At 40.9% G+C, this 536,247-nt stretch overlaps 1 protein-coding gene, 3 long non-coding RNA genes and 1 pseudogene across 10 annotated transcripts; 3 read left to right on the top strand and 2 right to left on the bottom strand.

Annotated features, from left to right (window-relative positions):
• Positions 1–54,207: 54,207 nt before the first annotated feature.
• On the bottom strand, positions 54,208–216,791 carry ADAMTS9 (ADAM metallopeptidase with thrombospondin type 1 motif 9). Of its 3 annotated transcripts, none has more exons than XM_070777120.1 (40): positions 216,663–216,791; positions 215,688–216,088; positions 210,263–210,425; positions 189,430–189,719; positions 188,182–188,265; positions 187,965–188,080; positions 186,894–186,934; positions 186,666–186,771; positions 182,133–182,279; positions 180,596–180,737; positions 176,677–176,784; positions 170,434–170,579; positions 161,254–161,435; positions 161,028–161,164; positions 159,247–159,364; positions 158,902–158,997; positions 148,491–148,657; positions 148,271–148,400; positions 147,586–147,712; positions 142,791–143,001; positions 142,143–142,307; positions 140,180–140,344; positions 137,214–137,333; positions 132,721–132,825; positions 132,416–132,583; positions 129,840–130,109; positions 125,011–125,172; positions 122,145–122,321; positions 97,503–97,670; positions 90,840–91,013; positions 79,991–80,164; positions 77,090–77,284; positions 75,385–75,517; positions 75,084–75,178; positions 74,876–74,970; positions 74,648–74,781; positions 72,758–72,849; positions 67,664–67,768; positions 58,090–58,184; positions 54,208–54,228 (listed from the first exon to the last, which is right to left on the bottom strand). In XM_070777120.1, exons 1-39 carry the CDS (start codon positions 216,775–216,777, stop codon positions 58,095–58,097), a joined length of 5,814 nt encoding a protein of 1,937 aa, XP_070633221.1. In that variant the 5' UTR covers positions 216,778–216,791; the 3' UTR covers positions 54,208–54,228; positions 58,090–58,094. The 3 variants fall into 3 exon arrangements, with proteins under 3 accessions (XP_070633221.1, XP_019839883.2, XP_019839884.2); XM_019984324.2 differs by lacking the exon at positions 54,208–54,228 and adding an exon at positions 54,585–56,095; XM_019984325.2 differs by lacking the exons at positions 54,208–54,228; positions 97,503–97,670 and adding an exon at positions 54,585–56,095.
• Positions 90,916–116,262, top strand: LOC109576030 (uncharacterized). The gene is made up of 3 exons (XR_011563131.1): positions 90,916–91,031; positions 91,158–112,598; positions 114,679–116,262. It is a non-coding gene; the product is annotated as an uncharacterized lncRNA (long non-coding RNA).
• On the top strand, positions 172,394–191,236 carry LOC139178687 (uncharacterized). Its single transcript, XR_011563132.1, has 3 exons — positions 172,394–172,481; positions 176,178–176,255; positions 190,558–191,236. It is a non-coding gene; the product is annotated as an uncharacterized lncRNA (long non-coding RNA).
• LOC139178686 (uncharacterized) lies at positions 213,960–535,340 on the top strand. Of its 5 annotated transcripts, XR_011563130.1 has the most exons (10): positions 213,960–214,424; positions 282,061–282,297; positions 283,191–283,323; positions 309,411–310,360; positions 316,366–316,481; positions 316,578–329,220; positions 335,750–336,073; positions 403,942–404,066; positions 523,901–524,047; positions 529,852–535,340. It is a non-coding gene; the product is annotated as an uncharacterized lncRNA (long non-coding RNA). The 5 variants fall into 5 exon arrangements; XR_011563127.1 differs by having other exon boundaries at positions 213,961–214,424; positions 309,411–316,481; positions 316,578–316,657; XR_011563128.1 differs by lacking the exon at positions 309,411–310,360 and having other exon boundaries at positions 316,366–329,220.
• LOC109575859 (mediator of RNA polymerase II transcription subunit 28 pseudogene) lies at positions 354,139–355,373 on the bottom strand (annotated as a pseudogene).
• Positions 535,341–536,247: the final 907 nt, after the last annotated feature.

The following is a 536,247-nucleotide window of genomic DNA, read 5'->3' as shown; positions in this document are numbered from 1 at the left end:
ACACACACCTAAAGAGGGCAGGTCTGGGTTTCTAGGGAACCTTGTGTTTGCTATGCTTGGGTATAGACAACCAAGCATGGAGCAAATAGGACAGAGCTGAGCCATGAAATTAAAAGACGCTTACTCCTTGGAAGGAAAGTTATGACCAACCTAGATAGCATATTCAAAAGCAGAGACATTACTTTGCCAACAAAGGTTCGTCTAGTCAAGGCTATGGTTTTTCCTGTGGTCATGTATGGATGTGAGAGTTGGACTGTGAAGAAGGCTGAGCGCTGAAGAATTGATGCTTTTGAACTGTGGTGTTGGAGAAGACTCTTGAGAGTCCCTTGGACTGCAAGATCCAACCAGTCCATTCTGAAGGAGATCAGCCCTGGGATTTCTTTGGAAGGAATGATGCTAAAGCTGAAACTCCAGTACTTTGGCCACCTCATGCAAAGAGATGGAAAAGTATTTTCATTGGAAAAGACTCTGATGCTGGGAGGGATTGGGGGTAGGAGGAGAAGGGGACGACAGAGGATGAGATGGCAGGATGGCATCACTGACTCGATGGACGTGAGTCTGGGTAAACTCCGGGAGTTGGTGATGGACAGGGAGGCCTGGCGTGCTGCGATTCATGGGGTCGCAAAGAGTCGGACACGACTGAGCCACTGAACTGAACTGAACCGAGCTCTGCTCCAAAGGAGTAAAAGGCTGGGAGGAGGCTGGATTTGGTGATAGAGGACAGTCTCCTTATTGGCTGTGCGTTCAGGTTTTCAGGGGGAGATGTATACCTACTGAGGACTGTTCAAGGGAAATGTGGCACAGTGCCTGATGTAGCCCCCACCCCAAGACATAAGGCATCTTCCATAAAGTATTTGCAGATAGTTGGTATACTGAGATCCTGGAAAGGGGCTGAGCTTTGTGTCAAGGCTGGTCAAGTGCCAACTCTGAGCTGACTGCTGGTGACAAGGAGGCAGCCTACACCTGGGCTTCAAGAGTCAAAACTCACTCAGCAACACTAACGATGCTCATGGGTGAGACTGTGTTGGAGCATGTGTGCTGGGCTCAGGGCCTCCTGATGGAGGGAGACCCACTGGGATAGAGACCTGGGTAAGGTTACCAGCCAAGGTGACGTCTGTGCTCCAATTCAGTAGCCTCTGTGAGCACAGAGAACAATCAAATCCAAGATGTTTGTGAAAGAAACGTGCTGAGTCGCCTCATTTGTGTCCAACTCTTTGCAACCCCATGGACTGTAGCCCACCAGGCTCCTCTGTGAAATTTCCCAGGCAAGAATACTGGAGTGGGTTGCTGTTTCCTTCTCCAGGGGATCTTCCTGATCCAGGGATTAAACCCGCGTCTCCTGTGTCTCCTGCACTGCAGGCGGTTCTTTACCCACTGAGCCATCAGGGAAGCCCTAGAACCTCCAGTTCCCCCCAGATGGCATAGATTTCATGTCTACTATTTACTGTTGGCTTCTCAATAGACAAACAAATTGTTCAAAGGCCCAAAATGCTTCAAAGAGTTAAGTTATCATGTTGGTGACCCAGAATTTTAGTGTTTTGTAATGGCTTCATCAAATGGATCCAATTTTTCAAGATTTCAACCAACTGCCTTCTTATCTACAATTTTCATGAACTTTTTCCTCTTAAACTAGCACCCCCCCCAAAAAAAAAAATCTGATCTCATATCTTGAAAAGATACTTTCTTGAATTTTTCTAGTTGGGAAACTTGCCTCTTTTCTCTAGGCCAGCAGTTTTCAACCCAAGCTGCACATAAGAATAACCTGAGGAGTTATTTGCTTTCATATGTCATAACTGGCCCCATCCCAGTCTCTTAAATATGTGATTCCTGAGGTGAGACTTAAAAACGGAGAGTGTTAAAGTTCTCCAAGTGAGTCTGAAGTCCACTCAGGTTGAAAACCTCGAATCCATGTTTTTTCCCACGATTTCTTTCCTCATGTGCCTGGATTCCCCTTCTGTCTGCCAACTACGTCATCCTCATCCTCCACTTCCCCCATTCTCTGTACTCAAAGTAGAGAGTACGCTGCTTCTATGTGGGTGACAGAGGAGGGAGACACAGATCCGGCTGATGCTTTGAATTCCTTGTTCTCCAAAGGTGATGTCAGCAACCAGCAGCCTTGAAATTACTACCTGGAAACTCACTTACATGACATAATCCTGCTAACTCAGAACCTGGATTTACACAAAATCTGCAAGTGGTATGAATACACATTGAAATTTGAGAAGCAGTGCTCTAATTAACACATGGCCCCACATCCTCATCACAGGACCACCCTGAAGCACCAGGACTGGAACTGTATCCTCCAGACCCTCAGTCCCTCAAGGTACTGATTCTGCATTGAAGCCCTGCCCTACATATGCTGCCACAGACACCGATTCATTTCATTCTTACGACAGCTCTGTGGGGTTGGTTTATTATTATTATCCCTAAATGAAAGAAAACAAGGCTCAGAGAAGTGACATGGTTTGTCTAAGCTAATAAGTGACAGGGGCTTCCCTGGAGACTCAGTGGTAGAGAATCCTCCTGCCAATGCAGGAGATGTGGGTTCGATCCTTGGGTCAGGAAGATCCCCTGAGGAAGGACAATGACAACCCACTCCAGTATTCTTGCCTGGAACATCCCATGGACAGAGAAGCCTAGAGGGCTACAGTCCATGGAGCCGCAAAAAGAGTCAGACACGACTTACTGACCAAACAACAAGTGACAGAGTTGAGATTCTGGTCGAGGTCTGTTTGATTTCAAAGTTGGTTCTCTTTACAACAAAGCAGAAAGTCAGGTGCTTCTCCCAGAATTGGGCAGGCACATAGAGCAGGTGAGATGGCTCATGCCATCCTAGCACGTCTGGCTTTGCATGGAAACTTGCTAGATCCCCTCTCTGATGACACCATAGAAGGTGAGATGAGCTGTCCTGCTCCAGCAATGCATCACTGTCTCACCTTGGAAACGACCAAAAAGAGAGTTAAAATGGTGTTCACAGCACCACTGAGAACCCTCCAGAGAGCATGGTCTATTTGGCCCCTTCCTGGCAGAATTCTCCTGGATATGGAGTTCATTTCCTCCTTAGCAGAGAATCAGATCTCTTGAGTATTAAAGCTTTTACTTGTCTTTCGTGTTCTCTCCTTCAAGCCAAAAAATCATCAAACCAGATGGCCCTTTCTCTGTCATGAGCAGGAGAAGCACAGTTTAAAGCAGTTGTAAAAAAAAAAAAACAAACAAACAAAAAAACCACAACTGGAACTGAGTTCTGAACAGTGAACCTTCCCACCTAGCATATAACCAGGTCCATATATGGCCAAGGTGCTAAGTGAAATCACTTGCTCTCTGGCCCACAAAGCCACCTCTTTCATCTTTTAAACAGGATAATCAATGCCTTGAAAACAAGATCTCAGCAGAGGCCCCTGGCATTCCTTGAGCTTCTAAAATGGATGAGGAGTAGACTGAATTGTCCTTTCTTCAGAAAGGTGGTTGCCAAGACACACGTCTGTGTTAGTCATGGCAGCCCAGCTGGTCAAACAGTAACCCTCACAGGCCAATGCAAAGAGCTGTTTATTTCCTGCTCACATCACAATCCAAGGCAAGGGGTAGGGATGTGGGGATAGGCGGGGGAGGGAACCGTGTTGGTTCCACCCAGACATTCAGGCCTATGATTCTCCTAACATCTGCATCTGCCGTCCCCCAGAGGTGCATAGTCCAATAACAAGTCATGAGTCGTAAGTGCCATTTAAATGAAAAGTAAAAATTCGCTTCCTCAGTCATACTAGCCACATGTCCAGTTCTCAAGAGACTCATAAGACTAGAAGCTACTATATTGGACAGTGCAGAATGGAAACTTTCCATCATTCCAGAAAGTTTTATTGGGCAACCTGCTCCGAACCTTAGGGTCCTTCACTGGACTGTCTGCATCTGACCTGCAGGCAAGGAACAGATGAGATTGAGAAAGGTCAGTGAGGAAGATTCAGATCAGATGTGGGAACTGGGGACACATTTCCCCCCACTTCCACCTGTAAGAACATAAGACTGGGTCCCCCTACAGCAGGGGGGCTGGGAAGTGACAAGCAGCTCTGTGCCCAGGAAGAATCACAGAGTCATAGGCCTGGGTGAGGCCGGCATCCTGGTCCCGGGAGCCTTCTCGGACGTGCAGCACTCCATTCCTTGTGTTTCTGGTAGAACTAGCCAAACTATGAAGGAACACTGCCTTAGTCTCAATTGGCGTGGGTGTTAATTCTTGGTGAAAGACACAGAAATTAAGGTGTCGGTGAGGGTTGACTCTTAGGTACAGGAAATCTTTGACAAGAGTCAGCCACTTCACCTGATAGGGACAGCCTCATAACACTCATCTCTTCAATGGCAGATCATGTGGAAAAGACACTGCTGTTTTTTTCTTCTTTTTTTAATTCTAGACTGGGGTTGGCAAATGTATTCTGTAAACAGCCAGACAGAAAATATTTCCAGCTTTGGAGGGCACTCAGTCTTTATCACAACTCAACTCTGTAATTGTAGTGCAAAAGCAGTCAGAGATGAAGGAATGAGACTGACTTTCTGTAAAAGTTTTATTTAAGAAAATAGGTGGTAGGTCAAATTTGGCCTGCAAGCTTAGTTTGCTGACCTCTGGCCTAAGTCTTTCACCAGGTCCTTTTCACTTTAAGCAAAACAGCCCTTTCTTCTGCCCATTCCCTCCAAAAAGGCTGGTAAAAAGAAAAATGGAAATATGGATGCATGCATAGAACCAGTACTCTGCTGCGCTAAGCACTTTATTTGAGTTAACTGAAGTTTCCTTAATTCTCACAACTCTTTAAGTTAGATTTTGTGATGGCCCCATTTTACTGATGAGGAAGCTGAGGCACAAATATCAAAAGAACCACAGCTTTCACGATTCACAGGCCCAGGCCCCTTCTTTTTCTTTAGTGGTATGGGACCCTCTGATATACAGCAGATCGACTTACACAACTGTTAGATCGATTTATGCTGGCAACTTAAGGGGATGGTATTAACTATTTAGTTAGGAGTCCTGTGTTATAGGAGTGTGTAGAAGCTGTCAAGCCCTGGAGGAGGGCACAGCAACCCACTCTAGTATTCTCCCTTGGAGAATGCCAAGGACAGAGGAACCTGGTGGGCTACAGTCTATAGAATCACACAGAGTCAGACAAGACCGAAGCAACTTAGCAGGTAGCATACATGGGACCCTCACCCTTGATAAAGTTTCTCAAGGGGATTCAGAGGTCTGGGAACCAATGATGTCAGGGGTTGATCAAAGTGACCACTACTGTCTCTTCCAAGTTTAGTACAGTGTCACCCTCCACAGACCCCTCCTTCATAAAAGGATACATTGCAGAGATATGTAGCCAATGAAAGCATGTTCTATTAAAAAGGAAGTGTGTCCAAAGGATCTTACAAATAAACACAGAGAACCAGAAGGCACAGAGTCACTGTGAAGTTACATCTTGCTTCTTTTTTAGGTCTGCTTGGATGTTACTTTAGTTCACTTATATATTTTCCTACCCTTTATTCAGGCCTGTGGGGTGCTGCCCTTTCTCTGAATTCACTCAAAAAGCCCCCTCCATGAGAAAAGAAAGTCAGATGGACAGAAAAGAGTTTCTCAAGCCTGGCACAAAAATTCTTGTAGAGTCCAGGTGATCATGGCTGAGAGTTGCAACTGGAAAATGGCAAGTAAATGAAATTTTTATAAATGCAACCCAACGTTACAAGCTGTAAGAGAGCTCCTTATGGCAACGGCTGAGTTAGAAGAATGTAAACTAAGTGTGTACAGCCATGTTTGGATTTTTAAGGGTTTTCTCCTGATCACAAAAATTATATTTATTGCAGAAAACACAAGACATGAAGAAAACAGAAGAAAAAAACTTAAATATACACAATTCCATGACTGAGAGATATCTTAAACATCTTAGAGCATGTGTTTCCAAATGAACAAAGATGCATATATATATATATGTGTGTGTGTGAATATCTATGTACATGTAATAAATTGTTTACAAAAAATTGGATCAAACTGTACATATTCCTTTGTAACATGCTTTTTTCCCTTCATCTATCCTGAGCTTTTTCTCACACTGCAAATATTTTTCCACAGCCAACTTTCCAAAGGCTGCAGAGAATCCTATTAAATCCTACTGTTGGACACTGAGGTTGGTTCCCATTTTGATACAATAAATAGTGCTATGTGTCCACATTAATGTGATTTTAAATCAATACACACACATATAAGAAGTGACGCCAAGTAAAAGAGAGACACCGTTAAATGCCTCAGGTTGTATTTATCCTAAAACATTGAAGCGACGCTTTGGGGACAGGTTGGCAGGGTCCAGTGTGTGAACACCCCCTCCTCCTAGGGAGGTGAGATGCTGGGACAGCCACCCTGTGCTTAGGAGACCAGCAGATCCCCTCAGGTTCACCAATGCCCTGCTTGACACTCTGCCTCCCAGATTTAGAAAACCTCTCTCAGTTTCTCCAATAATATGAATAATAATACTAAAGGGACAGAAGTGGATGGTTTCTGTTTGAAGCTGAATTGTGTTTCCTGAAAATCCACAGGTTGAAACTCTAAGCCTGTGGACCTCAGAAGGTGACTGTATTTGGAGATAGGCTCTTTAAAGACATAATTCAGATAAAATTAAATCAGATAAGAGATTAACATTCAACATATATAAACAGCTCATACAACTCAACCTCAGAGAAACAAGCAACCTGATTAAAAACTGCAGAACTGAACAGACGTTTTTCCAAAGAGGAAATGCAGATGGCCGACAGGCACATGAAAAGATGCTCAGCATCAGTAATCGTCAGAGAAACAAATCTAAACCACAATGAGGTATCACCTCTCACCTGTCAGAGTGGCTATCATCAAAAAGAACACAAATCATAAATGTTGGCGAGGATGTAAAGGGAATCCTTGTACATCGGTTGTTAAGAATGTGAATTGGTGCAGTCACTGTGGAAAACAGTATGGAGATTTCCCAAAGAACTAACAATAAAACTACCATATGACCCAGCAATTCCTTTCCTTGGTACATATCTGAAAAAACCCCAAAAAGACATATTCCAAAAGACAGACACACCTCAATGTTCGCAGCTACATTATTTACAATTGCCAAGACACGGCAACAATCTGTATTTCCATCAACAGCTGAATGGATAAAGAGTATGACGTGTGGATGTATATACACACACACAGGCACACACACACACACACACACAGCAGCCATAAAAAAAGAATGATATTCGGCCATTTGCAGCAACATGGATGCACTTGGAGGGTATATTATGTTAAGCAAAATACGTCAGACAGAGAAAGATAAACACTATATGATATCACTTATATATGGAATCTAAAAAACACAGAAAACTAGTGAATATAACAAGCTGACTCACAGATACAGAGAACAAACTAACAGCTACCAGTGTGGGGAGCAAGATAAGCCTAGCGGAGTGCGAGGTACAAAGTACTGGGTATAAGATAGATTGAAGGATGGATTGTAAAACTCAGGGAACAGAACCAGTATTTTTAATAACTGTATATGGAAAGTAATTAGAAGATAAATAAAAATTTAAAAACAGAAAAAAAAAAGATAAAGTGAGGTCTTTAAAAAAAAAAAGATAAAACAAATGAGCCTTAATCCAATATGACTGTGTCCTTATGAGAAGAGGGGATTCGCAACACAGACACACAGAGGGAAGACGCAGGGAGAAGACGGTCAGTCTTCACATGCCAGGAGACAGACTCCACAAGAAACCAACCCTGCTCACACTTTGATCTTGGACTTCTAGCTTCCAGAATCCTGAGAGAATACAGGTATGTTGTTTAAGCCACCCAGCTTGTGGACCTTTGTTATGGCAGCTCTAGCAAACAGATACAGCTTCCTAACTCTTCTTAAGAGAAATTCTGTTAAAACTATTTTTCCCTATAAAAATAACAATCACCCTCACCTCTTTTATTCCAGGGGAGTCAAACCCTTAAGAGTAGGCAGTTGTAGAGTTGGAGCAATGAAACCGATTTGGAGACTCAGGACCTTCAGCAAAACCTTGATGTATGTGGGCCTCAGCATTCTCATATTTGAAATAAATGTTCTAATTCGTGTGATAAGTAATATTCATATTTGGAAAGATACTGAGCATGACAGATAAGAAAATCACCTTGCACAGAATGTATTAATAGGAGGCACTCATGTGCTTGCACGCTCAGTCATGTCCAACTCTTTGGAACCCCATGGACTATAGCCTGCTAGGCTCCTCTGTCCATGGGATTCTCCAGGCAAGAATACTGGAGTGGGTTGCCATTTCCTTCTCCAGGGGATCTTCCTGACCCAGGGATGGAACCCACATCTCCTGCGGCTCCTGCATTGGCAGGCAGATTCTTTACCACTGAGCCGCCTGGGAAGCTGTAGGAGGCACTGGATGAACCCTATTAGCCCATGGCCTGGGTGAGCTCTTCTCCATCCCATCAGATAAAGTGGGTCATGAGGAGCTGTATAATCTTTAAAAAGAGGACTAAGTTTTCAGAGCTTTTTTGCTTTAAGGCAGAGTTGCTTTGTTTAGCCCACACGATGCTTTTTAAAACTTCAAATTAGTTGTCAATATTTTAAAAATTGGAGATGCTACATGAATTCTGGATGTCTCCCTTTTTGGGGAAGCAGCAGATCTGGCAGCACTGGGTGCTACTCTCTTAAGGTTGTCACCCAGCAATGGCCCAGATATTTGACTCTCTGTCGTCCTGGGCACAGGACTCATCAGTGTCACCTGTCAGGCCCTGTAGCACTAAATTTGTAGCCCAAGGCTTAATGCATACACTAATTTTTATAAACAAAATGCACACACAGATATATATACATATCTACAGAGAATATATTTGTGTGTGTGTGTCTTAAGTTGCATACCTTACAACTTCATTGTTTCAATGCCTTTTCCCTTTAAACATCCATTTTGACTCAAAACACATATCTTGCATCCAACGAAACTGAAATCTAAAAACTCTATCATTCCATACATCCTACAAATGTAAGTGAAACTTTGCAGTTCCACTAATGTGATCTATTATTTTATACATGAGGTCCCCCTGCTCATTTACAGCCAAACGTTTAGCTTTGGAAGAGGCCTCAGAAATTATGTAGTTTCTTTGTAAACCTTCGCTTTGCTAGGTATCTCAGAGATGTAGGAAAGGTTTTTGTAACCTGATTCAATGTTTATAAGAAATAAAAAAAAAGAAAGAAACCCCCACATTTCATTAGTCGTGTTAATTTTCCTTCTTTCCCTCCCTGCAATCCCTAAAGTATCACCAAAGTGCTCCCAGGTAGTCCTCAAACAGGTTTGCCTCCTCTCAGCCCTGTGAACCTCTCCACTGTCTTGTATTAGTTGCTAGGTAACTGAAGAAGATTTATGCACATCTATTGTTAATTTCGGAGACAGTTCTCGGATCTGCTATAAACAGCATGAGGAGCAGACACCACACTTGCTTAAGAGAGACTCCTCTCGCCTTCCCTGAGACAAGGCATTCCAGGGCACGTCTACAAGGTCCAAAAAATCCTGGTAAACATCCAACTGTCTGCAAAAACAGTTCAGCAAATCCGAGACATTTGGGCCCATCTCCAGTGCCCTCTCGTGCCAAATCCATCAGAAGTTTTATTCAAAGACCATCGTCTGGCCTCTTCGTTTGTCTGTGTGAAATCTAATCTTTCACCCCCGCCCCCACGTGCCCATCCTTCCCAGCAGCACCAAAATTCAGGCTTGGAATGGAAACCTTTGCATCCCAGAAGCATCTGTAAAATTATTTCTCAAGCCACTGGTTTCACCACCTTTTTAAAGGCTCTTCTTAAGCACAAGTACCATTTTTGCTGGTTTGGATGATAAGCATGGCTTTTATTGCCACTGTCTGGGTAAGGGATAAGAGGGCCCAATTTATATGATGCCCCCCAAAACCAAAGTTTTATAGTCATCCTGTACATTTGAAAAGCAGTTCTTGTTTTACTGGGAGCGTCCCTGGGCATCCCCCCATTGCATCCTCACAGAAACTCCACAAGACGCCTGGTTCGTGGCATTACCTCTGGTTTAGAGGACTCCTGGGGCTCAGGAGTCTCTCAACGGATGGTCAGCCTTGTTGCTCCCTGGTCTATCTTCCACCTGGGCTCTGAGGGGTTGCTTTGTAACAGAAACCGGAACATGCTGATTTAAACCAGTCACTGACATTTCATCATGTAGAGGATCCAGGTTCCCTAGCATGAAAGAGAAGGGCCTCCGTTGCCCAGTCCCTACCTGTTACCTCTTCACCCTGTCTCCTGTCACGCTTACTTGACATTTGGCATCCTACCAACACTGCCTTTGGTACAGCTCCCTGTACGCCACACTGTCCCGCACCCTGGGTCTTCTATCCTAGTGTTTACTCTGCTTCCAAAGCACACACTCCCAGCATCCAAATAGTACAGCATCTCCTCCAGGAAGCATTCTCCAACACCCCTTCCCCATGTCACTCCTGTTGAGGGAGATGCTCTTCCCGTGCTCCCAGAACACCCAATACTCTCTCAGCACCTCTGTGGAACTGCTTCTGATGTTCTGTTCATCGGTCCCCTCCCCCGCATGCCTGAGTTTCTTCCAAGGCAGCATCTATATACCATCTACTTCCTTTCAGCATTCCCAGGCCCTAATTCAGTGTCCAGTCCATCACGATCCTCACTGTGTTGACGGGAAGGAGTGAAGAAAACAGAAGAGAAACTGTAAGAGGGAGGCCAGTACCACCATCAGATAAGGCAAACCAGGCTCTGAGACCCCAGGCAATGCATTTAGTAAGCAGAAGATCCAGAGTGTGAACAGGGGGAAGGATCTTTACAAATTATCCAACCCATCCTACAATATAGTAGAAAGAGCTCCTGCTTGCATACTTCCAAGGACAGGGTGCTCACTGCCTCCCCCAGGAGCCATTTCCATTGCTGGTCATCTAGCCTGTGAGACTCTTCTTTCTTGGGCGGTGCTGAAACCACTTTCCCCACGAGTCCCATCAGACTGATTCTGCTTCTGTCTTCTGTTCTTAGACATTAGCCTTCCTGTTGTGTGGATAAAGTTCCTGCCTGCCTCAATCATCATCAAAAATGCAAAAATAACCAGAATCCTGGCCTGAACATACGTGCTTTCCATGAGCTCTAATCCAAACCTCCTTGAAACACAGTGGAAAATCAAGTCTGAGATCACACCGCTAGACAGTCACAGATCAGGCTTAGACCCCAAGGGATCTACTCCAAGTTCACAGATTTAACTACCGCACAATACTCTCATCCATCTGAGCCCTTCAGCTATTCGACAGTGAAAAGCTAAGCAGATTAAAGGTACATAATTTGCACTGGTCTTTTTTTCTTTTTCTTCCTCTAATAACAGCTTTACGGGCATCTCTCTTCTCTGAAGTTTGTTTCTAAAAATGAGTTTCTTTCTTATCCTTCCTTTCTCCCCAGCTCCATCTGAGGAAAAAGATCACTGGGTTGCTGGCTCTGCAAACACAGTGTTATTCATGGGGTGCTGCAACAGGACGAGCCAACTCATTAGTTCCAAAGCTTCAAACTAATCTTACATTACTGTTCTTGGAGGTGAAAGGTCATTTTTTTTATCCTCTTAGCTGTATCCACCCCCCGGGGGAGAAACTGAATCTTTATGCAGGCAGAAACCCCTCCCTTCCTTGGACCAGCTGTTGGGGTTTCTCTTTGTCGTGAGTGAAACTATACACAGAGAGCTGGGACTGTTTAAAAAACCCAGAGGCTGTGGTCTTTAAAGTAGGGTCGTTTTGTAAATCGTGGGGTAGAGACATGATGAAGAAGCTGGCACTGGGAGTACTGCAAAAAGCGAGAGACTGAGACAGACGGCTCTGCCCAAAGGAAGCTCATGGCAACTAGTAGGAGAGTCCTTCCTCTCTCCTGTCGTTTGACAATCCCCCTCTGGCACCTCTTAGTGGCAGAACCTAGAATGGCACCAGCTGGCTGGGAGAAGCAGCAATTCCAGCCACCGCATCTCTAAACAGGGGTGACTTTGAGGCTGAGAGACAACAGTTTAATAACTAGCACCAGCCATCGTCCCTAGAGCAAAGCTCTGTGCTAAAAGCTAGCAGCCTGCTGTGTGGAGGGGCCTGTGGGGAGGGAGTGCTCCACGTTTACGGAATGGTCCAAGCCCGGACCTGATAACTTCCCAAATCACAAGAGAAGCTGCCCCCATGAATGAGATATGGTTCCCAGGTTGGGCTGCCCCAGTTAGACTGCAATTCCTTTTGGGTAGCCCCATATGGATCAAAGCTGCATTGAGGAGGGGAAGAAAGCAGCATTGAACGCTCCCTGCTCGTGTTCACAGGAGCTATTGTCTCATCCCCAACAGTGTAACTGGAGCAAACACACGGACCAGTGTTTGCTGCCCCACCCGGGACTTCTCCCAGTCCCACAGGGAGGTTAGGCATTTAAAGGAGGCGGGGTGTTCAGTTCAGTTTAGTCACTTAGTCATGTCCAACTCTTTGCAACCCCATGGACTGCAACATGCCAGGCCTCCCTGTCCATCACCAACTCCCAGAGTTTACCCAAACTCATGTCCATTGAGTCAGTCACGCCATCCAACCATCTCATCCTCTGTCGTCCCCTTCTCCTCCCGCCTTCAATCTTTCCCAGCATCAGGGTATTTTCAAATGAGTCAGTCCTTCACATCAGGTGGCCAAAGTATTGGAGTTTCAGGCTTCAGCATTAGTCCTTCCAGTGAATATTCAGGACTGATTTCCTTTAGGATTGACTGGTTGGATCTCCTTGCTGTCCTAGGGACTCTTAAGAGTCTTCTCCAACACCACAATTCAAAAGCATCAATTCTTCAGCACTCAGCTTTCTTTACAGTCCAACTCTTGCATCCATACATGACTTCTGGAAAAACCATTGCTTTGACTAGATGGACCTTTTTAGGCCAAGTAATGTCTCTGCTTTTTAATAAGCTGTTTAGGTTGACCATAGCTTTTCTTCCAAGGAGCAAGCATCTTTTAATTTCATGGCTACAGTCACCATCTGCAGTGATTTTTGAGCCCCCAAAATAAAGTTTCTCACCATTTCCATTGTTTCCCCATCTATTTGCCATGAAGTGATGGGACCAGATACCATGATCTTGCTTTTCTGAATGTTGAGTTTTAAACCAACTTTTTCACTCTCCTCTTCCACTTTCATCAAGAGGCTCTTTAGTTCTTCACTTTCTGACATAAGGGTAGTGTCATCTGCATATCTGAGGTTATTGATATTTCCCCAGGCAATCTTGATTCCAGCTTGTGCTTCCTCCAGCCCAGCGTTTCTCATGATGTACTCTGCATATAAGTTAAATAAGCAGGGTGACAATTCACAGCCTTGACATACTCCTTTCCCGATTTGGAACCAGTCTGTTGTTCCATGTCCAGTTCTAACTGTTGCTTCCTGACCTGCATACAGGTTTCTCAAGAGACAGGTCAGGTGGTCTGGTATTCCCATCTCTTTAAGAGTTTTCCACAGTTTGTTGTGACCCACACAGTCAAAGGCTTTGGCATAGTCAATAAAGCAGAAGTAGATGTTTTTCTGGAACTCTCTTGCTTTCTCGATGATGGCAATTTGATCTCTAGTTTCTCTGCCTTTTCTAAATCCAGCTTGAACATCTGGAAGTTCATGGTTCACGTATTGTAGAAGACCGGTTTGGAGAATTTTGAGCACTACTTTGCTAGCATGTGAAATGAGTGCAATTGTGCGGTAGTTTGAACATTCTTTGACATTGCCTTTCTTTGGGATTGGAATGAAACCTGACCTTTTCTAGTCCTGTGGCCACTGCTGAGTTTTCCAAATTTGCTGGCATATTGAGTAGTACTTTCACAGCATCATTTTTTAAGGACCTGAAATAGCTCAACTGGAATTCCATCACCTCCACTAGCTTTGTTCATGGTGATGCTTCCTAAGGCCCACTTGACTTCGCATTCCAGGATGTCTGGCTCTAGGTGAGTGATCACACCATCATGGTTATCTGGGTCATGAAGATCTTTTTTGTATAGTTCTTCTGTGTATGCTTGCCACCTCTTTTTAATATCTTCTGCTTCTGTTAGGTCCATACCATTTCTGTTCTTTATTGTGTCCATCTCTGCATGAAATGTTCCCTTGGTATCACTATTTTCCTTGAAGAGATCTCTGGTCTTTCCCATACTATTTTTTCCCTCTATTTCTTTGCACTGATCACTGAAGAAGGCTTTCTTATCTCTCCGTGCTATTCTTTGGAACTCTGCATTCAGATAGGTATATCTTTCCTTTTCTCCTTTACCTTTCACTTCTCTTCTTTTCTCAGCTGTTTGTAAGACCTCCTCAAACAACCTTTTTGTATTTCTTTTTCTTGGGGATGATCTTGATCACTGCCTCCTGTACAGTGTCACGAACCTCCATCCATAGTTCTTCAGGCACTCTATCAGATCTAATCCCTTGAATCTATTTGTCACTTCCACTGTATAATCGTAAGGGATTTGATTTAGGTCATACCTGAATGGTCTAGTGGTTTTCCCTACTTTCTTCAATTTAAGTCTGAATTTTGCCATAAGGAGTTCATGATCTGAGGGGTAGAGTGTGGCAAAAGTGACGCAGGAGCCCTGGGAAGGAGGGAAAAAGTAGTCTTCCTTTCACATCTCTCAGTACTTCTCTATGATAGAAGCCCTAGAGAAAGCACATGCTGTCGTGCAGCCGTGGGGTCTAGTACTGCCAGAAGGAGACAGAAATGAATCCTTTCCCAAGGTGCTGTCCATCAAAAGTTCCCCAAGAGTATCTTGGAGCCAAACGTCACTTAAAAATTGCAGCAACTACACAAAGCAGGGAAAAGGTCAAGGAGAGGGTGAGGTTTTGAGGAAAAAAGCAAAAAAAGTTGAGTTTTTAATTCAACTTCATTTTAGATGATATTCAGCAAGAAGTTGAATGACCCTGTGAAACAGGCCCAAGGGATTATATTTATTGCATGTCATGCTTCCAATTCAGTTTAATTCTCTCTCAAAGACAGAGAAGCAGCAGGGCACTAACCCCACCAGAGATGAAAACCCCAAGAGTGCGATTGAGGACTGGGGCTGGCAAGAAAGAACAGCTCTAAATCAGGTCCAGGTGTGGACACAGCAATTACTCCAGCTGCTACTTTTCACCTCCAAGTTGAGCTGGCATTGTGGGGAAGGAGGGCATGCGGCCAAATAGTATTCTGCCAGTTGGCTGAAGACACCTTACTCATTCTGTCCTGGAAAGGGACAGAGGTTAGGGATGAGGTCATGTTAATTTTGGAGGTTCACTAAACGCTGTGTCCTGGGCACCCCACCTGGCCAACTGGTGACTGGATCTTAACTCCAGCTGAATTCCACCCTATACAGACGGGTGTAGACATGAATAAGCCTGGCTCCTGGCTTAACATACAGCCAAGGACACAGGTTTCTACATCCCCTTCAGGGACAGTATATTGAGAGTCAGTCACTGCCTGCTCAGTATCCTTCCCACCTTCTTCTAATAATAGCAGCATGATTTTCCTGTAGAGGACCACTGCTTCTTCACTTTCAGCAATTATGTCTTGATTCTAGACTCTTCTCTCTCCCCCCTCACCCCAGCATTAGAAAGATACCTGAGTCTGGCCAACTGAAATCAATCATGGGATTTTTGTTGGAACCATCAGAAAGGAAAAGTTTTCTTCTGGGGGTGGTGATTGGGAGAATAGCCCATGCATCCCTCAACTGTGGCCACAAGACTACACTTTGGGCCCTCCCACAGCCAGGGCACACACTACAGCAAGCACGGGTGGTTCGCTGATAGCTCTGTGGGCTCACTGGCACGCTCTGCCTCTGGTTCACGTCTGTGGTCAGCGGGACAGCTCTGTTTTCGATGTCTTTTTTCCCTTTAGGCTACCTGGGGCATATCTTCATGGTGATTTCAGAAGCACAAGAGAAAAGCAAATGGAAGCAGGCAATTCTTACTGGCGAGGCTCAGAACTGGCATGCTTTCATTGCCAACCATACTCTTTTGGTTAAAAGAGGTTACATAGCCACACCCAACATCGGAGTGGACACAGTCACTGGCCGAGGGCAGGCTTGCAGCAGGGGTGCCGAGTTGGGAGCCTGCAGGTGGCCACCTTCCCTGGTGGGCACTTTACCACCTGAGGGGACAAGTCTGCCTGAACGAAGCCACCAGAAAAGAGAGCAAAGTCAGGGATTGTCGACTGACATGTGAAGATACTGTTGGAGTCTCTGAATCCTGCTGAGTCGTGACTTTTCAATTATTTCATGTTGGAGTCTGTTTCAATTGGGTTTCTGTTGTTTACAACAAAAAGACACCTGACTGATCTGTATCAATCAGGACACTTGCTTGGGAAGTCCACAGAGTCAAGTCAGAGAGAGGAGTGGCAGGATCCAAAGAGAAGCCAAGACAGAGCGAGCGGGTTCTAGAAGCTGAGTCCAGAATGGCTGCCAGAGGCCACTGGGCTTGGATCAAGGAGCATCTCATGGGATGGTTACAGGATCAAAAGACTAAGGGCTCCTGTTTCTCCAGCATGACAGAAACAGATGAAGCTGATCAGAGGAGGCCCCGCTGACTGGGCCACACTGCCCATCCCAGCAAACAAGAACAGTACCGTAAGTTCTGGAAAAGTGCCACCAGGACTCCTAGAATTGTAGGCACTAGACCAAGTCCTTGAACTTGTAATTCTAAAAAAGGAACCAGGAGTTTCCCTGGTGGTCCAGTGGCTAGGATACCATGTTTCCAATACAGAGGACCCAGGTTCAATCCCTATGGGGGAATTAGATCCCTTATACCACATCTAAAGATCCAGCATGCTTCAGCTAAGATACAGTACAGCCAAATAGATAAATAATAATAATAATAATAAAGGAATCAAAGATTTGAGTGGAGCAAATGAGGCTCTTGGCCTTAGAGGAAGGGTTCCAAGGACACGTGTATCTGAAGAGCATTAGCAACATCACCTATAGACATTACTGTTTATTGAGGACCAGCCGCACACAGGGCTAAGGAAATGGCATGTAATAGGACTCCTAATCCTGTCGACCCAAGAGGTCAATATTTTATGGCCACTTGGCAAATAAGAACAATGGAATTGGAGAGGTCCCATACCAGTCTATGGGCCTTGGGCTAAACCTCTGTCCTACCCCAGAGCCCTTGCAGAGAAGGCCTGGCTATAAGCCTCCCTAGGATTTTCGTTGTTGTTTTTTAACCCCAAAGCCCACAGGGACCTTTTAATTAACACTTCCTTCCTTCGCCTTTTTATAGCCTCCTGTTCTTGGAAATGGGGGCTCAGCATTAGACGGAAAAGAAATAAATCCTCTCTATCAAAACCCTGCTCGAGTCTCATTATGGAGGGCAGTTGTGTGCCCATGCCCAGCTCCTCTTCTTCCAGTTAAGAGCACCCAGGTTTCCTTTGGGGAATCACCTACCAACCCTCAGTCCAGGTGACTGAGTCAGAGGCATGTGATGTGCTGGGGCCAGAGTCTACTAGCTGTGTGAAACTTACCAAAGTACTTCTGTACCTCAGTCTTCCCATCTGTAAAATGGGATGATAAAAAGAGCACCCCACCACCACTACTTCTGCAGAGCTGTTATGAGGAAGCATTAGATGAGGCACCTAAAGAATGCCTTACACACATACTCCCTCAACAAGATACATCTGTGATCATTGGGAATCCAGGCATGACTGCCCTACCTGTCCAGGCTGATGGGAATCTTTGCTAGGATTTTAGTATTGAGCAAGCAGCATTCCCCACCCCATCCCTCTTCCTCTCTGATGGGGGTATCAGATTGTGGACTTTGGATATGAAACAGCTAGTGGGAAGGAGAGTGTAGAGGTGCAGAGACAGACTTTTCCCATTATTGTTTGGGGACCTGCTTCTGACAGTGCCTGTGGTCATCACTTCCCTGGACCTGGTGTTAGCAAGTGCCAATCACTCCCTTTGGGGGTAAACTCAGTTTTAGATGGAATCAGGGAGGGGATGGGGCAGTGGAGTGAAAAAGGTAAGGATTGTTAGAACGTGTTCAGACTTCAGCATCTTCTGACTTTTCTCTCCTTTCTTAACTCATGAGAGTAGGACAGGGGAGGAAAACATAGAACCTTTATGGTATCTAACCTCTCCCTCCCTCCCTCCCACAAGTCAGGCCAAGAAGCACAGTCACTCTGGTATACAAATCCAGGTACTCATTTCAGCTTAGCAATTCCCCAGTTATGGAAACATGGGCAATTTTTGTAAAGCCCTGGCTCAGCCGTATGAAATCATCATTTTTGTAGGTCAGGAAAGGTTGACCATTGACAATTTCATATTGTCTAGCAGTCCCCATCTTCTGGGGTTTGTTAGGATGAAATACGATGATGCATAAGCAGTTCTTAGCTTGATGCCTGGCACAGAGATACTGACTATTTAGTGTTAATTGCTATTACTACCCTGATGATAATGTGACAATGATTAAGAAACAGTCACAGGGACCTCTCTGGTGGCTCAGTGGTAAAGAATCCGCCTGCCAATGCAGGAGACATGGGTTCAATCCCTGGTCTGGGAAGATCCCACATGCCATGGAGCAACTAAGCCCATGAGCCACAACTATAGTGTCTGTGCTCTAGAGTCAGGGGACTGTAACTACTGAAGCCTGTGCACCTGAACTCCGTGCTCAGAAACAAGAGAAGCTTCTCACTGCAGTGAGAAGCCCACACATCATAGCTAGAGAAAAGGCCATGCTGCAATGTACACCTAGCACGGCCAAAAATAAATAAAATTTTTTAAAAAACCCCCAAAACAGTCACAGGGACTTCCCCAGTGATCCAGTGGCTAAGACTCATGCTCCCAATGCAGGAGGCCCGGGTTCAATTCCTGGTCTGGTAATTAGATCCCACATGCCTCAACTAAGAGTTTGCATGCTGCAACAAAGACCTGGAGCAGACAAAAAAATATTTTAAAAATGTGTAAAAGATACAGCCACAAATCAAAGGCAAGAGAAAACGCAGCAGCTATCAGTAGCGATTTTTCAGCGTGACTGACAATTCTGCTCATTTCCCCCCAAATCTCACTCTTCAAGATTTTTGCAATTTCTGTCTCCACCCAGACAGGGAGGCAAAGGTTCATAAAGTAAACAAACTTGGGCCCTTGAAGCCTCAGAGGCTCTTCTATATTGAGAAGACCCCCCTGGGAAGCCCGGGGTTGTGTGAAGTTTTGATGACTGGGGAGGGATAAGGGGCTGTTTTAGAATCGTCACTCATATTTTTAAATATCTTGACGTCAATAAAACAGTTTCCAATTCAGTGACAACCAAGGCATTTGTTTTGATCGTAGCTTTCTCACCCACCAGCCATTTATTTTGGTTAAAACAGAGCATTTGTTTTCTGAAAGGTGACAATTTGAGGCATAGTTATTCTTATCTCCTGAGCCTTCCAGGTGTGGCCTCCAGGTTATTTAGGTTTGCCTCCCAGCTCCAGGTCTTTGGACACATTCTGCCCTGAATCCAAGTGCTTTTCCCTCCTTCTTTACCTGGCTCACTCCCGTAAGGCTCTCAGCTTCCATGAGACCTTATGATTTGTTTCTAGGCACCTCAAATCCATCAGCCTTTGTGATATGCCCTCATAATCTGTGTTAATTTCCAGTAGTCTTTGCCTCTGGACTCCAAGCTCCAAATGACGGGTGCTGACTGGGCTGACTCTATTCTCAACTGTCCCTAGGATCTCACCTGAAGGACGGATCATGGTGGATATTTGGCAATATATGTTAAATGATGAAGTCATTTTTCAGTAATTCATAATAGTTAGTATTAGTCGCTCAGTTGTGTCTGACTCTTCATAAGCCCATTGACTGCAGCCTGCCAGGCTTCTCTGTCCATGGAATTCTCTAGGCAAGAGTGGGATGATTTGAGAGAACAGCACTGAAACATGTATATTACCATATGTGAAATAGATCACCAGTCCAAGTTTGATGCATGAAACAGGGCACTCAAAGCTGGTGCACTGGGACAATCCTGAAGGATGGGATGGGGAGGGTAGTGGGAGGGGGGATTCAGGACGGGGGGCACATGTACACCCATGGCTGATTCATGTCAATGTATGGCAAAAACCACTACAATACTATAAAGTAACTAGCCTCCTATTAAATAAATTAAAAAAAAAAAAAGAATACTGGAGTGGGTTGCCATTCCCTTCTCCAGGGGATCTTCCTGACCCAGGGACTGAACCCGGGTCTCCAGCAGTGCATGTGGACGCTTTACCATCTGAGCCAGCATGGAAGCTCCCAATTCATAATAGTTCATCCAATAAAGTCACTAATCAGAGACAGAAGCTTGGACTTTCTACATGGGAACTTGGTAAGGTTTTGAATTGGGATGCAGAGGATGGTAGCTAGGGTGCCACCTGGTCATCCATCTGAGGGGAGAGCAAGGAAGGAGGAAAGATTCTTTGACTTAGACATGTTCCAACTTGTGAAATCTGGGAGAGGGGACTGAGACATTCCAGCGTTGAGAAAAGTGTCCTACACACGCAGACAGAGGCTACTGGGAACAGTCTCGAACTTCCCACATGACTAACTGCCCAGAATGAACAAGAAGTGTCCGTGATGCGCTTGAAGTGAACAGTAATCATGCAGATCGAGAGAAATTCTATATTAGTATCAGAAACTCACTCAATTTAACTCAAGTAAAAAAACACTGAAAAGAATAGGTTATGGAATTCAAGTTTAGGCAACAAGAGATTACCCCGGTGACACGGGTACTAGAGTCAGAAAAGCAGGCACAGAGGTGACTACGCTGTCTCAGCCAGGCCATTTCATCTGCTAACCTATACTGCATGTAATCCAGGATGGCAGCTAGACCCAGCCCGACGTCCTGACCTTGACAGTCGCGGGCTTACCCTAACTGAATCACCATGGCCGGGGAAGGTGCACATCACATGATTCACTGCCTACCTGCCTGGGCTATGCCTGAAATTTCAAATATGGGCAAAAAGACCCACATACAGGAAAGGAGAAGGGAGGAAGGGGCAAAGAGCACAGGGTGTGGAGGTTGGACGTTTGGTTTCTGCCAAAGGAAATGCAAGGGGAAGAAGGAGGTCCCGAATTCCCAGCCTCAGTTTTAACAAGGGATTCTTCTCTCCCTTGAGTCCCGGCTGTGAGGAGAAAATGGTCTGTGAGAAAACATACAACGATGTTACTTATCTTCTATGTGTACATATGCGTGTAAGAAAATGTAAACTACAAGCTCAGGAAATACAGACCCCCAACTTGGAACCTTCAGTTAAGAGGGTCAGCATCATGAAGAGTGCTGGTCCAGGGGAACTTTAACTTCATCTGTGATGTATTAAGATATTTTTTAAAAAAGAATGGATTCATCTCTTACTTGAGTAAAGTTTAATTGCTTAAATAAGAAACCTGGCTTACAGTATGCTTTTCCAGGGAACTTAAGAGCAGCTTAGCTGGCTAATTTCCTTGAGGTTAGGTCAGGGTCCAGCCCCTCACTTACCTACGTACCCACTGTGTGGTCCCAGAATTTAAGACCTGGGTTTGCCAACTTAATTATTAACTGAAATAGTGACTTTCTGGAGAATGGGCATTAATTTTGATGTTGATGCCAATGTGTTGATTTCTTTTTTTAAAAGAAAGCATCTGGTTATGTTTTTCCAACTATTGTTACAGCAAAATTAAATGGGAAGACAAATGTGCATAAATTGCTATTTTGGGAGACTCTTGAGAAAGTAAAAATATGAAATAGAGCATCAAGAAAACGCATTCAGCTGTGGATGGGGTCTAAGTGTGTCCTCCACTCTTTCTTGGTGAATTTTGGGCACACACCTCCTTCCTAATCCTGTTCTTACAATTCTCAGGAGCTTAGAGGTGAAAAGTCATACCATCAGCACATAAAAAAATCATCAATGGATCACCTATGTAATGGAGAATTTATAGCTACAGATCTTCCTAAATCTCTGAGCTAACCGTTAGTCTCAACTGCTTCCTCTACAATCCTGATCAAATCCACTGCAAAACCACAGATACTTATATAGTCCTCACGTGGGAAGCACTTTGTATTTCTCTTTTCTCCCAGCCTGCTAGAACTGCTATGAAATTCTCCCTCCTGCTGGGCCCATATTGTGTTAAAAAAAAAAAAAAAAATCCCTGGCCTCTTTATGCCTCTAAGGCATTCTGAATGTCTCATACTTCATAGGAGAAACTAAAAATAATATAATTCAAAGCTTCTTTTTTGTTATTCTTTACCAGAAACTGGGAGGAATCAGTAAACTCAACTATAAGGATTAGGTAAGAGTGTGTTCTCTGACTGAACTTGGCGCAGGGAAGTGAAGGATTTCTGTAAAGATTAGGAATCCAGAGGTCACCTCAAGATCATGGATAGCGCTGAGGAAGAAGTCATCTACCAGCTAGAAGGACAAGGAAGACAGACCCAGGAAACCTAGGTTAAGAAATCAGAGGTTACAGAATGGTCTGGATATAGAAGCAATCACAGTCAACAGACAGCAGCCTCCACATGCAGATGCCTCAAAAGATGTCCTTCAATTCTCATCACAACCCAGGCAGCGTCTGCATTTTACAGACAAGAAAAGCAGAGGCTAGAGAGAGAAGGTCACGTAACTAGTAGACAGAGGAGCTGGGATTTTAACCAAGGCAGTCTCTAGTAGTAAAGAACCAGCCTACCAATGAGGGAGACTTAAGAGACATGGGCTTGATCCCTGGGTTGGGAAGATCCTTTGAAGGAGGGCATGGCAACCCACTCCAGTATTCTTGCCTGGAGAATCCCATGTACAGAGGAGCCTGGGAGGCTATGGTCCATAGAGTTGCAAAGATTTGGACACAACTGAAGCAACTTAGCACATAGCATGCAGAGTCTGACTCTAGTATTTATATGCAGCACATCCAGGAAGGGAGAGGGGAAGGAGGACAGATGGATGGTTAGTTTGAAAGAGACTGGAATTGAGATATTCAGGTTTTGGTACAATCAGCAAACATCTTGAATGCAAGCAAGGTTTGCAGGAGGAAATAATTCTCAGTTTTGAGGCTCCTAGAGCATCCAGGAACATAAACCCAGCAAAAACAAAATGCACATATATGCCAAAGGAAGTTATGTCAATCAGAGACCTACTGGCAGTAGATGACATAGTCAAATTAGGACAATTGGAGGAAGGTTTCTTTGGGTAAAAAAACTAAAAAGGTGCAGGCACAGAGGATCATAAGGGCTAGTGCACTCACTCAAGGCTGGGAGCAGCTAAGGGGTCATGTCCCGGATCTGAACGACAATGGAGGAAGCTGTTAGCGGAACTGACAGTTGCACAGAGGGGTTAGCCTGGGAGAAGCCAAGATCTTAGTCTAGAGAGCACACCTGGCCAAGGTGACCTTGAAAGAATGGGCAGACAAAACCCCCACGGGGCCTTCTCTTCTCCTCCCTCCAGTCTCCCCTGGGCTCTGCATCAGAAGACCCCACCTGAATGCCAAAGGGCAAGGGCACCTGCGACAGACGATCACCACCAGGCACAGTAGAGGGGGAAGGGGGAACCCAAGATGCCAACCCAGAGGATGAAGGCAGTGCTTTTATCAAGAGATACTGCAGAGGAGTGCGTAGATAAGGGCTGAGGTTACAGGCTGGCTCGAAAATTAAGGGGTTGTAAGAGAACACGAAAACCCACCCTCAGCCACTTGATGAAAACTACCATTTCCACTGGGGATAGCTAAGACCCGAACGAAGCTCTTCACGGTGGAGCGGGTTCTGGGAGCCCCGTGGAGGTTTCCCTCCTTGACAGCACATAGCACTGGGCCTCATGTTAGGCTGACAACGACTGGGGCTGCTGGAATGCCAATATAGGGACTCGGGAGAAGGTGACCAGCCTTTTGGGCCAACACACAGAGGCGAGAAGAGTGATGTCGGACCCACTGATCCCTCCCATTCCTCATTCAAAGGCACAATGAGGAGGGCGTCTCTTTATTTACACCTGGAATCCATCTCCAGGGACCTTGGTGGCAAAACTAGGGATAAGCCATGTTCAGGAAAAAATAAAAAAGGAACATGTCATTCAGGCAGAGGACCCTCTATGTTCTTAAAGGGCTAGGACATGTAGTGAAAGTAAAAGTAAAACAAACCAAAGGCCTCTTTTCACTGGGCTGCGTGTGGCTAGAACCACAGCTCTTGTTCAAGGAACTGGGCACCTATTAATAGTTAGGGTGCCTAGAGTGTGTGAATCTTCAGGATGGTGAGAAAGGAAGCAAGGACCTGCAAGGCGCTGAATGCAGCACAACCAGTCCTGTGAGCAGAGATAGCCGCCCCAGTGATGGGGGCTTCGAGTTACCCTGGCTCACAGCCAGACGAGGGGACGGGCCAACAGCCCAGCGTGCTAGTCCCTGTGGAGCACTGGCTTCTCTGGAAGAAATCAGGTGCCCGTCAACTCTGGTTTCCTTACACAGCTGGCTAGAAGCAAACCGGCCCTAGTACCGTCAGGGCAGAAATTACCCTCAGGCGGAAACACACACCAGTGTCCATCAAGGCAAACCTGTCTCTGTAGGAAATGCATGCCACTCATCACTATGAGACGGAATCTCCAGCCACTGAATTTCCAGATTTCCCAACTGACCATTGCTTAAACACAAAGGCTTAAACAGATGAAATTTTAGAACCGAGACATATGTGATGTAGTGTTGCTTCCTGGGGACCAGGTATATTTTTTAATTTACATATTTAACCTTTAAAAACCTTGGGACTTCCCTGGCAGTCCAGTGCAGGGGACCTGGGTTCAATCCCTAGTCAGGGAACTAGATCCCATGTGCCACAACTGAAGATCCTGCATGCCACAACAGAGACCCGGTACAGTCAAATAAATAAATAATAAAAAATTTTAAAACAGAAACCTTAAAAAAAAAAGTGAAGATGTTATTGTCTGATTTATAAAACTGCAAGAGAGGGGCACAGAAAAGGAGGAAAGATTTCTTTAGTGAATGAATAAAAGGAATTTGTTTTCAACATACACTCCATGAACTAAAATAAAAGTTGTTCTTCTTGCCGACTTAATACACGTTGAAGAAATATTCAAAGAATTCTGGCTTGAAAAGGTGGAGAAAAATAACAGGCTGCCCCCTGTGGGTGCTGGACTCTGAGAGCTTTCCCTTGGGAAAGTCTGAGCACCTCGTTCCACAAAATGTGTCAAATGTAAAACATGGCTTTGCTGTTTGACTTTTCTTATCTTTTTATGTTGACTTAGGACAAATTTCAGTTCCTTGAGCATTTGCCTGATGCCAGGCTCTAAATGTTCAATGTGGATAATTTTATTTAATACCTGAGGGACTTTCAAGGACACGTAGACTTTTATCTCAGACACATTTTAGACCTGCCACTGCGCAGTATGGTAGTCGCCAGTCGCATGTGGTTATTTAAATTTCTTCTAATAAACAAAATTCAATATTGAGTTCCTGTATCAGCCATGTATCAAGTGGCTACAGACTACCTCACTGCCCAGTGCAGACACACCGCACGGCCATCGTCACAGAGGGGCCGGCCGACATCCCTACTCCAGACCCTTCAGAGCTCTTTCCACCGCCCGTGGAATCATTTTAGGCAGAAAAGCTGCCATTAACTGAGCACCCGCTCTGGGCTGCACAAGGTTCTGGGTATATAAGATCATCTCATCCCATTTTAGAGATGAAAGAACTTGAGCACAGAGAGGCGAAGTAGCTTGCTCACCATCACACAGCAAGTGAGTTGCAGAGCCATGGCTCTGCTCTTTCAGGCGATGCCACCTTCCAAGGGCATCGCCCCACCCCAGCTGTTAGTGAAAGCAGCATAAGAAAGAACTTCTGGGGTTTCTGGCCCTTATGACAGAGAAGTGACCACACACCTTCGGACTCAGAAAGGCTAGACGACCAAGCCCAGTCTTGCCAGTGACTAGCTAAAAGGCTCTGGCCAAGTCATTCATGTTCTCTAAGCATACGTAAAAGGGGGTTGCTTACAGCACCCACCTTATAAAACTAAGAGGACTAAGTGATACAGTACACAGAAAGCACTTAGCACAGTGTTTGGTGGTTTACAGGGGCTGTTTGGTACATACAGATATGATTTTCAGAGTGAATCACTTTCTCCTAACGGCAAGCAAGATTCGCCTCGCTCCCAGCAATGCACATTTCCGAGTCTAGAGCGCCCTCTGCTGGTCACATCTAGATACACAATCCAGGCGGGTGTTTCCCGAAGTGAATATTCTGGAGCAACTTGACTCTAAAACAAGAATGTCCCACTGCAGCAGTTTCAGGGATGGGGAAGATGGGTGGGGAGGGGGAAAGGAAGAGAGGTAGGGAGGAGGGGAAAAGGTTCTTTCACATCATGTTCCCTCTTAGCACTCAGAAGAAACTCAGAGCTTTTGAAACTTGCTGCAATTGGATCTTCTTCACTGTGGGACAGATGGAGAAGATGCACATTTTCATACTCCTTTGCTCACTGATCAGCCCCTGTTCCCAGTGGCTGCTGGCTGCAGACCACCTACAAGCAAAGGGTCGTAACTACCACTCTAGAGTTAACTTCAGTCTGATGCTGAACGTGAAGTGCCATCCTGATCCCATATTCAATCCACCTGAGAGTCCTGTTAATTTTTTTCTTGTAAATATATTTAAAATCCGATCCTGCCTCTCCACCTCCTCTTATGCCATTCCAGTCTAAGCGGCCACTTTGCTCACCTGGACCTCTGCATCAACCTCCTTCCTAGTTGGTCTTCTTGCCTCCTCTCCCCTCTCCCTCCAGTCTAGTCTCCCAGGCCAGTAGAGCCCAGACCCACTGCCAGAGCTGCTGGAACATCTTGGATAGCATTAACAAACTACTAACATACTGATCCGGGACCAAGGCAGAGTCTCGAGGCTGGGGGGCGTCTCAGCATCTATAGCTCATGAAATGCCTGGATGCTTCATGCAGGCAGGACTGAGAACCCCTGGGCTTGCTGTTGAGACCAGCAGCATCGGCATCACCGGAAGGGTTTGTTCAACCACAGAAAGCTGGGTCCCACCCGAGAGCTGCTGATTCGGTAGCTCTGGGCTGGGCCTGAGCTCACAGGTTGCCAGGTGATGTTGATGCTGCTGGTCTGGGACCACACTGTAAGAACTACTGTTGTAAAACTGTGACTCAGGCTACGAAACACTTAAATGGCTTTGTACTCAGTCACTGACTCGTGTCCAACTCTTTGTAGCCCTGTGGACTGTAGCCCATCAGGCTCCTCTGTCCATGGGATTCTCTAGGCAAGAATACCGGAGTGGGTTACCGTTTCCTTCTCCAGGAGATCTTCCCAACCCAGGGACTGAACCTGAGTCTCCTGCATTGCAGGCAGATTCTTTACCATCTGAGCCACCAGGGAAGAATATTTTAAAAATTCACCTTCCATACCATGGCTTGTCAGGCAGGAGGCAGCCCCTCCTATCTCCTGGCCCCTCACACCCTCTGCTCCAGGCACACCGCTTCCTGTCTGCCTCTTGACCACTTAAAGTCCTTCACACCAGCTGTTCTCTCTTCCCAGAGGGCTTCTCCTTTAGTTCTTCTCTTGTCTGGTTGTCCCTCAGGCTTCTGGGCCCACAGAAATGGCACCTTCTCAGAGAGGCCTTCCCTGATGGCCCCGTTCAGTATGGGCCTCACTTTCCCTCACCCCTCACTCTTATCTCAACATCCTGTTTCTTTTCTAGCATTTATTATAATTTGCAATTATTTTATGTGTCTACTCACTTAGGTGACCTCTACCTCTCTGCCAGACTGCACGCTGTATGAGAGCAAGGGCTCAGTGTTCCCTTTCAGTGCCTGGCATACAGTAAGCACTGAATGAATGGCCACCAAGTGAAGGGGGAGAAATACAGAATCAGATCATGTGAGGCATAAACACAGTCATAAGAACAGAAGCAGGAGCATGTTCTCCCCTGAGGGGTTGCTGTGTTTTCTTTGGACATGACACCACTAACCCACACAAGGACCTAGCAAGACAAATGGCATCATCTTCAATGTACACCCGTGAAAATGAAGTCTCAGAGAAGCTTGATGAGGTCATATAGTCGGGAATTCAAGCTGCATGCTTCCACATTCACTGTGAGAGAGGGGAGAAAGGAAGGAAGGAGGGAGGGAGAAACAGAGGGCCAGAAATGGCAATGCTTGAAGAACTCTTCCCTCAGGGAGTTTTTAACTCTAAGCTCTTAGGTGAGGTGAAAATTAAAAAAAAAAAACTCGGCTGAAATCAAAGGACCCTTGCCCTACTTTCCCACTCTCTGATTCTCCCGGCATCTCTTCAGAAGAGAATGATCAAGCAGTGATGGCTGTCTCAACTTTAAAGATGTTTTCACAGCTTGCCCAGAGCCTTTGGACAAAAAGCCCTGGGTAGGAAATGAAAAAGGAAGGACCTGAGCCCTGCCCTGCCTCCTGCACAGCCAGCCCTCACCCACAGGCACCGCATCTGGGAATAGCTCGCTCAGTTCCCTTTTGTGACCCTCACCTCATGACCCTATCAGGTAAGGCAACACTAGATGCCAGAACAGATAAGCAGTTCCCTCCCTAAACTCAGTGACTTGATGTGATGGAAGCTCCTCTCTCCAGTAAAGTCCTGATGGGGATGGGAGATGTTCTTCTCTTATGGCTGGAGAAGGGGACAGACTGAGGGCTTCATGGGCCAGTTCTGGTAGCTGTACTCACCATCTTCACCCAGTCCCTGGCCAGAACTCAATCACGTGGCCATATTTAGTGGCAAGGGAAGCTGGGCAATAGAGCCCAGTGGTCAAGCTTAGCCAACAGCCAGCCAGCTCTCTGCCTCATGCCCTGGGCTCTGTGATAAGCTCCCCACTGCAGCACACCTCCTCTTTCTAATGGCAGAATCTCTACAGTCACAGAGAAGACTATGAATGAAACCAGCCCTAGGAGAGGGACCACCTGGATTGTAAATTCACAGCGCAGAGGAAATGATAGGTGTCCAGCGTTTCCCTGAGAGGAGGCTGGAGGTTTGGGGAAGGCCGAAGAAAGAATAGGAGTCGAGATGCACAGTCTGCTCAAGTCCAGTCTTAACTAAGACAGAACAACAACTTTTTCTACCATTTTGGTGTCGTTTTCAAAGTCAACTTTGGCTTCAATTCTAGATTTTTCAAAATGTCACTAAGTAAGCAAACATTTATTATCTATTGTTTTGCATTATCTATGTAGGCATTTGGGATACCACTAAAGAAATAAAGAATATGATATAAGCCTTATTCTTTATCTGGTTAAGAGTTTGAAAACATCTGTGATGCAAGTTGGATACAATTAAATAATATTCAAGATTGTATCCAATATGTGCCATAAATGATTTCATTTAATCTTCACAATAATCTCATGAGGTAAGTACTGTTATTGTCTCTGTTTTACAGAGGAGGAAATTGAGATCTAAAAACAATGAAACAACTGTCCCAAATCTCACTGCTCTAAAGAGGCAGGAATGAGTCTTAACTATGTTATGCTGTCCTTAAACTACAGGACTGTATGCATATTCACAGAAGCACAGGCATAATGCTGTCAACTTTAGAAAACAGAAGGATGGTTGGAGTTCGAAACCTGTTCTTCAACCAAGAACAAGTTGAAACTGAGCTCAAGTGACAGCAAGAGGACCCTGCTGCTGCCGCTGCTAAGTCGCTTCAGTCGTGTCCGATTCTGTGTGACCCTGGAGCCAAGTAATTTGGATGTTCCTGGAGGAGACACTCTCCCTTCCTGTTTGTCAGTTCCCCTTTCGGTACAACAAGGGAGCTGGCTCTCAGATGACTCCTAAATGCCTTTATTCCTATATAAGCAGCATGGTCACTGGGAAGGATAGACGCTGGCATCAGCCAGATTCAGGCTTTTCTGCCTATCTGAGCCTTTGTCTTCCCACCTGTGAGATTGGAATTGGGTCTAATTTGCTAGTTTTTCCATCCTTCCTGTCTGGCACAGGAAATACAATAGGAGCTCCATTAATCCTGGTCACCCCCTTCATCTGGCGTCAGATTATATATGGGAGGACTCACGGGTGCAGAAGGCTGACCGTGTGAGCTGCTTCTGAGAGTGCAGGGTATCTGAACCTCCACTCTAGGGAACCAGGGGCATCCAGGTAGTACCTGAGGACCAAGCGTAACACCACACAAAGCCTCTCCCTGCCCCATCTTCCCCAGTGCCCATGCCCTCTCCAACTGGCCCAGCCCCCTGAATCTGGATTCCCACACATCTCTCAGAATCTCCCACGAGCAGCTTCAGGACTTTGGGTTGCAGGATGCAGAGAGATGAATATTAGATATCCCCGCAGGCCTCCCCAGCAAGCCTTCTTTCTTATGAATGCTTCTGAGATACTCCCAGGAGCTGTGCTCGCCTGGCAGATATTGAATAAGGCAGAAGGAGCAGGGAGGGAAAGCAGTGTCTTGGAACGGTTGCCTGGTTACACGATGGTCTGGGTTGCAAGGTCTCCTGCCCTGGAGGCTGAGGCTGAGGTGCTGAGCAGGGGAGCAGAGGGAGAGGAGGGGCACACAGGCCTGCACAGGGAGGAGGAGGGGCAGCAAGGGCAGCTCCTGGATGTGGTGCCTTCCTTCCCCCACCTGCAACTGCCCAGAGGCCAGGCCAGGACAAGTAGACAAGTTGTGTGGGTAGGGAGCCTGGCCTGACACAGCCTAACCTACCCTTCCTCACCTGTAAAGTGAATCTAATAAGTGGGCTACAGTCCACAGGGTTGCAAAGAACTGGACACAACTGAAGCGACTTAACACACATCCGTGCCCACACAATAATCAGACTCACTTCACTGGGGTCCAGCAAGGCTTCAAAACACGTGATACAGAAAAACGGGGCTCAGGGGGCTGAGCACACAGTAGTCTGACCGTAAGAAAGCTAACACGGCCCAGGCAGAGCTGGAGGCTGATGGAGTAGGTAGTCTTAAGTTCCGTCAGGGCTGGCTACCTGCCCCCATCCCCACAAAAAAGGAAACATGAAAAGGACTGGCTACCCAACGTGAGGTCCCAGTGCAAACTGGGAATGCAGGCCCCTCAGTCAAACAGCAGGCACTAACACAGAAAGCTTTCTCCCTCTTTGGCAGTCTCTCTGGGGGACAGTGCTTTTTGGCTTGTTATTTAATCCTGCGGGCATGGGGAGAGTGCACACTGTCACAGGTACCCAGAAGACCGCCCTGCAGCCTGGCATGTGCGTGCTTGCCCATTAGCTGCCAAGGGCCTGGAGAAGTCGGGTAGGGAGCCAGGCACCCTCCTCTCCCCGAGGCCTTCCCAGGGATGGATCGGTGACACCAGGGTGCACAAGGCATCTCAATCCAGGTCAGCTGCAACTCACTCCCACCGGGTTCCCCAGTGAAAGCCCTGTGGCTGCCAGCCCAGGGCGGGGATTGCTGTGGTCACGCCAACCCCCTAGATGCTCTGGGGTGTGCGCGCAGCCCTCCCCTATGTCCCAGTCCCTGATGGTGATGGTAGGGGGATGAGGCTGGGAGAGCAGTAGGGAGGGGCTGAATAGGTCAGTCCTGGGACACCAGGCAAGGTGCGCTGAGAACCCACCTGGGGATGCGGTGGGAGGCAGGACTTCACACGAATTGAACTTCCCAACCCCTGGTACAAGCTCCATTGTTCCATCAGACTCAGTTTACAAACCCAAATTCAGACATCAAAATTATCAAAGATTTCAAGACACAACACGAAGGCATTCAATTCCAAACACAGGGCCCGGTCTTACACCATCACTGCATCCTTGTTCTGAGTTCTAATTCTGACTGTCACTAATCTCCCCCTTCTCTGGGCCTTGGTCCCCCCTTTTCTAAATGAGGGGAATAAAAAGGTGGGGCTATGTGGTTTTTACACCCTCTTCCAGTCTCTATATTTTATACCTTCTGTTTCACTGAAATGCTGTGTGGCCAGTCCCTTCCTCTCTCTGGGCATCAGTTTTCCCATCTGTGAACTGGGAATTGAGTGATCTTGAAGCACCCTTCCAGGGTTAACATGAAAAGGCATGCCTTTTCTCCTTCCTTCCCTTATTTGAGGGGACTTTTTCTTTTGGAGAAGGAGGTAAATTCATCAGTCAGGTGCTGGGATATTTCTAGTCTCTTTCCTCTGTCTAGGAGGGAAGTTCAATCAGCCTGTGTTATGAATTGAATGTTTGTGTCTCCCGGTGAGATAACAGAAAATATACACTGGTCTCTTCCCCCAGTTCCTGCCACAGAGCTCTTGAAGTCCTTGTAACTTCCTAAGTGATAAACACACGAAGGGCATCTTTTGTTCTAATATTTGGTCTTTGGCTCCAGTTGCTGACACAGGGAAACCCTTGTAATTTCCTGGGTGATAGGAATATCTTTTGTTCTAATGATGTAATGAACCCAGTCTGAGTGGGGCTGGTTCCTGGATGGGGGCTGGCTCCACAAAGACCAAGCTATGATGAGAAGTTTGGAATTTTCAGTTCCTGGCCCCCTCACCTACGATTCTCTTGAGAAAGGTAAAAAATTGAGTTAATGATCAATCATACCTGCAAGAGAAAGCCTCCAAAATTATGTCCAAAGTATGCAGGGTTAGGAAAGCTTCCAGGCTGGTGAACACACCTCTATGTCAGGAGGGTGATGCACCCCAGCTCCACAGAAACCAGAAGCTCCTGTGCTGAGGATCGTCCCAGACTTCACTCTGTGTAGCCCTCCATTTGGCTGTTCATCATGTTCTTTCATAAACTGGCAGACATAAGTAAGTGTTTCCCTGAGTTCGACAAGCTGATCTAGCAAATTAATCAGACTCAAGAAGGGGGCTTGTAGGAACCTCCAGTCTGCAGCTAAATTAGGTAGAAGTTGTATGTAGTGTGAAACTGCAATTGGCCTCTGAAGGGGAGGGCAGTCTTCTGAGACTGAGCTCTTTACCTGTGGGATTTGATGCTATCTCCAGGTAGATGGCATCAGAATTGACTTAACGTTGTAGGACACCCAGTTGGTATCATAGAATTGCTTGCTTTGGTGACCAGAGTATCACAGGTGAAATGTCTTGTGTGAAAGGAAAGGAAAGGACTTCCACGGTGGTCCAGTGGCTGAGACTCCACGTTCCCAATGTAGGAGAACTGGGTTCGATCCCTGGTTGGGGAACATGCCACACCTGAGAGTTCACACGCCACAAATAAAGACTCTATGTGCTGCAGCCAAGACCCGGTGCTGCTGCTGCTGCTAAGTCGCTTCAGTCGTGTCTGACTCTGTGCGACCCCATAGACGGCAGCCCACCAGGTTCCCCTGTCCCTGGGATTCTCCAGGCAAGAACACTGGAGTGGGTTGCCATTTCCTTCTCCAATGTATCAAAGTGAAAAGTGAAAGTGAAGTCACTCCATCATGTCCAACTCTTCGCGACCCCATGGACTGCAGCCCACCAGGCTCCTCCATCCATGGGATTTTCCAGGCAAGAGTACTGGAGTGGGTTGCCAATGCCTTCTCCAAAGATATGGTACAGTCAAACATAAATAAAGAAAGAAAAAAGAAAGTGAAGGAGAGACAGACAGGAGGAGAACTGTAGGCTTCTGCACTTAACCCCTGCCCCATACAATCCCTTCATTAAAGCCTTAACCCCCAGTGTGAGGGCATTGAGAGGTGGGGCCTTGAGAGGTGATTAGATTTAGCTGAGTTCATGAGGGTGGACTCCCCACCTCCCCGCACACTGATGGAATTAATATCTTTCAAGGAGAAGAAAGAGAGTCACCAGGGCATCCTCTCCTCATCGTGTGAGGACACAAGCAGAAAGGGACCACCTGCAAGCCAGAAAGAGGGCCCTCCCTGAGACTGGATCTGCCGACACCTTGACCTTGGACTCACATCCTCCAGAACTGTGAGAAACAAATGTCTACTGTCTTAACTGTCCAGTCCAGGATAATCTGTTATAGCAGCCTGAGCACCTAACACAGCCTGTGAAGAAGGCTCACCTGCTAATGCAACAGAAAGGCTAGGAAGAGCAGGTCGTCAGAGGTGAGAAAGCAGGCATCCCTGTGAACTGACTCATTCATTCACTGACACATTCATTCATTCGCCTAGTCACCTGCAGCAGCCTCCACCCCAGCTCCCCGCTTCCAGGTTCTTGCCACTTAATCCACTCTCTGCACAAAAGCCTAAGAGAGCTGCTTATGTGAGAAACAGAACCATGTCCTTCTCTCCTAACCCCTCCCTCAGCTGGGATTAGGTTCCACTGTGACAGACAACTCACACTGACCATGTCTTAAATAAGACAAACATTTCTCTCTCTCACACAGAAGCACCTGGTACCAGGCTGCCCAAGGCTGGCATGGCAGCTCAGTGGTCAGAATCCAGACCCAGTGTGGCTGGTAGCATCTATCATCCCTGGCTTCTATTTCTAAGCTCACTTCAAAGTCCAAGGTGGTGCGAGGGCTCTAGCTGTGGAATCTACATTCCACAGAGCAGCAAGGGTTGGGGAGGGGAGTGCACTCCCTCCCTTCAAAGATACTTCTCAGAAGTTGCATACCAAAAAGCCTACAAACAATGCATGCTGCAGAGGGTGTGAGGAAAAGAGAACCTTCCTACACTGTGGGTGAGAAAGTAAACTTGTACCAACGCTATGGAGAACAGTATGGAGGTTCCTGAGAAAACTTAAAACAGACCTACCATATGACCCTACAATCCCAGTCCTGGACATACACAGGGAGAAAACTAGAATTCGAAATGATACATGCACCTCAATGTTCATAGCAGCACCATGTACAACAGCCGTGGCCTGGAAGCAACCTAAGTGTGCAAAGACAGAGGAAAGGATAAAGAAGATGTGGTACATGTTATATACTATGGAACATTTCTCAACCATAAAAAAGAGCAAAATAATGCCATCTACAGCAACAGGGATGGACCCAGAGACTGTCATCTTGAGTGAAATAAGTCAGACAAGACGAATGCATAATACTGCTTATATGTGGAATCTAAAAAAAAATGGTACAAATGAATTTATTTACAAAACAGAAACAGAGTCACAGATGTAGTAAATAAACTTATGGTTACCAGCAGGGGAAGCAGGTGTACTAGAGAGGGATACACTGGGAGATTGGGACTGACGTATATGCACGACAAAAAAGATAACCGATAAGGACTTATTGTATAGCACAGGGACTCTTGTCAATATTCTGCAATGGCCTATACGGAAAAGAATCCAGAAATGAGTGGATATATGTATAACTGATCGACTGTGTTGTACCGCAGAAGTTTATGCAATGTTGCAAATCAACTATATTGCAATATAAATTTTTTTAAATCAAGAAATAGAAAATTAATTACCAATAAAAAGAGGAAGAGGAGTAAGAAGTTGCAAACACCACCTTAGCTGACATTCCAGGGGCTAGAATTTAAGTCACCTGACTATAGCTACGGAAGAGGCTGGGGAAACTCTTCTCTATTCCAGGCAGCCATGAACCCAGTTTTCAATGCTGTGGGTTTTATTAATGAGGAAGATGGCGGGGAGGCAGATGCTTGGAAACAGCTGTTGATCTTTACCATGTAATCCCTCCAGAGCTCCCTACTGCCCTTAGAATAACACCCGTACTCCTTACTCTGCCCCTCATGCCTGGCCCATTTTCCTCCCGTCTCTTCTCGCAGCCTCCTTCCCTCACCATGCTTCAGACCCCCTGGCCTCCTGTGTGTCTCCCAAAGGCCACGGTTCTTTCCCACACAGAGGCATGCACCCCGACTGCTCCCTCAGCACCCTGGAAGGCCCCGCCTCACTCTGTGTGGGCTGGATCTTTCTTCAGACTGCAGCTTTTGTGCCATCTCCTCAGAGAAGCTACCAGGTTTCCCTCATCGTTCTTTCTTGACTCCTTTTTTCTTTCTTTCTATATAGCATGGATGCCATCTTGAAACTACTATATTAAATTACCTGGTAACAAAATCCCAAACCAAGAATCCTTGCAGCAAATGCCTGCCCTGTTGCTTGATCTCCGCCATTAGAAAGACAGCCCAGTGAGGGGAAGGTTTGTGTTTTGTTCAGAAGTGTGTCCCCAGAGAGTCTCTGAGCAAATATTTACCAGTCTCTTAAGCGTATGCCTGCAATGCAGGAGACCTGGGTTCAATCCCTGGGTTGGGAAGATCCCCTGGAGAAGGAAATGGCAACCCACTCCAGTACTCTTGCCTGGAAAATCCCATGGACGGAAGAGCCTGGCAGGCTACAGTCCATGGGGTCGCAAAGAGTTGGACACTAAGCAACTTCACTTACTATGTACCAGAAACTTAAAGACAGTACACACACCCAGGCTTCTCAGCTACAGAGAGGCCACAAGATGAGACTTGGGATCCATCTGGAGGAGACAGGACAAGGAGGGCAGGGAGATAGAGAAAGGTGTCCAGTGAACCCCCAAAACAGTCCTGCAGCAGCCAGGGATGTGGACAGGGTCCATTTCTGTCTCCTTTCTGCTCCAACCTATGCCTCCACCCTCATGTCCATGACCCACTTCTATCTTTTATGGCCTGTACTTTATTCCTTATCCTTTTAAGTAGCTTTACATCTTTCTAGAGAAGGGTAGGGGCATAAACAAACAGATACAAGATGATATATGTAAGGTACTTGGGGGTCTCCAATATCCAGGAATAGAAGAAGCCTGCTCTAAGCAATGCCGGGCTCCTCCTGCGGATGTCAGAGCCCGGCAAGCACCCGACTGGTGGGCTCGACTTGCCATCTCCTCTGAGGTGTCTTCAAGAGCTTGGGCTGGATATGTCCAAAAAACAACTCACAGCCCCTTTCAAGTTGCTCTTCCAGGTTCTTGGTGAATCGGCTAAGACAAGCCCAGGCAGTGTCCTCAGGGGGTGCTGTGACACAGTGGAGAGAGCAGGAGCTCTCAGCCTCTGTGTTACTGGGGATGCAGGGCTAGATAACCACTGTCCTGTGATTATAGGGTTTTGAGCAACATCTCTGGCCTCTCTCCATGACATAACAGTGGCACCTCTATCCTTGAGGTGTGACGACCAAAAATGCCTCTGGATCCTGCTCAGTGTCCCCTGGGGCAAAACTGTCCGGATTAAGAACTATTGTTTTAGAGCAAGGATTTAAACCTCAGACTCTGTGGGCTCAAATCTCAACTCTGTTGTGGAATGTGGGGCAAGTTATTCCATCTTTCTGTGCCTCAGTTCCTCTTCTACAAAGTGAAGAAACCAACAGACCCTCCTTCAGAGATTAAATGAGCTAATGTACATGGAGCGCTCAGAACAGTGCCTGGCGCAAGGACATGCTATGTTAGGTATTCTTACCTTTGGAATCATTCCTGATACCCCAAGACCATTCACCATCATTTCCACACAATTTTACTTAACAAATATCTCTAAAAGTCATCCACCCTTCTCCATCATTACTGTCGTCCAAGCTACCAGCAACTCTTGGTACCAAAGGTCCAAACCTCTGATTCCTCTAATTCACCTTCTCCAAAGGAACCAATTTCATCTGTTTGAACTCTTCAATAGTTAAACCAGTCAGAATGGTTTTTGGAACACTGATTTTGGAACAAATGGCCTAGAGATTACAGAATGACTCCTGTCCCTCTCTAGAGCCTTGTCTCTTAGCTTCATCTCCCTTGTTTGCTAATTTCAACCACAATGGTTTTTTTCTCTCCGTTTCTCAAAGATGCCGTTCTCCCTCCTACCCTAAGATACTCAAGTGCTCTACACTCTTTTACTGTAACCTCAAATGCAACAGTAGTGGGATTTAAAAAAATAAAGACAGGTCACTTTCTGAGAGTAGTAGAAAGAAACTAAGTGATTGAGCCAGGAAGGGCTGCCTTGTTCTATGGGGGCAGTGTGTGCACGGCACAAACACTTAACCGAGGAGGCCAGTAGAGACTGCAATTCATCCCAAGCTCCACTTGCTAAGCCATACCCTGGTCAGAAACATGTACTCGCTACTCACCAAGCTGTTTGTTTGTGGAGCTGTGAACTCTGAAAAGGGGTATCTTCTGCTAATTTCCAATGAAGATGTCACACAGTCTAGCGGCAGCTGCATAGTTAGAGCACCCCGCAGGTGATACTGGAAGAGCTATATTTTATAATGTATATTTCTTGCCTGTTGTAGGTACCTTAATTTGCCAAAGACAAGGGAAGAGAATGATTATGCCAACTGCCCAGCTGTCTTGTATTCTCTTTCTTTCCACAGCTAGAAAGTGACTGTTTCCACATCTCTGATACTAGAGCTGAGGTCAGCTTGAGGCAAAACTGCCCCTTACTGTGTGCATCCAGCAACTGCACAACTTTCAAGTCTTAGAGTGATGCAATTAATACGGTTCATAATTAAATTCATAGCAGAATGCCTTCGGCGAATTCAATCTTTTTTTAATTACCCATTCTTATTAACCTCATTCATCTGTCTAATAAAAACTGTAAACTAAGCCTAGCTATATGGAACACACATTCTAGCAAATATAATTACCACTAAATATTTAGCCTCACAGTTAAAACATTTCAGAGCCAGAAGAGACTTCAAAGATCACCTGGAATAAATATTCACCTTAGTGATGGGGAAACTGGGGCTCAGACATTGGAAGCAATGTGCCCTGGATCACTCAGCTCGGAGGTGGCATTGCAAGATACCCCATCTTGCCTTCTGCCATCCTACTGTTCCAGAAGCTAGAGCAGAAAAAGGAGAGGGGGAAAAAAAAAAAAGCCTTACCAGGGTTTAAGTATAAATGAAAGCCACATGTCTATACTTGGTCTGTCTGCACACAAAGGGTGGCAACTCTGTGCTTAATCTAACTGCACCAACTACAGAGACTGTTGTTGTTTTTCAGACGCCACTCATTTTGAAGTTATCACTTTGAGGGAAATACAGGGCTTGGATTCCTGGGACCCAGACAAAGATGCATTTTATCACTCTCGTGTTATTTCCCAGAACAGAAGTGTCTGAGACCACTGAACTTTAAGAAAATCTGAGTCTTATACATTTAGATTAGCAGACTATAAAATGTTAAACAAAGAGCCAGTGCTTCCTAGAAAGGGTTGACCAGAAGATGCCAAGAATACTCTCCCTTGTAATATTTAAATGGGGTCACTGTCTATAATCCATTTACATCCATTTGGAACTCAGTGCCACAGGAGTCAGCATTTAACGATGTGCACGTGCGGTGTTCCCAGTGTGTTTATTGTGGAGTTGGCATCGCCATCTGTCACTGCCAGGCAGAGCTGGGTTTAAATCCTGATTATACCACCTATTAACCATCTGTCTGTGCAAATCACTTCTCTGAGCCACCATGCTCATGACTATACACGAAACACTAACATCTACTTCCCAGAACTGGGAGAATAAAATAATACAATGTATAAGAGAACTCCATGAGCACTCCAAGGGGAGCTGAATCCATTATATCCTGTTCCCCTTATAAGGCTTTGTAAGGCTTTTGCCTGCTATAGTCACCTCACCTTGGTGTCTGCAATGCCAGGCATGGGCCTTCCTATTCTAGTCTGTGCTCAACATCTATTTGTTGACTTAATGAACAGATACGTGAGTGTGGCAATGGGTTGTATCTTTTCCCGTGTCTGCAACATTAGCCTACTGCAGTGTGTTGAATGGTGCCCTTCAAGAACAGAGGTGTCCATGGGCTTCCTCCATGGCTCCGTGCTAAAACATCCACCTGCAATGCAGGAGACACAGGAAATCCAGGTTCCATCCTCTTGTTGGGAAGACCCACTGGAGGAGGAAATGGCTACCCACTCCAGTATTCTTGCCTGGAGGATTCCACAGGGAGAGGAGCCTGGAGGGTTACAGTCCATGGGGTCACAAAGAGTCGGACACCACTGAGCACACATGCATATGCATGCCCATGTCTTAAATCCCAGAACTTGTGACTGTGATTTTATTTGGAGAAAAGGTCTTGGCAGATACAATTAACTGAAGGATCTCCATGTAAGATCTTTTGGGACTATCTGGGTTGGATGTTGTTATAGTCCATTTAGCTGCTACAACAAAAACACCACAGACTTGATGCTTATGAATGACAAACACTTCTTTCTCACAGCTCTAGAGGCTGGAGGTCCAACATCAAGGAAGCAGGTCTGGTGTCTAGGGGGAGTCCACTTCCTAGCAGTTTCATAGACACCCTCTTATCACTGTGTTCTCACACAGCAGAAGGAGCCAGGGATCTCTCTGGGGTCTCTTTTATGAGGGCACTAATCCCATTCATGTGGCCTCCACCCTCATGATCTAATGACCTCCAAGATCCCCTCTCTAAATACTATCATATTAGGGATTAGGTTTCAGTATGTGAACTTTAGAGCTATAGAAAAATTCAGTTTATAGCAAACCTAAATGAGAGATGGAAGAGAAGACACAGAAAGAGAGAGGCTCCTTTGAAGATGGAGACAGAGACTGGAATGATGTAGCCGCAGGAAATGCGAACACCTACCAGAAGCTAGAGAAAGCTTTTTAAAATCTAAGTCAGGTCAAATATACTCCAAGCTCATTCAGAATGGAATTTAGGATCCATATCCTGGTCTGGTCCATAAAGTACTGTATCAACTGTCCCCATCTCCCCATCCTGCCCTCCACTCTCTGATTTCATCTCTTCCCACTCTCCCTTCATTCATATAGATTGAACCCCCTAGTCTCCATGCTCCAAGTCTTTGCTCCAACCTCACGGCCTTTGCATCCACCATTCTCTCTACCTGTTAGAGAGCCACATGGCCTTGTCTCTTCTACTGTTCAGTGTCTGGTCTGTGTCACCTCCTCAGAGAGGCCATCTTGGACCACCCTAGAAAACATCACCTCTCATCACTTTCAAACTCCTCTCCTTTCTTTTACCTTGCTTCTTTACAAATTGTACATCCTGTCAATAGAATGATCTTGGACACTGCTTTGAAAAATCCCACAACATGCTGAGAGATGCCTATAATTTAATCAGAAGTCTGAAAGAACCATGGGGGAAAAAAAGCCAGATTCTGATCAAGTACATGTGTCTATTAGACCTGGGAATAGATGGACTTGCTTATAGAGTGAAAGAAAGAAATGCAAAAACCAACAGCTAGTTCATCTGGGTGAAATGTCATGGATTACACGTGAATTTTAGGGATACAGGTGAAGTCATGGACTTTTCCTTTAGGCAATTCTGGAAAAGGGGTTCAGGTGGCAGGTGACACCTCAAAGATCTGGCTGCATCATGGTTGTTAAACTCAATGAACCCGAAGGCAACCTCCCAAACAGAAGAGGTTGATGTTACTATTTCCTTAAAGGTTAAGTGTATTTCAACCCTTAGGAATTCTTGATTAATTATAAAAATGTTAAGAGAATCAAGTCCATAGCATTAATATTTATATATTGAATATTTTAACAGTAAAATGTTTATTTTATGTGCTTATTTTGTCTATTAGATTGAACAGATCAGCATAGTAATACCCATTTAAACTATGCAATTGAGTTATAACTGATCATGACTTAGGATTTTAATTTAAAAATCTTACTAAAATTATATAAAGTATTAGAACATTTAAGACAATTTAAAGATCATCCTATTAGTTTAATTTAACAGGTTTATAAAAATGACTTAACACCTAAGAGGATGTGTAAGGACACAAATGTGCTACTAAAAAATTAAATTGAACACACAGAATTTATCAACATAGCTTAATTAAATTTTCAAATGCAATCAAAGATTTTTCAAATGCCCTCAAAAATGATAGCTCATAAAAACAATAATGCCATTTGCAGCAACATGGATGGAACTAGAGAGTGTCATACTGAGTGAAGTCAGACAGAGAAGGAGAAATTCTGTATGACATCCCTTACATGTGAAATCTAAAAAGAAATGATACAAATGAACTTACTTATAAAACAGAAACAGACTCACAGACTTCAAGAGCAAACTTACGGTTGCCAGGGAAAATGAAGGAAGGAAGGCAGAGTTAGGGAATTTGGGCTAGGCATGTACACACTGCTACGTTTAAAATGGATAACCAACAAGGACCTACTGTATAGCACATGGAATTCTGCTCAGTGTTATGTGGCAGCCTGGATGGGAGCGGGATTTGGAGGAGAAGAAATACATGTACATGCATGGCTGAGTCCCTTCACTGTTCACCTGAAGCTATCTCAACATTGTCTGTTAATCAGCTATACCCCAATACAAAAATAAAAGTTAAAAAAAAAAAGATGGCTCTTTTTTTTTAGATGTAGATATACAAGCTGAGCTTAAACATTTGCTTTTTTTAACATGTGACTTTAATAAAGCAATCATTAATTTCTAAACCAAGATACCTTGTGCCGCTCAATAAGTTCATTTGGGTTTTTCCATTAGATGTAATGGCCAAACCCGAATGAACTTAGTGGCCAACCCAATACTGCCGAAGTCTTTTCTGTACCCCCAAACCATAGAGAACTTCAGTCACTGTCTCATTTACCCCTTCATTAGAATATAAGCTCCACGAGAATGGTATTTTGCAAGTTAATTCACTGCTGTATTCTCAGTCCTTAGGGCTGTATCAAGCACACGGTAAATGATCAGGAAAAAGTTATTGAGTGAGTGGAGGTTAATCCTCTTTGCCCCTAGATCCTATATGATTCTCAGGTTCTTAATATATTCTGAGAGACTAAAGCCCAGAGACAGTATGAAAGACGGCCAAGATCCTGAATAAAGTCAAATGAAAGTGTTCAGTGATAGTCCTGAGACCATGACTTCCTGGGGCCTCTGCTCTTCAAAGGCATCTCTACTTGCTGTCTCCTCCATGAAGTCTTCCATTGAACTCAATGAGTACCTGATGCCACTTACACGACTCAATCTCATAAGGTTACTTTTGTACTTATTTCAGCTCCTCTAGTGATGGTCTGACATCCACATCTCTATGCCATGCCGATACCCTCACACGCCTTTCAAAAGAGTGAATACCTAAGTGAACGGACAAAAAAAATGGCACTTCCATAAAGCAACTTTTGCGGCCATTGCTGTCACAGAGGTTAAGGACCCAGGCTTTGCAACCAGGCTGCATGAGACGACATCCCATTGCCATGGTGTGGTGGGGTGTGCCCGTAACCCAGGTTTAAGAAATATTATTAATTCCTCAAGCTTTGAAAATAAACCCTAGCCTCAATCTGCAACCAGGCAAGATGAAAGGAAATGCTAAACTCAGGATGCCTGTGGAAACATTTAAAATCATTTGCTTAAGATTTGTCAATAGATATCTGCAAATGTAAAGACTTACCAGGACATGCAGGCCTTCAGGAGAAGAGTTTCAAAGTGGTTTACATTTCAGCTTCAATATTTATAAACAGAATGAAATCCGGAGGGAAGGAGCCTGGAGAGATAAGCCTTTGGGTAAATATTTCAGGAGGCACCGGAAGCTGCTTCCGGGTATGGGCCATTAGGGATTACCAATGAGGGTGGTTGGGTAGAACTGGAGAATAAGATGAAACAGAAGGAAGAAAAATAGAAGAGACTAGGGTTTTAGACCAGGGCATCTCAAATTTTAAAATGCACACGAGTCACCTGGGTTATCTTGTTAAATGTAGCTTCTGATTCAGTAGGTCTGAGCTGCAGCCCAAGATTCTGCATTTTGAACAAGCTCCCAGGCGATGGCAATGCTGCTGATCTATGGGCCACAGTTTGAATAGCCATGATCTGTGGTAAGAAAGCATCATACCCTCCCTGCAAAAACAGCCGCACAATGAAACAAAACAAAACCCCCCCACCCCCCAGATACCCAGAGGTACACACGGTGCTATATTTATTCTCATCAGGTAGGTGTCTTAGAGGCTGTTTCTTAACATAAATTACCTTGATAAGGTTCATTTATCTGCTTAACAAATATTGAGCATCTGAGCAGACAAGGTCTGTGATTTCATGCAGTTTACATTCCAGTACAGGAAATCAGGTAAAACCTCATAAAGAAACCTACAAGCTAAAAAAGATGACATTGGTTCAGGTTGGGAAAAATGCCAAAAGAGAACAAACTAGGGGTTATAGCTTAGAGAGTGGTTTGGAAAGGCGGGCTATTGCGAGGGGTGAGAAATAACTAGCCAGGTAAAAGTTCTAGGGGAAGAGTGTTCAAGCAGTAACTGCAAAGGTCCAAGCTGAGAAACAGTTTGGCAAGTTTGAGGGACAATAACTCAGCGTGAGTGAGGTGCAAGGACCAATGGGGAGAGAATCAGCCCGGAGCCAGATGACAGTAAGGAACCGGGATTTTATGCTAAATGTGAAAGGGGTTAAGCAGAGGAATGACGTGAAGATTTTTAGAAGACCACTCTAAAAAACGGGTACAACTGCACTTATTTACAAAACAGGAGTAGAGTCACAGATATAGAAAACAAATTTATGGTTACCAGAAAGTGAGGGAGGGATAAATTGGGAGACTGTGACTGACATATACAAATGACTATACATAAAACAGATAACTAATACGGACCTACTGTACAGCACAAAGAACTCTACTCAATACTCTGTAATGACCTATACTGGAAAAGAATCTAAAAAAACCAGAGGATATATGTATAACTAATCCACTTTGTTATACACCTGACATTAATACAACCCTGTAAATAAACTATACTCCAATAATAATTAAAAACAAGACAATTCTGATCAATTATGAAATCATTTGCAGTGGCAAAAGCCATATGTACTTCCTAGTAAAGTAGAATATAGAGCATACAGCATCAATTATGGAATAGTCCCCCTGAATATAGGTATTTAGATCCAATCTGTAGCTTATAGGAATGACAGGAGAGAGAGGAACAAGTCCAAAGAAGTCATGAGAAAGCACTCAGACAAACCCAGGGGGTAGGACGACTGATCTCCTTTCTTTTCAATGAATCAGTGGCATGAAAACAGGGAAGGTGAAAAAGAAATAAAAAAGGGAGGGTGAATGGTTTAGATGAAAAGACAGTTAAAAGATAGCATAATAATAATTATTATTAGCAAAATCCACTATATGGATCTTAGTTGATATGTAAACCATCTGTAAGGTGACATTTTTGAAACAGCTGGAAACATTTTCAGATGGAGACAGGATCTAAGGTAGTAACAAGGAATTCTTTGAATTATGTCAGGTGTAACAAGTCATTGCATTTAAGGAGAAGAATGTCCTCACTTTATATACATATATATATCTGAAGAATTTAGGAGTGGGAAATCATGTTTGAAATTAGCTAACAACTTGCTTCAAATGAACAGAATATAGCAAAAGGGATGGGAAAGTCACCTCCGAGATGAGGTGATAAGAGCCCTGAGACTTCCTTCTTACTGGCATTCTCTTTCTGGCTCTTTCAGTTTGTTCATTCTACTGAAGCAAGTTACCACGTCATCTGCTCCCCTAGAGAGGTGTCACTGGACAAGGCATTGAGGGCAGGCCAACAGCCTGCAAAGGACTGCATCCTGAGAACAACCATGGGAGGGAGCCTGGAAGCAGATCCCTCCCCAGTCAGCCTAGAGATGATACTGCAACCCTGACTGTAGCCTGTAAGAGGCCTTGAAGAGGTCTTGGGTCCAGCTAAGCACACCTGCACTCCTGATCCTCAGACGGCGCTGTGACATCAAACAGATGTGTATTAAGTTTTGGGGTGATTTGTTATGCAGCAATAGGTGACAAATGGATGGATAGGTAAATAGATAGACATAGATCAACTATATAATACATCATTATTATATAGATTTACCATACTTCATTTAACTATTCTATTATTATTGGACATTTAGGTGGTTTCCAAGACTTCTGCTATATAAAGCTGTATTACACATGTATTAGTCCAGGTATACCTTTAGGAAAGCGTTCTTTTTCTGCTGCTGCTGCTGCTAAGTCACTTCAGTCGTGTCCGACTCTGTGCAACCCCATAGACAGTAGCCTACCAGGCTCCTCTGTCCATGGGATTTTCCAGGCAAGAGTACTGGAGTGGGGTGCCATTGCTTTCTCCGATTCTTTTTCTAAATTGAGATAAAATGGACATTTTCTATTTGTTTCAAATGTAGAACATAATGATTCAACATTTGTATATATTGTGAAGCGATCACGTTTAGCTAGCATCCATCACCAGAGGGCGAGCTACTCTCTTAGAAACTTTTAAATATGAAACTATTAACTATAGGTTACTAATGAAGGTATGGTGCTACTTTTGAGATTTACTAAGTTACCCTCCAGACGTTTCAGCAATTTATCCTGCATCAACACTGCTAAGTTACTTCCCTGGTGGTCCAGTGATTAAGACTCTGCACTCTCAACGTGGGGGACCCAGGTTCAATCCCCGGTCAGGGAACTACATCCTGCATGCTTGCAACTACAACCTGGTGTAGAGAGATAAGTAAATATATAATTTTAAAAATTTCTGCTGAAAAGTAGTGCAGAAGTAGAGAACACTTGGGCAAATTCTGAGTATTATTAATTTTTCCTCAGTGGATAGATGAAAAGATTCTCATTGATGTTTTATATTCTGTTGGTTTATTAACTAAATTGGGCAGTTTGCATTTGCTTGTCATCTAAAATCTTTTCTTAAACTGCCTGTTTGCATCTTTTAAACACTTTTTTTCATTTTCCTTTTATACTCGTCCTTTTTGTTCTTTAATGTGTTCTTCCTTTTTCTTCAGTAAGCACTTTATTTAAAACAGTTTTGCTCATCATGTTTGTAAATGAGAATAATGCCTTCATCTGGCCAATATTTTCCTCTCAGTTTGTAATTTATCTGTAGGCTTTATTTATGGGTTTGCTTGTTTTTTTTCATATCTAAAGTTTTTACTTTTATGTGGTTAAATTGGTAAATTTTCTTCTTTATAATTTCTGGGTTTTGTATCATTTCCAAAAAAAAAAAGTACTCGTAGTGGAAGACGTTGATGATGAGAGGGAGGGTGATGGTGATGGTGGAGGCAGGAAGGCAGGGGGAGGATGTCATTCCCTTCCTTTATTGAGGGCCATCATCACTGCTCTAGAAGCCTGCTGCTCATTATGTCATTTAACCCTTGAATTGTCTTCTGAGGTCGATGTCATTATTACTCTGATTTACAAATAAGGAAAATGAGTTCAGAGAAGTAAGCAATTTGTCCAGATTTTAGAAACTGTACTCTTCACCACCACACACTTGCAAAGACTGTGATGCTGTTTCTTGGTGAGTTTATGCCAACAGAGTGTTCTCTGGTCTGTGGCTGCCAAGCCAACTCCCCTTTTTGGGTCCTGGGGATGATTATAACGCTTTTTCATTACCAAGGAAACCTTTTATTCCACAGGAAAATGGAGCCATACAGACTGAGCGCACACAAGGAGGCAGAAATGGAAATCCTTGCTGAAAACCAGCTCCTACCTGAGCTGATGGCTTGGGACTCGGAACAGAAGTGTGGCCTTTGATAATTGCTCACATCCTATACCAATTAAATGTTTAGGGAAGCTGACAATGGCTTCCTGATGTGGAAATCACTTTGAAATGTGCAGGCTGGTAGTTAAAGCCTTTAGTCCCACTTGGGCTTCAAGCACAACTACAAAGGAAATATTTTGTAAATTGTACAAGAAGCAAGGATTTGCCAAAGCCTGGGTTAGCCCAAACTGGTCAAGCAATTGCTTTTAACACTTTATTTCCTAAGTGGACTAATACCTGGGGGCAGATGGAAAACAAACTTGACTTCAGACAACACAGGGCTTCCTGAAAGCTGCAGATCTCTGCACCAAACAGCTGCTGAGTGAAGAGCTTGGCTCTCTTCTTGGACAAAGACTTTTTATTTCAGGTCCAAGTTTGAGGTCGGGGGAATGCAAATGAGCCCAGCACCCCTTTCCTGACCTTTCCTTGACGGAATGGGGATGGCTGCTCCAGTGGAAAGGCCATAGACGTTCCATTTCTAAGCGCTGCTCAGTCATATTAAAAGTCGAACTCCAAAGACAAATGGATCAGAGCAAAGTCTAACCAATTAAGTGAAAACTGAGTTCATCTTAACTTCACAAGGCCTGGGGCTCTTAACTGTTGGTGTCTAGTCCAGAATGTAGTTGAGCAATCACAGGAAATGCTCCTCGAGGGACTTTTTCTTTCCCTCTGCTTGCTCATGCGAAACAAAGTTCTAAATATTTTCTTCTGTCTGTGAAGAAGCTCTCTGGTGTGGAAAGTCGGTGGGTTGGGAGTGAGAAGGAATGGGTTCTAGTCTTGGCACTGCCCTCTAACTAACTGAATGCCCTGGACACAGCTGCATCAGGTCTCAGCTATGCTGAGTGCTTAAGCCCCTGGCTTTGTGAGACAGGCTGTCAGACTCTCTTGAACCCTTAATTTGCTCATCTTTAAAATGGGAATAAAAAGAGTGGCTCCACCAGAGAGCTGTCATGAAGGTTCCATGAGAGGACACGTGCAAAGTATTCAGGGCTCAGGGTGAATGGCACCCCCTGGAGTTGTGCGACAGAATGGCTCTGGCCTGTCACATAGTGTCTTAGTCAGGGTTCTAGAGAGAGACAGAACCAACAAGAGATCTCTACCTATAGTCTACCTGTAATACACATATATGGATATGCACATATGGAATATATCTATAGCTATAAATATCTCTATACATAGAAATATAAAATAGACCCTTGATGAGGGTGAAAGAGGAAAGTGAAAAAACTGGCTTAAAACTCAACATCCAAAAAACTAAGATTAAGGCATCTGTTACATCCCTTCATGACAAATCGATGGGGAAAAAGTGCAAACAGTGACATATTTTATTTTCTTGGGTTCCAAAGTCACTTCAGACGGTGACTATTAAAAGATGCGTGTGCTTTGAAAGAGAAGCTATGACAAACCTAGACAGCATGTTAAAAAGTGGAGACATCATGTTGCCGACAAAGGTCTGTATATTCAAAGCTATGGCTTTTCCAGTAGTTATGTTCAAATGTGAGAAGAAGGCAGAGCACTGAAGAATTGATGCTTTCAAACTGTGGTGCTAGAGAAGACTATTGAGAGTCTCTTGGACAGCAAGTAGACCAAACCAGACAAGCCTAAAGGTAATCAACCCTGAATGTTCATTGGAAGGGCTGGTGCTGAAGCTGGAACTCCAATACTTTCACTACCTGATATGAAGAACCACCTCACTGGGAAAGTCCCTGGTTCTGGGAAAGACTGAAGGCAAGAGGAGAAGGGGATGACAAAGGATTAAATGGTTGGATGGCATCACTGACTCAAGGGACATGAATCTGAGCAAACTCCACGAGCTAGTGAAGGACAGGGAAGACTGGCATGCTGCAGTCCATGGGGTCACAAAGCGTCAGGCATGACTTAGCAACTGAACAACAATGATATTAGACCATATCTTTCTATCATCTGTCTATCTGTGATTCATCTATCTAGAGAGATTTATTTAGGGAAGAAATTAATTTTATGGCTTGTACAATTGTGGAGGCTAGCAGATTTGACATTGGCAAGGCTGGACAGCAGGCTGGAGACTCAGGGAAGAGTTGACATTGCCATGTGAATGCAGTCTGGAGGCAGAATTCCTTCTTCCTCAGGGACCTCACTCTTTCTCTTAAGACTTTCAACGGATTGGTGAGGCTCCCCCAGAGTGTGGAGGGTAATCTGCGCTAATGAAACTCTATTGATTTAAATGTTAATCACATCTGAAAAAAATACCTTCCCAGCAATGTCTAGAGTCGTGTCTGTCTCAAAACTGGGTACCCTGGCCTTGCCAAAGTGGCACATACAATTAACCACCACACATAGTACATGCTCAATAAATGCAATTTTTATGATGCTTATTATGTAGCTATTATTATTGTTGTTGCTCTATATATCCTTTCAGGTCCCTTCTAGTCCTGACAGTATCCTCTGATACATAGCCTTCATTCACATTGAAAAGAAGGAAAACAGAAAGAACCATAGTATTCTGTGAGCAAGTGGAGTCTGAGGAGGACATATCCACAGAAACCTCATTTTCTCAACTCCAGGACATGGAATGCAGGTGAGAGCAGGGGCCAATACCTTTATGCCTTTCCCACAGCAGCCTTTCCCAAATTAAATGGTTTCTATAGCATTTCGCCATTTTCTCATAGCTAAGAGACACTGAGTTCTTGCCACATGCCAGGCAGCATTCCAAATGCTTTCAGTGTATTAGCACATCGTGGCCTCACAGCAACCACGTGACATGGGTACCATTACTGTCCCTCCTCCCACTGAAGAGGAAGGTGAGGCCAGAGAGTATAAGAGTCTTGTCTGAGATCACACAGCTAGGCAGTGGTGACCAACACAAGCCGTTCCATCTTGTTCTACAGCCTGTGGGTGTTGACTGCATGACCACCATGGACAAATACTCAGTGTTGGGGTGATGGGATGAAGGAAAATGACACTGCCTGACAGCCTCATGTTGCGTGAAAAACGATGCTTGGAAGGGTCGTTTCCCTAGTGTGCATAAGATCACCTGGGGAGCCTACTAAAATGGCAGATCCCCAGGCCTCATACCTAGAGATGTTGATTAAGCTTGGGGGTATGACCAGGCACCACACAAGGACCCCCTGAAGTCCCCTGCCTTGGCCCAGGGTGCACTGGAGTTGAAAAGGCTCCCATATAGAATGTGTACCCATTCTATCGCATTGTGAAACTGAGCACCAAGCACTGAAGAAACATCCTGGCTTATCAAGAAGGATGAAGAAGATGAAAAAGGCATTGTACCCATGAAAGTGTCTACACCTGAGAGTGAATCAAGTCCTAAAAGGCGGTCATAACATAAAGACGGCCCTATATGATGGCAGGCACATCTATCAGAATTCAGTGCATCGTCACTTTAGTGTCATAAGAATTCTATATCCTAGGAAGCATATGCAGAACCACAAAATTCTCGCCAAGTTCAGAAGTCTTTGGACCAAGATGGGCAGATATGTATATACATAAGGGCCAGATGGAAAACCCAATCAGGTGATTTAACTGTTGCAGAGTTTGGAATGCAGGTGGAAAACTCAGGCTTATGTGGGTACAGAACATAGGCACAGGGGTTATGAGAACATCCCTCTCTTGTAGCTAAGAGTCATTGACATAAGGCCGGTGTGGCTCTTTGGGGTTCTGGACAATCATGTCAACGCTTGGTCAATCTCTTGGGTCATTAAATGTTTGGAAAATATAGTAAACAGACTAATGACCTTTCTTTCCAAACCCAAAGATGTCCACATCCCAATCTCCAAAATCTGAGAACATGGGATATTATTTTTCACAGGGGACTTTGCAGATGTGATAAAGGTAAGGATTTTAAGATAGAGAGATCACCCTGATCATCTAATGGGCCCAGTGCAATCACAAGGATCCTTAAAAGAATGAGGCAAGTGAGGCAAAGTTAGAAAAAGGTGACATTTTCTCTTGCTTCTAGATCAGGCTCTGCGTCTAAGCAATTGCTAATAAATTGTGAATATAGAGATTAACAGACTAAATGAAGTTAAGGATACATAGATCATGACATCACTTATATGTGGAATCTAAAAAATTTGATAATAATGAACTTATTTACAAAACAGAAACAGACCTACAGATTTAGAAAACAAACTATGGTTACTGAAGGGGGAAGGGGGAGGGCAGAGAGATCAATTAGGAGTTTGGGATTAACATATACACACTAATATTTATAAAACAGAAAACCAATAGACATACTGTATAGAACAGGGAACTCTACTGAACACTCTGTAATAACCCTATATATATATAACCTATATATATATAACCTATATAACCTATATATATATCTTTAAAGAATAGATCCATGTGTATGCATAACTAAAACACTTTGTTACAAACTTGAAACTTAGACAACATTGTAAATTAACCACACTTCAGTATAAAATAAAAAGTTTAAGAAAAGTCGTTCTTTAATTTTCATGTACTGCCTTAAAATTATTGCCCTCTTCTCACAGGTTGGACAGACACAGTGAGGATAAGCTGTATAAGGACACCACCTTGAGAAAGGCCAAGCCACAGACCAGAAAAAGCCCAAGTCCTCTGTGACATACAGAATAGAGTCGCTGACCAGGTTCAGCTGTCTGCTGACCTCTGTGTGGTGAACAAGAGAAAAATAAAAGCCTGTCTTATTCTGGGGTCTCTCTGTCACAGCTCTGTGATAAAATGAATTGTGTCTTTCCAAAATTCGTATGTTGAAGCCCAGCCCCCAGCTGTGATTGAACCTGGAGATATGGATTGTAAGGATTAAGTGAGGTCAGGAGGAAGGGCTCTGTCCTGTAGGACTAGTATTCTTATAAGAAGTGAGGTAGACACCAGATCGCTCTCCTGTCCTCAGTGCTCACACCAAGGAAAGGCCATCTGAGGACACAGTGAGAAGACAGCTGTCTGCAAGCAAGGAAGACAGGCCTCACCAGAAACCAACCCCGAGGGCACCTTGATGCTGGACTCTGACCTTCAGAACTGCCAGAGAACACATCTTTGTTGTTTAGAATATCTGGTCTGTGATGTGCTGTTATGGCGGCCCCAGGGGCCTGGCACAGCCTCTTAGCCTGTATTCTAAATAATAAAGCTGACCCTTGAACAACATGGTGGTTAATCCAATAAAAACGTATAGTCAGTTCTCTGTATTCATAGTCCTTTCATATCTGTAGATTCAACCAATAACAGACCATGTAGTACTATAGCATTTCCTATTGAAAAAAACCCACATGTGCGTGGACCTGGGCAGTTAATGTTTGTGTTGTTCAAGGGTCAGCTGGACACTGCTGCATCCCTAGTGCCTAGAACAACGACTGGAAATTAGTAGATGTGCTATGAACAGTATTCGGGTAAATGAGTAGAACAGAAAGACAATATTTAATCTGTGCAGTGCTATAAAAATGTAAAGAATTAACAGATTCTATAGAGATTATGTCTGCCCATTCACTCATCCAACCATTCACCTTTCTATCACTCTGGCTGTATTCATTTGCAGGCAAATGAAACCTCGTCTTTGAATCCTACCAGTGTCTTCTCCTCCACAGTCCACCCTGAATCTACCCATGGTCAGCTCCTGTGCATTTTATTACCTTTATCACTTCAAAATTTTCCACCATTACAACGGTCACCATTCTAACCCAGATCCTGTTATCACTGGCTTACTTTGCAATAATTGCTTCCAAACTGTTCCTCTTGTCTCTGTAGTTGATCCCGTTGCAGAGACTTCTATTAATAGTTATTTGTGTCAAATCCATTTTGCTTCTAGGAACAGATTCCTCATTTCATTTAGTCTGGCAACACACCCTGAGAAATAACCCTAATTCTCTACTGCTTCTGCAGCTTAGGTTCAAGAACAGGGCTCAATTCTGGCTGAGAAGATACAAGGGGAATTTGTTGGGTGATGTTTCTGGAAAACCCCTTTCAGAAAACGGAAAGCTGGGACTAGGCTACTTTTTACCATTCCCCCCACTCTTTTATTTTTGTTGCTTGGAATTTGGGAGTGATTGCTGGAGCTCTGGCAGCCACATGGAAATATGGAAGACTGAGGAAAGGAGATAAAGAAATGACATCTCTGATGATTTTGTGGAGCTACAATACCAGCCTTGAATTGCCTATCTTCAGGCTTGTCCTACATAATGGTGAAATATACTTTTTAATGTGTAAGCCATTGCAGTCAGGTCTCTGTAATTAGAAGCTGAACACAACTCCTAACTGATACAGAATCCATGCCTTCCACATTGTCAGCTTAGATACACTGATGCCCATTTGCAGTACTGCTACTTGCTACCACTAGTGCAGGGCTAAAGCATCTTCATACAACACAATCCCATGTGACAGGAGGCATGTCAACAGCCTCATTTTACAGATGAGGAAACTGGGGTTTAGGATCACATAGTCAGTACACATCAGACAAAAGACTGGAACCCAGGTCTCAGATGAAGCTGTGGGCTGACAAGAAACTATGAAACTATGGTGCAAGCCATGGGATCTGGAGATTTTATACATGTACACGTACATGTGCACGCAAACACACACACACACACACACACACACACGTAATCTTGAGTGGAGATGTGTTGCTTTTGCCTGTCTTCATGCTATCTACCCTTTTCTGATAGCACAGCCTTTCTTTTCTGGGATAGCTGGTCTTTCAACTGAAGTTGTTGATCACCTGCCTCTAGGAGGGCACATAATCCCAGCCCTCTTGACAATGTCACTCGTTCAGAAGTGGCCATGCAACCCAATCAGAGCCAAAGTTCTTTCTGAGACTGTCACTTACTCACTGTATGTGAATGTGGGCCCATCTGCATCTCAAAGGCTCTGTCTGCTTTTTCAAAAAATGATGCTAAGTCTATTACCTGCTCGAGAACAAACTAAAACAATCTAGTAAGGGCTCCCGCATACAGGGATGTTCACTTACTATTAGCTGTTCTTTAGATCTCTTTGGAAAGCTCTCATTTTCCAGGAATCAGTCTCTAGAATAGAAATATTGTTACATGAAAATTAACAATTAAGCCCCCAAATCTCACTTAAATTTTCTGTTCTGTTTGGTTACTTGTTTCCCCATTGCACAGACAAGAGGTTTCTTTGTCTGATTTTCAGAATAACCACTTCCACTAACTGATTTAAGTGGTGAAAAGACAAACCTTGAGACAGTCCCCATTCTTTATCTGTCTCCAGAATGGCAAATGCAATCAATGCGATTAAGAAAGCCTGCATTTCTTCTCAATATGGTAATCTTAAAAACTAGAAAAAATAAAACAAAACAAAACTAGAGGCATGTTCATCCCATCTTGAATCAAGTGTCCAGAAATCACGTGAAACACAAATGTTTGGATGTGGTCATGGTATTTATTCGCAGTATATTTTCACAATGTATTAATAAAGGAGAATAACACTTATTCATACATTGAATATAACTTCCTGGAGCACTCTGAAGTTTGTGTGGGTTTGGAGAATACTGACAGGTTTCTCCTAATCTCTTTGGCTCTTGAAGTGGGAAGGTTTCTCAAATCGAGTGTCTGACAGGTGACGACTCTTCTTCCATCAGGCTGGAAGGGCAGAAAGACCATGGCTTTGGCAGTTCCATTTTGGAAAGAAGTAACAAACAGGACTTCCACAGATGAATGGATCCAAAGATAAGAAAGACTCAGGCATCTTGTACTCCATAGTTCATTTTATTCCTGAATGCCAATTACTGCAGCAGCCACGGACACTGACAAGGTTTAAAGTTCATGGCTCAAAGGGGCTAAGTCACCAGCCAAAGTTTTCATGCAAAAGGCAATCCTGATGACTAGGATTCCGGTTCTGGATTTCTCCAGGTGTGCTGGGGGGCTGAAGTTCACCGCCCCCCCATGCATCCTCTGTCGCAATTGTTGACATAGACACCATTTCAGAGTATCTTGGCAAAACGCTGAGCGGCTCTCATTGGCTCAATGTCACTCTGTAATGAAGCTGCTTGAAGGACCCTCTCTTTAACCAGAGGGATGAAGGCACCATTAACTGAAGCAAAGTACTGATAAGAATAACAACAAGAACAAGTCCCATTCTCTTCCCAAGAAGCCATGTTTAAAAACAAGGGTAAACAATTGGTCTTATTTTATTCAAGTGACTCTGTCCATTGAAAGTTGTCCTTCGGCTTCTCCCTTCTATTAAAAGTGTTTACAGTTCTGAGCCTGATTATCACTTAAATACACACAATATTAGCACCAAGGCAGCAATTTTTTTTTCCCAGAGATCACAAGAAACTGAATAGATACTTAACATAATTAATAGCTGGTACAACCTGTGACATCACTAAATTACCAATTGGCTAATGACACATTCCTAGAAATGCCAACAATATCCTCATACAACTCTCATAGCACCTTGATGGTAGCTAAGTTGTTTCTTATAAAAAATTACAATTAAAAAAAAGTAACATAAAACATTTACAGATAGAAAGTAAACAATAGTGTACCGTGATAATAAAGGATCACTTTTGTCATAGCACTACATATAATGTAGAGTACGTAAAATGCAGTGGTCTGACTGCAGGGAACGAAATAATGTGAAAGGCAGTCATAATAGAATCATTTTACGTACAAAAATATTACATCACAATAAATAATTTCAAACATAAATATTAAACTTTACATCATTAGGTTATTCCACATTTATATACACACACACATATATACATATGTATGTGTATATAAGTATATATATATGCATATGTACACACACAGGCACACAAATGCTCATACACACACACACATACACACACACACACACAAATTTTAAGGTGGAGGTATTTCATCACTATCCTTCATCCATCCCATAATGGCTTCCTCTTCTGAGCACCTGAAAGCAAAGGAACCAACCAGGAAATGTAAATCTTCTGTCTCAAATGACATAAGTCAAGAACAGGTAAGCCAGAAATTTTTACATATAGAACTTAAATTAATGCTTGCTACAAGAAACTGGAAATTTCAAGGATATATAAGAATAAAATAAAAAGCTACCAGCCTGTGATTCCCCCAGCCTGAGATAATGTTCTTCACATACTGGTGTATTTCCTTCTAGTCCTTTGGTACAGACATGTAAATATTATGTGTATATGCTCATTCAAATGTTACTACTCATAAGATATGTATAAAATACACTTTATTAGATACAAAATATACATAATACAAATCAAATGGAGATCCCCTGACTGCACCTTCCTTTATTCCATCTCCTCTTTTCTGATAACAAACTCTTTCTGGTCCTTTGGCAACCATCCCTCTTCCAAATGAAGCTGTCAGTCACCTGACTCTAGGTGGGTACATGATCCCAGTCTCCTGGATATTGTGACTGGTTCAGAAATGGCCATGTGACAAACCAGAGCTAGAGTTCTTGTGCAAAACAGATGTCAGAGGTAAGCATTTACTAAGGGCCATGAGATGTAAAGATGATGTAAACCTAGAACTGCCAGGGACCATGGTGTGGAGGAGATGATCTGCCCGAGAATGAAGTCACTCAAGAGGCAAGCATTGCTGGTGGATGGAGAAAGAAAGAGCCCCGATGACTCTGAGCCTCAGGATCCAACCACGCCTGGAGACAGACCACTGCTTAGACATCTCAGTTACTTAAGACAGTAAGTTTGTTTTCATTTTCCTTTTTTTTTCCCTGTTGCTTCTTGCAGTGGAAGTATTTCTGCCTTAAGTTCATCATTTTTAATATAGATGATTAAACACTGAAACTGATACACAAGTGTCAGCTATATACTCCTTTGCCAGGATCTTGAAGAGCCTAAAAAGGATAATGGGCTGGTGGAAGCTTGAGGGAAGATGTAGGAGGGTCGCCTGAGTTGGCTGAGCTCATCTCTTACACATGAAAGGCAATGAGATGAGAAAAAAGACTGATCAGTTCACTTCTCTGCCCAGCAGAGGGAGCGCTTGCCAGCATAATGTAGTCACGACAGGAACTGTCAAACTTTTAACAGGGAAACTCTCCTGCGCATTTGTTAAAATGTATACCTGTGGTGGATTCACTTTGATGTTTGGCAAAACTAATACAATTATGTAAAGTTTAAAAATAAAATAAAATTTAAAAAAAAAAAAAAAAGCAGATTTTGACTTTGAAGATTTGGAATGAGGCCAGAGATCCTGCATTTCTAATAAGCTCCCATGTGATACAGATCAGGCTGGTCCTTGGATCACATCGTGAGTTACAAGTGTGCAGAAGAGTACATTAACTGAGAGTACTGGCTGTGGGTAGAACCCTCCTGGGTTCTGCCAAGGAAATCCATGGTGAACTTAAGCCAGCTGCTTAACTGTTGTGGATCTCAGCTTCCGTCTGTAGAATGGGGGTAACAGCCCCAGACTGTGGCTTCCCTGTGAGGATGCACGGAAATAATGCCTACCCAGCACGGTGCCTGACACACGGTCAGTGGTCAACGACTGTCATTAATATTACTCTCGTAATACCCTTGGCAGTATTTCTCAAAGGCTGATCTGTGAATCTTCTGCATTAGAATTTCCTGCATTAAAAATACAGATTCCTAGATCCACCTTCACTCAACGTTGCAGGACCTCTAGAGATGGAGCCCAGGGAGCAGCGTTTTTAATAAGTACTGCAGAGGAACCTGGTGCAGGATGTCTGGGGACCGCACATCCAAGGTGGAGAGCAGGTGGCCAAAGGCGTGCGAGGACAGATGGGCAGGAGACACAAGGCTGAAAAGCAGTGGGTCAGCTTCCCCTGTCTGGGGGCAAGTGACCTACCTACATTTGCTAGTCATTAGACTGCAGAAAGAATGAGAGAGAGCCAGAGGGCAAGAGAGAGAGTGTGAGAGAGAGAGGGACAGAGACACTTACCTTAACTATAAAACTCGAATCTCCAGGCCAGTGCCAGAGGACGGAGCACATTTTCCACAGTAACCACCGCACTTCCCGACAACCCGGGTACCATCCTGCAAAAAAAAGATGCATCATCTTAGTCCACCTGCTTGGCTATTATGGTTCCGGGGCTTGAACTGGCTTTGGTGGGACTCATTCCGGTATGTACAGCAGGTAGGACTTCTCAGCAGAAGTGGGGACCAACATCCTCTCCATGGTCTAAAGCAGGGGCTGAGAAGCGATGGCCTACGTGTCCCGTGTTCGTACGGCCTGTATCTTCACAGAGTGCACTTCAGTCTTTTGTCCCTGGTGCTTTCCCACCCTTTTTGAAATATCCTTACCTGCACTTCTTCCACACAGACCATTCATGGAGACTAATCTTTAGTCCCTTCACACTCAGCATGGTCTCTCCTCAAACACACAGCTGAAGAGTCTCAGTAGAAATCTATCTACTCATCAAGAACCAAAGGAAACCACTCAAAAGAATTGCTTTGCTTTTAACCTGATTATTGACATAGCTACCAGTGTCAAGAAGAGCGTTTATATTTTTAAATGGCTGGGAAGCAGCAAACCGAGAATACTATTTCTTGATAGGTGGAAAACACATAAAATTCAAATTTCAGGGCCCGTCAATAAAGTTTTATCAGAATACAGCCATATCCATTCACTTTCCTCATGTCCTGGCTGCTTTCTTGTTACAACAGCAGGGTGAGTGGTTGATCTCACAGCCTCACAGGGCTACTCCACACACAAGTCACAGTGATACACTGTAACCTGTTTTGAGTGCCATGCCTATTGCAGTATTATAACATTTTCTTTTTTTTTTTTTTAATAACCAGTGTATGTCAAAGTAAGAAAAGACACAAAAAGTAGACTTTATTGTACTTTTAAGGTACAGTAGGATGGATTATTCTATTGTCACATTTACATGGCAAAGCACTGCATTCATCATGCAATGACACTGTGTACATGCGTGCTCAGTCATGTCCAACTCTTTGCAACCCCATGGACTGTAGCCCACCGGGCTCCTCTGTCCACAGGATTTTCCCAGCAAGAACACTGGAGTGGGTTGCCACTTCCTCCTCTAGGGGATCTTCCCAGCCCCAGGGATCAAACCTGTGCCCCCTGCGTCTCCTGCATTGCAGGTGGATTCTTTGCCACTGAGCCAACGGGGAAGCACACAACGACACGGAAGTTGTGCTAAAAGAAGACGCTATGCACCAATATCATCACACTTAGCATGTGCATGGTATTCCCAACTCCCAGGCAAGCAATGCTCAGGAATTCAGAAAACTTAGACTATCTCATCATAGTGTAATTCTTCACAAAAATAAGAAATCAAAGTGAGTAAGGATAAAAGATGAAAAGATGTAAGCGTCCAAGTGGCGCGTTTGTTAGAGACATAAAGAAAACAGTCTACTAGATGGTGAGTTCATGAAACCTTGTTTAACTGGAACAGCAGAAGACATATGTCCAGAGAAAATCAATTTGTTGAACACTGTTATCCTTTTGGCAAGACCAGTTGCTCCAAAATTTAATGACATTTGGGAGCCACATCAATAAACAATTTAAAAACGAAGCAAATTGGAATGGTTTCCTGCGGTTTTTGATGAGAAGATAGATTTTACTGATACTCTTTCAGTTGTTTGAGGAAACCATGCTGAGTTGTGAAGGAACCAAATAATTAGTCTCTATGAATGCTCTGTGTGGAAGAAGTATGGGTGACAGTATGTCAAAGAGATAGAGAAAACACTAGTCAGAAAAACTGAAGAGGAATCTGCTAAGATGTGTTGACAACTAATAATGGTAAGATCCATGTGTGGAGAAGGAAAAGCTTTATTTGGACCGATTTACAAAGCTTGCGAAAATGTAAGATGTTTAAAGCCTGTGATTATTCACTGTGGAAAATACAAGACCCTCTCTAGTGTCATGGAACCCATGGTGTTAATAATGAACTTCTTTTTCTATCATAGACTTAATCCTCATCAGTTTTGGGAATTTGGTTATCAGGATGAGAAGTTGAATACTCTGCCTTATCCTAACATCCAGCAGTTGGATAACTTAGGAGTGGTAAAGTTTTATCATGAATTTTGAGCTCAGGGACAGGATAAATAATTTTCTGAATGAGAAGAACTGTTCTCAGTCACTGTCATTGAACACTTAATGGTTTTGGACATTATCTTTTGCTGCTGACTTGATAATGTTTCTTAATGAACTGAAGCTAAAATTACAAGGCAAAAACTGCACTTACAGGCTAAAGTTATACTGTGGTAAAGTCATTTCAATAACAACTAACATTGTTTGAATCATAAATCATGTTAAGGTGCTTTGTACACTTCCCAATCTGTCAAATGTTAAAAATGAGAAGCTTTATTGCTATTCCACATACATTTATAGTGGATATACTTTGTGAGTGTGAACTACAGTTTCAGCAGCACTTTTTGGACATGGATGTAAGTGCAAAAGAAATTTTCATATTTCAAAATCCATCTAATGAGGTAACTGAGGAGAGCTTCCATCTCACCTTCAAGTACAAGTGATTCATCTGTAATGTAATGATGTGCAGAAAGGCAAATACCAAGTGTAAAATCTAACGGAATTCCGCCAACAGCTGCCAAGGCATGAAAATGCTCAATTAAAGTGATGTGGTTGTAGACGAGACTAGTGTTTGGCAATACCTATCTCTGAAAATAGACATTCATAAAGATGAAGTGCAGAACATCTCATTTCAGATCAGCATTAACAAATAAACACTTCGAAGCAATTTTGGTAACAGAGAACACTGATTAAATAAAATGTTATCCTTTCTCAATATTTCACTCATTTCCTTGGTAGATTCTGGATAACAAAAATTTACACTCAATTATTCTTCTGCTTTGAATTTAATCATTAAATTTTTTGTGTAAATTTGTTTTCATTCTTGTCGTATAAATATATATGTAATATCCATGATTTTCACCTCCTGGACGGCAAAATCTAAAATATTTACTATCTGGTCCTTTACAGAAAAGGTTTGCTGAACCCTGGTCTCTAGCCTTGTACAGTCCTACCTGTCTGGATTTGTCTTGCTCTGTTCTTGTCTTCTGCATTTCTTTGGGTTGCTCCTCTAACATGCTCTTAACACAGGGCCTTTGCATGTGCGGCTCCTCTAGCTGGAACTCTCTGCCCTTTCCCTCTCTGTGTGAACTGGACTCTGTGTGCATTTACCAGCTTTTGTCTGGTAAATTCTTCAGAACTCAGCCCAGAAGCCACTTCCTCTGAGAAATCGTTCTGACCAAGTTAGCAGCTGCACAGCACCCTATAAAATGGGGTAGTTCTCTCTTTATGTCTGTCTTCCCCCGCTGGAATGTAAGCCCCATGATGGCAAGGCCAGTGCCTTGTTAGAATACTAGGGTCCCCAGAACCTAGCAGGGGTCTAAACACACATTTGTTGAATGAATCCAGGAAGGCTGAACAAGTACGCTCTTCTCTGTGAGCTGCAGTTCAAATGGCCCTGTGACTCAGCCCCCTTAATCCTTCCCCATGCTATGAAAAACCCCTTATGTAACTGTGGCATCATATCCCAGTTTGTAAATTACCATGTCATGTGAGCCACCCTCCACCCCTGACTCCTGCACAAGGTTTGGCATCTAAGATGTTTTTCTCCACTGGGACTAATGCTGGTGTGAATCTTACATGTGTGCACATTTCAGAATCTCTTTGGGCCATATTTGATTCATATGGCCCAATATGGAAGTCTTTTGAAAACAATGGATAATCTCATTAAAAAAAGAAAAATAGCTGAAAAAGTTTTGAAGAAATTTTAAAGAAAAAAAAATACATAAGTTTCACTCTTTTAAAAATTTGCATGCTTTTGATTATGAGTGAGATTAACTTGGCGGGCTTCCCTGATGGTTCAGTGGTAAAGAATGGGCCTGTAACGCAGGGGATGCGGGCTGGATCCCTTAGTCAGGAAGATCCTCCAGAGGAGGAAGTGGCAACGCACTCCAGTATTCTTTCCTGAAAAATCCCAAGGCCAGAGGAGCCTGGCGGGCTACAGTCCAAGGAGTCACAAAGAGTCAAACGTGACTGAGTGACTGAGCATGCATGCACAACAATAAGTTGGAAGACTGAGTTCTATCACCCCAGTGGATCTTGGTTTTAGGGGCCCATGTTAGTTCTGGAGCTAGTCTGACATCATCAACTAGATCTGATGCCAGATCAACTGGCTCTCTAGCCAGGAACTTTTCCCCTAGGCTGAAGTATATAGGTCTGGTGGCCTTAAGGATGCTGACATAGTAGAAATGCCTTCTGTCTCATTAAAGCTTTTTTTTTTCACCCAAACTCTTCCTTCCCCAGCAGCAAAGATCAGATTGCCTCAGACTTGCATCATATCTTTAAATAACCTTTTTAAACCTCAGTTTTCTGGTGTATCTGTAAAATGGGGATAATACGTCTCCCCTCATAGGTTTGCTGCAAATGAAAGAAAGCATAAAAATGCCCAGAATAGCACTTGGCCTAATGTACGTGCTCAATTATTAGTGATCATTGTCATAATAGTGCTTTTTAATGTGTGAATTTCCATCACGGCCTGTTCTCATGGAGATAAGGAATAGTCTGGGTAATTATAAAATCGCTGATACTCGCTCTGCAATGTTCATGTTACTTCATTAACTAGGACTCTATTAATGTCATTTAGGTAAAGGTTGAACTAACACTTATTTCTAGTACAGAATAAAAAATATATGTACTGAGAAAATAAATAGCATAAACATGACTGTCATGGAAACAGTAACTATTTCAGAGAAAAAGGTATGTTTTCCAGCACTTTTGAAGTACCCACTCTCATACAATGAAACATTAACTGTAAATCATTTTTATTTCTCCATTAAAGCAGGTCCTTTAAAATTCTCTTTTCAACAAATATTTTGTTAGCAGAGTTTGAGCTATTACATATAATTAAAATGAGCGACTCTGTGTTCCATTAAGAACAGTTTATAGTTCATACTTTTCACTCTTTTCTCTGCTTTCTTCAGTCAATATGACCAAGGGAGGTTGATTCACGTAATTTAGGAAAGCCAGCACATCTTTGATTAAAGTGTGCTTATTTACATTTCTTTGGAACTGCTGGGAGTGAAACTGCCCGTTAAAAAAAAAAAACAGTATTTGTTTTTTTCCCAAATAAAGTCCTAATCACACATACACAAATGTACACACACACAATGTATAAATATCTAACTTCTATGGGATCATACAGAATAAAATGTACACATATATAAAAGGTAGTTTCACTCCACTTGTCTGTAGTAAATGTATGATTTTTATACTTGGTGGATAATTGAATTTTCACAAATGAATTGTGGGTTAGGACGCAGCTTATAGTAGATAAAAAAGAACTGATTCTTTGCTTGCTACACACACATACATTTCTCTCATGCTACTTAAACTCCATTGATTGTAAATGAACTGAAAGATTAAAAAAAAAAATAGGAACTGAGTCCATCTCCCATACAGTAATACAACTTTAATTTTTAATTTCAAAGTAATTCTTGGATTTAGAGCCCTTCCCTCAGAAAAACAGTGATGGTTAGGCCTCAGGGCCAGACACCCAGCCTTCAGAAACACAGGCTCCCAGCTCCTCTCAGACCCTGTCCCATCCCCTAGGAACACAAAGCAGCACAGAGACCCAAGGACACCCCTCCCACCCTGCTTACAGGAACCTGCCTTCACTGTGCCTGGCTCTGAGGACCATTCTGGAACCTCTTCCAGGACGGAAGGCGAGATAGTAGCTCTGAGAATGGGCATCTTTTGGGGTAGGGGGAGTGCTGGCAGGGGGGACTCTCCCGGATGGGGGCTGAGGATCTTCTCACATCCGGAGTGCGCTCATGAGTTGGGGAAGCACAGAATGTCATTGGCGAAGGAGCTTAGAATGCCAACCTTTTCTCTCCAATCTTACAGGTGGGCCAAGTTCCCCCCTTTCTGTCTGGCTGCCCCTCACCCACAGAGCAGAAACTTGGTACAGTCAAAGCATTCGTCTAGAAGCCCATGCCTGGACCCAGGAGGTGCCCCATATGCCTCAGTCCTGGGTGAGGAAGGGCCCGTGTGGACAAAATCCACATGGTGTGGTGGGTACCAGCCAGGTCCAGGCTCAACCTCTGCTCAGGCTGCAATCCCATCCTCCCATCACAAGCAAGCTTTCATCTTTCACCACCGTGACCAATTCTGCAACCTTATGGCAAGCCTTAGGCCTATGAAAATGTGATAAAATTAACAGCCAACACTTACTGTGCCCCTGCTGCCTGTCCAGTGACATGCAAACAGCTTTATCTCCCTATTTCATTTTTGCTCCACAAGAACCCAACTGGGTAAGACCACCATGATACACATTTTATAGATGAAGAAACTGAGGCCCCTGAGAAGTTCAATAACTTGCCACGATGGCAGAGCTGGTAAAAGCATGTCAGGTGATCTGACTTAAGGGCCTGGAGGCTTAGCCACTATACTCTGCGGCTTCTGTGGGCTTTGATTTCAGTGCTCTCCCAAGAATTCAATGAGTAACCTGGAGGAATGGGACTGAATGCATGTAAACTGTCCAGTAAACAGAGGCGCTTTCAGTAACAAAGGTTATTTCAATAACAAAAATCCTTATCAGTAAAAAAAAAAAAAAAATAGAATTCTTCCCACTACACATATATGGGCAGCCAGTAATGAACCTGACACAGACTTCTTTTTACCAGGTCTGTTCCTGTTGGTGAGACCGTGTACCCATCCTACAAGTGGTTCTGGTAATTCAGTTTTACCCTGAATGACTGGAGCTTTCCTTTAGTTTTTCTTGGGGAAAAAACAGTTTATCACCAAGCAGGTTTAGAAAATGGAGGATTCCATTGTGTTTTTCCTTCTGGTGCTCCCGGCAGAAAAGTGAAAGAAAGTGAAGCGTGAAGATGAAAGGACTGAATCAAAGCAAGGCTGTTTGGAGTCGATCAGGACTGGCCAGGATCTGTGCAAAATAGAGCAGACCAGCTTCAGCCCCTCAGAAGCAAGACAGTGGTAAGGCAAGGTGGGAGCAGGATGTGACACAGCTTTTCAAAGTGTGTTGTGTGGAACAATGGTAATTTGGGGAAATTAAGGTCTGATTTTGAAGAGAAGGCTCTGTGACTGGTTTAACTTAGGTCAGTGGTTTTCAAAACGTGGTCCCAGACCAGGGCATCAGCATCACCTGGGAAATTGTTGGGAATGTACATTTCAGGCCCCTCCCCAGGCTGGCTGTGTTTTAGCAAGTCCTGGTCCAAGTTTGAGAACCACTGATTTAGGGAAATGCTGGGTTCAATAGAACCACACAGGTTTCCTTCCTGTACACTTTATTCCAACCTCCAATACATGCATGGTTAGTTACTGTGACTCTTACAGAAGGAAATAAAATATACAATTTTCCCGCAAGTGTCTTAGGCTGCGGAAGCCTATTTTCATGGAGCATCCCTAGAGGATGCTGCTCTGTGGACCACACAGCAGGTCAGGCACACAAAACCTCGTTTCTGGGGGCTGCTAGGAGCTACAGATTGCTTAGTTCTGGCTCATGGGGATTAATAAGGAGTGCTCGACAGACCCTTGAGACTAATTTTGAGCTGTCTCTCTGAGCTGTCATGGAACACCAAGATTAAAAAAAAAAATTTCTGACAGGCAATTGTGAAACCAATTCCCTTCAGCACAGGCGGAACCTCCCCGGAAGGCTAGGGGAACAATCAGCCCATCTCCGCAGGGCAGTGATCACTGTCGCCACGAGGTGGCACCCCAGGCTGCAATTACTTTTAGGTTCTGGATGAACACTGCAGTGACACTAACAAAATTGAAACTAAGGTTTCAACACTGTTTACATATACGGTTTTCTACATAATCATGGCTTAAGTATGACCACGTTTGAGGCAATGCATTTTTTTTTGTCTCTCTTGGTCACTGCAACATAATATATAGTAGAACATAAGAACATAATTTCTGGGCCCACTGTAAAGCACAGCAAGTGTGCTCTCAGTTCTCTTTATTTCTTTCAGTACAAGCAAAAAAATTAATGATTAAATTATAAGCAATCAATATAGCCATTTAGATAAATCAGAATTGAAGGAGTTAATTGACTTTCAAAGAGAAAAGTTGTTTTTTTTTTTTTTCCTCAAAGACACAGATTTAACCCTTGAAGCTAAAAAAACCTCTGAAATAGTTCTGGAACATTATAATTGATGTTTATTCTCTTCCTGGGTGGAAGCAGGCTGATCGAGCTGTTTCTTTATATTCGGATTTTGATAGGGTTTAGGAAATGGCAACCCACTCCAGTGTTCTTGCCTGGAGAATCCTAGGGACGGTGGGCTATGAGGTCTATGGGGTCTCACAGAGTCGGACACGACTGAAGCGACTTAGCAGCAGCAAATAAAAACACCGGATGCTTAATCAGATGTGAATTTCAGATAAACACATTCTTTTAAAAGAAAGAGTATGTCCCATGCAATGTTTTAGACATGCTTATAGTAAAAAAAAAAAAAAAAAAATTAAAAAATCTTCCTTATTTGAAATTCAAATTTAACTGGGCATCCTGCATTTTGTTGGCAACCTCACCTTGGAGTAATACCCCACTTTCTAGTCCTCTTCTTCTCTCTCAATTTCTTACTTTTCTGAGGAGACCCTGAGACAGAGGTCACAGCTGTGGCAGGACTGTGGCCACAGGCCATACATTGTAAGTTTCCCATTTGCCTGTGGGTCAGCTCCTGCCCCTCGTCCTCGTCCTCGGAACTTCTTGGCTGGAAAGGGCAGTGCTTCCTGCCCCACCTTAGACATTAGACACCCCTGGGGAATTTCAAATTCTGCCCCTGTCACAGATTCCCTGAGTGAATCTGGATGGGGTCCAGGTACATGCATCTTAAACTTTCCCAAGTGACTCTAACATACCCCCAGACTAAGCAACATACGCAGACCACAGCGGAATCAGAGTGTCCCTCTGAGAGCTTGCTCAGCTGTCGGTCTTGCTCAGAAGCTCTGGGGCCCCAGAATCTTCATTGTCAACAAGCTCTCAGGTAATTCAGGTGCTCTGGGGTGATCCCACTGTGAACAGCTAGATTTTAGAGCAAGAACTGACTTGTAGAGCCTGTGAGTTTTTCTCTCATTCTCCAGAAACCCTCCTGATGAATGACTCCTTTTTCCAGCCCTTTTTGTATTATTTCATTTCTTCTGAAACAGACATCACTGTCCCTAAGCTCGCATAGGTTAATTGCATGTTGGTTAATTAATTGCAAGATATCTGAGCCACACACGCCCTTAGAGGCTGCTGAGTGCTTTTGGCTTCCTGGTTAGGCATCCTTCTAATTGCTCCCATGGTACTCCGGTTCACATCTCTGGGAAGAATTCATCAGAAGGGTAAGCAAGACTCTGCTCCACTCACCTGTCCACGCGTCAACCTTCCATTTATGTCCTCAATTTTCTTCCTGACACTTCGTAAAATGGTTTGAGGAAGTTCCTTTAGCATCATAGCCTCAGAGGGAGGGAAAGAGGAGGAGAAAACAGAACTCATCCTCCAAGCCATGGGGACCCTTACCGGGGACTTCTTGATGTCAGAGACGGCATAATTCCCTTGGGAGATCCATCTGGCAGATTCAGTTAGAGACAAACCGGTTCCGTAAAGGTTGATGCTAAAACGACCCTGGAATAAATGGCCAGTGAACAAGATTTTTAGTCCACGTGACATCCTGAGCAAAGGTCCCACACAATAAAAAGGTAACCTGGAGAAAGATATTAATTCATTATGATAGCTAACTAATGACTGAGGGTTCTTTGTAGTGGTGGTGGTGGGGGGCGGTTCTGAACGAGGCACTTTACATGCATCATCTCATCCATCCTTGCAAGAGCAATATGAAGGGGATTTTCTTCACAGATGGGACAGGGAGGCCTGGCGAAGGTGATTAACTTCTCCAGGAGACACTAAAAGCCCAACTCACATTTTCCTAACTTCAAAGTCCTCACTCTCAACCACCGCTATTCTGCGTCCCTAACACAGCAACCCTGATGTTGCTCACAATTATCAGATTCCTACAGGAACAAAATGCCACAGTGTAATTTTTTTAACAAGATCTCGCTGCCAAAGCTTCCTGGGCTTCAGCTCCCCACCGCGTTGAGCACGCCGAGTCCTAAGCACAGCGGGGCGAGACTTCAAAGGAGTGGCGCGTTCTCAGGATTAGCCTGCAGAGGGCGCGCGCGGCCTGCGCTGGACCAAGGTAGGGACCAGCCAAGCTCCCAGGCCCAGGGAACCCACACCTCCCAGCTGCGCTGTGGGATTCCTTTCCAAGCGTGGCCTCGGGTGTTTCCATTTTTATTTCCAAGGAGACAGGGCAGCAGAGAGCCTTTCTTGCCTTCTCCATCTGTCTCTGTGTATTTCTCTCTTGCAAAAATGACTCCACAAAGGCATCTTAAATAGATTCATGAGCAGTTTGGGAGTGAAAAGTATGCTTTCTGCAAGAACTGCAGACAGTGGGTGAAAGCTTCCTCTCTGAGTCTTAGGACACAGTTTTTTGTCAAAATGGTCTTAAATACATCAGAGTAGTGAGGTGGAGGCTCACACCTAACCAGACCTACGTGTAAAGCCGGCTTTTTCATGTGCACAGATGATTTACCCTGCAGGAACCTCAGTTTGTCCATCTGTAAAATGGAAGGTAATAGTCAGAGTGCCTTCCTCAGAGTAGTGTAGTGATGACTAAATGAAATCAGCTGAGGGCTGTATGGCTGGTCCCTAACAGATGTTCAAACACATTGGTATTAGTCCTGCATTTTCTTATTGTTTTGTAAGTGCTAGTTTTCTCTCTCTATTATAGCAGTAAGCTTATTGAGGGGTGGGACTTGGCATTGCTTTGCCTATTTATATCAGTTATGGTTTGTAACATATGACGAGGCACTTGATATAGTCTTGCTGTGCTTAGTCGCTTAGTCGTGTCCGACTCTTTGCAGCCCCATGGACTGCAGCCCGCCAGGCTCCTCTGTCCATGGAATTTTCCAGGCAAGAATGCTGGAGTGGGTTGCCATTCCCTTCTCCAGGGGATCTTCCTGACCCAGGAAACGAAGTCAAGCCTCCCATATTGCAGGCAGATTCTTTACCAGCTGAGCCTTCGGAAAACCCTGATATAATCTTAATAAATATCAATATTACTTCCTAGCTCTTCCATGAAGACTTCCAGGATCAGGTGTAACTTGGAGGTTTCCTCTCCATGTTGGTTCCATAAATGCTAAACAGTTTATGAACTCTTTAGGGGCCTTAAATCCTACGTCTGTACACTGGGAAAAAAGAGCGTTCCTATTCACAGAGGTGAAGGGAGGATTTAGTGCAGTCTAAATCAGTGGATTCCATCAGAGGACATTTTTGCCCCCATGGGAAATCTGGCAACCTCAGGAGACATTTTTGGTTGCCATGTCACAGCTGGTGGGTGTGTGAGCCACCAGCAGCTGATGCAGAGAGACCAGAGTTATTACTACATATCCTACAAGGCACAGCCTAGTCCCCAACAACAGAGAATTATCCAGCCCAAAACATCAGTCGTGCTGTGGTCAGGGGGAGGAATTTATCCTAGAATCCTGACTCTTCTGCCTTTAGTGCGATCTCAGGCAAACGGGTTACCCTTCCTGAGGCCATCTGTAAATGGGTAATAAGACAGAATGCAGAAGATATGACACACCTAGCCCATTACCTGGCAGAGAGCACGTGATGTTTTAAAATATTTTTTGAACTGGTTTTATGACAGTACTACGCAGATGTTAGTGGCTGTCGTGTTGAGTAACTTCAATACCCAGGTATCTGTGATTGTGGTCACACCAGATGCTCAAAACCCTCCTTGCCGAGCCTCCTTAGACATTGGCTTCTGGATGCTGCATTCGCCCACCTGGCCAATTCTTACTTTCCTAACCTCCCTCCCCTGCCGAGGGCATCCACACAGATCACAATGCCCAGCCCTCACTATTGCCAAGGATACCCTCTTCTTTCCTTCCTTATCCTGTTTCCCATGAAGACCGCCTGACAAGCCTACATCTCAGAAGACAGACGTGATATGCTTTGACGTCAAAGTCCTTAGAAGGAGCAAGTTCCTAGCCCCAGGATGTGTCAGGCTGATCCCCAGGTTCAGTGTCTGAGCACGTAGCTGAGCGGATTACATGCTGGCTAGATCTGCCCTTTCAGAGCAGGTGATAAACAAGTTTTTGTTCTTATTCTCTCTCTGGCCTATTCAGGGTCAGGGATTTGCATTTTTAGCCAGCATCCTAGTTGATAATTAGCACTCTGCAAGTTGCCTGTCATCAGTGGAGCGTAGATCTACTGTCCTTTCCAGCTCCAGTTCTCTGTCCCCATAGGCCTTATCTTCAGGGTTCTAAAGGGCATGAGAGTTTTAGCTACTATCTCCTGTTGCTGATTTAAGAGTAAAGGTGATTAAGGCATGCATACACTAGATATTCCAGAAAGGTCAGCAAAAGATGTAGCTTTGACAAAGGGAGGCTTTTGTTCTCTGCTGGACAAGGGTGTATGCTGTACAAGTCTTGTCTGAAAACAGGACCAGCCAGACACGTCTGCTTTCATGGGTTTGGACTCAGATGCACTGGCATCAAATCTGGCCTCTACCGAGCACCAGCGTGGGTTTGGATAAATCACCTGACCTCTCCACACCTCTCAGCTGCCTCATCTGGAAAAAGGGCGCATTCTCACAGAACGCTGCGGATGATTACATGCTACCCTGATTTAGAAATGCTGAGCACAGTGGCTCAAGTGTAGTGAACACTCAGCAGACACTCATAACACCAGCAGTAAGAATAACGCCACACGCACTGTGATCAGGATAACAACATGCACTCTGGCTGCGAGGGCTCTTGGGGAACCCACCCTTAATGATACATAGATCCTTAAAGCAACAGCAGTGGATGAGGAGGAAAAAGAAACAGACTGTCAAACACAGCATCGCTCTGCTTTGATACCTCTGCAGTCACAGATCAGAGGACAAGCAGGACTCCCGAGTAGTTTGCACAGTCCTGCTTTCTACAGGCATTTCCCTGGAAAAGTGATTTGAAAAACTCCCGCCTTTCATCAGCATAGTTGGTGCTCAATAAACTTCTAAGGAATTTAATTCTAAAAGTATCTGACACGATTTAAAGAATGGACTGGAAAGAATACAAGTTAGCCTCATACTGGCTTCACTTTTCTCACTTAGTAACTGCATTAGTGTCAGGATTTAGCAAATCAATCAGTTCCTTTGTCTCTGAGTTATTAAAATAATCAAATGCAAATTACCTCTCATTTACTTAAGTTTCACCAAAGATGCACATATCGAAACAAGAAAATCCTGAGGCATTTGAAAAGGGCAGGGACAGCCAATCTATAAGCTGTTAAATGCAACCCAAACGAATGGGGTGTTTGAAGTCATCAAGTGCTCTAAAGAAACCGCACTTCAAAAGTTTTTCAATTCCTGGGTAATGGAGAAAAGGCCCCTTTTAACATTCTGTCCTTTGTTTATTTTCTTTCTCCCCTGAGAGCTTCCTTTTCACTGCTCTAAAATGTTTAGCAATACTTTCTAAAGCTTGGGGCTGAGAAAACACGTCGTTAAAAGAAAATTCAGATGTGTTTGTCTTTGGATGGTCTCTGGTTGTGTGTAAATGCATCCTGGGGAGGCAGTGGCTGGCACTCTGAGCATCTCCCAATCCCAATTCCTAGAACCTGTGAAGGCTCACAGCAACACAAAGATTTCCAACATGGAGTTTGACAACAGCTTTATAAAGACCTCATGTAAACCAGCGGAAAAAACTGGGGCCAGGATCTTCTGTCCAGAATCACCTAATTCATTACGTGTGTCCTGTCCTCTCCTTGCAGAAGCCTCTGGCAAAGACTGATGCCTACTTGGCAAAGTGAGCCAAGGATGATTATAACAGCCTGTTACAAAAGGCAAGTCAAATGAACAAGCCACACCTCTAAGGAGGCAAAACCCTGCACGACTGGCGAATGGGTAAGACGGCCACTGAGCAGCTCTGCTGGAGACAGAATCCAGGAGACAGCTTAGCACTTCTTGGTCCAGACGCTGCACACTTATGCAGTGGAAACTGGACTGACAGGTTTTCTGTGTCATGCAATATTCAGAATTTTTAACGTCTGACAGCAGAGTGTTGGCATCTGCTTGTACTGCCTTTTGAGAAACAACCGTGTGCATCTCTCCCTAACTCTCCTATTTGTGATAGGACACTGACGACCTGAAACCAGTCAGGGAGAAAACGGACACCCCAGAAAGGGGCAAATGCTACAAACCATTGCTTCCCCCTGCCTCCATCCCTTGGAGAGCCAATCATTAAACATTTACCAACATCATCATTTGTTTAACCAAAGCTTGCCATCTGATACCTGATTTGTTTCTAAGTTTTTACCATGATCACTGATGCATTCTGCTGAATGCAGAAGTCTGGCTCGTGGCCGTGACCACTTCCTTAGAAAGCACCCCTAGGAGCTGAGAGGCTGGAGCATCTGTGAGGCCTGGATACAGGTGGCCAAACTGCCTTGCAGCTAGAGCTGCCATTATGATTACATCTGCAGAAACAGATGCAGCCCAGGGTGGGGGCGGGGTGGCCAGGGAGGGGTGTGGGTCCCTGGGGGCGGTGGGTTGGTGTCCCTGGCACGTACCTGTGGGCACTTGGCGGCACTGTAGCAGTCCCCAGCAGTGGCAAAGGGGACGGGATGTCCTTCATTGGTCCTGGCAAATTGTAAGTCAGTGGCTGTGGGGTTTTGGAGAAAGGGTTGAAGGGAGGGGAAAGGTGAGAGCAGGAGAAAGAGTTTGGACAGGATATTAACAAGGAGACAGAAGGGAAGAAGAAGAGTTAGAGAAGTCACAAGAGGGTATGGGAAATTAAAAAAAACAATCCAAAATATGATTAGTGAGCAAATGGATCCAGATGTACACTTGCTCTGCTCCCCACTCCCCCAGTCACTGTATTTGTGGTTCCGAGACCTTCCTTCCCTGGGTTTTACCAGCACTGTCTGTCTCCTCACAGTATGGAAGCCAAAAAAAGGGGTTTCAGATGACTCTGGACTCGATTCCTATACAAATAACTGTGTGAATCACGTCGCTTAAATGCAGTGTAATTGGATGATTGTGAACCTCCTGTAGACGGCGGCCGCCTTGGAGGCTGCAGGACTGGGGAAATCAGCCAACCAAGCATTTCCAGCTACTTAGCAGTTCCTCCCCGAGGCTCAGCTGTCCTCCTGTGGCCCAGGCAGTCTAGTTGCCAAAATGTGGAGCAATTAGAACCCACATCTTGAAAATATTAATGGCAGTTTCTCAAGTTTGGGGCTAACTTGTAGTTTTTAAAAAAGCCAATAAAAACAATGCTCATGTTTTTAACCCTCGTGTAGGTCCTGAGAACAGCTGGGAGAATGGGGAAGGCAGCTTGGGAGGAGACAGACTGAGAATCCTGCAAAATCTGGTGGGGACTGGAGACCGGAGGCAGCTTTTTAAACCTTTCTGCTTTGTCTTTTGGGAATAGCAAGAGAAGGCCTCAATCTTTTCTGCAGTTTTGTGGGAGGGAAATCTGAGTCCCCCATCCTGCCTTTTCCAGCTTCAGCACCAGGAAGCTCTGGGTCTCAGCTGGGGCAGTATTTAAGTGGGAAACTGCAGACTCTGCCCTTAGCCCTCATCAGTCTAGCTGAAGGCAATTAAAAATATCTTGGTACAAATCAAGTGTAATCTACCTCCAAAGGAAAGCAAGGCAAGATTACAGGAACAATGTTAATGAAAAAAACTTAATTATTCATTATTTCTGTTTTCCCTCCATTCGAGGGAACAGGTTGGGATATTTGAGCTGTCTTTAACCACTCCTATGATTAATGTCCCTAACAAAAATGCAGTGTCGGCCAGAGTATGAAATCAGCCCACAGGCAGGCTAGTTTAAAAAATAGGTAATTCTGTCCTCCATTTTTCTTCTGTAAATCGGCCATCAGAGCAAATTAGTTTTATGCTTGTGTGTGTGTGTGTGTGTGTGCGCGCACGTGTGCATGTGTGTGCGCATGTGCCCGTGTGTATACACTGCTGGTGGGAACCCGGGGTGGGGTGAATGCTGCTACATAAATTTCATAGCTTCAGAGTCTGCATCTGCTCCCTTAAAACTTCGTCCTTCAGAATTTCTGCTCCCACGCTTGCTCTGCCTAACTCAATACTTGGCTCACTCCCACTTGGCCTTAAGGTCTCAACTACGATGTCATGTTTTGGGAGACGCTGCCCTGACTTCCCCACTATGATGGCACCCCTTTAATGTGCCTCTGTCTCCTCTGTTCATTTGTCACTAATCTGATGGAGCACTGCCCACTGCTCAGCCCTTTCCAGGCACTGGGGGGACCACAGTGATCAAAGGTGGAGCAAAGCCCACCTTCAGGCAGCTTAGACCAGGGTTGTCATCCCTGGATCGTAAGTTCATTTTCGTACCCTCTGGGCCTCAGCCCAACCCCTGAGCAGGATGTGTCAGGGCCTGAATGGAAAGACCCACGGACACATGCCCCAGAATCTGCTATGGGACTTACTGATGATCTGCATGGTGGTCAGATCTATTCTGACCTTCTGGAAGCTGGAGAACCCAGCTGCTGTGTAGTCCTTCCGACACTGACAGTCATCATGTCGGCTCCCATTGTAGGGGCATTCGGTTGGGTTGTGCAACCTATAAGACAGAGAGAACGTTCTGGTGAGGATGGGGAGGCGTTTCTAGGGATCTCCAGGTGGTCCGGGCTCTTCTGAGTTTGGAGCTCTCCTACCTGTGCCCGTAAACCTCAGAGAAATTCTCAGAGTCGCCGTGGACCAGTGTCACGTACTCCTTGGGGTGGTCAGAGTGCATCCCTGCACAGAAGACCTGAAAGACAGACCAGACAAAACCTGCCGGGGAGGCTCGGAAATGGGACCGAGACAGCAGGGCTGCCGGCTCTGAAAGCAGTGCAGGGATAATGACTGAGCTCGGACGAGTACCTTCAGGAGCTTTCCTGTGACGATCAGGAAGTATTCCCCATCTTCACCGGCACCCTTCAGCCTTTTCACTTCCTTGCAGTTCTGGGGCAACTCGCCTAGAATACACAGATCCATGAGCATGAGCTGTGAGTCTGCAGTGGCTGCCAACGGGACTGGTTACATCATTCATGTGCACATTGGTCAGTGTGGGAGCCAATGTCTCAAAAATAAATTCTCTATTCCAGAAAAGGGCAGGCAAGCGCATCAACAACAAGACCTGCTCTTCAAGATCCAGAAAGGTGGCTTTGGTTTGCTGACTTACAGTTATAGATATTGTGGCAGGTTTTTCTTTCTTCCGGCTTCAGGTCAGCAGGGCATAAGTGGCTGGGCTGGTCATCGTTGGTGAGACACTGCACAGACCTATGCATCACTCCCACGCCACAAGACACGGAGCACTGTAAGCAGAGCAGGGTCAGTGATGGGTCTGTGGAACCTGGGGGACTGGGCTTCCCGAAGCATGGAGCTCAGAGCTTAGAGGTTTGCTGCTGAAAACAAATACCCAATACTTGGACAGCACTTCCTATGGGCCAGTCTTTGTGCTGAGTTCTATACATACATGCCTGTACATATGTACTTATGTACCTACATAGGTATTCAAGCATATGAGAAGTTAATAATTTTCTCATCTAAGCCTTGCAATCACCCTATGAGATAGTACTGCTGCTGCTGCTAAGTCGCTTCAGTCGTGTCCGACTCTGTGCGACCCCATAGACGGCAGCCCACCAGGTTCCGCCATCCCTGGGATTCTCCAGGCAAGAACACTGGAATGGGTTGCCATTTCCCTCTCCAATGCATGGAAGTAAAAAGTGAAAGTGAAGTCGCTCAGTTAAGCATCCAACTCTTGGTGACCCCATGGACTGCAGCCTACCAGGCTCCTCCATCCATGGGATTTTATTCTATTTTTACAGAGGGAAAATTGGGGCTCAAATGTGAGGAAATTTGTTTAAGGTCATGGTGGATCCAAGATTGAAACCTTAATGACTTTCAACTGGTCCCAAACTTCTGCCTGATCATCACTTCACATCAGTGAAAGTCTCATAGTCAGCAGCCAGGAGGCTGGGGCAATTTTCTATGGCAGTTTCAATTTCAAATATTCTTACCTGTTGTAATCCTAACTCAACCAAGAATTCCTGATCCAGAGGGACAAACAGGCTTCTTAGCAACAGAAGCTACAACAGTGAACACTTCTATAACCCTTATTAGGGGAAAGACAAGAATTCTGGGTGCTTTTTAATTTTAAATTGTGGTCAAACATGTGGAACTTAAAAAGGTGTCATAACCCAAGTGGTTTTTATGCATGAATATTCATTTCATCTTCATAACCCATTCTGCAGGGGAGGAAACAGACATGAACTTTTGGCACCTTGTCCAAAGATCAAACAAGTCAATCCTAAAGAAATCAGTCCTGAATATTCACTGGAAGGACTGATGCTGAAGCTGAAGCTCTAATACTTTGGCCACCTGATGCAAAGAACCGACTCATTGAAAAAGACCCCAATGCTGGGAAAGATCAAAGGCAGGAGGAGATGGGGATGACAGAGGATGAGATAGTTGGATTGCACCACTGACTCAATGGACTGAATTTGAGCAAGCTCTGAGAGATGGTGAAGGTCAGGGAAACCTGGCATGCTGCAGTCCACGGGGTTGTAAAGAGTCAGACACAACTGAGTGACTGAACCACCACCACCAAGGCTGTTCAACTGGGAAGTGGCAGAACGAAGAATCAGATGGAGGCTGTATGGCTTCAGGGCTAGCCACCCCCACCCCCCGGCCCCTGCTTTAAGCACCAGACCCAACAATCAGAGAAGCTTTCTTTCCCTATCAGCCCATTTCACGATGCTAAGTCCTGTTTCTCTCCCAGGGCTCTCCTGGGAGGCAGTCACTTAGGACAGCTCAGGTAAGGTATGTTTGAGTCAGGATCTGAGATCCAGCAGCTTGCCACCATGACCACCCAGTTGGCTACTTACACTCCCCCAGTTGCCCACTCTCCAGGTGGCCGACACAGGGCACTCTCGCAGGAAGCAGGGCTGGACACTGGGCGGCTGCATGCCTGGGCAGTTGATGGTGGTTTGGTAGCTGTACTCATAATTCTCCTTCCCGGTGTAAATCTCGCTACAGGAGACCAGCCTTTGTTTGTAGCCCTTTCCACAGGTCACTGAGCACTGGGAAGAGGCGGGTAGAGAGCAGAGGTTGGAGCAGGGCCTGGGGGCAGCCACAATAGGCCCCTGACCTCCACATCGAACGCTGACCCTGGGACAACGGCGCGGAGAGCTCTCTTTATTAGCTTCTTACGCACTACAAGCAGCAGCCCACAGCACTCAGGGGATGTGCAAGCCCTACAGGAGCCTTCCAGGATCCATGCTGCTACTGCATATGCGCCCCCAAACAGTCCCCCATCGGGGGCACCTCAAGCCCCTGCTCTGGATTTTCAAGGTGAGAAGCAGGTGGGGGAGGCACTCCGGCTGTCTTTGGGTCCACTTACAGCATCCACAGCTCTACAAGGGTGGAAAAATCACACTTTTCTGAACCTACCATGACTGTGTCAGAGAAGTGACCCGGTGAGATGCAGAGAGAGCTGGAGATGCCCTCTGTGTAAAATCCAGGCTCTTTGCCGAAAGAGGACTGTGGGACAATATCCTTCCCTACTCGATGGTCTGCTGGCCCATCTGCCCTCTGCTCAACCCCTCCTGTCTCCTGTCTCCCTGGCTATGTATTGGGTTGGCCAAAAAGTTCGTTCAGGGTTGTAGTCCAAACAAACTTTTTTGGCCAATCCAGTATCTTGACTTAAACATTACCTTTCTGCTTCTCTTTCACTCTCTCTCTAAATCATGCAGTCATTTACGCCTTTTGCCATAATTATATGGCACTTAAAAATACCCAGACAATCCAGAAAAGGAGAAAAAAGAAGTTTTTCATAGGTGTCCCAGCTCCTTTTGATGATGGGACATCTAATTGGTTATTGGTAAGATTTCTAGATTGTGTTCAACTTCCTCAGCTACATAATTTATATAATATACTATTTTATTTTTTTTTTTTTTTTTCTTCCAATTTTATTTTATTTTTAAACTTTACATAATTGTATTAGTTTTGCCAAATATCAAAATGAATCCTCTGCAGGTATTTTAAAAAGAGAACGGAAATCAACCAACAAATTTAGTTTTGATGATACTTTTAGGAAAAGTCATCAAATAATTGGCCACTCGCTGTAAAAAAGTTACACAAAATTAGGGTTTCAGGATTCCCAAGGTCAAAGAAGGGGCCAGATGAACCCTGGAAATTGTATGCAGCATGCGGTGTGTTTTGCTTTTCTCGGGGTGAGGGATCATAGCTTCTTGGCTCAGTCGTAAAGAATCTGCCTGCCAATGCAGGACATGCAGGTTTGATCCCTGGTCAGGGAAAATCCTATGGAGTAGAGAATGGCAACCCATTCCAGTATCCTCTGCCTGGAAAATCCGATCGATGGACAGAGGAGCCTTGCAGGCTACAGTCCATGGGGTTGCAAAGAGTCGGACACAACTTAGCTACTAAACAACGACAACAACCATAGCTTCCATCAGTTCTCACTTGCTATTAAAACCAGTGTCTCTTTTTCCTGCTGTCTCCTGAGTTATCACATTAAGCCACATGGCTGGCTGCTCCTGTAGCATTTCCAGGGGGAAGGCTCCCCTTGACAGGGTTTCAGACAGAGGAGGGAGCCAGCCCAGCCACAGGCACACAGAACATCCTCGTGCCTTCCCTTCCAGCTGGCTTGAGACTTGGAAACACTCTGTTATCCACTTCTTCCTTCTTTGGCTGCTGCTGTTCAAATGCCCAAAGATGCAGCTGATACCAGGCCAGCAGAATGCAGGGCTCGTCTGAGGTATGTCATGAGTGGGCAGATGGCTTACAAATGGTGTCCGTCCAAGCTGTGGGTATTTTAGAGTACCTAAAATACACGCCTTGACCTCAGTCTGCATTAAAGGCTGAACGTCTGAGATGGCAGGTGCTAAGACCCTTTTCCCCTACCAAACAGGAGCAATAGGAATCCCCATTTATGTGGGGAATGAGCTGGGAGGTAGTCTTTTATAGCAATGGAAGGGAGCTCCACAAACGGTCAAGTTCTATCCAGAGGCCTCCACAGCTCTGAAAAAAACACACACCCTTCAGTAGCTGTTAAGAGCATCCTGAAAATGTTGAGTGCCTCTGGCTTCCTTTATCCTTTGCACACCAGAGTTCTGATGTGTAAGAGGCTCTCATCTCTGGGGGTTGGAGAGAGGAATAAGGTGGGGAACATCCTACGATTGACTGAAAGATCACCTCTGCTAACACAGGACCCACATTTCTGCATGGCCTTCACTGGAGGGGAAGAGAACCTGTTCCTTTTATACACCATGTGCTAGTTTGTCACAGTCCCCACCATTTCTTATTGCCTCCCTCATGCTAAGATATTTTCTTTTTTTTTGGCTGTGCCCTGCAGCATGGGGGATCTTAGTTCCCCGACGAGGGATCAAACTCATACCTGTTGCATTGTACAGAGTCTTAACCATGGGACTGCCAGGAAAATCCCCTAAGATATTTTCTTATACTTAACCTTCTTCAGGCACCTAAAGCCATCCTCTAAGAATTCCTTCCTAATGATAATAACAGGACATCAGGGTGACTCACATGATTTTAGAGTTGAGGGGAGCCTGGACACCGTCTCATGCACCTCTCCATTTGCATATGTAGGACTCCAGCCCAGGAAGGCTGAGGGACTTGTCTGAGGGCTTCCAGTTCTCAGGGAAAGAACCAGCAGGTGGATGTGCGTCTCCCCCATTCTTGCCCTCATCAGTCTGCCACCCCTAGGCCATCGCTGCCTGAAGGCAGTTCCAGAACCCCCAAGACCATACCTCTGACCATTCTCCTGTGATCCAGACATACTCGCAGGGCTGCAGACTACAGCTCTCGCGGTCCACAGGCCGTGAGCTCATGCCACAGTGCACGCCGTGAACCTCACCACCTCTGTCCTCATCCACACATACCACCTTCCGGTACCTGGAGCCTTCACCACAAGTCTTGGTGCACTGTTATAGACAGACAAAACAGGTGGTGATGTGGAAGAATAACAGATGATTTCTCATGTCTTGTTATTGTGATAATTTATTTTCCTTTCTATATACTCTTTAAGATTGGGAGATAGCTGAGTGTATTATCAGAGAACTCATTATTTTACCCTCGTAACTTAACAATGTAACTGAAAAGAACACACGTGACTCCATATGGGGTCTAATCCTTTGGCTCTAACTCTTGTGCCCTGTTGCCTGTACTTAGGAGAAGGCAATGGCACCCCACTCCAGTACTCTTGCCTGGAAAATCCCATGGATGGAGGAGCCTGGTAGGCTGCAGTCCATGGGGTCGCTAAGGGTCGGACACGACTGAGCGACTTCACTTTCACTTTTCACTTTCATGCATTGAAGAAGGAAATGGCAGCCCACTCCAGTGTTCTTGCCTGGAGAATCCCAGGGACGGGGGAGCCTGGTGGGCTGCCGTCTATGGGGTTGCACAGAGTCAGACACGACTGAAGCGACTTAGCAGCAGCAGCAGCCTGTACTTAGCCATCTGCCTCTGCACCTTTTATAAAAGAATGTTGCCTGTAATGTATGTTATAGCCCATTCTCAAAGCTCTGACCTTTAAAGTATTCATTCATACAAGGATAAAAAGTTGCCAAAAAGAAAATAACAATGGTCCTATTGGAGGTTTATGGGAACCTTGTGACCAGGCCTACTTGGACAGCTCTGAGAACAAAGAATTCTGGTATCAAGAAGTCTGCAACAACCAGTAAGTCTAGCTCTGGTTAAGATGGTTCTTTGGGACACTAGTCCACCATCTTCTTGGTCCACTGGCTTTCTGAATAAAGTCAGAAAATTGCCATTCCTTGCCCCAATACCTCATCCCTCGATTTACTGATACGTCATGTGGCAAGCAGCATGAGCTTGAACTTGGTAACAACAATACTGTTTCTGCCATAATGATCAGCATTCAATAAGTGACTGTCAGGATGAAGCAATGAAAGCGTGAATGAATGAAAATTGGATTTGGAATGAACCTTACTTCACTCACTCAAACACTGCTGCTGCTGCTGCTGCTGCTAAGTTGCTTCAGTCGTGTCCGACACTGTGCGACCCCATAGACTGCAGCCCGCCAGGCTCTCCCGTCCCTGGGATTCTCCAGGCAAGAACACTGGAGTGGGTTCCCATTTCCTTCTCCAATGCATGAAAGTGAAAAGTGAAAGTGAAGTCGCTCAGTCGTGTCCAACTCTTAGCAACCCCATGGACTGCAGCCCACCAGGCTCCTCCATCCATGGGATTTTCCAGGCAAGAGTACTGGAGTGGGGTGCCATTGCCTTCTCCACACTCAAACACTAAATCTCTTTAAAACATATGGCCTCTAGATATTGATGTTGAAATACCTCTAGAGTCAGGGAAGTTATTCCCTGTTCAGGTGGTCCATTTCATAACACAGAACTAAGCCTATCTCTTTGCTGACTCCAACCTCTTGTCCTAGTGGTTAATTCCAAGGGAGCATAAAGGACAAGTTTTGTTTCCTACAAATAACCACCCTCAGGCACCTGAGGATAGCTTTTCTTCTCCAGACTGAATTGGTGTCATCCCTGGATCATCTGGCCAGTATCCACCAAGTTCCTAAGAAGTGTCTGGCCCTATGATGGGTCTGGATGAATGGTAATGGAAACAAAGAGCACAGAGATGAGCTGTGTTTTAGTAGCAAAGACGGACATTAAAGAAGTAGACAGCTAGGGATCAAGATTGAGCCACTACTATAATTTCCATTTTTCAGATGAATAAACTAGGATTTAGCCGCCTAAAGATCTCAGGCTATCCATCTCTTTGTGAAGTAAACAGGATAGATGTTTTTTATTCCCATAAACCATGTGGAGAACATAGAGCAAGTGGTATGTTTCAATCTAGAATGATCTTTGTGCTGACCACAAATTACTTATCTCATTTTACTTTGACCAAGAGCAAACCCCACTGTAGAAGTTTCACCTTAGTTATCTGTGCTGTTAAAGGTCTTCCAAAGCCTGTCCTATCTAAAGCATCTGTGTTACTCAACATTTCAAGACTCTAGATTACATAGGAAAGGTACTGTAACCAACCTGTGTCAAGGACAGCTTAGGTTTCCTTTAACCAGGGATTATAAACTCTGTTGTCTTAGGGCCTTATCCGACTACTGTGAACTATCATTGTTGTTCACATAATATATTTTAAACTTTTTCCTTTTAGTCTAGAGAGCGTCACAGATCCCATTTTTCTTTTGTCTCTGACAAGTCTCCTTTGCTTTTATGACCTGCCTTATCCCAAAGGCATTTGAGTATGGAATTCAGCTTGACCCAGAGATGTCTTACCTCATATACCCCTTGCCTTGCTTTTCTTTTTCTTTCTTTCTTCATTTCTTCCTTCCTTTCTCCTTCCTTCCTTCTTTCTTTTTTTTTTTTTTTGGTTAGGAAAATAGACATAATCCATTCACCATTTTAACCATTTGAAAGTATACAATTCAGTGGCATGTAATCACTGGCCATGTTGTGAAATCATGTCACCCCAAAAGGGAACCCTACACCCATTAAGCAATCACTCCTCATTCCCTCTTTCTCTCATATTGTTGCAACTACCAAGCTACTTTCTGTCTTCATGGATTTGCCTGTTCTGGGTATTTCATAGAAATGGAATCATCCAATATGTGGCCTGTTTTTGTCTGGCTTCTTTCAATTAGCAGAATACTTTCAAGGTCTTGCCATATTGAGCATGGATCAGTATTTCATTCCTTTTTATGGCTGAATAGTCCATTGTATGGATATACCACCTTTTGTTTATTCAAATGTTAATGGACATTTGGGTTGTCTCAGTCTTTTGGCTATTATGAAGAGTGCTGCTATTAACATTTGTATGCAAATTTGAACACCTGACTTCAATTCCTTTGGGTGTATCCTTAGGAGTTAGAAATGCTGGGTCACCTGGTATATCCATGTCTTTTGTGAGCTGCTTTGTTCTTTCAAAAAGTAGAGGGGGTATGTATGTGGCTGTATCTTGATAGCTCCTTATCAAATATTTGCAAATTTAATTTAAAATTTCTGTTGCTTCAAACTCAACATCTAGGGTTATGGAATCATTCATAATTTTTCTGGGGCACAAATCTGAATAGAAAACAGTGTGAGATGAGCACAGAGGAGTAAATCCTTTCCTCCCAGTGCAGGAGACTAGCTGTGCCTGATGCAGCTCAGCTCTGACTCTGCAGTTTTGGGGATTTCTCTTCTCCCGAAGGATACTGAGAACCATTGTGAAGTAGTAATGTTTCTGTTACTTCATTAAAAAAAGCTAAATGAGCCATTGAATGTCACAAAACAAAACTGGCTAATTTGTGATGTGTAGATCTGTGCAGAAGACATACTTAACTCCCCACAGAAAAGGTAATTCCTGAGAAATCAGGACTTAGGTAGCGCAGAGAAGAACATGATTACTGAGCAGTCAACCTGGACTAAACCTTCCAGTGTTCTCTTTCATTTTCACTAATCCATAGGACTTTAAGCTGTATCAATAAGTAACAGTTTAGAGCAGAAAAGCAAGGGTTACTTTTCTGCTTGTTAGATGTTTCTCCCTTGGTCTTAAGTAATGCTTAACTACCATAAAAACTACTTTGCCAATGGTGGCAAAGGGCATTGGGAAACCTTATTTTGAATATAACTTTTAGAATAACTAAAGTAAGTAAATAAGTGACTTGCCCAGTGGTTTGGAATGAGTCAACAGTGGCTCTGAAAATCACTTAGCATAGGCGTTCTCCTGGGGTTTTAAATCCTAACCAGAGTATAGGGGCTGGGTAATCAGAAAGCAATCCAGCCCATACTATAGGATTTTATTAGCTTTCAGTAATATCACCCATTCCACCCATGTAAGATTTATGACTCTTACCTCTGTCCTGGAATATGACCTAGAATATTCTGGAAAACAGATGGAAAAGCTCAACTAAGCTTATTTTAATTTTCAGAAGATTTTCCTCCAATTTCTTTATAGCTTTTAGAAAATTCTATACAAAGTATATAAGACACACTACCAGCCTCTCTGAAATTCAGCATATCTGTGATTCAGTAAGCAACTATCACAGCCCTGGGTTAACTTGGGTAGTTTGCTCCTTGTTCCATGGGCTACATGTAACTATAAATGTGTTGAAACTCACAGGGAGGAAATAACATTTTAAATTTGAGGGTGAGGAAGATATAAAATAAACTTTTAAGGAACTATTTTATTTAGCTAGTTTGGCTGACCACAGGGTGATGTCTAAAAAGGATCATTTAATGCAATGAGTAGAAATTGTCTTTCCTAAAAGACTGGAATCGAGTTGCTTTACTTTTTTTGCTTAGGTGCTCTAACCATGGAGGAAAGAAAATCATTCTTCATATTTATCTGCTCAACCTGTATGGTTGCTGATTTTCTCCATGGAGGAAAGAATGTGTTGTGTTCTTACTAGGGTCAGGCTGTCATTGTTAAATAGTGTGTGGGAAAGCAAGCAAAAGAACAAGTGAAGAATTTGACAGTATGGTGTTCTGCTTGTGCTAAACAGAGTCTTTGGCTAAAAGGAACAGACAGTAAAAATTAATTTATCCTAACATTGCTTTACATCCAAAAAAGGAAAAGCAACCTTCAAATTACAACAGGTTCATTTTAAAAGTGGAGTTTGGGCATCTTTGTCCTAAAATATTATATGTGCCAAGGTAAAAGGCAGAAATAACTGTGTGGATACATTTTGTAACTTTAAAGTCATTCACTCATTCAACCAATACAAACACACCTCAGAGACACAGTGGGTTTGGTTCCAGATCATCACAATAAAGGGAATATCACAATAAAGTGAGTTACATGGGTTTCCTAGTTTTCCAAGGCACACAAAAAATTATATTTGCACTATAATCTACTAACTATGTCATAGCATTATGTCTAAAAACGTACATAATTTTAAAATTCTTTATTGATTAAAAACAAACAAACAAACACAGATGTCCATCACCTCAGCCTTCAGTGTGTCCCAGTAGGAACATCAAAAATCACTGATCACAAGTCCACAGACACGCTGGGCTCTGTCCTCCTTCTCTCTTCTACCTAGAATCACTGCCTCTTGGCGTTTACCCCTGACCACCCTAGAGAAGGTAGGGCTAGCCTATCATTCTCTATCTCAGCACCTTGTCTGTATTGTTTTTTTTTTCCATCACAGCACTTTTCATAATTGGTGATTTCATAGAACATATCTGTTTGCTTGTCTTCTGTCCGTCTCTTTCACTAGATAATCAATCCCTACCATAGCAATTCCACATTTTCTATTGTAACCGTAACGCCTAATGCCTGGCACTTTGCAGACTCTATAAAGATTTGTTGAATACATGAATGAAGGAATGAGTAATAAAGAGTTAGTATTTGGCCCTTGTTCACACATCAAAACCTGATCACTCCCTACTGTAAACTTCATAAAATCTTTGTAACCAACTGGCCAAGGACCTGCAGTTCATGACTAATTTTTCTGTGCTAAGAAGATGAACTTGGGAATCATTTTACAGCTGATATCAATAAAAGTTTTTAGAATACAAATATGCGTTAGAGTGGTCCAAGTCCCTGCACTGGGTCAAACAGCCATGGGGTGGGCAGCTCAACAAAGGCCAGGCAGATCTGAGCACAGCTTGTCCATGGCAATGTGACAGGAAAGTAAAACAGCTGTCCTTACAGGAAAAACAGAGCTTGTTTGACTATTCTAAAAGACATGTTACAATGCTGTGATTTTAGAGTTGAAGCCAATTACCAGGTATTGTTTTATAAAGTCTTTTCTTCTTCCTTCCTTCCTTCCTTCCTTTCTCTCTCCCTCCCTCCCTCTCTTCCTTCCTTCCTCTTTCCTTCTCTTCCTTCTTTCCTTCCTTCCTTTCTTCCCTCTACCTATTATTCTCTCACTGCATTCATTCATGGAGTCATTCATTCATAAAGTGTCTTCAATGCCACTGTGCTAAAAGCTGGGGAAAACTCTGGTGAACAAGCTTTATGACTTCAAACAGCTGACAATATCAACAGCAAAGATGGGCAAAAACGATTCAGAGCGCTAACTACTGAAGCAGAGTATTTTCAAGGTGCAACGAGAGTGGACAGGAGGGCTACCTGACTCAGTCATTCGAGGGGAGGTATGATCAGCAAGGGCTTCTGAAAAGATACGACATCTTGTCTGAGACTTGAAGGATGAGCAAGGGTCACTCAAATAAGGAAAGGAGGAGGTCGGCCTTATTGTGTTACAGAGGTACTAGGGAGGAAGGAGAGTATTCTGGGTAAAGGTAAGAAAAGGTAAAAAAAAAAAGAGCACTCGTAAGTCCTGGAAGATTTACTCCTTAAAGCTAAGGGATGTATAACCCACATACTCAGAATTCATATTTAATCAAAAGCCCTATAAGTAAATTCATTAGCTTACTTATAGGGCTTTTGATAATCTATAAATTTATAGATTATAATATTATAAGTTTGTTATGATGGTAATTTTCAAAAGAATTAAAAAGTCAATTTCTTAAACTCAGCCCCAAGAGCATAATAATTCAAAAGTGAGTAAAACTGAGCAGTGAAAAGCTAAATAACTAGCCCAAAGTTGGCAGGTGATCTTAAAAGCCCAACACTGTGATACACAGTCTTTGCTGAAACGATGGTCATCATCTGAACTCTCCATCAAGACTTCATGTACCAATGAGGAGTAACATTTGCGAAAGGCCTAAAATATGCTAGGCACTGCACTGAATCCCTCCCTTAACCTCATTTAACCTAAGACCCGGATTCAGCAAAGTCTGACATATAATACCCATTTTGCAGATGAAGTAAATGGAGCCCATAGATTTGATGTCAATTTCCCAGAGTCCCAGGTGGTCTTGTTTACAACACTGTGGTTTTCTGAAGAGAGCATTTTTCTCTTCTTCAATTATTTTGTGCTATATCTGAAAGTCCAGGCTCTATCCTTGTGGTACCATGAATAAACATTAATCCCCCTTCCCCAGTATAGTCAACAGGCCTCTCAATACACAAAGGGGACTAATGACATGCTCCATCTTCATCAAGACTTCCCCTCAACCACATGCCTTAAGGTCTGATTATCAACCAACTGGACCAAGAATTTCATTTTAAGAAGAGGGTGGGGCAGTCACCCTCTAGAGAATTCTACTAATACTTTGATGCCAACTATGCTGAAAGAGGCTGGCCAAGCCAAAAATAAAATAAAAGAATTCACCTTGGGTGCATGTCAACACGGGAGGAGGTAGACTATAACGATTCAGAGCATGTATTCCTGAGGTCAGGCTTCTGGGCTTCAAATCCCAGCCTTATTACTTAGTAACTACCAACTTGGATGAATTAACTTAGCTAAGCCTCCAGCTTCCTCATCTTTAAGTGAGGATAAAAATTTAATTACAACACCAGAGAGTTATGGAAAAGGTTAAATGAGGTCCTCCATATAAAAATACTCAATACAGTGCTTGGTCCATAGCTTAATGAACAACGAGATGTATTACTTTTATTATCATTTGTATTAGGGCCACTGTGCCAGATAATCATAGACGATGCCCCTCACATTGTAGCCTATGGGAATGGCAGCCTTGGGCTTGTACAGTGTACAACCTGTGTGACTGTATACGACATTCCTGATGATCACGCTATTGTGCATAGGTGGAACTCATGCTTCTCAAGGTGGACACTTGGATTATTTCTCATGAAGAAGAGGGTGCCATTTGCTATATGCCTGGCATGAAGTACATCTTGCCAACAAGCAGGTGGGTTTTTAATAGTGTCCAAGGGGGAAGCAAAATGAAAAACTGCACATGTAGAAAGCAAACAACAGCTCTGAGTTAGCTGTCAAGAACAGCTAAGAAGAAGAGAACTTCCCATAACGGGATGGGATGGGGGTAGCAAGTGTCCAGCATCTGATTCACTGGGCTCTAAGGCTGTGCCCTGACATCTCACCGACATTAGGTCAAGGTGTCACTTGATGAGGGGAGGGAAGTTAAGACATGTGTCTGCACATATTAGGTAAAATGGAAGCGGAGTGAGTGGGTGCAGAGGAGGAGAGAACCAGAATGAAGGTGCAGGTTGATTGAGGGGAGCATGAAGGGGGTGGACTATCAAGTGACCACCCAGTTGACTGTTTAACAAGGACACTTTAGACCATGGAAGTAGGGGCAATTAACAATTACACCAGGGCTGCCCCAGGTAAGTAGGATGAGAGGCCACTCTTTTCCTGACATGGCTTATGAAGGTGGTTGCCCAATTGCTCACAGCATTCCCTTGAAGCCTTGTGGCCAAGGGGATGTTAGGAAAGGACCACCAGCATGCCCTGCTAATGAGAAACTATGGCTTTTGATGGAACTTCTCCCTCTACCATCTAGCAGCCCTGAGACTCACTTTGGCCAGCTTAGTGTCATATGAGGGCCTCCAATCCGCCTCACTAACCAGGTCCACTAGTCTCCAACTCTTTACTTTGGGTTCAGGCTGATGGGGAAGCATGTTGGCAGGAGGGTAACTATCAGAGTCTGCTTTTCTCATTGCTTCCGTATGATCAGCTTCTAAATTTAGCCACAGGCCAGGCTTTCTTCGTAGGTCTTCTGTTCTTACATGGCACTTGAAAGCAATATTTGAGGAAGGATTTAGAAAGATCAATCTGCATGGCACATGCAAAGATGTAAATTTCTAGGCACGTTTTGGATGATTAGAGAAGAGGATCTCCTCAGTGCATGTCTGGCAAGATTTCTAGTCTGTGGGAGTCAGAAAGAAGTGTCAATGGAGCATGCATTTTCCCAACTGACTCCAGCGTTTTCAAAAGTTGGCTACAGCGTCAGCTGTCAGCTTAGATTCATTTCTGAACACTCTTACTCTGTGCTCCTTGGAGCAGTCACACAGGGTGGAGTTTGGCAGGACATGAAGACAGAGAGGGAGAGAGCAGGCAGTGGTAGGTCTGAAGCAAGAATCAGAAAGAGTGTTGAGTGGTGACACACAGGCAGAAACGAAGAAATCTTTTCTCCCTTCCATGTCTCACCCTGTCAATCCCCAAGCCACTCGATTATTTATAGTTTTCTCAGAGGGACTTTGCATAGTTACCATTTTACCATTTTACAGATGGCAAACTCACAGCTCAGAAAATTAGGCATCCTTGTTCTAAGCCAGGCGTCTGAAGTGTGGCAGTGCCAGGATATGAACCACATCTGAAGAATTCTACAGCCTCTGGGGTTCCCAGCAACTTGTGTGGCTCAAGTACAATTAATTTGAAATATAACTGCTCTAGCTATTCCTCTCTACCACTGTCTGATAAAAGTGAAAAAAAGAAAAGAAAGAAAAGAAAATAATAATAAAAAAAAAAACCCTAGAGTTTCCTTTGAAAAGGAAAATGAGAAAAAAAAATTTGTTTTCTTTTAGCAGAGAGGGTGAGACTCCTAAAGAAAAGAGATGACTGAAAACAATGGAAATAATCAATCAGGAAGGTGAGAGAGAGGGAAGAACAGAGCTGGAAGGCTGAATCCCCACAAGGATTAAAAATGCAGTTGTAGGAAAACAAATCCCATTTAAAATGGAATAAAACAGAATAAAACACCTAGGAATAAATTTAACCAAGGAGGTGAAAGATCTGTACATTGAAAACTAATAAAAGACACTGAAGAGGGCAGAAATACATGGAAAGATTCTGTGCTCATAGGCTGGAGGAATTAATATGGTTAAAAGGTTCATAATATCCAAAGCACCATATGCAAAAGAATAAAACTGGACCTCAATCTTACACCATAATAAAAATAAACATGTGGGTCGCAAAGAGTCAGACATGACTGAGCGACTGAACTGAACTGAACTGAACTGAATATAAAGCACTCACCAGAGTGCCAGGCACTGTCTCTCCTGTCCTGAAAAACTATTCCTGGTGGGAAATTCCTGTCTCAACTTCCTATCTCTGAACATTTTACACCTTGTACTTTCTGTTTCATTCCAATGTCAGTAGATAAAGTATTGCTTTTAAAAATATCTTTTCCTCCCTTGTCTACAACTGAATCTTCTCCACTGGAAACAGAGGATCCTCCCTACGAAAGTCCTATCCTTGCTAGAGCCAGGCCATTCCTCAGGGACACTTAGTGTTTTCTTTAACTAGACATTAACTTGGAGAAAAACAAATTGGTCTATTTCTGCATCAACGGAGCAGTTCTTCAGAGGCACTCACAGTTTTTTAAATGTTGAAAATCCTTCACTAATTAATCCGGGTTTCAAATGAAATGCCTGCCTCCCAGCTGATGGCTGAAGCCGTGGAAGAAAAAAAAAAATTCCAGAGGAGATCCTACCTAGGGTCTGCCCAGTGGCTGTTTGAACTTACGCAAATGACCACGTCTGAATACACACATTCAAAAATATTTCTTCCATCTCCTCCTCCTTCTGGGAAAGTTATCTTCATGCATTTGGCCCACGGCCTGTTCAACTTTTTCTGGAGGCAGCCAGATTTGCAACATCAAGAACACAAGCGTTGGAATGGCAGAAAAAGGAGGAGTTCTCCCACCCTGCCTGGAACGAACTCCTGCCCTCTGACAGTGACCTGGTGGGAAAACGCCAGCCTGGTCACTGCGCTGGAGGGCTTCACAGGGGAACGGATGTGATGATAGCAAGGGGGCTGAGCGAGAGGCTGGCAGGTGCCCGCTTCCTGGCTCTACTTACTTCTTGCCATTCCTCTGCCCTCCACGCGTACAGCGGACACGGCGGGGCTTGGCAGGCGCGCTCCGACTCTGGTCGGGTGTAGGGGTTGCACTCGGTTTCTCTGGCCGTTTTGTGCGTTCCCATCTGACAGCCCACATTTCTCCGCCGCACGCCTTGGCCGCACGACACGGAGCACTGCAAGGACAAGAGGATGTAAGTGGGAGCTCTGGATTGTTGGTGGGAGGGGGCGGTCATCAGGGTGGAGAGGGTCAAGGACCTGGGGATGGCATTCCTAATCCAATGATCTTCACAGCCATCACGGGGTTTTCTAATTTCCAGTGAAAGGGACCCAGGAAATGTCTAAAATCTGCAGCCTCACTGCCTAACAAAGCCAGTTGAGTGAGGAAGAGACTCAAGTTTGGGGGTAATTTCTCAAGTTAACAAAACTCCTGGACAATGGAAGAGGCTGGGAGACATCATTCAGAAACATTCAGTACATCCTAGAGTACTGCTGCCATGGGAAATGAAAATCCCAAGTGATTTCTATCCCGGAAGGTTGGAGGGCCTTGAAAATTGGAGAGACAGTTGCACACAAGAGAATTTCTTGGCAGATGAAAATTATAACTCAAGGAGAGAAAATCACTGAAGATTTTATGGCCTTATAAGTAGAATTATTTTCTCCAGTCTCCTTTTCTTCTTGCTCCTATTACTAGAGATAGGGGAATTCGGATGAATGTATGAAAAATAAAAGCTGACAGAGAAAAACTATTTCCTTGGGCGTTGTGTTTTCAGCCCGTGAAATGTACTGTTAATCAGGCTGAAACATTTTGTTGACCAAGCTGCAAAACACCCTATTAATCTGCAATTAACTTTTCTCTAAATTAATTTTTTAGTGGTTTCCTCGTTACTGGGTTTTATAATCTCACTCATGGGCAGCCAAGAATTATTATCTTTATTAAGCTTTTGACAGTGAGAAACTAAAGGCAACATTTAACTGGAAAGAAATGCCTATTATTTCACTTAGCTATTAAAAATTGTTTCCAAGTTTGTGTGATAGCTGAGCCTCCATTCATTTGTCTGACTGAGAAAACAAGCTTAACATACATTAAAGTCATATTCCTAAGAGGAAGTCTTCATACAGAGTAGAATCAAGCTTTTAAATTAGATAAAAATTCCTGTCCAGCTACCCTGCAGCAGGATTCATCGTACTCTGAGGCTAATGGGAATTTACTATCAAGAAGCACCCCTAATGAATTCTGGTGCATATTAGTATTATTTCCATTTCAGATTCTAAAAAAACAGGTGATAATATTTAGAAGGCAGCTTGGGAAATCATATCATTTCAGATAAGTCTGCCAGGCAAGGAGCTTAAGCGTTCACATCAAAGCTAGCTGAAGAGAAGGAAATATTTTAGAGCAACATTGCTACTATTGTTTGGGTTTAATTGTATTAATTGGATTGAATGAGTTTGTGACCCACAAGAAATCAGACATTTAAAGTCATTGTGCTCTGGGTGGAATGAGAGGGTGCCTGAGCACAAGTGACTGCCTTGTCTACAGAAGATGGCCATGTAATACTTCAGGGAGCTATGTGTATATTTCACATTGATTCCACATTAAATGAATGAACTATGACATAGGAGAAATAGCACAGGAATGACAGAAATCGTCAACCACGGACAGCAAATAACAACCAAAACACTCTCTGTGTATTTGAATTTGGGGCCTTAAGCATAAAACAGAACAATTCCAGAACGTATCCAAGTAAAAGCACAAGGAAAAAAATAAGAACAATTAAGTAAACAAGTCTGAATTTGCATAGAGCTGATATATATTCAAAATCTCATCATGCTTTAATAAGGTAAAGAAAAAGGAAAAAACATTCAAGGCTTTCCAGGTGTATACTATTCAGGTTCTAAGTAAATGCAATTTCTTTTTGATGCCACTGTTTGTTACTAAATTATTACTTATGGCTCAGCAAAGATAAGGTATTATCAGCCATAAGCATCCAATATTTAAGAAATAATTTCTACAATGTTCAATATTTTTTTCCAAAGGGCAAATAAAGACAGAGGAAGTTTCAATTATACAATAATGTCATTGTGGCTTTTGATTTTCATATTGTCAAAGCTAGCCCTGACTTAACATATTCAAAGATTTGTACAGGGCTTATATGCACAGCAAGGTATAATAAGCCTTGCCTCTGTGAAAACTGCATTCATGGCAATCTTGGTGCAAAATGAAGTGTACTGCATCAGAGCTAGTTCTCTGTGTTGGACTTTTCTTCCTGTGCTGTCTCAGGGGAGGCAACATTTAGCATACACAGCAAGCCAGGCTTGCTTGGTAAATTCTGAGAGATTTGTGCAGAAATCCTATGAATAAAACAGCATCAGAAAGACCTCTGTGTGACCCTGGAGGTGCTGATGGTGGTGGTGTGTGCACGTGTGTGTGCTTAATTCTTGTACTATGTAGTCCAGTTTTTAGTTACTCTAAGAAGAAAAAAGGTTGAGCAGCATATTAACATGTGCCCTCCTCCTGCAACTATCATTCCTGCATGGCAGTCTATTTGTGCAGGTTTGAACGCAGATGTTTTTAGTTCCAAACTACTAAGCTAGGAGCTGTGTTTCATCTCTCTGGACTCCCTGCTATGCAATGTTAGTATGCAGAACTCACCAATTTAAAGGAGAAAGTTAATGCTTCTTTCTATAGATAAAACAAATCTCTATGGAACTTGTGATGCTTAGGGAACTGTAGTACATACTTGAAAGCCTAGAAAGAATTTTACATACTTTCTATCAGTGTGACTGCTACAATCATGGCCATGACAGGATTCAAAGGAGGGATTAGCTTGAAAAATAACAAACTTTAATAACTAACTAAAGTATGAACTAACTTTAATAAATAACAACTGGTAACAATAATAGCAAACTTAGTGAGCACTTACTAGGCCAGGCTCTATTCTAGGGTTTCTCAACCTAAGAAATCATTTTTGCTGGAGACTGTCCTGTGCATTGGAGGAAGTTCAGGGGCATCCCTGGACTCTATCCCACTACACGTCGGTTGCATTCCCTCTCCTCTGCCAAACTGAGACAACTAAAACTGTCTCCAGACACCTCCAAACATCCCAAGAGTTACAAAATCACTGCCAGTGGAGACCTTAGTTCTATGCTAAGCATCTTGCATAAAATATATTTCACACTTCCCAGTAAACCTTTTACATAGATACTTCGCACATAAATAAAGCAAAGAACAATCACCCTAACCCAAGCAAAAACTAAAACAAAAAGTAATTCAAATAAGTTCTATCCTAGGCAATAAACCAAAGCCACTGTGGACTAGGATTTGGCTTCCAGTTTTAAGATATGGTGCTAGTATTATGCGGCCTTTTGTACTACGTCAGCAAGAGTGGGTGAAAGGACTGTATTCAAACAATTCAACATCAACGTTTGCAGTTCAAATACAAGTCACAGACAGCACATATCACTACGGCAACTCTAGTTCTCATCACTGACCATGTGCATAAGGTTTCTAAGATTTCTCAAAGGACACACATTGCACATCTGCCATGTTTCTCCATTAAACACTTCATAATCACATGACCAAGCCACTCTCATGGTAGTTACAAAAAATTCCCAACCAAAAATGGCTGATAGGTTCATAATGCAATTTGCCGATTTCCATTTTGGCATGAGTACTGAAGAACTTTAAAAAAATCAAGTGTTTCCCTGACTTCAAGACACAGTGCTACATTTTGTATCACTGAGAAAGAAAAAGGAGCAATTAATCACGACCTTCTATTAGATGTAAGGACCATCCTGACCAGAGAAATGTTCAAGTATTAAAAAAAAAACTGGTATCTCAGGGCTGAATGAATTCATGATAGATGAATGATGGTAAAGTGTTACTTTCATTCTAATCCGATCATTTTTATTGTTTATTCTTAATCTTCTTTTGTTTAGGAGGCTTTTTTATAGGAATAGGATACATTAACGATGTTTACTCTGGAAGGCTTTTGAATCGTGGACCTATAGAGCCTTCACATTTATCAAGCTGAATCAAGAATCAGATGCTGATTTTGTCTGAAAATTTCATCCCTCAGCTCTTTATCAAAATCATCTAAACAAACTGAACATGAACTTTTGAAAAAAAAAATGCTTTCAAACTTGAGTATGTTTTTCAATTAAGGTTCTTCTTTTACTAGAAAAATTTCCTTGACACATTCAAGATGTTCAAAAGATGTAAAAGTGAAACATTCCACTTTAAACCTCAAAACACTAATTCTGAGGAAAAGACAAAGAAGATTAGCAAGGCTGCACTAGCTTCCTCTCCCACTATTCTATATGCCTTATTATTGTCAGACATTTTGACATAATGAGAAATTACAATAATTATTTCCCCTACCCTGAAGACGAGATGACTAAAATACAGCCACCAGCAGAAAACAGAAGAACCAGATATAAAATCTTCTAAAAATTATTGCAAATGGATAATCATTACTCTTGCTTTATATTACTGCCTTAGGGATATTTCTGTTTACCATGGGATCATTAGTAAACCAATAATCTTTAATCATGCAGACTATCTTTCTCCATCAACCTCTGGGTCTGATTATCTTCAGGTATGTTTCAAAATTGCACAAATCGGATTTTACCCATGTAGCATCTTATCTTGCCTGCTTTTATAATTCATTTCTATAAATCAAATCAAGCATTAGAAAGTTGGCCACAGACCATTACACGACTGTTTTTACTTGCATTTTCCACAAAGGTAACTAGACTTTCCTAAGCAATCATTTTGAACAGGTGCAGTCTTTTTGGGGGAAGCATTCCGATAATCCTATTACCTTATGTTTGAAAAAACCCCAAGGATTCAAACCTAATCATCCCAGCTTTGTGAGCAATTTTAGACTTTCCATCAAGTTCACAGGATATGAGAGTAAAACTCACTCTGTGCTTACCAATAAAGAGTGAAAGAGTCTTTTAATCATCCTTCTTTTAAATGAACTGACTTTTATAACAACTATCAATTAAGTGCATCTCGACAAGATGCAAATAGATAAGTCGAGGCCAAGGGACACAAAGAAAAATAACAGCATGAAAGTATGCAAGAGGACAAGCTAATTGGTGTGGTATCTTAAATAATGTTAGCTATAGGCTTTTACATGAATTGAACAGCTCGAAAATACAAGGGCTGGAAGTCAGAGATGACAGTAGTCAGTTAGACAAACCATTACTGATGACCAGTACGAAATACTGCCTAGAAATCTGATCCCTTAAAGAAGCCAGAAGAGGAACTAGCTTTGGCTGGACACAGACACTTTGTTAAAATAAAAATAAAAACAAAATGTGATATGATAAAAGCACTCTGAGGCTATTCTGCTGGGGTACAATGCAGGCCACATTTTATTTCTGTGTGAAGGGGAATATGACTGTGAGGTATGGGGGACAATGACAGCAGCCCAGAGCATTTAAGAAAAATTCATGTTTCTAGAGGAATTTCCTATCATTCATGTTGAAATAGAGGATTCTCAACTCCTTCTCATGTTAACACAGCTGTACAAAGCTTCTTTGCGGTGTTAGGAATCAAGATCCAGGCTCTGAAAGAATCAATTCTACAGGCTACCAACCTTGAACCTGGTTTCCTATTGATTCTCCAGAGTATGTGCATACATCTCTACTGCACAGGAGAACCACAAACTCAGCAAAACCTCACTGCATCAAATTAACAGAGAGAAAGAGCATATTACACACAGAATATGTGAAAAGACATTGAACCTTACTACTTTTAAGTAAGCACCTTCAACTAAGCTGAGGAAATGTGTAAGTGAGGAGTAACAAGATACACTTTAAGGGCCAGATATGAGTGATCTGTTCACCCACCAATTGTTAATGTGTAAACAAAAGCTTCTCACGTTCCCTCTTGAATTCAATAGGGAAACCTACTGAATTTAGCAAATGTGTACAATTAGTGGAGTCTAACTGTCATCAGTTTCTTGGGTACGTCCCCCATTTTCCCATTGGATATACACATACTGCACTCATTCAAACAAAATATTTCTCTTGAGAGATTATTAGAGTTAAGACTACTGAGCTAAGTATGTGGCATTCATTACTGCAATAAATCCTCATAAGAGCTATATGAAGTCAGGTCAGCAAGGTCACACAAATCACCCCAGGTCACAGAGCTAGGAAATGACAGAAAACTTCCCCATCTATCCCCCACCTCTACTGTATACAATCTAACAGGCAGAGAAGTATTCTTAAATCCTTCATATTGACAGCTCTTTCTTTAAGAACCTCAAAGGTAAATCTGAACTCAATTCCTGCCAGGTAACCATAGTCAACCTTACTGGAATCTGAATTAGTGGTTTTCTAAATGGTGAATAATAAAAAGCCATCAGCAAAGCATTGAGGGCTACTCTGTCCTACACAGTTGACATCTATCACCACTTAGAATTAATCCCCACAACTGTCCTAGTATATATATTACCCAAAGCACCAAGGGATGAAGCCACTTGCCCAAGGTCCCACAGCTAGTGAGCATTCTGACATAAGGCTGTCTCCTTCCCTGTCTCCACACTCCCCTCTAAAAAACTGAAACTGAGCAGGGAAACAAGCCAACACACTGGTGTCAGCCACGTGGCCAAAGGGAAGTAAGAAGTCGTTAGAGGAGAAGTGTTGCTCACCTGACTCCAGGCGCCAGCCTTCCACTTGGGGCATCTTCCTCCTCGGCACTTTCTGTGCCCATTTGGCTTAGCAAGGTGTTTACAGTAATCACTTTCTAAATGGCTTCCATCTTTTGCCATGCAGTAAACATTTCGTTGTTTATGCCCTCGACCACAAGAGACAGAACACTGAAATATAAAGCAATGGCAAGGTTTTTTTTTTTTTTTTTTTTTTTAAATCACAAGCAATTTGATAAAAACCTAGGTCGTGAGATGTTAAGATCATGCCTAACAAGAGTCACCATTCCCTCCCCCTCTGCAGTGCCATTTTGGATAATATCTCAAGGCTCAACATGGAAGGAATGTGGCAGTGGAGGAAAAAAATATGGACAGCGGGAATCCTGTCTAGTATTTTGGGTCACTCAAGAGTGAGGGTAAATCCTGGTAATATAGGCCAAAAATAAGCCCACGAACCTGAAATTACCATGAAATTATGATTTAAAGAAGTCCTACTATGAATTAGTAAGGATTTATTTTGGACATCTCACTTCATGCAGTCTCTGGTCAAGATATTTCTTCAACAAAATGCCTCGTGATCCACTCTTTTGGATAAAGGTGCATTTCCAAAATACAGCTGTGTTCAATTTCCTTATGAATTGATTTAAGGAAACTCTTCTACCATTTTTCAGAGGATAAGCTCTCATTTTCCCAGTCCATTGGAAAGGAGGTGAAAAAGGCATGTTAGAAACTGAAAGGTAAGTTAGCAGGTGGGTCTGTGCCAAGTTTGGGAGGGAGGCATTACCTTTCAACTTTGATCTGCAGGTTCACTGAACTGTTTTAATGTGACCTTGTCTGACCACATCTAAGAAACTTGACTTTGATTTCAGAGTAGGTTTCTCAGAAAGGTTTAGGAATCAAAGTGCTCATGGAGTCGGGACAAAAATGTGACATGACAGCTTCTTGTAGAACAGGCAAGAGGCTGGCCCCAATGAGTACACTGAGATATTCAACGTCCATTGCCTCATTAGCGATTACAGAAGTCATTACCACTTGGATCATAAGCTTGCTGGCTCCGGTTTTCAAGACACATTATTTCCCAATACAATGTCCTTACATTTCAGAGGGAACTGAGTTTAAGAATGAAGAGCAAAAATATGAAAATGCAACAAAAATAGATTTCAAGTATCATTTCTTTCTACTCAATGTTTCTAGTTTCTCCTTTGAACTTTGTGATTTTGTTAACTTAAATGGCCAAAGTGTCCTTTCAGGTCTAATAGATAAATAGCACCATGTAAAACATGTAGCCTAATATAAATTGAACCACCATTACCAAGCGAGCTCTAAGTGATCCCATTCATATATGTGCCAGACATGTTTTTTCTAGTAAATATAGACTATTATAAAATTCCAAAGTAGCTGCTAGAGAAATATAAAATATGTGTATTAATATATTTGGGCCTAACTTTTTACTTTAGGAGATGGAAAGGTTTTTTTCTTTTGAGCTCTTATTTTGTAAGTATTATGATTTTGAGTAGTCATTCTGGAAGGAGTATACAGTGTGGAAGGAAGGAGTCCAATTTAAATATCTACATCAAAAATATCCATCTTTCAGCCTTTAGAGTTTTGATGTATATGAAGACTTTGGGCTACAATTCTAGAAGACTTTTATAATGAATCTCCAAGAAGTTTCCCTATAACCCAACTTACACACAGATAATCCCTATTATTAGTGACTAATTTTAGTATTTAAAAATGTTACTTCCACCAAAATTACAAGCACAGTTAGAGTTTGAGGTGCGTTCATTTGTTTAGTCAGCAGACATTTATTAAGCACCTACCAAGTTTTCAGGATTATGCAAAGTGTTGGGAATACAGTGATAAATAAGAGTGATATAATCCCTGCCCTTGTGGAGTTTAGAGACCAGTGAGGGAGACCAGCATTAATCAAGTGACAACAAAAACAAATACATATTTGCTAACTGACATGAGTACTCTGAAGAAAAGGGGCTGAAGTGCCTGCAAGAGGAGTCCCTGGGGCATTCCTGAGGGCCAGACCATGTCAAGCTAATAGGTCACAATAATGTATTTTATTCTCCACAAGATGGAAAATCACTGAGGGGTTTTAAGTTAGCGTAAGACACAGTCTAATTTTCGTTTCAAAATTCTATTTTTACTACCGAGTAGACAATGGGTAGAAATTCAGCATTAGTGGAAACAAGAAAACTTAGGAAGCTAACGCAGTTGTCCAAGCGAGAGGTGACGGTGGCACTGATGAGGGTGCAAAGTGGAGGGGTGAAGGAAGCTGGTGAATTTAAAACCGTTTTTGAACTACGAATGACAGTTCCCTGATGGATGTGCTGTGGGGTGGATGGGAGAGGGCAGGGGCAGGAAGGCCTCCAGGTTTTCTGCTTTGGGCAATTGGATTAGAGAGATGATACGGACAGAGATGGGAAAAACAGCACGGGGAGTCAAGAATATATTATTTTCTAGGAGATGAGCTGAATTTAGAGGATATGGGTTCATGGGTGGTAATGTGTTTGATTAGGGTGAAGAAACAGACACAGCTGTCTTATTAATCAGATGAACAAGTATCAATTGAAAGCAAGTTTGACCCTGAAGGATCATCATTTCAATATACAAACAGTTCAGACAAGCTGTCCCTTAATATGGAGGGGAGGAAGAAAGTTGGTGGAAATGGAGATTTAGTAATCTATTGGTCTGTAAGTTCCATGAGGTCAGGGGTTACAGAAGCTTTGTTTATCACTATGGGCTTATACTTCCAACACTTTGTAGAATACTTAGAACTTAGCAGGTGCTCAATAAGTGTTGAATGGACAAATAAAACAAATCCATTTAGTGGTCACTAGAAGAGGTAACCTAATATTAGGGAGCAATCTACAAAGGCAGAATTAGCAAAGGCGCAGCTTTCTCCCATTCATTAGGTGCAAGGCACTACTCAAAGACTTTATATACATTATCTCATTTAATCCTTCCAATAACCACAGAGATAGGTACTATTATTGAAGACAAATGGTGTTTTCAAAATGGCATAACCAAAATGCTTTATGTGTATACATCTCTTCCTATATGACTCCAATTAAGTGGCTAGATGTCTTTTGGGAACATAACAGCACAATGAAAATCAACAGCATCACTGATAATAATTCATCTGAGAAATGCTACTGGTGCAACCAACATCTATTACCCAGGAAATAAAGATGGAGGAAGTTGATTTTAAATATAACACCTTAAAACTCTTTTAAATACCTGGATTAGCTACATTGGCAATGGCACCCCACTCCAGTACTCTTGCCTGGAAAATCCCATGAACGGAGGAGCCTGGTAGGCTGCAGTCCACGGGATCGCTAAGAGTCGGGCACGACTGAGCGAATTCACTTTCACTTTCCACTTTCATGCATTGGAGAAGGAAATGGCAACCCACTCCAGTATTCTTCCCTGGAGGATCCCAGGGACGGAGGAGCCTGGTGGGCTGCCGAACTGGGGTCACACAGAGTCAGACGCAACTGAAGCTGGAGAATTCCAGGGATGGAGGAGCCGGCTGCCGTCTATGGGGTCGCACGGACTCAGACACAACTAAAGCGGCTGCTTGCTTCAGTCGTGTCCGACTCGGTGAGACCCCATGAACTTCAGCCCACCAGGCTCCTCGGTCCATGGGATTTTCCAGGCAAGAGTACTGGAGTGGGGTGCCATTGCCTTCTCCGAGCAGCAGCAACAGCAGCACCCATATCTAAGGGTGGTTTTCTTATTTGGGGACGTGAATGAAACTGATTTGGAGAAAAGGATGCAACACTTCAGTATGACTTACCGTATGTATTATTTGCCTAAAATTCAGATCTAAAAGTGATAAAGAAATTCTTAAGGTATCTAATCTGATAGCAAACACCTTTCATGTTTTCTAAATTACCAGTGACAAAAAGCAGCTGCTTGTGGAAATTTCCCTAGCTAGCAGGCTTATTAATAGGTCTATTATGATTTCATAAAGAAGTTATCATCTTGATAACCAAATAAACACAGGTTTTAGCTCTTCTATTCTGAGGGAAATTTCTGTCTGATTATTTCCAGTCCTTTCCCAGACACTGATTTTTGTCTCAACATGCGTTGCAGAAATAATAGTTGAATTTAGTGTGTCACCTAGTACATATTATTTTTTGGCTATATATATGAAGTTTCTTGCTCTGGGGAATATTTAATTCCTTATATTTGCAGCCAAATAGCCTTCTAGTTTGCCAGGTGGACCCTGACTTTTTTCCTCTGGAGAAACAATCCAATATATTTAAGAGAATGATTTTTCCTCCAACTTTGAGCAACACTCTCAAAGTAATCTCTGTTTGTTACATAGAAACACCAAGGTCAGTATCTCTAATGCCTTGGCTTTTGTTTCTGCGAGGTCATTCAAAGGGAATGTTTAACGTGGAGCTTTGTGGAGAGGTTGTCCTAATTTTTTAGATGAAGGTCTAAGAGTTTAAAATCTGTGCATTTCAACACATATGGTGGAAATGGAACTGGCTTTTTCTCTCTAGTAGTAGCTCTAGATGTGGCATGGATTTGCATCTCACTCTTCCTGGTGTGCTGTCCCTGGCGTTAGGGATGCCCTGCGTCGGTCCCTTCACTTATATTGAGGAACTGGGTCTCTCAATCACCCAGCAGCCAGCAAACAACCTGGTGTGTCTGCCTGGATGACAAGGGCTGAAGATCCAGAGAGAATGAAATCCCTAGCTTTGCTGAGGCTGGTGAGAACCTGGACATCTGAAGGGAGATGGGGAACCACACGGAACTGGTAAGGACACCACTAGGAGCCAAGAAGGAATAAGAAGGGGAGGGTGGAGGTCACGGATACACACAATATCTGGCCAGAAGGAAGCTTCTTGATGAGGCTGGATGATGCTGGGCGCTCAGAGGAGGTAATGCAGTGAGTGGGGTGTGAACCAGGACTACTCAAGTTGTGGCTGATGCTTGATACATAAAGGTTAATGGACGGTCCAGGAGGACAGCTCCAGCAGAGTGTCTGGGCACAGTAGAGTATGTCTCAGTGATTTTTATCTCCAAGTGATCTGTATATATAAGATTCTGTTTATGTGAAATGTATTTTGGAGGATATTGATCAAGGAGTCTATATTTCCAAACAGAGGACTGACAGCAGGTTAGAAATAAGAATTGAAAAGCCAAGAGAAAGGTCAAATGCTAGAATCTACTAAGCTAAGCCAGGACTCTATAATGATCTAAGCATTTCTGACAGTCAGATAGAAAACCATCACTCTGAGACTGGTGGGCAGAGTTCAGTTATGAAACAGGAGACTCTACTAATTATTATTCAAGGCCTTTCCCTAGTGATTCTATAAAATATGAAAAAATCATCTAAATCATTTAATATAAAAAATGAAATGTGTCCTTTCATAACAATAAGCTCTTCTTGATTCCACTCTCATTCTGATTTTGTTTAAAAAACATAGTCAGATCCCATCTGGGAAGTATGATATCAGAAAGCAGGCAATGCATATGCCCATGGTTCAGAACTGCCTTTGCCAATTACAGTGATAAGTGAAGCGAATATTGCATGAACATCTTACCATCATGAAAAGCAAAGGATTCCAGCCTGTACCCACCAGGTAAATAAACAGAAAAAATAAACAGAATATGAGAGGAGAGATATAGACTTAGGGATCAAGGTCAGGGCAAGACCTAGAAATCCATGTGGGCTAGTAACTGCAATCCATGTATGTTTATTACTGCTTTCCACACTGTAGTCGCTGAGAAAATATTTACAGGAATGAATGAACACATGAAGGCTACAGCCATCACAGAAATGGACTATGTCCCAAATGTCGTATTTTCCTAATGGTTTCAAGAAAGAACCACCTGGAATCTGACCCACCTGATTTGGCACAGCTATTTAGATTCAAAGAGTTGGAGCAGGACTATTAGAAATCACATCAGCTAACTTTTATTGACCTCTTATATGAGTGGGACCATGAGCTCAAAGATACTAGCTTCTCCAATTTAATCTCTACAGCAACCCCGTCCGTGGCTCACGTACCATTAGGATTCCTCTTAACAAATAAGGAAACTGAGGATTAAAGAGGTGACATGACTTGCCCAGGGTCACAGAGCCAGGAAACAGCAGAGTTAGCCTCTAAATACGGCAGGTATGTTTCCAGAATGACCATTTTCTTCCTTAAGTCATACTGAAGAGAAGACCTGGTTAAGACGGCAGGCTGTTCATTCACCTCTGCTTATCCATGGTGACAAGAGAAAACTGGGACTTCAAAGAAATGCTTCCTAAGACTATTTTAGAGGTCTCTGACTCGTTAGTCTCCCAGGAAAAGGATGGTTATACAATGTGTTTCTCATTTTAATACAACCTATTTAGCACTCTGGGAAGAAAGATGCTATGAAAAATGAGCATACCACTATGTACAATATCACATAAAGAGCCACATTTCCTTTCGGTCAGAGCCACACTCTGGTTTTCTCGTGGCCATTTTTCAAGATTGATTCATCCCTTGCATTCAGCCTGAGGTCATATGCTGAGTTTTCCTCTCTACTCACTGCTGAATGGTCCTTGGCGTGGTCAGGAATGGAAGGTTACAGGTTGTAAATTTGGGGCTGCCGATTCACCAAGGACTAAGCTCTCAAATATTTGAGCTAGAGGTCATCTCAGAGATTATTCAGTCCATGTATTTATTTTTACAAATTCAACACAACGGAAGAGGAGACACGCCGTGCTCATAGTCACACAGGAAAGAAGCAATAGATGGATGTAGGAGCTCCTGGACCCAGCACAGAACCCGACTTGGTGCCAACTGCACTGAGGATTTGTGAATAGATTCTGGTGTTTTGCATGTTGCTTGGGACCTACAGCTGACCAGACATCCTAATTCTTTCCACTCCAACTCGGTCATGCCCACATAGTGCTAGCAGCATGGTCTGTGGCTACCCAAGGCAGGAACAGATTCTGCACCTCTGGCTCTAAAGGATTACCAACACAAATATGAACAAGCACGGGTTTCACTACCTCTTGTTCTAAGATACCAGTTAAGAACAAATTCCAAGAGGTGGCTGTGCACGAATCGGGATTCCTCAGCTCATTGCTGAGGAATGGCACTTTTCTTCACCTTGCTCTAAATTTCAGCCCTTCGAGACACAGGTTTTGGAGTCAGACAGACCTAGGGTGGAGTGTAATCTGCCACTTTATCATGGCGCCATCTGGGGCAAGTTACCCAACCTGTCTCAGCTGTGTTCTCTGTAACAAAATGAGGATAACAATACCATATATACGCAACAAGGCTGCCTTACAACCAGATATGACAAAGTATACAGAGCCCTTGGGGTTTTGCTGGACAGTGTAAAAATCGACACACATTCACTGTTTCCACTGATACTACTTGTATTTGGTGGACTCTTTAAAAAGATCTCCTAACACGCAGTTTAAAAGGTGAATATTTTTTAAAATATATGTTCACTTATGGAGTCTAAAGTTAACATTCTAATACAGGCACTTTTGGGTGAACAAGTCTGGAAAAATCTTCCTCTTGTGAATGGGGGAAGTACTTTCCTTTCTAAAGGTCACAGAGAGATCCCCAGAGCAGACATAAATGTGGATGATTCCTTTGCTTCTGCAGTGCCTTTTTTACTCTCATAGACTATTACTCAGTAATACAGGCTCTTCTAACCACAGAAGACAGAAACACACGTAAGAGAAAGAAAGGCATCACTACTGAAAGCCACATCTCTACTCCACCATTTCCTGTTCACATTTACTATCTCAAGAACTCCTTTTGTCTTTTTTTGGTTTTTGGTCATGTTATTTCTTTCAATGTCCTGAAGCACAGAATCCACATTAGTGATAACCATATTCAGTCACTCCCCTGCTCGGTCCCCAGTGGTGGGAATGCTAAGAATCTTTTGTCAAAAAGCATATCTTCTCATTGGCAATGTGAACATGTTTAGGGAAATTTTTATAGGGCTTCTCACAATACAAGAATGGCTCTGAACAGGGGCATCAGGGAACCAAAATGACGGAGGAGGAAGGAGAGAAAGCTTGGCCAGGAAACAAGGGCTGTGACTTCAGGGCGTAAAGCCAGTGTTGACAGGCCTGCCTGATGGCCGTTCATGTCCAGGACCACCATGGCACTTATTACCATGAAAAGGAGCTGCGGAAGCATGAGATTGGCAGGGAGCACCATAGAAGAAAGCCGATGCAGGAGTCACAGTCATTGCAGCCGGATGGGGCACTGGGCCATCCTTCCTCCCCCGACCCCCCCAAACCCCAGCCTGTGCAATGCTACAAAGGTCTAAGACCATGGAAGAAAGGGAACTAAGATTCACATGTCAACTCTCAGAGCACACTTGAAGGCGCCTGTCAATACTACATCCAAGTAGGTGGCCCCTCAATCGCCTCACAAGGGACATGGCAGGGCCAGGAAAAGAAGCGGAGGCAGTGAGAGATGTTCATGACCCCCACCTTCCATCACTTCCAAAAAGTGGATGCTCTCCAGTTGCATCCTGCAGCTTCATAATATAACAACTTCGTATCAGAGGATGGAAAAACATTTTCACATGAAATACAGCAGCATATGAAGTTAGCTATGGAACTTGTGAAACCCAAATTGGGGACCTTCTTATTCTCCAGGAGTATAAACATTACAGTTTTTCTCCCCATAAAGACAGACACAAAAACCAAGAAAATCTGCAAAAGCCTTACACGGTGACTTCTAGCGTGGCCACATCCAATAGTGCCTCCAGGGATTTGAGGTATATTATGTTATCAGGCTCTGTTACCCCTAGTTCCCCATTCCCAAGCACAGTGCTGATTTTTGTAATGCTTCTTTCCCTTGCAAGGTTAGATGTGATGATTTTTTGGTAATCTGACTTCAGCAAAATAATGACATTGTCACTTTTCAGGAAAGAGGTGAAGATGGTACCAGGACCCATCCTCTAACCACAGAAGTATTTGTGAAGGCAGACTGGAAGATGGGGAGGGTAGTGGGTGACGTTTTTGTTCTAGGATCCTTTATTCTCAGCTGTTCCAAAGGTGGGTGCAGAAGAGCCTGATATAAAAGTTATGTCCGCTGGGAACACGGATCCAAGTTTCTTGATACTCTGCAGGTGGGTTGTAACTAAAGGCCCAGGCTGAAGCGTTCAGGGCTATCTGGAGATGTCATTTGGCTAGACGATAGCACCTGAGAAGACCCACTCATTAATGCTACTGTCCCAGGCAGCCAGGGAGAGTCATGGGAACTTAAGGTGCCCTTGGGAATGCCTCCACAGAAAAGCAATCCAGATAGGCTATATGTGGATTTTCAGACACCCAACCAATGTTCAGCCCTGAGCTTCTTCCCCCTCCCAAAGAGCTAGTCTAAGTATTATTCAGTCATTTAAAAAACACTAGGTTATGGTTCATTTAATTGCCTCTTCCATTCTTGCTTTCTCTGCCTGTCTGGTCCTTCTTCCATCAGCTTCATGTGAAAGGAACATCTTTATCTGCCAGTATGTCAAGTATCTTACATTGAAAAAGTTACAGCTGGAGAGGTAGGTAGTTCATGTATTGAATTTGCTTTGGGTGGATATTAATGCCACCCCAGAACTGAAATATGCATACCTCTGAGTTTGTAATCAGAGAAATATATCTCAGTGAGAGGGAAAAGGTCATCTTAACCATTACTGAATGAGATGCTCACCCTTCAGCTTTGCAATGTTCTTCTGGGAGTTTCAGATAAAACCAAATTACCACCAATAGGCTCTAGTCAAGTCCTTTGTGGCTTTCCTTGTCTCTTCCTCCTGCTTACCTTTTGGTAAAGAAAAGACTCAAGAGTACCACTATGAAAGGATGAGATGAGAAGAAATAAAACCCAGCTAAAATGTAAGTGGCTCATAACACAGAAGAGGGGCATAGAAGTGGCTAAAACTTTGTTTGATGGTTTTCTGTGAATTTAAATTATTCCTGCACTACTCTGAGATTTATTCAAATAGAAATCCCAGAGTTGAGGCAGAAGCATGTGTAATAACTTGGTTTTGGAATCAATCAGATTTAGTTTGACTACTCTCTCTCTATCTCTTCATTTGTGATCTTACGTGAGATGCTTAACCAGGTATGAAATGATGGTGAGTAAGCAACTTAAACCTAACATGTCCGAAACAGTTGTCCTGATCTTCGGATTAGCTTCTCCATTTCAATCAATGGGAACTACTCATCCACTTATTCAGTGCACAAAATCTAGCTGGAGTCATTCCAACTCCTTTCTTTCTCTCGTTTCCCACATCTAAACTTGGACCAAATCCTTCAGCATTACCTTTAAAATGTCAGAATCCTACCACTTCTCACGACTTCCACAGAATACTCTCATCGGAGTTACTTCAATGGCTTTTAATGTTCTCCCTGCTTCTATCTTTGTTCCTCCTGTAGCTTCCCCTAAATTCAAAAGCCAGGCTCATTCTTTTAAACAAATCCACATTTCTACTCAACTCTCCCTTTCCCCAATAGCTTCCTACGTCAGCAAATGAAAGCGAAAATTCCTCTAGTGGTCTTTTTCTCTCCCTCTACCATGATGAACTTTCATGTTCCCCTCCATCAATTTCATCTCTAATTTCATATCCTACCACCCTTTTTTTCAGCCGCATTCGCCTTGCAATTGTCAAGATACACCTGGCATACTCTTGTCTATAGGTCTTCACCTGAAATACCATTCTCCTGTAACATTCGTCTCCTGAGTATCCACATAGCTAACTTTTCTGTTTTCCCAGATCTCTGCTCAATTGTCACCTTTTACAGGATGACTGTCTGACCTTAAAAATTATAGTTCCCATCTCCTCTTACATGCTATTTTCGCTCTTCTTTATTTTTATCCATGGCACCACTCACGTTCCTTCACAATATATATTTCACCTCTTTTGTTTGGGATTTATAGGCTATTCCCCCTCCCCACTAGAATGTAAATTTGATGAGCTCAAGGATTTCTGTCTGTTCTGTTTACTGTTATCTCCCTAGTGCTCAGAGCAGTGCCTAGTTTATAGAAAACACTTGAATACTTAGGGAACATACAAATGCATGCATGAATGAATAGTATCTAATAGAGGCTAGAATCACTTATCTCACAAGAATTTTTATGGATGAAGCAAACACTCGACACAATGCTCAATTCATTGGTAAGGCTCAAATAAATAACAACTGCTCACTCCTATCTTCTGTGTCTGTTCACTCCAAAACTGGCTAAGCACACTTGTGGTTTAATATTTAATTCACAGTTACAGGACTAAATACTGCACAGGGGACATCTAAGAGGAGGGTTATCTGAGAACGTGATGTAAGATAACAGCAAGTAGTAGAATCCTGAGGTCTGCGCAGGCAAGACTAACACTGAAGGCTTGGCTCGTAGCCACTAAGACTGCCATATACTATTAGGGTCACAGAATGCTTTTTTCCTCCCCAAATGTGTCACTTTAGATCAACACTTTTGCCAGATGGAAAAAAAAATGTAGATATATAGACTGAAAGTAGACTAAAAAGAAATGTAATGGACGAGAATGGGTTCTACCTGGGCCGGGTATTGTCTATCTCCATTCTGGCTAGAAACATCAAAAAGCAAAAATGACCAACCACCCCAAAACAACAAACAAAAAACAAAAAGGCAAATAAGATATACCCCAAAACAAAAAACAAACCAAAAAACCAACGAACCAATCAAACAAAAATCCTAAGGACTTACACTGTTCCAGAATAATGTGTCTAGGTTTAAGTCTGATTTTTCTAGTTCCCTTTCATTTAAAAAAATGCTCTCAATGTAGAGGGTATTCAGGATTACAAAACCAACATTAAGTCTGAGATTTTAACTGAAGATTGAACCTGATAGAATTAAATCATTGCCACTCTCCTGTATATTCTCTACAGGCTAGCCATCAGAAGCCTCCCTACTAAGTAAGATAGTTAATACCCAAAAAATCATATTAGGCTGCATCCAGAAAGATCTACTTTTCTTAGTTCAGTAGATATTTCCCTACAGATGTATTAATTCACACTGTTCTAGCATGCTGTAAATGTCCAGGGGAAATACAACTTTTTTTCAGAGCTCTGGTCTGAAAGTGTTGGGTGACAAAATTCAATTGCTGAGTTCTTTTGAAAACCATTCAAAAGTAACTGAAGTGTTAAAAGGACCTATTCAAAAATTCAGACCCCAAAGACTCAGTTTCAATGGCTCTTAAAAAGTAGAAGAAAGCTAAACTGATTTATACTAGGGTAAGAGCCTATTTTTGCAGGTGTCACAAATCAAAATGAGTATTTATAGAAGTTCTGAAACCCTTCTAGAGAAAGAGAGGGAAAGCGTTAAACCTGGGAGTCAGTTGGGTCTGGATCCAAGAATTACTGATTGTATGATGCTGGTACATTTTACTTAGCCTGCCTGGAGCTCAGTTTTCATACCCACCTAATGGATACAATATGGACCATTCTGCAAGGATTATATGAGGATCAGCAATAACGCTTACAAAGCACCAGGCCCAAAGCTTCACGCAAAGAAGTTGCTCAGTAAATGTGGGCCTTTTGTTATTCTTTCTCCACTGCTGGTAAAATCCATCTGGACTACTGCAGACGGGCATTTTTACATGCCACATCAAGGTACATAAGACTACTGGTCATCAGTTGGTGATTAGGAGGTGGAGAAACCCATTAATTCAGAGAACTGAGGTTTCCCAGAATAACTGGAAAGATTATAATTAGGTAAAAGGCAAAACTCCATTTCTAATTTCAAAGAGCTTTTGACATAGTTAGCCCATTGGTGATTTAAAGCTCCAATTATTTCTGGAAAGTGGCACCCATTTGTCTTATGGAGAACCACGGTCTCATCTACACTGAGTTCCAATGTGTGTCTTTCTTTTTATAAAAATTTCTGCTCTTTCATCCAATAAAGTTTAAACATTGTGGGAAGAATCCAATATTTCATTAAAGTTTGGGTCCTACCATAAAACTTCTGAGGCTGCTGACAGTGTCTTGGGTTCATTTTGTTTGCCTTTCCTCTACTGATAGATTTCTTCTCTGGTCTCAAAGACCTGGACTCACTACTAGTAGTTTATTGCCATCATTAGTGACCTTTTTGAAGAAGAAGAATTGAGATTGATTTTCTTTCTAGGGCCAGGAGATGGATCATCTAAAATGTTCTCTGTCCCACAGATCTTGGAGTTCCGTTTGCCATTTTGATCATAAATACGTGTGTCTGTGTGGCATGGGGATCTGAAGTTGGTAAATACATAGAACTACCATCTATTAAAGCAGAAAAGATTTGAAAAGTGGAAAAGGAGAGGTATGAAGGGGTAAAACTTTAGAAACTTCTTTCCCCATAAGTTCATGTACTGAAAAGCCAGGTTAACCTTACACATCTGAAAAGCTGATCATGGTTTCTTCTGAAAGGTTAAAAAAACAACTGGTGGGAAAACAACTGTGAAAATCTAGTGATCTCTACAACATAATAATTTACTATGGCTACTTAATGCCCATGAGAATATGGAAAGTTCTGCTGTAAGAAACTCACTGAACCATGAGAGAAAGATAATATTGCTCCCAGGGGACATAAGCCAATGTCTGAAGACACTGTTAACACAACTAAGAAGATATCCTACTGGCATCTAGTGGGTAGAAGCTAAGGATGCGGCCAAACATCCTATGATGTCCAGAACAACAAAGAAGTATCTGGTCCCAAACATCAATAGTGCCAAGGCTGGGAAACCCTGCTTCGGACCTATACACAAGTCATGGGACAGTTTCTGTACCACTGTCCTGGTTTCTAGTCAGAAACTGGTCTCCTATTTCCAAGATAAAATGCTCACTAGGAATAACTATGCTTTTATAAAAGTACCTCCTGTCCAAAACTCCTAAATGTTCAGTTCTGAAACCAACTTTTACATAGAAGTGAACCATTACACATATGCAGATTCTACCATGAATGAGGGAAGTGCTGTTTGTTTGAAACATAAAGTGGAAAGGAATCTGTATCTATATATCTCTGGATCTACCTCTATCTATCTATCTGTCCATCCATCCATCCATCTCTATACTATGAGTGCTATCAGTTTATATAGCCCAAATGTAAGAACATGTTGGAATGTTGGAGTAACCTTGTTTTCTTAAGAAATTCTGATCCTCACTGATGACTTTCTATCCAAAGTTGGTAGCCCCCACCAAAGTTGCCATGCAGAATGTCTATGGAACACACTGGGCACATCTGTACACATCAACAACTTCCCCTCTCGGCTCCAAAGACTGAGTGACACTGCATGTTGGTTTGCAAATTCATAGTCTCTTGAGACAACTTTGAAACCCTTCTATTTTTAGTTTATTCTTGAAAATCTTTGACCTTGCTAGGTTCCTAGGATCCCACATACTACTTGATGGAAAATTTGACGCTCAAGAGAAGTATGTTCTGATAGCTAACCAGCGTCATTTCTATGGGGTTTGCAACTGTGACTTCAGCCATGACGTCTGATCATGAGTCCTCCCTATCCTCTGGGAGCCATGCTGTTGGGTTCTTGACAACATCCCTGGCTGCCCTTAATGCCAATAATACTGCCCAGATGCCAATAATACTCCCCAAACCCATCTGTAACAACCAATTATGTCTCCAGATATTGCCCAATGTCCACTAGTAGATAAAAATCAACCCTGATTTTTAGAGAACCACGGAATTATCTCAAAGTTTTCAGAAAGTCCTTTAGAAAGCTCTCAAAACCAAACTGAGTTTAACTGACTTGGTGGGGGGTAGGGAACACAGAGGGCTGTTTTTTTGTTTTTGTGTTTTTTTTGTGGATGAGAGTAGCAAAGGGCCCACTGAACATCAGTTTAACAAGGTCAAGATCCTAGGCTAAAAGGGTTTGGAATCCTTGGTCTTAAAAATGTGACATGTACAACGTAAAATCAATTTCCATGCATAGCAATGAAGATTATAGCTACAGTGAAACAAGCGGGCTCTGCTGGATAGCATTCTTCCCTGTCCTCGCAGCCATGACCTGCCACTGCTAAGGGGTTCCTGGACACTTCAGGTCTGACGAAGAGACAACCAAGGAGAAGGAAGTCACAATTTCACTAAGAACGGGCAAACTGCAATGGAGGAAGAGGTGAGTTGGCTGGGTGAAGGCTTTTTATGAGGCAGAAGGAAAACAGCACAGAGTTTTCAAAAATTTCTTTAGTTTTCAAAGGAATCTGGGTTTTGGCTATGAAGCAATAGATAAAAATGGGGAGTCTGTATTTATTCAAGTATTTTCTGGAATTTACTAGCAAGCCTGGCAGTGAAAGTCTGGATTTCCCTGGGAAAAGGGGAGCAACAAACCATACCATTCCCAGAGGCCTTTTCATTTTAGCTGCCTGGGTGGGAGGGGTGGACAGAGGAAGGGAAGAGAGGGCAGAGGAAGAAGCTCATGGGGAAAAAACCAATGAAAACTAGGAAAGACGCTCTTTATGCTGAGCTCAGACTGGAGCACCCCCTTTTATTATGATGTTACAGTGCAAATCTGAGATTAAAAACAGCTTCCTAAAATGTGTCAGAATTTTTAAAGCCCCGAAATAAATCCAGACCTACACTCTCTGCTTCCTTGTGAAGTATAATACACACTCTGAACATATTTACGTTTAAGAACTTTTAAAAAATAACTTACTCTGAAAATTTTCAAACTTAAAGAAAAATTGTAAGAATATTAAAAAGAACTCCCTCTCCCCTTATCTATATTCCCTAACTACCAACATTTCACTACCTTTGGTCCCTCCATCCTCCTCCCTAAATATATATATATATGCCACTGTATTTTGTCTTTTCCTGGAAAATCCATATAGTGTCTCATCATCTCCAAAAATCTAATTTTCCCAAATCAAGTACACTCTCCACATAAATACAACTCTCCAAGTCAGGAAATCACTACTGATACATCACCACCATCTAAACCTGTGTGTTTTTTTTTTTTATGATTCCCTCCTACATGTTAGCTTTTTATTTCCATAGTTTCGGCCAGTGCAACAATCATTTCAGCTCCTGAGTAACTAGGATTTTCTCATTCATTCATTCATTTCAATATTATTGACAGTCTGCCTACTTTGCATAAGGCACCAAGCTTGAACAGTGGGCCTCTATAGCCCAAAGGAAATTAAGCTTTGGGGCAACTCGAGAAATGATTTGGTTAAAGAGAATTTCACTTGAAATGTGGTGGCTATGTCTGTATTTCTTCCTTTTTCTAGTTAATTTTTTAATATCATCTTTTCCCTCACTTCACAGTGCCCCAGTCTTGCTCTTCACCTGGCTTACATTTAAGAGAAATAATTTTCTCATATTCATCCCTTTAGAGCTCTGAGCAAAATCTGTAAATAGCTCAATAATTCCAGGATGTTTCAAGTAGTTACCCCGTGGAAAAACAGAAAATCTTAAATTGTAGATAACCTCTTCCCACAGCTTTTCACCACTTCACCAACTAAAGAGTAAGATGAGGAGATTACGTCTTGGTTGCTATAGGTTCAGATCCTCATTCAGCCAGTGTGACCTAGTACCAACTAGGTAACTTCTCTGATGGTACTAAGCTCATCAAGTAGAAGAGATTAAATCTGATAATTGGAGTGAATTGCTTTGCATAACTCCTCGCAGAATATGTAAGTGATAAGTGATTGTGACAATAAAAAGTCAAAACCATCACAATAATTACGGGAGGAAATGCATCATACAAAACTAAAAGAGGGGAAAACAGCTCTTTTGTGGATAACTGCAACAATCCATTCCACTACTTTCTGAAATACATCAAAAAAAGGTGGCTGAGGAGAGTTATTTTGACTTACTTCCCAATTTAGTACAGAGACAACCTAAGTGTAAGGATAATAAATTTAAAAGAGCTTCTAAAAATACAGACCACCTGAATGTTTATTGTTTATCATTTACTTCAGATGTTGCCCTAAAGGGGGAAAAAATAACCCCAACAAACCCACAACTCTATCTTATCACTAGAAAAGAACCAATGTTGCTACCTACATTCTAATTTCTGGGGGCATCAGTATGGGATATAAACAGGAAACAAACTATAATGTTTTCTTAACACTGGGGAGGTGAAGGTAAATGATGGCAATTACAGTGATGGAGGAGACATTTGGTTCAGCTCTTATTCTTCTAAAGTGTCTTTGAAAAAGCTCTGTCAACCTAATCTGCTCAACCTTTACCCACAGGTATCAGTGAATATGAAAGCTGCCTTCCCGAAACTTCTCAAAGACAGCATGATCTCTTGGAATTCAAGCTTCTACAAGGTGGCTACCTGGTGTTGTCTGTTTTTGCCTTCTCCTAAAAACACCAATCAAACCTTGCCCTTTTGACCCACAGAACACATAAACATTCTTTCTCCTTAACTGAACTTACTGCCACGATGAACTTGAACTATGAGATGCATAAGAGGAGAGTTTGTTTTAACAGCTGCTTTTACATGGAGGCCCTGGAGTTACTATTCTGAAGATAGCTGATTCTAAAAGCCTCTCTTTTCACTGTCCTATTTTTTCAATGTTCAGCTGTCAGGAACAACCGCTGAAGTGTTCTCAACCAAAGGTGCAAAACAGAAGGACAAGGGGATGGTACTCACTAGATGGGAAGACATTCTACATAGGGGATCCATTACATGCTGACACAGGGTTTTTCTCCCCAATTTATTTGTGTAAGTTTACTTACCCCTTGACAAGCTGAATATTAACTGCTAATTGCCTGAGGTTGCCCTGTCTAATACAGTAGACACCAGTTACAGGTGCTGTTTATATTTAGAGTAATTAAGTTACATATAATTTAAAAATGCATTATCCCTATTGTACTTGGCCACATAATAAGTGCTTAATATTAGCCACATGTGGCTAGTAGCTTCCATATTAGAAAGCAATATGGAAGAGAGAATATTTGGAAAGAGAACATATCCATCATCATAGATAGTTATTGGACTGTTTTGGCCAGTGCATAACTTCATTCTAATAAGAGCAAGGGGATGCAGGCCTCACTAAGAATGGTGACTTTGTAGGTTCAGCCTATATGGATTGTTTTCCATACTACTTCCTCCTCCTTTCTTGGCTGCCAATGCTCTATTTTATACATTTCTGAAAAGGGGTCTTGTCGTGATTAAAACGATCCATGAAAACAATCCCACTTTAGAGGAAACAACAGCAGCAAGGAGCAAAGATGGCAGTGTGGCAACCCACACATTTCAGATCTTTTTATTGGTACCTAACAAAGGGGGGAATGCACCCTCAGCCACAACTTCCCATGCTGGTATGGAGGCTCGTGGGCCCCTGCAGGGAGAGGCAGAAAGCCAGGCCCTCTACTTATCCTGACTCTTAGACCCCTGAACTCATGTCTGGGTTCTAATGAAAAGATGAACAGAAACATACTTCCTGATAGAAGGTTTTTAAATGTTCCATGCCATCAGCAAGTGAGCATTTATCACTGAAAATTTACTGGGCGACTGCACATTTAAAAAGAAAGACAAAATCAATAATTTATATTTATTGAACAAAGATCATTAGCAACCATGAAGATACACACGCACATACACACACACACACACATATATATCCTAATAGCAACTTTTATTTTTATGGTTGTAGTGAGGCTGTCAGGAAGAAATTGTCAGTTCTTTACATGTTCAACTTCATTTAATACCGAATTTTCTCTCTTCCCAGTAGAATCAATAGCTCTGATTGTGCATTGCTATATCCTCAGCATCCCAGAAGAGACTAGCCCCAAAGTAGGCAAATAAAAAGTATTAGCTGAAAAATTAATGACTTCTTTTTTGAAGGAATGACCTGTAGTCTTTTACTCCCTCCTCATAAAATAAATCTTCCTCAACCACTTTTAATAATCAGGATTCCCTCCCAGCCAATTAGACTTGGACTCAGCCTCTACCTCCCACTCCACATTCCAAAGTTTCCATTTGTGTCCATTCCAGGAGGGCAACTCCCTGACCTGAGTCAGGGGGAGGAGCTACACTCCTCAGGGTCTAATGTCTCTCTACCCTTGCCCCCATCCCCACCTTTGGACTTTTTAAAACTGTAAAAACAGAAATCTGTCAAGCAGTCATGAAATATCAGCTTTCAGAAAGCAGGAACAGAATCTCTGACAGGCATACAATCACTGTAAATACTAAAAAAAAAAAAAAACAAACACAACTCCAGTTAAGTTTTATCTCCAATGAAACAGATGCAAGGACAGTGTGTTCTGTGGTTTTTAAGTACACGTGAGATGAGTGGTTTATAGAGTCTTAATCTACTCTGAGTTCAAAAAATTTTATAATTTCATATGTTGTAATGTTTTCATTAAAAAACTATCTTATTTCTATACTCTATATTGATAGAGCCAAATAATGTGTTTCTTATTTCTTTTTAAAAAAGATACTAGCAGAATGTTTAAGATATGTCTGCATTAGTAAAAAGATTCTTATTTTTATAAAAAATGCATTCATATTTAATGTGATATTCCTTGTAGCCAAAATCTTTATATCATCTTCTGAATCTGGCTATTAATATTAGATATTTCAAAAATAAAAGTGAGAGATGTTTCGCCATTCCCTAAACACAGTCAGTTATTGGAAGTGTTCAGAGCTGCTGGTTATGGGAATTTACCAATAAGAGTTATAAATTCAGATTTTCTATTGATGGAGTCAAATGGACAACATCAATATTAGCTAAAAAATGTTGAGTTTAGATGGAGGGTGAGTTTCAGCAATATCCTTTTATTGAGTATAAGCAGGAGCTAAAAAAAATTCACTCTGAACATGACCTGTTTCTTTCTACCAAAATAAATAGGATTAATATAGTCAAGCATACTAACACTGGGAGACACTACTTTGGAAAAGATCCCTGGTGTTCTCCTTACTGGCTGCAAGTGATAAAGCCTTCCTTCTTCTTCTTCTTCTTCAAAAAATGTCTTATCACTAAAGTACTCAATAGATTATCACACATTCAAATGGATTCATAAAAACACCTCTCTCAACATGGTCACATGGGGCTAAATGTGACACCAATTTCCTTAGCCTGATTTGGTACATAATAAATACTGAGTCAGCGCTAGCGAGCATCTTCTGCTTTGGAGATGTTATCTTATATAGCACCTCCTTAAAAAAAAAAAAAAAAACCCTCAAATGCCAACTCAAACCCTCAGAAGTGTCCAACTCTTTGTGACTCCATGGACTGTAGCCCACCAGGCTTCTCCATCCATGGGGTTTTCCAGGCAAGAATACTGGAGTGGGTTGCCATTTCCTTCTCCAGGGGATCTTCCCCACCCAGGGATCAAACCCAGGTCTCCTGCATTGAAGGCAGATGCTTTACCCTCTGAGCCACCAGGGAAGTCCTCAAATGCATATAGAGAGTTCCTTATTTTGGTCTTTCCCCTTCAATTACCATAAGAAACTAGTGCACGAAAATGGAGCTCAGTAGGACAATGTGGAATCAGTAGAGATCTGAGGTCATCTTTATGATTTATCACGTTTTGAAAAGTACAGGTTCTCTTAAAACTTACAAGTTTATGGTTGTTTTCTTTATTTTTCTTTAATGAGAAATGCTTCTGATATGTATTGCAGGTGAACAAATCACAAAATTGACAAATGTTCTAAGTCTTTTACAGTTATCCGAACAAAAAGAATAAGTTATGATCAAACTGGTGTGCATTAGGGTGAGCTTTTCCCTGTACCTGGCTCCTCTGACATGTTCAGAACCATTTCTCCTAATTACTTGTTTTGACTTCTGGCTATGCCTTATCATTATCTACAAATTAAATAAATAGCATACATATTTCATAGTTTAGACTCAATGAATCAGGACAACAGTATTAGAAAAGAAAAAAAAAGCAACAAAATATTAAGCCTCTTATATTTTTGTTTATATCACTAAGCATCATTTCCAAATTCAGAAATATTTTTTAAAGTATCCCTTTAAAATACACATTTTAAACTATCCAATTACATAAAGCTTGCCACATGGTTACTCAGATTTGGGAGAGAGACAGAACAGGTTGGGAGAGATTTACAAAATTAAAAAGTGTCTTTTTAAAACCAAAGGAAACATATACATGCATTTCTAAGCACACAGCCTACCAGCCTTTACAGTCTGCTGATAAACACTGATTTTTAAACATTGTATATAAAATTAAATAACATGGAAAAAATAAATATGCTTTATTATATAAACACATAGAAATCTGTACTCCTCAAAATATTCAGATAACACGAGGCTTGGCTGCTTAAAATTGTACTCAGAAAGTATGGTAGTGATATTTACAGTCTTTATTTTTCCTAGAGATAGATGCAGTGAGGTGATAAAACACTGATGTCAGACATTTTCTCTACCTACCTACAGAAGCTGCAAACTTTCATATGAAAATGAGGTAGACACAAATTCATAAATTGACCAGGCAGAAACAAAAGCACAGTTCCTTCGTGAGCCCATAAATTCTCATTATTCAGGTTGACAGGCATTATTCCAGAGCACGTAAAGCAAGGCTCAGAGAACACTTTTAAGTTTGTCAGGAAAAATTCACACAAGCAATTCCTCCTAAGGAAAACCATGGCCTCCAAGGCAGTCAGCAAGCAGATATACTTGTGGTAAGTCGCTTCAATCAGGTCCGATTCTTTGCAATCCTACGGACTATAGCCCACCAGGCTCCTCTGTCCATGGGATTTCCCAGGCAAGAATACTGGAGTGGGTTGCCATGCCCTCCTCCAGGGGATCTTCCTGACCCAGGGACTGAACCCAGGTCTTTTATGTCTCCTGCATTGACAGGCAGGTTATTTACCACCAGTGCCAATGGGGCAATGCAAAAAAGGAGAGCTAGAGGCCCATCTTGGACAGATTAGCAACCTTTTCAACTTTTGTTATCTCCAAGTGGCTTACTCTAGAATGCTACAGAGTTTTAACCCACTCCTCACTACAGTTTGACAGCTCTCTTTTCAATTCATCCCTCTAGCCACAGGATGTGTGCATGCAATAGGCAAATCAGTGTTAAGAACCTTATTTCAAAAACAAAACATTGCCAAGTCAGAGTGCAAGGACGCATTCAAAACAGGACAGAAAAGACAAAATCTAGGGAAGATGTTTTCAACAATCATGATTCTCAGTCTCTGGTGATTTGAGCCAGAACTAACAGTCTTAAAATGGGTACTTAAACCCTACATTCACAGAAGCTTCATTTTAGAGTCTGGAAACTGTGCTAACAGCCATTTGGAGTTTCTTTCCTAAATATTGTTCCTTAGTAACAATTGTTGAACTAAGCTATCTTTATTTCGACCTTGGAAAAGACCTACTCACATGGCAGTAGTTGCTTCTCAACACTATCTCCTGTGTGGGGGTACTCGGGATAAGAAAGCAGCTCGGCCAGAGGGGGACTAATGGCTACCCTTGGTCGCTAATAAATCTAGTTTGCTTTCTCTTGAAAGCAACATGTTAGCACCTCCAATATAGTTTTTCTTGTTGTTAATGTCACTGTCAGTTACAATGATGAAGCACCATAGAAGTGGCTTATGGCTATCAACACAGTTCACTGAGGTATGCTTCAATTTAGAATTACTAAGAAATGGTACCAAAGCATCCATAAAAATCAACATACAAGTAAAATACAAATCCTACCATAAAAATCTGAAAGGCTGCCCTTGCATAATTTAAGTCATATATTACAAATGGATCTATTTAAATAAAATGCTTTTGATTTAGTTGATTTTCAAAAATCACCATGAAAAGCCTTGTAAAAGTGGCCTTGCTCCCATGCTGCAGAGGCATTTGAATATACATCTGAATAATGATTACTTTATAAAGGAAGTGCTAAAATCATATAGGCAGCAAAAGCATTTTCAAAATCCACGTATTTGCTTTGGTGCATTACAGAGCATTTAGAATCTCTCTCTCCTTTTCGCTGTGTGTTGGAGAAAACTATGTGCAGCCCCAAGAACAAGAACTATAATAAGAAAAACTTAAAGTCTTTAGTTAAATTATTTAGAAGATCATGTTTTAAAATTTAAGCATTTAAACTCTTAAAGTATCTATGTGAGAGGGTGGTGATCCAGTGTAAAAGAAATTAAACTGTGTTTAGAAAGTGTTCAAGAAAGAGAATGCCATGGTAACTAATATATATATATGATATAATATATTGTATATATACTATATACAATATATAATGTGTAATAATAATATATTATTATATTATATATACACACATATTCTGAGGGTTAGGAGATGCTTTTTGGTGAATATTAAAGAAAACTTTTTGGAGAGCTACTATATATTTTGATATATACTAAAGTGTGGTGTTGGTGTTGGCTGAGTGAGTGAAAAGATGAACTATAATGGGCTCAAGAGGGAAAATTTCATGAAAAATAATATGTAACAGGTGACTTAGGGAAGCTGGAATGTCAGAAGATGCTCTTGACATTCTAAGGTTATTTCTGATCTTTTTCGAAACGTTCATTTAGGGAGAGTGCCAGTATTGCAAACAAAATACTCTGGGTGAACAATACATCTGAACTGCCCTTGAATAAAATCCTTACAGCCCAGATAAATAGTACTACTTGAGATAATGCGCTAATTCTTCTAGATTTCTACTTAACACAGAGTACAGGAGTTACGCAGCTAGTATTCTACTTATAGATACAATCTCCAACCTTGAAACCTTTGACCCTTAGAAGTATCAACAGATTAGTAGCCATGTCAGATCAGTTAATCTGCTCTTTAGTTGCTTTCAGGAATGGTTAAGGTTTTTTCTCAGAACCCTACAGAACAAAAAAAGGCTTTTGGATATGAATTCACATAATATTAATTCAGCTTCAGTGCAATTAATGCATTCACAGGAAAGTTTACTCTATTTACATGAAACAACCCTAATGGCTCCATACCTGTGGCACCATTTAGCCACAGTATTGTTTTGACACAGCTGATCCTTCTGTTTGCCAAGATTTGCGCCAGAAGTTTGCATAGTATTTATAGAGCCAAATCTGTCTCCCAATGGTGTTTAAAAGCAGATGACAAAGGAAGCCTAGGACCAGAGGAAAAACCGGTCTCAGACGGGCTTTGTGTTTTGATAGAAGAGGGAACATTTTCGATGCCTCGAATGGCATCAGGTCACTGAGTCCACTGTTTGTCTTTGGAATTTTCCAAATGATTTCACTTGATTTTATGGGCACAGCCTTTTTGGCGATTGTGTTGAGAGCTGTACCCGAGTCACACAGGCAAAGTATAGTCACTGAATCAAAAATTGCTTTGGCCTCAATAAGCAGGTATCTTCCCGCCAAAGTCAATACCACCAGCTTAGAAAAGGAAAGAATACCTGCTTCTGAGTTGTCTGCTTAAATCACTTTGGAGTTTAAAAATGGCACGGAGTTTCTTAAAAAAAGAAAAATACACACAAACATATATAGTCTAGTTCTAGGAAAGGATGCTACTTTTTGGCATTGGCAAAAGGCCTGTATGAGGTACATGTATCCTGTAAAGTCACTTTGGCAATATCATTTAAAAAAATGAATTTTGTTGAATGTCAATATGAAGCAAAGAACAGACTGTGTATAGTACAGTTCCAGGGATGCCCTTGTGAGGAGGACAATCTGTCTCAAAGGAGTGACCCAGAGCACCTTGGAATTGGAGTGTTAGTTTTAGTTAGCAAACATGAATAGTTAGGGCCGTACCGAACTCCAAGGGCCAGCACTCCAGGCAGCATCTTGAGGACAAGCGTGTGTGTTACACTGCTCTCGATCTGGAGGCTTGTCAAGAATTTCACAGCTCAGATCCGGAAATCGTTCCCCGCTGGGCCTCTGACAGACAACCAGCCTTGTTCTCAAGCCTCCACCACACAGCTTAGTACACTGAAAGGAGAGAAAGGAAGGCTGCAGTTATTCTGTCTGAACAGCCAGTGGCAAATTTTCTTTCCCCATGAGAAAAATGTTTTAGCCAAGATAGATTATGGCACCAGGCAAGATAAGCCTATAGGCAGAATGAAGCTCAATTACCAAAAGTAATACATACAGCAGACTGGAGTCCTGTCCTTTCATGATGTGTGTATGTGTGTCAGTCACTCAGTTGTGTCCGACTCTTTGTGACCCCATGGACTGTAGCCTGTCAGGCTCTTCAGTCCATGCGATTTCCAGGCAAGAATACTGAAGTGGGCATCCACTCCCTTCTCCAGGGATCCCCCCGACCCAGAGTTTGAACCTGGGTCTCCTGCATTGCGGGCAGATTCTTTACCATCTGAGACACCAGGGAAGCCCCCTTTCATGGTAGCTATTGTTTATTAAGCATTTGCTCTTCATCTGTACTAAATGCTTATATATATGTTATCTCATCAAGAGGAGAGTGTAATTATATGGGGCAACTGAGTTTAAAGAGCATAACTTGATTAAGGTCAATTCAGCAGCAGGTGTCCAGGATAAGATTACAGCCTTTTCTTTCAGGTATTAAAAACCCAAATCAAAGAAACAGATAAAAATCTAAAAACCACTTAGTACCAAATCAAGGATATAATGACTGAGCTGGTCTCTTTTCTGGCAACCTCTAGGAAGTTGTCACCAACCTCTTGGCTATTCTGTGACTCCAGTCTCCGTAGACCTTTCTGACGTCCAAATATTTTATGCTATCTCTGAATCTGAGGATGATGACGGCATTCCCCCAGGATGAGTCAACAGTGTGGTGGGAATGCTGGATACAGTTCTGACTGTTGGCTGGACCCATGCTTCTGAGGCAGGAACAAGTTGTATTTCTTGGACAGTACCATGGAGCTCACATCCAGGAACACTGACTGTTCCCCTGCTGTGTCAAGGCCAGATCTCCCATGGAATTTGGAATGATCTGGTCTGTGCTGACAGCCAGCATCCCAGCAAATGCGTGTACTCTCCTGGCTTTAATCCAATTACAGAAGCTTACGCACAGGCCCCATGGGACAGAGCTTTATGAGGAGTTTCAGGAAACCCACAATATATGCATCTCCAAACCTGACTTCCCTTTCCGTTCTTTCAGCAAAGCCCTCCAGAATGACGTACTATCAACAAAAGTTAACAAAACTCTGTTATGAGTCCCTATGACTACTAGGTTACTTGAATGAAAGCATGAAATGTGGACACGGAACTTCGATCAGCCAGGGGTGTAGACTAACATGCCCTTCCATCTCATGTGTCTCTGTTCCCCTCTTGGTGGGCATAGGGGGCCTCCATGATGTTAATCCTTGTGTTTTATTTTATAAATTTTATAGTCAAGATAGAACAACTCGACAAACTCTAAGTATGTGCTCTCCCTGTAGATTCAAGAGTAGAAATATATACTCTTTAATTAAATACAAAACAAAAAACATCTAAGTCCTACACATGATAGTGGCTTAAAACCCCATTCAATAATATAGTCATACTAATGATAATTATTATTAGTAGTAATAATACTGATTATCATTATTATAATAGCAGCTAACTATGATTGAAGGCTACAGGCTAGGTTTTGATGTGCACTATCTCATATAGCATGAATATTATGAAGTGGGTGCCATTATTTATTCTCATGTACAGATGAGAATACAGATATTTGGCAAAGTTATATTATTTGTCAAAGCCACAAAGCTTGTAAGAGCCAGGGCTGGGACGGGGGCCCAGTTTTGTCTGCTCCAAATATTCTACGGCCTTTCATCAATCATAGCTGACAGTCCTTTTTTTATTATTATTAATTTGTATTGGCATGTAGCTGCTTTACAATTAGTAGTCAAAAGCAGTAGCTTTTGTGTTAGTTTCTGTTGTACAATGGAATGAATCAGTTATATGTTTACATATATCCCCTCTTTTTTGGATTTCCTTCCTATTTAGGTCATTATAGAGCACTGAGTAGAGTTCCCTGTGCTCTACAGTAGGTTCTCATTAGCTATCTATTTTATACATAGTAGTGTATACACGTCAATCCCAATCTCCCAATTCTTCCTCCCCACTCCCCCTTGGTATCCATTCATTTGTTCTCTACACCTGTGTCTCTATTTTCATAGCAAGCAATTCTTAAAAGGTTAAGAGCTGAAGAATTTCATTATTTGAGACTATACAGCTAATTATTCACTTCTATGATTACAATGCATCACCTCTGACAAGAATAACAGCTCCTAATCCCTGATGAACAACAGCTGGTTCATTACGAATTTGAAATACTGGGAGACACAACGCCATGAGAACAATGGTGTACCATAAACACCCCCAAATTATGAAGATGGCAAAACTTCCATTGATTAATTTAACACACATTTCCAGTCACTTTAAAAGCACCCATGTTTTAATCAGCAGAGGTTTACATTTTAAACTAACATTATCTGTATTCTTTCCTAACTTATCTCTCCTATGTAGTCAAGCCATTTCTATATGGTAATAAATGCACTTTGAAAATAGTCCATAATTAAGATAGATCTCCTAGTTAATCTGAAATCAAGAAGCTTTAACTAGAGCCAGTTCTTCTTCCTTCATATAAACTATGAACAACAGCACTGTTTGGTATTTGTTTTTTCCCAAAGGATGTATAAGTGGAGTTTGCGCTCACCTCTCCCCAGCTGCCATAAGCCCACTGAGGGCAAGGGCCAGATTCGCAGGCTCTGTGCTCATCAGGTTTGATTCTCTCCACGCAGTCGTTGGCAGTGTATCCGTTCTCATCCTGACACACAACAACACGCCGCTGGGACCCACCAGCACAGGTACTGGAACACTGAACACAGCAGACATCGGTCAGCACCTCAGGCTCCACCTCGAGGACCCAGAAAGCAGCTGGCTCAAGGGTCAGAGACAAATGTGGCAGAAACCACTCTCAAGTTGTCCACAATGGACAGAATGCAATCCTGAGCGTCTCCCTTCCATGCAGCTGCTTAACGTTCAGGTCTTAGCAATATTTGGAGGGCAGAAACACCACTTCCCCCTTGTGCATGTTAGGTCTCAGTAGGTGTTTAGCAACTGCCTAATGAGTGATCATGTCTTGTGAGTTCCAGAGCAATCCGATTCATCCTCTGCAACTCTGAGAGGTGCAGGCGTACTGACTGACACCACAGTCTACTGGGAAATTCTTTTTCTTTTCAAAACTGCTAGCACTTATTTAGAACCAACATTTAACCTCCCTTTCAACACAGGGGTCAAATCACTTGCTTAAGGAATTGCCAGTTGTTGAAATTAAGCTTCTATACTAATTCCTTCAATTATCCAAGGAAAGCATCATGGAATGTCACTTACATATCATTTCCTCGCAGCTAACATTCCCTTCTCTCCCTTCACAAAAGCCTCTACTTTCATAGCTAATGTAGCGAGATTTGTTTTTCTTCTTTATTCTTATTCCCCAATGAACTTGAATTCCATATTGACAAACTTCTCTTCAGGTGCATGAGCCCAGCCATGTCTCTCATGGTTGTCACAGAATTATGTTCAGCCTTCAGCTTATTTCCCACACAAGCTTCTCATAGCTCTCTTATTTATCTGCATCTTGAATGTTTTTTTTTTTCCCTCTTTCCATTTTTTCCTTATCTTTTGAAACCCGATGTGTTTGCTAGTCTCCTTCACTCTGACCCTTAACTTGTAAAATCTGTTTGCCTGTAAAAAAAACCCATCAAGTCCTCTAAGCAGTGCAATTCTCACAACTTATCAAGTCTCAAACTGTATTTGCAACAGTTTTGAGTTCCAGGTTCCAATGGTTGATAGGTGCTATCAAACTCCAGCTCAAACTAGTGTTATTTAAAAATAACTATAAATACTGCTCGTTGCTGGTCACCTTCTATATAAAGATGTGAAGAAGTTTTTTACTTATTGTACTGGACTTTAGTTCAATTTCCCTGCCAATGTTGGTAAAATTATGAATGACTTTCAAATATACTGAGCTTAATTTTTTAAATGCAGAGCAGGATAATAGATTTATTAATTCTGTCTGAGCAATTATTTAGGAGATTTTTGATTTAACAAAATCCCACCTCTATTCTCTGAGGGTTCTGTTATACTTACTCTAAACTTAAAAATACTTGTTTTCTACTTTTAAACAGCTTAGTACACAAGAAACACAGAGAACTATTAATTGGCTTTGTTTGGGGCCAAGAATTTGAAATCTTAGGAAGGACCTTCAATAGTATAAAGAGATTTGGAATATATATTTTGGCCCTTGGATTTTTCCTTTGATAATAAAATCTTGATTCATTTGTTTATTATCTCACCTGTGTTATTGTCCCCAATAAAATGATAAGTCTCCTCAGAACTTCAATATCATACTTGTATCCCTAGTAGGTTCCACAGTGCTGGTCACATGATTAGGGTTTCTGGAAGGAACAGTTTCATAAACCACAGGCTATCCTCCCTTCAATATGGCTGAGTGGAGCAAGAAAGGACAACGGATCCAGGGTCAACTTAATGCATTGGCTGCCCAGTGACCAGTCCAATGCTTCCTACAGAGAATCTGACCAGAGACAGAGCTCAGCTGGGGGCCAAGCAATTGCCCAGCACAGTCTAGAACTCGCACTGTACCATTCTAGACCCAGGGTCAGCCAGGGTCTTTATACTCCCATATCAAGGTGAAATATTGTACATGATCTTTCTCCAGGTCCAATTTTGCCACATTTTTTTTTTTTTTTTAATTAATAGGGATTCTTCATTCCATTCCCATGTTGCAGAATTTCACTCTGGACTACTTTTGTTAACAATTTTCCTATCCTCTTTAGACAACGTATTTTCCTAGGTAAACATTCCTTTGAACAAACCCTGTATCTATCATTGACACTCTACAAAACAAGAGAGAATGGCCATTAGGGAAGCAAGAGATGATGGACATCTGTTTGTTTGTTTTTTTTTAACCTGCCTCGTATATTTCCCATTGATATCTGGCAGGCTGGATTTTCCTTTAAGAAATCCATCAATGGACCTCACCTTAGTGGGACTGTATTTTTGGGGGGCCATGCCATGCCATATGCAGGATCTTAGTTCCCTGACCAGGGATCGAACCTGTGCCCCTGCAGTGGAAGTGCAGAGATTCAATCACTGGACTACCAGGGAAGTCCCAGTGGGACTATCTTTTAAGAAGTTCTACACTTTCCTGATCAAGGAGTAAGTAGAACTGGCTGAGCCAATCAGACTTTCCTGGGAATTTGAATCCTGAGCAGAGCAACCCAAGGGTGGTTCAGAGTGAAAAGGGTTCATTAATATAGACACTTCTTAAAGAAATGATCTTATAGATATTGCTCCATCTAGACTGGCAAACCACAGCCTCGGGGCCAAATCCAGCCTGCCAGCTGCATTTATAACTAAAGCTTTGTGGGAACACAGCCATGTCCACTTGTTTACATTTTGTCTATGCCTGCTTTTGTGCTAAGACAGCAGAGTCTGTTAGTTGCAACAGAGACTGTATGGTCCACACGGCTGAAGATATTATCTGGCCCTTTGCAGAAAAAATTTACCAACCCTCAATGAGATCCCTGAAGATGCTCTGGGCTCAGTCTCTACTGGGGCTAAATGAACAGTTTTGCTTTCCCTTAAAAGAACCAGTTCCTTTTCTTTTGCTTGCAACCAGAGACCCCTAGTTGCTAACACTGAAAATCTCATAGAAGGTTTGAGTTTACACAAACACATCTGGAAAATGAAGTTCTGATTCCAGAATCTACTGAAAATGCTAGATTCCCATTCTCTAGTGTTCATAAATCTCTGATGCCTTTCCTGCTGTTGCAGGCAGGAAGAATCAAGCATCCCAAACCACGAAGAGAGGTATACGCATGCCACACACTCCTGGGAGTAAGTCAGGCACGTCAAGCAAGAGCTGAAAAATCTCATCATCCACCTTCAGCCTCACTTAACTTAGAAAAAAAAAAAAAAAATCCCCAAACAAAAAACAGGCACAATGAGGAGAAGAATGGTATTGCCCATTGCTGCAAAAAGGTTACTTAATCCTCCTTAATTGGGAACTCTGCCCAAGGGCAGAATCATTCAATCTTAAAGGAATGCATTATCCACAAATGTAGTCCTAAATAAGAATAGCTTTCAATTTTTTTTTTAAGTTCTAATTTTATCATTAGAATACACATGTTTGAGCTGTGAATTTTTTCAACTAGAAAAATCATGGGACACTCAGTGATGACCTCGCTTGATCACTCTTTAATTTCGTAGAACCCAAATTTCTTCTAACCCAGCCAAAAGAAGCTTCAAAGTGGAAAGTAAGGGAGGAGAATGAGGTAGTGAAGGTCCTGGGCAGATGTTCTGCTTATAATCAAGAGGTCCAGTGTATAAAACCCATAAGGGCCATCAACATCACAGGAAAGTAAGCCTAATTCATTGAAACAAAACCATGGTGGAAAACTGACTGGTTCCTTCTAAAGCTTTTTAGTCCAGAAATAATTAAACACGGTTAGCAGTACTAGAAGGAAACAAATAATAAACAATTAAAAAGAAGACTTCATGAGAGATTAATAAACACCAAACTCCCCAAACCTTCCCCAGGATCTCCTGCTGCCCTACCCTTCCTGTAGCTCCTTTAGACATGTTCAGTATTCCAGAATATAATTATTTTTTGGAAAACTATTCAGTAAAAATTTCTAGAACTTTTGAGAGCATATTTTTCCTTTGAATGTTAAATACTATTTATCAAGTTCTTCCTAGTTTGAAGGATAAAGATAATGATAACAATAATCATCAACATTTAATTTTCACTCTATGGCTGGGAGAGTGTGAAACAGTATTTGCATTGCTTGATTTAATTCTTAATACAACAACCCAACAAAGTCACCACTATCATTAACTTTGTTTTAGCGATGATGAAACAGGCTCACATTTAGCTGAAGACCCTAAAATTGGAAAGTGCAAGTCCTTGGATCAAACAGAGAGGCAACTTCTCTCAAAGCCTTTGCAGTTAACCATTGAGTTAATGGTATTTTTCCTCTAAGCACAGATTTTACCCGGCTGAGTGTTTCTCTCCTAATCCGCTACTACAAATGGCATAGCAATTGTGCCACTTTAAGACTGCACTCATCTGGAAAATAGCAAGAAGGAAAATGGCTTTCATTAAAAATTTCCTTTCAGAAAAGTTCTTCTGCCCTTTGAATTTTCCTTCAGGTAAGGAGGAGCCGTCTGCCAGCTCCAGGATCAATCATCATGGCCTTCACAGTACCTTCTAGGAAGCTGCCTGATCAAGTCACCCAGCAGTGACACCCCCTGCTCCACCTGGTTAGAAGTTAAGGTAGCTTAGAGTCTCAAGTGACACCCCTTCCGGGACTACAATTAACCCCAACAAATGAAAAGTGCACATCAATCCCTCCTGAGATAAAAATGTTCCAGAGGTGTTTCTAGTCTGCTTCTCTCTGAGCATTATATCAAGTGAAAGAGAAGAAGGCAAATTCGAGAAAGACTTGAGGGAATACTCACCGCTCCCCAGGGGCCTGTCCTCCACTGATTTCCTCCGAGCACGTGGGTGCGGCTAGGGCTGATGCTCCTGGGGTGATATTCCTCATTCAGGAAAGGGTTCTGAGAAAGGTCTGTGTCTGGGGTCCACTGAGGGCATGGTGACATGGAACAGTCCTGGTCAGTTTCTGGGATATAATCTGGGTCGCACTCACTTTGATCAATCACGTGGTCACTGTAGTTGACACAGACTACTTGCCGGGTCGTCCTACCTTGCCCACATGTCACGGAGCACTACATTGGATATTCAGAAAGGGAAAGAGAAAGGATATTCAGCCAGTTGCTCAGGCCAAAAAACCTGGCATATATCCTGGTGCCTCAGATGGTAAAGAATCTGCCTGCACTGTGGGAGACCCGGTTTTCATCCCTGGGTCGGGAGGGTCACCTGGGGAAGGGAATGGCTACCCACTCCAGTATTCTTGCCTGGAGAATCCCATGAAGAGAGGAGCCTAGAGGGCTGCAGTCCATGGAGTTACAAAGAGTCAGACATGACTGAGTGACTAACACTTCCACTTTTCACATTCCATTCTCTCCCCTTTTCTTCCCACCACAAGGCCATTTCATGGAGAATGCCTGTTGTGTATATTCAAAATACACCCCCAATCAGCCACTTCCCATCATCTCTGCCATTGCCTCCCTGGTCCAGGCCACCACCTTCCTTCCCCTGCCAGGACTACTGCAGTGGCCTTTCAGCTGGGGACCTATTTGTAATCTTGATGCCTTCACCCACAATCCAAGTCTGTTATCCACAGATATGTTAACCATATCATAAACCATGACCCTTGCGAACAAAACTCAGATGATGTCATTCATCTAGTGACTGCCCAATTCACTGTGAGTCATGTCCAGAGTCCTTTCCTGGACCTGGTAGGCCCTTCATGATGTGGTCACTGGCTACCTTTTTGACACATCTCTTTTTATTCTCTATACACTGCACTTCAGCCCCACTGACCTTATGGATGTTTTTTGACTAGGCCAAGAACATCCCAATCTCAGGGTCTTTGCAACTACTCTACTTTCCGTTGCACAACACAGATATCCACGTGGCTCACTGCTTCACTTCATGCAAGTGCTGGCCAGTGCAATGTGGGGACTTTTCTGACTACCTTGTCTAAAAGCACATCATCTCCTTCTCTCCGCCATCACTGTGTTTGACCTTTTTTCTAGTACTTATCAGTATCTGGTGCTGTATCATATATTTATATCATTATTTGCTCATTGACTGGAATTGCCACTGTCATGATCTTCATAAAGGCAAGGACTTTCTTATTTGTCAGTCACTGCCCTTTCTTGGAGAAGGCAATAGGAACCCACTCCAGTACTCTTGCCTGGAAAATACCATGGATGGAGGAGCCTGGTGGGCTGCAGTCCACGGGGTCGCTAAGAGTCGGACATGACTGAGCGACTTCACTTTCACTTTTTACTTTCATGCACTGGAGAAGAAAATGGCAACCCACTCCAGTGTTCTTGCCTGGAGAATCCCAGGGATGGCAGAGCCTGGTGGGCTGCCATCTATGGGGTCGCACAGAGTCGGACACGACTAAAGCGACTTAGCAGCAGCAGCAGCCCTTTCTTAGTAAGTTTTACAAATACCTGGTGAGTAGACTGATGGATGTGATAGACATCTGTGTATGTATGTTTGGAAGCTCAGGGCATGAGAGTGAGGTTATCTACAACTGAGCACCTTCTTCATTCTAAGCATTTAACAGATAGACTCTAAAACAATCCTTATAATCTATATTATAAGCTATTCTTTTTTGCCTCTTTTAAGAGCAGAAGAAACTGAAGTTCAAGGATTTACACCAGACTGCTCAAGGTCATGCAGCCAGTTAACATCAAGGTCTGGATGTTTACACAGCTTTCTCTGGATCCAAAGATTTGGATTTTCACAGATTTGGATTTTCTTTCAGATTTCACATATGTATTAATGGTGTTTATTGAGATATTCACCTCCATTCTCTTTACCTATCCTGAGCTTTGGATTTCCTGGACTCAGAAGCTTTTTACAAGGCAGAAAGCAGCAGCTACCTGAAGACAAAGGCTTTTTCTATTTTTATAAAAGTCCACAGGTGATTCTCAGTGTGCACAGGAGAATCCATAGCGTTAGCTGAGGATTCCCACTTCTTACTCTTGGCAGGGAAGCAGAGGCACAGGACTTCAGGGAACCATAGGATGCAGGAGGCACCCAGATTCAAGCTGAGGCTCCCCTTTCCTCCCCTACTTCTCCCTGCCACTTCTGGCACTACACAAGCCTATTACATTCTAATGTGGCTTGGCTCAATTAAAACTGCATTTTTCAATCAGCCCAACAGGATGTGGGCTTAAGTAGACTGTAAGTTAATTTACACATTTTGAAGAAATGTGCACTTCTTGCATATCTGGCTACGATTCATACCAGCTGCACATACATGGAGAAAAATAACTCACAAACCAAAGTCCAATTCTAAAATAGTACTGATTGACCTTCTTGACCCATGACTAGTCATCCTTCTTATGGCTCCCCCAGTCCTCTCCCAATTCCAGAGAATTCACTTGCTTACAGGGTTCCAGTCCAGAGCCTTCCATTGCCCACAGGGAGTCACAGAACATTCCTCCTTTGCCACTGGTCTAGGCAGGGTCGCACAGGCACTGTCATCAGCCACAGAGCCGTCCTCATCCCGACAGCTGACATATCTCATCCGGGTACCTTTTCCACAAGTGGCTGAGCACTGGGTGTTGGGGTGAAATAATGCAGAAAGGTTATTTGAAATGGTCATTCACTGGATAGCGACCTACTTCCTAAGTCATGTCAGAGAGTATCTGCCTCTCCTTCCACCCTCTCCACTTCTTCCATTGTGCTTCTTACTGGAGTCCAGGACCCAAATCGCCACTGGGTCCTTGGCGCGCTGTGTGTGCTTCTCCTTGCTTCCGGGGCAGCTGGGGGAGGCTGACAAGATGGCAATTCACAGTCCTAGAGGAGGATGGGAAGAAAGAGCCAAAGTTACCTTTCAGCCACGGCACATACGAATATAAGGACTGATAATTCTAAGATCTCAGGCTTCAGTGTGATTTGGGGCAAGTCACATGACAAGTCACAGGATATCTTGGGCTTCCCTAGTGGCTCAGACAGTAAAGAATCCACCTGCAATGTGGGAAAACTGGATTCAACTCCGGGTCAGGAAGATCCCCTGGAGAAGGGAATGGCAACCCACTCCATTCTTGGTATTCTTGCCTGGAGTGGGTATTCTTGCCTGGAGAATTCCATGGACAGAGAAACTTGGTGGGTTACAGTCCATGGAGTTGCAAAGAGTCGGGCAAGACTGAGTGACTAACACTTTTATTTTCACATGACATCTCTCAGTTCCAACTACAAATTCAACTGTAAAATGGGATATAATCTGAGTCCCTTTGTGGGTGCCTTAATACGGAGCAGGAGTTTACTTCATGATTTTCTTTCTTTTTTTTTTTGGCCATGCCCCATGCCACTTGCAATTTTAGTTTCCCAACCAGAGACTGAACTTGTACCCCCTGCAGTGGAAGCAGTAAGTCTTAACCACTGGACAACCAGGGAACTCCCAACTTCATGATTTTCAAAACCGTATTTATTTAACTATTTGTGTGAAGAAAAATATTATAAAATGGCACATAATTTATGAAAAAGCAATATGCCCTTTTAAAATTATTGTTACTTAAAAACAAATTCTGAATGCCAAATTCTGTTCCTACATTTTGTTTCCTAGTCAGATTTTGCTAGCCATGAATGTGCTTTCCAGGTGTATCTGAAGATACCTCCTGAAGCCCTGAAGAAGGTCAAATCTAGCTATAAGAGGTGTGTTCAATATCCCAAAGCCTAGAATTTGTATCACACCCCTCAATCAGAGGAAATTCCTATAATGGATTGAGGTTATCCATGCATAGATAATATTCCCAGATTTACAATTGGGAAAATGAAAGTCCACACCTGATCACTATCATTCCAAGCATCAGTGGTTATCAAATGTTCTTTGATTAAATGCATACCCATTAAATTCCCAGGAAGCCTTGGGCACAGTGCAAAGTGCTAGAGGCTTGGGGCTGAAGTGACTTTAGGAAGCTTACAGACCTAACAGGAAATTCTGTTATCTGGCTCCAGACCTTGCCGATGCCTCTGCCTGGGTCCAAAGAAAGGCATAGGGAACTTGGCACAGTGAAGAATTTATTCACATGCTACAAATGCAGAAGCTTCCCTATAGTCAGTTCATGAATATTAATGAATAACTTAGAAATATACTTTGTGAATTTCTAAGGAAGTTGCTAAGACCTCATTTCTTGATTGTTCAGATGTCACAGCTAATACTTCCCAGTTAACATGCACTGAATTGGAGCATTTCAATAAATAAAACTAAGAATGACACAAGTCATATGTGGTGTTTGGTTAATTGATCAGTGATGACAACATGAACTACACTGCCATACTCGTTTCCTTTTGAGACTCTTCATCCATCAACGACCCAAGCTGCAAAGCAGCAGAGTGAGGGTCTCAGAGCGAGGCAGTACACCTGCCAGATGGGGCCTCAGAGCATGAGTTCTGGGCATAGTGTGGATTCAAATCCTATCTTCTGCAATTAGCAAAGCTGATGTGAAAACCCATTTTTCATGACATACTCTCTTTATATAAATGATGCCAGAATCGAGGTCCACATTGAACAGTATACTGGTGAATGAGTATCAGCTAGATCTCTTGAGAAACAAGGTGTGTTTATAGATACAGGTATGTGTGTGTATATATATTTGTATATATATGCTTATTATAAGTTTTTTCTGATATAAATAATGTGTAGCATAAAGTTTACAAACAGTAATAAGATATAAAATTTTACATTTTAAATTCCATCAGATCAGATCAGATCAGTTGCTCAGTCGTGTCCGACTGTTTGCAACCCCATGAATCGCAGCATGCCAGGCCTCCCTGTCCATCACCAACTCCCGGAGTTCACTGAGACAAATGCCCATCGAGTCAGTGATGCCATCCAGCCATCTCATCCTCTGTCGTCCCCTTCTCCTCTTGCCCCCAATCCCTCACAGCATCAGAGTCTTTTCCAATGAGTCAACTCTTCGCATGAGGTGGCCAAAGTACTGGAGTTTCCGCTTTAGCATCATTCCTTCCAAAGAAATCCCAGGGCTGATCTCCTTCAGAATGGACTGGTTGGATCTCCTTGCAGTCCAAGGGACTCGCAAGAGTCTTCTCCAACACCACAGTTCAAAGGCATCAATTCTTCGGCGCTCAGCCTTCTTCACAGTCCAACTTTCACATACATACATGACCACTGGAAAAACCATAGCCTTGACTAGACGAACCTTTGTTGGCAAAGGAATGTCTCTGCTTTTGAATATGCTATCTAGGTTGGTCATAACTTTCCTTCCAAGGAGTAAGCATCTTTTAATTTCATGGCTGCAGTCACCATCTGTAGTGATTTTGGAGCCCAGAAAAATAAAGTCTGACACTGTTTCCACTGTTTCCCCATCTATTTCCCATGAAGTGGTGGGACCTGATGCCATGATCTTCGTTTTCTGAATGTTGAGCTTTAAGCCAACTTTTTCACTCTCCACTTTCACTTTCATCAAATTCCATAGAGCCAATTAATTCTTACAGATTATTTTTGTTGATTTTTGCTGAACTCTTGAATCTAGTGCCAAACTATGGCTGTCATTGCTAGACCAGAGTAGTTCTGACATGAATGTTAGCTGATATTTTGCTTACAACTGAGTACTGTGAAGGAGAAACAATGAAGATGTATGTCAGAACTTCACTCATTCACCAATGACATGAACAATTTCTTTGCTGAGTCAGGCAATAATTTTCAAATAACAGAAAGATATATCTTTAATTTTTTTGTATGTGTTCTTCACAACATAATAGCTGCAGAAATAAGACTGCTTAAAGTTGAGTCTGCATTATGAACACTTGCTCCATCATCTTTTAAGCCAAAATAATCAACATGAAAATCAATTAAACTCTGACTCACAGCATTTGCTGATTTCTGTGGTATAAGTACTCTCACTATGGCCAATGTCAACCTAACAAATTAATATCAGTGAACACAGACTGGGAAAGGATGTGCAATGGTTCACCATTATACAGTATTTTCACCATGCAAATACATACAAATGTAATGTAAATCATAGTAGTAAGAAATAAAGTAGTAAAATATAGGAAGATAATTAGAAAGTGATAAGCTCTGAATATTTTTCAACCTATTTTTAATATTATCCATTTAATTATAGGTTTTTATTTTCAATTTTCAACAATGGCAGTATATAACAACCAGCTTGCAAAATTTCTGAAAATTTACCAACCATCACTTGTGAGCTGCAACAAGACAGCTCCAACACATGCAGCCTGAACATATGATACCATTTGCTGAACCCTACATTGGATTTTTGGAACCCTCCAAAATCACTGCAGATGGTGACTGCAGCCATGAAATTAAAAGATGCTTACTCCTTGGAAGGAAAGTTATGATCAACCTAGATAGCATATTCAAAAGCAGAGACATTCCTTTGCCAACAAAGGTTCATCTAGTCAAGGCTATGGTTTTTCCAGTGGTCATGTATGGATGTGAGAGTTGGACTGTGAAGAAAGCTGAGCGCCCAAGAATTGATGCTTTTGAACTGTGGTGTTGGAGAAGACTCTTGCGAGTCCCTTGGACTGCAAGGAGATCCTACCAGTCCATCCTAAAGGAGACCAGTCCTGAGTATTCATTGGAAGGACTGATACTGAGGCTGAAACGCCAATACTTTGGCCACCTCATGCAAAGAGTTGACTCACTGGTAAAGACTCTGATGCTGGGAGGGATTGAGGGCAGGAGGAGAAGCAGACGACAGAGGATGAGGTGGCTGGATGGCATCACCGACTCAATGCACATGAGTTTGGGTGAATTCCGGGAGTTGGTGATGGACAGGGAGGCCTGGCGTGCTGCAATTCATGGGGTTGCAAAGAGTCGGACACGACTGAGTTACTTAACTGACTGACACTGGAATTATTAAAAAAAAAAAAAAAAAATCTGACTTCAAGAAAACCAGCACAAAGAGTCAGTCTTCACCACCTAGGAAGAATCAGAATTAAGAATCTACATATAATTCAGAATCAGAATCAAAATCTACATACAATTCAAAGAAATATAGAAGACAAAAGTACTACATCAAAAAATTAGATCCAGAATATAACACATAAGTAAATCCAGAACAATTTAGTTAATCTACTGTTTCCTCTACCTACATACTTACCTATGAAAGGACTTCTGTTTTGACTGAGCTCCTGGGAAGTTTTGGCATCTTAGTGCCCAAGGTCAGTAACTGATTTTGACAAAGGCACCTTACCTGGGTGTCAGTTGGTCTCGTCGCGGCATTGCAGTCGTTGTCATCCACCACTGACATGTAAGTGCCAATGATGCATTTCACTGCTCTTAGCTGGTACCCCTGTCCACAAGTGACACTGCACTGAGGGGAGAAATAAAACAGAAAGTACATACAATCTACCAAATGTTCTCTTTCCCTAACTTCACCCGTAACATTCACAAGAGAAAAAATATTGCCATCATAGTGGGCCAGAGGACTGCCACCCCAAGAAATTAGTTAAGAGCGGGTAATTCTACTTTGTACAAATTACACTGATCAATTATCAAGATATCACATGGCATTATTTCTACCTCCCATAGGAACAATGTTTGTAGTTTAATTCCTTGATTGCAAACCTCTGGAAGGAGGGGAGTACATGTCAATCATTTTTACATCTTTCACACTATACCTAGCAGAATGCTGTGGCTAAAATAGGTACTTTGTAAAGTTCTTATCTGACTTCTGAAAATTTTCCCTAAAGAAATGTAGTTTGCATCAATATTTCTATACAAGAACGGTCATCACAATATTATTTATAAAAGACAAAATATTAGAAACCACCTAAATAGGGAAGAACCAAAGTCAATTCAATGCACCATAGCAAACAGATCATAAAGGAAATATGTTCACTAAGGCTAACTGTTATATTTAAAAGTGGTTAAAAAACAGTAAGTAGAGGGAGTGATGTCATGGAAAGGGCAGATAGTAAAGAACTGATCCATTCCCGCTCTCTGAAAAAGCTATCAAACTGACAAAAAGTGGCAGAATCAGGTTTTCTTAAAGAAGAGGGTTCTTTAAAAAGATAATAAAATTTATAAACCTTTACCTAGACTGATTAAAAGTAAAACAGAGAAGATGCAAACAATTAAAATCAGAAACAAAAGTGAAAGCGCTGCTCCTGACTCTATAGCAATAAACGGGATAGTGAAAGTAGTGTGGACAATTCTATGCCAACATACTAGCCAATCGAGATAAAACACATGAATTTCCAAACCCATACAAACTATCCAGAAACACACAAATCACAAAATCTGACTTAAGAAGAAACACAAAAGAAGTAAAAATATTGACTTAGCAATCAAAGATCTCATAATAACAAAAAGTCTTAAGACCAGAGGGCTTCACTGGTAAATTCTACCAAACATGTATAGAAGAATTAAGCACTTTTCACAATGGCCAAAAAGTGCAAACAACCCAAATATTCTTAAAGGGATAAATGTATACATTATGGTATATGCACACATGGAATATTATGCAGACATAAAAAGGGATGAGGTACAGATGTGTGTTACAGCATGATGAATTTCAAAAACATTATGCTATGTGAAAGAAGCTGGAGACACAAATGATCATGTATTGTATAATTTCATGTGTATGAAATACTTAGTATAAGTAAACTCGTGGAGCTAGAAAGCAGAATGCTGGCCACAGGGTTGAAGGAGAAATGGGGAGTAACAGCTTGATGAGTATTTTAGCGTGATATGTTTTAGAACTACATAGAGGTGGAGGTTGCACAACATTCTGAATGTACTACATGTCACTGATTTGTTCACTTCAAAACAGTTAATTTTGTTACATGAGTTTTACTTCAATTAACAAAATAAGTACAATTCTAATACTAGTTTTTAAAACATAAGAAAATCATAAATGTATTAACTCTGAAATACAGAGTTAGGAGTATGGCTATCTCCTTTTTGCTAAATTGCTTTTTACAAAACTTCTCTTATAAACATGAACTATCCTTCAATAATAAGGGAAAAAATACAACAACAAAGAACAGTTGGTTGCCGTGAACTGTATGTTTAGTCAAAGGAAGGACAAATCTCTGGCTAAGACTGACATGCCATAGACATGGGGAAAAAAAAAAAGGTCAGTTAGTTCTAAAAGATGTTATCTTCAAATCTTAACAGTGACCCTGAGATGCACTCTCCACAAGAGATACGCAGATATAGACAAATAGGAGGCAAGGTATGGAGTGTAGGCAGACTCCACCTATTTACTGAGTGTGATGAAACATGATCAACCATTCTGACCACCAAGGATGCTGTGTTAACAAGGCATATTCGGAAGAGCCCCAATGTGAATGGTAGAAACTGTAAGGGTGCAGTAATAAAGCTACTTTCATTTACTTCACACATGTTGGAAATGAAGACATAAGCCAGGGGGCTGAAGAGGCTGTGGCTGTGGTTGGACTGGGTGGAGGGAGAGGCAGTCTTAGAGAGATTACGTAAGTGACAGCAAACAGCTGCTTTGCTTCTCTAGGGAACTTGGAGTGCTACTTAAATAGTACCCAGAACGCTTTTGCTTCTATATTAGGAAAGACTTAATTCTAAGAGTCGTGACTTCTTAAATGCAAGCCCAAGGGAGATTCTCACTCTTTCCTTTCAGAATAGTTCAAGTGACTGTGAAACCAACAATAGGGACTTGGAAGAGATTCTTTCAAAGAGAGAGGAAGCCTGCAAACTTTGATCTAATTAATTTTGTTTGAAAAGCCTGACTTATTTTTAAGAGGTGAGCTTAGGAATCATGACACTGGGAGCTAAAACATCCCTTTCAAATCCCAGCCCAGACCCTCCTGCCAAAGACACTGGCACTGGATCACATTCTGTTACAGACCCACAGCCGCATGCTAGTAGATAGCATCAGCCAGGCACGAGGAGATCTGTTGTGAATTTGTTCCAATGTGTGTGTGCTCAAGCTACAGTTTTAACCCAAGGGCGAACACCCACACGTGGGTCTGGAAAGGGAATGATCAGCTCCCGGAGGGGAGCAACAACCCTCAGAAGTGTAGCAAAACGGTTACAGGGTTTCCAGCGCTTGGTGCCACAGAGGGACTGCGCATGCCACATGCTACAGTGGTGAAATCCCTGCCACTGGAATGTCCCTCTGCAGGCCTGCTCCAGATAAGAAGGAAAGAATGTAGTTAAGAACTTTATCATTCAAAATACCTGTCCCCAGGGACCCGCCTGCCAGGACGCACATTCTGGCTGCTGACAGGTCTGCATGGAGGTCGGTTTGGTCTCAGGGTCACAGACTCTATCGTTGAATCGATCTTCGCCAAACTGACACCAGACCTGGCGGTGCTTATGCCCTTTTCCGCAGGTGACCAAGCACTGTAAGAAAAGGCACAGCTAGTCAGGGTCATTTCTGAACAATGCACTCTGATGTTCTTGTGGATTAGTCATCGATTAGCAAAACCAGGTGTGCTCTTTTCCCAGAGCAATTCTTCTCTCTCTCTTGTCGCAATCTGTAAACATATTAGGCCTTACGCTTTTGGCTCTGTCACTCATTCGTTCATTCACTCGGTATTTATCCAGGCTCTGGGCCAGTTTCAAGCACAGCTAAACGTCACATAGCATCTTGCTCTGAAATTCTAAAAAATAGCATCCATGGCTTGGTAGCATATGAGTTAACGGTAGGGAATTTATGAGTCAGATTAACTTGGATTTTAACCTAATACAACTGACTATCGATACTAAGTTAAGTGATCTCCCAGTCCTTCAGTTTTCTTGGCTGTACAATGGGAATACAGTAGTGCTAACGGCTGGCAATTGTGAAACCTGCATGAGAAAAACTCAAGTGAAGTGCTTAGCTCCTGTTCATTTAAGGAGCCTTAAATATAATAATCATTGTTATCTACACTCATTGTAGAAAACTTGAAAAATACAGAAAAACATAAAAGAGAAAATTATAACAAGCCCCAAGTCTCACTATCTACCTAGAGATACCATTATTAAAATATTGCTCTTTTCTTCCTCTTTTAGCTATAGAACATTGGGATCATACTGAATATATATTTTGATATTTCCCACCTCTATTTCATTATCTATTTTTGGAAAGGTTTGTTACATAACTTGATATGATACTTTATCTAGTATTAGCTATCTAGGTAGAACTTAAATCTAATGCTTTCTTTCATTTTTTTTTTTTTTTTAACCAAATATGGGATCGAGATTGAAGCTAAGGCTGCTTTTAACATAAACACAAGCACTAGCTTTCCTGTTAATCTGTCCAGGAGACAGACACTGTTAATCACATGTAATGTTACTTTTCTGCCATTTAGAGACATTAACAGTATTCTTTTAAGACTGAGATTTTAATTAATGTTGAAAGTAAACAGTTAATATTTCACTTACCTGAATGAGATAAGGGAATGGATACAGAAGCTGTAGAAATATCTCTCTCCCCACATTCCTGACTTGGCCCAGTGAATAAGACAATTTCTGTTCCCCTGCCATGTGTTCCTCTGAAGGAAGGTGCGTTGGGGGACAGGGGTGGGGGGACCTGCTCAGAGACAATCTCACTGGGAAATACTAGCACTGTTTATAAAATTGAGAAAGAGCCTTCATCTTCTTTCTCTTATTGTCCCGGGACCACGCTGCTAAACAATTTGATATGCTTCCTCAAATAAGAGATAAGCAAAGCATAAACCTAGAACACTCAGCCTGGTCCTTTCTCTTTTTTCCCAAGTTTTCCACTAGCAACTGGATGGGTAATCAAATAGGTCACTTGCTAGGGTTCAATTCTCTCATTTCAAAGATAAGCTATTAGGGAATCTCATTTTTTATAAACTTCAAATCTAAGCCAATGCAGCTTTATAATTAATAAAGCTCTGATTTCCTTTACAGCAACTTAGCCAGGTCTGAAAGAGGCGAGAAGGTGAGGGACTAGAACTTCAAAAATCCCCAATAGAAGCTATTATGGTGGGTGATCCAGCTAAACCCACTGCAACTCTGAGATCACCCATGTCATGTCCAGTAGGACAATCACAGGGTGGGTGGAAGAAGAGTTGTTTCTTCAATGGGAGGTGGGAGAACGGTGCAGCTGGTTTAACTTTGGACTGACCTGGAGAGGCTCAGAACTGAGCATCAGAGATGACCTGTTGGGGAATTAACAGCCTTCCCATCTCACCTCTGACCAGTCTCCTGATTTCCACTCTGGACAGGAGAACTCACTGCACTTCTGAATGGTGACTTTCTCTTGATGAGTGCATTTGCTGTCATCTAGTACATCATTACGGGTGTTGACACAAATAGCCCTTCTCCTCTGGGTTCCACCATCACAGCTTTTAGAACACTGAAAGGGAAAAAAAAAATGAAGCCAAAGTGTTGCTAAGTTTCTCATCAAGCATGCTCAAGATACTGGCTGGGCTATTTTGTCTCTTCCAATCCTAAGGAAACAACTAACCAACAAAGCCTGGTCAGTTCTACTTGTTCTTTTTAGGGGTATATATTTATGGTATCAATTTATTTACCAGGTTCATAACAAAGCCAATATTAGCAAACTGGTATAGGACAACAAAATCAGAAATGGCCTGTGGGATATGAAAAAAGTGTTTGGCTAAGTTGTTCCACCACTTCCAATTTTCCATACGCTATGCCCACACCAGACATCACAGATCGATTGTATTACTCTTTTCTGCATTTTTAATGCGGGCAGGCATTATAAGTCAATCATGGTACTCTTAATGAGGTTTCCTCAATGCAGCTCTGTAAGGAGTCATCATCAACTAATCAGATTTAACATCCAAGAAGACTCTCTGAATGAGAACCAACTTACTTCAGTCCAAGCTGAATAGCGCCAGCCACCAGTATTACATTCTCCTGAGCATTTTTCCTGGTTGCTTGGTTTGGGGTGACTGCTGCAAAAGCTGTCATCAACCTTCTCAGTCTTCCCATCTAGCCTGCTGTACTTGGCACAGTAGATGTCTAATGTGCGGTAACCCAGACCACACTGGGCACTACATTCACTCCTGCTGGCCACGTGCCACCTGTGCACAAATCATGGGGGAGAAACCAGTATTACTGTTAAATATATATGTCTTATCTAGACTCAACTGGTAGAAGAGCTGAATTCTGTTTTCTTCCTTAAATACCATGAACCCAAAACCATAGTCAGTCACTGAAATTCAGTTTGAAACCAACATTTCCATGTATTTTTCATCACTGCCAACATGCATGAAAGTCACAAAATGACAGTCAGAGGTTCTATCTTTATGAAGATTCTCCCCCAATACAGTCAATCTGAAATTCAAGCAACTAAAAAGAAAAAAAAATGGAATTCAACAGAGCAAAAAAACAGAACAATTTTATATTTAAAAGACTCATGCAACCCAGCATTTTGTTTGTCAAGTAGGCTACTTTTTAACAGAGAACGAACAACTGTTGGAAACATTCCCTCAGAAACTTCTAGGTGGCCACGTGCTGGAAAATGCTCAATGGACATTCTATGAATTAATAAAGGAATGGATTGCCATTAATTAAATACTTAATTGGAACTATAACTGAAATTCAAGTATCATAAACTTTACTTGGTGAATAAAGATTGTATGGGCCATATATATAACTCAATTACCTGTTTTTTAAAGACTACTGTTTTTAGAGCAGTTTTAGGTTCCATGACAAAACTGAGAGGAAGGTACAGAGATTTCCCCACACCCCTGCCCCTATACACCCCTGCTCCCACAGATGCACAGCCTCCTGATTATCAACACACCCCCACCAGAATGTACATTTGTCACTCTGATGGACCTTTGTTGACACATCATTATCACTGAAATCGACAGTTTTCCTTAGAGTTCACTCTTGATGCTATATATTCCATGGGTTGGACATATGCATAGTGAAACATATCCACCATTATAGTATCACATCGACCTAAAAATCCTCTGTGCTCCACCTATCTATCCCTTCCAGCCCCACAATTATTCACTTTTAAAATTAGATTTGAGTCTACAAACTTTTGTCAACTTTGTATCCCTAGCACATATAATAAGCCTTTCTTGGCACACAGGAGGTGCTCAGTATGTACTGATAAATCAAGTAGCTCTTTTAACACTCCAGCAATGGGGCTAGTGCTTTAAAAAGAAAAAAAAATCTACTTGAATAGAACAGTCTGAATAAATGAGCTTGAGACATGTTACGCTGATCAAATTTAGCAATCCCAAAAGGATGATTTCACTCTTGATCATTAATTTTCTCCTGCTCAGAAACTCGGTGGTTTGTCAAATACCAAAGCCTTAAGAGTTCTCCCATCTACACTCAGGAAGAAAAGAGGAGCACTGGACACACGCTTATCTTGGAATTTCTCACAAATGCTCAAAAGTAGGTCAGAGTTGATCCACTTCTACATTTGGCATATAAAGTGGGCTACTGAGATGTTCTATGAGAGTGGCATAGTATTTGGAGGATTTGTTCTAACCGGAAAATGTTATATGGGGATTGTACAACAGTGCTTTATCTCATCCTGTCAAAGTTTAATCTGGGCAAACTCTCACTTCCCTAAGGAAGTGAGCCAAGAAACATGGACCAGTTCAACAGAGGCATCTGGAACTTCCATCTGCCCTTTGATTCCTGGTTACCTTCTCTTTGCCTTCATCATCACTTCCTTGTGGAAAGGTTATTTTCCATCCTGGAAAAGGGAGGCAGGAATCCTCCTCCCTTCCCCACAAGAAAGCACACTAGCAGCTTGGGCTCAGAACAGTGTACTAGAGTTTCCCTGATATTCACACAATCCCCGGAATTCGGGCAGAGAATGTAGTCTGTGGAAAGGTCACAGTACTGCCTTAGGAAAGGTCTCAAAATGCTATTACTCACTTAATTTATTCTCACCTGGAAAGTCATCTCACCTTCAGTGTTTTGAATTCATTCATTCATGTCATGTGACAATTTATATTGCAGAAAGGCAAAGTGTTTGTTAATAAATGGGAACAAAAAAAAAACAAAACTGTATTTCTCTGTGGGTGTGTGGGGCATTGTGGCATTAAATAATTTGAGAAACTACTGATATAAGTAGGTTCTTCGATTGCAGAACTTCTCAGGGCCCTCAAATCGCTAATCCAAGCTACAAATCTTCACATAGTAGAGAAGACGGTAATTCTTCTCACGTGCTGGTTTGCTCTGGATCATCTTGCTGAACTAGTGTTCCATAAAAATGTTTTGGGGAAAACTAAGAGTTTCAGCAACCAGTGCAATCCTCTCTACTATTTTTCCATTTTGCACACAGATACTTGGCAACAATTAGTATAAATTAATAGCAATTTTCAGGTTGACAGAGAGAAGACAGTAATGCTTATTTGAACTTGTTTCTGCATTTGCATATTTTTCAGTGGATAATTTTATTCTTCCAACAATCTGTAAACACCAGCAAGATATGCATTTGAATGCTGACAAATGAACACGATCTTCGAGGGAATTCCCAGATGGTCCACTGGTTAGTACTCTGCTCTCACTGCTGAGGGCCTTGGTTCTAGTCCTGGTTGAGGAACTAAGATCCCAAAAGCCTTGTAGTGCAGCCAAAAAACAAACATGATCTTCTACTTAAGACGTGAGCATGTACCTGTCTAGTTATAAGGCTGTGAAAAGTAGCAGTAAACTTACAATTTTTTCTTTTTATTTCTAAATTATTATCCTCAAGGTGTGTCACTTCTACCATAGATACTTGTACCAAAAAGCAAGGCTAAAATTCCTTCACTTCCTTTTCTTTAATCAGCCAGAGGTGCCATCATCATTCAAGCCTGTTCCCTGAGCTACTCGTCTCCTTTGGTATCAGTAGAGTTTAGGTTTTTAGTTTTTTTAAGTTAGTATTAAAAAAGGAAAAAAGGTACCTTTCTCCAAATGGGGAATTTAGAATATCACCTTTGACATACCTCTCTCAGACTCTGTTTTCCTTATTTCTGAAGTGGAGATAATAATACTACTTACACCACTGTGCTGTTTGAGGAATTAATGTATTAATTTTATAGGATATATAAATAAGTAGGATGTTAATTAAGATTATATAACAATTAATATACAAATATTAGGATAATTCGTGCTTGCTCAGTCACTTCAGTTGTGTCTGAATCTTTGTGACCCCATGGACTGTAGCCAACCAGGCACCTCTGTCCATGGAATTTTCCAGGCAAGAATACTGGAGTGGGTTGCCATTTTCCCCTCAAGGGGATCCTCCCAAGCAAGGAATCAAAACATAATGTTTAAATATGGTTCTTAGTAAATGGTCGACTCTACTGCTGAATGATATTCACAGTACTAATTAATACTAGTTAATTATTATTATTTTCAGTGATAATTTGAAATAAGGCTAATCTTATATCATCTTTCCCAATTTAATAAGGTTAAATTAAGCAATCTATTTACCAACTCAATCTTTTTTCCCTGTTTTAGTGATTACTGCAGTTCAGCAATTAGCTAATTATTTTTTGAAAATTGACCTTAAGTCTAATTTAACTAATTTAACTCCACTGACTGAAGCAATCGGTTTATACGAACATAACTCAAAACGAATTAATACTGCCTAACGTAATACTGCCAGACATAACTAGCTAATCACAGCACTCCTCTCTTCTCTCAGAGCCTTGAGGGTACTTAATAATCTTTACTCCAGCCCTAGGAGCTGACAATACCACTTGATAGGACTTGGCATTTTTTAGGTTCAGTGATATTAAATATCACTATTTTCTAAATATTTCTGTGTTCATTTTGCTATTTATGAATGATGGGACCTTAACAATTTCCCAAACTATTCCCTGCTGGTAATTTCTTCTCTGAAAGGAGGACAAGCACCAGCTTATCTTACCTGCATTTAACTGACATGTAGACTATACAATGCAAACCCTAGGCTGGTGAACATTCAAACATGACATGGTCAATTGCAGGAAAATAGAAAAACTTTATAATTCTCTACTCACTCACCATTTGTGGCCTAAAATTTCATACTTTTCTTAAATATTGAACTGTCTGCATGAAAGTGAAAAGTTAAGTCGCTCAGTCATGTCCGACTCTTTGCGACCCCATGGACTATAGCCTACCACGCTCCTCCGTCCATGGGATTTACTAGGCAAGAGTACTGGAGCAGGTTGCTATCTGTATATAAAACCTCCTCTAGTTCTTTCCATGACTACCTTAGTGCATTGCAACATTCATGTATATAAAACTTCTTATACTGGTGATAAACATTCTGGGTGGATACTGACTATTAAAGGTACTTTGATAGATGAGGTTCTCCTTTTCTGTAGTCTTTCAAACAGAAAAAAATACAAACTTAAAAAAAAATCACAAACGTTTGCATTCAGTGTAACTCAGTCATAATAATACCTATGCAGCAAGTTGTGAGGGTCCAATGAGAACTTTCTTGGGCAGCTGCCATACTCTATTAGCTATTTTTTTAATTCTTAGGAAAAGAACAAGAAATCTGCAGGCATATGTCTTAGATAATCAGTTTCAGAGGGATGGAAAATTGACTAAAGCTTATTTCACTGAAACACAAGAAAGGGGCCTAAGACTAATATCCCACCTGCTCCTTGCAATACCTTCACAACTCAGTAATAAAGACCATGAGGAAACACTGGCCTCACCTCAGGTCACAGTCTGTGCCACAAGGTTCAGTAATGGGTGCCGGCTGAGGCAGTCGATCACATCTTTGATCAGAAACTGTAAGCTGATCAGATTCCCTGGTGCAAATAGGTTTTCGTTTCCGCTCCCCTAAGCAAGGAGGAAAAAATATTTTTCAGACAAAGTAACCTATTCCATCAACTATTTAGACCAGAGACTGGCAAACATTTTCTGTAAAGGGTTAGATAGTCAATATATTTGGTTTTGTGGGCCATGTGATCTCTACTGCAACTACTAAACTCTTGTTATAGGGCATAAGCAGCCACTTACGTATGTAAAAAATTGTGTTCCAATAATACTTTATTTATAAAAGCAGGAAGTGAGTTGAATTTGGCCCACTGTCTGTAGTTTGCCAACTCATAAATTAGACAAAAGGAAACCAGATAAATTGCACATAATATGACTACTAAATTTATGTCTGTGTAAAATCAATTTGGCAGAGCTGATTTTGCTTGGCTTCACACATGGTGAGGAAACCAAACATGTCCTAAATCCCTTAAATAGTTCAACTTGCCAGCCCAAAGTGACCAGACAGAGGTAGAGAAAGATTAGAAAATGGATGCAGACAGAACTGCCTCCACAAAAAAGAAAGAAATAAAGAATTAAAAAACACGTCAAATCCCTTGAACTCAACCTAGAAGTAGATACCTTGGCAGGGTTTGCTGCATGCTTGCCAGGGTCCATGACTGTTCCAGTAAAACTGTTGGGGTTTGTCTTCAATGGGAATATTGAAAGAATAGCGCACATCGGGGTTGTATAACTTTCCCACCGACAATACCTGGAATATGTAGAGAAAATGGAGAGGATGGATGTGGGCCTGGCAACTCATGGAATTAGAAAAGGGGCATGGGCTCATGGCTCTTTTTACCTGAAGCAGAAGTTCTTGTTCAATGCGACCTGTGGAGTTGATTCTTTCCACAACGTTGTCGGACCCGCTGTATTCTATCACAGCATTCCCAATACGGATTTCCCTTTTGGACATCGTGACAACAAAGTCTCCATTGAGCAAGAATTCACCTTTACTGCTTGATAAAGCTGGTGGTGAGAAAAGAGAAATCATTGATTTGTTGCCATTTTTCTGTTTGCAAAATGAAAGAACACATTGATAGGCCGATAGAATGTGAAGAATGTGGACTTTTCAGTCAGGCACACACAGACTCAAATCCGAGCTTTGCCACTTCCCAAGTATGTGGTCTTGGGACATCACTTTCCTACACTTGGTCTTGATTTCTTTATCTCTAAAGTGGAGATAAAGACACCCACCCTTCATGGTGCCTTTGAAAATTAGCTGAGATATAATACAAGAGTGCTAATTAGACTGGGGTTTGTGATACAAGCCCTGCAGTTACAGGGTTACAGATGGAACTAATGAATGTGGTTACCAGAGGAGAACTGGCAGGGGTGGCCAGGGGTAGGGCAAAAAGAGTAAGGAGATCAACTGGATGGTGATGGATGGAAACTAAATTTTTTGTAGTGAGTATGCTGTAGTATATACACAAGTAGAAATATAATGTTGTACATGTGAAACTTACATAATATTAGAAGCCAACATTGTGAAAGTCGCTCAGTCGTGTCCAACTCTTTGCGACCCCATGGACTGTAGTTCATGAAATTCTCCAAGCCAGAATACTGGAGTGAGTAGTCTTTTCCTTCTCAAGGGGATCTTCCCAACCCAAGGATTGAACCCAAGTCTCCCACATTGCAGGTGGATTCTTTACCAGCTGAGCCACAAGGAAAGCCCAAGAATACTGGGGTGGGTAGCCTATTCCTTCTCCAGCAGATTTTCCCGACCCAGGGATCAAACTGGGGTCTCCTGCACTGCAAGCAGATTCTTTACCAACTGAGCTATCAGGGAAGATCTCAAAAGCAAATACAAATCACTTACAGGTGAAGAAATTCATCTCAATCTGTTTGTCAAAGTAGCATTTCAAGAATACTTTGGAGAGAGAAATCAAATCCAGTCTTGTCTTAGCCCATTCCTAACAAAATCAATTTACCCAACTAAATTTAATTCAATCTTAGAAAATCCTGATCATGTATAACTCTTTGCCTATACTTCAGTTCAGTTCGGTCGCTCAGTCGTGTACAACTCTTTGCGACCCCATGAACCGCAGCATGCCAGGCCTCCCTGTCCATCACCAACTCCTGGTAACTTCACCTTACCTTACCTTACCTAAGAATGATAAGAATGCTATTCTGATAATAATGTCAAACACAACAAATACACCCAAACATTTAAATATACCCAAGTTATCATCTGACTGTGAACTAACAGAACAGAAAATAATATTTCTCTAGGTTCAGTTCAGTTCAGGTCAGTCACTCAGTCGTGTCTGACTCTTTGCAACCCCATGAACTGCAGCAGGCCAGGCCTCCCTGCCCATCACCAACTCCCGGAGTTTACCCAAACTCATGTCCATTGAGTCAGTCATGACATCCAACCATCTTATCCTCTGTCATCCCCTTCTCCTCCTGCTCTCAATCTTTCCCAGCATCAGGGTCTTTTCAAATGAGTTAGCTCTTCGCATCAGGTGGCCAAAGTATTAGAGTTTCAGCTTCAACATCAGTCCTTCCAATGAATACTCAGGACTGATCTGCTTTAGGATGCACTGGTTGGATCTCCTTGCAGTCTAAGGGACTCGCAAGAGTCTTCTCCAACACCACAGTTCAAAAGCATCAATTCTTCAGAGGTCAGCTTTCTTTATAGTCCAACTCTCACATCCATACATGACCACTGGAAAAACCATAGCCTTGACTAGACAGACCTTTGTTGGCAAAGTAACGTCTCTGCTTTTGAATATGCTATCTAGGTTGGTCATAACTTTCCTTCCAAGGAGTAAGCGTCTTTTAATTTCATGGCTGCAATCACCATCTGCAGTGATTTTAGAGCCCAGAGAAATAAAGTTAGCCACTATTTCCACTATTTCCCCATCTATTTGCCATGAAGTTATGGGACCAGATGCCATGATCTTAGTTTTCTCACACCAAAAAGCTTAAACCACATTCAATACCAGGTATCAATTTTGTCCTGAACATTTTTCAGATAACATGAGCCTGAAATTTATTCTGACCTGATTATTTTGTATTTTTGATTATTTTTGAGTATTTAATTTCCTTTAAGTCAATTAAATAGAGCTCCTTTATGAATTAACTTTTGGCAATATCACACATCTATAAAACACATACAGACACATATGAACACATAAACACAGAGACCTCATAGTTCCTGTTCCAGAATTTCAGCCATGATCTTGAGAACCCAAACCATTTTTCCAAAGTTACCTCAATTAAGAAAAAGAAAGTGTATGATTTAAAAATATATTATTAATGAAATGAACATTTATAAAACTGGTTCCCACCCAAATAACTCTTTATATTTCATTCAATAGTTGAACCTATTGAATCTTTGTTGTCCTGTTTTGACAGATGTTGAAATTGAAAATCCATGACCACTATGACGCTCAAATATCAATTCTTTGGTAAGACCCACTGAGGTAGTCAGCCTCCAATATGGCCCCAACAATCCTTGCCTTCTATATTCACACCCTGTGCTGTCCCCTCCCACATTGAGTTGCACTGACTATATAATCACTAGGATACTGTGATGTCCAAGGCTAGGTCTAAGGCATTAGGGCTCCACCTTGCTCTTCCTTGAATCTCTGGCTTTGGGAGAAGCCAGCTGCTGAGTTGTTAAGATATTCAAGCAGTTCCACTGAGAAGCCTTCTGCAAAAGGCAGCAAGGAACCAAAGCCTTCTGCCAAGAGCAATTAAGTGAAGCATCCAGTAAGGGGACCTGCTAGCCCCATTTCAGATAGAATCACAGCCCTAACTGAAGTCTTCACAGCCACTTCAGGAGAGACCACAAGCCAGAAGCACTATGCTGCTGCCAGATCCCTGACACATTGGAAACTTGTATACTGTTTACACTTGTTATTCTAAGTCACTAGATCATGAGATAATTTGTTGCATGGTAAAGCCTACCTGGATCATTGTTTTTAACCTTCAAACCCCTTCCATCCAAACTTCTTATACAATTCCTAGCTTAATTTTTCTCCGTAGCACTTTGTTTATGCTCTCTCTCCTCTCCCAGAAAAAGAATGTAAGCGAGGATTTTTGGACTGTTTTGTTCATAGTTATATCTCAGCTTCTGAAAGAACACATGGTAGAATGCTCAAAAAATAGGGTTTTTTTTTAGGGGGGGAGAATGAATGAATCTACTGCAAATATTGCAAAAGATGAAATAATCAGTGAAGCTGAAAAAGTAATGTTAGAGAACAGCTTGAGTCAAGTGCCAAAACACTGGCCAACTGAGAACATGACAGAGTTAGACCAGTCAGACATTTAAGAAAAGGAAAGAAAATGGACAAAGAAGATGAGATGACAGCTGCTTCAGAAGGAATAATTTAGTTCTCCAAATGTCAAGAGAGATTGTTGGGAAAGTAAATTAAAAAAATCTCAGGAAGCTTTTTAAAAAATGACTCCTTTTCAGATTCTACTGTTGAGCTCAAACTTTAAGCAAAGAATGTACCACTCTGATGTCATATAACTTGACTAAAAAACTTAGGCAAAAATATTTATCCACTGACATATTCTCCATTCTAAAAACCTGAGCATAATTAAAATCAAAATGTAATTTTGTTGAACGTAAGAAAAAAATAAAATTTATTTTCATACTTTTTAATTTCTCAAGACAAAATCCCAACTATATCATGAAAAAAAATCAAATAATATCCCAATCATATTTTCTCCCTAGTAGTTATTAGCTCAGTTGGTAAAGAATCTGCCTGCAGTGTAGGAAACCTGGGTTTGATGCCAGGGTTGGAAAGATCCCCTGGAGAAGGAAATGGCAACCCACTCCAATACTCGTGCCTGGAGAATTCCAAGGACAGAGGAGGCTGGCAGGCTACAGACCATGGGATCGCAAAGAGCTGGACACGATTGTGCAACTAACTTTCACTTTTAGTTACTACAAAAATTTTTAAGTACCACTTTTTTTTTTTTTCCAGTACAACTGCTCTTTGAATAATGAACTATTCCATGTTTTGAGCCTGACATGTAAGAAGTACTCAAGAAAGCAGAACTACAAAACATTTGAGCTCTAAACAAAATACTAGGAAGAGGCCCCTTCTCTTTTGTAAGTTGTACACAATTAGCATATCTCAGCAGGGAGGGAACCTTTAAAACACACAGGCCACGTAAATATTTAGGTGAATAAAAGGAATGTGGAAACTTAACTCAGAGTTGGCAAATAGGTTTCTTCCCAGACACCAATGTGAATCATTTGGTACTAGTCACTCAAGAAACTATGGAGAACAGGATTTCTTTTCAGCATCATGTCTCAGCATCATTAGTGACATCTATCTTGGTTCTGGGAAGAAGCCAAGCTCTCCCAGGCACCTGCCACATCCTAACATGTCTTTCACTGATGCAGGAGATGTGTTGTCTTTTGCCATGCAGACCAGAAGCAATGCATATGCAGAAGCAGTTGAGAGGATTTAGGGAAATTAGATATCGTACTTTTATGTAGAAATGAATGAAGGCTGTGATGTAGCTCTTAATAGACTCTGTGCCTCAGTGGCAGCAGGGCTCTTGTTTTTGTAGACACGGGAACCTCACAGAGTTCACCCCACTGGGCACTATATGGATGCAAAGACTATTCTTTGCAGGCTCAAGAATGAACTGCATCAAATTTGGTCCCTAAAGCAGTGCTTCACCTACCAGAATTTCTACCCTTATAAATAAGCCTTATCTTGGCCCTGAGGGAACAGTAAGATGCCTTCACTTGAAATGGTTGGGAAGACAGTGGTGACACAGGAAACAAAGCCTTTAAAAACACAGTCTTTTAAAAAAGGTAATCCAAGATCTTGGTTTCTTTTTGATTCAAAATCATTTGATTGTCCCTACTACCAACAGAATGTTGTTCAAACTCCTCAGCATCACTCTCTTATCTTGACCTATTCTTCCAACCTCACCATTCACTCCCACCAATAAACCTTGACTTCCAGTCATGTTCATCCCCAGGTCAGCTATACATTTTTCTATGTGGAGGCAATAAACTGAAGTGGTTAAAGGTATAATATCTGAAATCAGACCCATAAGGATTTTAATTCGTCCCACTTTGCTTGTGTGACCTCGGGGAAGTTTCTCAACCTCTCTAAGCCTCAGTTTCTTCCTCTGGATAAGGGCTTTCTTATAAAGTGAAAATGAGTGTTAGTCACTCAGTCCTGTTGGAATCTTTGCAACCCTATGGACTGTAGCCTACCAGGCCCCTTTGTCCATGGAATTCTCCAGGCAAGAGTACTGGAGTGGGTTGCCATTTCCTTCTCCAGGGGATCTTCCCGACCCAGGGATTGAACCCAGGTTTCCCACATTGCAGGCAGATTCTTTCCTATCTGAGACACCAGGGAAGCCCAGCTTTCTTATAGAATTGTTGTAAATTTTGAAAAAGTGCATATAGGATTTGGTAGCTGGCAGATCAAAATGCCTTCAAATGAACTGTCTTCTCATCACACTTTTATAGATGCTTAATTTATGGATAAGAAAAGCATGACTTAAATATTATTAAAATATTTTCTGAGGCCAGGTGACTTCTAATCATGGAAATGTATCTCCAGAGCCTGTCAACCACCAGTTTTTCAAGAAGAAAGCCAACAAATGTCCATGAAATCAGTGAATGACTTCAGGCATTCTTTACCTTACGTGCAAATTGAAAGCAAATACGTTTAGCTACAGATTAAAAAAAAAAAAAATTTAGTTCTTGATTTTGCTAGATTGCATGAGCCTCTTTAAATAAAGTCAACACTTAAAAAGGCGCTTGTATAAGCCTAAGAAAGATCCCAGCCCCATAGTAGGTGCTCAATCAACGACGCCGAAAGAACAAGTGATTGATTGAACCTGACATTTGTGACAAGACGAATAGAGAGCTTTCAGCCAAATAACTGTTCTCCTATCGGTATAAGCCTCTGACAACCTCATCTCCCCGCAGCTCCTGCAGCATGAGACCCACCAGTCATGCAAGATGCAGGAGTTTCAATGGGTCACTGGTTGGAGAAGAGGTTGTTTCTGTGGCACCTCAGGCCTCCTAATGCTGCCTCCTGATGTGGGCACTTGCATGGCAGTGGCAGGATGTGCTGCCAGGAAAATCACCCAGTGCTTTCAAGTGGAGTCGAAGGCTAGCTACCCAGCTGATGCTTCACTGAAAAGGGGGAAATGAGATGTCACAAGGCCAGTTCTGTAAATTAAGTGGTAATCCAGTTCTGTCTGTATTCAAAGAGCAATCATCTATCCTAGGTTAATTCTGGGGACCTTTTCCAACATCTCCAGGCTTCCTCGCATGCTTATGCTAACTTTGGGGCATTTCACCCTTCACTGCATGCTCTTTATCCCAGCAAATGGTGAGTAGGAAAGGAGATAGGAGTCATCAAGTGAAATGGAGTTCCTGCTTTATCTTGAACTGAATCGATTCCTGTCTTCCCGCTGACACTATTCATCAAAGGTTAGTATCCTGGAGACAAATAAACACTATGGAAATGATTCCTTTTTTCTCCTAAAGAAATACGAAGATGGTAGCACTGGGTGCAACTTGGCTTTAACCCAACTGGAGGGAGGGGTCTATGTTGAAAGGATGACCTTTGACACAGAGGCTTTCTGCTTCGGTACCTTGTGAAACAAATAGTTTCCTGAAAACAACCGTCTACTGCCCAACCTCCCACTAATGCGATTAGGGAGCTAATTTCCTGGGTTGGTTTCCCCCCCATTTCACCCATCAGAGCTGGGAGGCTACAAAGGCCCTCTCTCCTGGAAATTGCTTCTTCACCAACACATGCAAAAGAGTATGCCTTGACTGACCTTAAAAAAAAATATGAGGGATAAGAATGATGATTGCTTAGCAACGAAACAGCTGGGGCTGGACTCCAGCAAGACTCAACTGGGGGCTTTAAAATCTTCTTAGAGCATTTGCTGTGCCTTCCTTCAAACCGAGAGTAAACATTTACACACGCCAGATTTGATAACAACATCATACTCTTCCTAACTTGTTAAGAAACCACTGTAAGGTTCAAAGGCTCTGAGGTCTTAACCTTCACACTCGGTGAACTGTGACGTACCATCTTTGCTTGCACTTTTCATTTGCTTCCAGAGAGACGTTCTTTGACCAACAGGTAACTTTCCCATAATATTCCATTAAAGAGCCATGACTACTTCAAACTGCCCTTCCCAGATGACAAATCTTCTTTAATTTTATTCTTTACAAAGAGATTAAGAAACCTCTAGTGAGACATAAAAGGATATCAGAAGGTCCTCCCTAATTTAGGTGCCCAACCTGGCTGATGAATTGAACTGAGGCCACTGCTTAAAAGGGTATTTTTCCCCAGAAGGAGAAGAACACTGGAGAATCCTTCTCCTTTTTGAGGAGAAGAAAGGAACGGCTCAACATGGCATTTGGCTCTCAGGAAATTAACCAATAAAGGAGGCTGCATGCAATGCTGCTGGATTTAATTAGGAAGTAGTGAGACCACAGCAATCATAGGCCCTAATTTATAACCCAGTCCACGAAGAAAAATGCCTGACCCATTTGGTACAGTGGTTGAAGGAAAAATGTGGGATTCCCCAAAAATAATTTGAAAAGGATCCCCAAGAACTTTGTTAACTGTTTTAAAAGGCACCACTCCTTTGAGTATTTAGGGTGTGGAAAAGCTGATGTGACCACTGAGAACTGATTCCAAGAAAGATTTAATAGTCTTTCTTAAAAGAAGAAGTGGAGAAGGAAATGGCAACCCACTCTGGTATTCTTGCTTGGAGAATCCCATAGACAGGGGAACCTGTCTGACTAGTCCATAGGGTTGCACAGAGTTGGACATGACTAAAGCAACTTAGCATGCATGCTTAAAAGAAGGAGGGTTTCCCTGCTGGCTCAATGGTAAAGAATCTCCCTGCCAGTGCAGGAGACATGGGTTTGATCCCTGATTCGGGCAGATCCCATATGCTGCAGAGCAACTAAACCTGTGAGCCACAACTATAGAGCCTGTGCTCCACAGCCCAGGAGGCACAACTACTGAGCCCACACATGCCACACCTACTGAAGTCCTCGTGCTGAGCCTGTGTTCTGCAACAAGAAGCAGCCACGGCAATAAGAAGCCTATGCACCCTAACTAGTAGTCCCCCACTCTCAACAGCTAAAGAAGAGTCCTTACAGCAACAAAGACCCAGCACACCCAAAAATAAAGAAAGAAAGATAAACAAATAAAAGAAGGAAGAGTTTATATATTTCCATCATAATTCCATCCCCATTAAAGATACTCAGTAAAGATAGAGTGAACGATGGTTATTCAATAACTCAGCCATCATGTACTCAGTTCATATTATGTAAAGGCTTTATATCTTGAGCTAAAGATACAAAATCGCAGCTTCTGATCCTAAAACACTAGTGGTCACATAAATATATAAGAAACAAGTCTCATCTGAATTGATAGTGACTCCATTCTTCCAGCTACTCAGGTCAAAACTGTGGAGTCACCCTTGAGCCTTCTCTTTGTCTCACATACCATATTCAATCCACCCACTAGTCATGATGGCTCCACCCTCAAAAGATATCCAGATTTTGACTAATTTGACTATTTTATATGCCAATTATACTATTCCCATTTGGGGCCAAACCGCTAGCAACTCTTTGATTATTTTAGTAACTTCCTAACCAGTCTTTCTGTTTCTACCCTGTTTAGCCTTCCCCCCGACCATCCCGCCATTCTCAGTGTAACAAGTAGGGTACTCTTTTGAAAATGTAAATATGACTGCATCATGCTAGTCCTTGGTTCAAAATATCCAGTAGCTACCCTTGTCTCTTACAATACAAGTTCTTTCAACAGTTATATATGGTCCTCTCTGATTTAGTCCTGATACGTGTTTAAACTCATCTGGGACTCTCCTCTGTGCTTACACAGCTCCAGCCACACTGGCATCCCTCTATCCTTGAAACAAATTAGACGCATTACGCTTTTAAGGGTTTCATACTGGTTATTCCCTCTGCCTAGAATGCTCTTCCCCAGATATCCGTTATCACTTGCTACAATTCAAGTATTTTCAATTCTACTGTTCCGGCTCCACCCTCAGTATCCCAATTTCCTCTATTTTCTAATTTTACTTATGACCTTCTAACAGAATATAGTTTGCTTATCTATTAAGTTATTGTTTTATCATCTATCTCTTCCCACTAAAAAGTAAGTTCTAAGAAGACAGAGATTTTTATTTGTTAATGTTTTTGTTCAGTTTGTTTATCATGCCTAGAACAGGACCTGGCACATATTAAATAAGTGGCTGACTGAATGAACAATGAGACATTGCAGAAAATGCTACAACAGAGGAATTTGTTGTAGAGCCTCTATAGAGGCTGTATTCAAGATGGATAAGTACAGTCCCTGCCTGGGCATTATAAGAAAGTCCATTCATTTCTTTTAAAAATTGGCAGCCCAGCAAGACTGCCCTGATTTCTTCTAGATCTAAGTGCAACTCCTGCTGTTTTTCACAGCTAAGAAGAGTCTGGTTGTGCTAAGTGACTAGCTCAATCCTTTTCTGTCATTATCCCACTCCCCATGTTCTTTTTTTAAATTAAAAATGATTGGGTGAATTTCCTAATCACTTATGAAAGTTTACAAAATAATAAATTGAAGTGGAACTGGGATGAGCCACCAGCTTAAAAAAAAAAAAAGAACACAAAGTTCCTGGTGAGTTGTGGTTAGAAAACAGGAATAAATTTGAATTAATCATGATCCTGGCCATGGTGAGAGAAGGATGGAGAATCTACAGAATAGCAAGATGGGCCATGTTAGTAATGACCTAAGAAAAATATTGCCAGTATAGAACCTTTTGGAATGATCAGGCATAATGAAATATTGAATAAGTCCACCTGTGGTCTGCTATTCATTAAGTTAAGTAACACCTTTATGAAAACACTGGCATGTCAGTTACTCAAAGGACAGATTTTTTTTTTTTTAATGACTCAAAGACAGCAATGATTTTATGCTAAACTTACAAGGCTAGTGTTTTCAAAATTTGATTTGGGGCATTTCTATTTTCTAAGATCCAGAGTCAATTCCTTGATATTGACTAGTGTAACTACACGACTCTCAAATCAATATACTGAGGGTATGATGTATGAAGGAATATAAAATAATGAGTTTCAAAATCAACGTCTTTTATGAAAATATATGAAATCTGAAAGCTCTCCACATGGTATAGGGAAATGGAACCAGAATTCCTACAAAAGGCAGGGGCACCCATCTCACCTAAGTAGTTATCATCCTCTGATTTCCCTGAGAAACTGTGCTGCCGCACATCGATATTGGTAGCACCAGCTGGAATTAGGACCACAACGTTGTAACCTGAAAAGAATTGAGCAGAAACTGAGCATTCCACAGACTGGTTCATTTTCTCTAAGCATGGTGTAAAGGGTGGCGACAAAGGAATATATCAGAATTCTCACTGTTAGGCGTCTTATAGCCAGATGGGTAATATACCTTAACAAGACTGATTTTATGTTTCACACAAATACTTTTACATATTACATGTGGTTAATAATGTTAACAGTTTGACTATTTTTCTTCTCACAGTTCTTAGGAACAAATTCTTACCATAATGTACTGTGTTAAATGTTCCTGCCACTGTTTTGCATGAAGAATTATCGCCACCACAAACCCCACATTTATCTCTCCGGGCTTTTGAGTTTAAAACATGATCGCATCCAGCTTGCTTTTAAAAAGAAAACAGTTGAAATACATGGTAAGTATTAGAGAGGTTAAAATTCTTAGGTAATGTGTTTCTTTGAAAGAGGGGCATTCCAAACGACAAGAACTTAAAGTCTCTGTAAACTTTTAAGCGTGGTGAACTCAAATAGTCTTTATCCTTGTTATGGGAAAATGTGGTCCTTGGACCAGCAGCCATGAGCATCCCAAATGATGTTGGGCATGCAGAATCTTAGGCCCCACCCAGATTCACTGAGTCAGAGTATATTTCCTGGCATGTAAATAAGACCCTTAGGTGCTTCATCTAGAGATCAAAGTTTGAGAAGCACTGGCCTACAAGTAAGTAAAGTAAATGTGGAAAAACAGCTCAGGAATGAAAAAAAAAAAAATTAAGGAGTGGCTGAGAGCTATCGCATTGAACAGCTCACACCCCATCTTAAGGTAGCAGTCCCTGTCTAATCCAGGCTACTGCTGCCATGCAGAAACAAGGCTAGTGTTGACATTTCTCAATTTTCCAAGATACTGAAAATCTGATTTTATGTGAAATCCCCTATGTTTAAACACTGGCTATGAATGGAGGACTAAAGCATGACTGCAGGCTGCCAGGTTGAGGCCTCGGGTTCCAAGTGGCCTCTTCAGTGTCTTCCTATCTTAACGCAATGCAGCAGAGTACACAAGAGTCTGCAAACATCAGTGGCAACCACCAGAAGACCAGGAGGTCAGAGTTCACATTCTCATCTATTTTGCTCCTTCGAATGAACCAGTCTCTGAGGAGAAACTCCATGTTTTGCTCTAGCATGGAGTGACAAGGAAGTCCTCACTGTAGCTGTGGTCAGGAGTTGGGTGAAGCTCAGAGACTCTTCCATCAAGTCCTACCAATGAGGAGCTCCAGTGTGCCCTGGACTGCTTGTAAGGAACAAATGCATCATCCCAGAGACTGGCTGTGTAAGAAATGATTTCTGACTGATGAGAACAGGAAAACAGTGCCAAACCTCAAGAAATCAGTGCTTTGATGCTTTACTATCAGCCAGATGTGTTATTCAATTTCTAAAACTTGCTGTCAGGAAGCTTTTGGGTTTAACCTTATGCACAATGGTTAAGGTAAAGAAGTTGTGTATAGTGTCGATTATAATCTCCTCACAGGGAAGTTTCTTGCAGGCCCCCACAGAGAGTGTCAGAAAAATGTAGGGCAGTGGTTCTCAAACTTTGGCATGCATCAGAATCACGTAGTGCTGGGAGGGATAAATTAGGAGTTTGGGATTAACAGATATACAGTACTGTACATAAAATACATAATCAATAAGGACCTACTATATAGCCCAAGCACAGGGAAATATACTCAATGTTTTGTAACAACTAATAAGAGAACAGAAAGGAGATATATATATATATGTATACATACAGATAAATGTAATTGAACCACTGTGCTGTACACCTGAAACTAGTACAACATTGTAAATCAATTACACTGCAATTTTAAAAAATCAAATAAAATAAAACAAAAGAAAGAGAATCAGATGGTGCTCAAGCTGGTCTGAGGACCCCACTTTGAGAACCACTGCCCTGGAGACAACGCACAGACACAAGCAGCTGCTATTGTGTTGAGGAAGCTACACGTGACAGTTTGGCAGCAGGACAACACAGTGAAGAGAGCGCCATCTGGGACTCACCCGGCACAGGCCTTGGACACAGATGTCATTGGTGTCCTGGCCACACGGCGTTCCATCTATCACTCTGTCACGGAGCTGATAGTAGGCTGTGCTCCCTGCCACCCTGCAGAACAGCTTGCAGCGGTCCTTCATCAAAACTAGATAGGAGAAACACCATGCGACGTGACTTTCGTGCCTGGACCCTGTGCCAGCCTGCAGCCGTGGGCACCTCCCCAGATGAACTTACTTCCACTGTATTTTGGGACCCAGCGCACGTTCGGATGCAGACCGTTGATGTTGAAATGCTTTCCGTCAAAGTGAGCACACTGTTCATCTCGGAAGTCTCGCTTCTGCTTGGGACACGGCTCTGTGTTGCAGGACTTAAATTTCATTCTGCGCCCGACACAATACTTGCCACCATTTCTGGGCCTGATGAAAGGTAAAGAACACACAGGCTGTATTATACTGTATTTCTCTAATGTATAATAATATTTTATGTTATAATGTGGCTTCCTGTCTTGGAGGGAGGCAAATGTGAAGTAGTCAGTGACAGTGGCCAGGACAAGCGCTCTGGGGATCTGGGTTTGTACTCTGCCTTCAACATCATTAAGTGTTTAACCCTGGGCAAGTCACTGAATGTCTGCAAGCCTCAACCCTTCCATGTGTAGAATGGGAAAGTACCATTCTGATAAGGTAAGGCAGTTTTGAGGATAAAATGAGAGAGCATTTAACTTAAAGTCTGAAATATAAAACCGGGGGTCTATCAGGTCATTTTCTGTCCTCCATGCCCTGAACATCCACATTCCTTTAAAGACACAGAAGGAGAAAAGGTACAAATGAATACGTGGAATGCTCCTGTCTACCTCTGTACCATGGTATTCTCGTGGGTGACCATCCTAAAACTTGCCCCATTCCATTTCCATTTCTTTCTTTCCCTCTTCTCTCTTTCTCTCTCTCTCCCTGCATGACTATTGTTTTTTGTTTTGTTTTACAAATAAGATGGAATAGGATGTGCTCATATTTTGACTAAACTTAATAGGAGAAGCAGGAGAGAGTGTACTGGTTTCATTAACTTGTGTGTGACAAGAGTGTGGAGGATGCCTTACAAAGCACCACAGAACAATTTAATCTCAGCATGCAACCCCGCTCATGGATTTTCCAGATGTGACCCAGAGAGTAAATTATATAACCCATCTCCCAACGGTCAACAGCTTGCCAAGTGCATCACGGAAACGGGAAGATCACAGAATCAGAGGAAATCAGACTCACCCACCCACAGCTAGAGCAGCCTGGATACTGTAGCTACTCTAAGCCACCTCTCAAACTGAAAGATTTCTACCTTTTGTCTTTAGAGTGAGTCTTTCAGAGTAATTCAGACAACAAGAAGTGTTGTTTCCCCGCCGCCCCCTGCCTTTGTTTTGTTTTGTTAAACCAGGACTTGGGAAATGGGAACTATATCCATGACCATAAAATACAGAATCAAGGGCAGTCTAGCAGAGCTGGGCTGCCGTCTATGGGGTCACACAGAGTCGGACACAACTGAAGTGACTTAGCAGCAGAGCTGGTAAGGCTCCAGAGTTGGATCTGGTTTCCTGTCTTGGCCCTAGCCTCACTCTGTGACTAGAGACAATGTTCTAGCCTCCCACAGATTCAGCTTTCCTCTTCTCTAAAATGAGTGCACACAGCAGATGCCTAAAAATGTTAGCGACTATGACATCATATTTCAGCACAACCCAACCCAATCTGATCCAGCAGTTTGTTTGTTTTGAGTACTGCATCCGAGCTATGATGTATGGGTGAGTCAGGTCTCATTGGTGTTGCTGAGTGCCTGAGTCTCAGAAAGGGCTGCCTGTCTATGATACTCTCATAAACATGTTCTCTCCACCGTGTAGAAGGAGGTAAGAGTGTGGGCTTTGTAGTCACAAGCTGGGCAACTTTGTGTGAGCTATCTGGGCTCTGTGAGCTTCGTTCTGCCCAAGTAAACAGAGATGATACTGTTCACCTGAAAGGCTTGTTATAAATGAAGAGTTCAATAATAAGTATGGTAAGTATTCATGGTTATTTTTCACGAAGGCTTTATCTAGGGATGCAAAACAGCACATAATCCAGCAACATCTATGTATGACTGTTTCCCCATTAAGCCCATGTGATTTACATCTGCCTGTGTGCTTGACTCAGAGAAGGCAATGGCACCCCACTCCAGTACTTTTGCCCAGAAAATCCCATGGACAGAGGAGCCTGATGGGCTGCAGTCCATGGGGCAGCTAGAGTCGGACATGACTGAGCGACTTCACTTTCACTTTTCACTTTCATGCATTGGAGAAGGAAATGGCAACCCACTTCAGTGTTCCTGCCTGGAGAATCCCAGGGAAGGGGGAGCCTGGTGGGCTGCCGTCTATGGGGTCGCACAGAGTCGGACATGACTGAAGCGACTTAGCAGCAGCAGCAGCAGCAGCAGCAGTGTGCTTGACTAGCCCATACTCACGCATACCTTGTGCAATGGAAAGCCGGCTGAGGTACTTTTATAGCAAGGGATGGAAGGTTCAGAGAAGTTAAGGACTTTCTTTGTCCAAGGTAACACAGCTAACAAAAGAGCAGAGACCAGACTGAAATTCAAGCTTCCCAGATTCTCCCTCTGTGCTCTTTCTGTTTCATTACCCAGGAGCTACAGCCCAGAGTCCTGTCTTTTTCTTTTTTGGTACCATGTAGAGATGCAGTCTTGGTTTCCTGGATACCAAGTTCTTCTCTTAGAACCGAAGCAACCCAGTCTCATGCATAAAATATCACTGATGACACGTGAATAACAGAGCAGGCTCATATAGCTGTAAAATCTGTTTTTCTGTTTATAAGGAAGATCCCCTTCAATTTTTTTCTCAAATTAAAACAAACTTCATGGAATTTTTTTTTAATGTTTCAACTAACTACAGGGGATCCATCAGGTCATTTACCTGTTGCCTGAAAGTAACTCATATTTCTTCTCTTTTGAAAATAATTTCTTTTACAGTGGATATTTTTCTTCCAATTCTCTTATATAAAAAGTGTTTTCTGACTCTTGAAATTGAACAAGAGCAGCAAACAGTTAACATTTGCAGGTGGCTTCCTGTTTCACATAGTAACACTGTCCACCTTTGCTTGCTCTGACCATTACCAAAAGAGCATTTTTAAATTTCTTTTTATAACTGACATTTAAAAAAGTAAAGAACACATATAAAACACTCCGTGTGTGAGACAATATTGCTGAAGGTTATATACGGACCCTGGAAACAGGTTTGAACTCCAGCCCTGTTTCTTAACAATGGTGCAATCTTAGGCAAATCACTGAATCTCTCTTAGTTTCCCTACCCATAAAAGGGAGATGATGCTAATATCTACTTCATGGGGCTGAGTGAGGGTTTTTCGGTTAACAGATTTGAAGCACTTGAACATGGCCACCCACATAGTAAATGTTAAGTTATTCCAAGTGTCTGTAACTATAGTCCATGGGCCAAATCCAGCCTACTGTCTATTTTTATATGGTTAGTGAGCTAAGAATAGTTTTTAACACTCTAAAATAATTTAGAAATAAATAAAAAGAATATTTTGGATCACATAAAAATAATATGAAATTCAAATTTCCACATCTGTAAATAAAAGTTCTGTTGGGATATAGCTACACCCACACGTTACATATTATCAACGTATGTTTCTCACTAAATCAGCAAAGCTGTTTAGGAGGGACAGACAGCCGATGCTCCCCAAATCTAAGATATTCACTATCTGGCCTTTTACAGAAAACGTTTGCTGACCCCTGAGCTGGATGGCTGGATGGCATCACTGACTTGATGGACGTGAGTCTGAGTGAACTCCGGGAGTTGGTGATGGACAGGGAGGCCTGGCGTGCTGCGATTCACGGGGTCGCAAAGAGTCGGACACGACTGAGTGACTGAACTGAACTGAACTGAGCTGGTCTAGCATACAAGGCACCATGTCACTTGCCAAGATATGTCGCTGACTGTGCACAGCCATCCTGTGCAGCAGGTAGTGACAATCCTTGTTTCTGAACCTTTGCTTGAACTGGGTTTAGAAATGTTAACTAACCTGGCAAGTTCCCATGCCAGTTAAGTGAGACACACTGACTGAGAGACCAGGGTAGGCCTTCCTGACCCAAAGCCCATGACCTGGCCTCTTTCCCACAGTGCCTCTCTTGAGACAGGTCTCTTCCCATTTCAAAACTCATTCTATGACTTTATTTGCTTTTTGTGTGAAGGCAAATGGTATTTTATGAATGAGCGTAAATTTGCCCTTTAAAATATATAGCTTTTAAAAAAATATCCTAGACAATAGGATCTCTACTGAATCTGCATGGACTCTGTAATGGGGAGGGCTTCAGACAACTGAATTTCATGGAAAAATCTGTGTTTTAATTTAATAATTTAGCTGAGTGGGAGTTTTATTCCCCCATAGGCAAATACTGAAAATTATACAAAATGTAACTTTAAAAATAGCATTAGTCACATTTTCCAACTACTAAAATCCTTTTAAAATATTGTTTCTCAAATAGGGATAGAAAGAACTTAAGGAAATTGCTGATTAATTACTATGAAAGTAACTGTATTCAGCACAGGCAAGTTGAATCACATATACAAAGAAAATTCACAACGCTGCATGGCCAAAGCTTCGGGAGAATTTCGCAAAGATCATTGTAGGCGTATTCTACCTATAAGGAAAGTTAAACTTTGGTCTGCAAATGGGTTTGAACAAAAATCTCAACATTTATGTTGACTTACAACAAATTAGGGTTAGCACTAGGAAGAAATTTCTAATGATACAACAGGCAGCCTGAGAAGGTAAATGTGTTTTCTATATTTGGAGGGTTTTAAGAAGGGCTCTAATGACCAATTATGAGGAATGCTGAAAGGCTATTCAAGGGTTAGATGGGATGGACCAAGGAGCCATACTAGCGATCATCAACAACTTTGTCAAATGGAATAGTCTATGGGATTGGATCTCTATACATTCATTAGTTAATGGCTTTCCCACAGTAGTCAGTTCTCAGTATTTCAAAAGATAGATCTCTCTGGACTTAGTATGGGGTTATGTCCTGATTAAACTCATTGTAATTTGAAAATATCTTAAAAGTTGAAAATGCATTTAATACACTTAAGCTTACTTTATAATAAAGTATTGACTATCTCATAATGTATTGAATGCTATACTGAAAGTAAATAGTAGAATGTTTATCTAGGTACAGAATGGTTAGAAGCATATTAGTTATTTACCCTTATGATCGCATGGATGACTGGGAGGTACAGTGATGTTGCTGCCCAGCATTATATGAGCATCATATTGCAAATCAGTAGCCTGACAAAAGACCAAAATTCAAAATCTGAAGCACTTTTTCTCTTCTGCATGTGCTCCCGCTCAGTTGTTAAGTCATGTCTGACTCTTTGTGACCCGCCAGGCTCCTCTGTCATGGGATTTTCCAGGCAAGAACATTGGAGTGGGTTGCCACTTCCTTCTCCAGGGGATCTTCCCAACTCAGGGATCGAACTCTCGTCTCCTGTTTCCTGCATTAGCAGGTGGATTCTTTACCACTGAGCCACCTGGGAATCCTAATGTATTGCTTTTGCACCATTGTAGAGAAATCTTAAGTCTAACCAACATAGGTTGGGGACCATCTGTAAATACCTCAAAAAAACTTCACAGCCAAATGAGGGACTGATTTTCTTAGGTGAAATATACATATGTTTATTATTCTATTTATGGAAGATTTCATAAGCAGTTGCTAGAGTCAAAGCCTAAATGGGAAATATGTAGTTTACAATCTTGTCTTTTTCTCAAATCTATGAGCTTATTCTTTAATTTGACCTATCAACTTAAAAGCAAAACAGAAGCATAAGAAGAAGGAAATACTTCGCCTTTCTTAAAAAAAAAAAAATCTGCATGATTTTTTAGTTTGATAGACCATAACAATTCTGTATTCCAGTTTGTTCTAGTCACCAGGAACCTCAGAGCCAAATTTAGAGCACAAAATAAGTATATGGCCCAATGGCCTGGTAATGCATCATCTATATCTAAAGCTTTGTCTTGTTTTGGGACCCCAAGTTCTGTTTTTGGTGGTTCTGATTTTAAATTTCATCCTATGACATGTTTCTTATAGATCAGGTGACCATGTAATTGTTTAATTCAGGACATTTTGAGAATTGAAAGGAGAGCTATCAATAACTTCTCTCAGGATAACAAATGTAAATGGGGACCTTACAGACCAAAACATACACTTATCTTATATGTAGGACATCAATCAAAAATGGGACTAAAAAAGTAAAGCATGTAAAGACAAAATATTAGGGCTCCATTGTCATGATGGTGTACCAACTGGGACCAAAAACATTTTGGGGATATGAAATTAGAAAGGATATGCTTTCTAAAGTTTGCTCTTCTAGTATATCATAATCCCATGCACATGGCAAGGCTGCTTCCCTTTTTTAGCTTATATATATTTAAAGAAAAAAAATACATAGCTTAAAGTATCCAGATACTAAATATATTATTGAATCCCATGAATATAGTGAAAATAAAAGAACAATCCAGTGTTCTTGATAGAGGCCTACCACAGATTCTAAAAATGGAGCTCCTCATTATATTCTAAGGGCTTCTGAAACTGAGAAGAGCATTTTGCCAGCCAACGTGGGGGCCAAGAGTTCCGTTCTTTCAAACTTGTTGAGAATCAGGACAGCAATCACTGGCACATTCTACATAACAAACCATCTGCTCTGCTAATTTCTCTGAACAAGCTTTTAAACTGCTTTGGACCTGTTTTTCTCTTTTCAGTGTCCCTCTTTCTTGTCTAGCTGACTTCCCCAGCGCCATCGTAATCTCAGTTACGAGAGGCAGACTCCTTCCTTAGTAGTTCACAGGGACATCCCAAAGTACACATAACTTGGAGGAGTTTAATGAAATGATGTCAGTGCTGACACTCAACTAGGTGGGTTGTATTATTTTAAAACTTCCCATAGCAAACATCCAGGACAAGAACATCTAATTGAAGTCTTTAATGATCAGTTCCTAACTTCTGAAGGCGAGGATCTCTGCTTCGCTTTGAAGCTCAAGATCTTTTCCTGCTGAGATCTTTAACACTGGGTGCTTTTCTTTGCCTGGCCCATTCCAGTTACAGTGTGATTTATCTCTTCCCATACTACTTTTTGAATTGCTCTAACACTATAAAAACAAAACACATACACACAAAAACAAAAAACCCACTTCTTTTGAATGGAATATTCTTGAGTCAAAATGTTAAAAGTACCTACTATTTGCAATATCCACACTCCCATGATAATAATAGCTTATTATGATAATAACAGGGCTTCTCTGGTGGCTCAGTGGTAAAGGATCCGCCTGCCAAAGCAGGAGGTGCAGGTTCAATTCCTGGGTCAGGAAGATCCCTTGGAGAAGGTAATGGCAACCCACTGCAGTATTCTTCCCTGGAAAATCCTCATGGACAGAGGAGCCTGGTGGGCTACAGTCCATGGGGTCACAAAGGAGTCACAAATGACTCAGTGTCTAAATAACAAGAGCAACAACAACATGATAGAAACAATTTGGTTCAATGTAGCCAAATGTTTTAAATTTAAAAAAAAATTCATCATATTTGCTGCTAGCTTAAAATGTTCTGTTTTAAAACTTCAACAATATAAGCAGCTACAATTACGTAATCAATCGATTTTAACAAGCAAGTTGTGGAACAATATATATAGGATGACCCATATTTTATGTTATCTGATACTTATTTCATGTAATACATATTAGATCGATAATCTTTCAAATTATTTTTTAGTGGTTATTTCTTGTGGGGAGTAGGGGAGTAGGAATGACAGTAAGTTTTTATATCATACACTTTTGTATCTGAATTTTTTGAAAACACCTACTATATTTACATTGTATTTTTTTAAACTTTTTATTTTGTATTGAGGTATCACTGATTAACAATATCGTGATAGTTTCAGGTGAACAGCAGAGGGACTCAGCCATACATATATATATATATGTCCATTCTCTCCATTATTATTTTAAAAACTAATACTAAACATAGACTTTATGGGAAAATCTAATGTATATTAGTTTATATACATAGCTACAGGGTTAGTTTTACAGATCAGAGTCTATAACTTATAGACTTGTCCTTAAACATTTATATTATGTGGATATGAAATAATCTTGGACTATGAACAAAGATAAATTAAAATAAATTGATTGCCATCTGTGATTTGGACTATACAGAGTGTTTACGTGAATAGGGCTTACAATGACAGGCTAAAGCTATATTCTTTTTTGTGTACACAATTCAGATTTTCATTATTAAAAAATGGCACCTTTGTCAACAGGAGGCCCTTTTCCTACTCAGGGAGAATCAGCTGGCCTGAGTAGCTATTACTATTTCAGGACTTCAGGGGTAGACTCTGCAGTAAAACCTAGTCTACTGCACTAGCCCACTTTGCTCCTCAACCTGCTTGCTTTTCTCTCCTATCCAGTCTGTTATCCCTATATAGGCTGTTAAAAATTAAAGAGTACTGCTGAGGCAAACCATTTTGCATAATCCCAAAGCAGCTGGTTCTTAAAGATGGTTGTGAGTCTGCATATCTAAAAACTAATCTGGGAAGACCTCTTGGGCTATATAGCTTTGATGGTAATAAAAGCATGTATTATTTTCTGTTCCTTTAAACTTTATACATCTTAGAACCAGACAAAATTTGATATCACTCCTTATAATGAAGATAGCAACTTTTAAAATCCGTTTATAAATAGCCTCTCCCCAAACACACATCTATCATAATGAGATGCTGGGGGAAAAGCCTGTGGACTTTATTTGAACATGTTAAGTTTCAACAAGGTTTGGCTGGTAGAGACCACTATGGTCATTCGCTGAGAATCACCATGAAAAGCCGTTGTAGGATGGGACCTCAGGAGTCAGGGTAAAAATAGTTTGATTCAAAAGTAAATCCTGACTTAGGCTTCCAGGTCCCTTGGGGTTCACTAACGCCACCTTGGGGGTCTGCGTGCCCTTTTAGCATTTCAGTTGCTAAGTAGAAAATGAACATTTATCTACAATCTGGGTGGAAATTTCTTTGTTTCCTAATGAACATCTACTTGTTTATTAGCAGACTACCCCAGCCCATGGTGGGGGGTGGGGGGGGTAGTGAGACATTCCTGAATGTCAAAGCAACACAAAGCATCTACCATTTAACAGATAAAGCTTTTAAAATAAAGGGTCACAGGAGAAAAATAATACAGAGGGATAGAGCGTAGATACCATTGGTCTGGGCAGTCCTAGAAGTCCACTCATTTTATAATCTGGAAAGAGCTCTTCACTTGCCTCAATTTAAATGACTTCCTCTAGGAATTTTCCACCCCTGCTGCCCCAGTAGTAAGAGTGATGAGCTCCGAGACTTACTCTGGTCTGTTGCACTCGCGAATGGCTGTTTTGATGCCCCCTCCACATGTTCTTGAGCAGGTTCCAAAGTGACTCCAACTTCCCCAGGATCCATCAGTCACAGGGACCTCCATTTCTTTGGGAACACAAAATCCAAACTTGCAGTGCTGTATTTAATAAGGGGAACAGTGAGGGAGAGCTCGGTGCTTGAGGTATTGCAGGACCCGCTGTCCTTTTAAATATACCATACTATCATTGTTTTCCACTTGCTGGTTTGAAATGCTGCAATTTAATTATCTCTGTGAGTAATGGAAATGGTAGGGACTTTAACCTCTTCGTGATTTTAGGCTGTGTCTTCATTTACAACTGTCTTGAATAAAACTGGCCAATGAGTGGCTGGCTCCAGGCTGTCAGGGAAAGTCCAACGGCCAGCCTCAAAGCACTCAATTAGTCTACTTGGAAAAATGAGGCGTGGAAATGGGCTGTCTACTGGTTGTAGACAGGGTTGAAACGAATTATTGGATTTGTATAGTGCATCTCCATTAACAAGGCCTAGAGATGTTGTGAGTCTGGTAAAATATAATGCTTTACGGTTCCTCATGGATTTGAAAACCCAATTTTAATTAAATGGGAGAAGGGGGAAAAAAAGCTAGATTACTATAAACTAAATTACTATAAACTCACTCTAGCAGAAGATGAGACTAAAGCAAAAATGGACACATTACAAGGAGCCCTAAGCTTTATTACTTTTGGGTTGCTAATGGTTTCAGATTCTTCAGCCTGGAGCAAGAAGGCCCTGATGCTTTAAAGTAAAACAAAATAAAACTCCCCAGCAGGACAAGGGAGTGGAGAAGCCCATTTCAACCCTCTGCCATTGTTGGGGTGTGAGGCCCTGACAAGAAGCTGAGGTCACTGAGCAACGCACAAAGGAAGGGGGGCAGCAGGAGAGTGACGCCCCGCCGCTTGCTCAGATCTCTGAAGCGGAGCTGGTGGTGGCCACTGTGATTTATCTGCAGGGAGGACTCAGGTTAGAAGCAGAGTCAGGCGGTCGGGGAGTGCACGGAGAAAGGGACAGATAAGAGACTGGTGAAGCCCCAGTCGGCGGCCAGTCCCAGCAAAAGCCTGGCGAACAATTATTTAAAAGAGTGCAGTTAGGCTTTCTCTACTTTTCCCTTATGCCTTCTTCCTTATAATTATCCTCTGAGTAACTGGGGCCACATCCCTCCCTCTGGGCTGTTTGGCTGAGGCTTAAAAGGTTTGGCATCCAAAGACTCCTGGACAACCCTGTACCCGAGAAATGTGGGCAGAGGCAGAAGTGACCACATCACTCCCCAAAATTATTTTACAGTTGTCTTTATAGCAATCTTGAACATTTTTTGGAATCTATGTACATAAAAATCAGTGAGACAAGTGGGAGTGGACATGGGCAAACCTATGGCTGATTCATGTTGATGTTTGGTAGAAACCAATGAAATACTGTAAAGCAAATATCCTTCAATTAAAAATTTAAAAAAATCAATGAGAGAGGCAGCCTGGTGTACAGCACCACTATCTAATAACATACTTGTGCCACACATGTAATTTAAGAAATTCTAGCAGCCATATTAAAACAAGTAAAAAGAACACTGAAATTAACTTTAATATCTTTTACTTAGCTCAAAATATCTAAGACATTATTATTTTTCCATATAATCAACATAACATTATAACTAAGGTTTTCTTCCCACACTTTTTTTCATGCTAGGTCTTTAACACATGGTATATATTTTCATTTTAGCACATTTCAGTTCAGAATGACATTTCAAATGCTCGCTAATCATATGTGGCTAGTGGCTGCCCTATTGGACAGAGCAGATCTTAAGGGGACATAGCTTAGCAGGCAAATGGTCTGGTGGCGTGGGGTGGCCATTCTACAAATTAATTGTGACCTCAGATGAGTCACTGAACTCTAATTCCATAGCTGAAAAATGAGAACCTACCTGCCAAAGTTTCTTTGCGTTTAACATGAGACAGTGTATGGAAAGCAACTAATATACAGCTGTGGACATAGGAGATCCAACTTGAAAAAGGTTTGTAATAATAAAAGCAAATATTTACACTTAATAGCACTTAATAGTTGCCAGGCACTCTTCTAGGTATTATGTATGTATTAACTTACTTAATCCTCATAGCATACTATGAAATAGGTATTGCTGTTACCCCATTTTTATAGAAAAGAAAATGGAGGCACAGGGGGGTTGATGTCAAACATCTGTTAAGGAGCTGAGCTAATACTGAAACATAGACAATCTGGCTCCAGAGTGCACACTGTTAACTGTGATACATGCTGTCCTTCTACTGTTAGCAAATGGGAACAATTTTTGATATCTTAAATAGGCTGAGATTTAAAAGTAAGATTAATGAGATGGTGAGGTGAGGTTGACACTGAGGTGTCTATGCAATATCATTCTGTTCTTCATCCTTCTTAACAATCTATATTTCCCTGGATTCTTATATAGGTAGAAATGGTCAAAGAAATGTTAGCAGAATTCATTGGATAAGATTCCTGGGAAGGTCCTTTTGCCTCTTGGCACCTTGCCCTTTGGTTTCATTCTGCCTGGGACTCAGAGTCAATGGCTGGAGCTATAGCAGCTATTTTGTGACCTTGAGGATGGTGGCCATTTGAATATGATAGTAGAACAGAAAGCAATTAGGAGCCTGTGTCTCTTATTTTGTACACCTACCATGGCAGCTCCATGACCTGCTTACATCTGGCTAGTTTGTGTGTGTGTGTGTGTCAGAAAAAAAGCCAATTTTCTTACACTACTATAATTCAATCTGACCTGAACAAAATTCTTATTAATATACATTTGAGGTTACAGCCAATGCCCAAACTCAGCCATCAAATCTTGATATCAAATACACATTTTATAAATTCTACAAACTAAAGAGAACATTCCTATGGCTAGTCATGGACTCTCATAATGAGAAGTTGTCTGGAAATATATTTTTTTCCTCACAACACTTCAGTCTTTAGTCTGTTGGCCTCTCTATTCTATAGACTCTACCTCCACACAAGAACAATATTCTTCAAAGTGACCATAATTCTCATTAAGTATTACCATAAACCAGAGCAGAATAAGGGCATAGGTTAGTTAACAATGGATTAAAATGTCCTTATAGAGTCCCTTCTTAAAAGAAAACCTAAATAAAACTCATCTGCAACTTAAATATTTCTTACTGATAGGACCATTGATGGGGGTTCAAAGGGAAGGGAGAACCTCAGAGGAAGAGGGAAGAACCTGCAGTGAAAGAGGCTGGAAATGGGGACTGTTTGGCAAATATGTATCAAGTTAATCTATTTTACCAGGAAACTAAACAAACAATAATTATATACTAGAAAAATCATTACATCATAATAAAGCATTAAGCAACTGGTGGAGCTGGAGCCAAAATATAATCGGCCTTCCCTAAAAGCACCCAGAATCATTTAAATGATATTTTACATAAATGTTTTTCTGAAGAGACTGGAAGAAGGACTTGGAGGTCAATTTTGTTCCAAAGAAGCTTAAAATACAAGAGTTTCAAACCTCAGATTTACAAATAGGGTTAAAATGAAAATGTTAATGGACTTAAGAAAATGGAAAAAATAAAGGGACATGAGAGAGCCATTCATCAAAATAACATTGTGTCAGCAGTCCAAGACAGATTACTGCTGAGGGAGCAGGGCAGAGAGAAGAGAAAGGAAAAAAATTTAACCTAGCAGCAAAGGGAGTTAGAATTTGCTAGAGAAAAGGATAAGGTTTTACTGCCAATTTGATGAAAACAAAACAAAATGGAGAAACACAGAACATTTGTGCAAACATATTCACCATCTTATTTGTAAAATGCATAAACGCTCTTCTGGGAAATAAACACACAAACAGCCATGTCTTTAATATAAGCTACTAGACTTAGCCACTTTACTAAAACAAACTAAAAATGTACCCATCATGTTCTCTGCATAGCTGCTTTTCTGAAAGTGTTCAGAGTCTGCCCTTTGGAATGCCTTGAAATCTCTTGCTTTTGCTGAACAAACGCTTACAAGGTAAATGTTTTTTTGAAAGATCTCCCCAAACCCCCCATTTATCAGGTATGAGATTATACTATAATCTTTTATCTTCTGCTACTGTTACAAAAACAGAAGATTAGAAAAAGACACAACAGACATCTTCTCAAGTACTACATGGAGCTTGGTAGCCTGTACATGACTATTTTACTAAATACAATTCATGTCATCATATGATTGACAGTTCTTCTTTGTTAAGGTTTTTCCATCAGTAACACGTATCAGATTTAGACATAACAGGTGGATATATCAGATTGACTAAGAACCATGACACAATACCAGTGACATCTTTGAGCTCAAACAGACTCAATTTAAATGAATAGTTGGCTGGTTCCAACTCACATCAGCTAACTAAGTTGTCAACCATGTCTACTGTCACTTCCCATCAACTGACAGCAGCTGTATGGGTGACTACGTATAGAAGGACTCTGAAGCTACATCTTCACTGAGGAAGAATGAGCAAATTCTGATGGCTAACGTGGAAGCCTGGGAACCATATTTCCGCTCAAACCTAAGATTCTTTGGCCATCAACAACACACTGAGTTAGATGTTTTGCAAAAAGTGAAAGTTCACTCTGACCAAATAGATATATTTCTTTCTAAGCGAGTGACAGTGGCAGTGCAAAAGCTGTTATGCTTATGTCCTTACACAGTTTTGTTAGGCTGCTCTTGGAGAAAGCTGTATTCTCAAATGCTGAGGTCCTAGCTGTAGAGAAGTGAGACCAGAGCTGACAGAGTAACCAAGCTAGGTCAATACAAAATCATCTTCATTGCAACTTTATAAAACCACTCTAGTAACATTTAAAAAATTGAAATCACTCTAAGAAATGAGTGGATAAGCTACTAGTTCTCCTGCTTGACCACAGAAACTTCAAGAGCTCAGTGAGCTTGAGTTATGGCCACAGCCTGCAGCTGCGGAGCCTGCGGCCCCTTCAGGCACAGAAAGCAAAGAAGAAACATGGGGAGGGAGGAGGGTGTGTGAGGACTCCACCCTGAGTGAGGCTGAACGACCTTGGGAAAGTCAGACTCTTGAGAGTCTCTTGGACTGCAAGGAGATCAAACCTGTCAGTCCTGAAGGAAACCAGTCCTGAATATTGGTGATGGACAGGGAAACCTGGCATGCTGCAGTCCATGGGGTCCCAAAGAGTTGAATACGACTGAGCAACTGAACTGAACTGAACTGAAGTCACTTCTCCTTTGTGTTCCCTATCTATAAAATCAGAGATGGGATAGGTAAGTTCCTCATCTCTGAGGACCGCATGTTTCCATGAAAACACTGGGAGCTACTAAGTGGAAAAACAGAAAATCAGATGAGGACAAAATAATAAAAGTGAGTAAAGTGGATGATGAGAGAGGTGAGGAGAAAGGAAAAAACTTAAGTAAGGATGACATGAGACGCAGATATAGTACAGGGATTGCATCACAGGTAAGTGACAGAATACCATTTTCTTTATGAATTTAAAAGTCAGGTTCATATCTAAAACTTTTGATAAGTAAATCCTTAACATACTACCCTTTTTTTTCTTAAAAGATAGACACCAGGTGCAAAATGTTACATTAATACTACTTGTAGTTGTTGGGACGTTGTTATCATTAGGCTATACAAGAAGCAGATTTTGTTTGGTTACTAACAAATAAATGGGAACTATTAGAACTAACTCAGAATTTGGATTTGCAGATAACCCAGGTGACATCACAGCTCCATTAAGCGATCAATACTGGCTGGGAAAAGCCTAGTATCCAAGTAGTGAACACAGTAAGTCTTTCTGTATTTTCTTGATTTTAAGATATTTCACCAACTTAATAACAGCCTTTTTCCACTGCCACTCTAAGAGAGAGAGAGAGAGAGAGAGAGAGAGAGAATATGTGCTACCTCACATTAAATGTTCCCATAAACTGAAAAGCACATTGGAATTTCAAAAACATTAAAAATGAGAAAAATATGTCTAATAAATTGAGGAAATAATGATAGCTATGTCCCTTGTGTCAGTTTTAGGCTGTAAGGTAAGTTTGCACAATTTTCAAGAGCAAAGTTGAACCTCCTACCTCAAAAAAGTATTATGCATGCTGAAACACACTGCATTAACTTATGTTCTCAACAGTGGTGACTGAGCCTACAGCCCAGATCTTGCCCACATCTGCCCCAAGACAGAAGGACAGATCGGGGTGTTACTTGCCTTTCCAGGCTCATCACACTCGGTCCCATCAGCCCAGGGCGTGTGCTGAGTTCGGCAGCCTTTGTGCGCTCCATCCACGTTATTGCACCAGAGCCGTCTGCACTGCATCTGCGCAATTCAGTTGAAGACAATTCAGTGATAATGTGATTCAGTGACATCAAGCAAGGCAAAGATTGCTTTCAACAAATGTTTTGCCGGTGATGTAGAGTATAGATTAGAAAGGGTTTTTTTCTCTTGGTCTGATGAATGATAAAATATTCCAATGGATACAGACAGCAGCCCACAAGACACATTTCTCTGCCTGGTAGGGTTTGCAGGGATGTCAAAGGGAAACTACTGTGCAACAGGAACATACAAGATGCCATTTGGTCCTAGTAATGTCTCCTCAAATTACAGATGAGGAAACTGAGGCTGGCAGAACAAAGGGCAGGTCAGTATCACAATGGAAATGTATGATGTGAGTTTAGGTTTGCAATGAGCTATGACTGGCAAATAGATGGGGAAACAGTGGAAACAGTGGCTGACTTTATTTTTCTGGGCTTCAAAATCACTGCAGATGGTGACTGCAGCCATGAAATTAAAAGACGCTTACTTCTTGGAAGGAAAGTTACAACCAACCTAGACAGCATATTAAAGAGCCGACACATTACTTCGCCAACAAAGGTCCATCTAGTCAAGGCTATGGTTTTTCCAGTGGTCATGTATGGATGTGAGAGTTGGACTGTGAAGAAAGCTGAGCACCCAAGAATTGATGCTTTTGAACTGTGGTGGTAGAGAAGACTCTTGAGAGTCCTTTGGACGGCAAGGAGATCCAACCAGTCCATTCTAAAGGAGATCAGTCCTGGGTGTTCATTTAAAGGACTGATGTTGAAGCTGAAACTCCAATACTTAGGCCACCTGATGCGAAGAGCTGACTCACTGGAAAAGACTCTGATGCTGGGAAAGATTGAAGGCAGGAGGAGAAGGGGACGACAGAGGATGAGATGGCTGGATGGCATCACCGACTTGATGGACATGGATTTGGGTGGACTCCAGGAGTTGGTGATAGACAGGGAGGCCTGGCATGCAGCAGTTCATGGGGTTGCAAAGAGTCGGACATGACTGAGCGACTGCACTGAACTGATGATTGGAGAGTGAGCAACTGAACTGATGATTGGAGAGTGAGCAACTGAACTAAACTGATGATTGGAGAGTGGGTTTTGATTTCTGTTGTGATTAGTTTTGGTTTGACTTGATGTTAAAACTGGTATTTTTTCCTACTAAGCCATACATATTATGTCAGAAGAAAGAAGGGACAAAATATCAGTAATATTGCAGGCACATAAAAAATATGAACAGTAACATAATGGATACCCATATGTCCACCTCCAAAATTAAGAAAGAAGACAGTTTATGGGCCCAGCCTTGAACACTCATTCTCAATCCCAATCGCTTCTCTTTCTCCACATAGGTAATGTGGTGATCTCATTACCTAGATCTCAATCTAGTGATGCTCACCATCTCACCATTCCCATTGCTTTTACTGTGTGTGTGTACATGTGCTCAGTCATGTCCGACTTTGCGACACCATGGACTAAGCCTGCCAGGTTTCCCTGTCCGTGGGATTTTCCAGGCAAGAATACTGGAGTGGGCTGCCATTTTCTCCTCCAGGGGATCTCCTCACTGAGGGACCAAACCCATATCTCCTGCATTGGTAGGTAGATTTTTCACCACTGAGCCGCCTGGGAAGCCCACTGCTTTTACTACAAATGTTTAAATATCTACCGATAATGCACAGTACTTTGGCTTTAAACAAACGATGCTATTCAATATTTCAGAACATATAGAGGCATCCTACGATTTGCTATTTGCTTCCTCTATGCACTGTGATTTTTAGAGTCATCCAAGTTGATATATTTAGCTCTATTTCAGGCCATACTATTTTTTTTCTTGTAGTGTAGCTTGTTTTATTTATGCCACAAATATTTCAAAGAAATTACAAAATACTTAAATGGAGAGAACACAGAAACCACAATTTCTAGGTGTCTACTCTGTTTACACTGTGTAATCTCAAGGCAAACTACTCATATATACATTTAGCTTCAAAATACATATAAACATAGCAAATCAGAATGTACTCTGCTCTGCCACAGTGAAGTGAAACACAACTTTGAGGACAGTGAACAAGATACACGCAAAACATGGAAAAGCAAAACTCAACTCCAAAGCAAGGTAAGTTGGACTTCAAATACACTGCAGAGGCCCAGGTCTCCTACACAACCTGGAGCTGACCAGGTGAGCTTTTCAGGTTGTGGGTTTCCACATGGAAGAACCCCAAGCAGGACAAGGCAAGAAAACCAATATCTAACGAGAAAATGCCTTCAGACAGTTTTCAAGTACAGACTTCAAAGTACTTCACTCTCTTCTTTGGAAATGTGGATGATAGAGGACATGAAGAAGGTTTAACTGAACAGTAGGCATCATGGAGTGGCAAAGAGTCAGATCCAACTGAGTGACTAAGCACACACGCACAGGCATCATGTCCTACCCGAAGGGAGAAGACGAAGGGCAGGCAGGAGCGGGGCATCTGTGTAGGAGCTGGGAACATCAGGAGCACCTGGCAGGAAGGGGCCTGGCTCAGAGGTGAAGAGTCTGCAGCGAGAGCCTGCCCAGGTATCATGTCCCTCCTTAGCCAGAAAGATAATTGTTCCCATGATGATGAGAATAAACCATACTCACAGTAGAAAAATTCAGAAGGTACTATTTTTTTGTTTAATAGAAAAAAAGTTTTAAATGACCCAGTCTTTTCTGAAGCTCTTATCCCCCTTTTATATTGAGAAAATACTCAGTAAAATAATTCTTTACCCTGGTATTTTAATTTAAAACTATAGCTGGAGCATGTTCCCATGTATAGTCACTTTTCAATTTTTGTATGATATTATTCCATTAAACGGAGATGGTGCAGTGGTCAAGAAGCCGCCTGTCAGTGCAGGAGACGCAAGAGGCTCAGGTTCAGTCCCTGGGTTAGGAAGATGCCCTGGAGGAGGAAATGTCAATCCACTCCAGTATTCTTGCCTGAGATATCCATGGACAGAGGAGCCTGGTGCGTTCACAGTCCACAGGGTCACAAAGAGTTGGATGCGACTGAGCAATTGAGCAAGCACACACATAAGTTTGCTTAACCTTTCTATTCTTGTGCTTGTAGGTCACTCCTAATGTTTGCTATCATGAATAGCAGAGAAATGAATATAATCATGGATACATTTTACACAAAATATTTTGTTATTTTCATGGAATCACTGTTCACTGGCTATCTCTGAACCTCTCCCAGAAAAACACCCAAAGGGGTAGAATGGGGCATCCCATAGAAGAACAGTTCTGCTAAGCCTCTTGTTAACCACTGGATCATATCATTGGTCCAAATGTTCATAACACATACATCAAAGAATCACACACTTGCCAGCTGAGCTACCACCAGAAATGATTTCAAGCCCCAGGCAGTCATAGGACATGGTCTTGACCAGCTAAAACAGGGAAACAGTTTTGTCTCATGAGTTACTGAATCTAGAAGAGTCCCTATAATAAAAGTCTTCTGGACAAGCTGGTGGGAAGAAAAGGAGACACAGAGAAAAAAGGGCTGAGCTCTGTTATTACCAGTTCTGTTACTTTTCCCCTCCTGAGTCTCACTTACCCATTTATAAAATAAAAACCATAATGGTATCTTCCTTTTGGGTTGAGAGTGAAATGACAAAGTTCAGGAAACATCCAACACTGAGAACTATTACTGTTTATCCCCATCATCATCATTACTATTATCCTTAATAGTTAATGGACCACTCAATGAGTGGTATATGTTAGCATGAGAATCCAATGGAAAACTATGAATAAAAAAAAGTTCACAATCTGGTTATGAGGGTAGAAAGGGACCTCAGACACTTACCATATATGGGCACACCTGAGAACCTGGTCCAAAAATCAATTCACATTGTTTATTCACGTTGTAGAGGAGGCCTGGCAGTTGATGAGGCAAAGGATAGGGTCTGTATTCAGGTTCGTTAAGCAAACATTCGCCGTAACCAGTGCTGTGGGAAGCAGAAAAATACAGGTGGTAAGGGCAGTGGATGAGATGTGACTGTCAGAGTCTCCAAAAGACAGTGAAGGTCATTCTGTCATTTTAATGGTAGCAAAGATTGTTCTTTTGTTGTTCTGCTTTTGTTCTATTCTTTTCATCCAAACTTGAGTCCAGAAGCTGAAGTTCTACTTTTTGGTGTATACTTGTTTGTGGAACCACTGGCTACACATACAACATGCATGCATGCATGAATGCTCAGTCACTGCAGTTGCGTCCAACTCTTTGTGACCCCGTGGACTGTAGTTTCCAAGCTCGTCAGACCATGAGATTCTCCAGGCAAGAATACTGGAGTAAGTTGCCATTTCCTTCTCCACGTATACAACCAGGGGGAGATGTATACCTGCTTCAGCCTTTATCACATTTCAGGGCAATTACTCTAAAATGTTTATTTTTGGTCATCTTTTCCAATAGAGTATAAGCTTCTTAGGGGTAAAAGCTTGTTTGGGGTGAAAAAAGTTTGTTTTTCACCCAAATATGGGATCCTGTCCATAGCAATCAGTGTTTAGTAAATATTTGCTGATTGAATGGGTAAGTGAATAAATGACTACAGTAAGAAACACTTTAGATCATCTGGTTGAAAAAAAAAACAAAACAAAACCCCCAGCAACCTGCCAGTTCTTCCATGTTTCTGCAAACACATCGTCTGGAAAATTCACACCCAGTGAGTTCTGATTAACAAGCCCCCTCTTCCCTGTGGCTGGGGAAATATACACCCAGTGACCTTGGGATAATCACTTAACCTTCTGTACATCTGGGAGAGAAGAGCAATAAATCTGTGACACAAGGATATTGTATAAAGTAATTGGATCCTTGAGCATCCTGGTGGGAAACTTAAAAAAAAAGGCAAAAAAGGAGAAAGAGGGAAGGAGATAAAGAGAGACAGAGAGAGGATGTTTTTAATTCAACAACATGGAGGTCTGTGCAATTTTCATCTACCCTGTAATGTTCTTTGGGGATGTCTCACTTCCCTATCTCTTTCCAACCCCAAATTACTAACTTAGAAGCACATAAATATTTGCCTTCCTTCATCATGTTATCATATACATGGTCTCTTCCCCAAGACCTGAACAGATTTCACAGCTTTACTAAGAATGAAGCAACATTTACATATTCTCTTTAAGACCTCAACATTTTCTTCAGCTCAGTCTGCAATCTTCTAAGTGCTGGCGAGGACATGAACTACACAGATGTCAGAGAGTATTTTTCTTTTCCCTCCTCCCAGGAATGTCAACAAAAATAACAACTCAAAAGGAATGCTTGACTCTACGTTTTCTTTCCCACAATGAGTTCACTGCATGTAGGTCAGATGCTAGCATGAAGGCTGTACTCAAAGTTCGAGTCTTACTCTAAAAATTCAGTGATATATTTTCGACTACACTTTGACCACATCCAGGGGTTGGTGTTGAAGTTCAATGTTGGGGCCATGACGTGCTGGGGGCTCTTGATTCCTTCTTCTTTGCACTTATTGTTGTCATCATGAGGCATGTTGAACCTAAGGCCGAGAAGACAATGATAATAAAAAGTCAATAAACAATAAGGGACTGAGCTGTTATAATTGCTCTGACAACGCAGCTAAGAGAAAAAATTTAACAGACTACTGCATTATGGATAAGAACCTGAATCCTGGTGAGCAGAACAAAACTTACTAGAAGATTAAAGGTAGAGAGTAGAATAAAACATATTTCTGACTCAACTGAATGTAAAGTGCCTTTAATGTAAAAAAAAAAAGAAAAAGAAAAAGATGTGAACTGGGCCATTATTTGGCTTAGCTGTATTTTGTGGAATTGCAGAGGCTCTGCGTGTGCTGTAGCTGGTGCTAGAATACAGTAGTTGGAATTCCTAACAAGCTGTTAAAGGCCAATTTATAGAGTCAAGAATTTGGCAGGTTATGATAACACTATTCACATGAAGAGTCAGTCAAGTGTCAAAACCTGAAGCCAAAAGCTTTCTAATGAGAGGCTCACGGTGGGTCTTGGCATCTCCTCCTTTTTGGGTCAGGTTGACAAACGCTAAAACCATGTAAGTATACCGTTATAGAGCTATACAAAGTTCGTGCACAGTAAAACCCATTAAGGAAAGCTGCAGCACGGAAACCAGAGGCGTGCCAATTCAGTTGGCTTAACTCAGAGATGGCAAATAGTTTCAAGCTTCACGCCAATGACAATTGATTGGTACTGGCTTCCTGAAAATCTGGGCACAAAAGAATTCTTAAATTAATCTAGGTTCCACCCCAAAAAATGGCTATGATGGAGTGCCAACGTCCTCTTGGGTCTGGGAGGGAACTCAGCAGCAGCATTAACACATATTTGCCATTCTTGGCTTAGAGAAAGGAAGTGGGGGAAAAAAATGACAGGAAGCATTTCTCAATCCAGAAACATCAGTTCTATGACCCACATGCCTTTCTCAGTCAGATAATTATCCACTGGGCAACAATCTCACAAGGGCTTTCCTCTCTGGATGACTATTCCTAATCACAAAACTGATGCATCTGACTAACTTGGCACTTAGGGAGAAATTCCCCTTACGAGTTCATCTTTAGATATGAAAACAAGAAAGTCAGACAGAAGTAAACTCACTTGCTTTATATAAAAATAAAAGCTGGAATAAAAGTCTGTGAGGTCCATCCCAATAATTTCTCATGTTTTATTTCCTTTTTCTTTTAAAACCTTAGGACCCTCAATAATGGCCAGATGGGAAAACTCCAACTCTCTTGGTTGGACTTAATAGTAATGGATGCTTAAGAGTCTATTTTCTTAAAGAAATGACTGTCCAGGATTCTAAAACCCAGATGCAGATTAAGTGTAACACCTCCATCAACAAACCGAATACAAGAAAAGCTTTCAAATCTTGCTTGTTTCTCTCTGGTGCAAAGGAGCTGGTGTTTATTCCCCACACCACCATGACTTGATAAAATCCAGTTTATTCCATCATGTAAACAGAAAACTTTTTTTTTTTTTTCATTCAAATATCAGGCATGTTTGTTCATAGCAGGGGTTATATAACAACCATTCATCGAGCACTTACTAAAAAATAATTAACAAGACTTTTTTAGCATTCACAATGCACTAGCCAGTGTGTTAAATGCATTTGATGTTTTATTTAACTTAATTACTTATTTGACCCAATGAATAGTACGCTATTACTATTCACATTTTACAGAAGAGGAAATTGGGAAGTAGGAGGTTTAACTATTTGATCAAGGTCACATGGTTATTAAGTGAGCTAGAACTGGAGTTTACTTCAGTCTAATACCTCCTGTTTTGGAATATATACAAACTACATTCTCTCCTGTGAGACAAGATATGGACAATTTTTCAGGAACACTGTGTAAGGATTTCTGTGTCCAGTAGAGACTCAATCACTTCCCCAATTCTTCCTGACTCTCAGATTCTTAGTGTCTATGAAGCTGGTACAAGAAGGCAGGAGCTATTTTTGTAGCATCCAATGACGCTCACCAAATAACAGGTTGGTTGCTTTTTCCTCCGAGCAGCTCTCAGATTTTATTTTATCAGAAAGTCATGACCATAACAACTTAACATTTAATTTTGAAAAAGTTAATTAGAAAAATTTGTTAGAGAATATGGTAGGAAATTAAAAACAAAAAAGATTTTCACTTTTCTTAACACAATAACAAAGCTAACTCTAGGAAACAAAGTGCCAAAAAAAAAATAAATAAATAATTCACTAACAGGCTAGGAATACACTTTCTGTTTAAGCCACAACTTACATCATTCGCTGATTACTTGATTTCTTATTTCCTGACACTTTTGAGATAAGGTGTATATGTATTGTTTCCATCTTACAGGAAGGGAAATAGCATATATTTTCCTCAAGTCAAAGGGAATGTTGTAACAATTCAGTCCAGATCTTGGCTATCTGGCTACCTGCTGACTTCTACCCTAGAACTGGTGCTCCAACATCATACGCTCCTATGCCTTCATTAGCTACCACGATTTGGTTGGCTACTACAATTTGGTTAACTTAATATCTCTAAGTCAAACACACAGACTTAATATCTACTTTGTGGGGATTCTAAAGATTAAGGGAGATAATACAAATGAAAGCTCCTGGAAACATGTCAACAGCATAGTTTTTACAGGGGAGTTGTCTGTTAACTGTGAATTAAGACTTCTATATGGCATAAATATTTTGTTGTTGCTATTTAAAATTCTTACATTCCTTAAAATGTCAATTTTATAACCTGGCTATCTAAAAGAGGTTTATAAACTCTTTTGGGGAAAGGAATTAATAGGAAATTAATTATATTTCTTTACACAGTATATTTTTGTTAGCCCTATTTTGGGAGGAAATGTTAATTTGTTAATCAAATACACCGTTGCCCTTGGAATACATTCTTGTCTCTGTAACTCTCCTTGTTCCGTGTTCTGGGGCAGGAATAGCTTCCCCATTGAAACATCACCCTATTCCTCACTATGAAATCTACATCCCCTATTTAAAGGTCTAAAGTAATTTACTAGGTATCATGTAAAACAAAGAAATGAAAATCCTCCAAAGATTCTGTTAAAATAAACATGGGGGAACTGAGATAAAATCAACACCTGAGTTAAAATCAATACAGGACTTGTCAGAACCTTTACTTCATGGCATTTGGCCTTGGCACTCCAAACATGGCTGGGAAAAATTTTTTTTAATCACTGGATTACAACACCCTTATTTCGCCCCATGGACCATCCTCTTGGAATCAGCGTAAGAGTACCAAACTTTGGGAAATGCTGGTAGAATCAGTAATTTTCAAATCTAGTTCCAAGAAATCCTTGAGTTTCATGAAGGTATTTGAGAAATCAAGGGACAGAGAGACAATTGACTAAGAAGGACTCTGATGCATCACAAAGGCTTAATTGAAAGTCATGCCTTTTTTATTCTGTAAATATTGAGCACGTGATGATATTTCCATTGGAGAATAAAAGGAGTGTGCTCTTAAAATATACTTGAAAATATATTCATTATATGTGGAATTGGGATAAGAGACTGTGGAACTGGGATTAGAGATTCCTCTATACATGCATATTGCATTACACCTACCATAGTACACTGCATATAAAGTGCCTTCAAAAAACATTTGGCAAATGAAAGAGTTTGCTTAATAGATGATGTTATCTCTAAAGTAAACATCTGACATGCAGATCGATACACAGCTATTTTTGAAAATTATTTCAAAAAGGTATAAGTAATTTAATCACTGTAGATAGAAAAGATAGCAGATAAAAAACTGGAATAATTTTGAGTAAATTTAGACTGTTTTGCCTCACATTCTAACAAGGCTTTGTCGCTAAAGAACAAAAAGGAAAAACCAATTTCATAATGACCAGACACTTAGTGATCATAAATAGGAAATGGTTTCTTTTTTCTCTGTATCTTTGCTCATTCTTTCCCCTGAAAGAGGGTCACCTCTGTTCTCAGAGGCTAGTATCTGAAGGACAAACTTGTATAACCAGAATCAGGAATCATCTGGGTTTGGGAAAATTGTGCAGGCCACAGCAATGCTGGAGGACCCTACTAAACAAAGATAAGTTTTCTGGGCTGATATACTCTCTGCTTCAGTGGAAGGGATAGAAAGACCCTCTTTCTTCCACTTTGAAGTAGGAAAGGAGCATATTAGACCTTGCCTGGTAAACCTGTTCAGTTAAGCCAAAGAGACACATGAGCTAAGGCCGAACAGGGTGCACTGCATTTACTCAGCTTTCTGAAGTCAAAGTCATTTCTCCCAACAAGGTTCAAAGCTTTTCAACCCTGCAAACTCAACTATGCCTCAAGAAGTGTCTTACACCTTTTAAAGTCCACTGAATGCTCACTGATGCGAAGGAACAAAAGCTTTAGGTCACTGCAAATGAAATGAAAATATGGAAAGGAAACATACACATGGCCCAGTTCGTGGGCTATTGTGAAAGCTGTACTCAATCCACTATCTTCACTGATAGAGCAGCTTCTGTATGGATCACAGATGGTTCCCAGTTCAGCCAGACCTATTAGAAAGGAAAACAAACAAACAAACAAACAAGGATTTACTTTAAAAAGCATTTATGGCTTAGAAGAAAAGCATGTCATAAAGTGTTGAAGCCAGAGAGGATACACACAGTAGACTCACCTAATGTATCACATTTGTCATGAGCTCTGCAGATATCCTGTCTGAAAGCAAAGCAGACTTGCTTTAGGGCCTTGACACCCAACAGTAAACACCAATACAAGCAAACACTTCAGCCTTTCAGGTATTCGCACCACCACTACTTTAGAGATGGGGAGGGATGACAAAAAGCTAGTTAACAGAGCCAGGGGTTTGCAACTCAAAAAATTTATGAATCACTGGCTTACAGATTAAAAGTTACATTGAGTCGTCTCCTGTCAACCAGGGTAGCCAAGGGCAAATGAAAATCTTTCCACCCAGGATTTTCCTCATACCTTGAAACAAGTGATTCTACTTTCTGAAAAAACATTCTGAGAAGGTTATAAATGGCTTTCACTTAAGTTTAGTTAAGAATGTTTATGACCATATCAAAGATGTTGATGGAAGACACAACTATGCCAGCATATTTCTGTACTGTCTGAGCCACCAGGGAAGCCCAAGGCCAGCATACTTCTTTGTTGCCCTGCATAGCATTTTAAATATTTTGAACTAGAAGCTACCATTTAAAAACTAGGAGCGTTCACATTTTCAAAAAAAAAAAAAAAAAAAAATCCTCATTTCTGGCTTCTTACAGAATCACAAAAGCTGGCAAGACTCTATGTATATCCTGCACAGTAATGACCAGGTCAATCTGAATGGCAGCTGCCCCCTCTATAAGGGCGTTTACTTCCAGGACTGTCTAACACACTTATTGCCTACTTGGTAACTATGGGTTAGTGGTTCTCAACCAGGTGTGACTGTGTCTTCTTCCCCATGCACCCTCAGAGAGCATCTGGCAATGTCTGGACAATAGTTTGGCTGTCACAGTCAAGAGGAGGGAGAGCTGCCAGTATACAATAGGTAGAGACAAAGGATGCTGCCAACCATCCCGCTGGGCACAGGGCAGTCCCCACAACACAAAACTATCTGATCCAAAATGCCAATAGTGCTAAAGCTGAAAAAAACTGGACTAGGGGCTGGCTAGCAGCAATATACAACCTTATCCCATCAACTTGACAAGAAACTAAATACTGGAAGGATAAGACGTCCATATACCTCGTTACAAGAACCGCTGTATCATGCTGGATTCCACCTGGATGGTTCTTTGAATGCTGCCACTGGCAAAAGTTTTTTAATGTTGTCTGGGCATTAAAAGATATGGAAGGTCCTTCCTAAATACAGACAAGAATTATGGTTGATCCACTGTACCAACACCAATTAGATATGCCATTTAGGATACAGAGAGAAGCAAAAAGAAATAAAACTTTATTACCTGTTCATTATGAATCACAACTAAGTTCACAATAACAATATTAATTAAATTTCCAATACTTGGGTCTTTATAGATAGAGGCTACCTGCAACCGAGATAAATTTTTCAGTTAATTGTGAATTCTTTGTAAGCAATAAGCAAATCACTTCTTACACTGGTCTCCATGGCTTTTTATGGTTCATATAAACATACGCATTTTGGAGTTGTGAATTTTCATTCAGTCAACAAATATTTCTTAAAAATCTCTTTGTAAAATGCATAGATGGCAGTTTCAGAGAGTAAATAAATGCAAGCAAGTTTAAGTTTCACACACATTCTGAGTGTGAAGCCCATACTGGGCTTTAGAGTCTTACTCATCTCATTAATATCTTTGAAATAACATTTAGATATAAAACAAAATACATGATTAAAATTGGTTTTGTCTGTTTCTTTTGTGTGTGTGGCTAACAAAATTTTAAATTACATTCACCTATGTTTTTAAACATGGCTTGCATCAATTTCTATTGGGCAGTGCTGGTTAGAAACATGGGCAAATAAACTTGCCACATAGGTGGCCTCTGAGAGACTGGGCAGGGTAAAGCACTTAGGCTTTTCCCCTAGTCTTTGGATCTGCTTCATCTGTTTTTCTATCATGCAAATTTATTACTTTTTCAATTCAAGATGGGAGCAGAAAAATTCAAAATTTAAGTGAGAGATTCCTAAGCCTCACCCCAAAACTACTTAATTAAAAATCCTGGGGATAGGGGATAGAGACATTTTACAAAGCTCCACCACTGACTCTGATTCACAACCAGCGCCCAAATGTCTTACTGGGGACCCATACCTGGCTGTGCCGGTTCACATGTCAAAGGGCACTGATTTGGAGAAGTGGACAGGCTGAAGATCACATGCAGTCTCTAAGCTACGTTTCTGGCTTTACATGATCATGGACAAGCAACCCAACTCCTGTGAGGTTCAGTTTTCTTATCAACAAAACAGGAATGACAATCTACCTAGCAGAGTTGTCAGGAGGACTAGAAATGATGCCTTTTAAGTAAGAAGTACATTGTCTAATGCAGAATAAACACTATTTATACTCATTATTGTCATTGTCAAGAGCAGCCAATGAATAATCTTATGTTCTCTTCAGTCACTTGCCTGAATTGTTGAAATGTCAGCCCTGAATGATCCTCCAAAGCACTAGGTGGAAACCCATTCCCAAAGGCACATTTAGAAACATGATAAATCACCTACTTTTGAAGATACTTACAATTGACATTAAAGTTAAAATATAATGTTGAAGGTTCGCTCCATGGTATAAAACCATTCTGTTGTCTGCTACCACCATCACTTCTACAAACCGTGGATAGGATAAAAAACGTTTTGTTCTTCTGTGGGTCCCCTTTTCCCTTGTGCTGTCTGTTTTGCTACCATTGGCAGGAAGCGTGCTTGTGGTTAAGCTGCTATTTAACACGGCCATGTCATCAGCCAGGCTACTCCTCCCTCTCCATTTTCTTGTCCTCGTTTTCCTCTTGTCCTTACTGTGACTATTTCTATGTTCTGTAACAAATCAGATGGCATGCATTACATTTTGAGCCACATATATTTCATACTAAGAATTTAATTTGACAGGTCTTAAAATGATGCCTCTGTAGTCAAATTTACATACAAAAATCAAGTTGTACCCGCTATGGACTCTCCAGGTAAAACTCAATCTGTGCTCTCATTTAAATGACTAAAGACTTGAAATCAGCCTTCTTGGAAGCTTCCATGTTGTGTGTGTGTGTGTTAGTTGCTCAGTCATGTCTGACTCTTTGCAACCCCATAGACTGTAGCCCACCAGGCTCCTTTGTCCATGGGATTCTCCAGGCAAGAATACTGGAGTGGGTTGCCATTTCCTTCTCCAAGGAAGCTTCCATAAATGCTCAGGTAAATTATTAGAAAATCAGGCCTGAGTTTAGGGGAAACAATTGCTTATTCTCTTCATTTGGTAACAAAAGTCTGACTGGGGTTTAAGTGGTTTGTATTCATTGTTCTTTGCTATTCATAGAGAAAGGGCCAACAAGGCGGCCATAGAGCTCTAGAGAATGGAAATGGAGATAATTCATGTACATCACTTTTCATATTCAATGAGATACAGTGTAAAGGGGCCTGAGCAGTGCGCAAGGTAATAGTACAAAGAACTACTGAAAATGCATGACAGGGTATTATTCTATTACCATATTCAATCACTGTAATACATGAAATGTAAGAATAGAATCACTGCTGTTCAGTGCCTACAAATTTTTAATTATTTCAGGGCTCAGTTAAGGAAGTAGATTATACTCAGAGAGTATGAATAGGTATTTGGGACTGTGATATATAATACCAGATGGGCTCTCCTCATTTCTGATTCTAGCCTAGGTACCTCTTGGATTCTACACAATCTTGCAGTTGAAAGTGTGGACCAACAACATCTGCCACCCCTGGAAGCTTGTTAGAAATACAACTCTCAGGCCCCGCTCTAGACCTGATAAATAAAAATCCACATTTTAACAAGATCTCTAAGTGATTCATATTCATGTTACAGTTTTGACAAGTACTAGTTTTGAACCTGGTTTGAGGCTTGTGTTGCTATAGGTGAAAATACTCAGTCATCAACCACACAATAAACAAAATAAGCATAAAAGTGCCTGACAAAATATGCTTTGAGTAAAAACAGAACTTAATCAGTTATCTTGCCAATCAAATCATAAATGTGTTTCAAAGCTTTAATGCCACTAATCTGTAGTCCAAATAGGCAACAGAATTGCACAACTAAGAAATAATGCTTTCCTAAAACACAATTAATGGAATTTATTACACCAGTAATAACAACAACAAGTTAAAGTTTTAGTCCTTTCATATTTGAGGGGCTCAAATATTTAACCATTATAAGCTATTTCTAAAACAATCAATTAGGCCAGCATGTGTATTTTGCCTAAGTAGAGTGTTTTAGTGGTTGTTAAAACAGCGATATCAGTCCAAACTGTCAAACAAGTTATGTGTAGTGCAGCTTTAGATAATGTGACCAGCCCTAAGCCTGGTACACAGTAGGATTCAACATTAGACTATTTTTCTTCCAGTCTCTCTTTCAAGAGTATTCATATATGTATGCGTGTGCACTCAGTTGCTTAGACGTGTCCAGTTCTTTGTGATCTCATGGACTGTAGCCCGCCGGACTCCTCTGTCCATGGAATTCTCCAGGCAGGAATACTGGAGTGAGCTGCCATTTCCTCCTCCAGGGGATTTCCCCCAACCCAGGGACTGAACCTGCATCTCATCTGTCTCCTACATCAGCAGGTAGATTCTTTTACCACTGAGCCACTTGGGAAGCCCCATTCATATATGTATATCCATGCCATATAGGTACTTAGGCTGTCATTCCAATTTTAATGCACCAGTGATTATAAATAAATATGAATCAAGCACCTACTACATGCCAGATATTGAACTAGGCCCTTTTACATTTTATCTTATAATTCTCACGCAGAGAAAATTACCTCTACTGTACAGATGAGGAAAGTAAGTCTCAGAGAGATTAAGTAACTTGTCCAATGTCACATATAGGGTGTGGTGGTATCAGGAATCGGGCATGGATTTGATCAACATCCTAAACAGTGCTCTTTCTATCACATAAGACTACTTAAGAGCTAGGAATTGAAATGGGCTCATGATTTGGTTGACAGTTTCTAAACTGAACCCATACTGGAAAATAGTATCTGGTGCGTATTTTCACAAACACTAGCTTTTTATAACAGGTGTATGGAGGCCACATTGAAAACTGGATGTTAGTTTGTACTGTATTTCAGATTCCTCCTCTTTGTCAAGTATCTTAAAGTGGAAGGTTACGTTTTTTATTTGAGATCTTTCTTTCCGTGTATGTGTTGGGTCATTTAGTCGTGTCTGACTCTTCTCGACCCCATGGACTGTAGCCCACTAGGTTCCTCTGTCCATGGGATTCTCCAGGCAAGGATACAGGAGTGAGTTGCCATGCCCTTCTCCAGGGGATCTTCCCGACCCAGGGATCGAACCCAGGTCTCCCGTATTGCAAGTGGATTCTTTACTGTTTGAGACATTTAAAACATAGCTATAAATGTTCTTCCAAGTCATGCTTTAGCTGCATCCCATACATTTTGATATGCTGTGCCTTTATTTTCATTTATCTCAAAGTACTTTCCAACTTCTTTGATTATTCAGGAGTGTGCTATTTACTTTCCAAATATATTTGAGTTTCCCATTTTTTCTGTTATTGATTTCCAGTTTCATTTTACTGTAGTCAGAGAAGATACTCTGCATTACTTCTATGATTTTAAATTTATTGATATGTTTTATAGCTTTGCATATGGTTTAGTCTGGAGAATGTTCTATGTGTACTTCAGAATAATGTGTGCTCTGAAGTAGACTGTTCTACAGATATCTGTTAGGTATATAGTTGGTTTACAGTGTTGTTCAAGTTTTCTATTTATTAGTTAATCTTCTCCTTAGCTAGTCTACCTACTACTGAAAGTAGTATTGAAGTTTCCAACTACTACTGTTGAATTTTTTATTTATCTCTTCATTTCTGTCAGTTTTTGCCTCGCACATTTTGGTGCTCTGATATGAGATGCATGTTTGTTTATAACTGCTAAATATTTCTAATGAATGGACCCTTTTACCATTATAAAACATTTTGATAAACGTTATATCAGTAAAGTGAAGTAAGCTTGTCACAAAAGCCAATAAATTATATGATTCTAGTCATATGAAATTTCCAGAATAGGCAACTCTATAAAGACAAAAGTAGATTAGTTGCTAAGTGCTGGAGGCAGGGTGAGGACCTTGGCAGGGGAGTTGATAGCTAATGGGTACAGGGTTTCTTTTTCAAGTAATAAAAATGTTCTATTATTGACTGTGATGGTGGTTGGCACACAACTGTGAACACACTGAAAATCACGGGACACTTTTAATGATGAATAGTATGGTATGTGAATTATATCTCAATAAAGCTGTGAAGAAAAGAAAATATGTTACTTAGTTTGTGAAAAGCAAATAATCTTTACTTACTGTCTTCCATAAATATTTTGACTTAAAAGATTTATTTAGAGAGAAGTATAACTGCAGCAAGAAAAATACTGAGGAAATACTATATAGAATTCCCTCTTACGATCACATAGAAGAATCATCTCTAGAGAATCATCAGGGGGTACTTGGGCATGGGAAAACCTGAGAATAAATCAGGCACTAATTGCAAAAAAAGTACACTTAAGTAGCAAAGTTGAAAAAATTAAGGCATTAATCATTAAAAGAGATTTCTAACAAAGAACAGAAATAATGGAGAATAACTCATGCAAATCCTAATACACCTGGAAGACATTTCATTCACAACTAATCTTTGTATCAAAGAAACAATTTAGTATGCTATATATGGTATAAAAATCCAGGAATAAAATTATGTTTTCAGAATCAAAAAGAGCATCTTCTATTACATACTTCCCCAGTCTTTTACCCATCTGACCTTTTATCTTAATGAGTTAGAATATTTATTGACCTAATTAGCCCAACTAATTTCTACCACATTAACCATTTTAGCAGGCAGTTTTGAATTTGGCTTTACAAAGACTAAGAGCTTTAAAGATTCAAACATTCACTATGACTACAAATCCAAGAACATTTTTACTGAGAATGGAAAAACCAGACACTTTAACTGGTACATCTGCTCAACTCTCTTGCCTCTGAATAGAAACTGTTAATATCAGAGAACGATTTTCACCAAGGGACACACATTATCAGAATAAAACGAAAGCCATCCACATCTCTCTTTAGTGACCTGATAGCATAATGGAATGAAGCTTAGTATTTCAAATTTGCAATGTCACTTTGCTAATAGTTTTATCAGAATGAGCTACATAATGAAATTTCACCCTGGTAGAAAGCACGGTATAAATGATCAGTGTATTTTTGCTCTTCATTTTACCCACATAAAGCTTTACACTTATCACTTTTTAATAAGATATAATTTTATACTATAAAATTCGTATTTTTAAAGTATACAGTTCAGTGGTTTTTGGTACATTTATAGAGCTGTGTAATCATTTCTATTATCTAATTTTAGAATACATGTATTGCCAAAAGAAGAGACCCTGTACCCATCAAGTTATCACTCCTCATTCTTCCTCTTCCCCTCAGTCTTTGGCAATCATTGACCTATACTTTGTTACCTATGGATTCGCATTTAATACAAATGCAGTCATGCTTTTTGGGTCTGGCCTCTTTCACTTAGCATAATGTTTTCAAGGCTCATCCATGTGGTAACTTGTATCAGCACTCTATTACTTTTTGGTGCCATCTAGTATTCTACTATACAGATGTATCACCTTTTGTTCATTCATTCATTCATTAGTGGGCATTTGGGTTCTACAATTCAACTGAATAATGTTGCCTTAAATAAGCATGCACGATTTCTTTCTGTGACTATGATTGGATTTCTATCTAGGGAGAATGACTGTTCTTTTTAAAAACAATTTTCTGGCTTAAAAATAATTCTAAAGACAAGCTGTTTGTACCCTTAAATAATCTTTTCTGAATCATTTCTCTTGGCCTTAGTTTTCTGACCTCTTCAATGGGTATATGAATAGCTGTTTACACCCTTAAGGGTATTTTGAGACTTAATAAAGTGTATAAAAAATTACTTCCAAATTACAAACTGAATTTTAAAATCTTTTTTTTTTTGTATCTATTTTATGCAAAGCACTGGCCAAGTAAGTTGAAATAAACAACAACAAAACAGAAATAAGACTTGGGAAGGATCCTTAAAGACAAAGTATCATAAAAACTTAAGGTAGTATCAATATTAAAAAATATGACAGCCAAAAAAAAATTTTTTTGCTTATTTACTGGCAAAAATGTTTTAAATGAACTTCATTTCACATTGCCATGCCATAAAATGCATATGGCATTACTAAACAACTGGAATTATTTTAGAAAATAACATTCAGGCTTGGTTATTCTGTGTTAGTTACTCACTGAGTGCTTCCCACCCATTGGGGCTGAGCTAAGGAGATTCGAATGTTAACATTAACAGCTGGGAAGTTAATCATTGTTCTCTATGTTTATAAGGTTGATCAAAATTTAACTGAAATTACCTTGAGGCACTGAGCCACCTTTTGACCTCATGGTCTATGTGGGCAGGGGAATCACAGCACAGGACCAAAGGGAAGACTGGAGTGCTGGGATTTTACCAGGTCTCCTTTCTGCCTCTCCAGTACGTGACAGCCAGAAGGAAGTGGACAGGAGTCCGCAGAAGCTCCACACCTGGATTCTGGAGCCAGACCAGCCCTGGTTCATGGTCCTGCCTTAGCATGGCTCTAGCTGCCCCTTCTTGGGCAATTTTCTATCTTAAAGGTTCAGTTTTCTCATCCGTAAAAAGAGGATACAGACAGTACACACTTTAACGGGTAACTGTGACGGTTAGAACAGAAAATATGAAAAATGCCTGCTGCACAGAATGTGGCTCACAGGAAAGCTCCATTTAATATTTACTGTGATAGGAATTATTAGTTGTTATTGCTTTACTAGTAGTATGCAAAAGAGCCCCTCTTTATAAATTTGAATGTTGACATCAGAGTTTCTCAAACAAAACAATTCTATTTTTGGAAGAGTCTTCTAAAGGAAAAGAGGGAGGGACAGGAAGAAGGAAGGAAAGTCATAAAGACCAGCCCCCTGTTCCCTTGGAACTTGCAATGTAGGTAAGAGGCGCATGCAGACTGACGTGGGAAGACCCAGTCCGAGATGTAATGAGGTGGAAACAAATGCCACAAACACTTCCGCCTCTCAACTGGCTCCAAAGACTGATGCATACAACAAACAAAAAGTGGAAGCTGAGGGCAGCTCCCGCCCTCTGTTCTAGTCATGTTTAAGATCTACCCTCAAAGAGTTGTTCAGTGAAACCGCCAGAGAGAGACTCGATGAGACAGGAACCACAGTCTACTGGGATCAGAGGAAGATGGGTAAACAAGCACAATGCAGGGAAGAAAGAGATAAAACATAAAACAAAAATAGCCATAAAACCAATGAATGTTCTAATATAAAGAACAATGTGTTTCCAGAAACTGGATGGGGAAGGAACTAAGGGAAAGAATTGTTCTGTGTATATAAATTTCTAAAGCATATGAATGAAAATCATCAAGACTTAATTTTTTTAAGGGTACTCAGTTTGATAGCCTAAAAAACACAGTGAATTCCTAGATACTCTAGACAGTCACGTACCCAAATGTGTCCCATTTCTCTGGACAAACTGTTAGTTTTGGGGGGGGGGGCAGGGGGGGAATGGCTTGCCCAGTCCAACATCTAACAGTGCTCCACACACAGGGCTAGGGGGACAAGGGTGCAAAGGGCCATGGCGGGAGAGATTTCCCTTTTGGCTGGCCAGAACCTTTATGGACAATGTTTCCCCAGTAGCAGTTTACAGAACGTTAGTCCCAGAAGATATTTCCCAAAACAAGCCAAGTGAGTTTGCAAAATACTTTATACAGCATTTACATCTGGGACTTTCTCCATACACAATAGCATTTTAAGAGCTCTGAGAAGTCCTGAAGAAAAGAAACCAGTCTACGTTTTGTTTATCCATGGAATCAGGAAAATTATGGGATATGGGCCAATTTATGAGGGGATTAAAAGTCCTTGAAAACAGAGATGAAGAGGAGTATACTGACGGACTTTCCTCTTGGGGAGAGAAGGAAATGCCATTGGGAGAAGACAATTAGAAGCTTCTTGCAGTTCAAGGGGCTTTGATAAGTGGTTGGTGGTGGGTGGTGGGAGGCATGTCTGAAGGTCATCACACCACCTTCCAAGGGCTGTGTGCCTCCCCTATACTGGGGAGGTAAATTTGCTGACTCAGGTGCAGAAGCTGAGACTCTTGCCCCAAAGGCCCTGCTATATCCTCCCATATTCAGCATCCCCCAGCTCCTTCAACTACATGCAGTAACTACAACAACACTGACTACACTGTTACAATAATCCTGGCTCACATTTAAGCCTTCCACCTTGCCAAGCACTATTGAAAGCACTTTACATGGACTAACCTGATCCTTCCTCACAGCACCACATGTGACAAGCCTTATTAGCTCCATTTCATAAATGATCAAACTGAGGCACCCTTGAAATAACTTCAGAAAATATTTAAAACACATCTACTTGAAATAGCACAATGCTGAACATACCCGGGCCTGTATTTTATAGGTCTTAGAGTTTGTTTGGTTTTGCTATTAATATCCTGAAATAGACTCCTAGGGAAATGTTGGTTTTGACTCATTCCATCTCTGAGCAATAAGGGGAGATGGGCCCTTCTGCCCAGCGGGGTCCCAGCTGTCTACAGTCTCCATGCACTGTCTGCAGCCTGCTTCCAATGGTTGTTTCACAGGCCTTTTTGTGACATGACGTGGGATCTTCCAGGCCAGCGGTCTCCAGGAGAAATAAAATGTGAGCCCCACATGGAAGATAACAATTTCCAGCAACCACATGTTAAAGAGTCAAAAGAAACAGATGAAATTAATTTTAATGATATATTCTATTTAACCTAATACATCCAAAAATATTGGGTTGGCCAAAAAGTTCATTTGGGTTTTCCACGTCATCTTACAGAAAAACCCAAACAAATCTTTTGGCCAACCCAATATTATCCTTTCAACTGGCAGCACCAACGCCATTTCAAGGGCTCCGGAGCCACATGCAGCTATTGGCTATGGTCCAGGCTGGTGCATTCTAGGCTCTAAGTGTTTTCAGTGTGAACACAGGAGGCACCGTGATGTGCTGCTAAGAGTTTGGGAGTCAGAGAGACCTATATTGAAATCCTGGTTTCTGTGCATTCAATTTGGGACCTTGGGCAGGTCACTGAAGCCCTCTGGGCCTCAGTTTCCTCATCTGCGAAACAGAGATAATGATGATTCTTACTTACCAGGGTGGTAGGAAGGGTTGAATCACTCAATATACAGGGAAAGTGCTGAAATACAGCCTGGTGCACAGTAAGCACTATAGAGGTATTGGCCACAGCAACTCATTACTAAGGTTGAGCAGCCTTTTAGGGCTGCTAGAATAAAGGGGCTTCTGCTAACATTTCTGTGCAGCTCCTGGTGGCCCTGTGATGCCCACAGTGGGTCTAGGTATGGCTCCCATATCACAGACTAAAAGGCACTTGGGCTGGAGTCCTTTAAAAAGGCTTCGAAACAACTCCTAGAGAGCATATCTCCCACATTCCTTTGATACACCAGTCTCCCAGTTTCCAGGCAACTGAGGACAAGTTTACCCACTAGGCCTGCAGTAGAAACCCTGCATCATGATGTCCATATTCTGGCCACCACGGTCCTGAGTGCTTGTAAGGACACACTGTACTCTGATCACAGCTTGAACTCACCAGGGGCCCTCCCAACCACAGGCCACCAGCCCGCAGCACCCTGGCCCAGCTCATATATTCAGTTGCTATATATTCGGTGCTTGCTGTGACAACTTAATCCCTTAAGTGAATTAAAAGCCTAACGTCTTTCTCTATAGCCTTGATATACCTTTTTAAATGCTCTCACTAGTTTATTCATAGTTATTACACTTACAATAAACCCAGTGGCACTACCAAAATCCCATTTGAGTTGTACCTCTGAACATCCTCTTTCCAGGCACCATGCATTGATTTATATTTTATTTTTATATTTTCCCTGATTTACAGCCTGTAAAGAATATAGGAAGGAAGAGGCCTATGTTTGTTCAGGGCTCATTTTTCCATTCACTTTAGCTCCAAGATTATGAATCCCTTAAAAATTCAGAGCCTCAATCCTCTTATCCACAAAGACAGAGAAGAGAAGTTAACTAAAGTTCATTCCCATATTGGAAACTGATGAGTTCTCATATTTAGTAAGATAAAAGTGAAAAATGCGGAAAATGAAGTCTTAAGATTCAAAAATTGCAAAACCCAACAGTCTCCTCTCTTGGCCACTCAGAGAGGATATGAAAAAAATGGGTAGGCACATAGAAGGAGACAGAATAATTGCAATGGAGAGAGACCAAGAAAAAAGAAATGTGCTATGTGTGATGTTAAAAAATACCAAGGAAGGGACCATATATGTATCTCCATTTCTCACTACAAAGTGCTTATTTTGGAACTGCTAACATAGGTGACAGTTTCTAAAAACCATTTCTATTCTCTAATTTGACTTGTTTCACTGGAATAGCATAAAATGTCAGGATTAGGAAATATGCTTAAAAGAAAAAAAAAAAAAAAAAAACTAGCTCATAATCAAGTTACCTTTCAAAAACCATTATACTGCCCACAAAGGAACTTTGCGGGAAAATGGAGTCATGTCTCCCATTCCTGTTTCCCCCAAAATGTGTGGTCACACACAGCTGAATCTCACACTGCTGACTTCTGCTATGCATGCCTCCATATCACTGTCCTCTGGTTTTCTCTCTTGTGTGCACATAATGTGAAGTAGAACACAACTGCATTCTTAGGGATTCAGGGTTTCTTTTGTAAATGTTTGCATCCATTAGGCAAGAGGAACCTATTCCTATCATTAACTACACGGCTTGAAATTGAAAGTTATGTTTCTAGATATCAGCTAGAAAGAAACACAACAATGTCCCTTTCCATTGGCACAGACTATGGCTTTGAATAACTAGACTTACAGAAGTCTTTCTGAGTCCATTTCTCTGCACCTGTGTCTTGGACAAACCCTATACTGCTCTGTCTACTATGCTTTCCTGCAGCGTCATCCCGTGACAGCATGAAATCCACAGAACATGAAATGTTTGCAATAAAATAAGGAAGACATATTTGAAATAAGGGTCTGCAAATGAAAATGAAACAACAAGCTGTAGTCTGGGAGAAAGTATTTACAAACTACATTTCTGATAAAGGGCTTATATCAGAATATATAAAGTACTCTTCACTAACACAAAAACAGATGTTCCAGTTTTTTTGTTTTTTTTTTGTTTTTTTTTTTTTAAGGAATGACTTTGAACAGACACTTCACCATAGAAAATACACAGACGGCAAATAAGTACATCATTAGTCATTAGGGAAATGCAAATTAAAACTGCAATGGGATACCACTACACACCTACTAGAATGGCTAAAATTAAAAAACAGAATCAGCCAAATAAAATATTGCCCAAACCAAGTCCTGGTGAAGATGCAGCAGAACTTTTATACCCTGCCATTGGGACTACAAAATTGTACAGTCACCTTGAAAAGCAGATGGGCAGTTTCTTATAAAGTTAAACATATGCTTACCATATAACTCAGATATCTCACTTCTAGGTATTTATCCAACTGAAAACGTATGTTCACCCTGAAATCTGCATGAAAGTGTTTATAGAGGTTTCATTTTTAATTGCCAAACTTTATCCCTCAACTGGGTAACAAACAAATCAAGGTCTACCCATACAGTGGAACACTATTCAGCAATACAAAGGAATGAGTTACTGATGCAGGCAACAGTGTGTATAAACCTCCAATGACCATGCTTAATGATTCCAGTGATACGACATTCTGGAGAAGGCCAAACTAGAGAGACAGAAAGTAGGAGGCTGCTGTAAAGCACAGCAGGAATCATTCTCTATCTTGATTGTGATAATGGTTACCTGACTAACTGTATGCCAAAACTTGAAAAATTGTACATTGAAAAAGATGACTGTTTACTGAGTATAAATAATATCTTAATAGGAAAAAAATGAAAATACTAGAATATATTATATATACATATGTAGTATATATATAATATAGTTTCCAATATAATAGAAAATAAAAATATCTGTGGCGGATTCATTTCGATATTTGGCAAAACTAATACAATATTGTAAAGTTTAAAAATAAAATAAAATTTAAAAAAATAAATAAATAAATAAAGTGATAAGATGCAAAAAAAAATTTGTAAAAAATTAAAATCTTAGCAGGAAAATTCTGAGGTCTATCCCATTAATTTAAACTTTTCTCACACATCACAGGCCAAGTACATTCTTAACACCCTACCCTAACTCTAATGTCATGTGAGAGATGGGGAATTGATACAAAAGGAAGAATTCTGCCAATATTTGCCACTCATTTATTTTTACTCCTTCTCAAAGTCCACTGCTCACAAGTACACAACCACTGTATTTTGAATTTCCTCCTGCTCCTTTCTGTGACATGCAGAATGCTTTGTACTTACTAATGATTTGGGATTGTACAGCATTTCCAGGCAGAGTCTGGTCCAGACACAAGCAGACTCTAGCTACCCAAAAATAACTATGACAAGGATTCTATAATAATCTAATCATTACAAAGAACCTAACTTTGGCAGATACAAAGTTCAAGAATTTAAACCTCCAATTATATCTCAATAAAGATGCAAGAAATGAAAAATTTAAACCTCAACTGTATGAGTAAATAGCACTTTATTAAATGAATGGGTTTAGAAGAAGTAAACCCTTGTAAGAAGAGAACCATGAGTTTCTCTGATGTCTTACTCTGAAAAGACAGCCTGCTCAGGTGAAGGTCTGAAAGCCCTCAAATTTACCCTAAGTACCTCCTGCCACTATCAGCCTGTACATCTGACGGCTGCCCTCTGTCCCAGGTTTCTGTCATTTCTTCCATTCTTTCTTTAAAGGACATGCATCTTAACTGTTTCAGGGGTTTCCTGGGAAGATGAACAAACTAGCAAGTATCTGTCTGACCCTTTTCCTTGAGAGTGAATGCGCTTTTGCAGAAAGGAAAATAACTGAGATCTGATGACAGGTGACAGGGAAAGGTCCTGATTTGGGACCAAAGGTGAAATGGTCCACCCTCGGGCTATCTCTGAATCCAGAAGTTTGTCAAAAGGGCTTGTGGGAGGGGACAGGAAAGTGTGTCATACATCACAGAGACCTTACTTCACATCCAAACCTAACCTGTCATTTCACTTTCCCAACCGCAAACTGGCTCTTCTGGGTTTCAGAACACAAGCAAGTGAAACTCTTGAATGGTAGATAAGGTAGTCTCAAAAAATACTGTAACCTAAGGATCTTTCTATTGGTCAGTTTAAAAAAAGGCGGGGAGGAGGTTTTCAGGAGGCTCCAGACAAAGGGTCAGAAAAACAACCTAACACACCACCTTTTGTGCTCAAGGAAATTACTCTGATAAGTGGCTCATCCCTGGTGGCTTTCTTCTTGCTGTGTTCTAGGTTTAGGGGCTGACTCTGCTCTTTCAAACTGTTGCAGATGCACCCTGATCTTAGGGTAATAAAGAAGAGTCAAAGAGTGAAAGAAATGGAAAAGATAAAAAGGGTCATAGGGAGCAAAACTAAAACTAGAAAGAAAACAGTGACTGTTCACAATAATGGCAGTGACAACAAAGTGACAAGTTCCTTCAGAGACCTAACAACCAACTGCAGTGTGTGGACCTTGTTTAGAGCATCATCTAAAACAAATGGACTGTAAAAAGGCATTTGGGAGACTATCAGGAAAATGCCAACATAGATACTCTTTAGATGATATGCAGTCATTACTATTGATTCTGTTCACCATGACAAACACTATCACAGGTATGTTAGAAAATGTATCTTCATTTTTCAGAAACATAGAGTATTTAGAAAATGACATCATACTTAGGTTTACTTTAACAAAAAGGAAAAATAAGAAGCAAATATGGGGAAAACACTTTCTCATCATTAAATGTAGATGGTACATACTGGTGGTTCGTTTTACTTCTGCCTGTACTTTTCTTGAAGATGTTCATAATAAAATGCTTTTTAAAAAACATGATGAAAATTTTTTAAAAATTAGATGAGAACAGGTCCTGTATTAGAAGTTTCTGTTTTACTACCCTTTGCCAATTTTACTGGCGTGCTGCACTATTAATGTTAAAACAAAATAAAAGCAATATTTTAATATAAATGTTCAAAGAATATAAAGCTGAGAAAACAAGCTCAAGAATTCAATTATTTAAAACAGTACTTTTCTAGTAGTTCACAGAGAATTTTAGAAGTCATTGCTGCTATTGACTATTTAGTAGACATAATAAGGTCCATCAAAGAATTTAATAAAGGGGGGAAAGGCATATAAAGATGGATGAGGAACAAAAAGAGGTAAATGAAAAGAAATTAAGCCAAAACAATAAACCCCAACTGAAAAAATCCATCTTTAAAGATGCCAATAGACCTTGGGTTTAAGGGTCAGCTGTTTCCTATTTACACAAGTTCCCTATTTACACAAGTTCATTCACGTCTCTTGAGTTCAGTTTTTTCATTTGTAAAACGGGAATAACTGACACATCTTACTCCCGAGAAGCTGTTATAGGACTAAATGAAAAAACCCACAATGCACTTTCACATTGACCAGCACATGGTCCCTTCACCGTGGCCTGTTCTTAGGCTAAAAGGCTAAGGGGAAACGATCTAAAGAAAGAAAAAGGCTGTGGGAAAGTGGTGGCAGGCTGGCCTCATACAAATCACTAATTAACCAACAACCTGAGGGGACTTCCCTGGTGGTCCAGTGGTTAAGACTTTACCTTCCAATACAGCAGTGGCAGGATCGATCCCGGTTGAAGCTAGGATCCCACATGCCTCTCAGCCAAAAAACCAAAACATAAAACAGAAGCAATATTGCAACAAATTCAATAAAAACTTTAAAAATACTAAACACACACACACACACACACACACAACACCAGACAGGCTTAGGGCCAGCCAGAAGTAGGAGGTCAACAAAAGCTTCTGTCACTGCCTGGAACCCTCAAGCTGTCCCAGAATTGTTTACTTGAAGACCCCTTCTGAGGTTTGTTCCTTACCTCTGTCTCTCACTCCATTTGGGCCCAACTCTAAGGGCAGCTAATCTAATCAGCTAATCTATGCTAAATTATTAATGGGATACACGAGGTTAATGTGTAACAAGTATATACTCCAACAGAAGCAAGCTGGAGACACAGGCTTTGTGAGTCATCAGAACCTCAGTGGGAATTCCAGGCAGCAGGCAATCTTCCTCCATAACAAATTAGATTCTAGGAATGCATTTTAAAAAAAATCGTTCCAGCAAAAAAAAAAAAAAAGTTCCAGCAAAAATAATTCATACACAAATGCAATTCAATCAACAAAGGGACAGGCCAAAAAACTACTTTAGCCAGACTAGGACAAAAGGGCTGTGGAAAATGGTATGTTTAGGAGCGCTGTAACCCTTAAGGACTTTTTCTATGTCTCCGTTTTCCTATCTGCAAAAGTGGAAATTGAGGTAAAAATTAAATCTAATCCATGGAAAACACTTGTAACAGTGTCTGCCATGCAATAAGCACTCAATAAACATTAGCCACTGTTAGTATTATTTAAAGATGAGATTATATAGAAGTCAGAGAGGATGCTCTGAAAACTTGAGTGAAAAGGGATTTTTTTTTAGATGGCAGCTTCCATTTGTGTTTTCAATGAAGTTCGGCTCACAGCAGAGCAAACTGGAATCAGATCTGAATTCAAGTGTCAAGCCAATTTCCTATACCAGCTGTGTGACTTTGGACAAGAGGCTCAACCTCACTGAGACGTTATTTACTCAACCGTAAAATAGGCTAATAATAACTACCCACAGTATTTATGAATGAATGACATATGACAAGATATGGAAAGTGTGTAGCACAGCAAATTCATAGGCGTCCTGTATTTTCCAGGCTTTACAATTGCATCCTTGGGAGCCCAACCAAGAAGTGACAGTACACTCTAATGGGGTGACAGGCAGAGCTCCCAGCACTGAACTAAGACTAAGCCATGGTAATCCCATTATAATCCCACAGTTAGTACAGCAGGCATAAGGCAGTTTAGCTATGTGGGAATGGAGTCTCAGCTTTGACCAGCCCTGATGTTCCAAAGAAGTAGCCACAAGGCAGGAATTTTATCTGTCTGGGTACTGAGAGTGAAAGAAAGTGAAAGTGAAGTCGCTCAGTCGGGTCCGACTCTTTGCGACCCCATGGACTGTAGCCTACCAGGCTCCTCCCTCCATGGGATTCTCCAGGCAAGAGTACTGGAGTGGGTTGCCATTTTCCTTCTCCAGGGGATCTTCCCGACCCTGGGATCGAACCTGGGTCTCCCACATTCCAGGCGGATGCTTTAACCTCTAAGCCACCAGGGAAGCTGAGATTATCTCATCCCAAAGACAGAAACGTGGGGTCTTGACTTGGCTATTTGTCCCTGGTGACAAGTGTCTTGGGATTACAAAATAATTATATGCCACTCCTCCTTTTATTTTCAACTGCATTTTTTGATTATGAACCTATTATAGAATCATGACAAAAATATAAGAATATAAGCTAAAAATGTAAAGATTGCCTATGTTCCCACCAACAAGAAATAGTCCCTTTTAATATTTTTGTGACTACTGCTTCAGATCTTTTTCTTTATACATGCATGCTCTCCCACATACTCTGTCATTATTTTTAAAAATGAGATCATACCCTCATATTACTTCATCACTTGTGTGTGCACTTAATATATCTATTTCTGGGTTTGTTAACCTAAATCTATGCCATCATTTTTAATGGCTGCATAAGAATCCATCAAATGTAGACTTCATCAGTTATTGATCTATCCTTCAACCAAAGACACTTAGGTCGTTTCCAGTCACTTGCTATAATAAACAACACCAGACTCAGTATATAAACCTGTTTACACAAATGTCCAACTAGAAGTGGCACTGATGGGTTAGTGAGTGTACAACTCTTAAATGCCTTAAGGAAGAGCAAAAGAGCGAGCCTTGCTGAGATGGAAGGGTGAGAGAGGCATTTTAGTTACAGAGAGTCACTGTTTTTTAGGTCCAGGCAAACAGAACAACCTTCTGTTGGTCTGTTGGTCTTTTCTCCTGCCTTCCTCTCATTCACCTGTTGGGAAATGCATCTCTTTCATTGACAAAAACAACTAAATCGTCTTGCATAAAATCCAGAGGCAAATAGCAGGTGTCTGCAAAACAGAACTTGAGGCGTCATCTGGAAATGCAATGCAAAGGATCAGCAGGTGGGGGCTTTTAAAAAGCAACAAACTCTCCCAAACAGCTCCCATGAGTCTACCACTCGGCCCCCCTGGCGTTTAGGGCGGTCAGGCAGTCACCTCAAAGACCTCTACTGAGGATCCAGTGGGCAAGGGAGACCAGTCACAAGGGCCTACCATAAGAAAGAGAAGCTACCCCACACCCCAGCCTGAATCCCGAGGAACCTACAAACAGGATGGAAACCACAAACCAATGCATAGACACTCAAGTGGCCAATGGGCACATAGGTAGACACAACCAATGATGGGAAAACAGAGACACAGAAACTGAGCTAAGAGAAAGTAGCAAGAAATAAAATTTCAAAATGCTGCATTAGGTAGAGATAAACACAAAGAAAGGGCTCTTAGCCCTGCCACTCACTGGCAGGGGCACCATGGGGCAAGTCTCTTATTGGCTTTTTATGATCAGGTGATCAAGAAGCTCTAAGCTTAACCACAGGGATATGATTAACTTTGAGTTTTGGTATTTTGAGTCTAAATACCAAATATTTTGAGTCACCATACCTAGCTATGGTGTCTTAATTTCTATTTTTATGATCATTAAAAAAAAATCTCCCATTCAGTGATTGTCTACCATCTGTCCCTGGAGTTTTCTTTATTTCATACTTATTTAGTCCTACCTACCCTCTTGGAAGGGACATGTTACTCATGTTACTCTTACTTTGTGTTCTAAATGTGCTTCAGGTCACATACCTAACTGTAAAAAGATGGTTTAATCCTCATGGCATAGAGAAGTTACTCAATAAATAGCTCATGGTTGAATGAATAAATGCACACATTAATGAATAAATTATGTTGTAGACTCCTTTCTAATTCCATAACATTTTTACTCCATAAGACTCCTTCTACATGTCTTTTTAACAGAACTTATCTCAGAATCCTGTTTGAAAATTCAACATACATTAACAATCAGAAATGAGCAAGACTTCTATTCTGTCTGTAGGAAGCAGTGTCACAGCCACAGTGCCCTGCCCCAAGGAAGACTCTCATCATCCAGCAACTGAAGGGTTACACCTAGCTCAGCAGAGGGCTTCCAGGTGCCTGCTTCCAGCCTTTGGCCAATTTAAATTCTGAAGGTTTCTTGTTGAATATTTAAGTATCACTCCCGTAAACAAGTAACTTAACATCCCAACCCTACAGTTTGCTCATCTGGGTAGAGCTAGCACGTTGACCTAGAGCTAGTTTCTTCTAGCTCGAATCATCTATCACTTTATGAGAAGTGAAGATGAAAAGCAGTGATGGAGATGCAAAGACAGTGCCAGCTATGGACAGTGCTTACTGCCTGAAATCTCATTTTACTGGGAACTCTCATATAGAACTGAACTTCTAAGTCACTTGGAATGCTTTTTAAACCCCACTGATTCTTGCTCCATCTCACTTCCCTGCAAGAGGAGTTTGTTTAAAGAATCTGCATGAGGCTCCCAGGGCACTTTTAAAATTTACCTCTGATTACCATGGAGAAGGAAATGGCAATCCACTACAGTGCTATTGCCTGGAAAATCCCATGGACAGAGGAGGTTGGTAGGCTACAGTCCATGGGGTCGCAAAGAGTTGGACACAACTGAGCGACTTCACGTTCTGATTACCAACCACTGCTTTTAGGGGGAAAATCTCTGAACCTGAATGAACTGATATTTGCATTGGCCAGATAATCCCTGGCCAGAGGGACTTCTCCCACCCCCACCTACTTTTACTCCCTGTGCCAAAGCTCCCTGGATTTTGGAGGTTTCTGATCTGCTTGTCCATGCTGCTAATGGCTGCTGGTGAAACGTGCCATGTTCCAAAGTTCTCTGCAATTGCTCTGAGCTTCCTGTATATGAACTCAAAGAAGGGGTACAGAAGCAGCTGGGAGAGAAAAACCAGAGCGGCACAGTCCAACAGCAACCTCTGAAAGAGCCAATCAAAACTGCCGGCCTGCTGAATCATCACACAGGGTGAGGGAAGGGTCTGCCAGATTGGTCACCAGCAAGCAAAAAACCAGATAGAAAACTAAAAGTTGGCACTGCTGATTTGGAAGATGGCTCAGAGGCCCCAGTACAGGTAATTAGAACACAAGTGGTTTTGAAAAAACATTTTTTTTTTTTTTTTTCAAAAAAATGGTAAAGACAACAAAACCATTTTTTGCTGTCTTCTTTCCTTACTTTTGCAGATTCCCTCTCTTTTGTGTTTTTAACTGAACTTGACAATGACTTGTCCTCTGTTCCAGAAAACGAAATGTCTATTTATTTTGGTAATTAATTTAAGAAAATGAACCCAGAGGATTTTTGGAATGACAGTATTAAAAGAGACTTCTCTCTCTCTCTCTCTTTCACACAAATACACACCTGAATGTACACACTCATACACATCACAACTGTACACAGCAAAGGCTGCAAGATAAGACAGGAAATTATGGGTTGTCATCACGGACTAGCTGTGAGATCTCAGGCAAGCTGTTCCAACTCTGAAAGCCTCAGCTCCTTTACCAGACACAATGGAGGGGAGACTGGTGTCTGACTCGTAGGGTTGCTGTGGTAATGATTAAGTGAAGTCATGTAGGTAAAGTGCTTTGCCCAATGCCAGCAAAAAATAGGACCATAATAAATAATAAAAGGCAGTTTTAAAAAAATGGTGGTTTGCTTTTACTTTAGGGAGAAGAGTGTCACAAAGTGCTAATGTTCAACAAATTGATCAATGAAAATGTTATTTATCTTTTGAATGTACATTATATAAGATAGAAATGGAAGAGATATATTTCCTTTCTTTACACATATGCATAAAATAGGCACTTCCTAGTTCAGATTTAGAAAGTCAGAAGTTAAGGTCTATATTCTTATTAGCAGGGCCACAAAGATATGAATTGCCATTCAACTTGCAGCTGGCTGGCAGTCTTGGCACCCTGACATCTGTTTCTGACTCCAGACTCCCATCTCTACCCCTTGGCTCTGTAGAGAGTCTAGACAGAACATTTCAGTTATGTTCCAATTAGCCCTGGTGGTTAAGAACACAGGACTGAATGGGATAAAGCCGGATGACACACCCTACGACTCGGCTGTACCACGTTACAAGCCAGTGTCATCCTACATTAAAGGTTTCACTTTAGAACTAATAATTCTGGGAGAGAAGAGGACATCACACTCTGCCACAGTGGAACAACCTGATATAGATACAAGATGAAACAAGCGATCATTTTAGGAAGACCTTCTTGGTCTTGAATTTTGGTCTTTTTGGAGAAACCAGAAACACCCTGAGAAATCACTTAATTTGAGGAAGAGACTTTAAAAAATAAAGAATAGGGGGGAGGGATACCATTTTAGAAACAATAAAAAAGATGGTTATTTTAACAAACATCCTAAAACACAGGACCAAACAGACAGATGGTTTCTAAGGAAACAGGACCATCAGAGAGAAATAAGTAAGCATCAGAGATAGTGAAAGGGTGCTTCACTGAGAAGCATACACAAGCATAAGCTTTCCAGCGTGCCCAGGGGAAATATAACGGACAACGGCCAAGCATGTCAGCACCAAGCCTCCAAGAATCTGACCAGGATGGAAGAAAATCTATGGCAGGTATATATGCACTCAACTGACACCTGAGAGCACAAACCACAGCTCCGTTCCTGTATTTCCTGAAGTCACAGAACATTAGTTACATTGAAGTTGATTGAAAAAAAATTCCAGTAAACATATAGAAATTTTTGTGCCTTCCATTTGTAAGACTTTTTCATACTTGTACACTGTTAAAAAAAAAAAAAAGTCCTAATGAATACAATAACAACAGCCTCAAGACATCACTAAAGCTTAATCCTAAAAACAGCAACTTCAACAAGAGGTGGCTCTGCCCAGAGTGGGCTTGACGTCACTGCTGTATGAGTTCATCTCCTGGATTTGTCACTTATTAACTGTGCGACACTGGACAAGTTACTAAACTTCTTTTTAGTTTCCACATCTGTACAATGGGAATATACCTACCTGGCTTGAAGACTGAATAACAAAGACAATGTAAATGGTAGAGCTCTGTAGCCTGTGAAATAGCTACCTCTTTGAGGCCTGGCAAGTAACCCAGCTCACACAGGTAGGACCTCCGCTTAAGCAAGACGCAAATACCTGAGGTGTCACATGCATGCTGTCCTGTCGCCGGCTCTCTGTGGGGGGTGCTGTGCCTATAGATAATGTGGGGTTTGTTTTGGGCCTCTTCATCTTCTTGTTCATCAATGGACAGTAGTGGTTCAATAAAATAATCTCCATCATGGGACCGAAATGTGCCCAGCTGCAAATAAAGAGAGATGAGAGGTTGACTTAATATAACTTAGCCACTGGGAGGAAAAGGACAGTGGAACAATGCCAAGTAAGTGGTGCCATCTTACCCAACTCCTTTCCCATGAGGGCTCCTTAAGCTGAAAATCTTACTGATATACTTGGAGTGGTTTTTTTTATTTTTCTTTTTTCACTCTCTGCCATATCAGTACCTTAACCTTTGATTGGACTCTACAGAACCTGCTATCCAAATCAGCCTCTAAGAAATATTTCCTTGGTGCTTAAGCTGATTTATATTCACTCCTCCAGGCTGCTGAAAGAGGGTTTCTGTGTGTTAAGACAGCCTGGAAACAGAGACAAGTATCAGTTTCAAAGAGAAAAGCCTACTCAAGAAAGCCTTATCCTGACTTCAAAATCAGGAAGCACATGTTGACCAGAAGGCACTCAAGGTGGTGCCGCCAGGGACAATGGCAGAGGAGCCTCTTGTCAACCCTTTCCCTGACCACAGGGAGTGACCCAGGATAAGACTTTCCAGGCAGGCTGCCCAAGGTTCCAATCTCAGTTCCACCACTCGCTCGCCCACCTTGGGTAAGCTCCTTAACTACTCTGAGTTTCATCTTCCTTGTTTATCAATGAGAGATAAAATTATTTACTGTCATTGTGCGGATTAAACGAGATAATGTGTATAAGTGAAGTGTAAGTCGCTCAGTTCTGTCTGACTCTTTGGAATTCTCTAGGCCAGAATAGTGGCCTTTCCCTTTCCCTTCTCCAGGGGATCTTCCCAACCCAGGGATTGAACCCAGGTCTACTGCATTGCAGGCAGGTTCTTTACTAGCTGAGCCACAAGGGAAGCCCAAAATGTGTGTAAAGTGCTTAGCAAAGGGATACCTTGTCAGGGCTTGGAACAGAAGTGGCTTTTGGTGTTGCAGAGTTGGCCAGCCTCTAACCACCAGGATATAGTTTGTGTTTGCCAATCACTAAGAGTTTCACGGTAACTCTTTCTCCTCCCCTTCCCATATACCCACAAGGTTTGCAAATTATAAATGAAGCTGCAAAGTTGAACCACCCAAAGGAAACATTACAAGAGCAATAAAAAGTTCCCTATGCCATGCCACTGGGCAGTGTTTTAAGGAAAAAATCAAGCTTTTCTCACCTTCTCTGTGGTTCCTTTTCCCTCAGTGTTGGGGAAAAGGCAAGGGCCTTTGACTTTCCCCCGGATCCAGGAAATGACTGTCCTTGAACATCAATGGCAGTATCAGCACTGAAGTATCACATTCCACCCAAATTCTAATCTACTGAATTGAAATATCTGGGGGGTAGGTAGGGCCCAAGAACTGACATTTTAGAATTCTTAGGCATGACAAAGTTTTAAAGTACTTGGCTAAGCACTGGGGTTCCCAAACCCAGCTAAGTGTCAAAATGTCCTGGGAAGTTGAAAAATAAATTTAAATTTGAGAAATCACCCTATGTATGCAGATTTGGTATTTCTAATGGTAAGATCTAGTATTTTAATTTTTTAAAAAAAAGTCTCCATGTGGTTCATCCCTGACTTAAAGATAAGACTTAGAGACAAGATAGTGTCAGAATAAGACAAGTATCTTATAAGAGAGTAACTGGCTTCCAGAGAAGAAGTGATTTAACAAGTTTGCTTTTACCCAGGCACCTCTCCCTATTTTCAAAACACAACTCTGGTGCTCTCTGAGCACAGAGCAAGAAACCGACTACAACATGTGAAAGCTACTAGAGATGGGCCACAAATACTGAGAAAGAATCTTGGAGCCCATCTGGTGAAGGTCTGGCATCTTTGATTATTAAAAGGGGAAACCGAGGTCCAAAGGCAGGAATTGACTTGTCCCTTTCAGTGATACAGAAGCAGCTGAATAGTTCTCCTGCTAAATCTGGAACTCAGGTACCCTGATTCTAGTCTAGTGCCTTTAAAAAAAAACAACAACAACAATTTTGAAATTCTCTTTAGGAACACAGATTCAGTCTCTGGCCCATGGTTAAGAGTATGGTCAGAAGGACTGGATGGGAACTCCAGCTCTGTCACTTGCTACCTGTGAAACCATAAGCAAGTCCCCACCTCTCAAAGATTCAGTGCCCTCAACTGCAAAATGGGTTCTTTCAAGGATTGGGCTGTTGTAAGGATTTAGATGAAATAATGGACACATAAAGCACTTATTACAGTACAAGACACATAATAAGAGTTCAGTAAAAGGAATATAAATGAGGTCAAATTAATTTGTGGCTGATTCACAACACAGTTGTTTGAATGAAGAGTAACCCTTTCTTGGCTAAGGTGACCATTTATTCAAATACAGGCTGTAAGTACTTACTACAATATATAAAAGGCACTGCGGGAGAGAAATGAATTGATGCTGACCCTCCTTCCAGGGAAAGGGGATAGAACATGTGTTGCAAGAGCCATAATACAAGGGAGAGCACACTAAACATCAAGCAGGGAGAGAGGTATATGTCTGTGAAAGTGGAGAGAGATGGCAGCAGTCTGAAGGACTAGGAAGAGGTTTCCTGGGGAACAAGATACATTAGTTACACTTTGAAAGAAGGGTGTGATTTGAGCATGTGAAGCTGGTTGAGGTCACTCACCTAGTAAATCCAAGGGCCCAAAGGTTATGAGATGGGAGGGAAATGAAATGTGCAAAAACAGTTTGCCTGAAATGTAGGATTTGTGAAGCAAAGCTTGACAGATGAGACTAGACTCTGGAGGTACAAAGGGGTGAGGAGGTGCAGTGGCAATGGCCTTAAGTGCCAGACGGAAGCGTTTATAGTCATTCACTAGGCAGTGGGGAGGCCTGTGCAGTAACTGAACAGGATAGCGACGTGATTTTGCACCTTGTCATCAGTCATCTACAAGCAGTGTGTGGCAGGGATTAAAGAGAAAAGACCAGGAGAAGAAGCCAGACAGAAGTATTTCTTAGACATCAGCCCTAATGAGAGAAAGAGAGAAGCAAAGAGGCCTAGAGGTAGAGTAGGGGTGCTTAGAACAGGTGAGAAACACATCTAAGAAGGAGTTCAGGGAAACTAATCACTGACCAGTGGGGTGAGGGAAGGGAGGAAGGCGGCATGGCCCAGTCTAAAGAATGAACAATTTCCAGGAAGATTTCCTGAGAGGGCCAGGAGGAGGGCCAAGATACTACAAGTACCAAACGGGTACGGGGACATCTTTCCAAGAAAGATAAATTCCAAAAGGAAGACAAAGGGGCAAGGGCTTTGGAGCTAGATTCATTCCAGCTATAAAGGGCTACCTCGCACTATTTTTCAGATAACATGCCAGATCTTCTGCACCTCCCTCCCCTCCAAAAAAAGAGCCAGACTGCAAATTAGGCGCAATACAAATGGACTCCTCAAGGTCTAGGGAGTTTGTCTTTCTTAAGTCCTGGCCCTCAGTTCCCTAAGAGAGTTACTACTCTGCAGTTACAAGTGCGAGTTACCACCTAAAATTGCCAGCAGAAATTAAGGTCCTGCGCAGCAAACGTTTATACCACTGCTGGGGCCACTCAGCAGGGTGTGGAGGCGGGGAGGGAGGAGGAGTAAAGGCTGTTTACAAACTTGACTTACACACGCAGCACCATCAGTAAGGTTCTGGAACTGTGGGTTACAGCCTTGGGATCTGGGCACACTCTGATGTTCTGGGTTCCAGCACCTGACCCACCCAGATCAAACAACCGTTCCAAGAACAGAAGGATTCCAGGCGTCCCGGGGCAGCGATGACTCATGCAGCACCCCCTCCCATTTCGCCAAATTGCCGTCTCCGCCCACCCCCAAACAATCTCAACGACGCACCGCGACTCTGGGAACTTTGCTGGGGCTAAAGGGGGTTCATCTTCATCCTCGCATACCAGCAGCCTAAACCTCCCTCCTCTCAGTCTACAAGCTTGCCTCCCTTCCCACCCGACCCCTCGGTTGAGCAGTGGAGATAGATGCAACATCAACATTTGGGACTCGCGAGCCACGAACAACAGCGCGCGAAGAGGGCAGCCAAGATCCCTGGGTAAGTAGTCAAGCTTCCACTTAGAAAAGGTAACGGCGGGGAGTATGGGTGCTCTGGAGAAAAGTAATTGCATCACTGGGGAGCAGGGCACACAGCCCCTGTGCGCTGGGAGATCCTGACCCACGATAGTTTCTGCGTCAGAGCGCGTGGCAGAAATGCACGTCGCTTGGGGAAGTCCTAGAACCGCTCTCACTTGGGCCAAAACCTTACAGCGGACCCTCAAATCTCACAAAAGGGAGAGGGCAGAGGTCGTGTAGGGCAGACAAGAGGGCAAGTGGGGCGGGGGGAGGGGGAAAGAGAAGGGGGCGGTGAGTAAATAAACACCGGGTAGGGGTACCAGCTTGGGTCCCCTGCTAAGTGCGTATTTTGCAACGCATGGAGGTGACTTCCGCGCCCTCTCACCCTCCCTCTCTAGAGAAATGTGCACTTCAGGCTCCCTTTTCGAATTCTCTGGCACCCCATGGGTAGTGGAAATCTCAAGAGAACTGAAATCTCTCCAAGCTCTCCCCAATATTTTTGCTTCTTGGGGCCACCCCGCCAGCAGGGTGCAGAGTCGGACTGCGACGCACCCCCACTCCTAGTTCCTTGCTGAAGCAAAGCATCTAGGACAGGCCCCGCCCTCTTCCCCGCCCCCTAAACCCTGGGCCCACCCTTCCGTTCCTGAGACCGGACCTGTTCCCTGTCAATCCAGTTCAGCCTCAGGGTTCCTGGCGCGTGAAAAAAGACCCTGAGAGAACGTGGGGACTCTAGATTACGCACCGCCCTCCCAAGACACACAGAAGGAACTCCCCGTACCCGACGCTGGGGATTCTCAGCCCACACCCCTGACTCAAGATGCACCAATAAGGAGTCGGGTTCTCCCAGTGCTCAGCTGCTCCACTCCTGGGCGGCCGAGTTTGCAGAAGGCAAGGACGTCTCTTCGAGTTTGGAAACCGACACCCCAGCCACCTACTGGTGTGGGGCAACACGCAGTTCAACAGTGGAGCTGAATTTGGACCCTAGAAAGCTCCGAAACATCCAGAACTCCCCCTCCCGGGACTTAGTGGAGGGGGCGGTGTCGGGGATGAGCTTCTTTCAAGTGTCAGCACACTCGCCGGAGTAGCCACCCAAAGCGTAGGACGCAAACAAGTTAGTAGCGCATGTTTAATGCTAGAGCAGAGAGACGGCGCAGTGAGGGTCCTAGGCTAGAGAGCAATTAAGTCTTCCAGAAGCGGGTGAGGAGGTGAAAGGGCAGGGCAGGGGAGGGGGCGCGCGTCCACTTACCATTCCCGAGCAGAGACTGATGACGGCCGTGTGCTCTGACTTGGTATTGACATGGCCTTTGTAGAAACAGTGCTTGAGTTCCGCTTCCTCCTCGGAATAAAACTTAGTCTGGTTCACCCCAGGTGCCCCAAGGAGGGTGACAGTGAACATTGGGGCGATAAATCCAGCATGGGCGGTGAGATTAAATAGAAATTGCTGGCCAAAGGCGGAGAGGCGGTAATGCTCCTGGGAGGAGGTAGCGGAGGAAGAGGAGGAGGCGAAGCCAGGCCAGGGGTCAGAGGCAGAGTTAATGCTTCGTCGCCTTCTTTTGAAGTGTACGTTCGTGGGAAAGGGTTCTCCGAGAGCGTTCACTCGGACGGGAGATGCGATTTCGTATTCGCTCAGGGTCTCTAATAATTTCACTGTAGAGAGAAGCAGAGGCACATGAACCAATAATATAGTTTTCTGCAAGTTTTAACTTGAAGTGTGTGTGTAGGGGGGGCAGCAGGGGGGGGGGGGCTCTCCTAAGTTATTTTCCAGCTTTTTCCTCCCCATTCAAGTCAATCCCTTCATCTTCAGTGACTGGACAAATATTTGCTGAACACCTACTATGTATCAGAAAGTGTTAGATGCTGTCAGAGTCAGACACTGAACAAGACAAAATACATAACATGATTATAGATCCTGACAGATACCCTGAATTATGCGACGAGCTGGTGCCCCCAATTACTAACAGGTTTGGGGCCTGGCGTGGGTAAGGAGGAAGATCAGGCTAAAAGAAGGGGGGCGGACGACTAAGTTCTTTCCACAGTGTCTCTTTGAGAGATTGGCTGGGAATGACCTAAAGAAGGGAGAAGCTGCAAAGCGGGAGATAATTCTTTCTAGGAAAAGGAGAGGGGAGAGAGAGGCCTCCGCTGCGGGGTGTCCGCCGTCGGACACGGAGGCTAAGGAGGTGGCGACAGGGGCGGAAGGGTCCCCGTGGCCGACTCTCGTTACCTTGCCTCGGGTGCAGCCTGTCCTTGCGCACGGCCGCCGCGGCATCTGGGCTCCCCATCTCGGCCAGGTCTCGCACCAGGAGCGTTAGCAGTGTGGCCCAGGATACAAACTGCATGGTGCTCCCCACCCCTCCCCAGCCGCCCCCACCCCCCTCCCCTCCTGCCCTCCTTGGCTGCGAGGCTGCGGCTGCGGAGAGCGCGCGGAGCCCGGTGCCCGCCGCCAACTTTTGACTTTAGGAGTCGCTGAGGTCTCGCGGCGAGGGTCCCGTCTGCGCTCGGCTGAGCAACGCCGCCGCCTGCCGAGAGCTGAGCCGCTCGGGCCGCAGGAGGAGCCGGAGGAGCAGGAGGAGGAGGAAGACTGGGGCTCGGCTGCTTGGCCGCATAATGTCCAGGGAGCCGGCAGGAGAAAGCGCGGAACGTGCGCTCCGAGGCGCGCCGGGCGCCCTGTGCTGGCGGGGATAGCGGAGCGGCTTCTTGAATGGGGGGCTGGGGGGCGGAGGGGGGGCGCTACTCAAATACTCAGGTCCCCGCCTCTCGGAGAGGGGAGGAGAAAGCGGAGTGAGTGGGGACCGCCTCCTGCCACTCGGCTCCTCGGCTGCTGTGCGGTACTTGCTGCTCGCAGAGTCGCCGGGAGCGCAGGGGCGCCGAGTGCGGTCCGCCATCTCCCCGGGACGGGCTTTTCTGAGACTCCCTGCCCTGGCAAGACAGAGTAGAGAACGTTCTCCCCTTTTCCTGGCGCTCCCAGTCTCTCTCCCGTATCCTCTCTTTCTCCCTTCGGAATCTCTTCTCTCCCTCGCCCTGTCAGTCCGCTCTCTGCCCCCTTTCCCGCTTGTAGTCTCTTCTCCCCGTCCCTCTGTGTACCTCTCTAGTTCCCGCATCTCCCCCATCCCTTTTCTCTTTCTACACGGTCCCCATCTCTCTCTCTTCTCTTTCTCTCTTTCTGTCCCTGTCTCCTTTTGGTTTCTCACAAGTGAAAGTGGCCCAGCGCAGGAGCGCCTTCTCGTCCCACAGTTTCTCACTGAGGGAGGCGGTTTGGCTTCTGAGCTCCGCTCTTGGCCTCACCGCCCCAGGTCAAGCGTTTGGGAGCTGGGGTTCTCATCTGGCAGTTCAGGATGCGTTTCAAATTCATGGTCTCCTCAAAGTTTCCCAAAGCTTTTCAGTTGTGCTTGCCCCAACCTCAGACCCATCGAGAGAGTGTCTATAGCTTTCTGTAGGTCTCCGGCCCAAAAAAGGTTAAGAACTGCTCTGGGCAGCAAGAGGAGGCGGGGATTTCGGCGCCCCCAAGTGCCTCGGGTTTTAGAGATATGGGGAGCGGGGGAGAGTGAGAGGGGACTGTCATTGACTCGAGGGGAAGCACCAGTGCCTGCAGAGATTTCTCAACCACTTCCGCTTGCTTTTTGCCAGAGAAATGCTTGGAACAGTTTAAAGCTGACACTTTTAACTATACCTACCTCTGACGGGATGCATATTTTAAAGTCGGAAATTCTGCCAGAGAGGGATGGTGTGTATGTATGTGTGTGCGCATGTGTGTGTGTGTGAGAGAGAGAGAGAGACAGTGAAAGAGGTGTTTAATTCTGGATGTTTTGAACAATTTCTGTAAAAAATGAATATTTGCCCCCAAGTCCCGAACCAGAGTTCTCTGTTGCTTGGAAGGCTGGCACTCAGGGATGAAAACACCAAAGACTGCCTACTGGGGTTGGGGGTGGGGGAAGGGGGACTAAAGCAATATTCTATAAGTGTCCACTACTCTGGAAATATTAATGTAAATATTTCTCCTGATACAGGGAGAAATGACTTGGCAAGAATAGAATTTCCTAAAGAAGTTGTTAACCCAAACAGACCAATGTTGCCTTGACTGGAATTTATGATTGGTGCACACAGTGTAAAGACGGCAAAATAGAAACCCCTGTTAAGCACACAATCAGATTTTTAAAGAATAATATTTAAAACTTTTTCTTAAACCTTCAAGGTATTGACTAAAAGACATTTCTTCTAATACACAATCTTTCTTATCATTATGTAGTAAAAATTTCTCACAATCACAGTGTCTGAGGTTTGCTGACAGTTTAGCAGGAAACAGAAAAACATCAAGAAATCAAACTCTTAGCTGATTCCTGTGGAAAATGTTCTAGGACTCCCACCATAAAATTACTCAAAAAGGTAGCATATTGCAGTATTTCCCATTAAACAATTTTCCTCTTTTTCAATTTGAATCCCTCCTGTAAAGAACTTAACAGTATAGCAATGATTATATGTAAGGACAGAGGTTTCATTGTGTGCTCTTTCTCAGTGGCTTTCTTTCTAGGACTTGGCATTAAAGGATGAACTTTTTTTATGGTTCTTTAACATTGCTCCTGATACAAATAACCATCTCTACAGCTGATAGGGACTAAAAATACAAAGTTTCTCTTGGAACTTCCTGAACTGATTAGGAGTCTGGCTTTCTGAATTTCTCATTCTCAGGGAGTTTATTCACCCTCTCTTAAGTGTTACGAGCTTACCTCTGGATTTAAATCTATAAACAAGTCTTAAAAACAAAAATCTTAGGAAGATATTTGAAATCATAATAAACGAACAGGACAACTGAGGGAGCTAAACAATTCAAGTCAAAATCTTTTGTCTGAATAATAATAATGATGATAATCAACTTTATGTGCTACCCCTTGTGCATTTAATACAACATTTAATTTTTACAGCAGCTCTATGAGGCAGGCAGGATAGTAATTCCATTTTACAGATAAGGATATTGAGGTTGAAAGAAGTAAAATAATTTGACAGATCAGATCAGTCGCTCAGTCGTGTCCGACTCTTTGCAACCCCATGAATCGCAGCACGCCAGGCCTCCCTGTCCATCACCAACTCCCGGAGTTCACTCAAACTCAAGTCCATCGAGTCAGTGACGCCATCCAGCCATCTCATCCTCTGTCGTCCCCTTCTCCTCCTGCCCCTAATCTCTCCCAGCATCAGAGTCTTTTCCAGTGAGTCAACTCTTCGCATGAGGTGGCCAAAGTACTGGAGTTTCAGCTTTAGCATCATTCCTTCCAAAGAAATCCCAGGGCTGATCTCCTTCAGAATGGACTGGTTGGATCTCTTTGTGGTCCAAGGGACTCTCAAGAGTCTTCTCCAACACCACAGTTCAAAAGCATCAATTCTTCGGCCCTCAGCCTTCTTCAGTCCAACTCTCACTTCCATACACGACCACAGGAAAAACCATAGCCTTGACTAGACAGACCTTTGCTGGCAAAGTAATGTCTCTGCTTTTGAATATGCTATCTAGGTTGGTCATAACTTTCCTTCCAAGGAGTAAGTGTCTTTTAATTTCATGGCTGCAGTCACCATCTGCAGTGATTTTGGAGCCCAGAAAAATAAAGTCTGACCCTGTTTCCAATGTTTCCCCATCTATTTCCCATGAAGTGGTGGGACCGGATGCCATGATCTTCGTTTTCTGAATGTTGAGCTTTAAAGCCAACTTTTTCACTCTTGTCTTTCACTTTCATCAAGAGGCTCTTTAGTTCCTCTTCACTTTCTGCCATAAGGGTGGTGTCATCTCCATATCTGAGGTTATTGATATTTCTCCCGGCAATCTTGATTCCGGCTTGTGTTTCTTCCAGTCCAGCGTTTCTCATGATGTACTCTGCATATAAGTTAAATAAACAGGGTGACAATATACAGCCTTGACGTACTCCTTTTCCTATTTAGAACCAGTCTGTTGTTCCATGTCCAGTTCTAACTGTTGCTTCCTGACCTGCATACAAATTTCTCAAGAGGCAGATCAGGTGGTCTGGTATTCCCATCTCTTTCAGAATTTTCCACAGTTGATTGTGATCCACACAGTCAAAGGCTTTGGCATAGTCAATAAAGCAGAAATAGATGCTTTTCTGGAACTCTCTTGCTTTTTCCATGATCCAGCGTCTCTGGTTCCTCTGCCTTTTCTAAAACCAGCTTGAACATCAGGAAGTTCACGGTTCACGTATTGCTGAAGCCTGGCTTGGAGAATTTTGAGCATTACTTTACTAGCGTGTGAGATGAGTGCAATTGTGCGGCAGTTTGAGCATTCTTTGGCATTGCCTTAAGGGTCCCCTAACTAGTAAGTCAGAGATATGGTTCAAATTCAGTTTCAGCGCTTTAGTCTAAGTTCATAATTATACATATATATTTATCAATGTTTTGATAACTATCATAATTATCAATGATTTACTTGTGTATAATGAGTAAATCATTGATCTGAAATGCTGCCAAATTTTGGGGGAGTGGTTTGGGTGGAGGTGGCTAAAATCATCAAGAGAATTCACTCAACTGTCTTTGCTATGTATGACGTATCTTTGACTCTCTTACTTCATTTTCTATTGTTAAGTATTTCATGATAATCTTAATTATCTCACTGATATTTCAGGATGTTTCTCTCAGTATCTAGTATGGGTCTGGCACATAGTAGGAACTCAAGAAATATTTATTAAATGAATGAATAAATATAAACCTCTATTTTGTTTCAGCAGTCCTAAAGTGACTTTATCATATTTAAAGAAGGCAAATATCGAATTAATGTACATAAATATGTGATATAAATAAATGATATAAATTAATAAATGATAAAACATTTATATTTGGTATCCTTTAAAGAAATTTTTGTCACCAAGTTTTTGGCTGGAAACTGGAATAACTGTTTAGAAAAGAATCACAGTTAACATGATTTTATTTTAGATTTTTGGCACATCCATTAAAAATTAAAATGTATGTGTACTGAGCCTCAAAACAACCAATAAAATGTAAATTATAAAAGAAAACGCATGTGTATGCAGTTTGGAAGTTGGTCCTATACATATAGGAATATATAAATATACCTGAATGCAGGAGGGGAGACTAGATTCTGTAATAACTGGCCCCCTAGAGAAGTCTTCCCTGAACAAAGAACATCTTGTTGAGGTCACCTGGAGTTAAGGGAAGGACAGATTTTAGCCCATTTTCTTCTCCCAAGCTTTACTGGAATTGAATGTTATTGTAGATTAAATGGGAGGTTTCTGTGGATGCTTCTTCATGAAAATTAAATCTCAGAGGAGTGATGATGCAGATGAGTCACTAGGGAGAGACAGTCTGGTCAACAGAAATGTGAAAGATGACATCACATATGACTTTGCAGAACACCAGTGAAAACAGCAGGAAGGAGATCTGAAGCAAAGCCATCTCTTTCCACAGAAAGGGAAAACCCACACCGAAAAGAGAGGCAAACACCAAGAGGCAGAAATATAATGAACTGTTTTCTGAGTAGTCAGCAGTAAGTGGCTTCAGGAATAGGTAAGTCTACGGTACTGGGTAGCATGTGTGCTTGTGTGCTCAGTCACGTCCAACTCTTTGTGACCCCATGGATTGTGACCCCGCTAGGCTCCTCTGCCTGTGGGATTTTCTAGTTTACTGGAGTGGGTTGCCATTTTCCTACTCCAGGGGATCTACCTGACCCAGGGACGGAACCTGCATCTCCCGCATCTCCCACCTTGCAGGCAGAGCCACCGGTCGTAACTGCAGGAGACTGGAATGCTCAGGTTCTATCACTGGGTCAGGAAGATCCCCTGGAGAAGGAAATGGCAACCCACTTTAGTATTCTTACCTGGGAATTCCCATAGACAGAGGAGCCTGGTGGGCTACAGTCTATGGGGTCGCAAAAGAGTTGGACATTACTTAGCAACTAAACTATCACCATAGCAGTTCTGCTGTCTGGGTTCTGCTCTATTTTACATATGATGAAAATTAGACTCTGCAAAGTTAAATGACCCAATACAGCATTACAGAGCTAGAATGTGCTGAGTTGGGATTTAATCAGGAATCAGTTTACCTGCAAAACTTATTACCTCTGTAAATAAAAGCAGCTTAGTGACAGAAAGATGGCCATCTAATTGTTTCTGACCATTCAGCCTTTATACCTGGCCTGATGAGTATGATCTGTAAGAATATCCTTTCTTTTCATTTGAAAGCTAAATCTACAGTTCTAAATAACTCCTTTTGAGCCTACATGGAATGTCCTAGTCTGGTCTTTATGATGTTCTGAGATAGTTCATGATTAGCTCATGGCAATTTTACAAAGTTATTTATGTATCAGGTGTTCCTTTCCTACTTCTTGTTCCAGAAGACCATACTTTAGCTATTACCCAGGCTTTGGAGCCCCAAGTGAATCCCACTAACAATTGCTTGAGACTCTTTGGGCCTCAGATCCTTATTCTGCCTCCTTCAGTAACTGTAGAATGAGACCTCCAGACCAGGGGTTTCAACATCATAACTACAAATGATTCAGAAGTGCTCAGATTGAAACCACTCTTAAACTGAAGCCAAGTTAGAAAGCATTGCAGTCTGTGCACATACAATTTCACCATTTCCTGAAAGTCCACATTCAACACAGACAGCTGCTACCCTTGCTAGCATGGAATCTGACAATGCTCGGATTGTTGGGAGATGTACCAGGATGCTATATGCCTCCTGAAATCTGAACTTCTTCTGCCCTACTTTGTTTCACCCCTTTCATCTTGTTGGTGTTTGGTGTTATTTGTTAGACTTTAAACTATGTGAGGGCAACAGCAAATCGATCACCATCCTCACTGTAACCCCTTGGTGCTACCTAATAGGCACTCAATACATATTTCTTAAATGAATGAGATTATAATTATTGAAAGTTGTTTCTAGTTTTCAGAGCCAGTATTTCCTTTAATTTGCAAATCATTTTCTTTCTCTTACTCTCTGTCTCACACACACACAAAGACACACATGCATGCACACATATGGAACTCCAGGAATGATGGAGGTATCATTTCTCATGGTATCATCTCATGGTATCATTACTCCTAGGAGAAAAATCCTGCTTTAATTAGAATCTTATCATGATTATTACTTTCTAGAGTAGAAATTTCCAGAGCTAGGTTTTCTCCAATGCCTACTTTAGGATTATGAGCATAGAGTAAGAGTGCATTCTCTGTATCCTTTCCATACCCTGAAAAGACAGTTATAATCACAGTTGCCTGCTTCAAAGGGGTCCTGTGAAAATGAATGGACCGAGGTGCTGGCTTAGTGGCTGGCACAGAGGAATTGATCTCTAAACATCCAAATCTGCACTCTCACCTTCTGACTAACCCACTTACTAGTTAGGAAGAGTTGGAGAAGGCAAGGGCAACCCACTCCAGTGTTCTTGCCTGGAGAATCCCAGGGACGGGGGAGCCTGGTGGGCTGCCATCTATGGGGTCGCACAGAGTCGGACACGACTGAAACAACTTAACAGCAGCAGCAGTTAGGAAGAGTGATTCCTGATTCAGTTTGACAGAGAACAGCGCTGGCCACCAAGCACTCCTTCCCCTGTTAACCTCCTTCTACTCCCATCACCAGCTTATGGGGCTTTTTTTGTTTTACTGCAAGCTACCCAGCAACTCAGTGGTAAAGAAACCGCCAGAAGGAGACTCAAGAGATGCAAGTTCGATTCCTGGGTTGGGACTATCCCCTAGAGAAAGACATGATAACTCACTCCAATATTTTTGCCTGGGAAATCCCATGGACAGAGGAGCCTGGTGGGCTATAGTCCATGGGGTCACAGAGTTGGACACCCAAAGTTGGACGTAACTGAGCACACATGTATGCATGCTACACTTCTACTGAAAAAGAAAATATGTCAGGTGTATGGTTATATTTCACTGACTGTGTATTTCTTCACATTCATCCTTGCTTTAGCTACCCTTTCAAAACTTTTTTTTTTTTCATTTTTAAACAGCTTTACTCTTTCTTTCTTATATTCTGCTTCAGTTCAGTTCAGTTGCTTAGTCATGTCCAACTCTTTGTGACTCCATGGACTGCAGCACGTTAGGCTTCCCTGTCCTCCCCCACCATATCTCAGAGCTTGCTCAAATTCATGTCCATTGAGTTGGTGATGCCATCCAACTATCTCATCCTCTGTCACCCCTCTTGTCCTCCTGCCTTCAATCTTGCCCAGCATCAGGGTCTTTTCCAATGAGTCAGCTCTTCGCATCAGGTAGCCAAAGTATTGGAGCTTCAGTTTCAGCACCAGTCCTTCCAATGAATATTCAGGACTGATTTCCTTTAGGATGGACTGGTTGGATCTCCTTGCAGTCCAAGGGACTCTCAAGAGTCTTCTCCAACACCACAGTTTAAAAGCATCAATTCTTCGGAGGTCAGCTTTCTTTATGGTCCAACTCTCACATCCATACATGACTACTGGAAAAACCATAGCTTTGACTATATGGACTATTGTTGGCCAAGTAATATCTCTAATTTTAAATATGGTTATCTGAGTCATGAAGATCTTTTTTGTACAGTTCTTCTGTGTATTCTTGCCACCTCTTCTTAATATCTTCTGCTTCTGTTAGGTCCATAGCTTTTCTTCCAAGGAGCAAGCATCTTCCACTTTTGTGGTTGCAGTCACTGTCCACGGTGATCAGGGAGCCCAAGAAAATAAAGTCTGTCACTTTTACCACTTTTTCCCCATCTATTTGCCATGAAGTGATGGGGCCAGATGCCATGATCTTTGTTTTTTGAATGTTGAGTTTTAAGTCAGCTTTTTCACTCTCATCTTTCACTTTCATCAAGAGGCTCTTTAGTTCTTCACTCTCTGCCATAAAGGTGGTATATACATATCTGAGGTTATTGATATTTGTCCCAGCAATCTTGATTCCAGCTTGAGCTTCATCCACCCCAGCATTTTGCATGATGTACTCTGCATATAAGTTAAATAAACAAGATGACAATATACACCCTTGACATACTCCTTTCCCAATTTGGAACCAATCTGTTGTTCCAAGCCCAGTTCTAACTGTTGCTTCTTGACCTCCATACATGTCCTCAGGAGACATGTAAGGTAGCCAGGTATTCCAGTCTCTTGAAGAATTTTCCACAGTTTGTTGTGATCCACACAGTGGTGGCTCAGCTGGTAAAGAATATGCCTGCAATATGGGAGACATGGGTTCGATCCCTGGGTTGGGAAGATCCCCTGGAGAAGGGAACAGCTATCCACTCCAGTGTTCTGGCCTGGAGAATCCCATGAATTGCATAGTCCATGGGGTCACAGAGTGTCAGACATGACTGAGTGGCTTTCACGTTCCCGTTCACATAGTCAAAGGCTTTAGCATAGTCAATAAAGCAGGAGTAGATATTTTTCTGGAACTCTCTTGCTTTTTCCATGATCCAGCGGATGTTGGCAATTTGATCTCTGGTTCCTCTGCTTTTTCTAAAACCAGCTTGAACATCAGGAAGTTCACGGTTCGTATACTGTTGAAGCCTGGCTTGGAGAATTTTGAGCATTACTTTACTAGCGTGTGAGATGAGTGCAATTGTGCGGTAGTTTGAACATTCTTTGGCATTGCCTTTCTTTGGGATTGGAATGAAAACTGACCTTTTCCAGTCCTGTGGCCACTGCTGAGTTTTCCAAATCTGCTGGCATATTGAGTGCAGCACTTGAACAGCATCATCTTTTAGGATTTGAAATAGCTCAACTGGAATTCCATCACTTCCACTAGCTTTGTTCATAGTGATGTTTCCAAAAACCCACTTGACTTCGAATTCCAGGTTGTCTGACTCTTAGGTGGGTGATCACACCATCATGGTTATCTGAGTCATGAAGACCTTTTTTGTACAGTTCTTCTGTGTATTCTTGCCACCTCTTCTTAATATCTTCTGCTTCTGTTAGGTCCATATCATTTCTGTCCTTAATTGTGCCCATCTTTGCATGAAATGCTCCCTTGGTATCTCTAATTTTGTTGAAGAGATCTCTAGTCTTTTCCATTCTATTGTTTTTCCTTTATTTCTTTGCACTGATCACTGAGGAAGGCTTTCTTATCTCTCCTTGCTATTCTTTGGAACTCTGCATTCAGAAGGATATATATATATCCTTTCATTTCTCCTTTGCGTCCTTAAATAAGTCCAATTTAGCATTTTTTTCAAACACTGGATTTTCTTTATCTGGCAGAATATTTTACATAACCAAAACATTAGCCAGAACCCAATTTCCCCACTGAATGAACAGTTTAAAAATGTTTTTATATGGTAGAAAATATTTACATATGCAAAAATGTAATTTCCTCTGCCAGAAGATGTTTAATAGGCTGTCTATTGTAAAGGTATTAATCATAATAATGGTTAACCTTTGTGATGGCTTACTACTTCAGCTAACAATGGATTAGGTTGTAGTCAATTCTTCTGACAACCCAATTAAATAGGAATGCCATGAGCTCCACTTTGGAGAGGAAGAAATAAACACAGGATAAGTAACGGGCTCAAGGTTACACAGCTAGTGAGTAGCTAAATGGGCCTTCAAAGGTAGACTTTCTGATTTCAAGGTCTGTATTCTTAAATCACGGGCTTCCCTGGTATCTCAGTGGTAAAGAATCTGTCTGCCAATACAGGAGTCAGGGGTTTGATCCCTGGGTCAGGAAGATTCCCTGGAGGAGGCAATGGCAACCCTTGCCTGGAAAATTCCACGGACAGAGGAGCCTGGCGGGCTATAGTCCCACGGGATCGCAGAAGAGTCAGACACAACTTAGTGACTAAACAACAACAGCAAAGCTTAAAATAGCATAAATTTCGATGGTGAAGAACACAATCTCAAAGAGTAGAAATCTAGACGTCAGAAAAAATTCAGATATCAGTCCAGCCAGGCCTATAGAGGGTCTGGTTTAGGGAGTCAGTCACAAATTGTGAGGCTTCCGGATATGGGTCCAACTGGGGTTGATGAAGAGGAGGCTTTTCCAACACCCAGACCACTCAATGACCTACCTGTAAGACTGGGTCTTGTGAACACTGGTCTTCTTCAGGGGTCTCATAGCAACAATCATCCTTATAAACTCTCACGGCCCTCAGTTCAGCCCAGTACCTTTATGTTATTCAGGCTGTACTATGGTCCTTGCTATTAAAATAGCATATGGCCAGAAGGCCTGCCTTCTAGTTATAAAGTGGTTCAGGATTTGAATTCCCTGTGAGCTTATGTGGAAGCCTGCTACAAAGAAGGTCTTCAAAGAACTTTTCAAAATATCTCAGCTACTGTGACTACCAAGGACAATGGAGAGGCGCTAGAGGCAGGGATAAATAATTTCATTTTTTACTTAATGTGGAAAAACACAGATGCATTGCATGCAACAGCTTGACATGGTAATGAGATTATGTGACATCAAATCAGTGCCAGTTGGAAATGGTATATTCACCATGCACTGTCTTTGTATTAATAGGCACCAATAACAGAAAATAGGTTGCTTCCTGAAATGTAAGCCTGGCAATTAGCACCTTGTCAAGTCCCTATCAGAAGCTGGCACAAAGAAAAACGTTTGTTTTTTTTCCCCACTTAAAAACAGGTCTGACGGTACATATCAGGGAAATTCATGGCAAGCATAACTGGAATAAAGTTTAGCTACTGTTGGGCTCTGTGCTAGAGGTGCAGTTACAAACAGCAATTATACTTTGGATGTTTAATTTTTTTCTGGGCACTTACCACAGTGGTGGTGGTGCCTGAATTCTAATTATAGTCAGCAACACAAATTCACCCATATACATTTTAAAAATCAGCACTTCTTATTTTGTGCTGATTGTTCAGTTCATTAATGCTGACTACAAATCTGGACCTCATGGAACTTATATTTGCTCTAAGCACCTTTTCTGACAGAGCAGAGGTAGAGAATAACTCCCTGAATGGTGACTTTGGTCCTCTTGTCCAGGAGGGATAAAGGTCCTAATAATTGAAAACAGACATAATTCAAGATCCTGTCCTCCCCACTTCACTGACCAGGTGGAAAGGGAAAGGAACCATCAAGAAACAGTAAATCCAATGAAATATTGGGCAATTATTTCAGAGTCAGAAAGAGCAGTATGTTTTAACATATAAACATGTCCAAGTTGTATTATTAAGTAAATGAGTCACAGTGTTGTTTGTGTAATTGGCTCCTAAAAACAAAATAAAAGAGCAAAATCTCAACCTGAACAGGATCTGCATAGGAAAAAAAATCTAGAAAGAGGGATTTACATCATGCTATAACCATATGACTGTGATCTCTGAAACCAGGAATTATGGAGATCTTCCATACTTATTACATTTCAGTGATACCTACCCCCATATTATCTGCCTTTTTTAGTAATAAGAATATATTACTTTCTTAGTGAGAACAATATTTTTTAAAAATAAAGAAACAATATATAAAGAAGATACAGTGTCATCACTACCCTCAGGGAAAAGCTTTTTCATAAATTACGCATAATGGTAGCTTTTTCTGTAACATTCAGTATGTATTTCACTATTTGAAAAGAACCTCACATATACTGATGTATTCAAACACTACAAAGAGATTTCTGATAGCTAAGTCAGGTTTTTGAATGAAATTTGACAGGAGCTTGTGATTTATATAGAAATGGAAGTGTTTGATATACAGTAAGTGTGGAATTAAAACATGATTGGAGAATAATTATTGAGTCTCAGGAAAAAGTAGATGCTTACTCAGCCCCTGACTATATAAACAAGGAAGACATTTATTTATTAAAAAATATTTATTGAACACCTACTAGGTACCAGGAAGACATTCATTTATTCAAAAAATATTTATTTAACACCTACTGTGTACCATGCAGTTTGCAGAGGAGCTCACAGTCCAGTGGGGAAGAGAAACACAAAATAAGTAAATAGGTGAACAAGTATATTAAGTACGCACAGTTCTTTGTAGAGGAGATTAAAAGGCATATAGTTGAGATTAGGTGGACAGAGAAAGGCTCTTTGAGATGTGCTAGATAAATGGAAGCCTTTGGCCACCTGATGCGAAGAGCCGACTCATTGGAAAAGACCCTGATGCTGGGAAAGATTGAGAGCAGGAGGAGAAGCGGGAGACAGAGGATGAAATGGATCGATGGCATCACCTGCTCAATGAAGATGAGTTTTAGCAAACTTTGGGAAACAGAAGGACAGGGAAGCCTGGTTTGCTGCAGTCTATGGGGTCACAAAGAGTCAGGCACAACTTAGCAGCTGAACAACAACATAAATAGATAGTAAGAAGGAGCCACCCCTTTAAAGAACAAGCAGAAAAATATTCTGGGCAGAGAGAACAGCAGGAGAACGTCTAAGACAGTTAAAGAAGTTGAAGGGTTTCAGAACCCAAAGAGGCCCTTGTGGTTGGAGTTCTGTGAATGAGGGAGAGGGGATGGAGAGTGGGGCTATGAGCGAGTGAAACCGGAGCCAGGTGTTATGGGACCTTTCAGGTGTGGAGTTTGTATTTTACTCTAAATGTAAGAGCAAGACAGAAAATCGTTAGGCAAGACACTCCTTTCATTATGAAAAAAAATCCCTCTGGCTGCTGTGTGGACGATGGGATCTAGGAGGCTATTGTGTTGTTCAAATGAGGATGAAGGTGGCTTTAACTAGGGTGTGGGAGTGGAGGTGGCAGGATTTAGATACTGAGAAAGTGTATTTTAAACAGGACATGGTGAAGGATGTTATCACAGGGATGAGAAGGGAGGACGTCAAGAATGAGTCCCAAAGTGATTATGTAGCAATTGCTGCCTTTAATATATACATATTACAACCAGAGAGAGAATATAAAAGAATAAAAACTCACATACAATAGCAACAAAATCACTGGGTATAAAAATAACAAGGAACATACAATGCCTATATGCATACTACTTTAAAACGCTAATGAAGGCTTCAGAGGTGATGTGAGTAGATGGAAGAGCACCACATTCTTAGGATGACTGAGTGTCAGTAAGGTGCCCATTCTCCCTAAGACAGTTTATAAAATTATGGGAAACACAATATAAGTGCCAACAGTTTGTTTCTGTTATTTTTCTTTTGTTTGAGACAAAATTGAACCAACCTTTACTTGAGAACATAAATAAAAAACAGCTTGGAAAATTTTGAAAATGAGTTATGTGTAGACTCTAGTAATAATACCAAATATTACCATTCTCTGATCAAAGAATAAAACTTTCCTTTGCTTCTGAACCTAAATAAACAAAATAAAACCTTCACAAAATTATTAACCAAAAAATATACCAAATATCAAAATATAATGGAATGCCTCAGTAAATAAATATGGTGATACTAGATTATGAATGAACAGAAAACCCAATGGAAGAAACTAGAAAATCCAGAAACAGATCTCAGAGAATTTAGCTTCTGATAGAGTTTCTGAAATTGATTGGGAAAACTTGGACTAGTCACTATGCAGTGCTAGAATGACTCGGCAGCTATGTAGTTTAAAATATTTTTTTAATAATAAAACTATTTTAAAGTTGGTGGTGAGGATATGGAGAAAAGGGAACCCTTGTACACTATTGGTAGGAATGTAAATTGACAGTTGGAGGTTTCTCAAAAATTAAGAGTGACCCAGCAATTCCACTCCTGGGTATATATCCTAAAAAACTCCCACTAATTCAAAAAGATACATGCACTCCAATATTTATAGCTACTTTATTTACAATTACTAAGACATGGGAACAAGCTAAGTGTCCATCAGCAGATGAATGGATAAAGAAGATGTGGTGTGTTTATACATATATACATGCAATGGAACACCACTTGGCAAGCTGGGAGTGGCGTGGGGAGCACTAGAGATGTAGGGATGCACCCTAGAGGTATGTCAGTGGGGCAGCTGGAGTTCAGGAGAGGAGTCGAGGTAAGAATAAGGATGTCTTCTCCATGATTACAGAGTCAGGAAAGACAGGAGGGCAGCGGTTCTCCAATTTGCTTTAGTATGCTTCCCAATCATCTGAAGGGCTTACCAAAACTATTCTACAGGATCCCATCCTCCAATTTCTGGTTTAGCAGTTCTAAAGGGTCAAGCCCAAGAATTCATACTTCTAAAAAATCCCATGGAGTGCTATTACTGCTGGCTGGGCACCGCACTTAGAGAACCAATGCCCCAAGGCAATGAGTCGCCACTGTAGCCTCCTATTAGAATCAGACAGAAAGCTAAGGAAAAAACGAAACATCTGGGATCCACTGCATTGCAGATCATTCAAGTCAGAACCTCTGGAAAGTGGGTCTGGGCACTGGTAGATTTCAAAAACTCCCCAGTTGATCTAATGTAAGCCTGGGAAGAGAGCTTCTGACAAAGGCGAAAGATACACTGGAGAAACAAGAGAAGGCCAAGAAGGAAGACTTGAGGTTGCTTGCTTTGAAATGACCTGGAGGCGAAGAGGAATCAGAGAAGAGACTCAGGTGAAGAGACTGAGAAGTGAAGAGATGAAAGGAAAACAGGGGACCCCACACGTGGCAAGCAGTCACTAGCTGGCAGCCTCTGCTGGGATCTGGCAAAACAGATACAAATAAGACCTATGCAGCCTTCAAAGGGCTTCTTCAGAGGGAAGAACCAAGAGGCTCTTTTAAAGAAGCAGTGGCATCATCTATCCATTTCTTGATGTGTGTCTTGGAGAAATACTTGCTTCCAAGTCTAAGAATGCACGTCAAGGCTGTTCATGGCAGCACTGTTTGTCCTACTGAAAAATTGGAGACAGTGTGTTTTCAGTAGAAGGATGGCTACATTATAGAAAGTGGTGGACTTACATGACAGAACCCTGCACAGCAATGCAAAGGAGCGAACCAGCCAGACAGTAATTGGCAAGATCACGAAAAACACTGTTGAAGGGCAGAAAGCAAGCTGAGGCATGCTATTTATGGGAAAAACAACATGCATAAGTGTATTTGGGAAAATATATATAAAAAGAGGGCTGCAAGGATACACTCAATTCATACCTGGAGAAAGGGACAGGGGAAAAATTTGAGGGTGATGAGTAGAGGGACTTTAGACTTCTCATGCTCATAATTGTTAAGACTTTTGATAAATGCACATATTTAATTTCCTCAGTGTTGTACTAATTTAAATTTTTAAAAGTCATTTACAGACGTCGGTAATTAGTAGCACATCTAAAGTTAATGTATGCATGCAGTTTAGAATTTTACTTTATGTGGGATCTTGATATAGCACTCCTGGTATCGCTCTTCTGATTTTGGGCTAATTGGAAATCTTCACTGACCACATGAAGTATTATCTCCCAACCTATTTCCTAAACTGAGAAAAGGGCAGAAACTAGAACTTCAAAGGGAAAAAGCCATTGCCTGCCTGTTACTTTTCTCTGAATTTTTCTGCCAAAGAAGCATGTTTGAAATAACATTTCAAAGATACAGACAACTTCCTTCCCCAGAGCCCTGCCTGGCAGACATTCTAGTTATTCAATTAAGGGGCTGTCCTGGAATGCAACTCTAAAAAGGCAACTGAGATTTTTATTTTGCAGGCCTCTGACTCTTAAATAGCAGGTAAACAATGCTGGGAGATTCTGGAGATAAAGATTTGGAAATCTACAGAAGTACACATTAGCCAGACCATATCTGTTACTTTCTAGACAAATGGGTACCTTGGAGTTACCTGTGTTGACAAACGTCATTGTGTCTCTGGGAAGCAATGACTTCTAAATCCTTAGATACTCATTTTCAGAGTCAGAAGACAATCTCTTTATGTACGTTTCAAGAAAGCGGGGACCGTATCTGCATCATTGCCATTGTGTCTGCAGTGTCTAGCATACAGTGCTTGGCATACAGTAGATGCTCAGTAAATATTTGTGGAATGAATGAAGCCACATAACAGAAAGATAAAAACCAAATCAGGGATGAATTCTATATAATCTTGAGTGAAAGAAACCAAACACAGAAAAGTACATCCTACATTTTCCATGTATATCTTGTTAAATACAGACACAATTAATTGGTGGTGAAAGAAAACAGTTACTTTGGTGGCGGGTAGTGCGTTGGAAGGACACAGTGGGCGCTTTTAAGAAGCTGGTTATGTTCTACTGCTTGACCTTGGTGGTGATTACAGGGATGTGTTCATTTGGCAAAAATTAACTTATATAATGGTTTGCTATATATTGTGCACTTTGCTGTATGCATGTTATTATTTTTTTTAAGTTTACACAACTGAAGCAACTTGGCACACATGCAAACTAAAAGAAAGTGACTTTTTCCATTAAAGAAGTCAATGCTAAATAAAGGTATGTTAACTGGGGTTTTGAAGTTTTAATCCTTTATGTCATAGATCATGTCATCCCTGGAAAATTATTTTCTATCCCTAAACAATTTTCACTTTGTATTTCTGAAGAGGAAATATGTAACATCACCTCCAAAGCTTAAAGGCTTAGCTTGCCGTTTTCTAAGGTATTTGCTTTTCCTTATCAGAATTCAGCTGATGGTAAAACAGCTGCTGCAGGACTGCAGGCAGATCTGCTATTAGGTTTTTAGCAACTATTCTTCTTCCTGCCCTTAGTCTTTTGAAATTTTTGACCTCTTGAACAGTCGAGGAATAAAACCAGAAACTTCAGAGATGAGCAATCTGGGGTAAATATATGATAGATCCCACCATTTAATAACCACCGGACTCACTAAATTTTCTAATTTTTTTCTTTGCTTTCTCTCCCTTATTCTTTTTTCTTTTTAAAATTTTATTTTATTTTTAAACTTTACAATATTGTATTGGTTTTGCCAAATATCGAAATGAATCTGCCACAGGTATACATGTGTCCCCCATCCTGAACCCTCCTCCCTCCTTTCTCCCCATACCATCCCTCTGGGTCGTCCCAGTGCACCAGCCCCAAGCAGCCAGTATCGTGCATCGAACCTGGACTGGCGACTCGTTTCATATATGATATTATACGTATTTCAATGCCATTCTCCCAAATCATCCTCTGATAATAACAAAGACATTAAAAAAGTCCTTGAACCTAGTAATTCAAAAGTTTAACTTAAACACATTCCCTTTTTGTTGTTGTTCAGTTGCTAAGTCATGTCTGACTCTGCAACCCAACGAATGCATCATGCCAGACTTCCCTGTTCTTCACTATGTCCTGGAGTTTGCTCAAACTAATGACCACTGAGTCCGTGATGGCATCCAACGATCTCATCCTCTGTCACCCCCTTCTCCTCCTGCCCTCAATCTTTCCCAGCATCAGATTTTATTTTCTTGGGTTCCAAAATCACTGTGGACAGCCTCAAAATTAAAAGATGATTGCTCTTTTCCAATGAGTTGGCTCTTCACATCAGGTGGCCAAAGTATTTGAGCTTCAGTACCAATGAATATTCAGAATTGACTTCTTTTAGGATTGACTGATTTGATCTCCTTGCTGTCCAAGGGTGTCTCAAGAATTCTGCAGCTCCACAATTTAGAAGCATCAATTCTTTGGTGCTCAGCCATTTTTGTGGTCCAACTCTCACATCCGTACATGACTACTGAAAAAACCTTAGCTTTGACTACACAGATCTTTGTTGGCAAAGTGATGTTTCTGTTTTTCAGTACACTATCTAGATTTATCATAGCTTTTCTTCCAAGGAGCAATCGTCTTTTAATTTTGTGGCTGTCCACAGTGACTTTGGAGCCCAAGAAAATAAGATCTGTCACTTTTTCCCCATCTATCTGCCATAAGGTGATGGAATCAGATGCCATAATCTTCATTTTTTGAATGTTAAGTTTTAAGCCAGCTTTTTCACTCTGCTCTTTCACCCTAATCAAGAGGCTCTTTAGTTCCTCTTTGCTTTCTGCCATTAGAATGGTATCATCTGCCTATGTGAGGTTGTTGATAACTTCTCCAGCAATCCTGATTTCAGCTTGTGATTCATTCAGCCTGGCATTTCACATGATGTACTCTGCCTATAAATTAAATAGGCAGGGTGACAATATACAGCCTTGACGTACTCCTTTCCCAATTTGGAATCAGTCCATTGTTGTTTCATGTCTGGTTCTAACTCTTGCTTCTTGACCTGCATACAGGTTTCTCAGGAAGCAGTTAAAGTGGTCTGGTATTTCCATCTCTTTAAGAATTTTCCACAGTTTGTTGTAATCTGCACAGTCAAAGACCTAGTGTAGTCAATGAAGCAGAAGTAGACGTTGTTTTGGAATTCCCTTGCTTTTTCTATGATCCAACAGATGTTGGGAACTTGATCTCAGGTTCCTCTGCCTTATCTAAATCCAGCTTGTTCTTCTGGAAGTTCCTGGTGTTGAACCTACTGTTGAACCTACTGTTCAATAGCCTCTCTTGAAGAATTTTGAGCATTGCCTTGCTAGCATGTGAAATGGAGTGCAAATGTACTGTAGCCTGAACATTCTTTGGCATTACCCTTCTTTGGGATTGAAATGAAAACTAACTTTTCCAGTCCTGTGGCCACTGCTAGGTTTTCCAAATTTGCCGGCATATTGAATGCAGCACTTTAACAACATCATTATTAAGGATTTTAAATAGCTCAACTGGAATTCCATTACCTCCACTAGCTTTATTCATAGTAATGCTTTCTAAGGCCCACTTGACTTCACACTCTGACTCTAGGTGAGTGCCCACACCACTGTGGTTATCCAGGCTTTTGTATACTTCTTCTGCGTATCCTTACCACCTCTTCTTAATCTCTTCTGCTTCAGTTCAGTTCAGTTCAGTTCAGTTACTCAGTTGTGTCCGACCCTTTGCAACCCCAAGAATTATAGCACACCAGGCCTCCCTGTCCATCACCAACTCCCGGAGTTCACTCAAACTCACATCCATCGAGTTGGTGATGCCATCCAGCCATCTCGTGCTCTGTTGTCCCCTTTTCCTCCTGCCCCCAATCCCTCCCAGCATCAGAGTCTTTTCCAATGAGTCAACTCTTTGCATGAGGTGGCCAAAGTACTGGAGTTTCAGCTTTAGCATCATTCCTTCCAAAGAACACCCAGGGCTGATCTCCAAAGGACTCTCAAGAGTCTTCTCCAACACCACAGTTCAAAAGCATCAATTCTTCAGAACTCAGCTTTCTTCACAGTCCAACTATCGCATCCATACATGACCATTGGAAAAACCATAGCCTTGACTAGACCGCCTTGCTGGCAAAGTAAGTCTCTGCTTTTGTATATGCTATCTAAGTTGGTCATAACTTTCCTCCCAAGGAGTAAGCATCTTTCAAGTTCATGGCTGCAATCACCATCTGCGGTGATTTTGCAGCCCCCAAAAATAAAAGTCTGACACTGTTTCTACTCTTTCCCCATCTATTTGCCATGAAGTGATGGGACCAGATGCCATGATTTTAGTTTTCTGAATGTTGAGCTTTAAAGCCAACTTTTTCACTCTCCTCTTTCACTTTCATCAAGAGGCTTTTTGGTTCCTCTTCACTTTCTGCCATAAGGGTGGTGTCATTTGCGTATCTGAGGTTATTGATATTTCTCCCGGCAATCTTGATTCTGGCTTGTGCTTCCTCCAGCCCAGCGTTTCTCATGATATACCCTGCACAGGAGTTAAATAAGCAGGGTGACAATATACAGCCTTGCCATACTCCTTTTCCTATTTGGAACCAGTCTGTGGTTCCATGTCCAGTTCTAACTGTTGTTTCCTAACCTGCATACAGGTTTCTCAAGAGGCAGATCAGGTGGTCTGGTATTCCCATCTCTTTCAGAATTTTCCACAGTTTATTGTGATCCACACAGTCAAAGGCTTTGGCATAGTCAATAAAGCAGAAATAGATGTTTTTCTGGAACTCTCTTGCTTTTTCCATGATCCAGCGGATGTTGGCAATTTGATCTCTGGTTCCTCTGCCTTTTCTAAAACCGGCTTGAACATCTGGAGGTTCACGTATTGCTGAAGTCTGGTTTGGAGAATTTTGAGCATTACTTTACTAGCATGTGAGATGAGTGCAATGGTGCGGTAGTTTGAGCATTCTTTGGCATTGCCTTTCTTTGGGATTGGAATGAAAACTGACCTTTTCCAGTCCTGTGGCCACTGCTGAGCTTTCCAAATTTGTTGGCATATTGAGTGCAGCACTTTCACAGCGTCATCTTTCAGGATTTGAAATAGCTCAACTGGAATTCCATCACCTCCACTAGCTTTGTTCATAGTGATGCTTCCTAAGGCCCACTTGACTTCATATTCCAGGATGTCTGGCTCTAGGTCAGTGATCACATCATCATGATTATCTAGGTCGTGAAGATCTTTTTTGTACAGTTCTTTTGTATATTCTTGCCACCTCTTCTTAATATCTTCTGCTTCTGTTAGGTCCGTACCATTTCTGTCCTTTATTGAGTCCATCTTTGCATGCAATGTTCCCTTGATATCTCTAATTTTCTTGAAGCAATCTCTAGTCTTTCCCATTCTATTGTTTTCCTCTATTTGTTTGCACTGATCACTGAGGAAGGCTTTCTTATTTCTCCTTGCTATTCTTTGAAACTCTGCATTCAAATGGGTATATATCTTTCCTTTTCTCCTTTGCCTTTTGATTCCCATCTTTTCACAGCTATCTGTAAGGCCTCCTCAGACAGCCATTTTGCTTTTTTACATTTCTTTTTCTTGGGGATGGTCTTGATTCCTGTCTCCTGTACAATGTCATGAATCTCCATCCATAGTTCATTAGGCACTCTGTCCATCAGATCTAGTCCCTTAAATCTATTTCTCACTTCCACTGTATAGTCATAAGGGATTTGATTTAGTTCATATCTGAATGGTCTAGTGGTTTTCTCCACTTTCTTCAATTTCAGGCTGTATTTGGCAATAAGGAGTTCATGATCTGAGCCACAGTCAGCTCCAAGTCTTGTTTTTGCTGACTATATAGAGCTTCTCCATCTTTGGCTGCAAAGAATATACTCAATCTGATTTTGGTGTTGACCATCTGGTGATGTCCATGTGTAGAGTCTTCTCTTGTGTTGTTGGAAGAGGGTGTTTGCTATGACCAGTGTGTTCTCTTGGCAGAACGCTATTAGCCTTTTCCCTGCTTTATTCTGTACTCCAAGGCTTCGGTTAGGTCCTTACTATTTCTGTTCTTTACTGTGCCCATGTTTGATGAAATGTTCCCCAGGTGTCTCCAACTTTTTTGAAAAGATCTCTAGTCTTTCCCATTCTATTGTTTTCCTCTATTTCTCTGCATTTTTCACTTAAGAAGGCTTTCTTATCTCTCCTTGCTACTCTCTGAAACTCTCCATTCATTTGCCTTTCTCCTTTGCCTTTTCCTTCTCCTCTTTTGTCAGCTATTCCTTTTTACATGTACAAAGTAAGGGAATTACAAGGTAACTCATAGATACATTGTCCGTTACAGCAAAATGTTAAAGGCAACTCAACTGTCCATCAAAAGTGAACTTGTAAAATAGATGTGTGTGTGCTCAGTTTTGCCTGACTCTTTGAGGCTTCATGGACTGTAGCCCACCAGGCTCCTCTCTCTATGGGACTTTCCAGGCAAGAATACTGGAGTGGGTTATCATTTCCTCCTCCAGGGGAATCTTTCCAACCGAGGGATCAAACCCACATCTGCTACATTGGCAGGTGGATTCTTTACCACTCAGCCACCTGGGAAGCCCTTTAAAATATATAGCATTTGACAACAGAAAAGTACACGACCTTAGAAAAGAATGAAGAGGCTACATTCCTGATATATAAGCAAGTGCAAGGTACAGTCAGTATGTCTAGCCTGCTACGATTTATGAACACATAAGTGATTTCTTGAAGAATACACAAGAAACTGTTAATACTGGTGGCACCCAGAGGGGGAGGTATACATGGGCAAGGGAGAGACTCCTCCAGGTATCTTTTGGTTCCAGTGACACTTAAACTATATTATATATTGTCTCATTGACAGAAAACAACAAAATTCTGTAAAGCAATTATCCTTCAATTAAAAAAATAAATAAATTTTAAAAAGCAAAAAAACCCCAAAAAACAAAAATAAATTTTTAAAAGAATAAATAATATTTTTGGCAATGGTTTTTAAAGAAAGCCCTGATTTTTCAAAGGATGTAGAACAAAGGCACAGTCTCATGCACTGCTGGAAGGGGAAAATGGGATAACCTAACAGGAAGGCAGTTTGCCAAAAAGACATTTTAAACACTTTAAAATTTTCCTTTTAATTACATATTTCTACTCCTAGCAATTTATTTTAAAGAATGTAACTATAACTATTAAGGTGCTGGTGGAAGACATTGAAGAAGACAGAAATAAATGGGAAGACAGTCCATGTTTATAGATTGAAAGAATTAATATTGTTAAAATAACCATACTACCCAAAGCAATCTACCGATGCAGTGCAACCTCTATCAAAATCTAACTGATTTTTTCAAAGGAATAGAACAAATGTTCCTAAAATTTGTATGAAACCATAAAAAAGCCCAAATAGCCAAAGCAGTAAAGGTGAAAGAAGTGAAAGAAAGACAAAGAAAATAAAAAGTGGAAAGAAGTGAACGACAAACAAAGCTGGAGGCATCTCACTTCCTGATCCGAATATAATACAAATAATCAAAACAGTGTGTACTGGCATAAAAATAGACACTTAGATCAATGGAATGGAACACAGAACTCAGAAAATGACCCATGTACAGATGATCAATTAGTTTATGAAAAAGGAGCAAAAAATATGCAACAGGGAGAGGATGGTCTCCTCAGTAAATGATGGTGGGAAAAAAAGAAAGGCATGTGTAAAAGAATGAAATTGGAACCCCTATCATATACCACACACACACACATACCTACCTAAAACTAGATTAATGACTTGACTATAAGACGTGATTCCATAAAGCTCCTAGAAGAAAACAGAGGCAGTAAGCTCCTTGACATTGGTCTTGGCAATTATTTTTTAGACCTGAAATCAAAAGCAAAGGCAACAAAAACAAAAATAAACAAGTGCAACTGCATCAAATTGAAAATTTTCTCCACAACAGAAAAAAAAAAACCTTTTAACAAAATGAAAGGCAACCTACAGAATGGAAGAAAATATTTACAAATAATGTATCTGATAAGGGATTAATATCCAGAATACATAAAGAACTCATAGAACTCAACAGCAAAAGGAGCAAAGAGAGAAACACAATCCAACTAAAAAATGGGCAGAGAAGGTATTTTTATATCTTTATATCTGGATAGGTATTTTTCCAAAGAAGACATACAGATGGCCGATAGTTACATGAAAAGGTGCTTGATGTCAGTAACAAGGAAATGCAATAACATTTGCAACTAATAAATGCAAATGACAAAGAAATGCAAATCAAAACCACAGTGAGGTATCACCACACACCTGTTATAATGATTATTATATTTATTATATAATTATTATATGCATTATAATACCTTATTATAATGTATTAAATACCTTATTATTATAATGATTATTATTAAAATAGCAAGAAATAATAGGTATCAGGAAGGATATGGAGAAAAGGGAAATGTTGCACAACACTGTTGGTGATAATATAAGTTGGTTCAGCCACTATAGAAAATAGGATGGAGACTCCTCAAAAAATTAAAAGTAAAATGAGCATACAATCTAGCAATTCCATTTTCAAATTAAGTGAAAACACTAACTCAAAAAGATGTACATTCCCATGTTCAATGAAACATTATTTACAGTAACCAAGACATAGAGGTGCCCACAGATGGATGAATGGGCAAAGAAGTTGTTATATATAATGTATATCTAGTATATTTATATATAATTTTATATATATATATATAATTTAGCCATAAAAAAGAAGACAATCACGCCATTTATGATAACATAGATGGACTTTGAGGATATTATGCTAAGTGGAATAAGTTAGGTAGAAAAAAATGAATACCATACTATTTCACTTCTTTGTGGAATCTAAAAACAAAAACAAAATAACCCAAACTCATAGATGCAGAAAACAGATTGGTGGTTGCCAGATGAGGAAGATGGGGCTTGGGTACATGAGTGAAGTCAAAGTCACTCAGTCGCATTCGACTCTTTGTGACCCCATGAAATACACGAGTGGCACACGGCACATGGCCCCACTTCAGGGCCAGCGCACCCCCCCCCTCACCACCCACAGAGGGGAGGTGGGGGGGGTTCTGCCCACATGCTCTGGCAGTCGCCATGGCGGCCACTGTGCACTCGGGAGGGGCAGCGGCTGGGGGTCTGGTACCCCAATGGGCGGGTCATGGTGGAAAGATCTGACAGAATGTGGTCCACTGGAGAAGAGAATGGCAAACCACTTCAGTATTCTTGCCTTGAGAACCCCATGAACAGTATGAAAAGGCAAAATGATAGGATACTGAAAGAGAAACTCCCCAGGTCAGTAAGTGCCCAATATGCTACTGGAGATCAGTGGAGAAATAACTCCAGAAAGAATGAAGGGATGGAGCTAAAGCAAAAAGAATACCCAGCTGTGGATGTGACTGGTGATAGAAGCAAGGTCTGCTGCTGTAAAGAGCAATATTGCATAGGAACCTGGAATGTCAGGTCCATGAATCAAGGCAAATTGGAAGTGATCAAACAAGAGATGGCAAGAGTGAATGTCGACATTCTAGGAATCAGCGAACTGAAATGGACTGGAATGGGTGAATTTAACTCAGATGACTATTATATCTACTACTGCGGGCAGGAATCCCTCAGAAGAAATGGAGTAGCCATCATGGTCAACAAAAGAGTCCAAAATGCAGTACTTGGATGCAATCTCAAAAACAACAGAATGATCTCTGTTCATTTCCAAGGAAAACCATTCAATATCACAGTAATCCAAGTCTATGCCCCAACCAGTAACGCTGAAGAAGCTGATGTTGAACGGCTCTATAAAGACCTACAAGACCTTTTAGAACTAACACCCAAAAAAGATGTCCTTTTCATTACAGGGGACTGGAATGCAAAAGTAGGAAGTCAAGAAACACCTGGAGTAACAGGCAAATTTGGCCTTGGAATACGGAATGAAGCAGGGCAAAGACTAATAGAGTTTTGCCAAGAAAATGCACTGGTCATAACAAACACCCTCTTCCAACAACACAAGAGAAGACTCTATACATGGACATCACCAGATGGTCAACACCGAAATCAGATTGATTACATTCTTTGCAGCCAAAGATGGAGAAGCTCTATACAGTCAGCAAAAACAAGACCAGGAGCTGACTGTGGCTCAGACCATGAACTCCTTATTGCCAAATTCAGACTTAAATTGAAGAAAGTAGGGAAAACCACTAGACCATTCAGGTATGACCTAAATCAAATCCCTTATGATTATACAGTGGAACTGAGAAATAGATTTAAGGGCCTAGATCTGATAGATAGAGTGCCTGATGAGCTATGGAATGAGGTTTGTGACATTGTACAGGAGACAGGGATCAAGACCATCCCCATGGAAAAGAAATGCAAAACAAAATGGCTGTCTGGGGAGGCCTTGCAAATAGCTGTGAAAAGAAGAGAAGTGAAAAGCAAAGGAGAAAAGGAAAGACATAAACATCTGAATGCAGAATTCCAAAGAATAGCAAGAAGAGATAAGAAAGCGTTCTTCAGCGATCAATGCAAAGAAATAGAGGAAAACAACAGAATGGGAAAGACTAGAGATCTCTTCAAGAAAATCAGAGATACCAAAGGAACATTTCATGCAAAGATGGGCTTGATAAAGGACAGAAATGGTATGGACCTAACAGAAGCAGAAGATATTAAGAAGAGATGGCAAGAATACACAGAAGAACTGTACAAAAAAGATCTTCACGACCCAGATAATCACGATGGTGTGATCACTGACCTAGAGCCAGACATCCTGGAATATGAAGTCAAGTGGGCCTTAGGAAGCATCACTATGAACAAAGCTAGTGGAGGTGATAGAATTCCAGTTGAGCTACTCCAAATCCTGAAAGATGATGCTATGAAAGTGCTGCACTCAATATGCCAGCAAATTTGGAAAACTCAGCAGTGGCCACAGGACTGGAAAAGGTCAGTTTTCATTCCAATCCCAAAGAAAGGCAATGCCAAAGAATGCTCAAACTACTGCACCATTGCACTCATCTCACACGCTAGTAAAGTAATGCTCAAAATTCTCCAAGCCAGGCTTCGCAATATGTGAACCATGAACTTCCTGATGTTCAAGCTCGTTTTAGAAAAGGCAGAGGAACCAGAGATCAAATTGCCAACATCCGCTGGATCATGGAAAAAGCAAGAGAGTTCCAGAAAAACATCTATTTCTGCTATTGACTATGCCAAAGCCTTTGACTGTGTGGATCACAATAAACTGTGGAAAATTCTGAAAGAGATGAGAATACCAGACCACCTGAACTGCCTCTTGAGAACTCTGTATGCAGGTGAGGAAGCAACAGTTAGAACTGGTCACGGAACAACAGACTGGTTCCAAATAGGAAAAGGAGTTCGTCAAGGCTGTATATTGTCACCCTGTTTATTTAACTTATATGCAGAGTACATCATGAGAAACGCTGGACTGGAAAAAACAAGCCGGAATCAAGATTGCCGGGAGAAATACCAATAACCTCAGATATGCAGATGACACCACCCTTATGGCAGAAAGTGAAGAGGAACTAAAGAGCCTCTTGATGAAAGTAAAAGAGGAGAGTGAAAAAGTTGGCTTTAAAGCTCTACATTCAGAAAACGAAGATCATGGCATCCGGTCCCATCACTTCATGGGAAATAGATGGGGAAACAGTGGAAACAGTGTCAGACTTTATTTTTCTGGGCTCCAAAATCACTGCAGATGGTGACTGCAGCCATGAAATTAAAAAATGCTTACTCCTTGGAAGGAAAGTTATGACCAACCTAGATAGCATATTCAAAAGCAGAGACATTACTTTGCCAACAAAGGTCCATCTAGTGAAGGCTATGGTTTTTCCTGTGGTCATGTATGGATGTGAGAGTTGGACTGTGAAAAAGGCTGAGCGCCGAAGAATTGATGCTTTTGAACTGTGGTGTTGGAGAAGACTCTTGCGAGTCCCTTGGACTGCAAGGAGGTCCAACCAGTCCATTCTGAAGGAGATCAGCCCTGGGATTTCTTTGGAAGGAATGATGCTAAGGCTGAAACTCCAGTACTTTGGCCACCTCATGTGAAGAGTTGACTCACTGGAAAAGACTCTGATGCTGGGAGGGATTGGGGGCAAGAGGAGAAGGGGACGACAGAGGATGAGATGGCTGGATGGCATCACTGACTCGATGGACGTGAGTTTGAGTGAATTCCTGGAGTTGGTGATGGACAGGGAGTCCTGGCGTGCTGTGATTCATGGGGTCGCAAAGAGTCGGACACGACTGAGCGACTGATCTGATCTGAACTACACAGTCCATGGAATTCTCCAGGCCATATTACTGAAGTAGGTAGCCTTTGGCTTCTCCAGGGGATCTTCCCAACTCAGGGATCAAACTTGGGTAAATGAGTAAATGTAGTCAAAAGGTACAAACCATCAGTTGTAAAATAAGTCTAAGGGATGTTATGTCCAGCATGGTACTATAGTAAATAAAGTGTGTGCACGCATGCTCACTTGCTTCAGTCATGTGTGACACTTTGAGACCCTGTGGACTGTAGCTCACCAGGCTCCTCTAGAGGCAAGAATATTGGAGTGGATTCTTCAGGCAAGAATATTGGAGTGGATTGCCATGCCCTCCTCCAGGAGATCTTCCTGACCCAGGGATCGATCCCACATTTTCTGCACTGCAGGAATATTCTTTACTGCTGAGTCACTGGGGAAGCCCCATAGTTAATAATACTGTATTGTTTATTTCAAAGTTGCTAAGAAAGTACATCCTAAAGGAAATTTCAGCACTGGAAGTATTGATCATCATGGTATATATCTGAGACTAATATAATGTTGTATGTCCATTATATCTCAAAATGAAGTTATTTGAAGAAAATAATAATGATACACAAAAGGACTTACACACAAGAATTTCATCTAATTCTTTATAGTAAAACTGTAAACAGTTTGATGAAAAGTGGAAGTTGCCCTCCACCCGAAAAAGAAGAGTGAATGCAGTAATGGTTACAATGGAGCACAGTAAAGGACTAGATTGGGGAAAATAAATACATGAATAGATGATCAGTTTCATAAAGTATGGTATAGCTATATATTAAAAATGCCATTTTAAAAGGACATAAAACCGTTCATAATATTTAGTTCAGTTCAGTTGCTCAGTCGTGTCCGCCTCTTTGCGACCCCATGAACTGCAGGATGCCAGGCCTCCCTGTCCATCACCAACTCCTGGAGCTTACTCAAACTCATGTCCACTGAGTCAGTGACGCCATCCAATTATCTCATCCTCTGTCATCCCCTTCTTCTCCTGCCTTCAATCTTTCCCAGCATCAGGGTCTTTTCAAATGAGTCAGCTCTTCGCATCAGGTGGCCAAAGTATTAGAGTTTCAGGTTCAGCATCAGTCCTTCCAATGAACACCCAGGACTGATCTCCTTTAGGATGGACTGGTTGGATCTCCTTGCAGTCCAAGGGACTCTCAAGAGTCTTCTCCAACACCACAGTTCAAAAGCATCAATTCTTCAGTGCTCAGCTTTCTTTAGAGCCCAACTCTCACATCCATACATGACTACTTGAAAAACCATAGCTTTGACTAGATGGACCTTTATTGACAAAGTAATGCCTCTGCTTTTTAACACGCTGTCTAGGTTGTTCATAACTTTTCTTCCAAAGAGTAAGCCTCTTTTAATTTCATGGCTGAAATTAAGCATCTTTTAATTTCATAACATTAGGGAGTAAAAAATATATAATATAAATAATATACTATATATGTAATATATATAGTATATTATATTATAAATAATATAATACATATACAGCATAATATTATTTGATAAAAAATACACTGATACTACTGTGTATACATGTGGAAGTACACACATGTGTATAAAACCAACATTTGAGACTTTCACGTTATATGACAGAATTATGGGAATTTTAATTTTCTATTCCTATTCCTAGGTGGATTTTCAAAAATAACTAGAGTATGCTTATGTTTTAAACTAGAAATTTTACAATAAAAGTATGAGAATACTTTTTAAATGTGCTATAAATAAACCCTGGCAATGCAGAGTGCGGCCCCAAAAGATTGAAATGCACAGAGTGAAGGGCTGTATTACACTGAGGTTAATGAAGTGACAGAACTAAGACTGCTGTATAGATGAAGAGCCAATTGCCAGTCACTTCATATCCCTAGTTATATTGGAACGGATGTTTTATCCTGGGTCACTATCTCCATGTGGCCCATGTGGATCACTTGTCTGTGAGAATTATTTCATTCATACCAAACTGGTTTTAGTTCCTCTAGGAAGTAAGTGCTTATCCTAAAACAAAAAGAATCTGAAAAATAAAATATGGATGACATGATATAATGCTCTTTAAAATCACTTATAATCAAATAGTATCATTTATTCTTTATTACCTATTTTTTAATAAATTGAAGTGAGAGTCACGTAATTTTAACTATTTCAAAGTGAACAAGTTAGTGGCATTAAGTGCATTCATAATGTCACATAATCACCACCTTTATCTAGTTCAAAAACATTTTCATCACCCCAAAAGGAAGTTCCATACAAATTAAGTAAGGTGCTCCCCATTTTTCTTTACCCACTGCCCTTAGCAACCACTAATCTGTATTCTTTCTCAATAGATTTACCTATCCTGGACATTTCATAGAAATTTCATAGAAATCATACAATATGTGGCCTTTGTGATTGGCTTTTCCCCACAGCTATTTCAAGGATCATATGTATTATAGCATATAGCAGTATTTCATTCCTTTTTATGGCTGAATTGTCCAGATATACCACAATTTGTCCATCTCTCTGTGATGGACATTTGGACTATTTCCACATTTTGGCTGTTATAAATAGAGCTACTATGAATGTTTGTGAATATCTATTTGAATCTCTGGTTTTAAATATTTTATACCTAGACTTATAATTGCTGGATCATAAGGTAATTCTTTCCTGAGAGTTGGACCATAAAGAAAGCTGAGTGTCAGAATTGATGCTTTCTATCTGTGGAGCTGGAGAAGACTCTTGACAGTCCCTTGGACAGCAAGCAGATGAAACAAGTCAATCCTAAAGGAAATCATCCCCAAATATTCATTGGAAGAACTGATGCTGAAACTGAAGCTCCAATACTTTAGCCACCTGATGCAAAGAGACAGCTCACTGGAAAAGACCCAATGCTGGGAAAGATTGAGGACAAGAGGAGAAGGGGGTGACAGAGGATGAGATGGCTGGATGGGCATCATTGACTCAATGCACATGAGTTTGAGCAAACTCCAGGAGATAGTGAGGAGGGAATCTGTGCTGCAGTCCATGGGGTCGCAAAGAGTCGGACATGACTAAGTGACTGAACAAGAACCACAATGGTAATTTTAAATATAGCTTGTTACGGAATCATTAAACTTTTCTATAGGAGCAGAACCATTCTAAATCCCCATCAAAAATGTCCAAGAGTTCCAATTTTTCATATCCTTGGTGATTCTTGCTATATTTCTTACTTTTTTTTCATCAAAAGAATAACAATCCTAGTAAATGAAGTTGTACCCTATAGTGGTTTCAATATGCATCTCCTGATTAATGATGTTGACATCTCTTCCTGGGTTTGTTGGCCATTTGTATATCTACTTTGGAGAAAGGTCTATTTGAGTCCTTCTCCCATTTTTTAATTGGGTTGTTTTTTGGTTGTTGAGTTATAGGAGTTAAAAGTTCTTAATATAGCCTACATACTAGACCCTTATCAGGTATATGGTTTGTAAATATTTTTTTCCCATTCTATGGATTGTGTTTTTACTTTTTTGATAATGTGATGCATCTTAGATATATTACTTTTATTTAGTAATGCTTACCTAGAGAAATGGCACTCTATCAGATCTAGTCCCTTAAATCTACTTCTCACTTCCACTGTATCATAAATCCTAAGGGATTTGATTTACGTAATACCTGAATGGTCTAGTGGTTTTCCCCACTTTCTTCAATTTAAGTCTGAATTTAGCAATAAGGAGTTCATGATCTGAGCCATAGTCAGCTCCCAGTCTTCTTTTTGTTGACTATATAGAGCTTTTCCATCTTTGGCTGCAAATAATATAATCAATCTGATTTCAGTGTTGACCATCTGTTGATGTCCATGTGTAGAGTCTTCTCTTGTGTTGTTGGAAGAGGATGTTTGAAATAACCAGTGTGTTCTCTTGGCAAAACTCTATTATTAGCCTTTGCCCTGCTTCATTCTGTACTCCAAGGCCAAGTTTGCCTGTTACTCCAGGTGTTTCTTGATCTCCTACTTTTGCATTCCAGTTCCCTATAATGAAAAGGACATCTTCTTAGGGTGTTAGTTCTAAAAGGTGTTGTAAGTCTTCAAAATTCTGAAAGAGATGGGTATACCAGACCACCTGACCTGCCTCTTGAGAAACCTGTATGCAGGTCAGGAAGCAACAGTTAGAACTGGACATGGAACAACAGACTGGTTCCAAAAAGGAAAAGGAGTATGTCAAGGCTGTATATTGTTACCCTTCTTATTTAACTTCTATGCAGAGTACATCATTAGAAACGCTGGGCCGGAGGAAGCACAAGCCAGAATCAATATTGCCAGGAGAAATATCAATAACCTCAGATACACAGATGACACCACCCATATGGCAGAAAGTTAAGAGGAACTAAAGAGCCTCTTGATGAAAGTGAAAGAGGAGAGTGAAAAAGTTGGCTTAAAGCTCAACATTCAGAAAACTAAGATCATGGCATCTGGTCCCATCACTTCATGGCAAATAGATGGGGAAAAAGTGGAAACAGTGTCAGACTTTATTTTTCTGGGCTCCAAAATCACTGTAGATGGTGACTGCAGCCATGAAATTAAGACACTTACTCCTTGGGAGGAAAGTTATGACCAACCTAGACAGCATATTAAAAAGCAAAGACATTCCTTTGTCAACAAAGGTCCATCTAGTCAAGGCTGTGATTTTTCCAGTAGTCATGTATGGATGTGAGAGTTGGACTATAAACAAAGCTGAGTGCCGAAGAATTGATGCTTTAGAACTGTGGTGTTGGAGAAGACTCTTGAGAGTTCCTTTGCCTGCAAGGAGATCCAACCAGTCCATCCTAAAGGAGATCAGTCCTGGGTGTTCATTGGAAGGACTAATGTTAAAGCTGAAACTCTAATACTTCGGCCACTTGATGTGAAGAGCTGACTCATTTGAAAAGACCCTGATGCTGGGAAAGATTGAGAGCAGGAGGAGAAGGGGATGACAGAGGATAAGATGGTTAGATGGCGTGACTGACTCAATGGACATGAGTCTGGGTAAACTCTGGGAGTTGGTGATGGACAGAGAGGCCTGGCCTGCTGCAGTTCATGGGGTCGCAAAGAGTCAGACACGACTGAGCAACTGACCTGAACTGAACTGAACCTAGAGAAATATTATTTTCTGTTCTGTTAGTTCACAGTCAGATGATAACTTGGGTATATTTAAATGTTTGGGTATATTTGTTGTGTTTGACATTATTATCAGAATAGCATTCTTATCATTCTTAGGTAAGGTAAGGTAAGGTGAAGTTGCTCATTCGTGTCCAACTCTTTGTGACCCCACGGACTGTAGCCTACCAGCCTCTTCCATCCATGGGATTTTCCAGGCAAAAGTACTGGAATGGGTTGCCATCTCCTTCTCCAGAGGATATTCCCAACCCAGGAGTAGAAGCCAGGTCTCCTGCATTGTAGGCAGACGCTTTGCCGTCTGAGCCACAGGGGAAGTCTATCATTCTTAGGGACGCATAATATTCTGTCACATTCATAATAATTCATGAATCAATGGCAAAATATTGAAGGTTCTCTTGGTAACCAAAACAGATTAAATCCAATAAACCATTCAACAGCCAAGCATTAAAGAAAAGCAGGAACCAGGTGTTCTGGGAATCATACAAGTTCATGGGCTTTGCCTGAATACATCAGTAAACTTGCCACTTCAATTCCAGTTTCTTTGTCTCACCTCACATTTCAAACTCTTGGACCATAGTATCCTACTAGCTCAGCATGGATCAGTATTGACCCCTGCAGGGAACGCACAGCTACTCAACCCAGGTCTTCCTCTTCTGGACTCAGGTATTCTTTCTCCAGATGCCAGCAGTGTTATCTGCTCTTGACTGACTTCTTCCCCAGGATCTGTCCTTGACTAAATATATCTTATTCACCCATTCATGTCGCCTTCCATGAGGCAGCCTACATCCAGTGATGGGTGATGCAGGACAACTCTGAGGGATCCTTCCAGCTCTAGAGCTGCTTGTGAGATTGGCTAAAGCCTTTGCATGACTATACCACAGTTCACTTTTCTCTCTTATCAGTCCTGCTAACCTCACTTCCCCATGGGTACTGATCCCTAAAGTATATTCTGCACACTTGTATCTGAATGAGACCCATTCCTCAGGAACCCCACATGCTAAAGTCTTTACTCCAGTCAGCACTGGTCTAGCCACTGAGGTAACATCATGGTATCTAAGACCAGTACCTGAGGATTTCAAAGCTGGTCTCAGAAATGGAAGGGTTAACTTATGGTCTGCTATTGTGGAACATCAAAATGCTACAGCATTGTGCTCTTCCAGGAACACTGGGATGCACATCTTCTGTCATTTATTATCTCATTTGAACAAACTCCTAAGGGTTATATTATCATGACTTTAATGCATTTTTATGCTGCTTTCCAGAAGGATTCTGCCAATTAAAAAAGCCACCAAAATGGGAGAAGATACTATTCAGAATTCCTAATACACCAAGACCGGGGATGGAAAGAGGTAATATCAGGTATATCAGGAAACCTGTTAGGTGATTTAAATAAATCCACTGCTGTCCCCTTTATCTCTAGTAATCATTAAAAAAAAAAAAAAACATAACTTTATTTGAGCCATGGAAGCGGAGAATGAATACTGCATTTCCTAACTTGTCCCCTAATAGACATGTGACCAAGTTCTGTCCACTGGAATGTGAGTAGTCAATGTGGAAAACTTGCACTGTGCCTTGAAAAGAAAGGGGCATACATTTCACTTCGCCTTTCCTCTTTCTGTCGGCTAGAGTGAAATCATAATGTTAAGCCATCTTGGACAATTAAAGACATGAACAAAACAGTGGGAGTGGTAGAGCCACAAGAAAGAAGGAACCTGAATCAGAGATGTTATGGAGCCACCATACCAGCCCAGAATACCTAAGCCTTGGTTTCTTTTCATATGGGAGAGAAATAATAATCTTTATGTTTAAGCCACTGATTTTATAGATCTCTGGACAGCAGCTGGATACGTATACCAACTACACACTCTTTCTTCTCACTTCATCTTCACAGCTTTTCTCTGGCCATAGCTATTTGTGTCATTTTAGATATTAAGAAAGAGGAGATCACAAATAATAAGGAATTCATCCCTGAGTCATGTAGCAGTGAAGTCCAGATCAAATGTGAGTGTCTGATTAAAGCCTGAGTGTCTGATTTAAAACATTAAAGCCCATGTTTTCTCATTGTTCTTCTCCTGAAGAATTTATAGTTCTTTATATGCCCTTAATTTTCAAATCTCTACTTTGCTGATTATATGATAAGATTTTATACACATTATAAATCATAGTAATCACAGTAACAACAGGACAAGAATCAAGTTAGAACCAGATGTGGAACAACAGACTGGTTCAAAATTAGGAAAGGAGTACATCAAGGCTGTATATTGTCACCCTGCTTATTTAACTTATAATGCAGAGTATATCATGTAAAATGTCAGGCTGGATGACTCACAAGCTGAAATCAAGATTGCCAGGAGAATATAAAAAACCTCAAATGTGCAGATGATATCATTCTAAAGGCAGAATGTGAAGAGGAACTAAAGAACCTCTTGATGAGGGTGAAAAAGGAGAGTGAAAAAGCTGGCTTAAAACTCAACATTCAAAAAACAGAGATCATGGCATCTGGTTCCATCATGTCATGGCAAATAGATGGGGAAATAATGGAAACAGTGAGAGACTTTATTTTGGGGGGCTCAAAAATCACTGCAGATGGTGACTGTACCCATGAAATTAAAAGACACTTGCTTCTTGGAAGAAAAGCTATGACCAACCTAGACAGCATATTAAAAAGCAGAGACATCACTTTTCTGACAGAGGTCCGTATAGTCAGACTATGGTTTTTCCAGTAGTCAAACATGAATGTGAGAGTTGGACCATAAAGAAGGCTGAAAGCAGAAGAACTGACGCCTTCAAACTGTGGTGTTGGAGAAGACTCTTGAGAGTTCCTTGAACTGCAAGGAGATCAAATTAGTCAATCCTAAAGGAAACCAACCCTGAATACTCATTGGAAGGACTGATGCTGAAACTGAAGCTCCAATACTTTGGTCACCTGATGTGAAGAGCTGACTTATTGGAAAAAAACGCTGATGCTGGGAAAGATTGAGGTTAGGAGGAGAAGTGGGAAACAGAGGATGAGATGGTTGGATGGCATCACTGACTCTATGAATATGAGTTTGAGCAAACTCTGGGAGATAGTAAAGGACAGGGAAGCCTGGTGTGTTGCAATTCATGGGGTTGCAAAGAGTTGGACACCACCAAGGGACTGAACAACAACAATAAACACGCTAGTAATGTAGAGATAAACTTATTTATGCCTTCTCTCTCCACATTTATGTCTCTTCTTCCTGAATTCACTTTTTCCTGAACTCCAAGCAAAATTGGTGTGAAACCTATTTTTGAGCAATCTTGAAAGTGAAAGTTGCTCAGTCATGTCCAACTCTGTGATCCCATGGACTATACAGTTCGTGGAATTTTCCAGGCCAGAATACTGGAGTGGGTATCTTCTCCCTTCTCCAGAGGATCTTCCCGACCCAGGAATCAAACCGGGGTCTCCTGCATTGCAGGCGGATTCTTTACCAACTGAGCTACCAGGGAAGCCCTTTACACTTTTTAAAAACAATTGTTTCAGTGCTAAATAAATTTGATTCATTTATTCACAGAAGGGTAGGAACAATCAACTATGTGCAACACTGTGAGGAGAGCAAAAACAAATGAGTCTCAGCCCCTGTCCTTAAGGCACTCATAGTCCTGTGAGATTGATAAATAATTTTAACCTATAGTAGATGACAAGAAATGTAAGTATAACAATCTCACTAGGAGATTGTTAAATTAAAAAGGCCATCTGTCTTTTGAGGCCAGGAAAGCTTTAGGAATTTGATGACCTTTGAAACAAAACCATAGTTATAGGTAGGATTTTGTTTAATCAAGATTTGGGGTTTTTTGGTTTTTGTTTTTAGTGATAGAAGCCCAACTCAAATTAATTTAAGCAAACATAGAACACTCTGTTGGTTTAGCTAACTTAAAAAAATGTAAGAGTATCTAATTTCAGGCAAATGTGAATCCAGGGTATCTAAATGATTCTGTAAGAGAGCTGCCCAAAATACTGACAACTGGGATTCCCTAGGGGTTCAGTGGTTAAGAATCTGCCTGCCAAGGCAGGGGATCCAGGTTCGATCCCTAGTCCCGGAAGATCCCACGTGCTGTGGAGCAACTAAGCCCGTGCATTGGCTCAGCTACTGTAGCCTGCACTCTAGGGCCTGTGCTCTGCAACAAGAGAAGTTATTGCCATGAGAAGCCCATGCACTGCAGCTTGCTGCAACTAGAAAAAGCCTGCATGCAGTAACAAAGACTCAGCACAGTAAAAGATAAACAAAATTTTAAAAATTAAAAAAAAAAAAAAAAAATATATATATATATATATAGGGCTTCCCAAGTGGCGCTAGTAGTAAAGAACCCACCTTCCAATGCAGGAGACAAAACAATATTGATATTATAGTTGAATAATTGAAAAATTATTCTTTCCCCTTCCATGTAAATTTGAAAACAATTTTCCCAATAATATATTTTAGAAGCTCCAGGAGGGCAGAAATTTTAGTCTGTTTCTACCACTGCTATATCCTCAGTACCTAGAACAGTATCTGAAATCTAGTAAAAATTTAATAAATATTTGTTGATTGAAAAAAAATAAGAAAGCTGTCAATTTCTTAGAGGTTCTAGCTTGTACTGGCTTTGTTTTCAGGAAAGCTTATTTCTTGTGGAAGAAAGGATGGACACCATCTCTTCAGACTGTCATTGTTACCAGCTCCACTGCTCCAGCATAAAGAGACTGCCTCTCTCCTGATAAGTGAGGCAGAATATACAAACGGCTCTGGCCAGGTTTGGATCAATCGCATGCCCATGTCAGGAGTCAAAGATGGGCTCAGCCCCCTAAACCCACGGACTGACTTTGTGCAGGAGTGGTTTCCCCAAATTAAAAAGAAAGCTTTAAAATGAGAAAGAGGAGAAATGGTTGCTGCATAGTCAAGAACAACAGAGGCCTATCACAAGTTTCACAGGTGCAGATGAGAAGTGAAGTGAAGTCTCTCAGCCATGTCCAACTCTTTGTAAACCCATGGACTGCAGCCTACCAGGCTCCTCCATCCATGGGATTTTCCAGGCAAGAATACTGGAGTGGGTTGCCATTTCCTTCTCCAGGGGATCTTCCAGACCCAGGGATTGAACCCAGGTCTCCCACCTTGTAGGCAGACGCTTTACCCTCTGAGCCACAAGATGAGAAGGAGCAGGGAAACCCAGGTGGAGGCAGTGGCCTGAAAGAAGGCAGACAGCCAAGACAGCAGAGGAGAGTCCAGTTTGACAAGAAGGTTGGGGAAGAAAGAAAAATTAAGCTGGAACTGTATTATAAAAAAGGCTGGACTATCAGGATAAGGTGTTTAAGCCTCTTTTTTTTTTTAGTTGAAGTATAGTTGACCCTGATGCTGGGAAAGATTGAAGGCAGAAGAAGAGGGCCGCAGAGGATGAGATGGTTAGATAGCATGACAGACTCAATGGATATGCATTTGAGCAAACTCTGGGATTTAGCGAAGGACAGGGAATCCTGGTGTGCTGCAGTTCAGGGGGTTGCAAAGAGTCGGACAGGACTTAGCAACTGAAGAACAACAACACAGTTGATTTACAATGTTGTGTTACTTTCAGGTTAGAGCAAAGTGATTCATACACACACACACACACACACACACACAGTTTTTCAGATTCTTTTCTGTTATAGGTTATTGCAATATATTAAATACAGTTCCCTGTACTATATAGTAAGTTCTTATTCTTTGTCTCTTTTATATATATTAGTGTGTATCTGTTAATGCCCAAACTCCTAATTTATCCCTCCCTCTCCCCTTTCTCTTTGGTAATCACAAGTTTGTTTTCTATGTCTGTGAGTTTGTTTCTGTCTTGTAAATAAGTTCATTTGTATCACTTTTTTAGATTACATGTATGATATGATATTTGTCTTTTTCTAACTTACTTCACTTAGTATGATATTCTCTAGGTCCATCCATGCTGCTAAAATGGCAGTATTTCATTTTTTTATGGCTGAGTAATGTTCCAGTGTGTGTGTATGTGTGTGTGTATAGCCTAATTTTAAAGGGAGAGGGGAGCCAAAAGAGTAACCCAAAATATCATCACATATTACATATATAATAAATATATCATTAAGTATAATTGAAAATCAGTTAGTTTTCTGCATTTTCTTTAAGACTGTGGTTTGTAGTTATATGCTTCATTTATAAGGCATTTATTTTCAATTAAACTATATACGCCTGCTTGACCTGCTACTGGGAAAAGTTTCATTATGTTTGTTAAATGCATCTGTTTCCTCCAGCTTATTGAATTTCCTTCTTGCCTATTACTTTGGGATTTGGCTAAACTGAAAAATACATATCAGTATGGGCAAGCCCAGGTGAAGGACCAGGGAACTCTTAGAGATAAATACAAAGAATGCAACCAACTATGAATCCTTGAACCTGCTGGGCAATTTACAATCTTACTTTTTTAAGGCACTCATTTATTCTTCAGTTAAAGTTGTTCTCTCAAGCTTAGCACACACTTTGGAAAAATAAATATTTCATTGTAATAATGAATAAAAAGTAGCTTTGGAGGAAGTATCTTGCTGATGAAGAATAATTTCTGTCTCCCTCTATTTTCTCTGTGTCTTCTCTAAAAACAGAAGTGAGAAAAGAGTTGACCAGAGCTCAGAATAATAAGCCATGAAGATCCCAAAGGAGAGTCAACCTGGGTTGACCACCACATAAGTTTTTATTGTTGTTTGTTTCTTTTCTGGATCCAGACCAGGAAGTTTTATTGGTGACTGACCTCAATGTAGTTTTAATGGCTCGCTTCACTGTAGTGACAAAGTACTTAGCAGACAGTGAAATGCTATACATGAATTCATTATCATCATCTCAATGACGAGATGAAGTCCATGAGGTAGGGTTACCATGGTTCCCTTTTTTTCTGATGTGAGGCAGTGTAGCTTCATGATAGCCATTCCTTGAATTTCCCAGCTTTTTGTTGTTTAACCTACAAACCACCCCCACAGCCTCAGCTTTACGTAATATGGGGAAAGTATCTGCTTGTTTAATAGTGCTCTGGTGAGGATTTAACTGAGATAAAAATGAATAAAAAGCAACTAGTTCAGTTTTGCAGCACAACCAACTCATCCAGGTTTTCCTAGAACTTCCCTGGGGTTAGCATCATAAACCCCTTAAAGTCCTCGGAACATGGTCAGCCCCAGATAAACTGTGATGCCTGGTTATCCAAGAGGCAGGAACTCAAACATTCTTAGAAAATATTAGTTATTTTTGTCTTAGAGGAGAAAGGTGAAGATTAAAATACTTAGCATGGTGTAAGGAACACAGGTATTTTGTTAAAAAAAAAAGTCATTTATTTATCCTAAGAGAATTAAACCTCAGGATTCTTATCTAAGGCTTTTAAAGCCACATCCAATTCTTTTTCGATGGTGCTTTTGTTTTTTTTCTTTTTTCATTCAATTCTTCATTCATTTAATCCATCCCTGCCCTCATAGAGTTTATAACGTAGAAGACACAGACATTTACTAAATAGTTGCTGCTGCTGCTAAGTCGCTTCAATCGTGTCCGACTCTGTGCGACCTGATAGATGGCAGCCCACCAGGCTCCTCCATCCCTGGGATTCTCCAGGCAAGAACACTGGAGTGGGTTGCCATTTCCTTCTCCAGTGCATGAAAGTGAAAAGTGAAGGTGAAGTCACTCAGTCGTATCCAACTCTTTGCCACCCCCAGACTGCAGCCTACCAGGCTCCTCCGTCCATGGGATTTTCCAGGCAAGAGTACTGGAGTGGATTGCCACTACCTTCTCCAACTAAATAGCTACCTTACAAATAATTCAAATTGCTGCTGCATTAAATGTACTGAGTGTATGTGCTCAGTCATTCAGTCACATCCAACTCTGTGACCCTGTGGACTGTAGCCCACCAGGCTCCTCTGTCTATGGGATTTCCCAAGCAAGAATACTGAATTGGGTTACCATTCCTTTCTCCAGGGGATTTTCCCAACCCAGGGATCAAACCCATGTCTTCTACATTGATGGTGGATTCTTTACCACCGCCACCTGGGAAGCTCATTAAGTGGGTCAGTAGCAGGCAACTGTTCATGTGTGGTTTTTCCAGAGATTTCCCCAAATCCACCCACTCTCAAATGTTTCCATTTGTATCTGGTTTTTCTTACAGCTTGGACAGCTTGGGGCTGTAGTATAGCCTTTGGCTATGGAGTAGGAGAAAGTTAATTAACCTGAAATGACCATGTTTGGTCAGGTCAGGGGGTTCCTCTTTTTACTGATACATTTTCATCAATCAGTAGATTCAAAGAGTGCAGGGTCCTCTTTACAGTCACATGGACCAATCCACAGCCAGCCAGCTTCTCACCAAAAATGAGGCCCTGCCTGATCCATGCAGAGGAACCAGGTCCCCATCTGCCTGCCAGAGGTTTTACATTTCACCTCATGCTCTCACCATCCACAAGAAAGGGAAAGTAGGCTTTTCAAATGTGTTCCCACCACAGGATGGAGTGGTCTTTTATTTTCATTTCAGTTGAGTCAGTTAATTCAAAATCAGTCACCTAGTCCAAAATATAATAAGCTTTTGGTATTCTATTTATGATAACATATCAGAGAGAAAGTGAATATCTCATCTGGGAGCCAGGGCAGTCACTGGGGGACTGAGTTTTGTCAGCACTACCATGTTAATAAACTTGAGAAAGCCCTGTGTTAGGTTAAAATGCAACTTTTCACCCCCGCTGGCCTGGCAAACTGAACGGTGAAGGCAACCTCTAGCAAAAGAGGATTAGATTTCACAAAAAGATATGGGAAGGGATACAAAATCCCTCACCATGTCTCCTGAAAAAATAAAAGAACAAAAGAGCCAGTGGCCATTTCTTCAAAGAAGAGCGTTCCCTAGACTGTTTCCACTTAAAATCTACTTTTTTCTTACTTTTGAAATTGGGTAGTTGGTGTTTAACAAAATCTTTACAAAGGTTAAGTGTTTTATCTTCTTTTTATTTAGGAAACATTCCAGGGAGGATTATGGGGTGTTTGAATTTGGTAGGAAATTTTGTGATCAGTTCCTGAGAAGAAAATAGGCTTTATTTTTGGTTTGGGACCCAGCTAGACAGGCAGGTAGAGGCTGTAGAGAGACAGTGGTTCTGTGGTGTGGAGTTACCAGGAGGCTGGCTTGAAAGGATAGCCTCCAAGGCATGTTGGCAGCAGCATTTTTATTAGCATTTTCATTTCTTTCTTTCTTTTTTGTGAAGTTGTAGCAAGACTGTGGTTATTTCTTAAAGGAATTTAGTGCAAAAGTTATGCCCCTTGCTATTCTGAGATCTTGCCTAAGATTTGAAAATGTGCCCAATGTAGATATGATCTGAGACTTCAAATGAAGAAAATAAGCTCAAAATAAATTTTTTTCTTGGTGGTGGTGGGGTGGGGGAGTTTTAAAGAGAAGGTGCATCTGTTTTTCTTTACTTTTTCTTTTTTTCCAAAGGAAGATTTTTTTGTTGTTGTTAATCAGACATCTTAGCAGGAAAGAAAAAAAGGAGAGATCTTGTCATTGCTAATCTTGCCAAGAGTTATGTATGGGTTGAATTGGGTCCGTTCCCCAATTCACATGCTAAAGTCCTAAGCCTTAGTACCTCAGAATGTGCCTGTAGTCGGACACAGGGCCTTTAAAGAGGTAATTATGATAAAATGGTCGAGAAGATCTCCTGGAGAAGGGCATGGCAACCCACTCTAGTATTCTTGCCTGGAGAATCCCAGAGGAGCCTGGAAGGCTATGGTCTATAGGGTTGCACAGAGGAGGACACGACTGAACCTTATTAGCAGTAGCACATGATAAAATGAGGTCAAATGGGTGACCATAATCCAATATGACTGAAGTCCTTGTAAGAAGAGGCAGTTTAACTCAGACATGAACACACAGAGGAAAGGCCATGTGAGGACACAGTGAGAGGCTGCTATCAGCAGCCAAGGAGAGAAGCCTCAGAAGAAGTCAATCCTGCCAGCATCTTCATCTTGGACTTCTGGCCCCCAAAACTGTGAGACAAACTTCTGAAGTTTAAGCTACCTGGTCTGTGGTATTCTGTTATGGAAGCCCTGAGAAACTAGCACACTAAGTTAAATGACTATTTCAGCCAAAGGATATTGCCAGGTGGGGCATGATAACTCCTTATCTGAGGAGGAAAAATAGTGGCTTGCTTATGTCTTTGTTATACATTTTTAGCTATCTCTTAAAAATACATACAGAATTAGGGAATTTAGGTTTCAGTGGGGTCATTTTTGGCAGGGGGGTGTAGGGATGTAAGAATGTATTTCAGCCACATTTATTAATCTGAGTTTATTTTAATGTGTTTAGTAAAATTCTGAACCATGTATTACCTATAGGATAATTTAAAAATGAAAGAATATTAATGTATTTTTTTTCATAAGGCTTTGATTTCTTTGTATGGCCAAACTTGGACTTCTTTTTAACTTAAAATTATGGTTTAAGTTTTTTTTTCCTGACCTTTGTAAGTTGCTGAAAATGACATTGCTCAAGCTCAGAGTAATTAAGATAAATATGAGAGAGCTACATATGGAATAAAATGCTGCTGTTTAAAAAAACTATAGCAGCACCATGTTAAAAAGCATGTTTAGTGTTAACTGAAAAAAAAATTAAACCAACTGTATGTAAATTATTGCAATTATGCATAATTATACATAGAGATGTATATTGTAATTATACCTATTGTATCATTATAACTAGTTTTTTCCTAAAACCCACCATAGAAAAAGCACTATGAGGAATATACTGAACAGTGGTTATTTTTGGAGAATGGCATTATGACTCTTAGGGCTTCCCAGGTGACTCAGTGGTCAAGAATCCTCCTGCCAATGAGAGAGACATGGGTTCAATCCCTGGGTTGGGAAGATCCCTGGAGAAGGAAATGGCAACCCACTTTAGTATTCTTGCCTGAGAAATCCCATAGACATGGGAGCCTGGTGGGCTAGTCCATGGGGTCATAAAGAGCCGGCATGACTGAGCGTCTAAACAACAACAACAAACAACTATGACAGCTCCCCTCCCAATGGTTTATTCTTCTTTTTGCCTACATTTGTTTCATAAGCACGTATTACTTTTATGATTAAAGAAAACTGTCCACCATCAGTGTGAAAATGCATGAGTTCATTATACTTAATAACTAAATGAGCTAACCACCAGATGTAAACACCTGGCACAGTCTGGTCTAGACTGAGCTCAGTCAGGTTTAGTTCTCTTTGTCTACATACGGGCTAGACTAGTTTCCCACCATATGACAGGATACAGGTGTCCCAGGAATAGCTAATGGTACTCAGTTCTAACAATCAAGACAAAATCAAGAGTCAACACAGTTCAGACATGTGAGTAGGAGGCAGAAGGAGATGTAGGTCTTCTCATAAGCAGAATTTAATCTTTTTAGTGAATTGGTACTATACTATGTTCCTCAACAGTAGACATGTACATTGTTTATTAAGAATGTACCAATTAAGTACTTTTGTGGAATGCAAATATCACGGATGCCTTTGCCCAGAACACAAAAAAAGGATATTCGCTTCCAGAAAGATGGGTGGCAAAGTAAAACTTATGTTGCAAGTTAGAAGAGATTTGATGGGGAAAAAAAAAATTCTTTAGGCACCATATAGACTTTACATAAAAAACTGGAGTACTACTGAGATAAATAAGAGCTGCTTTGTTGATCAGGCTGACTCTGCATGTTCACACAGGCTTTGAGGGAGAATTTCTAGGTGTTGGGAAGTTACTGAGCGCGCATGGCTAACTTCAGTGTAAGGACTGACACTGGGACCAGCACTCCGAGAACTGTGCTCCTTCCTCTCACAGCTTCCTGACCCTTCTCTGTCCCTGGGGAAAAGAAAAAAAAATCCCTAAGCCACTTTTAGAACAGCTAAGGAAGTTGTGTAATGAGGCGCAGGAAATGTTTGCTGGTGACTCTAAGAGAGGGATTTTCAATATGGTTTAGCCAACGAGAGAATTTGGAAATTCTATCATTTTTCTGAAGGTACCTAGAAACCTAGAACCCAACAGAACAAAAACTAACTGAACGGTGCAACTGGAAACCTTATTCACCCTCCCACATCTGGATGAGTACCTCCAGTAAGGACCGGAAGGATTCAAGTGTATCAGCCATGTTTCTTACCTGCTTTACTCTAGCAGGTTCTCAGCAAAGTGGAGATAAAAGAAACTTGAAAAAAAATAATTTCTGAAAGACATCTGAGGATCACAGATTGTTTGTATTTCTAGATTCTGAGCTGAGTAGTTCCTTCTCAACTGAACAAAGTTCTTTATTTTCTACTTTAATATGAGTTGACCTGAAACTTTTAGGCCTGGGCCAAGTTACAAATATACTCTACCAGGAATTGGCTTTGTTAACAAATTCCAAACTGGAGTCCCATTTTTAACTGAGGAGTTAGCTGAAACTTACAAGTGCAGTAGGGCTCAGTGTAACAATATGAGCTTTCATAGCCTTGCTATTTAAGATTCTTTCTCTCAGACTAAATAAGCAAAACTACTCCCAGACATCTACCCCAAGTATCACAAGAGCGACTTACATATCATATAACTTAGAATGGAGAGGTTTGATTCCTTTAGGCTTCCTGACTGTAGTCAGCTGCATATGCTGATGTTGGGAATGTATTCTGAAGACACTGTATTATTTGGCCAAGGAAACAGAGAGCAGGATGGCTTTGAAATTATATTAAATGGCAGAAGGCTGTCTTGGAATGCTTGTTTCTAGATATCATACTTGTATTTCCTAAATAGTATTCTTTGGGGTAAAATTTTGCTTTTATCCCTGGTGGTTCAGATGGTAAAGAATCCACCTGCCATGTGGGAGACCTAGGTTGGGAAGATCTCCTGGAGGAGAGCATGGCAACCCACTCCAGTATTCTTGTCTGGAGAATCCCAATGGACAGAGGAGTCTGGGCTATAGTCCATGGGATCACGAAGAGTCAGACATGACTGAGCAACTAAACACATCCAAACCAGAGAAAATAAGGTAGATAAATATTTTTAGGATATTTTCTAAAATAAAGAAGATGAAAGCTTTTTGAAGAATGACAAATGTAATTTTGAATATCTTTGATGGCATGGTGCTTTGGATGTTTTACCTTATTGACACATTCTGTCTTATTGGAGAAGGCATAATATTTACAGTTAGCTTTCAGCAATGTGTTTCCTATGTGGAAGGAAGATTTTTGAAGACTAGAATGATACAGCCTTAAGTATAAATCAAGAAGACTCAAAATTATGCTGATCTTTACTGTTAGTAGGATTAATAAAATCATATACCCAAAATTCTTAGAATGATGCCTGTCACATTATAACTACTCAATAACTTAATGACTATTATGATTATGCTTAAATTGGAGACTCAGGGAGTCAGCTTCTTATTTTACATCTCCTCTTGGCTATCTCCCAGCCACTCGAAATCGACATATTCAAAGATGAGCTATTTATTTCTTCACCATTGCAATCTGGCTCTTCCCAGTTGCAATCTGGCTCTTCTCACAATCCTTCCCATCTTAGTAAACAACACCCCACATTTGTTCAAGCCAGAAATCTTGTCAGTCACACCTGATACCTCCTTCTCCCTCAATAACCGTCCATCACTAAGTCCCATTCATTAACTACTTTAAAAAAGTTTTTAATTGATCACTTATCTCTATCAGTATTGCTAAACTTATATCCTGCATTATTGACATTTGAGGCCAGAAGATTCTTGGCTATGGAGGGCTGTTCTGGGCAGTGTAGAATTGTTAACAGTACCCCTGTTCTCTACCAGAGGGACTCCCCATTGTGACAACCAAAAATGTCTCCAGGCATTACCAAAGTTCTCCAGGGAGCAAAATGTTCCCAGTGGAGAAACTGGGAACTACTGAAATTACTCTAATTTCCTACTTCAGCTCACACAAAGGCTCCTTACTGGTTCTGTCCCCAGTAAGAATAAGACTCTCCTTCACTCCCTGTAAATCCTTTCTCCACGGAGAAGTCTTCACACCATAAGAATTTCATCAGTTCTCACAGCATCCTAAACCCCTGACCTACTTTTTTTCACACTACAAACAGATACCCGCAACCATGCCTGTTTTCATTGGGCCCTGGCCCTTCCAACCTCATCTGGTACGTGTCTCGAACACTGCAGCCAGCCACAGTGAAATTCTTCCTCAATATTCCAAGCACCCGTGCACCTCAGCACCTTCACCTCAGCTATTCCCCATCAGGAGTGCTCTGAAGCTTGACTGATACTTATCCATGTAGGGGTCCCCTCTTACTTTCTATCACAGGACCCTAGCTGTTCCCATAATTTGCAAACGCACATTTTTTAATCTTTTGTTTGGCTCATACTAAATGATACATTTCTTGAAGGTAGGAGACGGTCTATTTTACTCCTTACTCAATACCAGCGCCATCACAGTGTCTTGCACATAACAGGAAACTGATGAATATTGATGGAATGAATGAATGAATGATTAATAAATGAAATATAAAAGCAGTTTTGATTGGGAATTGCTTTCCCCATTCTTAGCACTAGGGGGTGCTAAATAAATAAATATATACTTTTAACAGTATTTCAGCAGTTTGGATGCGTCTTTCCAATGATGCCATTTGAACTGGGTATTCTGACAAACTATTCTTCACAATATTATCAAGTTCAAAAGTTGTGCTAATTAATGAGATATCCTGCAAAGTGTTTAGCACAATAGCACTAAGCATTTAGAAGTACTCAGTAAGTGCTATTATTTGAACCTATTAACCTATTTAAAAATTAAATTCTAATCAGCCTTCCCATAAAAGGGTTAGGGGAAGTAGTTCAAACTGAAGAACCATTACTAACCTGTATTCTCCTTAAAAGATTCTATTTCTATGTCCCAGGGTTTTCTCTATTTGCACTGAAACATATAACTCCCAACTCATAATCAAATGTGATCAAGTTTAAAATACAAAATGACTAAGATTTGAAAAATAAAGAGTTCAATAAAAATATTAGGTTAACTTCATTTTAAGTCAATCACTGGTGTTCTGATTCCTAAATTAAAATGCATAGGATAAGACCCTTACCTAAAAATTCAATCTTGACTCCATTTAAAATTTACTAGGGTTTTTGAAAGTCCTACTGCTGAGGGAAGATTTTATGACCCATTTCACTAAATTGGAATAGCGATTAAGGTTAAGTGTATCCCTTTGCCAAGACAGCAGCCAAGTTTCAGAAGTGTCAAATGCTAACACGTTGCTTTGATACTTTTCAGCAAATGTATTTTGAGTTGCATAGCATTCACAGGCTTCATTTCATCCAGTATGCTGAAATTCTACCATCTAAAGGAATTAAAACCTCTTAGGTAGAGAGAGTATGAGGAAAAATATCTGGTGTCCTGCAGATATCTTTTTGTCATGCACAGAATAGTAATGGATATTTTTAACACTGCAAAGAAGACGTAATTACAAAGGGGAGTTGTGATTTCACTGTCTTCTTCTCTCCCTTTAGATTTTCAAATTGTTCTGATTTCTTCATTTTTCTATGACACTTGTAATTTTGTGCCATTTAAATCACCACAGTGAAATGGAGTGGTTACTCTTAAGTCCCAGGAAAGCATGTTACCTCCTTCTCAAGGCTTCACCCAAAGAGCCATGGTAATTGGAAGAATCCTAAAGGAAACTTCACTGAGGATTAGAAAGGACCCAAACAATAAAAATATTTCTTGCAGACAGTTCTATTGTGGAACCACAGAAAGTAACTCAGGGACTAGTTTGGGATTTCGTTCTTCCTTCAAGTCAGACTAGGTAGCTCAATTGTGTGAAAGTGTGCTAGTCTGGCCAAGATAGTATCCAAGTGGGTCCCTATCTGGGCCTGAAAACAAACAACCATCTTACCAGCAGAAGTTCTTGTTCACAGGGCAACCTGGCTTAGGGATCCTAGAGGAATCATTCCAAGTTTGTAGAATTAGAAATGCAATGTAAAGAATTTCTGCCTCTAGTGACAGAGTTCTATCAGTCTTCAAGCTTGTATGTATATATAAAATTGGCCTTGTATGTATGTATATATAAAAAGGCTAACAGGGTTGGGTGGGAGAGAGAATCACTGAGATTGTCAACATCGTGCTTATCATATCTTAATCTTATTTGTCTTCTGTTTCATCCTCCTCCTCATCAATGCCATCACTGCTTCATGTTCTTATTATGAGCAAGGCACTGGGCTAAATGCTTTATTATGTCATTTAATCTTCCCAACCATTTCTTGAGGTAGTCTTGGCTATGTCCATCTTACAGTTAACAGAGACCATGGGTCTAAAAGACTGCCCAACACAAGAAAGAACACCCAGTTAGTGAATTTGAGAGCTGTGATTCAAATCCAAGTCTCTGATTCCCAAGTTCACTATCTCAGCCATGCTCGTCATGCTCAGTCACTCAGTCAACTCTTTGTGACCCCATGGACAGTAGCCCACCAGGTCCCTCTATCCATGGAGTTCTCCAGGCAAGAATACTGGAGTAGGTTGCCATTTCCTTCTCCAGGGGATCTTCCTTGCCCAGGGATCAAACCCACGTCTCTAGCATCTTCTGCACTGAAGGCATATTCTTTACTGCTGAGCCACCGAGAAAGCCCTCACGATCTCAGTTTCTACACGTATATGCTAACCCCAGAGTGACCAGGCTATCTACCAGCTTCTGTTCAACATTAAGTCCAAAGGTTGGATTATTTTTTTTCTAACAAAAACTTTATTATGGGAAGGTTTAAAACTCTTCTGAGCAAAACTTTACAGTGACCCCATTTCTTGTGACCTAGCTTCTCCCAGTTAGCTTACAACTGATACTTAGCCTTCAAAAAATAACATTATGAAACATACTTCTGTCCAACTCCCCTAAAAAGTGAACCAAGCTCAGTATATGCCCACCTACAAATAAAATGAAAACTGCTTCTTAGACATCTCCAGCAACACCATGGAGATAAATCCTGGCTTTCTACATGGAATATCAAAAAGACATTGGGACGAGATGTGCTTAGGAATAACAGTAGCTAACATTATTTAGCATTTCTCCATTCCCTTAAGAGAATGTCAGTCAATTATTTAAATATCTTATGCTCACCCGTGTTATAATTTTTGAGAGTTTACCTATTGTTTTTCTTTTACGTGTAACATCTTACAGGCAGGAATGGTGTTTTATCCTTCCAGCCACTATAGTCCTTGGTAAATAGTAACTACCTACTCAACTACTTACTAGATGATATTAATTTATTACTATAGCAATACATTTACTATCTTTAGCTCATGAACTCCACAGATAGTGTCTGTGCTTTAACTGTTGTTGTATTCATAGTATCCAGCACAGAGGCAGGAATATAGTAAGGACTCATTATTAACAGGTGATTAACAATGAATTTGCATTGGAGATGGAAATGGCAACCCACTCCAGTGTTCTTGCCTGGAGAATCCCAGGGACGGGGGAGCCTGGTGGGCTGCCGTCTATGGGGTCGCACAGAGTCGGACACGACTGAAGTGACTTAGCAGCAGCAGCAGCAGCAACAATGAATTAGGACTAAAGTTTCACTCTATAACCATCCACTGTGCTAGACACCTAGCGTGTACTCAAATATATTCTAGAAATTTCACAATGACCTTTGGCTGAGTGAAGATTTGACAACCTACTGCTTCTAAGCCTCTGGTAATGGAACTGCACTGGTCCATCCACCCAGTTCTACTCTGTAACTTGAAATGGGACTACCCATGAAATGGGGCGAATCGTAGCAAAAACATCTTAGAGTTTGAATAAAGGGAACTAACCCCTACACGGATCAAAATGGTGACCTTCACTTCTCCAGTTATTGCTACAGTAATCAGAAAAAGCAGTCTCACAAGAAGAGAAGGATACATTTAGGAGCAACTGAATACCATCTGGTCAGAAATTCTATATTAAAATGCTGGATGCATCCCAATTCAGCTTCCTAGCACCTCATCAAATTAAGTTGTATTTCCTAAAGTGAGGCCTGAGTTGTCAGGTGGTATGTAGGGAGGGCGAGTTTGTGAGGAAAGGTGTTTTTTATTGCTAAGAAGCTAGTCTAAAAAATTCATGGGCTGGCTGAAAAACACACACACACACACACACACACACACACACACTATTTTATATGAGTCCTGAAGGAAGAAATTTCAGTGTAGAATGACTCTGAATAGCAAAGTTGATAGTAAAAGGAGATGGAAAAATGAGCCTGTTACATTTAGGAATATCATTTCACAGTCTGATATGGTGAAATGACCCAGAACTTGCCATTAGAAGACATGGACATGAGTATAATCTTTGCTAGTCCCTGTGTTGACCTTGAGCAAGTAATAACCTCTTTGAGGCTTAGTTTCTCCTTCTGTAAATGAGGGATAGATCTCTTAGCCTAGCACACTGGGATCACCAGAGCCATTGACCATGTCTCATGTCCATGAAGAGGTTTAAGTGTAGGTATCTGACATCATCACTAAACCAGGCTTCATTTAATGTTCTTCACATGGCAAGATGGAAAGAATTTAATTATATTGCTTTAAATGTATGGTTTTATTAATAGATCACAATACTTATGGTGTGTTACAGATTAATATGTTTTTTTGTGAATCCTGTGTTCATCTTGCTTTAGTACAAGTACACTACATTTTCCTTCTAGTTTAACAGCATTAATCTGGTTAAAGTAAATCTTTAGGAAAGTATCACAGTTTTTTGGACTGGGGCATTCTTTTGCTACAGTAGAAAGGCTGGGCTGAGGTACTCCTTTTGAAGCTGCTCCAGTCCAAAAAATTGTGCTGAAGTTTATATTTAATGTCATCAAAGTATTAGAGGTTCCTCAAAAAACTAAAAATAGAATTGCCACCTGGTCCAGCAATCCACTCCTGAGCATATATTTGGACAAAACTATAATTCAAAAAGATACTTGCACTTCTATGTTCATAGAAGCACTACTCACAGTAGCCAAGATATGGAATCAACCTAAATGTCCATTGACATAATGGATAAAGAAGAGGTGGTATACACATACAGTAGAGTATTACTCAGCCATAAAAAAGAATGAAATAATGCCATTTATAGCAACAAAGATGGACCTAGAGTTTGTCATACTCAGTGAAGTCAGACAGAAAAAGACAAACACCATGTATCACTTATTACTTACATGGGAACCTAAAATACAATACAAATGAACTTATCTATGAAACAGAAGCAGATTCACAGACACAGAGAACAGACATATGGTTGCCAAGGGTTGGGGGAGTCGGTGAGGGATTTACTGGGAGTTTGGGATCATCAGAGGCAAACTACTATATGCAAAATGGATAAACATCAAAGTCCTATTGTATAGCACAAGAACTATATTCAATATCCTGTGATAAATCATAATGGAAAAGAACATGAGGAAGAATGTATATACATATACACATATATATATATGTGTGTACAGTAGAAATTAATAGAACCTGGTAAATCAACTATATTTCATTAAAATATATTAAAAATTATTAAGATGGCAAATTTTAAATGATGTGTATTTCACCATAAATAAATTTTTTTAATTTTAGAAGAGCGATAATTATTTCTCATTTAAATCAATTAATTGCCCAATGTAAACCAGTTAATGGAAATAATTTAAAATTGTGGTACCAATTCAGAATTTTAGATTAAAAAAACACATCAAGATTTCTTTCCCTTCCTCTCTCCCTCCTTCTCTTCTACAAATATTTATAGAGCTTCTCCTCATTTACTGACACTCCTTGAAGATTAGGAGTCTGGGAGAAACAAAATTCTGGCGCTCATGGATCTTACCTTCTACCAAGGGTGGAGACAACAAACAGGAAAACAAATAATGTCAGATAGAGATAAATGCCAAGAAGAAAAGAAAATCAGGAAAACAAACATTTATTGAGCTTCTACTTATTTGCTGACATTCTTTGAAGACTTGGAAAATAGGATGAAAAAGTTCTGGTGCTCATGGATCTTAAATATTATGGTGAGGGCAGGAACAATAAACAGGAAAGCAAGTAAGATAAACACTATAAAGAAAAACAGTCAGGAAACATCATAAAGAGAACACAGTGGGGCAAGTCTGCTTAGAGACCAATGGAAGCCTTGGTACAGCAAGGTTGTTTGACTAGAGACTTGAGAGAAGGAGCCTGCAAATGCCTGAAGGAAGAGCTATTTGTAGGCAGAGAAAATAGGAAGTGCAAAAGCCCTGAGGCAGGAATAGGCTTGGTTTGTGCCAGGAGACACGTAGGCTGCCCTGGGGCAGAGAATGAATGAGTGAGGGAGAAAATGGTGAGAGGTAAAGTTGGAGGGAAAGCCAGGGGCCAGAATTAGTTATGTTCTTGTGAGCCATTTCACAATGAAGTAACTGAGGCTTTCCTGGTGTCTCAGTAGTAAAGAATCCACTTGACAAGGAGATATGCATTTGATCCCTGGGTCAAGAAGATCCCCTGGAGAAGGAAATGGCAACCCACTCCAGTATTCTTGCCTGAGAAATCTCATAGATGAAGGAGTTGGACATGATTTAGCAACCAAACAACAATAACAAACTGAGACGTAAGGAAAATAACTCACTGAGCCCAATCTAAAGATACGGAGATTCCACTCTGGAAGATGCATAAGACGGTTAAGAGTCTGTCGGGTTTTGTCCACTGGGAACTTCTCTTGACTGTGCAGAGCCACATTAGAGAAGTGACAATCCTTTTTTGGCTCTTCCTGTTGAAAATGGAAGTTCATGATGTTATACTATATGTGAATGATACTTGATTATCTCTCCCTAAATTTGTGACTATATATGTATGCCTTGAAGGAAATGCAGAAACAGGTAGCACACTGAGAAGGAAGAACACTCTTTTGTAATTTGGAGAACGTGCATTATATAGTCATTTTGGAATTGTTTTTAAGCTAAATCCAAGTACAGTTTGATAAACGTTGTAATAATGTGCACAATGAGGCAAGCTTAAATTCTATATCTGAACATATTTAAAGGCTATGCATATTAGATACATGAAATTATAATACTTTCCAGCCAATGTCACTTAATTTTGCACAGCAGACCCACAGTTAGCAGCCTTCTGGTTTTCAGGTATGTTATTTGTGTTTTTCTGTTAGTTAGTTGTTCTTTTGATTTTTGAAGTCAATATTTTTCAGATTATTACATAGCATTGATTTCTACCTATGGGCACTCAGGTCTTTTTTTCCCAGAGTTTTAAACATGCTTAATTTTTCTAGCCACAAAAATCAAATTTAAATCATAAATGGGCAGAGCTAAAATGCAATTAGTCTAAGTGGAAATTGTTCTGTTCGGACACGACTGAGCGACTTCACTTCACTTGAGTTATTTAGAGATGGTTTTCCATCTGTGAATGGGGATCATTCCATTTGGCCCATTTCTCAAGATTGGTGTTTGATGAACTGAAAGAGTTTTAGAAGTAAAGGGGTCTAGACAAACGCTGGGCATAGTTATACTAGATCTGCATTCAATAGAAGTCCCCAGTTTTACAAAGTTCTTTGTGACTGCCAGAAGTGCTGGGCCATGGTCTTCAAACACTGCAGTGAGACAGCTTTCTCTTTCTTTGATGTCACATTGCTGCTAGAGCAATGTTCTGAAAAAAAACCCTCGATCCTGCCAATTCTATTCTGGAATTTCTTCTTTGATTTTCCAGTACTTAAGAGGACAAAATCCAAGCTCTCCTTAGGACATATGGCTTCAAGGGTTCTTTGCCATCTCTTGCCTCTCCCTACCTGCACATGCCAGGCATAAAGCAAGCCTTGCAGAGCTCAGTTCCTTGGCTGGAACAGCTCCCCACCCCCCGCCCCAACCCCCACCCCCACCTCTGGGACTATATTCTGCAAAGGACTGGACCAGCACATATGATCTCTTTGCTGTCTCCATGTTTCTGCCTCCAACAGATATCATCAACTTAGATTAGCTCCAGGCCATTTATGCTAGTGGACACAGTCAGTCAGTCAGTCAGTTCAGTCGCTCAGTCGTGTCCGACTCTTTGCGACCCCATGAACCACAGCTCGCCAGGCCTCCCTGTCCATCACCAACTCCCAGAGTCCACCCAAACCCATGTCCATTGAGTCAGTGATGCCATCCAACTATCTCATCCTCTGTTGTCCCCTTCTCCTCCTGCCCTCAATCTTTCCCAACATCAGGGTCTTTTCAAATGAGTCAGCTCTTCGCATGAAATGGCCAAGTACTGGAGTTTCAGCTTCACCATCAGTCCTTCCAATGAACACCCAGGACTGATCTCCTTTGGGATGGACTAGTTGGATCTCCTTGCAGTCCAAGGGACTCTCAAGAGTCTTCAATTGGTGTTTAAAAAAAGGCCTGTTTTGGTAGCAGTATTTTTTTAAGTGGATGTTTTAAAAATATTACTGTTATACATGTGGAATGTATTATGCCTCGTAACTCCAAGGTCCAGCAGACCCCTCAGCTTTTGTTTTCTTAGATTATTGCTAGTGTCCACTTAGATGCTGGTGCACACCAAGGATTGCTCACCAATATGCAAGCAATTCAGCAACTTTTTCAAGACGAATTGTTTCCTTTGGGTAACTTTGTAAAGTGTGCTGCAGGCATACAATTCATGGATGACTGCTGCTGCTGCTGCTAAGTCGCTTCAGTCGTGTCCAACTCTGTGCGACCCCACAGACAGCAGCCCAACAGGCTCCCCCGTCCCTGGGATTCTCCAGGCAAGAATACTGGAGTGGGTTCCAATTTACTTCTCTAATGCTTGAAAGTGAAAAGTGAAAGTGAAGTTGCTCAGTCATGTCTGACTCCTAGCGACCCCATGGACTGCAGCCCACCAGGCTCCTCCATCCATGGGACTTTCTAGGCAAGAGTACTGGAGTGGGGTGCCATGGATGACTGGAGTTCCTTAAAATTTTTCCTTAAGAAATAGAACGCTATTCAACGAATCAATGTGTATTTATCACACATATCATACCTGGGGTTGGATAATCACTCACATGTAATTCTACATGTTAGGGTTTCCAGATTCTTTACTTGATGGCCAGTCCCTCTATAGCTTATGTCTCCTGTGGCGTTTGTATTCATTCTGCACCTACAGGACAGTTTCAAGGGACTAGTGATAGGACATGGGGAAAGTCTTTTGTGAAGTAAAAACCCCTGTACACAAAGGATGGCTTCTAACTGCTCTTCCATCACTGGGTGTGCTCTGCCCTTCTGCCTGTTCAGCTGCTTTCTAGTTGTAATGGACCAAGAATTGAGACTTCTTATCTGTCTACTGACTTCTCGGTACCTCCCCCGCTCTTTAACATTTTCTGTCAGCAGAACTTAAAGTCACTCAGTCGTGTCTGACTCTTTGCAACCTCATGGACTCCACAGTCCATAAAATTCTCCAGGCCAGGATACTAGAGTGGGTAGCCGTACCTTTCTCCAGGGGATCTTCCCAACTCAGGGATCAAACCCAGGTCACCCTCATTGCAGGCAGATTCTTTATCAGCTGAGCCATCAGCAAAGCCCCTGGCAACAGAAAGGAAATCATAAATGAAGTCTTCTCTCTGCACATCTTGTCTCCTTGTTCCATGCCCTGCTAGTGGGAGTATACAAAAAGTGTGAGCTTCAGCACAGATTAAACTGTTTCTCACAGGATTGGATTCAAATCCCCAGATGTCACACACCACTGGGTGGTGATGAACATGTTACTTAACCTCAGTGAGCTTTGGTCATCCCATCTGTAAAGTGGGAATAATGAGTACCATTCCTCCTTATATCAAATGACATAATACAGGGAAATTGATGAGCATCAAATAAAGAGCAGGTAATTAAATGAAGGTTGTGTACATGGCACAAGCAAGCAGCGAATATCATCTGCTACCATACTATCATTATTATTTATCACTGACATTAACAGGAGGTCTTGGGTAATTTCAGGTGTGGCTAGCTCAAAATCCACCCCTTTGTCTCTTACTCAAAAAAAAAAAAAAAAAAGATTTAAGATACAAATAAATGAAAGAATGTTTGGTCTGGTTAACTTTGTTTGCAGACCAACTTATTATCTTTAATAGAAGCTCTGAGTTCAGTTCTGTCACTCAGTCATGTCTGACTCTTTGCGAACCCATGGACTGCAGCACACCAGGCTTCGCTTGTCTATCACCAGCTGCTGGAGTTTACTCAAACTCATGTCCATTGAGTTGGTGATGCCATGCAACCATCTCATCCTCTGTCATCCCCTTCTCCCACCTTCAATCTTTCCAGCATCAGGGTTTTTTCCAACGAGTCAATTCTTCACATCAGGTGGCCAACATATTGGAGTTTCAGCTTCAGTATCAGTCTTTCCAATGAACATTCAGGACTGATTTCCTTTAGGATGGACTGGTTGGATCTCCTTGCAGTCCAAGGGACTCTCAAGAGTCTTCTCCAACACCACAGTTCAAAAGCACCAATTCTTCAGTGCTCAGCTTTCTTTATAGTCCAATTCTCACATCCATACATGACTACTGGAAAAACCATAGTTTTGACTAGACGGACTTTTGTTGGTAATGTCTCTGCTTTTTAGTATGTTGTCTAGGTTGGTCATAGCTTTTCTTCCAAGGAGTAAGCATCTTTTAATTTCATGGCTGCAGTCACCATCTGCAGTGATTTTTGAGCCCTCCCCAAATAAAGTCTCTCACTGTTTCCATTATTTCCCCATCTATTTGCCATGACATGATGGGACCAGATGCCATGATCTTAGTTTTCTGAATGTTGAGTTTTAAGCCAACTTTTTCACTCTTCCTCTTTCACTTTCATCAAGAGGCTCTTTAGTTCTTCTTCACTTTCTGCCATAAGGGTAGAGTCATCTGCATATGTGAGGTTATTGATATTTCTCCCAGCAATCTTGATTCTAGCGTGTGCTTCATCCAGCCTGGCATTTCACATGATGTACTCTGCATATAAGTTAAATATGCAGGGTTATAATATACAGCCTTGACATACTCCTTTTCCAATTTTGAACCAGTCTGTTGTTCCATGTCCAATTCTAACTGTTGCTTCTTGACCTGCATACAGATTTCTCAGGAGGCAGGTCAGGTGGTCTGACCTCTTGAGACCTCTGGTCTTAAATTCTCTTTAAGAATTGTCCATAGTTTGCTGTGATCTACACAGTCAAAGGCTTTGGCATAGTCAATAAAGCAGAAGGAGATGTTTTTCTGGACTTCTCATGCTTTTTCAATGATCCAACTGATGTTGGCAATTTGATCTCTGGTTTCTCTGCCTTTTCTAAATCCAGCTTGAACAACTGGAAGTTCACAGTTCACGTATGTTGAAGCCTGGCTTGGAGAATTTTGAGCATTACTTTACTTGTATGTGAGAGGAGTGCAATTGTGCAGTAGTTTGAACATTCTTTGGCATTACCTTTCTTTGGGATTGGAATGAAAACTGACCTTTTCCAGTCCTGTGGCCACTGCTGAGTTTTCCAAATTTGCTGGCATATTGAGTGCAGCACTTTCACAGCATCATCTTTGAGGATTTGAAATAGCTCAACTGGAAAGCCATCACCTCCGCTAACTTTGTTTGTAGTGATGCTTCCTAAGGCCCACTTGACTTCACATTGAGAATATCTGGCTCTAGGTGAGTGATTACACCCTCGTGAAGATCTTTTTTGTATAGTTACTTTGTGTATTCTTGCTACCTCTTCTTAATATCTTCTGCTTCTGTTAGGTCCATACCATTTCTGTCCTTTATTGTGTCCATCTTTGCATGAAATGTTCCCTTGGTATCTCTAATTTTGTTGAAGAGATCTCTAGTCTTTTCTAATCTATTGTTTTCCTCTATTTCTTTGCATTGATCACTGAGGAAGGCTTTCTTATCTCTCCTTGCTATTCTTTGGAACTCTGCATTCAAATGGATAAATATTTTGTTTTCTCCTTTGCCTTTCGCTTCCCTTCTTTTCTCAGCTGTTTCTAAGGCTTCCTCAGACAACCATTTTACCTTTTTGTATTTCTTTTTCTTGGGGATGCTCTTGATCGCTACCTCCTGTACAATGTCACGAACCTTAATATACCCTAACAGAAGCCCTAATATACATTAATACCCTAACTAAAATTTGGAACAACTGTCTTTTGTCAAGCTTCGTGCAGCTGATTGGGACCCATCAGGGTGCTATGTGACCAAGTTCACAGAGGTGTACTGGTCTCATACATTGTGCCCTCCTGTAATCACCCTAATTATTACCAAGGTCCATTGCATCCTTCTGAATCGCCACCAAGTACGTTGCTTAATGATTGACAGCCCATGTTCCCAGGCGTTAAAAGGAAACAAAAAACAAAAAACAAAAAACAAACACTGATCTTCAATAATACTTTAATATTATATTAAATTATTATTAATTTATTATATAATTAATATAATATAAATTAATATTATATTAAATTAAACAACAATAACTTTAAAATAATTATGATACAAATAGAAGAAATTATCCTCTACTGGAGGCTTCTCTATGCCATACTTGGTGATGTACTTGTGTGAATCACCTCATTTAATCCTATAGAGTTCATGAAGATGGATCCTCATACTGTATTACAGTCAGGGACACTGAATCAGGAAAACATGAAGTAGACTTTACATGGTCATACTTCAAAGATACTGCAAAGCTAGTATGTGAACGCAGATTGTGTAATTCTAGAGTCTATGCTCAACCAGTGGCCTAAATGTGATTTCCCACTCTGTTTATTTTTCATATTTTCGTTTTCTTCCAAGTTGAAGAACCTCAAGAGATCTTCTAATGATAAGAATTCATATTCTTTGAGATCTTTGTGCTGGGACTTGTTATATTTTTTATACTTTTCTCCTTTTATATTTCTATACGTCTTGGGCGGGGGGTGGGGGGGGCCGGGGGGAGAAGGAGTATCACAGTAGAATCAATAGATAGGGACACAGAGGCTCTGAGAGGCAGGATAACCTAAAGTCAGCAGCTCCACGGAGGACTCTGGTTCCCTATCCAAGCACATTCTATTTTCCAGCAGTTATCCCCAAGCATCTAATAATCTCAAGACCTTGAGTTATATGTGTGTGTTGTGCAAAGATGTATACAAAATATTATGTTCTGTGATTAGAAAGTACATGGCCAGAAACTATCTGAATTGTGTTGACTCAACAAACAACTGAATGAAAAATATTTTCCTCTGAAGGAAAAAAATGATAGATTTTTTAGCCCGAGTCAAGACTTCTGAACCATGGTATCCTTTTAAGCTTTTCCAAGTGCTACATGGATCCCCTGATGGTTTTCTGATAGGAAACGTCCCCGACAGTAACATCCTATTGCATGACAAGAGGACAGCAGTGATAAAAAGGGGCTTTCCCAAATGTGACTCCGAAGTGTCGCTGAGATGTTTTCAGGGTCTAAAATAGTCACTTCCATCCAATGTTCTACAGGGTAATTATAGCTGTGCCATTATTCCTGGCCTGGCCACGATCCAGAACTCCACTCTCATTACCTCACTGCCTCACCCCGGGTCTGCTGGAGCTCCTTCCTATGGATATGGGGACCAGTGGAGCTTTCTTGTCATGTTCTGGAGTCCAGGGCTCCCCTAAACATCCCTGTATGAGCCTAGGGCAGGTCATGAGGGAGAAATATTAAGGCCTTTCAAAGAGAACAGAAGGGACCAGAACAAATGGAATGTGTTTTCTGGTATGGGAGGCACAAGTGTGCTCTTAGTTTTTTCTCCAGGTTGAGGTGTGTATTTATAGACTGTTAGAAGGAGTGGAGGGTTTTGGGTAGACAGACTTCTCTCTTCGGAGAAAAGAAAAACATCCTCTCACACTCCTATTTCTTTTTTAAGGCTACATTGCTGAAGCCATGCTCTTCTTACACTGTGAGGCGTGGTAATGTTTTTCTAATTGTCTGGAGTCAGGTCAGTCACACTTCCTTGACTACTTCTCTCCTTCCCGTTGCGGACAGGCTCCTGGGGTCAGGCACACAGCAGGCTCCAGCCCAGTGTGCCAGCTCAGAAGTAAGGAGCCTCGGTGTCCTCCAGACGGAGATATGTGATGCGGGGCTTAGGCTTCTGAACTGGGACGTAACTGGAAGCCACAGTAAGCCCCTGCACTCTCCCTTGGGCTGTCCTCAGGTACTTTCTGCCTCTCAACGCTGTTTGTTGTTTTTTTTTTTAATTGTCCTTCAATGGGAGCTTGGCTTATTAGAGGGCCCTTGGCCAATCACCAGTGCCCTGTGCAGGGACTTGGCCAATCACCAGAGCCCAAGCAGAGAGGAGGTGGGGCTAGTTAAGGTAGCTGTCGCCCCTGAGAGTAGTGCTGGATGCTTTACAGTCTCTCAAGTCCTTGTGACCATGTACCATGATTACAGATGCTCCTTGTATTCCCATTTTACAGATAAGGAAACTAAGGTTCAGAGAGATAAACTTGTCTACAGTTATACAGTGTCTTCTTGGTTTGTATTTTGATGTGAGGCAGAATCTGTAACAGGATTTGAGTGAAAGTAGCTTACTTGGTAGTAGCTGTTCAGGAAATACCAGTACAGCCATGGGGAATATAGACAGAGAAAAGATGGCTGCTGATAAAGGGTGTACTGTCAATGAGCCAGGAGGAGACCAGAGTGTTACCTGCAAGGAAACTCTGGAAAACAGTGTAGGAACATACACCTCAGAATTATCCCTTCCAGAAGGTGAGGACCTGCAGTGTATTTTCACACCAACTTCTGTTAACTATTGAATAAGGGTGAGTGGGGTACAGATGGAGTGTTGGAGTGTTAATTTCCCTGTGTGGACAGAGTCCTTGAGAGGCTTTGGAGAAACCCACCCCCTAGCAGAAAGATCCAGATATTGGTAACTGGAAGACAGTCAGCCTGCATTGAAGGGGTGAGTCCTCCAAAAATATGAGCTGGGAACAAACAGTGTACTTCATACCATGAGTGGCAGAGCCATGGCTGACCTTCTCTATTGCTTCTTCCTGCAGAACAAACCACCTATTACCATAAAATGGCAGTCATCCCATCTGTCATGAGTTTATGGGTCTGCAGTTAGGGCTGAGTTCAGCTGGACTGTTCTTCTCTTGGTCACACCTGCAATCACCTGTGTAGATGCACTCATTTGGTGTTTAATCGGGAGTTGCTTTTTCTAGGGAGACCTCAGCTGGTACAGCTCTTCCCTCTCATGTGGTCTCATCCTGCAGCAGCCAGACCAAACTTCAGCAAATGTCTTCTGAAAAGGTCCTGATTGTAAGCATGTTTGGCTTTGTAGGGCATTCAGTCTTGGACATAGCTTCTTGACTCTGCTGTTTGTAATATGAAGGCAGTCATAGACAGTATGTAGACAAATGGGCCTAGCTGTGTTCCAATAAAACTTTATTTATAGAAACAGGTGGTGGTGTGAATTTGGTCCATGGGCCATATTTTACCAGTCCCTGAGCTGGACCAAGCTTCATCACATGGGGCTGTACATTTCCAGAGAGTTAAGGCAGAAGCTACCAGGCCTCTTGAGACCTAGGTTCAGAAATTACCTAGGTTCAGAAATTACCTAGGTTCAGAAATTACCATGTTCCTTTTGCTGCATTTTACCACCCAAAGTGAGACATGAGGCCAGCCAAGATCCAAGGGTAGAGCGATAAACTTCATTTCCTGATGAAAGGCTCTTCAGTATGATACTGCAAAGGAATGTGCACTCAAGGATGAGAGGAATTCTGCTGTTCATCTTTTCCCACAGTCTACCCTCCAGCCTAAACCTATTTAACTCCAGATCCTGTATACTTCACTACCACACTCTACCTACTATCTCACATAACTAGTTGAGGGATGAGGTCAGGAGGCTGGGCAGATCTTTGACAATTTTAGATTCAGTCTAAAATCTGAAAGGCTTTTGCTGCTCCAAATAATGAACTCTGCATCTTTGAAATATTGGATTTCAGCTTCAGGAGTGGAGTTTTAGAGACTTAGAGAGTTCTCTGGTCTACTCGGTTAAGTCCTTATATGATGGAATACCTGCTATAAAATACCTGGCAAATGACCGAACTTCTGTTTGAAGACCTCTTGAGAAAGGAAGCTCCCTATTCCAGTCCTTTGTCCTTCAATCATTTATATGCCTCATCCATCCCTTCGTTCATGGGAACATTCAGCCAAGTATTTACTGAGTCCAGTGTACCAGTTCCTGAGTAAGTGATGTACAGATAAACACAACAGCCTCTTTCCTGGAGCTTAAAGTCAGTTCGAGGAGTTGACTCATTGGAGTTGACTCTGATGCTGAGAGGGATTGGGAGCAGGAGAAGGAGACGACACAGGATGAGATGGCTGGATGGCATCACCGGCTCAACGGACATGAGTTTGGGTGAACTCCAGGAGCTGGTGATGGACAGGGAGGCCTGGCATGCTGCAATTCATGGGGTCACAAAGAGTCAGACAACACTGAGCGACTGAACTGAACTGAACTGAAGGTCAGTTCATCTTCAGCGTGGTGCTTGTTTTCAAGTTTTTCTTGGTCACATAACTCCTTCATTCTTCATGGTCTTTGTTCTTTTAGGTCTAGAGTAGATTTTCAATCTTTGAGATTATTTAGAAATGCTTCTCCTTCTTTACTGAAATGAATTCCATTTCTTTCCTGAAGTGAATGTCACAGATACAGAGATATCCGCACATCTTCAAATTACATGATGAATTAACTATAATTGCTAGAACTTAAAGAAGAAGTTGGATAACAAAATCATGCATGTTTCAGTAGGTAAATATTCTAGGATTAAATTAGATCATGTATTGAAGTAATGGATGCCAATATGAGATACAGAATCAGGTTTATAGCAGGGGATTGCCAGCATTTCTATAAAGGGTCAGATAGTTAATATTTAAGCTTTGCGAGCCATTCTCAATTCAGCTTTTTTACTGAAAAAGCAGCCATAGATAATACAGAAATGGATGAGCACAGTTGTGTCCCATATAACTTTATGTACAAAAACAGGTGGCAGGTTGGATTTGGCCAGCTCAGTGGACTTTGCAGACTCCTAGCAGATACGATGGCTATGAATGAAGACTGATAAGGATAGGTCAGGTAGACAATACAGATATCATTAGCATTACTGTTAACAAAAGAATTTTCCACAGTACTGATGAGTACCTTTTGGCAAAGTTCTGAAGGAAACAAAATACAATCCTCCTTTAGTCTTCATAGTAGTTACTTTTATGGAAATTCACTGTATGATACTACCTGACCAAACAGCCCCACATTTTTTATTTTTGCATTTTTACCTAGCTTTAGGTAAGTGTACACAGTTTCCTCCTCTTCTAAATGCTTATGGGATATTTTAAAGACATTTGGGATGCAGAATTTTTTTTTGTTGTGAGGACTGTAGTAACTGCAAAAAGTTTTGCCTCTCTGGCCACTGCCCATTAAATGGCTCCTGTGCTCCTCAGCTTTGTGACCACCAACCATTACCCTCCCCCAACCAATAACTTATATGCGCCCATTTATATAGCGTCATCCACTATTGAGAACCACAGTTCTGGACATACATCCTGTATTAAGCTGCTCTTGCTGCCATAACATAATATGGTATGTGCCATGTGCTTGGTCATGTCTGACTCTTTGTGACTCCATGGACTATAGCCAGCCAGGCTCCTCTGTCCGTGGAATTTTCCAGGCAAGAATACTGGAGTGGGTTGCCATTTCCTCCTCCCCATCTTCCTGACCTAGGGGATGAACCTATGTCTCCTGTGTCTCCTGCACTGCAGGCATATTCTTTATCCACTGAGCCATCGAGGGAAGCTTTAACAGAATACTATAGACTTAAACAGAAATGTATTTTTCACAGAAAGATCAGGTGTTGTTAGGTCTGGTTTCTCCTGAGGTCTTTCTCCTTAGGTTGCAGACAACCACGTTCTCACTATGCCATAACATAGCTTTTTCTCCACATTGAGTGTGCTCTTGGTGACTCTACTTCTTCTTATGAGAACATCAGTACTATTAGATTAGTGTCCCACTCTAAAGGTGTTAGTCACTCAGTCGTGGCCAACTCTTTGTGACCCCTTAGACTGTAGCCTGCCAGACTCCTCTGTCCATGGGATTCTCCAGGCAAGAATACTGCAGTGGGTAGCCATTCCCTTCTCCAGGGGATTTTCCTGACCCAGGGATCAAACCTGGGTCTCCTGCATTGCAGGCATTCAAATTTATCATCTGAGCCACTAGGCTTATGACCAGATTTAAGCTTAATTACCTTTTTAATGGCCCTGTCTCTAAATACAGTCATACTGAGTGTGTTAGGGTTTCAATGTACACTTTGGGGAGACAGTTCAGTTCATAGTACTTATTCAGCTCTACCATCTACCTAAATCTTCTCATCCTGTCCTTTCCTCAGGGTTCATGGAAAGTTTATTCCTCAACACAGCGGTCCTGCTGCTGCTGCTAAGTCACTTCAGTTGTGTCCAACTCCGTGCGACCCCACAGACAGCAGCCCACCAGGCTCCCCCGTCCCTGGGATTCTCCAGGCAAGAACATTGGAGTGGGTTGCCATTTCCTGCTCCAATGCATGAAAGTGAAAAGTGAAAGTGAAGTCGCTCAGTTGTGTCCCGACTCTTTGTGACCCTGGATGATGGTAAATATAATAATAAAGCACATGGCTTTCCATGTCACCTTACACTTGACAGAGTAATTTTATATAAATACTGTTTCTTGAAACAATCTCTTTCCTTTTCTTCATCTAGTTTTTAAAAAATATATAACATTTAAAATTTATAGAAAAATATATATGTAGCATGGAGAAGGCAATGGCACCCCACTCCAGTACTCTTGCCTGGAAAATCCCATGGATGGAGGAGCCTGGTAGGCTGCAGTCCATGGAGTTGCTAAGAGTCGGACATGACTGAGCGACTTTCCTTTCACTTTTCACTTTCAGGCATTGGAGAAGGAAATGGCAACCCACTCCAGTGTTCTTGCCTGGAGAATCCCAGGGACGGGGGAGCCTGGTGGGCTGCCGTCTATGGGGTCGCACAGAGTCAGACACGACTGAAGCGACTTAGCAGCAGCAGCAGCAGCATATATGTAGCAAATACCTATGGATCCACACCCAAATTTAACAAATGCCATATTATAGTCATACATGACTTAAATTACTTTTATGAAATAAAGTACTGCAGGTTCTGCTCAAGTGCTTCTGTGCCACTTTCCCAATTTGATTCCTTCTCCCACCCTAAAGTTGGTGTGTTCCTTCACATTCATGTCATGATACTTTCAGTATATATGGAAATGGGGCTTCCCTGGTAGCTCAGTGGTAAAGAATCTGTCTGCCAATGCAGGAGATGCCACTTTCATCATCACAGTTTGGGATTCACAGATGCAAACTGTAACACACACACACACACATATATTTTACATGTATAACTGAATCACTTTTCTGTATACCAGAAACAAACACAATTTGTATTTCAACCATGTGTACATGCTGAGTTGCTTCAGTCGTGTCTGACTTTTTCTTACCCTATTGACTAGGGTAGCACGCCAGGTTCTTCTGTCCATGGGATTCTCCAGGCAAGAATATTGGAGTGGATTCATATGCCCTCCTCCAGGGGAGCTCCTGACCCAGGGATCGAACCCGTGTCTTTCATGTCTCCTGCATCGGCAGGTAGGTTCTTTACCACTAGTGCCATCAACTGTATTTCAATAAAATAAAAAAGAATAATGTGGATATATATAGATCTAGTTTGCTGCTGCTGCTGCTACGTCGCTTCAGTCGTGTCTGACTCTGTGCGACCCCACAGACGGCAGCCCACCAGGCTCCCCTGTCCCTAGGATTCTCCAGGCAAGAACACTGGAGTGGGTTGCCATTTCCTTCTCCAATGCATGAAAGTGAAAAGTGAAAGTGAAGTAGCTCAGTCGTGTCCAACTCTGTGCGACCCCATGGACTGCAGCCCACCAGGCTCCTCCATCCATGGGATTTTCCAGGCAAGAGTACTGGAGTGGGGTGCCACTGCCTTCTCCAATAGATCTAGTTTACGCCTTTTTAATTGCCATGTATCATTGCAAGAATATGCTATTTATCTATTATTTTTTTGATATGCATTATGTCTGTGTATGTCATCTCGTGTATGTGTGAGTTTCTCTAGAGAACTCTGGTAAAGTGAATTGGTGGTTTGTTGTTTCATAGCTAAGTCATGTCCAACTCTTTTGTGACCCCATGGACTCCTCTGTCCCCAAGGCTCCTCTGTCCATGGGATTTCCCAGGTAAGAATATTAGAGTGGGTTGCCATTTCCTTCTCCAGGGATCTTCCTGATCCAGGGATTGAACCTGAGTCTCCTGCATTGCAGGCAGATTCCTTATCACTGAGCCATCAGGGAATCCCTGAACTGGGTGGCAGAGGAGGTTATTGTTTCTAACATTGCCACAAGCCTGGAGGGAGGTATTCCTGGGCTGCCAGGCTGGTTGACTGATGCCAAAGCTATCCAGGTTTGTTTCATCTCTCTGCTTTGCCATTCTTAGAGTGCACTTTTACCCACAGGTTTGCTGTTTTATAACCACAACATAGTTACAGCAATTCCAGAGATTGTGTCATGCTCCAATCAGGAAGTATATAAAGTACTCTAGTCATATTACCTCCTTAGGTGGCTCAGAGGTTAAAGCGTCTGCCTGCAATGCGGGAGACCTGGGTTCGATCCCTGGGTCGGGAAGATCCCCTGGAGAAGGAAACGGCAACCCACGCCAGTATTCTTGCTTGGAGAATCCCATGGACGGAGGAGCCTGGTGGGCTACAGTCCACGGAGTCGCAAAGAGTTGGACACGACTGAGCAACTTCACTTCACTTCACTTCAGTCATATTACCCCTTTAAACAAGTCTTCAAATAAGACCTACTCAGTGATTTACATTTACACTCCATTCGCTAGAACAAGGTCATGTGGTTCATCTGTCAGCAAATTACAAGAAAGTTTCTGGACAGCATAGGGCTGTGGAGGGAACTGACCAGTGGTATTGATATTTGCCATAGTGCCTAGGGAATCATGGCTGGGCCCTACAATATACACATCTTCAATACCCCTGGGTGCTGCCAGATGTGGTTGCTCCCAGCTGTGGCCAGATGCCCCAATGAATAGATGCTCCAAAGTACCTGAACCAATTAGGGTATTGTCAACAGACTGTAAAAGGTACTGCTTCCCTATGTCAAAAGAAAAATCGAAGCATTATTATAAAAATACTGTGTGCATGACAGTGGATCAGGTCATTTACAAAAACAGACACACAAATCCGCAAAATCAATACTTTTAGAGCCTTCAGCAAAGTGCTTAGAGCTTATGAGTGCACTGTCAGACACAGCTTTTGGAGTCCCTGCTCTGCCACCTACTGATGTGTGAGTTTATATGTTTTTTCTGAGCCTCAGTTTCCTTATCTGTAAAATGGGGATGAAAGAATATCTATCTCATAAAGATGCTTTAAATGACTAAAAGAGAAAATGATTCTGAATGGCTAGCATAGCACCTTTATGGAAGGAGGCTGCAATCTGTGTTTCCTACTGATAGTAACATCATTACCTAGAGATTCTATGCCATATGTGGGTTGAACACATTTCTTAATCTTCAAATTAGAAAACAGATATAACACAAGTTCTACTTATGGGAAAACAGGTCCAAATACTTGAAAAGGGACCATTTTGGAAAATGTGGAATGATTTCTAATGTCTTAATGTGTATGCTTATACTAAACCACGGGCTTCATATCATTTCTGGCTTCTAGAAGTTTGTAGAAAACAGAGCATGCTTCAAAGAGGAAAACAGGGAAAAAAGGTAGCCTGAGACTAGATGACCATTGTTTAAATCCGTATCTTACTCTTTACTTCGTAGATATAATCACTGTTTTTCTTTTATTTAAGTCCTTGGAAAACAAAGATAAGAATAGGTTTGATGCACGGTACTGGATGCTTGGGGCTGGTGCACTGGGACGACCCAGAGGGAGGGTAGGGGAGAGAGGAGGGAGGAGGGTTCAGGATGGGGAACGCGGGTATACCTGTGGCGGATTCATTTCGATATTTGGCAAAATTAATACAATATTGTAAAGTTTAAAAATAAATTAAAATTAAAAAAAAAAAAGAATATGAACCTGAAAGTTATTTTCTTTCTTTATGAGATTTAACAATATGCATTAAGATATGAGTAGTATGGAGAAGTGGGAAAGCAATAAAGATTATTAATAGATTTTTATAGGGAAAAATTTAAGCAGCTGAGGTTATTAATCCAGAGAAGACAAAGCTAAAAGGAAATATCATAATTATCATGAACCCCCTGAGAATTACCTCCACAGGGAACCGAATGAAGAGGAATGAGTTTAAATGACAGGAAGAGGGTTTAGGCATCCTTTAGGGAAGAATGTTCCAGTAATAAGTACTGTTAAACTTTGTCTAGGTTTCCAAATCATTGAGTAGAGTGACCTAAGAAAAGACACTGGCTGTTACTTTTCTGCAATTGTGTATATCCCTTTCGAGTCATGAAAAAATTCATTTTCAAGAACTGTATCACCTGATTCTAAACCTTAAAAGAAGTGGCATGCTTTGTGATTTTCAAAGGCACACAGCATATGTTTACTGAGGTATCTACTTATATCTCAGACAAAATGATAGACTTTGGGGACACAAAAGAATATCTGTTGGAGTCAGATGCTGCCCACATAGAGCTTATAGGCCACTGCACTTACTGAATCATGATAGATGCTATAGGAGCTCCAAAGCCCTTTAATCCTGTTGGATGGGGCTGGGCAGGGGATCCACAAAGGCCTTCTGGAGAAGGTGAGATCTAAGCTGGAATCTGATGGATGAGTAGGAATCAGTTGGGTGAATGGAAGAGTCAGTAGGAGGTTGGTGATTAGAAGTGAGGAGGGGGCAGGGATGTAGGATAGCAGCTTCTCTTATGGGGAGAGTGAGCCTGGGCAATGGTCTGAATTGGAGAAATGCAGAGCCAGAGCCACTGTTTGTTGCCTGTAGCACTTTTACTTTCATGGTACTTTTCTACTATTTTTTCCTTGTTGTCTTAATAACCATGACATCATCGTTTTATCTTTAAAACTGCTGAGAGGCTCCACTTGAGCAGTAACTTTGGTGGAACAAACCTCTCCTGTTTTCTCCTTAGCTATGTGTTTGCTTAAACACGCAAATGGGGGAGGGGAGGAGGAAAAAGCAGGAAAAGTGGAGATACACGCCTAGTCCTGGAGGCTAAATTACCCTGCCTCTTCTGTTTCAATAGTTCATGTTGTAATCCACTGGCTTTGTGGCTGTGTAACCACTTCCGATGGAGCAGGACGATTAAAAGAGTGTGTTATGGAGCTAAAGTGCCTGTTTCAATAGAGAATAACTGGCAAGGTGACTTTGGGCAAATAAATCCTGCTCTCTGGACCTCAACATATCCATCTATAAAATGGGAATACAAAAGCACTCAGAACTATTGTGAGCATTAAATAAGCTAACTTATATAATGTGCTTAGAATGGTGCTTGCCATATAGATAATCTTAAAGAGATGGCTAGCAATGATCATCATCATTATGTTACACAGAATGTAAGTAAAAAAAAAAAAAGAATATAAGTCAGAGAGCGGTAACAATTATAGTTCTTATTGACTGAGCATTTATTAGATAGCCACCATGCTTTGCCTTCATTATTTCATGTAATATTCTCAACTACCTTTTAAGTTAATATACCCCTTCTACAGATAGAAAAACTGATGCTCAGAGAGGGGAACTAACCACTCCAGAACAGTTGTGGTATGCTGAGCCCACCAGACCCAATCTTGCATCACTTTGAAGAGGAAGATTGCATTCTGGTTCCTTTTACTTTCCACTCAGAGTGCTTTGTTTTCTTTATGGCTGTGTTGGTAGACTCTTTTTAGAACCATGTGGTCAGTCTAGAAGTATGATCAGCTCTAAAAACCTCCTAGCAGTTATATTAATAAACGTGGCTTAGATAAGTACCAGAGAATTGGCCACCATCACCAAGGAGCAGCCAAAGGAATGTTAACCAACATAATTTGTGCTCAAACTGTCAACAAATATGTCTGGGGCACACCATGAGATTTAGCTGCTCCCAGAGACGTGGATTGTGATACAACTCAGGGGAGAAAGTTTATTCTCAGTCTTCAACTGCGTACATGGGGGCTCAAGAGTCCTAAGCAGAAATGACAGATTCAACATGGCATTTGTGATACAACGTGGCCCAAGAGCTAAGAGCAGGGTTTGCCATCCAATGTACTGAGCTATTCACACACTTCAGTCTGTTTTTTTGGATACTTCTAGAGTGGTGAACACAGCCAAACACTTTTCTCTGTATCCCCATTTCACTAACTAGTGAGACGGGGATGTGAATACTTAAATCCTCAGAACTCTTTTCAGACTTTTTGTGAATATTAATAGAAATAAAGAACAAATGCAAGCAATACAGTATATTATTACGCATGGTTACCACCCAATGTTAACTATTACTCTTTAGGCCTAGATAATACCATATAATTAATGCTTTGTTTTTGCAAAGAGGATGCTGCTGCTGCTGCTAAGTCGCTTCAGTCATGTCCGACTCTCTGCGACCCCAGAGACGGCAGCCCACCAGGGTCCCCTGTCCCTGGGATTCTCCAGGCAAGAACACTGGAGTGGGTTGCCATTTCCTTCTCCAATGCATGAAAGTGAAAAGTGAAAGTGAAGGCGCTCAGTCATGTCTGACTCCAGCGACCCCATGGACTGTAGCCTACCAGGCTCCTCCATCCATGGAATTTTCCAGGCAAGAGTACTGGAGTGGGGTGCCATACTTCCCAAAAGGTTTTTTAGCAAATGTGTCCTGATGCAAAGGGTATAAAAAAGGAGAAGAAATTCTGAAAGGGCAGAGATGTTGTTCAGAGCTAATGAGGGAAGCACTGGGCTGAATTTGGGATGAAACTTTAATAGCACTCCCTGTATTCTGTGCTGTCGTGGTCCCTTACCAAGCTCTAAAGGACCCTGCACGTTTGGAGAGAGAATGCTAGTCCGGGAGGTAGGGGAAGATGGCTGGGGAATAGGGTGGTCCTGTCGCTCCCTCCAGACAAAGATTAACAATGACTTAATTCCAGAAATATTGTCAGCAAGTAAAATAAATAGACTAATCACTGTGGGCACCTTGTATGTTAATGTATCTAGGCTTTGTTTTCAGTTTGACCCTTAAAGAAACATTTAATCAATCTAGATGGATGAGTCATCCTGTTCTTAATTAATCTTTCTGGACATTTATAGAGAAAAGGCAAACTCTTCACAATGACCTTATAAACGTGTTTGAGGTTAGTATGGATTTTTATTTATGTGCACAGCACGAGCAGTCGTTATTTCTAAATGATGGCTTATTTTGAATGTTCTCAGACTTTCAAAGTGTTTTATTTCCACCCTTGGAGAGAAACAGGGGTGACTTGAAAGGAAACACACGATGGCCATTTCCTTGGCATGAACTGGGTAACCTTTCTGGAAAGGACATGTTTGTTTGGATTTTATGGCATTACCAGCAAAGACTGGCAAAAGGACATGGGGGCAATTGGTCTTCCTGAGGCCTTTGCTGGGAAATGGGAGTCACATTCAGAGATTGGTCTCAGCTGGGGTGACCCTGGGCTCACTCTCCTTTGCCATGGAAATCATCACTATCAAAAGCCTTTCCCTGAAGCTGAGAGGCTGGTTCTTCCAATGAATGCCAACACAGTGCCCAATGGCCTTTATCATGGGCTATTGTTCTGTTGGACATTGCTGGGGAAACAATCATTTGCTGGGACTCAGGAAGGTCAGTTCTGGTGCTATTTGATGGGAGGATTTGACTTAAATTGGGGTCAGTTCTTCTAGGACACAAGCTTTGTGTGTCTGTGTGTTGTAGAGAATGCCATCATTGCTTGGTCCTCCAGCTCCTCTGGTTCGTCAGAATTGTGGACCCCAGGATCCTTTTGCTACTTTTGCGGTCCAACCTTTTAGCCTTTGGTGTTCATTTGTATTGAGTACCTATACTGAACGAATAAGCAGAGCAGAAAACACAATACAACTCCAGCCAGCAGCAAAGAAGAATTGAAGAAGATGGAGCAAAGCAAGCACAGCAGCATACTTTTCATGAAGATTCTTCAAGTTGCCACATTATAACTTGCATTTCAGAGTGTTGGCCAGAATTTAGACACACAGTCCCAACTCTGTAAGTATAGACTTTGTTTTGGGTGGCCAAATACCCAGCTAAAAATCAGAGGTTTCTATCTACAGAGAAAAGGAAAAGCATGAGAGAAAATAAGCAGTTCATAATACAACATATTTCAAGGAATATAATTTGTCATATCTAAATATACAACTGTACCTCCTCACTGAAGTTAATCTAAACTGAATATTTTGCACCATCATCATCCCATTATGGTATCTTGCAATCCTTTCTACCTTTCTTTCCAAAGAAAAAGAGATGTCTGATTTAGCAAGAATGCATTTCTATATTCAAAGTTGAAATGTGAGGCTAAACCTCAACCACTTGAAATAAGATAAAAGAAATTCCCTTAGTAGAGGAAAATGGAAAATATACAGATGATTCTATTAACATAAGCATCTTTTCTTGAACTGAGTCTCCTGCAACAAAGGAATTGGAAATGCTCTTTCCTTATCCTAAAGTGTTCCTGACAACTGCAGATAGCAACATTACTACCAAAGGATTGGAAAGGATGCAAACAGTAGACTTTCAGAGGACTCTATTCCCAATTTCAAACCTGGAAAGGGTATGTTTAAAATATTTCAGTGTACTGGCTAGGAAGGCAGACAGTGGAGTAAGCTTGGCAGAGCTAAGAAATGGTGATTCGGTTTACAAATGGGTTACTTCGGGGCAAATGCTTGCTGTCTCACTTTACATGCTAGTTAAGTGGTTAAGAGAACAATGCCATTAACTGAGAGTTCGTTTGAAAATTAAATGAGACATTGCATGTAAAGCTCACACAGAGCCTGGTTCATTGTATATACTAAAAAAAATGCTGGGTTTTCCAGGTTCAACCCAGATTATAGATAAGAAAATAAATCTGTATTTTTTTTTTTCTGCCAAGGGACCTTTAGAGATACCCTTGAATCATATGTATGGTATTATTTATTTCTTCACTTACTGGTTCATTCGTTAATTCGACAAATATTCAAATCCTACTATGTGCCAGTTCCTAGTAGGTACCATTTACTGGAAGGGGCAAGAAATATATTAAATACGAAGATGAATAAAACAATTTATGTCCTTAAAGGAGCTCACTGCTTAGTGGAAAATGGAAAAAAATGAAGCGAGCAATTATGTTCCAGTGAGAAAAATTAGAAGTGTAGTGTTATTAAAATGAAGAGAGAGTAAGAATCATGAGCATCAAATCTGTGACATTTCCTTGGTGAAATAAGATATCTTTTATCATCAGCTTTTTTTAATGGGGGAAAGAGAAAAAAGAAATTGTACATTAAATGTATATAATGATTCTGAGGCCTGTCTTAGTTTTAGAAACATGAATATGTCAAGAAAAATGAAGGCTTATCTAACAGTTGAGGAAAACAGTCACTGAGGATAGTAAATTACATGGATTTGTTAGATGACATATCACTGGGTTAGCTTGCTAGCTGCAGGCCTATGGACTAGAGCCTTAGAGGGGAAATTCCAGTGGGGAAAGTTTGTTTCCATCAGATGGGACTCACTCCCAACTTACTTCTATGGCATGGCCTGGGTACCAAGGAGGATAAGCATCAGATTTTGAAGTGTAGGTCTGTTTTCTGCTTCCCAAGCCTGGAAGCTAATTTGTTTCTTATCTTCCTCCATTGGCCTGTAGTATTATCACAGTCATAGCAGGAACTCTTGGACTCTAAGAGGATGGAGTGCTGTGAAGTCATCACATCTTTTCTAATAGCTATGATTGAGAACCTGCCATCGATATCCTAGTACCACATGTGCCTGTCAACTTGCAGCATTTCACTGCTCTTAAGGCCACAACATTTAACATGGCCTGGAAGACCTGTTGATCTAATTCTCACCCCTCTTATTCTCTTCATGTAAATGTAACAGGAAGAATAATATTGATAATAATAGCAACTGACATTCATGGTCCTATGTGTCAGCCTTGTCTGTAGCTGACCACCCAGCATGGCTCCCAACCTCACACACTGTTGACAGGAGTTTCTGTATCCTTTTTTTTTTTTTTCTTTTAAATTTTATTTTATTTTTAAACTTTACATAATTGTATTAGTTTTGCCAAATATCAAAATGAATCCACCACAGGCATACATGTGTTCCCCATCCTGAACCCTCCTCCCTCCTCCCTCCCCACACCATCCTTCTGGGTCGTCCCAGTGCACCAGCCCCAAGCATCCAGTATTGCGCATCGAACCTGGACTGGCAACTCGTTTCTTACATGATATTCTACATGTTTCAATGTCACTGTCCCAAATCTTCCCACCCTCTCCCTCTCCCACAGAGTCCATAAGACTGTTCTATACATCAGTGTCTCTTTTGCTGTCTCGTATACAGGGTTATTGTTACCATCTTTCTAAATTCCATATATATGCGTTAGTATACTGTATTTATGTTTTTCCTTCTGGCTTACTTCACTCTGTATAATAGGCTCCAGTTTCATCCACCTCATTAGAACTGATTCAAATGTATTCTTTTTAATGGCTGAGTAATACTCCATTGTATATATGTACCATAGCTTTCTTATCCATTCATCTGCTGATGGACATCTAGGTTGCTTCCATGTCCTGGCTATTATAAACAGTGCTGCGATGAACATTGGGGTACACGTGTCTCTTTCCCTTCTGGTTTCCTCAGTGTGTATGCCCAGCAGTGGGATTGCTGGATCATAAGGTAGTTCTATTTCCAGTTTTTTAAGGAATCTCCACACTGTTCTCCATAGTGGCTGTACTAGTTTGCATTCCCACCAACAGTGTAAGAGGGTTCCCTTTTCTCCACACCCTCTCCAGCATTTATTATTTGTAGACTTTTGGATCACAGCCATTCTGACTGGAGTTTCTGTATCCTAACAGAAATCCCCCTGCTTGGACTACCTCAATCCCTGTGAACAGGGGAATGCCTGTTCTAACTGGCCAGACTGGGTTTCCAAACCCATCACTGTGGTAAGGGGCAGAGTGTAATCCTGCCTTTCATTCATTGGGGGCCCATCCCTAAAGCTGGGAGTGAAGCAAATCTGATGCTATGGCTGCTACCTGATGGGACACAGGTAGAATTGACACTGAAGATGCAAAAACCAAGTTCACTGCAGCCGTGCTTTCCTCAGGCATCCCACTAATCCAGTCTAGTGGGGAAAGTTTGCACTCCACACTTCTCAACTTTGACATTGGTGCTTATTTCAGACCTTGAGAGTAGGCAGATAACACCTCTTACTTCACAATTTTTTTATTCTCAGCTACAGTGTTTGTAGGGACTAAAAGTCTATACTCCACTAATTTGTAGTACTAATCTCTAACAAAGTAAGGATACCTTAGGTGAGTAAACATATTACTAAGTTTATTGAACTGCATTTAGCACCACATCTAGAAGATCTCTCCACAGTAAGATGGCTGATTTGAGTCGGACATGACTGAGTGACTAATGCTTTCACTTTTTAACAGCTTATGACCAGAGATGTATTAATGTCTTTTGACATTTCAACATTTACTTTTGTAACAAATCGCTGGCCACCAGAAATTGGTTTCTACCAAAATCTCCCAGTCAATAATGTGTTAAGAACCAATCACTTCTACTCTGTGAACATCTGAAAATGTGCTTATTCACATGCTCAGTTTTGTCCAACTCTTTGTGACCCCCTGGACTGTAGTCTGCCAGGCTCCCCTGTCCATGGAACTTCCCAGGCAAGAATACTAGAGTGGGTAGCCATTCTCTTCTCCAGGGCACCATCCCAACCCAGGGATCGAACCTGAGTCTCTTGCTTGGCGGGAGGATTCTTTACTGGGATCCACAGTAAAGAATCCACAAGAGAGCCTGGCGGACTACAGTCCATGGGGTCGTGGAGGAGTCAGATACGACTTGGTGACTAAACAAGTATTTCATTGTATATATGTATTTACGCACACTTACTTTAAAAACTGCTTTTCAAAGATGGCTCAATCTCATCCTGCCAACAGTAAGATTAGAAAAGTAAGGATTGTTGTTAAAGATTACCAGTAAAAGGGATCCACATATGTAGAGAAAATAAGAGTTCTCTAACAGGTATCATATTCAAATGGGGTTCTTAAACACAAATTCCTGGCCTCCACTCTCATAATTTTTGATTTATTACATCAAAGGTAGGGCCTAGGCATTTGCTTAATTGATAAGTTCTGTGCTGCTGCTGCTGCAGGCATCAGGCTTTGAGAAGCAGTGTACTAGCATGATCCCATTTGAAAATCTGAGATAGCGACTAGAATTTATCCAACATTCCCTTTTCAAAGTATGACTCTAAAGTTGTAAACACCATTATCAGCTATCAGTTCACTCCAGGAGAGCAAGTTCATGATTGTTTTCACACCTATGTGCCCATGTGTTTTCTTTATCGTGTCTGTGCATGTGTGCTCAGTCGTGTCCAACTCTTTGCAACCCCATGGATTGTAGCCCTGTCAGGATCCTCTGTCCATGGAATTTTCCAGGCAAGAATACTGAAGCAGGTTGCCATTTCCTACTCCAGGGGATCTTCCTCACCCAAAGATCGAACTCCCATCTTCTGTGTTTCCTGAATTGGCCAGTGGATTCTTTACCACTGGGCCTCTTGGGAATCCCTAGTATGTCTGTATTAGAAGTGAAATTCCCCCTCCTTCTCTGAACAATGAGAAACTGTCCTCTGACCCCTCCTTTTAATGTCCAGTTAGCCACAGGTGGATTGAAAAGCTGACTTTGGGAACAGACCAAGTTCTGTTCTAATCATTCTGATAGTATCTGATGAGCAGAGCTGTCTATAGCCTGGCTGGTACATTGCTAATACCTCTTCCAGTTTTATGGTAATTAAACCTCACCCTACTCCTAGGTATTAGTGTTAATATTATTCCTATCTTCTGGTGAGGGAACAGAGCCTGAGAACAGGTTAAGTGACTTCCCCTCTTCACCAAACAAGAATTCAGTCCCTTGGTCTGTCCCCAAGTCCAAGCTCTCAACAATCCAGTTATACCATCTGTTAGATGAAACTATACAAGAAAAGTGAACTCTGGAGATTCTTTCTACCATGATCTGAGAAGCTCTCTTCTTTCTGCCCAGATTCCAATCCTATGCACCAGGATTTCCCCAATCTAAAGAAAACAATGAAAGAACTATGATTCCTGAATACCTATTAATCAGAGAGAAGCAAAAACTCCTCACCATAGCACATTACTATTCATACCAGTGTCTCTAGAGAGTAACCATCATTACTTTGATGGGTGCTGGAGGGAGGGTAAGAATGAGATCAGCCCCAAATGGATCCAGAAATTATTGGCAAATACAGCTGTGCAGGGTGTATTTGGTACTTTTTCCAACCTTTGATAGAAGATGAAGAGCATGTGACAGTAAGGAGTTATGTTGACAGTAAGGAATTTGAATACGCAATTCAAAATAAAAAATCTTACCACAGGAAAAATGAAGTCACTCAGGAATATAAAAGGGAGATAAGAAAGGGTGAATTGTGCATTTCTCTGCTACTCAGACTTAGCCAGACTGTGTAGCATTTCTCATTCCTGAACTGACTGCCACTCAAATTATTTCTAAACTTCTAACCCCAGATTTTTTCTTAGGCAGTGAAAAAAATCAACCCTGGGTTTGACTACATGCATCGGTGAAAAGTTTGGAGGCTTCCCAGGTGGTGCGGTGGTAAAGAATCCACCTGTCAATGCAGGAGACGCAAGAGATGTGGGTTCTTTTGGAGTAGGAAATGGCAACCCGCTCCAGTATTCTTGTTGGAAAATTCCATGGACGGAGGAGTCTGGCAGGCTAAAGTCCATGGGACCGCAAAGAATCGGACACCATTGAGCACACACACACACAATTTTTTGTTTTTACTTTCAAATAACTGTAGACATGAGCATGAGAATGAGCTAAAAACTAAACCTTGGCTACAAGAGTATTTATAAATAGCTGGGCTAGGAAGACAAGAGTTTGGTGGTTTTTCTCTACATTTGCTCCTGTAGAAGGCTGTATGTTTCGGTTTGTTCTGAAACCCGCCAGGCAGTTTGGTGTGAGTTTGGACTTGACTTCCATGCCTTTTGTATTTATTATTTTAGAATCACTGGTCCCAATAAGTTTTCCTGTTCAACATGGATTTCCATTAAATGGCAAAGGCATCTTAAATCTGTCTGCAGTTTTAGGACAGATGGCCAAAACTCTTTACAATAACCCTGGGTGGGCATTCACTGAAGGGCTCATTGTCTTGTTTATTTACTCAGTTCAAAGGTAGGAGGTTGCCCGTCAGCTCTGAGAATGAATACAGATGCTGTGGTGAGGAGCAGTTGAAAGCTAGCGCAAGCTAAATGGTTGAGCTTGGAGGAAGATGGCTGGAACCATAACCTAGCCAAGGTCAGAGATGAGTGCTGTTACTATTTCATTAACATTATCATCATCACTATTATTTCCCAAATTACTCTTTAATGGAGCCAGTATAGCTTCAAGTCTGTAACTAAGACATAGATCACTTACCTTCTGTTAGCAGACATTAGAAATGTCCAAGGCAGATTTCAGCCCTTTTAGCTCTAAATATAACCTTGATCTTCTATAATGGTTATTTGGCTCTTATTTATGTGTCTGCTTAGGATCTGCCTTTAAACTTTCCTGCACCAAGGGTAAAGTCACAATTGGTGTTATTATATTCGGGTGGCTCGTAGTTTTTATGTTCACTACTGTTAGTTAGTTAGTGTTAGTCACTCAGTCGTGTCTGACTTTTTGCAACCCCATGGACTGTTGCCCACCAGGTATTCTCCAGGCAAGAATACTGGAGTGAGTTGCCTTTTCTTCCCCAGGGGATCTTTCTGACACAGAGATAGAACCTGGGTTTCCTGCATTGCAGGCAGATTCTTTATCATCTGAGTCACCAGTGAAATCCAGATGTTCACTATGGAGATCTTAAAAATATATTTTTCTCAACGTCATTTTGATACAAGTGGTTCCATTATGCTGACATGTAAGGTACAAAGACAAAAGAAATTCCTCACAGTGCCACTGCTGAGGGAACTGGACTTTTCTCCCTTGCCTTTTGCTCTTGGAGATGGTTTTTCTTAGACAAATTCTGCCTGGAATAATTCTGAGTATTAGAGGAAGACAGAATAGAGGAGGAGAGGGAAGATACATTTTTGTTGGCTTTCTACTCTTATAGTTCCGCTATGTTTCCAATTCTCCTCATCTTTGAAGACTTAGAATCATTCTAAATTCATGCAATGAGTTTAGAGTTAGAAGGAGATGTAATATACACCTAGTTTCCACAGTTAACAGGTGGGCTTTCTTTGATTTGCCAATTAAAAAATATGTCACCTGGAGTCCACTAGATTGAGAACTTCTTGAGGTCAAGTGCTGTTACAGACCCATTCTGTGTCCTTGTGACCTGTGCTTGGCCCAGAGAGGGTGTATATTCAATGATCATTGGATTAAGTTGCCCCATTTCTACATAGTTTTAAGTACAGAATTACAGTAAGTACAGAATGACATAAGACAAAATATAATAAAATATTTAAGTGTTAGGATATTGTTTTAAAGATGGGGCACAGATATGGACAGGTGATGTCACTTCAGGTCACAGAGTCAGAACTATGAGGACTGGCTTTAGGTCACAGCATCTCAGTATGAGGCTCTGCCCACCACAGCCTTCATGTATAGCCAACAATATTTTTAAAGGTGACGTATTACCCTTAAAATTTTGTTACTCAAATGATTACACTGTAACCCCTAATATCCTAGAATATGACCTTATTTGAATATGGGGTCTTTACAGAGGTAATCAAGTTAAAATGAAGTCATTGTGAGGGGCCCTAAACCATTATGCTGGCGTCAGTAGGAAAAGGAGAAATCTGAACACAGACATGAATGGAGCCAAGACAATGTGTACAGACCTAGGAAGAAGACGGTTGTCTACAAGCCAAGAGGAGACGCCGGGAACAGATTCTTCCCTCCCAGCCCACACAAGGAGCTCCCCTTGCCAACCTTGATTTTGGATTCCTGTTTTCAGAACTGTATGATAGTACATTTATTGTTCAACACAGGGAGTCTGTGATACTTTGTTACAGCATCCATAGCAAACAAAAACAGATTTTGGTATTAGTCTTCTAGGGCTGCATAAAAAAATGCCACAGATTGGGTGGCTAAGACAATGAAGTGTACTATCTCACAGTTCTGGAGACCAGGAGTCCAAAATCAATACGTCAGCATGGCTGCTTTCTCCCAAGATCTTAGAGGCAAAGATCTATTCCAGGTTTCTGTCCTTGGCTTGTAAATGGTTGTCTTCATATTCAAAAGGTGTTCTTAACTGTGTCTACATGTCTATCCCTCTGTATATTATAAAACAAGGAATGCTGTTTTCATTTTCTTTTTCCCCTTAGGGATGTCTAAAGCAATCCTTCTCCTGTTTGCCTCTTGGCACTTTCATGTCTTTTACTGTGTAAAGTTTACAACATCATTTTTATGCCCTCTTTCCCTCAGTGTCTTCCCTTCTCTCCTAACTCACTTCTGAAGCCGGCCCCAGGCTGCTGTTATCTGGTTCCTTCTCCCAGAGTCTCATATCCACCTCCCATATATTGGTTTTCTATTGCTATTTAACAAAATACCAGCAACTTTCTTAACACTTATTTGTTTGCTCACAGTTCTATAGATCAGAAGTCTCAGAGAGGTCCTCTACTTACAGTCTCATAAGGCTAAAATCAAGGTATCAGCCAGACTGGGGTCTTATCTGGGGACTCTGAGAAGAACATATTTCCAAGATTTTCCAGTTGTTGGCAAAATCCAGTTTTGAAGAACCAAGGTCACCTTTTTCTTGTGCACTGTCATCTGGGGATGGGCTCTCAGCTCCTACAGGCATATCCCAGGCCCTTTTCCATATCATCAACTCCAACTTCAAAACTAGAAACAGAATTTCTGTCTTGCATCCAATCCTGTTCACACTTTGAACCTATCTGACAAACCTGAAGGAAACGGAATTTTCTGAAGAAAACTCTCTATTTTTGAAAAACTCACTGACTTTGGGTTAGGCCCTTTAAGATAATTTCCCTATTTCAAGGTCAACTGATTAGTAACCGTAATCACATCTACAAAATCCCTTTTACCATGTAATCACAGGAGTAACACTAGGGGGTAAGAATCATGGTGGCCACCTCAGAATTTTCCTACCACATCCTACTATTCAGTCTAAGGAGAAACAGTGGATGAGAGACAAATAAAGTTGATGGTTTCATACAGTGGTTGGAAATGGGTACATCCCAAAGTAAGTTGGCACTTTAAATCTAAGGATAAAGTTAGAAAAAAAGTTCACATGAGGAAGGCCATGTTCTTTGATCCAAGTTATTTATCAATCACAATTTTAAGAGTAGCTTTCAGTAATTAAGGACCTTCTTTGGGTCAGTCTTGATCCTTGGAAGAAAAGCTATAACAATCCCAGACAGCATATTAAAAAGCAGAGACATTACTTTGCTGGCAAAGGTCCGTCTAGTCAAAGCTATGGTTTTTCAAATAGTCATGTACGGATATGAGAGCTAGACCATAAAAAAGGCTGATCTCCAGAGAATTGATGTTTTTGAACTGTGGTGTTGGAGAAGACTCTTGAGAGTCCCTTGGACTGCAAGGAGATCCAATCAGTCAATCCTAAAGGAAATTAATCCTGAATATTCATTGGAAGGACTGATGCTGAAGCTGAAGCTCCAATATTCTGGCCATTTGATGCAAAGAGCTGACTCATTAGGAAAGACCCTGATGCTGGGAAAGATTGAAGGCAGGAGAAGGGGACGACAGAGGACAAGATGGTTGGATGGCATCCCTGACTCAATGGACATGAGTTTGAGCAAGCTCCAGGAAATGGTGAAGGTCAGGGAAGCTTGGTGTGCTGCAGTCCATGGGGCCTCAGACAGTCGGACATGACTGAGTCTGAACAACAACAATGTTGTCACTTCTGAAGGTACAAGTTAATTGCTGCCATTATTTTGAGTGTTAACAATGATTCTCCAAAATGGGCTGCATCAAAGTGAAAGGCACTGAGCTTGATAACATGCACAGGTGCTGGTGATAGCGCTAAAAGTCAAATTCATGTGTGGACAGTGCAAGCCTTATATTCCTTCCAGAACCACATGCTTCTCTCTTTCCAGGACAGCCCATTGACCACGTGTGGGATTATCTACATGAGGGATAGCACTGTAAATCCAGCCTGCCTAATACAGTGATTCAGAGAGCATTTTCTTATATAATTAAAGTGATTCCATAAATGGCCTTGGACGTGGGGTAGCTCCTCTCGGCCACTGCCCCTGACCTTGGATATGGGGTAGCTCCTCTCAGCCGTAGTAAAGTAATGCTCAAAATTCTACAAGCCAGGCTTCAGCAATATGTGATCCATGAACTTCCAGATGTTCAAGCTGGTTTTAGAAAAGGCAGAGGAACCAGAGATCAAATTGCCAACATCTGCTGAATCATGGAAAAAGCAAGAGAGTTCCAGAAAAACATCTATTTCTGCTTTATTGACTATGTCAAAGCCTTTCAATGTGTGGATCACAATAAACTGTGGAAAATTCTGAAAGAGATTGGAATACCAGACCACCTGACCTACCTCTTGAGAAACCTGTATGCAGGTCAGGAAGCAACAGAACTGGACATGGAACAACAGACTGGTTCCAAATTGGCAAAGGAGTATATCAAGGCTGTATACTGTCACCCTGCTTATTTAACTTATATGTAGAGTACATCATGAGAAATGCTGGGCTGGAGGAAGCACAAGCTGGAATCAAGATTGCCGGGAGAATATCAATAACCTCAGATATGCAGATGACACCACCCTTATGGCAGAAAGTGAAGAAGAACTAAAGAGCCTCTTGATGAAAGTGAAAGAGGAGAGTGAAAAAGTTGGCCTAAAGCTCAACATTCAGAAAACTAAGATCATGACATCTGGTCCCATCACTTCATGGCAAATAGATGGGGAAACAGTGAACACAGTGGCTGACTTTATTTTTCTGGGCTCCAAAATCACAGCAGATGGTGACTGCAGCCATGAAATTAAAAGATGCTTACTCCTTGGAAGGAAAGTTATGACCAACCTAGACAGCATATTAAAAAGCAGAGACATTACTTTGCCAACAAAGGTCTGTCTAGTCAAGGCTATGGTTTTTCTAGTAGTCATGTATGGATGTGAGAGTTGGACTATAAAGAAAGCTGAGCACCGAACAATTGATGCTTTTGAACTGTAGTGTTGGAGAAGACTCTTGAGAGTCCCTTGGACTGCAAGGAGATCCAACCAGTCCATCCTAAAGGAGATCAGTCCTGGGTGTTCATTGGAAGGAGTGATGTTGAAACTGAAACTCCAATACTTTGGCCACCTGATGCAAAGAGCTGACTCATTTGAAAAGACCCCGATGCTGGGAAAGACTGAGGGCAGAAGGAGAAGGGGATGACAGAGTATTAGATGGCTGGATGGCATCACCGACTCAATGGACATGGATTTGGGTAGACTCCGGCAGTTGGTGATGGACAGGGAGGCCTGGCATCCTACAGTTCATGGGGTCGCAAAGAGTCAGACACAACTGGGCGAGTGACCTGAACTGAACTGAACGTAGATGGCACCATGAAGCAGGTACCTTACAATCTAGAAGTAAGGAGATTATATCTTCTTTTGAAAGCATGCTGAAGTGAAGATGACTGACAATAACAAAATCAATAGGATGATGGTAAAAAAGTAGACTCAAAGTAGCATTCTGGGCCAATATATTTCCCTCTCCTTGTGGGGGAAATGATGTAGTTTTTAATATTGGAAAGACTTTGGAAAACAGATGTGTCATTAAATAAGGTATACTAAGGCTTGACAGCAACACTCTCTTAAGTCCAATTTCCTCACTTGAACTCTAATTTACGATTTGGTATGTACAAGCTGTTTTGTCTATAAAAGTAAACTTTGTTCTAAAACAAGATGTTTTCTTCCTTCCTTCATCTCTTTGTTAAATCAGTCAGTCAGTCAACAAACATTTGCTGAACACCATCTATGTTCCAGATGTTTTTTAGGTATAAAAGATAGCTTTGTCCTCCAAGAGCTTCCAGCAATTCAAATGATTGCTGTTCCTATTTTTCACCAGGTGACATGTAAAACAAGAAAATAAGATAAAGTTGACTAGTGGTACCATTCAGAAAGGCTGATGGAACCAGTGGAAACTGGGCAGGCAAAGAGTGGCCTCTGAGAATTATCTCCAAGGTCTAATCCAGTGCTGTCGAGTGGAACTTCCTATGATGAAAGACATGTTCGAGACCTTCACTGTCCAAATGTGAACCAGCAGCCACATAAGGCTCTTGAGCACTTAAAGTGTGACTAGTGTGACTGCTGTTGTTTAGTCACTCAGTCTTGTCTGACTCTTTGCAACCCCATGGACTGCAGCCCACCAGGCTCCTCTGTCTATGAGATAATCTGGGTAAGAATACTGAAGTGGGTTGCCATTTCCTTCTCCAGGTGACCTTCTTGACCCTGTGAATGAACCCATATTTCCTGGATTGCAAGTGGATTATTTACTTCTGAGCCACCAGGGAAGCCCAGTGTGACTGAGGAACTGAATTTTAATTTTTATTTAAAGTTACATGTAGCCGGTGTACAGTGTAGAAAACATACACAAATATGAAGCTCTTCCTCCTATCAGCTGTTTTGAAACCTTTACTACTCCCCTACTTCTTGGCTTCTAAATGTATTTCATCCAATATCTGGGTTATTTCCTCATGTAAATTAATCTTCTCAGATTAGTTTCTGGTGTAAATGTAAACATACTGCAAACCAAGCAATTTTTTGAGATGCAATCACAAAGCAAAACAATATATTTTTAAACAAGCCAGAAAAGGTTATCAGCTGAGGAAGCATACCAAGGAATGGAAAATAATCAGTTGGATCACGTTATGTTAATCCCACGTCTGAATGTTCTAAGCAGACTCAACTCTTGTCATTTGGAGAAAGTTCCCAGTATTTTCCCTTATGTCCTTTAAGGAAACATGCCAAATATGCTTTCATTTCATCCTATTTAGACAGTTGTTGTAATGCCCTTTCCTTGATGTTATCCCTGAACACGCAATTAACAGATTTCTACTGAGATGCCAGCTGCAATGAAAAGTGTCTGTCTGTCACTTGTATGTTGCTTCAATTCTGGCTCGCTTACATTGCTTGGCAATTAGATTCTATAACAACTTTAAGCTTTTCTATCCCAACAATAAATTCAATGGAATTTCAGTCCAACCATTTTTTTATTTCTTTTTTGAGTAAGTTTACTTCTTCTGTTCTTAGCCTCCACCATGCCTGCCATGCCACTCTTAATAGGCTATGAAAGTTTTATGGATTTTTGGCCATTTTGCCTCTCTCTGGGCATTCTGATGCCAAAGATATCAGACATACATTTCCATTTGCTTCAGCCAGCAGCTCATCTTTGCTGGCTGCTTTATTAAACAAGTGTACATCATTGGGAAGGAGCCCTGAGATTTTCTGGTATGATAAGATGGACTATATATTGAGGCTGTTGTTGCAGATGCCAGGCACCATCCTCTCAGATTCAGCAACCTAATAAGAATGTGTCCTTTGGGCATGGCAATAACTCCAGCACATGGCCCCTTCTCTCTCAGGGTCAAAGGAACAATACTTGAACTTAATGAAGATTTTTGAAAGGACTGGAGGCTCTTAAACACATTTTTAAGAAACTTTCTGGAAATATTTATGGAACATGGAATTTTAGAAAATATTAAATCTAAGAATGTGCAATGACGATAAGGATACGTATCTCCTAGGACCTAGCTGTTCCATTTTTGGGCATTGACCATGGAGATGTAGTTACCTATGTGCCCAAAGAGGCACATTCAAGAAAGACAAATGTCAACATGTGAGATCTGCAAAACAGTTAAAACCATCCCAATGTTCATTTACAGGGAGATTTGTTTACAGGCCATTTCTATAATGGAATAATTTGTAATCATTGGAAAGGATGGCACAGATTTCTAAGTGCTGATGTTGAGTGATATTTAAGATGAATTAAGGGAAAAGGGGGCTTCCCTGGTAGCTCAGCTGGTAAAGAATCCGCCTGCAATCTGGGAGACCTGGGTTTGATCCATGGGCTGGGAAGATCCCCTGGAGAAGGGAATGGCTACCCACTCTAGTATTCTGGCCTGGAGAATTCCATGGACTGTATAGCCCATGTGGTCACAAAGAGTTGCATACAACTGAGCTACTTTCACTTTCACTTTCAAGCGGGGGCAGGAAGCAAAGTACACAACAGCAAGCTTAGTTTGCTTCTATTTGTGGTCTCAAAAAGCTCATTTATACTATGAAAACCCCAGATACCCATATGTTTGCTTATGTATGCAAACAAAAATTTTGAAGACTACTTCAGAAACTGTGAAAAAAGTAGTTATTTGAAGGAGATAAGATTTGCTATATTCTATATTGTAATCTTTTGAAACCAGCATGTGTTACTTTTTCCAGCAAAAAAAAAAAAAAAAAAAAAAACTTAATAAAAACATAACAAAATCATCTATAAGCCCACTACTCAGAAAATGTGTTAAAATATTTTGGAGTATTCTGGGCTTTACTTTAGCTCATACATGGCATATGTCAGATAATGTAGTACAGTCATTTTGTCATTTATTTTTTCCCAAATAAAAATTTATCATGTTAATAGAACAACTAGTTTTCTGTTTTAGTACACTTTGCTGACAATAAAATGCAAACAAAATAAAAAGCACCCACTTTAAGTGCATTGTGTTTTGGCAAACATGGATAAAAGCATCCAGTATCATTTTTAACAGCTCCATAGAACTGCTCCTTACTAAACAATGATTAGTAACAGAGACTAATACAGGGATAGGTTAATAAAGCTAGTGAGTCCAAATGGAGCCATTCCTGGAATTTCTGGTGGAAACACCATACTTTACTGCCAGTTTCCACAGATGGATTTTTAGGATGTTTCAAATGTTGAACTGTTATAAATAGGCTGAGATAAATGAATATTTTTTTTTAGCTAAGTCATCGCATACATCCTTAATTATAGTATTTTCTTAGTATGAGATCCTAGAAGTAAAAATTCTGTAGGGAAAGATAGAAATGATATAGCTAGATTTCCTTCAAGAGAGAGTATGACAGATTATCCTCCCGGGCCTTCAACTGTCTCTTTTTCTTTGCTCCATTCATTATTTTTGCTACATCAGGAAATGCAACCAGATATGTATTTGAGCACAGCTTATTAGCTGACCAAGTAGATACAAGAGGTTGGGATACATTCAAAGAAACCGTGATTTCACAGAAGGGAGATGGCTTGTACAAAGCAGGGTTGGATGGCTTCCATCTCTGAACTCAAATGATTACTGTTGGCTCTGCTAGGAGTTGTCTTCCCTCACTTGTAGGATTGGTCCTTCTTCTCTCCTAGGTGGCTGGTGCTCACCTGTCACCTCCTCAGTGAGGTTTCCCTGTCCAGTCAGGTACATCTGTATCCCTGTACCTCTCTCTTGCTTTTTTCCCTCCATAACACTTCTCCCTTCTGACCTGCAAAGTACATTTCTGTTTTGTTTGTTCTGTCTCCCTATGTAAAATGTAAGGTTCATTTGAGCATGGATCAGTGTTTGCTAACTGCCATATGTGTGCCGAGCACAGTATAGGCCTCCAATAATATGTTGAATGAATCAGAGAGCCATACTTGACAGCATAGGAAACACTTTGATACACGTGCTATCACTCAATCATCATAACATCCTGAGACATTAAAAGGGTTCATTCCACATCTGATCTTCCGAAACAGGGAAACTAGATCTTCAAAGGACCAAATGACTTTCCCAAGGTCACACATACCTCTTCCAACTCCAAGTTCAGCTTTCTTTTCACCTCACTTGGCACCTCACAAAGCACATGGGTACAGGCTCTATCTTTCTTCAAGGAAATCATCATATTCTCTCATCAGTGGAAAAATAGTACAGCTTACAACAGCTGGGCCAGAAACTTCGTAGAATAAAGGGATGGGAGTCAGGAGATACAAATTCTAATGCTGCCTCAGCCTCTGAACCACAGATGCAGTGTCAGTAAACATGTTTCCTCTCTACGGGCCTCACTTTCATCCTTTACCAAATGAGAAGGCCAGATCATATGGTCTGAGGCCTTTTCTAGCTTTACTCATAATGACCTGAAAGGGACATGTCTAACCTTGGGCCAGTAGATGTTGGCCATCAGTGGAGGCCAGTCCTCCTGCATTTAAATTCATGAACCTAAATTGTTTCAATACATCTTAAAGTCTATAAAGGCCCCAGCGCAAGAAAGTAGGTCATCACCTACACGCTTGCTTATCACAAGAGAAGGTATCAGGATGAGATACTTGATTTGAGTGTGTAAGCATTTTTTTCTACTAGGATTCTTGTAGTCACAAGACATAGAAACCTGATGCTAACAAACTTATGCAAAAATGGGAGTTTATTGGATCACTATCCTGAAAATTTCAGGGGGATGTTAAGCTCTGGCTGGGGCTCGGTAATGGCCTCAAGCAGAGTCATCAGAACTGTCTCTCAGCTCTGCATCCCTCTCTGTTGGCAAAGCGGCTGTCAGTTGCTCCCGACTTATATATTATCCTCTCAACTCACTTGAGTCTTCCCAGGATTCCCATAAGAAGGAGCAGGAGTGGTTCTGACTGGCCTGAGTTAGAGGCATCATTCCTCTGAGACAGTCTTTATGGACTGGGAGATGAAAGACAGAGACTGGCAAGGCCTGAATATTGCCTCCACCCATGCGCCACAGTATTTGGTCCTCTCTCATTCTTGGACTGTAGCCTGCCAGGCCTCTCTATGGGATTCTCCAGGCAAGTATACTGGAATGGGTAGCCATTTCCTGTTCCAGGAGATCTTCCCAACCCAGGGACTGAACCCGCACCTCCGAGGTCTCCTGCCTTGCAGGCAGATTCTTTACCTCTGAGCTCTTCTCTCATTCAGACCACATGAACTGAGAGAGGGTAAGAGAAGTTTCTCCCCATGAAAACAAAGGTACTTACACTAGCAGAAAGTGGGTGTGGACTTGGCAGGAAAAAAGAACAAAAGTTCACTCTTTTGCCAACCCCATGTTTGCTTCCTTCTACCTCTTCAAACAGCTGCAGGATATGGATTTTGTTCTTGTGATGGTTGTTGAGGAATTAGAGTATTTTAAAGTTCATTGGATTATGAACTACTAGGGGAGGGAAGGGAATTCCCTCACTCCCCATAGATATCCAGGGCTTTTCAAACAACACAGCTAGTTGTCACTGCTTTAGAAAAACAGCCAGAAATGCTTGCTTTGGAACTGCCCAGGCTTGCTGGAAACATGGCAGGATGCAATGGACAGAAATGTGTCTCAGCGAGATATTAGATGGGTCAGACTACTGATGGCCCTCGTGTGCAGGCCCAAGGAATGAGGCTCAACAGATTCTGTCAGCTTCCTGGGAGCTGGAAGGCTTACCAGTTATAATCTGGAATCTTTAGAAGAGCCAGTTATTCAGGGTCTACAGACTGAGAGGAAGACATTTCCCGTGTCCTTGTTTCCCCTTCAAAGACACAGAAAGACAAGCTTTCTACTAACTAATCTCTCTTCCTCACCAGCAAAATTCAAAAACAACTTTAAACATTAAAAAAAAAAAAATTTTTCTATTCTGTCTTAGTGAGAAAGGACCAATTGTGAAAAAGTGTAGCAGTCATAGCAGATTGAATGATAGACTGATTTGACCTTCTCCAGTCCTGTATCCAATCATACCTGTTCTCAAAGACCATTGCACATCATGCAGGCTCTAGGCCTTGTGTTAGGCACTGGGAATGCAGAGATAAAAGACTTAGTCCTTGTCTCCTAGGTGGTAATGGTTTCTGATTGAGGTCATCATAGACTGAAGCTTAAAAAACTCTAGGGATTGAGATCAAGAATTGGCAAAACACAGCTCACGGGCCAAGTCTAGCCCACCATCTATTTTGGTCAATGAAATTTCACTGGAACACACAGTAGCTCATTTTCCTGCATCAATGGTAGGATAGAGTAGCCTAAAATATTTACTGTCTGTAGCTTCCCAGGTGGCACAGTGGGAAAGAATCCGCCTGCAATACACGAGATGCAAGAGACACGGGTTTGATCCCTGGGTCAGGAAGATCCCCTGGAGGAGAAAATGGCAACCCATTCCAGTATTCTTACCTGGAGAATCCCATGGACAGAAAAGCCTGGCAGGCTACAGCCCATGGGCTGCAGAAAGTTGGAGTGACTGAGTGACTGAGCAACACAGAGCATGTCTTCAGAGAAAGTTTTCCAAGCCCTGACAGAGACCACAGTAACTGTCCCAGATATGACGGTGGTGATGGCATCTGAGGAGGTGGTCTGAGAAAGGCAATATCAGAGGTGAGACAGGAGGAATGCAGAGGAGTTAACCAAACATGCCTGAGAAGTCAGGGGAGGCCAAGGCAGGACTCCTCATGCCAAGACGAGGAGATAAGAGAGAGCACACAGAGTCCTGGGACAGCTGGAGTGTGGGATCCACAAGAATGGCCAGACCAGAGAAGTACACTGTGGCCACACTATGATTCTTTGGAAGTCAAGAGGAGTCCATAAAGTGTAAGCAGGTCAGGGGCTGATCAGGTTTCCATTTTGCGAAGCTCACAGTGCACTAGTGTAGAAAAAAACGGGTTGAAACAGGACTGCTTCCTTTCCCCCTATTCTCCCTTCCTCCACTTCTCAAAATATTCAGCCCCTTGGAAGCAAGTCAGTATAAATGTCCAAAGCCATCTAGTCTGTACCCTGTTGGCCCTGGATACCCCCATAACCTCCTGGCCCATCCGTTCTGGGAGGACCTGGTCCTTTCTCACTCAGGCTACCTCTCCCACAATGCATTGTAGGAAGGAGTATGGGAAATGGAAGGCTTAAGAGGCCATATTCCCAGTTGGCTTGTGCAACCCCCTCAGCCTCCAGACAGAAATGTGAGTGGCGGTAATTGGATAAACAGTTTAATTTAATAGTAACAGAAGAACTGGGCCTAATACAAGGAATCTCATTGTCCTTTTTTTCTCAAAGTGACTTTCCTTGCTATGCACTGTGATGCAGCAAGGCCATTGGAGATGCAGAGAAACACAAGAGATTGATTTTGCCTGGCAAGAAGGTCAGACTGCAAGAAGCAATTTTAATAGTTATTCTATCAAAGAGATGTAAGGAAAAAAAGAGAGAGAGATCAGAACTGGGTAGGGGAGGTCTGAGGGAGAAAGAAGGGAAAGAATATGTGTTTCCTGTTTGTTTTTGGAAGTGAGATATATCTTTACAAAATAATTAATAGCTATCTCTTAATTTCAACCTGAATTAGGTAATTCCTTAATATACTTTGGGCTTTATTTCCTCTTTATTAAAAAAAAAAATCTTGATAAGAGACATATTTTTTACTCCCTTTATTTGTAAAGTTACTAAATATTTTCCAAACTTAAATTTATGAAAATTCCTTCTTTAAGACTTTTAAAATCCTCATCTCCCTAAACAGAGACCTTGAAAACCTAAACTTCTAATTCCAGGCAGGATTTTGTAGCAAAGCCTGGTGTAACAGGTAAATTGAACCTTCCTGTCTCTTTTCTCTCTCTCTTAGGTATGAGCCAGACCTTGCATTCAGCTCTCTGGTTCTGATAATTCTTATTCATTATTCAGTCATAACAAAGGTACCAGCCAGTATGGATTTGAATCCTCACCTGAAAAGATCAACAGAAGATGGTCCAGTTCTAAGAAATGGGTATCCAGAGGGGATGGAATCACAATCGGCTGCTGACCTGGCCAAGATTTGTTATTCACTAAGCTGAGACATTACTTTGCCAACAAAGGTCTGTCTAGTCAAGGCTATGGTTTTTCCAGTGGTCATGTATGGATGTGAGGGTTGGACTGTGAAGAAAGCTGAGCGCTGAAGAATTGATGCTTTTGAACTGTGGTGTTGGAGAAGACTCTTGAGAGTCCCTTGGACTGCAAGGAGATCCAACCAGTCCATTCTGAAGGAGATCAGCCCTGGGATTTCTTTGGAAGGGATGATGGAAACTCCAGTACTTTGGCCACTTCATGCGAAGAGTTGACTCATTGGAAAAGACTCTGATGCTGGGAGGGATTGGGGGCAGGAGGAAAAGGGGATGACAGAGGATGAGATGACTGGATGGCGTCACCAACTTGATGGACGTGAGTCTGAGTGAACTCCGGGAGTTGGTGATGGACAGGGAGGCCTGGCGTGATGCGATTCATGGGGTCGCAAAGAGCTGGACACGACTGAGCGACTGAACTGAACTGAAGCTGTTTTTACCACACTGCTGGCAGTACTATAGCCCTAGCAGACACTGAGAGATGGAAGGTATTTTCAAGATACTTCTTAATTATATGCTCAGAAGTTGGTGAGCAGTGGCAGGAATACCATATTCAACAGTAAAAGTCCTTCGGAGATGATTCTGGAATATACCACCTAGAAGCTTTGACTTTGCCATTTAGACTTCACTTAAGAAACTTGCATTTCCTGCACTGTTTCATTCATTAAGCCACTGGAGGTGTAGGGAAACAATTCAGGTAACAACAAAATAGCCCAGAGAAAATTTATGCATGTATGAACCAATTTCAACCCTTGACTGAGACACCTTGTCTATACCCTTTTCCCTCAACTTTCCTTCTGCTCCTCTTTTTCTACACAACATGGGGTCAGGAGGGTTCTTAGGAGAAGAATGAATGAATGCTATTTGCTGTTTGCTATGGAATGAAACAAAGGCTTCATTGTTGAACAGACTCAAGAACTCAAGTTCTGAAGTGACATGTGCAGACGTGCAACTCCCCATTCCTTTGTGTACAATCTCACTGAACATTGGGCAAGCGATTTCCCCTTTCTGAGCCTCAGTTTTATCACCTATAGCATGATGAGGGTGGTAGTCCTGACTTGACAGTGTTGAGATGATTCCATCACGTAAGGATCAGCTCTATGCCTGGGCATTGTAGTTCTAGTCTGAAAATCAAATAACTTGCACACAATGATACTTGTTATAAGGTGAGCATGTTATAGAGCTGTGGGCACTGTTCTGTCACCAACATCACCAAGTTGCTCCATCCATCCCCCCATCAGACACGTGTGAATCACTTCTTATGTCTAAGTCATGGTGAATGGCAGCAGATGGGAGGCAAATGATGAGTGGTTGGTAGGCTGTGAGTGGAGAGAACAAGTAGTAGACTGTGGCCTGAGTTTTAATTCAGTAAATATTTACTCAACTCAAAGCACACACCAGGTATGATAATTGTGTGTAAAACGTCATGGAAGACATATATGATTACTGCCCCCAAGGACAGAATTCTTATAATTAGGATTTAGGGCAGATTTTAAAGTGTAGGAAGGATATTCTGGTATAGAAAGAAAAGCCAGGAGAAAACCAGGGAGATGCAGATGCAAGTGCAGGCATATACTTTACATTCAGTTAGACATCAAGCCTGGCTCTTAAACTGTCTTCTCTGTCATCTCTGCATAGTGAAGTGCCACCTAGTATCCACCTTTCATGTTCCATCCTCTGAGAGTCTTTCAGTATCATCGAAGGCAGATAGAAGGGCTCTCTCTCTTCTCTAAGTTAATACACTGTCAGTATAAGTATAAGGTTCCTATGGCACTTACTATGAACTACTTTGATTATTTAGATTGGCTGTCCATGCTGATCAAATTTCACTTGAAAATATCTGTCATGACTCAGTGCTTCTTGAATCATGGCAGCCACACAGTTGAACCGAAAAATCAAAAGCGGCATTCGCCTACCCAGACTACCATGGGCTTACAAACACAGCTGTATATAAATTATGAAATCAAAAACTATTTACCTTTTCTTCCCAACACATTACTGCTACATTATTTCGATGGAGACTCAACAAGGGAAATTCAACAGGACACCAGGAGGTGCAGCTGTGTTTCTAAATGCCGCACAATGCTTGAATAATCCAGAGTTTACATTAAATACCTCTCAGTATTAACAAGATGCAGGATAAATTGTTTGCTGACAAAGCCTATGCCTTTGGATAGGATGAACTCTTCTCGGTAGCTTACATTTTTACACTGGCAAAGCAAGCCATCACAGCCAACACCCTTGGCGGCCTGGAGACTGTTTATCTTTCTAAGAAGCCAGGTACAACCAGGCAGCTGAAACTGTTCAAATACAGTCCAGAAACAGGCCAAGTGTTTCATTTCTGCCATAGGGATCAGAATCTTGGTTCTCAATTTGCAAACACTAAGGGTGTTTGTTTTCATCTTCTTTACTTAGAAGACAAATGTAGTTTACTCTTTCAAGAGGATCTTTTAAGGCCATTTATTTCCTTTGTGGCGAAGGCAATGGCAACCCATTCCAGTGCTCTTGCCTGGAAAATCCCATGGACGGAGGAGCCTGGTGGGCTGTGGTCCATGGGGTTGCTTCCAGTCAAGCATGACTGAACGACTTCACTTTCACTTTTCACTTTCCTGCGCTGGAGAAGGAAATGGCTATCTACTCCAGTGTTCTTGCTTGGAGAATCCCAGGGACGGAGGAGCTTCCCTCTATGCGGTCACACAGAGTCGGACACGACTGAAGTGACTTAGCAGCAGCATTTCCTTTGACTTTGAATAGAAGTTGCAGAGAAGGACCAGTAATGTTTAAAAACTGGGTTCCTTTTGTGAGTAAGTGGGCTTAAGACCATGTGCTAATATTATGAGGCATTCAAGGGAATTCCCAGGTTCTCATCTAGGAGCTGAGCTAGGTTGGCAGAGGCTGGTCGTGTTTGATGAAGAAAGATCATCTCAGTGGATTTACTTCTGTGTCCAGATAAACTGATGTGTCCAGCAAAATTGTTGTGATCTTTCATGGACTTTACTCGCACAGACTTGGATGTACCATTAACTAATTTAGAGACAGCTAAAAAAACTAGATAGGCAGTATAATATTTAATTCTCCTGGGTCTTTATTTTGTTTTTTTCCCATTTGACTTAGCAAGATAAAGGCAAAAGATTTCCGAATGTATGCCCCATCTCTTAAGCTACCCTGGTGGCATTTACATACAACTGAAAAATGCTATAAATCCTTCTTAATCTTTTAGCTGGTGAATTGCTAGAAGAAGCTGGAATACTTTATTTTGGCCTGGTCCCAGCTCCATTTAAAATGCCAGACACAGCAGGGCTGAATTTGTTCATGTTCACTTGAGGACAGGGAGGCAGAGGAAGTTGTGTAAGGGAGTTGGAAATAGATGTGGTGAGGGGGTAGAACCTGGGGGAGGGCCACAGCAAATTCCTAACAAAAGGTAGTTTATTTGTTCCACCAAATATGCCTTTCAAGAAAAGGCCATTTCTAACCTGCAGCAAGTTAACAACTGAATGGAGATTGCAAAGATAGGGAATTGTTTTGCGTTTCCAATTCATTGAACTTGGAGCATCTGATCTTACCGTTAAATTCACCAAGGAAAAAGTAACCCACCTCTCCAAAGTGAAGATAACTGAAGGAGGAAAAAAAAAAAGATGATAAAGGTTGTATTCAAAAAGGAGTAATACAATGCAGAAGAAAGAAATTAGGTTTTATCTCATGTCATATATAAACATCAAATCAAAATGGATGGAGAGGTTAAATGTAAGACCAGAAAACCTCCTTGATATTGGTCTGAGCAATGATTTTTTGGGGAAGGGTGTGCTACATAGCACAGGCAATAAAAAAAATAGACAAACTGGCTGCATCAAATTAAAAAGCTTCTGAACAGCCAAGGAAACAATTAACAGAGTGAGGAGATAACCTATAGATGGGAGAACATATTTGCCAACCACACATATGAAGGACAGGGAAGCCTGGTATGCTGCAGTTCATGGGGTCACAAAGAGTCAGATGCGACTTAGAGACTGAACAATACCACCACCATATAATAAGGGGTTAATATCCAAAATACAAAGGGAACTCAAACAACTCAACAGCAAGAAAATAACCTGATTTTAAAAATGGACAAATGACCTGAATAGACATTTTTTACAAGAAGGCAAATAAATGGTCAATAGATATATGAAAGGTGTGGAACATCACTAATCATCAGGAAAATCCAAATCAACACCGAAATGAGATGTCACATCACACCTGTAAAAATGGCTATTATCAAAAAGACACAAGATAACCACTGTTTTTGACGATGTAGAGAAAAGGGAATCCTTGTATATCACTGGTAGGGATGTACATGGTACAGCTGCTACAGAAACCAGTATGGTGATATCCCCTCAAATTATAAACAGAACCATCATATGACCCAGCAAATTCACACTTTATGAAGTCAGTATATCAAAGAGATACTACACCCGTGTTCACTGCAGCATTATTCACAACAGCCAAGACATGGAAACAACACGCATACACATCCATTACGGAATAGTACACAACCACGAACAAGATGGAAACCCTGCCACTTGGACCTGGATGACAATATGCTAAGGGAAATAAGCCAGACACAGAAACGAAATTTCAGTATGGTCTCACTTATACATGGACTCAAAAACAAGGTCAAAATCATAGAAGCAGAGAGCAGAACAATGGTTACTAGCAGCTGGGAGGGGTAGGGAAAATGGGGAGATGTTGGTCAAAGAGTATAAATTTGTTAATTGTGCCAGATGAGTAAGTCTAGAAATATAATATAAAAGAATGATGACCATACCTAATAATACTGTACTGAACCATGGTAATATGTTGAGAGAATAGATTCAGTACACTTACCTCACTCAGGAAAGTGATAACTGTGATGGGAAGATACATTAATTATCTCAACTATAGTAATGATTTCACAATATATTTGTATATTAGATTATATTGTACACTTGAAATATTTACAATTTTTTTTTTTTAAATTAAAAATAATTAAAGGGAGTAAGATGGGATATGGAGAACCTTTAAGTGATATTCATATATGTGTGTGTGTATATATATATATATTTAAATATACATGTATATTTTTTAAAGACCTACATTTAAATCTTTCGTGTGCTACCAACTAGCTTTTAAATGACTACAAGTCACTACTTTGACCTTGAGTGACTCTCCTTGAATTTCATTTTCCATAACTGTAATTGTGCCAACTGCACAGAGTTGTTGTGAGGTTGCAATTAAATACTATGGGTACCATGCCTGCTATATTCTATGCACCTATCAATAAAAAGCTTTAAAAATTATATTAGGCATGTTAATATCATGGATGACAAACAGGTTTAATTTCTAACTAATTTTTAGTTATGACTGCCTAGAATATGTTTAGCATGACTGTGACTAGGCTTGGCAGAGTAGGGTGATTGATTATTGATGTCTGCTACTGGCACCAAATGAGGGATGTATTTGCCATCCAGAATCCAGTGAAAAGGTCACAGAATGTCAGAAGACCTGGTCTTTCGGCCTCCAATTAGCTGGGTAACGTGGGAACATCTTTTATTCCCTCTGGCCCTCATTTTCTCTAATGTAAAATGAATGAGCAGAACTTTATGATCTCTTAGGTCTTTCTGAGTCTGAATATTCTGATTCTAACCTAGAAAATATTATTACTGCTTCACAGGTTTGGAATGTTAATAAGATTCTTAAAAATGCTTTGCATTAAGTACATTTACATATGAGAAGTTGTTCTATGGCTCTGTTTTGAAGAATATTCACCATCACCCATGTAAGAGTTTGTAGTCTGTAAGTGAAGTAACATTTGAATCTTTTCTTACCTGTTGTGTGTTCTTATTTTCACCAAAATCTCTCTTGGCCTCAATTTAGTCACCTGAAAAACGAAAGAAAAATTATTTCTGTACCCTCCTGATCCTCTGAGATGTGGAGCCAATGAATAAGGACATGTTTCATCAGTACTTTGAACTTGTTAGAAGGCAGACCTTATGTAACTCTAAAGGACAAGTATTTATGTAAAAATGTTCTCTTGATGTGATGCACATTAATATCCATTTGCTATACTATGACTTTATTACAACAGAGTAACACTTTCAAAAGGAAAAGGACGTTGGTTTAGAAAACCCAGACTTCATCATTTTCCCTTTGAGTTTCCCTTTCCCTCAGTGTAAATCCTACAGTCTCCAAAGTTAAAAACACAATCAAAGCTTAAAGATGCTTGGTGTTGAAGCAATCTGCATGGTAAAAATGGCCTCCATAGGAGTATATATACACTTGCTACTTCAATAAACATAAAACCAACTCACTGTTGAAAATGTGCAAAAGTCAGTCAACATTATCTTGAAATATCTAGGTGCCATAAATATTAATAGTTATGACAACTGACGCTAGTGCAAGATTCTGTTCCTGTGGACAAAACCACAACATGAAAGATAGCCCATCATTCCTCAAAGCCAACTTTCCTAACAATGACTGAATCGATGAAAGGAAAAAAAAAGATGCCCTGACTTTCCCTTTAGACTTACTTCTAGAACAGAGAAGACATGCCTAGCTAGGTAAACAGAACAAATGTACTTCCTCTTGATCAATATGAATCAAGAACTTTAGCACGGAAATATAAGAAAACAATTTCCACCACTTATTTTATCCAAATGTATTTCTTTCTTTGCCTCTTCATGGTAGATTCTGAGCAGTAATGATGAGAATGACTGAAATGACTACTGCAACAAGTTTTGAGAAAAGACCTCCATTTGTCTGTTTCATTTGAGATGTCAATATGACAGATTCAAGAGAACAAGGCAAGTAAAACAAATGTGTATATGAAGATTTTTAAAGAACATGTCCAATAAACTGATCTAGTACTCTTGACAGACTGCTCTCCATTCCTCCCCCAGCCCATCCTTTGAGGTTATCAAAAGAGGCCAGAGTGTGGAGAGTGAGACTGTGTGAACAGATTGACAAAGAAGCTTTTTGGGTGAGAGTTCCTGCATCTTGTGCGACTCTTCATCTTGTTTGTGGTTTTCTTTTGTTTTTGGAGGAAGGGAAGGCATTCTACCATCTAACCCAGAGTCAAGAAACTACAATCTGCAAGTCAGATCTAGTCTACTGCTTGGTTTGGTACAGTCATGAGTTCATAATGGCTTTTACATTTGTCAAATGTAAAATGTGCTGGGGAATTATAAATAATTTGTGACCAATGAAAGTTCATTGTAACTCAAATTTCAGTGTCCATAAGTAAAATGCTACTGAAGACACCCACCCAATATTTAAATAACATTGCCTATGGCTGCTTTGGCACTACAATAATGGAGGATTCATCTTTATAGAAGTTTGCAGACCTCTGGTTTTACCAGAAGTCTGCTGGAGGGAGGTTTCATGACACAGTTGAAGAACTTGAAATGTGTCCCCTGTGTTTGAGAGATTTAGATGACTGATGTCTGATTTAGGGCTGAATCAACAAACAAAAAGGTCTGAATCCCAACAAAAATGGCCTGTAGCCCAGGGACTGCCTCCTTCCAGGGAAACCAAAGGCCAGAGAAGGGTCGCCCAGCTGCTCTGGTACAAGCTCTGGGAGAAGGCTGCTGTGCTGCATGTTGGGGAATGGACGCATGAGCATTTCCTAAGGGTAAGATCTGGGACATGTGAGAGAGCACTGGTGTGGAAGTGCTGCCTTTTTGGCTGCCTGGGAAGAACAAGAGGAAGAAGCAGAGTTGGATGTGCTCCCCTGGAGGCCTAACAGTTAAGGACACATTCACAAGGGACCATCTGAAAGAGCCATTGCTTTACTTTTTTGCCAGTGCTGAAGTTGCCTGGCCAAATACCAGCCTTTCTATCCTGCTCTGAGACAGAAGTTAACAAAGAGAAGGTGACAGGGAAGGCAAGAGGTGACAAAAGCTAGTCATTCCCTATCCATTCTCTGCAGCTTTAAGATTACCTTCACTAATCTGAATTAAGTTTAAAGAGATAGTGGAAATGGAGAGCTATGTTTTATTAATGGTGGGAGCCATGCATATCCAATCTTCCACTTACAGGATTTAACTGATCAGTTCCAATATACCAGGACTCTATAGCATACTGTCATTTATTATGACAACTCTATGAGACTGATATTAATATACCCATTTTATGGGTGAAGAAATCAAGGTTCAGAGTTTGAATGATATACCCAAGGTCTCATGCCATTGAGTGGCAGAGCCAGGATTTAGTCTATTGGATGTTCAAATGCATCCTCTTTTCATTGTACCTTGGGGAATTTTATCTTAGAAATTATAGTTTTGATGCTATATTTGTATCCAGAGCCCATAGTGTGCATCATGTACTATTGCTGTGAAGAAATAAACATTCAGTCAAGTTAACTTAAGAGACAGGAGTGTATTTCAGTGTTCACTAAAGCACTAGTTACACTAGCCAAGACATGGAAGCAACCTGAGTGTCCACAGACAGATGAATGGATAAAGAAGATGTGGTATACATATACAATGGGATATTACTCAGCCATAAAAAAGAATGCAATAATGCCATTTGCAGCAACATGGATCGACCTAGAGATTATCATACTAAGTGTAGTAAGTCAGAGAGAGAAAGACAAATATCATATGATATCACTTATCTGTGGAATCTAAAAAAATGATACAATGAATGGATAAATTAGGAGTTTGGGACTAACATATGCACACACACTGCTATATATAAAACAGATCAACAACAATGACCTACTGTAGAGCACAGGGAACTATATTCAATATCTTCTAATAACATATAATGGAAAAGAATCTGATAAAAGATATATATATATATGTATATGTATGTGTGTATGTGTGTGTGTGTATATATATATATATATATATATATATACACACCATACATACACACCCAGGTGGCTTAGTGGTAAAGAATCTGCCTGCCAATGCAGGAGATGCAGGTTTGATCCCTGGGTCAGGAAGATACCCTGGAGGGGAAATGGCAACCCACTCTAATATTCTTGCCTGGAAAATCCCATGAACAAAGGACTCTGGCAGGCTACTGTCCATGGGATCACAAAGAATCAGATATGTATTTTATGTATATATATATATATCTGAATCACTTTGCTATATACTTGAAACTAACACAACACTATAAATCAAATACACTTCAATTTTTAAAAATTTAGAGAGAGATAGTGGTTTATTACCAGAGTATACATTGCCCTAAGTTACACAGCAGAGGAAAGCAAACTCTGGAAGATCTGAACCTCTGTGTGGAATTGCCCCAGTGTAATAAGAAGCATGTGGTAGTGGGGCAGTTTATAATCATCCAAACAATTTTACACATTCCTTAAATGAATCCTTGCAACAGCCTAGGGAAGCAGGCAAGGACACTTTGGTCCTTATTTTTCATGTAAGTAAATGCAGGCTCAGATATTCAGAAACAGTCATAATTAAATCTGTTGAATTAAATAAATGAATCTGCCCCACTTCTGTCATGTGTATATGTTGATAGCTAGTCATTGGCCTATGATTGTTTCAATTTTAGTTGAGAGTATGAATCATGGAGCTCCCAAGTCTGTACCCATTATTTCCCAGCATAAGACCTTGTATATAATGGACAGCCTATAGATGGTAGTGGAGAGACTTAGTTATCTTTTAACAGAAGAGTCTTTTTCTAAGCAAATATTTTATATTAAGTAGCATCTCCGCTGCTGCTAAGTCGCTTCAGTCGTGTCCGACTCTGTGCGACCCCATAGACGGCAGCCCACCAGGCTCCACCGTCCCTGAGATTCTCCAGGCAAGAACACTGGAGTGGGTTGCGATTTCCTTCTCCAATGCAGGGAAGTGAAAAGTGAGAGTGAAGTTGCTCAGTTGTGACTCTTAGCGACCCCACGGACTGCAGCCTACCCAGGCTCCTCCATCCGTGGGATTTTCCAGGCAAGAGCACTGGAGTGGGGTGCCATTGCCTCCTCCCAAGTAGCATCTCGAAGGGACTCAAAGCAGTTGAAGTGTTTATTTTCTTTAGGGATCAGGCCTTGGGTGAAAAAGACCAGGATCTCAATTCTGTTGCCTTCACCTGCTTAATTGTTTCCAAGAAGTGAACGGACATAGTTTTCAATCCTACTCTATTTCTTGGCCATCTGACTTGCACAAGTTAGTGTCTTTATCTGAAAAATGGGCCTAAGGATACTCTTATCTGGCTATACTTTGAGAACTAAATGAGTAAAACTACCTGGTTTGACAGTAGGTACTTGATAAAGATTAACATTTTTATTTAAAGTGGCCAGCTAATAGTTTGATTTCCTAAGACTCACTTTGACATCCTCAGATCCAAAGTACAAAACTTAGTTCACAGGGAAGGAACCAGGTTCTGCCACTCAGTCCAGGCAAAAGGTGGCAAGTTCTGAGAGCATATGGATATACCATTCGCAGAATTCTTAGAACTGTTTGGAGCAATAGTTGAGAACAAGAGACAGTCTGCAAAACAGGCTAAACCAATGAGTGTCCTGGGGGGACAGAAGGAGCTATGTTTTCAGATCCTTATCTAAACCTGGAATTGGCAGCTTTATTTTTAAATTTCCAATCTTATCTTTTCAACTACATCTTTATTTAAAATATAACCTGTCATTTACTCAGGCTCAAATTTAACCATTTTTGCTTACTCTCATTTGAAGCTGATGATGACTTTTGAAGGATAAAAGGATCCTCTTATAGAGAATAATGCTGGGGGGCAGGTAGAGATTTTTAAAAAGATATTATCTTTGTCTCCCAATAAGTTGAGCTCATTAGATAAATGAGATTCCACTAAAGCATGATTTTCTAATTCATCGACTAATTAATCATGTGTGCAATGACTGAAACAAAGTGATTTTACTCTATAGATACAGTAAATAACTACTCTGTAAGTGAAAAACACAATTTTTTTCCAAACAAATGAGCCTCTCCCTTGGAGATGCCCTGGATTAAATATTCTGCTTTAATCCAAAATGTCTTGATGTCATCAGGTTCTTCAGTGTAAATTTAGTGTAAGTTGGACATTTAGTGTTTTATTTTCTCTTTCTTTCTTGCTGCCCATCACTCTGGCAGGACTATATTAGCATCCCTATTGGAGTACATAGTTCCCAATTTGCAATCTTTTCCTTTTCTTGCTTTTCTGACTGGACAGTGTGCTCCTTGAAGTGGGGAATCTATTTTTGTCCTATTCACACTGGTTTATCTAGCACATAGTAGGTAAGCAATACATGTCCTTTGCAATGGAGTTGAGCAGCTTAGGTATATCCTGATAAGAAAGGTCAATCTTGCCAACCATTGAGGAGCAACAAATTAGGTGAGTAGGAAAGGGAAGTGAGTGATATCATTTTACACATGGTTAGTCTGGGTATAGAGTACCGCATCTGGGAAATACACTTCTCACTAACTGCAGGTATGTGAGCTTCTCTAACTAGGTAGCTCAATAAGAATCCTTCACACTGATATTTATTTGGTCATAGATTCCCTTTATTTTCTTTAATGTCACATTCTGCCTTGAGTGTTTCATGCCATAAAACACATGGTCAGGGAGCCTGTGATGAAGCCTCTGCTTCCTCAAGTTGTTCCATCTTTTCCTATTGTTGTTGTGGTCCCACGTCTCCAGCAGTAACTGAAGCATCCAGCATCCACTGATTATGAAATACTTACAGCCCGCAGGCTGCAAGGCAGGCATTCACTTCAAGTCCAAACAAACAGAAATAGAGCTTCTCTCCTCTGGGCATTGGTCTTCACAATAACGGCAGCGTGTTACTCTCATGGTAATCCCAATCTAAACAACCGATATTTAAAATGACAGTTTGCTGAAGACCTCATGTGGTTCTTCCTGAATGCTTCAGTTCTATACTCCCTTTCGTTTTGTGTCACCAATGCTGTTCCTTTTCAAGAGCTGGCTTGGGAGATGGTTTGGATTTGATCCTGCTGGCCTGAGACTGCATACTTGGCTGCCTGGGACTTCCTGGCTCTGCTGATGATACTATACAGCAGGAGCAGAGAAGGAGTCTTAGTAAATCAGACACCCTCTGCTTAGCCAATTCACAGATATCATTGGGAACACACACACACACACACAATATTACACATATAATGTAACCCATATGCCTATGTCTTTTGTCTACTTATCTACTGTTTTCTGCATATCACAATTCCAGGGACTGTCTTTTACCTTGTGGTTTGATTTGCAGCCCCTGGAGTTGTGTAGTTCACATCCTGTACAACTGTACACAGCAGCTTTGACTGACTTTATCTAATATTCATTGAACACTTATTATATTCTAGACACTATGCCAAGCCCTTTATATAAATGATTCCCCAATTTTCATAACAGATTTATGAAGGGAACTGAGGTTCAGAAGCGACCTTAAGGAATTTAGACAAAAGTAACATTTCAAGGAAAAAGTAGAGCTGCAATAAGTGAAGATTATTTTTCAAGGAAAAAGTAGACCTGCAATGATTGAAAACTACTACTAAGTGTGGTCTACTTGTAGTCCTCAACTGCAGGACATTTCTTTCTAGGGAGGCATAACAGAACCTCCCTTCTGTGAGCAGGATGATGGAATGGATGAGAAGGTTAATAAAAGCATAGTCAATGCTGGAGTTTAATAACTGGAAACTAAAAAGCAACTTACAAATTCTATAATACAACTGAGGGAAAGTAAAGCTTGACAAATATTGCCATGTGGTCATCTACAGAAGGTAGGGTCTCAATTCTGGGCTTCAGTGACTCTGAATGGTGAGAGGCAGGAAGAAGTGAGGCTCTCCCCACCTCCCCTGACCAACCAAGGCTCTGTTTCAGGAACTCTGCAGGTTGATGTGGGATACTTAGGTTTATCTAAGGGGATGGGTTGTAAAAGGTTAATAAACTCCCATCTAATGAAACCAATAAATACCAAATTTCTACTACTTTGAAGTTATGTTGACCCAGAAAAAGCTAAAAGTTGTGTTTTCATTCTACTATTCTGATTCAATGTACTGAATAAAGACTCTATCTTCCACTTTCCCTCCATGAAGTTCTGGCTGGGTAAAGCTGGACACTGCACAGAATACACACATTCTCTGTGATCACTGTGAAAATCAGACCTTAAAACTAAAGAATTTATGGTACTATAAGCAAAATAATCACTGCAAGGCCAAACAAAGATTAGAAAAGAGGTATCTGAACTGAAAACAGCAATAAAATGCTTTACAATACATGGCTATCTAGGAATCTTTCTCCAAAATTGGGAGATTCAGTTTAGTTCAGTTCAGTTCTATCACTCAGTCGTGTCCGACTCTCTGCAACACCATGAACCACAGCACGCCAGGCCTCCCTGTCCATCACCAACTCCTGCAGTCCACCCAAACCCATGTCCATTGAGTCCGTGATGCCATCCAACCATCTCATTCTCTGTCATCCCCTTCTTCTCCTGCCTTCAATCTTTTCCAGCATCAGGGTCTTTTCAAATGAGTTGGCTCTTCACATCATGTGGCCAAAGTATTGGAGTTTCAGCTTCAACATCAGTCCTTCCAATAACACCCAGGACTGATCTCTTTTATGATGGACTGGTTGGATCTCCTTGAAGTCCAAGGCACTCTCAAGAGTCTTCTCCAACACTACAGTTCAAAAGCATCAATTCTTCAGCACTCAGGTTTCTTCACAGTCCAACTCTCACATCCATACATGACTACTGCAAAAACCATAGCCTTGACTAAATGGACCTTTGTTGACAAAGGAATGTCTCTGCTTTTTAATATGCTGTCTAGGTTGGTCGTAACTTTCCTTCCAAGGAGTAAGCGTCTTTTAATTTCCTGCTGCAATCACCATCTGCAGTGATTTCTGAGCCCAGAAAAATAGTCTGACACTGTTTCCACTGTTTCCCCATCTATTTGCCATGAAGTGATGGGACTGGATGCCATGATCTTCATTTTCTGAATGTTGAGCTTTAGGCCAACTTTTTCACTCTCCTTTTTCACTTTCATCAAGAGGCTCTTTAGTTCTTCTTCACTTTCTGCCATATGGGTGGTGTCATCTGCATATCTGAGGTTATTGATATTTCTCCCGGCAATCTTGATTCCAGCTTGTGCTTCCTCCAGCCCAGCGTTTCTCATGATGTACTCTGCATATATGTTAAATAAACAGGGTGACAATATACAGCCTTGATATACTCCCTTGCCAATTTGGAACCAGTCTGTTGTTCCATGTCCAGTTCTAACTGCTGCTTTCCGACCTGCATACAGATTTCTGAAGAGGCAGGTCAGGTGGTCTGGTATTCCCATCTCTTTCAGAATTTTCCACAGTTTATTGTGAAACAACACAGTTAACTGTGTTGTACTTGTCTCTTTTTAAAGGCCGAATAACATTCCACTGTACATATATATATATATATATATCACACTGGGTTTGTCCATTTCTGCTAATGGACATTTGGCTTCCTTTCACCTTTTGGCTATTGTGTATAGTGCTGCCATGAACTTCTATGTATAGGTACTTGTTTGAGTATTTTTTCAATTCTTTTGAAAAGAACTGAAGGTATACACTCCAAGGTATACATCTTGGAGTGGGACTGCTGGGTCATAAAGAAATTCTATATTTAACTTTTTTTTTTTTAAACTTTACAATATTGTATTGGTTCTGCCATATATCGAAATGAATCTGCCACAGGCATACATGTGTTCCCCATCCTGAACCCTCCTCCCTCCTCCCTCCCCAAACCATCCCTCTGGGTCGTCCCAGTGCACCAGCCCCAAGCATCCAGTACCGTGCATCAAATCTGGACTGGCGACTCGTTTCATATATGATATTATACATATTTCAATGCCATTCTCCCAAATCATCCCACCCTCTCCCTCTCCCACAGAGTCCAAAAGACTGTTCTATACATCAGTGTCTCTTTTGCTGTCTCGCATTCAGGGTCATCGTTACCATCTTTCTAAATTCCATATATATGCGTTAGTATACTGTATTGGAGTTTTTCTTTCTGGCTTACTTCACTCTGTATAATAGGCTCCGGTTTCATCCACCTCATTAGAACTGATTCAAATGTATTCTTTTTAATGGCTGAGTAATACTCCATTGTGTATATGTACCACAGCTTTCTTATCCATTCATCTGCTGACGGACATCTAGGTTGCTTCCATGTCCTGGCTATTATAAACAGGGCTGTGATGAACATTGGGGTACACGTGTCTCTTTCCCTTCTGGTTTCCTCAGTGTGTATGCCCAGCAGTGGGATTGCTGGATCATAAGGCAGTTCTATTTCCAGTTTTTTAAGGAATCTCCATACTGTTCTCCATAGTGGCTGTACTAGTTTGCATTCCCACCAACAGTGTAAGAGGGTTCCCTTTTCTCCACATCCTCTCCAGCATTTATTACTTGTAGACTTTTGGATCGCAGCCATTCTGACTGGCGTGAAATGGTACCTCATAGTGGTTTTGATTTGCATTTCTCTGATAATGAGTGATGTTGAGCATCTTTTCATGTGTTTGTTAGCCATCTGTATGTCTTCTTTGGAGAAGTGTCTATTTAGTTCTTTGGCCCATTTTTTGATTAGGTCATTTATTTTTCTGGAATTCTATATTTACCTTTTTAAGGAATTGTCAAACTGTTTTCCAAACTGGCTAAACCTCTTTATGTTCCCACCAGCAATGTATGAGGGTTTCAATTTCTCCATATTTTTCTGAAAATTGTTATCTTTTATATTTTTCATTACAGCCATCACAGTGGGTATGAAGTAATACCTCACTGTTAATTTTGTTTTCCCTCATGACTAACAATGTGGAGCATCCTTTTATGTGCCTGTTGGCCATTTTTACTTCTTTGGATAAAGGTCTGGACAAATCCTTTACCTATTTTTAAATAAGTTTTAAAAAATCTTTTTGTTGTTCAGCTTAAGAGTTCTTTATCAGTTCAGTTCAGTCACTCAGTCGTGTCCGACTCTTTGCGACCCCATGAATCACGGCACGCCAGGCCTCCCTGTCCATCACCAACTCCCGGAGTTCACCCAGACTCACGTCCATTGAGTCAGTGATGCCATCCAGCCATCTCATCCTCTGTCGTCCCCTTATCCTCCTGCCCACAATCCCTCCCAGCATCAGAATCTTTTCCAATGAGTCAACTCTTCGCATGAGGTGGCCAAAGTACTGGAGTTTCAGCTTTAGCATCATTCCTTCCAAAGCAATCCCAGGGCTGATCTCCTTCAGAATGGACTGGTTGGATCTCCTTGCAGTCCAAGGGACTCTCAAGAGTCTTCTCCAACACCACAATTCAAAAGCATCAATTCTTCGGCCCTCAGCCTTCTTCACAGTCCAACTCTCACATCCATACATGACCACAGGAAAAACCATAGCCTTGACTAGACGAACCTTTGTTGGCAAAGTAATGTCTCTGCTTCTGAATATGCTATCTAGGTTGGTCATAACTTTCCTTCCAAGGAGTAAGCGTCTTTTAATTTCATGGCTGCAGTCACCATCTGCAGTGATTTTGGAGCCCAAAACAATAAAGTCTGACACTGTTTCCACTGTTTCCCCATCTATTTCCCATGAAGTGATGGGAATGGATGCCATGATCTTCGTTTTTTGAATGTTGAGCTTTAAGCCAACTTTTTCACTCTCCACTTTCACTTTCATCAAGAGGCTTTTTAGTTCTTCACTTTCTGCCATAAGGGTGGTGTCATCTGCATATCTGAGGTTACTGATATTTCTCCCAGCAATCTTGATTCCGGCTTGTGTTTCTTTCAGTCCAGCGTTTCTCATGATGTACTCTGCATAGAAGTTAAATAAACAGGGTGACAATATACAGCCTTGACGAACTCCTTTTCCTATTTGGAACCAGTCTGTTGTTCCATGTCCAGTTCTAACTGTTGCTTCCTGACCTGAATACAAATTTCTCAAGAGGCACATCAGGTGGTCTGGTATTCCCATCTCTTTCAGAATTTCCCACAGTTTATTGTGATACACACAGTTGAGTTCTTTATAGACCCCTACAAAATATATGATTTGCAATTACTTTATTCCATTCTGTGGGTTGCTTTTTCTCTTTCTTGATAATGTCCTTTGATGAACAAAAGCTTTTAATTTTATGAAAGTCAAGTTTCTCTACTATTTCTCTCATTGCTCAGTCATGTACGAGCCCATGTGTCAAATTAAAGTTCATGGAGATTTAGTCCTATGTTGTCTTCTACGAATTTTGTAACTTTAGCTTTTATGTTTATGTCACTGATGCATTTTGAGTACATGGTGTGAGGTAGGCATCCAACTCCACTCTGTGAGAAATGAGTATCTAATACATCTACCATTTTGAAGAAAGGAAACATAATATTATGAACATAGTTAAAAAGTAAATTCTCAAGAGGAGTCTAAGGAGACATGATAACTAAATATAATATGGTACCTAGATGAGATCAGGTACTATATTACAAAAGATGGTACATATTACAATTACATACTATGCAAGGCAATCTACAGATTCAGTGCAATCCCTATCAAATTACCAATGGTATTTTTCACAGAACTAGACCAAAAAAATCTTAAAATCTGTATGGAGACACAAAAGACTCCAAATACCCAAAGCAATTTTGAGAAAGAAAACTAGAGCTGGAGGATTCAGGCTCCCTGACTTCAGCTGATACCACAAAGCTATAGTCATCAATCATTATGGTACTGGCACAAAAAAATGGAAATACAGATCAAGGGAATAGGACAGAAAGTCTAAAAATGAATCCACACACCTAGGGTTAATTAATCTATGGCATGGAGGCAAGATCCACACAATGTTGGAAAGACAATCTCTTCAACAAACGGTGTGGGGAAACTAGGCAGATACATGTAAAAATATGAAATTATATCATTCTTTAACACCATACACAAAAATAAGCTCAAAATTGTTTAAAGACCTAAATGTGAGACTGGACATTATAAATCTTCTAGAGGAAAACATAGGCAGAAAACTTTCTGACATGAATTGTACCAATATCTTTTTCAGTCTATTTTTCAGAAAAAAGGAAATAAAAACAAAAATAAACAAATTGAACCTACTGAAATTTAAAAGTGTTTGCACACCAAAGGAAACAATAAACAGAACAAAAATACAACCCACAGATTGGGAGAAAATATTTGCAAATGATGTGACCAACAAGGGATTAGTCTTTAAAATTTATAAACAGCTCATGAAGCTTACCATCATCAAAACAACCCAATTGGGCAGAAGACCTACATTTCTCCAAAGACGATATACAGATGGCCAAAAGGCACATGAAAAGATGCTCAGCACTGATAATTACTATAGAAATGAAAACCAAAACTATAATGAGATACCATGTCGTATCAGTCAAAATGGCTATCATCAAAAAACTTCACAAACAATAAATGCTGGAGAGGGTGTGGAGAGAAGGGAAGCCTTTGCACTACTGGTGGGAATATAAATTGGTACAGCCACTATGGACAATAGTATGGAAGTTCCTTTAAAAACTAGAAATAGAGCTACCATATGACCCTGCAGTTCCACTCCTGGAAATATGCCCAGAGGAAAACATGGTCTGAAAGGATACATGTACTCTACTCTTTGACATATGAATATCTAATACCTCAACCATTTTGAAAAAAGAAAACATAATATTATGAATATAGTAGAAAGTAAATTCCCAAGAGAAGTCCAAGGAGACATGACAACTAAATATAATATAGTACCTGGATGAGATCCTGTGACAGAAAACAGACACTAGTTCAAAACTAAGGAAACCAGAGTGAAGCATAAATTTTAGTTATCAATAATGCATCAGTCTTGATTTACTAATTGTGACAAATGTACCATATTAAAATAAGAAGCTAATATTAGGGCAAACTGGGTGTGGGATTTATGGGAACTCTTTGTGCTAGTTTTATAATTTTTCTATAAATCTACAACTCTTCTAAAATAATTTAAAGGTTATTATAAAAAGGTTAAGTGATTGTATTAAAAACAACTGCAATATCTAGGATAAACCTCATGAAAGATGTGCAGGATCTCTACACGGAAAACTATTACACACTGCTGAGAGAAATTTAAAGAGAGCTGGTGAGCTATATCATGCTCATGGACTGGTAGATTCAGTATTGTTAAGATGTCAATGCTGTCACACTTGTTAATGATTTAATGACATCCTAATCAATGATCTAAAAAAGGAATAAAGTTGGAAGAGTTGCACTATCTGATTTTAAGCCTATTATAAAGCTCCAATAATCATAACAATACAATACTAACAAAAGTAACACAATCTGGAAAAAAAATAACATACCTATGGTAAACTCAATTTTGGGAGAAGTTTCAAGGTAATTTGGAGAAGGCAATGGCACCCCGCTCCAGTACTCTTGCCTGGAAAATCCCATGGGTGGAGGAGCCTGGTGGGCTGCAGTCCATGGGGTGGAGAAGAGTCGGACACGACTGAGTGACTTCACTTTCACTTTTCACTTTCATGCATTGGAGAAGGAAATGGCAACCCACTCCAGTGTTCTTGCCTGGAGAATCCCAGGGACTGGGGAGCTGGTGGGCTGCTGTCTATAGGGTCGCACAGAGTCGGACACGTTCAAGGTAATTATATGGGAAAGTAAAATTGTTTTCATTAAATATGGTGGGAACACTGGACAGTCATATTAAAAATAAATTATGTCTACCTCAAGCCATAAACCAGAATTCATAGATCTTAAAGCCTAAAGGTAAGCCAAAACTATAGTATTTTTAAAATAAAATACAGGATAAAATTTTTGTCACTTTAGAGTAGGAAAAGATTTCTTAGACTAAATGTAAATCAAAAAGTGATACACTGGGCGTTATTGAAATTAAAACTTTTTGCTCTTCAAAGGACACCATTAGGAAAATGAAAAGGCAAACTACATATTAGAGGAAAATATTATTAACACATGCCTCTGACAGAGGCCTTATATCCAGAATATATAATCCAGAATATAGTCAGTCCTTTTAAACTCAGTAATAAGATGACAATTCAATCAAAAAACATAATGAAGACCTGGAAAGGTACTTTCTAAAAGAAGATATATAGCTAATAAATACATGACAAAATACTTAACATCATATTAGCCTTCAGGGGAATGCACATTAAGACAAATGAGATACCACTGGACAGCAATAAAATGGCTAAAGTTAAAATTTCTAACAACTGCAAGTATTGGTAAGGATATGGAGCAACTGGAACTCTTATACACTGCAAACAGTTGTGTAAATGGTACCTCTTTTGGGGAAAACACTTTGGCAGCTTTTTTTAAACGTTAAACACTCTATGACTCAGCAATTTCATTCCTAGGCATTTACCTAAGGGAAATTACGACTTAGGTCCACAAAAAAATCTGGACAAGAATATTACAACTGCCTTATTTGTAATCGGCAACAACTGGAAACAATTTAAAAGTCCATCATTTAAATTAGATGATGATTAAATTAATTAAATTAATCATTTAAATTAGATGAGCGGATAAACACTCTGTGGTATATTTATGCTGCTGCTGCTGCTAAGTCGCTTCAGTCGTGTCCAAGTTTGTGCGACCCCATAGATGGCAGCCCACCAGGCTCCCCCATCCCTGGGATTCTCCAGGCAAGAACACTGGAGTGGGTTGCCATTTCCTTCTCCAATTCATGAAAGTGAAAAGTGAAAGTGAAGTCACTCAGTCGTGTCCAACTCTTCTCGACCCCATGGACTGCATTGCACGAGGCTCCTCTGTCCATAGGATTTTCCAGGCAAGAGTGCTGGAGTGGGGTGCCATTGCCTTCTCCAGGTATATTTATGCAGTGTTATATTAAAAGGTATATTATAGGGACTTCCCTTGTTGTCTAGTGGCTCTTTGTTCCCAGTGCAGGGGGCCTGGGTGCCATGCCTGGTCAGGGAACTAAATCTCACATGCTTCAACTAAAGATCCTCAGTGCCCCACCTAAGACCTGGCCCAGTCAAATAAATAATAAATATTAAAAAATAAAAGGTATATTATAAAATATAAAATGGTATGTTTATAACATATGAAAAACATATATGATAGACATATATTTATTCATATGGAAATAAATGAAATTGGATCTTTACTTAACTCCACATACAAACATGAAATGCTCATGGATTAAGACAAAAGTTAACAAAAAAATTTTTAATTATTAGAGAAAAATATAGAAGAATATCTTTATAATACTGATATAGGGAAAGAGTTTCTAAATAAGATAAAACGCTCAAAAAAGAAAAGATTGGTGAATATGACTACATTAAAAATACTTAAGTTCATCAAAACAAATTAAGAATAAAAGAACTGTAACTAGAGAGAAAGAGTTTAAAATACAAGAATAAAAATCTATATGATAATACAATTTCTACAGATCAATAAAAAATGAATAGTAACATGCATAAATGAAAATACCCAGTGGCTGATAAGCTTATTAAAAAATGTTCAACTCTTTTGAAATAAAGAAAACACAAATTAAAATCCAGTAACATAATCAGTGCTCCTTCTGGCAATAGCATACTAACAAATTTTAGAAAAATTCTCTAAGAGTAACTAGACAAACTGAATATTTTTTTAAAAATCTTTAAAACATTGACACAGAAGGAATTTTCAATTCTAGGATTGGAGAGAGAGTGAAAATCCAAGGAAAGAAGCTTGAAATCTGAATTATGTTTCTCGTGAACAAATTTGCTGATATAAAATGAACACTTTAGAGCTTCAAACTATTTCTACAGTTTTTCAAAGTCAATTCTCAGCACAAAAAATTATCAAAACACACAAAAAGATGAGATGACTAATCAGATCAGATCAGATCAGTTGTGCAGTCATGTCCAACTCTTTGCGACCCCATGAATCAAAGCAAGCCAGGCCTCCCTGTCCATCACCAACTCCCAGAGTTCACTCAGACTCACATCTATTGAGTCAGTGATGCCATCCAGCCATCTCATCCTCTGTCGTCCCCTTCTCCTCTTGCCCCCAATCCCTCCCAGCATCAGAGTCTTTTCCAATGAGTCAACTCTTCGCATGAGGTGGCCAAAGTACTGGAGTTTCAGCTTTAGCATCATTCCTTCCAAAGCAATCCCAGGGCTGATCTCCTTCAGAATGGACTGGTTGGATCTCCTTGCAGTCCAAGGGACTCTCAAGAGTCTTCTCCAACACCACAGTTCAAAAGCATCAATTCTTCGGCGCTCAGCCGTCTTCACAGTCCAACTCTCACATCCATACATGACCACTGGAAAAACCATAGCCTTGACTGGACGAGCCTTTGTTGGCAAAGGAATGTCTCTGCTTTTCAATATGCTATCTAGGTTGGTCATAACTTTCCTTCCAAGGAGTAAGCGTCTTTTAATTTCATGGCTGCAGTCACCATCTGCAGTGATTTTGGAGCCCAGAAAAATAAAGTCTGACACTGTTTCCACTGTTTCCCCATCTATGTCCCATGAAGTGATGGGACCAGATGCCATGATCTTCGTTTTCTGAATGTTGAGCTTTTCTGAATTAGTTGAGATGACTAATAACCAAGGGCAAATAATAAGTATTAAAAATAGACTCACATAGGATATCCAGATATTCAGACATGGATATTAAAATAATCAGGATGAATAGGTAAAAATATTAATCAATGAAATACAATGGTAAAACAATGGGATCAAGTGGTAACTGGAGAATGGAAAAAGTGTAACAACTGAAATTAAGAACACAATCAATGGGATTAATAGAAGTCAGACACAGGTGAAAAGAGAATTAGGGTAGGGGGAGATAGATCACAACAATGAAGAGGTGTTATTTCCCAATATGATTTTGAGGCTAGCATACCCTTTAATACCAAAGGCTGACAATCATGTTCCAAGAAAGTAAACTTTTACATGAAAACAGATTTTAAAAATTCCAAGCAAAGTATCAGAATACTGAATTTAGCAATATTCAAAAAGGATACTACACTACAAAAATGCTGAATTTATTCTAGGAATGCATGCTTGGGTTAACATTCAAAAATTAATCAATACAAATCAACATATCATAGCATGAAGGAGAAAATGCATATAATTAACTCAGTAGCTGCATGAAAAGCACTTGAAGTCTATATGCTTTCATCACAAACTATAGCAAACCAGTAATGAAAGGAAACTTCGTTATTCCAATAAATCATTTGTCAAAACTTACAATAATATATTTAATTGAAATACTGACTTTTACCTCAGACCGAGAATAAGATAAATGTGCCTATTATTACCTCTTCTATTTTTTAAATTTATTTTTAATATAAATTTATTTATTTTAATTGGAGGTTAATTACTTTACAATATTGTATTGGTTTTGCCATACATCAACATGAATCCGCCACGGGTGTACACGTGCTCCCCTTCCTGAACACCCCTCCCTCCTCCCTTCCCATACCATCCCTCTGGGTCGTCTCAGTGCACCAGCCCCAAGCATCCAGTATCATGCACCGAACTTGGACTGGCGATTCGTTTCATATATGATATTATACATGTTTCAATGCCATTCTCCCAAATCATCCCACCCTCGCCCTCTCCCACAGAGTCCATAAGACTGTTCTATACATCCGTGTCTCTTTTGCTGTCTCGCATACAGGGCTATCGTTACCATCTTTCTAAATTCCATATATATGTGTTAGTATACTGTACTGGTGTTTTTCTTCTGGCTTACTTCACTCTGTATAATAGGCTCCAGTTTCATCCACCTCATTAGAACTGATTCAAATGTATTCTTTTTAATGGCTGAGTAATACTCCATTGTGTATATGTACCACAGCTTTTTTATCCATTCATCTGCTGATGGACATCTAGGTTGCTTCCATGTCCTGGCTATTATAAACAGTGCTGCAATGAACATTGGGGTACACGTGTCTCTTTCAATTCTGGTTTCCTCAGTGCCCAGCAGTGGGATTTACCTCTTCTATTTAATGACATACAACTGGTCTTATCCTTTACTCCCATCCTTCAGGAATACTCTTGTATATAGTTTTTCAAATCAACAAAAGTAGCCAGACAATTCAAGAGATGGTACTTTATAAATATGATATGAAACAACAAATGAACTTTTATGGAAGTGCTCACTTTCATTACTCATCAAACAGAAATTAAAAGCACAATGTGAAACATAGCAGAATAGCTGTGGTAGAGAAATTTGTATTTTCCCTTTGGTTAATTATGTGACTGTACCTACTATTATTATACTTACATGTATCTTATGAGCCAGCAATACCCAACACAAACATATGCTTCAAAAGACATATACACAAATATGGTGTTAAACAAATACTAGAAATAATTCAAATTGTTGAAATAAATAGGAGCAAATTAGGTGTAAAAATATCCAAACAAACCATGCAACGATAAATGGTACTGAATTACTGCTTTGCACAACAGAAATGAGTCTCACAAACATCATGTTAAGCAAAAGAATCCAGACACAAAGATATGTATCTTAGGGTACCATTTCACAGCAGAATTGCTTGTAATAGCAAGAATCTAAAAATAATCCTGATATCTACAAACAGAAAAATGGATATGCTGTGAAGTACTTATAAAACAGAAGTTTAGAAATATTGAGAATGGACAAAGTAGTATTTCATGCATAAATACATGAAGTAAAAAAAGCAAGTCTTAGAAGAAAATTGGATGGCAGGATAATAAACTAACATACTGCTTGGAGAGATCTGTAGCTGTCTAATGATAAAACCCAAATTCAAAATAGTAGTTTTCTTTTATAGAATGTAAGCTCCATGAGTCAGGGCTTTTTTTTTTTTTTAATTTTACTGTTTTGTAGTGCCCAAAACAGTGCTTGATATGTAACACTCATTTAAATAAATGCTCTTGAATAAATAAATAAATGAGGGGCGAGGGGCTGATACAGGGAGTTGCAGTAGATTGGTCGAGTTCAGGTACTTAAGCTGGGCAATGCGTAGCCAGGGTACAAGTAATAGTATTCCTTATAGTACATATACGTGAGATGCAGTTTTCTGTATTGTAAAACATAATATTCTTTAAAAATAAAAACATGCTACTTAACTTTCATATTGCAAAGCTATGTAAATATAAAACAGACATCCTTACTCCATCTCTCAGACTCAATGAATTCCTGCCTTTGCCTTGGCCCTCATGGGAGGTAGGAACACTGAGTCAAGGGTGGATGGTAGTCATAGGAAGAGCCCCAGAGAGACTGGGTGACACCATATTGTAGGTTAAAAAAGAAGATGAAAAATCAGCACAAATCAAAGTGTACATATTGATACATCCTGCTTTGTGCCTGAGTGGGAGCTAATGAGTGAAGAATAAAGAAATATAGGTGGGTCCACTTGGGGGGAATTTGAGGTCGTGGATGACTTGTAAGAGGATCAGTGTTTCTTTCTTATTTCTTCCCTTTCATCAGCTCCAAAGAGAAGCTCCATAGTATATGCAAAAGTCTCCTATAAATGAATCGGTACAAAATACCTATACAAGTGTGTCCCCAAAATACTGTCTTGGAAAAGAGGAAACTTGGCCAATCTAACTACATGTATTAGTCTGCCAAAAACACCATGAAAATCAACTGGAGAATCAGTCCTGTTCTTTAGTTTCTTTAAACTTTTTTCTTCTTTCAAAAGCAAGCCATCTGTTTAATCAACCTGGAGGGTGAATGTTCTATTATTGTGCCCTTTTCCAGAAAATTCTGGCTGAATGCCTGTGATGTGCCTAATACCTTATGGATATGTGGAAAGCAGTAAGTTCTAGTTCAAAAACAGAACAAATACAGAGCAAACCGTATACCACAACTCACTTCATGAGTTATGAAACTGGGTAATTTCACTCCTTGCCATGTTATCCAGAAATCTACTCTGGTACTATTCAATGTCATATGTATGTTATCTTAAGAACTTTTTATTCATTAGGATAACTTAAGGATGTTACAGAGATAAGTTACCAACTTGAAAAAGATATTTTACGATAAGTACATAGTCTTCAAAGAATTGCTATCAAAATACGAAAAAATGCCCACATGCCAGTAACACAAACAACCCAAGAGAAAAATGTATAGAAAATAGGAGTAAACGTCTCACAGAGGAGAAAACAAATACGTACAATAGATGTATGTTCAATATCATTACTCATCAGGGAAATATAAATGAAGACCACACGAGACATCATTTTCCTGGTATCTGAGTGGCCAAAATGAAGAAGGCTGACAGTACCAAGAAACAGAGAGGACGTGGATCCATAGGATTTCATATACACTACTGGTCAGAGGGTAAGTTGGTGCTATCTCATTAAATTCCAGTTTGGTATTCTCTCTAAAAGTTATGGATTCACATACTCCATGATATGTGTTCTACAGTGAAATGTTTGTCCACGTCCAACAGGAAGCAAGTACTCAAAGGCTCGGAGCACTGCTGTACACAGTGGCAAAAGCCTCACGACCACTCAAGTGCCCGCTGATGGGTGAGTGGATGCTTAAACTATGATATAGCCATCAGTGGAAAATAGCAGTCAAACCAAGTGAGCTACAATAGCATACAACAATAAGATGACTCTCAGCAACATGATATTAAATGAAGAAAGCTCCAAGTATTGCCAAAGCGTGATATGCTTTTTATAAAATTAAAAACAAGTAACATAAGAAAATGAGGTTTGGAATATACAGCAGGGTGATTATAGTTAACAATATTATATTACAAATCTGAAAATTGCTAGAGAGTAGATTTTAAAAATCCTTATCACAAAAAAATTTTGCAACTATGTTTAGTGATGGATGTTAACTAGACTTATCCAGTGATTATTTAACAATACATGCAAGTATCGAATCATTATGTTGTACACCTAAATACAGTGCTATATATCAATTATATCTCAATTAAAAAAGGAAATATATTCTTTTATTCTGTTTTGATATGCAATTATATGCACTTTATTTAAAAAGTAGAACATATTTAAAAATTGAATTGTTAATTATGTTCCACAGTATTAAAAAAATAAAGCTTAGAAATATACAGGAAAGTGAACTATTTAAATAGGAAGTGAGAGAACAGTGATCATTGTATGTAGGGTCAGGTACAAGGATACAGAAAAAAAGATCCCATGTATCATATGGCTAGATGTTGCCTTTTGTGATGATCTTAGCTTCTGTTTTGCACAGTGAATTTGGGGATGCTTATTAAGGTATCAAATAACAAACAAAATAAATACAAATGGGTTATGAAAAGCCCACTGATTATTGTGTCATAGAATAAAGATTATAGTTAATTTAACCCTGTGCATCTGAGGTTTATAATAAAACAAACTACTTGTTATAAAGAGAATACAAATGTAAAAAAATAGTAAGATAGTTTTTAAAAGTTTAAATGAGGACATGTGTGTACTACAAGTCATCCTTTGTACCAGTGTTCTATGCAGTATGGTAACAACTGCCCTGACTTTTGAACAAGACACAGTTTCCAGTTTCTGCTTTCAATGAATTTATGGTTGGTAGAGAAGGTAAAGCAGCAGGTAGTTATAACGGAGCTAACTAAGGGATAGGATCGTCAGAAGTAAGAGAACACAAAGCAGGAGGTAGGAAACAAGCCTGGGCATAAAGGAAGTCATCTTAAGAAGGTGTAAAATCTAACTGTGGAAAGGAAAGGATATTTTACCTTCTTTCAATGCCCTCCATGGGAAGGAGAGAGACAGTACTTCAGAAATCAACAACGGTCTCATCGTGAGGGGCCTTGTGAGCTACACTGTGGACTTGGGGCCTTATCTCAAGAGCCGCAAGAAACCATTGAAGAGTTTAAGCCAAGACGTCACACGATCAGCTTCATAAACAGCAGAACCACAAGCAGAAAACCTCAGTTAAACTATAGAGGTGGATGCAGCTGTCCATGCAGGCCCTGGTGGTGACTGGAAGTAATGGCAGTTAGGATAGAAGTAGGCTGAGTAGGGAGTTATTGAAGAAGGAAAATAAGAGGACTCAGAAATTTATTAAATACAAGGACCAGATAAGAGAGGCCAGTCAATGATGATTTCGACTTTAGGTAGTGGGGAGGATGGTGGTGCTGGATGCTGAGACTTAAGAACATGGGAGAAAGCACAGTTATCTTCTTTTACAATGCATTTCATTTGGCTCGGACTTCCCTAGTGGCTCAGACGGTAAAGCATCTGCCTACAAGGCGGGAGATCTTGGCTCAGCATTGGTTCACAGGGTTTCACCAACCTTTTCACATGAAGCTGACCTTTTCTCAATAAAGCATGGCTCACAAACTCTAGAAACACAAAGATCCTCTTCTTGTTTCCAAACACCTGGACAGAGCTGATAAAGATGCTGTCCCAAGGTACCTCAAAGGAGGAATGCTTAAATAAAAGTTCCTAACTCCATGACCTAACATTACAAAAGCTGCTTCACTTTATTTTCTAAGTCATTTCTGGATTTGTTACTTGCAAGGCTGACTATTGCTTTCACTGACTCTCCAATTATAAAATGAGGTAGGAGTTCCTCTGTGATTATTTTTCTTCTTTTTAAAAGCAAGATAACTACCTAAGCATGGCTCCACTGAGCAGTGCCTAATAACAGTACTTTGCTTTAGGTACATCATAAAGCAATTTCAAATACTCTTTCCTTTCATATGGTGGGTCATAAACATGTGGTGCATGCAACATTAATTTCCTAGAGAATGATTGTCAAGATGACATTTTCCGATCAGTGGCAAAATAGGTATGCATGGACCTATATCCATGTTAAGAGTGACTGGCCAGAAGTATGTTCATTTTATAGCTAATTCCCTCAGAAATCTTTAAAGCAAGATGGCCACAGAGTGATGCATTGCCAGGCTGTAGGAAATGTTGGCTCATTACCACTAGATCAGTCCCTGAAGGGTTACTGTTAATATTTGGCCTTGGAAAGAAAGTAGTCAATAAAAATCCACATTTAGGTTACTTTATATACTCATGTGCAAGTAGAGGGAAGGCTCAGTGAAGTTGAAATTGTTTACATAGCACATAATAAGGGTCATTAATATTAGTTAACAATTCTCATACTGCAGCTGTGTGTTTATGTGGATGTAATATCACAAAGCAGTTAGTAGAATGCAATTTGCTGTTGCTGAGATTAAAGTCTAACTCTGGCTTTGCCATTGAAGAAGCAATGTGACTGAACAAATTATTTAAATTCTCTAAATCTTCGTTTCTTCATTGATAAAATGGACATTATGCCACTTCCTTGGGTTTAATGAGTTAACATATGCAAAGAATTTAAACCGGTAACTGATGTATCTTTAAGCATTCCAAAAAATGGAGATAATGAAGTACAGCAATGTAAATATATAGTAATGATCCATTGCAGACTAATGACTGGCTATCAGACCTAGATGCCTGAGTGTAACTAAAACACTGTAAAATACTTACATTTGTGGATAGCTGATTTTTTTTAACACAGTTTGCAGGAAACATAATAATATCATACTCCATTGACTCTCTCATGTACATTTTAAAATATTTAAATGTGAGGTCTTGATTTTACTTGCATGTATATATCAAAACTTCTAGAAAGGATGAGAGTAGCTTAGAAGAAAATTCCAGACCCACTAATGGAACATTCTTTTTAGAAATGCTACATCATCAATGTTCTCATTGACATGGAGGATGACATCACAGAATATCCCTAAGGACGCTCATCTGCAAACTGATTCAGAAGAGCCAGATTCTGAACGGGAAGTTCTAGGAAAGATCTCCTCCCATTTGTTTTGTTTACACTTTCCATTTTATACATGCACAACAGTAATGTCCGATAAAAATATATATCTAACTAGCTCTGTTTTTTAAGTAAAGCACTTTTAAATCAATATAAAACAAAAGTTTTATTGATAAAGTGCTGTGTCATAGTTTAACTGCTAGTCTTTGTTATGTTGGCTCATAAATAATGGAACGTCTTTCATTATGACATCTTAGCTTTACTGAAATATGGAAAACAATGTAAGAACAGTCAAAAGACTTTAGAAAAATTACAAAACTGAGTTGCTAAGGGAAATTTTATCTGGGTTCAAATCTTAGCTCTTCTGTTTTCAATTATGTTAACTTTGGACAAACGACCATCCATTCCTCCAAGCCTCTTATAAATGGCAGTTGTAAATCATTGGGTAAATTGTGTGGATTAAATTAAATTACACAGATGAAATGTTTAACACTGTACTGCGCAAATATTTCAAGACTTCAACAGATGACTGATATTATTGCTATTATTAATATAATAATAATCTGTTTTATTTTTTAAAAATTGAAATACTTCAGACATTTGTCACAGCATATAATAGAAAGCTATGTATTGTATCTATCAATCACCTCCATAAGACAAAAATACCCATTTAAATATATTAACCTAAGTTATATATTAAGTTTCTATATTTTAAGAATAATAGAAAAATGAATGGGTACCAGATTTCAAAAGTACATTCACTGTGCTCTGGGTTAGAATATCATTTAAGTTCCCTACTCAAAAATTTAAGTTTGGGAGTTCAGTTCAGTTCAGTCGCTCAGTCGTCTCCGACTCTTTGAGACCCCATGAATTCAAGGACACTACAAAGACAGGTGGAAGTTTTCAAACTGAAATGGATAAATAGGAAGAGTGATTGCTGATCAAAAAAGTCAGGTCACGAATACTAAGAAACAAGGACTAAAAACATCATGGTCACTAACAGGCATTTTGAAACATGACTTAAACTGAGAGACTTACAGGCAGATACACTAACCTTCCAATTGAACTATTACACATACGGACAATTGTGAAGAATGTAACAAGGTATACAGTAGTAGGTATTACTTCATTTGGCAACAGTTAATGAGATGAAAGTGTGTCACACACCTTCCTGATACGCCTTCCTGACTGATTCTCAAATTTAAGATTCCTTTGAAAGAAAAACTGTGGTTTTCTGGTATTTTCAATGACTTTATTATAACACTACTAAAATGTATACATATAAAGCTAGATGTGAGCAGATGTAAAGTTAAATAGAATCAGAGGAAAAAAATAAGAGCCGAGCCAAGCCAATACAGTTAAAATTGACTGCATTTGTTAAATGGAATTGCTGAGCTTGTTCTGTCTGCAAGCCCAGTAACTGCTTGCAACACAAGTCTGATACTAACCTAACAAAGACTCCTTTGAGTTTAACTCGCCTCAAACATCAAATTGGGGGTGATGAGCAATTTTCCTGTCACTTTCCTCCATTTGAACTACTTTACCCTTCACTTGACATGCATTTATTGCCTCTATTCTCTTCTTTTCTCTAATAAATATATGTTTCCCTTGTATCATAAACCCAACTGCAAAGAAAGACACCGTAGTAGTAATCTTTTGCTTTGTAACAAACACCACAAAACTCAGTGGCTCACAACAGCAATCATTTCTCTCTCATGGGTTCTTTAGGTCAGGAACCCAGCAGGGGCTCAGAGCTGTGTAGTCCTGACTTAGCGGGTATTTCATGAGGTTGTAGTGAGATGGTGGCTGAGGTTGGAACTCTTTATCACTCACATACCCAGTAGCTGGGCTGGGAAGACAAACAGCTGGGGCTCCTCTACCAGCCTCTATGCAATATCTTCACTGGATCTCTGTGGTATGATAGCTTTAGGAAAGCCACATTTCTTTTCTCTCTTTTAAAATTTATTTTTAACTGAAGGATAATTGCTTTACAATATTGGCTTGATTTCTGCAATACATCGCCATGAATTAGCCATAGGTGTATGTATGTCCCCTCCCTCCTTAACCTCCCTCCCACCTCCTACCCCTCTAGGTTGTTATGAAGCCCCAGTTTGAGTTCCCTAAGTCATACAGCAAATTCCCACTGGCTATCTACTTTACATACGGTAGTGTATTTGCTTCCATGCTACTCTCTCCATTCATCTCACCCTTTCCTTCCTTCCCCCACCCTGCCCTTGTCTGTAAATCTGTTCTCTACATCTGCATCTCCATTGCTGCCCCACAAATAGGTTCATCAGTACCATCTTTCTAGATTCCATATATATGCATTAATATATTATATTTGTTTTTCTCTTTCTGAGTTACTTCACTCAGTGTAATAGGCTGTAGGTTCATTCACCTCATTAGAACTGACTCAGATGTGTTCCCTTTTATGGCTAAGTAATATTCCATTGCATATATGTACCACAGTTTCTTTATCCATTCATCTGTTAATGGACATCTAGGTTGCTTCCAGCTATTGTATTCTAACTATTGTAAGCAGTGCTGCAATGAACACTGGGGTACATGCATCTTTTTCAGTTTTGATTTCCTCAGAGTGTCTTCCTAGAAGTGGTATTGCTGGGTCATATGGTGTTTTTATTCCTAGTTTTTTAAGGAATATCCATACTGTCTTCCACAGTGACTATATCAATTTTCATTCCCACCAGCAGTGCAGGAGGGTTCCCTTTTCTACACACCCTCTCCAGCACTTGTTGTTTGTGGATTTTTTGATGATGGCCATTCTGACTGGTGTGAGTGATATCTCATTGTAGTTTTGATATGCATTTCTCTAATAATGAATGATGTTGAGCATCTTTTCATGTGTTTATTAGACATCTGTATATCTTCTTTGGAGAAATGTCTGTTTAGCTCTTTTGTCCACTTTTGATTGGGCTATTTGTTTTTCTAGTATTGAGTTGTATGAGTTGCTTATATATTTTGAAAATGAATTGTCAGTTGTTTCATTTGCTATTGAAACATTCTGAGGATTTTCTTTTCACTCTGTTTCACTTTTGCTGTGCAAAGGCTTTTAAGTTTAATTAGGTCCCACTTGGGAAAGCCGTATTTCTTAAATGGTGCCTCACTGTTTTCCTGGGTGCATGCCCCAAGACAGCCAGCCAGGTGGAAGCCATATTGCTCTTTCCAGTCTAGCCTTGGGAGTCACATAAGATCACCTTACCTCATTCTGCTCATTAGAGGCAAGTCACTAAGTACTTCCTGCATCCAAAGGAAAGAAAATTAGAATCTTATTTTTCAAAGGGAGGAGTGTGAGAGAACTTGCAATATATTTTAAAACCTCCAGATATGGACACCATGTGGCCATATTTCATTTAAAAATGTTCATCTGCACGATTCAGTGCACCCTTTCATCCCTTTACACATTTCAGAGGGAATTCACAGAACCCCAATAAAAGGTAAATCATTTCCTACTAGTCTGTGGACCCCAGTTTAAGGAAAATTAAGTTATGCTCAGATTACAGTGTGGAATGAAGGTTTCCTTAACTCATGGGGTAAGAGAGAATGAACTTCAAGAAATAGGAAGAGGGAAAAAATAGTCTTGGGAGAATTTTTTAATGTTTAAGTCAAGAGATGTATAATTTACCTGAGGTAATGAAATCAATTTTTATTTTAAAGTTCACTTTGTGATTGATCCAGGATTAAGAAATCTTTAAAAATGGCCCTTGAAAATCCAATGTTCTACACTCTGGACTAATGCAAACATTCTGTGTTAAGGATGTCAGTTATTAACAAAACATACCATGGGTTATAGTAACAAGGCAGTTTTCTTATTTCTTTGAGCGCCCATCAGATATCTTTCATAAGATTCAATCTGTTCTTTTTTGACAGAGTTTTGGTTCACTCATTTATTTTGGTTTTACTATCTCAATGATTAACAAATAATAATGAATACTTATAAAGTACAGTATTAATTATGTGTATCTGCATTTACAAGCTCTCAAGAATTTTCTTTAAAATAGAATAAGGTTTGTTAAGACTATAAAAAAATGTTACTCTCTTCCTCAAAAAGTAAATAGAAAAACAAGACACACAGAAAAGTGTTATGCAAACTTGTAAAGCTGAAGAACTTGATGGACGCAAGGATGACTTTATTTCTTTTTTTAACTGCCTTTCCCATGTATTCTAATAATGGTTAAGAGTCCCCCTCCTTTTTGGGGTCTAAATGTCCATCAAAAGATGAATGGATAAAGAAGTGATACACACACGTACATATACACACATATACCCATACACACAATGCAATACTGCTTCTGCTACTGCTAAGTCACTTCAGTCATGTCCGACTCTGTGTGACCCCACAGATGGCAGCCTGCCAGGCTCCACCGTCCCTGGGATTCTCCAGGCAAGAACACTGGAGTGGGTTGCCATTTTCTTCTCCAATGCATGAAAGTGAAAAGTGAAAGGGAAGTCGCTCAGTCGTGTCTGACTCTTCTCGACCCCATGGACTGCAGCCCACCAGGCTCCTCTGTCCATGGGATTTTCCAGGCAAGAGTACTGGAGTGGGGTGCCATTGCCTTCTCCACAATGAAATACTGCTGCTGCTGCTGCTGCCAAGCCGCTTCAGTCGTGTCCGACTCTGTGCGACCCCACAGAGAGAAGCCCACCAGGCTCCCCCGTTCCTGGGATTCTCCAGGCAAGAATACTGGAGTGGGTTGCCATTTCCTTCTCCACAATGCAATACTACTCAGCCATAAAAAAGAATGAAATAGTGCCATTTGCAGCAACAAGGATGGACCTAGAGAGTGTCGTACTTAATGAAGTAAGTCAGAGAAGGAGAAATGTCATATGACATCCCTTATATGTGGAATCTAAAAAGAAATGATACAAATGAACTTATAAAACAACCAGACTTTGAGGACTAGCTTATGGTTGTCAAGGGGAAGGGTGGTTGTCAAAGGGATAGTTAGGGAGTTTGGGATGGACATGTACACACTGCTATATTGAAAATGGATAACCAACAAGGATCTACTGTATAGCACAGAGAACTATATTCAGTATCCTATGATAAATCATAAAGGAAAAGAATTTTTTAAAAAAGAATGTTTATATATATATGTATACCTGAATCACTTTGCTATGTATCAGAAATGAACACAACATTGTAAATCAACTTCAATAAGAAAAGGCCCCCTCCATAAATAGTGAGGACTTGGTGTCAAAGTCCTGCAGTGTTCATTCATTATTCAGTAAATATTCACTATAACACGTAACATCTTTCCAGTTCCTGGGGATCTGTGAGTAAGAGTAATGCAATCAATTCTTATGGGTATTATGGGTCTAACAGGGAAGACAGGCATTAAGTAAACCATCATAAAAGTAATAAATACTACAAAAAGGAAACCATAAGGTGCTAACGGAATGCCAACTTAGTCTGGGGAAAGAGCCTGGAATATGAAACAATATGTAAACAAACATTCAGAAAATGAGAAGGAGATCAGCAGATGAGGAGTTTTCTGGCATTTTCTGTATTTGCTATCAGCCACTGTAATATCTTTAGCTTCAAACATTACACAAGGAAGTTGTGGCTTCTACTGAAATAAATTTCTGGCCCGTAAAAGAATGTTTTTGGATGCATATCAATTAATATTTAAGAATTACTTGGTGATCTGCAAATCTTGGGAAAGCATACAGGGGTGTGGATATTTAAATGGCCTGAGTGAGTCTTCTGCAAACCATCATCTCATGGAAGCAGGTCACTGAGACCTAGATGGTTTTTAGACTGGCTAGCAGTACACAATGGTTGACTCCAGCTGGGCAGTCTATGCATCAGAGCCTCCCTTCCACTAACAATTTATTTCTCCATCTCTGCTGGTGAGAAGGGTGAGAAAGAACAGCTTACCTCCTATTGACTTCAAAAGGAGTCTGAGCCTGACATCTCTGCAGCTGGCAAGCGTTGCTTTCCTGGTATTTCCCATTTGTTTGTCAGTGGAGCTCCTGTGACTTGAGGGATGCCCCTGTCAATCCAAAAAGAAACAAGGGAAGGGAGAGAGGGGGTAAGACTCTTCCTGCCTCTGACAATTCAGGTGCCCTGAATGCCTCAACTCTACAGGGAAGTTTTCTCTTAACAAACACTTAGAAGGACATGAAAAGACCTCTACAGAGACTTCAAATGCTGCAGCTGAGCTTTCTTCTTTCTGAACCCTGCATTCTGTCTGAGGCACACTTGGCATGATTAGCTCTTAGGCTCAGATGGTAAAGAATGCACCTGTAATGCAGGAGATCTGGTTTTGATCCCTGGGTTGGGGAGATTCTCTGGAGAAGGGAATGGCAACCGACTCCAGTATGCTTGCCTGGAGAATTCCATGGACAGGAGCACTTGGCAGGCTACAGTCCACGGAGTTGCAGAGTCAAACATGACTGAGTGACTAACACTTTCACATCTCATATTTGAGATAGCAATGTTATCCCAAATGTCACCTGAAGTTCAGCTATGAAGCTTTGGTTATGTGGAGGGATAACAGCTTGTGTGATGGTTTCTGTGCTCATGAAGGGTGTGTGTTAGCTCGATGCATGAAGCAGGGCACCCAAAGTTGGTGCTCTGGGACATTACAGAGGGATACATGAGGAGGGATGTGGGATGGGAGTTCAGGATGGGGGGGACACATGTATACCCATGGCCGATTCATGTTGATGTATGGCTTAAGCATCACAATATTGTAAAGCAATTATCCTCTAATTAAAATAAATTAATTAAAAAAATAAATTGATGCCCAGAAAAGGAAAAAAAAAAAAACTATTAACAGGGACTTCCCTGGCAGTCCAGTGGTTAAGAATTCACCTTCCAATGTAGGTTCGATCTACTCTGTAGGGGTGTGGGTTCATTCCCTGGACGGGGAGCTAAGATACCACAAGTCTCATGGCCGAAAAACTAAAACATAAAACAGAAACAGTATTGTAAGAAATTCAATACGAAGACTTTAAAACTGGTCCACATCAAAAAAAAAAAAAAAAAAAACTTAAACAAAAACTTACTTAACTAAGGGAGTAAGGTGGCTAATGAGAATGAAGGCCAGTCACAGAGACAGACATTAACCCTGTAATTACTGAACTGCAGGGGAGGTCCAGAAGTACTGAGGGGAGAGGGAAACAGCCTCAGGCTGGTACAACTTGCTCACTGGTCTGGACATATTTTAGAATTTTAACAACTGGTGTCTGTTGAGTAACTTGATATTTGGTGCAGTGTATACGTCCTAGAAGGACAGGTGTGCACTCCAACAGAACCTGGGCATCAGGGCTGGATTTCAGCGCGTGATTCTTTAACTTAACTATGTGAGTTTCGGGAAGTCGCTTATCTCCTTCAGTCTGTTTTTCTATCAGGTTACACAATAGCTTCCTTCTGGTCCTAACATTCATTTCCAGTATTTCTAAAGCCACGGTCCAGGCACTGTTTTTATTATTCAACACAACATAGTGTGTTGTGATTAAGAGCCTGGGTCTCACTAGTTGGATTAAATTTTCCTCAGTGATCCCAGGCTTATTCTCTAAGTTTTCTTGGTTCCATTTCTTCAAATGTGAAAAGGTGAGTATAATCAATCTATCACATAGGATTGCAGTAGATGAGGGTTACAAGGGATAATGCAAGAAGAGAATTTAGAACCATGCTTGGGTACAGAAGCACTCAAGAGAGGTTACTTTTTATTATATTATGGCCAGAGTGGAGCAAAGAGCTACAGAGTGTTCCTATTTACCCTTCAAACCCATCCATGAACTGCAAGGTTATTTTTCAAGTCCAAGCTGCCTTAGCTCTTGAGCTGTACTCCTAGTGTTAATGGCACATTGAATGTGAGGGGGAGAGGGGACATGGCCCATGTCTTCAGAACGTGTTCCAGGCATGGCCAAGGGCCCAGTCTCTGATGTCTCAATCTGTTCAGGAGGACTCTGCCACATGCCAACTTTTGCTAAACCACTAAAAGATTTAGAGTTTATGGTGAAAGGAGATGTTTAACAAAGGAGAATTCTTCCTTTTGTTGAGATGTGGAAGAGGTATTTCAAGGGCTCTTCCTTTCAGATGTTATCTTTTTCCATCTGGCAGTCTGATTAGGTGGGGGGAAATGATGGAGGCTCTGGATAGTACATCTCCCACATAGGATTTTCCTACTCCATTCTAGTCTGAAGGACATGGACATATGAAAGGAAAGACTCACAACTTCAATATACGGTACTGACAATAAAGCTCCCATCCCCCAATGAATCTATCAGTGAATTTTATCAGTTGAAATCCAGGGAATTTAGAGCCCACTTCATTGAAGGGTCCAGGAAACGTGTTGACTCCAAGCTTCAGGTTCAAGTTGCTCAAATATTTCCACCAAGACTTGTTCTTTGTCCATCTTTCAGCTCAGTTTTTCTTCTATTCTGGCTTTATTTTCAATGAGACTCTTCCCAAGTGGTGACTCCTTAATCCACCAGTAACTCTAGGCTTGGGTTTTGCCAATTTTTCGACCCCAGCAGGTAAACAGCACTTCTTTCCAATCATGCCAACAAAATCCCAGGTAGGAATCTTAGGGGTCCAGCTTGACTTATGTGCCTGTCTCTGGATTTACTGAGGCCAAGGGAAACAACACTCTGACTGACTGGGAACAGGCCACAGACCATTTTCTCTAGCCAAGAGAAATATTCAAACTTCACACACCAAGAATAAGCTGAAGGCTGGTTGCCGCAAAGAAGACTGGAATGTTGTTCTCAAAAGAAGGCAGTCAAAAAACTCAACAGATCCCACTACATACAAGGATTTAGAATGCAGAAAGCCATCCACACACACACACATGCCCACAGATGTTTATCTGGACACTGTAGTGAAAGAGCTGAAATAAATCAGGTGTTAATGTTAATGAATCATTTTGCTGTTTCCTTTTCTTCAGCAAAGTTTTGGAGGCTCATTCATCCAGCAAAGCCTCACCTCTATAGAGCCTTCCCTCTGTGCCTGGTGCTGAGTTAGAACCTAAAGACCAGGCAAGAGCAGGATGTTCTGGCTAGAAGCTCCTAGCCAGAACATGCCACACACTTACTGTATTGCTCTCCAGCACAGATTTCTATATCCTACTATTCTTCTCAAGTAACCATAGACTGGCTTATTTCCCTCTGAATGCTGAGGGCTCCATCTCCAAGTTCCTTTGCTGGAAGGCATATTAGGAAATGGGATGTCCTGCCAGAGACACACACAAGAAATCTGAACTGCATGGCCTTAGGTAAACCCCACTAGGTCTCAGTCAAGGGGTTCCGTTCCCCTGCAGCAGGTGTAAGGATAAAAGGCCAATTGTCCTTAGGAACCTATAGGATAAATAGAAAGAATATGCCCCTGCTAGTTAATCTGCTGGTGATAAAGAGTATTGTTTTATCTCCTGCCATTTCCATGGTTCCATGGGATGAGAACTTTTGTGACACAAAGTCCCCTTTGTCTTTCCAGTCCAAAGAGACGTTTAAATTGACCTTTCATGTATCCCTTGGTTGTCACAATCCAAGCACTGAGTTGGTATTATGCATCGAGGGGATTGTTTTTATTCTCCAAAAGGGACTATCATCTACAGAGATGCTATGATGCTAAAAAACAGCGTGATATTCTCCTGCTTTAAAAAATTAAGTTTTTTTAAGCAGTTTTAGATTTACAGAAAAAATGAATCCAAAGTATAATTACCATCTGCTCCCTCACTCTGCTCTCTCCAACCCACTTTCCCCTATTCACACCTTGCATTAGTGTGTTAGTGTGGTATTTTGGCTATCTTGGTATCTAGTGTGGTATCTTGGCTGTAATTGATGAGCCAAGATTACAACATTATCATAACCAAAAATCCATAGCTTACATTAGGGTTTACTCTTTACAATGTACATTCTGTGGGTTCTGACATGCATAAAGACATGTATCCACCATTACGATATCAGAGTTGTTTTACTGCCCTAAAAATGCTCTGTGCTCTGACTATTCAACCCTCTGTCCTCTCCAATCCCTGACAACCACAGATCTTTTTACTGTCCCCATAGTTTCATCTTTTACAGAATGTCATATAGTGAGGATCATTCACAAAGTATGTGAACTTTTCTAATTGGTGTATTTCACTTAGCAATATGCATTTAAGTTTCCTCCATGTCTTTTTGTGGCCTGAAAAATCATTTTTTTTATTGCTAAATAATCCCTGCTTAAAATTTAAAGCTTTCAGGCTACAACAAGAGTAAAGTTGTCCCTACCTCTTATTTATCTTTCATTGGAATTTTTATAAACCTAAGAGATTACTAGTACTCACCAAAGTTTTTATAAGTGGACTTACTCTATGTGTTACTTGAAAGAATTATTACAGTACGATGATATTACAGTCTTTTTTTTTTTTTTTTTTTCAAGACTGGAAGAATGAAGATCAAATTCTAATATTTCAGTGCCAGCCAAACTAGAGAAGGTCTATTTAGGCTTCAGACAACACTAGTATTCTTGGCATTTTTACTCAGAAGAATTTATATGTGTGTAATTAGTGTTTTTCTGAAAATAAATGATTTTCTGACTTTTCTTTCCCCCCAGCAGTATTAGAGATCCTGTCCACCTGATTAGTAATAACATTTGTTTTTATTTAACCAAGCAGTGACATTCATTTTTATTTGACCAACGAATTCTCTTTACTTATATCTCCTAAACAGAATCCACTTTGTTCATGAGAACAGCGGTGGCAGAGTTCCTATTCACTTTTCTACTATTTGACAGTCATAAAATGTACAGGCTTTAGAATTTAAGGAAGTGGGGCAAGCATCCCTGCTCTGCCCCTTGATTCTCTGCCCCTTGATTAGCTGTGTGTTTTTTAACAAGTCATTTCTCCTCTCTCTGTCTGTTTTTTCTTTTGTAAATCACAGTTAATAATAGACTTTTTCTTGTAAGACTGTTCTGGATATGGAAACAGATAATCCAGGGAGAGCATTAAGCACAGTTTCAACAACAAAGAAATCTTCCTGAAACATCAGCCAAGCCACATCAGGCAACTGGCCTGTGTATAAAGGAAATGCTGAGTACAGAGTAGATGCTTATGAAATTATTTCTGACTGATAAAGAGGGTAAAGGGAGGGTAACCCTGTCACGTGAGAGCTCTCAGAGAACACAGTGGAGGAAGCTGACTTAATAGCGACTGAGTGTCATTGAGCAGATTAGGTACCCCGTGCAATCTTATGGAACCAAGAATATCACTTCTGCTGCCTTTTGGCTCTGCCCCTGCTGAGAGATAGGGTCTTAGCTAATAACTCACATCCTTCTCTTCTCTCTGAAAGCCCATTTCCTGAGCAAATGCATGCTTTGGAGAGGTGGTTAGCGAATAACCCAGATCCCAGGTTTAATGGACAATTTCTTTCAGGTGAAATTGAAGGGTAGAGCATCATTTTCTGTCTCTCCTTCTCACCACTCCCCGCCCCCCCAACCCAATAACTTATCTTATAGTTTTTAATGTCCTAATGGTGCAAGAAATCCCAATCCCATTCAACACGAGAGCTTACTACATCTATACTGTGGGCATCCTTTTTTTTTTTTTTTAATCCTACTTTTGCTTTCTAACCACTTTCATTTTGCAGACAAAGACTCCTTTGCCAAAGGCAGGATAAATAAACTCAGACACATCCTGTCTCTTTCACATCTTTGTTTATCCATAAACTGTCAAAGATACAGATGAAAATCCACTGAAGTGTGCAACGAAGCGGTCAGACAAAGGCCAAATGAGACTGGTGCACAGAAGCTTGATGTTAGGGAAAATATTATCTAAAATGATACCAAGCCAGCTCGGTATGGTGATGTGAATAAATATTAAAGTTACCAACAAAAGATGACCAACTAATTCAGTTAAGAATGGTCTCAATTTGTGTAAAAAAGTAATCATGAAAAAAATCAATGTGAGAACACATCTATATAGTTAGTGGGAAAGTGATTGCACTGCTGCTGCTAAGTCACTTCAGTCGTGTCCGACTCTGTGCAACCTCATAGACGGCAGCCCACCAGGCTCCCTCGTCCCTGGTATTCTCCAGGTAAGAACACTGGAATGGGTTGTCATTTCCTTCTCCAATGCAAGAAAGTTAAAAGTGAAAGTGAAGTCGTTCAGTCATGTCCGACTTTTAGCGACCCCATGGACTGCAGCCTACCAGGCTCTTCCATCCATGGGATTTTCTATTGGAATCTTAATAACTGTGAGATAAGTTAGCTGAGAGGTGGGGGAAAGGTGAGGAGAAGGAGAAAAGCTTAGGGGTTGAGTATAAACTTAAATATGAGAATGGATTTGAAATCTGGCTCCTCGTTTACCTTTAACTGGGTGACACTTCAAACCTCACTTTCCTCATGTGTAGATGGGATAAATTAGTATGTATCTCAGAGGATTATGGGAGAAGGCAATGGCACCCCACTCCAGTACTCTTGCCTGGAAAATCCCATGGACAGAGAGGAGCCTAGTGCGCTGCAGTCCATGGGGTCATTAGAGGTTGGACACGACTGAGCGACTTCACTTTCCCTTTTCACTTTCCTGCATTGGAGAAGGAAATGACAACCCACTCCAGTGTTCTTGCCTGGAGAATCCCAGGGATGGGGGAGCCTGGTGGGCTGCCATCTATGGGGTCGCACAGAGTCGGACATGACTGATGTGACTTAGAAGCAGCAGAGGATTATCTTTAAAAGATTTGCTAAGATAAAATATAAAAGTGCTTGGTAATGCTTAGCTCAGACAGACATCGAATTAAAAGAGTTGGCAGTTATCTTTAATATGTTAATAAGGAGTGTGAATTAAAGGGCACATAGCATGCAGTGTTGTGCCATTTTTCTGCCATAAAACCTCCTATTCCAGCGCATCCAGTGAGGTTAATGTTCTGCAGAAAACAGTGTGGGAAAAGCTGCCTTAAACAAGCAAACTGAAGACTTAGGTTGGATAGGTGGGTTCTCGTTAGAAATTGAACAGTTTTAAAGTGGTACTTGTGGCTATTTCTGTAACATTTGGGGCATCATATTAGGGGTCAGGAAGATCTTCATGCTGCCCTCATTTCTATGGAAAATCAGATTTCATTTCCATCATGCCTACTAACAGTAGCTTTCTGAGACCCAATGAAAAACAAGAACCGCCTGTTCAAACTGGTTGCAAGATTTGCAAAGCAGTTTTCTTTTTTGATCCCTACCAGGGCAGCAGGCCTGGGTCCATTTCCCCTTGTGTCCCATGAACACAGAAGCCATCACCTCACCTCCCTCGGGCAGGTGCTGTGAACCTGGAAGAAGCATCTGGACCCTCTCTGGAGAAGAGTAAAGTACACGCAAGATTGTGGATGTTTTATGATCTGTAAGAGATGGATCATCCAAGGCTCAGGCTTGCAGCTTGATTTTTTCTCTTTTTAACACAGAAGTTCAGCAGTGAAACTCATTTTCCACAACTCCCCAAGTGGTTTTGCAATAAATCTGTGAATTTAATCAGCCTCCTCTGTTGAGGCAATCTTCCCTAATTGGGTATTTGTGGGGAACAACAGACATGATGACAAAAAGACTTCATCTCTGGAAAAGAGGCCAGAGTCTCATCAGTAACACTGATAATAAAGCTCCCACCCCCAGCCAAAGACACGGAACACTGGCCTCCAGTGACACCCTCGGCACCAGATTCACTGGTTCCAGGTCATATTTGCTTTCTAGACCATCATCTCATTCTCCTCCTTCCTGTCGCCAATAACAAGAAAATGAAAATTCTGAAATGAAAACTGAGCATCATCTCCAGCACCACACAGGCCAGTAACTAAGTGGACTACTAAGTTGATTTCAAGTTTCCCAGAAGATTGCAATAGAGTAATGCGGAACTGCAATGAGAACTGAGAACAAAGCTAACACAGAATCTGAACAACACAGTCTTGTTTCCTTTCTCTTTCTCTAACTGGGGATTCCCACTCATCTCTGCCAGTCCTGGCACTAATGTTGGGGGTTGGAAGGGCCTCGGGCAGCAATGTCACACACAGAGCTGTTGGCTATCCATTGGCAAAGCAAACTAGTTATTAAAAAAAAAAAAAAAGCAGGGATGTTGAGCTAGGTGCCTCATGTTCCCTAATTATTGGACAAATACAATCTCCAGATTGGCTGGTATCTGGCCTGCATAGGTCAGGAGTTGAGAGACAGTGATTCTAGTAATGGAGGCAGGCCTGTCAGGGCTACTCAGCCCTTTTGAAGAGGATGGAGAGGAAGGGCAGATACAACATAGCTTTTTCCATGCTGGAAAATGAGAGAAGCAAAGCGTGGTAATGAATTAGAAGTGGAGCAACGGGAAGAATTTCACAAAGATGCCATCTGTCCCACCTCCATGCAGCTGAGCCTGACATTCTGGCATCCTCTTGGTTCTCTGCCTATGAGAGCATCCTGACACTCAGCCACTCCACCTCTCAAGGCTGTTGGCGGTCAAGAGAGCACGTGGGTGATAAACACAAACTCACCTCTGGTCAGTAGACACAGGACAAAAATGGGAGGAAGAACTCTGAAAAAAATGCCATCTTCCCAGCCAATTGGACCCAAATACAAAAGAGCCAGTGTGCTTCAACTCCTGTAGCTGCAGGCCCTCACTGGTGCGTGAATAGGGGCACTGATGGGGCAGAAATGCAATAAAATCCCAGGTGCCCTCATTTCAGTCCTGAGTTGTGGTTTCTCTGCTTCCTCCCACTGGCCAGCTTCAGCATGAATTGCTCCCAAAACCAACAGTGAAATTTAACCTCCATTCCTTGCAGGAAAAGAAGAAATCCTCGTCTCTTCCGGGAATTTTCTTTGGTGTAAATCTTGCAGGCTTTGGCATGCCTCTCATATACACACATGCTTGCGGGGGGGTGAGTTGGGGGGGGTGGGTTCCAGATGATCTTTCTTTGTAGAACAGGGCTCTCAACAAGGTGTGGTCTTTGGACAGAAAGGATCAGCATCACCTGAGAACTCATTATAGATGCAAATACTTGGTCTCACCCAGTCCACTGAATTCAAAGCTCTGAGGATTGGACCCAGCAGTCCAATGAACACTTAATTTTGAGAAACACTATACAGGCTGATCATTTCTCCACAATTCCTATTTTTATATCTGTGTCTTTGGTCCTCCTGTTCCCTTCATTTGATATGCGTCTTTCTTTCCGGCTTGGCAGGCTCCTAGTCAGTCTTTGTGAAGTGAAAAGTGAAAGTAAAGTCGCTCAGTCGTGTCCGACTCTTAGCGACCCCATGGACTGCAGCCTACCAGGCTCCTCCGTCCATGGGATTTTCCAGGCAAGAGTACTGGAGTGGGGTGCCATTGCCTTCTCCTAACAGTCTTAAACTTTGCTAAAGACAATATACTTGGTTTACCACAGCAATAAGCATTTTATAAAGTACTCAAGAAATAACACTTATAAAAATAGGAGGAAAATTTTAGGTGAGAGCACAAAACGAAAATCGCCTCATTCTCTGGCAAAGAGTTCTCCCAAAATGTCAAGTCTACAAGAAGAGATGTTTAGCAAAACAGTGTTTGGGCTGACTCAGGCACCAGCGAGTGTTCAGGTGGCCTTTCCTCAGGTTTGCTTCATCGGTGCACGGGTATTTGCAGTCGCCTGCTCAAGGTAGGCCAGGACGCCCTGGGGGATGTCGGCTGGCTTTTTGTGCTGCATGTTGATGTCCTCCAGCACCTGCTGCCAATGTCTTAGTTTTGTCAAGTGCTTCTGGACCAGAGCATCCTCTCGCTGTAATTCATTCCTCAGTTCTGAGACATCCTCTTTGATAACCTGCTCTGGTTTCTGGACAGATAACTGCAATCTTTTTTGTAGGAAAAAACATTCTGTCTGTCTTGCAATATCCAGGAATTTCTGGATACACTGCTCAACACCAGTTCGAATTTCTTCCTGATCTGTACCATTGACATAATTTTGACTCACCAGAGAAGCAAAGCAAGCTTTGAAATATGACTCCAACTTGTCCACCAAAATACTGTTAGAAGTTCTCGGAACGCCTGGCGTGGCCTGAAGAAGCGAAGCCTGGCCCAGGAGCCCCGATGGAGGTTGCGGAGGTCTGAGTGGCTGTCCAGAGAACATGCCTCCCAGTGGAGCTGAAAGTCAGTCTTTAAAGGCCTCCAAATAATACTCTATTCTATTTATAAGCCTCTCCTGACACCATCTTCTCCACTAAGCAAAACCAACTGCCTTATTTGACTTCAGGCAGCCACTAATATATTATATTGCAATCACCTTGTATGTGTTTTCCATACCAGGCTGAGAGGACAGGAAAATGTCTAATTCAGCAAACAGTTTATACAAAGTATCCAAGCCTCTCATTGTGTTAGCTCTGGTGATGTCAACATAAAATAATGAAAAGCTTAATTAAAAAGTGAGACTGCCTCATTTATACAACTCATTTTTGCATGCCATTTGCATGAGATTGCAAATTCCAGGCTTAAAGTCTTACCTCTGACACATGTTACTTATTTAACCCATAACTGTGCTCAAACTATTTAACATTATTTAATCTCATTCACAGGCTTCCCTTGTGGCTCAGCTGGTAAAGAATCTGCCCACAGTGCAGGAGACTTGGGTTCGATGCCTGGGTTGAGAAGATCCCTTGGAGAAGGGAAAGGTTACCTACTTCAGTATTCTGACCTAGAGAATTCCATGGCCTGTACAGTCCATAGGGTCACAAAGAGTCGGACACGACTGAGTAACTTTCACACATAATCTCATTCATAGTAAGGAAACGTTGGTAGTACTTTGTGCTAATAGGTGAATGAATTAGAAATATGCATACAGTGTTCAGCCACAGTACCTGACCAGAGGAAGTACTCAGTAAATGCTTGTTGTTATTGCTAATTACAATAATATCAACATTAGCAGTGTCGCCATCATCATCATATCACTAACAACCTGCACAGCGCCTGGTATACAAAGTATGAACATAAATGTGAGAATTTGAAAAAGGTCAAAGCTCAAGGCTGATCTACTGTCTACACTTCATGGGGTACTTGACACCATAAACAAATTTGACTTTAAGGAAGATGTTTCAGATATTCAAAAAGATACAGAGAACTTTCAGAAATAGCATATCCATGACATTTGTGGCTGCTGAGCTGCCCTTAGCTTTCAAGTTAGTTTCACAGCTCCCTCCTGGTGTCCTCACTCTTTATCTACCCATAAACCCCAAAGGACCAAAGGAAGATACCCATCACATCAGTCTAGACTTTCAACTGCTCAAACATTCGACAGACATCTTGAGGCTGCTATTCTCTCTACTACAATTTAGGGATTGTTTCTGCCTGGCACCAAGAGCTCTGTGGATTGAAACTCCTTTCCCTGATTCCCCATCAATCTCTCTGACATCACTTCTCTGATAAAGCAGCCCACGTACGATGGTATGGAGGTGGATTCTTGGGAAAGGGTCTCATTGCCATGTTAATCCTCTTCCTAAACTGGTTGGAGCCAATAAGGATGTGTCTGGACAGCAGACAGAGTTTATTTCAATAGTAAATGTGTAGCAGAGGCACCGATGGCTTTCAAAAGATGAAAAATGCTAAAATAGTGAATGGGAAAAATGAAACAGTAGACTTTATATGGAAAGAGACTTTATTTTAACCAGGACTTCAAGAACCACAACTGTTTTTTGACAATTAATTTTTTAAGTCACCTAGCTCCTGCTTTTCCTTTTCTTATGTTCCCTTGCCCTTGCCCCATTTCTTCTTTTGTCTTCCTATCAGCATATTCAGGGTCATGGAAATCTACCAAGTCAGATACGAGCATTGCCTACATGCCACATGCATTAGGGAACACAATCTCCTTTAATCCCCACAAAAGCTCACTAAGGACTATTACATATAATTTTTTAAAAATAAGGAAAATGAGAGAATTCCCTGGTGGTCTAGTGGTTAGGACTCCACACTTTTACTACCGAGAGCCTGAGGAACTAAGATCCCGCAAGCTGTGTGGTGTAGCAAAAATAATAATAATAAAAAGTATGGAAAAAGAGAATCAAACAGTAAAGTACAATTTTCTCAAGGAGGCATAGCTAGCAAGTATGAGAACCAATATTCTTGGTTCTGAGCTAGATGATTCCAAAGCCGAGGTTATTTGTATTATACTGGGCTTGGTTGCTAAATGCTTTCTTCCAAGTGACCCATGATAACTACATTTTGTGCATCTGCTGCTGCTGCTGCTGCTAAGTCGCTTCAGTCGTGTCCGACTCTGTGCGACCCCATAGACGGAAGCCCACCAGGCTCCCCCGTCCCTGGGATTCTCCAGGCAAGAACACTGGAGTGGGTTGCCATTTCCTTCTCCAATGCATGAAAGTGAAAAGTGAAAGTGAAGTAGCTCAGTCGTGTCTGACTCTGTGCGAGCCCATGGACTGTAGCCCACCAGGCTCCTCCATCTATGGGATTTTCCAGGCAAGAGTACTGGAGTGGGTTGCCATTGCCTTCTCCATGTGCATCTACTGATGGGGAAAAGGACCCCATTTGGACCCCTTGGCCCACCTCATTAGACTAGACCATCAGGACAACTGTTATTTAAGCATGGTTCTCTAAATTATACCCTAACTCTAATCGGCTTTTTCTCAACAATGCCTGTGGCCCTAGGGGAGGGAACACGATGACCACAGGCACAGACTCACTCTAGGGGTTCAGTCTACAGATTTAGCAGCTACATTATTTCTTGAAGCAGAGAAACAAGGTATTTCTGTATCTTACCAATATCTGTAGGAGTCAGAAGGCAGAGAGACAGAGAGAGCAAAGTCCTGGGCAAGTAAGAAGCTATGGAAGGACACACAGCAGCAAATTCAAATGTGATTTGGCAACCATCAGCTCTCGGACTCAGGACCCGACAAGCTCACTCCACTGATAGGAGAGGGGACCCAACTGAGTGAAATGTGATTGTTTCTGACCAGCCCATTTCTTCCCTTGGGAGAAGAGGACACCATAGCAAAGGGAATTTCAAAATTGGGTCCCATAAAATGTAAAGGAATGAACACAGGCAAATGAATCATTCACTGAATCTCTTTGAGTTCTTGCATATTATTAAAAAATGATGGGTGGGTTTGACTATTCAAAAATGGGGATACATTCTAAAAATGATACCTTTTTCATAAAAAAAAAAGCTAGGCTGTAATTTTTCCAGGGGTCAGACGGGTACCATGCATATTTTTATAATCTCTTTGGGGTGTTGGAGTGGGACTGGTTTGGTGCTATTAAAGGAGAAAGAATGTAGTTTTCTCTCCTTTTTCTGAGGTTGTGGTGGACAAGCAGGCACTCAGATTTTGCAACTCTAACTAAAATGACACCCCTACTTCATGGTTTGGGGCTGTTTTTCCAAGAGTGGGCACAGATGGTGTTTCTGTCTCCTCCAGAGAATATTTTAGGATATAAAGTCTCTGAAATAAATTATTCAACTGAGGTCAAAATAGTCTTCTGGAAAAAATCATATATGAATAGGAAATAAGAACAACCTGGCTGAGGCTGAAAAAAAATGCATCTGGTTTTTAGAAATGGTAATATTTGTAATAATGTTTGTATTGGGAATGTAATGAGACATGGATTGTGGAAGGGGAGGGCAGCTTTACTCGGGAAATTTAGTTGACTGTCTGTTCTTTCATCCCCTCCCCTCCTTAACTCCCCTCCTCCCCTTTCACTTTTCTTCCCTCATTTTCCCTCCTCTCTCCCCCTCCTCCTTCTGATTCTCCACCCCCATCCCCCAACACACACACAGGGATTGGTGAAGAGTAGACAGAGGTCTTTATTTCTAAAACTTTGATGAGCATATGAATGTCCTGGAGATTCTGTTCAGCTTTAGATTCTGTAGGTCTGGTTTGAGGTTTGAGAGTCCAAACAAGCTTCCAGATTAGGGCTTCTTTCCTAGACTGCAGATCATACTTAGAGTAACATGTGCTAGAGGAAGTTTTATCATTACAAATACATGGTAGAGTGGAGTAACACTATGATTTGCTAGGCTAGTAAATGAATTCTTTCACTCATTCCTTCAATCAGTATTTAATGAAAACTGCTCTGTGCTGGGGTCTGTGCCTGGTATTGGGGGATAAAAATGATGAGTCTAACAGACACTACCCCTTTGTTAAGACCCTAGTACATATGACCAACATTAATCTGATAATCACATACTGAAATTTAATACTGCATCTATATTAAGTCCAAAGAAGAAGTGCAGGGGTGATGAGATCTTAAAATGTGGTGTCTTTATTAGAGGGTCAGAAAAGGCTTCCCTGAGGAAGTGATATTGAGTTGAGTAATGAATAATAAGAGTCATTATTATTATCAAAGAAAGAAGTCACCCATTACTGAACACTTACACTGGGCTGGTACCTTACTATCTCCATGCATTATCTCACTGAATCCTCACAGCAACCTTGTAAGGTAGGTGCTACGAAGATCATGGCATCCAATCCCATCACTTCATGGGAAATACATGGGGAAACAGTGGAAACAGTGTCAGACTTTATTGTTCTGGGCTCCAAAATCATTGCAGATGGTAACTGCAGCCATGAAATTAAAAGACGCTTACTCCTTGGAAGGAAAGTTATGACCAACCTAGATAGCATATTCAGAAGCAGAGACATTACTTTGCCAACAAAGGTTCATCTAGTCAAGGCTATGGTTTTTCCTGTGGTCGTGTATGGATGTGAGAGTTGGACTGTGAAGAAGGCTGAGGGCCGAAGAATTGATGCTTTTGAACTGTGGTGTTGGAGAAGACTCTTGCGAGTCCCTTGGACTGCAAGGAGATCCAACCAGTCCATTCTGAAGGAGATCAGCCTGGGATTTCTTTGGAAGGAATGATGCTAAAGCTGAAACTCCAGTACTTTGGCCACCTCATGCGAAGAGTTGACTCATTGGAAAAGACCCTGATGCTGGGAGGGATTGGGGGCAAGAGGAGAAGGGGACGACAGAGGATGAGATGGCTGGATGGCATCACTGACTCGATGGGCGTGAGTCTCAGTGAAGTCCGGGAATTGGTGATGGTCAGGGAGGCCTGGCGTGCTGCGATTCATGGGGTCGCAAAGAGTCGGACACGACTGAGCGACTGATCTGATCTGATGATTATCCAGATTCACAGAAGAAGGCCTGAGGCTCAGAGAACCTGTAGAGGTCACACAGCTAGCACAGAGCTAATCATGACTCCAATGCAGATAACACATAGTCTCAATGACTCCACTGCTTCTGTTTATCACCTAGGACAATAACTACGAAGATCACTGAATCAACTGAATCTAATGAATTGGCCTTTGCTCTTTGTTGTATTTAAAAACAGCCACGGTGAGATCTGTTCTGCTCTTGCTGATACAATGTCACAGGGAGAGCTCTGAGCAGGAATCAGAAAACAGGATTTGGCATTCTAGCTTTGCCAATAATAGGCTATGGGTTTAGGCAACAGCCATGACAGCTGCCGCTTTTCAAGTACCTACTGTATGCCTGAGATGTTGCCAGGAGCTTAACATATGATTATCCCAAATTTTCAAGATAATTTTTGTCAGATCACAGTTGTGTATTAATGTCTGCGTTTTATAGGTGAGGAAACTGAAGGAGAAGTTAAAGTGTCATAATTTTAACAGTTAGGACAGGGATGGGAGAGATTGTTCAATGGTTCTCAAAGTTTTCTGGAGAACATCATGTCTAAGGCCTTTTGAGGGGGATCAAAACTCTTTGTATACTAACATGTAGATATTAGTTAACTATCTTTTAATACTGTATTGACATTTGCAGTAATGATTCAAAAGCAATGGTGAAAAAAGTTGTTGGTGTCTTAGCAAAACATAGGGCCATGCTTCACTGTATGAAGGGAGCTTAGCTCCCCAACCAAGAATTAAACTGGCGCCCCCTGCACAGTGAAGTGAACTTTAACCACTGGACCACCAGGGAAAGCCTCCAAATAATTTTTTATTAGTGATGTTAATTGTATAAGTTTAAGTAACATTTTTCCCTCAAGGTGTATGAGTGCTTTTGATAAATATTCTCACAATAAATCAACAAAGTTTCAGAAGATCAAAACGTAACTCTACTGGAAGCTAATGTCTAGAAATATGTGCTATGTCAATAATCAAAAAGACCCCTGGTATGATAACCTGAAAGTATATCTTGCCAGTAATATAATTGTTGAGCTTTCAGGAAAAAATTAGAATTTTTGTAAACTTGTACCTACCGCCATCAGCTTGTTAACTTTCCAATTTCTAAAGTACCACCCCCACCTTTTTAAATGAGAGTTGTGACATTAATGAACCTTTAAAACAAAAGATCTGCAAAAGTCAGTGCACTAGCTACCTTCCAAATGTCCAATGCATAGTGGTTTTGTTTGTTTTAGATGCATGGGTAAAAGAACCACTGGAAATACAAAACGGACTCGTGGATTTTACTATAACAAAGTCTGAAAAGTCAGTCAATACCGTTTCAGATTTCACATTACAACTAAATTGACGAAAATAATACTTGTCAAATTTTGTGTACTATCAAAGAAGAACAACTATAGTTATATGAGAAAGCTGTTAAACTATTCCCTTCTTTCCCAATTGTGTATCCGTGTGAAGCTGGATTTCCTTTATATACTTCAATCAAAACAACATGTAGTAGATTGAAGGCAGAAGCAAATATGATCAAACTGTCTGCTATTAATTGGACATTAAATGTCATATAATGTTACTCTTTTTGCCAAACATTTTCTATTTTGAAAAATATAATTATTTCTCTTAACATATTTATGTTAACATATAATGAATTTATTGATATTATTTTAAAATGAATTAAAGAAGAAATATTTTTAAAATTGTCTTAGTTTTGATTTTGAATACAATAAACATCTATAGGCACAATGCACATAAGCAAAATTCTGTGGGATCCTTAACACTTTTTCTGTGGGTATAAAGAGGTCCAGAATGAAAGGACACTTGGTGTAAGAAGACAGATTCCGGGACGAGATCTTCCTGGCCTCACCAATATCTTGTAAGAGATAAAGAATCTGGGGAAAGTCATTCCCATTCTCTCTGCCTTATTTTCCCATCTATATCATGCAGATGAAAACAGTAGTTCCTATCTCCTTGTGAACGCTAAACTAGTTAATAAGGATATACTCTAAGAACATTTCCTGTAGATATTAGCTCTTGTCTGATTTCAGAGCCAGTGTTCTTCCCATTAGATACACTTTTCTGAGTATCATCTTCCTTATTTCTGATCTTTATTTTTAAAGTCCCTCAGCTTACCCATTGCAAGCCTTTGCAAATATATTCCCTGATGATTAAAAACATAATAGTGCAGCATTCTAGCTAGAAGTGATGCCAGCTTAGAAAACATGCTATTTAGTCTTTGAGTGTAGTGTCTGGACAAAGGAGTTATTTAAAGAGCATACCTAGATCTGCTATAGATTTAGAAATGCTCTTTGGATTTGAAATTAAATATTTTTTTAGAATTGACTGATCAAGTATTTTGATTATGAAAGTAAGCAATGCCAACATTCCAATAGGCATAGAGTTGCATTCTGTTTTTCAGCAAACAGAGCCACAGGACTCTTGGGGCACTGGAGCAGTGGTGTTGGAAACAGATGAAAGTTAATGATGGCAGTAATGCGTATTTTAGGTGTGTCTATCAGAGAAGATACAAACAATGAATAAATAAAAATATACAGCATGTTAGCTGATACTAAGTACAATGAAGAGAAAACAGGGGGAGGGTAAGGATATATGATATGAATGTGGGCTGCATTTTCATGAGGGTAGGCAGGAAAGACTTCATTGCAGAGGTGATTTTGGAGTAAAACCTGAGGGAGTGATCCATATGGATATCTGGGCAAGAGAACGCCAGACAGAGGGAGTAGCAGGTGCAAAGACATAAGAGGAATATTCCTGGCCATGTTACAGGGACAGCAAGGAGGCAAGTACAGCTGGAATTGAGTGGGCAAGGCAGGAGTAGAAGATGTGATCGGAGAGATAAGGGGTGCCAGGCCACAAAGGGTCTTGTTGGCCTTTACACACTGACTTGGAAAGCCATTAAAGACTTTTGGGAAGATCAGTGAAATGCTTTGACCTTCATTTTGACAGATACAGAGAGTCTATACCTAGGATATTTTTGCAATAAATATGGCAAGAGAGACTGGTGACTCGGGTTACAGGGTAGCCATGGAGGTGGTGACATATGGGAAGATTTCAGATCTATTTTGAAACTAGAATCAACAAGATTTGCTGATGTATGGGATGTGTGATTTGACAAAAAGAACTGAATTAAGGATCACTCTAAACCTGAGTACCTGCTAGGATGGAATTTCCATAATTGAGACAAAGAAGACTCAGGAAAGAACAAGTTTGCTGGGAGCAGTAGGGAGAACAGAGATCAGGTTTGAATGTGTTAATTTTAGGATGCCTACTAGGTATCCAGATTTATTTAGATAATACTCAAGGATGATCCAAATCAGTAAAAACAACTGCTATATTGTTAGGAATTGCTGAAAAAAAATTTCGGGTGGCTGTATTTCTTTCCTGGAAAAAAAAAAAAAAAAAACCACCTGAAAAATTACATATAAGAGTTTCTCTTAAACATTATTCAGGTGCAGTTCCAGAACTGAACACCCTACTCCAGGTGCAGTCTTATTAAAGTTTTGGAAGAAAAGACTTATCTGTTTTGGAACACAATGCCTCTACCTCTACTTATGGAGCTAAAAATAGCTCTTACTTCCCAGTGTACAGGGATCTCTAACTGGCCTTCCACTTATGTCCAGGCTGAACTGACAAATGAATATTCAAGGCTCACCTGTCTACCACTCACACTGCATCTGGGTTTAGAATCATTTCAATTTTCTATAGTTTCTTTTGCTTTTTCCACCGACGTAACTCTCTCCACTGCCTCATTCCCCTCTTACTGATGCTGGTGTCGAGTTTGGCTGCCTGATTCATTGTCATTAATAGTGAAAACAGTACTTCCCAATTTAGTATCATCTGCAGATTTCATTAACATGCTGTTTGTATTTTTGTCCTAATATTTCCAAAGGATGTCCAATAACATAGATAATCACTTTACAATTAAAACAAATGAAAGGTCTTTTTTTTTTTTTTGAGGATGAAAAGGGACAGGCTTTATGTTGGTTTTTTTCAATAGCTCCTTTGCTCAGAAGATCAGAAAATACTCAAGAAAAAAGGAGCAGGTATAGATCTTTTTTTTAAGAGGATGCCAATCCATTTACGGGTTGGTAAGAATTGGCCAGAAGCCTAAGTGATGTTCCTCATCCACATTATACCACACATACTTTCTAAACAAAGACCAAGAGGAAACACACATTTCATAACCTAAAGTCTTTTAGCTTCATCAAATGCCAGAAAGCAAATGCAATGGCAGAATACAACACATTAATGTGTTTTGACATAATAATTGTGCCTGTTTCTTCTTAGTAAGCCAAGCTGAGGATTTCCAACCAAATAGAGGCAGGGTGGGGCTATCAAATTACAGATGTGCCCCAGACTTGTGAGGGGCATTTACTTAATGGACCATTTAAACACTTGTCTCCATGTCAGTGATGATACAAACATGACATCTCTGAGCTGGAGAGTCGCTCTTATGCGCACAGAACTTCATGAAGTCATGGGATAAGGCTTGAAGAGGAATTTTTAACTAGGAATACATTTCAAGGTTCAGTTGCATGCTGAAGACCGCAGAAAGAAATTCACTTTTAATGACTATGTGAATCCATGGAGCAGGGCCATTTTATTTCATTTCTGCATAGCTAGCTGAAAAGTGAAAGTTGCTCAGTTATGTCTGACTCTTTGCAATCCCAGGGACTGTAGCCCACCAGGCTCCTCTGTTCTTGGAATTTTCCAGGCAAGAATACTGGAGTGGGTTGCCATTTACTCTTCCAGGGGATCTTCCTGACTCAGGGATTAAACTAGCATCTCTTGTGTCTCCTGCACTGGCAGGCAGATTCTTTACCACTGAACAATCTGGGAAGCCCACATAGACGTAGTATTGTAAGTACACCTTTATTAAAAGTATCGACATATAAATGGACTTGTGTGATTCAAACCCCGTATTGTTCAGGGGTCAACTGTTCTGTTATTTCCCCCAAAGAAAGGGAGGACTGTTTGGAGAATCCAAAACAACAAAAGCAACTCCTGTGTCTCCTGCTTTGCAGGCAGATTCTTTACCATTTGAGCCACCATGTAAGCCCAAAGAGAAGCTTTATTTTTCTCATCTCAGAGCTGAGAGACATCTTTTTTTAAATAATTTTAATTAATTTTTTAATCAAAGGATAATTGCTTTACAGAATTTTGTTGTTTTCTGTTAAACCTCAATATGAATCAGCCATAGGAATACATATATCCCCTCCCTTTTGAACCTCCCTCCCATTTCCCTCCCCATCCCATTGCTCTAGGTTGATATAGAACCCCTGTTTGAGTTTCCTGAGCCATACAGCAAATTCCCGTTGGCTGTCTATTTTACATATGGTAATGTAAGTTTCCATGTTAAGAGAGACATCTTTTTAATGCTTTTAGAATGACTGTCTCCAACTCTTCTTGATAATGTTTGTTTTGTTTCTCTCAACTGGAATATTCCTTCTAAAAAAAAACGTTTTGTTTTTGTTTGTTTGCTTTGGTTGCTTGGAAAAGAAATCAAATTAGGTAACTTTACTTAAAAGATGAGGATCTAGTATACAGATGCAATGGTGTTATAATGGAATGATAAGCAGGAATGCAGAGAGGGCTCAGAAAAGACTAAAAAGAGTGAACTTGAGGGAGAGCAGAAAGCAGGGAGTACACTCACTGCATCTTTGTTTGTATATGCACATTTGACTTCATTTTTTAAAAATTTGGTCTCAGCAAAAACTCATCTCTGCTCCTCATTCCACATGGTGGAGGAAAGATGCCCACCCACACCTCCCAAGGCCACATGTTGTAGTTCCAGGCATGGATGCCTGGATGGGAGGACATAATTTCATTCTCTACCTCTTTGCTCTAATTTCAAATCCCTAGGACAAACTGACCTAGTTCACCTCAGGCTCTCACTCCTGGTCCTTTTGGCTGTGAAATTCCAGCATGGCTGCGAAATTCCAGCATGGCTGCTGTCAGTCCATTCCTTTAAGTCAGATGAAAACTAAAGGAATGATCATCGCAGCTCAGAAACTCCAAAAAGTATCTACAACTGTAGGAGTGCTCAGGGCCAGATGAATTTGCAAAAGGGAAAACAACAGGGCACGAAAAAGCAAAAGCCTAATTCTTATTTTTCCTGCAGAGTAAGGAAGAATATTCCAAACATTCCCTGCACCCCTCCCCAAAGAAACTGTCAAATGATCCTCAGGAGCAACTTAGCAGATGGATTGGGGAAAAAAAAAAAAAAATCAACAGGCTCATCATAAGTTTTTAACACCTTGAAAACATTAGGCGTGGGCCTTGCTATCTCATGCATTATGCAACCACAAAGCATCTTCCCTCTGACTGGGTTATGTGCTTTGTGGTTGAATAATGTGTTTGCTGAAGACAGAAATTTCCCTCTGACTGGGTTATGTGTTGGAGAAGAAGGGAAAGTTCTGTCTTCAGCAAACACATTTCAAGGACTGTCTTAAAACAAAAGGCAAGGGTGTGAGACCTGATCATCTTCTTGATTTGAGTTTTAGGATTTTGGCACATGGACAAACCTCAGTTTGTAAGGATTCCATTTAATTAGTTCAGTGAATGTTTTCTGAGCACTTCCAGTCTACCAGATGCTCTGTGAGGCACTTAGAGTTAGGCTACTTTTATGATGCAAGTATCTGAAAACATAACCTATCAGCTCATATACTTGGAAAGCCCAGAGTAGCCCTGGCTAAGTAAACCAAGTGGTTCAAGCAAACATCAGAATCCGAGAACTGTGCTGGATAATTCCTTTTCTCTCCCCAGATCCACTCCACTCTGCCTGTGTTCTAGGAGGCTGGCATATAGAGGTTTGATTAACTGATTTTCTTCCTGGGAATGGTGGGCTCAACAAAATAAACCAAAAAGAAATGCAGAGGAAAAAAAGTAAATTGGAGTTTTATTCCCCCAGATTTCCTTCCTGTAGAGATGTCACAGCTCTTGACAGACAACAGACTTCTCTACCCACCTCCTATTCTATCCCCCCCTTCCTTTCTCTCTTTCTCTTCTTTCTGCTCTTCAGGCTGGGAAGTGTGCACAGCACCCTGACCTTTACTGTCTTAGTTCATTTGAGCTGCTATAACAAAGTACTTTAGACTGCATGGCTTATAAACAAAAGAATATGTTTCTCATAGTTTTGGAGGCTGGGAAGTCCAAAATCTAGATGCCAGCAGAGCTGATGTGTGGTGAGGGTTTACTGGTTCACAGATGGACATCTTTGTGTTATGTCCTCACATGGTGGAAGAAGCAAAGGATCTCTCTGGAGCCTCTTTTGTTCGGACCCTAATCCCATTGGTGAGGGCTTCACCTTCATGACCTAAGCACTACCTAAAGGCCCCGCCCCCAAGTATTATCATATTGAGCATTAGATTTTCAACATATGAATTTAGGAGGATACACACATTCAGTCTACAGCACTAGCACAATGGTGTGGCAAAACACCCTGTAGAATCTCTCTACTCTGTCCACACCTTTGTTAATGGCTTCTTTGTTAATCTCTCTTTAAATTCCCCAATTTGACTACACTGTGATTCTCCTCGTGGAGCCCTGACTAGCCCTGACATCAAGAATAAGTTCGAGCGCTTCCCTGGTGGCTCAGTGGTAAAGTATCCACCTGCCAATGCAGGAGACATGGGTTTGATTCCTGATACGGAAAGATCCCACGTGCTGTGGAGCAACTAAGTCCATGCACCACACCACTGTGTGCTCTAAGCCCAGGAACCACAACTCTAAGTCCACGTGCTGCAACTCCTGAAGCCAGTGTGCCCTAGAGCCTGTGCTCCGCAACCAGCAAAAGCCACTGCAATGAGAGACTGGCGCCCTGCAACTACAGAGCAGCCCCTGCATCCACAGCCGGAGAAAAGACCGAGCGGCAACGACGACCCAGCACAGCCAAAGATAAAATAAACAAATTCAACTGTAAAAAGTTAGATGGGAAGTATTTTTTTTTTTTAAAAAGTAAAATTATTCAAAGGGACAAAATGAGGAAATAGGTCCAAAGGAGTGGTGTCTTTGAATTGGATCACTTTTATAACATCCAGGACCAACCAACTGCAAGCAAACAACCAAGCTGAATCATAAGAAACTGCTATCCTCCCACATTTTATGACACACGAAAGGCACTGTCCTATGGTTCAACTAAGTCTTGCTGTTTTTTAAGAGAACATGATCTTCATTTATATCCTGGTTCTTTGAGAGCGATTTCTCCTACTTTAGTGGTAAATGATACATTTTTCTCTGTTGGCTCCTCAAACTAAATATCTGATAGATGTGCACACAAATTTGGTCACCATATTTAATTTTTTATTACTGAATTAATTAAGTTGTTATGGCTTTGTAACTAAATTTACTCTATGGGTATTTTTGATAAACACATACACAAACTAATCCAACTCGAGAAGGTAAGAACCCAACTGTCACTAGAAGCTAATGCCTAGAAATACTTGTCTATTAATGATCACAAAAGCTTCTGGGCCAATACTATGTTGGTGTTGAAAATTCTATTTTTGGTTAACATTTATTTAAAATAACATCTGGTCTTAATAATAAGTACCCTTTTATTCTGCCATCTACCTGAAATAACTGCTTCTTCATAAAACTAAAGGGTAGCCTACTAATCTACAGTCAATATTAACCCATCTTTTCCAGTGCTGTCTTATATACTTTGAAGATTTAAGCTTAGAAAGAGATATAGTCTTTAAGGTCTTTTGTTTGTTAAAGTCTTTTAACAAACAAAAACACAGGACAATTACATATAAGGCAAGATTATACAACAAGTAAATCCATACACAGGAAGACAATGAAATGTTATTGCTATGGGGAGTGTCTGGGGATTGCAGTTCTCCTAAACGGTGTATGTCTAGCTTTTGAAGAAAGTGAAAAAAAAAAAAAATCATTCTTTGAACATAAAGCTAAAAAAACAAACCAACACAGGATCATGAAATTAGTTTTTGAAAAAATTAGATACCAAATGATACTCTATGTCTGTAGATTGTCATCTTGTAAGAGATAGGTCTTTCCTAAGGCCATCTAAAGAAAAATCTTATCAGTATGAATCCCTTCAAAATATCTGTGAAATACAAAATAAACTGTAGTTCAATTAACCCTGAGACATTATGTTATAAAAGGTGACTTGGACAAAAAAGTGTGTGTAATTTCCAAGATGGTCTATGAACGAAATAATTTGCCCTGTGGTCATATCATAAGTCTATAATTTTCTACAAATGAAATAAAATCATATTAGTCCAGAGTTTATTTGCTCAAATAAACTAGGGAAACAGTAGGATTTAGTTTAAATTGCTGCCAGAAAAGCAGGAATTCACTTAAATTTTAATTCTAAAGCTACCTTGTTGCTAATGTTATTGGTGGGGTTGGGGCAGCAAATAAATCAAATCTTTAACTAGGAAAGTAAGACTTCTATTTTCATAGGTATATTCGTTTCCTGTGGCTGCTATAACAAATTACCACAAACATGGTGCTTTAAAATAGCATAAATTGATCTTCTCATAGTTCTAGAGGCCAAAAGTTTGAAATCAGTAGCAGTGTGCCAAAATCAAAGGCACTGTGTTGCCAGTGTCTTTCTTCCTCCAGAGGCTCTAGGGGAGAATCCATTCCTTGCCTCTTCCAGCTCCAGGTATCGGCCAGCATTTTTTGAATTGCTGCGACATCACTCCAGTCTTCCAGGTCGGCATCTTCAAATCTCTCTTTGCCAGGTCTTCACATCACCTTTTCCATTGTGTATTTCTGATTCATCTTTCCCTAGTTCTCAAATATACATGTGATTGCATTTCTAGCGCCTAGATTATAATCCAGGATAATCTCCCATCACTTTTTTATATAAAGCAACATGTACAGATACTCAGGACCAGGAGTGAATAATGTTTGAGGGTCCTTTCCCAGACTACACAACAATAGGGAATGTTAGATAAAGCAGGATAGGGAACTGGAAAGAACAAAAATTCTCCAGAAAACCAGGGTCAGGCCCTTGCTTTGTTACAACCTATCTGTATTTCCTAGGGAAAGTCACCTCTTCAAGGCTCACATTTATCATCTATAATATAGATAAATAATACTGGATGCTTGGGGCTAGTGCACTGGGACGACCCAGAGGGATGGTATGGGGAGGGAGGAGGGAGTAGGGTTCAGGATGGGGAACACATGTATACCTGTGGCAGATTCATTTTGATATTTGGCAAAACTAATACAATTATGTAAAGTTTAAAAATAAAATAAAATTAAAAAAAAAAAAGATGTTGGGTTTAGGAAAATAGATGCTCCCTAAGACTGGTTCCAAATAGGAAAAGGAGTACCTCGAGGCTGTATATTGTCACCCTGCTTATTTAACTTATATGCAGAGTACATCATGAGAAATGCTGGGATGGAAGAAGCACAAGCTGGAATCAAGATTGCCGGGAGAAATATCAATAACCTCAGATATGCAGATGACCACCCTTATGGCAGAAAGTGAAGAGGAACTCAAAAGCCTCTTGATGAAAGTGAAAGAGGAGAGTGAAAAAGTTGGCCTAAAACTCAACATTCAGAAAACGAAGATCATGGCATCTGGTCCCACCACTTTATGGGAAATAGATGGGGAAACAGTGGAAACAGTGGCAGACTTTATTTTGGGGGGCTCCAAAATCACTGCAGATGGTGACTGCAGCCATGAAATTAAAAGACGCTTACTCCTTGGAAGTAAAGTTATGACAAACCTAGATAGCATATTCAAAAGCAGAGACATTCCTTTGCCAACAAAGGTTCGTCTAGTCAAGGCTATGGTTTTTCCAGTAGTCATGTATGGATGTGAGAGTTGGACTGTGAAGAAAGCTGAGTGCCGAAGAATTGATGCTTTTCAACTGTGGTGTTGGAGAAGACTCTTGTGAGTCCCTTGGACTGCAAGGAGGTCCAACCGGTCCATCCTAAAGGAGATCAGTTCTGGGTGTTCATTGGAAGGACTGATGCTGCAGTTGAAATGCCAATACTTTGGCCACCTCATGCGAAGAGCTGACTCATTGGAAAAGACCCTGATGCTGGGAGGGATTGGGGGCAGGAGAAGGGGACGACAGAGGATGAGATGGCTGGGTGGCATCACCGACTCGATGGACATGAGTTTGAGTGAACTCCGGGAGTTGGTAATAGACAGGAAGGCCTGGCGTGCTGCAGTTCATGGGGTCGCAGAGAGTCGGACACGACTGAGCAACTGAACTGAACTGAACTGAAGGTTCCTTTTAAAGGCTTGCCTGGTGGCTCAGTTGGTAATGAACCTGCCTGCAATGCAGGAGACTTCCTATAACACAAGAAACCCAGATTTGATCCTTGGGTCAAAAACATCCCCTGGAGAAGGAAATGGTAACCCACTCCAGTATTCTTACCTGGAAAATGCCAAGGACAGAGGAACCTGGTAGGCAACAGTCCATGGGGTCGCAAGAATTGGACATGATTTAGCAATTAAACAACCACCAAGGTTTCTTTCAGCTTCAAAATTATATTAGATATATATAGAAGAACTGTCATATTTATCCTTCATTCTCTAAGGGAAGAGAAACAGTGAGAAACAGAGGCTGACACACATGTTTTACACACCTTTCTAGCAAGCAGAAAGGTACCAGAATGGTAGAACTAAGTGTCCAGCCCACATCTCAAACCCTACAAGACCACAGAGACAGCTCCCTTTGTTTTGATTCAGAGCTTACAAGCAACATTTAGAACTAATTCTGTGTTCCAAAGACACTGATTTCAGGAAGTCCTGACCCCTGGCAGGGGGTGGAATATCTTCTATTGTAAATTGATGAATTGCCTTTCTGGCTGAGAAGCCAAATTTTAGAGGTTTCCTTAGGTTTGACTAATATGACATGACCTAATTAAATGTAGTTTCTTAGTGCCCACTGATTTGAGTTACCCGCTGAGGTTTATCCTGAAAGAGCCTAGAACTTATTATTTTATTCAAAAACATTTATTCAATGTAAATAATAACAACAACAATCAGGGTGTCTCACATGCATTGAAGACTTACTCAGTGTCGGCACACGGCTAACTACTCTACATGAATTGTTTCATATGTTCTCCATAATTTTCCACTGCTATAAGGTCCTGTTCAACAAATCGTCATGGAATGCTTGCTGTGCGCCAGGCATGTGATTTATGCTGGGAATATAAGGGTGAGCAAAGGAACTTCATGTCTAAAAGAGGAGACAAATATTTAAGCAAGTATCACAGAAAGAAATGTAACATTTACAGCTGCATTAAATGCTACATATCCAAAAAAAAGCACCTGGTGCTACTGTACTCATTGCAAAGATAAATCACTTTAAGAGAAATGATGTGATCTGTTTCAAGTCACAACTGAAGTAAGAAGAAAAGTCCAGCTTTTGGTCGAGAACTATTGACTTGGAACCCCTTGAGAACCCTGGGTCTGCTATGCTTTGACCCATGCCTGATTGCTCGATCATTATTTGAAGATCTATATGCTTGTCTTTTCTGTTGGCAATTAATAAGTGGACATTTCCCACCATGACTACTCGGCTCCATAGTTTAGTTTTATTGACTCTTCTAAACATTCCTCATATGTGAAAATTCTACAAAGAACCCTCAAGTCATTTCTGGAGTCTCTGACACTGACCTGTTATCTCATTCTATTAAGAGTTTGATTCCAGGCCCACTTCTGAAAAGTGAAAGTGTGTACTCAGTAAATTCCTGAAACTGACAAGAACCCTTTGGCTATTATTCAAAAATGTCTACTACAGTGAACTAAAGTGGTAAGTTATTTCCGCACTCACACACGACCCCTGCCTTCAAAGTAGAGCACCAAACTATGTTTACCACTGGGTCTAAAACCATTTCCCCTTGAAGATAATATGGAATAATCTGATAATGATGGTGGACTGGAAAGCTATGTTGACACAAATCTATTTAAATCTGCTATGCTTTAAGAAAGTTATTTTAACTGACCTCAATTGTATGCAATAAATTCCTTGTAAAGGATTTCGTAATTAAACTTCACACACTGTTAACCAGAAATGGTATTAGTAAATACAGTCTTTCCTCTTAAATTAACCTACACTTAGGGTGAACTTTAAGTTTATCCCCTATAGTATAGTCATTTTTTCATATATAAGCAATATATTTTATGTGAGCAATGCCAGAAAAAGCCAAACTTCATCATGAATTTTATAGTTCCTATAGGTAAATATAAGCAGAAACGTTGACTGTACAACCAGTTTAACTTTTTAAAAACCTAGTTTTAAATCTTTCTTTTCCATTTGCATCCAAGATTATAATATAAATTAGTTATTTTTAAAATTTGACTTTTTAAAAACATTTTTATAATTTGAACTAATGGCAAAAAATAACTTAAAAGAGGTTATTTTTTTTTTCCCCTTTGAAATAAACAGGCAATTTTGAAGAGCTTTTCCTCTGAGCAGCTCACTGGCAAACTAGTCAAGGAGTGACCCTGAGACTTATATCATCACCACTACATACTCAAAAGCAAGGATCCTGATCAAGTAAACAGCACAATTCAAATTGCAAGACCAACCAAACTACTGTCCAGTCCCATTAAAATTGGTGACAAATGCCACTTAACCCCAAAGATCTGCTCTTCCATTCGTCCCTCCTTCCCTTCCATAATCTGTTATAGCAGAAGATTCCTGAGAAATCATTTTCATTCTGCCTAGATCTGGTCAGCCCTACTTTAGAAATCCTTAAGTAAATACTTATAATCCCTGTTCTATTCAAGTGATCAGTCAAAGGGGACATGACATATTCTCTTACATGCCAAACAGCTGTTTCCTTTCCTAATTAGGGGAGAACACTGCAAATGACAGTTCTAAATAAATATATAAGGTAATCTACTGATAATGACAATGTAAATATTATGGCAATTAGGGAAACAAATGTACATATATTTGAATATTCCTCAGAGGCTGAAATCCTTCCATGGTAAAACTTTGACAGAAAAAGTCTCTGGTGGGTGGGTTCTGCTGAGAAAGTGGGGTGTTTGACTTGGCTTCTGGCTCAGGTTCTAGGAGATGAGTTGAGGAGGGAGATTCCAGGAGAAGAAGCCACTTTCAGTAAATTACCTTCCAGGAGAGAAGTAGGAATCCCTGTTCTCATGGTTTCAAATCCTGGGTGGGGTAAGATTTGATGTCCCCTTGGCAAGAGGTGTTGAGGAACAGAAGACAGACAGTTTGCAGGGATCTGGGCAATCTGTCTTTCTGAGCAGAGCCCTACTTCAGAGTTCACATATACATGGTAACCGGAGATCAAAAGCATTGTTTCACTGTGAGAACATTTTTCTCCAGATAAGGTTGTACTTGTTCATAAAGCACATAAGAAGAAAAAAAAAAAAATGAAAGACTATACTATGAATTACAGCATCTCTACCAATATTATGCAAGTCCTACTTAATTTTAGGCCATGTTTATCTAATCTTAGTCTTCCCACCGTTTAAAAAGGGATTGCACCATTCCCTCACACCATATATAAAAGAAACACAGAATGGTTTACAGACTTAAATGTAAGAATTGAGCCCATAAAACTCCTAGGAGACAACATAGGCAGACCAGTCTTTAACAAATTGTAGCAACATTTTTTTTTATAAGTCTCCTAAGGCAAAAGAAACAAATGCAAAAATAAACAGATGGGGCCTAATCAGACTTGCAAGCTTTTGCACAGCAAAGGAAACCACTGACGAAACAAAAAGGCAATCTAGGGAATGGGAACAAATATTTGCAAATGATGGGACTAACAAGAGGCTAATATTTAAAATATACAAAGAGCTCATATAACTGAATATAAAAAACGTCCAAACAACTCAATCAAAAAATGGGCAGAATATCTAAATACACAGAAAAAGAATATCTTTTTCTGAAGAAGATATACAGATGGCTAATAGGCATATGTATAGGTCCATGGGGTCGCTGAGGGTCAGACACGACTGAGCAACCTCACTTTCACACATTGGAGAAGGAAGAAATGGCAGCCCACTCCAGTATTCTTGGCTGGAGAATCCCAGGGCCGGGGAACCTGGTGGGCTAACATCTATGGGGTCACACAGAGTCGGACACGACTGAAGTGACTTAGCAGCAGCAGCAGCAATAGGCATATGAAAAGATATTCAACACAACTAGTTAATAGAGAAATGCAAATCAAAGCAACAATGAGATATCACCTCACACCTATTAATAGTTAGCATTCAAAAGTCTACTAATAACAAATGTTGGAAAGGATGCAAAGAAAAGGGAACCCTCCTACACAGCTGGTAGGAATATAAATTTGTACAGCCTTGTGGCTCAGCTGGTAAAGAATCTGTCTGCCATGCGGGAGACCTGGGTTTGATCCCTGGGTTGAGAAGATTCCTTGGAGAAGGGAAAGGCTACCCATTCCAGTATTCCGGTCTGGAGAACTCCAAGGACTGTATAGTCCATGGGGTTGCAAAGAGTCGGACACAACTGAGCAACTTGGGCTTCCCTGATAGCTCAGTTGGTAAAGAATCCATCTGCAATGCAGGAAACCCCAGTTCGATTCCTGGGTCCGGAAGATCCGCTAGAGAAGGGATAGGCTACCCAATCCAGTATTCTTGGGCTTCCCTTGTGGTTCAGCTGGTAAAGAATCTACCTGCAATGCAGGAGACCTGGGTTCAATCCCTGGGTTGGGAAGATCCCCTGGAGGAGGGATCCACTCCAGTATTCCCGCCTGGAGAATTCCATGGACTGTATAGTCTATGGGGGCACAAAGAGTCAGACACAATTGAGCCACTTTCACTTTCACAGCCAGTATGGAAGACAGTGTGGAGGTTCCTCAAAAAACTAAAAATAGAGATCCTGTATGACCCAGCTTTCTATTCCTGGGTATATATGTAGAAAAACACTAGCAGCATTATTTATAATAGCTAAGACATGGATACAACCTAAATGTCCATCAACAGAGGACTGGATTAAGATGTAACACACACACACACAGAGAAATATTACTCAGTCATAAAAAAGAATTAAATTCTGCTATTTGGAGCAACATGGATGGACCTAGAGAATATTATGCTTAGAAAATTAAAATCAGTCCAAGAAAGACAATACCATATGATATCACTTGTACGTGGAAATCTAAAAAAAAAATAAAACCACAAATGAAGGTATATGCAAAACAGAAACAAAATCACAGATATAGAAAATAAACTTGTGTTTACCAAAGAATAAAGGAAAGGCAGGAGGGACAAATTAGGGGTATAAGATCAAGATATACAAACTAACATGAGAAACAAGGATATACTGCATGGTGGTTTAGTCACTAAGTTGTGTCCAACTCTTGCAAGCCCATGGACTGTAGCCTGCCACACTTCTCTTGTCCATGGGATTCTCCAGGCAAGAATACTGGGGTGGGTTGCCATTTCCTTTTCCAAGGAATCTTCCTGATCCAGAAATCGAATCCAGGTCTCCTGCATTGCAGGCAGATTCTTTACCGACTGAGCTACGAGGGAAGCGCCTATATACTGCATACCACAGAGGATTATAGCTCTTATTTTATAATAACCTATGACAGAGTGTAATCTGCACGGATATTGAATCACTATGCTGTATACCTGAAACTAATATTGTATTGTAAATCAACTACTCTTCAATTTAAAAAATAAATAAGTAAATAAAAATTTTAAAAAGGGATTGTGTTATATCCCTTCTAGCTCCTTTATGCTCTAAGACAGTTAATATCTAAGTAATATACTTCAACTGTTAGAAAGATTGACTATTTCTTGATTATAAAATTAACAAATGATCATTATAATGCAAACATGAATGACTAAAAAGACAAAACTCCCATTTTTTATCATCAATTTTCTGGTATCTATATATGTGTGCGTGCACACACACACACACACACACACACACACACAGAGGCTATGATAAATATACATATTTGAATCCTGCTACTGTGACCTTGCAACTGTGAACATTTCCTCATATCATTAAAAAATTTGTGAACATATGGCTTGTAATGATGCATAATATTCCATTATATGGATGAACTGTGGTATATTTAATGTACCTATCATGAGATATGTACAGAGTTTCTAACATCAATAAGCTTTTATAAAAAGGTTTATCTCTGTTGTATTTTAGGCTCGTGCTCTCTCTCATGGTTGACTCAAATGCTAACACTGGGAAGTCAGAAAGAAAGCGTATTGAATGTCTGCCTAGTGCTTGTTAGCCACGTGATCTCTGTGGATGTTTAACTTTTGACAATCTCAGATTCTGGATCTACCAAATGCGGCCCACAAGCCGTATCTTTCATGGCCATTGTCAAGGTGTGTTTATGTGTATGTCAAGTGTCTGCAATACAGAAGGCTCCTAGTAAGAATCAGACGCTTTCTCCTCCTATCTCTTTTTGTCTTAATCCAGGAGTCCAAACTGCCTGTGATTAGATTTCAGGGTTTCTGTAACAATTCCTGGAATTGTGTACAAACTTTTGTACGCTCACATGTTTTTCAGGGGGAAAAACTCCTGTAAGCATAAGAAGCACTGCAAATCTCATTCCTACTCCGTCTCTTTCCACTTGCCACAATGCAGTAGGACTTGCACTGACCTTGTCCCTAAGGGCTGCCTCACCGGCTCTGATTTCTCGCTGAAGGTTCCCTCATCTGTTGGGGAGCTAACTGTTCAACATGAACCTAGCCGGACACACAGTTTCTATGCTGACATCCCAAGGCACTCAGCCATTCCTTGGCATACAATGAGTACTCACTCACTCAACTGATCTAACTTGTTGCTGATATTATTATATACATGAGGAAATTTTCAGGAGAGGTCCATGCATCTTAAATTAAATGACTAGCTTGACCATGGAAGGTATGGTACATATGAATGGACACCTCCCTCCTTCTGTCTCTCTGTCTTCATCTCTGTCTCTCTTTCTCAACTCAGACCTATAGGGATTGAACCAAATTCTGAAGTTTCCTTTATCCTAAGTAGGTTTATAAATTTATCAAACAAGTCCAGAGATTACAATTTCTTTTACCTCATAGATAAGGATGTGTGCAGGGGAGAGGGATTTGGCGAGAGGCAAACATCAGTATACAGTGTTAAACTGGGATGACGGTCCATCTGTCTTGAACAACCCTAACCACAAGTTGACTGGCAAAAAAGAACTTCTGAGATTTAAACACCAAGGGATTATCTTTTAATGGGCTGTCACTGGGTTCTGTGGTATGAAATTAAGCATTTCATCACAGGTCAGCCACTACTTACACTAGACATTCTGCAGTGTGAACTCCCTGGCACGATTACCAATGTGTGGCTTTACCAAGACAAGTTTTGGGGCTTTTCTCTCCTATTTCTGTTAGAATATAAGTAGTGGTACACATTTACTTCCTTTAGCTAGAAAATTTAATACTGCATTTGGAATTCTGTAGATTTAAAAAACATTTCTTTTTAACATAAGGAATTGTGAGTTGAGCTCAAGTAAAATACGCAACAAAATAAAACAAATAATGACCTCTATGTCTTTAAGTTTGAATGTGTTTTTCAACACAGTTTAACTTTGAATGAAAACTATCTAGAACATTTATCTAAAAATGACTATTTTCCTGCTTCCATGTGTCAAATACTTCTCTATTTCCTCACATTTGTATTCTGGACAGGATGGCAAAATATAACTAGAAGACTCCCCACTACTCTCTCTACCTTAACTATTATGTGATAAAGGATGGCCTGGAATTCAAAAGCTATTGTTTGTTAGGATTAACGGCTGCCGGATTCTTCGAAAGAATACTTCTAAAATTACATGGATGGACAAACAACCTGAATAAAGAAATGAGCAAACTTTCCCTAGAGCTTCCTTGGCTGGCTGAATCACTGAATGGCAGCTGACAAGGTTTTCAATAACGCCAAGTCAGCTGGTTCTATAATGCTGTGTGCCCCAAACATAATTAAAAGTGTTAACAATTTTGTAGCCTTTATCAGAACATATTCTCCTTGCATACCTTCAGTGACCTGGTCACAGCTACTAGAGACAAATCTCTTGTTTTACTTTATGTACTAAGGTCACTGTACCCTAGGGAACCTCCTTGACTGTATCATGCCCAAATCTGGAAGACTCAAAAGTCTACCCAGATGAATTGTGTGGGCTTGCTCCAACAGCATCCCCTTCCATTACTGGGCTTCCCTGGGGCCTTAGATGTTAAAGAATCTGCTTGAAATGGAGGAGACCCGGGTTTGATCCCTGGGTTGGGAAGATACCCTGGAGAAGGGAATGGTTACCGACTCCAGTATTCTTGCCTGGAAAATTCCATGGACAGAAGGAGCTTGGTGGGCTACAGTCCATGAGGTGGCAAAGAGTCAGACATGACTGAGCAACTAACAGTTTCACTTTTCTTTCATTTCAACAGCATCCCTTTCCTTTCTCAGGATGACAGCAAAACACTAAGCCTTTTGGATGTTTATGGAGGAGAAAAATGTATATGGTTTAGGTCATCTTCTGTTAATTACTTTTAAGTCCATCCATACAACAATGAAGTGAGCTAGGTTTCCTCAGACTTGTGTTGAAAAGGGGCCAGAAAAATCAAGTTATCCCCAATATATTACCTTTTGGAAATATAGGTAATATATTTCCTGTATATATACGAGGGCTGTAGATGTAAGATCGCTTAGAAGCATCTGAGCTTTCTAACTGCTGATGTACTGCTCTTCCTATACCACACTGTAAATTGTTGTGTCTGTGCCTCTAGAGCTGGGATAACCACATAGACCACGTAGGTCAAATCGCAGGTCTAAAAGTAGTCACTGGTGATCAAGATGAAACAATGCCAGATATTCTTAAAAGAGAGTAAACGTATATTAAGCACCTACCTAATGTCTTGCTTGTATTCAGTACCAAGTAAATGGCAGTGATTTTTTTTCTGTTATGTAAGGCATTATAGATAAATGGACAACTAGACAACAGTATTATTTTTCTTATTAGACTGCTGGTCAGGAATGAAACCCTTCTGTACTCTGCCAGAGGAGACATCATGACCTGATCACAGCATTCTTTCCACTAATTCTCCTTGGAGACTGGGAATTCTTCAAAAGACATCACTTCCAACAGCCACCATGAAGTTGACTCCAAATGAAGCTTACTTATTATACTTAAAGATCAGGATCTGTACCCTGTTGCCCTCTGCATCCCCCTACCAGTGATACCATATGCTCTGTGCATAATACGTACTCAGTAAATATACTAAAAACATACAATCAACTTAACACCAATGGGATAATTATAAGAGTGCTGCCGGGGGAAAATTAGAGGCTGGGGATTGCTGTTTATTCTGAAAAATCCCAAACTTCTTGCAGGGTTGCTGAGAGCAATAACTCAAAGGACAGGGTTTATGCCGGGTCAAAGAGACATCTTGGCTCCTCAGAGCTCCTTTCTTAGTTAAAACAGGAGTGCTGGGGCAGGAAAGAGGGGGAGGTGGGGGTGTCAAGGGCCACCTAGACCTGAGCTGAAGCCATGTGGTTCTACTTGGAGCTTCCAAGTCAGTGGCGCCAGTGGTCGTTTCCTCAATTATTTTAGGCCAGCATCTCCCCCTTGGCATTGGTTCTGGATCTTTGTGGCTGGACATTTACCCTCCCTGGCTCCACATGAATAATTCAGGGAGGTGGCCCAAAGCCAGAAGCTGCCCCAGAGCCCCAGATTCCATCATCAGCTCTCAGATGGACTTTACTTAATGGCACCAGGAGGCAGGGAGAATATGGATGATGACTCACTATCACATCCCTTAAAGTGAGGAAAAAAGCCCAAGGGGAAGAGACGAGCATTCGGCTCCCATGAAGTTAAGAAAATATAATTTAGTCATCCAGATATCTCATTGGTAACAAAATTACAGATGAATCAAATCTAATTAGACCTGTTAAGTCTGGTGAAATGTTTAATTAATCTTAATTGGCTACCTCTGAAAGTAGCTTTGCATCCATTTCTTAAACAAAATAGAAACATTACAGCTCAAGTGATAGACTGTATGATCGGGTGATGAGTAAATACTAGTAGAATTGAGATGGTGTTGTATGAATTTAGAACAGGGGTTTCAAATTTGAATGCTGTCAGGGAACAGGCTGGGATTTTAAATGTACAACTGAGCAGTAGGATAAGAGGGTAGCTGGGATGAACAGTTCTTTTTTGGCTTAATCTTTGAATTCAGTATATTTACACACTGCTGGCCATTACAAAAAAAATCATCTGCAGTCCAAATTTGGCCAATCCACATGAGTTTGCAACTCTTGATTTAGAGACTTTCTAAAAATGAGTTCAAGCTCTTTAAAAGAAATTCTTATACTCAAATAATAGATGAATCATTCAGCAGAATCAGGTTATTTTCCAATTTCTCATTTCCATCTATACTTCCTAACCCACCAATACAAAGAATCTCAGGAATTAAGCTAATGCTTTAGCTGTAGAATGTGAAGATATTTAAGAGGCAGCATGGTTAGGCACTTCAGTGAGAACAGATGCCAGTCGAAGAACCAGAGCCCCCTTAGGAAACTAGGCAATTAGTTTCTGGAAGGTGAGGAGGTTTGGAGGGACCCGGGGTGAGGGGAGGGAAGCTAAGGTAAAGAGAGGCATGTGGCGGGCTCAGGCACGACTGTTTACCCACCACTATAGAAATGCACGTGTGAGTGCTCAGTTGCTTCAGTTGTGTCCGACTGTTTGCGACCCTATGGACTCTAGCCCTCCAGGCTCCTCTGTCCATAGGATTCTCCAATCAAGAATACTGAAGTGGGTTGCCATGCCCTCTTCCAGGAAGACTGAACCAGCGTCTCCTGCATCTTCTGCATTGCAGGCAGATTATTTACCACTGAGCCACAGGGGAAGCACCCCCATTACAGAAATACGTATGTCTTAGTAACCAGTATGGCTGCTCTGTTATTTACTAACTGAATATCCCAGGAGGGGAAGTAAGTTCTGAGCTGCATCCAAGAATCCTTCCCATCAGAGTCTGTGCTAGCTTTCAAGACTACTTTCAATACTAAGAATCCCAACAGTATCTGATCTGGCTATTGGGCATACCCAGTTCTGCTCGGACACTTTTCCATTGAGCTTACCATTTGAAACCTTGGTAAGAGAAAGAAAACTTACAACCTATAACTTTCATTTTCATACCTGACAGAAGATAAACTCATAATTATAGCCTCAGAGCTAGAGATCTTAGAAAATGACATTATACTTTCCACTTCTCCCAGGTACTTTTGAAAAGAAAAATGCCTGGATCACTTATTCGCTGTTTACTAATACTACACAAGGTGAATTTCAGGAAGCGAAACTGAAGTATTCTGAGGGGAGAACTTACGCAAGGCTGAGCCTAAAATCTGCTAAGGTATCTGGTCACATTTTTCAATATCTAAAAGGCCAATAGAGAAAGAAATGGCAACTGTCTCCAGTATTCTTGCCTGAAGAATCCCCATGGACAGTGGAGGCTGGTGGGCTACAGTCTATGGGGTTACAAAGAGTTGGATACAACTGAGCAACTGAGCAAATAGCCTAAAATTATGAGGTGACAGACTCTACGGCATAGGAGGATGAGCTTTGAGATAACTACTCCCAATGTAAATCCTAGTGCTATGGACTTGCTGGGGGATCTTCGAGCAAGGGAATCAACTTTGTAATGGATGTAAAAATGCCAGGTGAACCTCAAATATGATAGTGTATGTAGCCCTCTCTCTGGCACAAAAAGAATGCGGGTATGTATGGTTCTGAAATATGAGTTAGGCTTTATGTTATTAAAAAAGGGGGCAGCTACCTATGTAATGTAGAAGACATACTGGTTCATATGTGATTTTCTTTTTCCCCGAGGCACTGGCAACTGAACTAGCAGGACAGCAATGAGAACGTTCAGTAAGAGAGGAAAATGTCCTCAAGCAGAACTTTGAGGGTTTTTTTAAGAATACTTTTACATAAGCCCCACGCCTGGGTTTCTTCACCAGCCATGGGCACCCACCAGACTTACTCAGTTCCTAATTCAGGGCAGGTTGTACTTCCTCCCTTAATGGCAGCCCCACTACTCAGGGATCTGCTTTCATGTGTACTGTCTCCACACCTCCTAGTCCTGTTCCAATGCTAAGGCACTGCCAACATTCCTACTTATGCAGGTGTGCATGTGTGTGTGTGCAATTTTTAGATCCATTGTGGCCACCTCCAGCCAAGCTAAGTCACCCACCTCGGCTGGCTGTTTCCCAATGGACCAGTTTTTTTGTTAATGCTATGGCTGCAAAAGTGTGTAGGTTTTGAGTGATCTGCCCCAACAGTATTTGCTTCATAGTCTTAGCTATTTTCAGTGAATACTTTTGCCCAACAGGATGTTTTAGGAATGCATATTATACATTGAGTTATATACCTAGAGACAATAAGGAAATAGATGTTCTAAATGAACACTCTAGAACTGACTTCTTTTCCCACAGTCCCAGAAAGGGGATCACATTTACTGACTAGGCTTCACTCGGGTGAATGGAATACTGTTTGGCCTTTTGGATTATGCCTCAGATTTAGCAAAATTGCTAGATATCAATAAAAATGGAAGATCCTGCTTCCATCAATAGCAACAAGGTATACCATTTATTCAGCTGCCTCTTATGTTCACATTACTCAATGTTTATGTATCATCTTTTAAACTTACAGCAACCCTCGGTGGTACATTTTATAATCCCTATTTGCAGATGAAGAAACTAAGGTAGTCAGTGATACTGACCAAGGATTCTTAGGTGGTCAGGGGCAGGGCTGGAACTTGAATCCTAACATCTAACTACATCTAACTGCAAAGATTCAGCTCTCAAACGCCACCAGTATTGCTTTACTTTTCATTAACCTCTAGAGCCAGTTTAAACTCTAAACTCTATCCAAAAGAAATGTAAGCCACACGAGAACGCTGAAAATTTGTGGTAAAATATACATAAAGTGTACCATTTTATAATGGCATAATTCACTGGTACTAAGTAGTCACTATTACTGCTATCCATTGCCAGAACTGTTTCATCACCCACAACAGAAACTCCTTACCTTTTAAACATTTAGTCTCCATTCTCCTTACTTCTGGTCCATGGTCACTTCTAATTCTACTTTCTGTCTCTATGAATTTGCCTATTCTAGGTATTTGATGTAAATGGAATCATGCACTATCTGTTCTTTTATGTCTGCCTTATTTGGCTTCCCTGGTGGCTCAGAGGTTAAAGCATCTGCCTCCAATGCGGGAGAACTGGGTTTGATCCCTGAGTTGGGAAGATCCCCTGGAGAAGGAAATGACAACCCACTCCAGTATTCTTGCCTGGAGAATCCCATGGACAGAGGAGCCTGGTGGGCCACAATCCATGGGGTCACAAAGAGTCGGACACGACTGAGCGACTTCACTTTCACTTTTATTTTACTAGCATATTTTCAAAGTTCCATCCATGCTGCTGCATGTATTAGAATTTCCTTCCTTTTAAGGCTGAATAATATTTCATTGTATGTATATACCACATTAAATTTATCCATTCATCTCTTGACTGGCATTTGGGTGATTTTTAAATGTTCCGGCATCTCATTTAAAAGTAAAAAGTGAAGTTAATTTTAATTACATTTTTGATTTAGTATATCCAACTTATTTCAACACGTAAAATTATTAAGAGCATAGTTTATGTTCTTTATTTGTTTAAGTTCTTGGGTTATAGTATGTATTTCATATTTATATTACATCTTAATCTGGTCCAACTATATTTCAAGGGTTCAGTAACCACACAAGCATAGGGGCTGCCAGCCTGTTCAGAGCTGCTCCAGAAATTTACTTGGGGCCCTTTTTTTTAATGATGTTCCTTTGAATCTGAAACCTTACTGATGTAAACTTACCATCTGGTTTCGATGATATTTAAAGCCCCCTTTTCAATTATCTGTAATTAATGTGCTTCTTTCTAACACTGGATATTGTAAAAAGATAATATAACATGGTCAAGGTTAGGTTCAAGACACACGCACATAAGATAAAGGCAAGGCAATATATTATTTATTGCCAAAAAGTGAGGGATACATAATAGCAACTGTATCTAGAGCAAATATAAGGTTCCAAAACTATAGAAGTTTTCTTCTGATTTGTGAATTTTTTACACACAGTTTTATGAAAGGTTAAAAAATCATTTTACTTAAGCATTTAATAGATCATCTTAATTTAAAATAATATAATGACATGGAATCTGAAATCTCTTTGAAAACCTAGGGCAATTATAGGAGGAAGAATTAAGGAGAGGCCTATGAATATCAGAGTCATTGAGGAAGAAAGGACAACACTTATGAAATGACAGTCTTGTGTAAGTCACAGCCCACGCCTAGTATGTACACACATCAGGTCCAAATGTATGATATCACTATTCGACTGTTTTTGACTTACGAAACTATCAGTTTCAAAAAGTTCAACCTAATGTACCATTTCATCACTGCATGTGATATCAGCAAATTAATTCTTCATGAAAAAGTAGAGTTCAGGAGGGGTCTGAGGGCTGTACACAATGTACACAGGCAGAGAGGAAGGTGAGATTCTTTTGAGAGGATGGAGTCAGGTAAATGGAAGGGAATTAACTTTATAATAACAGCAGTGGCAATAATAATAATAGTCGTCACTGGTTTTTGAGTGCTTATAACGTGGCAAAGCATTTTATATGTATAACCTCATTTAACATTTATCACAACTTTGTAGGAAAGATATTCTCATTCTCATTTGGAAACGAAGATGCTGAGACTCAAGAAAGACATTTTTGTTGTTGTGGTTCAGTCACGCAGTCGTGCCCAACTCTTTGTGACTACACAAAGAGCAAGCAAGCCAGGCTTCCCTGTCCTTCATCTCCCGGAGCTTGCTCAAACTCATGTCCATTGAATTGGTGATGCCACCCAATCATCTCATCCTCTGCTGTCCCTTTCTTCTCATTCCTTCAATCTTTCCCAGCATCAGGGTCTTTTCTGACAAATAGACAACTTATTCCTGACAACTTATTTGTCTCTCAAGTTGATCAAAATTACTATGTTATTTCTGACTCCAAAGCACTCAACAACCATCCATGTTTGCCAGGGACCAAGGGGTTCCTGAAGCCTGACTTCTCATTTTAAAACAGGGACAGTCTTGAGCAAATGGGAACAAGTTAGGCACCCTAATGCCAGAGTTCTAATACTCTGTTATGGCAACCTGGGGCCCTTGCTCACCAGTTTAAAGAGATCTTTTCATTAGGTACAGAATATATGTGGCAGATAGTAATGTTTTTCCATTTTTTAATCTTTTTCACTGTTAATGTGAGCCAGAAAGAACATTTTCTTAAGCTCGGTAATAGTTGAAACAAATGCCCACAAACGTGGGCATTCCCCCATGATGCTGGGTACAATATTTAACAGTGGTGATTCATGAACTGTTTCACTTTAGTCTCGATGCCAGGAGTTCTTAACCTGGGGTAGATGGTGGGGGGCATCTGAGAAATTGTAACACTATTTTCATTAACTTCTAATTGAAATTCAACATTTCCTTCAATTATGACTGCAAAGATTCAACCACAAAATTATTAGCTGTACCTGTGACTTTATCACTTATATAAATTGTATATGTTTTCATATCACACTGTAGCTATTGAGATACACAATTTAAACTCATCATCACTTTAAAATTACAGTAATTATCAAGCCTACTGCAGCTCTGATACTTAACATATTAATAAATACATGAATTACTGCTCTGTTTTGAAAAAAATATTTTGACAAATGCATTTCAATATAATTAGTCTGCTTTGCAATTTTATGCTCATTTTTACACAATCAAAAACATTTTGAGAAAGAGTCTGTGCCCCACGAGAGGTTAAGAACCCATGTTCTAAACCTAGGGGTGACAGACATACTTGTGTAAATCAACATCAACACTTTTTCTCCACTTCTGACACCACGTCACCTCATCACCAATCCACTGCTTCCATAGAGGAGCTAACTACCATGCATGCCTGACTTTCAAGATCTAATCTAAGGCCGCACTCCAGTACTCTTGCCTGGAAAATCCCATGGACAGAGGAGTCTGATAGGCTGCAATTCATGGGGTCGCTAAGAGTCGCATACGACTAAGCGACTTCACTTTCACTTTTCACTTTCATGCTTTGGAGAAGGAAATGGCAACCCACTCCAGTGTTCTTTCTTGGAGAGTCCCAGGGACAGGGGAGCCTGGTGGGCTGCCGTCTATGGGGTCGCACAGAGTCGGACACGAATGAAGCGACTTAACAGTAGCAGCAGGTTCTAATCTAATCCTGTTCAATTGGAGGATTTGGGCTACAATCGACTAAATTTAGAAAATAAAAAAAATTAAAAATTAAAAAAAAAAACAAAAAACATATTCACCAGCTAGGAAGTGAGGGACTGGGCTTTAAGCCTTAGAAGGAAATAGGCTCCCTTAACTCAGTGCAGCCCACCCATTCTTTCACAGGCATTTTTCTTCCCTGGCCAATTGTGAGAGTCTCTTTGTGAATAACATGTCTGGATTAGTTTGCTGAACAATTGCCTCATTTTAGCTAGCCTCTGATTGTCCTTGCTTTTGTGAGTCAAAAATCCTTAATCTTATTTGAATGAAATTTAATTCCCTAGAGAGCTGAGTCTTTAGTCTCTTAGTTTTATAAAGTGAGTGCTTAGAGAAAATGTAGGAGAGCTGACATGGGACTCCTTTAAAGCTAGGTCAACCTCCTAAGAAAATAATTAGATAAATGTGCACTCCAGTTGGGGAGAGAAGGAGGAAAAGAATTTCTCCACAAATTGCTTTTAGAACATTTAAGTGGAATTGAATCTGATTGTCAAGAGCCAGACAGCTCTCAGGAGGTCATTTGATCTAGTCCCCTGTTGCTGGACCAGAGCACGTATGCAAAAATCTAGCCCAAAGTTAAAAAACTTTACAGAAGAGAACAGATATTGTACCTAAGCAGGTCCTGCCAGGTAGGTGGGAGGAGGTTGCTGATTGAAAGGAATATTCATAATAAACCATATGGTAACATGAGCTCATTAATTAATTATTTAATTAATGAAACACATATTTATTGAGCCCCTACCATACATCAGAGACTGTCCTGGGCACCTAAGACATATCCGTGAGGTTACATTTTAGTGGATGGCACGAAAACTGATACACAATAAACCTAATAAGAATATGATAATGTGTGTTGCAAAGAGAGACGTACACTGAAAACAGAAAAAAATTAGAGCAGGGAATAAAAATGGAAGTACTGAAGTGTTGGCAAAGAAGGGATACCTTTGTAAACTTGTAAATACAAATGAGTTAATACACATTAAGAGCTTAGAATGATGCCTAGTATGATGTCTTCAATAAATTATATGCATATAAAATATGCATTAAATATACCATATATAATATATTTAGTAATGTATATTATATATTATGCAATATACATTATATATGTATGTATATATACGTCATTTTGGTTACTATCATATTAGATGGGCTTGTTTGGGTACAAGAAGTAGAAATAAACTTTACTTAAGCAAAACAGGAATTTTATTAGAAGGGTGGTGAGCGTGCCTCTGAAGAACCTCTCAGAATTAGTTGAGAACCTGATGCCTGCAGAGAACACTTCATAGTGTCACCTGCCCAGATCTTGGCAAGATGGGGAAAGCAAAGAAGAAGGTCATCTCAGAAAGGAAATTGGTGAAAAGATGAAGCATTGAGACCGAAAGACAGTGTCATCCTAGTTAATAATCTGACAGAGTTCTGTAAGATAGATTTGGTTTCCAAAGCAAAGGAGGAGGAGGTTGGTGTTACACTTTCCCAATATGAGTCACAGACCAATACGATGTCAAATTTAGGGGATGGGTTTTAATTTCGCAGCATATAAAGTATACTAGGGCTTCTCAGGTGGCGCTAGTTAAAAAATTACCAAATCACAACCATGGTCAGTTCACACTTGGAAACCTATAGATGGATTCTGGATATACAGATAATCTCTGAGGAGGGAATTCTTATCCCAAAGGTGGTCAGCTGGGTAATAGATGAAGCAAAACCAAACTATATATGTTCTCTTGACTTTGGATCATCTCTTTTCAAAAGAAACAAAATCAGTGTTGGCTAAAACAACTTTCCCTGCCCTTGGTTTCCCTACTCATCATCCCTTCTTGCTGCCTTAGTTTAGACTTGTCCACGTGCTTACAGCTCTGACGCAAGAACTTGTCTGATACCCAGAGGAAACCTGAGTGCCTTCAAGCTGAGAGGTACAGGGGTCTCTGTGGGCTACTGAAACTGGTTGTAGTGCATCTAAGAGCATAATTACCAGTTCAGTGTGATTTTCCAAAACTTTCTCCTCTGAGACATAATAATTAAAAACACAATAATTCTACTTGAGTAATTCAAACACTTGATTTATCCCTGTGAATTTCTCCCAGCACATACAGAGGCTGGGATCTATGGCCACACTATGCCCATTTGTATATTTTACTTCCAATCTCTAGGCACAGAAATTCCCGTTTCCTTGTAGAGACTCTTTTTAGACAGAAATCTCCCATTTTTCAATGCATCATGCTTATTTTGGATGTCATCATGTTGCAGGTGTGTGAAGATTTAAAGGAAGGATTGGAGTCTGAGATATAAATGATTTGGGTTTCAAATATGGTAGGCCAGAGAGACTTATATTTTTATGACCAAATGGAACAGTAATATATTTAGACATATGGTACTCACATTATGTCTCATTTTCTTCAATGTTGTTGGCAGGAAAGCCATAGCAAGAGAAATGGCTTTCTTTTCCCTTGTGGTTATCTGAAGCAGTGGAGAGTCACCAACCAACATTTGGTTCTTACATTGATCCTCTCTGCTCAAGATAAAGAATCACAGACCATCAGCTAACAATAGGATGGTAGAAACCATCAAGTGTTGGGGAATTTAAAACTATTCAAATGCCAATTCATTACCTCCTTAGACCTTACCATTTTTAGGAAGTACCTAGAAGAAGATAATACTATAATAATCTTATAGAAGGAAAAACCTGAACCAGAAGCTTCAGGGGTCTACTCCAAGTATGAGGATCCAGTTTCCCTTCTGAACCCCTTAAAGAATTCAGAACCACAGTGGAAAACAAAGGTAACATAAGACAATGTTCACTGAAGTGCAATATTTGCCTATATCGGTAGGTAAAGTTCCTTAACCAGATGTTGGTACCAGGCACTGTTCCAAGCACTTTACATTACTAACTTATCTAAAAATTTCACAATAACAGTAAGAATTAGACACTCTTATTATTTTGATTTTACAGAAGAGGAATCTGAGCACAGAGATGTTAAATGTTTTGCCTGTCATCACAAAGCTAGCCATTTGCAAAGCTGGGATTTGAACCCAGGTTTTCTGGCTCCCAGATCTGTGCTCTCAGCTACCATACCTACCAGTTTCACATGTATCTATCAATGTATATTTGAAACAAAAAGATATCAAGCTATTATTACTCTGGATAAGCCTAAAGAATAGAAGATGCTGCTAGTCCATTTGGTATAGATATGATATCCAAATGTGCTCACAAATAAGCCTTCAGTGACAACACCTTCTATCATATCACATTGGAAGGACAGGTATGATGATATCTTATGCTATTAAATTAAAACCAATGTACCTATATTAAATTATAGATTTATTTTAGATTTACAGATTTATACAGGTATTCTGAATATCTGTGTGTATGGTTTTATTCTTTTGAGGTTATATTTCATATTTTTCCCCAAAGGGCAAAAACTTTGAATGCCATGTTTGAATGATTAATTTTGGGAAACAGGGATGCTAGTCCAAATCTCCTATTTTAAAAGTGAGAAATTTAAAGCCTAGGTTCCTAAAGGAACCTGCTAAAAGTAACAGTTAATGTCAACAATGGTTAATGTTTTTTGAGCTCTTGCTATGTTACCATTTTAATTGTTGTTATAAGGCTTATAGATTCAAATTTAATTAAAACTTGTAAGGTAAATAGTATTGTTATTATCTCCATTTTGCAGATAAGGAAATACAGGCTTAGAGATAATGTTTAATCTGTCCTAAAAGGTAATATGGCTGTAAGGGTTAGAACTGGGATTGGAATCTCAGTCTTTCTAATTCCAGAGCCCAGATGTCACCTGTGCAACTATATTTCCATTCATGAAGTGTTAACAGTTAATTACAAAGCAAATCCTTTTCTATAGTTCTTTCAACATTACATGGCCTCCCACTGCCTCTGTTTACTGAGATTAGCTGCCATAAAATATAACTTTAGATGTAAAAAGTGGAAGGTATTATGCTGACGTGTACCCTCTCCTCAGAAATAATTACTTCAAAGTTTCAAAATGAATGCCTTTCACAGCAGAAAGCTATTATCATATCTGTCACAGCAGCAAATGTTCTTCATTTTAATATGATTGAAATAATGCCATTAGATTACAAACAATTAATGGTACACTCACAGAAGTTTTGTAAGACCATGATGTTTTCATAACAATATGATGTAACATGTTAAGGACCAGCCAAGTATAATTTAACTTCTCCCAGAATTCTCCTTCTCTACCTTCTCTTGCTCCAACCCTCATCTTGTTTTGTATTTTTAAATTTTACTAGGCACTGATATTACTTCAATAACAAACCATAGCCTTTAGGTAAGTCTTTCATCAGAAAGACAATCTCAAGGTTTCCTTTATAAACAGCATGTTGATTCACTGCCACTCTTTGGTGATGATAAAATGAAGCCATGTTAATAACATTCTGCTCACACTGCCAGTCGAAGACAATGGCTGCAGAAGAAATAAAGACTGACATGCATGTGTGCTTGGTCATGTGCAACTTTCTGTGACTCCAAGCGCTGTAGCCCTTGAAGGCTATAAAGACTGATGTGCGTGTGTGCTTGATCATGGGCAACTCTTTGTGACTCCAAGGACTGTAGCCTGCCAGGTTCCCCTATCCATGGGATTCTCCAGGCAAGAATACTGAAGCAGGTTGCCATGCCTTTCTCCAGGGGATCTTCCTGACTTAGGGCTCCAACCCTTGTACTGCAGGTGGATTCTTTACCATGGAGACCCCTGGGAAGCCATTAAGCCTGCTATTCTGTTTGTTTGTTTGTTTGTTTTAAGTGGAGCCCAAATGAAGCAAAGCTGCCACATAAACCAGAGAAAATCTACTCTATGGAGACCAATGAATTCCCCTATCATCACAGACGTATGAGCCAAGTGTGATTTTCATTTTACAAACTCAGGAAACTAAGGCCACAGAATCCACAGGGAATGGAACCCAGTGAGCACACACACCCACACCTGTCTGCTAGTGAAGGTACTGCTTTGCCATCATTCTGTGCTCAGGCAGGAGGAAACTTGGCAGTGCACAGGGAGTCCTTCGAACATACATGATCCTGATGATGATCCTCTCTCATTATTTCAGTTTCCTAAACACTTTTCCTGTGATTAAGGAACAGAATTAATTATAACAAGGTGGCTGGCCAGCACAGAGCAAAAACCCCATTCATGCGGGATGTGTTCCCTCTAAGTGGAGCGCTGGGAAAGCATAAAGTATTGTTTTGCTCTTCCTCTGAGAAAGGGCTTGACAATTGGTCAGTGTCCAGCAGCCTGGTCTTTGGACATAAATAATCATTTCTCCAGGGAAGGCTCTACCTAGGTCATCTGATCTGTTTTCCCCACAAAGTATATTGCACCAACAAGGCTATCATCCCAAGGAAGAAAGTAGAAATCTCATAATAAAACATTTTCATCAGTGAATCCTGGGAAGGGCCACAGTTCCAGGAAGGACTATTTATTCCACGTACTGGAATGGTTTTAACAATGTACAGTCATAAAGTAGACGGCCTCCAAGAAAAAGGAACACTCCTACACTGTTGGTAGGAATGTAAATTGGTACAGCCACTATGGAAAATTATATGGAGGTTTCTCAAAAGACTAAAAACAGAGTTACCATGTGAGCCAGTGATCCCACTCCTGGGCATATATCCAGACAAAACTCTAATTCGAAAGGATAAATGTACCTCAATGTTCACAGCAGCACTATTTACAATAGCCAAGACGTGGAAAAAACCTAAATGTCCATCAACAGATGAGCAGATAAAGAGATGTGGTACATATATACCATGGAATATTGCTCGGCCATAAATAAGAATGAATAATGCAATTTATTATTAATTAATAATAAATTATTAATCCATGGATGGACCTAGAGATTATCATATTAAGTGAAGTCAGAGAAAGATAGATAGCATATAATGTCGCCTGTATGTGGAATCTAAAATATGACTATGTAACAGAAATAGACTCAGATATAGAAACAGATTTGCCCATTACTGTCTGTTTCCATCACTAAAATCAAACTTACTGAAGGTAGGAATGGTCTCTGGTCTATATATAGTAGTTTCTTCAGTAACTAGAATAATGCCAGGCATGTAGGAGATGCTCAATAATATTTGTAATTTTTATTCATGAAATCAGTCCTAAATATAGAGTATATAATGGTCATTCTTCTGCAATAGAAATATGCTGTGTTAAAGGGGAAGGAGTATTATATAATGGGAAGGGTTATTAAAGTGACTTTATTATCAGCAAGATCTTTTTTATTCCTCATTTAATTCTCTTCCATTAAATAGCACTGACAAATTCCTCCTTTCCAGTCCCTGAGCCTACTGATATACTATCTTCCCTGATGTATTATCAAACCCCTTTACTCTTGCCTTGCCATTTATGTCTCCTCCTGTTGGTTTTCCTAATCTGACCATATCACTCCCCAGCTTAAAACATATCCATTACATGCCAATGCCCTTAGGGTAAAGTCAACTAACATGACTTGGAAAACATTTTGCAATCCTATCTGTGCTCTGATCTTGAGCTTCACTGCTTGCCCCTCGCTGGTCTATCTTTCCATTTTTCCTTTGGTTTCCTGAAATCACTGTGTTCTCTCTTGCCTCTGGGCCTTTTCTCCATGCCTCACCCTTCTGCCTGGAACACACCCTCTTCTAGTTCACCAAACTAACACATGTTCATCTTTCAGCTTTGAAGAAGATGTTACTTCCTTCTGGAAGCTTTGCCAACCACAACACCTTTTCTAGTATCTTTCTTGCTCCTTAGTCATTAAGTTGTGTTAGATTCTTTGAGACTCTATGGACTGTAGCCCGCCAGGCTCCTCTGTCCATGGGATTCTCCAGGCAAGAATACTAGAGTGGGTTGCCATTTCCTTCTCCAGGGGATCTTCCCAACCAGGATTGAACCTGTGTCTCTTGCATCTCCTGCATTGACAGGTGGGTTCTTTACCCCTGAGCCACATATGTAGCCTCTCTGCTGCTGCTGCTGCTAAGTCGCTTCAGTCATGTCCGATTCTGTGCGACCCATAGATGGCAGCCCATCAGGCTCCTCCGTCCCTGGGATTCTCCAGGCAAGAACACTGGAGTGGGTTGCCATTTCCTTCTCCAATGCACGAAAGTGAAAAGTGAAAGTGAAGTCGCTCGGTCATGTCCGACTCTTTTCGACCCCACGGACTGCATCCCACCAGGCTCCTCCATCCATGGGATTTTCCAGGCAAGAGTACTGGAGTGGCGTGCCACTGCCTTCTCCGACGTAGCCCCTCTAGTACCTTATAATTTACTAATTATTGCAACCATCAGTCTACACTCTTATCCCAGCTTCCTAGTTTGCCTCCCACATCGGGTTGTATTTGTCTTACATACTCTTATTCCCCTAGAATTGAGCACTATGCTTGATACTTTTTGTCATTTAGTAATTAAAAAAATAAGACAAAATAAACAGATGCTTAGGGCATGGTTTTAAAGGAAATCTCTGTGTTGACACTTGGGAACTTTTTACCAGTTGTCAAAGTGTCTAATAAGCCCTCCATGCCCAGAATCACTTTGGCCCTCTCTCCTTTTTGAATGATTACCAAGAGGCACTGTCACCCCCTGGGGAGGCTTAGTCCCAGACTCTGCCATTTAGAGTGTAATATAAGAAGTCCTTTTCTGGAAGCAACATTGTGCGTGGTGGTACCTTTCAGCACAGTGAAAACTCGAAAAAGAGGGTGGTCTCAGCCAAGGGTCAAATTGCAGATACAATGCTTTATGTATTTGGCAGAGCTCTAGAGACAAATACATAATCACAGAGGTATGTGATCTGGTTGGAAAATTCAGGCCAGATAGAATGACATGGGTAGAAAAGCACATACACAAACACATAACAATGAGCACTCTTATTTGTAAAAACCACATTAATGGATGGCAGCTCCCTACCTCTGAAGTGATTTATAAATTAAAATAATTGCCTCTTTGAACTGTGCAGATATTAATTGACCTATCACTAATGTACATACAGTCTCTAAACCATCCAAACATTACCTAAACATTTTATTCCCTTTATTCTGGAAACCCCAAAACCCACAAAAATAGGCTCTTTGTTCTGGTGCCAAGGGTCATAAAGGAAAAGCCATCATCTTTGATGACTTTGCAATTCTTATTCTAGTTCTTCATCAAATTAATTCTGAGTGAAATTAGTGAGCACTCTGAGCTTGAGTAAGTCTTCCTATTCCCCTCCCCTTTTTACAATCTCATCCCAAGCACATGGATCCATTTCTGGCTCAAATTTCTGGTAATGAGAGCAGGGCAATTCATTATTTTTTTTTAATTAATTTTAGCTTTGGGTACATATCCTAAATCACTCCAGGTTGTGGGCGCCTGGCATTTCCTTCCTACGTAAAATGAGAGAGAAACTAAATTGGCTGAGGCCCAGACATGCATGGACTATGACAAGCTTGCTAGGGGTTCATTCTGGAATGGTGATCTTGACCTAAATTGAAAGGCAGGCAGAAAAGCACAGCAGTTAGGACAGGAGTCTTAGGGCAGTGGCTATAACCCAGGGCTGATTTTATTTTCCCAGTGAAAATTTGACAATGTCTGGAGACATTTACGATTGTTGCAACTTGTTGAGAGGGAGGTACTGCTGGCATCTGATGTGTGGAAGTCAAAGATGCTGCTAAACATCCTACAATGCCCAGGACAGCCTCTGCCCCCCCATGCAAAAGACTATCCAGTCCAAAATGTCAGTAGAGCTGAGGTTGAGCAACTCTACCCTAGAAGCTGCGATAGTTAATTCACATCCCAGCTTTGCTTTGTTATGGCAGTGTGATCTTGAGTAAGTTTCTTTATTTCTTTGAGCCTCAGAAGTTTCTCTTCTGTCAAATGGAGATAATGATAAAGTATCTACATTGACAGCATTTTGTCAAGCCTGGCATTTGTAAAAGTATAAAAACATTATATTCTATTTTAACTGGAGTAGGTAGCCGTTCCCTTCTCCAAGGGATCTTCCCAACTCAGGAATTGAACTGTGGTCTCCTGCATTGCAGGTGGATTCTTTAGCAGCTGAGCTACCAGGGAAACCCCAATTCACCGATTACTGTATTTCAAATGGAAATACAAATTGCCACAACTTGGGCAGGGGGTGATTGCCAACTTTCAAATATTAGTTTCAAGCCCGTACTTTATTTTCTCTTTATATTGATATACAATGGAAGGATAAAAATGCATAATTTTATTTAAAAAATAGATTTGGCAACAACTGACTTTTATTTGGTGTGATTAAGTGATGCTAATTTCTTTTTTTTTTTTTGAAATATTGATGCTAATTTCTAAATCTCAAAAATTCATTCTGCTTTGATTTAGGAACAGGAAAGGATGCATTATGAAGATATACCTTTTTCAGCATCTATACAGACCCATAGTTTCTAAGCCAGAAATACAGTAATATTTGCTTTAATTCATAAGAGATTTTTTTTAAAAAAAAACAGAAAAAGCTCAGTTTACCAGTGAGCAAAGCACCAGAATAGCAGTCTAAAAATGCCTAAGAGAGTGGAAGAAAATGTAAATAAAAATCATATTCTGATGTTTTTCTATGTGATACTGACATGTAATATTATATCAGGTTAAGCAAATATGGTTTTTATACAAAATTTAATATTTGAATTAAATCAATTTGGACTTATAAAATGTGTATACAAAACAGTTTCCTGAAGTTACTTCCAATAAGAAGTGTTCTAATATTACACAGCAGTCTGCTACTGCTTTATACCCACTCTGAAAATACTCTCCCCAAATAATTTTATACATAAAAACCAAGATCTCCTGATATCTTTTAATGTTACAACTCCTACTTCTTTGTGCCAGGCTTTACTGAATGGACTAAACTGCACAGTCTTTTGGTCATTCTACAGATATTTTTGAATACCAACTACATGTTCCCACAGAGATGGGTGCTAGGATTATATCATGCTTTGATATATGTAGATGGTCAGGAAACCACACAGGTTGGTGAGTGAGGACTCAGATACATTTGGCTAAGTCGTGTATTAGACTGCTGAGCCTTTGGGCGTCTACTCAACCTGCCTGAGGACCAGTTTCCCCATCTGAAAATAGGTAAAGAGTATTTCTTGTTTGTTAAGAGGATGCAGTTGACATATTAATATATATATATATATATATATATATATATATTACCATGTGTAAAATAGATAGCTAATGGGAATCTGAGGTACAGGGCAAGGAGCTCAATTCAGTGTTCTGTGGTGACCATTCAGGTATGACCTAAATCAAATCTCTTATGATTATACAGTGGAAATGAGAAATAGATTTAAGGGCCTAGATCTGATAGATAGAGTGCCTGATGAACTATGGAATGAGGTTCATGACATTGTACAGGAGACAGGGATCAAGACCATCCCCATGGAAAAGAAATGCAAAAAAGCAAAATGGCTGTCTGGGGAGGCCTTACAAATAGCTGGGAAAAGAAGAGAAGTGAAAAGCAAAGGACCAAAGGAAAGATATAAACATCTGAATGCAGAGTTTCAAAGAATAGCAAGAAGAGATAAGAAACCCTTCTTCAGCGATCAATGCAAAGAAATAGAGGAAAACAACAGAATGGGAAAGACTAGGGATCTCTTCAAGAAAATCAGAGATACCAAAGGAACATTTCATGCAAAGATGGGCTCGATAAAGGACGGAAATGGTATGGACCTAACAGAAGCAGAAGATATTAAGAAGAGATGGAAAGAATACACAGAAGAACTGTACAAAAAAGATCTTCACGACCCAGATAATCATGATGGTGTGATCACTGACCTAGAGCCAGACATCCTGGAATGTGAAGTCAAGTGGGCCTTAGAAAGCATCACTATGAACAAAGCTAGTGGAGGTGATGGAATTCCAGCTGAGCTATTCCAAATCCTGAAAGATGATGCTGTGAAAGTGCTGCACTCAATATGACAGCAAATTTGGAAAACTCAGCAGCAGCCACAGGACTGGAAAAGTCAGTTTTCATTCCAATCCCAAAGAAAGGCAATGCCAAAGAATGCTCAAACTACCGCACAATTGCACTCATCTCACAGGCTAGTAAAGTAATGCTCAAAATTCTCCAAGCCAGGCTTCAGCAATATGTGAACTGTGAACTTCCTGATGTTCAAGCTGGTTTTAGAAAAGGCAGAGGAACCAGAGATCAAATTGCCAACATCTGCTGGATCATGGAAAAAGCAAGGGAGTTCCAGAAAAACATCTATTTCTGCCTTATTGACTATGCCAAAGCCTTTGACTGTGTGGATCACAATCAACTGTGGAAAATTCTGAAAGAGATGGGAATACCAGACCACCTGATCTGCCTCTTGAGAAATCTGTATGCAGGTCAGGAAGCAACAGTTAGAACTGGACATGGAACAACAGACTGGTTCCAAATAGGAAAAGGAGTACATCAAGGCTGTATATTCTCACCCTGTTTATTTAACTTATATGCAGAGTACATCATGAGAAACGCTGGACTGGAAGAAGCACAAGCTGGAATCAAGATTGCCGGGAGAAATATCAATAACCTCAGATATGCAGATGACACCACCCTTATGGCAGAAAGTGAAGAGGAACTCAAAAGCCTCTTGATGAAAGTCAAAGTGGAGAGTGAAAAAGTTGGCTTAAAGCTCAACGTTCAGAAAACGAAGATCATGGCATCCGGTCCCACCACTTCATGGGAAATAGATGAGGAAACAGTGGAAACAGTGTCAGACTTTATTTTTCTGGGCTCCAAAATCACTGCAGATGGTGACTGCAGCCATGAAATTAAAAGACGCTTACTCCTTGGAAGGAAAGTCATGACCAACCTAGATAGCATATTCAAAAGCAGAGACATTACTTTGCCAACAAAGGCTCGTCCAGTCAAGGCTATGGTTTTTCCTGTGGTCATGTATGGATGTGAGAGTTGGACTGTGAAGAAGGCTGAGTGCCGAAGAATTGGTATTTCTGAACTGTGGTGTTGGAGAAGACTCTTGAGAGTCCCTTGGACAGCAAGGAGATCCAACCAGTGCATTCTGAAGGAGATCAGCCCTGGGATTTCTTTGGAAGGAATGATGCTAAAGCTGAAACTCCAGTACTTTGGCCACCTCATGCAAAGAGTTGACTCATTGGAAAAGATTCTGATGCTGGGAGGGATTGTGGGCAGGAGGAGAAGGGGACGACAGAGGATGAGACGGCTAGATGGCATCACTGACTCGATGGATATGAGTCTCAGTGAACTTCGGGAGTTGGTGATGGACAGGGAGGCCTGGCGTGCTGCGATTCATGGGGTCACAAGGAGTCGGACACGACTGAGCGACTGATCTGATCTGATCTGATGGTTTTTCCTATGGTCATGTATGGATGAGAGAGCTGGACTGTGAAGAAGACTGAGCGCCGAAGAATTGATGCTTTTGAACTGTGGTGTTGGAGAAGACTCTTGAGAGTCCCTTGGACTGCAAGGAGATCCAACCAGTCCATTCTGAAGGAGATCAGCCCTGGGATTTCTTTGGAAGGAATGATGCTAAAGCTAAAACTCCAGTACTTTGGCCACCTCATGCGAAGAGTTAACTCATTGGAAAAGACTCTGATGCCTGGAAGGATTGGGGGCAAGAGGAGAAGGGGACGACAGAGGATGAGATGGCTGGATGGCATCACTGACTCGATGGACGTGAGTCTGGGTGAACTCCAGGAGCTGGTGATGGACAGGGAGGCCTGGCGTGCTGCGATTCATGGGGTCACAAAGAGTCGGACATGACTGAGCGACTGATCTGATCTGATCTGAATGGGAATATGCGGTACAGGGCAAGGAGCTCAACTCAGTGTTCTGTGGTGACCTAGATGGGTGGGATGGGGGAGGATGGGAAGGAGGTCTAAGAGCGAGGATATATATATATATATATACACACACACACACATACACACACACACACACATATGGCTGATTTAGGGGCTCCCCCAGTAGCTCAGTGGTAAAGAATCTACCTGTGGTGCAGGAGCCGCAGGAAACGTGGTTCAATCCCTAGGTCAGGAAGATCACCTAGAGGAGGATATGGTAACCCACTCCACTATTTTTGCCTGGAGAATCCCATGGACAGAAGATCTTCGCAAGTTACAGTCCATAGAGTCACAAAGAGTGGGACGCAACTGAAGCAGCTTAGCATGCATGCATGCACGTGGCTGATTTGCTTCATTTCACAGTAGAAACTAACATAACATTTTAAGATAGCTATATCCCAATTAAAAAAAAAACAGGATACTGGTAAACAGCACTGAACTTGAGTCTTGTTATTTATTAAGAAAACGGTTCAAGAATGATTAGCTATATTATTTTAATGACCACTGTCTTATTTTTATAGTCTAGAAATGGCCTGGTTTTGGAAAATGGAAGCTTTTTTGGCATTTTCTTCTTGAAACACACAAGAAAATTGATAGGAGAATTTAAAAAGCATTACAAACCAGAAGTTGAATAAACCATATTTCTTAGCACAGAGTGTATAGGCTTACCAAATGGAGCCAGCTGTCACAAAATAACCCAGGGCTGTTTTTGGTTTTTTTCTTTTTAAGCTTCTGATCGCCAACTGGATGCTTAATCCAGTAGCTGGGCAAGCTTCTCTATGAATATGCAATTTCATGGTTTGCATATTTTCCTTAGACATAGAGTAGTGTTATGAAATCCTTTGTACAAATCCTTCAGTATGCACACTTTCAGAGCTGCTTTCTAATTGGACTTTAGATAAATGACTTTTTTTTTATACAGACAGCTAGCTAATAAAATTCTAAATGGTTCCGAAGAAAAAAATTACACACTAAATAGCATTTATTAGTTTTATTACTAAAAAAATGCATGTTTCCTGTGGAAAATACAAAAAGCAAAAAGAAGAAAATACAAAAATTCACCTCTAATCTCAATGACCAGAGATAACGTTTTGTGTGTGTGTGTGCATGCACACATGCATGTGTGTATATGTACATATGGAGTGTTACTTTCCTTCAACAAATATTTCTCCTTTCATTTAATACAATACTGGGATCATTAAATGTTACTACATGAGAGCAGGGGTCAGCAGTCTTTCTGCAAAGGGCTAAATGATAAACATATTAGATTTTGTGGGCTGTGCAGTTTCTATCCCAGCTACTCAACTCTGCCATTGTGACATGAAAGCAGCCAGAGACAATCTCTAAATGAATGGCTGTGGCCAAATTCTGCCCATGGTGGGCTAGGCTTCTCCCCCAACCTGTAGTTCACTGACTCCTCTATACAAAAGCCTCATCAATAATTATGATATGTTATTAAATATAATTATACTACAGTATCATTGAGTTACATTTGTTATAATAGTTATTAAGGAAAATATATGACTTTTTAATCCTCTAGATCTTAGGGACTTCTTCAAGTGTTGTCTTGTTACTGCACATTTTGGGAAATTAAATATAATCAAACAATAACCAAGCATTAGAGGAATATAGTTTTCTGGAGGTCAGTTAAAAAATGCAAAACTCTGACACTGCCCTTAATTAAGTGTCTGTTTGTTCCACCACCATAATTTCCTAAATTCCTAGTGTTGTTTTGGGAGCAGTGGTCCCATGCAATGAAGGCCAATGCTGCTGGTTACTCTAAGCTCTGAGAGTGTTTCTGTTTATGACACGAATAGCACAAATCCAGCTCTCTGCTGCAGCTACTACTGAGACCCAGTCGCTTTCACAAATAATAATGCCGCTTGTTTTGAGATTGTTCTAGTAAGGGGGAATATTCCTTGAATTGATTCCTTTAACTCTCTGAAACATAGACGCATGGGTTATACACTATGCTCTGTGGGAAACAAACTCTGGGGCAAATACTAGAATTGAGGAGATTTATTAGGGAGTGCTCTTGGGATGAACACCTGTGAAAGGGAGGATGGGGTAGAGGGACAACTTGAACTCTGTTGTATTCTCAGGACTGGGTTCAGCTGACCCCAAGAAAAGCTCTGGAGCTGAGGTGGCTCTGCAGCATTGACTCGAGTTGGAGGAAGAGTATGCAGACTTGACAAGCTGGAGTTGACCACCTATTGGCTGAGAACGCGTGGGAAGGGCTTGGTGGCTCTCCTTAGCAGTCTTTTCCCAAGGGGGGCCAAATAACCAAGGTTGCCATCTGACTGCACTCCCAGCAGTTCATGGGTAAGCCCTTCATTCCTGAAGGGGTTTCTTGGTGTGCATCAAGACATCTACCATCTCATGGGTTAAGTCCCAGTAAGAAACTTGCCCAAGTTAATGTTCTGTTCTCAGTTTGAAAAGCCAATAAAGTGATGTTTTTGAGGTGGTGTGTAATTTTAAGTCTGGTTTAATGAAACCATTCTGTTTAATAATTTCATTCAGTCACCCTATGAATACCAAGATTACAAACTCTGTATGTGCAAGGCAAATGTGCATAAGTTAGATAGTAAAACAGATTAAAGAACCATGGGGAGCTTAGAGCATCTTGGGGGAATGTGCAAATGTGAATTACAAGGTGAAATGATGGCAGTTTTGGAGGTGATGCAACAATTATATCCTATAAGAAACCACGATTTGTTCAATTCAAATTCCCATTTTATTTTTTAAACTGCTGCCTTGTTTAAATTTATTAATAAATGGTATCAGTAGTAATCACAGTTCAATTTCTACTGTAGCAAAGCCTGGAGTCACACATGTAGATGGCAAGACTTGGAGATGGGCACCATGGTTAAGATTTATGATTTCTAATACACACTTAGTTATGAGCAGTGCCATGTGCCAGGTAATCCAGCTCTCAGCACTATGATCTATAACCTTCTTTTGGATGTTACTCATTCCTTCCCTCTATGATTGTATATATATTTACCAGCATTTTATAATACATTGCAGGTTTTACTCAGGGGCCCCACTGAATAAAAATACTCTATTAAAAATGTATTTTGATTCACACATGGAATGCAGCTTCAGCTCATTCTCACCTGCAAGTCAAGAATGAGGTCCCTGTACAATTAAAAAGCTAAAGTGGGACTCTATATGGGCACCTGGAGGGTTGTGGACTAAGTTCAAGATTATGAAAAAATTGATGCAAAATTTCAATAAGGGCAAAAGAGATTTCACTTGGAACACATAAAATGCCAAAATTACTGCTTCAGTGTGACATATATGCAAAGCATATATGACCACATGGGATTTTATTGTTTCTAGGAAATACTGGGCATCAAACATAGTTTTCTTCAATAAGGTAATTCTGTAACAATGGTGTTACTTATTTATTTATTCATTCTTTCATTCAATATAGGGTTGATGTGTTGCACATTTCCAGGGAGCATCAGTGATATCATCATCTATGTGGACAGTGCCCTTGAAGCTGTACAGGACACAACCTTCACAACCATATTCAGTTTGATGAACAACATAAACTGGGTGAGTACGTGCTTGGCACTGAGAACAGAGCCGTGAGCAAGGCAGATTCAGATCATACCCCTGTAAAGCTTTATTTTAGATGAAGTCAGACAAAAAGGAATAGCTACAAAAACCAAATGAATATAAACTAAGTCCTAGAAATATAGGGATGAGATAGCACAAGGACCTCTAACAAGCGCTACTAAGAAAGAAATTCAGAGGAAGCAATATTTAAATTGAAGCATAAAGGATAAGTTTCTTTATGGATATGAAAATGGGTTAGCAAAGGATGTTTCAGGAAGAGGGAAGGATATTCAGAAACGAAAAACAACAGCAACAAATCACATCATGAAGGACATAGGATAGCCAAGGAATTGAAGTGTGGCTGGGAAATGGAGGAGAAAGGACTGGAGACGGTGTCAGGGGCCAGTGCCCTGTAGTGAGGTCATGCTTGTGCATTACGGAGAAGACATGTGACACTGACAAAATACATATGGTTGATGATATGAGGACTCTTTCAGTAGAACAAGTGAGAGACAGTGGTGGCTTGTCTAGGGCAATGCCGAAAAAGGTGGGAAGAAGTAGACAGATAAAAGAGGTTTTCTACTGAAATGTCTTAACCTAACTTCATTCTGCTATTTGTTGGCCAGTAGTGTGAATTATTTTAACCTTTGCATGCTCTTAGACAGTATTAAACATCAACTATTGTGAATGATTCTGTGAAGAACAGAATATTTGAAGTTAACATCAAAGACCATTGCAATCAAGTGTTGGGTTTGCCTATTAATATGTCGTGAAACTGAAATGACAATAAAATAATTACACTCTCATTCATCAGAAATCTACTCGACAACCTAAAATTTAATCCCTCTTTTCTCTTCTATAACATGGAGTATCTACTCATTTGAGATTGTGGTGAAGATGCAAAGAGATGATACATAGCTAAAGCACTCATCACAATGTCTGCTATACCATATTTGTTGTTGAATATTTCTTACTACTGCTATTATTCATACTTATGATGGGAGTCTGGGTGAGAATTAATCACCTTTTTTCCTCTGAGTTGGCTGGGCACCAAAATTTTGGGAAAGAGATGCAGCAGTTAAATCAAGAGAGATAAAAATATTAGCTTTATCACCAATATCGCTGAATTTAAGAACATGATTGGCTTTTCTGCCAACTTGCACCAAATCTAGCAATGGATATCCTTAACTGAAGGAAACCTGCATATCTACACCTCAAAATTGCTCTTGTGCCTCCATCAGGAGCACAGAGGGTTTAAGCAAGACCAGGATCCTGCCCTGATTCAGGTGTGCTTATGTCACAGAAGAAGTGAACAGTACACTTTCACTCTTCCATGGAACCAGAGAGGGGAGAAATTGAGAGCGAGGACCTGGAGTTTGAGTGAGTGAACCTGGCTGTGCCATTCATCAGCCAAGCAGACATACAAGTGCCTCAGAGTTTCTATGAGTTAATCTCCTCACCTAGAAGATGGGGATGATAAAGTGCTACCTCACAGGACTGCTTTGAGGATTAAAGGAATGAAAATGTTGGTATCTGGCATGTAGAAATGTATGTTTGCCATGACCAGCATCTGAAAAAAAAAGAATACAGAAAACACTGCGCTCTATACTTTTCCAATCTCATCCACCAGAAAGATTACTGTTCTTCCCCAGGGGAAGAGCAAACGAGGAGAAAATATTTCTGAAAGAGAAGGGAATACATTATTTCCAGTGCATTTCCTTCCTGAGGCATGGGATGAGGGGTAAGCCCTTTCTCTATGCTGAATATGAGGGAAGAGTAGGAGTTGACCTCCCATATACTCTATCATGACTTCCCTGGTGGCTGCTAGGCAGGAGACCTGGGTTCGACCCCTGGGTTGGGGAGATCCCCTGGAGAAGGGAACGGCTACCCACTCCAGTATTCTTGCTTGGAGAATCCCATGGACAGAGGAGCCTGGTGGGCTACAGTCCATGGGGTTACAAAGAGTCAGACACTACTGAGCAACTAACACACACACACACACACCCCTACTCTATCACTTGATACCTTGGCCTTGAATCTGTCCTATCTGCCAGGTCCCTGTCTCTCCCTCCAACTACAAAGACAGGGATCTGTCACATTCATCAGTATATCCTCTCTATAACGTCGTATCATGTACTGTGCTTTGCATGCACTGTGCCATTTACAATCAGTGCCTGATGGATCTGAACGCGAGCTTCTGTCTGAGCTACCTTGTTTCTTAACTGACTTAATTATGAAGGGCTGCTGCTGAGTGGCAAAACACAGGCCCTGCGCAGAAAGTATGAGGTTCCCATTTGTCTGCTCCCTTTCTTCAGACTCTGATTTTCAGGATTACCCAGAAAGCTGGGTGCCTAAAGCGAACAAAAATTTTCTTACCACAAGGCAAACACTCTTTACACTTACATTCCTTGCTTGTGATTTTTTTCCTATTCTAAAGTTCTTCAGTTTCTCTGTCCAAAGCAGAAACAAAGAATTTAGAAAAAGTTTATTATCTTGATATCTTTTATTACCTTGATATCTTTCCTTCATATATATGCTCATCAATTAGATTTAGCTACATGTATGACACAGGAAGGATTAAGTGGGATAATTTCCCACTTAATGGAATATTAGGTTGGTGCAAAAATAAGTTTGGTTTTGCATTATTGAATTTTGCCATTTGATATTAGAATACATTCTTAAATAAATGTGGTTTTGTTATACATTATTTTAACGTGCATTTCTTGCTTTATATTTTTTGCTAATGAATTATTCCTTGTTGTTTATATGTATTTTAGACAAGGGAAATGATGTTAGACAAAATTCAATTCAAATGATTTTCTTATTTGAGCTCAAAATGGGTCATAAAGCAGTGGAGACAACTAGTGACTTCAACAATGCTTTTGGCCCAGAAACTTTTAATGAACATACAGTGCATTGTAGGTTCAAGAAGTTTTGCAAAGTAGATTAGAGCCGTGAAGATGAGGAGTGCAGTGGCTAGCCACTGGAAGTGTACAACGACCAACTGAGAGGATGATTGAAACTAATCCTCTTTCAACTACAAGAAAAGTTGCTGAAGAACTCAACACTGACCATTCTATGGTCATTTGGCATTTGAAGCAAATGGAAAAGATGAAAAAGCTCGATAAGTGGGTGTCTCAAGAGCTGACTGCAAATCAAACAATCTTTTAGAAGTGTCATTTTTCTGTTGCATAGTGTTGTTACTCTATGCAACAACAATGTGAATTTTATGTGACAACCAGTGATGACCAGTTCAGTGGCTGGACTGAGAAGAAGCTCCAAAGCACTTCCCAAAGCCAAACTTGCACCAATAAAAGTGTCATGGTCATTGTTTCGAGGTCTGCTGCTAGTTTAATCCACTACAGCTTTCTGAATCCTAGTGAAACCATTACATCCGAGAAATATGCTCAGCAAATGGATGAGATGCACAAAAATCTACAACTCCTGCAACCAGTATTGGTCAACAGAAAGAGCCCCATTCTTTTCTGTGACCTGGCTACATATCACCCAACCAATGCTTCAAAAGGCGAACAAACTGGTCCACAATTTTTGTCTCAGGTGCAATATCCATGTGACCTCTGTCCAACTGACTACCACTTCTTCAAGCATCTTGACAACTTTTTGTATGGAAAATGCTTCCACAACCAGCAGGATGCAGAAAAAGCTATCCAAGAAGAGTTCGTTGAATCCCAAAGCATAGGTTTTTATGCTATAGTAACAAACAATTTCTCATTGGCAAAAATGTGTTGATTGTAATGGTTCTTATTTTGATTAATAAACATGTGTTTGCGCCTAGTTACAGTGATTTAAAATTTAGCACCCATAAACGTAATTACTTTTGCACCAACCTAATAGTTTCTTTGATTTGTACTATGTATTCACTGAAACCATTTATTGGCTATTTACTATACTATATATATATACTATATATATATATATATATACACTATACATACTATATTTACTAAAGTTCAATGGGACTTTATCTATTTTGTCTGGCTCTTGGATGCCATGGTTTTATGCCACAGTTTAGCAAATTGTGACCAGCTGGCCAAATCCAACCTACTGCCTGCTTTGTACATAAAGTTTTAGGGGGAAACTATCAGATCTGTGTGTTTACATATTGTCTTTAGTTGCTTTTGCCCTATAACACCTGACCTGAGCAGCTGTGACAAAGATTGGGTGGCCCTCAAAACCTAAATCTTTTACTATGTGGCTGACTCACTACAGAAAATGTTGGTTAATCTCTGGCATAAACTACTAACTGATGCATTCTAAGTATTTAAACACTTGCAGAATGAAGAAGTGAATGAATCAATAAGCACATAACCTATATGTTTATATACAGGTATAGATATATAGCTTATATATAGGTATAAATATATAACCAAACACAGATAAATAAAATAGTGTGTTAAAGGGATAGGACTATGCTTAAAAACTGTTTTTGTTTTTAAATCTTCTAATATTTAAGAATGTCATTTTTTAAAGCAGATGCCGAATTTTAAAATAACACCACTTCTGTAGATTGTTGGGAATATTGAGTTCTTATGGCTCAAGAATTGCTTCAAATCTAGATTACTGAGCCGTTTGCTCATGTTTTCATTTTTAGTTCAAAAGCCAAGCACCCTTATTCTTAATTATCCTTCTAATTGTGAGCTAACAGTGGGATAAGCCAGCCCATGGGGATTATTTGAGAAGCTATTTCCACAGTCGATGATGTGAGTTGTTCAAACATCAGTGGATCAGAAACAGACCTGACTTATGCAGTAATGTAAATAATATTTACCAAACTGGTCATTTATCAAAATTAAATTGATCCAAGACCCCACGAGGCTTGGTTATCTTAGTCTTTACTCCAGACATAACATTTACCTGATAACTCACAAAGCTCCCGGGCCAGCTCCATTCTCCTTAGCTTGGCATTTCTTACTTGTACCTTTCAAAGAAGCCTTCTTTGTTTAAACTTCAATCTGTTAAACAAGAAAAAGCAGTGAGCCCTTACATTTTTAAAAGATCAAGAAAAGAAAAGAGGAGAAAGAGACACTTTATTTGTTTCACACAAGGATGAAAACCGCTCTCGCTCACTGACTCCATCCATCTCCAGGTTCCTCTGAGTATGGTCACAGGATTTTTAAAGCTATTTGCTCATTTGCTTAATGCTCCTTTAGGGGCCTTTCCAATGAGTAACACAGCCAAAAAAGAGGAGAAACAATCTATTCACCAAAAGGTCGCATTTTTAAAAGACATTTTGCATACTCCATTTCACAAAAAAACAATGGTTGCAAGAGCTCTGGGACATTAATTTTTCAAAGGCAAAATATTCATCTTTAATGCACATGGCCATAGGTTCAAAAAGCAATGTTCAGTTTGTGTACGTTGGCTGGAGTACTGCTATTTAAGACTTCCTCCTAGTTCTCCACTTCAGAACCGTTTCATCCAACAGTGTTCAGTGTGCTGCTTTGCATTTCAAAGCCCTAAAATCAAACATAATCTAGGTTCCAGGGTGGCTTTCAATGTAGAAGGCATGTGTTTAAGTGTATTTATAAGCATTTACATCCTTAATGAATACTGGTGTCATTTTTTCTAAAGTAACTCAACAACACAGTATAAATTATTTGATTTTTTTTTTTTTTTTGGCCAAAAGTTAGTAAAAGATCACAGTGCCCTAGAAAGCAGCCTCGCCACCTGAGTGACCTCATTAAACATGGCTTCCCCATCCTGCCCAGAGTTCCCATCTATAATTAATCATGAAAATGGCTAGACTAAGTAGAATTCAATTATGATGAAGGGTCAAATTTCTGGAAGACAGTTGAAATGATTCTGAGGCTCAGGTGATACAGCTCTTTGTAAAGGTTCACTTCAGAATTGACCTTTCTGGAGTGGAGAGGTGAAATGTCTTAGACTGAACAAGGAAAGGCAGCAATTCTAGAAAAATAGCAATGATGTATATGAACCCACATGGAGAACGAAGAGACCAAGTAGGACAGAATGCTAGAGACATTCAAAAAGTCATGCAAACAGAAATGGAGCAGGGATGCTAGTTGTGAATCTACTTCATAAGGGACATATTTTTTGAGGCCAATAACATATCTTTCTACACAATTTCAAATGCAGGATATTACTTAAGCCTCTTTCTGCTCCATATCTAAATCTATAGGAAGTCCAGCAGCCATGTACTCTGCTTTTATTAGACTGAGCACATCCAGATGATTTTAATAAAGTTTTAAAAGGACATTAGTTTTGTGCTATTTCAATGAAAACCACTTGCAAGATGAATTTAAAGCAATAGATCTATTGCATGTCAACACATGCTCTCTTTATGCAAATACACCACTTTTCTCTAACAGCCAACAAAACACGGACACACTCATCAAGTGCATGAGACACAGGAGAAAAGTGTAATCATTGTAAATGTTTATGGATAAAAAAAAAAGGGGAGAGTGTGATGGGTACCAGAGTAAGCTGCCCAGATTCCCAGGATGAAGACTGAGGTTCTTATTACTTCAATGACTGAAAGCTCAGCATCTGTTGGAATCCCTCTCTCTGGGAACTGTCAGCCAAGGAGAATCTTTTTAAAAAAATTTTATTGCAATATAGTTGATTTACAATGTTGTGTTTCATGTCTATAGCATATTGATTCAGTTATACATATACATCTACTTATTCTTTTTCAGATTCTTTCCCCACATACATTATTACAGAATACTGAGTAGAGTTTCCTGTACTAACCAGTAGGTCCTTGTTGGCAATCTATTTTATATGTAGTAGTTTGTGTATGTTAATCCAAAGCTCCTGGTTTATAATATCCCTCTTTCCTCACATCTCCTCTTTGGTAACAATAAGTTTGTTCTTGAAATTTGTGAGTTTGTTCCTATTTTGTAAATAAGCTCATTTACATCATTTCTTTTAAAAATTAGATTCTGCATTTTAGTAATATGTGATATTTGTCTTTGTCTGACACAGTTCACTTAGTATGATCATCTCTACGTCCATCATGCTACTGTAAATGGCATTATTTTGTTCTTTTTATGGCTAATATTCCATCATACACACACACACACACACACACACACACACCCCACATATTCTTTACCCATTCCTCTGTTGATGGACATTTAGGTTGCTTCCATGTTTGGGTATTGTAAACAGTGCTGCAATAAACACTGGGGTGCATCAGATCATATCAGATCAGATCAGTCGCTCAGTCATGTCCGACTCTTTGCGACCCCATGAGTCACAGCATGCCAGGCCTCCCTGTCCATCACCAACTTCCGGAGTTCACTCAGACTCACGTCCATTGAGTCAGTGATGCCATCAAGCCATCTCATCCTCTGTCATCCCCTTCTCCTCCTGCCCACAATCCCTCCCAGCATCAGAGTCTTTTCCAATGAGTCAACTCTTCGCATGAGGTGGCCAAAGTACTGGAGTTTCAGCTTTAGCATCATTCCTTCCAAAGAAATCCCAGGGCTGATCTCCTTCAGAATGCACTGGTTGGATCTCCTTGCTGTCCAAGGGACTCTCAAGAGTCTTCTCCAACACCACAGTTCAGAAATATCAATTCTTCAGCACTCAGCCTTCTTCACAGTCCAACTCTCACATCCATACATGACCACAGGAAAAACCATAGCCTTGACTAGACGAACCTTTGTTGGCAAAGGAATGTCTCTGCTTTTCAATATGCTATCTAGGTTGGTCATGACTTTCCTTCCAAGGAGTAAGCGTCTTTTAATTTCATGGCTGCAGTCACCATCTGCAGTGATTTTGGAGCCCAGAAAAATAAAGTCTGACACTGTTTCCACTATTTCCCCATCTATTTCCCATGAAGTGGTGGGACCGGATGCCATGATCTTCGTTTTCTGAACGTTGAGCTTTAAGCCAACTTTTTCACTCTCCACTTTGACTTTCATCAAGAGGCTTTTGAGTTCCTCTTCACTTTCTGCCATAAGGGTGGTGTCATCTGCATATCTAAGGTTATTGATATTTCTCCCGGCAATCTTGATTCCAGCTTGTGCTTCTTCCAGTCCAGCGTTTCTCATGATGTACTCTGCATAGAAGTTACATAAGCAGGGTGACAATATACAGCCTTGACGAACTCCTTTTCCTATTTGGAACCAGTCTGTTGTTCCATGTCCAGTTCTAACTGTTGCTTCCTGACCTGCATACAAATTTCTCAAGAGGCAGATTAGGTGGTCTGGTATTCCCATCTCTTTCAGAATTTTCCACAGTTGATTGTGATCCACACAGTCAAAGGCTTTGGCATAGTCAATAAAACAGAAATAGATGTTTTTCTGGAACTCTCTTGCTTTTTCTATGATGCAGCGGATGTTGGCAATTTGATCTCTGGTTCCTCTGCCTTTTCTAAAACCAGCTTGAACATCAGGAAGTTCACGGTTCATGTATTGCTGAAGCCTGGCTTGGAGAATTTTGAGCATTACTTTACTAGCCTGTGAGATGAGTGCAATTGTGCGGTAGTTTGAGCATTCTTTGGCATTGCCTTTCTTTGGGATTGGAATGAAAACTGACCTTTTCCAGTCCTGTGGCCACTGCTGAGTTTTCCAAATTTGCTGGCATATTGAGTGCAACACTTTCACAGCATCATCTTTCCGGATTTGGAATAGCTCAACTGGAATTCTATCACCTCCACTAGCTTTGTTCGTAGTGATGCTTTCTAAGGCCCACTTGACTTCACATTCCAGGATGTCTGGCTCTAGGTCAGTGATCACACCATCATGATTATCTGGGTCGTGAAGATCTTTTTTGTACAGTTCTTCTGTGTATTCTTGTACAATTTATATCCCCACCAATAGGGCAGGAGGGTTCCCTTTTCTCCACACCCTCTCCAGCATTTCTGGTTTGTAGACTTTTTGATGATGGCCATTCTGACCAGTGTGAGGTGATACAAAGAATATCTTTTCCAAGGTTATACCTGTTCTCTGGAGACAGCTCACAATTCAAAGACAGGTCATTATGTGTACGCAAATGTGAAGGGGAGGGCAGGGAGAGGTGTATAAAGTCATGGTTCCCTGACATCATGTGACCTGAGGAGCCATCCTAGTTGGAAGTTATTGAAACCTTCCTTGTCACTACAGTGCATTCCAGCATCTCATTGGGCCCAGTTCAAATTCCTGTAATTTCACACAGGGTTTACCCTCAAGAGCCCTGCATACAAATCTCTAAGCCAATTTCCCAGGGAAGCCAACCTAAGAGGGTGAAGACTATTCCTTCCTAATGTCTCTCTCGTTGATTTTATTTTTAACTTTTTATCATGGAAATATCAAATATACACAAAAATCAAGAAAAGAATACAACTCATCAAGTTTATAAACATCTTGCCATTCTGGTTTCATCTAATCTTTGTAAAAACTATGTTCTTTTAAAGTAAATTATTTCACCCATAAATACTACACTATGTATTTAACATATAAAGATTTTTTTGAAGCAATAATCATGCCATTATTATAAGATATAAATTAATTGTAATTCCTTAAAGCCACATAAAACCCAATATGTATCCAATATTCCTTAGTTGTTTCCATTTTTTTAGAGTACGCATTGATTTGCAATTTTTTTATCAAGAGGCTCTTTAGTTCTTCTCCACTTTCTGCCATGAGAGTGGGATATCATCTGCATATCTGAAGTGGCTGATATTTCTCCCAGCAATCTTGATTCTACCTTGTGATTCATCCAGCCCAGCATGATGTACTCTGCATATAAATTAAATAAGCACAGTGACAATATACAGCCTTGTCGTACTCCTTTCCCAATTTTGAACCAGTTGTTTCATGTTTGGTTTTAACTGTTGCTTCTTGACCCACATACAGGTTTCTCAGGAGACAAGTAAGGTGGTCTAGTACTACCAGGTCTTCAAGAATTTTCCAGTTTGTTGTGACCCACACAGTCAAAAGCTTTAGCTTAATGAAGCGGATTTTTTTTTCTGGAACGTCCTTGCTTTTTCTATGACCCAACAATGTTGGCAATTTGACCTCTGGTTCCTCTGTCTCTTCTAAATCCAGTTTACACATCTCAAAGTTCTCTGTTCACATACTGCTAAAGGTTAGTGTGAAGGATTTTTGGCATAACTTTGCTAGCATGTGAAATGAGCACAACTATATGAAATTTGAACATTCTTTGGCACTGACCTTCTTTGGGATTGGAATGAAAACTGACCTTTTCCAGTCCTGTGACCACTACTGAGTTTTCCAAATTTGCTGGCATATTGAGTGAAGCACTTTAACAGCATCATCTTTTAGTATTTCAAATAGCTTAGCTGGAATTCCATCACCTCCACTAGCTTTCTTTGTAGTAATGCTTTTTTTTTTTTTTTTTAAGTTTAATTTTATTTTTAAACTTTACAATATTGTATTGGTTTTGCCAACCATCGAAATGAATCCACCACAGGTATATATGTGTTCCCGATCCTGAACCCTCCTCCCTCCTCCTTCCCCATACCATCCCTCAGGGTCGTCCCAGTGCACCAGCCCCAAGCATCCAGTATCATGCATCGAACCTGGACTAGCGACTCATTCCATACATGATATTATATGTATTTCAATGCCATTCTCCCAAATCATCCCACCCTCTCCCTCTCTCATAGAAGCCCACTTGACTTCATACTCCAGGATGTCTGGCTCTAGGTGAGTCATCACACCATCGTGGTTATCTGGGTCATTACGATCTTTTTTGTAAAGTTCTTCTATCTATTCTTGCCACCTCTTCTTAATCTTTTCTGTGTCTGTTAGGTCCTTACCTTTGCTGTCCTTTATCATGCCCATCCTTGCATGAAATGTTCCTCTGATATCTCCAATTTTCTTGAAGATATCTTTAGTCTTTCCCATTCTGTTGTTTTCCTCTATTTCTTTGCATTGTTCATTTAATAAGGCCTTTTTATGTCTCCTTGCTATTCTCTGGAATTCTGCATTCAGTTGGGTCTATCTTTCCCTTTCTCCCTTTTGCTTCTCTTCTTTCCTCAGGTATTTGTAAGGGCTACTCAGACAACCACTTCTCCTTCTTGCATTTCTTTTTCTTTGAAATAGTTTTGGTCACTGCCTTCTATACAATGTTATGAATCTCTGTCCATAGTTCTTCATGCACTCTAAGATATCTAATCCCATGAATCTATTTATCATCTCCATTGTATAATCATAAGGGATTTGATTTAGGTCATACCTGAATGGCCTAGAGGTTTTTCCCTATTTTCTTCAATTTAAGCCAGAATTTTGCAATGAATAGCTCATGATCTGAGCTGCAGTCAGATCCAGGTCTTTTTTTCTGACTATATAGAGCTTCTCCATCTTTGGCTGCAAAAAATATAGTGAATGAATCTGATTTCAGCATCCACAATCTGGTAATGTCCATGTGTAGATCCATCTCTTGGGTTGTAGGGAAAGTGTTATTTGCTATGACCAGTTTTCTCTTGACCAAACTCTTAGCCTTTTCCCTGCTTCATTTTGTACTCCAAGGCCTGTTATAAACTTGCCTGTTATTCTGGGTATCTCTTGACTCCCTACTTTTGCATTCTAATCTCCTTTGATGAAAAAGACATCTTTTTTTTTTTTAATATTCATTCCAGAAGATGTAGGTCTTCAAAGAATGTTCAACTTCTTTGGCATCAGTGTTGAAGCACAGATGTAGATTACTGTGGATGTTGAATGGTCTGCCTTGGAAATGTTACGTGGATGTTGAATGGTTTGCCTTGGAAACAAACTGTGATCATTCTGTCATTTTTGAGACTGCACTCAAGTACTGCATTTTGGACTCTTTCATTGACTATGAAGGCTACTCCGTTTCTTCTAAGGAATTCTTGCCAACAGTAGTAGATATAATGGTCATCAGAATAAAATTCACCCATTCCCGTGCATTTCAGTTCACTGATTCCTAAGATGTCAGTGATCAGTCTTCCCATTTCCTGCTTGACCACATCGAATTTACCTTGATCCATGGACCTAACATTCAAGGTGTCTATACAATATTGTGCTTTACAACATCAGACCTTACTTTTACCACCAGACACATCGATGGTTGAGCATTATTCCTGCTTTGGCCCAGCTACTTCATTCTTACTTGAGCTATTAGCCATTTCCCTCCACTGTTCCCTAGCACTGAACACTTTCTGACCTGGGTGACAGAGGCAGGGTGGGGTGGGGGGCGGTGGTAGTTATCTTCCAGCATCATATCTTTTCACCTTTTCATACTGTCCATAGGGTTCTCCATGCAAGAACACTAGAGTGGGTTGCCATATTCTTCTCCAGTGGACCACGTGTTGTCAGACTCTTTCCTATGACCCGCTTGTCTTGGATGGCCCTGCATGGCATGTCTCATAGCTTCATTGAGTTACACAAGCCCCTTTTGCTATGACAAGTCTGTGATCCATGAAGGAGCCTAAAATTAACACATCATAAATCAATTATACCTCAACAGCAACAAAAAAAATGCAGATTTTCCAAGAAGCCTTACACAAATCTCCTAACCAGAATTAGTCTTTCTCTGAATTCTCAAAATACTTGTGCAACATATGGCAGCAACAAAGACACAGACTCTGAATCACTGTTCTGCAGGTTACCAGCAATAGGACTTTCTTATCTACAAAACGGGAATAATATGACATTTACCCAGATAAAATTTTTGTGAAGGTTAAACAAGAGAATGAAGGCATATGCTATTAATTCTAAACTACTAAATTCAAGACTTCTGTAGAATTCATCTTTGTGGTTTCTGATAAGTCTTTTACAGTTCTGAACACAATATATTCAAAACTGTACAAGATTTATGTTTGCTAGAATGTTACACTTAACTTTTGACTGAAATTCTGGATCATTTGTTATCTTCTTAACATATTGAGAAGATAAATTATCTATACCTTTAGGGGAAAATCCTATGTTTCAGGATGTGATCATTGATCCTAAGAGTGCCCTTATATGCTGGATGGGCTCTGGAAGGTCACTTACCCTCTCTGGAGCTCAGTTTCCAGATCTGTAAAACTTAAGGCACTGGTCTAAATCAGTGACTCTCAAAAAATGTCCTAGATTGCCAAGAACTTAAAAAAAATCAGTTTTCCTATTATTTAAGAGACTTTTTCTTTAAAAAAGCAAACAGCACTGGTTCAAATAACAATCCATGGTCTTCCTACTTTTTATAATCAAAGTCATATAAAAATGATTTTATTTGCTTATGCAACGTTAATCAAAAGTAAGTAGACAGATTTTCCCCTGAGCTTTTTGTAATACTGAAACACAGTACTTAGCCACAAATTGTGGCATAAGTAACGTAAGTTGGCAACTGCTGTTCTTAATCATTTTTATGGTTCCCTTTTGCTTGCAAAATCTGGGATGCTCCAAGATAAATCAGGCCATTTAACTTTCAGTTCTTTTATGGCATTGTCATGTTTTCTGTATGTACTTATATACTTTTTGTTATTGTTGTAAAAGGACCAAAGGCATGAAACCAGTGTGGGGTACATTTCTCAGCCTGAGTGACAAGTGGGCATCACCGAGACAAGTAATGGGATAAGAGAGTGGAAGAGAAACAGTGACTTGGGCGGAAGGAACTGGTATATAGGCCTAAACACAAGAGATAACCAGAGAAACTTTGGTACTTTGGGTAATTTAGTCTGTGTACATACACATTTGTATTGTATAATGATGTAAAATGTATTTCTATGTATTGAGGTCAAAAAAGTTTGCTCACCATGACTCCAGACTTCAGGAAGCTTTTTTAAAAAGGCTGCTACAAGTCACCATGGGAAATAGGTGGTAGATATCAACAAAGCAGCACAAATCCATCTCTCCCACTAAAACATGAGGCTCAGAAGAGCACATCCTAGTGCTGATAACGTAAGAGTCTACCAACAAGTTCAAACTGAAAGAAGGACTTCCTTCAGAAGACCCAGAAATGGGCTGCTTCAGAGAGATGCATCAGTTTACTGCATTTTGTGTCTGTCAGTGGCAGTTCTGGGCCATTTCTGTGGTGTTACATGTTTGTGATCTCTTCAACTTCCTGTGGCTCAGTCACTTTTCTGCTTAGCATCTACCATGGGAGAGCTGGGACTTGCCATCTGGGCCGGGAACTTCAAAGATGTGTTTTGGTTTACATTCTGTTACAATGAAGTCAATGCAAATTGTTTCTATGTCTTTTTTTTTTTTTTTAATTTATTTTACTTATTTTTGGAAGAGGGAGACTAAGAGGAGTGAGCAAGGACCAGGAACGGTTTAATATGGTGTTGGCCTGACTTGAAAAAAAATCTAACAGATGTTCATTTTGATTCATTGTTTTCTGTGGGAATTGACTTTTCTACTATTTTTCAAATTCTATTTAGATCCAGATTTGTCATAGTAGGGGGAAAATGCTAAATTTCCATTTAGGCATAGTCACTTTAACAGTGGCAACTTGCCATTTCTAACTTTCCTTATTTTTTTAGAAATAACACAAACACTTCATTGAGTTTGAGGCTGACCTGAACTTCATTTAACTCTCCTTCAAAGGTCAACTAAAAGGCATCAGTTCTCATGGAGGAAAAGAATATCAATCAGCGTTTAGCGTGAACCAGAAGAAACTTTAGAGATGAGTTACTCCAATTCCTACTAATTTTGCAGAAGAAGCAGTCAAGTTTTAGAGAAGTATTACAAATTCCCCAAGGACATGAGGCGACTGGTGGTACAACTGGACCTAGACCCAAGCTCAGGACAACCAGATAAAGCCCTTTCCACCTGGCATCACTACGTCTTTAAACATTTGGCAACAGCTCCTCCAAGATGGTGATTTCATGGAAGTCATCAGCCATGCAAATCAGATAAAACTCATCATACATTTTGTTACTGGCAATGAAATCTCAAAAGTAATTGTTTTAGAATTGAACATTTTATTTATTGGTTAATTGAGTCTATTATCATAGTAGGAGTCTCCAGAGAAAATCTGTAGTTTTAAGAGCTTTTCCTTTGACAGATAATAAGATGGAAAGTGAAAGTAAGAGTCACTCAGTCCTATCTGACTCTGTGATCCCACAGACCATACAGTCCATGCAATTCTCCAGGCCAGAATACTGGAGTGGGTAGCCTTTCCCTCCTCCAGGGGAATCTTCCCAACCCTGGGATCAAACGCAGGTCTCCCACATTGCAGGTGGATTCTTTACCAACTGAGCTACTGGGGAAGCCCCAGTAAGATGGAGGGAAGTTCCCAAAGCATCATAGTGTTATGTGCTATACATGGCTTTCCCCTAGAATTATTATTTTTAGAAGTAAATTATAATCAGAGGAATTATTCAAGTCACACTCTGGAAGGTGGAATTGAGGAAAGAAAGTTTCTAGCAATTTAGGCAAGAGTTTCTCAACCTTGGCACTATGAGCATTTACACCACATAATTCCTTGTTATGGCAGTGGGGACTAACCTGTGATTGATTGTAGGATGTTTAGCAGCATTCTTGGCCTCTACCCAGTAGAAAGTGAAAGTGAAAATGAACTCGCTCAGTCGTGTCTGGCTCTTTGCAACCCCGTGGACTGTAGCCTACCAGGCTCCTCAGTCCATGGCATTTTCCAGGCAAGAGTACTGGAGTGGGTTGCCATTTCCTTCTCCAGGGGATCTTCCCAACCCAGGGATTGAACCCAGGTCTCTCTCATTGCAGGCAGATGTTTTACTGTCTGAGCCACCAGGGAAGCCCACACACCCAGTAGAAACACACCCTCAATTGTGATAAGCAAAATTGTCTTGAGAGCTTGTCAATTCATCTTGTCAAGCTCCTGTCAATATCTTGTCAATGTAGCTTGTCAACATCCCTGGGGGATAAAACAGCCCCCAGTTGAGAATCGCTAATTGAAACAGGTCTGGGTGTCCAAATTTTAAGGAGATGGTTTCTTTACTAAGAGAGAGGCAGAAGGAGAGAAGAGAGAAAGAGAAAGGTATTATTATTATTTATTATAAATGTTAATGCTGCTGCTGCTAAATCACTTCAGTCGTGTCCAACTCTGTGCAACCCCATGGACTGCAGCCCACCAAGCTCCCCCGTCCCTGGGATTCTCCAGGCAAGAACACTGGAGTGGGCTGCCAGTTCCTTCTGCAATGCATGAAAGTGAAAAGTGAAAGTGAAGTCGCTCAGTCATGTCCAACTCTTAGTGACCCCATGGACTGCAGCCTACCAGGCTCCTCCATCCATGGGATTTTCCAGGCAAGAGTACTGGAGTGGGTTGCCATCGCCTTCTCCATTATAAATGTAATAAATACTTATAAAATATAATACATGGGAACATATTACTTAAGCAATACCAAATTACCCAAAGTTAGTCTCAATCTGGTGTCACAGTCAACCAAGTCACAAACTGACATCCAAAAATCAATGAAAATAAATTTAACTCTCTAACAAAATCTCCCTAAGAGATACGGGACAGGTATTTCCCCTGAAACGTCCTTACACCACTCTTCAACCATCTATTCATCCTCTCATCACCACAGTTCTCTTTCATAATCTCTTCTCTTCTCAAATTTGACTGTAAATGTGCTGGCCTGCCTGGCTCCTCTCCATGTTCATGCTTTAGTGTCCAATGACTCTGCTTTTCCAATGTGGTTCTCCTGCTTTCTCTTGGTCTAGATCCAGGTAACCTCTTAACAGCTTCCCAGGTGGCTCAATGGTAAACAACCTGCCTGCAATGCAGGAGCCACAGGAGATACAGGTTCGATCCCTGGGTGAGGAGATCTCCGGAGAAGTAAATGACAACCCACTCCAGTATTCTTGCCTGGAAAACCCCATAGATAGAGGAGCCTGGTAGGCTTCAAGTCCATGGGGTCACAAAGAGCTGGATAGGACTGAGCATGCATGCACACACACAACATCTTACCATGTGGTTACCTTACGCATTACTGAGACCCATACAACCAAAGCCCTGGATCTCAGGCAAATATTAAATCTTCCTTGGAATACTCTGAGATGGGGGAAGGTTTTAAATTCTATTGTCGTTGTTCAGTTGCTAAGTCGTGTCTGACTCTGTGACCCCAGCAGGCTTCCCTGACCTTCCCTATCTCCCAGAGTTTGCTCAGATTCATGTCTATTGAGTTGGTGATGCTCTCTAACCATCTCATCCTTCACATATTTAAACCTTATACAAGACTAGTTTTATCCCAGTCATACTAGAAAGAAGACAATCAGCATCAGCAGCAAGTCCACTCCTCATAAATCCCAGAGGTCTTGGTAGGTGGTTTAGACACCGGGAGCTGTGAGAAGAGAATCAAAATGAAAAAGGATAGTTTGCATCCCTAATCATGGAGGGAAAAATACAACAATCTGACCTTTGCTCCCACGCTGTTTTTTTCATCAAATTGTGAGGCTGACTTCAGGATGTTTCCGTTTTATGTGGGGCCACCACCACCATCATAACCATTATCATATCATTATCAAGTACTTACTATGTGCCACAATGTAAGCATTTTACAAGAAGGTCATACTTTCAGTACATTTTATAAGAAGGTCATACTTTCAGTACTACTTCTAACACAGGTGCTGTTAACATATTTCCAACTGAGTGGTGAGGAAATTGAGTCTCACTGTGGTTAAGCTACCCAGGACCACACAGCTATTAATTTTTTTATTTGTAAGTACAAGAAAAATGCCCATGCTCAGGGATCCCTGGCCTAACTTCTTTCTTTGCCATATGTTTTCCCTGAATACCTGGTACGGTAGGTGGCAGGTAAGAAGCACCATGCTGCCACTGCCATTCTATCTTCCAACAAAGGTCCATGGATGACTGACAAGGGGCTCAGGCGGGTCCCAGGAGACACTTTGCCCATAATTTCCACTATAAGAATCTACCCAAAAATTCTTCCCCATGCTTGCTCTAGCTCTTTCAGAACTGTCTTGTGGTCTTGCTACTCAAGGTGTACTCCACAGCATCAATATAACCTGGGAAATTGTGAGAAATGCAGAATCTCGGGCCACACTCCAGAGCTACTGAATAGTTTCCCAGGTGATCTGAATACATTCCCTCAGGACGTTAGAAGGTTGTCCCAAATATAAGACCTCCATAGTCCAGTGGTTCTCACGCTGAGCAAATGTCAAGTTTACTTAGAGGACATGAGAAGTCACAGATTGTACGGGCTCCCCTCTGCTCTAGGGCTTGGGAGTCTGTAGATCTTGGGTGGGGCCCAAGATTTTGCATTTCTCACAAATTCCCAGGTGGTCTGGGACCACAGTTTGTGTACCATCCTATGGTGAAATACACTGAAAAACTGCTAAAAGGTAAACCAAACTGAAGCAGTTGATTTTCTAACAGGTTTCAGAATTGTTAATATGTTAGTACTTTGTTTCTCAAACTTCTGGCTCATTGAAACTATTTGGGAGGTGGGGAGCGAATAACACTGCAGATTAGTATTCCACAAAATTAACTTTGAGAAACACTGCTCTACAAACACACAATATAAAGTTTGGCAATTATGATGAAAAAGAAAAAAGCTGAATGCCGTAAAATGACCTCTTTGGTTGGGTGAGGATTAGTCTTGGTTTTAGTACAGTGTCAGCACAGCTGTTATGTCTTTTAGCAAAAGAATAGCACATATCTCCAAGGGATTTGTACAGACTGAAAATAAATTAGAAATTATTGAGATTCACGTAACATAGACCGGTAATTTAAAAGGGTCAAAAAATATATCGGCAACATTCAAACTGCTGTTTCATCCCCCCTGTTGAAATACAAGCCAAGAATAAAACATTGATTAAATAGAGAGCACTGACATTTTACTCCTGGGCTGCTGGATACCAGCCTAAACAAAGAGCCGGTTAAATTCGAAAGACAAAGAGTCCTTTTGTGAGGCAGTAAGTTCATCTGGGAGAAATATTAAGTGAAGTCTCCAAGGAGAGAGTTCCCCAACATCTTTACCTCCAATGCTCATTGAGAGGCACTAGGTAAAATCACATTCAAAATGTACAAGGGAAGGAAGGTGAATAAATTTATTAAAAGATGGAATTGGGATACACATAAAACTCAACTTTTGCCTCCAGTGAGGGACATTTATATTAGGAAATGAAAATCAAAATGAACAATGAAAAATGAGCAAGAAAATACATTTTTCTGAGCAAACAAAACATAAAGTGTCAATTTTACCATATTTTCTAAGGATAGGCAATATAGCAGTGGACAGAATGGACATTTATCTCTACTCTCAAAGACTGTACACAGTGATAAGGAATATAGGTTCAAAAATAATAAAACAATAAATCGAATAGGAGTTATATTTGAAGATAAACAAGGAGAAGAGAGAAAGACAGAATTTGAGTACAGTTGCTTTGAGTGCTTCAGTAAAGCTTGGGTGATTTATTTGAGCTAAGAAAGAAGAGAATGCAAGAAGGACCAATATAAATGTTTGGGTAAAGAGCATTCTAGAAATCCAGAATAGTGTAGGACTATAATGGGAAAAATAGAGGTATTTACAGTACTGAAAGGAGACCACATTAACCGAAGACTTCGCTTTGTCCGTGTGACCATGCTGAGTCACAGTGTTGCGTCTAACAGTGTTGTGCAGGTGTCAGGTAGGAATGGCAGGTGATGATGTTCACGATAAGTTAGATCTTAGCCTCCTGACTGTGGCCATTTCATTTCCCATGATTCATTCACTCAGCCCCCAAAAGCAACAAGCTGGTTTCTGCTGTGTTAGTACAGAACAAATAAATCATTTGACTGGATCCTATTCTACATGTACAGTCATATGTAATGTCAGTAACTACTGTTCTTACCAAAATATTCTTTTATATCTCCTGCCTGCTGTTGAAGAGTTATTCCTTGACAATAATGCTAAGTTCAATTGTGGCAAACAATTTTAAACAATTTAAAGTTGCCCAGGGACTTTCCTTGTGGTCCAATGGTTAAGAATCTGCCTGTCAATGCAGGGGACCAGAGTTCGATTCCTGGTCCAGGAAGATTCCATATGCCTGCCGAGGGGCAACTAAACCTGTGCACCACAGCCACTGAAGCCCTAGAGTCTGTGCTCTGCAACAAGAGATGCCACTGTAATGAGAAGCCTGCACACTGCAACTAGAGAGCAGTCCTTGCTCATCACAACTAGAGAAAGCCTATGTGCAGCAATGAAGACCCAGCACAGCCAGAAATAAATAAAACTGCCCACCAACTTCAAATCTGTAAGGAGGCGTATCACATCTCTTCATAACAGTGTTGCAATCAAACATCAAAGAGGCTAGAGACCTATACTGGAGAATCATGAGTCCATGATGCACCAAGGTCATTCTCCTTGTCAGATATTGTAAAAGAGTTTCAGATGAATGGATATATTAGGTGGATTTTAAACATAAAGAAATGATTGGTTGATCTATTTAATAAAGTACAGATAAAGATTTCTTAACCCAAGACTATGAAAAATGAGTATGCAAAGGATATAAATATATCTAGACATAATTTTGTTAGAACATCATTTTGGAAAGTAAATGTGCTGAGGATTATTTTCATAAAAATAAAAAATATGCAGAAAGATCCCCAAAGGTTGGGGTTAATTAACAAATCATTTTAGTTAAAGTCTTAAAGGGTATTCATTCCTAAAAGACAAAGAAGGTTGGCAAGGGAATTCAACAAAGCAAGACAGCTCAGACTCTAGAAAGAATTTATCTTCCCTACTGTGATTTCCAATACTACGAATCTGGACATTTGCCTTCTAAGAAGTTAAAATTCTTGAAATAGAAACTCTCCACTGTCCTGCATGGGCTATGTGATTACTTCATTCCTCAGAAGTCTCAAATATTACATTTGCTCTGTGCTTTTAAGTGGCATCAAGTGAATAAAGACTGGCTGAAATCATTAGAGGAAGAGGCAAAAATCTGCTTTTCCTTTCTGCAAGACGACCTGATTGTGTAATCATACCCCAGCCAAATCTGGCTTGTGTTGTTAGAGGAATTATCTCCTCATTAAAAACAAATCTTAATAGGCCTAATTTGAAGGCTGCATTTGTCTGTAACTTGATCAAGAGAGTAATGACTGTGAACCATGCTCTACAGAGGGAGAGTAAAAGAAAGTCAGAGACATTAAACAGTGCAGATTATAGTCACATTAGAGGGCTTTTGATATGCAAATGGAGCATACTAAGCAAAAAAAAAAAAGCAACAGGCTTGCTTCTATTTCTTTTCTTGATACTTTCCACAGCATGTGTAGGAAAATCTTACTCTCTAAGAAATGGTAGAGTTTGAGAGACCTATAATTGCTCTTTTCAGGGCCTTAGTCTCCTCAGTTGTAACATAGGGATAACAATGTTTGTAATTATTATAATAGGGCTATGCTGCTGCTGCTGCTGCTAAGGCGCTTCAGTCGTGTCTGACTCTGTGCGACCCCATAGACAGCAGCCCACCAGGCTCCCCCGTCCCTGGGATTCTCCAGGGAAGAACACTGGAGTGGGTTGCCATTTCCTTCTCCAATGCATGAAAGTGAAAAGTGAAAGTGAAGTCGCTCAGTTGTGTCGGACTCTTCGCGACCCCATGGACTGCAGCCCACCAAGCTCCTCCGTCCATGGGATTTTCCAGGCAAGGGTACTGGAGTGTGGTGTCATTGCCTTCTCCGATAATAGGGCTATAATAAAGATTAAATAAAGTAATATATGTGAAGCATGCAGAATAACATCCAGGTTTCTAATCCATCCAGTGCATAGCTAATGATAGCACTTACTATCATTAGGTTTAGGTCTTATAGGTTTTGTTATTATATTGGCATTCTTTTTCTATCTCTATACTGTTCTATCGGAGAAGGCAATGGCAACCCACTCCAGTGTTCTTGCCTGGAGAATCACAGGGACGGGGAAGCCTGGTGGACTGCCATCTATGGGGTCGCAGAGTCAGACACGACTGAAGTGACTTAGCAGCAGCAGCAGCATACTGTTCTATATCTATTCTATACCATTTCTATTTCTGTATCATTCTGTATATATTTCTATACCAGTCACAGATTCACAAAATTAGATTCACAGAATTTTGGGACAGGAAAAAACTAGGGTATTGTTTCCAGAACTGTGTTTAATGAATAACTACTATTATTAAGATATTAAGTTATATAAAAATAGGGTTCTCTATTCAAAGACTTGGGAAATACTTGGTTAAGTAAAATCAAAACCATATCACCATAAGACCTTTAATAATCTTTAATTTACCAGCAACGTGAATCTCAAAGAGGGTAACATTTTATTCAGTCTTTCTTATATTTATTTGACCATAAACACATTTTCCATAGAATGTCTGGTAACCCCTCCAAAGAACATTAGTTCCTAAAGAAAATTATGGATGACAGCTCAGTGATACTCAAAGAGAAAAATGACTTCTCCTAGGCCCTCATCTACTTGGGGACAGAGTCCAGACTTATGCCTGTGTCTCCTGGTGTCTCTAGGATTCTTTGCATTAAGCTGGCATCTTGATCTGGCCTGCATTTCTGCAACAAAGATCTTCAGTGAAATGAGGAATAAAACCTGGTGGTTAAAAGCATGGACCTGGTTTAACTGCCTACTTTCCACTGTATGATCTCATGAAAGTTATTTCACTTTCCTGGGCCTCACTGTTTTGTTTTTTTCCTCTCCACTGAAAATGGGGGTAATGATTGCACCTGCCTCATGGGATTGTTCAGAGTTTAAATTATACAATGCATGTAAAACATATATATTACTTGTAAACAATTTATCATTGTTCCTAAAACATAGTAAGTGCTAAAAATAAGTTGCCAGTTATTGAGAAATAGTATTTTTAAAGAGGGGCAGATTCCTTCATAGAGAAGGAATATCTGATGACAGTGAATTGTTTGCTGTCAACTACTTTTTAAGACTTTGCAGCAGAAGCTCCTCAATAACGCGCTGCTTGAAGCAATGCTAGGAAGCTCTCTAAACCACTGAACCATGACATGGCCAAGAAAAGAGAAGACTGAACTTTTTCAGGCAGGATAGGAGATACTGTCCTAGGCTTTGAGTCTTTGGATTCTACTGCAGAAATTTCTCAGACAGGAAGCAGCCAAAGTGCCCCTAGTCCTAGGCTAAGGGTTCTGTCATGGGCTATGCACCAGGCTTATCTGTGAACTTCTGGTAACCAGTCCATTAGGTAAATATAGACATTGAAACTTGTCTTTTACCTTAGCTAGTTTGAGAATTAGTCTAGAAGAGGGGTCCTCAAATGTGTGGTCCTTGGAGAAGGAAATGACAACCCATTCCAGTACTCTTCCCTGGAAAAATCCATGGACAGAGGAGCCTGGTGGGCTGCAGTCCATGGGGTTATATGACTGAGCAGGCACTCATGAGGTGGGGTGGACAGAGATGGGTTGGTAGCAATAAGTTGGTAGAACTGAAAGAAAAAAAAAAGTGTGGTCCTGAAACAGTAGAATCAGCATCTCTTAGGTACTTGTTAGAAATGCAATTCTCACTCCCACCCTAGACTTGGAGCATTTGATTCTGGGTAGGGCCCAGCAATATTTATGCAGCAAGTCTTCAGGTAATTCACATGCACATAAAAATTTTCAAAGCAATGAGAACATCAACCAGGATAACTCTATTTTCTTCAAATTCAGTACAGCAGGAGTAAGTAATATATCTCAAACTCTGCTGTGCAAAAAAAAAAAAAAAAAAATGATACTATTTCTCTGAAATCAAATTAAATTTTACTTTGAACTGCTGTTCATTCAGGTTAGAAGTAATTTCAATGTCACTTAGGATTAGGTTTGTTATGGGTAATGGAGCCCCGAAGTAACAGTGGCCTAATGAATAAGTAGACTTTTAACCCTCCTGCACTGTTGGTGGGAATGTAAATTGGTATAGTCACTATGGAAAACAGTACAGAGGTTCCTAAAAAAACTAATAAAGAGTTGCCATATGATCTAGCAATCCCACTCTTGTGCATATATCCTGACAAAAATATAATCTGAAATGATCTATGACCCCTATGTTCATAGCAGTGCTATTTACAATAGTTTAAGACATGGAAACAACCTAAATATCAATGGACTGATGAGTGGATAAAGAATATGTGGTGCACATGTATACAAGTGAATACCACTCAGCCATAAATAAGAACAAAATAATGCCATTTTCAGTTACATGGATGGACCTAGAGATTATCATATTAAGTGAAAGTAGAAAAAGAAAAATATCATATGATATTACTTACATGGGAAATTTAAAATGTGACACAAATGAACTTATCCACAAAACAGAAACGGATTCACAGATATGAAGGACAGACTTTGGTTGCCAAGGAGTAGGACGAAGGTTGGACTGGGAGTTGGGGATTAGCAGATGCAAACAATTATATACAAAATGGATAAACAACAAGGTCCTACTGTATAGCACAGGGAACTAGATTCAGTATCCTATGATAAACCATAATGGAAAAGAGTAAGAAAAAGAATACACACACACACACACACATATATATATAAAACTGAATCACTTTGCCATATACCAGAAACTATAACACAACATTATAAATCAACTATATTTCAATTTAAACAAAATAAGCAGACTTTTGAAAATAAAAGCCAAGCAGCAAGGGTTCTCCAGAGGTGGATTCTGCTTTCTGCCCTACAATCCAAACTCTCTGAAACAAGAGGACATAAAGGCCTGACTATCATTTTTCACAGAGTAACAAAAACTTGAAGAGGATCCAAATGCAGACTTCAGTATACTATTCTCCCATATCACAATAATATTTAATCATTCACCATGGCAATCCTAGGGTCAGACCAATTCCTAGAACTTTTGAAGCTCACTTTGAGTATCTTGGACTTGCTTATGCATCCGATAGTCCCCTCTCTTACCTTTAACGATTAACTGCTGAGGTTCTTTAAAAATCTGTAATTTTGGAACCCAAATTATTTTCTTCTCATCCTCACTTGCTTGTCTAGGATTCTTTCATTTGTCACAGAATTCTTTCATTTGTCATAGACTTTTATTTTCTTGGTCCTTTCTTTATAACTAGAGCCCTTAAGCAAAAAAGGTGGGTGCAAGCACATTTTACAAATTTACTCTCATGCATTTAGTGTTGAAGTCAATCTTTAATTGAAAAATTATTTTCCAGGAGGAACTAATTAGATCTTAAGATTGATGCTTAGTGTAAATTTAGTTTCTTTCCAGTCTGCCCTATTTGTATAAGTTCCTTTTTTCACTGTTTCTAGTTTGCAGCTAAGGGGTTCCATATTTCCATTGGTCTGGGTTACTAGCAACAATGTTTATATAGTGATTTTTTTTTTAATGTAAGTAAAATCACTGGCAACTTCAGAAGGACTTGGCATACATCTCTCAATGTCTACTACTGTGTCTAATGAATATTCAGCATTTTCTACTGTATAAGATAATCAAGTATGCATTTGTTATATATTTATTAAGGAGTAACTTTTCAAAAATATATATTCAGAAACCAAATTTGATTTACTCCTATTTATGTTTTCCAGGATCATCTCTGTTCTATTATATGAATCTCTACATTTTGTTTCAGAGTCAATATTCCCCAGAAAATAGAATTTAGATAAATGTGAAGGTAATTTTCGTTCTATACCTGTTTACTTCTCTGACAAATTTTCCAGGAGAAAAAGAGGAAAAGGGGAAATCTTATCAAATATTATATCACTTATATTAATTTTATAGGAATAACTTATTATGCAATTTAGATCTCAACTTAATTCTTTACTTCCCATTAGGTTCATGCTCTAGTATATCTTTTGGACAATTTCTTTTTTAATGTGAAATTACGAAGAGACAAGACACATGTGGATTTTCATAAGAGGAACAGAAAATCCATATGAATCCAGGACACTCATCAACTATATCCTCACCTGCTAAGGATTAGGTGAAGCTTGTGTATACAAATTAAATCAAGAAAATGTAAACTCTGTACTCTCAACTTCTTGAACTTTGCATTCTGCCTGGTCTTTCATTTTGTACCAACCAGGCAAAGGCACAGAGGTAGCAAGATGGAATTTCCTTCTATGATCTCTTTGATTCACTCAAACCAGAATCTATTAGCTCTTCTCTCCTGAGTGGAAGAAGATGACTTTTGAAAAGATGGGGTTCATGAGTACAGAAGATTTATATTTCTGATTAGACCCTGACAGTCATTCCACTTGTTCCAGAAACTGAAAGGAAAGGTTTATAGGGAAAAAGCGGGGAGGGTGAGAAGGAGGGGATGAATAGCTATATCACTTATGTTTAGCCACAGAATATATTATACAGCACAGTTGATTTTACCTGCTATATCACTTATGTTTAGCCACAGAATATATTATACAGCACAGTTGATTTTACCTCTCTCCTGCCCTTGACAGACATTGCTAATCAATCAGGTCACATTTCCCACTGGCATGGATATAGCCTCAGAGTCTTTCTTGGCATAGCTCTCTGAGCAGCTGTTACAAATCTATCTGGTTTAGCTTAGGAGATTGATTTACTGAGTGCATTATTTATTCATTTATTCAACATTCATTGAACATCTAAACTGGGCCAGGGATGTCAAAGGCATTCAGGAGCAAGACGTGAAACTTACATTGTAATGAGATGAAAACTTTTTATTGCCTTTTTCAGCTCTACACATTTGCTAGGCATACAGTAGGTGCTCAATAAATTTCCTTTGTCACATTGCTAGGAGTTGGCTTGTGAAGAGCATTCTGGCATCAGCTGACCCCGCTAAGAAGTGGAGTGTGGCTATGGTTCTCTTTCAAATAATGAGAACATTTGTTCCACCTCAACTCACTTCCTGCTTAAGGTCTATCAAAAGCAAACTCACTCTCAAGATTAGTTCTCCACTGGATATGTTTGGAGTGGCAGGAGTAGATATCCAAGAGAAGAATCATACTTGGAAATGCAATTCATCCCTTAAATCTGACCACTGAATGTCTTTTAGATCTGCTGATTAGTCTTGCTAGAACACAATATCAGACTCCATCCTCAAAGGAAATAATTAAGCTGCACCCCATGAGAACAAATGGTTGACACTGTGCTCTAGCAAGCATCTTGTGTGCAGCTGTGAACAGCTGTGTTAGTGCCAGTTAAGCTGTGATAGCATCACAGGGGGCGGGGGGTGGGGCGGGGAGAGATAAAGGGCAATTCATTCACAAAGCACTATTCAAAGGGTCTCACAGGTGTGTTCTAACGATCGGTTTTCTCCTATCTCCTTTCTGTCTAAAATTTATCCTGAATTTAGATGACTGAGTAATGTAATTCTGCCAGAATTATATAGGTCTGCTCTCTCCAGGGATGGTGTTTTCAGAACACATGCTGTGAAATTCATAAACAAATATGAAATAGGGAGAAGCATTCCCCACTTAACTAAAAAGAATTCGCTTCTGACTTTCTGGAGTGATTCTTTGACCACTGATTCATTCCCTTATGAATAAGCCTCAGTCTACCCCCCACACCCCCGCCCTGCTCTGATAGAGGAAAGCACAGAATGTGCCAAAGAGACTGGTTCTTTTACAGAACAGTTTTATTTATCACCCTTATTTGCAATTTTACTCCCCTAATAGGAGCTGTCAGCTGCTCATCCATTGACTACAAACGGCCAGCTCTTTTGGTGAACAAGGATGGGGTCAGATGCTAACTGCTGATGAAGGGGACAGAATGAGGAGAGAAAAGGGCATCTCGCAAAAAGGAGAATGAAATGGCATTTAGATGTTTGTTTTAAACAAACTTCAATTGAAGGGGAAATTGTGTATATGAGATGCTTTCTTAAGAAATGGAGTTAGGAAATAAAGGAGTCAAATTAAAATTAGACAGAAATCCTAGGCCAGTGTTTCCAAATGCTGGCCCAGTTCATAGGACACCTCTTTGGAATCAACTGCCTAGTAACCAATTGCCTAGTAAACTTAAAGCTGTGGGTCTCTAGTTGCAGAATCACTGGGAAGTATGTCTGGGATTTTCTGACTGACTCCCCCAGATAAGCCTAGAGCATACCATTAGATTTGAGAATCACTGTTAGACCCTAGGCTAAATAAACAAACACAAAGATTAAGAAAGCTAATGAAATAGTGAAGAGGGAAAAACAGCATATATAACCAGAAAAAAGAGATGGCAGGGCTGACCTATCTGAAGACAAACCAATATAGCATTTTGTAATAAATACACAGTTATTAACTGAAGGCTTACAATGTATCCAGCACTACTCCAAATGCTTTCTGTTTCTCACTTTTTAAAAATCTTTGAATTGTAAGGAAGTTATAAGCAAGCAAGGATCCAGGAAGCAGACTGCACACATGAGACACAGCATTTTTAAGGCACTCAGAGATCACACAGCAGGTAGGTGGCTGAGCCAGGCTTCCAACACAGAAAGCCTGGCTCCAGAACATGTTTTTGTTGTTCAGTTGCTAAGTCCTCTCTGACTCTTTGTGACACCTTGAACTTTAGTCTGTCAGGCTCCTCTGTCCATGGGATTTCCCAGGCAAGAGTAATGGAGTAGGTTGCCATTTCCTCCTCCAGGGGAATCCTCCTCACCCAGGAACTAAATACAAGTCTCCTGCATTGGCAGGCTTGTGCTAAACCTCAACCAGATACTGTTTTGCCTATGCAAATCCAGGCTCTGAGGAAACAATGTTTAATAAGGTAGTATCTTCTCTTAAGGACTTCACAGAAATTCATGATGTCTTGTAGCAAGTGCAGTGAGTAAAGTGCAGAGAGAAAATTAGAGATCCTTGCAGGACTTGCAACTCATTTTTATCCCTGAGATTTTTCAGGGTTTGTATGATTAAGCAGAATATAATTTTCTGAGTATAAAATTGCCATTAGAATGGACACTATGAACCAATATTTGACCACTTTTGATCTACAACAAGGGAAATTCCAAAAGATAGCACTGAAGAGAGGAGCAGAAATAGAAGAACTCATTACTTCAATTGTGTTTTAATAATAGATATTTAATAGGTCATCTCTCCGTGAGAAAGAGTTGAGGTTCACCATTCACATAATGACCTGGTCATTTGTCATGTATTTAGAGACCCCTGGTTTAAAATTAAGCACTAGCTCCTTAACCATATTTAAATATTACAAACAGCAATATGAAGAAAGAGTATTGTTTCTTTCTATTCTGAAGATGAGAAAACTGAAGCCAAGAAGGTTTAGATTAACATGCAAATAAGGTATAGTCAGATTTCAGACCAAGGTTTGCAAAATTCCAAAATTTGTGGTCCCCTGCCACTCTGTAGCTGCAGGTCACAGGTGAAGATGTTCACTTTCACGCGTTAAAACTCATATTTATAACTGGCACCCCCCCACCTAATATTAGATGTGCTTACTGCCTCCAGATGACATGAGACATGGTAGATATCATCATTAATGCTCTGAGTATTTAAGCCATATTAATTCATTCAATCAGCTTACAAACGAAGCATCTTTTATACTTTTGTTATACAAAATATTTTATGAAAATGAGTCAATCTGCTAAAGTCTCTGAAAAAAAGTTTTTACCTGTTTCTTTGTTCATCAGAGAAAATTTCTGACTGCTATTTTTAAAATGAAGGAAGTTCTTAATCCATCAAAGTAATCCAATACCACCAGATTCAAGACCAGAACGGATATTAAAAATGCCTCAAAGAAGAACTCACCAATTTAGAGTTACTGAAGGGACAGGCAATTCTGAATTAATAAAATATCTTAATTAAAGTACAAGTTAAAAGAAAGTATATCTTATTACCTTTTGATATCTGATGGATGAATGAATCATACTGGAGTGTGGAAAATACAAAATTATAAAATATGAACTGGGCAAAGACAGAACCATGGGGAGATCTCATTGGACCTATTTTGATGAACAGATGAGGGCTATTTGAATATAGTTTTACATATATTTATGGACTTCCCTGGTGGCTCAGACAGTCAAGAGTCTGCCTGCAGTGCAGGAGACCCCGGTTCAATCCCTGGGTCAGGAAGATCATCTGGAAAAGGAAAAGGCAACCCACTCCAGTATCCTTGCCTGGACAATCCCATGGACTAGAAGCCTGGGGGGCTATGGACTCTCAAAGAGTTGGACAGGACTGAGCGATTTCACTTTCACTTTACATATATTTGTAGGTCAAGGTGCTACTATACTTTGAGGGAAAAAGTAGTTTGTGGAAACTGGTAAAGATTTCCTTTACCCTTACAATCTTTTTATACTGTATCCTATATAGAGACTGGAGAAGGCAATGGCACCCCACTCCAGTACTCTTGCCTGGAAAATCCCATGGATGGAGGAGCCTGGCAGTCTGCAGCCCATGGGATCACTGAGGGTCAGACATGACTGAGCGACTGCACTTTCACTTGGAGTAGGAAATGGCAACCCACTCCAGTGTTCTTGCCTGGAGAATCCCAGGGACGGCAGAGCCTGGTGGGCTGCCGTCTATGGGGTCGCACAGAGTCGGACACAACTGAAGTGACTTAGCAGCAGCAGCAGCTATATATAGATGTGTGTGTGAATGCTCAGTCAGTAAGTCATGTCTGACTCTGCGACCCCATGTACTAGAGCCCACCTGGGCTCCTCTGTCCTTGGGATTTCCCAAGCAAAAATACTGGAGTGGTTGCCATTTCCTTCTCCAGGGGATCTTCCTGACCCAGGGACTGAACCTCCATCTCCTGCACTGCAGGCAGATTCTTTACTACTAAGTCACGTGGGAAGCCCATATGTATATATGCATATACACTGTACTACATATAGATACATGAAAACAAATTTACTGGTATCGACTTTCTTAAGCTATTATTTCAACACAGACAGGTAATGAAGAGTTGAAGACAATGATAATAAACTCATATGATTGGAAATTCGCAATCCTCCATCTGAGGATGCGAGGCAAGAGGGAGAGAATATTGATAAGTCTACAAAAAGAATCTAGAGACTGCTTTCAATTATAGCAACAAGTAGTGGTTGAACAGGAGAAGGCAATGGCACCCCACTCCAGTACTGTTGCCTGGAAAATCCCATGGATGGAGGAGCCTGGTAGGCTGCAGTCCATGGGGTCGCTAAGAGTCAGACACGACTGAGCAACTTCACTTTCACTTTCCACTTTCATGCATTGGAGAAGGAAATGGCAACCCACTCCAGTGTTCTTGCCTGGAGAATCCCAGGGACGGAAAAGCCTGGTGGACTGCAGTCCATGGGGTCGCAGAGAGTCGGACTCGACTGAAGGGACTTAGCAGCAGCAGAAGTGGTTGAACTATACACATACATACTAAGGCAAAGCAACATATATATATATATATATATATATATATATATATATTACTATATATAATCTGTGCCATATATATGAAATCTCACAAAGATAATAAGCTCCTAGATTTCATCTACATAAACACAAAATTTGAATTGTTCAGGATGGAATTCATAAAGTCTTTTTATAGTCTCAAGCTTAAAAAAAAAACAAAAACTAAAAAAGGACAACTGAGTATGGTTACTTTTTCTATTTGAAACAGTCACACTTTGTTCCATCACATTTATGACTCTTCTCATACCAATGTCATGGAAAACAAAATTTTTATTTGATGTGTTAGCATTCATTTTTGGTTTGGTCATTTAGACCTACCTCCAACATCTTTCTAGAAGAAAAAGTCATAGTCTGCTACAAAACAGGAAGACTAACCAACAAACAATAATGAATAATCTTGAAGGAAGAAAGAAAGAAACACAGGGAAAAATATGAATGTATTATGTATCTATTGCTCATAACACATTATTCCAAATCTTAAGGGGGTTAAACAACAAACCTGTATTATCGCACATTCTTGTGGGTCAGGAATCTGGAAGCAGTTTATCTGAGTTATTCTGGTCCAGGGTCTCTCATAAGGCTGCAGTCAAGGCATCAGCCTGGGGACACTACCTCCCGGATAGGACTAGGGAGACAAGACCTATCCCTAGGACAGGAAGGAAGTGGGAGGTAGTGGAGAGACCGAAAACAAAGCCAACAACTCTAACAGTGGACTGTTACAAATGTTATGTGGACATGGTCTCTCTCGAAATGGCTTACTGTACAAATTTAATGCCTTTTCTATGTTATCTAAACGCTTTTCACACACTGCGGCTGTAACGTCTCCAGTTTGTGGTGCAACAGAAAATCTAGCATGAATTTCTCCTTCTTCACGATTTTACCAAGAGAAGAGTCGTTCTTACCAGAGATCTTTAAGAACCGCAGCACACATTTTTCCTTTGCTTATTAAGTCAAGGACTTTCCTTATGAACGGTCCTTCTGCTCCGTGTCCTTGGAGCCGATAGAATGGGACTGAGTTAGCTTCAGAAGCAAATGAGAGCTTCCTCCTCTGACAGAAGAACGGAGAGACACCAGGTCACGTTCCAGAGCACGTGCTCTTCGAGGCAGAAGGCTGTGGTGGGGGCTGCTTTTTATACTCCAAAGCCAGGAGGGGGCGGGGTTCTCTCCACACGTCCCTGCGTGCGTGCGGCTAACGGATTCTGAGTGCCGAGTGCAGCTTCTCGGCCCGCTGCCTCCATCTTGGATTGACATGTCATGCGCAGTTCTTCCCGTGCCGCCCACCAGCCGTTCTGCTATAGGAGCTTGGCGTCTGATGAGCCTGGTGCGAGACCTCTGTTTACAGGCTTCGCCTTGGCTGATATCCGCGATGCTAGACATCAAGATGGTTTTCACCCTTCTCTGATGAGAATGACTTCTTGTATCCAAACAGTTTGTGCAAAAAGTATGGCTTATGCTGAATATCTGCTTATTGTTAATTCCTTATGATGCTTCATTTACAAATTAAATTTTCTTACAGGTGTGTTTGTATAGGAAAAAATATTATATATATAGAGGACTATCCATGGTTTTAGGCATCCATTGGGGGTCTTGGCACTTATTTCCCACAGATAAGGGGACTACTGTATACCCAGAGGTGGGATTTCTTGATGCTGTGGCGGTTCTATCTTAAAAGTTATATTTATTTATGGCTCCGCTGGCTCTTCGTTGCTTTGTGAGGATTTTCTCTACTTGCCGCAAGGAAGGGACTACTTTTTGTTGTGCTTCAAGGACTTCTCATTGCAGTGGCTTCTGTTGCCATGGAGCTCGGGCTCTAGGGTGCCTGGGCTCAGCAGCTGCAGCTTCTGGGTTCCACAGCACAGGCTCAATAGTTGTGGTACACGGACTTAGTTGCCCCGAAGTATGAGGGATCCTCCCAGACCAGGAATCTAACCGGTGTCTCCTGCATTGGCAGGTGAAATTCTCACCACTGAGCCACCAGGGAACCCCTATTTTTAAGTTTTTGAGGAATCCTCATACTGTTTTCTGTGGTGACTGCACCAGTCTATTCCTACCAGTGATACAAAAAGGTTCTCTTTCTTCCACAGTCTTGTCAACCCTTGTTATCTTCTGTCATTTTGATAACAGCCATTCTAAGAGGTATCTCATTGTGGTTTTGATTTGCATTTCCTTGAAGATTAGTGATATTGAAAATCTGATACTGTACATACTGGCCATTTGTGAGTCTTCTTTGGAAAAATGTTAATTCAGATCCTATCGTCATTTTTCAGTTCAGTTCAGTTCAGTAGCTCAGTCGTGTCCGACTCTTTGCGACCCCATGAACTGCAGCATGCCAGGCCTCCCTGTCCGTCACCAACTCCCGGAGTCCACCCAAACCCATGTCCATTGAGTCAATAATGCCATCCAACCATCTCATCCTCTGTCATCCCCTTCTCCTCCTGCCCTCAACCTTTCCCAGCATCAGGCTCTTTTCCAGTGAATCAGCTCTTTGCATCAGGTGGCCAAAGTATCGGAGTTTCAGCTTCAACATCAGTCCTTCCAATGAACACTCAGGACTGATCTCCTTTTGGAAGGACTGGTTGGATCTCCTTGCAGCCCAAGGGACTCTCAAGAGTCTTCTACAACACCACAGTTCAAAAGCATCAATTCTTCAGCACTCAGCTTTCTTTATAGTCCAACTCACATCCATACATGACCACTGGAAAAACCATAGCCTTGACTAGACAGACCTTTGTTGGCAAAGTAATGTCTCTGTCTTTAATATGCTGTCTAGGTTTGTCATAACTTTCCTTCCAAGGAGTAAGCGTCTTTTAATTTCATGGCTGCAATCACCATCTGCAGTGATTTTGGAGCCCAGAAAAATAAAGTCAGCCACTGTTTCCACTGTTTCCCCATCTATCTACCATGAAGTGATGGGTTGCTATGAGTTGTATGAGTTCTTTGTCTATTTTGGATATTTACCCCTTATCTGATATATGCTTTGGAAATATTTTCTCTTGTTCCATAGGTTGTCTCTGCAATTTATTGATGGTCCTTTGCAAAACTTTAATTTTCTTATCATTATTTGTGTCCATTATACTGGAGTTAAAGTGCTAAGCCTGGATGAATCCTACCTGCTATCTTCTCTTTAAGTTTATTAATACTTTAAGAAATTTACAACTCTGGGGAAAATTTTTCAACTAGATCAGAATATTGTATTTTTAAGCTATGGTGCTTAAATTCCACTGGGCTATCAATGACTCTTTCAGTTCAGTCGCTCAGTCGTGTCCGACTCTTTGCAGCCCCATGAATCACAGCACTCCAGGCCTCCCTGTCCATCACCAACTCCCGGAGTTTACCCAAACTCATGTGCATCGAGTTGGTGATGCCATCCAGCCATCTCATCCTCTGTCCTCCTGCTCCCAATCCCTCCCAGCATCAGGGTCTTTTCCAATGAGTCAACTCTTTGCATGAGGTGGCCAAAGTATTGGAGTTTCAGCTTCAACATCAGTCCTTCCAATGAACACCCAGGACTGATCTTTAGGATGGACTGGTTGGACCTCCTTGCAGTCTAAAGGACTCTCGAGAGTCTTCTCCAACACCACAGTTCAAAAGCATCAATTCTTCGGTGCTCAGCCTTCTTCACAGTCCAACTCTCACATCCATACATATTGTCCTTATAGGCTGACTTTATCATTTGTTGTCTAGTAGCTGAGTCATGTCCAACTCTTTGTGACCGCAGGCTCCTCTTTTGACAAAATTTGCCAAGGAAGAATACTGGAGTGGGTTGCCATTTCCTTCTCCAGGGAATCTTCCCAACTCAGGTATTGAAACTGCATCTCCTGCATTGGCAGGTGGATTCTTTACCACTGAGCCACCATGGAAGCCTGACTTTCTCATTACTGAGACTTGTTATAGCACTATCATTTCTTTATATTCTATTTTTTTAAATATATATTCATATTCAAAAAAACTAAATTAGCCTTATAGAAGAGTAATCAGATAAGCTTCACCACAAATGTAAAACCCATCCTTTCTCATGTCCATGTTCTCCCTCTTCTTTCCTAATTCAGTGAAGGTAGTACTCTTTTTTCTATCAATGTCCAACTCTAGAAAATCTGTTTGACACTCTACATATCACCTTCTCAAACAATGTTATCTGCTCCTCATCCTGCCTTGTCCATCACTCCTCACAGTAGGTGATATGTACCTACCCTTTACCCACTAACACAGATACTCCTCTCATTTGAAATCGCAATACTTCACTTTCTTTCTTCAAGGCGTAAATAATATCTGTAATAATTACATGTATTTGTTGGAACTTCTGTAATGCTGACAGTGTTCTAGTTCTTGGCCTAAGAGTTTACACAGTTTTTATCTTATTGAGCTCTATACTTATTATGTTTTGAGTAGTTCTTTTTCTCATGTTTCTATTAGACTTCAGAAAATCCTATTTTAATTTGATATATGGTTTTCTATCATACTTAAATTCTAATTGCATTTGTTATGAAGAACTCATGTCTGTATTGCACAATTGCCCAATATGAACATTTCATTATTAGTTAAGTTTTGGAGTAAAAATTCAGCAAAAAAATTTTCTTTGCCAAAGAAGAAGAAAAGAAAATGAATCCAAGATGGAAGCCAGTCTTTTTATAATCTAGTTTTGGAAGTAACACTGCCTCACTTCTGCCAGATTCTTTGTATTAGAAGTGAGTCAGCAAGTCTGACCCACACTCAAGGAAAAGGGATTACTCAAAGGCACAGACACCAAGAGAACCATCTCAGAATCTGCCTACCACAGGGCATTTCTTCTGTGCTGACATCTCCATTCTATAGACTATCTCTTCAGTTCAGTTCAGTTCAGTCGTTCAGTCGTGTCCAACTCTTTGCGGCCCCATGAATCACAGCATGCCAGGCCTCCCTGTCCATCACCAACTCCCGGAGTTCACTCAGACTCATGTCCATCGACTCAGTGATGCCATCCAGCCACCTCATCCTCTGTCATCCCCTTCTCCTCCTGCACCAATCCCTCCCAGCACCAGAGTCTTTTCCAATGAGTCAACTCTTCAAATGAGGTAGCCAAAGTACTGGAGTTTCAGCTTTAGCATCATTCCCTCCAAAGAAATCCCAGGGCTGATCTCCTTCAGAATGGACTGGGACTATCTCTTAGAGGTTGTCATTTCTGCAAAGCATGTCCTGGGGACACTAGGAGGAGAAATAAAACAAGAAAAGTATATAAACCATGTTTTGGCTCTTGGTTTCTTCCCCTGTTGAATCTTTTCCCTAACCCACTTACAGGAAAAGATTCTGTTCACATAATTTGTTCACCCAGAGATTGGCTGAAGTATTGGATGAAGACTGGGTGAAGCAAAAATATTGGTCATTCCCATTGTATGACTTGTGAATAGACAGGGAGACACCCCACCACCCCATTCTTAGAAGAAGAAGAAGAAGAAGCTACTTGATCCTTGGGGCATAAATGTACATTCTCAAGGGAGGCAATATCACTCCCAAGTCAGGAAAAACTGCCCTGAGGGGGCAAGAAGTTGTTAGTCTTTTGATATGTAAAGCACATATGCACACAGAGTATGTAAATAGATACACTGTATATTTGTGGTATTGAAGTTTTATGGGGGAATGATTAGGGAGAAAATGCCTTCAAAATCTTCTTTAGGAGAGTGATAATGAGAAAAGTTTGAGAAAAACCTGATGCAGTACAGGCTAGTAAAAAGACTTCTAAGACAAGGAAGGCTTCAGTGAGGGAGGGTCTGGGATGCAGATTTAGCTGGGGGTGGAGAAAAGGAGATGAAATTTGGAATGTGGCACACTGTGAATGAATTTTCCCATGTACATATTAGGCTTTGGTTTTACTCCTTGATCTGATTTTTAACTAATTGCTACCTTCCAGGGATTCCTCACAGTTTATGATCCACTGAGAGTTCTTTTCGGGTTTTGGAGCAAGACTTTGTACAAATTCATTTTAAACATGTTTTCTAACATTTCTGGGAGACTTGCGTTTGGTGGGAGAGGTAGTGACAAGTGTTCAGTTTACCATCTAGACACGGAAACTCTTCATTATAGAGGGGGAAAAGATTGGCTCCACTTTCCCTTTTTTTCCCTCCTTCCCCCCATTCCATCTATTGGATGGAGGTAAAGTCTGTGAGTTGAAGTAAGGCAGGAAATGAGCTAGAAAATAGGCAGGAGGGTGTGGAATTGAACAGTGAGTGCAGTTCAAGAAAACTGCTCTGATAAGTCACCATATAAGGATCTGGTGCTGATGATGCTCCTAATGTATCCAAATTTCCGTTTTCTCATTTGTAAAATGAAGGGTTTGTATAAAATAATACTTATGGTTGACTCCAGCTTCAACATGATATGTTCCCATGAGATACCATCTCCATTTTCACACTAATTCCCGAAAGCACAGCCGTTTGAGTTGTGCATCTCTGGGTTACAGTTGTGATTCTCCTGCTGCAATTTGAATACTCAGGGAGATCAGTCAAGGCTAAGCTGTTAACCTGTAATTGTCACCTTCACGTGAACTCTCTATCACTGCAGTGAAAGCCAAAAAAGAGCCCAATTCTGTGGAGTCTTAATGGATTCAATATAGGAGCCAAGTTTCAAGTCCTGTGGGCCCTCCAGGACTTAAAAGGTACTCACAACCTATTTAGACAAATCACAATCTTACTGATTACAATGAGCCACATGAAATGCCCATTTTGTAGGTCAAAAATGGGTGAATATTGGCAAATGTATATGGTTCAACTTAGAGTTAAACCAGCAGATCACTCCCTTTTAATGAAAAGCAAGCTTTTTCTATTAACCAAACTTTTTAATCTATGTTATGATACATTAAATAGTTGTCACTGATTTTTATCCCCATCTTCCTTTGTTTTGCCATTTTTCCTATGTCTTTTTGTCATCAGTTAAATCTAGTTATCACCTAAATTTGAAGGTGAAAACAAAAGGATAAGTGTCTACGTATACTGAGCTGGCTTGAAAAGCAAAAAAGATAGTTATTTTTCTGGTTCTAAGGAGAAGTTGTCCCCTAATAGATGTGGCCAACCAGCTTGCATTTTTAAAAGATGCTGCTTCATCTGAGCCATGTATCTGCTGTAGAGTTTGCAACAATTCCTAGTGGAACTGGCCCAAGAAAACAAGAGAAAAGGCCCAGAGGCAGGAATAGAAAGATGGATGTTACCCAGCCTCATTCCATGTTAGCCTGGTCTAGTCTGGGATTCTGAGAGAACAATCTAGATCCAATTTCTACACTAAAAAAAAAAAAAGAACTAGATAGGTAGGCTGAGGCCAAGGGTTAAAAGGAGAGAGAGGTGGAGAAAGAGAAGAATTAAGTGCATCAGAAGGGGATGGGAAGAATGAAAAACACTGGGAATGCCAGAAGAATTTGGAGGATAAGAGGAGCTGGAAGAAGAATTGAGGAGTAAAGGGAGGAGAAACACTGAAGAGAATTGGGGAAGAAGGGCACTCTTGGTTTCCAACCCATCATACCTAGATTGGTCACTTAAGAAAAGAGAAGGCTGTTTTAACATAAATATAATCTTGGGGGAAAAAAGGGCTGCGGAAGTGACTTGTTTGTTTGTTTTTAGTATTACATTTGTTTTAGTATGACCTTTGTTTTTAGTATGGGTGGGATGGGGGGAGTGAGAGGGAGGTCTAAGGAGGGAGGGGATATATGCATACATATAGCTGATTCACTTTGATATACAGCAGAAATCAACACAACACTGTAAAGCAACTATACCCCAATTAACAACAACAACAAAAACTGACTTTTTTTTTTTAATCATGACTTTCTTCCATACCTCTTTTCAAAAGAACTGAATGGGTCTACGTGAGCAACTTCCTATAACTGTTTTGAAGGAGAAGATGTACACTGTTCAAACAAGCTTCTTCTGTTTTGCTCCCAGTGTCAGACTGTGGTCTAGTAAAACTGAATCAGAGATGAACAGTTACGCTGTACACCTGAAACTAACACAGTCATCTATACTCCAAGAAAAAAGCTTGTAAAAAAGCTTTAAAAGAGGTGGTGAGGGCTCTTTAGACTCCAGCTCTCATCCTTCACAACCTCCAATCCCTTTTGGTTTCTGTGTGTTTCTGGGAATTCTGACCTTTCTGGTAATCAGCATGGACTTGCCATATTCTGGAAACAGTTAGAAACATGATTTGATGCGTGGATTAAGCTGTGTTGATAGCCAGTGTGGTCTGTCAGTTATTTCACAAAACAGTCACCGGGAGAAAAGGATCCCCTGAGTAGCTATGTCTTTCTTCCTGGTATACTCAAAACTGTCTCGTTTCTGAGCAAAAGCACAGCAAAAAAAAAAAAAAAGAGGACTCACGTGTTATTTTGCAGGCCATTTCCTTATTTACATGTCACCATGCTCAGCAATTCTCAGGACAACACAATCAATTATTCTGACGGAGCAAATAAACTAATAACACAATTAAAGAAATAATCCCTTTGGGTATTCCTTCTCAAGGTCTTTCTTCCAAGACAACTTTCTTTTCTCCAGAAGCAAAGTCTAAGGCCCAAGATAAGGATGTTATTTGTACACATCCTGGTTCATTGGCAATATGTATTTTCCGTCTGCCAAAAATGTGAAAAGGAAGCATGCTGAATTTAGCTTCCCCACAACTGAATTCAACTGGACACTGAACTTCTAGTAGGGCTTGTAAAAGTTCCACTTTTGTTGGCATCTGCAACTAGAGCGAAGAGACAGCTGTAGAAAACATCTCGCCAAAACGTGATTTGGGAAAGGTCATTTTATTACATGATTTATTTATATTGTTTCTCCATGGTACAAAGCGTTCTGATGTGGACTCAGAGCTGAGAGGAGGAGAAATAGTGAAAGCAATCCTTAAGCCCATGGACCAAAGAGATGTTTGGTGTTAATTCTTTAGCTAAAACAGCCTTCAAGGCACTGCAGCTTTTCTGCATCATTCAAATGAAAAAGAAAGTTCTATCATGATAAAATCAGTCTTCTCCCCTATCCTCAGAGGCAGCATCATTAAGAAATAGGATTAGAAGCAGATCATGCTTTCATAGTCAAGAACAATTAAGATATTCTTTCTCTTTCAGAAGAGAAAATTCAGTTTAATCAAATTTCCTATGGTTTATCTTCTTTACACATTGTGTTGTCATTTTAAAGGACTTAAATATTCTCTCCTGGATTTCTTTTCCTGAAGAGGCATGTGTTAGTTACATTCTAAACAGACCTACAGTATTTAATATGGAAAATTGGATATCTTTCTGAAAGAAAGCAGATGGGCAGTTTTATCTTCCCTTGACTCTGTCATTGTCATTGTGTCCCAAACAGGACACAGTGGGATTTTTAATACTAAGTTTATAATGGTAACAAGTAGGTTTAGTAGATATATACTTCTTTGACCAGGTATGTTATATGCAGAGTACATCATGAGAAACGCTGGGCTGGAAGAAACACAAGCTGGAATCAAGATTGCCGGGAGAAATATCAGTAACTTCAGATATGCAGATGACACCACCCTTATGGCAGAAAGTGAAGAGGAAATTCAGAAGCCTCTTGATGAAAATGAAAGTGGAGAGTGAAGAAGTTGGCTTAAAAATCAACAGTTTAGAAACATTCAGAAAATGAAGATCATGGCTTCAGGTCCCATCACTTCATGGGAAATAGATGGGGAAACAGTGGAAACAGTGTCAGACTTTATTTTTCTGGGCTCCAAAATCACTGCAGATGGTAATTGCAGCCATGAAATTAAAAGACTCTTACTCCTTGGAAGAAAAGTTATGACCAACCTAGATAGCTTATTCAAAAGCAGAGACATTACTTTGCCAACAAAGGTCCATCTAGTCAAGGCTATGGTTTTTCCAGTGGTCATGTATGGATATGAGAGTTGGACTATGAAGAAGGCTGAGCGCCGAAGAATTGATGCTTTTGAACTGTGGTGTTGGAGAAGACTCTTGAGAGTCCCTTGGACAGCAAGGAGATCCAACCAGTCCATTCTGAAGGAGATCAGCCCTGGGTGTTCTTTGGAGGGAATGATGATGAAGCTGAAACTCCAGTACTTTGGCTACCTCATGCGAAGAGTTGCCTCATTGGAAAAGACTCTGATGCTGGGAGGGATTGGGGGCAGGAGGAGAAGGGGATGACAGAGGATGAGATGGCTGGATGGCATCACTGACTTGATGGACGTGAGTCTGAGTGAACTCTGGGAGTTGGTGATGGTCAGGGAGGCATGGCGTGCTGCGATTCATGGGGTCGCAAAGAGTCGGACACGATTGAGCGACTGAACTGAACTGAACTGAATGTGAAATCCAAGCTAAAGTTTCCTGGGTTTTATCTTTGTTGTTGTTGTTGTTTGTTTAATTATTACTGCTCTTTTTTTATTGCCAGTATGTCTCAGACATTGGGGTCAGGGGTTTGAAAATGAGAACCAAATAGAATTTTGACTCTCACCTTCACAATGCAGCTAGGGTTGTAACTTGGTTAAGTTTATTGTTTCACTGACTGAAAAGTAGTTTAAAGAAAAGAAGCAAAAAGAGCCAGACAGACCGAAAAGTGAAGCATATGACTTGGCTTCCCCTCCACCCAATCAGTCCCAGGCACCTCCTTGTTTTGTTTGTACAAATATTCATAGAGGTAGCAACTTTCAATATCCTCTAGCCAGTGGTAAGTTTTCTGATAGTGTAGACTTTATCATCCTATCTTCAAAAGTGGCTCATGCAGGAATGCGTGACATGAGGATCTTATTCTCTGATAATGTCTGTGTATATGTTTGACTGATTTGCTTCTTCGATGATTTCTGATGTCTCTGTGGAATTCCATTTCAGCAAAATTTAAAAACTAAACATCATGAATATGTAGCAAAGCTGCCTGGAAGTTCAGCTCCAGGTGACTTAATCATTTTCTCTATATTTTTACTTAAACCATTGTTTGGACTGGGAAAGGATTTTAGTGGAAGGGAAAAATGTAAAATATAACAATACCATGTAGAACAATTCCTTGAAATGTTGAATTTTAATGCTTCTCAAAAAAATAAATAAATAAAAGTCACCCTAGTAAGGCCACTTTTAGAGGGAAAGGTTATTTCTTAATAGTATCTCTCTGCTTGGAGGCACATTGCATTAGAGGTCTCTAAGAACACAAGACCAATACAGAATTGATCTATTTTAAATCCATTTTGCTCTTTTTTGCTCTGTTTCAGAAGAGTGTCCCAAATCATAAAAAGTCCCTTTCAAAAGCAGGAAAACTATCCCAGTAGTTGGGATAGAAATAAAAATGTAGAAGAGGCAAAGTTGCTCAGAAAAATTACCCAAAATTTGAAAAAAGGCAAAAAGATTACTGTGAGCCCCTTCAAAGTCATACTAATTTTTCTCCAAAGCTTACCTAATGTGATAAAAAATGAGCACTATAAAAGAGAATCTCAAAGACTAGCAAGAGAATTATTTAGATAATTGAATGTTTGCATACTTTGTGAAATAAGCAAGAAAGTTGAAACTGGGACCAGAATTTGGGGCAGGGATTGGCTATTTCATTAACCAAACCACCTTTAAGTTGATTTCTTTGTGGTAATTCAAACACTAGGTCACACTGAATCAAATCCAAAGCCAGAAGGTCTTAAACCAATTTCTTCCCTATGGAGGATAGCGAGAATTTCCACCTATAATCTAAGCAGGACATATTGATTTACTGGAATCCAATTCACCAAAGAAGTTACAAACTAATGAACATATTAAAATAATAACAGACTGCATGTGCTTAACATTTCTTAAGTTTCAGTACCCAACCTTGAAAGAGAAATATTATGACCCTTATTTTTCCAGTAAGAACATAAATCATTGGAGAGGTCAAACAACTATTTAGTTTGCAACATTCAGAGCAGGGAATAGATGTTGAGACTTTTGTGAGCTGTGAGCAAGTTTGTGCAATTAAGCATGCCTTTTGAGGCATCTGAGTCATGGTTTGAGTCATGGTTTCAATACTTACTAGTTGAGTAACCTCGACTAAGTCAATGACTTCTCTGAACTTTACTTTCTTCGTCTTTACTAGAGAGAAAACTACCACTAACTCAATGCACTCAAAGCAGCATTCAAAGCACTTAGCACAATGCCTGGCTCATAGTAAACACTCAGTAAACCTTACCTGGATCAAAAAAGAAAAAAAGAGAGAGATGATAGTGCAAGTTGATTTCAAAAGATTTGCCCAGTGTGTTCAAGGGGATATTTTCAAATAATTGGAGCATTCAACTCAGTGTCCAATATTGAAAAAGGTAAATGATGGTAAGACCTCCAGTGGAAAATGACGAGTTACAGGCACAGTACAGTGTATGATATTAAAGTCAATATGATCCATTAGGTTTACTGGGACTAATAAGGCAGGAAAATGAACATACTCTTCAGAAAGCTTTTGAACAACAGCAGTGAGACAATAAACCCATTTCTAGTTAGCCATCAGTTAGCTCAAGAAATCAATGGGTATTCTGGTTTACATAAGTTATATATGTTTCTATATGCCTTTTTAAGTTCAAGGGGCTTACAGAATTAAAAGGGTAAAATTTCAAGACTGTTTGAGAGCAATCAGGTTTCCCTTCCTACCTTTTTTCCCTGGATTCTCTAGTAATTTACAGCAAAGTTACTTGACCTTCCAGTAAAGGCTTCAGTTATTGGGGGGAATAAAAAATATAGGAAAATTAAAGAACTTAGAGTGACAGAGGTTTCCAGAGCTGGCAAAATGATTCCAATCTCTGAATCTTTGTGCCTTGAATCCCCTCAGATTACTGCAAATCCAGGGCAGTGCACCAAGGTAGTGGCAGGCAATCTTCAGAACAGAGCAACCCAGACATCACTACTTATTAGGTCCTGATGCTGAGAATGCATGAAGGGGGCATTGAAGGTATTAACTCCATCTATGGATTGTTAAAGTCTTTAGGAGTTAGCAGTGAGAGCTATCAATATAAGAGAAGTGAAAATGGCTTAAGAGAGCCAGCAACACACAGCAGTTAATTTTTTTCTAAGATACAATTACCTTATCTCTCCCCTTCTAAGTAAGGTAAACCAGAGACCAGCAGAGGCTTCTCTCTCTCTTTTTAATCTCAGTCATTGTATAAATGGCTCTTCCAAAATAAATCAACAAAAAATCACTCTTGAATCACCTTATCATAAAGTAGCATACTTCTTTTTTAAAGGTCACATGAGCCTATTTCCTGTACAAGAGATTGCTCTGGGAATTTCATTGATAATCAATTAAATCCTAGCAACCTATTTACCCAAGAACCCTCTTACCAGAAGCCTTTCTCAACCACGACTAATATTACAGTTCAACATTTGAGAACAGTTTGTTTTGGGCTGTTTGTGATGGAAAAGCAGGATGAGAATCATTTTCAAGGGCTTTTCTCGTGACATTTATTCCTCAGCTTGGCAGTAGAACACGTCAGCGCTCTTAGACTGCAGCCGCGTGGACGTCCCTCCTGACGGCTGTGCCCGGGGACTGCGTGCTCAGTCCTCAGAGGGGTCATCAGTCTCATCTGAGAGCTGGACTGGAGCCATCAGTGGGCAAGAAACAGAGTGTTCCCTTCCTGATTCTCACAGAAAAGAAAGAAAAATAAAGATTAATGGGGGAAATGTAGGAGAGGCAAGGGTATTGAGAAAAATGCCCCCAAACTTAGAAATAAGCCAAAAATTTACCATGGGCTTTTTAAAAGCCATGCTCACTGTTCTACTGAGCCTACCTAAGGGTCATTTGTTGCTCTAGGGCTGCACTGATCAATTATAATAGCCACTAGCCATAGATTCTTTCAAGTCAAACCTGAATTAAAATTAAATGAAATTCAAAGTTAGTTCTTTGGTCACTCTAACCACATTTCAAATGTTCGATGGAGACATGAGGCTGCTACTGCTGCTAAGTCGCTTCAGTCATGTCCGACTCTGTGCGACCCCAGAGATGACAGCCTACCAGGCTCCCCCGTCCCTGGGATTCTCCAGGCAAGAACACTGGAGTGGGGTTGCCAAACATGAGGCTAGAGTGTACCATATTAGACAGCTCAGATAAAGAATATTTCCATCATGGCAGAAAGTTCTGTTGGACAGTTGTTCTAAGAGAAGGTAATATTGCCTTAAAAGTTACTGTTAATTAGAATTGAGACTCTGTAAAGTTAGATGTCCATTGATACAAGACAGATAAATTTTAAAACAGCTTTTTTTCCTAGAGATGCAAATAACTTTCATCCAGAATAACAGACAACTTTACAAGTTATGGTTTTATTACTCTGAAGAAAATTAATGCTTATTTCTAAATTTGCAATATGTTCCAGCATTTTTTGATTGACTAAATATATATCATTTTTCTTATATTCTCCCTTAGATCAACTCTGTCATCCTGCTATGTATCTTGTTACTAACTTAGAGAAATCATTGACATTTATACACTCTACATTTGAAAGTATTATATTTCTAACTTTTAAATTGTACTCTGACAAGGGGATTGAACAGATGTACTCAGTAAGAGTTTGATTTAAATAAGGTCTAACTTAAATATTGGGCAGATTGTTCTCTTGGCAAAATTTATGTAAATGCATCTCAACTTTTCCAACAAGGCAGCAGGACAGCATAGAGATTAGGCTTAGGACTCGGGGGTCGCAAAGAGTCAGACATGACTGAGCGGCTGATCTGATCTGATCTGATGGTACAGTGGATAAGGATCCGCCCGCCCTCACAGGGGCATGGGTTTGATCTCTGGTCATGGGAAGACTCCACATGCCCCAGAGCAACTAAATCTGTGTGCCACAACTACTGAAGCCCGTGTGCCCAGAGCCTGTGCTCCGCAACAAGAGAAGCCACCACAGTGAGATGCCTGTATACCACAGTGAAGAGAAGCCCCCGCTCTCTGCAACCAGAGAAAGCCCACATGCAACAACAAAGATCTAGTGCAACCAAAAATAAAATAATTTTTTTTTTTCTTTAAGGGTGACCAGTCAGAATCACTGTGAGTTAAAAAAAAAAAAAGAGTCTAGGCTTAGAAGATCTTGGTCAAGGTCCACAGAAGTCACTGCCAAGATAATACACAAGAAGGAAGTAGAAAGAAAATAGAAGTGAAAAGGTTGAGGAAGATGGAAACTTTCTCCCTTTTACTTGGTCTAATACTATATGGTTGGATTTTTAAATTAATGAGCTCATAGAACTATATAATTAAAAATAAAATAAGCAGCAGTTGAATACACAGGGACTCAAGTTAATATTTAATATTAAGTCAGCATTCTGCTACATACTAGCTGTGTGATCTAGGGAAAATTACTCAGCTTCTCTGAGCCTCTGTTTCCTCATCTATAAAATGAAAGTTATAACATGTAGTTCATAGGGCTGGCATAATGATTAAATTCTGGTACACAGTAAGGACTCCAATAAATGTTAACTGTTTATTGTTGTCAAGCCTGGGATACCTAGGAGCATTTCATACAGTTAATTGTAGAAAATGCATCATTTAAGGCTGGCTCCCATGTGATGTTAAAATTCATGTGAATTCTACATTTTTATCCATGATTCATTTCTTTTTAATTTAAACATAATTTCCTCTCACATGCTTCCAGAAAAGATGTTTCACATTTATCTTGACTTCCTTTTCTTGGTAAGCTCAGCTTTTGATCAAGATTACATCTGTGACAGATAATGGGCTATGGGTTCAATTTTCCCAAACACTACTAGGAAAAGCTCTTACACCTAATTTTAGTTGACTGTGAAGAATTAAGAGTGTCAGATAAAATACACACACTCACAGAAGCACACATATACCACCAACATTAATACCAATACCACCCAAGCAATGCCTGAACATGACCCAACGACTTAGCAGAACTTTCAGTATGCACAGTTTTTTCTGGTAAAAAAAAAGGAGGAAAGAACAAAGATTCAACGTATGACACAGTCACACCAACCTCCTTCTATTCGCTGCCCCAAACCCCATCCTAACTTCTTTCTTTTCCTCTTCCTTCTGAGAGAATGCATACATTTGAAGCAATTTACCTGTTAGAATAGAGAGGACCCCAGAGGGGGTCATAAGCAAATTCAGGCACAAAGAGTCAATCATAAGAGGTCAAAACCTGAAGTTTCCCAGAGTCTTCCTGGGAGCTTTGAAACCCCTGTTCCCAACTCCCAACCCCAGGAAGACGTAACCCAGGTTCCCGCCCATGGTGTGGGATGTCATCTTTGTGCCTCTGGATTCCTCAGAGAGGAGTAAGGAGGGCAGGATAGACAGATACGAAGTCTTTTGATCCCACGACAATTGATGGTAAAGATATTTATAGCAGGTTTTAAGAGAAGTTTTCGTGAAAATCATTTCCTTACCCACATTTACCCAGTGCCCTTAAGGGATCATTAATATTATTTTCATTAATATTCAGAATTAATAAAAGTAATATTTAATATTATTACTTAAAGGATCACTTTCTTTGGACTTAAATAGACTTTGGCTTTAGTGCCTATTAACTGCTTCTGCCTTCTGTAGCCTATTATTTCAAAAATAACTGTCCAGTCTCTACTTCTATAATTCTTCATATATGGTGCTTAGCATAATACGTGGGAACATGGAAAGCATTTAATAAGTGCTGGATCTCACTGTTATTACTACTGATCCAGCACTGAGGTCATTATAAGGAGATCAATTTCTAGTATTTTTTTAGGCTTATTGAGTAAAGGCTATCTGTGTAATTTATCAGGACCCTAGCAATAAAAGGATGTACTATCACCCCCAAAGTTGGTGTGGGCTTGATGAAACAAGAAGTGGTAAGGTACCCAGAAACTAGCAAACCTAAGTAGTCATGACAATTCCTATGGACTGAATGTTATAATCCCCCAAAATTCCTGTGTTGAAACCTGAACCCCCCATGTGATGGTATGAGGAGGTAACTGTATCATGTATGTGGAATCCTCATGAATGACATTAGTGCCTTTCCAAGAAGAGAAAGCTTCCTTAAAAAACTAAAAATAGACTTGCCATATGATCCAGCAACTTCACTCCTAGGCATATATACAGAGAAAATCACAATTTGAAAAGATACGCGCACCCTAATGTTCACTGCAGCACTATTTACAACAGCCAAGACACGGAAGCAACCTAAATGCCCATCGACAGAGGAATGGATGAAGGAGATATGGTACATGTTTATAGAGGAATATTACTCAGCTGTGAGAAAGCATGAAATAATGTGATTGGCAGCAACATGGATGGACCTAGAGATTGTCAAACTGAGTGAAGTAAGTCAGAGAAAGACAAATAGCATGATATCACTCATATAGGGAATGTAAAAAATGGTACAGATAAACCTATTTACAAAACAGTTATAGGAAACAAAGACAGAGAGTCTATATAGAGAGATACAGAGTCACAGATAGAGGAAACAAACTTATGGTTGCCAAGGAGTAAGGGAGAGAAGGGATGAACTGGGAGATTGGGATTGACATATATACACTGCTATATATAAAATAGATAACTGATAAGAACCTATGGTATAGCACAGGGAACTCTAGTCAATACTTGGTAATGACTTACATGGGAAGTGAAGTAAAGTCGCTCACTCGTGTCTGACTCTTTGCCACCCCATGGACTGTATACAGCCTACCAGGCTCCTCCATCCATGGGATTTTCCAGGCAAAAGTACTGGAGTGGGTTGCCATTTCCTTCTCCAGAGGATCTTCCCTACCCAGGGATCGAACCTGGGTCTCCCACATTGTAGTCAGACGCTTTACTGTCTGAGTCACCAGCGAAGTCGACTTACATGGGAATAGAATCTAAAAAAGAGTGGATATATTTATATGTACAGCCGATTCACTTGGCTGTACAGCAGAAACTAACACAGCGTTGTAAATCAACTCTACTCCAATAAAAATTAATTGAAAAAAATAAGAAAAAAGGGATCTTGCTTCTCTTTCTGCTCTTGGCCATGTGAAGATACAATGAGAAGAGAGCCATCTGCAAACCAGGAAGTGCTCCTTCAGCAGACACCAGTGTGGCCAGTGCCTTGATGTATATCTTTCCAGCCTCCAGAAAACAAATGTTTGTTGTTTACGCCATCCATTCTATGGCAATATTTTATGATAGTCCCAAGTTTAGACAATCATCCCGTGAGCTTAAGAGGTAACCTTAGGCATGGCCAGAGGGGAGCTGACAAAACAGTGAAGGAGGAGAGCAGAGATACCCTGACTTCACTCTTTCCTGCCCTCTGATTTTCCTGTCAGTATCATTCTGCAGTTAAACCCAGCCTGAAGCTAGCTGGCCAAGGAGCCCCAGATGAAGCCTACTAGGCTGTGCCGCAGAGATGGGCGAACAATAACCGTGTGGGAATACAGAGAGAATAACTATGTTTTAAGAATCTGGTTCCTCAATATATGGTTCATCTGTCTATTCACTCCTGATCTTTAAACTTCACTCTGTATAGGAGACCTCATCCTGGCCTTCTGTCCCTTGATCTGGCAACCTCATTCCCTTCATTAGGAAATGCTGCCATTGAAGCAACAACCTAAGCAAGTCAGAGGACACACAGAGACAACTTGTGCTACTTAATTTCAAAGCTCCAGCTCTTTGAACAGCATTAAAAGTCTGTTTCTCATAGAAGGCAAATTAGTTAATTTCAAATGTGCTCTGTGAATATCAACAGACCACCCAAATGTTTACTTATTTTAAGCCATCCTCCTAGTAGGTTAAAAGACTCCATTTGCTTTAAGAGAAAGAAGGGGTGGGCATTCATGCATATAAATTATCTAAATGAAGGGCCAGTTCCATATTAAAGCAACATTAATTATTCACTTAGCAAAGGAGAAAAATTTACCTATGATGGAAAACCCCTAGGGTGACATTCTTCTCTACAAAATTGCTTCTAAGCCAAATAACATCTCAAATACTCGTCTTTTTCAAACTCTCTGGAAATAAGAAAAGGCAATGGAAAGAAAAACAACTCAATACTTTATAGTCACACCATGTCTTCAAGGTTGGGATGTGCAAGTTCTCTTGGACTAGAAGGTCAGATCCAGAATTTTGGAGCTAAAGAATTGTGCATGGAAAAATCCCTGGCCTCAACCTCTCTAATAAAGGCCAAACTTTGGAAAAAGTCAGTGGGGCCTGTTCCAGGCCTGGGATTTCAGGACCTGGCAGAAGAGAACCCCCCAAGGAGGTTGGCTAACACCTGGCTGAATTTCCAAGTTCCCTTTTCTCTCTCTGTTTCTGGAAGGAGAACAATCATTGTCCAAACTCAAGGAAGAGAAAAGTCTACTGTTGTTCTGACTGGAACACTTTAGATTTTCAATAGGAGACTGAAGCCATATTCCTGGGACTGAAGAAAGAATTGTATTCAAAGACCACATTTTTATTTGCGAGAAAACAAGCACCTTGTTCACTTAATCAGAGCCAAGTCAGGGATCTGGACCTCTCCTGTATTATTGATCTGAAAAAAACCTGGGCTTTCTTTCCCCCTCAAAATACTATGGAATCATAGTAATGGCCTTAAAGAATTTTTAATAAATGGGAAAGTTTGAAAGGTAGCCTAACTTAGGAAGTATTACATGTGAACATGACTTTGCTGAGGGTACAGGGTTAAAATTTTCAGAGTAGCAGCTTTCTATCTGTACTCACCAAAGGAGACTTGGGAGACCCACTAACCTAAAGTGATCTTCCCTGTTACTTTCTTGAGTGATCTCATGTTCAGCCTTTAGAAGATTTATTTATTTATTTTGGACGTTTCAATTGTCTTGCTTTCAACAAGACCATATTCAAGCAAATGGTATAAGAAAAGATGCTTTGGAACGTTAGGATCCTTGACAGTTTTGGGAAAAATAGAACGGAGGAGTAAAGTGTTCCAATGACTTGAAAAGAGGGAGTTGAAAGATGCTAAACATACTTGCACCTACTTCGTAACTTTTCTGAAGGCTCATCAGCACATTACACATTTCTTTTGAAAGAGAAAGGCTTACGGTTCAGAACATCCCTCTTACTGGCTATGTGGGCTTTGGCAATTCTCTTAAACTTTCTAGGCCTCAGTTTCACCATCCAGAAAATGGGATAATAAAACTTATACTTTACGAAAACTTTGTGAGGATGACATGAAATAATTTAAAGTTACCAACATGGTGCTTAGCGTAGAGTAGATGTTCAGTATGATGATGATGATGATGATGATGATGATGATGTGATTATGACAATTCCATCTGCTTTCTGCAAACAGATAAATAAGGAAGGACATTTAAACATGTACAGAGTAAAGAAAAATAAGGAAGGAGCAGATGGTCGGAACATTTCAATGGCAGCTGGATCACTGTTTCTCTCTTGCACTACTCCTGTCCCTTGCTGGGAAAAGGGAGGCTTTATAAAGAAACTGCCGTTGCTTTCTGCAGAGCTCATCCACTCAGAGGAGAGAGAAACAGAGGGGAAACCATAAATAGATGCAGCTGTCTGATTCTTCAGGTCCGTCCCTGGGAGAATATTTACTTAGCTCCAAGGAAACAGTTTTATTTGGCAGATTATGGTTTTACAATTTCTTGCATCTGAATGCTAACATTTCCTCTCCCCAACTAACGTCTTTTTAAACGTGAATAACATAGGCTTGTAGATAAAATTTTCTGGGGCTACTGGTCTGCCTGTAACGTAACTAAACCGATGTAAGCCCAGTCTCACACGACATGACCTCATGTAGTGATAACAGTCCGGGAAGGAACTGGGAATGGAACAAAACAAAACGTAGTCAATTTGGGATCAAACTGAGGCACGCAGGATTTAGTCTGATGTTAATCCTAATTTGCCCAGCAATGGGATTTGCAATGGAAGGAAAATTATATACATAGTGGTTAGGTCCTCATGAAGAAGGCTTGAAAGCCACTCTACTCTTTTTATGTGCTAAAGACCATTTCCAGGACATACTTTTTTTGTATATTGATCAGATGGCTTGAGTTTTCTGGGAGTACTTCTAGCATCTTAAAAAAGGAGAAAAGGAGATCACTTTACTCCTCTCACACCCAAATCATTAGTATTAATATAGCATCTCCTTAACCCTTAAAAGTGTCACAATTTCAGTGATAATATGTGTGACCACCATGTTTTTAGAAGAGTCATCATCAGAGAGAGTGCTTGAGAAACCATATGACTCCCCTATATTTGTTTAGGTAAAGGTTATGTTGCTTTAACAAAGAGACCCCCAAAATACTGTGGTTTAAAAAATACAGAGCTTGTTTTCTTTCTCATCTAACAGTTCTGGGATGATTTGTCCAGGCTGGCAGTTTCTTTTCTCCACAGGATCATCCAGAAACCAAAAAGTTCCTTCCATATGGCTGTGCTGCCATCTCTTAGGGGGTCTCCATATTTGAATCGACACAGTAAGAGGGAGAATGAAGGAGAGCATACCCGAAGGCAGAGGGCTCAGATCTAAATGTAGCACACATCATTTCTGCTCCCATTTCTCTTGGCAAGAACCTAATTACACCCATGCCTAGTGTTTTACCTTAAGCTCCTTTGAAAGCAAAGCCTGGAGCAAAAGGTGTTGTGTTCTTTTATTAGGAAATCAATGCAGTGCATTGTGGAGGAACAAAAGTGAGGAAAAATGGATCACAGTAAGGAAGAAGTGAAAGCAAATTTGAGGGGGCACTACTGAGCTGGTGAACACTTGGTATCAGGTTATCATGGGATTATATTTTGGGGAGGCCATGAGAAGTATTGGAGAAGAATTTATTTCTATTTCCTATTGGAAATGTTCGGAGGCATTAAATCCCCTGAAGTTTTAAATTGAGCACCTTTTCTTCCTTCCTTTTTTTCCTTCCGATTATCCATCCATCCATCCATTAAACACAGTTCTACAGTGCTCATTCTATGAGTTTGGTTCAGCGAATACAGTTGTATAACCGCTGCTATAAAGATAATAGCTCATCATCTCAAAAGGTTTCATTTTACCCGTATGTAGGACTACCCACCACTCACTTCAGCCCCTTAGTCTTGTTCTGCTGCTGTGTTTTGTATTTTGCAGGATGTCATATAAATGGAATTATACTGTATGTGGCCTTTTGATTCTGTCTTCTTTCACTTAACATGTGTTTTGTCTTTTTTCTTTTCAGTCTATTGCTTGCATTGTTGCTGGTGTTTTGGTGTCATATACATGCATTTTTTAAAACTGAAGTATAGTTCATTTACAGTGTGTTAGTTTCAGGTGTACAGTCCAGTGATTCAGTTATATATATATATGTGTGTTTGTACATTTTTTCTAAAACTGAAAACATGAAACTTATACATCAGATCAGATCAGTCGCTCAGTCGTGTCCGACTCTTTGCGACCCCATGAATCGCAGCACGCCAGGCCTCCCTGTCCATCACCAACTCCCAGAGTTCACTCAGACTCACATCCATCGAGTCAGTGATGCCATCCAGCCATCTCATCCTCTGTCGTCCCCTTCTTCTCCTGCCCCCAATCCCTCCCAGCATCAGGGTCTTTTCCAATGAGTCAACTCTTCACATGAGGTGGCCAAAGTATTGGAGTTTCAGCTTTAGCATCATTCCTTCCAAAGAAATCCCAGGGCTGATCTCCTTCAGAATGGACTGGTTGGATCTCCTTGCAGTCCAAGGGACTCTCAAGAGTCTTCTCCAACACCACAGTTCAAAAGCATCAATTCTTCGGCGCTCAGCCTTCTTCACAGTTCAACTCTTAATCATAATAGTCAAAAATTTAAAAAATCTAAATATTTATCAACTAATGAATGGATAAGTAAAATGGTGTATATCAATACAATAGACTATTATTCAGGAATAAAAAGGCAAAGGTTACTGATACATGCCACATCATGCATGAAGCTTGAAAATATGCTGGGTGCTGGGAAAGACGGAGGGCAGGAGGAGAAGGGGACTACACAAGATGAGATGATTGGATGACATCACCGACTTGATGGACATGGGTTTGGGTGGACTCCAGGAGTTGGTGATGGACAGGGAGGCCTGGTGTGCTGCGATTCATGAGGTTGCAAAGAGTCAGACACGACTGAGTGACTGAACTGAACTGAACTGAAAGATGCCAGTAACAAAAAGTCATATATTGTTTGACTCCATTTATATGAAATTTCCAGAATAGGCAAATCTCTAGAGGCACAAAGACTGAGAGATGGAGATTTGGTGGAGGATGACAACTAAATGGTCCCAGTTTTTTTGGTGAGGGGGCGGGCACATACTGCAATGTTCTAAAAGTGGCTGAAGTGATGGACACACAGCTCTGTGAAAATAATAAAACTGTTACATTATATACTTTAAAAAACATAATGTGTTTGATGTTCACCCATGTTGTTCCCTGTATCAGCTTTTTTATTGCTGAATAGTATTCCATAGTACAAATGTAGCATAGTTTGATGATCCATTCATCAGTCAGAAGACATGTGGCTTGCCTCCAGTTTTGGATTTGTATGAATAAAGCTGCTTTAAATATTCACATACATGTTTTTGCATAAACAGTTTTTCATTTCTCTTGTAAACCCCACAACAATATTTTGAGTTAGATATTAATATTTCAAAGACATAGGTGAAAAAACTAGACTAAGTAAAAACTAAATTTAAGTGTCTCACAGCAATTGGAGAGATGGAAAATGAATTTGACCTCAGATGTTTCAGTTCATGGTCTTTGAGAAAAATGCACAGAAACAATTACATTACACATAAGCACACACATGTACAATAAGTTATATAATAGAAAAATCACTGCCGATTAAATATAACGGAATCTGAGAAAAGTGGGTCTAATGCTTTCCCCTAAGTTATCATAGAACTCTCCAGGTTGAGCCTAAAATTCTGATCTTAAAGCATGAGGTGGTATTTTCTAAGTAGATAAGTTGGTGGAAAGCTTAGAAAGCCAAGTGTTGCAGTGACAAGGACTTTGGTCAGTTTTTTCCACTGACTCCCAAGTATCTGAAGCTATATCTTACATATAGAAGGCATTCAATAAGTAGTTCTTGAATGAATGAATGGATTTCAGGCAAAGGGCATTGCATGGAAGGGAGGGCACCTGGTTTGCACTGAGCCTTGTTGTCTGGTACATGACCTCCCCTTCAGGCGTGAGAGACATTTTCCAGCTGCTTCTCATGGAAGCCTTTGCAGAAATCTTGACATGACTTTCAAAATTCCAGCTATCCCATGGCCACACCCTGTCCACTGAGCCCTGGAAGTCAAGAATCTTTATCTCTAACAAGCCCCTTTCAACAAGCCAGCCTTTGACCTCTGTGAGCTGCCCCAGGGAGCAAAGAAAACAGAGGTGGGTAACTCAGGAGGCAAGTTATCTGCCAGTTTCTGTTTCTTGTCTCTAAAGCACCAACTCAGAGTCTGGCCAAAGAAGGCCAGACCAGGGAGCTGCAGGCCCCAGGAAAAGGAAAAAGAAAGGCAAGCTACTGTTGCACAAGTTGGAGAAAGGAATGGGGAGGGGAGGCATTTAGGCAGCTGTGCTGGGTGTCAGGAAGGCAGGTGGAGAGACTGCGGTCCTTTGCTTACTACGAAAGTGCTACTTGCTGTTATACAGACTGTTCTTGCTGTTTGTGCATGTGCTCAGTTGTGTCCGCCTCTTTGCAGCCCCATGGAACGTAGCCCGCCAGGCTCCTCTGTCCATAGGATTTCCCAAGAACACTGGAGTGGTTTGCTATTTCTTTCTCCAGGAGATATTCCTCACCTGGGGATTGAACCCACATCTCTTGGGTTTCCTGCATTGGCAGGCAGATCCTTTCCTACTAGCGCCATCTGGGAAATCACTGAGAATGTTAAACCACTAGAAATTAAAAGTCTTAAATGATCCCCATCCCCACACTGACAGTCACAGTTAACACATCAACAGAGATACTTGTCTCCTAAGGGTGCACTTGGGCACGCGAGTTCACATGGAATGAGACCTGTAACATGCCTTCTCACATAATGGAACATTAGGAACATTTTGTCACCATCAGTAACTGTCAACCAATTCATTTTAAATAGCTGCATTCTGTTCAGAAATTGACTCAACCAATTGTCAGGATACGTTTTAATTATTGTTTTCAGAAAAAAAAAACTACTGGTATATGGTGCTTAAGAGAACAGGCTTTAGTGTGGGTTATGGGTTTCAGTCTCATTTTCTGGCATTTTGTGGCTTGCATAACCTTGAGCAAGGGTCTTAATTACGTTGCCTCATCAATAAAATAGGATGCTTATAGTACCTGCTCAAAGGTCTCTAGCAAGGAGCCAATGAGATGATTCACATGAAATACTTGGCATGGTGCCCACCACATAGGAAACCTTCCACATACATAGCTATAATTATGAGTATAAAAATACAAACAATACAGAAATATATAAAATTTAAAAATCCCCTGCAATCCTACTACCTAGAGATAACCGATGCTATCTGTGTCTTATTACACTTGGGCTCTTTACAAACTACACATTGCAGGCATCTGTTCCTGGCAAGTACCATTGCCCTGTAGTCTATACAATCTTTCTTTATGGCTGCAGCACGTTTCACAGATGCAAATATGCCAGGGTGTAGTCTTGATAGAGAAGAAAATAAATAAAGCCCAGAATACAAGTACTGGGTTATATGCCTGGCCAAATCTTCATGGTGCACATTTCCTAACGCCAGCTAAGAATAATCTCCCCACAAACTCAGCTCTGCAGAGTCAGGAAGGATCTGCAATCTGTGTCCCAATTTCCTAATCGGAGCTGACCTTGATTGTTCCAGGACATCACCCTTCACCTGCATACTCTGCTATTTGACGCTCAGACGAATGAAAATGGGAAACAGTCAAAGTCCCTTGGTTGTTCCTGCTGACTCAGCAAGTAGGGGCCCAGGGAGGGTTCAGGGCAGTTTGGCCAAGCAGGCGCTCAGGCTCCACTGAGATTCACGGCTTCCTGGGGGCCAGATGGGGGGCCGGCTTGTTTACACTGCATCTAGACCAAACAGCTGGGGAAACTTGTAACCCTTTTCATTTTCTCTGCTGCCTTAAAGAGAAATCTGATTTTAATACACAATGCAGTTTCTTTTTCTCATTCTTTGTTTCTCTCACCTTTCTTTTTTTCCTGCTGTCTTCTTCTTCTCCTTCTTTCCTTCTCCTTCCCTTTCCTGTTCCTCCCTTCCCTCTTTCTCTCTCTTTTCTGCTTTCTCCTCCTTTCTAACTTCCATAACATAGTACTTGGAGGGGAAAGTTTAAAAAGAAACAAATCTTTTATTTTCAGAACCAGAGGATGTTTTCCCCCCAAAGATTTATTTTCAACTGAAAGAAGTGGAGAAATAAATAGGCCAAAAGCCTCTTTCTTATTCAGGCCAAATGTCCATGGAAAATACTGAAAAGGTTGAACTTCACGCTGATCTTAGTAAAAATGCGTTTTTGGAAAAAGCAGATTGGAGTGTGGTTTCTCCCCAGGCCCATGCCTCTCGGGTTCTCCGTCCCAGTCCCACACATTGTAGTGGCCACTCCTACAACCAAAGGACAGGAAGTGACTCTGAAGACAGAGGTGGATAATGCCAGCTGTATGTCATCTGGAATTTGACAACTGTCAGTCTTGCAGTCTCTTAGGAGTCATTGAGCAATATACTGCATGCAATGAAGACTCAGCCTGCAACTGCAACCCTCATACTGAATAAATCTCTATGTATTTACTAGGAAGACAATATGGAGAGGTAATTAAAAGCGCCAGTCCCAACTCTGCTATTTACATATCTTCCAGAATAGGACAGCCTCTCCAAGCCTCTGTTTCCCCATCTCTGAAAAGAGGAATAACCATGGCATCCATCTGAGGAGGCTGTGTGTTCAAAGGCTTAGCCCAGCACCTTTCTTGGGTAATGTACAGTCACTGGTAGTTATTATGGATAATTCAGTTAGGCTTGCACCCAACTCATCAAATTATCATCTAGCCCAGGCTTTCCACAACAAAAGACATGTATTTGTTAATCAAATGCTCCTGTTGGAATCAAACTGTGTGATACCTGGAGTACTTTACTGATCAATCAAAAACAACTGAAAGAGAAAATATAGTTAGGCCAACGTGACTTCAACTTTCTTAGACTCTCAGCCATTGATGGCTAAGCTGTCTTTTCCGAATGTTCGCAAAGGGTGTGTTTTAATGATTGGGTTCTGAATACCACATCCATTGCCTTCTAGCTTTTAGAACCCACATTTTTCTCATTTTTGAAAACTGGAATAACATTATTCCTGTCTCCAATTCCCTGGCCTTGATCCCAGTCTCTGATTTCTTTAAGATTGCTGACAGTGGTTTTGTAATCACATCTGCAAGTCCTTTCTGTATTCTAGAATCTAATCCAACTTGAATTCATTAAGTATCTGGCTTCCCTTTTACTGTCTGTTGTGCTATCTTAGGCTTCACTTTTTTTCCTTAAAATTGTGCATGTATGTGTGTATAAAATACATGTTTCTAGCTGAAAATTTTTAAAACATGATTAAGCAAAATGATGAGGCCAGAAATCATTGGTCATCCTAGCACAAGGATATAATAATACTGCTTCTTGATTTGGTATAACACCTTCTAGTATTTTCTACTATTTTCCTGTGTAGAAACAGAATCATGAACTACTGGATAAAGTATGAAGATGTCACAATATACTTTTTTTTCTACAACGTTATACTTAATGTTTGCATAAAGCTTAAATGCGGGATGTGAAGTCATCTTTACTAAGCTCAATCCCTTTGAGCACTTTGACTTTTCAACAATTTGCTCCATTATCAAGGTTACACTCACGACTTTGGTAAAAGGACCAGGTGCTTAATAAATAGCCTCTGATATCCTTAAGCCAGGAGGTTTCAGAGTAACCAGAACCTAAGCTTCAGAGTTAGAGTTGTGGTTTCCTGATGCTTCTCATTCCCCTGCTGGATGGCTGCTGCTGCTGCTGCTGCTAAGTCGCTTCAGTCGTGTCTGACTCTGTGCGACCCCATAGATGGCAGCCCACCAGGCTCCCCCATCCCTGGGATTCTCCAGGCAAGAACACTGGAGTGGGTTGCCATTTCCTTCTCCAATGCAGGAAAGTGAAAAGTGAAAGTGAAGTCGCTCAGTCGTGTCCAACTCTTAGCGACCCCATGGACTGCAGCCCTCCAGGCTCCTCCGGCCATGGGATTTTCCTGGCAAGAGTACTGGAGTGGGGTGCCACTGCCTTCTCCAACTGAATGGCTGACCTCAGGCAAATCACCCATTCCTCTGGGAATCAGATGCTATTCTGAGAATTCTCTTTTGCTAAAGCTGTGACAGACAGTGGCTCCCAGAATGGGTTCTTGTGAAGGTTAAATATGACCCTAATGCCTACAGCACAGTGCTTGGTTCTTATGGAATATCTGAGAAAAGTAGCTGCTGTTGTTACTATTATTTTTGTCATAAGATCATGTACAGTACAAGGTCTATAAACTCTGAAAGTAAAGACATTATTAGGATTCAGTGATTTCCTTAATTCTGGAATTTATGTGTTGAACTTAACGCAGTGAAAGGAATCTGTTGTTTAATTGCTTAGTTGTGTCCGACTGTTTGCGACCTCATGAACTGTAGCCCCACTAGGCTCCTAGGTCCATGGGATTTCCAAGGCAAGAATACTGGAATGGGTTGCCATTCCCTTCTCCATGGGATCTTCCCAACCCAGGGATTGAACCCGCCTCTCCTGCAATGGCAGCCGGATTCATTACTGCTGAGTCACATGGGAAGCCCCATGTCATCCAATGTGTGCTGTGCTGTGCTCAGTTGCTCAGTCATGGACTGCCTCCTACCATAAATAATGTCAGCCCGAGGACTGACATGAAGACATTCTTTTTAGATGCAACAGTCAGTTCTGCTGTGATACGACATACAAGATCTTAAAAGTTATCATGCAATGCAAAGTAGTGTGAGAAATACCACAGGACATGTGGGAAACGGGCTTACAGAAGGCTCTCTCAGTTACTCATAAAATCTTGAAATCTAGTGTAATTTTGCCTCTCTCCCCAGGGAACACTTGGCAATGTCTACTTTTTTTTTTTTTTTGGTCACAACTGGGAGGGTCTGAGCTGGAGAGGAGGTGGTGCTACTGGCGTCTAGCGGTCAAGGGCAGAGTTGTTGCTAAGTGCCCTTCCCTGCACAGGACAACCCCTACTGCACAAAATGATCCAGCGCCAAATGCCAATAGTAACAAGGTTGAGAAACTCTGGGTTAGAGGGCAAAACACTCAAACACTTGTCAGCAACACATTAAAAAAGAAAAAGAATAGGAGTCTAATAAAAAGAGAAATGCTGTTATACCCATGTTAAATGGTTAAGAAATACATAAGTAACTTCAATAAATATTATACTGGCATTGCCTGTGGAAATGGGTGTTGGAACAGTTTCAGCTTGTGAACAATTGTGAAGCAGTAGAAGCAGGGTTATCTGAAACTGAATGGAAAGTTCTAGCACCAGATATAGATGGGGTGTGGCTCATAACATTTGGAGTGAACCAAAGTACAAAATAGCTAGTGGATGTCTGAGAACATGTATGTGTCTATGTTTTGTGGGGATAAAAACACGGCCCAGTTCAGCTTGTAACAGTTTTCTATGTTCTTCAAGTGTTTTGTGGGGACGAAATCATGCATAGGGGCTTCCTTGGTGGCTCAGATGGTCAAGAATCTGCTTGTAATGTGGGACACCTCTGTTTGATCCCTGGATCTGGAAAATTCCCCTGGAGAAGGGCATGGCTACCCACTTCAGTATTCTTGCCTGGAGAATTCCATGGACAGAGGAACCTGTCGGGCTATTGTCCATGGCGTCGCAAAGAGCTGGACATGACTGAGCGATGAATACTTCCACTTTCAAATCATGCATAAGCTCACATGAAATTTGATTATACCTAAATTATTCCCTAATATATCAATGGCACTGAAACAAATCCATGTGTTCAAAACATGCCTTATAGCAGAACTATCTATATTTGCTGAACTGACTTAACTAAAACTATACTTCACAGCAACAATGATTCTCGAAAGTGCGACAGACTTCATTATCAAAGAGACCTTCAACCAACAGAAATTATCAGACAAAAATGTTCCAGAGAAGCCCTATGTAAATAAAATCCTTTCTCATGCCACTGTATAGTGTAAGATTTTTCCATGACTGAGCAAGTCCTATACTATTTATAAGAGTCTATTTTAAATTCTGAATAATGCTGAAATATTTAAGGGTGAAATTATATAATATGATGAATTTGCTTCAAAATAATCCCAGGTGGCAACAGAGAGTGGTGGGGCTAAGAGGAAACAGGAGTGCTCATGAGTTCATAAATGAAAGAAGATGAGAACATGGGGCTTGGTTATAATTTCTCTACTTTTGTGTAATAAAAGTAGAAGAAGAATAATTAATTTAAAAATTATGTGTAAGCAGTGCATTTGCAAGCATATGGATTTTAAGTGGTGATTTTAAAATGGCTATTTTTGAACATAAAGGTTCATATGTAGCTACTGCAATGAAATATTGCCTTAAAAAGATAGGCTGTACTGAAGGTATTTAAAGCATGCTTGCTTTCCACAGTTTCCAAAGGACTGGCTCTTATAAGTAGAGTATGATGATTAGTAAAATCAGGTGTCAAAAGGAGAAAATTAACACTCAAGCCAAGGTCAGTGACCAGGGCCTATCGCTCAGAGGGCTGTTTCACAAGCTGAGAGTATCAGAAGCCCTTGCAGTGGAGGTGACATTGCCCACCAGGGACCTGAGCAGATTTGCTCCATGGGGAGTGAGAGTGAACAGTGTATCGTGGTGGTTAAATGCATGGTGGGCCTTAGAGTCTAATCTCACTGGGGAGGCACTTCAACCAAGGGACCTTGGGCAAATTAATCTAATCACTCTGAGAAATGTTGCTTCCCTTCAAGTCTGTGACAGCTGGATTCTCTTTGTAAAGAAAAAAAGAGCAAGATTTAAAAAAACAACATAATAAAGGCACATTAGAATAGATTTGCAGAAACCCCTGAGCAACTGCGTGTTACTCTTTGGAGCATCAGATAAAAATCAGAAATACTTTCCCCTGAAAAATGCAGACATGAATTCAAAAATTATTTGCATCCATGTCTGGGGAGTCACAGAGCCTTTAACATCTATCCAGGGCACTGGGTTAAGAACCTGGATGACAGCTGTGCCCACCTTCAGTCTAGAGGTCGAGGGGTGGAGACAGGTTAGATCTGTCCCTGTAACTGCAGTTGCCCCTCCTGACCTATTTCTCCTATCTGAACTGTTTCCTCCATTCTCCAAATTTACCCTATTCTTCCCAGTCCCTCACTTTCAGGAAGCCTTTCTCAGCCAGTGCTATCTGCAGACCTCACAGTAATTTATCAGCGCTGCTATTTTGGTCCTTGATCGTATACTCTCTAAGGATGCTTGTCTCTGGATACCTGTATCTGCATATGTGCCTATTGCCTGTATGACTAGATTGTGAGCAACACCATTTATCACATTTCCTGGTGGATCCTTCCAGAACAAACCTTGCAGAAAACTAGCAAACAGACATGTGGTTTGAAATTAAATGTTTGTTGAATGAATGCATCAATTTTTTACTCCTTTCCCTAGTAGTTTAAATTTAGCGCACTCTGCTCCTTCTGTCTGAAGTCCCCTTTCCCCCGGACTCCCTAGCAGATTTCCATTTATGTTTTGAATCTCAGCCCAGAATCTGCAGAGAAGTTCTCTGTCCCCCGTTTTCTATCTTTCTTGCCTTGCTCCTCCTTCCTGATTTTGCACACAGCCTCTGCAGAGACCTCTGTCATGTACCTACCTGCAGTGCATTGTACAGCATTGATTCCCCATAGGAGGTCTACCCGCCACTGAGCATATGTGAGGTGCACTGGGTATGTGGTACATGGAGGAACAGGTTCATCTGCTCATTCATTTATTTTAATGTGCATTTGTAACAGTGTAGCTAACACATCAGACCCATGATTTCACAATGTCTTGATTAGGATGGAAAAGGCAGTTTTTTTTTAGCATAGGCATCTTCCTTCCTAGGAGGCAGCTCCAGGAAGGCAGGGACGGGACCTGTATGCCAGGTGCCTGCCTCCCAGAGTTGAGGCTCAGGCACGGTTGGCTGAATCAAATCATGCAGAACTGAATATTAAAATTGTGTTTCAGAAAAAAAAAATTCTGTCCCAGTATCATTTTTACCCTCCTTCAAACACAATTTCGTCTACTCAATGAAACAGAGGGAAAGTAGGAAGAAGGGAAGGAAAATCATCGCTACTCTCCCTCCACCACATCCCTAAGTGGTCGTAATAGACGATTCCGGAAGCCTATCCCAATCTAATCCCACCAGATGCCTTTGTTTGCTTCTGTCATCTTCCTGAGTGTTCTAGCCAGCACGAGAGTCTACTTAGACATGTGCAAAGAGCCTCCGCTGCCTTTAATACAATCAACCAAGGACTCTCAGAGTCTCTTCACCATGAAGAGTAGTTTTACCTACCCAGACATTTACTAACTCCAGTGAATAAGGAGCTAGCTAACTGCATTTTTCTAAAGGAAATCAACCTTGATTATTCATTGGAAGGACTGATGCTGAAGCTGAAGTTCCAATACTTTGGCCACCTGATGCAAAGAGCCAACTCATGAGGGCAGGAGGAGAAGGAGGCAACAGAGGGTGACAAGGTTGGATGGCATCACCAATTCAATGGACATGTGTCTGAGCAAGCTCCAGGAGATAGTGAAGGACAGGGAAGCCTGGCATGCTGCAATCCATGGGGTCGCAAAGAGTCAGACATGGCTGAGAGACTGAACAACAACAGGGTTACTGAAAGAGAGGAAAAGCAAAACTCCAAAATTGCCCAGATGGAAAACTGAGTCAACCAGCACCTGCCAGAAAAGACTGGAGGGTGGAAATGGAGGGGGAGGGGCGTTGCAAAGGGTTCTTCCCCAGGGAGGCTGCTGAGACTTCCCAGTTCTGAAGGTCTTTGTGTAAGAGGTGAGGGCGTGTGGTGGACCCAGGGGGTTCTGGCTGGCTGGAGAACAAAGAAAGGAAAAGGGAAAGGCAAAGGTGCTTCCACTTTTCAAGGTGACTTAGTTGAACGAATCCAAAATTGAATTGGCTCTAATCACTGGTGATTCATTTTGAGAAAATCACAAAGGGGTTCTTTCCCCTCCTTCCCACCCCCAGTTTCCGCTTTAGGGATTTCCCAGGCTAAGAGGGCAGCCCAGTTTGAGTCACTGAGTTTAAGGAACCAAGAAATGATAACATGAAACAGATCAACTAGCCTCCTAAGGACTGTTAACCCTGTGTTTACAAGAATTCTTTTAGCAATAGTTTATTTACAATCAAATTTAAATTCTTGTAAATCTATTTACTGTGGGACTCCTGAGGTCTTTCTTTCTTTTTTCGTTTTGCACTATATCTTCCAACTTTGAATGATCAGGGGTCTACCAAGAAAAAAATGACAAACTGAAATTCTAATCACTTATGTCTGCTGCTCATTACCAGGTACAAGGAGCTGTTCTTCACGAGAAGCGGCTAAGTATTTTAACAGAGCTATTTCATTGGAGCATCAATATAATTTCACTTCTATTTGACTGAGAATAACAGTTATCATTTTTGAGCGCCTAGTTTACTCTAGGCACTTAACATACATCATTTCCTTTATTTCACAAAAGAATCCAATGAGATAAGTAACATTTCCTTGCTTGTTTTCGTGCTGCAGTGTCCTGCTCTTTTGCAACCCCATGGACAGTAGTCCACCAGGCTCTTCTATCTATGGGATTTTCCAGGCAAGAATACTGGAATGGATTGCTATTTCCTTCTCCACAGGATCTTCCCAACCTGGGGATCTTCCCAACCCAGGGATCAAACCTGCATCTCCAGACTCTTGTGCATTGCATGTGGATTCTTTACCTGCTGAGCCATGAGGGAAGCCCTAATTTGAGCTGTTAAAAAAACTAAGACCTAGAAGAACTAAGTGACTGGCCCACAACCACTCAGGTAATTAGAGGCAGAGCCAAGATACAAATCTCAAGTTTTATCTCTTCCAAATTATAGGTCTTTGTACTTCCCTTATTGCTGTTCAATAAACTATAAAGAAAAGGCTTAAGGAAAGCAAAAAAGGAATGGGATTTAGTAGTCAAGGAAAATGTGAAAGTGAAAGTCGCTCAGTTGTGTCCAACTCTTTGCGACTCCATGAACTATACATGAACTATGGACTTCTCCAGGCCAGAATACTGGAGTGGGTAGCCTTTCCCCTCTCCAGGGGATCTTCCCAACCCAGGGATCGAATCCAGGTCTCCTGCATTGCAAGTGGATTATTTACCAGCTGAGCCACAAGGGAAGCCCAAGAATACTGGCAGGAAAATACAACTTATTACAAATATCCATAAAATATGATATATCTCTTGCTATGAAATAATTGAACAACCTCACTTTTTCCTTCAGACATGCTGGTCACCCTCCATGAGTCTCCTTGGGCATGTGCCCTCATGTCCCCTGTTCTTCCCCCCAATCTGATGTCCTCAAACCAACTGACATCACAATATTTATTTTATTAATGGTTAGGAAGATGTGGAATGACCATTTATGGGACATTTCTTATTACACTCTTTAACTCCTGGTATTTGTGAGTACCAAGGGCACAGTGTTTGACAGTCACTAGTACCCAGGAGGATCTGAGACTCTGAAAAGAAATTTCATTACAATTGTGGCGTCTCTGTAATTTCCAATTCTAGAAGTATCTTCTTTTACTGTGAAATAATTGAAAAGCCAGAGTCAGTACAATGGAAAGAGAAAAAAAGAGCTGACATCTCTGAGAGGAGCAGAAGATGAGAGAGAATAAAGGGAAAGCCAGTCTTCTAGGCCCAAAGTTTGCAACTCTGCCATATTCAGACCTTGTCACTATGATGCGTCATCATGAATGTTCCTGCCATTGCATTATTTTTATTTTCTGAGTATTGGTTTCAGTGCTTAATGACAATCCATGGGGTATCATCTTCCCAGAAACAACCTCCTTATTCATGGATTGTCTGAAATTGATTGTTCAAATTAGCAGTGATGAAAATAAAGCACAAGGGAACCATGTTTCTTCATTACAGAGAGGAGGATAACTCATAGTGCTGGGCCCTGAGAATATCTCTTCACAGCTTTCTGTCACGTTCACCCCAGAATTCTGTTTAGGTTAACTTTCAACGTTGTATTGTTGCAAGTACCTCTAGCCCTCCTTATCCCCAGACCAAATATCAGGCTAAGAACTGCCCTTTGGTGATATTGTCCAGACCCTCTTAAGCCCACTCACACACTCTGCAGCATGCTTGCAGACTGCTAGAAAAACTGGAGCTGGGCAGGCTTATTAAAAAAAAAAAAAAAGAATTTACTTCCTCCTTAAAGATCCCATTCACTCAGCATGCTCTCCCTGGGGGGTTGTGCATTCTTTGGATACCCCATGTTTCAAACAGAGTCCAATAGCTGATGTTTGAATCAAATAGAATCAAAGTAGGAAGGGCATGCGCTGTTATCATTTCCATTTACAGAAACCAAAACCAACAGGTCAAAATAATTTGCCTGGTGTTTCAAACCTAACTGAACATAAACAGGCCAGCCGGCCATTTAACACTTAAATAAGGAGTGTTTCAGTGGTTGCCAGAGATATATGTTCAGAGGACGGATAAAGTTGAGTGTTACTAAGGTATCAAGAGCAGCAAATGAAAGGGAATGGGGGTAGGGAAAGGGGTTGGTGACATGAAGGATCTATGGAAAGACCTCTTAAAGTCATGGGCTATGTGGCCATGGAAGTGAAAACTGTTTTTGCCACAGTCAACTGAACGTAAGCTTTTATGAGTGGGCACACACTGTTGTTAACTAGAGAAAGTCTTTGCCTTGGTGTCCTCATGTCTTAAAAGTACAAATAATACCAGTACCTCACAAAGTTAGATAAGAAATGAGATAATCTGGGTCAGAGCTTCTCAAAAGAGGCATTATGAAAATCTGGGACTGCACAATTCCTTGCTAGGGGTACAGGTGAGGCTGTCTGGTGCATTGTGGGACATTTAGCAGCATCCCTGGCCCCCCAGCAGACGCTAGTGCAATACCCCATACCCCCAGACCTGACAATCAGAAATGTCTCTGTTGTCAAAGGTCCCATGGGAGGCAAAATTGCTTCTGTGAGAACCACGGATCTAGATAAAGGCCTCAGTATAGTGGTAGATATACAGCAAGTATTTAATAATTCTTATTATAACTATTTATTCCCCTATCTGCTCCTTCCTTTCCAAGATGTCTTTTCTTTGATCTTGTCCAAATAATTCCATTCTTCTGCTCCATCACTTGCTTTCAAAACCACCTTCCCGAGGAAGGAACCAATTAACCCATGTACATTTTAATCTGTATATGGCACCCTAAGTCAAGGACACTGCCTTACATGGGTTCAATTTAGACAACAGTGATCTGGGTGAAGCACACATTCTAGGGAAAATTTCTTCCTAACCTCTCAGAGGACAGTCTACCCAAATTGTATCTTGTCTACTTGTAAAGTGTGAATAAGTATTTCTCAAAGTGTGTTCTCTGAAACTCCAGTTCTAAGAGGATAGCAGTGTTATATATGGTAAGGAGGTTCTTTGGTAAAATGAATTTGAAAAATTCTGAGTCAACCAAAACTAAACAAGTCTCTTTACTTCTCAGGCTTTCTCAGAACTTTAAGATGCTACCAAGGCACCAAGATTTCTCATGAAAAGTATATAGCTTGTATACTTTCACAAACTCATTTTTATATAGCACTAATTTTTATAGGTCAAGGGTCAGCAAACTACAGCCCATAGCCAAATCTGACCTATTACATATGTTTGTAAATAAAATTTTGTGAGAACACAGCCACATACATTCATTTATATATTATGGCTGCTTTTACACTACACAGTAATTTGAGTAGTGACAGATACCCTATGGCCTAAAAGGTCGAAATCCTTCACTATCTGTTGTTTGAAAGAAAATGTTTGTCAACTCCTGTTACAGATTGAATGGTCTGTGAGATACATGCTAGGAAACACTGCTCAGAGAACCTCAGTGTTTATGGGGTCGCACAGAGTCGGACCCGACTGAAGTGACTTAGCAGCAGCAGCAGCAGAGCCCACTTGTGGCAGTGTGCCTTCACCATGACCAGGTCCTTCAACATTACCTGGGGAGTTTGTTTAAAATGCCGAAGCCTGAGACCCTGTCCTGATCCACTGAATCAGAATATGTAGACGGAAGACACAAGGACTGGTATTTCAAATCACCCATCAATTCTTATGCACAACCAAATTGGATATTCTTGACTTCATCTGACTGTTAATCTAGTACCTGAATCTCCCCATGTAGACCCAGGCCACCTTCAAGCCTCCATAATGGGGGACTCACCACTTCTCAAACAATCAATCCTACTCTTAGTCTGGAATAATTATCAGAAAGTTCTATACGTTGAACACAAATATGCCTTCTAGGAGTGCCTCCCTGTTGGCTTTCACTTCCCTTCCAACCTCACTCATTGCCAGATGAGGAATATATTTAATCAGGAAGGCAGAAAGGACAGCTACCCCGAACAATCTACATTTTCTTCCTCTCTAGATTTAGTATTCTTCAGGAAATCTCCTCTAGCTTCTCTAGACCTAATTAAGCACATCCTACCCTGAACTCTCAAAGTGTACTGCAGCTTCTCTTGTATGTGCATTCTCCACATTTCTGTAATTCAGTTTTGTAGGGACAGGCACAGACATTTGACGAAGCCAAATAAAGCTGAAGTCATGTCCCAGCCAGTCACTTTCTCTTGGTGAGCCCTTGAGTACTTTCTCTCGGGCCTTCATCTTATCTGTAGAAAGGGTATGATAACAGCACCTACCTGGGGAGAATTCTGAGACTATCACAGGGCTTAGCTCAGAGCTGGTTCCCAGTAAGTGTTCTGTTAGTGTCAGCAAGGAAGGGAGGAAGATGCTATATACCCCTCCATCCCTGGTGCTGAACTTCTCCAGGGACTGGATCATTATAACTTATCTTGCTTTGAACCCCTAGTGTCCATCATACAATAAATGCCTAAAAAGAAAAGATTTACTAAAGGGATGACTAAGTAATGAAAAAGCGATGATAAAACAGTGGTCAAGAGCAATGGGACTGGAAGATCATCCACCCAGTTTCGAATCCCTTCAGCACCTGTTGCTTCATATGTGGTCCTGAGGAAAGACCTTCATTTCTCTAAATTTTAGTTTACTCCTGGATAAAATGAAGTGGAGTCCCTCCTAGGGTGTTGGGAAATATTAAGTTAGATAATGCTGGCAAAGCACTTGGCATATAACAAAAGCTCAGTAAGTGCTAAAATAGCATAATAATTATTGTGATTATTACTACTATTTTCATTATTATTAATAGTATCCCCTCAACATGCCCCAGTGGTTGCTAGGATAAGAGGCTTGCCTGGAAAAGATGTCACTGCTCATGGAGAAGTCTTATCTCTGTTTGTTTGTTGTTTTCTACTTTCTACCCTTAGATCCTTTGGGAGACAGATAGCCAGGGAGACAGTTTGAAGTGGGGACTGGGCTAATGGAGGCCCATGCAAATCCATCTGAGTATTATACACACAGTAAATCCTATCGCTGCAAAGCTATGCACAGTTAACATTTCCCTCAAAGCCATAAACCAGACACCGCTCCTCCCCCCAACATGTTAGGAGCAGGTTTAATTAAACTCCTAAACAAGGAAATAGCAGTACCCAAAGGAGATGGAGGAATGTCTTGTGTCTAGACCAAATAAAGGAGAAACCATAAATACCGGGGCTCCGAGACATCAACATTTACACTCAGAAGGCTCTTCTTACTGCTAACCTGACTCTTGAATCCCTCAGAGATCTGCCCTTGACTACCTCCCCCTGAGCTGAGACAATTGGTCAAATAAGGGCACCTGCTTCTAGAGAGGTCAGATAAGTTGAATGCTGAGTGTCCTGCTTTCTATGAGCCGGACATTGTGCAAGGTCCTGGGGGCAAAAGATAGACACAATTCTTTTCCTTATGGAGCTAATGGTCCAGTGGTGCATGGAAACCCCCACCAGAGAATTTGCATCCATAAACATAAAATTACAAGGAAGAGTATTATGAAGTAAAGACTCAGGGTGCTTTGAGATGCTATAATGTTATTTGTCTGCAAGGAGGATGGGGAATTTTTCTGTTGGGAGCTAATGAAATCAGAGGCAATCTGATGGAAGGATAAGGGTTCTTTAGATAACAGGAACAGGGAGTGGTCTGGAGAGTGATGCTGGCAGAGAAACCGCATGTGCAAGGCACTTGCGGAAGAAGGGAACTGAAAGAAGACCTGCTTGATGATAAGAGCAAAAGCATGGTACAAAATAAAGCTGGAGAGGAGAGGATGGTCAGAACTACGGTAACAGACAGCCACCCTAACAAATTCGGTGCTTATTGTAAGAGCAAAGAGGAGCCATTGAAATATCATGAGCAGTGGATTTATGGAATTTGCATTTCAAAGAAAATAGTAAGAGCCTAGACTGACAAGACCAGTTGGGAAGCTATTACAGGTTGTCTGGCAAGAGACGGTGGTGGCATGGACTGCGTGATGACAGCGAAGCTAAAGAGAGGTGGATGATATAGTCAAGAGATGGGACTGAGATGAGAAAACAACACTTCAGATCTGAAACTAGGAATCGCAGGGCTATGTTCTTTGAAAAAATAACATGGGAATTTAAAAGCCTACAAAGATAGATAACAGAAGGTAATTCAGTCTTACTGAGTAATGGCAACGACATTTACAAAATCATACTACTGCGTGACAAACTTAGCTTAAAAACTATTTGCATTTATTTTCCAATAAGGGTGCCAAGATCATTCAGTAGAGAAAGGACAGGCTTCTAAACAAGGGTGCTGGCAAACCTGAGTGTCCACAACCAAGAGAATGAAACTGGACCCTACACCACATTAAAAAAAACAACTCAAAAATGGATCAAAGACCTAAGACTATAAACATTTGACAAGAAAACAGAACAAAAGCACCATGGTATTAGATTTGGCAATGATTTCTTGGTTATAACATGTAAAGTAAAGGTAGCAACTGAAAAAATAAACTGTAATTCGTGAAGAGTAGATAATTTTGTATGTCAAAAGACATTGTCAACAGAATGAAAATCAACCCTTAAAATGGGAGGAAATATTAGCAAATCATATATTTGATAAGGGATTAGTGTGCAGGATCTATATAGAATTCCTAAAACTGAACCACATATGACAAATAAAATCTTGACTTGAAGTAGAGCAAAAGATTTCAGTAGGCACTTCTCCAAAGAAGATATGCAAATAATCAATAAACACATGAAAAGATGTTCAATGTCACTAATCATTCAGTTCAGTTCAGTCACTCACTCATGTCCGACTCTTTGCGACCCCATGAACCTCAGCACGCCAGGCCTCCCTGTCCATCACCAACTCCCAGAGTTCACTCAGACTCACGTCCATCGAGTCGGTGATGCCATCCAGCCGTCTCATCCTCTGTCATCCCCTTCTCCTCCTGCCCACAATCCCTCCCAGCATCAGGGTCTTTTCCAATGAGTCAACTCTTCGCATCAGGTGGCCAAAGTATTGGAGTTTCAGCTTCAACATCAGTCCTTCCAATGAACACCCAGGACTGATCTCCTTTAGGATGGACTGGTTGGATCTCCTTGCAGTCCAAGGGACTCTCAAGAGTCTTCTCCAGCACCACAGTTCAAAAGCATCAATTCTTCAGCACTCAGGTTTCTTCACAGTCCAACTCTCACATCCATACATGACCACTGGAAAAACCATAGCCTTGACTAGACGGACCTTTGTTGGCAAAGGAATGTCTCTGCTTTTGAATATGCTATCTAGGTTGGTCATAACTTTCCTTCCAAGGAGTAAGGGCCTTTTAATTTCATGGCCTCAATCACCATCTGCAGTGATTTTGGAGCCCAGAAAAATAAAGTCCAACACTGTCTCCACTGTTTCCTCATCTATTTCCCATGAAGTGATGGGACCAGATGCCATGATCTTAGTTTTCTGAATGTTGAGCTTTAAGCCAACTTTTTCACTCTCCTCTTCCACTTTCATCAAGAGGCTTTTTAGATCCTCTTCACTTTCTACCATAAGGATGGTGTCATCTGCATATCTGAGGTTATTGATATTTCTCCCAGCAATCTTGATTCCAGCTTGTGCTTCCTCCAGTCCAGCATTTCTCATGATGTACTCTGCATATAAGTTAAATAAGCAGGGCCGCTTTTTTTCGGTGGCGGGGTGGGGGGCGGGGCGCGGTGCAGAAAGAATACTGGAGTGGGTTGCCATTCCCTTCTCCAGGAGATCTTCCCAACCCAGGGATTGAACCTAGGTCTCCCTCATTGTAGGCAGATGCTTTACCAATCTGAGCCACCAGGGAAGTCTCACTAATCATTCAGTTCAGTTCAGTTCAGTTCAGTCACTCAGTCGTGTCCGACTCTTTGCGACCCCATGAACCTCAGCACGCCAGGCCTCCCTGTCCATCACCAACTCCCGGAGTTCACTCAGACTCACGTCCATCGAGTCAGTGATGCCATCCAGCCATCTCATCCTCTGTCATCCCCTTCTCCTCCTGCCCACAATCCCTCCCAGCATCAGGGTCTTTTCCAATGAGTCAACTCTTCGCATGAGGTGGCCAAAGTACTGGAGTTTCAGCTTTAGCATCATTCCTTCCAAAGAACACTCAAGGCTGATCTCCTTCAGAATGCACTGGTTGGATCTCCTTGCAGTCCAAGGGACTCTCAAGAGTCTTCTCCAACACCACAGTTCAAAAGCACCAATTCTTCGGCGCTCAGTCTTCTTCACAGTCCAACTCTCACATCCATACATGACCACAGGAAAAACCATAGCCTTGGCTAGACAAACCTTTGTTGGAAAAGTAATGTCTCTGCTTTTCAATATGCTATCTAGGTTGGACATCACTTTCCTTCCAAGGAGTAAGCATCTTTTAATTTCATGGCTGCAGTCACCATCTGCAGTGATTTTGGAGCCCAAAACAATAAAGTCAGACACTTTCCACTGTTTCCCCATCTATTTCCCATGAAGTGATGGGACCAGATGCCATGATCTTCGTTTTCTGAGTGTTGAGCTTTAAGCCAACTTTTTCACTCTCCACTTTTACTTTCATCAAGAGGCTTTTTAGTTCCTCCTCACTTTCTGCCATAAGGGTGGTGTCATCTGCATACCTGAAATCCAAATCAAAATTCCAATATGCCACCTGAAACCCATAAGGATGGCTACTATTAAAACATTTTAAAAGTGATGTGTTGATGAAGAAATGGAGAAATTGGAACCCTTGTGCACTGTCAGTGGAAATATAAAATGACAGACTTACTGGGAAAAACAAAACATTAAAAACAGAATTACCATATGATTCAGCAATCCTGCTTCTGGTTATATTCCCAAAAGTATTGAAAGCAGGGTCTCAAAGACATGGGTACACCCATATTCACAACAGCATTATTCACAATAGTTAAGACATGGAAACAACCCAAGTATTCATTGATAGATGAGTGGACAAACAAAATACAGTATATTCATACAATTGATCATTATTCAGCCTTAAGAAGGAAGGAAATTCTGACACATGCTACAACATGGTGAAACTTGAGGACATTAATCTAAGTGAAATAAGCCAGTCACCAAAAGGGCAAATACTGTATGATGCTCCTTATATGAAGAACTGAGAGCAGTCAGAGTCATAGAAATGAGAAAGTAGAATGATGGTTTCTGGAGGCTGGGGAGATGCAGAAATGGGGACTATTTTTCACTCAGGTCACTGGGATGGAACAGAGTTCTGGAGATGGATGGTGGTGATGTGAGCACAACATTATGAGTGTGTTTAATACCACTGACCTTTATACCTAAAAGTGATTAAAATGACAAATTTTATGTTATATATACTTTACCACGATAAAATTTTGGGAGAAAAATCTGGCACAAAGTTAAGGATTCACTGTGGAGGGCCCCAAATGGAGATAGACTGCCTATGCTCTGGTTAAGTGGAATATATAATTCCACGACAAAAACTCCAAGTTAAAAAAAAAGGACTATTTGCTGGTGGCATAGTGGTTTTAGACTAGCACCTGAGTCAAATCAGAGTAGGTTCAGACCCAGTTCAGCCACTTCCTGGCAAGTGATTAGTAACACCTTCATCCTGACCCTGAGTTTTCTTATCAGTACAGAGGAAATGATGAGCCCGGCTTTGTTGGGTTATAATAAGGCTAGAAGGGGATTAGGTGAAAATTAAATGCTGATCATGTGTTTCAGTTGCCTGACTTCGGAGCCTGGACCACATATAGAATAGCTTGTATCTCACGTAGGAATAGACACAACAGAAAGATGAGGGTTGTTTCTTTGAGGGCAGGAAAGTTGTACCACATCTCCATCCCTAGCAGAATAGAAGATCATCTTCAACAGTGACTGGTGGATTTAGAATTGTAGGCGTAGAGCAACCTCTCTCAAGTCAAAGGATAGCACAATGTTTTGAAACTTTTTGGGATCCCTGTCCTCAGAAAGATTATGTTATATGCTGTGAGCCAGTAATACACTCTGCTATTTTCAATTTGATTTCATTAAAAAAAAATCTGGTCATGACTCACCAAAGTGATTTCCTGACACTTAGGTCATGACCCACAGTTTGAAAAACACCCAGTTAGGAAATTCACAATCAAGCCCTTCCAGGAAGACTTCCAGAAGCACCCTAACCCTAACCCTATGGAGGTTGTTCCCACACTTGAATTCCCTTGGCTTCTGATTCTAGGCTGTGATATATCATGAATTCATGACTCTTCTCTTGCCTCCCTAGAAATATTCACTGCTGATGTGTCCTTCCTACCTTACCTTGCCTAGCATCCTTCTTTAATTTTATATCCAGGAGACTTGATTTAAGATGCTGGGACAGTTTAATACATATTTATGGTCGCAAAAGAGTTGGACATGACTTTGTGGCTAAATAACAACAACAATGATGGTAGAGGTAGGTGCATGTGGCCAGAGAAACTAGTATCAGTTTCAAGTTGGTCAAGCACAGACTTGGTGCCTTGCAGTGTGCAAGGCTTAGGAAGAGGCTGGGGCTCTTCCAGATCCCCAAAGCCTTCAAGGCTGAGAATGAGTTCAGAGTGAGGAGCGAGCACACAAGCCCAAAGGGGACATCTCTGAGGGCTCCTGAACCGAGATGCATCATGATTGGAAATTTGCCCTGCGCCAGAGAAGTGTCCTTAGCCATAGAATAAGACTCAATTGCCTAGAAGCAGAGGAATGGCACAGATCTCCTTGGCAGGCTCAAATGTGTGAAATAACCAATGAGCTGAGAGCTCACCTTCATGTGTGAAGTGCACAGAGAATCAAGCATATGCTGAATTCCAGCAGGCTGGAAAAAGAACTGATTTCCGCCCCCCGCCCTCCCCCATAGCTGTTTAAGCTTAGAATGGGCATTCAAGACTGAAAAGTAGCTGAAAAACCAACCCACTGGTGAGTTCATAGCCTTGCTAAGTCAGAGAATCTTGGGCTTGTTAGGAGGCAGTCAACACTAGATCCCCATTTTCCTCTACCTCCTTTAAAACTGTTTGACTATGAATATGTTTCTTTACTTCCCTGAGCTGTTCCTTCCTCAGTGTAAAGTGGACTGATAAAAATACCTATAGAACAGGGTCATTAGAAGCAAATGAGATAATACACATAAAGCCCCTGGTAAGATCCCAGGCATAGGGCAAGCCTTTCATAAACATAAGCCAGAGTTATTATTTTTCAACATACAACATAGCGTAATTGAGGGGAAAAAGGCAGCCACCCAAAACAGCTTTTCCTCCGTCAAGCCAAAAGAACATAGTTTCCTAGTGAGAAAATGTGGATGTTCAGACCTGATTGCTCCTGGAACAACACGAGATTCTATCTCAGGAGTCTCTGTGTTATGCCAGTGTGCACATGTTCTTTAGCTGAGGACCATCTGTTAGCACTACAGATGCTGTCATGTGGCTCCTGGGCTTGCCCCTTCGTAGTAGGATGCCTCTGGTGTCAGGGACGTGCCCTGGGGCGGACCTCCCAGGCTCAGAAGACTTCAGCCAGTCTCAGAAGCATTTAGGAAGCAAGTTTTGGTAGATACTCACTGGAGACTTTAGGAGTCTCCTCTTCCCTCTGATCTCCTGGTTTCCCCACAACAAGCCACTATCGCTTCCTGCTCCCCTGGGAAGCATACCTTTGAGGCCTCTACCTATTCCAATTCTAACCAACTCCCAGGCCTGCTTTCTCCATGCAGCAGTCCTGGAGGACTCCAGCATGTATCCATCCTTCCTTTCACTTCACAGTAAAAATTGAGCATCTGCAGCAGTTGCTATCCAACACAAATGTGAGTCAGACACATAATTTCCCATTTTCTAGTAGTCATATTAAAGAGAGTAAAGAAAAGAGGTGAACTTGAGTGTAAGAATATATTTTAAGGTCTGGCGTGTATTTTACACTAACGGTACATTTCTGTTTGGACTAGCCATATTTCCTGTAGTCACATGGAGCAAGGAGATTTTGACTAATCAGTGGTGGTGGTTTAGCTGCTAAGTTGTGTCTGACCCTGTGTGATCCTATGGACTCTAGCCTGCCAGGCTCCTCTGTCCATGGAATTCTCCAGGCAAGAATACCGGCGTGAGTTGCCATTCCCTCCTCCAGGGGATCTTCCCGACCCAGGGATCGAACCAGTCTCCTGCATTGGCAACCAGATTCTTTACTGCTGAACCACCAGGGAAGATTTGACCACTTAATACCCCCTCAAAAGTAAACTATTTCATGAACATTTTTTTTTTCATATTGATTACAGATTGGAATGATAATATTTTAGCTGGATGAGGTGAGATAAAATGTAGTGTTTGTACTGACTATTCTGGCTCTTAGGGTTCTATAGCTGGGTCCACCTCTGAAGCCAACAGGCATATGGAATAAAAATGAAATCCACGTTTGTTCCTCCCCCAGCTCCTCAAGCCACAGTTCCTCTGGGAAGAGATAAGGCTTCTCCTCACTCAGGGTTTTAGGTACCTGCCTAAAGTCAGCTTCTGTTGCCTGTGACCATGATCTCAGCTTCCAGGACTGAAACTTGCCTGTGGGCTGGAGTAAGAGAGGAAGGAATAACAGAAAATGTGCACGGGATCGTCCCCACCCTCTCTGACCCTGAGGGGGCCACCTCATGCTCCATGGAAAGAGAAGCAGGGGTGTCTTTTTGTGCTCCTGTGCTGTGTCAGGATTTATGTCGCCCTTGAGCCCAGGCTAGGAAACCTGGGAGGGAAGTCCCCAGGATACTCACGGTCTCATTTTTACTTAGCACTTTGGCTTCATTTCTCAATCTGTCTGCTACCACTTACTTTCCTAAGAGCTCAGATAGAAGTTCTGTGCATCTTGTCCCGGGATTTTGTTTGCGTTCAGTGGCAGAAACAAGGTAGAGTGCGCTTACTCCATTATAACCAAAACCAGAATCCGCAAGAAATCTTTTATTTTTTTCAGTGTCGTATTGCTTTCAACCACTGACATGAAAGGTATCTATAGAAACTTAAGCTTGGATTAATTAGGATACCATATTCCCAGACCATGCCAAGTATCTATGATAACCACATACTTAAAAGGGAACAGAACGTGTTTTTTTTTTTTTACATTGAGAACAGATACAAAGGGATTTCAACACTTGTCCTTGACTTGGTAATAAACTAATGATCACAGTTGACTTGTTTCTTTGAGAAAAGTTTAAACACCTATTTCCCTGCATTACTGACTCTGTCACACATGTGTTTAATTAGGTAATGTATATAGCCTCCATGGTTTTAGACCACGTTTTTGTAAACATCTGACTTGATAAGGCAGCTGTGGATTTTATTTATTTGGGATCTCTGATTTCCACTCATGGTAGCCTGAAGTTTCCTTTTATGGTAGACAATAGATTTTGTAACTAAGGCTATACTGCTGAGAAGTAATACATCCATTTATTCATGTCAACTAATTTCCAAAAGCATTGTTCACCTAACCAAAAAGGAAGTGATCCACACTTGAAAAACCATTAGAGGGCTAGTCATTACTTTGGACATGTTATGTGCTCAAATACTCACACAGTGCTGGTAATGTACTGATAATGATGAACTAAATTCCAGAAAACATTGTGAAATGATTTGGTGGCTAAGAACACAGAAAAGAACAGGTATTGGAAATGATAATGTGGATATTTGCATAGTAATATGTACAGCACAAAATATTTTTATTCAAATGATTATTCATCCTTATAGTCACCATTTATGAAATGTGATTATGATGTGTAATCAGTTTGCTAAACACCATCATGTTCATAATTTGTGAGTAACCCCAGGTGTGTTCTGCTTAAAGCAGACCTTGTTTATAAAGTCTGAACTTAATAAATGAGATACATATGAAGAAAATAATTGAGGTTTTAAAACTACTTTGTTTCCTTCACAAACAATGAAGCTATGCACAATTGGGAAGATTGTAGACCCCAATGATAAGGGGGAAATACATGGGCTTCGGAGTCAGAAATACCAAGCTTCAAATTTTTGAAGTTAATCTAAAGCTCAACTTTGTCATCTGTGACTTGTGGAAGATAGCAGTATGTATGTCAAAGGACTATAGATAAGCACATAATATAATGCTGCTCATGTTCATAGTACAATCAAGGACGGGGTAAGTGTCCAATATCAATATATTATAACTACTCTGTGATATAAGGTTTATTTGCATGGTATATAAAATGAACTATTTCTCAGTGGTTGAAATACACATATTTTTCAACTATATGGGTTTGTTCTATTACTTATGATGTTGAAGAAGAATGATTGCATGAGGAATAAGCCTGGTAGGAAATATGCCAGCATCAAATATTTGAATTTTCATGATTTTACAACTCTTATCTCCTGAATGAAATCCTTTTAACAGTCATCTTATTTTCTTAGGCTCTTTTCATCTTCATCACTTACTAAGCACCCAAAATGTGTATTTGAGTATCTACAGAACCCATGTGAGACATAATCCTTTCTAGCTGTGAAAAAGACAAGATGTACCAGAAAAAGTAATCTTTGGGAATGAGGATTATTTGTGCCACTAAAATTTGTGACAGAAAGAAGGCAAGTTCATTCACTCCTTTCTTCATATCTTGCTCAATGGGTGGTGGTTTTAATGAGATAAAAATACTTAACCATCTTCCTGTGCTTTCAAGTGGGATGAGTCATTTGAATGAAAAGAAAGCAAAGCTGAGATGTCATCATACTGGGAGATGGAGTTTAGGAACTCTGTTATCATTAAACAGTAATATCATTCTTTAAATACCTATTGAGCGCTGGACTCTTTGCTAGGTATTTTCACATTCAATCTATACAATAAGGATGCATTATTACCTCCATTACACCTTTGTGGTTCATGAGGCTTAAAAATGCTAAGTAACTTACACAAAGCATAGAGAGAAAAGTCTGTACTTAAACCCAGGAGTGTCTGCTTTTTTGGTATTACTCCTACCTCAACTCAAGAATATATTTCTGTTGTTGCTCAGTCAGTAAGTCATGTCCAGCTCTTTGCAACCCCATAGACTGCAGCAAACCAGGCTCCACTGTCCTTCACTCTCTCCTGGAGTTTGCTCAGATTCATGCCCTTTGACTTGGTGATGCAATCTAACCATCGCATCCTCTGTCACCCACTTCTCCTTTGCCCTCAGTCTTTCCCAGTATCAGAGTCTTTTCTGATGACATGGCTCTTTGCATCAGGTAATCAAAGTATTGGAGCTTTGGCTTCAGCAGTGGTCCCTCCTATGAATATTTAGGGTTGACTTCTTTTAGGATTGACTGTCTTCAGTCAAGATTAAAGGCAGGAGGAGAAGGGGACGACAGAGGATGAGATGGTTGGATGGCATTACTGACTCGATGGACATGAGTTTGGACAAGCTCCGGGGGTTGGTGATAGACAGGGAAGCCTGGCATGTTGCCGTCGATGGGGTCGCAAAGAGTTGGACATGACTGAGCGACTGAACTGAGGACTGACTGTAATGCTGTAGAATGAAATGTCAGCTCCTGTTGAGAAGTTCTGATGATTGAAACATGGCACTTGAACCATAATTCCCTCACTTCTGTTTCTGGCAGACATTGCTGACTGACAACAGTACTCTTTTGCAAAGAAACTGGATTTATCCTCAGAATTCTTCTCAACACAGCCTTCCAAAGCAGTCACTCTCAAGCAACTGACCATTACTAGCTCTAAAAACTACTTGACATCTCCCCTACAGCACCTTGTTAATGAACCTACTAATAGCACATATTATACTATACTTCAGTTATTTGCTTCCCTTTTAGTTTTACAGTGACAGAACCATTTAATTTCCTAAATCTAGTCTCCTATGCACAGTTAACCACAGAACACAGTAGGCACCCAGGGAAAGTTTTGCTGGACTGAAAGTAAGTAAATACCAGGGCTTCCCTGGTGGTCAGATGGTAAAGAATCTGCTGGCAGTGCAAGAGACCCATGACCGATCCCTGGATCAGGAAAATCCCCTAGAGAAGGGAATGGCAACCTGCCCTAGTATTTTTGCCTGGAGAATGCCATGGACAGAGGAGCCTGACCAGCTATAGTCCATGGGGTTGCAAAGAGTGAATAACACTAGGCACTAAATACTTTTAGATTAAATCTATTTAACTACCAAATGCTAAACATATGTAATTGGTTAATAATTAGAATGTCTAACATTTTAATAGAGGAAAACAATAGAATGGGAAAGACTAGAGATCTCTTCAAGAAAATTAGAGATACCAAGGTAATATTTCATGCAAAGATGGGCTCAATAAAGGACAGAAATGGTATGGATCTAACAGAAGCAAAGATATTAAGAAGAGGTGGCAAGAATACACAGCAGAACTGTACAAAAAAGATCTTCACTACCCAGATAGTCACGATGGTGTGATCACTCACCTCGAGCCAGACATCCTGGAATGCAAAGTCAAGTGGGCCTTAGAAAGCATCACTACGAACAGAGCTAGTGGAGGTGATGGAATTCCAATTGAGCTATTTCAAATCCTATAAGATGATGCTGTGAAAGTGCTGCACTCAATATGCCAGCAACTTTTGAAAACTCAGCAGTGGCCACAGGACTGGAAAAGGTCAGTTTTCATTCCAATCCCAAAGAAAGGCAGTGCCAAAGAATGCTCAAACTACCACACAGTTGCACTTATCTCAAATGCTAGCAAAGTAATGCTCAAAATTCTCCAAGCCAGGCTTCAGCTATACATGAACTGTGAACTTCCTGATGTTCAAGCTGGTTTTAGAAAAGGCAGAGGAACCAGAGATCAAACTGCCAACGTCCGCTGGATCATAGAAAAAGCAAGAGAGTTCCAGAAAAACATCTTTCTGCTTTATTGACTATGCCAAAGCCTTTGACTGTGTGGATCACAATAAACTGTGGAAAATTCTGAAAGAGATGGGAATACCAGACCACCTGACCTGCCTCTTAAGAAACCTGTATGCAGGTCAGGAAGCAACAGTTAGAACTGGACATGGAACAGAAGACTGGTTCCAAATAGGAAAGGAGTACATCAAGGCTGTATATTGTCACCCTGCTTATTTAACTTATATGCAGAGTACATCATGAGAAACGCTGGGCTGGAAGAAGTACAAGCTGAAATCAAGATTGGCAGGAGAAATAGCAATAACCTCAGATATGCAGATGACACCACCCTTATGGCAGAAAGTGAAGAAGAACTAAAAAGCCTCTTGATGAAAGTGAAAGAGGAGAGTAAAAATGTTGGCTTAAAGCTCAACATTCAGAAAACTAAGATTATAGCATCCGGTCCTGTCACTTTATGGCAAATAGATGGAGAAACAGTGGAAACAGTGTCAGACTTTATTTTTTTGGGCTCCAAAATCACTGCAGATGGTGATTGCAGCCATGAAATTAAAAGACGCTTACTCCTTGGAAGGAAAGTTATGACCAATCTAGACAGCACATTAAAAAGCAGAGACATTACTTTGTCAACAAAGGTCCATCTAGTCAAGGCTATGGTTTTTCCAGTAGTCATGTATGGATGTGAGAGTTGGACTATAAAGAAAGCTGAGCGCCGAAGAATTGATGCTTTTGAACTGTGGTGTTGGAGAAGACTCTTGAGAGTCCCTTGGACTGCAAGGAGATCCAACCAGTCCATCCTAAAGGAGATCAGTCCTGGGTGTTCATTGGAAGGACTGATGCTGAAGCTGAAACTCCAATACTTTGGCCACCTGATGCAAAGAGTTGACTCATTGGAAAAGACCCTGATGCTGGGAAAGATTGAGGGAAGGAGGAGAAGGGGACAACAGAGGATGAGATGGTTGGATGGCATCATCAACTCAATGGACATGAGTTTGGGTAAACTCTAGGAGTTGGTGATGGACAGGGAGGACTGGCATGCTGTGCTTCATGGGGTCGCAAAGTTGGACATGACTGAGCGACTGAACTGAACTGAACCTTTATAAGCACTTACTATTTGTCATGTATTTACTTAAGTGGTTCACAAACATTTGTTTAGCTAAAAAAATGAACACATGGAGATGAATATATCATCTCTATTTTATAAATAATGATACTAAAAGTTCAGAGAGCTTAAACCTGTACTCTTAACCACTACACTGTTTATAGCAGGAAGTCTACATAAAATATAATTTTTACTCTCATAACATATTATATAAATGTATTACTGTACTACTGCTCCTTTCTGGGTTTCAGAAACTTTACCAGGTGATCCCTGAACTTTATTTCAAAATGTTGCCAGAAAATCAATATTTCAAATATCTCTCATGGTTCTTTCGGTCAACATACACATAAAAACAAACCAAAAACCAAAAAAATAAGAAAAAACTAAATTGACAGATAGCTGGATTAAGATCCTAGAGAAATCTCTCTCCTTTTCTAGTTCCTCTCCACCAGATCCATTTCAGGGTCTCTTCTGTGCTGGCCATGGAGACAGGTACTATGGGTAGAAAGATGAGTAAGACTTATTCTCAGACATCAAAGTCCCCACGGTCTAGTGGGAAGGCAGTGGCATAACAATGACGGGGCTGTCATCAGCAGAGGCAGGGGAGGTCATGAGTAAATGAAGATGCAACACTTAGCTTTGCCCTGAAGAATCCTGGGCCGTGGACGAGAGTCATCCAGGACGGAAAGCAAGGAAGGGTACACCATGGAAAAAATATAGGCAATGTGATGCGTTAGAGTCTAAATCCAGGCACACCCTGGACGTGATTACTGATGTCAAAGTCCTCACAAATGTCTTATCTCTCTTAAGATGTCTGGGACTTTCAAAACAAAACTCTAGTAGGTGTGTCCAGGAATTCTAGAGTCCCAGGCATTAAGGCTACCATTGTACATGTGTTTCTTACACCAACACATGGAAAAGGTCCACTATTTATTATTTAATGCAGTGATTAATCACGGTTGTTGAAGGAGGTCATGAGTTTTTTAGGGTTTGAGTACACCTTTTCCGTACCCTGTGGGTCCACCTTCTGAAAACAATGAATGCCTCATGAGCTTATTCTTTCAGAACCAAGACCTTCAAAAAGAGGCCCATAACTTCCCCCAATTTCCTATGGAAGACATTATTCAAGTGACAGATGGTCTGATAATCTGCCAAAACGTGCTCCTTGCACTCTAAGGTCAGCTCTGTTTTATTGAAGAGTTTTCACTCACACCAGTACCATCTGGAGCCCACGTCCTCTATCTTAAGCTTCAGATAAATCCCTGTTTACCTCAGAAATGTTTGCTAAGAGACTGCTAAAAAAAATGACCAGTTTCTCCCCTTTGAGGCACGCCTTTGCAATATATGACACCTAGGAGGCTCGTAATAAATGACTGTCCGCTGGGATATGCCTTCAGATGCTGCAAAAGATGCTGATCGGGCACAAAGGTTGGGCAACTCCAGATAAATCTTTTTGTGTGTGGGGGGGGTGGAAGTCTGGCATGATTACACAATTTTCTTTCAGCTGGAGCATCCTAATCTGAATTAAAGCTGCATGTGCTGTATCAACACTCTGACTCAATACCGCTGACATTTCTTTGCCAAATACCTTTTCAGTTCTCAGAATGTGTAAGTGTGGGGCACATTTTGATCTGCTGACGTATGTATATAGAAGAAGAATGGATGGGGGCTTGAAGATGGACTTCAAATCCTGGAGGGATCATGTGCTCTTGTGTTCCTGGCAAATCCTGAGGAATGCTTTTGTTGCGTCTTCCTCACTGCATGCTGGTGTCAGGTTTGTGGCTAACACCTTTCTAAAGGGAAATGTGGGGCCTTGGTCCTCATGCTTTCTCTCTGGGACAACACAGGCTTTCATTTTCAAAACAGGTACATACAGGATTTATGTTCCAAGGTGTTACCCAAGCCCAGTACTGAGTCCAAGGCACTGTGGGAAGTGCCCTAAGCATTTGAGCTAAGCTACTAAGAAAGGCCAGGAAGCTAATCCAGTTACTCTTTTTTTGCGCCAGCCATTTGACCATTGATGCTCTGGGTACAGGTCCGCCTGCCAAGACTGGAAATGGACCACTCCTGTACTTTTGTGTTGACTTCCCCCTGAGAGCAGGAAAGCATCCCTTTAGTCTTTCAAGTGGACCCAGATGCAGAGTTAACCAGTTTTAACTCCTTTTCGGGCTTAATTAACAGTCTTTTAAGTCAGTTCCTGGTAGGAGGTGAATCTTGCATTTATAATTTTTTTTTTTTTTTCAGAAACAGGGAAATGAATAATCCTTAAGATTGGGGCCAGGAAGAAAATTTGGAACTTTACCAGGCTTTTTTTCTTGGGGCGGCGGGGCGGGGGGGGGGTGGGGGGGGGGGGCGGGCAGCAATTACAAAAGCTATTAAGTTAAATTTATTTAGAAAATCACTTATGCTTCTGTTATCTAACAATGCATTCACATTTTTATGTTTTAAAAAATCTAGTCTTCTAAGTAAATATTTAAAAAAATAGGTGGGATAATGGTGTATAAATGTTTACAGAATTCACTTTCTCACTAAAAATCTTGTGACCATTTTCCCCTATACTCATTTCTTAAATATTTTAAAAAATTTGATCTTTAAGTGTCACCTAGAGGAACACTATGTAAAGTCAAACCAGGAAATATATCATGGCAGTTCATAGGGAAGGTTCCAGTAAGAAAGGCCTGAGCTTCAGTTCTGGTTCTCATACTAACCAACTGAATTATCACAGATGATATGTAAATAGTTTCATAACTTTACTATGCAATGCTGTGCAAAATTTTGCTAAAGGATTTACATGTATTAATTTCACTAAATATTAGAACTCTATTTGGCTACTTTATTCCTACTTCATTGATAAGAAACAGAGACTAAGGAATGTTTACTATTTTATCTCACAAAGTGAATATAAGTACTTGATCTGGCCTATGTCTATTTCACCAATTGAGTTCCTACCCTTTTCCTCTCACTGTTGGAGATCTGATCCCCCTGGTCATTTCCCCTAATGCCTGGCTCTTTCTCACTTGCACGCTTAGAACCACCACCAACTCTCATCCCTCCTCTTCACCCTTTAATGTCTCCCCCGAATGCAACTTACTCAAGGAAGGCTTTCCGGTACTACATTAAACACTCTCCTGGGAACCTGCATTTTCATTTAGAACACTTATGAAGAGTCATTCTTTTTTTTTTTTTTTTTTACAGGTCTCTTTATTTCTTTATCTGAAAATTTTCAAATGAAGCAATTTTCAAGTTTTGCAACAATATGTTTCATATACATGTAAGCATCCTATCTCGATTCCCCTCCTTTTAGTGAGGTCCAAACAGACATAAAGAGCTTCAATTGCTAACAAGAAATGATAATTAAGTTGATTCCTTAATCTATTGCCATATGTAAACTTTAGAAGTGCGGATTCATGTTTATGTATGGCAAAACCAATATAATATTGTAAAGTAATTAGCCTCAAATTAAAATAAATAAATTTAAATTAAAAAAACAAACTTCTATATTATTTTATCCACAGCATTCTGATAGAATGAAATCTAATTTGACAGAAAGTTTATTTTTTCTAAAAATGAAACAAATTGCATTTTGAGGCTTCTCAAATGGAAATCTTGTGACCCACTTTAACTATTTTTGGCACATCAAATAATGGTAAAATACAAAACAGAGTGGCTGTACTTCTGTATGCCTTTAAGGGTTCCCAAGTAGTTTAATTATTATTTACTTCTTTTTTTTTTTTTTCTAATTTTATTTTTAAACTTTACATAATTGTATTAGTTTTGCCAAATATCAAAATGAATCCGCCACAGGTATACATGTGTTCCCCATCCCGAACCCTCCTCCCTCCTCCCACCCCATACCATCCCTCTGGGCCGTCCAGTGCACCAGCCCCAAGCATCCAGCATCGTGCATCGAACCTGGACTGGCAACTCGTTTCCTACATGATATTTTACATGTTTCAATGCCATTCTCCCAAATCTTCCCACCCTCTCCCTCTCCCACAGAGTCCTTAAGACTGTTCTATACATCAGTGTCTCTTTTGCTGTCTCGTATACAGAGTTATTGTTACCATCTTTCTAAATTCCATATATATGCGTTAGTATACTGTATTTATGTTTTTCCTTCTGGCTTACTTCACTCTGTATAATGGGCTCCAGTTTCATCCACCTCATTAGAACTGATTCAAATGTATTCTTTTTAATGGCTGAGTAATACTCCATTGTGTATATGTACCACAGCTTTCTTATCCATTCATCTGCTGATGGGCATCTAGGTTGCTTCCATGTCCTGGCTATTATAAACAGTGCTGCGATGAACATTGGGGTACACGTGTCTCTTTCCCTTCTGGTTTCCTCAGTGTGTATGCCTAGCAGTGGGATTGCTCATTCTATGAGGCCACCATCACCCTAATACCAAAACCTGACAAAGATGCCACAAAAAAAGAAAACTACAGGCCAATATCACTGATGAACATAGATGCAAAAATCCTTAACAAAATTCTAGCAATCAGAATCCAGCAACACATTAAAAAGATCATACACCATGATCAAGTGGGCTTTATCCCAGGGATGCAAGGATTCTTCAATATCCGCAAATCAATCAATGTAATACACCACATTAACAAATTGAAAAATAAAAACCATATGATTATCTCAATAGATGCAGAGAAAGCCTTTGACAAAATTCAACATCCATTTATGATAAAAACTCTCCAGAAAGCAGGAATAGAAGGAACATACCTCAACATAATAAAAGCTATATACGACAAACCCACAGCAAACATTATCCTCAATGGGGAAAAATTGAAAGCATTTCCTCTAAAGTCAGGAACAAGACAAGGGTGCCCACTTTCACCATTACTATTCAACATAGTTTTGGAAGTTTTGGCCACAGCAATCAGAGCAGAAAAAGAAATAAAAGGAATCCAAATTGGAAAAGAAGAAGTAAAACTCTCACTATTTGCAGATGACATGATCCTCTACATAGAAAACCCTAAAGATTCCACCAGAAAATTACTAGAAATAATCAATGACTATAGTAAAGTTGCAGGATATAAAATCAACACACAGAAATCCCTTGCATTCCTATACACTAATAATGAGAAAACAGAAAGAGAAATTAAGGAAACAATTCCATTCACCATTGCAACGGAAAGAATAAAATACTTAGGAATATATCTACCTAAAGAAACTAAAGACCTATATATAGAAAACTATAAAACACTGGTGAAAGAAATCAAAGAGGACACTAATAGATGGAGAAATATACCATGTTCATGGATTGGAAGAATCAATATAGTGAAAATGAGTATACTACCCAAAGCAATTTATAGATTCAATGCAATCCCTATCAAGCTACCAACAGTATTCTTCACAGAGCTAGAACAAATAATTTCACAATTTGTATGGAAATACAAAAAACCTCGAATAGCCAAAGCGATCTTGAGAAAGAAGAATGGAACTGGAGGAATCAACCTACCTGACTTCAGGCTCTACTACAAAGCCACAGTTATCAAGACAGTATGGTACTGGCACAAAGACAGAAATATTGATCAATGGAATAAAATAGAAAGCCCAGAGATAAATCCACGCACATATGGACACCTTATCTTTGACAAAGGAGGCAAGAATATACAATGGATTAAAGACAATCTCTTTAACAAGTGGTGCTGGGAAATCTGGTCAACCACTTGTAAAAGAATGAAACTGGACCACTTTCTAACACCATACACAAAAATAAACTCAAAATGGATTAAAGATCTAAACGTAAGACCAGAAACTATAAAACTCCTAGAGGAGAACATAGGCAAAACACTCTCCGACATACATCACAGCAGGATCCTCTATGACCCACCTCCCAGAATATTGGAAATAAAAGCAAAAATAAACAAATGGGACCTAATTAACCTTAAAAGCTTCTGCACATCAAAGGAAACTATTAGCAAGGTGAAAAGACAGCCTTCAGAATGGGAGAAAATAATAGCAAATGAAGCAACCGACAAACAACTAATCTCAAAAATATACAAGCAACTCCTACAGCTCAACTCCAGAAAAATAAACGACCCAATCAAAAAATGGGCCAAAGAACTAAATAGACATTTCTCCAAAGAAGACATACAGATGGCTAACAAACACATGAAAAGATGCTCAACATCACTCATTATCAGAGAAATGCAAATCAAAACCACTATGAGGTATCACTTCACACCAGTCAGAATGGCTGCGATCCAAAAGTCTACAAATAATAAATGCTGGAGAGGGTGTGGAGAAAAGGGAACCCTCTTTCACTGTTGGTGGGAATGCAACCTAGTACAGCCACTATGGAGAACAGTGTGGAGATTCCTTAAAAAACTGGAAATAGAACTGCCTTATGAAGAGTCATTCTTTTTGTAACTGTGGGTTCACTATCCATCTCACCTGCTACACTGAGGTGCCAGGATCCCCTCACATCTGTATCCCATGCCACAGTGTGAATAATGCACTCATTAATGACACATCATTTTCAACTCTTTAACCATCCATTTTTCAGTTCCCATCAGCTCATTTCTACTCCTGTGACTTTCTACATGACAAAGAGGAAGGATACAAGATGACCAAAATTGCCAAGTTAAATTAATTGTAGGACTGTGGGTGAGTAACCCTGGGGAGGAAGGTATTTTGAAAGCCTTGTCCATTTTATGTTCCTTTGGGAACAGAGGAACAGAAAGAACAGTTTCCTTTGGAATCTGTGCACACTTTCTTTTTGCCAAGAGAGTGTGTAGATGGCTGTGGAGGGAATGCTACTGCATTCACACCACTTTTTTTTTTTTGCCAACATGAAGCTTTAAACCCACGCAAATGTCACCAAGCAAAAATATAAACATACCAGGTCTTAGCCACAGAGCTTCTCCTACCATGGGTGATCAGGAGGGGATAAATGATCCTAAACTGTGTTATTCTAAAGCTCACTGACTCCACACACTTCCTCAGGTAAAGGGGCACCATTGCCTTAGTCTCCGTGGCCAGATAAATAAAGGAAACACTGCGGTAACTCTTGTCTTGAAATTCACAAGGCACATTAGAGAAGCCAAGTGATTTTGCAGGAGAAAAATATTCTATTTAATTTTGTTCAGTTCCTAAGTTTATTTAACCATGTTTAGTCATAGTATGCTGTCTTGGATTAGACTGCACCTGAAGCAGATCCCGAGATAAGGATTTCAGGGCAAACAGTTTTACATGGGAGGTAAATTTATAGAAAGCACCAGGAAAGGAAACAGAAAGTAAGATGGAAAGGAAAGGAGGCCCATGCGGGTGCATTCACAGGCATTACTCCTGTGGGCAACTGGGGACTCAGTCTTCTTGGGGACTGATGGGAAGATGCTTCAGAGGTGACCCATGTCAGGAATGAGGCAGCTGGATATTTATTCACCAACTCTCATCTATAATAAATGAGAGCTGCTTCTGGGGTCACTATCTCCCTGGCAATTTGAGCCTGCCCTATAGGATATTCAGAGAATGAGGTCAGGCAGAGAGTAGCAAGCGTGTACAACAGAGCACTCAGATTGTCAAGCATGGAAACTGTGAGTGCCCGCCCGAGGTAAATGGGACACTACAATGTCTACTGCCCAGATGCCCCTTTTTCCTTTTTATTTTTCATACAAGACACCCATAAATGCTTACTGGAAGCAGTTCTTAAGGAACACAATTAGGAAAACAGAATTCCAAAGTTGAGATTTCAAGCAGTTCAACAAATCCCAAGAGCTATCTTTTATCTGACCACACTGAGCCAATGCTATGCTATAGCTGGTAAAACTCCAAAGGGAATTCCTATAAACGCCACCAAATACCAAACATGTAAATCTCAAGGTTCAGCAGAAATGGCATTGGAAACTCATAACTTCTGGGATGCTACTTCAAAGAGCCTTCTAAGGATCCAAACTTAGAATCAGGTTCTAACTTGGTCTTTCTGTGAAAGAGAAAAGTTATCTTTCCCACAGCCAAGGGCTCAGGTCAGGGCAGAGTAACTGTGTCCTATGGATGATGATAACAACCTACAGCCACAACCTGCTAGAGAGTGTTGTATACAGATAAAGACACAGACAGAGAGATCCCAGGACCCTACTGTTATGGAATGTCTTACATCCTAGCAAAGTCAGACAATCCAATGTTAATAAATCAACAGAGGAAATAATCTTACATAGTGTAATAAAGACATTAAAGAAGGAAATTAGGAAGAGTAGTTAGAGGAAGATTACTTAGGGTTGAATGGTCTAGAATGGTGCCTTTGAGGAGGTGAAATATGAGCTGACACCACCTTGATTTAGGAGGAGACAATATCAAGCACAAAGGTCTTGAGATGGGCATGAGATTGGGGGTATTTGAGAACTCAAAAGAGGGGCCTGGAGGATCAAGACTGAGGGGTGAAGTATGACTAGGGAAGGATGACAAAGAAGGCCCCAGCTGGAACTTCTTGACTGGACATTTGGTATATTTCCCTTTCCATTCTCCTGTGCTAAGCCGTTTAAGTCAGTCTGACTCTTTGTAACCCTATGGACTGTAGCCTGCTAGGCTCCTCTGTCCATGGGTTTCTCCAGGCAAGAATACTGGAGTGGGTAGCCATTTCCTCCTCCAGGGGATCTTCCCAACCCAGGGATTGAACCAGCGTCTCTTATGTCTCCTGCATTGGCAGGCAGGTTCTTTACCACTAGTGCCAGCTGGGAAGCCCCATTCTCTTGTTTTTAAGCAAATAGTGTCCTAAAGCATTAGAAAATGTTGGCTGAGTACCAAATGACACTCCTGTGTATCATTTGATTTCTGAGAAACCTAAGGAAACTCACTGAGTTCTGTCTCCAGGCAGCCATCCTAATGATTTCAGCCCACTCTCCAGCATCTCCCACCAAGATCACACATGGCCTCACACAGTAAAACCAGGACCTAAAAGCTGAATGTCGACCTGCTCTTCAAAGGCCCTGTGTCCTCATCTCTGTAAAGAAACAGCATAGTGTCGCTAGGACCCACTTCTCATTGGAAGTTGGTAAGTCTACACCCTCTGATCTCACCTGTGCCCCCAGGGCAGCCCCTCCAGACGTCTCCCAGTATGGTCCCCTTCTGAAATGCCATTTAGTGACTCTGCAGTCAATAAGTTTGCCCACTAAGTTGGCCCTTGAGGATAATATTAGAGGGTCTCTCTTAGACGTGCATGTAGCTTTGAATGGTAACAGAAGGCTGATTCTTCACACTCTGGCATGGTCAGGGTCAGGAGAAGCAAGGAAAGCCAAGGCCAGCTCTTGACCTCTAGGGACAAGGCCATCATAAAAGAGGATTCTGGCATCCAAAGAGCATCCTTCAGAAGGCAGGACAAACCCCAGTTTTATTTCACAAGTGGCTGCTGGGCATCTGAAATGGAAAGAAACACTGACCACTCCTGGTAATATCAGGCAGAATGAAATCAGTGTCCAAACAGACTTCCAAACCAAGAACTTCAGGAGAGCGACGGCAAGAGAAATTACTGGCTTTCTCTGGTGTGGTGAAGGATTTGGGAGCCAACCAGGTACATGTGGGACCATATGCTTCCTTTGTCACACATGTGAGTCAGGCATTTCGAGACTGAGGAAGAGGTAACACTATGTCAAGGGGTGAAGCATTTATCATCAAGAGACATAGGGAAGTGAGCAGGGCAGGAAAACAGCTCATGAAGAGCTGGGCCAACGGCCCCTCGTCTCTCAGGAAAGGCAGCTTGGAGGGCTGGGTCTGTGGACTTCCTCTCACAAGTGGCTCTCTCCCATCCGCGCTACCTTTGCCCCCTGCTGTTCCCTCTATGTCCAGGTCCTTCTCTCAGGATCTTGTTTTTCACCTGTCCCTAGACAGATGCTCTGTTACCTTGGGCAGGATGCTTCACATTTGTGTGTCTCAGTTTCCCCATCTGTGACAGGTAGATATTAATAGCACCTACCTCAGATGGATTTTTTTTTTAATTAAATGAGTTACTATACATAGAAGGGTGCTATTTTTACTTTGAGGCCAGGGTGATTCTCTCTGGTCCCACTAACTGTGGGTAGCAACCGCTCATTGACAAACTGGCAATTTACCACTGTCTATTTCCTTGGAAGGCAACTAAGGATATTAAAAGTGTAAAGCCTCCTGGGTGCTTAGAATCTCTCAGATTCCTTTCTGTTTCATCACAGTATGTTTCAAAATGAATTTTAAAAGGTTTAAATATTCTAAAACAATATAGGTTTATTAAAAATTATTTAGAAAAAGTAGTCTAACAAAAAGCAGATGAAAAATCACAGAGTAGGGGACATAGGAGTTTTGTCTGCCTACATCTCTCCCTGTGGGGAGTCAAGTCTCATGACTGCACAGTAATTCTGCTCCATCCATGTGGTTTGCACAGAGGTGACCCTGACACAGGCACTGATGGGCCAGTGCACTAGGTGGATGCTCCCCTGGGACTTATGCTGAAGCCACAAAAAGATGCTCTTTTCCTTTGGGGCCCATGAGATATATGATTCATGTCTTTGAAGCTTCCCATGGTGATGAATAGAGAAGGAAGCAGATCCTAGCTTCCTAGCTTTCTGGATTGAGAGAAAGAAGAGTGGGCAGTAAGATATCCCTAATGACGATTAGAGGGCCCAGATCAAATGACACCATAAACTATGACCATCTCCTATGGGCCAAAAAGTTATATGAGCCAGTATGCTCCTTTTCATATATGTTTTCACTTAAACTAGTTTTAGGTGAGATTCTCTTATAACTAAAATAATTTTGAATTACCACCCAGTAATAACCACATTTCTATTCATGTGTATATCCCTCCAGGCTTTTTTTTTTTTTTGCCTCTCTCTCTGCATAGCTTTTTAAAAAATGAAAATATGCTAATACTTTTTCCTTTCCTGATCCTGTTACAAAATGTATTGCCTGTGATTAGCATCTAAGTCTTTTTGAGAAAGGATGGAGTAACTTCTGCTGTCCCCATCCCCACCCTGTCACCCTTCCCAACCCCGGGAAGGTATTTCAGAGGGCAAGGGGCTATCCTATGACATCTACAGATTGGCAGTTCCTTCCAAGCTCAGTTCTATACCACTGGGCTGGAGAAGATCAGCTTTGATAGGGGCTTTGGTCTTAGGTCAGCTGGTCTGGACTCCTGCCTGGTCTTTCAAAGCACATTTCTTTTAAGATCCCCCAAACCAGCATTTTCCATAAACATCTTACAGCTTTTTTTTTTAAGTGCAAAGAAATTCAAGGATGAGCACATTGTATACTAAAGATGGTCTGGAGACATGCCACACGGGCAATAGTTTCAGAAATCCAAAAAGAGGCACAGAATACATCTGACTGCCAAATAAGCATTTGGAGTGTAATTGAAAACTGAAAACATGGTAATAACATGGTAGGAATTATACCTGTGATTCTAAAGAAAATGTAAGGTACTGTGGCCTTAGCTGTCTAATTAGCTGATGAGATAATATAGGCAACAGAACATTTGCTAGCAATTATGGTGCTTGCTTGCTCTACTTATAGCTTAAAAATAACAGCAAAGTTTGTTTTGCTAATCTCTCCCCTGGATTTGTGAACTATTTGTTTTTATTATCTTAGAGATAAATGGGAAAGAAAAATCCAATGCAGGAGGAGTTTTTATGAAACAGAACATTTGAATTGTCTTTGAATGTGGATGCCACACTCAATTTAATAAAAACCAAAGCAGACCATGTTGGAAGCTCTAATGGAGGAATATATTTATAATGAGGGAAGTACCTTGGGTCAGAAAACAAACGTAGGCTTTGAAAACCGAGGATGATGGTTGTACCCACTCTGTCTTATTCTGCTGGGTGACTGCAAGGAAGTCACCCACTTTCCTGGGATTCTAACTTCCCTCCTCTGCCTAGCAGTAGCAATCAAATTTGCTCTGCCCACCACAGAGGCTGTGAAGAAAGAGATAATATGCTTTAGACTATTTAGATTTTTCAATAAATATAAACAATAACATATAACCTTATTATAATTCAGATAATGTTCTCTAAAATTTACAGTGTTCATACATCCAACAGATGATGTTATTGTTATAATCCATAGCCATTTTCTCCACTCTATACATCACAGATCTCAGTTGCTCAAGAAGTGGAGAGAGATTCAGCTGTAGTGTCAGATAGTTAGGGATGTGAACCATAGTTCTGGCTGTGTGACCTTAGGGAAGTTAGCAACCTTTCTGATATTAGATCTATCTCTGTGCAATGGGGATGAAGCAACACCTGCTTGGCTGCCTGAAACCTTTTTGATGGATAGTAGATACTCATATCATTATACAATAAGCAATAATACCCTCAAATTACAGTCCAATAGCAATGACAGTAATATCATTTAAGCTATCAATTCTGACCACTTTCTCTGCTTTGGATGCCATCCCAAAACTTTCAGTGGCACAACAGCTGTATGAGACAGAAGCTTTCATTGTCATTTTACAAATGAGGCCGGCTGGAGTATCTTGCCCAAAGTCACCCAGCTAACAAGTGGCCCATTGTGATCTGATGCAGAAAATCTCCCTCCAGAGTGTGCCCTCCATACCTGTATCCTTTGTGTCACTCACCTAGAGCCAGACATCCTGGAATGTGAAGTCAAGTGGGCCTTAGGAAGCCTCACTACGAACAAAGCTGGTGGAGGTGATGGAATTCCAGTTGAGCTATTTCAAATCCTAAAAGATGATGCTCAGAAAGTGCTGTACTCAATATGCCAGCAAATTTGGAAAACTCAGCAGGGGTCACAGGACTGGAAAAGGTCAGTTTTCATTCCAATCCCAAAGAAAGGCAATGCCAAAGAATGCTCAAACTACCACACAATTGCACTCATCTCACATGCTAGCAAAGTAATGCTCAAAATTCTCCAAGCCAGACTTCAACAATACGTGAACCATGAACTTCCAGATGTTCAAGCTGGTTTTAGAAAAGGTAGAGGAACCAGAGATCAAATTGCCAACATCTGTTGAATCATGGAAAAAGCAAAAGAGTTCCAGAAAAACATCTATTTCTGCTTTATTGACTATGCCAAAGCCTTTGACTATGTGGATCACCACAAGCTGTGGAAAAGTCTTCAAGAGATGGTAATACCAGACCACTTGACCTCCCTCTTGAGAAATCTGTATGCAGGTCAGGAAGCAACAGTTAGAATTGGACATGGAACAACAAACTGATTCCAAACAGGGAAAGAAGTATGTCAAGGCTGTATATTGTCACCCTGCTTATTTAACTTATATGCAGAGTACATCATGAGAAACGCTGGACTGGAAGAAGCACAAGCTGGAATCAAGATTGCCGGGAGAAATAACAATAACCTCAGATATGCAGATGACACCACCCTTATGGAAGAAAGTGAAGAAGAACTAAAGAGCCTCTTGATGAAAGTGAAAGAGGAGAGTGAAAAAGTTGGCTTAAAGCTAAACATTCAGAAAACTAAGATCATGGCATCTGGTCCTATCACTTCATGGAAAATAGATGGAGAAACAGTGGAAACAGTGGCTGACTTTATTTTTGGGGGCTCCAAAATTACTGCAGATGGTGATTGCAGCCATGATATTAAAGGACGCTTACTCCTTAGAAGGAAAGTTATGACCAATCTAGACAACACATTAAAAAGCAGAGACCTTACTTTGTCAACAAAGGTCCATCTCATCAAGGCTATGGTTTTTGCAGTAGTCATGTATGGATGTGAGAGTTGGACTATAAAGAAAGCTGAGCGCTGAAGAATTGATGCTTTTGAACTGTGGTGTTGGAGAAGACTCTTGAGAGTCCCTTGGATTGCAAGGAGATCCAACCAGTCTATCCTAAAGGAAATCGGTCCTGAATATTCATTGGAAGGACTGATGCTGAAGCTGAAACTCCAATACTCTGGCCACCTGGTGTGAAGAAATGACTCATTTGAAAAGACCCTGATGTTGGGAAAGTTTGAAGGCAGGAGGAGAAGGGCACGACAGAGCATGAGACAGTTGGATGGCATCACCGACTCAATAGACAAGAGATTGAGTAAACTCCGGGAGTTGGTGATGGACAGGGAGGCCTGGCGTGCTGCAGAACATGGGGTTGCAAAGAGTCGGACACAACTGAGCAACTGAATTGAACTGACTGAACTGAACTGTTAACATTTATCTAGCACTCACATGTAAGCATAGCTCTTCCAAGCACTGGTGGACCTTGAACAAGACAGGGTTGAACTGTGCAGGTTCACTCACGTGCAGATATTTTCAGTAAATATATACTATACTACTACACTCTGAGATTGGGGGAATCTACAGATGTGTAACTTTGGATATGGAGAGTTGATTATAAATGTATACATGCTTTTCGACTGTATCGGTGATTTGTGCCTCTAAACTTTCCCTGCCCTCATGAGGGTGTTCGAGGGTCACCTGTGGTTTACATTTATTAACTCTTAATACACTCAGTAAACTCTAATATAATTAGTTTACGAAAAGATGCCTGGATAACTTTGACTTCTAAATAAGCAACAAATAATTTTTAATTATAAGCAAGTTCCATGCAATGTTTAAGATATACCAACATTTAAAAATATTTATTCTTTATATTCATTCTTTTTCTGAAATTAAACTTTAATTGGGCATCCTATATTTTATCTGGTAATTGTACCCTTAGATGAGGTGGAAACAAATCTAGTTTCTGGTACCAAGGAGACATCCAAAAATAGTAAATCCTATCATTATTGTTTTTTATCAGGTCATTTTGACCTTTGCTTTTAACCATTCCTCTAGCCCACGTAAATTCAGAAGCTATATTCATGAAGAGAACAATAATTTTGATACATTAATAAAACCTTAAAATAACAGTGCCTCTGTAACTCACAAAAATTATTGAAATGGAACCTCATGACAATCTTGTAAAGCATATATTATGCCCATTTTTTAATGAAAAAACTGAGTTCCAGCACCATTAAATAATCTGCCTAAGGGTGCAAAAATGAAAAAGTAAAGTGGAGCATCACATTCTGGTCCCAAAGGTATGAGAGTCTTCTCATATCTGCATATCAGGTTGTATAATGAATAAAACAGGTGGGAGTTTGGAGTCTGGCCCCAATTTCTATCAATGGCAGGACACATCTAAAAACTTAAGGTATGGTTACCTAGAGCAGTAAAATCAGTCAGCAACAAAAGAAGAGGCAGAAGGAGAAAGCATATTCAAAATCATTATTAAATTTAGGATCCCCAAATTTGCTGCTGATCCCAGCAATAGGATTATCACATGTACTTGCTCTTTCCCTTGACCCCAGTAATATTTCTGTGATATCACAACCTTCAGCAGTAAGTCTGGATAATTTCCATTTATCAAGAAGTTTTCATGTTCCAGATACCTCAATAAGAACATCACCATTCCAAAAAATAAAAGGTAAAATTCCCATTGCGTATATGGGAAAACTGAGGCTCTTAGAATTAAGTCAATTGTCCTAGAATTAGCTTCCAGTTACAAAGTGGCAGAGCTGAGCCTGCACTGCAACCTTATATTACTCTGTAATTTATTCTTAGGGTATGATATATATACTACCATGCTGTTCCCCATGCCTACTGCAGACATTACCGGTCAGTCATGGAGATCTTTCCCTTTGAGCCTGGAAATGACTGCAGAATCCTTTTACACACACGTTACTCTGGGCAGCCACTACCGGTCAACGAATGCTGGCACTCAATATCCTACTTATTGGCTACTCCTACATCACCTCTTCCTGCTGAACACCTTTATCTTAATGGTTACAGTGAAAAAGGAGTCAATTTTGCATGCTGTGTGGTCAATGCTACTTTCCAAAGACTGTTTGGTAACTCTTAGAAATGAAATTCATCTGAGATGTGATGGTTCAGAGGTTGCCGCCCAACTGGCACTTATAAAGAGAGGATGCCTGTAATGAGCCTGGGGCTGTCTGCCACCAAGCCAGTTGTGAAGCCACCATTTCCAAAGTCTTGAAGCTGCTGTGATGGTCTGTTGCTTACCACAGGAGGAAAACAGCACTCTACTCCGTGCAAACAGGGAGGCCTGGAATCCTGCCTCCTCTCTGAGGGGCTAGGTTTCACCCTCAGACAGCAAGCTTTCACAGGCGTAATGACTGGTTGGAGTCTGGGCGTGTCCTTGGATCATGACAAGGTACAGATTTACGAAAGCAACTGGTCATTGCCCTGGCTTCCCAGTCCTTAAGCCAAGTCCAGATGCTTCACCTCTTTGTGGCCCTGCTCCCCTACCACCCCCACCACTTGTTCACTTATAATGACGCTTTTCTTCTTTCTCTTTCTTGGGAGAAGGATATCAGAGCTGCCGGGACACACCCAAAGCATTGTTGATGAAAGTTCAGGCAGAGACCATGAACTCACTTAAGAATGAGCAGAGTCAAACTTAGAGCAGGAGTGGGAGGGAAAAGGGGACGTTATTTTTTAAGTGTGCCAATTTCTAAGAATATAGGGCTTGTAGACCTCACAAACAGAACACCTCAAATGCATTAAGCCCCCAAACTCCACTCATATCATTGACAAAATCAGCAGAGAACCAGTTTATCTGGGTCAAAACTCACCTTAAGAGAAGGGAAGTGCTACTTAGAGCCCATAAATAAAGCAGGGATATAACAAGCTTGGGAAGGCAGTCAAGGGGTATGGTCATTCGAGGGGGCACCCAGGAGAAGAAGGGGAAATAAGATAAGTTCTAGGACAGAGAGGCAGTGTGGGAAAGTGACAAAGCAATGAAGAGAATGGGTAACACGCACATTATGAAGAATGAGAGTTGGTTCTTCTGTTCTTCATTCCCATATAATTTACCAAAGTCAGAGGCGTCTAAACATACACTCACAAAATGAACCCTCATTTAAATCTTCAGTACAGCATTTCAATGAATTGAATTTAGTGTATTGTCAAACCAACAATTCCAATGATCTAACTCATCACTAGAAAACAGGCAATATCAGCACCTGATCTAAGGGTAAGGTCCTTCAGCATGATTCTGAACATCTGGATGCCTCTTGTTTTATTGTGTATATTTTACTTTAAATATATTAACTTTTGTGGATTTATTTAAAGTCTGCTCAAAAGCACCACTGTAAAAACCACTAAAATGTATGCAAAAACATGCTATAGACGAACATAAAATTGTTACTTGGAAAAAGAAAAAAAAAGAACGAGAGTTGGATATGAAAACATGGACAGGGACAGCAGCTAAGAGTTTAGACTCTAAAGTCTGACTGTGGAGACTGAATCTGAGCTCATCTCCTGTTAGCTGTGTGGCAACAGGCAGGTCATTTACCTTCACTAAGTCAGGTTCCCCATTAGAATGCAGGCATATTAATAGCATTTGTCACACAATACTGTTCCAAGAATTCTGTTAGATGATCTGTGAAAAGTGCTTAGCACAGAATCTGGTACCTAAATAACTCCATATATAGAAGTCACTGCTATCATCTAAATGGGGCTTCCCAGATGGCACTAGTGGTAAAGAACTCTCCTGCCAATTCAGGAGACACAGAGACCTGGGTTCTATCCTGGGTCAGGAAGATCCCCTGGAGAAGGAAATGGCAACCAGCTCCAGTATTCTTGCCTGGAGAATCCCATGGACAGAGGAGCCAGGCGGGCTACAGCCCATGGTGCCTCAAAGAGTTGGACACGACTGAAGTGAAACATTCATTATGTAAATATGTCAACATGATGTTGATTTTTAAGTTACGTGATACTGTTTATTAAATTATTCCATTTATATAAAACATTTTCTTTACACATACATGTGTGTGCTAAGTCACCTCGGTCACATGTGACTCTTTGTGACCTTATGGCTTCTCTGTCCATGGGATTCTCTAGGCAAGAATAATGGATTGGACTGCCATGCCCTCCTCAAGGGAATCTTCTGGATCCAGGGATTGAATCCATGTCTTTGATGTCTCCTCTACTGACAGATGGGCTCTTTACCACTAGCTTCACCTGAGAAGCAGAGACATCACACTGCTGATAAAGGTCCATATAGTCAAGGCCATGATCTTCCTAGTGGTCATGTACAGTGGTTGAGAGCTGGACCATAAAGAAAGCAGAGCGCCAAAGAATTGATGCCTTCAAACTGTGGTGCTGGAGAAGACTTCTGAGAATCCCTTGGACCATAAGGAGATCACACCAGTCAATCTTAAGGGAAATCAACCCTGAATACTCATTGGAAGGACTGATGCTGAAGCTGAAGCTCCAATATTTTGGTCACCTGATACAAACAGCCAACTCAATGGAAAAGTCTCTGATGCTGGGAAAGATTGAGGGCAGAAGGAGAAGAGGGCATCAAAGGATGAGACTGCTGGATGGCTTCACCAATACAGTGGACATGAACTTGGGAAAACTTTGGGAGATAATAAGGGACAGGGAAGCCTGGTGTGCTGCAGTCCACGGGGTCACAAAAAGTCAGACATGATAGGGCAACTGAACAACCACCCCACCACCTAGGAAGCCCTTATGCATACATATATTATATATGCATACTTACTCAAAAAAATGAAAAAAAAAGCTTTAAAAGATATGGACTAAAACTCTCAACAATAAAAGATCGAATGATTTTTTTCTGCTTTATATATTTTTATATCATTTATTATTTATCTTTACAAACAGCATGTATTCCTTTTACAAGAAAATAAAAATAAAACTATTAAAAAGTCAGATGACTTCTGACCCTAAAGCTAGCAGTATAATATGGGTCTAAAAGGGACCAGATGGCCATCACATCCTTAACAAAGGATCAGATGTTCCCTGCCAAAGCAAGCCTTAACAGCAAAAAGAAAAGATCCCTTGGTGTAAAGAATGAAAGTGAAAAAGAGGATGAAGTGCTCAGTGATACAAAACGGGATAAAATGTGCATGGTACAAGGCAGCATCAAGATACCTAGCATTTTTCAGGACAAGAGTAGATGTAACCCACCTTCCACCATTTCCAGTGGAATAATGTTCTTTGTGTTGTCCATGACTGTGTATAAACTACACACCAGGTATTGAAGTTTGGTAAAACAGAAATGTATCTTGAAGGAAAATTTTAGAGCTGACATGCCAAGTGAAGGATTAATGTGGCCACCTTTAGCAGAAGTATTCTGAGCACTAGAAAATAATTGTGAAAAATATAAAGATGGGTTATGTTAATTGGATTGAGGTTTTTGAACCTGTCAATTAATCCAAGAGGTTGATTTTAGTAGAATAGAGAGGGAATAAGGGATTTACTGCATTACTCCACTTACAATGAGTATTCAAAGTATGAAGATCTCCCACTAACATTGATGAGTTGAAAATAACTTTCTAACAGACTTAGAGAACAAAATTTTGGTTGCCAGAGGGATGGATGGGAGGAAGGGATAGTTTGGGAGTTTGGGATGGACATGTACATACTATTATAGATCCACAATAAGGATCTACTGTAGAGCATAGGGAACTTTGCTCAATGTCATGTGGCAGCCTGGGTGGAAGGGAGTTTGGGGGAGAATGGATACATGTATATGTATGGCTGAATCCCTTTTCTGTCCATCTGAAACTACCACAACATTGTTGATCTGCTATACTCTAATATAAAATGAAAAGTTACTAAAATAAAAAATAAACACACATTAAGGAAAAAAATAACTTTTTTGTTTCTCTGTCTTTTGAAGAGGATGTTAACAAAGTAGCAAACATTTGAAATCATCGCTATTGTATTTCACCTTCTGCTTGTGTCAGTGAAGCCGTGAGCTAAGTGTTCATAAGTAATTCTGGGAATGGGAGATCCACTTCTCAGATGTCTTATCCACGTGACTACAGAGGATGCTGGCAATGGTCTCCATCCCTCTTCATAGTCCCTCCCCCATTGGCAGGTGCACCCTCTTCCGTGATGGGTGGATTTGGCCAAGGCAAGTGGCCCAAAGCGGAGAAGGCGATGGCACCCCACTCCAGTACTCTTGCCTGGAAAATCCCATGGATGGAGGAGCCTGGTGGGCTGCAGTCCGTGGGGTCGCTAAGAGTCGGACACGACTGAGTGACTTCACTTTCACTTCTCACTTTCATGCCTTGGAGAAGGAAATGGCAACCCACTCCAGTGTTCTTCCCTGGAGAATCCCAGGGACGGGGGAGCCTGGTGGGCTGCCGTCTATGGGGTCGCACAGAGTCGGACACGACTGAAGCGAATGAGCAGCAGCAGCAGCAGCAATTGTCCAAAGATTAGGGAAGTAGTTATAATGCCTTTTATGACCTAACCTCAGACTCACACTCTAGCCCAGAAGTTCATAGGCAAACCAGATTCAATGTGGGAGACAAATACCACAAAAGAGTGAAGCACAGGAGGTGAGGATTTGGGGATCCATTCTGAAGGCTAGTTAGCATAGGCACCATATATTGAGAGTGTTTAGAACTCATTGGAAGCAATGTTGGACAGAGATGATATTCTTGGCAGAGTTTATCAAAGCCTAGGTTATATGTTGGAAGTTTTGTAATCACAAGAGCACCTATGACCCTATCTTGATGCACAGCTGGACAACTGGACATCTAACGTGTGTGTGGACTCAATTTTGGACCTATTTTTCAGTTATTTCTAAGCCTGGGATCCTCTGTCTTAGAATTAAATAGGATATCACTAAAGGAGTTGATTCCTTCAACAAGCTATGTATAAGGTAGCTGCTATCTATCAGACACAGTACTAGGCCCTGTGCATGCTAAGTCACTTCAGTCATGTCTGACCCTTTGCAACCCCATGGACTATAGCCCGCCAGGCTCCATTGCCCATGGGATTCTCCAGGCAAGAATACTAGAGTCAGTTGCCACGCCCTCTTCCAGACGATCTTCTGAATCAGGGATCAAACCCATGTCTCCTAGGTCTCCTGCATTGGCAGGTGAGCTCTTTACCACTAGTGCCACCTGGGAAGCCCCTGTAGCTACAGAGGATGCCACAGGAAGTAAAATTAGCCAGGAAGCATCAGGGGAAGTTACATTAAACTGGGAAATGATGAAGAGGAGAAGTCCAGAGAAAGAAGAATGAGAAGGAGTGAATTAGAGGGATAGGGAACAGCATGTGCAAAGGTCATGAGGTGGGTATGTGATGGGATCCTCTGAGTCCCGAACTGCCTCATCTGTGCTTAGGAAGTTCCTGATAACTCTGATTCTCTTGGCTCAGGGCACTTAATACCAAATTATTTCTTCTTTCAGTTCCAGAAAAAGACACTCAAGTTGTTTTCCAGATAACCAAAGCATCAAGGCAAAGACTAGGGCGCATCTTAGGAGAAGAAAACATCCTTACATCTCATAAAGTAGGGAAAACATCTGAATGAGAACAGAAAATATAACTGGGAATTTTATTACCAAAAGCTCTGGTTCCTTTTAATGCCTAAAATTAAACCAAGCAGTTCAAGAAATATTATGATGCAGGTGTTTAAATCTCATGACCAATGAGATCAAAGTCATCATTTTACACATAGGCAGATCATTACATTACAGCTTTGTGTGGATGCTCAACTTCATTCCTTTATATGTTCAGAAATAACCTCAGATATAAACATTAGAAATGAACAAAAGCAAAACCACGTAATGGTCCCTTTAAGATAAACCTGGCAGTATTTAACTAGAAATTACTGACTGTTCCAGAAGTGGCATTCTGTGTTCTGCAGTAAGGAGGAGAGCTTTTTGGTGTCTGTTTTCTTCCCTCCCATTTGGTTACAACAATGAGTCACCATTACCTGCAAAGCTAGACTTGTAGATTTCTCTCTTGTGCCAGAAAGACAAGGCACTAGTTGGCTGGGATTTAAAATGAGAAGGGGAAAATTTTTTAATTTACAGATTCAATTAAACATGAAAGCATCCAGGGAGGAAGACGTGTCCTCCAACCCTCACTTTTTAAAGTGTTTCCAGTGATCTTCATTCCAAAGAAGATATATACATTAGAGAACTAATTTTTCATGATTTGTATAAAGCATCAATTTGCTCCAAATCAGAAAAACTGTGTAATGAGGACTGGTCCAGACAAAACTCTCTAAGTTTTGTCTAACCAAACCACACCTCTAAAGGGAACTTATTTAAACATTTATATAAAAGCTGTCTTTATGCCCACGTATCTTTGGCCTCCATGGTACAGTGAGGGTGAGGTAGTGGAAACATAAGCTCAGAGGTTTCCTAAGAATATGATGATGACAAAGAATACATGCCAGGCCTGAGCTGCCTTCTAAGACAACCCCTTCCCTAGCCTTTTCCCCTCAAACATGGTCTTTCCAGCCAAGAAATCTGACTCTTATTTTCATAATGCTTCAGGCATGCATAGCAAAGAACTGCTCTTTCTTCCTCTATAGTTTAGACAAGACCCCCACCATGGAGCTGAAAAGTTAGAATTTCACCTCTTTGTCTTCGTGAAACTGAGTAGTTGCAAAGAAAGCAAGAGGGGAAACTTGTACATCTTTCCAAAAGTAAAGAAAAGAGTGAAAAATAAATGTGAGTATATACTTTTAGAAATCTCTTTTTATGAAGTTAATAGAGATGATATGTAAATATTTCAAGTTATCCATAGGGTTCTCAGGCATGGATAGATTGCCTTATAATTTACTCAAAGATCTCTTCAGTGTCTACATATTCAACTTTAATTATGTTTCCAGTCCTGAAGCCCAATTTTCTCAATTTTAATGAAATGTGTCCAAACGTGACTTCCATGATTAAGTGGCAAAGGAAGGCTCTGCTCTCAGATGCTGGAGGTTGTGGTATAAGATGACAATAAGCTGACAGCTTGATAACGTAAAGCTTAAAACGGAGGAAGGGGTTGAAACCCTAACAAAGAGGAAGGTGTGTGTGTGTGTGTGTGTGTGTGTGTGTGTGTGTAGGAACCAAGTTTTCTAAGAAAAAGGAAGACATTTGAGCACAAGTGGATTTTTCAAGGGCATGTTGTTCAACAGAAAATATTACCTAAATGAGATTGTTTGTCTAGTAGACCAGAACTGTTTTTAATTCTACGTTCTGCGTTGTTAGCACTCAACAAATGAGCAGCAGTATTCTGACAGTGATGAGAGGTGGAGTTCATTCATTAGTACAGTATTGCTGCACTCAGGGCTATGTCTGGAACGTAGAGGGTCATAACTAACAACAGCAGGCGCTTTTAAAGGGCCATCTGTGTTTGAGTCGGTTTATATATATTCCCCTTATATCACACACAAAAGACGTCTATTCCTTTTTCTAGTTTTCTGTAAAATTTCTCTCATATCTTGGACTTTCAATACCAGTTTCTTCAATCTTCATTTTTTCTAGAGATTTTTATCAGTTCTCAAATGCATTTCCACAGAGAAGACAATGGCACCTAGAAAGGCATTATGCATTTGTCTGTCTGCTCAGCATACCTCCCTTCATCAAAGAAGAATCATCCTTTACTTTGGGAAAAATTCCCTTTCCAGCTTTTGCTTCTAATAAGGGTTGCCAATCAGTTTATCTCACCTATCTGTGGACATGGATGAACATGTGATCTAGCTGGGCCAATCACCCATGATTAGCCTGAGAGATCCACACGTGATCAGTTTAAGCCAATGAGAGTTTGGAGTTGATACAGAGGCAACCTTTTGACTCTGGTGATAAAAATGGGAAGAATTGAGCTTGGAAGGTGCCAAGAAACCTGCCTCTAGCCATGGGAGGAAGCTAATGGAGGAAAAGGAGCCAACATTCAGAAAGAGGTAGAACTGAGACAGGGAAAGAGTAGATGTGGATCCCATTGTTCATTCTGTTATTTCTTCAAATCTATGAGCTACCCAGGATACTTTGAGCTAATCACCCTCTCTAATTCCTTTGGTAGTTCAGGCTGGGTTTCTGTCACTTCCTGATTGATGCAGGCTCTGACTGCATCACAGACTTTCCTGTTGCTCAAATGGTAAAGAATTCACCTGCAATGTAGGAGACCCAGGTTCAATCCTGGGTCGGGAAGATCCTCTGGAGACAGGAATGGCAATCCACTCCAGTGTTCTTGCCTGGAGAATTCCATGGACAGAGGAGCCTGGTGAGCTACAGTCTGTGAAGTCACAAAGAATTGAACATGACTGAGCAACTAACACTACCACTACTGATTCATCAAGAAGCACCTTGCACAGTGCTCTGCACAGAGTAGGCACCTAATGTGTGTGGGTTAGTTCAAGGGCAACTGCTTTTTCTTTTTAACAAACAAACTTTAGAAAAAAGAAGAGGGGATTTTAAATTGGATGACTGTCTGAATTTTATTGTTATTATTAGCATTAATAGTGACATTATATAACATCTACCAATATTTCAGGTCTTACTATGTGAGATGATTAAAAATATAGACCTAAACTCACACAATATTGCAAATCAACTGTATTTCAATAAAAAAGTGTAGACTAAGGCAGACCAATGGAAATACAACTTGAGTTTCATATATCAGAGAGGCAATGGCACCCCACTCCAGTACTCTTGCCTGGAAAATCCCATGGATGGAGGAGCCTGGTAGGCTGCAGTCCACGGGGTCGCTAAGAATCGGACACGATTGAGAAACTTCACTTTCACTTTTCACTTTCATGAATTGGAGAAGGAAATGGCAACCCACTCCAGTGTTCTTGCCTGGAGAATCCCGGGGACAGGGGACCCTGGTGGGCTGCCATCTATGGGGTCGCACAGAGTTGGACACGACTGAAGTGACTTAGCAGCAGCAGTAGCAGCAGCAGTAGCCACATTTTAAGAAATAAAAAGAAATCGGTGAAATTAATCTTAATATTCTATTTTATTTAACTCATCAAAAATTTTCATCTCAGCATATAATCAAAATAAAATGATATTTTAATATTTTTTTTGTACTCAGCCTTCAAAATCCAGTATACATTTGACACTTAGATAAGTACATGTCAGTTTGAACAAGCCACAACCCAAAGGCTCAGTAGCCACATGTGGCTTCTGGTTACTATACTGACCAGAACACTCATATTCCCTGATTTTGATTCTCATTCTGGCACTAACTGGTTCTCTGATCTAGAGAAATTCTTCTGATTTGTTTCAGCCTCAGTTTCTTCATCTGTAAGACTGGGATGATAATAATCATCCCTTCAACATAGGGTGGGTCTCTCCAAGAAGGGTGATTATTTACCTTGAGGATGAACAGTGAAATGGAGCCAGGCCATCAATAAAAAAAAAAAAAAAAAGGCTAGGCGAGGATCTGTGTGCCAAAAACCCAGAAACTGTCTTCCAGAAAGAAAACCCAGTAATAAGTAGCATGGCGAAGACTCTGGCATTGTAACCCACATGCTGGCAGCCAACACGAAGCTGTGTTCTAAGTTTAAGACTGATTATTACTGGCCGCAGCTGGCTAGTGTCCTGCACACTTTTCTCGGGCAGTCCCTGCATCTGTTCCACCCTCTTCAAGAGAGGAGAGAAAACCAACTCTACTGACAGGAGGAGGAGCAGCCCTCAGTGGCATGAAAAAAATCAGAGCAAGGTAATTTCAGGCAACTCTGGGCTTGGAATAGGCAGGGACAGGTGCCAAGGGGCAACACCACCAGATCTTCCTGTTCAGTGTGGGGTTTCAGGACAATCCTGAGCTTGTGAGCTCCTGCAGAAACGTACTCTCTGGGCGGTACACCTCTAGCCATCAAGGCTGCCAAGTGCCAAATCGTCCTGGCTCAGGGCTGGGCCCACTGCTGGCTGTCTTATTTTCATTCCCTCTACCTATTTCTCTTTGAAAGCAAATTGCCTCCCCAGGCTGTTTCTGACACATCTCAGGCAGCTGGCCTGGCAGCCTCCAGAATGGTTTTGGGTTTGCCATGCAGGTGAGAAAACTTGTGAAAGTTAGCTGCTCCTCACATCAGCAAGAGTTTGTGCCAAGATCTTGCTTAGTGCCCTATTTATACCAACTCTTTTCATCTTCCTCAAAGAAAACCCCAAAGAAAGAGGTACTACCACCTACATTTTGCAGGAGAGGAAACTGAGGCTCAGAAAGATTAAGCCATTTCCTCAAAGTCACATAGCAATCCAATGGAGACTCCAAAACTCCTTGAATGCTCCTGCTCTGCTCTGCAGGGGAACCATTTAAGCTGGAGGGATGGCAAGGACACAGCGTCATGTGGCAGTCTGTGAGTTTTTATAGGTAAGAAACTCCAGCAACAGAAGAATTTGAACTCGACTTCACTCAGACTCTGACCTCACACGCCCAGGTCTTGTGTGTACAGTTTCTCATTTTGCTCCCAAGTCTGCTCCGAAGACAATAGGTAGTGCGTAGAAAAGACATTTTAAGGGCACAGAGAGTGCATCAGTGGGAGCAGAATCCAGAAAAAGGGAAGGAAGAATTTGGATCAGTACTGCAAAGCCAGATGCTGAATTCATTAGTAGATGCCTTTAGGAGAGTTTTCAGAAGCACAGTATTATAAGATTGGGACCCAAAGTTGAATGAGAAATAGAAAGCAAAAACAGATTGCATTATTCATCCTCGAAAGGTCATACTTCCTGCCTGCAGAAGTAACTGGAGTTTTAATTTGGTCACATCGTACAGGAGCTATGCGGATGCCATGAGACTCTTGATATCTACCCTTGCTACTGCACCACAGTTTCCTCTCATTGCTGTCTTGTCAGACTCAATCTTTTCTTTTTCATTATCGTCCTTGGTTATTTGACAATGCTTGTCATTCCCCCTTCTCAGAGTCATGTCCTCTCTTGCCTTCCGTGATATCGTATATCAGTGCCTCACTCTATGTTGTTGTGTAACAAATAAGCCCCAGACCAAGTGGCTTAAACAACTCATATTTCTCATCTCATGGTTTCTGAGGGTCAGAAAGCCAGGCACAGCTTTAGAGGGTCTTCTGTTTTAGGTTCCCTCATAGGCCGTGGTCAAGGAGCTGGTGGGAGCCACAGTGCTCCCAGCTAGCCTGGGTCTGCTTCCAAGCTCATTGTCTGGTTGTTGGCAGGCTGTGGGTCCTGTGGGTGGTCAGATAGACACTTCCAGGCGTCACTGGTTGAGCACTGCAGACAGCCCTCAGTTCTACACACAAGCTCACATAGGAAGCCACATCAGAGCGAACCAGGGGGAGAGCCACAGCATAACAAAGTCATAGTCTTTTGTCACTCAGCCATGGCAGCAACATCCCACTACTTCTGCTGTATTCTATTTGTTTGTAGGGAATCACCAGACCCAGCCCACACCCCAAAGGAGGGGACTGCATAGGGTGTGAAGAGTGGGAGGCAGGGACTATTTGTGGCCATCTCAGAACACTGCCAACCACAGAAGTCATGAGCACCATCTTTTTATTAGCATCACATCCTATACATCAAGATGCCCAGTGAAGGATGACCATGTTGGCATCACACCCCTGCTCCCCTATCTCTCCTGCTGCCTTGGGTCCACCCCAAGAAGATGGAGCAATTACTATGACATTAGGCATTAAAAAAATGAAATGTCCCTCCCACACCCTACTCCACACACACACTTTTTCAAATACTGGGAAGCCACACTAATTTTCTAAATCCCAAGTCTGATCACCTCTTGCTCAAAACCTTTCAGTGGGTTCCCAATGTCCTTAACATGTCCTTATCATGGCTTTGGAGGCCTTCCATGGCAGACCCAGACTGCCGCCTCTAAACTCATGTCTCTCCATGTTCCTCTCTCCTTTGACATTTCAGCCACACTTCCTTTGTTTCAGTTCTTTTAGCTTGCCATCTTTGCTCTCACTACTCTGGGCCTTTGCTGAATATACTTCCTCACTTCAAGTCTGTCACCCCAAGAAATGGGATTCCTTTCTCTTATCTGTTACCTCCTTGAGGGCAGAGATCACACCTGTAAGCGTATCACTCCATCCTCAGTAGCCAGCACAGTGTATGGCGGCAGAGAGCAGCCACCAGGGAGAGACTGAAACCTATGGAAGATGATGTTAAGTTTTCCCTGACATCACCCCGTAAGTAGATGGACTGTGGGCCTTGATGGAGGGCCGTTACTGCTTCCCAGCAGCTGCCTCCCAACTCTACTTCATAGTGGGATGTCCTCCTTCAGAAGAGAAAGAGGTGACATCATTCATACCTGCATGGCACTGCCTTTTAATAGCAGCCAAATGCATGAATAAGCATTTATGTCAAGTGCCTTCAGGTATTCTGATATGTGTTTCTGAATGAACAAATGATGTAAAAGATCCAAATACAGAGAAGACCCATCAGTCTTGCAAATGACATTAGCCAGCATTCATGAACTATTTAAGGTAGGTCAGGCATGTTACTAGGTGTTTCACAGGTAATAGTCCCTCATTTAATATTTACAACAGCACCATGAGTAGATGGGATTATTCCTGTACCACCAGTGAGGAAAATGAGGCTCACAGAGGCCTAGTTACCTGTCCCCAGTCATACAGATAATAAGTAAGCTGAATTGGGACAAAATAATGATAAAGCCAACTACTGTTATCTAAGCTTTTACTACAAACTAACCTTTTACTAGTACTTGATATGAGTTCTCTTACTTAACATTCCTAGTAACCCCTTTTAATGGGTACTGTCAGAATCCCTAAACAAGAGATAAAGAAACTGAAATTCAGAAAATTTAAGAATACTGTTGTGATTCCTCAGCTAGAAAAAGGCAGAACTAAGATCAGGACATGCTTTATTACAGTGATTTTGTTCTTTTTTTTTTTTTTTGATGTAGATCATTTTTAAAGTCCTTATTGAATTTGTTACAATACTGTTTCTATTTCATGTTTTGATTTTTTGTCGAACAGGTATGTAGGATCTTAGCTCCCCAGCCAGGGATCAAACCCAAACACCCTGAATTGGAAGGTGAGGTCTTAGACACTGGACCACCAGGGAAGTCCCTATTACACTGACATTTTAACAAAGACTTTCATTTCCAAATATGAAATGCATCAGTATGTTAAGACTATAAGCTGGTAACTGCAGCCAAGGTTAGCTACTTTCTTCTTAAAGGTAGAAAAGTAGTAGTAAAGTCGCTCAGTCATGTCCGACTCTTTGCGACCCCATGGACTGTGGCCTACCAGGCTTCTCCGTCCATGGGATTTTCCAGGCAAGAATACTGGACTGGGTTGCCATTTCCTTCTCCAAGACAGAAAAGGCTAATGTAAATGTTTAAGAGGCTCAAAAACATCACTTTAACAAAAACTTAAAATATGTCTTGCCATGAGTTTTACATGTAGTTGATAGAAAAATTAAGATTAATTTAAAGCCAGATATTAACATGTGCCGAAGGATTGATGTTTCCGAATTGTAGTGCTGGAAAAGACTCTTGAGAGTCCTTCAGACTGCAAGGCGATTAAACCAGTCAATCCTAAAGGAAATCACCCCTGAATATTTATTGGAAGAACTGATGCTGAAGCTCAAGCTCCAATACCTTGGCCACCTGATACAAAGAGCCGACTAATTGGAAAAGACCCTGATGCTGGGGAAAATTGAAGGCAAAGGGAGGAGGGGCAGCAAAGAATGAGATGGTTAGGTAGCATCACCAACTGAATGGACATGAATTGGAGCAAACTCTGGGAGACAGTGAAGGACAGGGGAGCCTCGTGTGCTGCAGTCCATGGGGTCGCAAGAGACAGACACAACTTAGAGACTGAATAACATTAACTCGCTACTCACTTGCATGTTATTCAAGAAAAGAAAAACCTGTCATGTTCTGTTTTTGAAATGCTTTGTTGAAATGGTTTGTTTTTATTTCCCATTGTCTTGTAGACAATTATTAAAATGTAAGGCAGGATTTTACTTTTCCAGCCTGGCTTCTCACTTGTGTCGTGAGTGTGATGGCACAGACAGGAACTCCTCAAAATACCATGATGCTCTGTGGTTTTCTACTGTCATGTGTTAGGCCTGCCTGGTGCCCCAGCTTGGGCTGTAATCGCTCCATAAACCACCCACCCAGGCCACTGTGCCAACTGCAAAGCACAAGCAAAACATGTCCCTCTGATGCTGAGATGTTTGAAAGCTGTTGGGTGCTTGTGCAAGGAAGGGACATAAACTCTCTGGGTTCCAAAATTAATTACCAGGTTGAGTCCCTGCTGCATAACTCATCTGCAACGTTTTCCAAGCTTTCCTGGAGTTATGAAGTCCAGAGATTTTAAAAGCAGACATCAGCATCAGCTGAAAGGCCCATAAGATATACACTCCCAGGGCCCATCACAGACCTACAGACCCCAGGCCTGGGGCCTAGGTACCTGACTGCAGAACAGGTCAGAAGTGGTCCTACTCCATCTGCTTTCTAGAAGAGCCACACTTCACAAGGCCCCGAAATTTGCCACCTTCCCCTCTTATAAACTGGATAATGCTCTGTAGCCAGTTGGTGATTAAGAATAAGCAAGTTCAGCCTGAAGAATAGTAGGAGTATTTCACATTTCTTTGGAGACTTTTATCATTTATCCACACTGTTACAGGTCAGGGCCTACTGCCTATTTCCCTTGATTCAACTAAAATGCAGATTTTTTTCCAGACTCCACTTATAAACGCCTTTAAAAAAAAAAACTGAAGTATAGTTGATTTACAATGTTGCATTGATTTCTAATGTACAGCAAAGTGAACCAGTTATGTGTATGCTTAGTCACTCAGTCATGTCTGACTCTTTGCAACCTCACGGACTGTACCCTGTCAGGCTCATCTGTCCATGAGGATTCTCCAGGCAAGAATACTGGAGTGGGTTGCCATGCCCTCCTCCAGGGGATCTTCCCAACACAGGGGTTGAACCCAGGTCTCCCACATAGCAAGCAGATTCTTTATCATCTGAGCCATCAGGGAAGCCCTGAAGCACTTATACATATAACTGTATATCCTTTTTCATATTCTTTTCCATTATGGTTTATCACAGGATATTGAGTATGCTATACAGTGGGACCTTGTTTACCTGTTTTATATATAGTAGTTTGTATGTGCTAATCCCCAAATCCTAATTTATCCCACCCCTACCCTCTTCCCCCAGTAATCAAAAGTTTGTTTTCTATGTTGATGAGTATGTTTCTGTTTCATAAATACATTTGTGTCATAGTTAGATTGTACATATTAGTGATATCTATATTTATCTTTTTCTTTCTCACTTATTTCATTTAGTGTATGATAATCTCTATCTCCATATCTGTTGCTGCAAATGACATTATCTCATTCTTTATTGTGGCTGAATAATATTCCATATATACACACACACACACACACACATATATATATATCTCACATCTTCTTTATTCATGTATTTGTCGATGGACATTAGGTTGCTGTCATGTCTTGACTACTGTAAATAGCATTGCAGCAAACACTGAAGTGCATGTATTTTTAAAAATTAGAGTTTTCTTGGGGTATATGCCCTGGAGTGGAACTACAGGATTGTATAGTAACTCTACTTTTAGTTTTTTAAGGAACTCCATACTGTTCTCAACAGTGACTGCTCCAGTTTACATTCACACCAACAGTGTAGGAGGGTTCCCTTTTCTCTACATCCTCTCCAGCATTTGTAATTTGAAGACTTTTTGATGATGGGCATACTGACTGGTGTGAGGTGGGACCTCATTGTAGATAAACTCCCTTTTTGAACATTAAATATAAGATGATGATGATATGTATAGCCATTTATGGGACACTAGCTGTGTGCTTTATATATGTTATCTCCAATCAGAGTAACTCTACAAGGTACATTTTATTCTCTCTAACTTGCACATAAGGAAATCAAAGCTCAGAGAGATCAAGTAACTTGTCCAAAGATGTCCATCCAGTAAACGGCAGAACCAAGATTTGAATCCAGATCATTTTAACTCCAGAACCCAAGTTCTTTCCATTCCCCATTAGCTGGGTCATCTTGGGCAAGTACTTAACTTCTCAATCCCTTAATTTTTCCACCTGTGCAAAGAGGGACACAGAAGTACTTAACCCAGAGTGTGTTGCTTAGATTAAAAGAAGTAATTCATGTAAAACATTTAGTACAGTAGCCTTAGCTACCACCAGAGTTGGTTTTTTCTTCTAACTTTTTTTCAGGGTTTCTCAAACGTATCTTAGAGGGCATTTACGCCATCTGGATACATAGTGGCAAATAATTTCAGTGTGGGCTGCAAGAGACATCTACCTCTCAGTTCTTCTCAGTGCTCATTCACAGGTTAGAGGGTCTGAGTAGTTCCACAGTAAAGAATCGGGTTTCGCTCTTCCCCAAGCTGGAAGACACAGATACCTAAATCACTGAATTTTCACCTAATATTTTGGTCCTACCAAGAAAGAAAGGGGTCTTTTACGCCTGATTTGGAATGGAATTGCTTTGATAATCTCACCCTCCGCCAGCGTGGGGAAAAGGCCCTACTGGAGAAACACCATTAAGAAGGACTTGCTTTGATACCGGCTGTTAATCCCATGGCCCAGCTTGACATTGTCTCTTAGCAACGTCCTGTCCTTTTCCCCTTTTCATTCTTGTGCCTCTAATGACACTTCCTCTCCTCTGGTTTCTCTTCAGGCTTTCATGGGCCCCTTTAAGCCTCGTTTACCCAGAGAGAAGCTGGAGCTGAAGGCCCAGCGCACATATTTATGTTAATAGTACCAAGGGGAGGAACAGCCTGTTCTGGGAGCTGCTTTCCAACCATCACATAAATCAGTCAGGGGAAAAAAAAAGTTACTGTTTTCACAAAGACAGTGCTAGAGTGGAGCAGCAGGTCTTGGCAAGGCATCATGCACACACACACACCCTCCGTAATGTCCCCCTCATTCATCAGGAAGCAGTGGTAGAGGTGGGAGTCATGGATGCAGAGGACTTCCAAGTCAGAAGGGATCTTTGAAGTCATCTAGTGCTAAAGCACAAGGAAACATCTAGTAAATGCCTCTGTCCAGGTCCTTTCCCCAGAGATTCTGGTGCTGTTGTTGGGAGGTGGGGCATAGGAGAGATTCTGAAAGCTTTCCAGGTGATGCTCATGTGCAGAGGGCTGGAGTACTGATGTCATCACAGATCAAGCAGGGACTTAGTGGTACAGCAGGGGCCTGACACACATCTGCATTTCCTTCCATGATGTCATGTTGTCACTGAGCTCTGGGGAACTGTGGCAGAAATACTAGATATTGATGATTTGAGTCATGTATCCCAATCATTTGGGATGCCCTTTCGAACTTACTTTTGCCCCTCCTTGGATGACAGAGGATGAGATGGTTGGACGGTATTACCGCCTTAATGGACATGAGTTTGGGTAAACTCCGGGAGTTGGTGATGGACAGGGAGGCCTGGTGTGCTGCGGTTCATGGGGTCACAGAGTCGGACACAACTGAGTGACTGAACTGAACTGTGCCTTTGCTCTACCTGGACCAACTGAATCAGAATCTCTCAATGGAACATAGCACATACATTCTAATAGAAATCTTAGTAGAAATTTTGATCTATATTCCAGTCTGAAAAAACACTAACCTGACAAACCACTCATTTCCGAGTTAGAAAAACTAGGGTTCAAATCCTGGGTCCATCAAATAACTAATGTGTTCTATGGTCAAGTTATGTGACCTTTCTGAGCCTCAGCTTCTTCATCTGCAAAATGGGACTACACAGGAACTCTCACTCATTCTTCAGTGTTGTGGTTCAAAAGCCATTTCTCCTTGGAAGTCAGGGCTGACCTTTCTGACCAGTCCAGGCACCCATCCACCCAAGGTATAGCCTCACAAAGAGCACGGGAAACTTCTCCTTTGTAACACTGACCACAATTCACCAACTGAGTAGAGTGAGACTGAACACATGGTGTTTGAATAGGTGAATAAATCATTAATAATGATTAAACACATGTGTAACGGATTACTCACTCTCAGTCTCCACCACCAGTATCTACGTTCAGTGAGATATAAGGGGTTGAACTATCTTGTTCAAGGCTACATTCATGGTGCCTGGTGTGAGGCTTCTTCACTCAACACACTGAGTAAAACAAAGGGCTGAATATAGGACTGGACAAGTGACCGATACATATGGAGTCACTGGCTCACAGTGGTCATGCAACAAACATCAGCTGTCTTAAAATTATCTTCAGAGAGGCCCAATATCTTACCCATAGACACACAGCAGAGTTGAAACCTGAACTCAGTCCTCTGGACTGCCAGCCTCATTTTCATCCATTATGTCAATCAGCCTTACTTTTCACACTTGAAGAGAGGGCCTCTAGGAAATAATGGCAGGCTGGCTTTGCCCACTAGAGTGAGCCGGAAACCCACAGCTTCTTGCATACTCCCAACCTTCACTGAAGCAATCCACACACATGCACACTCATCTGCTGATGACTATTGGCATGGTGCTCCTTGGTCCTCTCTTGAGAAGGTTTTGGGTCAAAAGCTCCTTGAGGACAGAAACTGTGATTTTGGCTCCCCTCACACAATAGGCCCATAGGAAGTCTATTCTTTGCTAATGACAGATTCAAGGGACAACACTGTTTTGATCTCAGCATCAGTCAAGCTATATGCATTGTGGGGCCAAATACCTGTGATGATTTCCAAATTTCCCCATAGGCCATCATGCTATCTGAGGTTTAGGGGCAGTTGACCCTTAGAGGGTCACATAGAGGGGGCAGAATTCACATCATTGTCTGCTTATGCACTATTGGGGAAGGGAGTTTCAGAATAAGACCAGGGTGACTATTTTGAGGAACCACTCTGGATGACCCCTTGTCTGTCTGCACTAGCATGGGTATCAAGAACTCTTCAAAATTTCATTTTAGTAGATTTCATTTACTTAAAAGTTCTATACACTACCATATGTAAATTACATAGCCAGTGGGAATTTGCTGTATGACTCAGGGAGCTCAAACAGATGCTCTGTGACAACCTAGAGGGGTGGGATAGGGTGAGAAGTGGGAGGGAAGTTCAAAATGGAGGGGACATATGTCTACCTACGACTGATTCATGTTGAGGTATGGCAGAAACCAACACAATACTGTAAAGCAATTATCCTTCAATTAAAAAAAATTTTTTTTAAAACAGCTTCTATGACCCAGATCCTGTGCCAAGTGCTTTATAGATACAATCTCATTTACTTGTTTTGATTCTGAGAGATTGTAATCATTGTCATTATCTTACACAAATGGAAACTGAGACCGGGAATAATTTGCTACAGGTCACAAGCACCAGTGCAAGCCAAGCCCAGCACTGGAACCAGGTCTAACTAATGATTCCAGGGCACTATGTGCCATGTTTTCCAGCTGCAAAAAATATACAGTTAGCACTCCATACCTGCGAGCTTCTCATCAGGGGACACAGAGGGCCAACCGTGTATTCATTGTACTATGCCATTCTATATAAGGGACTTAGTATCCACCAACCTTGGTATCCAAGGGACTCCTGGAAGCAACTCTCTGGGGATACCAAGGAATGATCATATTACAGACAAAGCTCTATGTCCTTCTGGGACTTAGTTTCTGTCAGGAGGAGACAAACCATAAATAATAAATCTAATCACCAAGAAAAGTAATAGTGCTTTAAATAAAAGTGCTGGAGAGGGTACAGAGAAAAGGAAACTCTTCTAGACTGTTGGTGGGAACATAAGTTGGAGCAGCCACCAGGGAAAACAGCATCCAGGTTCCTTAAAAAATTAAAAATATAGTTGCCGTAAGATCCAACAATTTCATTCCTGGCCACGTATCTGGACAAAGCTGTCATTCAAAAAATAAATGCAACCCTATTTTCATAGCAGCACTACTCACAATGTCTAAGACATGGAAACAACATAAATGTCCATTGAGAAATGAATGGATAAAGAAGACGTGATACAGATATAGGTAGATATAATAGAATATTGCTATTACTAAGTCACTTCAGTCATGTCCGACTCTGTGTGACCCCATAGACGGCAGCCCACCAGGCTCCCCCATCCCTGGGATTCTCCAGGCAAGAACACTGGAGTGGGTTGCCATTTCCTTCTCCAATGCATGAAAGTGAAAAGTGAAAGTGAAAAGTGAAAGTGAAGTCACTCAGTCATGTTCGACCCTCAGCGACCCCATGGACTGCAGCCTTCCAGGCTCCTCCATCCATGGGATTTTCCAGGCAAGAGTACTGGAGTGGGGTGCCATTGCCTTTAACCATAAAAAAGAATGATATAATGCCACTTGCAATAACATGGTTAGACATAGAGAGTATCATACTAAGTGAAGTAAGTCAGAAAGAGAAAGATAAATATCATAAGATACCACTTATATGTGGAACCTAAAATAAAACACAAATGAAGTTATTCATGAAACAGAAACAGACTCACAGACACAGAGATCAGACTGTGGTTGCTCAGTAGGGGAACTAAGGATAAGGGCTTTTGGACCAGCAGATGAAAACTATTACATATAGGATGAACAGACAACAAACTCCTACTGAATAGCAGAGGAAACTATATTCAATATTCCAAGATTAAAAAATGAAGAAGAAAATGGAAAGGATAGATAGATAGATAATGTATAACTGAATCACTTTGCTGTACAGCAGAAACTAACACATTATAAGTCAACTATACTTCAATAAAAATTGTTTTTTCCAATTTTTATTTTATTTTTAAAATAAATTTATTCATTTTAATTGGAGGCTAATTACAATATTGTAGTGGTTTCAACTATACTTCAATGAAATTTTTTTAAAAGAAAGTGATGGTACTCTAAAAACTGGGGTAGTAAAGAAAGAAAGGGAGTGGTTGGAGGTATATGGGGAAGGGAGGCTGTGATACAGGTTTGCAATTTAAAATAGGGTGATTAGGACAGGTCTCAGTGATGAAGTCACATATTAGAAAAGAAGAAAAAGAGTCTAAGTTATATACCATGTTCATTATGCCTCCCTAAAATGAATGGATATACAAAACAGTGAATGTGACCACTATTGATGAAGCACCTGATGTGCGTCAAGGGCTGTGCCAACCATTTTATCTGCAATGTCTCACTGAATCCTCATAATGACTCTATAAGATGAAGATCATATCCATTTTTCAGATGAGGAAACCGAGACTCAGAGACTATAAAAAATACTGTCCAGAATGATTGGGTTAATAAGTGATAGGGCTGGCATTTGAATTCAGCTCCTCCAGCTCCAGGCCACTGCCCTTTTGATGACCAAAATGCTGATGATGTTATATTTTATTTCTACATGGTTTTGAAATTCATTGTTTTGTCGTTGGAACATTTAGATGTAGAGAAGCAGTCCCCAAAGAGCCATTTGCAAATGTCAGAAAATGCACGCTTTCCGGAAGCTCCCCAGGAAGGCTGCTCTTTCATGGAGGAATAGTGGTACCCTGGGCGTTAGAGGCCAGAGGTTGAGCATCTTTTTAGGGTGTGTTAGAGGAAACCATTTATAAACTTAACAGAGCTTTGTTCTTGACTTGGCAAGCTTGGCTGTCATAAGTGATTCCCGTATTAAGTCTGACGTCATGCCCTCACACTGCACTTTATCTTTCCTCTCGAGATCAGGAGCTCAGTGGTCTAAAAGGACTTGACGTGTGGAATGAAGGTCTCCTAGCCCACAATGTATTCAGTCCTCCCCACTACCCAGCCTCACAAGGATACCAATGCAGCCGTGTCAAGTGACATTCATTTGGAAGTCTGTGAACAAAAGAGGTGGGTCACTTGAGTGCCTTTGGTCACTCAGTAACAAATCTACCAAGACAGTGAAATGACTAATGTGTGAGTGCTCTGAAAATTTAGGGGCACCATGGAAATACACTTGAAAGAGAATGAGGAAGTGGAGAAGGATGCCTGAATCCATTCTTTCTGGGAGACCCGGGTTTCACAGCCTCAGTCTACCCTTTGACCCTAAGCCAACTCAAAAGTATAGATTCTGTCATTTACATCCATTGCATATACATGTATTGAATGTATATGTGTAACAATGACAACTAGTATTTAACATATTTTTTATGTTTTGAAAGCACTGCGGATGGGTATTGACTTGTTTATTCTCATTCAAGTGACATAACCCAGTGAATGTGATGTGGTGATTTAAATCTCTTTTGGTAAATGCAGAAACTGAAGCAACAAAAGTTCAATGACTTGACAAGGTCAGGGCTGGCGAATGATGGGGAGTGTAGGTGAAGTCCAGGTACCCTGAATCAGATACTCAACTTTCCTCTCTGACAGGGGAAGGGTGTTTGGTACCAGATTCATCCAGAAAAAGAATAGTAGGATCACACTCTGCCTGTCTCTCTCTTCTTCCTGTATCCCTGTTTACTCAGCATCTCTCCCCTCTCCTCTCTCCTCTCTCTCTTCCCCTTCCCCTCTTTCTTCCCCTTCTTCTCCTTCCTCTGTTTCAACTTGGAGTTTGGTTTATTCCAGGGTGTTTCTGTGTTGTTCAGTCATTCAATCGTGTCTGACTCTTTGTGACCCCATGAACTGTAACCCACCAGGCTCTTCTGTCCATGGGATTTCCCAAGCAAGAATACTGGAGTGGGTTGCCATTTCCTTCTCCATACTCCAGGATGAAATATGCAGAAAACCATCATTATAATGTGGACTCACCTATGGCATGATCCTGTGGCAGGGACCCCAAGAGGGATACTGTAATTGGATTTTTATAAATTACTCCAGAGCTCTGAGTTGGCGGCATGCCCTGGTGCCTTATTGAAGCTAAAACTGTCATTGGGAACAGCATCGAGGATGGTGTCCCATGACCACATAGGCTCACACAGAGCGAGTGATGATCCAGGTCATGCAGAGTCAAGGCCAAATCCAGAGTCCAAACCCAGAGTCCCTCAGGGCCCTTACTGGTGACTCCTTTACATTCATCACACTCTGTCCAGTGTCTTTCTCCCCCTGTAACTGGGTGATGTAGGATGTAAGGACCACAAGGACTGTGTCTGCCTTGTTAACCACTATCCACTGCACAGTGCCAGGTGCTGGGTAAGCCCTCAGACACGTGGAGAGTAAGTAAATGAATGAACAAGTGATGGGTTGATGCAATAACAATAGCTTAACATTCTCCCCAGCTCACTTCTGGTTAGAAAGAAGATTCTAATGAGGGCTGCATCTTAATCTCAGAATTTCCAGAGAAGGAGTTCCCTGGAAGGCTCATTCTAGAGTGAGTGTGGTAAGGATGGCATCTTTCCAGCATTTCTGAAATGGCATCAGCATATGCCCTGGCATTAAATTAGTCTCATCCCCAAGACCAAGAGTGATCAGACCTCAAAAAACAGTTGAGGAAGCCAAGGAAAAAGGCAGCTGGGGTTTGACTTTACCCCACCCAGACGTCCCCTCTGTGAGCCTCTGGTTATTCTATCCTGAATGCAAGGTGAACGTGTAGAGGTCTGGAGTCACGGCCTAGGAGGCCAAGTTCTCGTGGGACAATAAAAATCTGAAACAACTGCCGGCCCTGCTGGGTCCGTCTGTTATTGGAATTAAGCTCCCCATTTCATTTCATTCAAACTGAAGAAATTTTCTGGCAGGGTGTCAGGTTTCAAACAGAAATGTCAGCCAAGGGCTCATGAGGCCAAAGTCTGATCAGAACAAACTTGAATCAGTTGATGCACTAGGTAAAAACTCATAGTAGTCTGGTGGGCCTTTCTGTTAAATAGTCCTCATTTGCATGTTCAGGACTAAAAACCTGCAAGGAGCTATGTATAAAAACAACGTCTGAGGCCAATATGACTTCTATACAAAGTGAGCACACATCTATAGATGAATATGAAGGGCCCACTACATTGATTTTCTTCCCCAGTAGAGGACCAGAAAAGAATTTGAACATATTCTCAGGTCCAGTGTAAACCCTGATCTTTGACCCAATGAAAACTAACCCTATTAATAATTATAATAATAATCTTTGTTGAATAGTAGATGCTAGGGTCTGTGCTGTGTTTATTGATCAATTAATTTATTAATCAATTAATTCTCTTGATGATTCTACAAAGTAAGTCTTATTCTGATAGAAAATAAAACAGAGGAACAGAGGTTCACAAACACATCCTGGTTTGCAAACCAGCAAAGATCAGGATTGAAAGTTGGTAAGTTCACCCCCAGACTCTCTGCGCTTAATGTTCGTCAGGAACAGGTTGGGTAATGAACCCAACATGCAGGAATATAAACTGGATGCTTATTGCAGATTTAGTTGTAATTTCATACCCTGTACAGGATATTTTTCAGAACTCAGATCCCACTTTGGTAGCAAAGATAGATAAGCCAAATAGTCCAGTCTCCAAATGATTTAGTTTTATATCAGTACACTAGACAGGTCAAAATTCTGCTTGTCCCCTGGGATGTTGAAGAAATATTTAAATCACTTCTTTATACCCTAAGCGTGTAGGCAGAGATATAATCAGAGATTGTATGGGATTCCTATAGTCCTGAAGTAAAGAAGGCAATGGCACCCCACTCCAGTACTCTTGCCTGGAAAATCCCATGGACGGAGGAGCCTGGTGGGCTTCAGTCCCTGGGGTCGCGGAGAGTCGGACACAACTGAGCGAGTTCATTTTCACTTTTCCCTTTCATGCGTTGGAGAAGGAAATGGCAACCCACTCCAGTGTTCTTGCCTGGAGAATCCCAGGGACGGGGGAGCCAGGTGGGCCGCCGTCTCTGCGGTCGCACAGAGTCGGACACGACTGAAGTGACTTAGCAGCAGCAGCAGCAGCATAGTCCTGAAGACCACAATAATGTATAATATGGCCATAAGTAAGTGCCTTGATGGGGGTTGACGGATTTCATCCACCCACTAAATTGTTTTAGACTATACACTTGCTCTTTGCAGGCGTATAGTCTAGGCTTGAATCAAACCCTAACCTAAAGCAACAAACACATGGCTAGATGCCCAACTCCAGTAATATGGATAGGAATACAAACTAAATGACATTTTTCACGTATCATTTTGGCAAAAATTTCAAAATTTGATATTATCAATCATAGCAGTGGTAAGGAGAAGCAGGTTAGTATCTGCTTATGACACTGAATTGGGTTGCCAGTCCAGGTTCGATGCACGATGCTGGATGCTTGGGGCTGGTGCACTGGGACGGCCCAGAGGGATGGTATAGGGAGGGAGGAGGGAGGAGGGTTCGGGATGGGGAACACATGTATACCTGTGGTGGATTCATTTTGATATTTGGCAAAACTAATACAATTATGTAAAGTTTAAAAATAAAATAAAATTAGAAAAAAAAATGTATACCACCTGTGAGTCAATAAGTCCCTTTTACATATCTACCATCAAGAAACATTTATACATATTCATAAGAATGCTCATTACACCATCATTTGTGGTACCAAAAATTTAGAGATGGCTGAAATGTAACAATCCATATCATGGAATGTTACACAGTGCAAAAAAGATATACCTTCTCTATATACTGACCAACAAAAATGCTTGGCATACCCTTAACTTAAAAAATTCATAAAGCATGGTATAATCCAATAATATTATCACACATACACACACAAAACCAATGTATTTTTAAAAAAAAGGAAGGGAAAGGCACACATCAGAACCAGAGATTAGATTACCTCTGGGGAAGCTCCAAGGTTGGAGAGCAATGGCCATGAGGACCATCCATCATTCATACATTCTATGGATACTGTCTAGCACCTTCTAGGCCAGGCATTGGTGCTGCTTTGTGATCAACAGAATAGACAAAGATCCTTGCAACCATGACACCTACATCCTAGCAGTATTGTTTTGTGAGGTATGTTTATAGGATGAGACTGTATGGCTTCCCTGGTGGTTCAGACAGTAAAGAATCTGCCTGCAATGCAAGAGACCCAGGTTCAATCCCCAGGTTGGGAAGATCCCCTGGAGAAGGGAATAGCTACCCACTCCAGCATTCTTGTGTGGAGGATCCCATGGACAGAGGAGCCTGGTGGGCTACAGGGGTTGCAAAGAGTCAGACACGACTGAGTGACTAACACTTTTACACTTTCACTTTCTGTAAATAAAAATAAGTAAAAATAAAAGCAAATTAAAGGACAGATTTTTATATTAATGAAATGTCAAGTGACTATTTTGGCTTTTGAGAGTCCTTGCAAACTGTCTCAATCGTAAATGCTTATTGGTAACTGTCATGTGGCTACCATATTCCTCAAATAGTCCTCTTTTGACAGCTGGCACAGAGTGGTACATTGACAGTCTCTCTAGCACAAGAACTTGCATAAAGTTGGTTCATTTCCCTTCTCATCATCTTTTGAGAGTATCATTAGGCATTAAACTCTGTATGTGTTAGTTGCTCAGTCATGTCCAACTCTTTATGACCCCATAACCTAACCCTGCCAGGCTTCTCTGTCTGTGGGATTCTTCAGGCAAGAATACTGGAGTGGGTTGCCATTTCATTCTCCAGGGGATCTTCCTGACCCAGGGATTGAACTCAGGTCTCCTACATTGCAGGCAGACTCTTTACGGTTTGAGCCACCAGGGAAGCCCAAGAAGAAAGGCTTCCCTGACCAGGAATTGGACTAGGCCATGGCCCTGAGAGCACCTAATCCTAACCACTAGATCATCAGAGAGCGTGAGTCAACTCCAATTCTATTATATATATATTCACCAAAAGACATGTACAGAAATGGTCTTAGCACTACTAGTCATAAAAGCCCCAAACTGGAAATGATCTAAATGTCTACCAGCTGTTGAAAATATATGCAATGTACTATACTCACGGGAAAGAATGTTACACGTAAATTAAAATCAGTGCATTAAGACTACACAGAGACTTCCTTACTGCTCCAGTGGCTAAGACTCCACACTCCCAATGCAGGGCACCCAGGTCCAATCCCTGGTCAGGGAACTAGACCCCACATGCCACAGCTACGACCTGGCACAGTCAAATAAATAAAACTATATGCAAATATGTGAATGAATCTCACCAACATAGAGCTGAAGGAAGCCAGGTGCAAGAATAACACACTATATAATTCCATTTATATGACCTTTAATAATAGGCAAAAACAAGACATGATATTAGAAGGCAGGATAGTGGTTACCCTTGGGAGGGAGCAGAGGTACAGTACATTATAGAGGCTTTGGGAAGTATTAGGATTGCTTAGCTTCTTGCTCAGGGTGCTGGTTATGTGGTTATATGGGTATCTCAGTTTAAGAAAATCTGTTGAGTTTCACAGTGATGATTTGCCTTTTCTGTAAGTATACTGTATTTGTACCAATAGTTTACCCACCCCTCCCCCCCCCCAAAAAAAAACAAAATTAAAACATAAAACCCTAAAATCCAATCTGTGTTGTTTGAATCTCATATTTGGCAAGTCATACACATTTTCCAGGCTTCAGTCTCAGCCTGTAAGATGGGAGGGGGATTTGTTAGCGGATATGTATGGGGCCTTCCAGCTGTATCACCTGTGTATCCAACAATCAATTTCTGGAAGAAGGGGAAATGAGAATGAGGCTTGGGTCACTTGTTCTTTGAAATTATAGAAGACTTACGATATCATATGTGTCCCATTTTCAGGACATTTGTTGTAAACTGAAGATACAAGCAATGAGCAAGGGAAATCCTGCCTTCCAGGAAAATGCACGTAGCTGATTCCTTCCCAATTTGTGTGAATATGCCAAATGCTGCTTCTGCCAAGCCTCTTGGTGTGATGAATTCACAGACCCTGCAATGGGAAAGTCAGCAGCTGTAGAGGTGGGGCTATTCCTGGTAGGAAGGAGGCAGCTACCATGCTTGCGCCTGCTGACCGGACTGCTGTTTCAATAGGAACTTCCTCTCCAGGGGAGTTGGTTCATAATTTTCCTCTTACTACTACTGGAAGTCCTATAATGGCCATATCACAGCCTGTACCCATTCACAACAGGAAATTCTGACAATCCTGTCTGACAATCTGCAGACAATCTTGGCACGAGAAGAGGAAAAGTCCAGTCTTGTGTGTCAGCTTCTATATTAGAACCAGAACAATCATTTTTATGGTATAGACCATGTTGTCACCTTCACAAGTGATGTTGGGCTCCAAAAAGGAAAATGTACTCTAGTGAAGTTCAAGTGTGATGTCTGCAAGCAGGGACCCCAGAGAAGGCAACACTTTGAGGACCCTGAACAAAAACGCTGTGGTGACTCTAAATCCAAGGAAAGGCGCTTTGATAGTGGGAGACGGTTTCTGGTGCATGAGTTCCTTGTACAGTATTATCCTACGTGTTCAGGACAGCGGGGCCCCGTGGGAACTACGGGTCCTCACAGGCATGCTGAAGTTAGCAACTAACCACTCACAAAATCTGATAGGCATCTTACATCCTCTAGCTTGGTTTTTCTCAGACAAGCAGAGGTAAAGGGCCCGTTCTGTTGTTTGATTTGATTTTGTTTGGTTATTTATTTCTAATCACTCACTGGTCAATACATTTATAAAAACAATAAACAGGATTAAAAGTAGAATAAAGAGATAGGCAAAATATAGGTTCAATTCTTGCTTATTATTTTCAATAGACGTTATTCTGTCCAGTGGCTAGGAAAGTTCGTACATGTTCCCTCCTGAGCTGGGCACTGGTCAAAGAGATGCTTTTAGTTTATGAAAATGTGTTGAGCTGTATACAATGTCTGTACAACATGGTGAACTGCTGGTAGTCTGTGGATTTTAGAATTGCTGCTCCATGGAGGTTTTCTCACCCTTCTTTGGGAGTAAGTAGTTAACACAATGCCCCAAAATAGAGGAAAGGGCCAGGGAACAGGATATTGTGATAAGGATGGAGACCCAAGAGAATGGGAGAACAGTTAGGAAAGTAGATTTGTCTTAAAAAAAAAAAAATCACGATTGTAGTGATGAAGTAAGTTTTGGTGATGAAGAAAGGAACCTGCTATTTTTAGAGGAGTAGGACCAAGTGACACGAGTAAATAACCAGAGTAATTATGCAGAAGGAGGCCCAGAGATCTCTACTTATGGTATTCAGCCAATCCAGATGCTAATCAACACATATGGATCATGTCAGATATTAAAGTTCTCATTTGGGTCAACCAGGGGACACGGGGCAGGAAAAGTGTCGCTTCTCTCCACTCATTTTCTACTCACACATGGCAGATGGAAAACCGATTTTTACAAAAACAATTTTGCTGTTTCACCAAATGCCAAATATAAGGACTCATGTCAATAACATCGCTGTTCATGATTCTTGAAGGCAAATTTAGAATTAGGGATAATTACCAAGAAACATGAAGAGAACAGGCTATAAAACAATTTATATAAAGTCACAGGAATAATGTTTCACTGAAGCCAGCCAACCATTTTTGTACTGTTTTGGTATTTTGGAAAAAAGAGAGATTTTAGTAGGTAAGACAAAAGGCTGAAATTCTACAAGTATTTTAGTTTCCAGTCCAGGACAGCTGTTGGGTGATATCACCCATTGTGAGAATAGCCATGCGTGGAGGGAATTAGCAGATGAAAAGCCAGCAAACTCGACAAGGGGTATGTAAACGTGCTTTCTCAGTCTCTTTCGATTCTCCTTACAGAGGCACACACCTAAAAGTGAAGTTACATGTGTGGATGTTTATATGAAACAGAAGAGACACAAGAAAGGGTCTGAGACATGAAAAACGGTGGAGGAAGATAAACATTTCAAGATTCATATCACACTGCTGCTGCCCCGATTCAGAGAGTCTCTAAGGAAATAGCCAGAAGGGCTGCTCAACACTCTGCTTCCTTCCAAGGAATAAAGAGTTTGCTACGAGCCAAGGAAGTGCCCAGAAAATGCCAATTTATGTCACACTAATATCTTTCTTAAAGCTGAACATGGACTTCAGAAATGTAAACTTTTGGCTCCAGTGAGCACAGCCAGCCTGGAGGGATTGATATTAGGTTCTTCTGAAGGACTGAGGGAAATTTGAGAAGAGATCAAATTAGACACCCAGTAATTAGAAAATGTACTGACACCAGAGTTTTATTCACAAGAGTGGTGGGGTCAACTTTTCCATGGCCCCTGATGTGAACTCAGAAAAATGGCAACCTGAAAACAGTGTTTGGAAATGATTTCACTGGAGACAGACAGACACAGCAAAAGCTGGAAGGAAAGGGAATAAGAGACAAACTAAAGTGAGATTCTGTAATTGAGAAGACCTGCGGGAACTAGCAGAAAAAGTTTCCTGCCACAGACAAAACAACCTTCAAAGGCTACCTTCCTTCTCTCGTTGCTGGGGTAAAGTTGCTTTTGGAATAACCACCAATGCATTATACATATTTAAAACTCTCCTCTCTGGGTTTATAATTTTTACAGAGACAGCTTCCTGCCAACGTAAGTTGTGAATGTAAGATGATGCTCCTTTGTGGGGTTGTAAAGACAATCTAAGAACAAGTGATTTCAGAGTCACAAACTTCACAGCTGGGGAGCATTTCCATTGCCTAATGCACTTTCCCTTGAAGCTTTCATTGTTTCGCTCTTACCCAGTGGTGTCATTATTTGACTTACCTCATCGGGGAAATCATTGTTTAAAAACTGAATATAAACGGTGAAATAGTTTTGTACTTATCTTTTCCAGGATAATAGCTTCCCTCCCCCCCTTACCAGTTCCCGCCACAGAAGGGTTAGGCCCCTGTGGGTGATGAATTGTTCCAAAGAGTTTGACAGTTCCAGGGAGAGAAATGAGAGTAAAAATAACTAGCTGATTACCAATAGGAAGCAAATTGGCCACTTGAGAATTCAGTGGCTAGAAAGATGACAAATGAGAAAAAGAAAATCCTCATCAAGAGATGAGGCTTTCTGATTAGACCAAGTGCTTTCCACGCCTCTCCCTCCCTGCTGTGTGATGATGTACATCCGATTGGACATCGTTTTGTATCAGGGGCAGTCACTTCCAAATGGGTGTTTGGAAGACTTTGAAGTATTTCATTATAACCAGGAGGCATTCAGAGGCTGGGCAAGTAAAATGGAAGATGCTCTATCTTGGGCTGTGGAATGTACATTTATAGAAGGAACCCACGTCTGATTGGTTTGGTCTGGCTTTTTATTCCATCACCCCGTAAGGCAAGCTTCCAAGATTTTCTGGACTCTGGAAGAAAATAAAAGTGAGAGTGTTCTTGGCCGAGGAAATGCACATTCAAGGCAGATTCAAGGGTTTCAATATGTGGATAGACTGGGTTTTCTCTGTTAAGAGTCAACTACTAAAAATAGAAATAATTTGGGAATCCTTTAAAGAGAGGCCATTTTTGCTAGTCCTCATTTGAATAAATCCATAAAGTGAAAGAGGGTATATAATGATCTGTAGACATGCTAGCTGTCCTCAAAAACCATAAATGTATCAGTGGTATTAAGTCATTTGTGCATGAAGAGATAAAACATTAACCATTAGCCTCCAACTGGGCACAGCCATAAGAGTTGTAGAAAGTAAGAAGAGAAACGGGAATTTTGAGTTAGGTAATCAGAATAGAATTCAGGGAGGAAGGGTGATAAGATGCAGGCCTTGAAGGATGAATATAACTATAGCGAATTTCTGGGTGGGAACTGTTTGAATGGATAACAGCACTATTTTTTTTTTTTAATGGTTTGTTAAAAAGTGACTGCAAGTGGTTTGTCTTGAGTAAAGGGGTTTGGAAAGATGAACTGGGATGTAGGTTTCCCACGTATGCATGGGCCTTCCATACCAGGCACAGGTGGGTTTGATCTTAGGAGCAGTGGAGGAACATGAGTGGTTCTGAGTAGAGTTAGAACTGTTTTAGAGGTGTGTTATCCCTGTCAATGAAAAGAAAAGGCAGAAGAATGTTCTCTGGAGCTTTACCAATAGGTCAGATTAAAAGATAAGGCCACCATTTTTATTCTTTTTCAGTTTTGACACCTGTGCTGTGGAAGAGAAGAATGCATAACACAGTGCTTGGCACATAGAAGGGCTCAACCAATACTGCTGAATAAGCCTGAAGTTTCTCCAAATCACAGTATTATCATTTCCTAGAATAGCTGAGGAAGACCTGAGGTTGCCTCAGCCCTCTCAAGAGGTACCAATGAATGATTTGAAGAAGACCAGATTAGGAGTTATAAGAACTTGAGAATTTAAATTGACCTTCATGGGTCTGTATTATCTCAGTTAAGAAGACAAAGGTAAGTTTTGTGAATGAACTCTAATAGCAGAAAGCTTTTTGTGTATATTTTTGGAGAGAGAGCCATGTGTACCTTGAGTTGAGTGCTTGGAGGACTCTGTGATCCAACTCAAGGTTAAGAACCTAGGAATTGCATTCCCTTTAGAAAACAAGAGACTGTGATTCTGAGAGTCCGAGGATGATTTTGCTCTCTGGAAGGCCAGCTGGGACATCTGGAACTATAGCTCTGCCAATCTTGTCACCTTGGAGGCCTGTGACTGATTGTTTTGACTGAAAGGAGGAGGAAAGGATTTTGTTTCTAAATGTCAACCCAGCCTCAGATTCCCCAGCAATTTAAGGAGTATTATTGATCTTATCAGGCATGCTGGGGTGTAATTGACCATCGGAAAGAGACAAATCATTGAAAGACACTTGCCCTCAACAGAAAGTGACATTGGCAAAGTGTAACCTCTGACACAACCTTTTTTTTGTAGAATTTTTTTTCCATTTCTGCTTCCTTTCATAACGGCCTCTGTCATAGGGTTACTGGAAAGAATAACTCGTTAATGGTGGGGGAAAAGTACTTGGGAAGATGATATACTTTGGCACTTAAGTCTATTGTTCAAAAACAATACGAAATAATATTTTTGTTGAATGGACATGTTTAGTAGGTGCTCTGACTTGGGGACTTGTCAATAGTGATATGATGCTATTTGCCAGAAATATGAGCAGTTAAAAAAATGTTATCTTTCTCTAGAAGCTATTTTCAGTGTAAAATTCCAGCATGGAAAGCTAGTTCTTGCAATTTTTAATGAGGCAGGACTCTTAATAATGATTTTTGGCTTAATGTGTTAATGAGTAGAGATCTGAGGGATAAAGGACTTACAATGTAATAAGGAAACTCAAAGAAAGATTAGGCTCTAATAAAAATAAATAGTTTTAAAATTGATTTTAATAAATTCAACTCTGTTTCCTTTAATTTATACCAAAAAGCAATGCACTGTGGTAAGCTGATTATATCATTGATAAAAGAAAGAGTGGACATTATATTTTAATATAATATTAATAAGTTACAAATGCCAACTTACAAGAAGAAATCATATATAGGAAAGAATATATATTCTTGGTGAGAAAAAAAAATGTTACCTATGAATGTAAGTAAATTTATTTTCACTTTTTGAATAGCAGCTGTCAGGTTTAATTGAAAAGCTGATTAGTTACACAGAAAAACATCTAAAATGGCAATACTATGGATAATGGCAATAAAGTTTAAGAGTAACTTTTCTTTCGATTGTTCTGCCCTACTGATGTCTTCTACTTTTCCAAGTAGTAATGATGATCCTTATTCTTCATTGAAAGTATGAAAGTATTAGTTGCTCAGTTGTATTCAACTCTTTGCAACCCCGTGGACTATAGCCCACCAGGCTCCTTTGTCCATGAAATTCTCCAGGCAAGGATACTGGAATGGATTGCCAATCCCTTTTCCTGGGGATCCTCCCAACTCAGGGATCAAACCCAGGTCTCCCACACTGCAGGCAGATTCTTTACCATCTGAACCACCAGGGAAGCCTATAGGCAACTTAAACTGAGAGAAGTCAATTTCCTCTAAGAAATTTCTTTAAGAAATCCAGTTTACTTCACTGAGAGTGTTATATGGAGAATACTGTCAATGACAAGATCACTCTATTTCATACCTAACTACTCTGCTGCTGCTGCTAAGTCGCTTCAGTCGTGTCCGACTTTGTGCGAGCCCATAGATGGCAGCCCACCAGGCTCCCCCGTCCCCTGGGATTCTCCAGGCAAGAACACTGGAGTGGGTTGCCATTTCCTTCTCCAATGCATGAAAGTGAAAAGTG

Source organism: Bos indicus, chromosome 22, assembly GCF_029378745.1.
Source record: "Bos indicus isolate NIAB-ARS_2022 breed Sahiwal x Tharparkar chromosome 22, NIAB-ARS_B.indTharparkar_mat_pri_1.0, whole genome shotgun sequence".
NCBI classification, from domain to species: domain Eukaryota; kingdom Metazoa; phylum Chordata; class Mammalia; order Artiodactyla; family Bovidae; genus Bos; species Bos indicus.
Note: the sequence above shows the minus strand (reverse complement) of the source record. Positions and strands in the feature narration are given on the sequence as shown.

Bases quoted from the DNA above. Each gene is read 5' to 3' on its own strand.
- ADAMTS9 (XM_070777120.1), bottom strand. From the start codon at position 216,777: ATGCAGTTTGTATCCTGGGCCACACTGCTAACGCTCCTGGTGCGAGAC. The intron at 188,081-188,181 runs GTAATAAAGTTT...GTCTGTATTTAG, and splicing joins TTGTGATTCATAATGAACAG to GAAGGACCTTCCATATCTTT. The intron at 159,365-161,027 runs GTGAGTCCCAGA...TCTTTTTAAAAG, and splicing joins GTGTCCAAGGCCTGTGCCGG to CAAGCTGGATGCGATCATGT.